The 576,716-nt window shown below is 45.7% G+C and overlaps 1 protein-coding gene across 1 annotated transcript; it reads right to left on the minus strand.

Moving 5' to 3' along the window:
- Positions 1-103,614: 103,614 nt before the first annotated feature.
- Positions 103,615-437,604, minus strand: TSGA10IP (testis specific 10 interacting protein). Its single transcript, XM_069643063.1, has 8 exons — positions 437,379-437,604; positions 329,184-329,350; positions 325,772-326,607; positions 325,066-325,285; positions 256,416-256,583; positions 182,889-182,988; positions 104,678-104,822; positions 103,615-103,771 (listed from the first exon to the last, which is right to left on the minus strand). The coding sequence occupies exons 1-7, from the start codon at positions 437,463-437,465 to the stop codon at positions 104,694-104,696; spliced, it is 1,707 nt and encodes a 568-aa protein (XP_069499164.1). The 5' UTR covers positions 437,466-437,604; the 3' UTR covers positions 103,615-103,771; positions 104,678-104,693.
- Positions 437,605-576,716: the final 139,112 nt, after the last annotated feature.

Consider the following 576,716-nt stretch of genomic DNA (forward strand, 5'->3'; position numbering starts at 1 on the left):
CTAGATGCCGGGGCAAGCAAACCCTCCACCAATGCAAGCGCTCTCAGCTTCCTATTTTCCACAGCTCCTCCGGAATCTGCTGCCCCTCCTGATCCGCATGTGGAGCCAATCCACGGAATCTCTGCAATTGAAAATGAGATAATGCATCAGCAATGCCATTATCCTTCCCTGGCACATGTGTTGCCTTAAACAACACATTCCATTCCATGCAACGCAGAATGAACTCTCTCATCAGTCTTGCCACTCTCTGATTCCTTGCTGACTGCCTGGTCACTACCTGAACCACACATTCATTGTCAATGTTGAAATTCACTTTCTTGTTTTGCAACTCCTTCCCCCACAACTCCAATGCAACCAGCAAAGGGAAAAATTCAAGGAATGCTGCACTCCTTCCTTCTTTCAACCAAAGCGATGGCCACTTCTCCGCACACCACTTTCCTCCCCAGAACACTCTGAAACCTCCCGACCCTGCTGCATCCGAGAATATCTGCACCTCCCATGACACCGGATCTCCCTGCAACCACATGGACACTCTGTTATAGCTCTCCAAAAAGCGCAGCCATATTCTACAATCTTCCCACACTGCACCTGATGCTCTTATCTGATGATGTGGGCACTTTGCTCCCACCATAGACCGCGCCATGTTTCTACAAAAAGTCCGCCCTGGGGCCACCACCTTGCATGCAAACTTCAAATGCGCCACCAATCTCTGCATTTCCACTAGCATCATTTTCTTGGCCCGCACCGCTTTCTCCAGAAATCCTACCAGTTTGCTCACCTTGTCGTGCGGCAAGCGTGAGGTCATGGCCACTGAATCCAGTTCAATCCCTAGGAATGTCAACACCACTGCCGTCCCTTCTGTTTTGTCTTCCGCTAGAGGCACACCCAACTCCCCCATCAACTCCTGAAACAACTTTAGCATCTCCTCGCATTCTCTCTCTCTTTCTGCCCCGCTAATGAACAGAAAATCATCTAAGTAATGCAGAACACTTTCCCAACCAGAACTGTATGAAAAAACCCACTGTAAGAAGGAACTGAAATGCTCAAACAATGCGCAGGAAATTGCGCACCCCACTGGCAAAGCTTTGTCAATGTATATGCGGTCCTCAAATTGCAAACCCAACAGCCAAAAATCCTCTGGGTGCACTGGCAACAACCTGAAAGCCACCTTAATATCACACTTGGCCATGAAGGCCCCACACCCCTCTTTCCTCACCAAATCCACCGCCTGGTCCACACTCGCATATACAACCCCACATTCCTCAGGGGCAATGAAATCATTGACAGACATGCCCTTGGGCCATGACACGTGGTGTATCAATCTGAACTCCCCTGGGGCTTTATTAGGCACAACACCCAGCGTGGATAGAACTAAATCATCCGGCAGATCATCAAATGGCCCTACTATCCTCCCTGCCGCTATTTCCTTGCCCAATTTTTGTCTTACCACTTCAACATTTTCTTTTGCTGACTTCACATTTTCCGCCCACCGACACACACTTGGCCCCTGATAGCCCAGCCTGAAACCATGACAAAAAGCCTCACTCAAAATCTGAGCCCCTTCCCTGTCCGGATAAAATTCAAACCACTTCTCCACCACATCCAATCTAATTGGAGTAAAAGCCTTTCGCCACAACCCCTCTGCCAGATCCTCTCCTCCTCCCCCTGTCCCCTTGTTGTAAACACTGTGTGAGAGGGTGCTTTCCTGCATATTTGCTACATTCATGTCTGAACCTACATAAGTTCCTTGTGCAGCCGTCCTTATTTAATGCCCATAACCAAACAATAGGGCAAAATCTACAAAGTTGACAGGGTATTGCCCTTAGTAGATAACGTTCACACAAAAAGAGTAGGAAACACACATCTGTGTTATAGGTTATTAGCAGCCGAAAAAGACCCAAGAGAGGTCCAGTTGGTAAAACCAAACCCAAGAGTAACTGTGGTGTGGACTCTGATTATTAATAGAGTGAGAGACAAGGCTGTGGCGGAAGACAGAAGGATAGAGCGAAAAAGAGGTACTATCCCTGCCTACTGTGCACTCTCAACTAGGTTGCGGTGTAACAACGCCTGTCTAATAGTGACAGAATAAGAATGAAATTACCAACTTCTATGATGTGTAATACATTTAGCCTTGTATGTCCAGTACCACTCTCCTCCAGATTAGTTGGAATCGGAAGAGACTATGAGTACATTTTTAATCCAACACCCTACTTCTAACATACGGTATGGTGTATATTGAATACAGGTGTTATGCTATTTAGCAAGGAGATGAGAATTACATATTAAGATTAAAAGATGAAGTGGTGTCTAGAGACAACCTCTGACTGTATTACATGGATGACACGAATTGTAATGTCAATTCATAATCCAACATGGAATTTAGCAGCCGTCTAGTGACTGTGGTTTACTTTGTTTTGATCCCACAGGCTGCTTCCCAGATGTTCCAGTCCTATGACACCAACGGTAAGGTGGTAACGTACTACTCCATTTACCGTTTTTTATTTCTCACAAACTGGTCTCCGACTTACGAAATATACCAGCTTTTGAGGAAGCTTAGACTGTCCTGATGAATGTGGCTTTATCAAAGTTAGGCTACTGAAACCGGTCGACGGTGTTTGTTACTTCTAAAAAGGCACCAATTTGCGTATTTATTAGCTTGAACAAACCGTTTTATATTGTCCTACTTCCCGTTAGTAAAAATAAGCCCTGCATGGGAAGCGGTGACTGTATTGTCTTTGTGTTGTTGGAATAGGAATTTATCCTCTTCCTGTATGTTTGTGTCATTTTAACCCTAGCAACCCAGGGTCAGTGTGACAATCAATGGGTTATTAAAGGATTGTCTATCCCATTAGATGCCACACGAGTTTTCGAAAAAGGAAGAATGTTTCCTTTTTACCTTCCCTGGTGTGCTTCTTCTTTTACTCATAGTCTCTTCCGATTCCAACTAATCTGGAGGAGAGTGGTACTGGACATACAAGGCTGAATGTATTACACATCATAGAAGTTGGTAATTTCATTCAAATTCTGTCACTATTAGACAGGCGTTGTTACACCGCAACCTAGTTGAGAGTGCACAGTAGGCAGGGATAGTACCTCTTTTTCGCTCTTTCCTTCTGTCTTCCGCCACAGTCTTGTCTCTCACTCTATTAATAATCAGAGTCCACACCACAGTTAATCTTGAGTTTGGTTTTACCAACTGGACCTCTCTTGGGTCTTTTTCGGCTGCTAATAGCCTATAACACAGATGTGTGTTGCCTACTCTTCTTGTGTGAACCTTATTAAATGCCCAACATGCTGCTGAGGGCTGCCCTCTGCCTCCTCCCCCCGCCCTCTCATGGGCGGGGTGACCAAGAAAGGGCCAGAAAGGCACAGACAAACCACTCGCTGTGTGCAGTGTCGGGGCAGGCCTCGTCGGGGCCATCCACTGCAGCCACAGATCCATGTCTATTTCCCCCATACCGCCTGGCTGTCCTCTGCCATCCTTGCTCTGAATTCTTTGTTGTAACGCACCCACGCAAAACCCCCAAAACTTGTAAATGCCTTCCTAATTACATCCATATATTTTAGCAGAGCCACGCATTGCTCCAGAAATATCTCACAATAGACACTGGCTAGTTCTCTCTCTTCTTCCTTAGAACCCTCCTTTACTCTCACTTCCGTATGGAGCAGCTTAAAAACATCCACAAATTCCCCTGCCTGAATCTTATCCTTAGTCTCTGTCAACAAGTGCGCACCCAAAGGTTTTGTGATGCCTATGTAAGGTAGCTTTTTCTCCTTGCCCTTCACTTCAACTTCTTTTTCTTTTGAAACCTGCACCTCGAGCGCCAATGGCTCAACCACCTTGTCCGTTTGTACCTCCACCGAACAATTTCCCTTTTCACCCATCAAGGCTCCAATAGCCTGTACACCAATCTCTCTCCTTATCCCTTGCCAACCAGACCCTTCATTTCCTGCCCCCGTTCTCGTGTCCCCCCTCTGCCATGCAGTTGACCAGTCCCTTTCCTGCTCACCTCTTTCCAAACTGCCATTGACCGTCTGCGGTCTGGCCTCCACTACGATGCTCCTCATCTCTTTCCTTACTGGGCTCCTACTGCGGGAACAAAACATGTCAGCAGTCACACCCAGCCAATTGGTCCCCCGACCTCTTGCCCCCCAACCCTCCTGCTCCTGTCTTTCACAATCCCACCTGAAACCCCTTCTCTCCTTCCCCCTCCTCCTTACCGCCCTATAACCTTCATCCTCCCACTGCCCCACATATTCCTCCATCCCAACTTCATCACCCCTTAAATACCATTGCTGATGCGAGCTCATGCTCGGGTTGAGTAGATCCCCTTCTTGTGAGCCCGCCACTCCTTTGATGCCTTCTCGGCAGGGCCGCAGAATCCCCTTCCTGGTCCTCTTCTCTCGGGCGAGGTGTGCTCACCTCCACCCTGTGGTCTTCATCGCTAGGGGCCGCGTAGCGCCCTCTAGACTGTCCTTGCGCCGACAGAGGAGGGGCATTCTCTATATTAATCCTCAGGAAAGGCGGGAGCTGCGCAGCGCCCTCCGCTCGAAATCCTCCTAGCCGGGGGGGGGGGGCGTTCTGCGCCCCTCCCTATACTCAATAATTGACGGGGACCTCTCTCTCCTTCTCCCACCTGCACTCTTCCACAGGTATTTACCCCCTTGTCCCTCTGTCCTATCACCCCACTCTGCGCCGCATCACCCCCACCGTCTTTGCCCCCTTGACCTACCCCTCTTTGGACACTCCTGACATCCCCTACCTCCCCCTGATCATTATTCATCGCATCCCTATCTGACTACCCACCCAAATGCACTTCTCCCCTGGATGCTCTCCTATCAATCTCCCTCCTAACTTCCTGCCCCTGGATTCCCAGACCTCCCCTCTACCAGCCGCAGGGGTGCAAGCCACCACTGCTGCGAGAGTCCCATCTGCCGCTGCTCTGCGCAGCGGCCTGCCCCTATTTTCCTCCCCTACTCCCGTAAACTCCACCACTGCCCCTTCCAGCTGTGCCTTAGAAGCCCTGCTAATAATCTCTAGGGCCTCCCTCAAGGCATTGGCATCCACCAAGCCCTTCTTACTAGCTCCCTGACCCACCATTGTACACTAAATAACTCTGGCTGTGCACTAAAATACGCCCCTTTGCAGTTCACCTAGCTACGCTAAGCCCCCGAGCCAGCACCTACCCGAGGACAACTACCACTGCAATGGAAAACCTAGAAAAAGAAACTAGGCTATAAGAATTAAAATCTACTTGAAAGAGTAAAATAACTCTTATAATTCCCAGATAAGATTATATAATAATTATTATTATCATATATATATTCTTTTTTTATAACCCCCCCAATTAATGCCCTTGCCCTGGAAGACCCCCAAACCTAGGTCCTAAATTGCCCCAGCAGAACACACCCAGAAAAAAACAGAAGCCCAAGCACAATTGGGGCCAAGAAACTAGCATGCGACCTGGACTGTACAATATCATTTTCAACCGTCGCCTGCTTCCCGAACCTTCCCTGACCCCTTAAATACCCCCCAAGGGGCGCTCTACACGCAGGCCATCTCGCTGGCCTGTGCAGTGCCAAAAATAACTTTGCGTTACCCCCGGCTCCCCCCCATCTAAAGCACCCTGATTGCTTATGCATCAGTTGATGCCTGCAACAGGAAGGGGACACTACACAGAAGCAGGCAGGTGGCCTGAAGCAGGGAAGCACTTGAAGTAGGAAGGTGTTGAGAACCCTGAGATGCAAAGGGACCCGATAGGTGTTCAGAACCCTAAGAAGCATATTTAGATGAAAAACCTTAAGGGTTGCTTTGAATCCAGGGAAGCACTTCATCCTGAGAGCGATAGTCAACCTGAAGAGGCGTTTGTACTACTAGGATGATTTGAGAATTCGGGGAGGCACTTGGTCTTAAGAAGTGGTGTTTACCCAGAGAGGTCCATGAACTTTAAAAAAGTGTTGACCATACTGAAAGTGCTGAGAACCAGGCAAGAGGTGCTGAAAATCAGAGAGGTCTGTGAACCTGAGGTACTTGAACCTAAAATGGACTAAAAAGCTTTGAGATGCTGAGAACCTGAAAGAGCCCTTCACTCTAAAAATTGTTCCAGCCACTTGAAGCATAATAAGGTCACTGAGACAAAAAGGCACCTCGGAAGTTCAAGACAAGAGAAGTTCAAATTGGATTTAGAATACCAACTAAATGAAAGATGGTTATTGGAACTGCCCTAGGGGCGTGGAAACAAGTATGGAAGTAAAAGTGAAGCTCACAAAACTAGAAAGAGTGGTTGTTGAAGGAGCATAAACACCAGAATCCCTCTCTTGGCAACTCAGAGACACAGATAATGTCAATGAGAGGCTTGAGAAGTGTAAAAGGAACCAAATCGTTCATAAACGAATTGGAAACAAATCAGATGGTAGAAACATTAGAAGGAAAGAGAAGGAATTCTGGGATGGACATTTTGTGGTTTTAGGGCGATCATAAAAATACCATGGCAAATGGCATACGTACACATCTGTATGAAACTGAGAGCTAATTGAATGGTAGGCTCCCTCCAGATCTTTTAGAAGTTTTGGACGAGTTGGATAATTCTTTGTTCACAGACCCTTGCAAAAATAAAAGTTCTAATCAGAAAAGGTTTGGGAAGGAATGTTAATTGGCCAAAAGGGAACTTCTGAGAGAACTGAAACGTGTACATGTGAATCATGGTAACAATACTAATAGTAGACATGAATACGAAAGAGTCCTTCCGGGTAGGCCAAAAAAGTAAAAAGCGGATGCTTGAAAAAATCAATTGACGCCTTGAGAGCTTCATTTGAAAAACAGTTCTAAAGAAATATAGGAGAAGTGCTGAGAGGGGAAAATGCTGGTGAAAGCCTCAATGCCAAAATTCCAGCAAAACAGTATTTAACATTATAATTATAATTGTTCTTTTATAATGAGCTAAATACCTGAGCTCGGAAACCGGGATTCAAACCAGTCCTGCTTTGCGTTTTCTTGCTTCAAAGACAAACCGTTGCCCCGAGCTATCCTCCCGGCTATGCCTCTTTTTTTACTAAGTCATTAATTAGCCAGATATGTTGTTCATAAACACATTTTCCTAAAATGGGCAGTAAAAGACTAAACCCCAGCTAAAATGAAATTTTAGTGAGGCCTTTTGGGATCTTTCACTAAAGCAAGCCCCAAACAAAACACCAGCAGACTCAGTTGGAGATTGGTGGTGAAGTAAAAAAGTGGTGGCAATTACATCACAACCACTTTTTGGGCGGTAACTAAATTACCTCAATTTTTCTGCACTGTTAAATTGCATGTTTTGGTGGAATTACCACATGCGGAATTACCTAGTGATAATTCTGTCAATTTTAGGAGGAAAGTGGAGGATTTATCCCAGAGGTAAATCCTCAACTTTTCCTCCATAAATTGGCATAAATAGCTCTCGGTTATTCTACCGGTGGTAATTCTATCAAAAAGCCTAATGAAATGAGGACTAACACCACCCTACCACCACTTGTAATCCTGTGGTAAACCCGCCGGACCAAGAGGAAGTAATGGTATCCGATTTTGGTGGTAATTCAGCAGAATTACCACAGAATGACCACCAACTCAGAATGAGCAGTCAGGTTCTGACATATTCCTAATAGATCTTGTTTTACAGAAGCCTGTCATCTTCGCTTAATTGCAAAATGATCTATTTATTTCCGTATTCATATCAGGGATATCTCAAGCAGCTGGAATGTGGCAACATTGTTTCCCATTTTTCAATAAGACAATCATATGAAGTGCTCATCCCACAGGCCCATTTGGCTCATTGATTCAATGACCAAACTCTTAGACAATGTAAGCTATGACTGTATGTTGGATTATCCTTTGTCTAATGATATTGTGTCTGACACCTGTCAAGGGACGCGGGTCATCACACAACTTGAAGCTAAGTTGTCGATTCAAGTGTTTTATTGTACAATGTACAAAACAAAGGGATTCAATTTCACTGAGGTCATGTAGTAGGAGATAAAAAAAACACAAACAGTCTAGGATCCCCACAGAACCGTGTTCCTCAGCCCTTTCCTCTCTCTCTTAGACTCCATCTTCCTGGCTGCGAAAAGGACACTCAGGGGGTAATTCATAGAATTTAGTGCACAAGTGGCGCACGCGGCTGGCGCACAGTGTGCGCGTGCGAATCTCTGCGCCAGCCACGTGCGCTAAAATCCATTTCCGCGCACAGCGTATTCATGGATTTTAGCTACCAAATCCAGCCGTGGCGCACAGTGGCGCAGCGACCCTGCAGCAGCGCCAGTTACGGCCTCAAGAACGCCCCTCGAGCAGGGAAAAGCCATCAAAATCCCCAATCCAGCACAAAGGGCTGCGCTAACCCTGTCCCAGTATACATGGCCGCCACACAGCACAAGCAAGCGGGGTACGTGTATTACTGGGGTTCGCGGGAAGTTTCACACATGATTGGCCCTGTGCGAGTGGGGTACGTGTATTACTGGGGTTCGCGGGAAGTTTCACACGCGAAAGGCCCTGTGCGAGTGGGGTACGTGTATTACTGGGGTTCGCTGGAAATGTCCGCAACAAGAGTAGACAGTTCCTGGCCCTTTTTGTAACTGGGCATATGTTGTCAGAAGCCGTGTCACATGACCTGTCTCAGCACGTATAGGCTGTGATGACGGCGAAACGAAGCATTGCTTCCTGCTTCGTTGCAGGTTTGTGATCGGTAAGTCCTAGTCTGAACGAAAGCGATGCCGCGGCTGAAACAAGCTGCATACTGCCCCTAAGATTACAAGGTAATTCAGAAACACTTGCAGGATTAATTGAGGATCCGCTTTTCTAAAAACAGACTCGGATTAGTAATCACGGCCGCGTCCGTGTTTTTCTCTTTCTCTATTTCGGTATACTAGGGTCGGGCGACCATTCAAACTGGATCCCAGATCGTATGAGATATGTTGCTGCGGCAGCGCAGAGACCAACAAACTTAACCAGTTATGGTAGGTTTGAATATGTTGAAACTCGTTTTGCTGCTAGGTGGTAGATTTAAAGTACAGACTCCTTACAGCCCTTTTTGTAAAGACTGTTCCGTGTCTTTTCTCTCTCTCTTTTTAGTCAAATTAATTACTGACAAAGCACAACGGCCCATTTGAAGTCGCAACTCAATAGTTCGCGAAAAAGGAGTGTAAATAGGTATGCCGAACCTAATGCCTCTTTCTATGTCATTTAAAGACAGGCTGAACAATGCTAGCTAAATAAATAGAATAACTCTAATGTGAAATGAAGAGTAAAATGACTTGTTTTTGTTTGCACTAAGTAGCTAACACTAGTGCACTATGTGTGTTTTTTGACCCAAGGAGACCCACCTAAAGAGAGAGAGGTGAAACATAGGTTCTCTACCACTAATGCATGTATAAAAATTAATGACAGGCTCTCTTTGTGTTGTTTGAGATTAGCTATACACTGATATAGTTTTCCTCTGTTTTTTATAGATACCTCGAGACATTGCACATTTGATTTTGTGACATTCTGTACTCTTGAATACTGCGTCCTGAAGAAAGCCTTACATACGTGACCAACCAATACAAAAATAGGGACAAGTCGGTATGGGAGTAAAAATTAAGGCTGGAAACTGATTTATGCACGTCGACACAAGGATAATGGGGATTGTTTAGCAAAATACGATCAGGCTAATTCAAAGTCACCCATGTGTTACTAACATCACAATTTTTTGTTATAAAGCATTATGTGAACGAACACAAGACCCAAATTGCAGATCAATTGTCTCATTTATTTGTGTTTTTTATGTATAATGAGTTATGCAAATGTGACCAAATGGTCTGTTTTATTACAAAATATAATAAATATATGAGATATTTTTGTTAAAATTGAGCCTGCCATCTCTTTATATTTGCTAAAAGATTGATGGTCTGTGAATACATGGTTTTGGTGTGAGACCCAGTTGTGTTACCTCCGGTGAGGATACCGAAAGGTAGCTTGTTGGTACCCTCTCTTTGTTTCTCTCTGTATCTAGTCCTTTACCAACAAGCCCCTATTTAAAAAAAAAAAAAAAAAAAGAGGACTCATGCTGTAAAGGCATGCTGATTGTTTTGTATAAGAAAGTGATAGATTGAAGAGATGTATGTAGTTCCGATAGTGTGCCCTGTGTGAGGATTGATTTATAGATGTCTGGAGGACAGGGGCCCATTGCAGAGCCCGTCTTGTTGCTCTTTTTCATCAAGCTTAGTAGTTTTTATCTCATCATTTGTGGGAAGCAGCTCATTCCGTTCAGTGATCCCGAGGTTGGTGGGAGGTGGTGCAGTGTCCGGTCGATTGGTCTGCTTTTTATGATTTGGTGTTTGTTGATGATTTTGTTCTTTCAATGATCTGCAATATCATTGCATAATTTTTGGGAGGGCACCAGCAAGTTGTTGCATCCGGGGGGGGTTTCTCATCTCATGATGTTGAATAGTTCTCTTTGAGTGTTAGTGGGTTTTGTGATCCGGTCATTGTAGTGTTTCTTTTCGGCTTTGAGAATTTTCGGATTTGTATGATCGGATTTGTAATAGACATTGTATTCTTTTCTTTTGGTCGTAGTTTTTCCTCCATTCTTGTTCTAGTTTTCGGTTAGTTCTTTTCATTGTTTTTAGGTGGGGCATGAACCATCTAGCCACCACTTTCTTTCTTGATGGGGTGATGCGTTTTCCGGAGAGATGGTGTCAATTGTTTCTGTGATCCATTTCTGGATTAGGTTTGCTTTTCCATCTATGTCTGTTGCTTCTCATAATTCTCACTGGCTTTGAGGTTTCTAGTTGTTGTTCTAAGTTACTGTTCTTGATAGTTTTCCAGTTTCTTTTCCAAATTGATGGGGTTTTTAGTTTTTTTAGATGCAATTGATGGTATTTGGATCACAAATGTTCACTCCATAGTGCTTGGATGGGAGGTACTGTTGTGATCAGGTTTTTATTGGCGAAGATTGCATCCAGAGTGTGTTCTGCTGTATGTGTCACTCCTTTTACCATCTGTTGAAGGCTCATGGCCTCAAGCGTTCTCTTCTTTGAACCATATTTTGAAGTCCCTGATAATGATTAGATGATCATGTTTGATGGCTAGGTTGGTGACTGCTTCTAAGAAGGTATCTGTGAAAGTTGCGTCATAGGTTGGCGGCCTATAGACGAGTATAAATGTTATGTTTGATTGTGGGTCCGTGGTAAGGTGGAGGGCTAGATATTCACAGCTCAGGACGTTTAGAGGGTCAACTGTTTTTATTTGTATGTGTTCCTTGTAGGCTACTGCAAGTCCTCCTCCTTTTCCTTTTCTATTCGCCTGTTTGCACTTGAAGTTGTCCGCTAGGCAGCTGTGTAGCATGACTTTGTAGTTTTCAGCTAACCAGGTTTCTGTGATGAATAGGATGTAAATTCCCCTGTCGCAGAGTAGGTCGTAGATCACAGTTGCATGTTTGGACATTGATCTGGCGTTAATTAGGTTGCAGTGTATTTTTCTCTTTATATTTGATTGATTTGTTCTGGCTTGCATCTTTGGGTGGTCTTGTTGCCGGTTATCCTTGTCGTCCTTGGGTTGTTGAGTGTGTTCTGTTTGTCTTGTTTCATCGTTAAATAGGCCGACTAGGATTCTTATTGTGTTCATGGTTCTTCAGGCTCTTCTGATTCAGGATGGTGTTTGCAGAAATTCCCTCTGGATTTTATGATGTATGAAGTGGGGGTGTAGTTTCACATCTTTCTAGTTGTTTCAGCCGTCCTGATATCCTGCTGGTGTATATGGGAATCTGTTCTGGCGATCTGTTTGTTGAGAGGTATGGTATAAGCTATAGTGATTTGGGTCTTGTTTTTAATGTGGTTATTATTCCTATGGTGGTTGTGGGTGTGCATTCTGTAGATGTGCTGTGGTTTGGCGGAGTGGAGGTCTGCTGTTGTTCCATTACAGTTATCCTTTCTTGTTGTTTTCTCTCATGTCGTCTGATTCTTTGACGTGGCATAGTTTGGCCTTCTAGGACTTTTCAGGCTATCTCACAGTTGAGAATGCCTACCCGTGATTCCAGAATTCATAGTTTATTTTATTTTGTAAGTGGGTGGTCTTTGTAAGTTCTCCAGTCCACAGGTGGTCCATGGCTGGTATTGTTGTAGTTGTACTTCTTTTAGGTCCCATGGGTGGGCTTTGAGGCTTATGCTGTTGTGTTTGGGTTATTGGGGCATTAGCCCTCCTGTGTTGTTGTTCTGTATTTCTGTTCGCTTTGCAGTTGTCCTTTTTGTTGTTGGTTTGGAGTTGGGTTCCTTTTAATGGAGGTTTCCTTCATGGGTTCTATTTTAGTGGGTAGTGTTGGGGGTATTGAGTGTGGCTCAGTCGGGTTCGGTGGCTGGTGGCGGTCTTTGGCTAGATAGGGCCTTGATGAGCTAACCCTAGCAGTCAGGTGGAGGGATGATTCTGCAGGACTGGGCGAGTCTCCTGATTTTTTTCCTTAGAGTTTTCTCACCAGATATGATTATTGTGGGTTCTGCTTTTCTTTTGGGTCACTTGGCTTGTTGGGAGGGGATGCCTACCTTTCCTCTATTTGTTGAATGTAGTATTCCTGCCTTATGTCAGAGGATGCTACTATTGGAGTGGGAGCCTGTCTATAAGCGACTATTAGCGGTAGAGGGAGAGCACCTAGGTTAAGAATATGGTAGCTGAGGGAGAATATCTAGATATGAATCAAAGCAGTAGGAGTATGGTAGCAGTGGCTGTGGCAGTGGGGGTGCCTAAATGCTAAACTTGAGTTATGGCTAAGTAACACCATTGCCCTAATTGTGAGATATGGCTATCTAACACAATTGGCATAAACGCAAGATAAGGCTTACTAACACAATTGGCCTAAATGCGAGCTAGGGCTAACTAACACAATTGGCCTAAATGCAAGATAGGGATAACTAATGCAATTAGCCCAAACGCGAGATAAGGCTAACACAATTGGCCTAAATGTGAGATATGGCTAATTAACACAATTGGCCTGATTGCGTGATATGGCTAACTAAAACAATTGGTCGAAATGCGAGATAAGGCTAACTAACACAATTGGCCTAAATGCAAGATAAACCTAACTAACACCACAATTGACCTAAATGCGAGATAAGGCTAGCTAACACAATTGGCCTAAATGAGAGATATGGCTACCATGGGCTATATGCATCAGACTGCAAGCTATTAGGCAATAAGAGTGGTGGGCAGTTTAATGGGGTGCAGTAATGGCTGTCCTCCCTGCCTGGACCACGCTTACCTTGTCAGTCGCTGCTGGTTGACGGCTGTGCTGCAGGCATCACAGGCAAACACGGTCTGGAGCTGCTTCTGCAAGATCTGCCCTTTGCCTTGGGGCCCTTAACCGAGCGGGCTGCATGGGCAGTGGGCTGTTCTGGGTGCTGGGATGAAATAGGGCTTCTAGGCCCAATCACCGAGCTCAGGGGACGGGAGGGAGGTGGGGATGAGGAAGGGGTCGCAGGCAGCAGAAGCAGGGGAAAGCGTGCATGCTAGTGAGGGTATTACAATTAAAAAAAAGGGGGAAAAAGAAATTTCATACATGTTTTCTTATTTGGCACTGCGTTTTTAATTGAAAAGCCAAGAAGAGCATGTTCTTTTGTGCGGTTACTGGCATATATTGGCAGAGCACGTTGGAAATGTTTTCTAAGTGTGTAATTACTGGCATTATGTGCAAAGGAAACATGAGTATGCTTTTGTATGGGAATACTGGCATATCAGCCAGCATGGAAATGTATGGGCACAGTCAGAGTGAAAATGTTTTTTATACTCGCATATATGATCGGTAAAGACATCATATAAATGAGTCGGAAATGGTCCTGTGCACTGTTGGTGAATTGCATCTATTGGTTTTTTTCATATGTTGACCTACAGAATCGATTGTAAACTATCTGGCTTTCACATACAGTGTGCTGTATGATTCACCATTTTAACACATTATTCCCAAAATGTTGTTGTGGGGCAGAATCACCTTAATGCAATATTGGTTGGTTTGGGCTCCTTTGCTACACTCAATTGTTCTTACATATTTGTAGCAAATATTTACACCCTTCCAATTAAAAAATTCCCCAACCGCCACTGTTCTGCAGACTGGATAGCATTCAGAGTGCTCTGTGATTATTGGCGATTCTCTGTTGTGTCTCTGAAATCAATATCCTGCGCAGAAGTATTTTCTGTGCATTCATGCAAATGATTTTGGAGGCACAGACTGCCAGAAATGATTTTCCCTGTCACAGGGATTGCACGATTGGTGAATGGCCCGAAATGTTCAGTTATGTTGGTAGTCATAGCCACCTCGCAAGCATTTTATGCCAGAAACTTTCGTAGATTTTGGTTTCATTGGAGAAGTGATGAAAGTTTCAGGGGTTAATACGTGCCCTAAGGTACAGGAACAACTTACCCATTGTTTTGCCCTTTGCTTGAGTGGTTGTGTGGAACATGTGATGTTCACAATCAACATTTTTGTGCAGTGTAAAATATTCTTTCAGGCTTGCCATCAGATCAGCTTACATAGCAGTTGCAGTCAATGGCCCTCATTACGACCCTGGCGGAAAGGGGTTTACGCCGGCGTAAAGCATGGCGTACCTTTCCGCCTGACTACGAGTTCCCGTAGCGCCATGGTGATTTTTACGCCTGCTTTTTGCAGGCGGAAAAATCCATGGCGCTACGGGACTTGTTGTTAATTACGCCACCGTAATTTACTGTGGCGTAATTAACGCCTTCCCCACTCCCATTATACCCTATGGGGCAAAAATGGGAATGGGGAAGGGTAAATGGGGATTGGGGACTTACCGCCCCGCCAAGGTCGGAATGGGGCGGTAAGTCCGCCAACCCCCATGGCGGAGTTGGCAGCTTTGCGCCATGGACCATGGTGCAAATTGCACCATGGTCCTCCGCCAGGGTCGTAATGAGGGCCAATGTAACAAACAGCTGGACTGCCGAGTGCATTAGCAGGCCTCTCATTTGTTTGTCATCCCGTAAATCCTTTGTGGCCAAAAACATGTCAAAGTTCCCCCTCCACCTGACCCATCTGAGGCTCGGGTTACTGGAGTTAGCAATGTCCCCAGTGGTGGAAATGGAAAAAATGTGTTGGGGGATCCCACAACACAAGGGCTGGGGTGGGGGAGGAGTTGAGGGGGTGCGGTGCCCGAGGGGGCGAGGTCGAGAGGGGGCGGGGCTTGTAGTGGACATCCAGCACTGCTGGAATACGTAAACAAAACAAAAAAAACGCCCGCGACGGCAGCATTGGGCTTTACACACCAGTGCCAAAGCCTCGGTAAAAGGCAATGCTGCCGTCGCGTGCGCTTTTCTTTTTATTTTGTATATATATTTTTTGTTTTTTTTACTGTTCCAGCGCGGTTCATGGTCTTGGGCGGCTGACTTTGGCTGGATCCTGAGATCCGGCTCCATATCTGGTGCCGGATCTCGGATCCACCAAGAGCCGGCCCAATGACCCGCACTGAATGTCCCAATGGAGAGGTGGCTGCAAGGATATTCAGAGCCCGCAGTAAGAGAAGAGGATGGCCTGGCCTAGCTGGACGATAGGGCTTCTGCAGAGGACACGATGGCAGGCAAGTCGTAGGTGGCTGTGGACGCTGCAGGTGAGTTGAGTGAAATGAACAGACTGTGGAGATGTTCCAAACACACCAACAGGCGCTCCACAGCCTTGAATGAAAAGTCCCTCTAGAAATGTTGCTGAACGAAAATACACATCTATGCTCCAGGCCGGACAATTTATGGGTGGCTTTGGGAATCCCACTCAAGAAGCACCCATCTACAGCAGCAGCAAGGGGAAGCAGGAATGAGCATGCAGGGCACACTGGTCACAACAGATAAGTGGTTGCACATAAAGGGGCTCAGTAGCGGGGCACCAGAGAAGAGTAAAAGAAAGCTCCCAGCGATGGCCGCTGCCTCCATCCAATCGCACTCATCAGAAGCCCTTCACAGCAGCTGTTGAGAGGATCAGTCGTCGAGCTGCAGAGAAAGGCTAGAATTGGCAGCAGACAAGGAAGAGGCTGGCCCGTGACGTCACACGCGCCATGAGACACGGCGGTAGTAGAAGACTAAGAGCGGGTTCAGGAGGTGATGCTGAACCGGTTGAGGATAGGGCATGTGGGACTGAATGACAGTCTGTTTCGAGTGGGGAAGCGTGAGTCGAGGGACTGTGCGGTGTGAGGGGTGCCTGAGACTGTGCGACATTTTTTGCTTGCGTGTGAGAGGCATGTTGAGGAGAGAGAGTTGATGAGGGTTCGGTTGTCTGCGCTGGGAGTGGCTGAACTGAGTGGGAAGGCTTTGCTGGGAGGAGTCGGGGTGAGAGGCAGGGAGAGGAGCAGTGTGCTGCTAGATTTTGTGGGGCAGACGGGGCTGTGGGAGGAGTTATGAGAATGTGAGGGCTGTGTCTAAGATTGGTGGGGTAGGTGCACATCATCCTTTTGGATGGGGAAGTGCCTGAATGGTTCCGCCCACGCATTCGATAATTAGAAAGAAAGAAAGAAAAGAAAGAACTAAATTCGACTCGTCCCGAGAGTAACTGGTCACCTTAAATAACCTGCAGAACATACTTTCTTTATTTCTACCCTGCGTAGTCACGTTCTTCTTCCAGTGTCACCCCTCACATTCCCCTATGTGCTTTCCCCCTCAAAGTCGCAACCCGAACCACCCCACATAACAGCATGGAGTGGCTCAACGACACAGTGCGGGATGTTCATTTTCTGCACAATTCGATTTTGCTTACCGGGATGGATTTCCACAAATGTACACCGCTTTGTAAAGTGCTGCGCGTGCATTTTCCCTAAGAAATCCTTTTAGGGTTATGAAATGCACGCGCACACGCCATACAAACTTCCACTTGATCGATGACTGCCTGCATTTTTATTCCATTTCATGCATTGATAGGGAGACAGGGTCCCATTTGTGTGGATTAACTCTCGCAGTCTTTCTGGGAAGCGTCGCATGTCACCGTATCCTGACCCGTGGAGAATGCGTGTCTGTGTCCCGACTGGCCCACTGGGAGCTTGCAAGGGTCAAAGGATGTGCGGAAACATTGGCGAATGCCTGTCCTCCGCTCAAGAGACATTGAAGCACACAGCCAGTGCTTAATGCGCACAGGCGGGATTTATATTCCAGCACTGGCATTTATTACCACAGTTGCATAGGTATGTAGAGAATCTGCTTCGGGCATTTTCTTTTGCCACTTTGCTTAATAGCTGATACTTTCGCTGTCAGCAAAACACAGCGTGAATGCATCGGCTGCCGCAGCAGGGCGTCCTTGCTGGCTGAAGCCTGACTCCAAGGCCCGGGTTTATTGTTAGTGAATTAATGGAACAGATGTGCAGGCTCTGTTGCATGTGGGCTGCTTGGCCACACCCGTCCGCTGCGCCAGTGAGCAAGCATCCCCCAAGCTGCTGACTTGCAGCCGCCGCTCTAAAACATCCGGAAAAAGAATGGGCAGCACTGGGTGAGCGCGGTTCTATGTGGTCGGATCGAAAAGTTTTCATAAAAATGGTTTTATTACTGGTCGATTTTGCGGCAAATAGATGCGGGAGCAGACCCCCACAGCCTCCCCCTTAACACCTCTACATTAGTTATTCCCTTTAACCCACCCCTCATATATTTGGGGCGAAATCCGTTGAATTCTTCTTTGACTAAATCTTCTGCCACCAAAACTCCCTATTCCATGTGTGCAGCCAGGTGCAGGTGGGCAAGCACCCATTACACCTGAGGTTGAGTCAGCATGCTGCCTTTAGTTCAAAAGGTGAGCGCGGCTTGTATGGATGTGACAGCACATGGCACTACGCTTGTGTAGTGTGGGGCCTGGTGAGTGGCCACGTATCATCCTTGACCTGGTCGCTGAGTGGGAGGATGACCTCACATCACCCACCTTGTGCTCCCAAGCACTGAGCCCCTTGGAAAAGGTGCTCAATGTCCGGCATTTTTTGGCCACTGGGCCATTTCAGCGGACAACTGCCATAGTTGGGGGCGTCTCAGAGGCCACGCAGTCACGCTGGTGTTGGCAATCATGACTGCGCGCCCCTCAGTCCGCAGGCACATATACATGCCTAGAACACCCGCAGAAAGGCAGGCCGTGGTCCTGGACTTTTACAGGGTGGCACAATTCCCCAAAGTGCTTGGTGCCATAGATTGCACCCATGTGGCCCTACGTCCACCTAGGGCCACTGAGCACATCTATCGAAACTGGAAGCACTGGCATTCCATCAACGTGCAGGTTGTATGCGATGCCAAGCGAATCATCACCTCTGTCTATGCAAACTACCCTGGCTCCACCCATGACAGTTTCATATACAGAATGTCCGCCCTGAGCCGGGCCCTGGAAGCTGGGCAGCATGGCGACACATGGCTCATAGGTGAGTACAAATGCCTGTGCACATGCATGCATGTCGCACACAGAAAAATACACAAACCCAACTAATCACAACCATTATCACCTCCCCAGGGTACAGTGCCTACCCTCTGAGCAACCACATGATGACGCCAATATGGAACCCCACCACACCACCCCAGGTAAGATACAACGCTGCCCATATTGAAACCAGGGGCATAGTGGAGCGCACATTCGGAGTACTCAAGTCACGCTTCCGCTCCCTTGACCGCTCTGGCGGGCAGCTACTATATGCACCCCCAGTAGTGTGCAGGATCATTGTGGCAGCATGTGTCCTGCACATTGTTGCAACACGGCAAGGTGTGCCGGTGGACATGGTGGTGCCCCCACATCTCCAACCACAGGCACAGGAGCTGCCCCTGGGAGGGGAAAGGGCACGTGGCGAGGCATCCCGGACCCAGCTTGTGGCCACATTTTTCACCTAAACTCCCACCCCTGTGGAGTGCATACAGGCCTGGCACATACCAGGTGACAATCGATGATGGCAAAGAGACAGTCACAACCCTACCACCCTGAGAAGGTTGCCACGGAAGTGCCACATTGTGTGCATCCCCAGCTACTTAAACATAACCAATCCAGTGTGACCAAAAGGAACACATGCAAGGTGTACATCACCCCACCCCCTTGCAAAACAGGCCATGACAATCACTGGTATGTCACCCAAACCCTTCCAACCCACATCACCCTTGTCTGCCACACCATGGCATGCAACAGCAAAAGAGCAAACCAAAAGCCCAACACATGACCAATTACATACAAAGTGACACGTGATAAATGGAAACAGGCCTGAGATAATAACACCTGACATGGAACCAGGTCAAATGACTGACCAACAACCCCCCCCCCACATACAAAGTCATACACAAATGCATGCCACCAGCGGTACCATCAACAAAAGACAGAATGCCTGTTGGCATGCACATTGGCCAAACCAAATACGCAAATCCCTAACCAGTGTGCTGTGTGTGTCTCCTGCAACAGACCACTCAGAACACAGCACAGTGAGCAGCCATTCTGTACACCTTGAGCATCATATAAAAAGGACAAGCAACAAAAATAACCCATTGACGCATGTACATGATCCCCAAATGGTAAGTGATCATGCACTGCAGGGACACAGCATGCCAGAGAAGGCAATCTGTGTGCACGTGTGGGCATGGAGGGGTGGTTGTATGTGTGGTGGAGCATTGTGGAAGTGTGTGTGTCAGTAGGGACATGCACGCAATACATGCATGTGAAATCAAGTGACCCTCAGCGTCCTGTATACATCACATGTGAACATTGCCCATGTATACACCCCAGTATGGCAAACCACAACAATACCCTGACACCTGAAAAGTAAACCCAACACAGGAACAGACATTGACCAGCAGAACACATCATGTACATAGTACCCCACAATTACAATGTCAGAGAGTACCCAAACACTGTAGCCCAAGGGTACTGTCTGACAACAAAAGCCCCTCCCTCATTTACTCATCACCATGACCTTCAGAAGAACTGTGTCTGGGGTTCGTTGGCTTCTTCCTTCTAGTCTACCTGGCTTCAGGATCCCCCTACCCCTTGGTTTCCTTGTTCTACCCTGCATGGAAATAGGGTCCAGCCCCCTCAGATGCCACCTTGACTGGTAAAAATACCAAATCGCAGAGAACTCCAAGGAGCCAAACCTCCAAACCTGGGAAAAAGCCTGCAGCCCACCAAAAACCCTGGAAGAGTCTCCAGTAGGTGACTTGAAGTTGCTGAATATGGCCAAGCACATGTCCAAGCAGAATAACAGAAGAACTACCAAGGTAGCACAGTTGAAGAATGGATCAACAGGATGGGTAGCATTTTCAGTACACAATAATCAATGAGGATGCAACAACTGATGGGTAGTGTCACAGCTCCGGTCTCCAGGCGCAGGAGTGGCACAAACCAACCACCCCCCCGCGGTCTGTGCTCCTGCAAGGTCAAACTTACACAGGCCTCCGAGAGCCTGGCGGGGAAAGAGGATCAGGGATCCGTTGTTTGGATAGGCATCGGTATTCAGGATAACCGGAAAGAGGGACAGGAGAGGACAGGTGGATGGGCAAGGGAAAGTAGGCAAAACACAAAATCCTACTATTGACAATTACACATACTCAATCAGAGAAACCATGTTCCTCATGCACATTGTACAAAATGGCTCAAAGCCGAAACAAAGAGAGACTTATCTCTGGGGTGAGTGCTGGCCTCCTGCCTGCGCAGTCTCAGGTCCGATAACAGGAGCACTTCAATGCTGCAAAGAGAGCGTGAATTACTATTCTGTGTGTGTTTTCCTCACACACATAACACCATTCATGCCTCAAACTTAGTGACTCCTCCCCAAACAAGCACTCTTGTCTGCTGCTTCGTTTGTATACTCTTGCTTGCGCCCCTGTGATGCTTCATACACTGTTAATGCGTTATGGCAGCGAAACGTGGCCCGCGGTAAATGGAAGACCATATGGTAAGAATCACACATGATAGAATGGTCCTTGGGTGAGCTGCTGGACGCGTGTGGCGAGGTGCGACTTCAGTACAAGTTGCGTTCTGCCAGCTGTGGATTTCTATATGTAGCGCACGTGGCAATTTGCATATGCTAATGATATGCACTGCACTCGAGTTTGTGCGGTGCTGGGTGCCCCCCCTTTGCGCTGTATTAGTTTGTGTCTAGGAACGCTACTGCGCCAATAACTTAGCTTCTATGGAGCAGGGTGGACTCGAGGATATGGCTGACGGCCCCTGCGTGTGCCCCTGACAACTGGGAAAGCTTCTTGGCATTTTGTCCTCAATGCAGCTTAGCTGTACTGTGTGAACCTTCCCCAATGCCTGGCTAACCTCCGCAGCACTGGCGCAACTTTGCTTGCATGTGTGAGGGGCCTGGTGGAAGGTCAGCTGGGGCATGGCCCCTTGTGCTGCTCACCTTGCTTGGAGTTCCTGGAAACAGGTCTGCTTCTGTCGGACGTCTGAGCACAAGCCCTGTGCTTCTGCTTGCGTGTGCATGCGCACATTTGCCCCACCCAACGTGGCAAGGGTTTAGTAGTTCTTGGACCGGTGTCTGCTGGCAAAGGTAGTCTGGATGCTTATTTTGCTGCAGAAAGGGCATAAAAGGCATCAATAAGTATTGAAAGTTTACTGTGTGTGTCTTCATGCTGGTTGTCAATGGGCCATGTCTGAGACCTACATCCCACCTCCTCCCACACAACCCCAGGTTCTGTACCCTGACAGGTAGAGCTGGAACTTGAGTCGAGGATATATCTGCATCAAGGACAGTAGCAGGAAGAAGAACAGGGACTAAAGGCACCAGAGTGTGAAAAACAAGTCAAAGATCAGTAGTACAGTAGGAAGACTGCGCCCTCAGGCAGCATCAAAGCCCAAGAGGGAAGACGGACACAACGTGCCATCCAAAGGGAACAGAGTTTAGTAGTAGTATAGGCGGACATCTCAGGTGAGGACTGGACCCTGACTTGTGCCTCTTGGGTCACATTTCTAATGCATCCTCCTTTGCCACAATCCCAGGGGCTGAACTCAACATGCACCAACTTGACATTGCCAACATCAGGCCCCCTCCCACCATCAGTGTGACTCTGACAGGCAAAGGTTGCAGGCTACTGTCTACAGCATGAAGTGCATCAAGCACATCTACTGGCAAGAAAATAACATACATCACAATCAACATCAATAAATGGACATTTCAATAATGTACTCACAAAAATTGATTGCAGACATGCCGTGGAGAAAAAATCCATAATTCCCACTAGGGGTGTTAACACAAGTAGTACAGCAGCAGACAGGCCACAGATATGACCAAAGTCTAATGCCCTTGGGTAAATGGTTGTAACACCGAACCATCCTTGCAAGCCCATGGACAGGGGAAGCAGGAGTGGCATATGTGAGTCAGGACCCCAAGCTGCAAACACATACACGAGACAAGCTGGTAGGGCCCAGTTGGAACAGAAAGTGGATGCTTTCAAAAGCCACAAAGCACCACACTGCCACATGAATGCACAATAGACAAGCAATTTTAAACTATATTAACTAATTAAACTAACTATAAAAATAGAAAAAATGGCCACATATGACCCGGGGGAGGAGGTGTGGAAGACACCCAGGAGGGGGGAGGTACAGGGGGCAACTCAACGCCCACATGTGATGATGTTGAGATAAAAAAAAAAAACTCCATGGGCTCAACGCCTGCACGGCCCAACCTCTGTGGGAGATAAGTCGTCGTTCTCCTCACCCTCTGACTCAAAAGGTGGATGTGGCACAGTACCCTGACCACGCCTATGCGCAGCTTGCCCCTCGTCAGTAGCAAGTCTGCGGGACCGGTGAGCCTGGTTCTGTGCGGCGATGACACGTAGGTCAGCATGCAAAACCTCATGTGATACACGTGCTTCCTCTTGCAAGGTAACACGTGTAACACAGAGTTCTTCCTGCATGGCCTGGCATGACATCTGGAACAGCTCCGGCAAGCACGTAGCTCAGCCGAGATGGTATTCTTAAGCTGTTCCAACCTCTCCTCTGTCCGCTGCCTCTGGGACATCAAGAGCACACCCAGAATCGATTGGAGGGAATCATGGTCTACCCTCAGGGCCTCCATGTGTGCATCTGCGTGAGCAGCAATTGCTTGATGCAGAGACACCATTTCAGCCTGGCATGCCCTGTCTGAGGCCACCATGCCCAGACTGAGCAGGCGGGCTGTGGACTGTGCCACCTGCTGCTGGAGATCCACCTGCCTAGCAGGGGGGAGCACGGATTGGGACAGACGTTCCATGCTCTGAGCGATATTATCAATTGCTGCCCCCTGTTGTTCGGAATTGGCAACCATGGCTTGCTCCCACTCAGTATACCCTGGTGGCGCACGGCCACTGCTTTGCTGGGCATGACACCCACGGGACCCAAAGAGCCATGGTCCTTGTTGGGTTGGCACCGCCCACGGCTGCAGGACTACATTCCACCGTTGACGTGATGCCCCAGGCATATCAGCAACTGGTGTGGATTGTGACCGTGCATCCCGATCCACCACAGGCGGAGGTCCCACCACCGTCTGGCCCCTCAGTGCAGGTGTTGCGGACAGAGGATCGTCCACATCAGAATCACTCACCGTTGATGAATGGACATGACGCGCATCCAACTCGACATTGTCGTCAGAGTGATCATCCAGGCTAGACTCATTGCCAGCCCTAGACACGATGGTCTGGAGCACAAGTGGGTTCTCGTGGCCTACCACCCCACAACCCCCACTTGTGCCGGGTTGCTGGTGTGATAGCAACCCTGTGCCTGGAATGACATCACCATCCTCTTCTTCCATTGCGTCATCATCTGAAAAGTGGAAAAAACAAACATGAGTACACATGTCAGAAGCACATAAACCACACACACATAGACATCATATCGACAGCCAACACATGAAGCAGACATGTCACACCCAAATGAGAATCTGGCATGCATCCAGTGGCATTGATATGCAAATACATCCCAAAAGCAGAAATGTATGTGTCTAAATAGCAAAGCCTACACAAGTACAAAATGTAGTATATCACCTCCATCATACACCACCTCTGTCAGGCACATGTTACAGGCAGAAATGACAGATGGCAACAAAGAGATGGCACATACCATAAGCCTGTCTGAATTGCTAAATGCCCACACCTGCAAGTGAATCCAAACACACAATGACACACGTAATATGCATGTACACATGCATCACTAAACCATCATCACCAATATAGCTTCATGCATCTGCAGATCAGCCCGTACCGGGTGTCATGGGCCATGTAGACATAGTGAATTTCCCGAGCAAAGCGAGGGCCTGCAACCAGGCATGAGGGACCATAATGCCCAGTACGGTCCGAGCTGCAGGCCATGAAGCCCCCAGAACACCCCTCAGGGCCTGATTGAGCACATTGTGCTATGAATGTGCCCTATTCCATTATTCTGTGTGTAAATTCATCATGGCCAGGCACCACCATATTAGCTAAGTGGGACTGGGCGGACACATACTGCACAACAGTGTACCTTCAGGATTATGCCAGTTGAACATAATGGGCGCAATGCTGAAATCTCACCAGCATAAACGTCAATCAACTACATATTAGTCAACCAAAAAGCTGTGGAAGACACATGTGTAAATGAACACTTTCAAACACACATATGTGAGTAGCCGCAATGTTGCACTACACAACATAGAAGTTGCTTGCATATGTACATGTGAAAGTGTGCAAAAATGCCCCTTCTCCTATACACCTGTATTGTGAACCTGAACAGCATCCAATACAGCAAAGCAAGCAGCTACAACACTGCTTGCTTTGATGTATCTGAAAGTGTACACATAACACGTGAAAGCAGCTTCACAGTCATTACAACCCGATTGGCTGGCTACAATCAACCTGCGCCCTAAACCCGTTGGTATAGGCTGCAGATTGACCAATCAACTTTGCTAAACACCCGCTAGGGTGTTCCAATACTGAGTACATTTGTCACAGGATGCACCTGTGCCTGTGGCATTCCTGACAGTGAAGGTATGAAAATGTGACCATACATGCCAGGTCACTTTGACATTGCAGCAGTGAGTAGGCATGTAGAACGGTGTTACACGGCTCAGAAGTGAGTTGATGCAGTGCAGAACATGTATACGTTACCCACTATCTACATGAACAAGTACATTATGATGTCAATCAATAAACATGAAGGCAGTGTAAGGGCAAGTTCAGGCATCACGTGCAATGTGCATGCAATGGGTTGCATGGCTACAGGCAACCCCCCTTAGTGAAAATTCATGTAGGCATTGCATGGCAGCGAAACGGTGACCAGAGAACTGTGTATTAGCAGACAATGTTGACTAGCGTCAATTGCATCATCTGAGTCAACTGACAACACAGCAGATGAGAATGTGACAGTAAGCAGGACACATGATGAACCCTCAGTAGTACATCCATGTGTGCAGAAGCCACTACACCAGTTGAACAGAGTCAGGGGGCCTGAAACAGGGGGAGGCCTGTGCCCCACACAGACTGTGACACCCTAAACATGTGCGTGATGCAGGACTGAGCCAGAGTGGGCATGGAATGGATGATCAAATGCCATAAATGTATGCCATCCTGTACATGTACTACAATGATCATCCGGGCAAGGACACATAGGGGCATGCATGCAATGCACACTGAGCATGAATGGGCACTCATGTCCCTGCGGAGCATCTGCCTTCTGCACAGTCCGAGTGAGACACCCTGCATCAAGGACAAAGGCTGCACCCCACTGTATGTGTCTGGCAGGTTGGCTGCAGGACTACATTGCTCTGTTTACAGGATGCCCCAGGCACATCAGCAACTGGTGTGGAGTGTGACCGTGCGTCCCGATCCACCACAGGCAGAGGTCCCACCACCGTCTGGCCCCTCAGTGCAGGTGTTGCGGACAGAGGATTGGCAAGGGAGCATGCCTACGTGGAGTACCCGCATGCAGACAGAACCCACTGCAATGACATAGTCCCAGTGCTGAGTGGAACGACACCCCAGGCTACATGCATAAGAGCCAGTGAGCTGGAACATGGACTGGAAGGGCTGCCGGGTGACTAGCATGTGAGCAGGGTGCATGTGTGGTGATGAGGACAGTCCCCATCTGCTCTACATGTCCAGCATGCTGCACAGCAGGCACGTATCAGTGAAGCATTGCATGACTCGCACATGAGAACTATGTACACAAAGCATGTAGTGGCAGTCAAGCACAACACATCACACAAACAAACAACACATGGTCTGTACAAACACGCGACAACACTCACTGAACGGGGCATCAAGGTCCAGCATCTCTTCCACTCCTTCGTACAATTCTGGCGGTATGACCTCTGCAGCGACACACGTGCAGAGTGAGATCTTCCTCCTCAGGTGGTGGCCCACTGCCAGTCACCAGAGTCATGTTGTAATTAGAGGCACGCTTTAGCTTAGCAGAGCGTCGGAGGTCATCCCAACGCTTTTTGCACTCCTGAGCTGTGCGCACCTCATGGCCAATTGCACTGATACCCTCCGCAACATGCTTCCAGTGGGACAAACGCTGGGCAGCCGTAGTGTGACAATTTGGGCCCACTAGCATATCACGGTCGTGTCCCAACACGTAGTCTACATGAAGTCCAGTTCCTGCTTGCAGAAAGGCTTCTTCCTCGACGTGCCAGAGGCCGGAGCCGTGTCTGGGGTCCCAGCCTCTGCTGCAGATGCAACCTTCCTCCTCTTGGACAGTGGTCTGGAGCCTGACTGGCAAATGCCACCCTGATCAGAATGGGCAGTGGCGCTGGTGGGTTGAACCGGGGGAGTGGCAGGTGGAATAAGGACGGAAGCCCTGACTTGCATCATTGGCTGCTGGGTGCCCTTGACTTGACCCTGCACAGCAACATGTGCTGTGCCAAGGTCATTGACTGGGACTGTCCTGGATGGCAGACTCACAGCCGGGGTGGTGTCGGCTGCATCTGCCCATGCACTTGCCAACACCAGGCTGCTCGGGGCAGCAGGTGGCAATACTGCCCCAGGGACATGTGCCTCGGTCAGGGCAGCCCTGCGTGCACTTACTGTGTGCCTCCTGACCTCCTGGAAATCATCCTGGGACTCGTCAGGTGCCAATGCAACATGCGCTGGCCGACCCTGAGCCTGGGTGGTGGTGTCCACAGTTGCAGCTGCAGCTACTACTACCCTTGGGCCCGTGGCAGTCGATGAAATGGACTGCAGCCACCCTGGACACCCTGGAGTCCCCCTACTCCCTGGTCACCCCGGCCACATCCCTGACCACTCCCGCCACGTGGAGTACGCCCAGCTGAGGTGCCCCCCACCTTTCGTGGCCTCCCAACCATGGCACAGATGTAGTTGTGCCGGCACAGATTTAGTAGTGTCAATGGGAGGTGTACACGACAATTGTCCTGGGCAATTGGATTGAAGGGGGTGGGATACAAGATGTTAACAGCACACCTGTGCACCTGCAAAGCTGTATGTGATCCCGGTGATAATGTGACAGGTCACGCAATGCTCAGGCACCCCAAAACGGCAGTAAAACCATGCACGCAACCCCGGGTAGCCCACGTGTGTGGAATTAACCTCCCACAGTACGCGGTGAGACTCAGGGACACGAAAAACAGATATGCGTGGGACACGCAGGCTACTATGACCTCGAAAACGGGTATGCGATACACAGGGGGACCCACAGTTGGAAAAATAGCATGCGCGACTCGCAGTCTGACGAGCATGATAATGAAAAATATGCGTAGACAATACCCCCGCCAAAAGAAGAGATACGTCCTTGATCCGCTGTGAAGTTGTGATGGCGCGCGAAACAACCAGAAGTAGCAACACACGTCGGTCTCCACGAAAGGCACGTACAGCGAACTGCTGGCCCTGCTCATCTTTAACCCGTGCTGAGGGAAACGCCCGGGCGCATCACGTCACTTAAGCGCTTAGTCTCTTTCCTTGAATTACACGCATTAACACGCAGACATGCTGTTTTTTCACATTCAGAATCACCAAGCACCTGTGACGAGGGAAACGCTTGCGCGTATCACGTCACATATGCGCTTACGCGCTAAGGGCCTTTCCTCGAATTACACGCTGACGTGCTGTTTTTTCACGTGCCAAATCACTCCGTATCAAGCTGGCCACGCGACAACACACGGAAGACCACGCTCCTGCCCAGAAGGCCATTTTCCTGGCCCCCAGAGCCTCAAGCAGACTCCCACCTGCCATCTGCTGCTGCCTGTCTGCCTGCTGGCCACGTGCCCTGCCATTTAGTGCCTGCACGTCAGCCATCTGCAGGGGTCCAGTTGCTGGAACAGAAGACTCCTGACTGAAGTTCCATCGCTCCACAGCCCAGCCCCAGGACCCAGTTGACCACTCACACCTGCCTCGGGGGTTGCCATGTCGGGGGAAACACCATCAGACACCACTGGCAACCCCCAGCCAGAATGGCAGAGGGCTACCAGCTTCAGTGCTGCAGAAGTTGGTATCGTGGTGGAGCAAGTCCTGGGGCATTATGATGCCCTCTACCGAAGAAGATGCGCCGACAAGGATGGATGTGAGGGCATCTGGAAGGACATCGTGGCTGCCATCAACGTGGAGGGGGTGGCAGTCCGCGACATACAACATGTCTGGAAGCGCTGGGAGGACTTCAGGTCCAGGACCCTCAGGAAGGCCTGGCGCCTCTTGTCAGCAGCGGTTGCAGTGAGGCAGCGGGTCCACCTTACCACCGGCAACATGAGGGTCCTGGAACGCATTAACCCAGCGCTTCACCGCCAGATCCTCGAGAGGCAGAGCAGTCTGGATTCGAGCAGTAAGTGTCCATGCGTACTTATTGGACGCAGTGCATGTTGAGGTGTGCCAGGAGTGTGCAGCTTGGGCATATGTCTGAAAAGGCCCATGCATGCATGTGTATGTGCAGGGACATGACCGTGCTGCATGTGAGTCCTGTCATGTGTGATGCACATCAATGGTGTATGTGTTTATGTGTTTGAAAGCATGATGCGCAACTGTATGTGCAGATGCACACGTGTTTGCATTTCTGTGTATGTACCATGGCATGGTTGGGGTGTGACACATGGATGCTGGTCCCACCTTCATGTACTTGCACGGCATACATGTGCATGTGTGTGTTTGACATGTGTGTGACTGTGAAACGCCATGGATGCATGTGACACAGACATGTAGGAACACAATTGGCAGATGGGACATAGTTGCCAATGATTGCACTGTGACAGGTGGTGGATATGTACAGATGCATGTCTGTCTGTTGGCGCGTGTGCATGTGTTCGGCACTCCCCATGTTGCTTGTGATGTCATGCCAACCTTCGGATGTTCATGTTGTTGTGTGCATATGGATGCTGCTGCCTGCTGCATTATTCCTGTCAAATTCTGCATGTGTGTGGGTTCAAATGATATGAGTTTTGGGGAGCATGATAGCATCTGTGAAGTTTGACACTGCCACTCATGTGCAACTTTGAAATGTGTATCCAACCATTGTACAGTGCCCTGATGCCTGTGTTCTGTCTCTCTCTGTCTGCAGCGTCGACTGATGAAGAGGGCGGAGACGGTGCTGTGGAGCACAGAGGCAGGGATCCCACCGCCAGCCAGAGACGCTAGGCTCAGCTCTCCTCCCACTCTGTCATCTCTTCCGGGAGTGAGGAGTCTGGTGCCACGTCCCTGGGCACAGCTGCCGAGTGAAGGTCCAAGAGGCGGAGGTTGGAGGTGGACTCCTCGGCAGCAGCAGGGGCATCTGAGCCCCAACAGGGGCCTATGGAGGAAGATGGCACAGAGTCATCCAGGTTGGTGGGGAGTTTGGTTGAGTAGGAGGCCGTGGAAGGCCCACGCACGGGGCCTGGAGGGGACATTCCACTGGTGCTAGTGGTGCAGTCCAGGGGCAGGGATAGGAGGCAGCACAGGCCACCGCGGAGGTGCCTGTGTGTAATCCTGTCGCAGATCCTGTGACTGCATCATCCTGCACCAGCAGGGATGCCTTCCTCTCCCTGCGGATGTGGCAATCTGGGACTGGGTTGAGCCTGTTCTAGCTGGGGTGGCGTTGCATCAGTGTGGTATTAGGGATGACGTGCAGGGTTCTCGTGACATTTCGAATACCTCATTGACCGCGTCGGCCTACTAGGACGGGTCACCCAGGCTGGGTTCCTCCGTCTGCTGGATCTTCTAGCGACCCCCTCCTCAACTGAACCCCCTATGCACCAGTCATCCTCTGTGCCATCTTCCTGCCCAAGTATCAGCTGGGCACGCTGTGGACCAGCAGCCAGGCTGGTGGAGGACACATCCCTGCCACAGTCGGGAGTCAGAGGTCCAGCAGGGGTGGCCACCCCAACAACTGGACCGCAGCAAGACGAGGACTTGCAGGCATCGACCAGCAGGGCACATGCACGGCAGCAGCAGGCTCAGGGTGGGAGCCATGATGGCAGGGACCTCTGGGGTCTCCCTTGCGCCCTCTAAAAAAAAAATGTATTTCTGGAATTCTATACAATAATTGCTAGACTCATTAAAGGTTTATTTCAGGCACGCTTCAGGGGGTGAATCACTGATTTAGTCTGTTCTTAAATGCCTCAACTCACCCTTTCATCCTTCTGGGGTTGATAAATGGGTACCAACACAGGTTGGGTGATATTGGGTGTATATTTCTTCTATGTAAAGCGCTTAAGCGTAAGTGCTATATAATAACACATCATTATCATTTGGTCATGGATGTCTGCTTGCATTCACAGCAATTGGGTAATATGGGCCTATTCACACTAATCTTAATGATACATATGGCGATCCATTCTTGTATGAAATGTACATCACATTATACTGATATCATAACCATATTTTTCGTAGTGTACAATGCTATGTGATGCAACTTCCTGTTTTGTCAACGGGTGAAAGGTCGTGTTCCATCGCTTCCCGCGATATCACTTTGGGGTGGAGTCAAATGACACCACTTCCTGTGATGTCATCAGGGGGTCAAGGGTCGTGTGATGTCACATCCGCTACCCCAGACATTTTGGTGAAATGACGTCCTTGCATGATGGCTCGGGGCCTTCAACATCACAGGGGCAGGCATCGGCCGGAGGGTAGGAGGACCCTGGATTGGGAGTGTCTTCTGTGTGGCAGCGGTTGGGTCAGCGGATAGATGCGGAGCGGCGGCGGGTGGAGGAGGCACGGCTCACTATGGTCAGGGCAGAGAACTCCATGCGCAGGGCATTGAGGCAGGCTGAGTGCCTCGAGGCAACTCGCAGGGAGTTAGAACACGCCATGACTGCATCCCTGCGAGACCTCGAGGCCAGGAAGAGGCCCGTCTCTGGGACATTGAGATGGAGTTCGATGATGCCCTGCCCCGGAACATCAACAAGTGAGCCATTTGACTTGCCCGCCGCCATTGTACATAGTTCATTAGTGTTATGTTTCCTTTGTTTTTTCTTTTATTTTGGAGTTCATGGACATTGCTCCTCTTCGTGTATATAGTTTTTTATTCATAGGACTTTGTTTTAGGTTTCCTTTTGTTTGTGGATCATGGACCATTTGGACTTCCATTGTATATAGTTGCAGACTTGTATATACTTTCTTTTTCAATTTTCTCATGGATTAATGGTTTTCTTTTATTTGGATAATTTTTTTCTTATTGACATTGGCAATGGACCACTTTTTTATTCAACGTGACGTTTATTTTTGTTTCATTGGATTACCATTTTTTTGGGTTATATCTGTCATTGTATATTGATTTTCAAGTTTGATTTCCTCTATGTTACTTCATTATGTTTTTAATAAAAAAAATGTAACTTCATGATTGGTGTTGTGTTCTATCATTGGTTTTGTGCATGTCGCAATGAACATTGCCTCAGTCATGTGTTGCCACTGAGTGGCTCTGTTGTGCATTTATGCATGGGCATGGTGGTACTTTTAAGACTGTCATGGCATGGGTAATTTAGGAGTGGGTGCTGTGGATGGTTGCATGCTTGTACTGGGGGGCAAGGGGGATTTGGGGTGGCATTAGGGCCGTCTGTCTGTTTTGTTAGGACATGTTGTTTGGTGGGCCATGTGTCGTGCCCTGCTGGCAGGTGCCCGTCACTGCTGGGTGGGTGAGGGACATGAGTTGGGGCCTGCTGGCAGGTGCCTGTCACTGCTGGGTGAGTGGGTGGGAGAAATGAGTCGGGGCCTGCTGGCAGGTGCCCGTCACTGCTATGGGGGACATGAGTCGGGGCCTGCTGGCAGGTGCCCATCACTGGTGGGTGGCTGGGTGGGTGGGGGACATGAGTCACGGCCTGCTGGCAGGTGCCCGTCACTGGTGGGTGGTTGGGTGGGTGGGGGACATGAGGGGACATGGGGGACATGGGGGACATGAGTCGCATCAATGCCCTGCGCATGGAGTTCTCCGCCCTGACCATAATGAGCCGTGCCTCCTCCGCCCTCCGCCGCTCCCCATCTATCCGCTGGCACAACCGCTGCCACAAGGAAGACACTCCCAATCCAGGGTCCTCCTGCCCTCCGGCCGATGCCTGCCCCTGTGATGTTGATGGCCCCAAGCCATGATGCCTCACATGCTGAGCCTGCGGCTGCCTCCGACGCAACTGCATCTGCCACCACGACGGCATCCGGGATGATGGAATCCACCGGCGCCGTCGTGCACGTGCCCTGCCCGATGATGCCGGCACATCCTCCATCCGCTGGGGTCCAGTTGGTGGGGTGTCCACCCCTGCTGGACCTCTGACTCTCGACTGTGGCAGGGATGGGATCTCCACCAGGCTGGCTGCATTGGTTTGGGCAGATCCACAGGGAGCCCTGGTGGCATCTGGGCCGGAAGACGGCACGGAGAACGACTGGCGTATAGTGTGCACAGAGGAGGGGAGGGCCGCAAGACTGGCCGACACAAGGAAGAAACCCCCGACCATGGACCCTCCCAACTGGGCCACGTTGGCACACAGCTCTTCATGATGACGTGCGTGGTCCCCCCAGGAAGCACACACGTCATCACGAATGTCATGTGTGCGCAACGCGACACCAATCAGGACGGACTCCATCCACTCACGGGTCCCCTCGTCCGTAGGTAGAGGAGTGCCAGATGACGTGGACCTCCCCCCTACCTGCAGACGGGTCTGGGACGGGGCATCCCAGCTGGTGCATGGTGATGCAGTCACAGTGTCAGGGACAGAGAAATGCACAGGCACCTGCACGGCGACCTGTGCTGTCTCCTGCCCTGCCCCTGGACTGCACCACTTGCACCAGTGGTACCACCCCCACCAGGCCCCATGTGCGGCTCTGTAGCGGCCTTCTCCTCCTCTATACACACCACCAACCAGGATGTCCCTGCACCATCTGCTGCCGTTGCAAGCCCCTTTGGGGGCTCATCCGCCCCTTCCACTGCAGCCGTAGTGGCAGACGCGGCACCAGTCCCCTCGCTCCCGGATGATACGGAGTGATTTGGCACGTGAAAAAACAGCACGTCAGCGTGTAATTCGAGGAAAGGCCCTTGGTGCGTAAGTGCATCTGTGACATAACACGCGCGGGCATTTCCCTCACGGGCGTTTCCCTTGCCACGGGTTGAAGGTCCCATGTGGGTTTCCATCGCTCTACGTGCTCTTCGTGGGAAGCGGTACGTGTATTCTGGGGGTGCGCGTGGGCTTTTACACATGTTTTCGATAGCACGAGCGGGGTACTTGTATTCCAGGGGTGCGCGTGGACTTTTACATGCGTTTTCGCTAGCATGAGGGGGTACGTGTATTCCGAGGGGTGCGCGTGGATTTTTACACGTGTTTTTGCTAGCGTGAGCAGGGTACGCGTATTCTGAATGGTGCGCGTGGACTTTAACACACGTTTTTGATAGCACGAGCGGGGTACGCGTATTGCGAGGGGTGCGCGTGGACTTTTACATGCATTTTCGATAGCGCAAGCAGGGTACGCATAGTCCGAGGGGTGCGCGTGGACTTTTACACGTGTTTTCGATAGCGGTAGCGGGGTACGTGTATTCTGAGGGGTGCGCGGGGAGTTTTCCATGTGTTTCCGTGGTTGGTGGGCTGTATGCTGGTCCACTGGCCTTTGCGCCATGTAGGGGATTTGTGCGATATTTTTGGCACACAGGGCAGGGTTGGGGGCATTACTGGCGCTGCTGCAGGGTTGCTGCGCCGCTCTGCGCCACGGCTGGTTATGGATGTTGAAATCCATGAATACGCTGTGCGCTGAAATGGGTTTTGGCTTACGCGGCTGGCGCAGACTGCCGCACGTGCACTCTGTGTGCCAGCCAGGTGCGCCATTTGAATTACCCCCATGATTTTTTACAGACAGCTGGGAGTTGTGAAACACTTCTCTCCAGGGTACCAGAAAAAATTGACTTTACACACGTCAGTGGTTTCCAGCAACCCAGAGAAGCGGGGGATGCTTTGATGTTCCTCTGGGCTTTCCAAAAGCGTGGTGGGTAGCCTGTAGCATGGGTATTGATAGTTACCCAAATGCCACATGCCACATGAATTGTTGTAATTTATCCCAAAACTCTTTAATTGCTGAGAAAGTTAAGTCTAAGTCCTGTCCCATTGATAACATGGCAGCTTCATGTGAAGTGTTGGCACTGTCAAATTAAAAGCAGAGCATTAGAGACAGGCGACCTTACTGCAAATAAAAGTGCTCAAGCCATGCTTAGAAGTGCCAGTTTTTCCGTCTTGCACAGTCAAATTAACAAACAACAAGAGTGTGATATTAATTCCAGTGGACGAAGTGAACGGAGATATCAGGAGCGGATTACCGCTACTTTTATTTTTTACTGTTAACAGTTCCACTACTTTTTACAACCATTTTCACCATTTCAGAAGGATTGTTTTTGAATGTAAAACATACCTAGTCCTTTTACCACCATATGGCAGTTACAGCTAAACTGAAATCTGTTTCACTGTGCATTCAAGAAGCATGGATGACATCTCAGCCTGGATGAACTCTATCTGGCTTCAGCTTAACTGTTGGAAGCTGGAGGAGGTTCTGCTAATACTAAGAAATGTTCTCTCGCAACACACCATCTCACCCTGGTTTTTGGAAAACTTGTGAAGTTGTCATCTCAGGTTAAATGCTTATATGTTACAGTGGCCCCCCATTGAAATCACTACGTCGAGAGCAACGTGGGTTTGTTCACTGAAGCGGGAAGCTTCGTATTATGAAAATCCTGACTGTCAATTCAACTGACATTTGTCCCCCGCTTTCCGTGTAATGGAAGCAAGCGACACAGGGGACCCCCCCCACCCCGCAACCCCATAGCCCATGAAAAGGTGGAGCCGGGGACACTCCCGCATCCCACGCTCCACTTGTGCGGCATTATGGGATTTGGAATTTCCGTCCATGCCGAATGTGCACTAAACGTGCATTCGGCATTTTTTTCCAACTTTTTCAGGGAATACTGTTACAGTTGATTAAGGCCCAGGCTCTATCCACTGGATTTTATTTTAACATTAGGGGGCTGCATAGGATTTGCCCCTTTGTGTCACTGGGCAGTTATAGTAGGAGCCTTAGGGACTAGTCACTTTTACTACCGTAGTGCACTCCTGTGGGATACCTCAGGACCACAGACCATCCCCTGGACTCTTGTCAGATCAGAGGAGAAAAAAATGGTGTCAGTCTTGGTATCCAGGTTTTGTGATAAATTACCAAATTAGGCTCACAACGGCACTAAACCGCTGTTTAGGTAGATGTCAAGTATGGGTTCCAGCAGAGTTAAGACAGCAGAGATGAGTTTAGCGAGTAGAGACAATTGATTTCCGAAAGGCCATATATAGATGTTCCAACTGATTGACCAACTGAGAGCATCTAATGGGAACCAATATAAAGGACCACCTCTTTTACCTGTTCCCCACTTGGTTGTCAACCTGGACCACCCACAACCCCCTGGCACATGTGTTGTTCCTGCTCCCTCCCCCCTGACCTGTCCCCTGCTAGACTCACAGTTCCACTACTCGTTTTGGCACATTTCTACCACTGATTATCACATGAATGAATCAGCGTTTTCTAGAAGAGTTACGAAATTCCGTTCTTGCCATTGGAGACGTAGTGGAAGGTCTGGCAGCGGGTGCGGGAGAACAGAAGGCAGGGAAGGCACACGCATGCTAGGAAATATTTTAACTGGGTCTCTTTTTTTAAAAAACAAATTAATCACTGCCCACACTAGCACCGCCAACCAGCAGGGCCAGTAGACTGGCATCACAAGCAAGCGGCTGTGGGGATAAACCCGAGGAGAGCACTATGCAGCAGTCAGATCTTAGCGCCGACAGTCTCCGTGGGGGCACGTCTGCATAAGCTGCTCACCCCCCTAATCCCCCTGCTTGTCCAAACACACGTGCTGCAGCCCCTTTTAAAGGCTCCACATGCCGCCTGCTCCCTGTCGCACCGTGGTGAGGTCACCCACCACCTCCTCCGGACGGAGCCATGCTTGGCCATGGGCCCGACCCCCCCAGGCGTGGCGGGTGTAGGGGGGGCAGCCCCCGAAGACCATTCTCCGAATGGCGCAGGAGCCCGCGTTCCCAAAGTACTGCACAAAAGGCCTCACAGTGCTGCTGCTGCCCAGTGACTCATTCGAATAGAGCCAGGAACTGAATACTCAAACGCCAGTGTGCACGGCAGAGCCGTTTGCTCAGCGATGGTTGGCTTTCGTCGCCCTCTCCCCATTATTGCATGACTCAATTGGCTTCACAGCTGCTTATGCATTGAAAAATCTGTTCTAAATGCCCTGTTTTACTCTCGGTGACAGGAACATTTCAACATCTGGATTCGCCCCTTTTACAGAAAAAACAAAAGACTTTATTTGAAGGACTAATAACTATGATATGTTCATACTCCTTCGGGCGTGCTGTCAGGACATACGTTTCCCTGCAGAAATGGATAGCAGGAGCTGCAGGGCCCTTCGTGAACCCCAGAAAAACAAAAGCGACGTAGGCAGAGGGGCAGGGAGGGGCAGGGTGGGGAGTACTACAAGTCTGATATAAAATTAAAAGGGAAAAAGGAAATATGCCTGAAGATATGGACAGATTTTGTAAAAATTGTAAATACAATTAAAACACAAATAAAAAAAAATAAAAAAAATTAAAATGCTCAAAATCGTTGTCCCCGCTAAGAGAGATACAAGTCAGATGTGGGATAAGCTGCCTGCGTTGTTACCCCAGTAACACATGTATAGTAGTGGAAAGAACACGTACTGAAACATCACAAAACGTAAGCAGAGCCTCTCACCCAAGTATGGACAGCAACTGGTTAGAGCTCTTTGTAGCAAGGGGGCAGAGTTCAGGGTGGCATATGGCAAACATGTCCCCTCTTTTGTTTATCTTGGCAATAGAACCTGTGGCAATTCAGATCAGAGAGGTGCCGATTCCGTCGCAACAGGCATTATAAAAAAAAAAAAAAACATGGTGCTGGTCGATGACCTTCGCCTAGTTCTAAAGGTAGCGTCTGTTGCGCTGTCAATAGTGATCAAGAATGACACTTGAAGAGTCTCACACTGAGTACAGGCCTCTTTATCTTTTTCCTCACGTTGCCCTGGCTCCTCCCTTTTCCTTACACCGTTTCTGGAGTGTTCTTTCTTGTCCATGAACATGGACATAGGACAAGACATTACATCTCTCCCTTACTTAAATGAAAGCATGCAACTGTCCATTAACCAATTACCTGAATCCACTAAACATTTTTTCAAAGTTCTTTGAGGACTTCTTATTGTATATTATGGTGTGCTTTTTTTCCTCACACTCATTCTTTTCAGTGTCAATGTCACCATCGCTGTAGTCAGAGTTACCGCCCTCTGACTCAGACGCCTGTGATGTTCGAACACGGAGCGGGTAGGTAGGATCTTTCTGGAAAATGATGAATTTCTCGCAATGGAGGGTCTGTGTTGTTTAGCCAGCAGCATGGATCCATTCACATCAGTTACAGTCAGGGGAACAGGACTGAATGCAAGTCTTTCTTTGTTGACCTGTGTGTTGACGTACAATTATACACTCGTGGGTCTGTATCATAGACTTCCTGGCACCTCTCCTTTTATCTGCATAACATTTCATTTTGAGGTTGTTATTCTCATCCATCTGTTGTGCTAATCTTGTCACATTGCCATCCATCCTCCTAAAACAGATGAGGTACCTTGGTATGAAGGTCTCGATTAAGTATTAGCTCAGAAGGACAAACACTCGTGGTGCCAAGAGAGGTGTTTCTGTAGTCTCTCAGGAACTGACAGATTGCTGGCATGAATGAGCCTTTTGTGAATGACATATCTGAAGTCTCCTCTTTATATTTGCCATGAACCGCTCCACTGTGCCATTGGCCTGCGGCCACAACAGCATGACTTATCTGAAAATTGTGCAAAGTTATTACCACTGAAGGGGAGGGGGGCATAGTCCGATTTTACAACTTTATGGATTCTGTATGCAGCGAACATTTTATGCAGGGCTGGTATTACAGCTTGCATCCGTGTGGAAGATATCATCTGCACCTCCGGATACTGTGACATTTTATCCATGGCCAGGAGTACATACTTGCCATTTGGCATTTCATCAAACAGGTCAACAGCCACCTCATCCCAGACCTTAGAAGGCAGCCTGGTCATTTTCAGTGGCCCAGGAAATGTGCAAGGACCAGCAGATGCACAGATGGTGCACTTATCCATCCATGCCTCAATGCGAGAATCCATTGTGCAAAACCATACCGTCTGTCGCACTATACGCTTCATCGCTACTATCCCCCGATGTCCCTCCTCTGGCAATTCAATGACTGTGACCTGTAATGACGAGGAAATAACTATCCGGTTTTCTTTCAGTAATATTCCTTGCAGCGATAAGGACAGTTCATCCTTCATGAGAGGAAAGGTTTGAAGCATTTATACCTCTCCTGCCAATAGAGCCTCCCCTGAGCCCGGTGTGAACTACCACCTATCGGACATGATTTTGTTGCATGAGTTCCAAAAGCAGCTCATCCTGTGCTGTTTCAACAACAATAGTAGCCATTTATAGTGCCTTAGGGAGTGCATGATGTGCCACATAGGTTTTTGTGCTGATCAGCCTAGCAAGTCCTGGCACATGTCGAATTCGGAAGGTTATGTCAGGTTAGGTAATCAGCAGGATTGTATTCTTTGCAGATTTATAAATATTATCAAACCGGTATTCCTGTAGTCACAAACCCCACCTTGCTATTCTCTGGGGCATTTTTGCATTATGTTGACCAAATATGGTCATAAGAGTTTGGTGGTCATTGTTACAAGTGAATTGTTTTCCAAAAAGAAACCGATGGTAGTATTTATAGGCCCACACCTCCGCTAAACTCTTCTTTTCTGCTTGTGAGTAGGCACTTTCAGCTGGTGTAAGACTGTAACTGGCATAGGACAGTATTCAGCGGGTGATGATGAGCCAAGTTTGTGTTGCACCAGGATAGCACCTAAAGCTGCAGGGCTGGCATCTACGGTGTGCTCAGTGCGCAACTCTGGGTCATAACAGGCCATACATTTTGCAGACAAGATGCATTCTTTTATGGAGCAGAAAGCCAGTTCACACTCCAGAGACCATGGGCCTCATTACACGGAAGGCGGTAATGGTTAACGGCCACCGTTAATGGTAACGGTGACCGCTAACCATTACCGCCTTACTACGAGGTCCCTTAGCGGGTTGGTGCTTTAACGCCTGCTTTTTGCAGGCGTTAAAAACCAACCCGCTAAGAGACCTCGGAGCTAATTACGGCACGGCAAAATTGCGGTGCCGTAATTAGCGCCTTCCCCATTCCCATAGAGCCCTATGGGGCAGAAATGGGAATGGGGAAGGGCAATGGCGGAAGGGGGATTTACCGCCCCTCCAACCTTGGAATGGGGCGGTAAATCCCCTTTCCGCCAAGGCGGTGCCGGTATTTTACACGGAAGGATTACCGTCTTCCGTGTAATGAGGCCCCATATAAAGTAAGGTCCTAGTGAGGTGAGGATTTTCAATAGTGTGCTGATGGAAGCGAAAGCTTTGATGTATCTTGTACAATAGCTAGCCATTCTCAGAAAAGATCGCATTGTTGATCGTTTGCAGTTGTGGGCGTGGAAATGGGTTGGGCTGAAGGCCATTGCTGAAAAATATGTTCCCGAAGAACTTTAGCGTTGTCTTGCTAAATTCACATTTGTCAGCGTTTAATATGAGGCGGGTATTTTATAGAGCCATATTGACTCGACATAGTGTGTCATCTTGGGAGGATAGCTCAGGAGCAGCGTGCTCGCCTTGGAAGCAAGACGACATTGAGCAACACGTGTTCGATCCCCGGGTCTGCGTTTAGAAACCTCTGGGTATTAAGCGCGTTATAAATAACCTATCATATCATATCATGTGCCTCTTGACTTGACCAAACTCCAGGATACACTCACTATAATTTAGACATTGAGGAATGTGTCTTATAATTTTGTGAATTTCATTTTGGAAGATTTCGACTGTGGATGAAATGCCAAAACAGAGCCATTTATATGTGAATTATTCAAGATGAGTTTCAAAAGTTTTGATATAGCATGAGGCTAGATGTAGCTCAAATTGATGGTATCCATTGTTTAAATCCAGTTTGGAGAATACAGTCGCTCCGTGCAGTAAATGCATCACATCAGTCGTTCTTGGTGCTAGATGCCTCTCTCAATTGCTTGATTTGGTGTGCGCATGTCTACACGCAGACAAATACACATACTGGATTCCTTCTTGGGCACAAGCACTATTGGGAATGCCCAAGCTGTTGGACGATTCACATCTTGCAGGAAGTTCTAGTCTAGAAGCAACTTAATTTCATCTTCAACTTGTTAGAGGGATTCCTCTATAATTTTGTGTGATATGTTTCACACGTTCATTGATGTGGAGTTATATTTGACAATCTTTTAGCTTTCCCAAACCTTGGAATAGTGACAGGAGTAGCTTCATTACCCTGTCCTTTGCACTTGATATGTATGCAGTTATTAAGCAGTACAGAATGTGAATGAACCCCGTGTGTATTGGCGACTTGAAGCTACGGATGCATCCTCCGGGTATATCCATTTTGATGACATAAACATCAATCTTTGCTGTTTTCTCTTTGTGCAAGCATGTCATTTTGAATACTGCTTTGCATGGCAGTGCCAACGTCGAGCCATATGGGTAGATATCTATGCGGCTTTGAGTTGGGAATCGTGATGTAGTGAGGCAAATGCATTTTCACTGATGATATTTACTGTGGTACCTGTGTCAATTAGAAACTCAAGAGAACTGCCATTCAATTGTATCAAAATACGTTCAGCTGTGTTGAATTGCTGTTGGGATATCCTATGGCAAACACATATCCCGGTTTTCAGTCCTCACTTGAAGAGGATTCTGATTCTTCTTGCTGACTTGCCAACGCTTCAAGATATCTGATATTGTGACAATATTGGCATCTCCGAGGTTCCTCGTGTCTGTTTGTATCATGCAGAGGATCTGCAACAGTGATCTACTGTTCTCCGAGATCTTGGTAGTGAGGAATTTCAGCGGTCTTGAGCCCTTCTACTTTGTGGACGATATGACATGACCCGCTGTGGTGAACCCATGTCAGGAGTAGCTTCCGTTTTCTGATTTATGACAATTTGACATACAGGTGCCGGGGTTGATTGTGAGATCTTTATTTTTTCCATTGCGTCAGCTTGGAGGTTGTATGAGCTATCCTTAACATTTCTTCCAGTGTTCTTGTCTTTTGCAGTAGCTTCTTCCGAAAAGCAGAGAATTTGCATTTAGCAATTATTTGAGAGAAGAAGTTCTTCTTCATTGGAATGATAATTGAAATCATAAAGGTTTAATCTTTTTCACAGCCCCATCACAAAAGTGTCTAACATTTCACTTTTGACTTTAGTAGTAGCCTTTCATAATGTATATGTTTGTGCGGGGGCAAAATATGTCTTCATACAGTTTTTTAAATCTAGAAACATGTCAGTAGTCTCTTTAGGCATCTCATGAATGTTGTAACGTCCTGCAGGCCCCACAGAATGCATTAATATGCCTTTCATGCCTCTATCGTCGTGTAATCCCATAGCACCTAGGTAGACGTTGAAAGCCTTAAGTCATCTTGCCCATCTGGACCACAGATTGCTAGAGTCAATGATGTTGAATTGCGATAATGCTTGCAATTGTACAGCATCAGTTCAGTCTTCAACTTGCAAGTTGTGTGATTAAGAAGGTGTGTCATGTGTGGTCGAAGAGATTTAATTGCCAAACATGGTGCAGAACATGGAGGCATCCCATGGTTGAAAAGCAATAGTACTGTGCAATGGGCCATGTGCAGATGTATCATTATGGTGTGAATAGTACAGCGGATGTGATACTCACATGAAAATAGGATGCTCTACCCTTGCAGGATGAATGATGGCAGCCGAAATCGATCTGAACAAGAACAAAAGATACTTACTTGATAATAATAATAATAATAACTAGTTTTTATATAGCACTACAAACCCACAGGTATCTAAGTACTGAAATAACTGTTGACATTTTTATCCCACAGCATCCTATTCAATTTATCGACCTCAGAATGACGAAAGGGTGAGTTGACCTGCTGGCGTTCTAACCTGCATCATCAGGCTGTGCACAGATGTCAGAACGAGCGCTCAGCCCGCTGTGCTATCTGACTGGCTGATGGTGTAGTGCTTCACACATCAAGATATCTGTATCATGCAAGCAGCTGTGACCTTTGAAGATCACTTGTCTTGAAGGCAAAAGCGGGATGAATCAAATCAAATCTCCAGTGAAGGATATAATGCGCCCTGGCCACGGGAGGGTGGCACACAACGACCATACGCACTGAACGGAGCACCGGGTTGCAGGCCCGGTGTGAAAGGAGTGCACTGCACAAACGGCAAAGACGAGCCCAGGGCAGTCAGACACAGTAGTGTTCTTCCACCTTCTGCCTGCGCCATTGTTGTGGTATCAAAGGAAATCAAGAATGACACTTGAAATGAAAAGTCTCTCACGGAATATGGGCAAAACATGTCCTCCTCCCTTCCCCATACATCTTTTTCCTTGTGTTCCTGTCCATAGACATAGGACAACACATTGCATCATCATCTTTCGTAAATGCCCAATTTCAGACAACGCAAGTTGTGAAGCAACTGGTCCAAATCAGAAGTCTTAATATTCTCTGCAACATGCCAAGTCAATGGGGGAACAGGCTGTGCTTTAAATGGTGCCCCTCAAAGTAAAAATACCATGGGAGATGATGAGAAGCTAAGAGTGAAAATCAACGATCTAATGCAGACAATAAGAAACCATATAGAGAGATGGGCTACTATCAAGCTGTCATAATGGGGCTAGGTCAACTCCATCAAAATGGTTGTTGCACTCATGGCGAACTATCCTCTGTCCATGATCCCCATATATGGTTCAAGTGAGTCATTGAAAGAACTGACCATGCTGATTGTGATCGAGAAGCCAGCAGGCATTACCATGTGAAAAAAGCTGTTGACAGTAGGGTTGGTTGGGATAGGCCTCCAAGATTTCAAGAGAAACCACGTGGCATAGAGTGCCTTGGAGCTGTGCCTCTGTCTACCCCCAGCTTTACTCACAATGACCAACCCGAAATAACATTGGAAGAACATGCTGAGTTTTTGTGAGATTGATTGGTGAGAATGTCCAGAATCTTGGGACATGATCCATTTCTGTCCATGTAATCCTCAACATGGATTAATAAATCAGCAACTCCAGATCGGATCCATCTCCTTTGACTGAGCTGGAACCTAAAGGGATTAAGATTCACAAGATTCTGCTACCCATTCATTCGATTACTGACTCGAAGCATCAACACTGGGAAAATAAACTTCAAATACCTATAGCAGATAAAGACTGGTCAAACATTTGTGGACATATTCAGCGGATGCAGGTGGATTTAGAACTGCGGTACACCCAACAGAGAATTATTCATTTCATGTGTTGTGCACCACCCACAGAGAATGAAAGATTGTAAACTCTTGGTTCTATAAAATTGAAAATGGAACATACTTACATGTGTTTTTGGATTTTTATAAACGTATAACCTGTTGGGATGATGTTGTGTGAATATCACAGCCTTAGAGCAACCGATGGCGAGTCCTTGTTGATAACAAATAATTTATATATGGATGATAAGCTGGTGGTCTGCAAAAAATGGATTCTCATGATATTGAGGCTGCCCAATATATAAGAAGATAGGTAATGAAAAGAAGGGAATCCGTAAAATTGTGCCAATTTAAATATTTATTGTGCAGTCTTCAAGAATTATAATAGTTCCTTCTGTCAATTCCTCATAAGTATGAATAGTTCCTCATTGTGCAGTCTTCAAGAATTATAACAGTTCCTTTTGTCAATTCCTCCTAAGTATGAATAGTTCCTCAACACGTTTTCCCACCTATATTTGGTGGTTCATCAGGAGGATACAAACAACTCTAAATGAAAAGCAAAAGAATAATACATTTTCAATGAATCAACATTTGAGTCCTCTTGGCTGAATTTCATAGAGTTAAACATAATTAAACACAATTCTATGTTAGCTTCATTACTCACTCTATGTGCTGTATCACTCGAGAATTGATTAAGTGCAATTTTTGTGGACACAAATGTTGCAGTAGAGAGAAGGCAGTTGAATTTTTTCTGACCTTTCTCTGTGTTTAAAGTAGTTTCCTGTAATTTAGGGGGTAATTCATAGAATTCAGCGCACAAGTGGCGCACGCGGCTGGCGCACAGTGTGCGTGTGCGACTTTCTGCGCCAGCCGCGTGCGCTAAAATCCATTCCTGCGCACAGCGTATTCATGGATTTTAGCTTCCAAAACCAGCGGTGGCGCAGAGTGGCGCAGCGACCCTCCAGCAGCGCCAGTTACGCCCCCAACCCCTCCCCCTGCGCCATGCACAGCGCACAAATCCCGTACATGGCGCACAGGCCCCCAACCACGCAAACACCTGTTAAACTCCCCGCGCACCCCTCCGAATACACGTACCCCGCGGCACGGGGAGTCTCACACGAGATTGGAGTGGGGTACGTGTATAACTGTGGTTCGCAGGAAGTTTCACACGCGATTGGAGTGGGGTACGTGTATTTCCTGGGGTGCGTGGGAAATTTCACACGCGATAGGCCCTGTGCGAGTGGGGTATGTGTATTTTGGGGGTACGCGGGAAGTTTCACACATGATTGGAGCAGGGTACGTGTATTTGGGGGTGCGCGGGAAGTTTCACACGCGATTGGAGCAGGGTACGTGTATTTCGGGGGTGCGCGGGAAGTTTCACACGCGATAGGCCCTGTTCGAGTGGGGTACGTGTATTTCGGGGGTGCACGGGAATTTCACACGCGATAGGCCCTGTGCGAGTGTGGTACGTGTATTTCGGGGGTACGTGTGAAGTTTCACACGCGATTGGAGCAGGGTATGTGTATTTCTGGGGTGCGCGGGAAGTTTCACACGCGATAGGCCCTGTGCGAGTGGGGTATGTGTATTTCGGGGGTACGCGGGAAGTTTCACACGCGATTAGAGCAGGGTACGTGTATTTCGGGGGTACGTGGGAAGTTTCACACGCGATAGGCCCTGTGCGAATGGGGACGTGTATTTTGGGGGTTCGCGGGAAGTCTCACACGCAATAGGCCCTGTGCAGTGGGGTACGTGTATTCCGGGGGTGCGCAGGAAGTTTCAGACGCAATTTCGCTGTCAGAGCGGGGTACGTGTATCCAGTGGGGTGCGCGTGGAGTACCACACGTGAATTAGCACTGTAGGTCCTCCCAGGTGTCCCCTCTACCACCTCCACGGCCCCTGCAGGCAGCCCACACCACAGGGGACTACCCTGCACCCCTGGTCATGTGCCGCAGGCAGTCCATCCACCATGGGCATGCCCCCCAGCCATGCCACATGTCAACTTGCACTAGTGATCACCAACTCATGTCCCCCAGCACCCCCAGCATTCAGGGGCACCTGCCAGCAGGCCCCCACTCATGTCCCACACATATCCCCCAGCACCCCCACACCCCAGCATTCAGGGGCACCTGCCAGCAGGCCCCCACACATGTCCCCCAGCACCACCACCCCCCAGAAGTCAGGGGCACCTGCCAGCAGGCCCCAACACATGTCCCACACATGTCCCCCAGCACCCCCACCCCCCAGCATTCAGGGACACCTGCCAGCAGGCCCCCACTCATGTCCCACACATGTCCCCCAGCACCCCCACCCCCAGCTTTCAGGGGCACCTGCCAGCAGGCCCCCACTCATGTCCCCCTGCCCCCACGTCATGACGATCCTCAATCATGGGCCTTATGGCCAGCCACATCACACCCCACACCACCCCTGCCCAAAGACCCAACCAAGTATTGCATCCACCAACATAGAAATGCCCATTACATGATACAACCCGAATGCAAGTATGTAAATGAACACATGTCCGTTACACACACACAATGGGTGCAAGTGAATGTGAAAACCCACATCATGACATGCATGAAATCAATGAAAGAATACCACACATCGAAGTATGAAACAAAAATGTATTGAACCCAAAATGAATGTAATGAAAAGAAAACACATAATAATGTGAAGAAGAAATAAAACGCAGCATGTCTGGAAAATAATCAAAAATATGAAATCAGAATCCAAAGAAATCCAAATGAAAATGTGTCCAAAGTCTCAGTCCAACAAAGCAAATCCAAGGGAAAAAAATAAGTGAAATCCATTGCTCCATGGTGAAATGAAAAAAAAAAGACAAATCCACTGTTCAACTATATACAAATCACCAATCCAGGGTCCATGAGCCCAACAAATGAAATGAAACCTACCAAAAGACTATCTAATAAAGAACTATATACAAAAACGTGGTGCATTGTCCAAGCGCCCCAAAATAAAAAATAACAGAAAGGAAACCTAACACTATCTAACTATATACAATGGCGTCAGGCAAGTCCTGCGGCTCACTCTGTGCTGTGCTGGGCCAGGGCATCACCGAACTCCATGTCGATGTCCCGGAGGCGGGCCTCTGCCCTGGCCCCGAGGTCTCGCAGGGAGGCACTCATGGCCTGTTCCAACTCCCTGCGAGTTGCCTCGAGGCACTCTGCCCGCCTCAACACCCGACACATGGAGAACTCCGCCCTGACCATGGTGAGCTGTGCCTCTTCCGCTCGCCGTCGCTCCGCATCTATCCGCTGGCCCAACCGCTGCCACACGGAAGACACTCTCATTCCTGGGTTCTCCTTCCCTCTGGCCGATGCCTGCCCCTCCGATGTTGATGGTCCCGAGCCATCATTGCTCCCACCTACAGCCTGCTCCTGCTGCTGCTGTTGTCCATGTGCCCTGTCCGATGGTGCCTGCGATTTCAGATCGCACACAGACCCTTGCTATGCCACCGTTTCTTTCCCCTTCATGCCCCCTCACTTGTGGTGTCCCTCAGGGATCCCCTTTATTGCCAATTTTGTTTAATATCTACATCTGGGCCCTGATCTGTCTCATCCGCTCTTATGGGCTGAATTGTTACTCATTTGCGGATGACACACAAGGCCTCAGTGTGCCTCCACGACTGCCTTAAGGCAGTCGGGATTTGGATGGATCAGAATTGGCTAAAGTTAAATGGGGACAAGACGGAGGTACTGTTGGTAGGCTGCCCCCCTAACCCCAACTTGTGGACCTCTGATTTTTGGCCCTCTACCCTGGGCCCGCTGCCCAACCCAGTTAGTAAAGTAAAGAATTTAGGAGTTATCCTGTCCACCTCTCTATCGATGTCCAACCATGTCACGGCCATGTGCCAGTCCACCCACCACCAGATTCGAATCCTCAAGAGGGTCATGTCCTTGATCCCGGAAGCTCTCCGCCCCCCTGTGGTGGCCGCGTTAGTCCTCACACGACTGGACTATTGCAATTCGCTCTATCTGTCTCAACCAATTGGCCTTATACACCTTCAGCGTATGCAGAACCTTGCTGCTTGGCTGGCCACTGGCTCCCCTTATGGTGCCCACATCACGCCAGTACTTCGCCAACTGCACTGGCTCCCGGTGAACCAGCGAATTAATTTTAAATCTCTGTGCATTGTTCACCGGGCAATTCATGGTCAGGGAGCTGAATTCTTGCAGCTCAAATTCACCAGATACTGCCCGGACCGGGACTTACGCTCTGCCACTTCTAACTTGCTTACTGTCCCTAGGTTTAACCGGACAAGGCTTGGAGGTAGAGCCTTTTCTGTCACCGCGGCCAAACTTTGGAACAACCTCCCTGTATCTCTTAGGGCCACTGTTAACTATCTTGGATTCAGAAGAGCATTGAAAACTAATCTGTTCTAAGTTTGTCCTCTCCACTGGCCTTCTTCTATTGGGCAGCTTCCTTTCCAGAGCCATGATGCCTTTGGGCGAACGTGCGCTTTACAAATGTTAATAACATAACATATCCTCCATAACCTGGTCTCCAGTTGTGGTGTCCACCCCTGCTGGACCGCCGACTCCCGACTGTGTCAGGGATTTGAGCTCCACCAAGCTGGCTGTGTTGGTCGGGCCAGGTCCACAGGGGGCCCTGGTGGAATATGGGCCGAAAGACGGCAGGGAGAACAATTGGGACATAGTCTCCACAGAGGAGGAGAGGTCCACCAGAGTGCGCGACACATGTAGTAACCCACCGACCAGGGCCCCTCCCAACAGTGCCACGTCGTGACGCTGCTGTTCGTGATGGCGTGCGTTCTCTGCCCAGGAAGAACGCACGTCATCACGAATGTCACGCGTGCGCAATGCGACACCAATCAGGACGGAGCCCATACGGTCATGGGACCCCTCGTCCGCAGGTAGTGGAGAGGCAGATGACATGGCACTCTCCCCTACCTGCGGACGGGCCTGGGACAGGGCATCCCTGCTGGTGCATGGTGGTGCAGTTACAGGGTCAAGGACAGGAACATGCACAGGCCCCTCCGTGGTGACCTGTGCTGCCTCCTGGCCCTGGACTGCACCACTTGCATCAGTGGTACTACCCCCACCAGGCCCCATGTGCGGCTCAGTAGCGGGCTCCTCCTCCTCTGTGGAGACCAGCAATCTGGATGTCTCTGTACCGTCTTCCGCCATGCTCACCCGGCCCTTCCGCCACAGCCGTAGTGGCAGACGCGGCACCAGCCCCCTTGCTCCCGGATGATGGCAAGTCCTGGGAGGGTGGCTGGGCCTTGCGTCGCCGCTCGGTGGAGGCATCCCTGCCGCTTGGCTCCACAGCGCCGTCTCCGCCCTCTTCTTCACTTGACGCTGCATAGAGGGAGACATAGAACACAAGCATCAGGGTACAGTACAACATTCCCCTAGACAGGAAGCAATAACACATGAGTTGCAGTGTCTAACGTCACTTCCATCCTGTCCCTCCACAACACATGGGTGAATGCATGCAACACACATGCATCAACAGGCACGGCGCCTGCAATCAACATCAGCATTCATGTACAAGGGCCTCTATTAACCAACATCTTGCCTTCAAACTCACATGCATCATGGCTCACACTGATCCCATGCACACACATCACCGGAGGGTCATGCATCATGCCTTGCACACCACAGACACAGTGGATAGAAACAGAGCATACAACGGTGACCGCACTGCATGAGTGAATGTACACATCATCACAGACATGTGTCATGAATCCATGGCGTACCTAAGTCACACACACACTTCTCAGACACACACACATGTGCACCATACATGTACATGACAGCAGCACCCATCCCTCACACCCCCACCATGTGCAAGAACAGACACTGGCATGCTTTCATGTGTGCATTTGCCATACAGCTACCCTTGTTGCATAGTAACTCATGCACCAACCATGTGGTTCACACATTACTGGTCTCACATGCATGACCATGATGTCCCTGCCCACACACATCCATACATGGCCTATGTCACACATACAGGCAAGTATCAGACTACCAGAACACTGCAACATGCCCTGTCTCACACACCAATGCTTGGCCGCTTACCGCTCAACTCCACATGGGTCTTCCTCTGCAGGATCTGGGCGTGGAGCGCTGGGCCTACGCGTTCCAGGACCCTCATCTGGATGTCACTCATGCTGACCCGGCCCCCCACCACAAGGCGTCGGGCCTTGTAGAGGGTCCTGGCCCTCAAGTCCTCCCAGCGCTTTTTGACGTGCTTGATGTCGCGGGTTGCCACCCCCTCTGCGTTGATGGCAACCACTACGTCGCCCCAGATCCTCTCCCGTCCTTCCTTGATGGCGCATGATGTTACGAAGTGGGCATCAAAATGCCCGAGGACATGCTCCACCAGGACACCAACTTCCTTCACACTGAAGCTGGTGGCCCTCTGCAGGCGTGGGTGGGCAACTGGGTCCTGGGGCTGGGCTGTGGAGCGATGGTATCCCAGTCAGAAGTCTTCTGTTCCAGCAGGGGTGGACACAGCAACTGGAACCCTAGCTGATGTGCAGGCACCAAATAGCTGGGCACGTGGGCAGCAGGTAGGCAGGCAGCAGCAGATGGCAGGTGGGAGCGTACTCGGGGCTCTGGGGGGCAGTAATTTGGCCTTCTGGGCAGGAGCGTGGTTCTCCGTGTGTTGTTGCGTGGCCAGCTTGATACGGAGTGATTTGGCACGTGAAAAAATTGCATGTCAGCATGTAATTGGAGGAAAGGCCCTTAGCGCGTAAGCGCGTCAGCACACATACGCGATTTCATTGGACCAAAGGCCCTTAGCGCGTAAGCGCTTCTGTGACGTTACACGCGTGGGCGTTTCCCTCGCGACGTGGGCATAGCGGTTCAGTGCGCGTGAAAAAACTGCATGTCCGCGTGTGAATGCGTGTAATCCGAAGAAAGGGCATACACGCGTAAGTGACGTGATGCGTGCAGGCGTTTCCCTCAGCACGGGTTGAAGGTGAGCGGGGCCAGCAGTTCACTGTACGTGTCTTTCGTGGAGACCGATGTGTGTTCCTGCTTCGTGTTGTTTCGCCCACCATCACAACTTCACAGCTATCAAGGACGTATCTCTTCTTTTGGCGGGTGTATTAGCTACGCGTGTTTTTCTGCATCGCGCTAGTCAGACGGTGAGCAGCGCACGCTATTTTTCCCACTGCGGGTGCCCCTGTGTATCGCACTCATTTTCGAGGTCATAGTAGCCTGCGTGTCCCACGCATACGCGTTTTACGTGTTACTGGGTGCCACCGCTTACTGCGGGAGGTTGATTCCACGCATGTAGGCTGCAGGGTTGTGTGCATGGTTTTACTGCAGTTTTGGGGTGCCTGAGCGTTGCGTGACCTGTCACTACATCACCGGGGTCACATACAGCCTTGCAGGTGCAGGGGGGCTGTTAACATCTTGCATCCCACCCCCTTCACCCCAATTGCCCAGGTCAATTGTGGTGTACACCTCCCATTGGCACTACTCCATCTGTGTCGGCACTACTACATCTGTGCCATGGTTGGGAGGCCACCAAAGGTGAGGGGCGCCTCAGCTGGGCGTCCTCCTCGTGGCGGGCGTTGTCAGGGACGTGGCCGGTGTGACCAGGGAGTAGGGGGACTCCAGGGTGTCCAGGGTGGCCGCAGAGGGGGAAGAGGCAGGGGTGCACCACTTGAGCACGATGTTGTGCCATGTGTCGCTGCAGTCATGTCACCACCCCCTGTGGCTCCGGGAGATGCAGCTTCTGCATCTGGCACTGGAGCCCGTGTGACCCAGTAGTCTGTTTCATCGACTGCCATGGGCCCAAGGGTAGTGGTAGCTGCAGGTGCAGCTGTGGACACTACCACCCAGGCTCAGGGTCTGCCAGAGCAGGCTGCGTTGGCATTTGAAGAGCCCTTGGAAGATTACCAACAGGCCAGGAGGGAAACCGTAGGGGCACGCAGGGCTGCCCTGACCAAGACACGTGTCCCTGGGGCAGTTATGTCATCTGCTGCCCCGAACAGCCGGGTGTTGGCAAGTGCAGGGGCAGATGCACCCAACAACACCCCGGTTGTGAGTCTGCCAACCAGGACAGTTGCGGTCAATGACCCTGCCACAGCGGATGTTGCTGCGCAGGGTCCATTAGAGGGCACCCAGCTGCCACTGACACAAGTCAGGCCTTTGGTCGTCCCTCCACCTGCCACTCCCTTGGCTCAATCCACCGAACCCACTGGCCATACTGATCAGGGCGGCATTAGCCAGCCAGGGTCTGCGCCACAATCCAAGAGGAGGAAGGTTGCACCTGCAGCACAGGCTGGGACCCACACACAGCCACGACCTCCTGCATGTAAAGGAAGAAGCCTTTCTGCAAACAGGAACTGGACTTCCTCGTGGACTACATGCGGGACCACAGCCGTGACATGCTAGTGGGTGCTAATTGTCAGACTACGGCTGCCCACCGTGATACCCACTGGAAGCAAGTTGCGGAACATGTGAGTGCATTCGGCCATGAGGTGCGCACGGCGCAAGAGTGCAAAAAGCGTTGGAATGACCTCAAACGCAGCGCTAAGGCTAAGCTTGCCTCAAATTACAACTTGACTCTGGTGACTGGCAGTGGGCCTGCACCAGAGGAGGAAGACCTCACTCCGCATGAGTCACTCGTTGCGGAGTTCATACCATCTGAATCGGTCGAAGGAGTGGGAGAGATGCCGGACTTTGAGGCCCAGTCCAGTGAGTGTTGATGCGTGTTTGTCGAGGGCGTGTGTGTTTTACTTGTGTGATGTGTTGTGCATGACTGCCACTACATGTCACGTGTACATGGTTCTGATGTGCAAGTAATGCAATGCTTCCCTGATGCATGTCTACTCTGCTGGATGGTGGACATGTGGAGCAGACGGGGACTGTCCGCATCACCACTATTGCACCCTACTCACATGCTGGTTACCAGTATGCTCCTCCGGTCCATGTTCCAGCTCACTGGCACTTCTGCATGTAGCCTGGGGTGACCTTCCTCTCAGCCCAGGGAATATGCATAGCATGACTGACGTGCATGTGTCTTCTGCCTGCAAGCGGGTACTCAATGTAGGCATGCTCCCTTGGCCCTCAACCCCCCGCTCTGCACCCCAATTCCACCTTTGCACTGGTCTGCTACAATATTGCCGTTGGGTACTTCCCTGTCCATGCCTCCTGTGTACATGCTAACATCCAGCGGCCAATCTGCCAGATATATGCTGTGTGGTACATCCTTAGTACTTGATGCAGGGTGTCTCACTTGGACTGTGCAGAGGTCAGATGCCCCACAGGGACATGAGTGCCCATTCATGCTCCATGTGCATTCCATGCATGCCCCTATGTGTCCATGACTGGATGATCACTGTAATACAAGTCCTGGATGACCTACATTGCATGGCATTTCATCTGCCTTCCCATGTCAACTGTGGCTCAGTACTGCGTTGCACACATGTTTAGGGTCTGACAATATGTGTGGGTCACAGGCCTCAGCCTGTTTAATGGCCAATGACTCTGTCCAACTGGTGTAGTGTCTTCTTCACACGTGGGTGTACTCCAGAGGTTTCATCATGTGTCCTGCTTACTGTCCCATCATCATTTGCTGTGTTGTCACTTGACTCACATTATGCTGTTGATGCTAGTCAACACTGTCTGTCAATACACAGGTATATGGTCAGCCTTTTGATACCATGCTAGGCATCCCTGCTTTTGCACTTGGGGGGATGGGTGGTTTGCTTGTAGACATGCTACCCATTGAATGCACATTGCACGTGATGGCTGAAGTTGACCTTGCACTGCCTTCACATTTTCGGACACACACCATGAAGTCCTTGTACATGTAGATAGTGAGTAACATTCATATTTGCTGCACTGCATAGACCCACTTCAGTGCAAACTGCCACCTTTCCACATGTCTAATCACAGAAGCAATTTCAAGTTGACCCAGCATGCATGCCAGGTTCTGTTTTGTGTGTTACATGTCTGCCTGATGTGTTTGGTGTCAGTGTGTGTGTGTGTTGTGTGCTTCTAACATGTGTAGTGACCTTTTTTCCCTCTATTTTTCAGATGATGACGCAATGGAGCCAGAGGATGGTGTTGTCATGCCAGGCACAGGGTTGTTATCACTACATCAACCCAGCACAAGTGGGGGTAGCGGGGTGGTAGGCCATGAAAACCCCCAGGTGCTACAGTCCATCTTGTCTCTCGCTGCCTATGAGTCCAGCCCTGATGAACACTCTGACTACCATGTCGAGTTGGATGAGCATCAGGTCCATGTGTCAGGGGTGAGTGATTCTGATGTGGACACTCCGCTGACCGCGACACCTGCACTGAGGGGTCAGACAGGCTTGGAACCTCCGCCCGTGGTGGATCAGGACGCAGGGTCACCCTCCACACCAGTCAGTGATGTGCCTGGGATATCAGGTCGACGGGGGCATGTAGTCGTGCAGCTGCGGGCGGTGCCAACCCAACGAGGACACCCGGTCCTTGGGTCCCGCAGGGGTCCAGCCCAGCAACGCGGTCGCCGCGCGCAACCGCAGTATACTGAGTGGGAGCAAGACATGACTGCCCATTCTGAACGGCAGGGGGCAGCAATGGAGAACATCGCTGAGAGCATGGAGCGTGTGGCCCGATCTGTGCTCCCCCCTGCTAGGCATTTGCTTCTCCAGCAGCAGGCGGTATGATCCATGGCCCGCTCACTCAGGCTGGGCATGGCGGCCTCAGACAGGGCACGCCAGGCTGAAATGTTGTCTCTGCGTCAAGCAATTGCTGCTCACGCAGAGGCACACATGAATGCCCTGAGGGAGGAGTATGCTTCCCTCAGATCCACTCTGGGTGTCCTTCTGATGTCCCAGAGGGAGCAGGCAGAGGAAAGGTTTGCACAGCTTGAGCGTACCATCTCGACTGAGCTACATGCTTGCCAGGAGGTGCAGCGGTTGTCCAGCCAGGCCTTGCAGGAGGAACTCCGTGTTACACGTGCTACCTTGCAAGAGGAAGCACGTGTATCACGGGAGGTTCTGCATGCAGACCTACGTGTCATCGGCACACAGGACCAGGCTCACCCGTCCGGCAGACTTGTTGCCGATGAGGATCAAGCTGCGGCTAGGCGTGGTCATGCTCCTGTGCCACGTCCTCCTTTCCAGGAAGAGCCAGACTCGGACGACAATCTATCTCCCACATAGGTCGGGCTGTGCAGGCATTGAGCCCATGGAGGCTTTTTTTTCCTCAGCGTCATCGAATGTGGGTGTTGAGCAGCACCCTGTACCACCCCCCTCCTGGGTGCTCCCCCCCCCGGGTCGTATGTGGCCATTTTTGATTTTTGTTTTAGTTTAGTTAGTTAAGTTTCTGTTTGATAGTTAGTTTAAATAGGTAATGTAGGTTTTTCATAGTTAGTGTAATTAGTTAATATAGTTCAAAATTGCTCGTCTATTGTGCTTTCATGTGACTGTGTGGTGCTTTGTGGCTTTTGAAAGCATCCACTGTCTGTTCCAGCTGGGCCCTACAAGCTTGTCTTGTGTATGTGTTTGCTGCTTGGGGTCCTTGACTCACATATGCCACTCCTGCTTCCCTTATCCATGGGCTCACAAGGATGGTTTAGTGTAACAGCCTATTACACAAGGGCTTTGGACTGTCATATCTGTGGCATGTCTGCTGCTGTGGAACCTGTGTTAACACCCCTAGTGGGGATGATTGGGGTGTAATTGACCACTCTTCTTCTTTAGCTAGATGGGGTGTTTCATGATTCATGTGTACATTCATAGATATGCATTGTGTAGTATATTTCTCATATTTACTGTACATGTGCTTGTTGCAAATCATGCTGTAGATAGTGCGTTCCACACTTTGGCTGTGAAAGACGGACTGATGGTGTGATTTCTGATGTACGTCTCTGACATGGTCCAGTCATGAAATGCCTGAAGAGACACAAACAGATGAATCTAAAGCATTAATCATGTGTTTCATGGCCTGTCTGCAGGGGGATGAGCCTCCAGACCACCTTTGCCAGCAGACATGGGCCATTGGACGTCTAGAATCTGGACACGTTTGATGGTGCCGACATGCGCATGTGTGCGCAAGCAGAGGCACAGGGATTGCGATCATAAATCCGAAAACTGCTAACGTGTTTCAAGGGACTCCAGGCAAGGTGAGCAGCACAGGGGGGTCACCACACAGCAAAACTTCCACCAGGCCAGTTGCACATGCAGCTTAGTAGCAGCACTGACGGTGAGTTTGGACAAATATTGGTGTTGAAGCGCACAATACAGCTCAGATGTGTTAGTGGACTGATGGCTGGTTGATGGGAAAGTTGTCTGGGGCACCTGCAGGGGAAGTGGCACATACCCTCCGGTCCACCATGGTCCATTGAGGCACTTGTATTAGCCATGTGGCGTTCCGAGACATGGAAAGAAGCAGCTCACAGGGACAGACAGCAAGAGACAGACTCAGGTGCAGTGCATTTCATTTCCAAGTAGAATTTGATACATGCACTGCCTACTTTATTTTGGTCATGGTGCTACACGACTTGTTCTGAAGTCATACCTTGCTATATGCGTCTGTCTGCTGACCCAGGGAACATTGCATGTTGTGTGAATCGTGACACATTGGTGTTCCATTTGCCACGCACCCTCCGGTGCCTAACTTACTGCATTGACTGTGTATGAACCATCACAGGGGTAGTGTTACGTATGGGTACGAAGCATCCACACAAGATTGTCTGTTTATAGAGTAGTGTGTTACTTTGGGGCATATTTGCTTGTGTGTTTGTGTGTTTTGAGCACACACAGATTATTAACTGTGGCTCTCTTTGCAGCATTGAACTGCTCCTGTTACCGGACCTGAGAGTGCGCAGGCAGGGGGCCAGCACTCACCCCAGAGATAAGTTTCTCTTTGACCTCCATTTGAGTAATTTGCTGCTATGTGCATGATGAACAATTTTGGTCTAATTGTGTATGTGTTAATGTGAGTACTTTATTTTTGTGCATTCCCTACTTTCCAGTGTCAATCCAACTCCCCTCTCCTGCCCCTCATTCCGGTTATCCAGTATGCCAATGCCTGTCCCGATTGCATATCCCTGACCCTCCTTCCACACCAGGGTCTCAGAGGCCTGTGTGAGTTTGACCTTGCAGGCACCCAGACTACGGTGGGGGTGGTTGGTTCATGCCACTCCTGCAACTGTACACGGGAGCTGTGACAGTACACATCCATTCGTGGTGCATCATTCTATGTTATGTACCACACGTGGTACACATCCTGTTGTGACATTGTTTTACTGTGCTACCTTGGTTGTTGCCATCATTGTGGTAGTACTTGGCCTTTGTGGCGTACTGCTATTTCAGGTCATCTACTGGAGGCTGTTCTGGTTTGTTTTACTGCCTGCAGGCTATTTGCTTGGCTTCTGTGTTGGCGTGCTTGAAGTTCTCTTGGATTTGCTGCTTTTGCAAATCAAGGTGGACTCTGAGGGTGTGTTGATAGTTGCCTTGCCCTGCAGTGTGATGGGCACCCTGACATTGTGATTGTGGTATCCTATGTACATGATGTATTCTGCTGATCAATGCCTGTTCATGTGTTGTGTTTACCTTTCAGGTGTGAGGGGATAGTTGTGGTTTGACATGCTGGGGTATACACATGGTGCATGTTCACATGTGATGTGTAGAGGACACTGATGGTCACTTGATTGCACATGCATATGTTGAGTGCATGTCCCTACTCACCCACACACTCACACTATAATCCACTACATGTACACCAACCCTTCCATGTCCACATGCACACTCTGTTTGCCTTCTTGTGCCCACTGTGCCCCTGCAGCACATGTTCTATGACCAATTGTGGATCCTGTACATGCCTAATTTGCTTTTTGATGTAGTTTGTCGCTTAGATGTGATGCTCAGGGTGTGCATCACACACAATGGCTGTTCACTGTGCTGTGCGCTGAGCAGTGTGTTGCAGGAGGTGGACACGGCACACATAAGCTGCAGTGTTGATTTTGCAATGCACATTGTGCATGTAGACAGGCATTCATTGTTATGTTACAACTACAACTTTTGGAATGCATTTGGGTATGACTTATTTTGGGTGGGAGGTTGTTGGTCTGTCATTTCATCTGATTCCATGTCAGGCATCATTGTCTGATGCCAATTTACATTTTTCATATGGCAATATGTACCTTATTGGTACTGTGTTGGTGTATGGCTATTGCTTGCCATGTCATGTTATGGTTTTGGAGGGTTTGAGTGACATACCAGTGATAGTCATGGCCTGTTTTGCAGGTCTGTGTGATTCACACCTTGCATGTGTGCCTTTTGGTCACACAGGATTGCTTGTGTTTAAGTAGCTAGGGATGCACACAATGTGGCAATTCCATGGCAACATTCTCAGGGTGGTAAAGTTGTGACAGTTGACTGTCTCTTTGTCATCATCGATTGTCACCTGGTATGTGCCAGGCCTGTGTGCACTCCGCAGGGTTGGGAGTTTAGGTGAAAAATCTGGCCACAAGCTAGGTCCGGGCTTCCTCGCCACATGCCCTATCCCCTCCCATGGGCAGCGCCGGTTCCTGTGGTTGGGGATGTGGGGGCACCACCATGTCCACCGGTACGCCCTGCCGTGTTGCAACATTGTGCAGGACAAATGCTGCCACAATGATCCTGCACACTACTGGGGGTGCATAGAGTAGCTGCCTGCCAGAGCGGTCAAGGGAGCGGAAGCATGACTTGAGCACTCCGAATGTGTGCTCCACTATGGCCCTGGTTGCAATATGGGCCGCGTTGTATCTTACCTGGGGTGGTGTGGTGGTGTTCCGGATTGGCGTCATCATGTGGTTGCTCAGAGGGTTGTCAATGTCCCCTGTAGAGGTGATAATGGTTGTGATTATTGGGGTTTGTGTATTTGTGTGTGTGTGTGACATGCATGCAGGTGCACGGGCATTTGTACTCACCTAGGAGCCATGTGTCGCCATGCTGCCCAGCTTCCAGGGCCCGGCTCAGGGCGGACATTCTGCATATGAAACTGTCATGGGTGGAGCCAGGGTAGTTTGCATAGACAGAGATGATGATTCCCTTTGCATCGCATACCACCTGTACATTGATGGAATGCCAGTGCTTGCGGTTTCGGTAGATGTGCTCAGTGGCCCTAGGTGGACGTAGGGCCACATGGGTGCAATCTATGGCACCAATCACTTTGGGGAAGTGTGCCACCCTGTAAAAGTCCTGGACAACGGCCTGCCTTTCTGCGGGTGTTCTGTGCATGTATATGTGCCTGCGGACTGAGCAGCGCGCTATCATGATTGCCAAGACCTGGTGTAGGCAGCGTGACTGCGTGGCCTGTGAGACCCCCCGCTATGGCAGTAGTCCACTGAAAAGACCCAATGGCCAAAAAATGCAGGACATTAAGCACCTTCTCCAAGGGGCTCAATGCTTGGGAGCAGAGAGTGGGGGATGTAAGGTCATCTTCCCGCTCCCTGACCAGGTCTAGGATGATACGGGTTGGAAACCTATACCTGCCATAGACCTGGTCGTCAGGCATCCCAAAAAGGCTTGTCCGTGGTGAAAAAATGCGTGCCCTGGCTATTCTCCTCCTCCTGCGGTGTCCCACGATCAGTGCTGCGACAAATGGGGCATTCATTGTAGTTGTATATACGTGTTAGTTGTTTGTGCGCAGTTTTATACTATGCGCGGGGACGCTTACGCCTGCCTTCGTGTGGCGGACGCGTTGACAACTGTGCGTGTCTTTTGCCGTGCGCAGGTTTCCCGTATTCGAATCCATGAATACGGGTTGTTCGCATGTGTGTGGGCGTTCTGTGTAGTTCCCTGCAGTACTTCCCCAGTTACGCCTTCTTTTTCACGCGTTATTCCCCATTCCGCGTGTTACGGCCACTGTTCCGCCCACTTTTGTTGTGTGTGCCGTGCTATGTGCGCTTTTGCTGTTTGCGTAGCGCACACCGTTGGATGACGTGTGTGCCCGCGTGCGCCATGCACGGATTTGGCGCGCAACCAGTGGGAAAGAAGTACAGCGCCTTCCTTGAATGGCATGCATGCGCGTGCCCTTGCTTTCTTACGCTTGCGCCACCTTGCGCCTGCTTGCGCTGGGATTTTCGGCGCACGTTTGTTCCATGAATCGGCCCCAAGTTAACTGTTTTACAAGTTTTGTATGGAGCAATGTGGATGCTGCTTATTGATGCATAAACTAGCTTGTCTTAAAAGCTAGTCAATAGACTTACCAATGTGAAATGGGGTTTTCCCCAGATGCGATTGTCCTCACGGCGTGTACACCACAGTAAAACTAAAATGGCTTCTACTTATAGCGCCGTGATGATGTGATCGCATTTGATATGCACATTCACGTCATTGCGTTGGTGGCCGAACAGAGCTGCCATCTTGCTTTGGGCATTGTGATATTGCAATGTTTGCTCTACATATAACTCCTTAAATGAACTTAGATTGGTTCCAGTTATGTAAACAATGTTTTTTTGGCTATGTACATAGCGCGCACTCTGCTATACTGGGTGGTCGCTTAATTTTGGAGTAATCATTTTCACTGATACGTTTTCTAGCGTGAGCAACGTTAGAATTGTGTTGAATACACAATTTTTTAAACAAATTTAACAATCTCTTTAGGGAAAATTGTAAGATAGAGAAAACAAAATTTAAGAAATAAAGAGAAAAACCATGAATTGGATGCATGAGGCAGATTGAAATAAAATGAATACTTCACAGGTTGAACAATAAACAAAATTGATAAGGAAAAAGTACTTATATCACAGATAGTGGCTCATCTCTGTGTCAAAATTGAGCCCTGATTGAGAAGTGTCCAATATGTTAATCAAATACGCTTTGCTACGTCCAAGGAGCTTTTCTCTATTTCCTCCTCTCAGGGGCATGTGGATTCTTTCCAGTCCATAGAATTTAACATTGTCTATTGAGTTCTGGCTGTGTTCACTCTGAAAATGATAGGCCAATGAGATCAAAAAATGCAATTTCAAAGCTGAATGTTGGTAAATCCCCTGGTCCAGATGGACTTCCTTGTGAATTTTATAGAATTCTTCCAAATTCGGCCTTAGAACTCTTGAGAGATATGTTCATTGCTAGTTAATTGGATGGGACATTGCCTAAAAGTACGAGTCATGCTTCTATCTCTGTTTTTTGAAAAAAGGAAAGGACAGCAGTCTTCCAGCGAGTTACCGTCCCATCAGTCTTAACAATACCGATAATAAAATTTTAGCTAAGGTTTTGGGCTTACGTTTGGAAAAGTTTTTGCCTAAATTAATTGATGAGGAGCAATCCGGCTTTATGAAAAACAGACGCACGTCTAGTAATATTAGGAAATTGTTGCTTACCATGGAGACTGCTAATGAGATGGACTGCGATGCCGCTGTCCTTTCCCTTGATGCTGAGAAAGCTTTTGACAGAGTTAGCTGGGACTACTTGTATTCAGTTCTGAGGGAGATGAATCTTGGTGAAGAGTTTATTTATTGGGTTGAGCTTTTGTATGCCAATCCGACGGCAGACGTTAAGACAAATGGGGTCATCTCAGAGCCCTTTGGTTTGGAACGGGGCACTCACCAGAGGTGTCAGCTTTTGCCGCTTTTATTAATTTTAGCGATCGAACCATTGGCTATATGCATCAAAAATGAACCTGGTTTGCATAGTGTTGGCTGCTGGGGAGTTATGCAAAAGGCTTGGTTATATGCAGATGATCTCTTGTTGGTGCTTCAGAATTTGGACGTGTCCCTTCCCTGCCTGATGCGGATATGATCTGATTATCATGAGTCATCAGGTTACAAGATTAATTGGTTAAAGTCAGAGATATTGCCTCTTTCCCACCGATGTGATAAAACTCTAGTGACGGGTCTGGGATTTACATGGTGTGATACGCGCTTGCGCCATTTGGGCGTTTGGCTGACGTCTCCTGTTTCACATATGGTCGATGAAAACATGTGTAAGGTCATTCAAGATTGTAAAATGGACCTGGACAGATGGTCTCTTCTTAATCTGTCACTGTGGGGTAAGGTCAATGCTCTCAAAATTAACCTGACTCCCAAGATTCATTTTGTGGCTAGTATGCTTCATCTGAGAATTAAAAATTGTCAATGGAAAGATTTGGAGCGTCTCGTTCAATAATTTTTATGGGACATAAAAACCACCGAGACTTGGTATTTGGAAATTGCAGCTTCCAGTTCACCTGCGTGGATTGGGGGTTACGAATTGTAAAGCCTATCAGTTGGCCTTTTCAGCTCATTCTTTCATTCCTTTTTTGAATGGAGAGTTGGACCGCGGGGTGGTGGCGGAGTCGAATGCCTTTGGGCCGCTTGGTCCGGAAGCTTTGTTGACTACTAACACGAAAGGCACTGGTGGTAGATCATTAGTGATGCCTTTTTTGCGCACAGGTTGGAGTGAGGTGTTGGTGTTTTTGGGCATTGATGCTTTTAAATGCCAGAGGGCCTCTATTTGACTGAATCCTAAGATTCGGGATAACACCAAAAAATGTGTTGGCCTGATTGGTACCTTGCTGGTATTAAACAGATTTCTGATCTTGGGAAGGATGGTCGATGGTTGACTGCAACCGAGATGAGAGAAAGATGGGATTTTGGTAATTTATCGGATTCTGCTTATAGACGTCTGAAGAGATCTGTAGGTGAAGTTGACTTGTCAAACACTCTGGACTTAAACATCTTTCTTGCCAATTCTAATGGAAAAGAAGGTGGTCTGGCCAGTAGAATTTATAAGTTAATTGTGTCACATTATCAAGGTAATGACAGACTACAGGAGGTTTGGAGTGAGAGGACTGGTTTTGAGATTGATACCGGATGCTGGCGGAATATATGTGGAAATGTTTCCTTGTGTTCGCTGAACTTAGGTGAAAGGTCTCGGCAAATTAAGATTCTTAATCGTGTATACTGGTGTCCGGGAACATTACACAAAAGAGGCATGACAGATAGTGATGAGTGTTGGGGATGTGTACAGGATGTTGGGTCTTTAGAACACATGCTGTGGAGTTGTGTACGGGTCAGAGGTTTTTGGAAGGAAGTTTGTGATGTATGTGACAAGATTGTTGGTGGGGGGTCTGTCCTGGATTTCAAAACTGTGATCCTAGGTGATGATTCTGGGTTATCTTATCTTTGCTCTGCCCTTAAAAAAATGTTTTTTAGGGCTGCCATTATGGCCAAAATATTAGTACTTCGAGATTGGAAAAGCCGGATCCCCCCTTCATTTGAAGATTGGGTCCAGGAGATGCACTGCCTATCAAGAACTGAAAAAACGATTTACAAATTGAAACGTAAATTGCCCTTGTATGAGAAGATCTGGGATAAGTTTAAAGACTTCTTTTAGGATGTTTTTTAAAAAAAATGTTTTTTCTTTTTCTCTGGTATTTTGTAATTGTTTGCTCATTTGTGTACTTACTGTTTATGTATATAATTGTAAATAAATAAATAAATAATAATGAAAAAATGAAAATGATAGGCCAAAGGGTATTTTAAATCCATATTTTTTACAGGCCTAAAATGTTCAGATATTCTGGTTTTGAGCGGGCGGATGGTACTTCCAATGCAGATCTGGGAACAAATGCACTGTATTCATAGATTAAGAACTTAGTATTACAATTAATTAAAGGAATTATTCGATGAGATGTCCCATTAGGGAGTTGTATTTGCTTTTTCCTGTTGTGTGAATGTGGACACATGTTGCCTTTCCCGCATTTGAAATTACCTTGGTGATTGGATTGGTTCCACATTGCTGAGCTGGCACCTAAACGGATTAAGATTCACAAGATTCTGCTACCCATTCCTTCGATTACTGACTCGAAGCATCAACACTGGGAAAATGAACTTCAAGTACCTATAGCAGATATGTGGAAGTATTTATTGGATGAAGGTGGATTTAGATCTGCGGTACACCCAACAGATAATTATTCATTTCCTGTGTTGGACACCACAGAGACTGAAAAATTGTAAACTCTAACCAACAGATTTCTGCTGGTTCTGTAAAATTGAAAACAGAACAAACTTACATGTGTTTTGGGATTGTAATAAACGTTTAACCTATTGGGATGATGTCATTCATTGCATGGAAATAGTGACAAATTGTAATATTCCTAGATCACCAGTGATCAGTATCCTGGGTTATCCAGGAATTCCAAACATATCCTATGTGACAAGATATTTGTTATATAGAGCACTGACTATTTAAAAAGAATAATTCTGAGAAAACTGAAGAGTTAGGCTAAACCCATGAATGCGGATAGGTCGCAGAGAATGGTTTTAATGTCAGCAAACGAAAAAGAGACTTTTTTTGAAAAATAACAATGAGATATGGGGCCCTTTCCGAACTTGAATGTTTGCGGTTATCTTTTTTAAACAGTGATTTTTGTTATACTATGATCATTTGTTATTCAAGTTTGGCTAATCTACATACCTGTTTCCCTCCCCTACCCTCTTGCCTCCTCTCTTCTCTGTTTCTCTCCCCTGCCCTTGATTCCTTTCCTTCCCCGTTGTTTATACTTCATGTTTATATTGCAAATGGGGATTATGCTCCTTATTTGGTACAAATAAGTTTTTCTTTCTTTTTCTGTCCTATGATGAGGTATTATTACATGTTATATTTCAATATATATACACTTATACAATATATATATAATCTCTTCTGTATACTTTTGACTTGTAAGGCAATTTGTAAAGGAAAAATCTTATAACTAAAAATAAATAAAAAAAATATTCACAAGTGTTCTTGGTAAAGAGTACAACTGTTTTACAGTCATATAGCTCAGGCTTGCAGGCCTGGACTGACCCACTGGGACACCAGGACTTTCCCCGGTAGGCCATGGGACATAGGGCCTCTTTTTCTTGGTGGAAGGATCCATGGTTATGTTCCATGATTTAGCTCAGCAGCAATAACCTTGCACAGTGGTGGCTTGCCTCGCGCCTGAGCATTATGGTGGTGGGAGGGCACCACACGGGCGATCCGCATGTGCCCTCATGTGCTGCTGCCCGCTACTCGCATGGGGTTGCCAGGTGGGCAGTGCAGGTGTGTGCCGCTTGGCGGGGGATGGACCTGGGCCCGCGATCAGAGGGTGTCCAGGTAGCCAGTGCAGTACCGGCTACAGCCAGAAGGTCAGCAGAGGAGAGGCGGAGAAAAAGCAGAAGCAAAGAGAAAGGTTATGAGGTGCTCCCGGAACCGGAGATAGTTCTCCTCAAGTTTAAGAGAGGCAGGGAGGCTGTTCCAGAGGGAGACCCCAGCCAAAGAAAGCGATCGACCACCAACTCGTTGCTTGGAGAAGCGACTGACCCTGAGGGAGTGCGAGGTGGATGAGCGAAGAGCTCGAGAAGGAAGATATTTGGGAAGAGAGAGTTGAAGGTATTGAGGCCCAAGGCCCCAGAAGGCCTTGTGGATGATGCAGAGGGCTTTGAATGTAATCCTTGCAGCCACTGGTAGCCAGTGCAAAGATTTCAGTCCTGCAGAGATACGATCCCTGGGCTTGAGGCCAAGGACAAATCTTGCAGTCGTGTTCTGGATAAGTTGCAGAGGGCGGAGAGTGTAACTTCCCGGCAGTTGTGTAGTTTAGCGCACTGCTAAAGCCTGCCTCCAGGCGCGACTGCATCGGTGCGACTGCCCGGTCCTTTCCCGTAAAGGCTCTTGCTTTTCCTTTGATCACTCATTTTTGCCCTGATTCTGTGTGTTTTGTTACATTGGTTTTATTCTTTTACCTTTGGTCTGATTGTGCAACTTGTTTTATAGTATTTTAAAAATTACCTTGTGCATCTTATCTCATCACTCAAAACTGTTGTCGTTTGCGTTGCCAGCTTGTGCTGCCGCATTTCATAGTACTTAGAAGCTTGTAGTCCCCCGAGTGATTGAATCAGCGTTTGTAACGCTGCACGCTCGAGGGACTACACTTCCCAGCAGTTGTGTAGTTTAGTGCACTGCTAAAGCCCGCCTGCAGGTGCGACTGCCCGGCTAGTTCTGGTTGTTGCCGGTGTGTGGAGGTGCGCACACTTAGCTTAGCCTGGGTGTTCAACTTGCAAATGATGCGGATGATACTCAGGTTATTGTAAAACTCTCTGGTTCATACATTGAGGACTTATCTAATCTTAATGCCTCTATAAGTCTATTCCTCTTTGGATGGCCGCCATTTCCCTTGCCCTGAATGCAAGTAAAAGAAAGCTCCTTATTGTTTCGTCTTGCTCAAAGTTGAAGTCACTCCCTGTAGAGAATGAGAATTTTCGAATCCTTGGTACGTTGATCCCAATGGCCAAAAAGTTTGAGACTCTTGGTGTGGTCCTGGATGCCGAACTCTCTATGAGTCAACACGTGGCGTTTGTTAGATTATCTTGTGGTATGCTTAATAATCTTCTGTGTAACATCCAACCTTTTCTTACCCAAGAGAATCTGGACACCCTGGCATCAGCCCTCATTAATACCCGCCTTGATTACTGTAGTAGTCTGCTTAGCGGCTGTTCGCATTGTGTTATAGCCGTTTTGCAGGTCACGCAGAATGGTGTAGTTTGGGCTGTTATGGGTTTGGCCAGATGCACCCACAGCACTGCGGCCAGGTGGGTTTTACACTTGTTACCAGTTAAACTCAGAATCCAACACAAAAGTCTCACCCTAACATACAAATGTGTGTCGAACACGTCTCCTGAGTACCTCATGGGGCGTCTCCAATCATAGGTTCCTGTCCGCTCTCTTAGATCCCAACACCTCCTCAAATTGGTCCAACCCAAATTCAGGCTGGTGAGGCCGGTGGGCGCAGCTTCAATGCTTAAGGTCCCAATGCTGGGAACTTGCTACTTCTCAGCCTCAGAGCTGCTGAGACGTCGTTGAGGTTCAAGAAGGAGCTGAAAACCTTTCTCTTCAATTTGCCGCCTGATTGGATTGTCCTTTGATCATGGAGCTCTCCCCGCACTGACCTACGAGTTCTGCCACCTGTTTCTCCTTTTCGCATTGTTTTAACCTGTTTATATTGTTGTCTGTTTGTTGTTATGTGTGTGCACCCTGAGGCCTTTGAGCATGTGGCACGATGGTACAAGAATTCTTTATAAATATATAAATAATATGCCACACAACCGATGTACTGCCAACGAAGGCACACTCGGTCCTCGCCACCTGTGGACTGGACCCAATGCTTTTCAATGCTAGCCATCTCACATATGCCTTTGGTCTAGTAAAGCCATCTAGAGGTGGGTATTGTTCCCTAGGTAGGACTGAGCTTATATAAGGAGTATGCAGCTCTACAGATGTTTTTTACTGCGACTTCGTGATTCCTCAGCATTGACTATGAAGGATGTGGGAGCAGAAGATTGCAGACCCAGGGTGTAAATGGTTAATTAATATGACATTCAATTGGTTTGCTTTGTGCTCTGTTGAACTTTTTCAAGGATGGAATGCATGAGGATAATGTGTATTTGTTACATGTCAGACTAAAACTGATAAACAGACACCAGGGGTAGAATTGAGGTACATTTGAACATGTGCCATCACATTAGCACATGTACAAATTATTTTTGAACTTGTGCAATCACATTAGCACATGTACAAATACCCCACAACTAGTTTGCACTGTAGCTAATGTAGTTGCAAATATTCAAATACCTTCTGTTCACATGAACATGTTTAGTAGTATGGCCCCCGGGGTCTCATTACAGAAACGTTGCACCAGTGCAAGTGCAACTTGGCAATAAGTAAAAATCACCTATGCAAATAAATCTTCTTTCAGGGCATTTTTCTCTAGGGTGATCTTTAACGTAATATTTCTATGGAACAGTATTAGCAGCAGGGACATTTGCCCTGTTGCAAAAATGTATCGAAAGAATATATTTTTTGCATTGCAGCAATTCTTTCCCTTGAGCACATGTGGTTAAAAACCACGTTTGCACCAGCATGACCTTTCTGTATAACAGCCTCTGGTGTTGTGGCACATTCTGTCCTGCACATTATAAGTTGCAAGCTGCAGACTTGGCTGCCTGCCAAGTCAGCAAAAGAAGTCTTAATGCAAGGAAATGTTAACAATTCGAATGTGCAGGTTGCTGTGAATACGTAAGTCCACTTCCAGGGTGTTTTATTTTGCAGAGCAATGTGGTTTGCACTTTTTATTCCTAGTGCATGTATGGGAGAATAGGTCCAAGGGACCCTCCCCTCCCCTGCAGCCCCCCCCTTGTGGAGTCCATGGCTCGTCAGGGGTCCCCCCTGCCACCAGGGCTCAGGTGGCGGGTGAACCACTGGCTGAAAACATTAACCAAACGTGCTGTATTAAGCTAGGCCCTGGAAACCATTTGGTGAAATCAAAATGGCATGAGCCCTGTGAGCCACAGCGCGGCCCCCACCCTTGGAGAGTTCTCACTTGTCCCCGCGGCCGCAGCTCCCTGGCAGATCCGCTGAGAGCCCGTTCCCACGAACAGACGGACATGAGCTAGTGCTAGATGCAAACACTGTAACATTCACCTTCCGCAGTGTATCACTGTCCTCAGTATGACCCGGCCAGCAGGGCCGGGCTGGAAAAGAACTGTAAAATGGTCGCCCGACAAAAGTAGAGCCCCCAAATACTAATGAGCAAACTGCCTGTGATGAAACTCTTCTCTCCATGACCTTTTTGATAAAACATGCAACCTCCATGAAGATGGCAGAATGTGTGTTTATATGGCATTCTGGTTGAAGTACCCACATCCCCGTAGCTATGTGCAAATGGTAAAAGTGTCCCGGGGTTTTTATGTTATATGTTTCGCCGAGAAGAATGTACTCTAAGGTCCTATGCCACAACTGAACCAATGCTGCTAGAGTGCAAAGGAAGACTAGTGCAACCACAGTGGAAGCTCATGTAAATTGTGTACGGAAATACACAGACTGCATTTGAATGTCCAAGCTCACCATGTGCCACTGCCATCAGTCTCATTGGCCAGTTGTTCCTGCATGCTCCACCAACCTTACTACTACCTTGCTTACCGTGCATGCATAGAAATGTAACAAAATGTTGTGGTTGTTAAATACTTAACATATAGTTATCAATTGCAAAATGGTTATAGGTAACACATTCGAAATGGCCATGTAAAGGCACCAACAATGGAGAAATATAAGCTTTGAAAAGATTCAATGAGTATTGTATATTAGATGAAGGTTTATGCCTCTTTCACATAATCTGCAACACACGAGGAAAATACCATTGTGGGCATATCCAAGGCCATTCCCCCTTCCTCCCCATTGAAGCCTGCCAGACGGAAGGCAGAGGCCTGTGCTGCTCTGCCTCACCTCCCCCAATTCGGCTGGAGCCGCTTCAAGCATTCACGCTCCCCCGCAGCTCCCAGGGCCGCGGCCAACCACCTGAATTATTTACAACCCAGCAGTAAACCCCGGCCATAAACGCAGGCCAGAAGGTGCCCTTTCTTAGGCTCCACGACCCACCAGCTCACCCCAGGTTAATGACCCTGTAAAATTAGGACACCCAATATTATAGCAACACTGTAGGAACACATTCATAATGACTTCTAACGAGACATGATAACTTGAACAGCTCGCCCCTTGCCCTGAGACCCAACCTCGAGACCTATGATACCCGGTCAACAGGATGATGGTAACCATGTATTGATGTATTACCAAAGGACCCCACTCTAGGTGCATTCCTCCTGTGTTGCATTAACCTGTAGAGTAACCTATTGGAAGATTTACCGGGGAAGATAATATTACAATATTGAATGAATGCGGTGTGCGTGGCCTTAGGGCAGAAAGCCAAGAAAGACGTTCATCAATGACACTGGCCACGCCTGGCACAACAGCACCGCCCGGATGAGCCCAGCTGACCTGCCCGGCATACGTTGGCAACCAGTGACGTCCGCCAACCACGGCGCACCACATCACAGATGCACCTATAGTTAGTCGTCGCCACCCAATCCCCACGAACATGTGCCCCCTATAGTGTGTAGGTTCTTATGACGTATTTTGTAAATATATACGCCTGTCTTTGCTAATGTCAGACAGAGCGCTCTCAGAGTCTGCAGAGTCCTTTGCATGCCCTATTTTGACTTATATAAACTCCCATTAAGCTCACCCGCACTTTGTCTTAGCCTTATTCCCTCTGGGAGAGTCCATTATTGTCTCTCATTGGGGGGAGGATCGTGCTATCTGGGGACGCTCGCCTTCATGCGTTATTCACCTCCTCCCCCACTCTTCGCTACACAGGTGTTGCCACCTCAGAATGTGATTGTATTATGGGTAATGAGTTTGGTGGTCTCTGCCTGGGGTCTGAAGTTTTTCTTCCTTCTCCAAGTTTAGTTTGCTCCTCCACACAATCATGGAAGCGGCATGTGCTGAGAACAGAGGTGGACTGGCCTATGGGGAACTCTGGACATTTCCCTGTAGACCCCTGCACCCGTGGCCTATTTTATTTCTACATTTTCTCATAGGAAAACGCCTGGGCTTGCTGAAAATGTGTAATGTGGGGCCCCCTTTGAACATTATCTCCAGGGCCTCTTTTGGTTCCCAGTCCACACCTGCTCCCACTGTATTGCGTGCTTTTGATGCAGTAGCGTGCTTCATGTCCATGTGCCTTATGTGTCCTTGGTGCCCTGACCCCCGACATGTATCATGTGAAGTACTGTGTATATGGTGTACTTGCTCACGATCAGCATCGACACGTGACTAATCATTTCCATTAGTGTATTATTTTGTTGCCTTTTCTGCACAAGATGTTCACCATGCACTAATCCAAAACGTTTGCCGAAACGACATCACCTGTACACTTGTACTTTGTAAACACTGACAAGGCATTGCGGCCTTGTCTCCCCTTTGATTGATTGTCATGAATTCTTGGATATAGTGATTGTCTGATATGTGTTAGTGAATGACTGTGTACACTCACCAGTTCCCAACCTGTTCTCCTGTGTTCCCTTGGCCATTTTTTGGCATACTGGATGTATGCCTGAGCTATGCGCAAAACATTTGTTAATTGGTAATGTGCTTCCATGACTGTGTGGAGTGCAATGTCCAGATAATACGCTGGTGTATATCGAGACATTGGTATTGTTCGGAGGGTGTCCCATATGTTTGTTGGTAAAATTTTTGTCATATGTGCTGTCTTCACAGTTTCATGCTGCATGTGGAGTAAAGTGTGCATTGTGTATGTGGCAACGTGTAATGATTTTGGATGTGTTGCATGCATATTTGCTGCATGTCATTGATGTGGACAGGAAGTGTGTGAGAAATTGTTGGGTGTGAGTGTGTGTGTATTGAGTGGTTGGATTGCATGCAGTGTACAGGTGCTTCTGCATAAGTGAAGGGACACATGTTACTGGTTGAATTTGGACTTGTGGTTTGCATGTGCTTCAGTTAACTGGGGGGTGCTCGTGTGTATTGAATTATTTTTATGCATTTATGAGGGACATGACAATGTTTCATGTTTTTCTTTGTCTGCAGTACCTGTTAATGATAGTTATTTCATGTTCGCAAATTTAAGTGAGAACTGCATGTCAAGGGTACAGGTAAGATGTTCTTTTACATTGATCGTTCTGTAAGGTTACAGTTTTAACATGCATGTTAATTGTTGTCATCCACTAATGCAGCTTGTGTACACTACTGTGCGTATGGTGCACAGGGTTCAGGGATCAAGCTAGGGTGTGGTTAACCTCATTACTTTCTGCCCACCCATCCCACATGCACAACTAAATCTTTCATTCTTGAATGGCTTTTTCTAACAGTGGCGCTAAACAGGGATGTTAGTTATCCCTGTGGTGATTCTACGTGTAAATGGCTGACTTTGCATGTGTGATAGGCACTTTCACCTCTGGAATGAATTGTGATGTGGATCACACAGTACTCTATTTAATGCTACCCTCAGCCGCATCATCTTCATCACGCATATCTGACTGTCTTTCTATGATTTTGTCATGGTGTGCTCCAAATAACCTCTGCCTTGATGCCAGCAGGACTGGTTCATTTGCATTGTGGCCCGAGAACCAGCTTTCCCAGTTATTCTGTGGCCAGATTCCCTTGGCCTTACAGCCACAACCACCTGCACAGATAGTAATGATTGTGGTCATGTTTGCCTCAAATATCTCCTTCTCATGTCCCATTTCAGTCATCTCTTGTAAGTACAACTATCTGCTACACCTTCTCTGAGGTATTGCTGCACCTTTTCCCACTTTCCACCAGCGGGTCACAGTCTCCACAGCCCTGATTTCAGGGAGGCTGCACTACTGCAACTGCCTCTCGCCCAAACTCCATGCTTCAAATACATGTGTAATTCATTCAGAACAACACAGCAAGGATTATGTTTGACGTCAAGGCCAGGGACCACATCTGTCTGCCACTGATTGTCCTCTACTGGCTAGCCGTGGCTGAAAGCGTCGAGTCATAGAAAGTATGCATTGTAAGTATGGATTTGTGGGGCCTGCATAATACCTATCTGCAAATATTCATACCTCAATGCTGTCCGTCCAGAGCCATTTCATCATGTTACCCCGACCTTCTTCAGGTGAGCCAGTTCTTGATGGAGATTTTTGGAGGGGTATCTTTATCATCAGCAGGGACCAACCTCTGGGATACCCATCCTGCCACCCTCTGTTTGGGGCTTCATATCCTTAAGTTCCAGGAACTACTTATGTGTTTCATCTTCTACTCCTCCTTCTCTCTCCCTCTTCCCTGCTAAGCGATTCCTCTGCTCTTACTCCCTCCATTCGTTTGTCCATGCTGCTGGATGACTGTCTGCTTGATGTACCTCAAGGTCTCACACGCCCCTGTCACCCCCAGCAATTTTTGTGCCAGTTGCCTCCGGGACCTGGACTAGTGTCATCATCACTTCACTTGGCGAATGACCCGAGAGAGTTGCATCTCTCTGCACTTACCCGAGCATCCACTGACTGGACGCACTTGTAACACCTGTGAACTTGTTCACAACCTCCGAAAACCAAGCCCCTGAAAACATCTGTGCACTAGCTCTTTCTGATTGCACCATGCCGGTACGGTGACTGTCTGTTCCACCCTGTCCTCGCTCCTTGCATGGTGGCACATTCATGCAGTTGATGAATCTGTCGCTTCATCATTAAATATAATCACTGTTGCCACCACTGTTGATTGTGGGACATGCACAGAGGCGGACCGGAGTGACTATTATGGCTTCAGTTATTTTAGGGCTCTGTACAAGTGTACTTTTTCACCCCTTGTTCCATCCATCCTTGAGCTCTTTTAGAAACTTGTCTTGTGCATCAGGCATTTCGGTAGATACTTTTACATGATGTGCCATACCGTGACACAGGATGGTGGAATTTCTATATGACATATGGGGTGGGTTGAGTGACACAGAGGTGAGTTAATTGAAGGTTTGACATGTTGGTAGTGGTGTCATTGTGTTACCTGTGGGGGTAAGAGAGGAATGTCTTTTACGTTGTAAGGGATGCACACAATTTTGCACTTCCAGGGGCACATTCTCAGGGTGGTTTTGTGGGCACTGTTGATTGGCCCATTGTCATCATTAAATGGCACCTGAAATGTGGCATGGTCGTGTGCACTCAGCAGGGGATGGAGTTTAGATGAAATAAATAGCCAAAAGTTGGGTACGGGCATTCTCTCCACATGCCCCTTCCCCAGCCATACACAAGCGACATGCCTGTGGATGTGGATGTGGGGGCACCACCATGTCCACCGGTAGGCCACACTATGTTGCAACATTGTGCAGGACACATGCTGCCACAATGACCCTGTACACTAGTGGTGGTGCATATAGCAACTCACCATTGAAACCATCGTGCCTTGAAACACTTGTGTATAGGCACGTTAAAAATGCCATATGATATCATATGATATCATATCATATCATACCACCAGAGTGGTCAAGGGAGCGGAAACGTGACTTCAGCACTGCAAATGTGCGCTCCACTATGGCCTGAGTTGAAATATGGGCTGTGTTGTATCTTACCTGGCTAGGTGTGGCAGGGTTCCGTATTGGCGTCATCATGTAGGTGCTCAGAGGGTAGGCACTGTCCCCTGAAGAGGGGAGAATGTTTGACATTGGTGCCTATTTGTCTGTGTCTGACATGCATGCATGTGCATGGCCATTTATACTCACCAATGAGCCATGTATTGCCTTGCCTCACAGCTTCCAGGGCCCGGTGTTGGGGTGACATTCTGAATATATAACTATCATGGGTGGAGCCTGGATAGTTGGCATATACAGAAGTAATGATGCCCTTGGCATCACATACAACTTGCACGTTGATGGAGTGCCAATGTTTTGCCCTAGGTGGACGTAGAGCAACATGGGTGCAATCAATGCCCTTATGTGGACTGCTACCTGAACTGTTCGGGGACAGGTGCCTTGAATGAAAACAACTCTCTTTTAATTCTTCTTTTCTTCGAGGCAGAGCTTACTCTTCCTCTCAGGCCCCATACACAAGGCACACTCCCTGCATGTGCCAGCTCTTTGCTCACAGAGCCCATGTAAAGCACCGTCACAGGCCAGGATCACCAGGGAGGGCTTACCACCTACTACTTAAATCAAACGTGGAGAGTGGCTCCACTTCTTTTTTTCCATTTAAAACTCACTGCCGTACTGCCCAGGTTTATGCGAAGCAGCAGATGCTTTCCTCTCCACGTGGGAGGTATTCATTTCAAACGTCTGCTCCCCACAAATGCAGGAGAAGGCCATCACTGCTGCGGCAGAGGTTGCGCTGCTCTTTCCTTGGCGGAAGACACCTCCATGACAACAGCAGTGTTGTATGCTGCACCTTCCCCCGTATGAGGACTGCAGTTGGAGTGGCGGTAGCCAGTCCTTCCCCTTCGCCAAACACGCCCCGGGAACACAGGGAAGAGACTGCTCACTGCTGTGTGGAAGCAGGCTGCCGCAAGATGAAGCTGCTCCCCACCACGGGGGGCACTTCTTCACCACCTTCATTTTCAACACGCAGCACAGGGGTTTCCAAAAACTTGTTGCAATTGTTATGTCTCAGACCATCACTGGGGGCACCCAGCATACTCTTCAGCAGTGACAGCTGCGGGTTGGTTCACAGGCACACAGGCCAGCCTGAGGGTTTGCTGGCGGCACCCAGCAGAAACACACAGTTGCAGGGGTCACCTTGCTGGCCGTGATCACACGGCAAGACAAGACATTAGTTGCCTGGGGGCTCCCAGACTTTCAGCTGCTCTGTGGTCACACAGAGGGACAGTGGCCTGGGGGCACCCTTGCTACACATGCTGATCTAGGGGCACCCTGATCAGGGGGTGGCAGGATCGTGATCACATGGTGTAGGCCTGCAGGCCCAGCAAAATGAGACACAGGAGTGCCATGACATGGAGTCTGACGCCGTTCTGAGTCATGTGTGTGTGGAGGCTCCTTTGATTAACGTCCTATCATGACAAAGTCATGACACATGCTCTTAAAGGTGCAATAGATGTTCTTAAAGGGGCAACAGCACAATTTAAATGCTGATACTTCTTTACTTATATTGAATGAATCTCTGATTGCTGAATCACTCTGAGGCTTGTAAAGTATCTCCCTGTTGTCTGCATTGTTATGTCCCCTGATTCCGTCCAATGCGGAGGCGGGGAATCAAGAGGATAGACCCAGGCTGCAGGGCCGCGCTGCGCAGCTCCAACAGGAGCAATAAGGACACGGACGCTCGTGCGTTGCTGTTCCTGCCCCGGAACTGCTCCCTCTGAGCGGGGGCGGGGATTTTATTGTAAGCACCTTGCGTTATCGCGTAGCGGGACGCAAGGCGGATGTAACATTCCTCCTTTATTTTAAACAAAACATTAACACATAAACATTACTTTGGAAAACTGTTCTAACTAAGGAACTGTGTAGTCCCTCGAGTGGGTCTGCTACCACTCATAGTCTCTGAGTCTGGCCGGAGGCCGGGGCGCAGTTCTTGAGCTATATCGTCCACCCCTGGGTGCGAATCCCTGGGTCCCCTCGGGTTGCTCACCTTCTTTGTTCGGCTCACCCAGTCCTGGTTCGCTCGGCGATTCCTCCATTCTGTCGTTCATGGTCACTTCATCTTCCGAGTGGTCATGTCCCTCTCCCATGGGTGGGTCCTCTTCATCCTCCGGTTGCGGCTTGCTGTCCGTCCAAAGATCCTTTGGTACTGCCTTGAACCAAGACGCATTTCTCGTTACTTGTCTTTGTCTCCTTCTGGCCGTTATCATGGTGCCATATGCCTCTGGCTTATTGTCCATGGGACAGCGTCATATTGGGTGTCTAATTTAGATTTTGATGGGTTTCTCACCATGACCACTTGATCACTGACTCAGTGGTGGGACCTCTTGGCATTCCTTTTGTTACTCATATGGGCATTTGCCGCAGTCCTCCTTAGTTCAGTGCATTCACGGTCATGCGTGTCTGTGCTCCTGCTCGGATGGTGCGGGATAGATAAATTGATGATTGTCCCATACATCATGTCTGCCGGCGGTATTTCCGTTGTGCTGTGGGGTGTTACCCTAAAGTTCCTCAGAAATCTGTTTAGGTCAACTCTCCAGAGGCTTGCGTTGACGAGCAACAGGTGCAAAACTTTGTTCACTGTTCGCATGAAGCGTTCAACATCGCCATTTGCCTGTGACCATCTCGGCATTATGTGGTGGTAGGGGATGTTGAGTTCCACGAGGTATTTCTTGAATTCCTCTCCTTGGAACGGTGGGCCGTTGTCACTCCTGATCCTCCTTGGAAGGCCATGCGTTGGAAACATTTTCTCGATTGCGGGTATGACCGCCTCTGTTGCTGGAGTTGACAATTTTAACCCCAGGGTACCTGAAGTAGTCGTTGATCGCCACCAAAAGGGATGTGCCTTCCTGTACTTAGCAGAAGTCTATGCTGATGGCATCCCATCTAGCAGACCCTCGCTCTTCTGAAAGGATGGGGTCTGGATTGGGCAGCGCCCCCGTTATTTGGCATGTGAGGTAGGTGTTGACCAGCTGCTCGACTTTCCCTTCGATGTGGGGGAACCAGATGTGGTGCCTTATCCTTGCCTTGGTTCTTACCATCCCCTGGTGTCCTTTGTGTGCCAGCACTACTATTCTATCCTGTAGGCTTGCAGGGATGACAATCCGGGTCCCTCGTAGGATTAACCCCTCTTCTGTGATGGATAGGTCTTGTCTGACTGTGAAGATCCCTGTGAGGAATTCTTTGGCCTCCGCTGTTCTATTGTGGATGTTTCGTAGGAAAGACTTACATTCTCCCGATATGATCGTGTCTTTCACCAGATCACAGCATGGGTCGTTTTGCGTGGCCTCTACAATGTCTGCTATTCCGATGGCTCTTGGCTTCATGGTGTGTATCACCTGGCAAATGTGTTCCTCCGTTTCTTCCGCCACGTGCGTTTCCCCCGGTGTTGCCGCTCTCGGGTGTCTCGACAGGAAATCTGCCGGGTTACCACTGCCTGGCTGATAGGCTAGCTCGAAGTCATATTGTTGTAACAGCCACTTTGCAATTCTGGCAAGGGGGTGTGATGACGTGCCTGTGAATATCAGGAGTAATGGTTTGTGGTCCGTATATGTCTTAAATTTCCGGCCATATAGATATAGATGAAAATGGCGGCAGCCCCACAGTACTGCGTTCGCTTCTTTTTCGATATGTGACTATCGTTGCTCCGTCGGTGTCAACGCGCGGGATGCATAGGCAATCGGAATTGATTCTCCTGTGTTGGCCACCTGTATGAGGATGGCTCCCAGACCCACGGGGCTGGCGTCAACATACAGTTCGGTTGACAGTGCGGGGTCATAATAAGCCATTGTGGTGTCCGCCGAGAGCGATGCCTTGATGTGTTCAAATGCTTCTTGGCAGGTTGGCCCCCAAACTCATTTCGTGCTGGCTTTCATGAGTTCTGGTAGGGGTTCTGATAGTGTGGCCAGGTTCGGAATGAACCTTCCGCAGTAGGTGGCCATGCCTAAGAAACTGCAAACCTCTGTCGGTGTGGTGGGGGGTGAGGCCGCTTGGATGTCCGCTACTTTTTGGGAGTCTGCCGAAATGCCTGCACTGTTAAAGGTGTAGCCTGAAGAAAGAGATCTCCTCCTTTAGGAACTCGCATTTCTCTTTGTGGATGGTCAGCCCAGCACTCTCTAGCCTGCTGAGTAGCATGTGGAGCCTTCGTATGTGTTTTTCTCTATTTTCTGAATGACTAAGAATGTCATCACTGACGTTTAAAACCCCCGGAATGTTGCGTATCACCTCCTGGATGGTTTGCTGAAAAACTTCGGCCGCCGATGAAATTCCGATGCTGAGCCGCTTATATCTGTGTAGGCCGATATGAGTGGAGAACGTCGTGATGTACCGGCAATCCCGGTGTAGTTTCAATTGGTGATACCCGGCGTTTAGGTCAACCTTCGAGAATATCTTGGATCCCGTGAAGTCTGCTACAATTTCATCGAGGGTCGGGGTGATGTGACACTCCCGTTTTATTGCTGTGTTGGGGAGGCGCATATCAATACATATTCTCACTTTCCCGGGTTGTTTGGGCTTCTTGGTGACGACCATGGGTGACACCCATGGCAAAGGCCCAGTCACTTCCTCGATGATGCCCGCTTTTTCGAGTGCCCTGAGCTCCTTTTCCACCTGGTTCCATATGTGGAAGGCGTTCTTCAGTGTCGCACTGCTCGCGGCTGGACAGACTCATCGATGTGCAGCTTGATTGACTTCCCCTTTAGGCACCCAATCCCTTTGAGGAGGTTCAGGTGTCTCTTGAGAATGTTGTCGACGTCCTGTGAGTCTGTTACTTCGCATATGAAACTTATCAGTCCCAGGTCCTCTGCTGCGTCACCACTCAGGAGGCACTCTATGCCTGCGTTCAATATGTAGATTTTGGACTGCAGTGATTTTTCACCTTTGCTGAGTGTGGTTCGAAATCTGCCCACTATGGGCAGTGGAGTTTTGCACCCATATGCGAACAGTAACTTGTCTGTCAATTTTAGGGCTGGTTGGGGCCGTAGTGTTCTGAATGCCGTCAGCGGCATGACGTTGACAGACGCCCCCGTGTCTATAGTCATTTGCGTGTCCTGCCCTTGGATCGCTACATGGCATTTTCGCCTTCGCAGTCTCTGTTTGGGTGTAGTGCTTCCGTAGTTCAGTGCTGAGATTAGGTATACTTTCTTTCCTTTCTTCCATTGGTCGTTTGCAGTTTCTTGCTGGTTGTGTGTCACATCGGCTCCTTCCTCCTCGGTTGACGAATTTGTGGTTTCGACGCAGCGGGCGCTGGCCTGTTTCTTTTTCTTTCCCGCATTTTTGTCCTGCAGTGTTTATGGTTGTTGTTGTTGTGGCACCCCCGACGATCTGCACACTTTTGCGTAATAGTCTTTTCTGCAGCATGCCCCGCATGTGGCACCCTGGGCTGGGCAGTTGCGTCGTCCGTGGCGAGGTCCTCCGCACCACCTGCATTCCATGGGTCCCGGGGTTCTGTGTTGCTATCTGGGGTGCGTGCTGTTTCCACTGGTATCATCCCTCGTGTATTGGCGATTCGTGATTTGGGCCAAGGTTGCCGTGGAAAGGACCGGCTGGCGTTTCTGTAGGGTTGTACCCATGTATGCCGCCCTGGCATGTGCCAACTGCCTCTGGCGGCCAAGTTCCAGGATCCTGTTCAGTGATATTCCTTTTTCGCTTAGGACCATCCGCCTTAGCTTCTCTGAGTGTATCCCATTTATGAGTTGTCGTCGGATCTCCTTTTCGGTGTCCGTGAATTCACATGATATCGCGAGTTTCCAGAGCCTGGTGTGATAGGCATCTAGTGTCTCGTCTTCCATTTGGATGGTGGTGCAGAAGATAAATGTTTCAAAGTCTGAATTGAGATGGGGCATGAAGTGCGCCGTCAGGGCGTCCTTCGTCTGTTGGTAAATGTCGAGGCTGTCCGTGATCGCCAGCGAATTGAAGATGTGTAGGACCTCGTCCCCAACATTCAATAGGAGGTGCGACCTCATTTTCCTTGATGTGGTAATGACTTTGCACTCCATGGCCATCTCAAATTTTTGTATCCACAGTTGCCATCGTGGGCCAACCGATGATGGGTCGGTGTATGGGTCAAAGGGGTTGAGTGCAATGGTGGACCCCCCCTTGCGGGCGTGTCTGCGGCGTGGATGGTGACAGGTTGGCAGCTAATCTGGAGTGCATGCCGGGCCTAGCAGTGGACACGCCTGTTGCCATGTTTTATTCTTTTTCTTGAAGATGCGCCTGTCGGTGCGCACTAGTGGCAATTGTTTTCTCACCTTGGAGTGTAGTTGGTGAGTTCTGTTGGTATCTCCGTAATGCGTCCACCTGTTTGTCCCAAGGCTCCTTTTACACCCCTGTTCCGCCTGTTGTCCATTTTGGAGAGGTCTGCCCTATGGTGTGTGGCCACCCAGTGCCAGCTTCTCATCCACAGCAATGGGCAATAAGTCAAAGGTAAACCCAGTGTGTGCTGCGTGGATTTGCTTCAGCTGATTTACGAGGAAAAAGAAAACATTTTTTTTTTCAGATGGGCGTTTGGGTTCTCCCAACGTGGTTTCCAAAAATTATGCCCTTGCTAGGGGCTTTGTGTGCTGGGCGGCGGCATCATGCGTGCCGTTCTACTCGCTTCCTCGTCACCAGTGTTATGTCCCCTGATTCCGTCCGATGTGGAGGCGGGGAATCAGGAGGATAGGCCTAGGCTGCAGGGCCGCGCTGCGCAGTTCCAACAGGAGCAATAAGGACACGGACACTCGTGCGTTGCTGTCCTGCCCCGGAACTGCTCCCTCTAAGCGGGGGTGGGGCTTTTATTGTAAGCGCCTTGCGTCACCGCGTAGCGGGACGCAGGGCGGATATAACTTGCATCTGACAGTAAGAGATTTGGCTAGAGGTTAGCTTGCCCCAGAGCAGTTCTCGAACCGGCCGCCATTTCCTGGTCCGCCAAACAAATGTGACAAGAGAGGACACTGCTGATGCAAAAAAAGAAAGGTTGGAGATACCCAAACAAGAAATCAAAGCTGGCCCCGGTAACAATAGATCCCAGAGCCCCGTGTTAATAGACAAAGAAGACAGACTTCTGGAGTGGAATGAAAGTCACCCATTATAAGCCAAACTCACTAAAAGAGTTGAACAAAATGACACTGATAACACTAACAAACCCAAAGTGGATACTGAAATGGTGCACATTTCTACCATCCCAAACAATGCGTGAAATGGTCAGTGAAGCCTGTGAAATGCACATATCAACAAGGAAAAAGGTTGCAAATAAGAGATTTATAAACAGAATCAAAGAGAAAGAAAGTGGAACATTTTCTTAAAAAAACGTCCATAGGAAGCACAATGCCATATGTCAAAAACCAAAACTCAGGAATCCAAGTGAGAAGAGAAGTTTAGAGAGGAAGAACGAAAAAGCAGTCCCGCAAGCACTGAGCAGAGGTATGAGAACGAATGTCAGCCCTGCAGGCACATCCAATTGAGCGATAAAGTGACAACGACACTGTTAGGCCCCTGCGGCAAGAGATGACTGGAACCTCACCCTCACGCATTTGACTTTTTAAATAACTGTCATTCTCGCGATGCTTTCGACCAGGAAACACTTTCTGGTTGGTGTAAAGGACAGCGTTCAGCTTACCCACTAAGAACAATGCGTCTTCCTGGAAATAGCTGCATAGAAACGTTCACATATGTGTGAATTTCTCCATAACGGTGAGCATTAAATGTGTCAAAATTACGATTAAATCCCAGCTAATTAGCGTCAACTGGTTCACCAACATGCACCAGCTGCCCCTAAACTGTGATATGAGACTAAATTAATATCAGCATGAAAATCCTCATCAGCTTGAACTTCTAGTATCAAAAGCACACATATTTTCAACTAAATATTAGCATTACACGTTCATGAAAAACAAAAGAATGAACAGTATGACATTTTTCAAAAATATCCTGAGGGAGCCCGCACCAATTAACAGGGGCTCGGAAGGAGGGCGAGGTGGTCCACCCGAGAATTCTTTTAAAATAATGGTTTAAAATGATGCATTTTAAAGCACACTTTTTAGAAAAATAGGATAAAAAGCCTAACAGTTTGCAATTGTTTTTTTACGGTAACTCATGAAAAACCTAATATATGGAAGTCACCAACAGTACACAGGAGCATTTCTCCAACACATTTTCATGATGCCTTTTCGCACAACATGTGCCAGTATAAAACATTTCGACACTGGCTGTGCCCATACATTTCCATGTTGACTTCACCATTATACCCTAGTACCCATGTCCATGTTTGTTTTGCCAATATATGGCAGTATCCCCACGTAAAAACATACTCCGATTGGCTTTACCATTAAAAATGCATGCCAAAGTGTGAAAACATGTCCAAACTAGCTGTACTAAAATGCCAGTCGAGCTACATAATAACACTTATCATGCATGCTTCATCTAAGATGCCCAATGCAAAATATCATACGGCAATAAGAAATGGCTAGACTGGTTGCATAAAGGTGATGGTCCTGCTTCATAATAACACTTACAATGCTTGCTTTACCAAAGATGCCCAATACAAAATGTCATACCACAATAAGAATGTACTTGACTGGCTGCCTTGAAATGCCAGCCTAGCTGCATAATAATACTTATGCTTGTTTTACCAAAGATGCCCAATACAAAATGCCATGCCACAGATGAACATGCTTGTGTTGTTAGGTGAACAAATGTATGATGTTGGATGCTGGTGTGACTGAGAGCGTGATTGCTGTGTGCATGTTGTGTTCATTTATTTATTATTTAATTATGTGAATGGATGTGTGTATGCATGTGTCATAGGTGAGTGCATGATGGGTGCCTGTGTGAAGGAGACAGAGTGCGTGCTGTGTGATGTTGTGTAAATGTGTGTTTGTATGTTCATTGATTTATTATTTAAATATGTGTACAGATGCGTGTATGCTTGTGTAAGGAGTGAGTGCATGATGGGTGCTCGTGTGAATGAGACAGAGACTGCTTGCTGTGTGCGTGTTGTCTAAATGTGTGCTTTTGTACGATCATTTATTTATTTAAATATATGTATGGTTGCGTTTATCGTTGTGTTATGAGTGCGTGCATGATGGATGTTCGTGTGAATGAAACAGAGAGTGCTTGCTGTGTGCATGTTGTGTAAGTGTGTCTGTGTTTGTGCTTGTACGAGCTGATTTTGGCGAGTGAGGGTAGGAGGTTCGTACAACAAAGGTATTTTAAAAATGCCTTTGTTGCACAATACTCCTCCACACTGGCCAAAATCAGCTCTCTGTCTGAGGTGCTGTGGGGCCCAGTGGACAGAGAGGGTATTTGTTTACTGGACATCTATGATAGATGTCTAGTAAAAAATACCATACCTGCCCCCCCCCCAACCCCAGCGCCTTGCATACACACATAATCACTTTGTGTGTGTGTGTTTGGCGCTGTGGGCCCAGTGGACAGGGATGACATTTTTTTACTGGACATCTATCATAGATGTGTAGTAAAAAAAAACATGCCTGCCCACTGGGCACCCCAGCGCCTCACATATACATATTCATTGTGTGCGTGTGAGGCACTGGGTACCAGGAGGCAGGCATGGGATTCTTTTCCTGGACATCTATGATACATGCCCAGTAAAAAATACCATCCCCGCCCCCTGGGCCCCCAGTGCATGGCATACATACTTAACCACATTGATTGTGTGCATGTGTGAGAAGCTCGGGACCCAGGGCACAGGCGTGTCATTTTTTTGCTGGGCATCTATGATAGATGTCCAATAAAAAAAAAAAACATGCCAGACCCCAGTGCCCCCCAGCACCTCGCATACACACAATCACATTCATTGTGTGCCTTATGTGGCACTGGGGCCCAGGGGCAGGCATGGCATATTTTTCTGGTTATGCCCAGTAAAGAATGCCATCCCAGTCTGCTAGGATTCCTAGCACCCCACATAATAATAATAATAATAATAATAATAATAATAATAATAATAATAATAATAATAATAATAATAATAAAGGCCAATGTCCAGCTTGACCCTTAAGCCCCCCAGCACCTCACGCACACACAATTGATTATCTGTGCATGTGAGGCACAGGAGGGCAATGAGGGAAGGAACACCATTAATTAATGGGCATCTGATAGATGCCCAGTAAAAAATACCATGACTGGGCCCCCCAACACCCATCACGCACCCAATTAATGTGTGCCTGTGAGGCACTCAGGGCCTCAGGGTGCAGGCAGGGCAGTTTTTCCTTGGCATCTATGCCCAATATAAAATGCCATGGCTGTACACTGGGACCCCAGCTCCTGACACGCATCTGCCCCTTGAGCCCCCCAACTCCTCGTAATCACACATAATCACATTCATCATTAATGTGATTTTGTCTGAGTGCAAGGCGCTGGCGCGCCATGGAGCAAGCATGGCATTTATTACTGGGCATGGTTAATACAGCAAACATGGGTGTTATTATGTAGCTAGACTTGCATTTTAATCCAGCCAGTCTAGCCATTTCTTTTTGTGGTATCATTTTAAATTGGGCAGCTTTGATAATGCAAACATGATCAGTGGTATTATTCTTTCTGTGGCATGGCATTTAGTATTGGCATCTTTGATAAAGCAAGCATGATTAGTGTTATTACGTACCTTGACTGGCATTTTAGTACTGCCAGTTTGGACATGTTTTCCTAATTTGGCATACATTTTTAAAGGCCAACTGGAGTATGTTCTTACATGGGGATACTGCCATATACTGGCAGAACAAACATGGACATGTTTTCCTATAGCATAATTACTGGCATTATGCGCAAAGAAAATATGAGTATTTTTTATATGGGAATACTAGGGTATAATGGTACAGCCAGCATGCAAATGTATGGGCACAGCCAGTGTAAAAATGTTTTATACTGGAGCATATTGTGCGAAAAGGCATCATGAAAATGTGTTGAAGAAATGCCTCTGTGCACTGTTGGTGACTTGCATCTATTGGATCTTTTCATAAGCTACCCTACAAAGCAAATTGCAAACTATTTGGCTTTTTACCCAATTTTTCTAAAAAGTGTGCTCTCAAATGCACCATTTTAACCCATTAGCTAAAAAAATGTACGACCCCTCTAGCTAAAGAATTCACCAGCTGCCACTGCATGAACATAAACAAACATACCTTCTGCCACAGGTCTTTCCTCTCAAGTGCTCAGGCCACTGCTAGCATGAACAGGAATCAGGAAGCTTCCTGGTTTCTGCACATGACAGCAAGGGCCTTAGCAGGGGTGACTAAACACCCCACTCCAGCCCGCTCTGTCTGTATGTGCGAGGAGGCGCACGAGCGCCCCCTTGCACATACAGACATGCAGTTCCCCAGCCAGTATTTCCAATGAGCTGTGCAAGGCTGGGGAAGCAAAACGCCAGCCAGGGAACTGTAACTGTTAAAGGGAAACAGCTGATGTGGCTCCCATTAAATACTCCAGGGACACCACTTTTCTAACGAGCTGTGTGTTCTGCCAGGCACTCACTCAGAGATAGCACGGCCTGCCAAGTGCTATGGCAGCTCAACCGGAATAGTCCTTAAGGCATAATCAATGCGCCTATTTGCCATTAAGGATACTGGAGGACCCCAAACACTCTGTCGGTGGGGCCCCAACATTTCAACATTTATGTCATATTTTGCCCACTCCCTGGGTGCCTCACTTTGTTCCCCTTAGGTGCTTGAGCAGACAGCCTCTAGCTCCTTACTTGCCCTGGGTGTTAGCAAACAGTGCAACACACAGGCGGAGTGAAGCTGAGTGTTGACAGTGTTGGAGACGCTGGTTTTGTATCCTGTCAGCCTCGTTGTGCAAGGAAGTGCCTTTTCAACTTCAAATACCCAGCTCCAGTCGCGGAGCGATGCAGAGTGAAGCTGAGTGTTGACAGTGTTGGAGACGCTGGTTTTGTATCCTGTCAGCCTCGTTGTGCAAGGAAGTGCCTTTTCAACTTCAAATACCCAGCTCTGGTCGCGGAGTGAAGCTGAGTGTTGACAGTGTTGGAGACGCTTGTTTTGAATCCTGTCAGCCTCGTTGTGCAAGGAAGTGCCTTTTCAACTTCAAATACCCAGCTCCGGTCGCGGAGTGAAGCTGAGTGTTGACAGTGTTGCCAGGGGTGCACGGGGTGCACGGGCCTGTCGGGTGCACTGTACGCACTTAACTGTAACTGTACGCAGTGTTGAGACTGTTGAATCTTTTGAAATTGTAAGCCGGCGCATTGTTTTCTGCTTTTCAAGCATTTTGAACAGACGACAGCGATTCTGCATTGGAACCTACATTGGAAAGCTACATGATAACGCTGGAACCGGGCCCTTCTGGCCTGATTATGGAAGAGGCTGCTGTTTACCAAGGGAGAGACGAAGTGGTTCACCCGCTTACACGACAGCAGAGGCGCTTCCTGGCTGCAGGAGGACGAGAGACTTCTGAGCCGTGTGCGGCTCTCATGGTAAGCAATAGCAAGCCCCGTAAAAGGGGCTGCACCTCCTCTTCCTCCTTAAGTTCTGAGACTTTTTTTGATTGTCGAGTAATCAATTCACCAAAAATCGTAATGGCATTATCACCTCTATCTCCACAAATAAGGCATGCAGTTAACAACCCGAACTTGGAGGGAGATCATTATAGCTATATTGTGCCGGAAGCACCTTCAGAGGTTGAGATAGATGTGTCGGCTGAAAGCCGTATGAATAATAATGTTCAACAAACAAGCACAGCCCCTAGCCAAGAGGAGGCAGACGAGCTCCAATATGTCAAGACCCTACAGGTACTGGCGGGCCAAGTACTCGGCTACAACATGGCCCCAGCAGAGGGTCGAGTGAACTTAGGAGCCAATTTTGTGGGGCCCAAAGTTCAGTCTTATGATGAGGCCAGTGAAACCAGTGGAAACGACTTAGCTGTGAGTGAAAATAAAGACCTGATACAATTAGAACGTGGAATAAGTCTTAACATTGTGAATGCACCAAGGGATCTGCAAGCTGAGGTCGAATCTGGCTCACTAGATAAAACGTACTGGCCTATTGTGGTCAGCTCTTTGGATCAAGCCCTATTCTCCGAGAGGAGTCCAAATCGGCGTAGTTTGATCGCCGCAGTGGATAAGGTTTCTAAAGACCTTATCCAAAAAACATCAGACTGGGAAGTCAACAGAGCTCTGAGAATAGAGTGGAACTTTCATCTGCTGAAGCTCAAACACCTCACGAGCAGGAAAGATGTGCACTTAACCCCGTGAGGGAGAACGCACCCAGCCAGACCCTCACAACACGAGGACTTAATCAAGGAAGAAATCTGTGGTTGAAACCAATGACGAAAAGGAAAAGACTTGATTCTCCAAATGAAGACTATAGAGATCAGCTATCTGCCTCACAAAAAAGACATGGTGAAGAAAGGGACTTAGCCAGTTTGAACATAGTCGGATATGATTTTTCTCCACCTGCGGCTTTAGCTGGTCCCTCTGTAGATTAATTATTTATAAAGAAACACAAAGCACAGAGGGAAAACTCTAAAGTAGCTAGATAAAGGAAAAGCATTCTGAAAAAATCAAGTGTTCTTACACAAAATTTGGCGGAGCATCTCTCGAAGGAAATCACAAGAGAGCTAAACACACTTATAATGGCCGCACACACTATATCGATGCTGCCATATATGAAACTCTATGAATAATTGAATGAGAACATTAAGGACCAAACCACTCTTTTAGCTATGCTGAATTTGAAAATGATAAACGTGGAACAAGAACTAAACTTAATGAAACAAGCAAAATCAGATGAACATTTAAGAACCAAAGCAAATGTGAAGATAATAATGGAGCACACTAAGAACAGTGCGACCGACAAACGATTATTTGCAGAAGTAGCACGAGAAGCGATTGGACTACTAAAACAACAGAAATCGCAAGCACCCCATATGTGGGTAGCTCCTAAAGAGAACATAGACTCCTGCGATGCTAGTGGGGAGGTGATCTCAGTTGCTAATTCATCTAATTTGGCCACTTGCTCTGTAGTTTTAGATATAGATAAAGTCGTACACATAAATCTGAAAGAGACAAGGAGCGATGAGGAATGCGAGAAAAATGTGTCAATGAAATGTAAACAAAAACTAAAATGACTAAATGAAGCTAATCTCCTGAAAGCAAAAGCTACATACAAGCCATAGTGGCCAAGAACAGGCAAGTGTGAAAATCGCAGCAACAGACTGTGTCCCTCGAACTCTGGAAAGTAATAAGGAAATGAACATCTCAACTGCATGATGAGCACCATGGTTATGATAACTGTCCCACATCTGAGCAATCGGTATGTGCTGGCGTCGCCAGTGGTATATCTTCTATACAAGACGTCCCTAGTATGGACTCCCTGAACCAAGGTCCTGTGAACTCCATAAACAAGAATGAAGAGCTTGCTACAGAAATTGCATTGAAGAATAAGTCGGTAGTCACCACAAAAGAAACACTCTCTATTTTCAAGTCAAAACAATTGGACTCTGATCCAATTAATAAAGTAGGAGAATCTACAAAGGGGAAAAAAATCGAAAAATATGAAGAAAAGAAAAAACCAAACAAGATCTAGTGTGCGTTCATTCTTAAGAAACATAAAAGGCTTCTGTATTACAACAACTGCCAAGCAAGCATCTGGCGCGCAGGCAAAAACCATCCCTGGCAATGTGAAGAGTTCCTTGTTAGCTGATCAACTGAGCAGCAATGAAGTAAGAAAAGTGCAACCAATTGGAACTTCGAGAACCACAGAGGATCAAACTGAAGTTCAACTAATTGGAACCCAGAGCTCCATAGAGGACCTCCTGGATCTCTCAATGTATGAAAACTGCAAGGATGACCCAGATGAGTGGAACGAAGTGCCCGAAGCTATATTGAACAAAAATTGTGCACCCCCAGGAGTCTCTATAAATATTGATCCCAGTCTGGCAAAAAGTCAAGAGAAATTTTCATCTATAAAAGATAACACCTCTGATCAGCTTACCTCTCGAGTAGCTTCAACCACCAAATCCTGCTATATAGCAGTGGAGAAATCAGTAAATCAGCCAAGATGTGTCACAATGGATGTGCGGAAACAAGATGGAAAAAAGCTAACCTGTGCTGAAGACAAACCCACTGAATGCATCACGTTAGAGGCTAAAAGAGCATTAATCATAGCCTCCAAGAAGCGAGAACAGTCCGATATACCGTTCATATCTCATAACACGGATCTATTAAAATATGAACAACAATTTACAGCCCTGGAGGCTAAATGGCTTTAATGGATGTGGGATTAACTAAAACCCGTCTGAACACCGAAATTGAGTCTAGAACGGGAGTCTTGAAACACAACGTACTTTTCACTCAACGATTGTTGAAAGATTTATCACCGCACAAAAAGAGAAACCATGACATCAGCCAATCAGCGACTGCGAATACGCAGATTAATGCGAGAGCATATGTTGCTGGTGGAAAGGAATATGGCAAACAAGTTCGAAGTAACAAGAAAATGGGGAAATACTTGCTGCGTTTGGAGCGAATAGTGAGAGAAAAAGATGGTCTTCTTTTAAACAGGAAAAACGTGATGAGACATCACATTCCGCAATTAAGAACTGTTGTTTCTGAGGACATCCAAATTGTGGAATTTGAAGATGAAAAAAACAACTATTGTGTGATAATACACATAGCAACTAAAATTATTCGTGATTCAATAATGAACACGGGCGCCATACTGAACTCTTTGGGGTTTGACATAAATGAGACTCAGAAGCCAAAGGAGTCGGAACAACTGATGGACAAACGATTGTCCCCAAGACTCAAAGCTGCAACAGGTAACACACCTGTACCACAAGTAGAAGACCGCAGTGTAGAGAGTAAATCTGTCGCCTCAAAGAGTCTACCTGATGATGAAACTTTTATGATAACACACGAACCGACTGCAACAACGATGGGGCCCTCCGACTCCAAAACCGGGAGGAAACTTAACATACGAAATGAGGATCTTGATTGGTCCTGGGTTGCAAAAACCATCAACAATCCAAAAAACAGCTAATGCCAAAAGTTCTCTGAGCCTGGCAACATATGCATAGCCTCATGGAACACACAAGGGCATATGCATCTCTTTGAAGATATCCCAAACGAACTGAAAGACATAGACTTACTGTGTCTCCAAGAGACATGGTTAATGCACCCCCCTGTTGCAGATGGCTTTGAGATTGCCTTTAATACGGCCATCAAAGGAAATAAAGGACGCCTCATGTCAGGAATGGCTATTTTTGCAAAAATTGAAAGTGGTGTTCGTATTTTATCTGTAAATAATGTGTCAGCGTATCTACAAGTGTGTAAAGTTAAACTCCCTGCGATCTCAACGAACAAAGAAAATTTACTTATACTGATAAATGTTTATTGGCAACATGCAGCAATACAACTTGATCGATTCCTAGAAACCATCTCAGAACTCATTTGTAACATCAAAAGGAATGAAAAAGAAGTTCACATCTTAATATGTGGCGATCTCAACATAAACTGCATGAGCAACAAAAACCAAATTGACCATGATGAGAAAGACACTAAGGGTACATATGCAGCAAGGCGCTGGTTGCTGGAAATGAAAGCATGGAACCTCCTTAGGCTGAATGGTCAAACTACAGGAGACATTCCCGCTCATCCAACATGGCGAAGGGGCACCTCCAGATCGATAATTGACTATGTTTGTCGATGAAAGTTTGAGAAGTGAAGTCATGCGCTTAAAAATCACTGAAATGGAGTTCAGTGATCACTGCTTAGTAAAGTTGTACCTGAAGTCACACAAAATTGGATGTGAAACTGTCATGGAAAAAAATCTGCTGGAAGTTGGACCGGGTCGCAATCGATTAAGATTCAATGCGAACAAAGTGACCTCAATGTGTAAATCATTGGGAGAAAAATCTGTGAAGGAACAAATTGAATATACAACTCTATTAGAGACCTATAGAGAAAAGAGATCTGGCAAAGCCAAAGTGGACTTTACACAGGTCCATGTATGGGACGCAGAGCTTAATCTAAGGAAAAAAAAATCTGAATAAATCACTAAGATTGCTTAAAAATAAAGTGGCATCTAGCAATCAAGATAAGTCAAAGCAACTGAAACAAACTTATACGAACTGGTTAATTAGTCACAAACATATAATGTACCAAAGAGACGCCGAACACATGATGAAAGCGCTTGCAAACAGAAATACAAGTGACTTTTGGAACTATTTGAATAACATCTCAACTCCCCAAGGTGCCATTACAAAATCCATGATCCCAGAAGAAACATGGGTAAGTCATTATGCGGGGGCATTTTACAACAATTCCATAAAGGCAATAATATCATCAGCTCAAGAGCAGGAATGGTCAATTGAAATAAAGAAAGAAGACATATATAGGAACATCATTAAATTAAGTACATCAAGAGTGCCTGGACCAGATGGCTTAACTAATCAACATCTTAAACAATATCCTGATCTATGGGCAGAATTTTGTTACACTTTATTTTCATCAATTTTACAGACGCGAAAGATACCAACTTCTTGGCAGAGTGCTATTGTGGTACCGATCTTCAAAAAGGGAGATCGAACAGACCCTAAGAATTAAAGACCCATAGCCCTGCTTGATGTGGTTGGGAAAATCTTTGCGTCCCAGCTCCAAATCCAACTACTCAAATGGATCAAAGAATCCAAAAGATATGATCCTCGTCAAACAGGATTTGTAAAAGGAGTTGGCTGCGGGCTGAACTTAACAATTCTGAATTTCATGAAGATGGAAGCAATCCGCCAAAACGGTAAGATGTTTGTGGCGTTTATTGATCTGTCCAGCGCTTTTGATACCATTGACCGAGAGATGCTCTGGAATAAGCTGAAGAAATGGAATTGCCCGGAAAACCTACTTCAATCTATAAAAGAACTCCATACTGATACAGAGATTAAAGTAAGGTTGGATTCCGGTGGAACACTGAGTCAGCCAATAAAAACAAATCAAGGCGTGAAACAAGGTTGCCCGTTGGCAGCAACGCTGTTTGGCCTATTTCTGTCTGATATCGGAGATAGTTTAGAAGCTGTAAAATCGTTTCCACCGAAAATCAATGGGCTGACCGTAAATTGGCTGACGATATTGCATTATTAGATCAAACCCCAATTGGGTTATCACGGAAGTTAGCTGCGCTAGAGGGATACGTGAAAGAAAATAAATTGAAAATCAATTCTGCAAAGTCTGAAATAATAATTTTCCAAGATCTCACTAAAAATAACAAACGGAACTCAAAAAGCTTACCGAAATGGAGATCGAGTAATGACATCTTGAGATGCGTGAAAAAAGTGAAGTATTTAGGAGTGTGGATCAATAGTAATATAAACGACGCACCTTGGACTGAGAATGTTAAACAAAAATGCAGACAATTAGCATGTCAAGGTGTAATCATAAACAACAAGTTTGGAAAATGTTCCTTGTTACCAGTGTTAGCTCATTACAACCAAAAAGTCATACCAACGCTGATCTATGGTGCGGAAAGTGCTTTAGGAGTGTCTGCAACTCTGTGGCCAGAATTGGAAAACCATTACTGGAGGCAAGTCCTTTATATACAAAAAGGAATCTCGAGTGCGTGTGTTAGATATGAACTAAATCTTATCTCCATGCAGGCCCGAGTGTTATGGAACATGTTATCTATCTACCGGAAAATAATCACGGAAGACTGCACTCCTCAGTTTAAGATCCTACAAGATGCGCTTAAGGGTAACCCTGAAACCCTAATGTGCAGATGGGCAACTGGTTGTAAAAATCAGCTAACACAACTCGGCACTGACCAAGCAACATTGCAAAACAATCCAACCCATGTTAAGAAAAAATTATGGGAACAGGATTGGTGTCTGACAGTGGATGATCGAAATCATCACAAGCTCATGGAGGATGCACCCATTGAAGTTAAAGATCGCAAGAACATGTTGCAATATATGATTAAGACACCCAATGCAAGACATCGAGCGATCTATATGAAATTTCGTTTAAACTTATTCAACACAAGAGTGAGTCAAGCGATAAGAGCACGAAAAACGACAGCAATACTTAGCTGTCGCTTCTGTGATAAACAGCATGAGACTCTTAAACATCTCACATTGTATTGTGAAAGCCTGAAAGATCTGAGATCCTTGCACTTAGGAAGCCTGGTACAACAGTACGCCACTTCATGTGGTGAGGAGCTATGGCGAAAATTCTACAACCCAAGGGAAAAAGAAATGTTTGGGCTAACAAACTTTCTGCAAAATCTGTAAACATTGCTGAAAGCCGCATAGACAATACGAAATGTCGGTGTGTCAGGGAAGCTGCAATGACAACATAGGATAGGAAAAAGAGGTATCTTGGGAAATCTCGGTACGACAAATTAAATCCTCCTAACTGAACTTTGTCCAGGAAAATGAGATCTGAAAAGTCCTAAAGAGGTTGCTACTCTGTCTTGAGTAGTGGTCAAAGTACAGCGACATTCGGCAATAATTTGACATCTCGGGCTTTCTTTGACATACCGCATGAGGGAGAGGGGAATTCTTTTTTTTTTTTTCAAAAAGTTTTGTATAAACTAAATGAAATTAAAATAATATAAAAAAAAAAAAGTAACACAGTCTCTGGCCCCTTTACTTGCCATAGGTGCCGTATCAAACAGTCTTTGGCATAACTGCTCGCAAGAGTACTAACCAAACAGTCTCTGGGACCTTTACCTCCCCTGGTGTACCTCCCCTGGTGACGGCCAAACAGTCACTGGTGCCTTTTACTTCCCCTGGTAGTTGGGGACTCATCTTTGTGGGGCAGTGGGTCCCCTCTCCTTTCCTTTCCTGGCTTTACTTCCCATGCTGCACCTCCCACAGCAGTCTCCTTTCTCCTCTCTGGCACTCAGACACACAGGTACCTCTCTTTTTCTGGATTCTCCTGGGTCCTCATCAAAGACCAGCTCGTTGCCAGTTGTTAAGTCCATAAATCAGGGTTACTTGTAAAGGCTACTCATGAAAGCCGCAGGTATTCTTCACCTTACTTTATTCAGGTAGCATAGATCATCAGCTCTCATTAGGTACATTTAGGCAATAGGGAAGTACAGAGGGGGACCCACTGACTCCCACCACCCAGGCTACATCTTCCAACTGCCCTGGGTGGAATCACATTCACACACAACATTCCAATCATTCTCCTAGCATGCCAATCATGACATCATACCTTGCATACACACCTCATGCTACCAGGATGCAGGGACCAAGAAGGAAAGTCAATCACAACAGTGGGGCAATGATCGGGAAGCTCACTCCCCCTCCCTTTTTTCTGTTGAATCTGGACATAGATAAGGCAAGGGCGGACGATGATTGAAGACATCGAGGATTGGATTTTCTTGAGATGTGTTGGATGAGAAAGGTGGAGCAATATTGTGAATGCAGCGGTGTGTGATTGAGAGGTTCTTGAACTGAATCCGGGTTTTGACTGGAAGCCAGTGGGCGTTGCGCCTGGCTTGTGTAATGTGGTCGGTGTGTTTCATACACAAAGCAGCGTGTACAGCATTATTTTGGATCAGTTGTAGTTTGGTAAGATTTTTGAGGAGGTGCTGGAGAGGATGACGTTGCAATAGTCTAGTTTACTGACAATAATGGCTCTGGCAAGGGTGAGGCAGTTCTCAGGTCTGAGGAACTTTTTTTCTTAGGTTGATACGTTTTGTAGAGTATGCCGGAGATGAAGCCAGGGAGTTAACGTGTTTGTGCATGGAAAGTTCTGCATCAAGCTAGACGATCAAAGTCTTTACGTGGTTGGACACAGGAGTGGGGTTATCGTCAATGGAGAAGGAGGTAAGGCGGGGTCCAATAATTTGAGTCGATGGGGGGAACCCACAATGAGGAACTCAGTTTTGTCATCATTGAGACAGAGGTGGTGTTCAGCCATCTGTTACGCTCACCTGCCTCCCACAGAGGCGTTGATCTGAACTGGACAGCTGCGGTCTCCACCAATGTGACGCGTAGGGCCGAGATGACAGACTGGACTGGCCCACCTAACTTCGTTTGCTTGGCCCGTAGGAATATTCTTCTGATGGTTTGAAAAGATGAGCTCTCCATCCTGCATTGAGCGCAGGGGCGCGTAGATAACCAGTTGCTTCACTGGCTCGAAGGAATTGGTGAGTTCCAGAACAATATTGACTCCGAGATTCCCGGCAAGATGCCGTAAGTATGTAGTTTGTAAGAGTTCAAATGCCTGACTTTCACTCTTGTCCGATTCCTTGCAGGTTGCAGCTTGACCCTAGTGAAGAGTTCCTCGTGGCAACCGGTAATATTCTGGTAAGGATTTGTATTATCCACCACAGTTCGATAAAATAATGTCAATATGTAACCTGTTGCTTTCTCCCCTATTCAGGCGCTGAGAGAAAGTATGAAGTCTCTGGGAATAATACCTCCGGCGGTAAAATCAGGTAAGTCTATTGTGGTGAGGAAGGTTCCCCTTGCTAGTCCCTTTGTTTCACCTTGCTGTCCTTTTGTTTCCCCTTAGGGGCCGGGGTTCGTCGAAGATGCAGTGGAAGCTGCGCTGACCCGTGAAGAGGAATAGTACCCCCGGCGGTAAAATCAGGTAAGTCTATGGGGGGTAACTAATATTCCTCTGTGTATTCCCTTGGCTCACCTTGCTGTTCTTGTCTTCTCCTTAGGTGCCGGAGTGCGGCGGGAACATGCAGGAGGATGCGGTGGAATGTGAAGATGCTGCGAAGGCCGGTGAGTTAAGCGCAGCGCTGCAGCAGGCGAGGCGACGCGCATAAAATAACTTCTTTCTTCCAGCTCGAATGTGCGATGGATCGGGAATTCAGGTAAGGATCAAAGGTATTGCTCTTGTTCTAACCTTTTCTCCTTCTTTCTCCCTTTTTCTAGGAGCTCCAAACTCGAGGCGGGCGTGGCAGAAGGCTGGATGCAGACTTGCAGGCACGGTGAGCGTTACGCTGCTGGATGCAGAATAACGCAGAGCGTGTGCTGCTCTTCGGGCGTGGTTTAAATAGCCACCAAAGTAGTCCCAGGTAAGTATTCCTCCTCAGCCCCACCCGAGTAAAAAAATAGTCCCTAGGTAAAGTAGTCCCTTCCAAGCCTCTTTTGGCTTGGAGCTCTTGCAGCATGGTCTGCATCAGGTAAGTTTGCAGCATGGTCTGCATCAGGTAAGTTTTAATCTATGAGCCTGGCGTCTATGGCGCCAGGACTGACTCTCCATATGAGCCTACACCCAAATAGCCCCTAGCAGGGGTTGTTGGGCTTGCTTGGGATAACTTGATGCCTGCTTCCAGGGTTGCTGGACTTGGTCTGGGTCCCCGGGGGTAGGCATCATGACACCATCCAAGTCTGAATGATGCTGGAGACTCGATTAATGTTAGCCGAGTATAGGCTGTGGTTTCCAGTGATTTTCCTGAGTATTTGCATGTCGTCCGCAAGGTTTGTATAGGGTATGTTGAGTCAGTCGAGGTGGTCAAACAGAGATCTTGTGTACAAATTATAGATTGTGGGTGAGATGCAGGATCCTTGGGGGACGCCATAAGGTAGTGGGATGGGGTCTGCAGCCTCTGATCCTATGAATACCCTGAATGAGCGCTGGCTGAGTAACGATTTGATCCAGCTGGTGGAATCATTAGCGAGGTTGAATTTTTTGGTGAGGTTCTGGCAGAGGATGTCATGGTCAACTAAATCGAAAGCTGCTGAGAGGTAGAGGAGGAGAAGGATGGCAAACTCTCCAGTCACAGATACAGTGAAGTTGGATCTTTAGGTCAAGGAGTTCAGCTTTGGTGCTATGTCTGGGTATAAATCCCGGTACCAAGGTGGCATTGATCTTCTAGATGATCTTGGAGCTGTGTATTGGCAGTCCTGTCAAGAATTTTCAGTAAGTAGAGCATAGTAGTCATGGGGCGATAGTTGGTGGGTAGGATGGGGTCAAGGGGGGGTTTCTTCAGTAGGGGTGTAACCTGTTGTGTAGTGACCCAGGCCATGACTCTGTCATGGCCCAAGATAATAAAGGGGAGCCCTGCAGGCACGTGAAACAGAACGGCTGCAGACTCCATAACGGCATTACTTGAGTCCGTCTCTCAATCAAAGGGCCTGCAGGCCAGGTTGCTATGGGGCCCCCCTGCCATCGATGCAGCCAAGGTCTGCATGTGCTGGCAAGGCTAGCCCTGCCACCCCCAGAGGCACTGGGCCTCCCAGGTGCTCCTGTACCATAGCACCTCAGGGGGCTGGTGCAATGCCCATGGTAGGTAGGCTTCGCGTTCTGTATTATCCACCACAGTTCGATAAAATAATGTCAATATGTAACCTGTTGCTTTCTCCCCTATTCAGGCGCTGAGAGAAAGTATGAAGTCTCGGGGAATAATACCTCCGGAGGTAAAATCAGGCAAGTCTATTGTGGTGAGGAGGGTTCCCCTTGCTAGCCCCCACCTATCAATCCGCTGATACACTGGGCCTCCGTGGTACTGGTGTCCCAGAGTACCACCAGGGGCTGGTGCGATGTCCATGACCAGCTACCCGCCCCTACCCCCATAACATAACCCATGCTTCTTTGATGGTGGTGAGGACAGAACTAGTTGCAAAGGAGGCATGGATAAATTGAGAGCTAATGGGTGTGATTGAGGTAGCGCAGAGCTTAACAATGATAGAGGGGCATGTGTCGGCTTGGAAGTAAGACGGTTTGAGGTGTTGTGTAATGGCTTGTACCTGTGTGGTGGAGATTGGAGTAAAGTGGAAGGGAGGAAGGGTGGTGGAGGCAGAGTCAATGAGAGGGGATGGAGGTGCTTTGGTGAGTAGGGATATTTTCATTTTAAATAATGCATAGTAATATTACTCAATTAAATGGTACTTAATTTGTTGATTGTGCACAGATGCAATTTGGCCTTACCAGAATTCAAGCATATGCCTGTTTTCTCTTCTGCCACACAACAGTAAAAGGCATGCAAATAAAATCCTGAATATGAAAACTTCAACGCCTGCTAGTGGAAGTCATCGAGAAAAAAAAAAAGAAATCTCTCCTAAGTCAGTACTTAAAGCACTGTCCCATTTCTTAAAAAAAAATGCAGAAACAGAGCTCTAAAATCATGCTTTGCTGGTCTTGGCATGTGTATTCCATTTCATTTTTCGTTCCTATACATATTATAAATGAAGGTGTACATGCACCAGAATACAATGTTATGTGAGCCTAAAAGGCAGGACTGGTTTATTATAGCACCCCTCACATAGCACAACTTGAGACCTCTTCAAAGAACCCTGTCGCTGTATTATTTGTAAGCTTGCACTTAGACTGTATGACTGTCCCCTGCTTACAATCATTAATTGACAAGTATCTTGGTAGCATGCATAATGTGCATAACATTTTAAAATCCGCACATCTATCTATCTATGTTAATTTTTGTATAGCGCTAAATCGCCCGAAGGCCACGAAGTACTCACAGAGACAGAAACACAAACATGTACACAGAGAGGATAGCTGCAGGAGGTTAATTAACCAGGAAAGCAGAGCAGAAGGGATGGGAAAAGTGTTAAACGTCCTTTCCACTGTGCCAACAGATGCCCAGATAAAGCGGCCTGCTGAGCTGAGCTGGGAATACACACAGTGATTATTGGGCTTTATTTGTGTTTGGTTCTAGAAGCAGAGTCATTCTGCAGAGGCTCCTAGTCATGGCCTTCATATCAGAGCAGTAACAACTCTAAGGGCCTCATTATGAGCATGGAGGTAGCCATGCCCTTAATAATGGCACGGCTGCCTCTATACCGGGTTCCAGCTCCGGGTTCCATCAATAAGGAATAACCGGGCCATTCAAACATTGGAGGAGGCGGTAATTCCTCATTGAAAAAACCCTTCCCCATTCTAATTTGAGCCGCCATAGGGCTCAATGGGAATGGGGAGGGAGCTAATAACGGTTATTAGCTCCCTGGTTCCCTTGCGGGACCCGCTAAGGACGTCTGGTCTGACCAGACGTTCTGTGCGGGTCCCACTAGGGGACCTCGTAATGAGGCATCCCGTAATGAACGGTGCCGGTCCCGTACCGGCACCCTTCATTACGGGAGTGCCAGGGTCGTAATGAGGCCCTAAATATGGCTTTCCAACTTCTGTGTGCAATTGTACATGAACATCTAGCACTCTGCAGTCAGAGAGGGGAAATGCTGCACAACAAGATGTGCATTTAAGTCTGTGCCCAGGATCCATTTGCATTTGAGGAAAGCACAGACAAGGGTGCCTGTCCCCTCAGGCCACGGCCTGTCTATGCAACTGGCGCTGAGAGCTATTTATTTCCTTTAGAGATTAGCAGAGCCTGGTGAGCTTGACAATGACAGCTACCAGGAGTTACCCTTTAACTCCCTATTCCAAATGGTGGCATAAAAACATACTGGTGGGACATGAACTGCGTATGTTTTGGGAATGTACACAAGGGAATATTAGGTTTCCTGTATAAGACTTTTAAAGCCTAATGGGTCATGCAGAACGGACATGAAGTTATGGCTTGCATCTCTAGTGGACGTTAGATTTACAGCATACTATATACTCAGCTTCTGTCTAATGGGTAATATCCAGTACCCAAAAGCTGACCTACGCTCTTGCTCATCACATCTTTACGTCAATCCCTGCTATGTCTTATTTGAAGATGTATACATTTGACACTAAACAGTGGAAAGCATTAGTGGCATCTCTGCTAGGACAAGGTATGTTGTGAAATGTTGAAGTCTAGAGTTGTTGATACTGCAATCAAATGATAAAGTTGATCTTTTTTTTATTTGTTCTCCTGCCACTTCTAGTGGTTGCTCTCTGCATTTCTCTAAAGAAAAGACTACATGCGTCAAAGTCTTGGTACTTGGGTACACATCATCCCTGGTGTGGATCCCTTGAAAGGAATAGCCACTTTAAGCTGGGGAAGTATCACCTACATTAAATTTAATTGGTTGAACTTGTTTAGCCTTTGCCTCATTCTGACTGATCTTTTAACCATGTGCCAGCACAATCGAATGTATAATCAAGTATCGTTTTGAAGTGTACATTGTTGAGTTTGAAGTATTTCTCTACAGTTGATTTTGTGGAGTTCATTCACACGCACATAAATTATAGGGCGGTAGTCGCTACCGTATAGTTAAGATAAAAGCAATTTGCTTTGATTTGCCCCAAAATTCTATTGCTAATTACTTTTGACTCACTGGAAGGATCTAGATGACATTTTACAAATAATGTATCTGGCACGGGCCCCTCCAAATAGGACATTTCAGGGAAAATGCATCAAATGATTCAGTTATTAAGAGAAAAAAAAGCTGAGTATGACCTACAATAATTTATTTTAGAGAAAACATGCTCCTATTGAATTGAAACACACAAAGTGAAAACTTCTGGATGGATTGGCGCAAGTAGGACACCAGTTGGGTACAAATAGTTGCAGATTTGTTTGGTTTGGTCGAAATCCATCCAGGGACTGGTTCAGACAATCTGAGAACCCAAGAAAGACCTGGTGGTTGCAGACAGAAACCTTCATGGTCAAAGAGATACCTGAATCTTGATAGTGGAGAAACCAGAGGCCTGGGAGAGGTCTGTCCTGAATGATAACAGCCACAAGGTCTGGAAGAGGCCTACCTGGTATTGTGATGTACCAGACTTTGCAGCAAGACATGCTTGAGGAATGCCCAGTGCAAGCTGGAAGGGAAAAGGCTTAGCAGAAACCTGAACATAAAGCCTGTGAACCCAGAGATGGGACTGGTTAATGTGCATTGTGAAAGCAGGAGGACCGACGAAGGGTGGGGGCATGTCGGGGGCATGCCAGCCGCGACTTGCGTACACAGTTACTTTTCATTAACAGTTCCATGAATATGCAGAACGAGCAGGAAAACCTCCATTCGCTTGCTCACGCAGAGTCGTTCTCGGTTCGCAGGATTTGCGGGATCTCTGCGCACTTTGCCATGAATCAAGCCCTTCATGTGTTAGCTTAGGGTCAGCCGGGAGATTAAGGATTTGTTAAGAATAGGTTTTAGAACTTTCCTTTGACCATCCCTTTGGGCATTAATTTGAAGAATTGCATGTCCCTGGAGGGACAAGGACCCTTTAAGGCTAGGTTTGGAACTTTATGATTTTGGGAAAAACACAATGGAGATATTGGATACACCGTGCCTGTTCTACTTTGCGTTGTCTCATCCCTGGCACTGTTTGATCCAGTGTTTCCTTATCCGTTTTAGATCTACCCATCACTTCTATAGGCATGTGTTCAATCCTTTCACTGACTTACCACAAAATAAACATCTCTGGATGAACGACACGATTGTGTCACTTTTGTCATTGCATAGCTACAAGCTTTCACAAAGATATCATGCAGTGCAACAGACAACATAACTACATTATGCATATGAAAAGGCAGGAAATTGCACTTTTTTCAATAGTAACTAAATCACTTTCATGAATGATATATCACTAGAGGTTTTGGTGCACAACCTGCATCCATGGACCCAGAGGGAAATCAAAAGATCATATAGTCCAAGACTGTAGGCCTAAACCCTATATTCCCACAATGGCCCCCCAAGGTGAATGGAATTAAGTGAGCATTCAAAATGTAAATGCTCCATAAAGCCACTTTACAGCAGGGGGATGCCAATTCCGGTCTTCAAATCCTGCTCAGCACAACCACAGTGTATGTCAGTAGGTACCATTTATATCCACTGCCTTCAAATATATTTAATGGGACTATTTTGGAAAATCTGTAATGGATTTGAATCTTAGGACCAGGCGTGCACGCACCTCCTCTTCAGACAGCCAAGTACTCCATTGGTAACATTTGAATGTGATCTTGGATTTGGTTGTGATGGGGATTTGGATCCAGGAACAGACTTCGACACTCCTGCTTTTCAGACTGTCAAGTGCCACATTGATACTTTCCAATGTGATCAGAGTGGCCATTTTTCAGGGTCACCTGCCTCTAGATGTGCCTTACACAAATGTGCTCTTTGCTCGCAGTGACCACCTGACGCTGAAGAGAAATCAGTTTCAGGGTAAATAAGGTTACTACCAATTCCAATTTGCTTTACTATACACATTTGCTTTGTAAAGCAAATTCGATTTTTTTCTAAATGCTGCCCAGATTCCAGAGCATTCTTATTACTGTTATTAATTGTAATAAAGTTGATAATAATGATGAATGAATCATTCTTCACATTCTGTAATAAAACTGCGACTAGTTTTCCAGTCTCCCCCAGCGCGTCACAGTAGGCGCTAACACAGGCATAAAGGTGTTTTAACGCATGTGTTAGGGACCCAGGCGCTACGTGGTTAACGGCGCCGTAAAAGGCTGCGGCGCCGTTAACCACTCAGCGCCTTACTACGAGGTCCCTTTGCGGGACCCGACCTGAACGGCTGGTCTGGACCAGCCGTTAAAGTAGGGACCCGCAAAGGGACCTTGCAGGCAATTACGGTACCGCAATTTGTGGTACCATAATTGCCGCCTTCCCCATACCCATTGAGCCCTATGGGGCAAAAATGGGAATGGGGAAGGGCCATGGTGAAATGGGGAAATACCGCCCAGCCAACCTTGGAATGGGGTGGTATTTCCCCATTTCACCATGGCGGACTCGTTACAACACCGGCACCAACCATGGTGCTAATAGCGCCATGGTTTAGCGCCGGTGTTGTAATGAGGGCCATTGTCCAGGTTTCTGTAGGCGGAGCAAGGGAACGGAATGACCACACTGCTCCTGCAAAACCCACATGGTTTTAACTCGACTGGTCTCACGTCCGCTTGGCATTTTCGTGCTGGTGTAAAATCAATGGATTCCTACGGAAATCTTCCAGCTTCACCTACAATGCTTTCTGCCGAGCACACACCGAAGGCAGCGTTTACACTACTTGCATGAGTTGTAAAAAAATTGTTAAGGCGATTTTGGCTGTTTCAACTTTTTTTGCTTCATTGTGCAAAAGAGAAAAAAACTGAGTTGCAGGCACCATTCATTTAGCATGTTTCCTAAAATGAGGCCGTACGTTTTTGCTTAAAACGCTCTGTCAACACATCTATTAACGCCTTTGAATGCCATCGAGGTTTTAATTTAGTATTCAAAATGTAAATGGTGGAAAAAGTCACTCTATAGACTGCATCAGCTTTTTCCAGTAACCATTCTAAACGCCAATGAAAGGAGGCCAGGTTGTTAGACCCGCTTCGCAGAGCCTGGCAATGGCATATAGCCCCATGATCCTCCCACTAATGGAGCTGTGACAGTGGCTGCTTAGACACCCTCTGCCAGATCAAGAACCGTAATAATATTACTGATTTACTTTGACCGATTTTCTTTTGATCGGAAAACTGTCATTTTAAAGGTCTTTTTCTCTTGAGACCTTTAAAATGCAGTTTTCCCTTTTTTTTCAAATGTTTGGGGGGGGTTTTGCCCCCAAATCCCCCATTGTTCTTCCTTCACCACCGCCCCCACCCTCCCCCACCCTTTCTCGCATGATTTCAGTCTCAGAGCCCACCAACCCCCTAAACCAAAACACATACATACAACACACACACGTGCACATACACACTTACCCGTTCTCCTCGCCCTCCGCTTCCTGGTCCCGCAGAGCCTGTCAGCCCTTGCGCGCACTCATGTGCGGCAGGGGCACGACATTTCGCCTTAGAAAGACCGCTCCGTGCAGTCACGGAGAGGTCTTTCTAAAGTGACCTTATAGTCAAAAGATCTTTATAAAAAGATCTTTTCACTGGGAACGGATTTTATATAGTGCTTAATGCCATATTTTTCTGCTTCAATGTGCTACAATAATAGGTGTGCTTATTAAGCAACTCAGTGCTCCTCAAGGTATCAACCTTGTAATTGTGAAGGTGCTGGAGTTTAACCCTTGTGGCTTGAGGTTGCATACACATGTCTGAAGGTGAAAGCAGTGGTCTGGGCTTGGATCGTTGCCCCAGTCCCACTATCTAGGATGTTGAGTGGATGAAAGTGCACTATTCCCTTTTCAGTAGACACAGCAACCTTCTCCCCGCCTGGTATGCCTAACAGGAACCTCATTGCCTTGCTCATTAAGACGCCTCCATAAGCAGAACATGGAAACACCACCAGACATATTGCCTTTTCCAATGCTTGTTTAGTTTTGATAGTCTCCAGGATGGCTTAAGCCAGTGGGTCTTCTCCGTCCATCGGTAACCTTCAGGGTGCTGATGACAGCCTGGCTGCAGGAGCCACACTCTACCCAAAATCATCTTTTACTCAATTCACAAGTCTCTGCAAGAGAAATAACAGGAACAACAAAAGGAGAGAGAGGGTTAGCGTTGGTGCCAATCCAGCTTGTGAGAGCAAGACCCTTCAGTTCATCCAAGTCCACAGAGCATGATTTGGGGTGCTTAGGATGCAAGATTACACCATAACTACAAAGGGTGCCGGTAAAGTCAACCAATGCCAATTTAATGGGATCTACTGTACAAATGTAAGTGCATTTAGGTGATAGCGAATGAGAACATGAGGCTGCAATAAGTGTGTCCCTCTCATCCATGCCAACATACAGGAATGAGAAACAGAGCCCCTGTTGAGAATCGCTAAAGCCAATCTATGGGTCCTTTTTTTGGAGGGCTTGAAGTCCACATTGGCCAAGCCGGACATCCCATTTCACATTCTTTTGGATAGTCCTTTTGTATATCCCTCAGGTCTAGCTTTCAATTGCTTCACAGGGTCATTTCTAGCATGTCTGTCGCCAAATTTGCAGGTCACATGAGTTTCCTCCTTGGGAAAGCATCACGTTTTTTAGTGACCGAAACACAATGGCTATTTCTAGAAGGCATTGTGCTCCCTTTTCCAAAGCATTTCGGTCACTTTCAAGTAGGCATCAGGTCAGGATTTGAGCAGACCTGAGGTTGCCCTTTTCTATGTCTCCATTTTGGGTGTTTCTGAAACGTTGCTTCTATCACAGTAGGGAAGTAAGGCCATTTGTAAGGACCCTGGCAATTGCTTATCTCTAATGATGCGCCAGAGTTGGCTGCAAAAAAAGGCATGCAGTGTTAAGCCTGCTGAATGATCAAACCCAGGACATGTCAGAGTGACACAAGTGGGGAGGAGCTACTGTTTCTTTGTAGCAGTCCAGGAAATGTGTGGTCGCATATGCAGTGTAACATTCACCTGAGATCAGGTACTCACCAATAGGGGGCTTTTGTCACTGGGAACCCTGGCTTGGTGGTCGACTCTTTCGCTCCTCTTTCAAGAATGCCAGCATGTTTTCCTCTTGGCCAAGCTCTCCGAGAATCTGAGAGAATCTGTGCACTAGCGCCAGCTGGCTGTTATACTACAACACAAATGGAAGACATTTCAATGAGCAAGTACCAATGTGAATATTCCGCTTTCGTAGTTTATGTTAATTTGAATGTTAATGGGTCTTGTACCGCGCACTCTTGCCACTTGCGTGATCTCTTGGCGCTCTGGCGGATCTGCAGTGGAAGGATGGTTGGGGTAGGTTAGGGGGATCGAGAGGGAGAAGAGCAAGTTGGCAGCTTCAGTTCAGAGAAACCAGTCACTGAGCGTAGGTGCATTTTCAGTTGGTAGCCGTCATGTGGTGTTGAGGTATGATTGTGCGTGGTATGGTTTTGTGTTGGGTGTTGTGCAGTGCGTGGGGTTTGTGGTGCGGTAGAAGTATGTTTGTGTTTTAGTTTAGAATTTGAGGGTATGCAGAATGGTGAGTTTTTATTACGGTTAGTTAGGAGCAACATATTTCCCACCCCCAAAACTCCATTTAAGAGTTGTACATTTCCTACCCCCAAAATTCCACCTGAGTGATACATTTCCCACACGGCAAAAATACATTTTAGGGCGCAGAACCCAACACAGTACAGATGTTATATAATGTCCATTCTAGGGCGCAGCAGGGAGCATATGACAAACCTATACAATTGGCCAAATGCAAAACATGGCTTACCTGAACAAATAGGTTAAGTGCGAACAGAAAAGGCCACCCATGCCAATAGGTGCAGAGTACGGTCCGTTTACAAAGTTGGGCTGAATGCAGGCAGGTATATTATATTAGGTAATACGAGTGATGGGGTTTTACTGGAGCACAGTAATAGCTGTGTGATGTAACCCTAAGTGGGGTCTGCAGGTAAAGGGTACGCTGGAGGCCAGGAATCTTCATGACTTGCTTTAATTAGATGACATCAGGAGTACATAAGATGATTCAGGATCAGAGCGGAGCCCACTGGCTCCCACCACCCAGGCTACATCATCTCAACTCTCCCTGGGTAGAATACTCACCACACAGCATTCCACACAATCATACCCAAACACTCCATTCATGACATCACCACTCAGGCACTCATCATACATGCAAGCAGGTGGACAGAGTAGAGAGAGTGTCACCCTCAACACTGTGCTACCCGCCCACACCACACTTAGGTAAGGGACAATACCATGTAGAAGGTTATCAGAGGAATATCACAGACCACTGCATCCCCCTCAGCCCCTCCCCCCACGTAATTGCACTGGAAAACCGCATTGTTGGGTATACTATTGACATAGTCAACATAGAAAGTGTAATTAGAGGGAGCCTATCCACAAAATTAACACATGATTTTGTTGCCAGGTTTTCAGAGCAACAGCATTAACAAAGAGCTACTCCAATAAAGTGTGCTATAAAAGGCCTGCTCAGTTAGGGACCATTATGGCGATATCATTGGATGTGGTACCTTGTCCACAGTGTTTAACTGCAAATCCAATATGCTATGTTTACACACACATTATTGCCACAGAACTAGTCCACCATAGTATGCTAGAGCCACAGCACTAGTAAAGGACTAACTTAGTATAGGGTACTATAGCCAGATCACTAACAAAGGAATACTCCATTATAGGGTACTATAGTCATAGCATTAACATAGGACTACAGTATCTGTAGCCTGTAGTATCATATTGCCATAGGAACACTGGACCACGGGATGCTATATCCACAACACAGCGACTACCTCAGCAGAGGGTACTATGGCAACATCGTTAGCAAACTTCACTGAAGGTTACTATAACACAGTATTTACATTGTACTTCTGCATCTGTAGCACTCTATGTAAAACACACACATTGTTAGCAAAGGACTACTGCACCATTGTATGCTTTGACCACCTCACTAATAACTACTTTATTATAGGGTACGATATCCACAATATCAACAAAGGGGTACTTCATTATAGGGAACTATAGACAGAATATCAACATAGGACTGCTGTGTCTGTAGTACAGTATGTGCTATGTATCTTGTAACATGAGAATACTGTGCCACAGTATGCTATACTCTCAGCATTAACATAGGAATAGTGTATTCTAGGCTGCTGAATCCCTCAACATAGGAATTCTACACTGACGGGCGCTGTGGCCATGGCTTTACCATGTGAGTACTGTACTATATGGCGCTGCCACCAAAGGGTTGCCTTGGTACAATGCCATTGAAGGAGACCAAGGCCATTACCAAAGCACGAATGCACTGCAGGGATTTCCGTAGCATTACCACAAGAATAAAAAGTGTACCAAATTAGCGTCATACTCATTACATGGTAGCAGGTGAAAGCAAATGGAATAATACTGGTAAAAATGCATTATTATGTACCATGTTACCATCATTACTCATAGCTAAGGCTCCTTTGTTAATGTTATTTATTTTTTCTACATTTCCATCTGCCCTCATGCATATTTATTGTTGGCCATGTATATATTTATTTATCCACATGTCTATTTCAGTAAAAAAATATGTTGAAGCCAGTATTTTTCAAATTAAATATTTACACTAACATTTGGAAGTCGAGTTTCATTTTCTTTTTTTTTAAACTTTGTTTTTTATTGGCATTTTCTGAGACAAAGAACAAAAAGGAAAGTATTACATAAATCCCTGAACCCCCCCTTAATGTAAATGCCCCCTCCCCCCACCTCCCCCTCTCACCTCCCTCCTCCCCCCCATGTCCGATTCAAACATAACAGCAGTAAAGAGACCAAACTTTCATATAATTTCCTCAGTCTTTGAAGCAATGCGACATGTGACCAACTCTGTAGCTGGCTTGGGGCCGACGTCGCCCCGGACGTGGGATCCCCCCACTGGATGTAGTCCTTCTCAGTGACGATCACGCCCCGACCATCCGGGGGCACGATCCTGGAGCTAATGGACGTCCCATCCCCATGTCTGCTGGACCCCATACCAGTTAGCGAGGAATGAGCATGAGTCATAGCTCACCAAGGCAGTCAGTTTGTCCATCAAGACCATGTTCTTGAGTTTTTTCAACCAATCCTCCTTAGAAGGTGTTTCCAGGCTCTTCCACCTCTGGGCCAGGGCCACTCTGCCCGCTCTCAACATAGTTTCCCACATCCTTGGGTACCTGTGCAGATCAGCCTCCTCCGGGGGGAGGCCCAGCAGCATGGTCAGCGGGTTGAGGGGTAGGGGGTCCTCCGTTACCTCCGCTATCCAATCTCTAACGGATTCCCAGCAGGTCTGCACTTTCGGGCATAGCCACCACATGTGTCCTCTGGTCCCTACCTGGCCACAGCCCCTCGGGCATTCTAGTGACACCCCTGTGAACATTTTCAAGAGTTTTGCCGGATCTCTATGCCACCCCTGCAGGATTTTGAAGTTGTGTTCCATGTCCGAGGTGAAGAGATTGCCATGAAATGATATCCTAAAAATGCGAGCCCAGGCATCCTCTGATATCTCCTCCCCCGCCAGACCATTCCAAAACCCACGCAAGCCTCTCCTAGCCTGAAGGTTATGAGTGTTTAGAATTACGTATATACAGGAAACCACACCCTTTCTAGAGGTTGCTAAGTCAAGGAGTTTCTCGAATGGAGTTAGTTGTCTCCGCAGGTTTGATCCCCATGCAGGGTTGTTGAGAATGCCCTTAAGAGGAAGGTATTCAAAGATGGAGAGGGTCCCACCTCCCAGCCCATTCCTGAGGTCCTCATAAGTCAGGAATTCACCCTGCCTGAATAGCTGGCCCGCCCATTGCAGGCCCTCATCAGACCAACGCTGGGATTGTCTAAACCCTCTGCTGCCCAGTTTCAGGGGGGGCCCCCACAAAGAGGTCATAGGGGACGGCCAAGAGGAAAGGTGGGCCGTCCGGGGACACTCCTTCCAGATCTCCCAAAGAACACCCAGGGTCGGGTGGGCCAGTACTTGTTTCGGAATTGACTTGTGAGGGGCCGACAGGAGGTCTCGGACTTTGAAGGGGTGGACGTCCATGTCCTCCAGATATGACCAACATGTCCGCAGGCCTTCTTTCATGTGTTCTAGGAGGACCCGTAGTTGTGTTGCGTGGTAATACAACTGGAAATCTGGGAGACCGAATCCCCCCTCCTCCCTTGGAAGCGTCAGGGTGGCTCTTCCGACCCTTGGCGTTTTCCCATGCCAAATGAAGTCTTGGACCCCCTCAAGCAAGTCTATGAAGGTTTGAGCGGGTACCCAGGTAGGGAGGGCTGTAAAGAGGTATAAAAGCCAGGGCAGTATATTCATTTTGACTGCCGTCATCCGGCCATACCATGAGAGGATCATTTTTCCCCATCTCCTCAGGTCAGAAGTGGTCTCGGACAATATGGGCTCGTAGTTGGAGGTTCCCAGTTCTGATAGGACCCTAGTAAGGAGGACGCCCAGATAGTTTATGTTGCTCTTGCCCACAGCTATCCCATGAAACCTGGTCAAGGGGTCCAGTACCGGGTCCACCAGGCGCATTGGAAGGAGAACAGACTTAGTTGTGTTAATTTTTAGGCCTGAAAAACACCCAAAGGAGCTAACCAGGGACAGAAGGAGAGGGATCGAAGAAACCGGGTCCACCAGGTATGCCAGGATGTCATCGGCAAACAGGGAGAGCTTGAATTCCACCTCTCCCCTTCTAATACCCCTGATGTCTGGGTGATATCTAACCGCTATGGCCAAAGCCTCCATCGTGAGGACATATAGCAGGGGGGAGAGGGGGCAGCCCTGTCTAGTCCCTCGGGTGAGAGGAAAGGATTCTGACAGCAATCCATTCACCTGGACCCTTGCGGTAGGGGCTCTATAGAGGGCGGCCACCCAACTCAGGATGTGCGTCCTCAAGCCCATTCGCTGGAGAAGGAGGGTCATGTATCTCCACTCTACTCTATCGAAAGCTTTTTCCGAATCCAGGGACAGGATGCATGCATCAAGATTTGAGTTTTGGGCGAAATGTATCAGGTCTATTGTTTTGCGGATATTGTCCGACCCTTGTCTGCCCCTAATGAAACCCACCTGGTCCCTGTGGACTAGCTTCTGCATTATCCCCTCCATCCGCCTACCCACCACCTTGGCCAAGATCTTCACATCGATGTTGAGCAATGATATGGGCCGGTAGGACGAACATTCTCTCGGGTCTTTTCCTTCCTTGGGTAGGACCACTATGATGGCTCCCATCATGGAGTCGGGGAGGGTGTCCCCTTCCAAAACTGAGTTGAAAACCTTTGCCAGGAGACAGAGAGGAGCAAAACCTCTTATAGAAATAGACCGAAAAGCCGTCCTCCCCCGGGGAGGTCCCCACCTTCATCCCGCTGATCGCCTTTTCCCCCTCTTCCTCGGTCACCCGACCCTCCAGCCCCTCTGCCAGCTACCCGGGGAAGGGACGGTATCTGTATGGAGTCGAGAAACTCCTCAATATGGGCGTCGCCAGCGTCTTATTCCGAGGCGTATAACGACTCGTAGTACTGGCGGAAAGCTTCACTTATGTGGGGGGTGTCATAGCCTAGTGTTCCCCTGTTGTCCCTCACCTCTTTCACTATCCTGCTTCTCTGAACCTCCCTCAATTTCCAGGCCAGGATTCTATCCGCTTTGTCCCCCTTCTCGTAGTATTTCTGTCTGACCATTTGGAGGCTCCTCTCCGTTTTATGGAGGAGCAGGTCTTTTAATTGGAGTCTGTAGTCCTCCAGGGTGGCCACGCGGTCTCGGTCTAGGGTCTGTACCGGGGAACCCCCCGGTTGAAGGCGTGCTATTTTTTCCCTCAAAGTCCTCTCCTGGGTCTCCCTTTCCCTCTTCTGACGAGAACCCATTTTAATGAGTACTCCTCTTAGGGTCGCCTTGAAGGCGTCCCAGAGGGTGTGCGTGCCCACCTCCCCGTTATCGTTGAGCTAAAAAAACTCTGAAATGGCATCCAGGACGGCCTGGGCGTGTATCTCATCTCTCAGTACGGCGTTGTTACATCTCCAGTGTCCACTCCGTTCTCTACACCAGTCCCCTGCCAAGGTGACTCTGACCAAGTCGTGGTCCGTCCAGGGCACGGGGTCTATCCTGTAACCCGCTACATGTGGGCGGAGCACCTCGTCCGCGAGAATATAGTCTATCCTGGAAAAGGCTTTGTGAGTGGAGGAATAGTATGAGAAAGAGGGAGTCCCCGTTCGGGGGGTGGGCATCGTGTCCACCAGGCCCAGGCCCTCATTCACCCTCTGAAAACAGCGTGACATGGCATCTCCTGCGGGTCTGGGGTTTGAAGCTCCCACCCTCTGTCTATCTCTGGATGGGTCGAGGACCATATTAAAATCACCTCCCACCACCAATGGGCCCTGGACAAAAGTTTTCAGCCTTTCCCCCACTCCCTCCCAGAATTGGGCCTGGCCCTCGTTTGGAGTGTATACTACTGCCAAGGTTATGGGCGTGCCCTGTAGGGAGCCCCACACCAAGAGATATCGGCCATCGGGGTCCCTGAGGATGGAGTCTTTCTCGAATCCCAACCCGCTAGCGATCAGAATTGCAACCCCTCTTTTCTTCCCTTTGTGGGATGCACAAAAAATCTCCTCGATACCTCCCCCACGCATCCTGGGCTCCCTCCCCCTCGCCCAGTGCGTCTCCTGCACGAAGAGTAGGTCCAGCTTAGCCCTCCTGAACTCTCTGCTGATTAGGGATCTTTTCGTGGGGGTGTTCAGGCCCCGCACATTCAGGGTTCCCACCCGTAGGGCTGGTCGGTCATCAGCCATAATCGCTGTCACCTTCCCCCTTGGTCACTGATGTCGCATGGTCGCTCCCTCCCTGCATTCTGTGTTTCCTTGTTTGGACATTTTTGAAACCTTTCCCCAACTTACCCCCCAAACCATTCCCCACCCCAAAACCCCCAACTTGTGTACTAACCCCCAACCCCCTCCACGGCATCCAGCCATGTAGTCACTACATTCCTGGATTCTTGGCTGGACCACCAGCCGGTTCTCTACGGCCAGGCGTCAATAACAAAGCACGCTAACGTGAGCCGCCCACCCCAACTCGTCCCCCCCGAACTCCCCGGCTTGGGCATTGCTTGAGGGGGAACTAGAAATGTTTTCCTCTCCCGATTGTCTGGGCCCGATCTATGAGTGTACAGGGCTGTACCCCCCGCCCCGTTGGCGACCGTCCCCTGGGCCCAGGATGTTATTTCTCACAGCGCCCATGGTTGTGACCCCCCCGATTCCCCTTTATACTTGCAGTTCGAGGGGGTGCAGTGAGCGAAGCGTCCCCAGAGTCTTCCAGTTGTCTGTTCCCTATGATCATCGTGGGGTCGCTGGTGTCACCCCTCCGAATCGGCTCGATCTTCCTCCATCGGTGTCGGAGGTGTGTTCAATTTCTTGAACTTGCTAGCGCCGGTTTCCCTTCTTCTGGAATTAGACTGGCCGGGGGTGCCCCTGCTGAGCGCTTCCAGGCCTACCGGCCCCCTCCTGGGGGCGGGTTCATCCACGTAGTCCTGGATAGCACCCTTGATGTCTTCTTCCGTTACCAGAGTTGTGCGTTGGCCTGAGTATTCAAAAGACAGGGAGAAAGGATATCCCCATCTATAACGAACGCCCATCTCTTTCAGTTGTTGTGTCAGGGGGCGGCACATCCTTCGTTTGTCAAGGGTGTAAGCTGAGAGATCTTGAAAAATAGAGATTTGGGCGCCGTTGTAAGTTATCGTCCCCGCCTTCCTCGCAGCCTCCTGAACTTTGGCTTTTTCGGTGTAATAGTGAAAACGGGTCAGAATCGATCTGGGGCTCCCCGACCTTCCCCCGGCCCTGTGCACCCGGTCAAACGTGAGTTCTGTTGTCATTTCTTCTGCAAACAGGAGAGTGATAATGTCTCTCACCACTCGGGTCAACTCCCTCTCCGTTTCGCCCTCCGTTTCTGGGTGTCAGGTACTGTCAGGTTGGAGTGACATATTCTTTATATACAGTATCATATACTCATTTACATTGGGTCAGGGGAGACACATATTTAGTATAGAAAGGTTTTGGGAAGTTATTATGGGTTATATTTTTAAACAGCCAATTTTGCCCTTAACCTTCATTGCAGTCTATGGAAAATGCCCCAAGCCAAGATGGAGGTTCTCAGTCTAAATTCTAATTGGCTGGAGATTGTTTATAGGGAGGACAATGAACATTCTAAACTGCCTTTCATCATCCTTGCCCAGCTGAGAGGTCGTGTGCCTTGCAGCTCCTGCTTAACTTGGTCAAGGGTGACAAGTTTCTAGCAGTTGAGCGGATAATCTGAAAGTATAACAGGAGTCGTGTATGGAGTTTGGTGGAGACACAGGACAGGAGTTAAAACTTCCAATTTTCTGAGAAAAGAAGTTTTCAAGTCTCAATCACAAGATAAGTGACTTTCCATTTTTGTTGAACTTTGTAAAAAGGTTATATTTATTTTAAGAGATTGAAATCGCAAATCTGTATCTAAAAAATTGAAGCGCCTAAGTTTGTTTTTTGTCTCTACGTGTCAATTCAAACTAGCGCGTGAGTTTTTTTCCCGTTACTTTGAGCCCGCGCGTGTGTCTCTGCGCGTGAGAGTGAAGCGCGAGCGTGAACTTTGGACTTGCGTTTACTGTTCATTTACGCGAGGGTTTTTTCTACGTGATAAAATAAAAGCGCGTGTGCTTTTTCCCGCGATTCGGTTTTTTAGCGCGTATGCGTATTTTTTCGTGGGTTGGACTTTAGCGCGTGTAATTTTTTATCGCGTCTTGGACTTTAGCGCTTGTGTGTTTTTTCCCGCGATTTGGATTGTCAGCGCGTGTGCGAATTTCCTGCGACTTGGAGTAAGGCGCGTGTGTTTATTCCCGCGGCTTGGATTTTCAGCGCGTTTACGTGTTACCCGCGGTTTGGATTTTATCACGTGTGCTGGCTTTCCACGTGAAGATTTCATCGCAAGTTTAAAATTCGTTCCTGAGTAAAAGACACTCTACAAAGAAAATATAAAAACAAATACAAGAACTTTAAAGAACTTCCTTAAACTTATTTGAAGAACTTTAGACCTTGTTCAAGAATCTTAGGGTGGAGCAGACGAACTACAAAGTTAAAAATTACATTCATGGACCTACTGACAAGGCTGAATGATCTATAAGATTCTGGTCCACAAGTAAGGAAGTCTTGTCTGCTTATCACTTCTCTGGGTATACTGAAGAGAAGTACCAGGTATGGTTTTTTTGACTATTTTGGTAAAGGATATAGAGTTTAAGGTTAGTATAGTAACCCATAAGTAACGAGGTGTACTGCATGTTTATGTTTTAACTACAGGTGAAGAACCAGCGAGTTGATAGCTTCCAGCCTGGTGTTTGTTTCTTTGTCCCTTCCCCCTTTCCCCTGAAAGTGAGGTAAACTGAGCAGTTATATATATGTCAGCTCAGAGTGCCACATTTTGGGTGGATTGTCGGGGGTTCAGCAGCTTCTGCAGACACCAGGTTCTCAGCATGACAGTATGAAAGGCCAATAAAAAAAAGTGTCTGCCCAAGCTGTTATGAACCCCGACGAGACAGCCATGGAGGCATTGGGAGTAATGGTTAGGGAAATGAGAGAAGAGTTACGGGTGGCTCATCAGGAGTATTCAAGTCTTTGTCAAAGAATGGATGAGTTAAATTTAAAGGTAACTCAAATACAAGAAAGAGAAGTTGAAGTTTCGGAAGGTGCAGGAAACCCACCTGAGTTGGTGTGAGTAGGAGAAGAACAAGAACCTAGGCTTCCCAGAGGGGCAGAGGGAGGTTTAGGAACTTTAGTTATGCCTGTTCCTTTAGCCGCTCCCGAACGTTTCTTAAGAGATTCAAGAAAGTTTCAAATTTTTCAGACTCAGTGTGAATTGCATTTTTTAAGTCATCCAGAGTTGTTTTCCACAGATGCTTCAAAGGTAACATTCATTTTATCATATTTATCTGGAGAAGCTTCTGCGTGGGGAAGTCTTTTGGTGAGTCAAAAGAATTTGGCTTTGAATAATTATTCCCTTTTCCTGACTGAATTTAAGAAAATGTTTGATAAGAGACAGTTATCTTTAGAGGTTGATGGAGAATTACTGGAACTGCGCCAGGGAGGAAAGGAGTTGATTTCTTATATCACTCAATTTAGAACTTTAATTTTAGAAAGTAAATGGCCAGAGGAGAAGAGGGCTTCCTTATTTTATAGGGGCTTAAAGGATGAGTTAAAAGATGCTCTGGCTGGAGTTTTGGAGCGACCAAATACTTTAGATGCCTTAATTGATTTGGTAGTTCAGTTGGATTTTTGTTTAACAGAAAGAAGTTTAGAGCGTAGACGTACTCAGGGAGAGGTTAGGTTTCCAGGAAGAATGGAGAGGCCTAAAGTTGAGGTGGTGAACAGAGAAGTGAAGTCAAAGATAATTGACCAGCAGATCCGGGTGAGAGGTCCGTTGTCCAAGGAAGAGAAGGCAAGAAGAAGGGAGAATAATTTGTGCTTATACTGTGGTAGGAGTGGTCATTTTCTTGAAACCTGTCCTTTTACCCCCAAGAAGATCTCCAAATCTTCAGGCAGTGTACAACAAGTGGCTAACACAATACAGACAGCGGTTCCTCACATAACTGTGAACGTATCCTTAATGTTCGAAAAGGTACTTTTAGGTTCTGGGCCAATTATTATTGATTCAGGAGCTACGGGTAATTTTATGGATAGAGGATTGGCAAAAACTCTAGGTGTTCCTATAGTTGCAAAGAAAGAAATGGAGCAGGTCAGGGCAGTTGATGGGACATCTCTTTCTTCAGGTCCAATCACTCATAATACAGAGTTACTTGAGATGGAGATGACTGGAGGTCATAAAGAAAATATCTCTTTTGAGTTAATTGACTCGCCAATCTTGAAAATTATTTTGGGTATGCCCTGGCTTACACTTCATAATCCCAGAATTGATTGGAGTGCAAGAATTGTATCCTTAGAATCAACCTTTTGTCAGGAACATTGTCTTTCAGGAAAATCTTTTGAAGAGAAAGAAAAAGTTGTGAATTCCGTTTCATTTTTGCTTGCAGAAAATGGGGCAATAGGTTTTGACATTGGAGCAGTTGTGGGTGAACTTCCAACTTGTTATCAGGATTTTTGGGATGTTTTTGATGAAAAGGAAGCTGGAGAGTTGCCTCTTCATAGACCTTTTGACTGCAAGATAGAGTTGGAGCCTGGAGCTATTTTACCAAGCAGTAGGGTTTATGCCTTGACTGAAAAAGAGAATGATTATTTGAAAGAATATTTAAACGAAAATTTGGCTAAGGGATTTATTCGGCACTCTCAATCGCCGGCAGCCTCACCATTGTTCTTTGTGCCTGTAGCTGATGGTTCTCTCAGAACTTGTATAGATTACAGGGCGGTAAATAGAATGACAGTGAAAAATCGGTATCCTCTCCCTCTCATTTCAGAAATGTTAAATCAAATCCAAGGTGCTACCATATTTTCTAAGTTGGATTTACGTGGAGCTTATCATCTTGTAAGGGTCCAAGAGGGGGATGAGTGGAAGACGGCATTTAAAACCAGATTTGGCCTGTACGAGTACCAAGTGATGCCTTTCGGTCTTTGCAATGCCCCATCGGCTTTTCAATTTTTTATCGATGAGGTTCTTTGGGAATTTCTTGATGTTTTTGTTATCGTCTATATTGACGACATTTTGATTTTTTACCAGAATTTGGAGAAACACAAAATTCACGTTCGACAGGTCTTAAGGAAATTGAGAGAGAATAATCTTTACACTAAATTGGAGAAGAGTCAGTTCCATACGGATTCGGTAGAATTTTTAGGATTTGTGATCACTCCTTGTGGCCTGGAAATGAATCCAAAAAAGGTGGAAGCGGTTCGTGATTGGCCTACTCCAACTAAGGTGAAGGAGATCCAGAGCTTTTTGGGATTTGCCAATTTTATGTCATGTCTCATTTAAAACGATGTCCAACGCAGGAGCTGCTGAGCCCTCCAATCCCTCTAAGATGTCTAGTACCCAACTGAGATAAAGCAATTGAATTCTAGACAACTCTGGGGGAAGGGGGAAAGTGGATAAAATAACAAATGAGACACAGGATCTTCTTTCTTCTTCAGGTCTCTGTGTAAAGAAAGCTAATTTACAAATTTAATTTTTCTAACTAAAACATACTCATTCTCATTCTTTATCACTTTCTAGAATTTCACATTTCTCACCTTATACTCCTCTGCAAAAGCCAAGAGGATGTTTGCTGTTTATATTATTCCTTTTCAGCCGCAACGAAGACCGACGAGTACTACGCGGGAACTTCCGGAAGTTACGAAGAATGCGAAGCGCGACGTCGTCTCTCCTCTCTCTGCTTCAGGAATCTGATTTCAAGAGGACTATGAGGTAAGTTGAAAATCAGTAAAAATATACACTTGAATTAGCTAGCGCGCGTGCGTGCGATTTCTCATAGAAGTCTTTCAAACAACGTGGATAAACCTGCACATGCGTAAATGGTAACTGAAGCGAAAATGTTCAAGAATGAAAACGTTTTCTCTGTAAAAGGTGAAACGTTCAACTCAAATCCAAAAACTGGAATAATCTTCTAGAATGTCCACAAGAACACTTCAACAAAGTAGATAAAATACTCAGAATTTCTTTCCTTGTTAATTATAAAAAATTAACATGTAATTTCCTACGATCTCCTTGCTCAGCAAACTAAAATAAAAAGTATTGTCCAAAGATAGTTACTCCAAATGGTAATTACATGAAATATACTTAGCTTGTTTTCTGATATCTGGAAATCTTTCTTTTAACTTCTAAGAGTTCTTTAGCAAAGAGTTGATGACTACTTTACTCTGAAGTGAATCTTTTCTTGTTTTCTTCAATCTTCTTCTGTTCTGTAAACTCAGATAATACTCACAAGGCCCAAAAAGATAAGAGAGAAAATAAACATGACCTGCTCTGAAGGCTAAATTGATGAAAGGCAGTTTAGAATGTTGAGAATCAAACCTTGCCAGTCCATTACCCAATCAGAATTCCTGTCTTTGACCTCCATTCTGTTGCCCAATCAGAATTCCTTTTTCAACTCTCCATCTTGGATTGGGGTTTCCTCATTACTCTGAAAACAACAGTTAAGGCCCAAACCAATTCTAAAGGAAAAACCTCCAAAATGAAAACAACTCAAACAATAGCATACAGTAAAGTAAAAAGTATCTAATTCACTAACTTATTATTATTAAGGAAACTGACATTTTACCGAAGATTCATTGAAGGCTTCTCCAGTTTAGTAGCTCCAATTACTCGACTTTTAAGAAAAGGAGTTCCATTTGTTTGGGAAGCTAAGGCTGATGAGGCTTTTCAAATTTTGAAGGAGAAATTCATTACCTCTCGTATCTTCATTCATCCTGATACTTCCAAACCATTTTTTGTAGAGGCTGATGCTTCCAACGTGGCAATGGGAGCAGTGTTGTCTCAGAGGCATAATGTTACAGGACAATTGCATCCAGTGGCCTACTTTTCTAAGAGATTTTCACCTGCAGAGGAAAATTACACCATTTCAGACCGAGAGCTTCTTGCTATCAAAGCAGCATTTGAAGAATGGCGACATTTTTTAAAAGGAGCACGTCACACTGTGACAGTATTAACTGACCACCGAAATTTACTTTTTTTGAAGACAGCAAAAACTCTGACACCTCGACAACTTAGGTGGTCATTATTTTTTGTGGATTATGACTTTATAGTTACTTTTAAGCCACGTAATCAAAATAAAAAGGCAGATGCTCTGTCACAGCAGTTTCCAGAAAGTGAGGTTAAGTCGGTCTGTGAGCCTCTTCCATTGATCGCTCCAGAATGTTTTGTTCTTGCTGGGATTGAAAAGGAGAACGAAATCTTCAAGAAAGTACGGGAATCCATTTCTGAGACACAACTTGAAGATTGGGTTCGTTTGGATCCAGCTCGCAAAATTAAAGATGGTTTACCTTATTTAGATGACAGACTCTATTTACCATCAATTGAACTTAGAGAAATAATGTTGAAGGAGTGTCACGAATCAGTCTTGGCAGGACATCCAGGGTATCGGAAGACTCTTGAGTTGATCAGAAGAAATCTTTGGTGGGAAAAAATTCGACAAGATACCCTTAATTTTGTTAAGACCTGTGAAGTTTGTGCTAGATCTAAGAATCTCATCGGAAAGCCTTCTGGGTTATTGGAGCCGTTACCAGTTCCACCGTGGCCTTGGTACTCAGTGTCTTTAGATTTCATCACGGATCTTCCACAAGATAAAGGGTGTACATCGGTATTGGTTGTAGTTGATTTACTCACTAAAGAAGCACATTTCATTCCAATGAAGGGAGAGGTTACCGCTGATAGTTTAGCTCACAGTTTCTTGCAAGAAGTGGTAAGATTACATGGAATTCCCAGTCAGGTCATCTCAGATAGAGGGTCTCAATTTATTTCTAAGTTTTGGAGAGCTTTTTGTAAGATATTGGGAGTTGAGGTATGTTTATCATCAGGTTACCATCCCGAAACCAATGGGCAGGTAGAAAGGATAAATCAGGAGTTGGAAAAATATTTGAGGTGTTATCTGCAGACAGGTGAAGAGTGGGTAGATTTGTTGTGGGTTGCAGAATTTGCATATAACAACTGTAGTAAGGATGCCACCTCTATGTCTCCGTTTTATTTGGGACGATGTTTTCATCCTCGTTTTCTTAGTATTGAGATTAATAATGATTCAGGAAACCCAGAAGTCGAAAGGAGACTAGAAGTCATGAAAAGAAATTTGGAAAAGGCAAAAGGGGTGTTGGTGGAGAGTAAACAAAAATACAAAGGGTTTGCTGACCGTAAAAGAAAGATTAGTCCTCAATATAGTGAGAGAGATTTGGTGTGGTTATCAACCAATTTTTTGAGAATTAAAGGAAGAAATAAGTTTTGTCCTCGTTTCGTAGGACCGTTTGTTGTTGAAAAGGTGATTAATCCAGTGGCTGTTCGTCTTAAATTACCCAGTCATATGACAACTCATCCAACTTTCCATGTTAGTTTATTAAAACCTGTGGTTAAAGGAACTAGATTAACACCTACTCCTTCGGCAGTTGTGATTGAGGAAGATGCTTCCGAAGAATTTCTGGTTAAGAGAATTCTGGACTCTAGAAGAGTGAGAGGAAAGCTACAGTATCTCATTGATTGGGAGGGTTTTGGTCCTGAAGAGCGCACTTGGGAGAAAGCAAGTGATGTGCATGCTCCTCGTTTGGTTGAAAGATTCCATGAAAAATTTCCATTGAAAAGTGGCCCAGGGACTGGGCGTTAGGAGGGGGGTACTGTCAGGTTGGAGTGACGTATTCTTTACATACAGTATCATATACTCATTTACATTGGGTCAGGGGAGACACATATTTAGTATAGAAAGGTTTTGGGAAGTTATTATGGGTTATATTTTTAAACAGCCAATTTTGCCCTTAACCTTCATTGCAGTCTATGGAAAATGCCCCAAGCCAAGATAGAGGTTCTCAGTCTAAATTCTAATTGGCTGGAGATTGTTTATAGGGAGGACAATGAACATTCTAAACTGCCTTTCATTATCCTTGCCCAGCTGAGAGGTCGTGTGCCTTGCAGCTCCTGCTTAACTTGGTCAAGGGTGACAAGTTTCTAGCAGTTGAGCGGAAAATCTGAAAGTATAACAGGAGTCGTGTATGGAGTTTGGTGGAGACACAGGACAGGAGTTAGAAACTTCCAATTTTCTGAGAAAAGAAGTTTTCAAGTCTCAATCACAAGATAAGTGACTTTCCATTTTTGTTGAACTTTGTAAAAAGGTTATATTTATTTTAAGGGATTGAAATCGCAAATCTGTATCTAAAAAATTGAAGCGCGTACGTTTGTTTTTTATCTCTACGTGTCAATTCAAACTAGCACGTGAGTTTTTTTCCCGTTACTTTGAGCCCGCGCGTGTGACTCTGCGCGCTAGAGTGAAGCGCGAGCGTGAACTTTGGACTCGCGTTTACTGTTCATATACGCAAGGGTTTTTTCTACGTGATCAAACAAAAGCGAGTGTGCTTTTTCCCGCGATTTGGTTTTTTAGCGCGTATGCGTATTTTTTCGTGAGTTGGACTTTAGCGCGTGTAATTTTTTATCACGTCTTGGACTTTAGTGTGGGTGTGTTTTACCCGCGAATTGGATTGTCAGCGCGTGTGCGTATTTCCCGCGATTTGGAGAAAAGCGCGTGTGTTTTTTCCCGCGATTTGGATTGTCAGCGCGTGTGCGAATTTCCCGCGACTTGGAGAAAAGCGCGTGTGTTTTTTCCGCAGTTTGGATTTTCAGCGCGTGTGCGTCTTTCCCGCGACTTGGAGTAAAGCGCGTGTGTTTATTCCCGCGGCTTGGATTTTCAGCGCGTTTACGTGTTACCCGCGGTTTGGATTTTATCACGTGTGCTGGCTTTCTACGTGAAGATTTCATCGCAAGTTTAAAATTCGTTCCTGAGTAAAAGACACTCTACAAAGAAAATATAAAAACAAATACAAGAACTTTAAAGAACTTCCTTAAACTTATTTGAAGAACTTTAGACCTTGTTCAAGAATCTTAGGGTGGAGCAGACGAACTACAAAGTTAAAAATTACATTCATGGACCTACTGACAAGGCTGAATGATCTATAAGATTCTGGTCCACAAGTAAGGAAGTCTTGTCTGCTTATCACTTCTCTGGGTATACTGAAGAGAAGTACCAGGTATGGTTTTTTTGACTATTTTGGTAAAGGATATAGAGTTTAAGGTTAGTATAGTAACCCATGAGTAATGAGGTGTATTGCATGTTTATCTTTTAACTACAGGTGAAGAACCAGCGAGTTGATAGCTTCCAGCCTGGTGTTTGTTTCTTTGTCCCTTCCCCCTTTCCCCTGAAAGTGAGGTAAACTGAGCAGTTATATATATGTCAGCTCAGAGTGCCACATTTTGGGTGGATTGTCGGGGGTTCAGCAGCTTCTGCAGACACCAGGTTCTCAGCATGACACCGGGATCCCAAAGAACCTTAGATTGTTCCGTCTCTCCCTATTTTCATAGTCGTCCATTAACCTGGCTCTCTCTTTGTCCCTCTTTTCCAGAGAGCGAGCCGTGTGCCGAATTGGACTTCCAGAGATGTAGAGGACGATTGATAGTTTTCCACTTGTAGGACCCTGTCCTCGATTTTGTCAACTCTTTGGTCCAATTTCTCGAACTTCTGGGCGATATCAGATCTCATTTCTCTAATCTCCTGGAGGATGGAGGCGAAACCTCTTTCCATCGTCATTGCAGGCTGGCCAGCGGGTTCAGGGTGGGCCATGGTTCCGGAGAGAGTAGGGACCTTGGTAGTGATCTCTGGAAACGTTTGTAGGGTCTTCTTCCAGCTCATGGGGTGTTACTGGTCCACTGCCGTGGGGTCCTCTGCGGTCTGGGGGGCTTCTGGGGGGAATGCCGTGCACCGTCTACAAACCCCACACCTTTCACCAGTGGGGTTTGTAGACGGTGAATTATCCCGTGCTGGGGTGGAGCAGCCCACCAGGCGGGCACTCGCCCCGCCAACCGAGGACGGGGGCCTCTCACCTGGGTCGCGGGGCGCCTGCTGGTTCAGGGTAGGCCGTGGGCCCGATGAAGTTGAGAACTCCAAAGGCGCTCTCCAGTTCACGAGAGCGGGAGCTCGTGGGGTCTTCCTTCCATCCGCGAGGGCGTGCTGACCCCCAGCTGCGTGGTCTGTTGCGGCCTAATGGGCTCTTGAGGGTGTGCTGCGCTGTCCCGGGGTAATATCGTTGCACGTTTCTCAGGTGGGGGTTGCAGGAGCGATGATTGACCCCTATGGGGGATGGTATGGCCCCCGAGGCAGGCACACGCCCCTCCGTTGCGGACGGGGGCCTCTCACCTGGGCTGCCGAGTCGCTGTCGTCTCCCGGGGTAGTGCCCCCGGGGTCATCCAACGTCTGGCGGGTACTCACGCCGGGGCCCGGCCTGGGGGCTCCTCCTGCCATGCCCACGGCCGTGGGGACCTTGCCGTCGGCTCACCGGCCGGAGGTCGCTGTCGTGGCTCTGGGTGGGACCCGGGCTGGGGCAGTTGCTGGGTGCCTCCTCTCCTGGGCCTCCTCCGGCGTTGTCTTCCCGGGCCTGCACCGCCGCGCGTGGGACCCAGAGCAGGGCCAGAAAGATGTCCGTTTCCTCTGTCCCAGGTCAGTGCCGCTGGTCCCCGCCCGGGGAGCGCTATCCCTCCCGACACCCGCCTTCCACCACCGGGGCCGGGGGGGGCTCGGATCGTCACCCCGACCCTCTCGCTGCAGAGGGCTCCTTCACATCCAGCGCCGTCACACGCGGCGCCTGCCCAGTCGCGCACCGTCACTCCCAGATCTCCGGTTCCACTCGGAGTTGGAGGCCCGTTCCTTCGAGCGGGGGCGTCACGGGGGGTTCACCAGCTCCTGCCACCCGTTGTGCTCGCTCAGGGGAGTCTCGGGGGGGCTCAATCCCCTAAAAAGGCCCAGCCTCGGCAGGAACTCCGCAGTCAGGCAGCCATTGCCTGTGCGCCCCCTGGTGGACAACGCGAGTTTCATTTTCATATGCAACACTCAAATTATGACTTACTTTTATCATAAAACCACATTTTTATATAGTGCTTCATGCCAGATGGCTCCTGCTTCCAAGTACTTGAATAATTAGTGGTCTCACAATCTCCATTGGGGCCACTGAGTTGAAGTTCATTTAGCATACACACACAATATACATGGTTCACACAGATTAACATTTTTCTATAAACAATAAACAAGTATTTAATTTTTTAAAAATGCAAAAAACACGTTGGGTATGAGCAGCTTGACTCCCAAATCAAATCTTTAGTAGTTTCAATACTTAAGTACACACAATACTAGAAACTGTTACATAAGAGCACCTGCGTGTAGTTCTTTCACACAGCATGCTCATAGTGATGGATTTATCATGGCAAAGTAAGCACCACTTGAGTGATGACCAGCATACATTATGGAGATTGAAGTGTAAAAGGGTGAACTTGCCAATTCATGGTTTTCGTTGTTTTGTGGTATATAGTTTCACATCAATATGGGTGGAGGTATGAGATGCAGAAGTGGCGATGTTGTTTTGGAGTACAGATTCATTAGGCAATGTGTGTGGAGGTATTGAGATGCAGAAGTGGCGATGTTGTTTTGGAGTACAGATTCATCAGGCAACGTGTGTGGAGGTATTGAGATGCAGAAGTGGCGATGTTGTTTTGGAGTACAGATTCATCAGGCAACGTGTGTGGAGGTATTGAGATGCAGAAGTGGCGATGTTGTTTTGGAGTACAGATTCATCAGGCAACGTGTGTGGAGGTATTGAGATGCAGAAGTGGCGATGTTGTTTTGGAGTACAGATTCATCAGGCAACGTGTGTGGAGGTATTGAGATGCAGAAGTGGCGATGTTGTTTTGGAGTACAGATTCATCAGGCAACGTGTGTGGAGGTATTGAGATGCAGAAGTGGCGATGTTGTTTTGGAGTACAGATTCATCAGGCAACGTGTGTGGAGGTATTGAGATGCAGAAGTGGCGATGTTGTTTTGGAGTACAGATTCATCAGGCAACGTGTGTGGAGGTATTGAGATGCAGAAGTGGCGATGTTGTTTTGCGGTGCAGATTTATCAGGCAATGTGTGTGGAGGTATAGAGATGCAGAAGTGGCGATGTTGTTTTGCGGTACAGATTTATCAGGCAATGTGTGTGGAGGTATTGAGATGCAGAAGTGGCGATGTTGCTTTGGGGTACAGATTTAACAGGCAATGTGTGTGGAGGTATTGAGATGCAGAAGTGGCAATGTTGCTTTGCGGTACAGATTTATCAGGCAATGTCTGTGGAGGTATTGAGATGCAGAAGTGGCAATGTTGCTTTGCGTTACAGATTTATCAGGCAATGTGTGTGGAGTTATTGAGATGCAGAAGTGGCAATGTTGTTTTGCGGTACAGATTTATCAGGCAATGTGTGTGAAGGTATTGAGATGCAGAAGTGGTAATGTTGCGAGGTATAGAGGTGCAGAAACGGTAATTATCACTTGTTTAGAGAAGTCATTCCCCAATGTCCTATTCGCCACCCACTGTTCTGCTGTGCTTTCAGTTCTGCAGAGGGCACATGGGATGCACACAAGAATGGCAGTGCATGAATCACAGAAGTGTCCAAGGATGGTATCTGCCAGGCCAGTGATGCCCTACCTTTAATGGAAAACACATCTTTTGCATTTGACTTGTTACCCACCGGTGCTCTCATGGCCATCAATCCAACACAGACAGCATGGGGGAGACATTCTTTTCTGTTTTCATATGGCATTTAGACAAAGACATAGATAGGAACCAAATTGAATGCCATCTTTGTTTTTGCATAAAAGCTGAAAAAAGGGCAATCCTGGGAGTCCTACTCATAGCATATTAGGGGTAGCCTTCCCAGTGAAAACATGAGCAAATCTTCAGCTGTATTAATCAGTTGAGGTCACGGCCCTGGACTGGGGCTTTCACTGTGTCAAGAAACGTGTTTCCCTATCACAAGTATAGCATGCCAGCGCGCATGCCCAATGAGCCATGCAAGGCTGGGGGCATTTTACTTCCACAACCTTCCCTGGTAGAATGGGGATGCAGGCTGAGGAACTACAGGGCCAAATGTTGGTAGGGGGTCTCCTGCGCCCCCCAACACATTCACAGGAGCAGGATGGTGGTGTTCTGGCTTCACTGCACACGCAGGAAGATTTCCCTGCTTCCCCGCATTCCTGCTTCCTGTTTGCAATTCTGTGTGTTCATGTGTGCATGAAAGGGTTTGTCTGTTTGGGTGTAGGCTTGAATGAGAGAGCTGTGTATGTTGAATTGGTGCAAGCCTGTTTATTTTATGGGTGTGCAAGTCAATGAGATGGTGTGTATATTGAATAAGTGCATGCTAGCCTGTATTTTGAATGGGAGTCCATATGAATGTGTGTGTGTCTGTGCATGCTTGCTGAATGGAAGCAAGCCTCTGATTGGGTGAGGGCCTAATAGGTGCAATGGCAGCCTGCCTGGGTATGTTTTCTTACAGAGGCATATTTAATTTTTTTCTGGCATTATGTTCAAAGCCAATTTGATGAGTGTCCTTGCATGGAGTTACAGATGTAGGGGGCTGCTACATTGAAGCTGTACTTTGTTACAGATGACATAGCATTTCTACTACTGGCAAGATGGGCTAAGCCAACATGAGGTGAGCCATTATGTGGTTGGGGGGGAGCTCACTGGTGCAGGCATCATATTTGCATGCAGAGGTCATAGCATTTTACTGGCATTATGGGCAGAGGCAACATGATGACTGTTCTTATGTGAGGTTGAGGTGGTTCATGGGTGCAGGCAGCATGCACCTATTTTCATACACTGGGCATACCATTCATACTGTCATTTTGGGCAAAGAAAACATGATGTGTGTTCTTGTGTGGTCATACTGGCCTACATGTATGCAGCCAGCCTGGACATGTTTTTGTACAGTGGGATAACATTTTGTACTGCCATTTCGGGTAAAGCCAACACAACAAGCGTTCTTACAAGGGCATACTGATCTACATTGAGCAGGTGATCGAGGAAAGGATATAATGAAGCGGGAAGGAGTGAAAAATTGCCAAGGTGGAAGATGACAAAAAACAGCAACAGGAGAAGCTCAAAATGCAGAGAAAGAGAGAGAAGGAAGGTAGGCCAAGAAAGGGAGAGGTTTAATGCAGGAGTGGGAGACTCGAGTAGGTGGCTAGAGTACCAGGATCCTGGGAGAGAGGGAGGTAATGAGGTATAGTGACACCCTCCTGTCATCCTGTGGCACCGATCATTACTGGAAGCCCCTCAAATGACATACATCCCCTCATTCAGGGTCCATCAACAGGCTCCATTCCAGACAGAAGGAGGAGGCGGCTTCCCATTGTAAAATTAGAAGAAGGGAGCAGGAATCCCTCAAGTCAAGGACTGAGAACCATAGAGAAGAGATCCTGCAAAGACCATAGTGAAAGTGTGTAGAGACCTCTTAAACCCATTCTGTTAAATAGGCCAGGAGAGTCCTGGTGATGGACTTCCTGAGTACTGGGAGAACATTTTGTTTGAACACTCTTTTTCCCCCCTGAGATACACTTTCTTTCGATATGCTCTCCCACTGCACTACCAACTCCTAAAGGATAACCCTCCTCACATTTCCTTATTAGTTTAGTCCCTGGCACTTTATTTTGGCTCAATTTGTAGACAAGCCTTAATAACACTTCTTGATAAGCACAACGTTTTGTCTGGCCTGCATGAATTTTTGAGGACTTTGTCCAGAGGACGAAGGAGTAGACAGGAATGGCCAAGGGTAGGCCTGAGCAGTAGTCGGGGTTGCTGAGCATGAGAGTAGAGATTAGCAGTTTTGTAGAGTGAGGTAATCATGTTTAGAATTATTCTGCTCGACTTTTATTAGGATTTTAGCCCATATTAAGGTTGGTGTCTTCACCCTCTCTGGCTACTGGAGACTTGTTCGAGCTATTCATCAACGAGTATTAGGCTTTAATTAAGGGGTACCTGGCTATCAAAAGGCTGTTAGCTCCTATACTTATTCTAAGAGAAATGTGTCTGACGCTTGGAAATTATTATCTTCTGTTCTCTCGGAGCTATCCAAACCTCCCTTTTCGTAGTAAACTTGGATGGGGCTGTGTAGCTACTGTTTGGCCTGCACAGGTCTTTAAGGTCAGCTAATTCAGAAAAACAAATCTTCCTGCAGCTTTGAGTCTCCTTTGAGGCTTCCCACATTCTTTCTAATGTGGTTTCACCGTCTATTTTCTCCAAAATGGCCACTTGTTAATGTTGCATTTCTACATTTAGCAAGCTTTATATGTACTTTGTTCATCTTGCTTTTCAGAGTGTACACTGATTATGTTATGTTTCTAGGATCTATTGATGTAGGTAACATTCTTAATGTCTAAATGCAAGTTTGACATAGTGTCTGCGTTTCCTCATGGTGAGTGAATATCTGCTTCATGTCTAGTGCAGTGATGTCACTTGTTCACGCCATCACCAGTTACAGCATGGTCATATCTTCTTGAGCTTGCAGATTCATCTCTTCTTCGATGGTTTCAGGATAAGGTCAGTAAGGCTGCCTGAGTGAATAACGTCTGTTTCACTGCCGGTATAAAAATGGAGGCAGGGCAGACACCATGTACGACATACTCCCCTCCTTCTTACAATTTAGAGGCGGGGAGGAGCCAACACCATAAATGATGCATTCATATGTCTCTCGACATTCCCCCTTCTGGTCGAGTCCTTGACCACATCTCCTGTAGGGCTCTCCTCCAGTAAGGTACCTTGGGGGTCCATATATTAGGCACTCTCCTCAGGTCACCTGAATTCTTTCAGTTTGCAGAATACCCAACGCCCCACGTATCTATGAGGGTCTCGGGGATAACAATATTTTGAGCCTGGAGGGACGAAAGGAGTTTGTCTTAGGTCCATATGAGTTAGATCATCTGTTTGTGTGCACTCATAAATCTTTGTGTCCACGTTTATCACTATTTTCATTCCTACCCCTTTTTAGAAGCCTTTTGCATTGGTTTATGGCTATTCTCAGAATGCAGCATCCCAATAGCGCTTACACAAGTATGACTATAAGTATTTTGAATGCATTAGCCAGCCAAGAGGTGATCCAAGAGAATAGACACGAGAGCCAGCTGTCATCCTACACTCTTCCAACCCCTCTATCATTTTAGCGTGGAGGTCTGGTAACAGTGTTATGGCCTCTATGAGTCCCATTGCTCATCGTGGGAAGGTGTGTATGTACAGCAAGACAAGTCAATGTTTGTGCATACGCCACCCTCCATGTCTCTTATTAAGTCGGGGACAAATCTATTTCAAAGGTTCATGAGATTCATTGATCTCAACTCTACCCTTATGACATTAAAGCCTTTAACTGTTGTGCTAATGGTTTGTAACAGCTCCCAGTGGGTTATTTGTCAGCCACTTAGCATTTACATTTGCTTGGAAAACTGGCGGTAATGAGAGATGCAAAGAAAATGTCTGTCCTACTAAACAATTTATGCTCTTCTGGTACGTCATCAAATGCCTTCTTAATTTTTTTCTGAGATACAGTTACTACTTCTTTTGGTTAGTTCAAAGGTGAGGGACCTTTTCATTCTGTATGTGTGTTCATTTTAGGGAACTCTGTAATTTTTGTGTCCCTTTGTGGCACTACCAGAGTAGGTAGGTTTATCAGCACTTTTGAGATTTGCCCTCTCCAATTTGGGGGCAGCTTCATATATGCTGTGGATCCATAAGCCCAATAGTGGTCTATCAATATGATGGTCCCTATTTCCATGCTGGGGGCATCAAATATGCGTTTGCACCCTCTGTTGCCTCCAACATTCACAGGACAGTATTCCTGAAACATAATGTGGCATTTTATAGTAGATTCATTGAGACATCCATCATTTGCAGTCTGTACTATTTCTACGAGCCCTGACAGGAGTGCTTTTGCTTTACACCCCATCATTCCTTCAACCCACCCTGCTGAGGTAAGTATCTGTCTGAAATGTAATAACTGGGATCATCTCCCAGCACCCTGGCAGCCCAGCCATCTCCTTCCCTGCAGCATTTGGGCATTGTAACCATTTTTGATCTACTGCATTTTTGATCTACTGTGATAGCATCCCCTTTATTCAGGTCATCCAATGTATATTGTATCATCTTATTTTTCATTTTTGGTCATCAATCATAGTCTTTGTCTTTATATAATTATCCTCATAGGGGAATGTTGTTTTTGGCATACACCTTAAGGTGGCCCACCTCGCTTCGAATTGTTCCTTATTCATGCAGCGTGCTAAAATGGTTAGCCAATCGGCATCAGGTGCAGGTACTTCTGTGGCCACAAATGTCTTGGAAGCGCACATTGCATAGGGACTGAGAGAGCACACATAGCAGCTCTCATCAGATGCATCCCTCCCCACCTGGCTTGTATGCTGGATATTATTGGTCACCCAGGCAGAACCAGCGATCTCTGCATTTATGTTCTGCTAATAATTGTTAATATCTCTTTTCTGCCTTTTTATCTGCTTAGTAGCAATGGAAAAGGATTGGGTTATTAATTCATCCAACGTAGGAATGGGGGGTCACATTGTTATATATTGGTTTGGATATATTATAGAGGACCAATTCTCACAATGCAAAACAATAAAGAAATATAGGCAACATAATGTGAAAAATGTACCTACAAATATGCTGCTAATGTGTCCATGTGTTGCAAAGGGCCATGTGCGTTGGGAGGTCCTCGTGCCAAGAGCTTACATCTAAAAAACATAAAAAGATCCTTCTTCTTCTCTTCACTGGATAACTACATGTTGTTTTCGAACTGTTAGTCTTTACAAGCAGAAAACTGCACAATTATAGCTTTAAGAATTCCTTCATAAATAAATCTGGTTTTTGGGTGCACCATAAGAGTAACAAGTGGTATGTTGCTGATTCTGAAATCACGATAGCTATCTACTATATAAGAAAGAAAATTCCAAATAGTATCTCTTTTAATGGCAACATCAAATGTCTATTTTTTTCCACGTTAAAAAGTGTGTTTCTTTTTATTCATGCAGGTAAAATCCTTGGGAGGAAAAGTACACTCGATCTGTTTATTTGCCTATCTAGGGAATGTAGAGGAGGAATAGTTTCACAAGTATGACACTGACACAATGGGTACAATTTGTAAAACCTTTATAGAAATTGTTGGAGTTGGAGAAACTCCTACTTTGCCCTATAACTAGGATGGGAGTAGTCTTGACCATCAAATAATAAATAACACAGTCCAAGTGGAGTCTGTCAAATCAAAATGGCATATGCTTACAAAACCTAATTGCTGCCCTATCTCTTGTACACAAAGTGTCAAAAGGTGAGATGTATGCAAAAGGAAAAATCAGTGTTCAAATGGATAAATGTGGTGGAACCAGCTGTTCTCCTCATATTAGACCTCACAAGGCGGTCCCTGTAGGCAGGATAGCACACTCTGGCCCAGTTTACAACACAATAAACCATTCAAAAACATTGATCGAGGCCCGCCTGGCCTTCCACAATCAAGTCTCTTTTCCTGACTTCCAAAATAATGTTTTAACAAAAAGGTCCACAAAGATCAGGCTCAGACCTGTCACCACACAGTTTATGTAAGTTCCTGCTTCTGTCGGTTCAGAGCTCTCACAACAAAGTTTAACACAAACTTGCAAGGGGGCTTTCTTCCCAAACCATATTATACTTCAGTTCCCTCTGGCAGGCTTGGACCACTTTTGATTGTTGAAGTTCTTTGAATATGCGGGGATTTCTTTACAGACCACTGCAGGACCACTTTGACTAAAAGTTTACAGTTCATCTTTCACTCTCCCTTTCTCTAGGAGTTAAACTTCTTTATTTCACTTTTGCTCTTCATTTGCCTTATCGTTTCAAATAATGTACCTTTCACAGAGACTTTTGAGTGGGCTACTTCCTTCGTTAATTAGTATTGCAGATTTCGCAGCTGTATTTTACGTCAAAGGTCTATCGCAGGTCTGCCTTTCCTCGTGTCTTAACCACACGCTTGCAGCCTTCACTTGCGATATAATGTTGCTACTTCAAACTTTAACACACACCAGTCTCTCAGGTCACTTGCCAACTCACCGGCTATGTGCATCTCTTTCTTGGTTTTGCGATATCCAATTCATGAAGTCAAGGTTAGTACCACAGGCTTGGCCTCGCCTCCCCAAATCTGCTGTTCACTGGGGAGGGGTGCTGGCATCCTTGAAACACAATGCAATCTTCACTTCCAGTATCTGGCCTTCCCCATGTGTTTTCCTCTGCCTGTCAGAGGCAACAACCTCTGGTAGGGAACTCTTGGGGTTTTTGATCTGCTGCTCTCACCCGATGGTCCATTGCTCTGCTCCAGAAGGTTTACCTTAATCCGAGAAGTTCTGCTCGTACTCGTGTTCCACCTTGTTCAGAATGTATCTTTGGGTTCTGTCTTCTGAGCTGAGCTAATTGGTAACAGGTGTATGCACTTAGAGTCAAGTGTCTGACTTTGCCTGACCCGATTAACGGGACATGTCCAGTACGATGTGTGAAAGTTAATGTTGTTACTCAGTCACCCTCTTCCTTGGCCCAGTCTTTGTGTAAAAGGTGGCATTTGGGAATTCTTAAAAATAGGATGGGTTGGATAAACAAAATAGGAGGCAATACCGTGTCTCACCATCAGCTGCCTCACCTCCACTCCCTGAAGACCCCTCACCATGTGTTTTTCCCGCACTGGTCTGCCCCAGGGTCTGTTTCCAAAGGTGATGGCCATGCCCTGGCCACCTGAGAGAGAGATCCCCAGGGATAGCAGCCAAGACAACCTTTGGTTTCTCACAGGAAGGAGAGTTTCTTATTTGCTTTAAGACTGCTGGCTGTTGTCTGCTTCTTGGGGCTGATCGTGTCTGCATCTGCATCACCTCTTCTTCACCTTCAGGGACTGGTGGCAGGGGGGTCTCTCCTTTGTAGGGTTTGACATCACCAAGGTGGAGGCATGCTCGCCTGCCCTTGACGCTTATTACAGCACTGGGTGAGACTTCCCTGCTGAAATGGGGGCCTTCAAAGCGAGGCTTGTGGAAGTGCCTTGTACAAATTAGGAATTTGTCCCCAGGATACACTCAGGTCTGTACTGGGACCTGACTGTATCCATGAAAGCTGTTGAACCCCACTGTTCCCCTCCCTCATGGTGTAGGGGAGGACTGGTCCAAGACGACCCCCCTCGCCTGCACTTTCTCCCAAGGTAAGGACTATGGCTCTCTTGGGCGTCTCCTCATGCCACCCGGGCCCAGGTGGTGGAGGGCTCACCCACTGGAGACATTGCCCGCACATATTAATTGCCCACACGTATTAAAATTCAGCTAGGCCTAGACACCATTTTGTCTGGTAAAAATGGTGTGAGCTCAGCGCACTGTAGCGCGGCCCCCACCCTCGGAGGGTTTCAGTCATCCTTGTTGCCGCAGCACCCTGGTAGATCCGCTGCGAGCCCGTTCCCACGAACCAGAAGGATATGAGCTAGTGTAATACACTAACATTGTAACAGTTCACCTCCCGCAGTGTATCGTATCATCGCTCCCAGCATGACCCGGCCAGCAGGCCTAGGCAAAATGAAAATGAACAGTAAAATGGTCGTCACAGGCCTGACAATCCTCGCATATCAATGTGTAGAATACTTGCAAAGGATGCTTTCCTCTCATAAAATCCCTGATATTATAAAAGCCCGTAAGATGTATGATTAAAAGAGATCATGCCCCCATGGTATAAGCAATGATGAGCATATACCATTGCAGTTGGTTGCAAATAATAAAGGAACGCATCAGGAAGCTATTTGTTATGTGTACTACTGAGATACTTACACCCCATGGGCTCGCGCCATAACTGAACTAATGCTGCTAGAATACACGAGGAAACGAATGTAACCAGACTGTGGAACTCATGTGAAGGATGCGCAAGAAATGCACTTGTTATGTGTGTATGTCTAAGCTTCTTATGTACCACCGTCACGTACAGTGGCGAGTCATTTCCTATGTATTCCACCAACCCGACTACTACCTCACTTACTGCAAATATATGTGCATATAATTAAATACTGTAGTTGTTAAAACATAGTGTACGAATACGGTGTACAGACTGGGTATAATTGAGACACATCCAGCAAAGTTGAAATGCATGTTCTAAAAGGATTTGAATAAGTATTATAGAATGTTCAAATGTTTGATGTTTTTACCTAACTCAGCAACACACGAGGGAGATACCTTTGTGAAATACTTGCAAGGCCATTCCCCCTCCCACCCTGTGAGGGCCGCCAAAGGCATGAGAGCAGAGACCGCGCCGCGCTGCTTTACCTCCCCCAACCAGACTGGAGCCGCTTCAAAGACTTGTAACCCCCTCTGTAGCACCCAAGGCCACCACCCGCCACCTGCATTATTTACAGCACAGCAGTAAACCTCTGCCTGAACGTACGCGCCCCCTCGTAAACCTCACAAACCCACCGGACCACCTCAGACTTATGGCCCTGTGCAGTAAAGACACCTAACACTTTGACAAAACACAGCGGAACATCCATAACAACTTCTAACAAGGCAGAAAGACATGTACCGCCCGTGCCAGGCCCTGAAGCTTAGCCCCTCGACCTATGGCCCCGGTCAACAGGACACTGGTAACCATGCCCTGACGTATTGCCTCCAGTCCCCTCACAAGGTGCATTCCTCCTGTGTTGCATTAACCTGTTGTATAACCTATTGTAAGATTTACTGAAGAAGATAATGCTAAAAATGCTCGAATGACTGCGGTGTGCATGGCATAGGGCTAATAAGTCAGGAAGAGACATTCATCTCTGCCACTGGCCACGATGGCCCCACAACACCGCCTGGATGAACTCCGCCACCCGGCCAGGCCCAGCCCAACCCACGAGGCTGCCCAATGACGTCTTCCAGCCAAAGCCAACCACATCACAGCAGCACCTATAGTTAGTCGTCGCCACCCAATCCCCATGAATTTGTGCCCCCTATAGTGTGTAGGTTCTTATGACGTTTTTTGTAAATATATACGCCTGTCTTTGCTATTGTCAGACAGAGCGCTCTCGGAGTTTGCAGAGTTCTTTGCATGCCCTATTCTGATTGATAAACTCCCATTTACGCTCACCCGCACTCTGTCTTGGCCTTATTCCCATTTTGGGAGAGTCCTTCATTGTCTCTCATTGTGGGGAGGATTGTGCTGTTTGGGGACGCTTGCCTTCAGTGGTGACCTCGATAGCGTGATTTTATTTCTTCCTAAACCCATTATAACCGTCCCCTTTTGGCACGAGAATCTCCGGTCGAAAAGGGATACGCACGGTGAGCCGGCTCCGGGAGGCTGCCCGCCAACGGCGACCGGTACACTAAGAAGTGCGCACTCAATGAGAAAGGGTACGGGATCCCGATTGGAAAAAAATCCCCTTTGAGTGCCGCTCGCCGGAGCCGGGGCCGACTGTTGAGTTAACGGCGACACTGCCTGGACGGACCCAGTTTCGGAGACTATCGGTTCAAGACGGGCACGTGAGTACTGAGTGTGAGCGATTGTAAAGGGAGCGGGGAGAGAAGGGTAGGACAGGGAACGAGAAGGGGGTACGAAGATATACTAAGGATTACTCTAAAATTTCCTTTCTTTTTCTTTGCATATGGCCATTAGGATTACGAGGTGAATAAAGAGATAGAAGTGACGGGAACCTAGCTCCGAAAGGGGGTGGAAGGCGGCACCGCATAGTGTTATATTGACTAGTGCTGGGAATATATGACGAAGTGAAATACAAGATAAAAGTGTTCAGCAAAAGGGGGCACTGAGAATATATTAGTGATCGCTACTACTTCTTTTTCTTTTTTCTTTAGGGGTAGGGGGAGAATAAAAACGGAATTAGCACAAACTTGGGAGAAAAGTAAGAGAACAAGGGTCCTACTAGAGGGGGGGGAGAAGGTTAAAACCTATAAATATATGCATATGCGCTAAGTAAGATAGACAGGGACAGCCGGCTAGGGAGGAAAGGGAGGGCAGCGTGAATGGTGTACGGAGTGTTACCAAGAGGTGTGTGCACCTCGTATGTGTCAAGGGACGACTTTGATGTTGCGAATGTGTAAAACGGCTATAAATGTATAATTGTCAAATGGTCATGGTAAGTGTGACCGGATAAAAACTCTTTTGAAGCAACGCTGAGACAGTGACGTGAGTGGGTACCTTTTGATTTCCGGGGTGATAGTGTCAAAATAAATGATGGATTGCTCTTGTATGTGTCCCCCGAAGAGAACAAAGTAGAAATTGTGTACAGACAGTTTTTGTATTGGGCAATTAAGGGAGGGAGAGCCCAACCGAGCATAACACTGGATGTGAAGTAGAATACGAAAAAACAATATCGATACTACAGTAACATTGGAGTTGCAGACATACAGAGACACATAAGCACTAGGAGGGCACACAGAGATGGGGCCTGAAACACCATTATCACATATTTGTAAAAGCCTTCCAGGACACGCGGAGCGGATTAAGAAATACCACGATCAATGGGTAACCGAGCTGAAAGGAGAGGGGCTACCCCAGATATGGCCAGAGGGTGGGTCATTTGACAAAAGCGTCCTAGATATGGTGATGACATGCATTTTCTTGAAGTACCGAGGGAAACAGCTGCAGAATAGGAGGGAAATATTAGATCTTTGGCGGTTATTCGAAGAGGTACCACCGCCTAAAGCGCCAGCACCAAATCCTGATCTCCCATCTACTACAGACAATCCACTGGTGTTACAGAAAGATATCAAAGACTTGTCAGGTGTAACACCACCAGTAGAGGTAATAAGTTTATACCCGATATTAAAGAAACCTGTACCCGCAGAAGGATACAGTGATCCAACGTATGTACCTCCCCCGACAACTACCACACCCCATCGGCCCACTGCACCCCCACCTTATGAAAGTACAAGGGAGCGAGGCCAGGCGGGTACACAAAGGGTGGACATAGAGAAACTGACAGATGATCTAGAATCAAGACTGTCGATAGCAAAAGATGAGCTCTCGAGGATAAAAAACATATGCGAACGGACAGCACTGGATACAACTAGAGCTGGACGTACGTCTAGAGCATCGGAGGAAAGCAGAAGGCCCGAAGAGGGGTGGAAGAAGGGCGAGATCCTGTTTAGGATTGAGGAAGAACCAACGCGAATAATAGAAGTAGGGACCCGAGAGGAAGATGGTGGTAACGAAGAAAGGCTTGGGGGACTTAGAGAGGAATTACTATGTGATATTAGAGAAGAGCTAGACGAAAGCGACAGATTGAGTATGGCAATAGGAGGGGGAAGCGAGGGGGAGGAAGGTGCATATTCTATGAGAACCCTAGATGATGAGTGGTCGGGACGACTAAGGAACAGAGTGGGGAAAATGGCATCAATGGGAACATCAGCAGCCAAAACGGGTCCGGATGCAACAACGAAGGGAAAGTTACAGCTCCCGTTGATACATAGGGGAGGAGGAAGGCCTAACTATATCCCATGGGCACAGATGGATAAAGCTAATTTATTAAAGCTATTGCCCCCATTATCAGGAGGGGCTAGTAAGTGGATATACGCCTTCGAAAAACATACAGCTGGGGTACCACTAGCTGTAGGAGATGTGAAAAGTCTGCTCGTATCAGCGGTGGGCGACCAGGCTGAAAGAGTATGGGTTAAAGCCGGTTTCCCGGGAGTAACATTAGATTGCGACCGCCATGATGGGGCCTCCTTTAACACAGTGCGTGCTAGGGTGTGGGACGCCTTACGCGAAACATTTCCAGACACACCTGACTTACAGTCCGTGATGCAGTGTGCCATGAATGACGGGGAGGAGGCTATGGATTACATTTTTCGGGTCCAAGAGATGTGGAGAGCGGAAACGGGCACGCCCTGGTATCAATCGACATCTTTATTTTACTTCATTATAAAAAGGGGGCTCCCAAAGGAAGTGCAGAAGGCGCTTGACAAAATAGCAGGTATAGAAGCAAAGGGATGGCCGGAAATTCAGAGCATAATAGTACACCATTGTAAACGAATCAAGGAAAGGGAGAAGGAGGTGGCGCAGAAAAGATTGGCAGACGAGGCGAAGTTGGTGCAGACAAAGTTAGTGAAGGTTGCAGCAGCAGTAGCCGCGCTCCCACACAGCAGGGAGGGGGAAGAGGAGGAGGAGGGGCTGATAGCAATACAAGGAAGGATGGCAACTAATTGGGCGGGAACAGGACAGCGGCAGTGGAACGAGCAAGAGCAGGGTGGAGGTCCGCAGTGGCAAGAGTGGACCCCTCGAGGGGGACGAGGTGGGTACAGGAGCCGAAGAGGAGGTGGACCACAGGGGTACGGAGGAATGGGAGGAAGTGGATGGCAGGGTCCCAGGGGCCCTCATGGGAGTTGCTGGAACTGTGGGCGATGGGGACATTACTCCAGGGAGTGCAGAAGTAGACAAAACAACGGGTTCCAGGAGGTGGAACAGTATGGCCATCCCCACCCGGGAAGCCCATATGGCCTTCCGATGGGACAACAGCAACTGAGAGACCCAAGCCAGGGTAACACGAGCCAGCAACAGGGACCCCAATATAGAACACAGAACCACCCACAAAACATGCCTAACAACGACAGCATGCAATATACACCAGGCAACCCTTTCGCGACAGCAGCTAACGGGGCCCCCGCACCAGCACCTTATAACGGCATGTCAGTGGTCTCAGGTAACGTATTTAATGAAGGGGGGGCCATGAGACACCCCGCATAGGACAGCCCACAGAGAACACTTGCGTGTCCAGTTCTATCTACCACCCACAGTGCAGCAGAGGAACCATTGGTGGGGGCGCAGATAGGAGACAGGCAATTTATATTCATGGTTGATTCGGGAGCGGAGAAATCATGTGTCAGAGAGGGCCGATTCCCGTTATCTAACAGGAAGTTAGAGACGCAGGGGTTCTCTGGGGCTGTAATTGAAGTTCCTTACACAGAAGCTTTGGATGTAACCATAGGGGGCAAGACCGTAAAAGCACCCTTACTGTATTATGAACAGTCCCCGATAAATTTGCTGGGGAGGGATCTTATGAGTAAACTTAACATGACCATATCATTTACCGAAGGAGGAATAGTGTGTTCTACACCCGGGATATGTCCCTTGCGTGCAATGTTGGTAGTGCAAGCCTACACAACCACACAGGAAATACGAGGGCTGCCACAAAAGGAAGAGATGTTTATTGCAGGGCTAAAGACTTTGGCCCTCATAGTCCCAGAGCTAAAAAACATGGATTGGAGGATTCCAGCAGAATTCCTCTTCCGCCCCATAGTGTGTCCGAATGCAACACCAGGATCAGTGGTGTCGTTGGATTTGCACGCTGTGCAGGTATCAACGAAACGGATCGCTGTGATTGGAATGGACAGAGAAGGATGTGAGTGGCGCACCGTACTGTGTACAAACGCCAACCTTGCCCTACGCGAGGTAACAGATGAGGATCTCTTTTCAGACACAGAAGTAGATGGTGAGATAGTAATGGAAATAGCGATGCCCTGTGACATTTTGATCCAAGCCAGAGAGATCCCCGTCCAATTGATGGCAGTGGTAGGAACACCACCGTCATTTTTTGATGACGACATGAGGCTAGTACCAAACAATTTATGGACAACAGGCCCACATGATGTAGGGCTGTTGCATGGAGTACAACCTGTGAGAATAAACCTAAAACAAGGAGCTATCTTACCAAGAGTTAAACAGTATCCATTGTCCCGTGAAGCTGAAGAAGGGATAAAAGAGACGATAAATGCACTACTAGTACAAGGAATAATAGTGCCTTCAAACTCCCCATGTAACACATGTATTTATCCAATCAAAAAAGCAAAGGGGGGATCTTGGCGGATGATACAGGATTTACGCCCCCTCAATGATATAATACAAAAAGAGTTCCCTCTAGTCCCGAACCCTGCATCCATACTATGCAGTATCCCAAAAACAGCATCACATTTTACAGTAGTGGACTTGAAAAACGCATTTTTCTCAATACCTCTGGCTGAAAAGAGTAGATACCTTACAGCGTTCACACTGGGGGGAAAAAGATATGAACACTGCAGACTGCCACAAGGATACTGTGAAAGCCCGAGCATATTCAACCGCATATTGCATGAAGACTTGGGGAACCTATCAGTAGAGAGTACGATTATTCAGTACGTGGACGATTTATTGGTGTGTGCACAAGACAAAGAAACATGTAGAAAAGATTCAACAACGCTCCTGACTTTACTGGCCAACAAAGGATACAAGGTAGACAAGGAGAAGCTACAGTATTGTCTGCCTGAGGTCCTATACCTGGGACAGCTCATATCGAAAGATGGAAAAAGAATAATTCCCGACAGGGTAGAGGCAATAAGATCGGTAGGAGAACCCACAACAGTGAAAGATATGCAGAAATTTTTGGGGATGTGCAATTATTGCCGAGCATGGATACTAGACTATGCAGCATACACCAGGCCCCTCCTACAAGCACTCAAAGAAGCACAACAGGAGAATGTAAAAATAAAATGGTCAGAAGAAATGAGCACATCGTTCAAATCACTGAAAGAGCTAATCTCAAGCGCTCCAGTACTAGCAAACCCTGATTATGGACACGAATTTTACCTATTTTCCCATTGCAAAGGAACACTTATGACAGCGGTGCTGACACAAAAGACATCCTTAGGACACAAGCCCCTAGCTTACTATAGTGGTACTTTAGATGCCGTGATGCAGGGTCATTTCGCATGCGAACAATCGCTCGCAGCAGCCGCATTTGCGATTGAAAAAAGTGCCACAATAGTAATGGGATGCCCTGTGACATTGTTTGTGGAGCACTCATTATTTGCAATACTTGAAAGATCAAAAAGCACACTGACCACACAGCGGGCAACAGCATATGAGATTATATTGTCCAGCGCCAACATTCACATAGTGAGATGTAAAACAGTGAACCCCGCCACATTCATTACAGAAGCGTGCACAGTAGAAGACATGCAAAATCACGATTGCGCAACCCACACAGGAGAAGGAGGGGAGGGCACAGTGGTGTGTGAAAACGCTCTCAGCGAGGGGGAAGTGTACTTTGTGGATGGGTCCGCATCAATTGATATGGACACGGGAGAAAAACACGTTGGCATGGCGGTAGTGAGATTAGAGGAAGGTGAGTTTGAAACATTAGTACAGTACCGTCTCCCGTCGCATTACTCTGCACAGGCAGCAGAACTGGTTGCGCTCATAGAAGCACTACACGCAGCAAAGGGCTGTGCAGTTACAATATACACAGACTCAGCTTACATGACAACGACCGTACATGGAGGTCTAGCAAGATGGGGCCGTAGGGGTTTCAGAAGGGCAGATGGAACACCAGTGCAGCATGCAGAATTGTTAAAAGAATTAATTGAGGCCCTACAAAACCCTACTGCCGTAGCAATAGTGAAGTGCCAGGCCCATACCTCCAACTCAGACGTTGTGTCTTTAGGGAACGCGGCAGCAGACGCTGCCGCCAAGGAGGCTTCCTATTTTCAGAAATACGACACCGGTGAGTTCATGATCAAGAACACAACAACCAAAGAACTGTCAGAAGGGTATAACATGATGTCCTTATCACAAATACTAGAATTACAGGAAGGAGCTAGTGCAGAAGAAAAACTAACATGGGCGAAACGGGGATGCAGCCAATCAGGGACAGATCTACTATGGCGGCAAAATAACTCAGGGAAAGTGGTAATGCCACTGCAGTTACTAGAAGTTGCATTTCAACAGTTACACTTCCCCGCACACAACACCAAGCAGCACATCGCAGCAGAGATACAGGAAGAATGGTTTGTGCCCTGTCTCCAGGAACATGTGTCTAGATTGACAATGGAATGTACAACATGCCAAATATACAACTCAGGAATGACATTACGCACACTCCGGGGAACAATTCCCAAACCCATTGGCCCCTTCAGAGAACTGCATATAGATTATGCAGACATGGGGGAAAGGTGTAATGGCTCGCGGTACATGATCGTGGTGGTGTGCCCATTTTCGAGGTGGGTGGAAGCGGGACCATGTGCGCGACCTGATGCCAAAAGCGCCGCCAAGTTCCTAGTAAGGGAAGTGTTCCCACGCTGGGGAATTTGTGACGTAATACGCTCAGACAACGGCTCTCACTTTGTGAATGAACTTTCCAAGGAAGTTACCACGTTATTGGGGATAAAACATAAATTATGTTCGATTTATCATCCACAAAGTAATGGCGTAGTGGAAAAGATGAACGGCCTGTTAAAGGGCAGATTATCAAAACTATGCTTCTCATTAAAGAAAAATTGGATTTACTGTCTACCCCTGGCTCTATTTGAGTTGAGAAATCAACCAAGTAAAGACCACCACTTGTCCCCACACGAGATCGTGACTGGGAGACGAATGAACACAGCACACTCTCCACTGTGTGAACACTCAGATGCTCACAGAAGCGCCGCAATATTGGGGGATGAGTTCACAGACTACCTAAGAAAATTAACAAGGGCAGCGCGCGCAATATCGAAGCAACTCTCCCCACCCTTCACTAGAGAAGAGGGAAATGTAACAGGATCTGTCACGGAGCCAGAGCAACAGCTACAGTTAATGCCAGGCGACTCAATTTATGTCAGAAGCTTCGTGCGTCGGTGGAATGCACCACGATTTCATGGCCCATACGAAGTAATATTTTGCACGCCCACGGCAGTAAAGGTGAAGGGTTTGAGATACTGGGTGCACTTAACCGACGTACGAAAAGCATACAGCAATGTACACGAGGAGATAGACGAGGAGGCACAGACAACAGCAAACGATGCAAATGAGTAGGATGTCTAAATATCGACTTGCGTGAGTGTGTGTGTCAACACTGGACCTGAATGGAATAATGTCAGCACTGGAATTGAATGAAATAATGCCTGACAAGGATATTACAAAAAAAAAAAAAAAAGAAGGGTGTGTATGTGGGATTTCTTTTTTTTTATCTAGGTGAGTGATGTATAAGTAATGAAATAATAATATTATAACTTGTATATACCCTTGTCTGTGAATACCCCTCCCCCGCACCCCCACCCGCTTCCATTCCCCATCAAATGTATTGGCACAGATGGTGCCAGCAAAACGTTTACATGCATGCACTTAATGCACTTTTATATCTCAAACAGGAGCTTCCATGGCATCTAACGGGCAGCCTGCAACGAATAGAATTAGTAGAATGAGAGAATTAGTATATGAAAGATGTAGATATTCGTATGAGTGTGGATTATCAGTATGCATCACATTGTTTTTTATGATGATGTTTGGCTTGGTTACATATTGGTTTATAGCGTTCATCTCTATCGAGATGTACGAGGGGGGAGGGAGTAATAACACTACTGGACCAATTAACAGTACCACCGGGCCCAATACAACTGCAGATGTCAATACCAGGGAAGGTGATTTTTTGATATGGGACGGAACTAAACTTGTCTGGGGGTATCATACCACACCATCAAGTGTTGTGACCGCACAAAGAGAAAAGCCACATGGTGAAATGCAGAGCAACACAGTGTCTCCACCAGGGGTATCCAGTTACAATGCCCATAGTCTCAACGATCGAAACCCGTCTGCCATATCATGGTTGTATGACACCCCCACCAGCAAACTTGCCCACATTCCAAAAAACAATCTGCCAGATAGCGTCAGGAAAGAAAACGAAAAACTACTAGAAATGCACGAAATACTATATGATGAATGGGCCCAGGGGGGCGGGAATGAGAAAGGGGGGTCTAGTTTGCCCACTGCTCAGGGGGTTGGGAAGTGCATGAGTAACAAGAACACCAGACGAAAGAGAGAAACAGGGAGGAAGAAGTATGATGAGTATTATGGGCTAGGTCTAGATAAGATGGAAGACCCACGACACCCCCATCAAACAAATAAGTGGTATGCAGACATGAGTGCCACAGCTAAACAGACAACAAACGAAAGCTGTTATGTCTGTTCCCTCATCCCCCATGCATCAGGTACACCCAAAGTATTGTTACCCAAAGAGTTGCCTATTGTGGATGCCCAATGTCTCCTTCATCTCACGCTGTGCAGGATTAAGAACACCTTCCAGGCACACGAAGTGATTTTTCAAATGCTGCAGAACGAGAAAACCTGTTACCCAAAAACGACAGGAGTTGTATGTTTGAAAGAACCATTTTTTGTGATAGGAGGGACACTTTTTTCTGACAACAAGCGGAAGGATGAAGAAGTGCTGTGCAAAGCGGAAGCACTAAGAGGTGTGGCGCCGGATAAATTACAGTGGATAGAGGAAACATGTACACCAGTATGGAGAGAACACATTTCGAAGCTAACTTGGGTAACTGCCATTGAAAAGCCATTCAAACTACAGAGCGAAATGGACTATAAACTGTGCTTTAAAGGAGAAGGGAGAACCCCCATGGGAACAAACAAGAACTGCAACAAGACCCTCACCATCCCAGACCTAAAGAAAGGGACTGCGGCCCTCATGGACACGTACTGGGTGTGCGGCAAACAGGCATACCTACACCTCCCCCAGTCATGGAGTGGCAGCTGCTCAATGGCCACTCTACACTCGGCACTAATGGTGATACCAGAGAGCCACATCGATGGGAGCAAAAGGACACAGGAACGCATGCAGAGTGTGGCTCAACCCACTGCAGAGTCACAAATATATGTCCTGTCTTCTGGAAGCAAGGGAGAAGTGCTGACCCGTAAAAGACGAGCATCAAATTACATATCAAAAGCATCATCAGAATTATTGGCCCAGATCCCAGACAAATATCGATTATTCAGCTCAGCAGAAACATTTTTTGCCTCACTAGTCTCAAGTGTCCAAGCAAGGGCAAATGCAAAATGGCTCCAGATAACACGCTGGGAACTGATTCAGCTGGCGAACGACACTGAAGAAGGATTCAATATCATCAGAGTCGAACTAAGAGCTATACGACTAATGACCATGCAAAACAGGTATGTCCTGGACCTGTTGACAGCGATGGACGGTGGTGTTTGCCGAAAAATAGGAAGTGCCTGCTGCACTTTCGTACCTTCCGAAGATGCAGAGAATGGCTCCCTGTCCCATGTAATAGAAGCAGTCCATAACCTAGGAGAAAAAATGAAAATGGAAGGTGGAGCAGAAGCGAGCACCTGGTTCGACAACATCTTCTCGTGGGTTCCCTCATGGCTTGGAACAACTGTGAAATTTTTAATACCAGCTGTTGTGTTCCTCCTTCTACTTTTTTGTCTGTGCCAGGTGGGCCTTCGAGTCTGTGCTAACGCAGTACCAAACGGTGCAATGATGATGGTGACAATGGGCAACTCACACGGTACAATAAAAACAATGCAAGAAGCACAAGTACAAACAGGGATAGATAATTCGCCCAGATACCAACTGGTGCCCATATACCACGATAAATATATTGTAGATAAGTTGTGGCACACCACCATCAAAGAGCCCCGTATACTAGAATGGTATGAGGAAGTTTGGGTAGATTTAGAAGCAGACGGTGGGTGCATATATCTAACGTGTACTCCAGATGAATATGCCCGGAGAGGTGAGAGCTTAAGAGCAGTGTGCAGGGCATGGATGCCCATCAAAGGAACTCCGGCATGGGATGAGGCAGTGATGGACGAGGCAGAATGTAGGAGGATAGAAGATTTAAAGAATTCGTTACTTTAGTAACGAAAGGGGGGAAATGTAGGGGAGGACTGGTCCAAGACGACCCCCCTCGCCTGCACTTTCTCCCCAGGTAAGGACTATGGCTCTCTTGGGCGTCTCCTCATGCCACCCGGGCCCAGGTGGTGGAGGGCTCACCCACTGGAGACATTGCCCGCACGTATTAATTGCCCACACGTATTAAAATTCAGCTAGGCCTAGACACCATTTTGTCTGGTAAAAATGGTGTGAGCTCAGCGCACTGTAGCGCGGCCCCCACCCTCGGAGGGTTTCAGTCATCCTTGTTGCCGCAGCACCCTGGTAGATTCGCTGCGAGCCCGTTCCCACGAACCAGAAGGATATGAGCTAGTGTAATACACTAACATTGTAACAGTTCACCTCCCGCAGTGTATCGTATCATCGCTCCCAGCATGACCCGGCCAGCAGGCCTAGGCAAAATGAAAATGAACAGTAAAATGGTCGTCACAGGCCTGACAATCCTCGCATATCAATGTGTAGAATACTTGCAAAGGATGCTTTCCTCTCATAAAATCCCTGATATTATAAAAGCCCGTAAGATGTATGATTAAAAGAGATCATGCCCCCATGGTATAAGCAATGATGAGCATATACCATTGCAGTTGGTTGCAAATAATAAAGGAACACACCAGGAAGCTATTTGTTATGTGTACTACTGAGATACTTACACCCCATGGGCTCGCGCCATAACTGAACTAATGCTGCTAGAATACACGAGGAAACGAATGTAACCAGACTGTGGAACTCATGTGAAGGATGCGCAAGAAATGCACTTGTTATGTGTGTATGTCTAAGCTTCTTATGTACCACCGTCACGTACAGTGGCGAGTCATTTCCTATGTATTCCACCAACCCGACTACTACCTCACTTACTGCAAATATATGTGCATATAATTAAATACTGTAGTTGTTAAAACATAGTGTACGAATACGGTGTACAGACTGGGTATAATCGAGACACATCCAGCAAAGTTGAAATGCATGTTCTAAAAGGATTTGAATAAGTATTATAGAATGTTCAAATGTTTGATGTTTTTACCTAACTCAGCAACACACGAGGGAGATACCTTTGTGAAATACTTGCAAGGCCATTCCCCCTCCCACCCTGTGAGGGCCGCCAAAGGCATGAGAGCAGAGACCGCGCCGCGCTGCTTTACCTCCCCCAACCAGACTGGAGCCGCTTCAAAGACTTGTAACCCCCTCTGTAGCACCCAAGGCCACCACCCGCCACCTGCATTATTTACAGCACAGCAGTAAACCTCTGCCTGAACGTACGCGCCCCCTCGTAAACCTCACAAACCCACCGGACCACCTCAGACTTATGGCCCTGTGCAGTAAAGACACCTAACACTTTGACAAAACACAGCGGAACATCCATAACAACTTCTAACAAGGCAGAAAGACATGTACCGCCCGTGCCAGGCCCTGAAGCTTAGCCCCTCGACCTATGGCCCCGGTCAACAGGACACTGGTAACCATGCCCTGACGTATTGCCTCCAGTCCCCTCACAAGGTGCATTCCTCCTGTGTTGCATTAACCTGTTGTATAACCTATTGTAAGATTTACTGAAGAAGATAATGCTAAAAATGCTCGAATGACTGCGGTGTGCATGGCATAGGGCTAATAAGTCAGGAAGAGACATTCATCTCTGCCACTGGCCACGATGGCCCCACAACACCGCCTGGATGAACTCCGCCACCCGGCCAGGCCCAGCCCAACCCACGAGGCTGCCCAATGACGTCTTCCAGCCAAAGCCAACCACATCACAGCAGCACCTATAGTTAGTCGTCGCCACCCAATCCCCATGAATTTGTGCCCCCTATAGTGTGTAGGTTCTTATGACGTTTTTTGTAAATATATACGCCTGTCTTTGCTATTGTCAGACAGAGCGCTCTCGGAGTTTGCAGAGTTCTTTGCATGCCCTATTCTGATTGATAAACTCCCATTTACGCTCACCCGCACTCTGTCTTGGCCTTATTCCCATTTTGGGAGAGTCCTTCATTGTCTCTCATTGCGGGGAGGATCGTGCTGTTTGGGGACGCTTGCCTTCAATGGCCTTCAGCCCCTGAAACTCTTAAGGTTACTTCTGTGAGCTGATCACCCTGAAGGGAAAGGGGAAGTGGGTAAAATAAAAAAAGGCACAGACATAAATAATTCTTCTGACTTGCTGTTCACCTGGAGGGCAAAGAATACAACATAAGTGGATGATCCTACCCCAGGTGAGTCTTCACTTGTAATCTTTCTCCCAGTTCCCTTTAAGTACCTGTGTTTTCCTCAAAAAATGCCTTGAGGAAATGTTCGTGGTTAAAGTTGGTCAAAGCTTCTACTTGTCGTTCTGTTCCTTCTCATTTCTTGTACCTATCTTTGCCCTATTTTTCATTAAAAGATGCCTTCAGGAAAAAAAGTGTTTTAAACTTCACTGAAAATACCTAAACACACTCTCTACCCAGTAGAAGTTCTGTTGCCTGGTGTCCTCAGAGTTTTACTGATTAATGAAAACAGGTTACTGTTCTAGTAATTATTATGGGCCTCATTACAAGTTTGGAGGCAGCCATGCCCTTACAAAGGGCATGGCTGCCTCCAAACTCAGGTCCGGGTTCCCTGAATGGGGAAATAACGGGCCATTCTGACCTTGGAGGGCCCAGTATTTCCCCTTTCAGGGAACCCGGACCCAGACCTTCCCCATTCCCATTTGAGCCCGTTGTTAGTTTCCTGGTCCCCTCACGGGACCCGCTCTGGACATCTGGTAAAACCAGACGTCCAGAGCGGGTCCCGCAAGGGAACCTCGTAATAGGGCAGAATGGGTTTAACGGCACCGGCACCATTACCGGTGCTGTTAAACCCATTCCGCCAGCCTCGTAATGAGGCACTATGTGCTTTAAAAACCTTTTTAACTATTTACCGGGTTTGTATAGTGGATTTAAGTTCCAAAAATTCACTCCGACATTCTGATCTTCTGACTGTGTCACTGACAGTTTCTGAACAATGCTGGAATGTCCCTCTCGCAGTTCCCAGCCAAGCAAAACTCTCCTTCCGGTATCACTGATCTTCTTCCTGCGTCGACTAGACTAGTCCATTCCGAAATTAGCTGCACTACTTCCGCAATCATTTTCTGATCGACTTCTGCTGATGGTGTGCACTGCCTGGAGTGTCTTCTAAGACTCCCTTCAAGGCCAGGCTACCTCAGGGAAGCTGCCCAAAAACACACTGAATTTGAATTGCTTCAATTCATCAAAGTTCTCCTCACTCCTAGCGGTCTGTGCTGGTCGCTGCAACAAGAACTTTTGAAAATAAAATATCGAATCAAAAAGGGAAAAGAAGAAAACCCTCTGCTATGCTCACCCTACTAAGAAAATAATTCTAACTTAGACTACAAGAGTTAATTTGGTACGTTAGCAAATGACTTATTTAAATGACTTCTACCAAAATTCCTTTTACTATTGCGCTTAAATATTTACACACCAAATCTATACCTATTTCTTATAAATTAAGTAAATTTTCATATGCTAGCACAAGCTCACTGACTGTACATTAATTTAGCAAACTGCTGCGCTCTCACCAGTGTCATAACAAGAGTTGCGTCTTCTCCTGAACTCCTACTCTACCCAGAGACTTCTGGTTTACTGATTTCTTTTCAAGTTGGCTTTTTTTCAGGAGGTCTTTAGAGATGATGCTAAGGCTTCAGTGAAGAAAGACAGTTTAGAATTTCCAGTAGCTTGAGTCAGCTCTACAAAGTTCAAATCCATCCATTCGGCTTGGGATGCGTTCAAATGTCTCTATATAATGTTAAGTGTTTCAACTCTTAACCCACCCAAGAACATAACAACACATACCCTTTTACCAAGATACCAAATAACACATCTCCCACTACAGAATTCCAATGGAGAAGGAGCAGAGATTTATAAAAACAAGTGTATTAAGTAACTCTATACAAAGTGTCTGTGTACTATGTTCCCTAGAACCCTGACAGATACAGAATGGGGGGCTTGAGCAGAGTAAGGGGATTTATTTCTTCGATGTCTTCTTCATTCTTCTTTGACCCCCTTGCCGATCTCAAAGCTGTTGCGAAATAATAGTGACACTCGCCGTCATAGCAGCCAGATTCTCTTGCATCAAAGAACCAAGAAGATCAGCAGTCTTACGGGCATCAGTTTGCACTCTAGTGGGAGGAGCAAGAGGTATATGCATGCAGCGTCCTGTCAACAGGAATCAGGTGATGGTCTGAGCTGGGCTGATTGTGTAATGCAAGTATGGCTAATGGTAGGCAATGGAGCCATCCTTTTTTAGGACAATTTTTAGCTTAGCAATTTGTTCTTTGAGAAGGATGTTGAGGTGCTCACAAATCACATTTGCCTGTGTGTGATAAGCAGAAGAGAATGTATGCTTAATACCAAGTAAAATTGTGATGTGCTCAAAGACTTCATTTACAAAATGCGGTCCATTGTCAGACGGAAGGAATTCACACATCCCCATCTTGGGAAGACCTTACATCCAAGGGATTTTGCAGCAGATGTAGCTTCAGGATGTGTGCACAGACCGGCTTCAATCCAGCAGGAAAAAGGACACATGATTTCTAGCATATATTTGTAGCCTTTACAAACTTGGGAGCATGTCTACATAATCAAAATGAAAATGCTGAAAGGGTCCATTAGGATGGGGGTATTGCTCCTCTCACTTTTCGCAGCAAGTGTCCTGCTGTGAACTTTTGGCAAACACAATTAATGATAAAAGCAGCATGTTCAGTTAGGTTTGGTACAAACCAGTCTTCCGACAACAGGGCTGCACAACTCTCCCTTGTTGTGTGTGCTGGGTAATGTAGCTGGTCTAATGCTACCTTAAGTAATTCAAGGTGCATAACTGATTTTCCGGTGCTGTCCTTCCACCACATTGCATCTGTGGGGGCAATGAGCACCCACTACGTTTCTACAAATCTTGCTCTTTTGTAGTTCAGTGATCTCTGTTATGGGCCTTCTTTCATGATCATGCTGCATGCCTGCATGTTTTTGTTAGGTGCTGTGTTAAATTCAGATATTGCAGGAAAATACAATGCTTTTTTGGCTATGTGTCGGTGGCTTCATTGCCAAAGGAAATTGAATCCCCCCCCCTCACGTGGGTTACGCACTTCACCATGACGATGACTGATGGTAGTTGTAATTCATCTAGCCTGTCCAATAATTGCACATGCAGAAATGGTATGCCGTCTGCGTGTAGGAAGCCCTGTCTCTTCCAACATGACAGTCCTGCGTGTACTGTTGACGTCACATAGGCAGAGTCAGAATCTACTGTTACTCCCTCATCCTCATTTGTCTGAAGAGTGCCGCAAACAATAAGTGCTACTAATTCTACCACTTGCACTGAAAAATGTAAAGGCAATCTTGCGCTCGACACAGTCTCAAAGCTGCCATTTGGTTTCATTTTTACCACTACTGTCCCTGCATCTCTCTCCCTTGAGTTCTGGTCAATCGACAAAGAACTGTCAATGAAGAGTATTTTTCCCCTTCCAAGGGCATTTTCTCTAACATGGGGTATATTGTTATAGTGTTCGGTGTATTTGGTGCAATTGTGCACGCAGCTTCATTCCTCCACTGGACTGTTGCTGGATTCACTCTGCATCTGAAAATGTTGTTTGCTGAGTTTGAGATGATCACCTCATATCCAGATGCTCCCTGTTTGGTCAATGTGCTTTTGGGCTCCTCAAGAATGGCGAATAGGGCATGTTCCACGTACAATGTGACTGCCCCATCGTGATACTGGAAGATTTCTCGATTGCAAAGGCTACTGACTCAAATGATTGTTCACAGGGATAATGGCCTCTCATGACTGCATCTAAGATCCTGCTGTAATATGCTAGTGGTTTGTGCCCCAGGGTAGAATTCTGTGTGAGCACTGCTGTCATTACTACTCCATTTAAGTACGAGATTAGGAAACATTGTGCACTGTAATCAGGAATCCCTAAAACAGGTGCTTTGCATATGCTTCTGTCATTTCACCTGTCCAGTCTATGTCACAGTCATCTTTCTGAGCTTCCTTTAGTTCTTTTAAGAGGGGTCTGACATATGTACATTAATTAAAGACTCATGCCCTGCAGTAATTGCACAGTCTCAAAATGGTTGCATCTCCCTCACCATCTTTTGTTGAGATGTTTTCATGATTGCTTCTGCTCTCTCAGAGGTCACATTTCTTCCCTCGTGTGATATCAACTGACCTATGTACAATACTATTCCTGCCGATATTGTAATTTCTCCTTGTCTACTTTGTACCCGTTCTCTGCCAAGACTGTCATTGACTTTATTGAGTCTTTTCTGCACTGCTGTTCTGTTTTGCTGCACACCAGAATATCATCTACATACTGGAACACTACAATATCAACATGAACACTCCCTAGGTCCATCTGAAAGACCCTATTGAATATTGATGGGGCCTCACAGTAACACTGGGGTAAAAAAGTATGTTTCTACTTTTGACTTCTGTAAGAAAATGAAGTCACATCTTGTGACTCCTCATGAAGGGGGGTTGAAAAGAAAACATTCTTTAGATTGATCACTGCAGTGTTTGGCTGTAGATGGAATATTACACAATTTTGTGGCTTTGGGAAATTCTGCTTCAACAATATTGTTTAAGGGGTGTAAATCCTGAATAAATCTCCACAACCGCCCCTCCCCCATCACTTTTTTCACTGGGTACTATATTCCTGCCAGTTTGGTTGCATCCCTCCCCTGCTGCTGCATTCTCGAGAGACGTGCCACACAATCTAGGCGGCCCTCCATTAAGCCCTCCTCTTGCTGGAGTCTGAAATTCAACCCTCTCCCTTTCAGTGTAACCCCTCTTCTTCATGGCCAATAATTGTATTCTCTTCTTCCTGCCAAATTCCATTGGCTGTACTTGCTGTGTGTCTTGTGTGACCACTCCCTCTCCACTCATCAACATGGCTCCTTCTACTGAAAAAAATGATAGTTTCTCCTGAACTAACTTTGCTTCCTTCAACTTTCTTTCCTCAAATTTCTTTCTGGCGTTCTCCTGCAATAATCGACAATGTTCAATTGAATCTCTGCCCATGGCTTTGCTTCCATGCCCACTCATTTTTTCAATTGCCTCTGCACTGCCACTGGTAACCCGTGGCACAATGTACAGTAAAAAATGGCTATGGTTTTATACCACGGTTCCCTCGTCTCAAGACGCCATCTCTCTTGAATCTCTTGAATGTAAGCAACTGGGTCTTCGTCATCATGCATTTTGCGCATCATAATTGCACTAATGTCTGATGTATCGTGGTATTGCATTCTGAGTGCTCTAAAGTAATTAAAAGGTGCTCTGTCATGAGTCGTATTCTGCGCTGTTGCCCCTTGGCACCCGGCTTGTTTCCAAATGTTGTAAACTCTATCTCAAATGGGTGCAGCGAGCAAACAAAATATGTCACCCACTGCTAGCGTCATTCACTGAGTTATTCTCTTTAATTCATAAATCCATTTATCAGCCCCCAATGTTAACGTTGGTAACTTGCACCTTAAATTATCCTTGTGCATTTGCAGCCAGGGTATATATTGCAGCCATCCTCCCCCTTTCTCTAACAATGGGAATTGCATTAATCCTGCCCCATGTTCACATCCAGCTAGGCCCTTCCTTTTGATGGCAGCGCCTGTCGTGCTCACTTTATTTTGTCTTGATAATGTTCTTAAACTGTCTACATATGGGTTTGTCTCCTCCAAACTATGCAATCATTCTTTTAGATATTTGGGGTATGGTATGGAATGGGTTCTGGCCTTTGCCCTTCTGGTTCTTTCAGATCAGACCATGCTATCTCTTTCCTTGGGCTCAAGACTATTGAGGGGCCTTGCGTGGCTCCCTCCCCCAACTTCCATCACTTCCCTCGTCTTCTCTGTCTTTAAAATCTAATCTTTTTAGGGGGAGTTGTTCCATACAATATGATCAGTGCCTTTTCTAATAAGCTCTCTTCTCTTTGTGGGGACACTGCTATACTCCTTTTCATATTACAGGCAACACCACTGTCTCCCCTGCTTCTGTACATAATACCAATCCTTCTTTGTATTGCTGCTCCATCATCTTTTTCTGGGAGAGTATGTTTTTCATGATCTCATCAACCTCTCTAACATGTCTTTCTAAACTTCCTTTTCTTTCCCACTCCTGTTCCTCATCTTTCTCTTTTTCCCGAAGCATGCATTCTTTAAAGATCATCGCAGATTCTTTTCCCTGTTTCTCTTGGTTTTGCTCCATCTCTCACTTTATCTCCCTCTCTCTTTCTTCCTCCATTTCCTTTGTTCTGTTTTTCTCTGCTTCCCTTTGCCATTCCCTTTCTTCCTTTTTTCCCACTCTTTCCCTTTTTTCTCTCAATCCTTTCTCTTTCCTTTAGCTCCCCTTTTCTCTGCTTCCTTCCTTTCTCCTTATCTGCTTCATGTTTCCTTTCCCTTTCCTTCTCTTCCTCAATGATTCTGTCCCATTCTCTTTCTTCTTCCTCTTGCATCCTTCTCTGTCTTGCTTTTTTCTTGCTGTTTTTTCTACTCTTCTTTTTCCTTGTCCTGTCCTTCTTTGACTTCCCGTTCTCTCTTTAGCATTGTCTATGTTCCTTCTGTCCAATTTAAGCAATAGCTGTCCTCCTACCCACTCGGTCGAAGTGATCGCAGGCTCCTCTTTATTGCTCTGTGTTTAGGTCTCTTCCTCAACCTCTGTTAGCTTTGCCTGCAGCTGGCAGCACTTGTTATACTCATCACGCATAAACACAGGCATTTATTTATTTAACTTGAACCCTTTTATAGCATCTTCACTACTGTAAGCGGGGGGCACATATAAAGGGTTAGTGTATCCTCCTGCTGCTGCTTTTAATTCTTTCAATGGCCAAAATCCCTTCCCTTTGCCCCGGCAGGTCAGTGCTTTGGAGAGGAGGAAGAGCCGAGGGCACTGTATCCTCCCCTGCCTGCTGATTAAGCAGCCACTCCCTCACGCGTGGGTCTTCTACATCCTCCCTGAAAATTTTCCATAGCTCTAAAATGACCAATCTTTTTTACAACTTTTTCCCTTTGTACGTAACATGTATAGGATGATAATGATAATGATGTGCTATTTATATAGTGCCTTAATCCAAAGCGCTTTACAGAGCACATATTTACATACAATATCACCCAACCGGAATTGGTACTCATTTATTGACCTCGGAAGGATGAAAGGCTGAGTTGGCCTTGCCGGGATTCGAACCTGCGACCTGCAGATCATGCTCAGATTGCAGCAGCGAGCGCTCAACCCGCTGACTGCAGCAGTGATTTTGAAAGAGTACCCCTATGGGGCCAGGGCATAAACATTTTGCCCGTTGTGCCACGGACCTACTCAGAGTGGTATTTACATATCTCAGTTTTGTACTGTGTCAGTGACTCACATAAATGCCTAAGTGGAGTGTCTCCTCCCATGATGGCACTTCACACTCTTGACTGACGATACTTATCGGACCTCAAATCTTCAAACGTACTATCTTTTCACTCCTCCTTTACAATCTCCTGTCAACAATACTTTCCTCTATTTCCAATACTTTCAGCACCTCTTTCCAAGCCTCTCAGCTACAACAATGGTTTGGATAAGCATGAAAAACACTGTCCACGGTCAGGACCACACCCTTTGGGTCCAAAACACAGCTCCACGTGCTCTACAATAAAAAACAATATTCACAAAGCCTCATTTTTTACAATTTAAACCACTTCTCACCCACCCGCTGGTGCCAGCAATTACTACATATATGGGTGCACCCTCAAAATAACACAACGCAACAAAACCACTATGGCCGTCGTCCGGCCCTTTCTGACAAGGGATCCTTATATCTTAATATTACCCCAGACGGGGAGTGGTGCACTCTTCCTTGACCTTGTCGCAGGAAATTTCTTTAATCTTAATAACTTAATACCTTGTCACATGGTTTTGTGCACCACCTTCCATAACCCTTGTTACAGGTATGCTCTCATAAATACACACTTTATCACTTCATATTTCCACAATACATATAGACTAATCCAATCCCTCTCACCATTTGCCACTACGATGCTCTATACTTACATCCGTGGATTGGCCGAGGCCTTCAGTATCAATCCTCCCTCAATCGCCCACTCGCCCTCACCCGGCGGGGCACCCGTGTGGACTGGGCAGGATTTTGTTCAAAGGGGCTCCTTTGGACAGTCTCAATTCATGCTTGATTTACCATTATCCACAGGTCACATCCGCAGTCCTCAGGCTTACAACGGGGGAATCGAAAATCTGAGGGCCTGGACTTTAACCATCCAAACTGCTACCATATGTATAGGGAGCCTTGGAAAGTCCCAGGGCTAGCGGAACAGACAGACCGGGAAGTCCTGTGCCCAATAATGGAAATAATCAAGGTATAAGGCAAAGGACTGTTTTATTAACAATCCATATAAAACAGAGACAGCAAAAAGCACACACGCCTCTAAGCTCTCACTGAGCTCTACAATGCAAAACATCTGCTTTTAATCTCAAAATACGCCATAACTGACGTCACTCCACACTTTTGATTTCAAAAATCTGGGGGATCTGGGAATGATCAAGGGAATAGTCGACATATAGGATATATGGATGCTAGTTTCTTCATTGGTCACAAATAGCTAATGGCTCCACTTTGGACCACCCATAAAAGGATAAAGGTAAAAAATACATCATCATAACAACAAGTCATTGGATACTGCAACAGTTACAGGCGGCATAATTTTAGGAGTTGTGATCAGTTGGCAGTGGTCTTAGCAACCTTGCATGTTTTGGCCGGTCATTAGCACATGAGCAAAATAGTGGTAAGGGGGGACACAACAAGGAGCTGCTTCTTCCAATTAAATAAGACACCATCCCTGATTTCCTAGTTCACAAGCCAGCACCTTTAGTTTTGAGCTTGGCTTTGCCTGGCATCTTTTTTCTGAGAACCCGAGGGAAGTGAAGGCATGGGCCTATCTGTGCCTGAAGCTGATGAATAGACACTGCCTTCCAATTTAGTCACATGTGAGAAGACCACGTTTTAAATTATTCTGCTGAACTTTTAATAGGATTTTTGCCCATATTAATCCGAGTGGCTTTACCCTCTCTGGCTACTGGGGACTTGTTTGACCTATTCTTCACCCAGTATTGAGCTTTAATTAATTGGCACCTGGCTATCAAAAGACTGTTTGTTCCTTTACTTAATCTGAGAGAAATATGTCTGCGGCTTTGGAATTACTATCTTCTGTTCTCTTCAGAGCTATCCATTCCTCCCTTTTTTGCAGTAACCTTGGAGGGGGCTGTGCACCTACTGTTTGGCCTGCACATGTCTGTATTTTCAGCTAATTTATCACGCAAAATCTTCCTGCAGCTTCGAGTCTCCTTTGAGACATCCCCCGTTCATTCTAACATGGTTTTGCCATCCATTTTCTCCAAAATGGCCACTGGTTAATGTTGCATTTCTACATTTAGCAAGCTTTATACGTACTTGGTTCATCTTGCGTTTCCGCAAATGCATTGATTATGATATGGTTCATATGTCTATTGGTGCAGGTAACATTCTTCAGGTCCAAATGCAAGTTTGGTCTAGTGTCTGCGTTTCTTTATGGTGGGTGCATATCTGCTTCATGTCTAGTGCATTTACGTGTGTCAGTTTGGCAGTGATGTCAATTGTTCTTGCCATCTTCAGTTACAGCATGCTCATATCTTCCTGAGCTTGCAGGTTCATCTTTTCTTCGACGGTTCCAGGATGAGGTCAGTAGGGCTGCCTGAGTGAATAACGTCTCTCGCACTGACGGTGTAGAGGTGGAGGAGGGGCAGACGCCATGTATGACGTACTCCTCTCATGCTAATGATGTAGAGGTGGTGGAGGGGCCGAAGCCATGAATGACGCATTCATCAGTCTCTCGAGACACTATGTTCAAGTCATGGGGCCTCATCACAAGTTGGGCGGTAGCCCTAAATGCAGCGGTAATGCTATAACAGCTGCATTTAAGAGACCCCCAATCACGAGTTTGGCAGCAATTACCACCAGTTCCAAACTGGGGGTAAATGCACTGACTTAATGCCCATTTTCGGGTGCAATTAGCACAGCGCTATTAGTGCACGCTAATTACGCCGAAAATGCTCCAGTGGCTCCAATAGACCCAATGGGGAATGGGGAATACCCATTACCACCCAACCCTTGATGTTTGCTGCACTGCCCTGATCCAACAGTTACCAGGAGCTACTTATGTCTCCCCAGGCCAGCTGGTGCCGTACAAATATGAATATGGGGCATCAACTTTGAGCATTTGAGAATTTAAATAAAAACGAATTAGGACACATCTAGGGTACATTTAAATACAATAGATCGTACATGATGGGCAAAAAGGTCAAGTGTAAATTCCATGTGGAAGTTACATTTGAAGTGCACTGTGTACTTGCCCCTGATGTCTGACACCCAGGATCTGGCTTCAGCTCCTCTCCATTGAATCTTAATTTCGAACCCTGTACTGTCCAGTCGGTAGCATCCCAAAATCTGCAGTGAGGCCTTCACTTGGATCTTTGCCCCTTGCCCTGGATCTGATGGGTGGCGGGTTAGACGTAGCCCCATTGGCTTGGTATGGAATGCAGCTTTCCAGTGCATCTTCTTGGCTTGCTCCGACCTGCGGAACCACCACCTTTGACCTGCTTTGACCTTGCCGGCCAACAAGGGTGAGCTGAATTACTCTAGACTCATGGGAGACATGAAGGAGGCCCCTTAGAGGAGGGGGCCTTCTGCTGTTTCTGAACATTTGTCCGTCAGAGGACTTTCAACGATCAATGAGTCATCTCCATATGATGGCGATAGACCTCTGCAAATCCTTTCCACTTCCCACCACCCACTTCACTACGACAAAACAGTCGCCCTTCATCGATGCACTGATAGTATCTTTGATTGTGAGGGCCATCAGTGTGGCATCCAGAGCTATCAGGTTGACTTGTTTCTCTATACAGAGGGATGATTTATCTTCTTGTGTGGTTGCCACTCACAGGTGTCGGGAAGTCTGCGGGCTTGCTCGACCCTGGATGGTATGTGTTTTGAAACTCATAATCTTGCAGCTGTAGGATCCTCGTCTTTATTCTGGGTGGGGGGACTAGTGCCGGGCCATTGAACATGGGCAGCAAAGGCTTGTGATCTGTGAAACTCACAAAGGTGTTGCTGTAGACGTAGAATTGAAAATGTCTGCACCCCACACTACAGCAATTGCTTCCTCTTCAATCTGGGACAAGAAGTGACCAATCAGAGGATTGGTCACTTCTTGTCTGCAGCCCGACCTATGTTAGGTCATAGAGTAGGACACGTAGATCCAATGATGATGATGAACTATTGTACCATGCATTTTTTGTTTATAATTGTATTCCCAACAATCCCAGCATTGGTCAATTCTTGTCTGCAGCCCGACCTATGGTCATAGACTAGGACACGTACATAGACCCAATGATGATGTTAAACTATTGTACCATGTATTTTTTGTGTATAATTGTGACAGTATGTTTTTTTAACTATTTGTTGTATTTCCAACAATGCTCATAAGCAGTGCCTTCGCACAAATTTGCGGTGCTCACACATTCGACTGTCCACAATTGTTGTAGTATTGTTTTGTGTTTAATGTATAAATACGAAAGGTAAAAAACACATGATAAACTGATAAGAATGGAATAATCAGCAATTCAATGATTTAGCATATGTAACTAAAAACAGGAATAAAATTGATGATATGGCTAATTTGAGAAGGCCATCTACACAATACATGTTGTGGTCAATTATATTTGCTTATGACACCATGAACCTAGATCAATATATAAATAAGAGACAGAGCTAAATGTACAGGTACTGGTCACAAAAGGATATGACCTATAGATGGGACCTGACGCATATAAAAAAAATTACCACACAAATTTGAATAATAATCAATCAGCAAGTTAAAACATGATTAAATTCAAAGGTCCACAAAAATCACGATACTTTACAAAAGAAACATACGAATACTTAATAGGCAAACAATTGCTAGCTAAAACAAATTCAAGAAAAAAACAGTATACACTTCAGGCAACTTATTGTGTATAAGAATCCATTTGGATTAGTATGCCATTTTATCACATCTCTGTTTTCGATCCAGAGGGATGTCTCAACATGTGTCTGTTCACAAACACAAATCACGAACATTCATCAGGAGAAAACGATTTCAAGGGAAAACCTAGTTCTTATAGACCCACAGACTTGATCTGAGTCAGTTTCATAGCACTTTTTGGTATGCTCGTGGGAGTTCACAACTTCAAAAAAGATCAGTTGGACGTAGAAAGGAAAATCAGTCCTACCAGTAGGATTAGGACGCAGGTCGTGAGAGACTAGGAGCAGAGACAAGTATCCAGTGCCCTCATGGGATGCGGCACTAAACAAGTAAGGAGTCAGCCTTCCAGCAATACAGAATTAAGTCCTATAGTTGAAAATACTACGGCACAGAAAGGGCTCCATCGCCACAGGGACTATGGTAAAGTGTCCATGTTGTGGCATCGGCTTTGCGTTCCCATTAAGCAAGAATGCAGGGACTGGAGTCGACAACTATATCAGGCGGACCAGTCCGGGAATGTGCAGAGTCATATGAAGGAAAGCAGCAGCCATGAACCTAGAACCAGGCTCTTGATGGGTTCCAAAGGCATATTCACTCTAGCCATTAACTCTGATTAACATCACATACACCAGTGACGGTATGTTGAACTAATAAGTGGCAGGACCCCCTTTGTTTCGTATATTCCAATTTTGAGCTCTCAACCCTCCCATATAGGGGCTTCCCTCCAGTTACATTTTCACATCTGGAATCCCAGCAATCACCTCTCTGATGGTGTCCTGGAAGACTCTGGTGACAATGACATGCTGTAGCTAAGGCACTTATATCTGGGCCATAGTGCAACAAGAATGTGATACCATAGCTCTAGTCTTTGTGCAGTGGGATCTGGTGATGACTGGCATTATGGTCCAATTTCAAGAAGTGCCTTGCGCCTTGAATGTCTGCTAGGAGATTGTCGAGAATTGGTGTAGGGTAGCACTCGCATTTCACTGCTTTGATTTGGTTTTCCAGCCATCTACGATGGGGGATGTCTGTCTGTTCCAGCTTCAGGAGTTCTTTTTCACGTTAGTCTGAATCACAATTCCACAGCTGCCGCAAGAGCTCCCCATTGCCCAGAAGGCCAGTGACAGAGGTCATCCTAACAGCAAAATGTACAGCCTGCAAAGGTACAGGTGACCACTAAAAAACGTCATGTCAAGAACCATGGCAGGTGCGAGGGCCTCATGTTCAATGGACACTGAACTGTAGGTTTTTGTAGTGGAGGCAAGACTCGTGGAGGCTGAGATGCACACATACAAGAAAACGAGGGACACTGGTGAATGTCAATGCTGTGTCCACTGTATGGGTGTACAGAACTGCATATTTAGTATCTAGCTGAATAAAGAATAGAATCAACAATGAAGTTACATAGACGTTTCTTTTAATAAATCATATTCCAAACTTTTTAAAATGAAAGCACTATTGTATATGTGTTCCCACGTTTCATTTATTTCTCTTTATTTTAATAATCTAATCCTTATGTAGAGCACACAACCCAGAAAATAGCATATTATAAAAAAAATAAGGGACCATATATACAGAAGGATATTGCTTATGCAAAAACAGTGCTACTCAAAGTGCCAGGATGCACTAAACAAAATGGATACTTTCTTTTGTAATTACCATTGGGAATCAAACACATTGGCCCTCATTACGACCCTGGCGGAAAGCGACTGACCGGAGCGCCACAGCGTAAATAGCGTTTCCGCCATTGCACGAAGGAGCAAAGTGCGGCCCATTCCGACCCATCGGGCACGAGCACCACGCCACGGCGGAAGTGCAAAGTCCGCGATGGCGGAAATGACCCCAAAACGGCCCACACCGCCGCCGTACGGCGCCCTAGGTGCAATACCGCCACCCCTCTTAGCGGTCACCGCAGTGTGCGCCTACCGGAAAGTACGGTGACCGGAAATATACGGAAACGGAAGTTAAAACATGGGCCCGGAACGGGAAACATCCCGGCGTACACCTATAAAAACACTAAAACCACACAACCACTAAAATCACTACCCTGAAACACACCCCAACCCGTCAACCACCCTAGCGAAACCAAGAAAAATGGGAAAAGTAGCGAAGAAAGCGTGCGACCGCAAGCGGCAGGTCCACTTCTCCCGTGAGGAACTCACCGTGCTAACAGAGACCCTCCAGGAGAATGCTGCCGTCGTCTTCTCCACGCAAATGACCAGGACGGCACTTGCAAACAAGAAGGCCATATGGGCTCTGGTGGCACAGCGGGTAAGTGCGGTGGGGACCGCACCCCGCACCCCACAGCAATGCCGCAAGCGATGGGACGACCTGCGGATACGCGTCCGCAGCATACTCTCTGCCAACCGCAACATTGCCACAGCCACCGGGGGAGGTCCTGAATCACCCATCAAGTTGACCCCCTGTGAAGAAATCTGTGCCTCCACCATCGGAATGGAGAGCATAGAGGGAGTCGGAGGGATGGAGAAAGGAGTGCAGACATCCGAAGATTCAGGTAGGTGGGCCAGATAAAACAATGCCAAATCCACACAGTCCATCCATGTGAAGTACCATGCATCCACATAGTGCAACAGAAACACATGTCCAGGAGAACGTCCACACACATCGGCCTGATAGCGCACGTTAAAACCCACAATAAATACATAAATAATTAAAAACCCCTAATACACGCACTACACGTGCAGCAGGCACACCCTAACTGCAGGCTGCCAAACAACTGCACCCTCACTCCACACACAAATCAAAGCACCTCCAAGGCCCCGACCCAAATCACCCTCAGGTACCACCCCAAAGCATGTGATACAATGCCATTCCAATTCCCACAGACCCATCAATAACCCTCGCCCTCCTTTACTCCACCACAGGGTCCGATCCAAACGACGAGCTACAGGACACCCCTACCAGCACACCTGCAAAGAGGGCCAAGACCAACGGCCAGAGACCCTCCACCTCAGCTGCACGCATCAAGACACGGCAGCAGCACAAATCAGGTGGCAGCACAGAGGAGGGAACATCAACAGGCACCCCAGCAGCCAGCATGCCCACAACACCACCACCACAGGTCCCCCCAATGGATGCCACAGAAGGCACTGCCTCTGGTGGCAGCAGCACCATAGGTGACACCCCATTGATGGCAGCATGCTCGGACACAGAAAACGGGGATGCCAAAGTCAGATCCATCCATGACCTGTCCCAATCCCCCTGTCTGTCCCATCCCGTACAACATGAGGATACCACGCAGGGGCACCCACAAGACGACGACTGGCCATCCCCCACAAGCCCTGTGGCAAGGCAACATGAGGACAACAGCCCCTCTGTGACACCCCCGCAAATGGCCATGGCCCAGCAGAGGCAACAGTCCCTCGACCAGTTGATCGAACAACAGCAGCAACTGGCCACACTCCTCAAGGACCATGCCGATGAATGTGGGGGCACTAAGGCAGACATAGAAACATCAACTGAGACACTTAGGGCAGAAATGGAGAGAGGTACAGAGACGCTAAGGGCACAAATTGAGAGAAGCACCGAGAGCCTGAGGGGGGAACTGCATGCGACGTCCAAAGACGTATGTGCCGAACTTGCCGCAGTGCGCCGTGTGCTCACTGAGCTCTCGCAAACCCTTAGGGACATGCATGGACGTGAGCAGGCAGACACATCATCCGTTGCAAGTTCCGTCCAGGGCAGCCCCCAACGTATGTCTGGAAGGAACCTGCGCTCCACAGGCAGGGGTGCCCCTGATACCCGCAGAGGGGGCATGCAATAGCGACAGCCCACTGACAATGAGCATCTTTGGACACTGGTGTTCGGGGGGGAGGTAGGAGGGTGGAGGGGGTGTGTTGGGCTCACTTGGGTGGCGGGTCGATAGGGTGTTCAACATGATATCACATATGCCATAAAAAGTGCACGATCAACCAATGAGAAGTGTGGACATTGATCTTTGTGTACTAGGCCATCATAGGCGTACAGTCCATATTGTGCATGTCCCAGACACACGCAGTGCCACGAGTCCCGTGTCCATGTATCAGCCACCAGGCGTGAGTGCTAGAAGCATACATCAATGAGATGCTGACGAATGTCACGGGCCTCCGGTGCCTCGCAGACTCCATGAGGTGCTGCCACATCCCCACCCTCATCATGACCATCATCAGGTGCTTGCAGTTCTGCGTCAGGGGGCATGGGCACATTTCTACGTACGCACATGTTGTGGAGCATGACACATGCCATCACCATCTTTGCAACCTTCTCATGGCGGTACAGGAGTGCCCCGCCAGACCTGCTGAGGAAGCGGAAACGAGTCTTCAGTAGGCCGAACGCCTGTTCAATAACTACACGGGTACGTGAGTGGGCATGGTTGTAGTCCTCCTCATGCTGGTCCCGTGGGTTCCGGACTGGTGTGAGGAGCCATCTCTTCAGTGGATATCCAGCATCACCTGTATGTGGACGAGAAACGTATGATGTGGAATGCCATTGATACGTACGCACACCCCCCCCCCCCTTCCTGGCAGGTCATTGCAATTCACATACCCCACATCATCATGCATGTAATGAGACTCACCGAGTAGCCAGGATCTGTTCCCTGCGTGTCGCTCCATGTAGCGTGGTATTGTAGAGTTCCTCAAGACCATAGAATCATGGGTTGATCCAGGGAATCGGGCACAACAATGTGTAATGATCCTGTTGGAGTCACACACCATCTGTACATTCAGGGAATGAAATTGTTTTCGGTTGCGGTACTGGGCCTCCATGGCATGTGGGACGACCAATTCAACATGGGTGCAGTCGATGGCACCAGTGCAACCCGGTATGCCGGCAAGTGCATGGAATCCCACTTTTGTGTTGGTTATTTCCTGCTCCGAGCGTGGTAGAGAGATGTAGTCGTCTGCGTGCTGCAGGAGGGCATCGAGCACTTGCAATAGTGTCCGTGAGAACAGTGGCTGAGAAATGCCATGCAACTGTCCGACTGTGTGCTGGTAGGTGCCTGTGGCCAGGAAGTGTAGTACAGACACCACCTTCAGTAGGGTTGGGATGGCGGTTGGGCTATCTATAATGCTGACAAGGTCAGCCTGTGTCATGTCCACAATGGCGGCTATGGTGTCCCGGTCCAGACGGTAGAGGGTGTGGATCTGCTCATCAGTGAGGTTGAACGGATGTGCTCGGAGGCGTGGTATTGCGGGCTGCCTGCGTGGTGGTAGTGGCTGTGCTGGTGGGCCTTGCTGGCCCTGCCTTGGCCTCCTCCTCCTCCTGCGTCTCCTCCGTGCGGCTGGTTGTAGTTGGTGTTCGTCTTCTTCTTGGAGTCGGAGCACTTGCAGTGCTATCAGGTCCCCCAGGGCCAACATCGCGAGTCCTGCCGGTAGCATTTCGGTGTGGTTGTGGGAGGAGACTGGCTGTGCAATTTATGTGTTTTCAGGCTGTATGGCCTCCACCTGTGGTGATTGATTCCACCTGTGCAAACTGCTCTCCCCTTTGGCCGAGCACGTCCCGCGCACAACGCTGCAATTCGGGGAATTGTATCTTGCTATTGCAATCATGTATTTGTACCCGATGGCCGTGTAAGATTGGTTGATATGTTCATTCTGCTGTGGTCCCATTGTTTCACATACTATCTGTGCAGTCGCGAACAGACTTGTGAGGGGTCAGTGGAACGTAGTACTCGAGTAACGGTGGGCCCTCATGCATCACTGTACCGAGTTGCAACGACGGGTGGGGCGTCCCATTCGTGGGTGAAGGCAGTTGCCATTTTCACACACAGCCGCACTCGATGGAATAATTAGTGATTTCAAACGGCCACAGATGCCTTTTCGACGTGATGTTGCAAATGAGGAATTCGAAGGGCGGCGCTTTCGGTTTCCAGCTAGCGGCGAGGAGATGCCCACAGGTCTGACTGCAAATATAACGTTCTATTGTTCTATGTCCTTGAGACAGGGCCCATGGCGAGGGAGCAATGATTGATATGAATAGTTTGGGATGCGCAATAGCTACGTGGGCGATGAGGCCGTCCGTTCCCAAATACATGTTACTTCACAACACTGGAATTACGGGCTGGGGCACTGTGGATTTAGCAGGCTGCATAACGCACAGACTCAATGGATGTTTCTAATGTTATGTGAGTAATTATTCAGGCATTTTGATCCCGGGATGAGGGAATGATGGATGGATGCATGGGCAGGTGATTTGATACAGAGTTTGCCATGTACAGGGCTTCTTGGGATCTATCCGCCTCCCCTACGCTATGTGATGCAGGGCTGCCATAGTGGGACCATCGTCCATCTGGCCTTGTTGAGCCCTCCCTGTCTCGAGGCGCCCTCAGACACTTGTGTCCATGCACGTTAACATTCCCATCTGATGGAATCTGTTTTGACAGACGCATGCACAGGTACACTCGTTTGTGATGGTGTTTGCACCTCGATATAGATGGTTATGAGTCGCAAGTGGTTTTGGGGTGGTGATGATCCTTTTGAGTGGGCTAGCATGCATATGGCTGTGGATTTCGTGTGATCATTGAAGTGAGTTGTTGGAATGTAGTTCTGATGGCCATTCTGTTCTTTTTCTTTTCTTTTGGTTGACAGGTATCTCCTCCCCTTTTGCCACTGCCATCTGTATGCCACTCCTGCAGATGGATTTTACTCCCGACACCTGCTGCTTCGTGTTAATCAGTGGAGCAGCATTACGATCTTATGGGACGATCGCCAATGGCCCACATGCCCTTACGCAGTACTGGTGGCTCGGAGCAACATTTCGGCCTTTCAGCTGGACTAGTGCCTCCCCATTGGGACGGCCCTGCGGTTCTGTGCGCTTCCATGTTGCCTTTTCGTACGTGAATGTGGCTCTGTGTACCATGGGGGAACAGGGCGACACACAGGTAGTGGCTGGTCATTTCTTGCGGAAGCAGCCCACAATGGTGATTAGTGTTTTGGAGTTCATGGCCTGATGGCTGTATGGGCTTGGTGATTTTGATGTGCATAAAATTTCTATTCTGATTTGGCCCGTGTAGCGTTTTTCTTTGCAAGTGATGTGGCATATGCCTATTTGGGGGGCGATGTATTGTGAGGAGATCTGCATTGGGTTCCAGCTTCGGGGTTTAGTTGCGTGGTACTGTGCTGGGCGCGTTTGCCTACGAAGCCCAGTGAGGTCAGGGATGGGGGCTGCCAATATGACAGTTTGAATGTTGTCATGCTCAGGGGCGGGGGATTGGGTTTTGTGTAACAGATGCCGGTCAGCCAGGTGGACTGGTGGAATGATGTGATTTTCGGAATATTGCTGGTCACAGGTGCCTGTGTTTGCGTGCGTTTCTTGGTGGGGGACTGTGGTCATGTCCATTGGGATGGCTTCTGTATTCGTGCCATCTGTGCCCTGCAGCTTCCATTGGCCCCTCTTGTGTTTCTTTTGTTCGTTGGCATGCATGGGTGACTTGTACATTTCGATGGTTGCATTGTGGCTTCATTGCACCTACGGGGAGTTGTACTTTGTGGGCAGGGAGCGGTGTACAGGCACTCAGTGGGGCCGTTTACGGTTGATTCGCGATGCCGTACTTCTCGCCATGGCGGAATGGTACATTACGCCATGCCTGATGGCGTTAGGTACATGTCCGCTAGGGTCGGAATTGGCGTACCGTTGCGCCATGGTGGTGTTTGCGGTTTGGCATGGCGCGCGCGCGCGTGCTTGGTGCAGTTAGCGTTGGCGTTCACTACGGTGTCGCTAATGGCTTCGTACTTTGCGGTGACGGGTCATAGTCGCACCGAGCGCTATTCGATGGCGGTATTGCATTTCCGCCATCGTTTTTCGATTTCCGCCAGGGTCGTAATGAGGGCCATTGTAATCTTTTGCAAGGTAGTTTAGGTGGAAAGTGAGTTTCAAACCGTTTTGCAGCTCACACAGAAATGTATACATTATGTAATGTGAGTGGGCTCCATCTACAACTATTCCCTGTCTCACTGACCAAACTCCCACCTCACACACCAAACGAGGGAGAGGACTCTCCCAGAGCGGCAGATAAAGTTGGATCAGGGCAATCACACAAGAATGTTTGACATGTCACTGAATCTGGCCAAACCCCACAAGATCTAAGAAGGCACTTGCTGTTGGAAAATCACTCAGTTCCACCATATCTAAATCACTGCCCATTTCCTCCCTGCCTTCCCACCACGCAAGAGGCTGAAAGAATGTGTGGTTTTCTTTTGTCTCTCTTAAAAAATGAGTGATATCTGTGTCCGGTTCGTGGACTCACTTCCTGATCCAATGTCCGCAGACACCTCTAGGTCAATCAGGATGTAGCATAACGTTTGCAGACATCGTACATGTCTGCTGATTGCTCCATTAAAAACATTAAAAACCTTTGAAACGGATGCCATGTTAGATTCACAAACTGTGCCCGTAGTTCGTGAACATTGCAGTAAAAACATATTAGAAATGACAAGATTACACTTGTAAAACTAATGATGCAATCTTTGGGAGGTGAGGGGTGATGAAGATGGGTTGGGATATGGCCATAAAAAGCCAAAAATCTGGTGTTTTTCTTCTCCGAAGTCTTGAACATCTGAGATGTTCAGGGGCATTGCTCGGCTGTTAGTTCGCGAACTTGACAAAAGTTCGAGGCCATCCATGCATATTTCTGCATTATAGGGTTGGTGAAAAGCTGTTTTTGGATGGCTTATAACTGTAGCGCCATTCAATGAAACTGGATGAATGTCATTGTAGACCCAACTTCAAATTCTTCTGCAATGTTTGGTGCTGTTTCACCAAGAGGGGGCAAATTTAGAGGGGGGGGTCCCAAAATGTTTGAACATCTTATACATTTGGTGCCGTTTGACGAATCAAGTTTGAAAAATATTTTATGCACAACTTTGAATGTTTTTCAAGATTTTGTCAAGATTACAGGGGTGGTGTCAGGAAAGGAAGAAGGTGATGGATATGGCAGGGGAAATGTGCACAAAATACACAGTAAACAACCTTGAATATAACAACGTGGATTCAATACCCAAGACTTGTGTATACCACTATATGAAAAGGAATGTAGGGTAAGCACTTAGAACCTCATTATGACTGAAAGGAAAGTCGGCAAACTCCTTACCCACTATGCTATTACAGATACTGACAGCGCTAAGCCCACGTAGAGGGCAAGCAGGGACAGAATCTGTAAGCTGACACTCTAGACGGTACTGAATAAAGAATTTGGAAACAGTACTCACAAGGACCGGAATGACCACATGAATGCCAGTACTCACGAAGACCGGAAAGACCACTTGGATGTCCGTATTCACGAGGACCGGAAAGACCACTCAAAAGTCAGTACTAACCCACAACCCTGTAAATCAAACAAGAACCCAGAAGGCAGTAAAGGCAAAGAGTGAGGATGACTAAATACCTAAACCCAAGTCAAGAGGCAAGAAGGAATAGTACAGTGTGGAAAACAAAGGATAATCACACAGGAGCTAGTTACAACAGCTTCCCACACCTAATAATAAAATAGGAAATAAATGTAAAAGTGTAAAGGAAAACATGGCATGGATCCCAATAGAAGGCAAGGATCAGGAGCAGTGAAAACGATATCAAAAGGGAAACTGTCCCACCCATCCAAGGATAAAAGGCAGGAAACTAAACCTGTAAAGGAAAGATTAATGCAACAAGTCTTTTAGTAGCAAAGGACAATTTCTAGGAAACAGTGAACACAGGCAATTGGGCTACAGCAAAAGGAAAGCTCAGAGAAAGGCTGCCTGCAGACAGAGAAAGGAAGAAAGGGATTTCCAAAAGGCAGAAATCAATTAGGCATACAAATACGAATTCCAGGACAAGGAACAAGAAACACTAACTAGAAACTGGGCACAAAAACTAGGAACCAGGAACAAGGGACCAGTCAAGACAGGAACGCTGCAACAATGACCAGCGCTGGACTGAAGCAGACTGAGGCTTTTAAAGCTGCTTAACGAGCACACCCCTCAGGCGTGTCGCCTGCTGCACCTGCAGCCACAGGTGTTGCCTATCCTCCACCCAGCCTTGTCCTGCAAGGGAGGAGGTGAGGCAGTGAGCCAGGCATTCTGGGAAGCATAATCATTTGATTAAAGCAGCAGTAGCATGCTGGCTGCCAAAAACCTGGAATGGATCCGGAAGGGAAGTAATTTGGGAAATAAGGTTTTAGCGCTCCCAATTCATCAGGACACTGTAGCATAAGGTTCGGAGGAAATGTCCAGTAGGGAAGAAACCCCAAAACATGCCCCCAAGTGGCGGGAACGGGAGCGAAGGGAGCGAGTCGTGACAGTATACCCCCTTCCACGGCCGACTCCAGGCAGCCGTTACTTGCACAAAACATCTTCTTTCCATGACAGGAGCGCTTTGTCTTCAGAAGTGGCACTGACGGAAACGATGACCCACGGGCAGAAGCAGAAGGACTGGAATGAATAGAATCAGGCCGCAGTCTATAAGAGCCATAGGTGGGTTTTCAGTGAGGAAGAGACTCATGGGACGAAGAAAGGCATGAAGGACTTGCAGGACCCGAAGCAGAGTTGGAAGGTGCAGAAAGCTTAGTCACTGGAAGAGGATATGCATACATCCTTGAGGAGAGAGGCAGGCTGGTGCTACATGCCTTAGACAACGGTAGAAGTTCTGTTAGCCTCACTGCCGAGAGTGGACACACAGGAGGTGAGGAAACAGCAGGTTTCAGGAAATGTTTATGTTCGGAAGAGGAAGGTGGCGGCTGAGGTAGAGGTTCGGATACTCTGTCATCCATCTGGGTAAAGGTTTGTGGTTGAAAGTGACAAAGATTTGCCTGCATAAGTTCCTTGCCTTGGAGGTCTGGAGATCCAATGGGTTGTACGAGGCTGGCACTCCCATTGACAGTCATGTAGCCAGTCAAGTAGCCACCTTGTTGCACGTGGGATACAACCGCAGGAACGTTTGGCATACTGATAGGAGTGTTAGACACAGTACTAGGAACATCAGGCATACTAGCAGCGGGAGCAAAAACAGGCACATCTTGAACTGCAGCAGACATTCCCCTCCTTTGGCTACTATCACCCAACTGGCGCTGCAGCTGGAGGGCCGTGCCCGTCCCTTTCCTCAGGCTCATGTGGGATCCGGCAACAAAAGGGTTGTCAAGCGGTTGATGCAAACCGGACTCCAAACGCGGACCGTCCAGCCCGCTATCCTGGTCGGCTACTCGTTCGGTGACTGGGCCGTGGTGGATGGCATCCGTTTCTCTCTCGTAATACTCCAGGCAAGTCCAGCGGCCTCGCATGTAAGGCCCTCCCGAGTCGTGAGCCGGCTTGATGTTTCTGAAGAGAGAGCTGGCAGAAGTCTCAGGCTCAGATGTTGCATATTCGGGAGGCGCTGATGCTACAGTCAAGTAGTTAGGAGAATTGTTTTGTGTACAAGGCAGACATTCTGGTGATTCCCCTGAAGCATAAGAAGGGCAAGATGGACGTTCATCAGTAAATGGTTGGGATTCAGGAGGAATCTCTGGAGCAGAGGAATATGCAGCAGGATCTGACAGTGTAGACAGGTACACCTCCGATATTGGCAGCGAGGCTGAGCAGGATACAGGTCTCTCATGAACTGAAGCCAAACTAGCAGTAGGCTCTGGGACCGAAGACATGCACTTAGAATGTACTACCGGAGGCTCCATGGCTGAAGGGTAATCTGCTGGATGAGTCACTGTAGCCGGAGACAAACATGCCAGAGGAAATTCTGAGGCTGAGGGCATGCAAGCTGGAGCCGTCTTGTTAGCTGAAGACAAACTTGTCAAGGTCTTTGGCTCTGACTGCGTGCATGGTGAAGGCTCTTGGGTGACTGGCAGACATAGCACTCTTTTATTGATCGAAGATACGTGTGCCAACGATGACTGCAGAGCTGTGGACAGGATTATTGAAGAGTCAATGGTAGTAGGAGGACAGTCTGAAGTCCCAGAAATTGACAGACACACTTGTGGTTCAGGAATGGAAAGCCCCTTTAAGGCAGTTGACCCCTTGGCACCAGTAACCAAAGTCTGAGCTGTACCCCTGCCGTCCCTCTCCTTAGTGGATGACACAGAGTCTCTTCCTTTGTAGAAGTCAAAATCAACCAGAGGAATCACCGTAGTAAAGTCTCTGTTAATCAGGATTTCGTCAATTGACCATTCCTCTGTCTTAGCTTCTGAAAGTGGCTGATTAACAATCAACAGTTCAAGGATCGCCTGCCGGGTTTTTGGTTCAGTAATCTGTGGAATGAGTCCATCAAAACATGAATTCTGCACTGTCTTTGACTGCTCGTAGTGACCGATATTGGCAGAAGGAAGAGCGAACACAGAGGTAGCATCGTTTTCCACATCAGCTTGAATGTCTACTTCAGTCTCAGCAGCTAGATCAAGGGCAGAACCTAAGCCTACAGTTGTGACTGATTCTGTGTATGCCACCATTGTGGATTGTGTTTGGAAATCAGAAGCATGTATGTGTTCAAGCTCAGAGTTATGACAAACTGCTACACAGGAAGCTTCAGGTAAAGGAGTGGCTTGTGAATCTTCAGCTAACAGCAATTCCTGACAAACGGTAGGACAGTTGTCAGAACCTGTGTCCTGAATAAGCGCTGTGCTTGAAAAAAGACTTTCACTCCCAATAGATCTTACATATTGACAAGTATCATGATTTACAAAAGTCTCCGCACTCAGGGACTGAACAGTATTCACTTCATCAACGGATAAAGTTGGAGGTGTATTCAGAAAAGACTGTAACATCTTATTCTCCTCTTTTAAGGAAATGTATTCTTGTTTTAACTCCTCAAATTCTGCTTTTAGCATGTCCCGCATTTACTGTACATCCCTATCAGTAGGCACAGGGGAAGGCATGGTGGCATCAGGGCTGGATCATGCCCTAGCCATCTGGACGTGCATTGATTGTATATTGTCATCTACTGCTTGCAGGTCTTGTGATCTATACTCTCTCTTACCGACGTGGTCTGTGTTTCTTTTAAGCAGACTATTGGCATCAGACCCCTTGGCATTAGTGACCACAGTAAGAATCTGTGCAGAGGAGTAAGCTGTAGACTGAGGGCAGAAAACAGAAGATATGCAAGAAACCCCTCCATTCTTCATGTTTGAATCATGAAACTGTTCAATCTGAGGTAAAGCACAACCAGAGTCATGGGGTTCAATAACAGAGGTACTTGTGTTTATAAATTCTAGCAGTGTGTTGTTTTCCACTGCTAAGGCTTGTGCGGACATAGACTCTGGATCAGAATTAAAGACAGAGCTAGGATCAGGCAATGTACGATGGGCCACCCAGTGGGAAAAATACTTTGCACGTAAATACCCATTCGTGTCAAGGAGTTCATTTAAGTCAGGAGCAGAGATTCGATTTTCACAGGTAATTGTAAGGGAAGCTTTCTGTATAAACTTGTTAGAGGCCTTGCTGCCTTTCCTTCGTAATCTGGCCATGTTCAAACGGGAACAACGGCTGGTGATTCTGTCAGGAAAGGAAGAAGGCGATGGATATGGCAGGGGAAATGTGCACAAAATACACAGTAAACAACCTTGAATATAACAACGTGCATTCAATACCCAAGACTTGTGTATACCACTATATGAAAAGGAATGTAGGGTAAGCACTTAGAACCTCCTTATGACTGAAAGGAAAGTCGGCAAACTCCTTACCCACTATGCTATTACAGCTACTGACAGCGCTAAGCCCACGTAGAGGGCAAGCAGGGACAGAATCTGTAAGCTGACACTCTAGACGGTACTGAATAAAGAATTTGGAAACAGTACTCACAAGGACCGGAATGACCACATGAATGCCAGTACTCACGAAGACCGGAAAGACCACTTGGATGTCCGTATTCACGAGGACCGGAAAGACCACTCAAAAGTCAGTACTAACCCACAACCCTGTAAATCAAACAAGAACCCAGAAGGCAGTAAAGGCAAAGAGTGAGGATAACTAAATACCTAAACCCAAGTCAAGAGGCAAGAAGGAATAGTACAGTGTGGAAAACAAAAGATAATCACACAGGAGCTAGTTGCAATAGCTTCCCACACCTAATAATAAAATAGGAAATAAATGTAAAAGTGTAAAGGAAAACATGGCATGGATCCCAATAGAAGGCAAGGATCAGGAGCAGTGAAAACGATATCAAAAGGGAAACTGTCCCACCCATCCAAGGATAAAAGGCAGGAAACTAAACCTGTAAAGGAAAGATTAATGCAACAAGTCTTTCAGTAGCAAAGGACAATTTCTAGGAAACAGTGAACACAGGCAATTGGGCTACAGCAAAAGGAAAGCTCAGAGAAAGGCTGCCTGCAGACAGAGAAAGGAAGAAAGGGATTTCCAAAAGGCAGAAATCAATTAGGCATACAAATACGAATTCCAGGACAAGGAACAAGAAACACTAACTAGAAACTGGGCACAAAAACTAGGAACCAGGAACAAGGGACCAGTCAAGACAGGAACGCTGCAACAATGACCAGCGCTGGACTGAAGCAGACTGAGGCTTTTAAAGCTGCTTAACGAGCACACCCCTCAGGCGTGTCGCCTGCTGCACCTGCAGCCACAGGTGTTGCCTATCCTCCACCCAGCCTTGTCCTGCAAGGGAGGAGGTGAGGCAGTGAGCCAGGCATTCTGGGAAGCATAGTCATTTGATTAAAGCAGCAGTAGCATGCTGGCTGCCAAAAACCTGGAATGGATCCGGAAGGGAAGTAATTTGGGAAATAAGGTTTTAGCGCTCCCAATTCATCAGGACACTGTAGCATAAGGTTCGGAGGAAATGTCCAGTAGGGAAGAAACCCCAAAACATGCCCCCAAGTGGCGGGAACGGGAGCGAAGGGAGCGAGTCGTGACAGGTGGTCTCAACAGTTATAGATGGCTTATATCTTTGTTGCTGTTTAACAAATCTGTACAAAAGTTTGCAAAACCATTATAAACCCGACATTGAATGTTTGAGCAAAGTTTGAATGGATTTTGTCAACTGGGGGCTAAGGTATGTGACTCCGTCATTGAACATACATTTTGACACTTTTCAAAAAATAAAACATGGACGATTTGCAGCAAACTTGTGAGAGGAGCATTGGCAAGGACCCGAAAGCATGGTTTTGCGTATGTGTCAGTGTTTTATTTTGTGCATTATGACCTCGGGGCAAACCCTAGGTAAAAACCTCAGAATATAGCACACGGTCAAGCTCTACATGCACCGTACTTTTATAGTATGTGTATCATGGTTTCAAAGTAGTATAACCATATGAAGTCCTAAGGTTAAAATGAATACTGCCCCTGAACAAAAACAACCACCCCATATATGTGGTGTCATCAGTATGATGCCCTTTGTGATGTCACCTTTGATGAACTGGGTGTTAGTGTTAGCAGTGCATGGTGGTGGTTTGAGTTATGGCTGCATAGCTTACCATAACTGGTGAATTTCTCAGTTTTTTATTTTATTTGTAACTAAATTTTCCCTTAAACAAAGTTTTTCACTGAATTTGATAGGTTTTTATAAGTGCAACTTAACCATTTAATAACATTTGTCCACTGAATATGTATATCTGTATATATTCAGAACACCAAGATAGTTATGGTGGAATTTCCTGAAGAAAAGATTTGCATTTGGGTTCATGTGCATACCCACAATGCCTTGCTATTGTTGCTCAGAACTGGAGGTGAACTACCAGAAATGGCTATTTGGTGGCATTGTGGTATGTGTGACTTGGCTCAAATGGTCTATTATACTACTATATATATAAATAAATATATGACAGGGCCGCTAAGTTGCTCAACTCATAGGAAGAGCACCTTTTGGGCGGCTTATTACTTTGCTCCCCGTGGACGAATCCTCACCAAACTTTGCAGAAAAAGTAAATGGGCCGCTCTGATGTTTTGGTGAGGTTTTGTCCAGGGGGGGAGAGGGGCAAAGTTATAGGGGGGGCATCCCAATATTTTTTTTCCATAGACTGAATGGACAAAATCTTTGAGCACATGTACAGGCCAAACCGTTGGACGAATTTTCATGGAATTTGTGGCAGGAGCGGTGGCTTGGTCCCGAAAGAATGTTTTTGTAAATTTTGTGATAATCAGTCCTGTACTTTTTTTTAAAGCAGGTAAAATGTATGTCTAAAAAGATTAGTGATATGTGGCTCTGCTCCACGGTCCCATTTCCCTGTTCCCTCCGCGGCCAAAAGTCTGATTGGGCTGGAGTGTGGCGGGATGTCGGCGGACATTGGACGTGCCCGGTGGTTGGCTACAGGGAAGTGTGGTGAGCGAAATAAGTTTGGGTAACGCCGCCATGCTGTGCCCGAGGATAGTGCAACACCAAAAGGGGCTGGAAAACATGCGTTCCAGGATATGGTGGTGGGAAGCGGGGATGGAAAGGCTGGGGGAGTGTATTCGTGCGTACTGCGCCAGTTTGCGGGTACCTCCTCAGGCGACTACCTTGTATGGTGACTGCAGGCAGCCTTTGTCACGGCATGATACATCCTGAGGCGACCTGTTTTTGTGGTGAGTGCTGGCAAGCTCAACTGCAGATAGGGAGTGGATTGCACATGATATGACCATTTTCACATAGGGTGTACTAGGCTTGTGAGTGGTAAGCCACTAGCGCCTTTGATGTATGGCTGGACATGTCCCGTGCATTTCCGTTGTGAAGTACACCAGTTACCTACAATTTCCTTGTCAACTGGTTGCAAGTAGGTTTCACATTGTTGCCTTGTGTGTGTGTGTGGTGTGTCGGCATTGTACATATTCTTGGTTGAATGGGTGTGGTGATTGTTGTTCCATCCTACAGTTTTTGGTCCGTGCCTGGACAAGATGGAATCAACAGTCCTGCAGTGTGTCCACTGCGTGCTATGTTGGAATACAGTGTGTATAGAAGTGCATAGGGGTCCAGTGGATGTTTTATGTGGTTGGGTTGTGGCCATTGCGTGGTGTACAGAGTACTGCACTGTATTATGATGTATTGGGTTTCTGTACTCGATAGACTCCTGGCAGGAGACACAGTGTTCTGAAGATTGTGGCCATTGCACAGATTACTGATTACTGTACTGCACTATGGTGTATTGGTTCTGTGCACTTAATAGAGTGCTGAGAGGAGGGGCAATGTTGTGCACATTTTGTGCTTTGGTTGGCAGTACAAAAATACTATGTGAGTGGAAGTGGGTAAATGTGCTGGGGGCTGTGTGATGTTTGTAGATTTTGCCAAGTACCTACATGTTTGCATGCATGGCTGCATTATGTCGCAGGGGTTGGGTAGCAGTGCCGGTGGCTGTATTACATTTGTGGGTTTTGGTACCTGGCCACATGTTCACATGTATGGCTGTATAACATTGCCGTGGGTGTGGCCAAGGCTTAGGCGCTTGGGTGCATGGCCAAAGGCCGTAGGCATTAGGGAGTGCTGGTGGCTGTATTACGTTTGTGGGTTCTGGTACTTGGCCACATGTTTGCATGCATAGCTGCATAACGTTGCAGTGGGTGTGGCCAAGGCTTAGGCTCTTGGGTGCATGGCCAAAGGACGTAGGCCTCAGGGGGGCAGGTCCAAACTCAGGACCCCACAGCAAGAAGCAAGACCCAGGAGACTGATAGATTAATCAAAGGTTTCGTATTGGAAAGTACAATACAGCAATTGCAATAGAGAGAGAGAATGACAAGTGGGTGGATCAGTTGCCAAATGGAGCACTCTGCTCCTCATGGGTCAGAGCTTATGTTATATAGCATGGCATAAGCATCAGCACTAGAATGTTGTTACAGTTTCCTAATGATTCCTCATATCAACGAAATCATCCTGGATCTGGTGGTATAATGCGCCAGAGGTGAGTTGGACCCTCTGAAACTCGGAACTTACGTCTATCCGGCACTTTTTTTTGCTGATGACTCAGTTCTGCTGGCCACCGTGCTTATGGGGATCAAAAAAGGCTTGGAGTGTTATAGCCAAGTGCTCATAGCTAGGTCTGACACTCAGTAGGTCCAAGACTAAGGCCCAAGTGTTCAGACTGAGGAGAACCAAGCCTGTGGTTCTTCGCTTGGAGGTCGATGGCACTGTACTAGAACAAGTCACTCATGACTACCTAGGAGTGAGGTTTACAGATACAGGCTCATGGGCAGCCCATAAAATAGGTCAAAAACCAGTTTTGACAGAAATGGTGGCGGCATGAAAACATTTTTCATTTCCCATGGAGAGGGAGCAGTGTCACCAGCGATTGACATTTATTCCATCCAGACCGTACCAGCTATATACTTTATGGAGTGGAGATGTGGGTTCACATAAAGTTCCCCAATTTAGAAACAGCAGAGAATACATTTCTGAAAAAACGACGCAGACTGCCATACAGCTTCCCTAATAACCTGCTGCATATGGAATGCAGCCTTGACCCTATTATGCACCAGTTGGCATGGAAACAATTTTTTTGCCGGCTCAGACTTTGGGTGTCTCCTGCGTTTGTCAAGTACAAAGCAGCATATAAAGATCTGATGAACTACCCTTGCAGATATTCCCTCCAGATGGTCGGCTCATGTTAGGAAACATCTTAAACTGGCCGGCCTGGAAGAACTATAGCATGATCCGGACAACCTTTGTGGTGGTCCCAAAGGAGACATCAAGCAGTTTGTTAAACGTGAGATCCAAGAATGTTTATTCAACATGTGTGAATTTAAGGGTGGGGCTGGCATACCTCTCCAAGAAACCTGTTTTGGGTGGAGAGAGATACCTGGATCTGGTCTCACCTCCCAGGGCCTGTACCCTACTTTGGAGTTTACAACTGGTACACTACACCTTGCATCTTTCACAAGGGGATGGAGGTGTAGAAATACAGAAACCTATCCAAAATGTGGTCTAGAGACTAAAACTGTTGGTGATGTTTCGCTCTTCTAGAGTGCGAATGTGACTTGAGGAAGATGTGTTACCCCTGTTAAGAAAAGCATCTGTGAAAACCACACAAGAAGCGATTACCTTATGCAAATCTACGGCTGTGGTGAAGGATGCACATTTTGTTGCCAAATTTAGTTATCGTGCTTGGTTGCGTAGGATGCTGCTTTAACCAAATTGATGTGCCCGTGCTGTTTTTTTTATTTTATTTTCACAGGACATATAATGATGATAATTTATGAACTGAGTGTTATAAATTGTTGTCTGCTATGAATTGATACTTAAATGTTTTGTGTACATTATTTTATGATGTATTTGTATGTCTGTGCTAAAGGCAAATTTGCTGAATGAAGCTTACTGACTTACTAAGTGACTGACTAATGAGTCCATGACGTTTGTAGACATTTTGTAATAGCAGAAAGCAGCTTGTTGTTGTAAAGCCTTGTGGTTCCATGCATAGTAAATTATGTTGAAATAACAGTAAGCAGCTTTGGCGTCAACAACTCTTATATTCCTTATAATGTGATATTGTGCACAGCTATAGAGAAGCTCTGGGGGATGGACACTGGTGTGTCTTGCAAGGTGACACTGGGTGTGAGCCTCGCAGGGCTAAGAAGGCGTGTGGGCAAGGCAGAAGAGCCAGGGAACAGCAGTAGGCTTTAGGCTGATACAGCGTGGAGAGAGAAATGCCTAATGTATATATCAAGGCCGAATGTGTAAGTGAGATTACTGTAATGTACGGCAGCAGGACAAACCTGCCACATCAGTAGAAAGACCATCAATCAACTCATAAAGGTTTCACAAATGAGAAAGGTAGGAATGACTTGAGGGAGGGGTTCACCTTTGTAATGCCAATGTAATGCATGCCTTGCCACAACCCTTTGAATGAAGCATCTACTCTTCTACAAAACACATAGGATGTACTACACCAAATGGCAAGGCACTACATGACAATGTCAGGCCATGACAGAAATGCATAATCCCATCAAAGCTTGAACTAAAGGTTTCACAATGCAAAGGGAAATCATATCTAGAAAGGAAAAGGTATAGTTCTCCTGTGCAGGATGATAGTGCACCAGTGACAGGCCACTATGTCATGAAGGGTGCACCACATGAATCCCATTTCTGAAATGCATTATCACTATCATAAAGTGCACAAGAGTAAGCATATCAGAGCACATGCCTGCCCAGTAGCGAAGATTCCACAGATACATGTCCATTTGCAATCCACTTATAGTCTATGTCTGTTTCCTCTGGAGAGTCAGTGATGTTTAAAATGGGGAACATTTAACATTTCACCCCTCATTGCATGAGGCATGATATAATTGTGGGTCACAGAGAACAGAGGTGGAAACTCAGAAACACCCCAAAAGACCAAAAATAAAAGTCTGAATGGGAGATTTGCCCGAAATTCGGGCGTACAAAATTTTGAAAGGTTGGTGCCATTATATTGAACAAGGGGGCTACGGGCTTGTCCCCAGCACCCGTTCGAATAAAGTTTAAAAGAAAAAAAAGAAAAAAAAGAAAAGGACCCTGCAGCGCCAATTCCCGATCATAGAAGTGAATGGGAACAGGTGTTGCAGGGACACAGCGAGTCGGCAGTACACAGCGTATTGTGCCGCTGACGGGTACGTAAGGGGATGGGTGGGATCGGGTTCTCCGAAATGGATGCAGGAGGAAATACTGAATGTTTTTTTCGAACAAATAACATTCAATCATTTCTTCCTCGGTCATTTTGAATATGTGAAAATCACCCAAATTCAAAAAGTCAGTATTGCCATATGTACATGAGCTGAAATGTAGACCATCATGTCATGACTACTGGGTTGAGTTGCTGTCCCTATTGTTTTTGCAGGTCACTACAGCAAACACCAGCTACCGTGGCTAATGACAGCTTTCCGGAACCGACAGACAATGCAGGAAGTGGCATTTGATGAGGCACACATTGGGACCAGTCTTTGTATTGGGCATCCGTTTCATCTGCTGAAGGGACAGTTCTTGTGTCTCCATCAGGCAGGAGGTGCCCCAATGCACAATCCAGACAACATGCGGAAAATATTTGTGGTGTGTGCCATGCTGCAAAACATGTGTGTCAGGAGATATGTCCCCATGCCCCGGGATGTCCACATGGCACACATGCCGAGGATCACTTGCCGCCATACCTTGACCACGTAGAAAGCAGGGACCGGCCTCTTGTGTGGCAAGTACTGATTGGAAATTTCTTTTAGGGACATATACCTCACATGATTATATATAACAACATAGTAAATCTTTCACACCTGGTAAAAGATTACTTAGCACTCATAATTTCATGTTCATATTTGATTTTATTTTCAGACTGTACAAAATCCTTGCCCTCTCTCATCTTCAACAACCTTCTGTCCCTCCTTCCTCCTTTCATAACACCCTTCCCTTCTCGCCTATCCCAAGCATGAGTCTCTCATGTACTGCAGTGTTATTTACGTGACCATTTCACATGCCAGATCGCTCAGCGTGTGCGTGCAACACAGTGTTGGGACTGATGACGTGAGCTCCTTGCAAGTGAGCTTTCGATGGGAGTGACAGAAGTGGTACTTTCTGAAGCATGCCCCAGATATGCTGCGATGTCAAGAGCAGTGTCCTCTGCATGGTACCAGCGCCTGACGAAGTAGCCTCGGTCAACTCTCTTACTCTCTGGTCCACTGCTGCAATGGATGCTTTCAATAGATAATGTGAGGTAGTGGCGATGCCTCATTCACTGTATCTCTATTGGACTGCAGAAGTTGCAGCTGCTGTTCGGCTATTTTTTCAAAGTGCTCTTGGCGCTGCTCAATGTTGTACAGTCTGGTCCAAATCCCCTAAAGGGTACTGGGGCAGATTGTAAGCTGTGGAGGTTTCCCAGGTACCTGTCCCCCACCCACCAGCATCCACAGGTCCAATGTCATCATCATCATCAGTTCCTGTGTCCAGCACCTGATGATGCTGGCACTGAATTGGTGAAGCAAGTAAGGAGATGGCCGGAAAGGCCTGCAGGCCAGTTGGCAATGTAACCCGAAGGGTGGCTGCTGCATTATCAAATAGGTCACTGGCCTTCACAGAGATCTGCAGGCTGGTGGTGCTGACGGCTGATGGAGTTGCTGCATCAGGAGCAGTGCCGGTAGTTGTGGTGTCTGTAGCAACAACGGCTGCCGTCGATGAAGTCTGGAGGCAGATGTGTCCTTGGCAGGGCACATCCAGTGAGTGCTGTGACTGCAGGCTGCATGGGTGGTGACCACGGCACCTTTGGTTGGTGTCTGCAACACACTGATCTCAGTGGCAGGTTGTGTTGACCCTGACGGACTATGGAGGATTCTACTGACTTTTTCCTCCCAGGTCGTGAGGGTGAGTGGTTGTTTGTGCCACCTCTTGTAACAGATGTCCCGCTGTTGGATGGGGATTAGATACCTCAGCCTGGCCTTCAGGTCATTCCTCCTCTGGCAGAAGTCTGCGGTGGCCTATGGAACACTGCCAGTAGCTGTCCTTTGTCACGTATTTCTGCCCAGATGGCATTCTACCTCTGGATAGTTGTTTTCCATTGCTGTACCCCATACCTGGAGCTTGAGGTTTTGTACTGCTAGTGGATGCATGGTGTTAGGAAGTGTGTTTCTGGAAGGTGTGGGATTTTACAGACTCTTCCATGGGCAGTTGGGAGGGCCTGTGGCTTTATTTTCATCACCTGGATGCATTTATCTACAGCTCCTCTGAGGAGGTAGCGGCACTATATTTTGGGCAGAATTGTCACCTATTTTTGGTGATATTTCAGAACTCTATTAGCATTTTATTTTCCAGTTTCACCTCCTCTGGTGGACTTTACCCCAGGTGAATTTCCCACCAGTTCTTTCTGGTAATTGGTCAGGTGCTAATTCCTCTGGGGGAATTATCAATGGGTGAATTATCACCCATTTTGAATAACCCTTAATTTGGTAGAGTGATAAAAACAGCCGTAACTCGACTACCACCAGTTTTCGCTATTACCACCGACCTCCTAATGAGGTCTTATGTATCTTTATCTTAGATGTTATGTAATTGTGATATTGGATTGGTTTCTTTTAAAAATCCCGAACAAATATTTTAGCGTGAATAAAACAGAATAAATACAAGCAAGTAAAAGGAGCGAGCTCAGCAAGTGGCTTTAACAAGGTGTTTGGCACCTGTAATGGCCAGCCTGGGGCGCTTTAACAGTGTTAGCACCTGGGTTCTATGCACGGGTGCATTGTTCCAGAATGTTCAAAAGTTGTGCACTAAACACAAGGCCTCATTACAAGTCCGGCAGTAACCGAGCCGGAAAATCCGTCAGGTTGCCGTCGGACCTGGAATGAATTACCGGCTCCGGAATTGCTGAGGCATTACAGCCCCGGTGGTCTGGTAATTCCAGAGCCGGCATTCCGTTACTCCCCATTCCCGTGTGTAGGACTCCACGGGAATGGGGGCCGTGGAAACACCGGCACCATGCGGTAATGGTGTCGGTGTTTCCACGTCCGTCTGCGGCCGGTGGCATTACGCCCGCCATGTCAGACCTGGTGGGTGTAACACCACCAGCTGCAGAACTCGTAGTTAGCCAGTCCGGAAACGGTGCCGGTACGGTTTTACCGGCACTGTTAAATCTGGACCGGCTAACTTGTAATGAGGCCCTAATTGTCTTTGCAGCACGAGCAAGTTTCCTTTACCCACTGCAAAGGTCCAGAGGAAGGAAGTACAAGTCAAAACAAAAGAAAAGGTGAATGGATATGGCTTAGAATCCAACCAAAACCAGCTGCTAATGCCTGCATTCTGGACATACGATTGGCTGAAATACACCTTTTAGATAGTAGTATATACAAATAATGCAATACAGGTACCAAATACATGGCCCTACTTTCGAGCTAAAGTACTCACGTGTTCAGAATTCACAGCATAACAATAATAGGATATACATAATCACATTAGTAAGGAAAGACTGTATTAAAGTATATCACAACATTACTGTAGGGATACGGCCGAATAATGTACTATATCTACAGTATTGGTATAGAAATACTGCACTGTATTGCATAGTGCACCGAATGCTCAGTATCATTTGAAGAACCTCATACTCTGGCTCCTTGGATAAAGCTGGTTTGGGGAAGCACTTTCTCTCACCTGTGTGGCCTGTTGGAAAAGGAAGGGCCTTTGATTCACGCGTGCCAGCATCTCCCGCAGCTCCACCTGGTACTCCTCTGAACGCTCCTGGCTCTGTTGCCTGGAAGGGAAAGGATTGTCAGCGTCTCTTGCTAATGCTGGTGTGCTGTGCAGCTTGAGGCTAAGCGTAGGAGCCACGCCTCCCCAGAGCACGGTTGACTTTGACAGCCAGGGCTCTAGCAACTTTGACATAGCATTTAACCCTCTAAAGTAGGGTGCTCAGCCCTCCAGATAACAGCATGGAGAAGAAATGCCTATTGGCGTGCTCAATTCTTACGTTATACATTGACTCGCCTGCCTACAGGAGTGATACATCAAATCAGCTCAGATTTGCAAAGTAATGAAACGGGTAAATGTGATATATGTAACCAGGACAGCATGATTCAATCAAGAGAGCACATATTCATTCATTGCTGGCCATTACAGACATATAAGGGCTCATTAGGAGTTTGCCGGTCCAGAAATAAGGTGCTGGCAACTTTGTGTACCGGCACCTTCCCGTAAGATCCCGGTAACACCAGGATATCAGGCGGTGGATACCGTATGGTAGTTCCCCAGTATTCCGCCGGAATTACCAGCAGGATACCGGGCAACTTATATTGAGCCCCATAGAATTATTTTATTTGGGAACAATTTTCAGAATGCATTACTTTTAAATACATCTGAATTTTATGAGAGGCTATCGAATGGTAAAGAGACACTGTTAACTATTGCTGTTGTGAAATGTTTAAGTCGAGTTGGGATGGTTAAACTTAAGTGGTGCAATCTTTACACATGTACATTTTATGCACGCTTCATGAAACATTCCTAATAGGGAATGTCTAATTGGATGTGTCTATGTGATATAAATTAGCTTGTTGGTGTGTTTGGATTTTGCTGTTGTTATGCATATTTAGTACACAATGGATTTTCAATCTGCTGGTGTGTTATGAATTGTGTGTTGTCGCATGCATTGGTGTAATGGTATGTGATGTTTCTGTGTAAGGTTGCCTTTGTATAACAAATATCACAATAAAATAAAAAGATAACCGCCTATCTGTCTGTTGTACATCCTAAATTTAGAAAACGACAGCCAGCGGTAAAAAAAAAACACACACACAGATGTCAGCCCATTGTCCCCCTCTGCACAGCTGTGTTGGTGGATTCAAACCAGTGCCATCAGCAGTACATGCAACATATAGCATCTCTACTGTACATAAAGAAAATAGTTTCCTACAAAAATTCCTTTGAAGTCAACATAAAACTGTATTTTTAAGTGCCTAGAAATACCCCAATCAGCAATGAGTACTACTTCCCTACTTCCTGAAAAAAATCCCTTTACGCCCTACCGAAAAGAAATACAGAGTATTCACAACTCTTTTCTGGAGCCCTGGTGGGGAATCATCACGGTCTTACAAGTCCATTATCTCACCCAGGCTTGTCCCAGTCCCAAAAAGCAGGGTACAAAACGGACAAGTCTGAGACCCCCCCTAGTGTCATTAGAGGGGAACATGACTTACACAAAGCCCCCAAAAGATAGGATCTCTGTGACATCAGGTGGGTGGCCAGTAGAGGCAAGCATGAGCACTGCTTGTGTTTGGGCAACAGTTGCCATAGTATGAAATAATGTGACTTTTTTTTTACACTACAGTGGTGTGCATGTTGTCGTAATTAACACATTATGAGCATTATGCTAACCCCTGAGGTGCCAGGCTATCATGCAAGTCTATGCAAAAAGGACGAGCATACTCGTCCACAGAGTACTTGTATTGTTGCTTGTTTTGTGTTTTTGTTGTACTGTATATAGTTTTTTTTTAAAGTGCCAACAGTGTGTTTTTGTTGTACTGTATATAGTGTTTTTTTTTAAAGTGCCAACAGTTGTCCCCTTATGTGGATGCAGGTACTCTCTTTTTCCTGTTCAGATGGAAAGATGTGTCTCGGTGGATGGGTCCCGAGGCTCATCACACTGCCTGCTACTGTGCTCTATTGGGCGTACGAGCATGGATAGGTGGCGTTTTACACTGTGCTCTATTGGGCGTACGAGCATGCGTAGGTGGCGTTTTACACTGTGCTCTATTGGGCGTACGAGCATGCGTATGTGGCGTTTTACACTGTGCTCTATTGGGCGTACGAGCATGCGTAGGCCGCTTTTTGCTACTGTGCTCTATTGGGCGTACGAGCATGGATAGGTGGCGTTTTACACTGTGCTCTATTGGGCGTACGAGCATGCGTAGGTGGCGTTTTACACTGTGCTCTATTGGGCGTACGAGCATGCGTATGTGGCGTTTTACACTGTGCTCTATTGGGCGTACGAGCATGCGTAGGCGGCGTTTTGCTACTGTGCTCTATTGGGCGTACGAGCATGCGTACATGGCGTTTGAGTTAAAGTTGCACCAGCAGGGGTCCTCCAGCAGCAGCTTGCTCTCGGTGATTATGAGGACCATTGAGGGTTATTCAGCAGCACAGTGCAGTTGTCAAACTTGAGATATACTGGGATTGTGCTGAATGGACTTGTCTACTGGGATTGTGCTGAATGGACTTGTCAACCTGGGACAGTACAAGAGTGTGTTAAACTGGGAGTATACTACCAGAGGCTTGTAAACTAGTAGCATACTAGGGCAGGCAAACAGGGAGTACACCGGCATTTTGCAGACTGGAAATATGCTGGCATTTTGCAAAGTGGCACTTGTCGAAGACAAGGGACTGACAGAGGTCGTGCACAAACGTGAAGGTAGTTTTAAACAGTACAATCAAGGATGGCTACGTCTGCATAAAAAGAGTGGGGGTTCAGGAAAACCAAACACCCAGCTCAGTCTTTGTTGGGCGGAGATCTATATGACAACAGTTCTTGCTCACAATGAAGTCTTCTAACCAAATATGTCAATCACTCAAGCTAGGCTCTAGTTCTCTGTTTGAAACTGGGCACTTTCTAGCGTGTGATGTGTCCCCATCCCCTTTTTATCAGAATGCCTCTGGAGGTTTGGCTGACACCACCAGTACCTGGGAAAATTCTTCCTGTACCCAGGGCCTGCACTTAATTCTGTTCAGGGGTTGTTCTTGATAGCCTCAGTTCAGGTCCACACAGCTTTTAACTTCATTGGCCCTGATTGCTGGGTTGCTCCACAGCTTTGACCTCTTTCACTTGGACGTTGTTGGCCCTGAATGCCGGGCTGCTCCATAGCTTTGACCCCTCTCACTTGGGCGTTGTTGGGCCTGATCGCCGGGCTGCTTCATAGCTTTGACACCTCTCACTTGGACGTGTTTGTTTGCCCTGAACGCCGGGCTGCTCCATAGCTTTGACCCCTTTCACTTGGGCGTTGTTGGGCCTGATCGCCGGGCTGCTTCATAGCTTTGACACCTCTCACTTGGACGTGTTTGTTTGCCCTGATCGCCGGGCTGCTCCATAACATTGACTCCTCTCACTTGGGCGTTGTTGGGCCTGATCGCCGGGCTGCTTCATAGCTTTGACACCTCTCACTTGGACGTGTTTGTTTGCCCTGATCGCCGGGCTGCTCCATAACATTGACCCCTCTCACTTGGACGTTGTTTGCCCTGATCGCCGGGCTGCTCCATAGCTTCGACCGCTCTCACTTGGACGTTGTTGGCTATGATTGCTGGGCTGTTACCCAGTTTTGGACTTGAATGACTTTGCCTTTCTTCTCACAGACCTTCTTTCTCGATGCAGCCCTCTCAGCAGGGCCCTTGTTAGCAAGCAATGGAGACCTCTACATCCACCTTCATCTTCTCCATGGCCTTTCACCTTCCTCCCCAATGTTCCCTTCTCCAACCCATTCCTTGTCTCCTTCTTCTCCACCTTTCGCTTGGTATTTCATTTGCCAGCACTATTTTGCTCTCGCCTCTCTTTAACTTCACTATCTGCCTGTTTCACTTCTCCAATGCTTTTTGTGGTAATTGGGGCTGCGATCATTGCAACAGGGGCACTTGTGTTCTGGTTTCGTGTTGGCAATGTGATTGTTTGTGAGCCACTTGCCCCGCCTGACCCCATTGCAACTGCTAGCTCCTGAGTGAATCTGCATTGATGTGCCATCTTCGACGTAGGAGGTTAAAGCATAGCAGCTGCCTGGCACCTCCATGTCCACGCAAGTGTGCAGGTATCTTTCGTCTCTTTGTTTTGCTGTGGGTGATCGTTCGCGAGCACCCTTTCTTCATGAACTGTGGTGCGACTCTGTTCTTAACATGCGCGTGGTTGCAGGGCAGTTTGCGAACTATGTAGATGCGCTCATTACAAGTTCGGCGGTAGCCTTGCTGGTAAAACCAGCAGACTGCCGCCGAACATGCACATTTTTCCGGTGGCCAGGAATGGGCAATTACCGGGTCATTACGGCCTTGCCGGAACTGGTAATTCCCAGGCGCTGGAAAATATTCTTCCCCATTCCCCTTGAGTCCCGTAGGGCTCAAGGGGAATGGGGAAGCCGGATGCACCGGCACCATTCGTGAATGGTGCCGGTGCATCCGACATGCTCTGCTCGCGGGTGCCGGTCCGCCCGCCAGGTCAGACCTGACGGGCGCAAAGGCACCCGCAAGCAGAACTCATAATTTGCTGGTCCAGTAACTACGGTACGGGCAAGCTTACCGGTACTATAGTTACTGGACCGGCAAACTTGTAATGAGGCCCGTCTCCCTGCATTAAGGTAGGATCCACGATTGCGAACCTCCCTCCTGATCCCCTGATCCCTGAGTTCCACAATGTTAAGTTGATTTATCCCCAATTTTCATCGTGTGTATCATCAGGCCTGAACATGAAGTCCGAAATGGGCTAAACCCCTTCCAGCGTGGCATCACAGAGCGGGTGGTCTTCTCCAGCCCCAGAGTTACTCTCCTCACACTTACTGGCCTCTTAAATGGGGCTCTGGCACAGACGATACTGGAATTGTGCAAACGTAAAATAGGAGTTTACTATAAGTACCCTCCCAGTCTGCAATTTTCAGACTGGGAGGGTACTGCAACTTTGCAAACTGGAAATATGATGGGGCCGTTAGCATGGTCGCATGCTAGGATTTTAGAAATTGTGTTTGTTGGGATTTTCAAACTGGTTGTATAGTGGGATTGTCCAGATTGGCTATGTAAAAGAATTTTGCAAAGTGGGGGTGTGCTGAACCTATCCTGTGCATACTGATATTCTGTTATTGGCATTGTAAAAATACAGAATATAATGGGATTGTGCACACTGGAAATAAAGAAACCTGGCTATTTACTAGCTTTGTGCAAAAGTGCAATATATTGGGATCGCGCAAACTGCAGTTCATCGTGGTTATCAAATTGCTCTAAATATACTTGTATAATGAAACCAAACATATATTGAGATTATATAATTTGGTGCAGACTTGGATTGTGCAAACTGTGAAAGTCAAATTGGGAGCGAACTGGTATTTTAAAACTGTGATTAAACAGTGACTGTTGTATGGCAGAACAGGTCTGTAAGACCCTCTCCCCCACATTCCCCACCTACGTGAGGCTCGTGGCTCGTCAGCAGCCCCCCATGCACCTGGGACCGGGAGGCAGGTGGCTGCTGATCGACACACGTGACCAGTACTGTAACGTACCATAGACACCATTTTGAAAGCACCAAGACTCCATTTTAGATGGGCAGACCAAACCCCATGCGAAACAGCCTGCACCCAAAAGCTGTAGCTGTGCCTCTGCCTACCGCGCACAGGGAGCCATGCACATCCCCCGCGCCTCCACCCCATGGCACATCCGCTCAAGGCCCGGTCTCACGAGCAACCAGACACAAACAAGTATCAGAACAAACACTGTATCATTTACCATCCGCAGTACATCACTGTCCCAGAAGTGATCTGACTTGTAGCTTGAGTCTGGAAAATAACAAGAACCATCCCAATCAAACAGGCCTCGACCCGGTATCTAACCCCTAACATTTAAAATATATGGTGTCAGTAACCTTCCTCTATGAACCCCTGTCCACATCCCCCAGACGAAGTGTTAACTGCATACCAAAACCCAACGATTCACAGGGTTGTTTGTAAAATTATAACATGGGTATTAGAAAGAGATGAAACTCATAACGTTAATAAAGCAAGGATGACCCCCGCCCGCTGCAAGATACCATGTGCCTTGAAGGCTAAATGAAAGGGCTTGATAAAGTCCGCCTAGTGCTAACGAATGATTGCTGCTAACGTACAAAGGAAAGTGAAAAAGCATTACTAAGTATATTTGTGTGTAACGCAGTGAAACACTTTTTAAGTGTCACAACCAAGAATGTAAATTAACAATTGTATATGAACATATTGTTTCTATGCTCCTGAGTAGACGACCCAACCTGACGCTACCTCACGTTGTTATTCATCTGTTTGCCTTATGAATTACCAGTATGTGTTCAACTAATGTTATGTAATGCATGTGCCACTGCCAGACCCTCATTGCTACGTATCAAGAAGTAAACGATTTTATAAATGATAGAAATACGTAATCATCCTAATGCTACTAACTTTACTAACTCTCCCCTCTTATGATATATTGTGCAGTCCAGGCACAGAGAATCGCTTAGAGCTACAAGGCCATCTTCCCCTTCTGCCAAGGCCCGCCAGGGATTGCTGGTGCTCAAGCAGCAAAACCTCACCTCCCCACATTCTGCTGGACCCGCTGCAAGTATTTGCCTCCCCCATGTCTGAGGCCGCCATAGTTTGGCCAAATGAATTATGTACACCCTGGTCCTCAACCCCACTGCCTTGAGGGGCCAGAGATGTGCCCTCATTGATCTCATAGTGCTGCAGTTCACCGCAAGTTAATGGGCCTTAGAGACAGGCATTCAACCCTGTACTAACATATCGTAAAGTAATCACCCATTACATCTAACAGAATAGAATGACAAGGCAGCTCACCTTGTGCCCTCTAACAAGGCACCCGGACTTATGACACTTGGTCAATAGGTCGAAAGTAATTGTGTATTGATGTATTGGCGAAGCTTCACATTGTCAGGCTGAGAGGTCCTGTATCCGCGGAAGCTGCTGAACCCCCGACAATCCCCCTGAGATGTATTTCCCAGAACTAGTTTTCAATACAGCTCTGTAAACTACACCCCAAAGGGAAAGGGGGAATGGGACAACAAAACAACACCAGGCAGACTGCGTCAAGGCTAATCAGTGCTGAACCTGCAGAGGATAAAGAATAACATATACACTTCCTTAATTCACTTACTTAACCTTATGAATGGGAAGACATTAATCCTTAACTAATAATTGAGAATCCTACCTGTTCTTCTCTTGAAATTTCTTAGAGAAGCGGATAAGAAGCTGAAAATCTCTCTTACTTGCGATACTTGAAATTCCCAGCAACTTCTTACATTAGGCAAAACTGGAAGTCTTAGTTCTTTGTTTGTCTTTTTTCCAACATGCACTGGTAGTTCAATTAGATTGTCTTTAAAATGTTCTTTCTTGTCATTTCAAAACTTTTCAAACTATTTATAATTATCTTGAGTCTTTGAATCCTTGAAGAAAGAGGAAACACGTGCTAAATGCACACGCAGGTTATTTCCATTTAAATTATCGATGAACTTCACATAGAAATCTTCCTGGTTGAAGAACACGCGCAAACGGATGAAGACGCGCGATCAAAATAATCCACACGCGCAAAAAATCCACACGCGCAATAATCCACACGCGCAATAGTCCACACGCGCAATAATGTTCTCCTGCGAGACACGCGAAATAAAAACACCCGCGCTATTGAGTTCAAACGCGACGAAGTGATTCTCACGCGCAAAATCACTCGCGATGGAAAAAACACACGCGCACTCACATGGCACGCGACGAACAGATTCTCGCGCTTTGTACACCCGCGCTAAAAATCACACGCGCTTTGTATTTCACACGCGCTTTGTACACCCGCGCTAAAAATCACACGCGCTTTGTATTTCACACCCGCTTTGTATTTCACACGCGCTTTGTAGTTCTCACGCAGCGTATAGTTTCTCGCGCTAAGGATCACCCGCGCTATAAAATCGCACGCGCTCTTTAGTTCACACACATCGTATAGCTTTTCGCGCAAAGGATCACCCGTGCAATAAAACACACGCTCGTTTAAAATTGCACGAGACCAACCTCTACTCGCGCTCGGAATACACACGCTAGAAAGCACGCGCTCACTTGAATTTGCACGCGACAGTCAAAATCTCGCGCTAAGGAACACCACACTGGAAACACAAGCGCACTCCGGTAGTTCAATAGTTTTAGTAGAAACACTACTTTTAACGAATTTTCAAGGAGAATGTTATTAAGATGAACAGATTTACAGTAAAAATAAAGTCACTTATCTCCTGAGCGAATTCACAAAGATTTCCTGCTTTTCCTATCTTCAAAAACGAATTCCTGCCAGCTGAAGACTTCTCCTGAAACCCCCAAGAAAGTAGCCGCTCAACTGCTGAGATCTGAAGGATAAAATCCACCAGGCCTAATACTAAAGCAGGAGCAGCCACTGAACACGTCCTCTCAGATGGGGTTTTGATGATGAAAGGCACAGAGTGACAGTTTAGAATGTTCATTGTTGTTCAGCATTGTCTTCTAGCCAATCAGAGCTGTCACTGTGAGGCTCCATCTTGCCTTGGGTCAGAACCAGGATTCTGAATCAACAAGTTAAGGCCTAACCAACTATAATGGAAAACTTCCCACCCACACAAAGCTAATCTGAAAAGGATAAATAATAAAAAGGAAACTTGAATAAGAGAAGGAAACCTGACACACATTGCATGTTGTCTCTCCTGTCTCCTATTTTATCTTAGAGTAACATATTGTAGGATTTGCAGGACAACTGGAGTCGTCTAAATGGATGAGTGTTTGTGTGTGTGTGGCCACAAGGGCAAAGTGTTAGTACAACCACCAATCATCGACACAGACCGTGCCTGGCACCACGCAGATGTCCACCAATACTGGACCAGCTCGTCGATACACCACCTATAGCTTAGTCCACGCCACCAAATCCCTGAAACTATGTGCCCCCTATATCTTACAGGATTTATGACGTAGTTTTGTAATAAATATGACTGTCTTTGCTATTGTCAGACAGAGCGCTCTCGGAGCTTGCAGAGTCCTTTGCATGCCCTATTTTGATTATATAAACCCTTTTACATCACCCGCACTTGGTTCTGGTATCATTCCCTCCTGGGGTGTGTCCTTTACTGCCTCTTATTGTGGGTAGATTACTCCCCTATGGGGGACTCTTGCTTTCACTGTCAAACTGGGTATATACTAGTAAATGTCAAACTGTGTATGCCCAAACAGGATACTTACTAGGTTTGTGGGAACTCGAAAATACTTGGAGTGTGAAGCAGGATTGTAATGAAATTGTGACTATATATGTGGTTGGACAAGCTGGGAATGTACTGTGGTGACCAATTAAACTAGGAATATGCAAATTGCAATTGCCCACTTGGAGTTTACTGTAAGTTTTTATCTGGGGGTTCTGGAGGAGTCACATGGTTAAGGCCAGGTAGAGGAATGTGAGAGAATATGGTTCTGGGAGAAAACCATGTGCTAAATGATGTCCACTCAGAGGTAATCTATGGTGGATCCTGCACGGCCTCTTCTGTCTTTCTGGCCAATGAATGTGCAGCCGACAATGCCCCCTAGAAAGACAAGGAAATTCTCTGCTGTTCATTGTTTCATGGGTGCATGCGCTGTTAAGCCGCAATTGTGAACCGCTCGGAGCCCGTGAAGCAGACCGCAAATCTAGCTCATGATTGGTCATTTATAACGTGCTTTATACCCAGAGGTTTCTAAGCGCGGACCTGGGGATCGAACCTGTGTTGCTCCGAGTCGTCTTACTTCCAAGGCGAGTGCGTTACCCCTGATCTATCGTCCAGAGACATACCAAACTGAAAGACACCACTGATGTTGCTCTGGCAAACAGCACTTCATGGAGCTAAGAGGAGATTCATGCACCTGCAAGGGAACCATTCTGGAATCAGGTGACTGCAATGACAAGAGTGGCTGATTCAAAGATGGTGTGCCGCATCTTTACATGTTATGCCCACTGAGCCATGAGCTGATCAGTGGGCATTCACAATAAATCAGTTTCACTGATCCCCATGAGTGCACAGACACACCCAGCTAATACAGGCAATCAACCCGGGCGTCCAATAGTAAAACATGACCCGATGCCAGCAGAAGTGACAGTGCTTGCAGGCTGATAGAAGGAGGAACAGAGAGCTCTGAGAGGAACAAGAAGCAGAGAGAGCCACGAGCATGAGAAGGGGCAGATGAGGTTGGAGGGAGGAAATAGGAAAACAGCATGAAAGAACAAAGACTTGGCCAACCCCAAAAAGGCCAGAGTGAAAGAAGGGAGATTGGAGGTTGTAGGTGGATCCAGTGGTGCTAACAGGGAAGAAAGGCCAAGGTTGCTTGGTTGATATTGCTAACAGCCTGGTAACCTCGGCCAAGGAGCTGAGGGAGCCCAAACCTAAGCACTCCTGAATACGCAAATAAGAGTGGGTCTATCCGATAGCCATAGAAGGACTAGATCTGGCAGGTACACCAAGTACACTATAAAACACTTGATAAAGAGATAGAGACATTCGGCACAAAAGACAGCATCAAGCTGGCCGGTGGCTACAGTTCTGGATCTGGTGAAACTGGCACGTCCATAAATGGCAATAGAAAAACATGCCCAGCAGTCCAGAGCCAGGGATTTCTGACCCTGAGGAGATACAAGGAGGTGTCCCTATAGCTGAGCCCAGGTGAGGAAGACCAGAAGGATTACTAAATCAGTGATTGGTGCCTACAGAAAATAAACCACTACTACCACAGGTGGGCCTTGGTGTGGGGCTATCATGATGTTGGCCTGATTTTGACCCATGGCAGCCTGGGAAGAACTAGACTATCAACAGCTTAGAATCAGATATGGTCCAGGAGCACCAGACTTCAAGGAGAAACTAGAGACGTCCTAAGGATACATACCCAAAGAGTGAAAAGGACTCATTACAAGTGTTCTTGGGAAGGGTGACCTAAAACCACAAGAAACGTGTTGGTTCTGTTTTTTGTGTCTGTGTCTCATGTGTAAGTATCAAGGATCGGTGAGAGTCACAGGTAATGTCGTCAGTAGAATCCATCCTGTCCATGACTGCGAGTAACTTTTTCTGTGCATCATTTGCCTACATTTAGGGAAGTCTTAAGCCTACAACACTGAATTGACAACTGCCATTCTGATACACTGCCTCAGCCTTTCAGCTTTTGAAGGAGTGTTTTATTACCTGGGGCTTCAAAGATTTTATGTGTTATGCCCGCTGAGCCATGATCTGTTCAGTGGGCATTCACAATAAATCAGTTTCACTGAAGCTCGGGTAAGGCCGATAAAAGGTGACACATCTCAAAGCCCAGAGAATAGATCCCCACGAGTACAAAGACACACCCAGCTAATAAGGGCAATTAACCCCGGAGTCCAATAGTGAAACATGACCTGGTGCCAGCAGAAGTGACGGCGTTTGGAGGCTGATAGAAGGAGGAACATAGAGCTCGGAGAGGAACAAGAAGCAGAGAGAGCCACGAGCATGAGGAAGGGTAGATGAGGTTGGAGAGAGGAAACAGGAAAACAGCACGAAAGAACAAAGACACAGGGAGAGGAAGGGGAAACCCAGTGTGGGACAGAAAGATCTGAGGCATCCCTGAGTTGGCCAACCCAAAAAGGCTAGAGTGAAAAGAGGGAGATTGGAGGTTGTAGGTGGATCCAATGAGGCTTACAGTGAAGAAGGGCCAAGGTTGCTTGGTTGATATTGCTAACAGTCTGGTAACCTCAGCCAAGAGCCGAGGGAGCCCAAACCTAAGCACCCCTGAATAAGCAGATAAGAGTGGGTCTATCCGATAGCCATAGAGGACTAGATCTGGCAAGTACACCAAGTACACTATAGAACACTTGGTCACTCCCTCTTCATGGAGGCTGATGTGTCAGATGTGGCAATGGGAGATGGCTGTTTCAAGGTCAGCTGGTTAATGGGACATTAAATTCATTGGCTTTCTACTCCCAAAAGTTCCCTCTGTCCGAGGCAAATTACACCATATCTGATTGGGGGCTCTTGGCGATCAAATCAGTATCCCATGAATGGAGGCATTATTTGTTGGGAGCAAAGCAGAAGGTGACAGACCTCACCAACCATAATACCTTGATGTTCCTACCATCATTGAAGACCTTGTCACCCAGACAGCGTCATTGGGCATTATTCTTTGCCGAATATGACTATGTAATTAGGTTTAAACCAGGTCACCAAAACGACAAAGCAGTCGCTCGATCTAGATGCTTGACAGGAAGTGAGAAGCTCTCTTACGTGGAGCCTGGTCTGCTACTCTCTGAGAAGAATTTCTTAGTAGGAGATATGGTTGAAGTTTCTGATATTAGTCAAGAGATTCAACAGCTGATGACTCCTGAACAAATGCAGACCTGGGGTGGAAGCGACTCCTTTATGAAAATGCAAGGTTATAGTTTACCATGCAAGAATTGATAGAAAGAGCTCTGAAGCAATGCAACAAATCGCTTCTTGCTGGACAAGGATATAAAAAGACCCTTGAACTGCAACAATGTAGTCTTTGCTGGAAGGGCATGCCAATTGTTTCTTTGAATTTTGTAAGGACATGTGAAGTATTTGTTTGTGCCAAGTGGGAAGGCAAGAAACCACCTGCCTCCTTGTTCCCTTATGTTTGCCACCTTGCCCTGGGCATACTGTGTCTAGGGATATTATTGCGGTTTTAACCCATGACAAGGAGTGTTCGGCAATCCTTGTTGTGGTTAACATGCTGACAAAGTTGGCTACTTTCTGCCTGTCAAATAACCTGTCAACGCCACAAGTCTGGCTCAGGCCTTTTTACAAAATGTGGTATGTCTGTATGGCCTTCTAAGTCAGCTAGTGTCCGAACGAGGTTCCCAATTTGTCTCCAAGTTTTGGCAAGCCTGTTGTAAGGTACTAGGAATTGAGATCAGGCTGTCTTCTGGATATCATTATCAATTTTACAGACAAAACTGAGAGTGTTTCAAGAATTGGAAAACCACTTGTGTTGGTAAATACAGGTGGACCTAATTTGGTTGGCTGCATTCTGTAATAATAATACCTTGGCGGACTTGACTCTCATAAGGCCTTTTTACTGTAACTTGGGTTATCACAGTCGTTTCCTGCGTGAGTCTGTGCTGGAGGAAACTTGGTTGAATTCCTAGATGAAGAAAAGTGTCTTCAAGTGATGTCAGAGAACCTAAAAGAGGAATAGAAGCCTTAACAAAGTATGAGGGCATGTAAGAGATTTGCAAATCGGTCACACCAACCTTCTCTGCAATATGGGATAGGAGAAACAGTCTGGTTGTCTACAAAGAACATTATGTTTTACGGAAGAAACAAGTTGAATCCAAGTTTCACTGAGCCTTTTGAAATTGAGATGGTAATCTTACCAGTGAGTTTGAGGATGCCTCCAAGATTGAAAATTCCCGACCTTTCACAATCATCTTTTGAAACTTTGTTTGGAGCAGACCTGACTAGGTTGGACTCCAACCCCGATTTCCACAGAAGGTCAGGGAGAAAAATATTAAGAGGAGGCAATTATGGAATCTAGTATTCATTGAAAAAGGTTACAATATGTAGTAGATTGGAAGGGTCAAGGGCCGGATGAAAGGTCGAATTAGCGGAGGATGTTTATGCCCCTTGTTTGGTTGCATATTTCCATTGCTCAAGATCTTGACAGCCAGGTCCTGGGACAGGACCTTACAGGGAGAAGGGGTACTGTCTGGGTGGGGAAGACAAAGTGCCTCATTACGAGTTTGGGGGTAGCCAGGTAGTTAAGGGCCTGGCTACCCCCAAACTCGGGTCCGGGTCCTGCAAAAGGGGACTTACTGGGCCATTCCGACCTTGGAGGGCCCGGTAATTCCCATTCGCGCGACCCGGACCCGGTACGTCCCCAGTCCCATTTGAGCCCCCATAGGGCCCAATGGGAATGGGGAGGATGGTAACAACGGCCCTGTTTGTATTTGTATTTGAATTTATTTTATTTATAAAGCGCAGCCAAGCCCGGGGGCATACGGGCGCGTACGTTAGATCTGGTTACAGTTACAATTAAAGGCAGTCAACAAAGGGTTATGTTACAGTTACAGGTAGGTACATACTTAGTGTTGCAAATGCATACATACATAATCTAAGATGTCATACATACATAGTCTAAGATAAATACATTAATTACAAAAGTGTGCAGTCAGCAGTCAATCATGCTAGGATCAGGAGGTTAGGCTGTCATAGAGTCCATGTTGTGAAGCCAACACTTTGTGTTGTGTTTGAATAGGTTAAATGAAGGTTCTGCTCGCAAAAGCGCAGGGATTGTGTTCCATAATTTAGAAGCTTGTACAGGGAAGCTAGCTCCACCCGAGTTATGAAGTTTGAATCTCGGTATAGAAATAGTGTTAGCTTGTGCTGCTCTGAGTGGTCTTGAAGAGGTGTGAGGCTTACGTTGGTTGGTAAGGTATGCTGGTGCCAGGTTGGCCCTGGCTTTGTGTGTAAGGGCCAGAGTTTTGAGGGATATTCTGTGCTCGACTGGGAGCCAGCGTAGTTTGCGTCTGGTCTCAGAGATGTGCGCCTTTTTGGGAATGTTGAGGGCGGCCCTGATGGCATTATTTTGAATTACTTGAAGTTTGTTGATATTTTTGTGGCTAGTGCCTAAGTAAAGGGCATTACAATAGTCTATTTTGGATATGACTATTGCTCTAGCAAGAGTAATGCAATTGGGTGAGGAGATAAACGGCCTACATGCAGTGATCAGCTTACAGGTGTAAGCGGCTGATGATGCTACTGCATTAGTTTGTTTGGAGAAGGATAAGGTAGCATCGATGTAGATACCAAGGGTTTTGGTATTATTTGACACGGGGATGAGATTGCCATCTATGGTGAAGGATTTGAATGCATGATTAAGATTTTTGAGTTTGGCGTGGGTGCCAAGGATGATCAGCTCGGTTTTTTCGTCATTGAGGCAAAGTCCATGATGTGCCATCCATGCTTGTATTACTGAGTATATTTCATTAAGGGTTTTGCTGTCTGTTTCATAGTTACCCGAGATAGGAATGAGTATCTGTGTGTCATCCGCGTAATTGGTATACGTGACGCCCAGATAGTCAAGGATATCAAAGAGGGGCTTTGTGAATACATTATAAAGTGTCGGGGACACACAAGAGCCTTGCGGGACTCCGCAGGGTACTGGTGAGGGTTCAGCAGAATCAGTGGGAGAGAAGACCCTCATGGTTCTGTTCGCCAAGAAGGAACTGATCCAAGCTGTGGCTGTGTCTGAGAAGTGTGCTGCAGTTTTCAAGTGGTGACAGAGTGTTTGGTGGTTGACCAAGTCGAAAGCTGCTGACAGGTCAAGCAGTAAGAGGAGTGCCAGTTTGCCATTGTCTTTCAGGATTTGGATCTGGGTCTTGAGATCTATTAAAGCAGTTTCCGTACCGTGTCTAGGTCGGAAACCTGATTGCCTAAGTCCTAAGAGATTGTTTGATTCTAAGTAGGCCTGTATTTGTAAGTAGGTTGCTCTGTCCAGTATTTTTAATAAGAAAGGTACAGTCGTTATCGGCCTATAGTTAGACGGGTTGGCTGGGTCGAGTGTAGGTTTTTTGAGGAGTGGTATGACCCAAGCGTCTTTTAGGTTATCAGGTACTACTCCAGATTTGAAGGATGCATTGATGAGGTTGATGATGAATGGTGCCAGATTGTGCGCGGCGGCTTTGATGATCGGGGCAGAGCAGGCATCACCATGGCAATTTGAGGTTTTGAGTTTCCTGATGATGTTTTCTACTTCCCAAGTTGAGAGGGGTGAGAAGCTGAAAGGTTAAGACTTAAAGGTAGGTGATTTGTTAGGTAATTGTTTGTAGTCCGAGTCAGCTAGTAGTAGGGATTTTTTTGCATTGATTTTAGATTGTAGGCGAGCTATTTTATCTAATAAGGCCTTCTGAATATTACTACACCATAGTGCGTCAGTAACACATTTGTCTATAGGGGCAATGGGGGATTCTAGTTCTTTCAGAATCTTAAAAAGTTCTTTTGTGTTGGATTCCGCTTGTGTAATAGTTGTCTTTTTTAGCAAGAAGGATGGCTTCTTTGTAACTGGAGGAGGCTAGGGTTAGCTCAGTCTTATTGGATGCTGTGGGATGTTTTTTCCAATGTGCCTCAGCGGTTCTCTTAGTTTTGCGTAATTCTCTTAACTGCGGAGTGAACCAAGTGTTAAGGTGACGCTGTGGTTTAGGTTTCCGCAATTTTAGAGCGGCGATGGTGTTCAGTGCTTTGAGTATAGCCTGGTTGTAGATATCCACTAAAACTGTGTGGTCAGCATCTGAGTCAATATTGTTCAAGATGGGGAGTAATATAGGTAGGAGTTTGTCAGGAGTAATGTCTTTCTTATTTCTCGTGCTGGTGGCTGGGGCGATGATAGGCGCCAGGTGTGGTGTGTTGGCTTTGATCGAAAAGGTTATTTTATGATGATCAGACCACATGCATGGGTCATTGGATAGGAGGTCAATAGAGCAATTGAGGTGAGTGAGCCAGTCCAGTGTTCTGCCTTTGATATGAGTGGGCTCGTGAATAATGTGCGTATGACCCAAGTCAGATAAGGTGTTGGCTAAGTCATGGGCGTTAGTGTTCTTAGGGTCGTTAAAACCGAGATTAAAATCCCCAAGTAAGATGGTTGGAGAATTAGGTTTGGTATCTGAGGTTATGAGTGATGCAATGTCCTCTATGAAAGAAGAGATGGGACCTGGTGGTTGGTAAATAAGGTGCATAGTTGCCGTGTGGTTAGGTGATATAGGTAGCTTGATGGACAAGGATTCAGCAGAGGGGATTTGAGCGTCCTGGATGACTCTAATGTTGAAGGTATTTCTAAATATGAGGGCGAGTCCACCTCCCTTCGTTTGAGAGGTGTTTCTGTCGCATCTAATGATAGCATAATCATTAGGTATGGCAAGGGCCAGAGATGGACCGGAGGCAGCATTAAGCCAGGTTTCCGTGACTGCAAGGAGATCAAGTTTTTCGTAAGTTATAAAATCAGCGATGTCGAGAGCATGGGCAGGAAGGGACCTGGCATTCACCAAGGCTGCTTTAATAAGCTGTTAATAACAGGGCCGTTGATGCCATCCGGTACTGCTCGAGGGTGCCGCTCTGCACGCCTGGTCTGACCAGGCGTGCAAAGCGGCACCCACGAACATACTCAGAATGTTGCGGCGAGGTAACACTACCAGTGCCGTTGTTGCCTTAATGCAACACTCCTAATGAGCCCCAAAGTCTTTAGTCATCAACAAGTTGGTGGTTGTTTCTCTTTCAAGCAGTACAGAAGGAGCACAGGAGGTTTTAGGCTGCGGTGCATGCTTGTCTGTTTGTATTTGTCATTGAAGTGCTTGCATAGATATAGTAATGTGGATAACTTTCCATAACTACTGCTCTATTCAGAAAGCTAGGCAGGTCCCTTTACCAGGTGGATGGGAAGGTGCTCTCAATTTATTGGCAGGCTCTCTGAAGGAAGGCAACATGGAACACAGCCAAACAATCTAAACTGCATTTCCTCCAACACTCACAGACACCAGTTTTCAGTTTTCACAGACTAAATCGGACTATTTGGAGGAAAGTTTTCTGAGGAAGTCAGATCAGAAAGCACAGACCACGTGGAACATGATGCTGCGAAATTGGTGGGACTATTTCATTTTACCAAGTTAGATTTTGAGTAATGATTTGCAGACTTGTTCGTCAGGCAAGGAACTATTTGTTGAAAAACAAAACAGGACGGGGCAAGGGAACAAACTCCCTTTGGTGAATCACAAGAGACATTCAATTGCTCTGGGAAGAGTGACATTTAGCACGGAACAGCTTGAGCTAGAAGAAAGCACCTTCCACATCAGAACATGCAGGCCGGGTGTGCGGGATGAAGCACACGATCAACAATAGGAACAGAGCATCAGCAAAAAGAAGCATGGCCAGTGTCGTGGGCAGTGCCAGTGAACCAGAGCACTTTGATTATTACAGTTTGGCGTTATGGGCAGTACCCAAGGAACAAAGAAGTTTGAAAGAGAGTTTGCACCCTTGTACTTTTCCTTTGTTGTGAGCAGGAAGGAAAAAGACTTCTGGCAAGTTTACATCCGGGCCAATGTTGACTAAGACTGAAAGGAAATGTAAAAACGTTAACTGAACAATTTTCATTAAAAGAGCATAATTAAAAGGAGGCTGTTCACTCACTGCAAGGTCAGAGTCTTGTAGCTCCCAGCAGAAACTACCATGTATAAAATACTTCTAATTAAATGGAGAGTTGGTCAAGAGGAAAAGGATTGTAATCCAGAGACCTTTATTAAGCTAAAGTGTATATGTGTTGAACGTTATACATCCCCAACAACTCCTTGAAGCTGAGATCGAGAGCGATCAGGTGAAGATCTGGTGTTTGTTATTTTGTCAACTTTCTCTTTCCCTTCCTTGTGTCTTTAGTGTAACTGAAGCAGATCGAGTTGCAGGTAGGATGCCCAGGAGGGATCTCTGGGGGTCAGTAACTCCTTCAGGACAAGGTCAACTGCAAAAATGTCAAAGGGAGGAAGGTGACAGTATTTTCAAAAGGCTTCAAGAGATGTGCCAGGCCCCAGTTGTTGCAACTTCCGCAGAGGCTGCTGGCCTTTCATACCTCTGTGAGCATCCTGCATCACAGAAGTTGAATGCTCCCATCACCAATACCTCCCATTCCAACCTGGGCAAAAACTTCTATAGGTGCTTACATGCACCTTGGGGAAAGGTCCCAGGTAAGTGTTGGTCTGTCATTTGATTTTACGCAGAAGAAATGCTGCAACTGAATGCTCCACCAGTACGTACAGCCAATAGTGAATTCATCCTGAAAAGAACTTGTATGAACCTGTGGGAGGATACATAGCCAGAGGTACATTGTGTGTCAAGCTAATGCATGCTATGGAGAGTGACAGGAGCTTGATAAAACGGCCAGGGAGGGAATGCTCCACATCTAGATGCTCAGAGTGCAGGGAGTGTGGGAGGAGTGGGGATGGATAAAAGCACCATTCGCACTCCAGGAGCCCTCACAGGAAACACCATGGTGGAATCTACACTGCTTCTGCTACCCCCTCTGTGGCAAATGGACTGCCACCTATGCTTTCTTTCACTGAAGACCATCTTGAGAGAATACTGAGGTTATTTTGAGCAAAGAGTATTATTGACAGACCCTGCAACCTGAGTCATCCCTCATGTGGGATCCCAACCGGGTGTTGAGGCTAACCCAGACCAGCAGGAACCAGAAAAGGAGAAGGACAGGAACTTCCTCTGCAACAGAGTGATTGAAGAGTTCTCTGACTACCTCCACTCAAATATTGGAATGATGATCCCCACCCACCTGCTGTTCCATGTCAGGGTGTCACACCTACATTAGACATGTAGAAAGCCCTAAGGAGGGTCTACACTACAACCCAAAGTCATAAGACTTCTCCTTAAAGAATGGTAGGACTGTGAACAGGTGGCGGCTCAAACATAGTGGGCCATGATGTATCTGATTCAGGAACTGGGAGGAGGTAGCTTACATGCTACCAGACTCCACTGGGAAGATGATGGTGACCTCACAGGATGATGCACGTGGAACAAAAAGTGTAATCCACTCTCAAAAGGACCGACACTTGTTCTGACTTCCTCATGACTGCCCAATTCTTCTTGAGGGATTTCCAGGCACTTTTGAATAACCTAGAGGAGAGAACAAACCTGGCAAAGCTACTGGAAATGATGGAACAACAAATGCAACCCACCTCAGATCTCTCCTCCAACCTATTAAGAGGCACTGCCATAGAGATGTGCTTTACAGTTGCAGGATTAAGATAGTTATGAATGAAATTCTAAAAGAGGCTAGGGACAGGCCCCTCAAAAGGCACCTCTTCCTCGTGCTTTTTGTTTGTTTTTGGAAATATTAGGAGTGACTGGTGAAGCAGGCATCTTGTGACTGATAGCTATGCATCCCAGTGAGGCCCATTAGAGCTTCCTTTTCTGCTGGGATTCTTTTTCTGCTGGGCTGGGGATTCCTGGGCTTCTGGTTTGAACTTCTGAGAGGTGCCCCCACCAACCTGCCGTTCAATGTCAGGGTCAGGCAGGAGATAGGAGGGACTGGAGACCGGTATAGCTGCAGAGAGGGAGGAACTGCTTCCCGGTTGCTGGCTGGCTGAAAAGGAGGACTGTCCCGCGAGGGCTGAGACTGGTGTAGCTGCAGAAGGAAGTCCGCAGTTTGAGTCTGGTGCAGTGTCCTGGCAGAGATTGGCCGATCGTTCCGAAAAAAGGCTTAGCGTGAGTATAGTGAGTATAAATGTAGGAGTTAGGGGCATTGGCCAATTTTTCCATTTCCTATCAGACTGACTGGTACTGAGTTCATGCCTGGCTTTTTGATCCTATATACTTTACGAATTCCACAAGAACCGGGGCCTAGTCCTCATCTCTCTTGGATCGCATGATGCTTCTCTATCCTCCTTTGGCACCCTAGATGTTGCATTCGGCTCTTTTTCACCCACGTGATGCACTGTGTGTACATTTTGGTCTAGGGGCAGGGAGAGAAAACCTTTCACTGCCATGCTGATTAGGTGGGTCAGAGGGGCCATCTTTCAGACTCACTATACCTCACAGGTTGCCAAGGACCCTCTGGCATTGTGTGGTGTTTTTAGGGCAGTCACTTGTGACTCACCAGATACCTTGATCAAACATTATGTATTGCATGTGGGCTTTAAGGAATTTGCTTTCAGAGCGGCTATCCTGAGCATTATTTTTGCATGAATTACAGGATGAGGTATCCCACAGGGTTTGCATTGGCTTGGATCTGTATAATTCTGTTACTTATGTCGTCCTGCTTGGTACAGCCTCAGTGGTGAGGACTGTGACAAGAAAGATGGATGGAGGGGTAATGTCCAGATTACTTACTGGTAATGTTCATTACACGTAGCCCAACTTTCGTCTCTTTCAAGACTGTGGGTTGACTATATCTTCAGGATGCAGCGACTTGGTGACTTGATTGGATGTCAGAGGGGATTAGGGGCATCTTATTCCTTCCCCATAGATGCCAGTAGATGGCCTGCTATATTTAATTAATCCTGTAAGAGATTATTTAAAAAAGTCATTGGTGCATGTCTCACTGTGGGCACCCCCATCAATATTGTAGGCTCTGACAAGGAAGATTGGACTCGGTGTAAGGAAGAGTACCAGTAATCAGCATACATTACTGTCCTGACCAACATGTGGGCTGAATCATGTATGTAAACCGTATACTTGGACATAACAAGATTGTTGAGTTCAACAGCTATTGATGGGTCCGAAATAATTGATTTGGTTTATGTTCTTTTTTATTACATGAGAATTGAAAATAAATTACAGCCATAGCCACCACGTGTTTCGACCTATAGGAAGGTATTTTTATTTTTTTATTTTTTTTTATTTTTATGGTTTGTTCAACCTTTAAAAAAAGACAAGAAAACACAAACAACAACAACATATCCTTATCCTTTCTTAGTATCCATTTCCTCGCCACCCTTCTACACACAATTTCCACAAACTACATGAATCTGGGTGTCTAAGCCATATGCACTGCAAAGATTAATTCGGCTCTGGGCACTTGAATTAGTTCCTTCATGTCCAGCCTTGTTTTTACGACCTGGAGCAAGGTTATCAGATTAAATAATACTGTTCGGTTTGAGTCTTCGAAGAACATTTCCCACCATTCTTCCGAGCTCCTTGGGCTAATATTATAAATGAGTGGGGAAAAAATCCGTCCTCTTTCTTTCTCAAAACTCGGGCATGACATGATCAAATGCTTTAGAGTTTCTCTAGCAAGATTGCAAAAGCGGCACATTTGGTCAATGTTTGCGTACTTAGGCCAAGAGCTTAAACGTTCTTTTGTACTTAGTGCGTTTAGTCTAAATCTCATGTACAAGGCTCTTGCGTGCTGATTTGGCAGATGCGTTAGATAGAAGTGGCGTTGATTAAAAGCTTTCGCCTCGCCTGGGACTTCGTGCATTAATTTACACTTAGTTCTTAGGTCACAGGTCTTAATCCAATCCAGCCGCCAAATCTTCATCTTCGCTGCATCCGGATTTTCCAATAGCATAGCAGTAGTAATGTCATACTCGCCTAACAGATCTTGACATAGCTGATTCCACTTGGCGAGTATCGTATAGTCTTTCGCAGTATCAGGCATGTGCACAATTAGGAATTGGGGTGCCGGAGTCTTTAACATCGTTTTACGGTAAAGGCTCAGCAAGTTCCATAGAACTCTTGCATGTATTGAGATTAAGCCAAGCTCATACCGTATACAAACAGTTGCGATACCCCTCGGTAGATGAAGTACACGAGACCAAAAGATGTTTTCTAGTGAGTTCCATAGTTCGTTTGAGCAGCCGAAGGCATTTTCACCTCCGTATATTAGACTCGGCACCACTTTCTGTTGAAAAAACAAAATTGTCGGCTTCAGCGAAAATTTGCCATATTTGTTGTTAATTAAGCATGCTTGGCTTGCTAATTGCCGACACTTGCTTTTCACCACTTCTGTCCATGGTGCATCGTTTCTGCTTGCACTGATGGTCATACCTAGATATTTCGTACGTTTTACGATCTGGATGCGTTCGTTGGCAATATACCAATGCTCTTTCGACCCCTTACCGAGGGCTCCTTGAAGATTCCCCAATGTCAAAATTTCTGTTTTTAGTCTGTTGATTTGCAATCCGTTTGATGTTATGTAGGTATCTATAAGATTCATTTTTCGCTGAAGACCTATTGGCGTCTGGTCTATTAAGACGAGATCGTCAGCGTATAGCAGGTAGTTAATGGGTACTCTGTGGATTTTTGGGGGGAACAGACTGTTACCACAAAAGATCTCGTTCACATCCGATATAAACAGGTTGAATATTTTTGCTGCCAAGGGGCAGCCCTGCTTCACACCCTTAAGTGTGTTTATTTTTGCAGACAGAGTGCCCTTCAAGTCCAACCGAACTCTAATAGACGTCTCAGAGTGCAATTCCTGAATTGCACTCAATAAACTAGGCGGACAGTCCCATTTAACCAGTTTTTCCCACATCCTCTCTCTGTTGATACTATCAAACGCCTGCGAGAGGTCAATCAGAGCCAAATAGATTTTTGTATTAGTTCTGAGTGCTTCCATCTTTAGGAGATTTAATAGCAACAGGTTGAGGCCACAACCTACTCCTCTTACGAATCCAGCTTGTCTCTGGTCTATATGCTTAGAATCTTTTGCCCACCTCACAAGTTTGCGTTGAAGCAGAGTTGCATAAATCTTCCCCACAACGTCAAGAAGCACTATCGGGCGATAGTTTTTAGGGTTGCTTCGGTCACCTTTTTTAAAGATGGGAACCACAATAGCACTTTTCCATGAGTTGGGGGTAGAACCACTCATTGCAATGCGATTAAATAGAGTGACACAAAAGTCTGCCCATAGTTCTGGGTTACGTTTGATTGTGTAATTAGTTATTCCATCAGGACCTGGCGCTCTGGATTCACTCAATCCATTAATTATTGAGAGAATTTCACCTCTTTCAAATTGCAGGTCCCATTTGGGTTCAGGCAAAAAGACACTGGCGCTTGCTGGATCGTCTTTGCTAAATAATGCAGAATAGAATTCAACCCAGGCTTGCTCACTAACAGCGTTAGCCTGTACAGCGTATTGGGGTGTTACACAGTTGTTTAATAGACTCCAGAATTCAGCTGAATTGCGCCCCTCCATTTTTGCCATCATCTTCTCAGAATCATTTTGCAGCATAATAGCCGCGTGTGACTTAAGCCAATGTTTGTATTTCTGTTTGATCATTCTTCGAATTTGTTTTACATTTATATTGGAGATGTTTTTGATTTTCCTTAATTCCTGTCTCATCAGGCGTTTATGCTGCAGCACACAAAGATCAAATTTGTGTTTATGATGTAATTGAACATAGCTCAATTTAGTTCTTCTTTCTTCAAATTGAACTAATAGATGTTGATATTCGAGAGCCTCAGTATTTCCTTTGAATTTTGATGTTATAGGCCCTCATTACGACCCTGGCGGAAAGCGACTGACCGGAGCGCCACAGCGTAAATAGCGTTTCCGCCATTGCACGAAGGAGCAAAGTGCGGCCCATTCCGACCCATCGGGCACGAGCACCACGGCATGGCGGAAGTGCAAAGTCCGCGATGGCGGAAATGACCCCAAAACGGCCCACACCGCCGCCGTACGGCGCCCTAGGTGCAATACCGCCACCCCTCTTAGCGGTCACCGCAGTGTGCGCCTACCGGAAAGTACGGTGGCCGGAAATATACGGAAACGGAAGTTAAAACATGGGCCCGGAACGGGAAACATCCCGGCGTACACCTATAAATACACCAAAACCACACAACCACTAAAATCACTACCCTGAAACACACCCCAACCCGTCAACCACCCTAGCGAAACCAAGAAAAATGGGAAAAGTAGCGAAGAAAGCGTGCGACCGCAAGCGGCAGGTCCACTTCTCCCGTGAGGAACTCACCGTGCTAACAGAGACCCTCCAGGAGAATGCTGCCGTCGTCTTCTCCACGCAAATGACCAGAACGGCACTTGCAAACAAGAAGGCCATATGGGCTCTGGTGGCACAGCAGGTAAGTGCGGTGGGGACCGCACCCCGCACCCCACAGCAATGCCGCAAGCGATGGGACGACCTGCGGATACGCGTCCTCAGCATACTCTCTGCCAACCGCAACATTGCCACAGCCACCGGGGGAGGTCCTGAATCACCCATCAAGTTGACCCCCTGGGAAGAAATCTGTGCCTCCACCATCGGAATGGAGAGCATAGAGGGAGTCGGAGGGATGGAGAAAGGAGTGCAGACATCCGAAGATTCAGGTAGGTGGGCCAAATAAAACAATGCCAAATCCACAAAGTCCATCCATGTGAAGTACCATGCGTCCACATAGTGCAACAGAAACACATGTCCAGGAGAACGTCCACACACATCGGCCTGCAAGCGCACGTTAAAACCCACAATAAATACATAAATAATTAAAAACCCCTAATACACGCACTACACGTGCAGCAGGCACACCCTAACTGCAGGCTGCCAGACAACTGCACCCTCACTCCACACACAAATCAAAGCACCTCCAAGGCCCCGACCCAAATCACCCTCAGGTACCACCCCAATGCATGTGATACAATGCCATTCCAATTCCCACAGACCCATCAATAACCCTCGCCCTCCTTTACTCCACCACAGGGTCCGATCCAAACGACGAGCTACAGGACACCCCTACCAGCACACCTGCAAAGAGGGCCAAGACCAACGGCCAGAGACCCTCCACCTCAGCTGCAGGCATCAAGACACGGCAGCAGCACAAATCAGGTGGCAGCACAGAGGAGGGAACATCAACAGGCACCCCAGCAGCCAGCATGCCCACAACACCACCACCACAGGTCCCCCCAATGGATGCCACAGAAGGCACTGCCTCTGGTGGCAGCAGCACCATAGGTGACACCCCATTGATGGCAGCATGCTCGGACACAGAAAACGGGGATGCCGAAGTCAGATCCATCCATGACCTGTCCCAATCCCCCTGTCTGTTCCATCCCGTACAACATGAGGATACCACGCAGGGGCACCCACCAGACGACGACTGGCCATCCCCCACAAGCCCTGTGGCAAGGCAACATGAGGACAACAGCCCCTCTGTGACACCCCCGCAAATGGCCATGGCCCAGCAGAGGCAACAGTCCCTCGACCAGTTGATCGAACAACAGCAGCAACTGGCCACACTCCTCAAGGACCATGCCGATGAATGTGGGGGCACTAAGGCAGACATAGAAACATCAACTGAGACACTTAGGGCAGAAATGGAGAGAGGTACAGAGACGCTAAGGGCACAAATTGAGAGAAGCACCGAGAGCCTGAGGGGGGAACTGCATGCGACGTCCAAAGACGTATGTGCCGAACTTGCCGCAGTGCGCCGTGTGCTCACTGAGCTCTCGCAAACCCTTAGGGACATGCATGGACGTGAGCAGGCAGACACATCATCCGTTGCAAGTTCCGTCCAGGGCAGCCCCCAACGTAGATCTGGGAGGAACCTGCGCTCCACAGGCAGGGGTGCCCCTGATACCCGCAGAGGGGGCATGCAATAGCGACAGCCCACTTACAATGAGCATCTTTGGACACTGGTGTTCGGGGGGGAGGTAGGAGGGTGGAGGGGGTGTGTTGGGCTCACTTGGGTGGCGGGTCGATAGGGTGTTCAACATGATATCACATATGCCATAAAAAGTGCACGATCAACCAATGAGAAGTGTGGACATTGATCTTTGTGTACTAGGCCATCATAGGCGTACAGTCCATATTGTGCATGTCCCAGACACACGCAGTGCCACGAGTCCCGTGTCCATGTATCAGCCACCAGGCGTGAGTGCTAGAAGCATACATCAATGAGATGCAGACGAATGTCACGGGCCTCCGGTGCCTCGCAGACTCCATGAGGTGCTGCCACATCCCCACCCTCATCATGACCATCATCAGGTGCTTGCAGTTCTGCGTCAGGGGGCATGGGCACATTTCTACGTACGCACATGTTGTGGAGCATGACACATGCCATCACCATCTTTGCAACCTTCTCATGGCGGTACAGGAGTGCCCCGCCAGACCTGCTGAGGCAGCGGAAACGGGTCTTCAGTAGGCCGAATGCCTGTTCAATGACTACACGGGTACGTGAGTGGGCATGGTTGTAGTCCTCCTCATGCTGGTCCCGTGGGTTCCGGACTGGTGTGAGGAGCCATCTCTTCAGTGGATATCCAGCATCACCTGTATGTGGACGAGAAACGTATGATGTGGAATGCCATTGATACGTACGCACACCCCCCCCCCCCTTCCTGGCAGGTCAATGCCAATTCACATACCCCACATCATCATGCATGTAATGAGACTCACCGAGTAGCCAGGATCTGTTCCCTGCGTGTCGCTCCATGTAGCGTGGTATTGTAGAGTTCCTCAAGACCATCGAATCATGGGTTGATCCAGGGAATCGGGCACAACAATGTGTAATGATCCTGTTGGAGTCACACACCATCTGTACATTCAGGGAATGAAATTGTTTTCGGTTGCGGTACTGGGCCTCCATGGCATGTGGGACGACCAATTCAACATGGGTGCAGTCGATGGCACCAATGCAACCCGGTATGCCGGCAAGTGCATGGAATCCCACTTTTGTGTTGGTTATTTCCTGCTCCGAGCGTGGTAGAGAGATGTAGTCGTCTGCGTGCTTCAGGAGGGCATCGAGCACTTGCAATAGTGTCCGTGAGAACAGTGGCTGAGAAATGCCATGCAACTGTCCGACTGTGTGCTGGTAGGTGCCTGTGGCCAGGAAGTGGAGTACAGACACCACCTTCAGTAGGGGTGGGATGGCGGTTGGGCTATCTATCATGCTGACAAGGTCAGCCTGTGTCATGTCCACAATGGCGGTTATGGTGTCCCGGTCCAGACGGTAGAGGGTGTGGATCTGCTCATCAGTGAGGTTGAACGGATGTGCTCGGAGGCGTGGGATTGCGGGCTGCCTGCGTGGTGGTAGTGGCTGTGCTGGCAGCCCTTGCTGGCCCTGCCTTGGCCTCCTCCTCCTCCTGCGTCTCCTCCGTGCGGCTGGTTGTAGTTGGTGTTCGTCTTCTTCTTGGAGTCGGAGCGCTTGCAGTGCTATCAGGTCCCCCAGGGCCAACATCGCGAGTCCTGCCGGTAGCATTTCGGTGTGGTTGTGGGAGGAGACTGGCTGTGCAATTTATGTGTTTTCAGGCTGTATGGCCTCCACCTGTGGTGATTGATTCCACCTGTGCAAACTGCTCTCCCCTTTGGCCGAGCACGTCCCGCGCACAACGCAGCAATTCGGGGAATTGTATCTTGCTATTGCAATCATGTATTTGTACCCGATGGCCGTGTAAGATTGGTTGATATGTTCATTCTGCTGTGGTCCCATTGTTTCACATACTATCTGTGCAGTCGCGAACTGACTTGTGAGGGGTCAGTGGAACGTAGTACTCGAGTAACGGTGGACCCTCATGCATCACTGCACCGAGGTTCAACGACGGGCGGGGCGTCCCATTCGTGGGTGAAGGCAGTTGCCATTTTCACACACAGCCGCACTCGATGGAATAATTAGTGATTTCAAACGGCCACAGATGCCTTTGCGACGTGATATTGCAAATGAGGAATTCGAGGGGCGGCGCTTTCGGTTTCCAGCTAGCGGCGAGGAGATGCCCACAGGTCTGACTGCAAATGTAACGTTCTATTGTTCTATGTCCTTGAGACAGGGCCCATGGCGAGGGAGCAATGATTGATATGAATAGTTTGGGATGCGCAATAGCTACGTGGGCGATGAGGCCGTCCGTTCCCAAAAACATGTTACTTCACAACACTGGAATTACGGGCTGGGGCACTGTGGATTTAGCAGGCTGCATAACGCACGGACTCAATGGATGTTTCTAATGTTATGTGAGTAATTATTCAGGCATTTTGATCCCGGGATGAGGGAATGATGGATGGATGCATGGGCAGGTGATTTGATACAGAGTTTGCCATGTACAGGGCTTCTTGGGATCTATCCGCCTCCCCTACGCTATGTGATGCAGGGCTGCCATTGTGGGACCATCGTCCATCTGGCCTTGTTGAGCCCTCCCTGTCTCGAGGCGCCCTCAGACACTTGTGTCCATGCACGTTAACATTCCCATCTGATGGAATCTGTTTTGACAGACGCATGCACAGGTACACTCGTTTGTGATGGTGTTTGCACCTCGATATAGATGGTTATGAGTCGCAAGTGGTTTTGGGGTGGTGATGATCCTTTTGGTTGGGCTAGCATGCATATGGCTGTGGATTTCGTGTGATCATTGAAGTGAGTAGTTGGAATGTAGTTCTGATGGCCATTCTGTTCTTTTTCTTTTCTTTTGGTTGACAGGTATCTCCTCCCCTTTTGCCACTGCCATCTGTATGCCACTCCTGCAGATGGATTTTACTCCCGACACCTGCTGCTTCGTGTTAATCAGTGGAGCAGCATTATGATCTTATGGGACGATCGCCAATGGGCCACATGCCCTTACGCAGTACTGGTGGCTCGGAGCAACATTTCGGCCTTTCAGCTGGACTAGTGCCTCCCCATTGGGACGGGCCTGCGGTTCTGTGCGCTTCCATGTTGCCTTTTCGTACGTGATTGTGGCTCTGTGTACCATGGGGGAACAGGGCGACACACAGGTAGTGGCTGGTCATTTCTTGCGGAAGCAGCCCACAATGGTGATTGGTGTTTTGGAGTTCATGGCCTGATGGCTGTATGGGCTTGGTGATTTTGATGTGCATTAAATTTCTATTCGGATTTGGCCCGTGTAGCGTTTTTCTTTGCAAGTGATGTGGCATATGCCAATTTGGGGGGCGATGTATTGTGAGGAGATCTGCATCGGGTTCCGGCTTCGGGGTTTAGTTGCGTGGTACTGTACTGGCCGCGTTTGCCTACGAAGCCCAGTGAGGTCAGGGATGGGGGCTGCCAATATGACAGTTTGAATGTTGTCATGCTCAGGGGCGGGGGATTGGGTTTTGTGTAACAGATGCCGGTCAGCCAGGTGGACTGGTGGAATGATGTGATTTTCGGAATATTGCTGGTAACAGGTGCCTGTGTTTGCGTGCGTTTCTTGGTGGGGGACTGTGGTCATGTCCATTGGGATGGCTTCTGTATTCGTGCCATCTGTGCCCTGCAGCTCCCATTGGCCCCTGTTGTGTTTCTTTTGTTCGTTGGCATGCATGGGTGACTTGTACATTTCAATGGTTGCATTGTGGCTTCATTGCACCTACGTGGAGTTGTACTTTGTGGGCAGGGAGCGGTGTACAGGCACTCAGTGGGGCCGTTTACGGTTGATTCGCGATGCCGTACTTCTCGCCATGGCGGAATGGTACATTACGCCATGCCTGATGGCGTTACGTGCATGTCCGCTAGGGTCGGAATTGGCGTACCGTTGCACCATGGTGGTGTTTGCGGTTTGGCATGGCGCGCGCGCGCGTGCTTGGTGCAGTTAGCGTTGGCGTTCACTACGGTGTCGCTAATGGCTTCGTACTTTGCGGTGACGGGTCATAGTCGCACCGAGCGCTATTCGATGGCGGTATTGCATTTCCGCCATCGTTTTTCGATTTCCGCCAGGGTCGTAATGAGGGCCATAGTCTCTACTTCAGTAGCTAAAAGATTAAGTCGAATCCTGCTTGGGCCTATATTTACCGTAAAAGGCTATACTTGCTGCAGACAGACACATTTTTTGTTAAGAGTCAGTTGCACCATTTCATGATCACTAAGAACCATTTTTTGGACATTTAGGTGCAGAACTCTCTTAAGAAGATTTCCGGTTACGAAGATGTAATCAAGTACTGATGTTGATTCCTCTCTTCTCCAAGTTGGCTGCTCCGGGATATCGCCTGTGGTGTTGCCGTTTAGCATGTATATGGCACGAAGGTCCATTTCATCGCACCATTGGGCTGCTTTAGGTTCAAGTTGGAATTTCTCTTTCACGCAGACCAAGTTCAAATCGCCACAAACAATCAGATCCAACGAAGCTTCTGTCCCAAGGAGGTCATCTATCACAGTTGTCACAGTGTCAAGAAAAGACGATGCATATTTATTTTGATGGTTCCAATATACATTAATAATATATAGGCGGTCAATGTTCCTTTCGTTAGATTGGGATACGCCAATTGTTGAGAATTGAATAAAGGGAGACAGGTTCTGAGAGTCTATAATCCTGAATCCAGCCGCCTTTCTCACTGCTGTCAACAAGCCCGACATGGGTCTTCCTTTGGCTTGGCGAATCGACGGATTACAAGCAATTTCAAAACCTTCTAAAAGAGGACTGGAACTTAGCCAAGTTTCTTGTAGGCACAGCAGATCCACGTTAGTTGCCCATGATGTTTGAAACAAATGGCTAAAGCCTCTAATGTTCCAGGAAGCCAGTCGACAGATATTTTGCGTCTCGGACGCCTGGCGTTATTTATTCCCACTTTTATTTATCCCACTTTTATTTAAAGAGCCTGCAAGCCAAGACCAGTCAGATTCTTCTTGAGTTAAAGCGGTCTCACTTGCACTTTCCGCAATTGTCTTGGAACCGCGTATGGGTCCATTCACAGTGATTCATATACACTCTCCTGTCAGCGTGTGTTTAGATGATTTTGCCACAGGGGTAGGCTTCAGAGCTGGGCTTTCAGACAATATAGCAGATGGTCGTGTTTCAGGCTGCTGTGTGCAGGCTCGACTCTTCACATCTACTGTGCCACAAGGATCTCTTTTAGGAGTTAGCAATTGCAAGCAGCCATCTGCTCTTGATATATCAAACTCCAAGGACATTAGGACTGGCCCAGCATCAAGCAAAGCTTCAGCGATCAATTTTGATTGAAGATGTAAGATGACAGCGTCATTTTTCTTCTCGTCATAGAATTCTACAATTCTGAGATCATCAGATTCAATTGCTCTTAGACTTGGAATCAGGTGACACAACCAGAGTACGTTGTGCCGATTTAAGATTAGATCATCCGAAGATTCGATACGCTCGAGTAACAGTCGTTGCAGACGATGAGAATCTTGTTTCACTGAATGAGTCTTTTTTTTTTTCCTTATTGACGTTTTGTTTCATCTTCGGTAATTTTTGCGTCTCTTGTTGTAACTTAAACTGAGAGCTAAATACCGGTCCCCTAGGAATCCTTCCAGGGTCACAAGATACACCAGCGGGATCAGGAAGCACCGTCTCGCTAGCCGTCAGCATCTTTTCCTGTCCATTACATCCTATGCTGCCAACCTTATTAAGCGGCAAGGCACTAGACGCTCTCGCCCTTGCTTCGAGCATCTTTCTTTTGTCCTCAAGCATTACAAATTTCGAATTCAACGCCTCTTTTTCAGGTGATGAACTGGTTGTTAGTGGAATCAGTTGACATGTTCTGGATAAAGTCTGTAGTTCATATGAGATTATCATTCCATTGTTATGTACATTAGGTAACATCATAGAGGGCCACTTACCGTCACCTACGGCCTGATTGGCCGCCGACTGTTGGTTGTTCTGCAATTGTACCGGGACAACAGATTGGCCCACTTTTGTGGCCAGGGGTGGCAAATTCTCTTCTGCTGTTAGTTCTTTGAGAACAAACGTTGACTGTTCATGATCTACTTTTATTTCACTGTCGCATAGGTCTTCGTCCTCGTAGGTTGAGACATTTATCAAAGTATCGGATATATCACTGATACGGGTGTAAGAGTCATTTGAATCCTTAGCGGCTTTTGAACTGCTTATTTCAGTTTGATTACGAGCTGGTTGAGCTGATTTTGTGTGCACACCATTCACCGTTATGTCCAAATTTTTAATATTCCTCAGAAACTTAAGCGAGTTGTTGTTGCGTCTCTTAACTTTCTTTTCCGGTTGGTTTTTAGTCTTCATTCCTAGGGCCCCATTTACGGAGCCGATTGAAATACTCGTCTTCTGTAATTCCCCAGCAGGTTTAAATATAGAATATAACCCTGTCGGTTCCGCCTCAACGTTCATTGCTACCTGAGGTAATACAGAGGAGCGCAGCTCCTGAGTGATGACTTCATTCGACGTTGATGGTCTTTGTGGATCTTGTAGTGCCAGGTTTGCCACATCTTGGGCCTCCATTACCACTTTGGTGAAATCAGACTTAGAACTCGTTACTTCACTGCTAATTGGAGTTTGAACCTTTGATGCAACCACACAGCAGTCGTTATTTCCATCCAAGGTGGCAATAGAGTGTTCCACAAGCACATTCGCCTTAGCATACGTCTGTTGGTCATTGGCAGCCACTGTTGGTATCAGTACATCATTTGAAATTCTTGGAGCTTGGCACTTTAGACAAAGAGGATCGCTTGTTTGCACATCACAGCCCTTATTTTTATGGAATATTTTCAAGGCTTCCTTAGCAACCTCTGCCAGTAGTTTTTTGTCAATATTTGCATTTGTGATTTGATTTAGGAGTGCGGCCTCTGTTATATCTGACTTCCTAATCATCTCTTCAACCATGTTCTTATATTCCGACATTTCCTTTCGAAGGTTTACTGAGTTATTAGACAACCTGCAGACCCCTGCAGACAGGTCTTTAATCGTGTCATTTAAACTTTCGTATAATTTAAGAAAAGGAGCAATCGATATGTTTAAAGAGGACATTATCAGGACCTGCCAATTTTGCGTTGTTGGCATATTTCTTACAGATTCAGGCTCGGTTACTTTACTAGGCACACCTTTCTTTTTGTGATAAACAGGCCGTCTAATCTTAGGATACGGCCGCTCCATCAACGAGGAATCCGAAGACACTTGTCCAGCGAGGACGTCGCTTGGTGCTTCATCCGAATTACAAGAGTCATGCTCTATTTCTGGGGGCAGAGTGCAGTGAGGTGAAATACTGTACACAAGCCTTTTAGCCTTTTTGTTTTGAGAGCATCTCAAACTGGGCGATAGGCTTTCGTCAAGTCTCGTACGCTTCATCAGGTAACCAGCTCCATTCAGCTGGTGCTTCTCAATTAGAGGATGTGTCCCACTGTCGACTTGCAAGCACTCACTTTCCACGTCAGCCGTTGTAGATACATCAATGTTTTTGCCAATTTTGTCCTTGGATGTTCTTTATTGATTTATGCGAGTGAGATCAGCCAGCAATTTGTTGACCACCTCCAGCGAGTTTCTTCGCTCTCTACCATGTATTATGTCAGTATCAGTGATGGGATGAGTATTCCCTGAAACTTTAGGCTGGAGGTCTAAAGCGGGGCTCAGCCGCCTTATTTCACAGTTTCTCAAAGATCTCCGAAACACAGCATCGCCGCTACCTGTGGAGTAACGTGGAACATCCAATGTATGCACGGCAGTGGAGCGTGCCGAGTCTAGAGCCCCCGGATCACAACACTGCATCGACTCTTTGGGAGGCTCTGTTTCACAGATAACGCTCTCGCTGTTACTATTCAGGGAGCCGTCATCAGGCGACCGTCGGCAAAACTCGCTTGGAATCGGGCCAACCGGCTCTGCTATTATATTGGGGTTCATACTAGTCTCTTGAGGGGCAGTAAGTGAAGAGTTAATGGGACTGAGACTTTCGAACAATGTCGTAGGCAGATGGCCAGTCGTTGACTTCTTGCCTTTGCAATTTCTCTGGTTTACATCACAAGGGCGAGTCAAGCACATGTCAGACCCATCCAGCACACAGGCCGACCTCGCACCAACCACAAGTTCGGCCACACGCGTTGAGGACTCGTCGTTCACGTCAGTCTCAGCAGAAAATGAACCACAAGGCTTATCCGACAAACCAGACAGGGGGCTTGGCAAGGGGCTTGACAGAATTTGCTGTGTGTGTTGATCGGCAAGTACACGACTTGCCACTTTGAGTGCGAATAAAGGTTCATGCGTGGTAAGTTGAGCACAGGCATTCATGTTAGCACTTACTTGTTGAAGAGCAGCGGGAGATAATTCCATGGAGACGTTAATTGCATTGGATGTCAGTTCAGCCGGCCCCTCTAATAAAATGCTCACACTTTCAGCACAGACCGCCATGTCAGCCTTGCCTCGTTTTCTCACGGCCGTTACTTCCATTGTGGCAGCTTCAGTCTTCCGCTGCGCCCGAGTTTTGGGAGAGAGGACCACCTTCATGACCTTCCCAAAGGAATACATGGGTCCTCACACCCCTCAGACTCCTAAGACTCCCAAGACTCAGCGCCGACTCCGCGCCCGCTCCGCGGGAGAGTCGGGTCTTTCAGCTGCACGGCTGCACGGCACGCCCACAGCCGAATCAGGAATCAGGCAGCAGTGTAGACACACTGCGAAGGCACAGCAAACAGGGAGACACTCCGTTCACTCCCAAGACTCAGCGCCGACTCCGCGAAGGTCTTTTTCAATGCTAACAACATTTCCAAACCCAAACAGTAATAAACAAAACCTCAGGGCTAGTTTGGATGTCCATGTATTAAAGACACCACTAGGTGTCCTCGTTCAATCATAACTGAAATCTCATCAAGAGCTCAATCAGATAGGAGTCCATAAACTCAGACACAACTGAAAATCATGTATCAAACAAGCGTACAACCGAAGGTGCTTAAGTGCACTGGGTTGGTTAGTCTGTGTCTAGACTGATTATATCAAATAGGGTTCCATACATTTCAGTTATGATTTCTGCGATCCATCCTGTGTGCCTATCCTCCTTGCTCCTTTACCTTCGGGACTGCAAGTCCTGCACGTTTTCCTGGCCTATGTGTTGTCAATGTACGCGGCTGTCTTCTTTGCCAGGATGAAAAGTGGGAGGATGTGTTGTGTGAAGTCCGGTTTGTGAGGGGGAGATCGTGTCACAATCTTGTGTTGTGATTTGGCTGTGTAAAGGGGGAAGAGGTGTCATGTCCTCAGTTATGTCCTGTGAATGCTGGATGCTTTGTGGGCACTGTGTGTGTGTTTGTGATGTCATACGGAATGTACAGTGTGATTTTGCAGAAAGAATGTTCCATGGATGACAGATGGACCTTCACGCTAAATGATTTTGCTCGGGAGGAAAGCTCAGGGGCAACGTGCTCGCCCTGGAAGCAAGGCGACATGAAGCAACACAGGTTCGATCCCCGGGTCCGTGCTTAGAAACCTCTGGGTATTAAGGCGTTATAAACAACCTATCATATCATAGCGTATGTGCCAGTGCGTGACTCCTCCTTACTTACCTCCAATCAACCTACCTACTTGTAACTTGAAGATGGCTCCAGGCCTTATTGCACCCTTAGCTTTCAGTTGTGACAAAATGCTGGTATCCCGTTGATTTGCAAGGTGGTAATTTACTTTGACAAAATTACTTTTATGAGCGGGGTGTGGATATATGTATATTAAGGGTAAAAGGTATAAGTGGGGGAGTTTGGGGTGGGGGTGGTAGTGGTGGGAATGGGGGCTACGGGGGAGCCCACCATTAAAAAAGAAAAAAAAACACGGCGTTAAATCCAAGTAATTTGCTTTGGCAAAAGGACATGGGAACCGACTTGTCATCATTGCCCATCTCTATGGTACATGGACTAGAATATTTTGCCAAGTTCAGGGGCCTTATTTGGACTAAGATGAACAGCCCCCACATCAGGCGAGACGACGTTGTGTCCAGTTTTGAGAACCACATCTCGAGAAATGTGTTAATTTCTGGGTGCTAAGTCACATCTTCCACTCTGAGGGCTACATCGGGAATATTGTGCCCAGGTCTAAAGACCACATCTGCAGGGTTTTGTGTAGCTCCAGAGGCAAGATCTGGAGTATTGTGCTTGATTCTAGTGGTCCCATTTCCAGGAGGATAAAGGCATGTTGGATATGATCTAGGACGGCCCCACCATAACGGTGCCTGAAAATAAATCACAGTTCCTAAGAGGGGGGTCTCAAGAATCTCTACATCGATGCTAAGAGGGACAGACAACGGGGGCAACATGGGACAATCATTCAGAATCCGAAAGGAAATGAACACAGAACCGGAGGCTGGATTTTCAGTGAAAAAGCATGGCTGGAAGGCCACCAGAGGCCACCAGGGGGCCCATAAATGGAAACATCCTTCATGTGAGCTCCGCACTTGGATCCGTAAACGTGGACTGAGCCCCCACCACGAGACCCCCCCACCGGCCTACCAACCACTGGAATTCGGTGCCTAAAAGAGCCGGGCATCCCCTGGGAAAAACCCGACGAAATTCGGATTGGTTTCTGCTGAGAAAATCCAAACGAGAACCCTGGTGATCCTCTGCGTGATAGGCCCACAAATGCAGCTCCCCGCGCTGCCTGAGACCCCGGCGCCTGCACGAGCAAACTGCTGCGCCAGGGAAGGAGATGGAGTCGCTGTCGTGCGGCCCTGCACGGGCAGACCCCAGCTGGTGAGACACGCTCACGGAGCACTCAGCAGGCGACTGACGTGGCCATCCGACCCGCCCATTAGAAGCTACATTGCACTCTACAGACTTGTGCCAGAGCTGCCCGCCCTGACTTACGGAGGAGCGGAACATCGGAGAAGGCCCCACGGAGCTCAGGTATCTGCAGCCCCAACCTTCCCAACCACTGGGCCAGGTGCCCGATAGAGCACCAGCACGACCCGACTCAACTTGGCCCCCCACGCCTGGCGGACTCACGTAGGTGCGGGTCTTGATTGATTGATGTGGGGGACTTCACATAAACCACCCGCAACACCGCCCTGTCGCGCAAGGATAAATTTAACCCCCAGGCGTAGGAGCACATGAAGAGTGGGGGGGGATTAATAAAAGGAAAATCCTCCTTGCGGTCTCCTTTGGCGTGACACAGTACCACCAGCACCAACCTGAAATTTAAACTTGGGAAATACCAGGCGGCAATTAACCCAGGGGGCAGAACTAAAGACAAGAGAGGGCAAACACAGGTCTCCACAAAAGGCATTTGTGGCCCAGAACATTAAATTCAACAATCCCCAGCCCTCCCTCCAGGGTCCAGACCTCTGCGGCCACGCAGGTCACTATCACCAGAACTCTGCAACTGAAGCTTGCTCAGCCGTGGGGGCCGTGGGTGAGAGGCACTCCATCATATACCAACACACAAGAACCTCTGTCCATGACTGTGCCGCAAATCCCAGGAAACCTCAAGGGGTGACATACTAGCACGCGTGCCTGAGGGTTGGGCCCCCACAGAGTGGGGCATGTGCCCTCCTCAGATACACCACATACCTCCCTCAATCCCAATACCCAAGATCACGGGAATCCTCTGCAACCTGTTGGATACTATATAGTCACGGCAAAGGACCTCAGCGTACCTAGGAACACTCCAAATTTGGATCTAGGGGGCATCTCAAGAACCTGCCGCTACAACAAGGAACTGAGGGTTGGGCCCCTGTGGCACAGGGCGTGTGCCCTCCTCGGATTCCTCATACTTCCCCGATCTCAGGTGGCACTAGTCTCTACCGCGCACAGCAGAGATCTGCTCATCCCACTACTGGGGACACGCTGTCCATGGACATTAAGAACAAATTGGCGAAATATAAATTCTCACCACCTCACGAACCGCCGCAACTATCCAGTGCTATCAAAATGTCGGCAACGGGATCTGAGGTGGCTGCGACTAAGGCGGACGTTGCTGACTTACTCACTGAAATGAGGAGCATGAGAGCCGACATCGGAAACAAGATAGACAAAATCACACACAGGATGGATAAAATGGAGGATAGGCTGGAAGAAGTTGAGCATAACCAAACCTCCCTGAATACCTTGGAGACTCAGATGAACCTTGGAATAGCAGAGATTGAACACAAAGAAGAAGAAATCTGCTTAAAGGTTGATGATCTCGAAAATAGGGAATGCCGCAACAACATCTGTGTGTTTGGTATCCCGGAAAAGCAGGGCGAGACCGAACACGATATTAAACAAACCTTACATGCCATATTGAAGCTCCTCTTTAAAGATGATTCAGTGGATGAACCCAAAACTGACCACATTCACAGAGCCAGCGGCAGACCAGGCGGCCCAAGATCAGTATTAGCTCGATTTCACAATTATGCGGATAGGACGTGAATCCTGGAGAAGGCCAGACACACACCGCAGCTAGCATTGGGAGACTCGAACATTTCCATCTTTCAAGATCTATCCTCCCTCACTCTGGCAATGAGAAGAAAGTGCTTACCGATCATAAGAATGGTCAAGGACAAAGGTGTAAGATATCGCTGGGGCTATCCGTTCTCACTCACATTTGAGTGGGAAGGATCTACAACGAAACTCACCTCAGAGAGGGAGATCACCAACTGTATCTCGGACTTACTGGGCATTCAAGAGGAAGGAACATCATCAGGTAGACGGAAGGATGAGGACAGAGAATGGCACACCAAGGGGGCAAGGCAAAAAAGGATCCAGGGATCCAGAAAGTTTCAGAGGATGAATACTTCCCCAGACACAGAACATTTATCTCTCCTCCCATCTACATCGTCTGTCTATACAACACGCACCAGACGAAGAGATCACGGTAAGATCGTAGCTGGGCACTGGAGATCGGTGCTCAACAATTGCACACCAGGTACTGGGCACAACATTGGGCAATTCCGAAGGAAGAGGGGTGTTGGAAAGGGCAAGGGAGAGACGAATGAGACACGAAAATCACCTGTTCTGATGGAAGTCTTCGGGGACCCAATGTAGGGCAGACACCAATATGATGACTAGGAACGGGGTCAGAACTCGTGCCTAGAAAATGTTTTTTTGTATTATGAGCAACATGTTTGGGGCTCACTGTTAATATGGTTATATTGAAATAGGACCGCTTGTTTTGCGGTTCCCACTGGTGGTCCGAGAACGACTGGGTGATGTTAACCTGGCCGGATCGGATGCCGAATGAAAGGGGGGGAGGGAGGAGAGGGACGGACGGGAGAGCAACTCAGAGTTTCTGAAAGGGAGGAGTTGAAAAGAAGGGGAATACAGAATGGTACCATGAAGGAACACGATAGGGACCGGATGGGTCAACTATTGACCCTCTCATACTTTGACCCAACCCAATGGTAAGGAATTAATCGCAAGGCTACCCAGCATAACAGAGGCACTGAAACAGACATTTTGGTCATTCAAGCACACACCCAAAACTCAAGATGTCATCCACATTCCGAAAGGACACACTACGCATATGCACACTTAATGTAAAGGGCCTGAACTTTCCCACAAAATGATCTATGGTGGCCAGGGAATACAGGCCATCCAACATAGATATTCTGTTTCTTCAAGAAACCTGTTATCGAAGAGGAGAGGAGAAAGCGATCCCATGCCGTGAAGTAGGTCTCTCCCTCTGGAGCTCTGGAATCTGAAAAAAGGCGGGAGTGGGGATTCTAAATCGCAAAGACCTTCGTATGACGACTCTTGGGTCTTGGTCCGACACAGAGGGAAGGGCTCTGGTGGTTGTGGGAAACAATCGCGACACAATTGTCACTTTCACCAGTCTCTATGCACCCAACCAAGGGCAGAAAAGGTTCCTCCACAAAACTACAGAGAAAGTTTTTAGCATGGCACAGGGACGCACAGTTCTTGGAGGAGACTTTAACACGTGGATGGATAGTTCTGTGGATAGGCAAACTAAACAGACGCACATAACCCACCACAGTCACAAGAAGAAGCTGAAATCAAAATAACTCTCGACCTATACGGCCTCACTGACAGTTGGCGCCACCTACACCCAGTAGACAGAGGTTTTACTTTCCACTTCATCCCTCATGACAATTTGGCACGTATTGATTACATCTTCCTCTCCGAAGGCCTGTTACGAGTACTTCACACTGCAAACATACACCCCACCGCATGGTCAGATCAAGATATGGTCTCTGTGGATATAAGCTGGAATGACCTTGCCCCCCGGAATACTAAATGGAGATGTAATGAATCCTTATGGTCCGACACAGTCTTTAGAGAAGACTTTGAGAACGAGATTAAACCATTTTTCATCACCAATGACACGGGTGAGGTTGGGAAGGTATTCATGTGGGAGGCAGCCAAGGTTACATGGAGGGGTGTCCTTATTAAAGAAGGGGCTCGGAAAAAAAGAGAACGTGCCCTGTTGGAAAAAAATATTAGGGAAAAGTTCTGTACGGTGGAGAAATTGGCGCAGTCATCCCCACATGACAGATCCAAGTACATTGCTGAAGCCAGAGAACTCAGGGAAGAATTGAGGATATTAATTGTAGGCAAAGTAGCTCAAACCCTGCAATATTTAAAACAGAAATATTCTGAAAAAGGCGATAAAGCAGATGCCCTTCTGGCGGCTCAACTCCGAGCGCAGAAAGCAGAAAGCAGAACGATGGGTCGATTCCATAGAAAGGACAGATATCACCCTTCTAGACACGATCGAAACATCCCTTGAAACAAGACTTGTATACATGTGACCCCCCCAAACCTCCTATGGAAGTATTGATACATACCTTAAGGATGCAGGGCTCCCTACACTCACACACATGGAGGCCGAATCCCTAGATATTCCAGTCACAGAAGAGGAAGTTATCAATGCCATAAGGCACTTAAAGAAAGGAAAGGCCCCGGTGAAGGATGGTTTCACGCCTGTTTTTTATAAAGCATGCTCTACACTCCTTGCCCCTTTTTTGGTAACCCTGTTCAACCACATCTTTGAAACAGGCCAAGCACCTCCGTCTTTTGCTCAGGCCCTCCTCGCCGTCAGTCCAAAAGAAGGCAGAGACCCTAAATACTGCAGCTCCTATCGACCCATCTCTCTTCTCAACATTGATGCTAAAATATACGCAAGGGTTATCTCAGGCCGGCTTGAAATGCATCTACCACGACTGATACACTCTGATCAAGTCGGCTTTGTCATCAGGAGATAGGGGGCTGACAAGATGAGAAAAACACTCCATCTGATACATGAAGCACAAAGAATGGGAGAAGACCCATCTATCCTGTCCTTAGATGCCGAAAAGACCTTCGACAAGGTGGCCTGGGAATTTCTGGAAAGAGTATTAGTCTGGAATTAGTTGGGACCAAAGCTCCGTCACGCCATTAAGGCACTGTATACATCTCCCACTTGCGCAGAAACTAAGACATGATGACACGGTTAGAGGAATCAAAGTAGGAGAGCGAGAATACAAACTGGGCCTCTATGCTGACGATATTCTCCTATACCTAACTGATCCCTTAAACTCTGTCCCGGCTGCACTAAGTATAATTGAAGAATATGGCGAACTAGCCGGCCTCAAAATTAATACAGGAAAGTCAATCCTCGTCCCAATCGATAAAAGTAAAGACTCTGAAGTGGAGCGATTCACTCCCCTAGGGGTGAAGGTCAGCCTCTCCACACTCAGATACCTGGGCATCAATGTTACCCGGGAACTTGAATCCTTATTCCAAGCTAACCCCCCCCCCCACTATCGCTTGCCCTCCAAAGAAATATCGAAAGGTGGTCCCGACTTACTGTCTCCTGGATTGGCCGCCTAAACGCTAAAATGGTGATACTGCCCAAAATACTCTATCTGTTCCAAATGCCCAAAGAATACTTCACCGACACCAGGAAGTCCTTGCTAGCCTTCATATGGCAAAATCAAAAGCCCAGTCCCCAGATCCTTGCTCCAACTACAAAAAGACAATGCAGGGGTAGGCCGCCCAGATATAGAAATGTATTATAGAGCGACCCAATTGCGTGCATTGATTCCGCACGTCAGGCAACAGTCAGATCCGCAATGGATAGCCCTAGAAAATTACCATCTCCGCCCTTTCAATCTAGGTGAATGGCTTCGGGTCCCAGTGCCCCAATTACGAAACAACATTAAAGCTCACCCCATCATTGGAACAATATGGGCAGTGTGGACACCAGGAATGGAGGGAATTACGACCTGGCCTTCCCCTCGGAGAAAACTATGGGTACCAGGAATCCGAGACGCGATCCCGGATCTCGGGAGCTTTCAAGCCTGGTATGAGGCAGGACTAGAAAAAGCTGGGCAGCTATGGAGGAACAACACCTTCATTAACATTAAAGAGCTTCAAGAAGCACTCTGCATAGGCCCACTCTCGGTGTTCCTATACTTGAGACTTAAGGGGGTTATGACAAGGGCGATATGGAAGAGCCAACTACAAAGGGACCTCACCTCGTTCGAAAGAATTATTGATACTTGTACGAGCTCCAAAGGCCTAATAAGCGCAATGTACTCAACGCTGATTGAGGTTTCTATCACACCATCCCTCACGTTGAAGAGTAAATGGGAAGCAGATATGGGTAGACAGATCTCACAAAAGCTATGGTTAAAAATATGTAGGAGAACAGCAAAATCATCCATATCCTGCCAATACAAGCTACATGCTATCAAGCTAAAATACAGATGGCAGTATGACCCACTTAGGTTAGCCAAAATGTATCAGGGAGTGAGCCCATACTGATGGAGGGGCTTTGGGAGAAAAGCTGACTACTGGCATATGTGGTGGGGATGCAAGGCGGTCCAAGCTTACTGGTCAGATGTTCTCAGTTGGATCAAAGAGTTAGACGATGATGAAAGGGAGAAGCAACCATTGTTGATTTTATTTCACCTAATCGAAACAGAGGAAACAACCACTAAAGCACCCAAAATGATAAAAGGCCTACTGATGGGCGCAGAGGCCTGTCTCACTATGGTGTGGAAGAGGGCTACGCTCCCTACCAACACAGAATGGATAGGTGTCTCCCGAAATATTTATAGAATGGACAACCTGACCGCAGCCCTTCACGGGGACCGCACCTCAGTTGAAAATGAATGGTCAGAATTTTGAGCCAAATACATCACATAGAAGAATGTGTGCGAAACATTATAAAAGTCATAGACATCCTATAAGACGATTGACAATGTCTGCAAAATCAAAACCAAAAAGCATTACTATGTACCTCTGCTCAGTGTTATGGTTCTAATAATGGCCCTGATGTGAAAAAGTTGAATTATATCAACCCTTCTGTTGGTATTATGAAGAAAATGGGGCTTGGGACAGAGGGTAGACGGCTTTGGAAATGTTATTGAGAAAATTATATGTTTCCCAGCGATACTAAGGGGTTGATTCATGGAACAAACGTGCGCCGAAAATCCCAGCGCAAGCAGGCGCAAGGTGGCGCAAGCGTGAGAAATCAAGCGCACGTGCACGCGTGCAATTCAAGGAAGGCGCTGCGCTTGTTTCCCGCTGGTCGTGCGCCAAATCCATGCATGTCGCACACGGGCACACACGTCATCAAACGGCGTGCGTTACGCACACAGCAAAAGCGCACATAGCGCGGCGCACACAACAAAAGTGGGTGGAACAGTGGGCGTAACACGTGGAATGGGGAACAACGCATGAAAAAGAAGGCGTAACTGGGGAAGTACTGCAGGGAACTACACGGAACGCCCACACGCACGCAAACAACCCGTATTCATGGATTCGAATAGGGGAAATCCACGCACGGCAAAAGACGTGCACAGGCGTCAACGCGTCCGCCACACGAAGGCAGGCGGAAGCGTCCCCGCGCACAGTATAAAAGTGTGCGCAAACAACAAACACGTATATACAGCTACGATGAATGCCCCATTTGTCGCAGCACTGATCGTGGGACACCGCAGGAGGAGGAGAATAGCCAGGGCATGCATTTTCTCACCACGGACAAGCCTTTTTGGGATGCCTGACGACCAGGTCTACGGCAGGTATAGGTTTCCACCCCATATCATCCTAGACCTGGTCAGAGAGTGGGAAGATGACCTTAGATCCCCCACCCTCTGCTCCCAAGCATTGAGCCTCTTGGAGAAGGTGCTCAATGTCCTGCATTTTTTGGCCACTGGGTCATTTCAGCGGACTACTGCCATAGTGGGGGGGGTCTCACAGGCCACGCAGTCACGCTGCCTACACCAGGTCTTGGCAATCATGACAGCGCGCCCCTCAGTCCGCAGGCACATATACATGCCCAGAACACCCGCAGAAAGGCAGACCGTTGTCCTGGATTTTTACAGGGTGGCACACTTCCCCAAAGTGCTCGGTGCCATAGATTGCACCCATGTGGCCTACGTCCACCTAGTGCCACTGAGCACATCTACCGAAACCGCAAGCACTGGCATTCCATCAATGTACAGGTGGTATGCGATGCAAAGGGAATCATCACCTCTGTCTATGCAAACTACCCTGGCTCCACCCATGACAGTTTCATATACAGAATGTCCGCCCTGAGCCGGGCCCTGGAAGCTGGGCAGCATGGCGACACATGGCTCCTAGGTGAGTACAAATGCCCTTGCACATGCATGCATGTCACACACACACATACAAATACACAAACCCCAATAATCACAACCATTTTCACCTCCCCAGGGGACAGTGCCTACCCTCTGAGCAACCACATGATGACGCCAATCCGGAACCCCACCACACCACCCCAGGTAAGATACAACGCGGCCATATTGCAACCAGGGCCATAGTGGAGCACACATTCGGAGTGCTCGAGTCACGCTTCCGCTCCCTTGACCGCTCTGGCGGGCAGCTACTCTATGCACCCCCAGTAGTGTGCAGGATCATTGTGGCAGCATGTGTCCTGCACAATGTTGCAACACGGCAGGGCGTACCGGTGGACATGGTGGTGCCCCCACATCACCAACCACAGGCACAGGCGCTGCCCATGGGAGGGGATAGGGCACGTGGCGAGGAAGGCAGGACCCAGCTTGTGGCAACATTTTTCACCTAAACTCCCACCCCTGCGGAGTGCACAAAGGCCTGGCACATACCAGGTGACAATCGATGATGACAAAGAGATAGTCAACTGTCACAACCTTACCACCCTGAGATTGTTGCCATGGAAGTGCCACATTGTGTGCATCCCTAGCTACTTAAACACAAGCTATCCTGTGTGACCAAAAGGCACACATATGATATATGATATGATATGATATGGCATTTGTAACGCGCCTGTACACAAGTGTTTCAAGGCGCGACGAGGCAGGGAGGGGGGAACAAGGGAAGACAGACAACGATCCTACTAGGCCAGGTGTCATTTTGATCACGCAAGTGCAGGGGTAGCGGGAAGGGAAAAATGCAAGGGGAAGGGGAGGGGGGGGAGTGCAGTACAGGGTAAGTAGAATAAAAAATAAATAAATAGGCCAGCTGGTGGTAAGTGCAAAGGTAAGTGCAGACAAGTGCTGGGAAGGGGGGGCTGTAGGGATACAGAGATAGTCCTGCAGTGCAGGGGTTGCCAGGGAGTCAGTGCAAGTGGAGAGTGGCTGGTCCAGGGACCGAGGTCGGTGAGAGTGGCCCAGTTGCAGATTCAGTGCAGTTTCAGTGAAGAAATTAGCAAGGGAGAGGGAGAGAGAAAGCAGAAGCAAAGAGGAAGGTTTTGAGGTGCTTCTGGAACCGGAGATGGTTCTCCTCAAGTTTCAGGGAGGCAGGAAGGCTGTTCCAGAGGGAGGCCCCTGCTGCAGAGAGACTTCTACCCCCAGCTCGTTGCTTGGAGAAGCGGCTGGCCCTGACATGCAAGGTGTGAATCACACACACCTGCAAAACAGGCCATGACCATCACTGTTATGTCACTCAAACCCTCCCAAACCACAACATGACATGGCAAGCAATAGCCACACACCAACACAGTACCAATAAGGTACACATTGCCATGTAAAAAATGTAAATTGGCATTAGACAATGATGCCTGACATGGAATCTGATGAAATGAATGACCAACAACCCCCAACCCAAAATAGGTAATTCCCAAATGCATTACAAAAGTTGTAGCTGTAACATAACAATGAATGCCTGTCTACATGCACATTGTGCATTGCAAAATCAACACTGCAGTTTCTGTGTGCTGTGTCCAACTCCTGCAACACACTGCTCAGCACACAGCACAGTGAACAGCCATTGTGTGTGATGCACACCCTGAGCATCACATCTAAGTGACAAACCACATCAAAAAGCAAATTAGGCATGTACAGGATCCATAATCGGTCACAGAACATGTGCTGCAGGGACACAGTGGGCAGCAGAAGGCAAACAGAGTGTACACGTGGATATCGAAGGGTGGTTGTACATGTAGTGCATCATAGTGCGAGTGTGTGGGTCAGTAAGGACATGCACTCAACATATGCATGTGCAATCAAGTGACCATCATTATCCTCTACATATCACATGTGAACATTCACCATGTGTACACCCCAGCATGTCAAACCACAACTATCCCCTCACACCTGAAAGGTAAACACAACACATGAACATGCATTGATCAGCAGAATACATCATGTACATAGGATACCACAATTACAATGTCAGGGTTCCCATCACACAGCAGGGCAAGGCAACTATCAACAACAACCCCCCCCCCTCCCTCACAAATGACCATGACCCACTCAACAACTGCACCTGAGTCATGGAGCCTTCAACCCTCAATTTCACCTGGCCACAGGATCACCCTTCCCCTTCGTCCCCATCTCCCACCTTGTGTGTAAAAAGTTGCCTGCACCCTCAGAGTCCACCTTCATTTGCAAAAACACAAAATCCAAGGCAGAAAAACGAACCAGAAGAGCCTCCAGTAGATGACTTGAAGTAGCAGTACCTCACAAAGGCCAAGTATTACCACAATGCTGTAACAACCAAGGTAGCACAGTAAAACAATGTCTCAACAGGATGTGAACCATGTGTGGTACATAACATAGAATGATGCACCACAAACGGATGTGCACTGTCACAGCTCCTGTGTACAGGCGCAGGAGTGGCACGAACCAACCACCCCCACCGTGGCCTGGGTGCCTGCAAGGTCAAACTCACACAGGCCTCTGAGACCCTGATGGGGAAGGAGGGTCAGGGATATGCAGTCGGAACAGGCGTTGGCATACTGGATAACTGGAATGAGGGGCAGGAGAGGGGAGTAGGAATGACACGTGAAAGTAGGGAATGCACTAAAATGTAGTACTTACATTAACACATACACAATCATAACAAACCTGTACATCATTGTCAGGGCCTTCCGGAGTCCAGCCGCAGGAGTGGCACGAACCAACCACCCCCTCTAGGGTTTTGGCACCTGCAAGCTTGGGGCTTACACAGGCATCTGCAACCCCAGCGGGGAAAGAGGGTTAGGGAACGTTGGTTGGATAGGTACGGGAAGCAGGAACACTGGGTAAAGGGTACAGGGTTTAGAATTGGATAGGACTCGGGGTGATTAGGGAAAAAGAAACATACCAAATTGAATTACGCATTCATCCATGCATTAGTGCACCCCCCAGCAAGCCTATGCAGAGCAGTTTGAAAGAAAAAAAACAAGACACTTAGCTCTAGTTTTGAGTGCTGGCCTCCTGCCTGCACACTCTCAGGTCCGGTTACAGGAGCACTTCAATGCTGCAAAGAGAGCCACAGTTAATAATCTGTGCGTGCCCATAACACACAAACACACCACCAAATATGCCCCATAGCAACAAACTACTCTACAAACAGACAATCTGGTGTGGATGCTTCGTACCCATACGTAACATTACCCCTGTGATGGTTCATACACAGTCAATGCAGTAAGTCAGGTGCCGGTGGGTGCGTGGCAAATGGAACACCAATGTGTCACGTTTCACACAACATGCAATGTTCCCTGGGTAAGCAGACAGACGCATATAGCAAGGTATGACTTCAGAAAAAGTCGTGCTCCACCATGACCGAAACAACGTAGGCAGTGCATGTTTCAAAATGTACATGGAAATGAAGTGCACTCCACCTGAGTCTGTCCCTCTCTGTATGTCCCTGTGAGCTGCTCCTTTCCATGTCTCGGAAGGCTACATGGGTGATACAAGTGCCTCAATGGCCCATGGTGGACCGGAGGGTATGTGCCACTGCCCTGCAGGTGCCCCAGACAACCTTACAATCAACTAGCCATCAGTCCACCAACACATCTGAGCTGTATTGTGCGCTTCAACACCAATATTCGTCCAAGATCACCGTCAGTGCTGCTACTAAACATGCATGTGCAACTGGCCTGGTGGAAGCTTTGCTGTGTTGTGGCCTCCCTGTGCTGCTCACCTTGCCTGGAGTCCCTTGAAACACGTCAGCAGTTTTAGGATGTATGTCTGCAATCCCTGTGCCTCTGCTTGCGCACACATGTGCATGTGGGTACCACCAAACGTGTCCAGAATCTAGACGTCTAATGGGCCATGTCTGCTGGCAAAGGTGGTCTGGAGGCTCATCCCCCTACAGAAAGGGCATGAAACACATGATTAATGCTTTAGAGTCATCTGTGTGTGTCTCTTCAGGCATCGCATTACTGGACCATGTCAGAGACGTACATCAGAAATTACACCACCAGTCCGTCTTTCACATCCAAAGTGTGGAACACACTATCTATGGCATGAATTGCAACAAGCACGTGTACAGTAAAGATAAGAAACATACTACACAATGCATAGCAATGAATGTACACATTAATCATGAAACACCCCATCTAGCAAAAGCAGAACAGTGGTCAATAACACCGCAATCATCCCCACTAGGGGTGTCAACACAGGTTACACAGCACCAGACATGCCACAGGTATGACAGTCCAAAGCCCTTGTGTAATAGGCTGTTACACCGAACCATCCTTGCAAGACCATGGATAAGGGAAGCAGGAGTGGCATATGTGAGTCAAGGACCCCAAGCAGCAAACACATACACAAGACAAGCCTGAAGGGCCCAGCTGGAACAGAAAGTGGATGCTTTCAAAAGCCACAAAACACCACACCGTCACATGAAAGCACAATAGACAAGCAATTTTAAACTATATCAACTAATTACACTAACTATGAAAAACCTACATTACCTAATTAAACTAACTATCAAACAGAAACTTAACTAACTAAACTAAAAGAAAAATCAAAAATGACCACATACGACCCGGGGGGGGAGGCACTCAGGAGGGGGGAGGTGCAGGGTGCTGCTCAACACCCACATGCGATGATGCTGAGCCAAAAAAAACCCTCCATGGGCTCAACGCCTGCACAGCCCGACCTATGTGGGAGATAGATGGTCGTCCGAGTCTGGCTCATCCTGGAAAGGAGGACGTGGCACAGTAGCCTGGCCACGCCTAGCCGCAGCTTGCTCCTCGACGGCAGCAAGTCTGCCGGATGGGTGAGCCTGGTTCTGTGTGGCGATGTGACGTAGGTCTGCATGCAGAACCTCACGTGATACACGTGCTTCCTCTTGCAAGGTAGCACGTGTAACACGGAGTTCCTCCTGCAAGGCCTGGCTGGACAACTGCTGCACCTCCCGGCAAGCCTGTAGCTCAGCCGAGATGGTACGCTCAAGCTGTGTAAACCTCTCCTCTGCCCGCTGCCTCTGGGACATCAGAAGGACACCCAGAGTGGATTTGAGGGAAGCATACTCCTCCCTCAGGGCCTCCATGTGGGCCTCTGCGTGAGCAGCAATTGCTTTACGCAGAGACGACATTTCAGCCTGGCGTGCCCTGTCTGAGGCCGCCATGCCCAGCCTGAGCGAGCGGGCCGTGGACCGTGGACCGTGCCACCTGCTGCTGGAGAAGCACCTGCCTAGTAGGCGGGAGCACAGGTTGGGCCACACGCTCCATGCTCTCAGCAATGTTCTCCATTGCTGCCCCCTGCCGTTCAGAATTGGCAGTCATGTCTTGCTCCCACTCAGTATACTGCAGTTGCGTGCGGCGACCGCATTGCTGGGCTTGACCCCTGCAGGACCCAAGGATCGGGTGTCCTCGCTTTGTTGGCACCACCCGCGGCTACACGACTACATGCCCCCGTCGACGTGATGTCCTAGGCACATCAGTGACTGGTGTGGAGGGTGACCCTGTGTCGCGGTCCACCACGGGTGGAGGTACCAAGACTGTCTGACCCCTCAGTGCAGGTGTCGCGGACAGAGGAGTGTCCACATCAGAATCACTCACCCCTGACACATGGACTTGATGCTCATCCAACTCGACATGGACGTCAGAGTTGTCATCAGGGCTGGACTCATAGGCAGCCAGAGACAAGATGGACTGTAGCACTTGGGGGTTTTCGTGGCCTACCACCCCATGACCCCCACTTGTGCCGGGTTGATGTAGTGGTAACAACCCTGTGTCTGGCATGACAACACCATCCTCCGGCTCCATTGCGTCATCATCTGAAAAATATATAGAAAAAAGGTCACTACACATGTCAGAAGCACACAACACACACACGACAAAAATCACATCAGGCAGACATGTAACACACAAAATAGAACCTGGCATGCACGCTGGGTCAACTTTGAATTGCTTCTGTGATCAGACCTGTTGAAAGGTGGAAGTTTGCATAGAAGTGGATCTATGCAGTGCAGCAAATGTGTATGTCACTCACTACCTACATGTACAAGGACTTCATGGTGTGTGTCAGGAAATGTGAAGGCAGTGCAAGGTCAACTTCAGGCATCACGTGCAATGTGCATTCAATGGGTAGCATATCTACAAGCAAAGCACCCCTCCACCCAAGTGCAAAAGCAGGGATGCCTAGCATGGTATCAAACGGCTGACCATAGACCTGTGTATTGACAGGCAGTGTTGACTGGCATCAACAGCTTAATGTGATTCAAGTGACAACACTGCAAATGATGATGGGACAGTAAGCAGGACACATGATGAAACCTCTGGACGCCGCCCACGTGTGAAGAAGACACTACAACAGTCGGACAGAGTCATTGGCCATTAAACAGGCTTAGGCCTGTGACCCACACAGATTGTCAGACCCTAAACATGTGTGCAACGCAGTACTGAGCCACAGTTGACATGGGAAGGCTGATGAGATGCCATGCAATGTATGTCACCCAGGACTTGTATTACAGTGATCATCCAGTCAAGGACACATAGGGGCATGCGTGCAATGCACATGGAGCATGAATGGGCACTCATGTCCCTGCAGGGCATCTGACCTCTGCACACTACAAGTGAGATACCCTGCATCAAGTACTAAGGCTGTACCACACAGCATATGTCTGGCAGATTGTCGGCTGGAAGTTAGCATGTACACAGGACGCATGAACAGGAAAGTACCCAATGTCAAGATTGAAGCAGACCATTGCAAACTGGGGTGCAGAGTGGCGGAGGAGGGGCAAGGGAGCATGCCTACATGGAGTACCCGCATGCAGGCAGAGGGCACATGCACGTCAGACATGCTATGACATTGTGCCTGGGCTGAGAGGAAGGTCACCCCACGCTACATGCAGAAGGGCCAGTGAGCTGGAACATGGACCGGTATACTGGTAACCAGCAAGTAAGTAGGGTGCAATAGTGGTGATGCGGACACTCCCCATCTGCTCCACATGTCCACCATCCAGCACAGCAGACATGCATCATGGAAGCAATGCATTACTTGCACATCAGAACCATGTAGTGGCAATCATGCACAACACATCCCACAAGTAAAACACACACGTCCTCAACAAACACGCATCAACACTCACTGGACTGGGCATTAAAGTCCAGCATCTCTCCCACTCCTTCGACCAGTTCAGATGGTATGAACTCTGCAACGAGTGACTCATGCAGAGTGAGCTCTTCCTCCTCTGGTGCAGGCCCACCGCCAGTCACCAGAGTCAAGTTGTAATTTGAGGCACGCTTAGCCTTAGCACTGCATTTGAGGTCATTCCAACGCTTTTTGCACACTTGCGCCGTGCGCACCTCATGGCCGAATGAACTGACATGTTCCGCAACTTGCTTCCAGTGGGTGTCACGGTGGGCAGCCGTAGTCTGACTATTGGCACCCACTACCATGTCACGGCTGTGGCCCCGCACATAGTCCACGAGGAAGTCCAGTTCCTGCTTGCAGAAAGGCTTCTTTCTCGATGTGCAGGAGGTCGTGGCTGCGTGTGGGGTCCCAGCCTGTGCTGCAGGTGCAACCTTCCTCCTCTTGGACTGTGGCGCAGACCCTGGCTGGCTAATGCCGCCCTAACCAGTATGGCCAGTGGGTTCGGTGGATTGAGCCAAGGGAGTGGCAGGTGGAGGGACGACCAAAGGCCTGACTTGTGTCAGTGGCAGCTCGGTGCCCTCTAATGGACCCTGCACAGCAACATCCGCTGTGGCAGGGTCATTGACCGCAACTGTCCTGGTTGGCGGACTCACAACCGGGGTGTTGTTGGGTGCATCTGCCCCTGTACTTGCCAACACCCGGCTGTTCGGGGCAGCAGATGACATAACTGCCCCAGGGACACGTGTCTTGGTCAGGGCAGCCCTGCGTGCCCCTACGGTTTCCCTCCTGGCCTGTTGGTAATCTTCCAAGGGCTCTTCAAGTGCCAACGCAGCCTGCGCTGGCAGACCCTGAGCCTGGGTGGTGGTGTCCACAGCTGCACCTTCAGCTACCACTACCCTTAGGCCCGTGGCAGTCGATGGAACGGACTAGCGGGTCACACGGGCGCCAGTGCCAGATGCAGAAGCTGCATCTCCCGGAACCACAGGGGGTGGTGGCATGACTGCACCGACACATGGCACAACATTGTGCTCAAGTGGCACACCCCTGCCTCTTCCACCTCTGTGGCCGCCCTGGACACCCTGGAGTCCCCCTACTCGCTGGTCACCATGGCCACGTCCCCGACCACGCCCGCCACGAGGAGTATGCCCAGCTGAGACGCCCCTCACCTTTGGTGGCCTCCCAACCAAGGCACAGATGTAGTAGTGCCGGCACAGATGGAGCAGTGCCAATGGGAGGTGTACACCACAATTGACCTGGGCAATTGGGGTGAAGGGGATGGGAAGGAAGATGTTAACAGCCCCCCTGCACCTGCAAGGCTGTATGTGACCCCAGTGATGTAGTGACGGGTCACGCAACGCTCAGGCACCCCAAAACTGCAGTAAAACCGGGCAAGCAACCCTGCAGCCTACATGCGTGGAATCAACCTCCTGCAGTACGCGGTGGGACCCAGTAACACGAATAACGCGTACGCGTGGGACACGCAGGCTACTATGACCTCGAAAATGGGTGCGATACACAGGGGCACCCGCAGTGGGAATAATAGCGTGTGCGACTCACCGTCTGACTAGCGCGATGCAGAAAAACACGCGTTGCCAATACCCCCGCCAAAAGAAGAGATACGTCCTTGATAGCTGTGAAGTTGTGATGGCGCGCAAAACAACAGGAAGCAGCAACACACGTCAGTCTCCATGAAAGGCACGTACAGTGAACTGCTGCCCCCGCTCACCTTTAACCCGTGCTGAGGGAAACGCCCGCGTGCATCACGTCACTTACGCACATAGGCCCTTTCCTCGGATTACACGCATTCACACGCAGAAGTGCAGTTTTTTCACGCGCGCTGAACCACTATGTTAACGGCACGAGGGAAACGCCCGCGCACGCCCGCGCGCGACACTTCACAGAGGCGCTTATGCTTGAAGGGCATTTGGTCCAATGAAAGCGCGTACGAGTGCTGACGTGCTTACGCGCTAGGGGCCTTTCCTCGAATTACACGCTGACGTGCACATTTTTCACGTGCCAAATCACTCCGTATCAAGCTGGCCACGCGAAAACACATGGAAGACCACGCTCCTGCCCAAAAGGCCGAATCACTGCTCCCCAGAGTCCCGAGCACGCTCCGACCTGCCATCTGGTGCTGCCTGACTGCCTGCTGCCCACGTGCCCTGCTATTTGCTGCCTGCACATCCGCCAGGGGGGCAGTTGCTGTGACCACCCCTGCTGGAACAGAAGACTCCCGACTGGGATACCATCGCTCCACAGCCCAGCCACAGGACCCAGTTGCCCACCCACACCTGCCTCTGGGGTTGCCATGTCGGGCACTACACCATCTGGCACCACTGGCAACCCCCAGCCAGAGAGGCAGAGGGGCACCAGCTTCACTGCCACCGAAGTTGGTGTCCTGGTGGAGCAAGTCCTGGGGCAGTGTGATGCCCTCTTCGGAACAAGATGCGCCAACAAGGAAGGACGGACTCGGATCTGGACAGACATCGTGACTGCAACCAATGCGGAGGGGGTGGCAGTCCGCGACTTCCAACATGTCAAGAAGCGCTGGGAGGACTTCAACAAGGCCCGGAGCCTCTTGAAGGCAGCAGATGCTAAGGGGCGCAGGGGGGCACCTGTCGGAACATCAGATGAGAGTCCTGGAACGCATATGCCCAGCGCTCCACGTCCAGGTCCTTGAGAGGCAGACCCGTCTGGAGTTGAGCAGTAAGTGTACATGCATACTGATTGGAAGCTGTGCGTGTGGTGGTGTGCCAGTAGTGTGCAGGTTGTACATGTGGTTTTCTAGGGCCATGTATGGATGTGTATGTACAGAGCTGTGAGGCTGACACATGCAAGTCCTTTCATGTGTAAGACACATGGATGGTGTATGTGTGGGTAAGCATGCAAGCCAAATGCAGATGTGTGTGCACACATGTTTGGATTACTGTGTATGTCAGTTGGCATGGTTGTGGTGTCACACATGGATGTTGGTTCCAGCTGCATGTATCTGCACCGTGTACATGTGCATGTGTGTGTATTTGACAAGGGTGCAACAGTGATGCAACATGGATGCATGTGACACTGATATGTGGAAGACTGATTGGCAGATGTGACATGGATGCCGATCTCAACACTGCGACAGTTGGCGGAGGTGTACACATGCATGTAAGTGTGGTGGCGTGTGTGCATGTGTAGTACACTCCCTGTGTTTCATGTGATGTCTGGCTCACCTTTGGCTGCTCATGCTGTTGTATGTGTATGGATGGTGCTGGCTGTTGAGATATGGCTGTGGAATAGCTCATGTGTGTGAGTCGAAATGACATGTGTGTTGGGGATTGTGATGCCATGTCTGAAGTTTGACAATGCCACTCATGTACAACTGTCATGTGTGCATGAGTCCACTGTACAGTGCCCTGATGCCTGTGTTTTATTTCACCCTGTCTGCAGCGTCAACATATGAAGAGGGCGGGGAAGGTGCTGTGGAGCACAGCGGCAGGGATTGCACCACCAGCCGGAGACGCAAGGCCCGGCTCCCCTCCCAGGTTGTTACCTCGTCGGGGAGAGAGGAGTCCGGTGCCGCGTCCCAGGCCGCAGCTGCCGAGGGGAGGTCCAAGAGGCGGAGGTCGGAGTTGGACTCCTCGGCAGCAGAAGGGGCAGCTGAGACCCCACAGGGCCCAACGGAGGAAGATGGCACGGAGTCATCCAGGTTGGTGGGGGGTTTGGTGGAGGAGGAGGCCGTGCAAGGGACAGAGACGGGGTCTGGAGGTGGGGATTCCAATGGTGCTAGTGGTGCAGTGCAGGACCAGGGACAGGAGGCAGCACAGGCCGCCGCAGAGGTGCCTGTGTGCAATCCTGTCCCTGATCCTGTCACTGCATTATCTCGCACCAGCAGGGATGCCTACGTCCAGACCCGTTCTCAGGGAGGGGATTGGCTTACACCAACTGGCCTTCCTCTCCCTGCAGATGTGGCTATCCGGCACCGGGTTGAGCCTGTCCTGGGTGGGGTGGCGTTGCGCCAACGGGCCATGCGAGCTGACCTGCAGTCTTTTCATGGGGAGACTGCACGTCTTCTCGCATGGCTCGTTGACCGCGGTGACCCACTGGGACAGCTCACCAGGGCCGGATTCCTCTGTTTCTTGGACCTTGGTCCGACCCCCTCCTCAACTGAACCCCCTATGCCCCAGTCGTCCTCCATGCCATCTTCCCACCCATGTATCACCTGGGTGCCCTGTGGAGCTGCCTCTGACCCTGCGGCCAGGCTGGTGGACAACAGATCCCTGCAACAGTCGGGAGTCGGATGTCCAGCAGTGGTGGCCACCTCAACAACTGCACCCCAGCTGGAGGAGGATGTGCAGGCAGCAGGAGCCAGGGCACAGGCAGCGGCACAGCAGCAGCAGCAACAAGGTGGGAGCCATGATGGCTCGGGGTCTTCATCATCGGAGGGGCAGGCATCGACCGGAGGGCAGGAGGACCCTGGACGGGAAGTGTCTTCCGTGTGGCAGCGGTTGGTTCATGTGATAGATGCGGAGCGGCAGCGGAAGGAAGAGGCATGGCTCACGATGGTCAGGGCGGAGAACTCCATGCGTAGGGCCCTGAGGCGGGCCGAGTGCCTCGAGGCCTTTCGCAGGGACCTGGAGATCCAGATGTCATTGTCCCTGCGAACCCTCGGGACCATGGAAGAGGACCACCTCCGGGACATCGAGCAGGAGTTCGATGATGCCCTGGCCCGGAACATTAACATGTGAGCCGTTGGATTTACCTGCTGCCCTTGTAAATAGTTATTTGGTTAGTATTAGGTTTCCTTTGGTTTTTTCTTTATTTTGGACCTTTTGGACAATGGACCACATTTTTGTATATAGTTTTTTTATTAGGTAGTTTTTGGTAGGTTTCATTTCTTCAGTTCATGGACCCTGGATTGTTCATCTGTATATAGTTCACTATTGGATTCATCTTTTTTTTTCGGATTACCCCATGGTGCAATGGTTTTCACTTTTGTTTTTCCCTTGGATTTGCTTTGTTGGACTGTGACTTTGACACCTTTCCTTTGGATTATGATTTCTTGTTTTTCATTATTTTACGGACATGCAGCTTTTCTTTTTTTATTCACATTGTTGTTTGTTTGATTTTAATTACATTCATGTTGCTTTTAATACATTCTTTTCTTCATACAATGATGTGTGGTATTATCTCATTGTTTTCATGCATGTCATGATATGGGTTTTGACATTCACTTGCACCCATTGTGTGTGTGTGATGGACATTTGTTCATTTACATACTTGCCATTGTGGTTGTATCATGTAATAGGCATTTCTATGTGGGTGGATGCAATACTTGGGTGGATCTTTGGCATGTGGAAGCTGCCCATAAGGGCCAGGGATCTAGATTGTGATGACGTGTTGGCTGGGGGACATGTGTCGGGGCCTGCTGATGCCCTCTTCGGAACAAGACGCACCAACAAGGAAGGACGGACCAGGATCTGGACGGACATCGTGACTGCCATCAACGCAGAGGGGATGGCAGTCCACAAATTCCATCATGTCAAGAAGCGCTGGGAGGACTTCAGGTCCAGGACCCTCAACAAGGCCCGGCGCCTCACGGAGTGGGGCCGGGTCAGCCTGAGCAACATCCAGATGAGGGTCCTGGAACGCGTACGCCCAGCGCTCCACGCCCAGATCCTTTGGAGGCATACCCATCTGGAGTTGAGCGGTAAGTGGCCAAGCATTGCTGTGTGAGACAGGGCATGTTGCAGTGTGCTGGTAGTCTGATAATTGCCTGTATGTGTGACATAGGCCATGTATGGATATGTGTGTGTGCAGGGACATCATGGTCATGCATGTGGGACCAGTTATGTGTGAAGCACATGGTAGGTGCATGTGTTTTCATGCAACATGGGGACCTCTATGCAGAATGCACACCTGAATACATGCCAGTCTCTGTTCCTGGACATGGAGGGGGGATGAGGAATGGGTGCTGATGTCATATACATGTATGGTGCACATGTGTGTGTGTTTGTGTGTGTGTGCCAGAGAAGTGTGTGTTTCACTTTGAAATGCCATGGATGCATGTGACTTTGTACATGGGTGTTGATGTTGATTGCAGGCGCCGGGAGTGTTTCTGCATGTGTGTTGCATGCATTGACCCATGTGTTGCGGAAGGACAGGATGGAAGTGACATTTGACAGTGCCACTCATGTGTTATTGCTTCCTGTCTAGGCTATTTTGTGCTGTACCCTGATGCTTGTGTTCTATGTCTGCCTCTACGCAGCGTCAAGTGAAGAAGAGGGCGGAGACGGCGCAGTGGAGCCAAGCGGCGGGGATGCCTCCACCAGGCGGCGACGCATGGCCCAGCCACCCTCCCAGGAATTACCATCATCCGGGAGCAAGGGGGCTGGTGCTGCGTCTGCCACAACGGCTGTGGCGGAAGGGCCGGGTGAGCCCCCACAGGGTCTTCCAATGGCGGAAGACGGTGTGGAGACATCCAGGTTGGTGGTCTCCACAGAGGAGGAGGAGCCCGGTACTGAGCCGCACATGGGGCCTGGTGGGGGTAGTACCACTGGTGCAAGTGGTGCAGTCCAGGGCCAGGGTCAGGAGGTAGCACAGGTCACCGCGGGGGGCCTGTGCATGTCGCTGTCCTTGACCCTGTGACTGCACCATCATGCACCAGCAGGGAGGCTCTGTCCCAGGCCCGTCCGCAGGTAGGGGAGAGTGCCATATCACCTGCCTCTCCACTACCTGCGGACGAGGGGTCCCGCGACCGTATGGGATCCGTCCTGGTGGGTGTCACGTTGCGCACGCGTGTCATTCGTGATGATGTACGTTCTTCCTGGGCGGAGAACGCACACCATCACGAAGAGCAGCACCGTGATGTGGCACTGCTAGGAGGGGCCATGGTTGGGAGGTTCCTACATGTGACGCGCACTCTGGCGGACCTCTCCTCCTCTGTGGAGGCTATGCGCCGGTCGTTCTCCACATCGTCTTCCGGCCCAGATTCCACCAGGGCCCCCTGTGGACCTGGCCTGACCAACACAGCCAGCTTGGTGGAGATCCCATCCCTGCCACAGTCGGGAGTTGGCGGTCCAGCAGGGGTGGACACCACAACTGGAGACCAGCAGATGGAGGATGTGCAGGCACTATCGGAAAGGGCACATGGACAGCAGCAGCAGGAGCAGGCTGAAGGTGGGAGCAATGATGGCTCAGGGCCATCAACATCGGAGGGGCAGGCATCGGCCAGAGGGCAGGAGGACCCTGGATGGGAAGTGTCTTCCGTGTGGCAGCGGTTAGGCCATGCGATAGATGCGCAGCGGCAGCGGGCGGAAGAGGCACGGCTCACGATGGTCAGGGCAGAGAACTCCATGCGTAGGGTCCTGAGGCGGGCCGAGTGCCTCGAGGCCATTCGCAGGGACCTGGAGTTCCAGATGTCATTGTCCCTGTGAACGCTCGGGGCCATGGAATAGGACCACCTCCGGGACATCGAGCAGGAGTTCGATGATGCCCTGGCCCGGGACATCAACATGTGAGCCGTTGGACTTGCCCGCTGCCCTTGTAAATAGTTAGATAGTGTTAGGTTTCCTTTGGTTTTTTCTTTATTTTGGTTGAGCTTGGACAATGCACCACGTTTCTGTATATAGTTTTTTTATTAGGTAGTTTTTGGTAGGTTTCATTTCTTCAGTTGGGATCATGGACCCTGGATTGTTCATCTGTATATAGGTCACTATTAGATTAATCTTTTTTTTCGGATTACCACATGAAGCAATGGATTTGATTTATTGAACTGTGACTTCGGACAACATTTCTTTTGGGATTTCTTTTGCTTATGTTTTCTTGATTTTCATAATTTATCGGACATGGACCATTTATTTTGTTATTCCCATTGTTGTGTGTTTAATTTGATTTACGTTCATGTTATCTTTAATATATATTTTTTTATACTTCCATTTGTGGTATTATCTCATTGGTTTCATGCATGTCATGATATGGGTTTTGACATTCACTTGCACCCATTGTGTGTGTGTGACGGACATGTGTTCATTTACATACTTGCCATTGGGGTTGTATCATGTAATTGGCATTTCTATGTGCGTGGATGCAATACTTGGGTGGTTCTTTGGCATGTGGAGGCTGCCCATAAGGGCCAGGGATCTAGATTGTGATGACGTGTTGGCTGGGGGACATGTGTCGGGGCCTGCTGGCAGGTGCCCTGCACTGCTGGGGGTGCAGGGGACATGTGTGGGTGCCTGCTGGCAGGTGCCCCTCAGTGCTGGGGGTGGGGGTGCAAGGGGATATGAGTGGGACATGAGTGGGGGCCTGCTGGCAGGTGCCCTGCACTGCTGGGGGTGCAAGGGGACATGAGTGGGGGCCTGCTGGCAGGTGCCCCGCACTGCTGGGGGGTGGAGGTGCAAGGGGACATGAGTGGGACATGAGTAGGGGCCTGCTGGCAGGTGCCCGTGACTGCTGGGGGGTGGGGGTGCAAGGGGATATGAGTGGGACATGTGTAGGGGCCTGCTGGCAGGTGCCCCTGACTGATGGGGGGTGGGTGTGCAAGGGGACATGAGTGGGGGCCTGCTGGCAGGTGCCCCTGACTGCTGGGGGGTGGGGGTGCAAGGGGACATGAGTGGGGGCCTGCTGGCAGGTGCCCCTGACTGCTGGGGGGTGGGGATGCTGGGGGACATAAGTGGGGGCCTGCAGGCCAGTGCCCCTAACTGCTGGGGGGTGGGGGTGCTGGGGGACATGAGTGGTGGCCTGCAGGCAGGTGCCCTGCATAGCTGGGGGGTGGGGGTGCAACGGGGTAATGCGTTGGTGATCACTAGTGCAAGGTGACATGTGTCTTGGCTGCGGGGGCATGCCCATGGTGGATGGGCTGCCTGCGGGACATGACTAGGGGTGCAGGGTAGTGCCCTGTGGTGTGGTCTACCTGCAGGCGCCGTGGAGGGTGTAGAGGGAACACCTGGGAGGACCCGCACTTCCAATTCAGGTGCAGCAATCCCCTGCACCCCCGAAATACACGTACCCCACTCGCACAGGGCCTATCGCTTGTGGAACTTCCCACACACCCCAGTAATACACGTACCCTGCTGAAATCGCGTGTAAAACTTCCCCGCACCCCAGAAATACACATACCCTGCTGGAATTGCGTATGGAACTTACCGTGCACCCCAGTAATACACGTACCCTGCTGAAATCGCGTGTTAAACTTCCCCGCACCCCAGAAATACACGTACCCTGCTGAAATCGCGTGTGGAACTTCCCGCGCACCCCAGTAATACACGTACCCTGCTGAAATTGCATGTTAAACTTCCCCGCACCCCAGAAATACACGTACCCTGCTGAAATCCCGTGTGGAACTTCCCCGCTCCCCAGAAATACACTTACCCTGCTGAAATCGCGTGTGGAACTTCCCCGCACCCCAGAAATACACGTACCCTGTGGAAATCGCGTGTGGAACTTCCCCGCACCCCAGTAATACACGTACCTTGCTGAAATCGAGTGTTAAACGTCCCTGCACCCCAGAAATGCACGTACCCTGCTGAAATCGTGTGTGGAACTTCCCGCACACCCCAGTAATACACGTACCTGCTGAAATTGCGTGTTAAACTTCCCGCACCCCAGAAATACACATACACTGCTGAAATTGCAAGTGGAACTTCCCGCGCACCCAGAAATACACGTACCCTGCTGAAATTGCATGTTAAACTTCCCCGCACCCCAAAAATACACGTACCCTGCTGGAATCGCGGGTGAAACTTCCCGCAAACCACAGTAATACACGTTCCCTGCTTGCCGTGTGCTGTGTGGCGGCCCTGTATACTGGTCCAGGGTTAGCGCAGCCCTTTGCGCTGGATTGGGGATTTTGATGGCTTTTCCTTGCGCGAGGGGCGTTCTTGTGGGCGTTACTGGCGCTGCTGCAGGGTCGCTTCGCCATTCTGCGCCACGGCTGCTTTTGGTGGCTAAAATCCATGAATACGCTGTGCGCCGAAATGGATTTTAGCGCATGCGGCTGGCGCAGACTATCACACGCGCACACTGTGCGCCAACCGCGTGCGCCACTTGTGAGCTAAATTCTATGAATTACCCCCTAAATGTTATGAGCAATGTTTTTCATATTTTTTATACAACCTTTTGTGGAAAATGTTTGTAATTGAATGTCGAAACCTCTACTTTAAAAACAAATAAAACTGATTTTTTTTTTTAAAAAGCATGGCTGGAGCTCAACATATAACAAGCATTAGCAATGCAAACAATTTGGGCTTTTGTGTAGGCATGGGAAAGACACTTGCTAGGCACTGTTGTAGTGATATTAAGTGACCATTGATTGTAGCAGGTACAAAACAGTGCAAGTACCTGGGTAATTAACAGCAGTGCCTCGCAAATGCTTCATTATTATACAACTGTTGGCTTTGCTCATGCTTGTTTTTAACAGCGCTTATAAATCGAGTGGCTGAAGGAAGCCCTGGTTAAGACATTTAAATAACATTAGTCGCGCATTTACAGCTCCAAGTCATTAACTCTCTGTCAGGCTGAGAGGTCCTGTGTCCGCGGAAATTGCTGAACCCCCGACGATCCCCCTGAAATGTAATTCCCAGAACTAGATTTCAATTCAGCTCTGTAAACTACACCCCAAAGGGAAAGGGGGAAGTGGATAACAAAACAACACCAGGCAGACTGCGTCAAGGCTAACCAGAGCTGAACCTGCACAGGATATAAGAAAAGCAGATACAATTCCTTTATTTACTTACTTAACCTTAGGAATGGGAAAGACTTTAAATCCTTAACTAATAATTAAGAATCATACCTGGCTCTTCTCTTGAAATTTCTTAGAGAAGCTTGTAAAGAAGCTGAAAATCTCTCTTACTTGAGACTCTTGAAATTCACAGCAACTTCTTACTTTGGGCAAATCTGGAAAGTTTAGTTCTTTGTCTCTTTTCCAAAATGCACTAGATGTCCAGTTAAATTGTCTTTATTTATTCTTTCCTTTTCTTTCAAACTTTTCTTTTGTTTTTTCAAACTATTTACAATTCAATTGAGTTTGTGAATTCTTGAAGAAACACGTGTTAAGGTCACACGTGGGTTGTTTTCATGCAGATGAAGTTCACGTTGAAAAATTCCTGCGTTGAAGAACACGTGCACGGTAAGCAAAATCCACGCGCCGAAAACACACGCGCTTGCCTAACCAAGTCAAGTAGAATTCACGCGCAAACGAGAACACGTGCAGAAAAACACACGCGCTAAAAAATTTCCGTGTTGAAGAACTTCCGCGCCTATTCAACACGTGCCTTATAATCCACGCGCTATGAGTTCACTCGCGATCGAATACACGCGTTTAAAAAGACACGCGCAAGAAACCACACGCACAATTGAGTTCTAGTGCAGAAGCACACGCGCTTGAAAACACACGCGCTATAAAGTTCTCACGCGGCAATCAGATTATCGCGTCAGGAAGCACACGCGCTTGAAAACACACGCGCTATAAAGTTCTCGCGCAACGAATGAATCTCACGCTAGGAGCACCCGCACTGGAAAACACACGCGCTCTTGAGTTTTCACACGACAAACAGATTCTCGCGCTAAGGAGCACCCGCGCTGGAAAACACACACGCTCTTGAATTCTCACGCGACAAACAGATTCTCGCGCTACGGAGCTCACGCGTTGGCAAACACACGTGCAGTTGAATACACTCGCACGCGCAAAGGTTCAACGATATTTTCAGATTACAAGTAGTACGCGTATTTACAAATAGCGCACAAGCGCACTCAGGGAGTTCAATAGTACTAGTACAAAGATAACTTTTTACGAATTTTCAAGGAAATGTCATTAAGATGAACAGAGCTGCAGTACAAACAAAGTCACTTATCTCCAGAGCGAATTCATAAGGATCTTCAGAGTTTCCTGTCTTCAAAAACGAATTCCTGACAACTGATAGCTTCTCCAGAAACCCCCAAGAAAGTAGCCGCTCAACTGCTAACGCCTGAAGGATAAAATCCACCAGGCCCAAGTCTAAAGCAGGAGCAGCCACTAAACACGTCCGCTCAGCTGGGGTTTTGATGATGAAAGGCACAGAGTGACAGTTTAGAATGTTCATTGTTGTTCTGCAGTGTCTTCTAACCAATCAGAGCTGTCACTGTGAGACTCCATTTTGCCTTGGGTCAGAACCAGGATTCTGAATCAGCAAGTTAAGGCCAAACCAACTACAAAAGAAAACTTCCCACCCACACAAGGCTAATCTAAAAAGGATTAATAAAGAGAAATAATGAGAAGGAAACTTGAATAAGGGAAAATAGCCTGAATAGGGGAAGGAAACCTGACAGTACCCCCTCCTAATGCCCAGTCTGTGGGCCTACCTTATCTGGATTTTTAGCATGAAACTTAGCAACTAAAAGGGGGGCATGTACATCATGCCACCTTCCCATGATCGTTCATCAGGTCCATATCCCTCCCAATCAATTAAATACTGCAACCTTCCCCTCACTTTCCTGGAATCCAAAATGTGTTTAACCACAAATTCTTCAGATGAATCCTCCAAAATCACAGGGGAAGGTGGTGTTCTAAATCTAGTTCCTGAACAAACTGGTTTTAAACGGCTAACATGGAAAGTAGGATGTACCTTCAATTGCTTGGGTAATTTCAATCGTACTGCCACAGGGTTGATGATTCTCTCTACCCCGAATGGGCCTACAAATCGTGGACTGAATTTATTCTTCCCCTTAATTTTTAGGTACCGGGTAGAAAGCCAAACTAAGTATCCCACCTTATATTCAGGACCAGCCTTCCTTCTCAAATCAGCACACCTTTTATATTTCAATTTATTTTCTCCCAGCACCTTTTTTGCTCTATCCAAGTTATTCTTCATTACCAACAAACGATCTTCCAACACCTCAAAACTCAGAAAGCGAGGATGAAACCCACGACCCAAAAAGAAAGGGGACATAGAAGTAGCATCTTTACCACAATTGTTGTAAGAGAATTCTGCCAACCATACCAAATCCACCCATTCCTCTCTAGCTTGTAAATAACACCTTAAGAACTTCTCCAATTCCTGATTTACTCGCTCCACTTGTCCATTACTCTCCGGATGAAACCCAGAAGTCAAACTAACTTCCACTCCAAGTTTCTTACAGAAGGCCCTCCAGAATTTTGAAATAAATTGAGATCCCCTATCAGAGATAACTTGACTTGGGAGTCCATGTAGTCGAACTACACCTTGCAAAAAACTATGAGCCAGTTTTTCCGCGGTAACCTCTCCCTCCATTGGTAAAAAATGTGCTTCTTTAGTAAGAAGATCCACCACAACAAGAATGGTAGTACAACCCTTATCTTGAGGGAGATCGACAATGAAATCCATAGAAATAGTGTGCCAAGGACGAGGAGGAACAGGTAACGGCTCCAATAAACCATGCGGCTTCCCAACTTGACTTTTTGCTTGTGCACAGACTACACAAGTTTTAACAAAGTTCAATGTGTCTTGGCGAATTGTTTCCCACCAAAAATTCCTTCGAACCAATTCCAGAGTTTTTCTGAAACCAGGATGTCCTGATAAAATGGATTCATGGCAATTTCTCAAAACCTTTTCTCTTAACTCTTCAGTAGGTACATAAAGTTTGTTATCAAAAAAAGGAAGATCGTCTTTCAAACTTCTGGCTGGATCCAGTCTCACCCACTCCTCCATCTTCTGCAAGGACATATTCTGGTGAACTTCATTCAAAAAATCCATTTCTTTAATGGTTCCAGCTAACAAAAAACGTTCTGGAGCAATTATAGGTTCTGGTTCCAGAATCTCTCTCTCCTCACTACCAGGAAATTGGCGGGATAAGGCATCAGCTTTTTTGTTCTGACTTCCGAGTTTAAAAGTCACAATGAAATCATAATCGACAAAGAATAAGGACCATCGAAGTTGTCGTGGAGACAAAGTTCTTGCAGATTTTAAAAACAATAAATTTCGGTGATCAGTAAGGACCGTTACCGTATGTCTTGCCCCTTTCAGAAAATGTCTCCATTCTTCAAAAGCAGACTTTATTTCTAATAGTTCACGATCTGCAATTGTGTAGTTCACTTCAGCGGCAGAAAACTTCCTAGAAAAGAATGCAACTGGATGTAGTTGACCAGTATTTTCATTCCTTTGAGAAAGCACCGCCCCCAACCCTAAATTTGAAGCGTCCGCCTCCACAAAAAAAAGGTTTAGAGAGATCAGGATGAATTAGAATTGGACTAGAAGTAAATCTTTGTTTTAACTCTTGAAAAGCTTTTTCTGCTTCAAGGTCCCAGTCAAATTTCACTCCTTTTTTCAAAAGTCTCGTTATAGGAGCAACCAGCCGAGAAAACCTTCGATAAATCTCCTATAAAAAATGGCAAACCCTAAGAAACTTTGTATTTCCTTAACCTTAGTAGGAGAGGGCCATTCAAGAACTGCTTGTACTTTTTTAGGATTCATTTCTAAACCCTTAGGTGAAATTATAAAACCTAAAAACTCCACAGAATCTGTATGGAATTGACTTTTTTCCAATTTGGCAAACAAATGGTTTTCTCGCAGCTTTTATAAGACTAAGCGCACATGTTTCTGATGTTGATCCAGGTCAGAAGAGAAAATCAAAATATCATCGATATACACGACAACAAAAATATCTAGGTATTCTCTAAAAACCTCATCAATGAAAAATAGGAAAGCCGCTGGAGCATTACATAAACCGAATGGCATAACTTGATATTCAAACAGCCCAAACCTGGTCTTAAACGCTGTCTTCCATTCGTCCCCTTCCTGCACGCGCACAAGATGGTAAGCTCCTCTCAAATCTAATTTAGAGAAAATATTTGCTCCTTGTATTTGATTAAGCATTTCCGAGATGAGAGGAAGAGGATACCGGTTCTTAACCATGACTTTGTTAACTGCTCGATAATCTATGCAAGTTCTAAGCGTTCCATCCGGTTTTGGTACAAAAAATAAAGGTGAGGCCGCTGGTGACTTAGAATGACGAACAAACCCTTTGGCCAAGTTTTCCGACAAATACTCTTAAATAATCATTCTCTTTTTCTGTAAGAGCATATACCTTACTACTAGGCAAAATTGTTCCTGGCCCCAGCTCAATTTTACAATCAAAGGGTCTATGGGGTGGTAATTCTCCTGCCACTTTCTCATCAAATACGTCCCAAAAATCTTTGTAACACTGGGGAAGTTGACCCACTACAGCTCCCAAATCATGACATGCAATTCCAGTCTCAGCCAGAAAACTAGACACTGAATTACTTTGTTTGACATCTTCCTCTAAGAGACTTCCTGAAAAGCAATTCTCTTTAAAAAATCTGACTGCATGTCAATTGTCCTAGCACTCCAATCAATCAGAGGATTATGGAGAGCAAGCCAAGGCATACCCAAAATAATCTTCAACAAAGGAGCATCAATTAACTCAAACAAAATTATCTCTCTGTGACCTCCTGATAACTCCAAAGTTAAAGAACCTGTCCTATGAGTAATAGGACCAGAAGATAGATACGTACCATCAACAGCCCTAGCCTGCTCTACAACCTCCTTCTGAATAATTGGAATTCCCAAAGATTTTGCCAGACCCCAATCCATGAAATTCCCGGTGGCACCAGAGTCAAGCATTACAGGACCATTTCCCTTACACTCCAACTCAAAGAACAAGGATACATTTACGGTTATATGGGGAACCGCTGTCTGCACCGTATTGGCGATCTGTTGTACCTTGACCGCTGAGATAGAAGTCTTCTTGGGAGTGTAAGGACAGTTCCCTAAAAAGTGCCCACCTCTTCCACAATATAAACACAGATTGTTATCTCTCCTCCTAGCCTTTTCTTCCACTGTTAAAGGGCCTCGGACCCTGGGAGATGGATTATTCCCTTTGGATCTACTCTCTACCTTAGGTCTATCCACTCTAACTAGAGACTTTACATCACTCTGACAATGACGCCTCTCTGCCTTCCTTTCACTCAAACGAAAGTCCAATTGAATAACCAAATCAATCAGACCTTCACAAGTAGAAGGGCGTTCAACTACTCCAGACAATGCATCTTTTAACTCATCTCTAAGGCCCCTATAAAACAATGAGGCCTGTTTAACCTCGCGCCACTTGCTTTCTAACACAAGGGACTTAAATTGTGTTATATAAGCAATCAAGTCTCTATTACCTTGTTTTAGTTCTAAAAGTTCACCATCCACTTCCAGAGATAACTGTCTTCTATCAAACATCTTTTTGAATATCTCTAAAAAACTGGTGTAATTTCCTAAAACCGTACTCTTTTGACTCACCAACAACCCAGCCCAAGCAGATGCCTCCCCAGAAAGATAGGACAACATAAAAGTTATCTTAGATGCATCCGAGGAAAATAATTCTCGTCTACTCATAAAATGTAATTCACATTGTGTCAAAAACACCCTAAACCTCTTGGGATCCCCAGGATAACGTTCTGGAGGCGCCAAAGGAACTGGCATAATTAAACTCCTTACCCCTTCTGCCACTGGAGGTGCCCGTTGTATTTGTGGTAAATGATCTTCACCTTCTCTTTCTAACTCAGGTGGAGAACCAGCGCCCCCTGAAACCTCATCCTCTCTCCTTTCTCCCCTCTGTTGAATTTGTGTTACTTTAACACTCAAGTCATCCACCTTTTGACTAAGTAAGGCATTTTCATCCCGAGATATTTTCAACTCCTCCCGTAACTCCCTGATCAAAGATCCTAACATCTCCATGGATTTGTCGGGGTTCGTGACAGCTCGGGCGGACTAAATTATTGGCCTTTCATTCTGTCAGGCTGAGAGGTCCTGTGTCTGCGGAAGCTGCTGAACCCCCGACGATCCCCCTGAAATGTAATTCCCAGAACTAGATTTCAATTCAGCTCTGTAAACTACACCCCAAAGGGAAAGGGGGAAGTGGATAACAAAACAACACCAGGCAGACTGCGTCAAGGCTAACCAGAGCTGAACCTGCAGAGGTATAAGAAAAGCAGATACAATTCCTTTATTTACTTACTTAACCTTAGGAATGGGAAAGACTTTAAATCCTTAACTAATAATTAAGAATCATACCTGGCTCTTCTCTTGAAATTTCTTAGAGAAGCTTTAAAGAAGCTGAAAATCTCTCTTACTTGAGACTCTTGAAATTCACAGCAACTTCTTACTTTGGGCAAATTTGGAAAGTTTAGTTCTTTGTCTCTTTTCCAAAATGCACTAGATGTCCAGTTAAATTGTCTTTATTTATTCTTTCCTTTTCCTTCAAACTTTTCTTTTGTTTTTTCAAACTATTTACAATTCAATTGAGTTTGTGAATTCTTGAGGAAACACGTGTTAAGCTCACACGTGGGTTGTTTTCATGCAGATGAAGTTCACATTGAAAAATTCCTGCGTTGAAGAACACGCGCACGGTAAGCAAAATCCACGCGCAGAAAACACACGCGCTTGCCTAACCAAGTCAAGTAGAATTCACGCGCAAACGAGAACACGCGCAGAAAAACACACGCGCTAAAAAATTTCCGTGTTGAAGAACTTCCGCGCCTATTCAACACGCGCCTTATAATCCACGCGCTATGAGTTCACTCGCGATCAAATACACGCGCTTAAAAAGACACGCGCAAGAAACCACACACGCAATTGAGTTCTAGTGCAGAAGCACACGCGATTGAAAACACACACGCTATAAAGTTCTCACGCGGCAATCAGATTATCGCGTCAGGAAGCACACGCGCTTGAAAACACACACGCTATAAAGTTCTCGCGCGACGAATGAATCTCACGCTAGGAGCACCCGCGCTGGAAAACACACGCGCTCTTGAGTTTTCACGCGACAAACAGATTCTCGCGCTAAGGAGCACCCGCGCTGGAAAACACACGCGCTCTTGAATTCTCACGCGACGAACAGATTCTCGTGCTACGGAGCTCACGCGCTGGCAAACACACGCGCAGTTGAATACACTCGCACGTGCAAAGGTTCAACGATATTTTCAGATTACAAGTAGTACGCGTATTTACAAATAGCGCACAAGCGCACTCAGGGAGTTCAATAGTACTAGTACAAAGATAACTTTTTACGAATTTTCAAGGAAATGTCATTAAGATGAACAGAGCTGCAGTACAAACAAAGTCACTTATCTCCAGAGCGAATTCATAAGGATCTTCAGAGTTTCCTGTCTTCAAAAACGAATTCCTGACAACTGATAGCTTCTCCAGAAACCCCCAAGAAAGTAGCCGCTCAACTGCTAACGCCTGAAGGATAAAATCCACCAGGCCCAAGTCTAAAGCAGGAGCAGCCACTAAACACGTCCTCTCAGCTGGGGTTTTGATGATGAAAGGCACAGAGTGACAGTTTAGAATGTTCATTGTTGTTCTGCAGTGTCTTCTAACCAATCAGAGCTGTCACTGTGAGACTCCATTTTGCCTTGGGTCAGAACCAGGATTCTGAATCAGCAAGTTAAGGCCAAACCAACTACAAAAGAAAACTTCCCACCCACACAAGGCTAATCTAAAAAGGATTAATAAAGAGAAATAATGAGAAGGAAACTTGAATAAGGGAAAATAGCCTGAATAGGGGAAGGAAACCGGACACTCTCATAAGATTGCTTTAAAAAAACACTGGCAGGCACTTTACAGCATGAAGTTTGATGTTACGGCTTGAAAAGGTTTGCTCAAAGAGGTCCCTGGTGGATGTGTTTTGGCAGGGAGGGACAGAAAGTGGGTGGGAATGGCGACAGGGATTAGCATGGCCATGGCCAGTCAATGGGTCAGTAAATAACCAAACAATGCCTACAAGCCTTGTGTCACTGCTCATGTGCACTCATATGTATCACATTTAGATGGATTGTTGGGGTAGCAAATGTGTTGGACTTGAATGGATCGTTGGGGCTGGGAAATGTGTCTCACGTAAATGGATTGTTAGGGTAGGAAATGTATCGCAATTGGATGGATCATTGGGGCAGGGAATGTACTGCACTCTGATGGATGGGCAGTGTGTGTGTCGCACTTGGACGCATTGTTGGGTGGGAAACGTATCGCACTTGGATACATTGTTGGGGGTGGGAAACGTATTGCACTTGGATGGATTGTTGCGGCAAAAAGAGGGTTGCACTTGGATTGATTGTTTGGGGGGCAGAAAATGTTTCACACTTTAATGGATTGTTAGGAGTAGGAAATGTGTTACTCCTAACTAACTGTACAAAAACTCACCCTCAAACTCTGAACGAAAAAAAACGTACCAACCCTCAGTGACCGGTTCTCTGAACTGAAGCTGCCAACACCACATCAAAGCTCTATTGCTCTTCTCCATCTCAATCCCACTAACAGCACCCCAACCCTCCTTCCATTGCAAATCCGCCAGAGCGCTAGGAGAACACGCAAGTGGAAACAGTGCATGGTGCAAGACCCCATAACATAACAAATATTCCATTTCTGCCTTTCTTTTCTCTTATAAAATAGATTTGGCTTTTAGGTGACTCTCTAGCGACACCTAATAGCCAAAACTAAAAATGGAGGGAAGGCTGGGGCACAGGGAACATCTAGAAAATATGAGTTTGTGAGCAGGATAGTGCCTGCCTGGAGCAAACAGTGGGAGCATTCATAGCCAGATAGCCAGGTAAGGCTTAAGATTAGCTATGGTCTGTGTTTCATGATAAGAAAAGGAAATTCACACATTTGGAGGGCTTAGTGGTGCGCTTTCGGCTGTCAAATTCTGTTTGTGCCATGGGTGTTTTGGACAAGAAGCATGTGTAAAGGCTGTGAAATACAACAAAGCACCCCCCTAAGAACCACAGTGAGGTCACAAGCTCACACTGGTACTCACTGCTATGGATTTACCGGGTACATCGGGCCTCGTTACGAGTTTGGAGGTATTAGCAGTGATGGAATACCACCACTGGTAACTGTGCATTTTCCACCTGACCATGAGGGCTTCATTACGGGTTTGGAAGAAAGCTGAAAAAAGTTGAAGTAACAGAATTACCTCCAGTTATTTCAGTTCTCCTGGCATCATTCCGAGTTTGCCAGTATTCCTGTAATATTTCTGTGGAAATACTGCCAAACTCGGTAAGCTTACTGTCAGTCAGTCAGGAAGATTTACCGCTCTTTTACGAGCGGTGACATGACACTGTTAAACCCCATTTCTGGAGTCACTATGACTTCATTGAGTATTTGGCAGATTTACCAGCAACAGACTTAAATCTGCCACCTTTTGGCTTTAAAGTGGAGAATTTCCCTCCAGGACTGTGCTGGAGGATCAAGATCAATCTCAGAATTTGGCAGTGCGGAAAAACTGATGGTACTTACTTCCAGAAAAGTGGAGGTAACTGAAGTATCATCAAAAAGGTACTGCACAGCTGAACTCGTAATAAGGGCATATTTATACCTCCAGCATATGAATTGAGGCATTGGGCCTCATTAAGAGTTTCTCGATGCAGAATTGATGTGCCGGTAATTCCTCCATTTACTGGCATGTTTCTGGGGGGCCGCAAATATCTCCAGCCAAGAGCTGGAGGTAATTCTGCCACCCCACCAGCAAAAATTGCCGGAATTACTGGCACCGGTATTGCCGATCCCGGCAATACCGGCAATTCCCCCCATGGAGTCCCATGGAATGGGGAGTACCTACCTTTACCGGCAGTTGCAATCTGCCGTAATTCTGGCAGGCCAAGTGCCGATAATGGTAATTCCATTTTAGTGGTATCCCACCATCTTTACCGGCAGGATACCACTAAACATGTAATGAGGCCCCATAACCTCCAAAAAATTGGAGGCATTTCTCCAGTGGATTTACCTTCATAGGTAGGTCCTCCATTTACCAAATTAAGTCCAATGGGAGTTCAGAATGGGAACTAACCACAGCTCCTGATCAGGTGGGAATTCCAAAGTTACCAGTGATGGTAACTCTAATTTTGTGTAGAGTAATTAGTACTTCTAATAAGCAGTTGTGGTATTCCTCATTCTGAAGTCCCACAGGACTTAATTGCGAAATGAAGGCATTACCTCAAGAGGTAATTTCACCGGTGGGAATATCTCAATTCTTTTGGAGGTAAAAGCTCCAAGCATCTATTGGAGGTACCACCTACGGGTGGGTTTGCAATTAATAACCAGAAAGACTGAAAAACTCGAGGTAACTCTGGTCGCTCCAGTTTTTCAGCTACCCAAAAAATCCTAGTGGGGCCCATTATTCTGTATTCTACCATCAAAAGCCATCTTTCCACCCCACTCTGCCGGCCTCCTGTAATCATTATTAAATCTGCTCCAGCGGCTATATTGCTTTTCCCGCCTCTTTGTAGCACTGCATGGTACTATTGGAAACTCCTCCTTGGTTTCGTCTGCCTTGTCTCTTACGGTTAGCACTGTTTGTTTTTATCCGCCCCTATCTAGTCTTTGCTGGGAGGATAGGGAACAGGAGGCTGCAATGTGTCATGGGTTCAATACCCATGTTGTACCAGCTCACCAATTCACCACCTCCTCCACCCCCACCCAGGCCAATAAAACGAGTGCCCCGAGTGGGTACACAAAGTAACATCAATTATTCGAGTGCTTAGAAGCTGGAGGGTTATGACATGAAGTGCTATTTCAATAAACATGTTATTATTGTCGATTGAGTAACTAGTAACAAGCATGTTCACGTACAATTTGATAGAAGGATGGGTCTGCCAACACTAAGAGATGCACTTAACAGACAGAAGTAAAATACATCACAAGAAAAAAAAGGCTGTAAAAGAATAAATGAATACAATACCGATGCTCTTGTACTTTCTTGTTGAGCTCCTCCTTCTTTCCAAGTAATGTCCTGCGGGCAGAGAGGCATTTCTGGACCCTGCGGCGTATCCGCTGGGCCCTGCGCTTCCGTCGGTCTTCCACCTCCTTCTGCTCTTGGGCCCGCCTTCCCGCTTCCAGCAGCGAGGTCCTGTAGTGAAGCAGAGCACACATAGTAGTTCCGTGTTTGCATATATACTGATCTATGTGCTTGCACGCACCATGTACAAGGAAACACTGTAAACCTTGCACTTTTGTTTGTTTGTTTGTTTATTTATTTATTTATTTATATGCTTTATTTATTTATATGCATGCAGCACGCCGAAAGCCCACAGGCAACAGGGCGCGTCAACATAAAACATACTAAAAGATTCAGACGAGATATATTATTATGTAGTACTGGCAGGAACACAGACAGGCTTCAAAAACATACGTATACACTGCGTGATTTGTATAGTGTAGACAGACACACTGGCACACTGTTAATTATTGTATCATGTGCATAGTGTATGTGGGCAATGTAAACAAGTGCCTCGCCTTACTCTGTGGGTTGGGGATAGGTTGACCAAGGGGCCCGGATGCCACCACACGATATACGATGCAGGGGCCTGGAGCGGCGTGGTGAGGATTCCCTTGCCTGTGATTGAGAGCAGTGAGTGTGCACAGCTGTTATATTTATATCCTCGTACATCTGATTTAGAAGAGTTCAATCTCTGAGTGGGGTGCAAACCTAATATAAGGTGCCTCCTTGAAGGGCACTCGAAAATTGTACAAAAAGAGAACCTTGGCTGATCAGCCAGCGGTGTCTGCCCCACCCTCACCTGTGAGCTTGAAAGGGACTTGACATAAGGGTGGCACAGTCAAAATGACCCCTTTAAGAATGTCAATGCAGCCAGAAGAGCTGCAGAGAAATACAAGAGGACTCCCCATCTCAAAAGACCACGAGCCTCAAGACAGCAAATCCCTGGTGGTAACTCCTGAGCTCTGTTCCTGGACCAACTTCTTTGTAGACGTAGGATCTGACAATCTCAAAGGCTCCTTTCACCCATACGTTACCACAAGGCTTGGGAATGGAAAGGTAAGGTAAGAATGCTTGGTCCCTGTCAGCCCTGACAGCTGACAAACACTATCTCTGGCGTCCCGTGTGTTCTGAGATCCAAAATGGAAGCCCCTCTCTGCAGAGAGAAAGGGTTTCCGGCCACAAACACTCAGAAAACACTGCCCAGGAAGAAAATCAGTCCAATTAATGACTCAAGGCATGCACACCTGTGACCCATAGTCTTAAGACCAACAATGGAGGTGGGGTTGTGTGATTATAGGAAATACTGAGGGAAATGTTGTATATAGGTTGTGCATTTGGATGTCCTTCTATGCATGTTTGTTAATGCATTTTATGTCAGTGCCACTATGGCTTGTGACAGGGCTGTACCATTCCATGTTAGAACTCCATTGTGTCATCTGCTATGGAGTGCTAGTGCATTAGAATGTTGTTCTTTGACTGCTGTCAGTTGGACCCTGGACATTGCCTGTGTTGGGGGTCTCTCTCTACGCTGCATAAAATAAAGACAATAAAGCTGACTTGATATAATGATGGTGTTACCTGCTCTCATCATTACAATGGCGACGAGGATGGGATAAATAGAATATCGCTTTTGAAGGCGAGCTGAAACAGAGACCCCCAACTGACACGTAGCGTGGAGTGGCTGTGCTACGTTTGGCTGCAGGATCGGAGGAACCAAGCGAAGGAGGAACGGATGTCCAGGAGGCGGCCGTGCAGGTGGCTGTCTGATTTTGGTTTGATGTGCCCTGTGCCCTGTTGAAACGTATCTACTCACGGGCGCAGGCGGGCACCGACACCATCCGTTCCGAGTGGCATAAGCTGCCCAGAAATCAGACCGCATTGCAGACGGCGGTTCTGAAGGAAGGGTAAAGGAAGGTTCATTCTAGTGCTGGTTGATATCTTTTCTAGATGGACTGAGTTTAGGATTATGAGGGATGTTACCTGTCTGCGGATAATAGAATTTCTGGAAGACGTTTTTGAAAGGGAGGGTTTACCCAGAAGTATCCTCACTGATAATGGCCCACAATTTGTGGGAAAAATGTATTTAGAGTATCTTGGCAAATGTGGTATCAAACACAAAAGGACACCTTTATACTATCCCCAAGCAAATGGGATGGTTGAAAGGGTCAACAGATCCATTATGCAAGCTATTCATGGAGCGAATGTAAGTGGACTTGACAGGAAGCTAGCAGTGAGAGATAGATTGTATGCATTAAGGATGGCTCCAAGGATCGAGACAGGAATCAGTGCATTTGAATTGATGAGAGGACGGAAGGCTAATACCTGTGTAGCACCTGCCTGGTTGGGTAGGGCAAGAGAAACAGATACAGTGGTGGATGACGTGAGGAAAAGGATGGATGCCCGCAAAGATAGGTGGGTGAAGAGAGTTAATGAGAAAAATACAAAAAGGAAAACTGTGGTTGAGGTTGGGGATTTGGTGCGCATAAGAAGGGCGGTGGTCTCTAAGAAGGGGGAACCACTTTATTCAGAACCTATTAGGGTGACACAAATTTACAAAAATGCTGTGTGTGTGGAAAGTGGTCAAGTCTGGAGTTTATCTAGAATTGCAAAGGTAAAAAGATAAATCTGCAATTTTAAAATGTGTTCATGTTTTATAACACGGATGTTACAATTTCCAATGTGTTGCACCTGGTAATGTTAATTAGTAATTTGTAATAAAGAGTTTTTTTTTATTTTAGGGGAGGGAGGTGTGTTGTATGTAGGTTGTGCATTTGCATGTCCTTCTATGCATTTTTTGTTAATGCATTTTAATCAGTGCCACTATGGCTTGTGACAGGGCTGTACCATTCCATGTTAGAACTCCATTGTGTCATCTGCTATGGAGTGCTAGTGCATTAGAATGTTGTTCTTTGACTGCTGTCAGTTGGACCCTGGACATTGCCTGTGTTGGGGGTCTCTCTCTACGCTGCATAAAATAAAGACAATAAAGCTGACTTGTTATAATGATGATGTTACCTGCTTTCATCATTACAGGAAAGCCACATGGTATGGGAGTTTGGAATGAGAGGAGAGAAGGATCTTGTTGGAGGAGAGGAGAAAAGTGCTTTGGGGGTGGAGGAGAGGCAAGATACCTGGGAGACGAGAGGAGGAGGGGACATGGACAAAAATAGACACAGTAGTTTGAGAGTAGGAAAGTGAAGGGGAAGAAGATCAAAGGAAGTTGAAGGCAAAGCATATCCCAGATGTCGAGGAGAGACAGCCCAGAGGATGGGGAGAGAGCTACCCCAAAAGGTGGGAAGAGGATACCCAATGGTTTTGGGGAGAGGCAACCCAGAGGGTGGGGAGAGAGTGAATTCAGAGTATGGGGAGATAGATATCCCAGAGATTAGATGAGTAGATTGGTTGGGGAGGTAGCTACACCAGAGGTTGGGAAGTAAGATACCTCAGAAGATGGGGAGTGAGAGACAGCATAGAGTTTGGTGTGAGAAACACCCCAGGGTTTGGAGAGAGGAATACCTTGGTGGCTTTCATATGTATTGATCTGGGGTCTAGTAAAGGCAGATTGTGGAGGACATTTTTGCACTTCTCAATACTTAAGACTTTTTGAATTCCAGTGAAAATCAAAGGCCTACTCAACCATTGACCTCATCTCAGCCTATCGCCAATTGAAGCTTTATTCCCGATCTATGGGCCTAACTTGTTTCACAATACTGTTTGGTTTGCCTCAGTATTAGAGAATGCCTTTTGGTCTGGTGTCCACCACCAGCAATTTTCAAAAGGCCATTTTACACTTGTTTGGCAAGGACCCTGGAGTTGTCTGCTACCAAGATGCCATCCTAGTATTAGGATAAAATGAACCTGAGAATGATCTGAGATTAAGTAGGGTTCTATGGAATCACAAGGAAGCAGGCCTGAGCCTTAGCCTTAAATATCGTCAAGAAGACCCCTATCACGTGCCTTTTTCATGGTATTATAATTGAGGGAGTTTGACCCAGGATACCTTGTTGCAGGCCATTGTGGACATTATGCATCCTGCACCAGGAAATATCTCACGGAACTAATTAGGTTGTTGGAGTATTATTCCAAATTTGTCAAGCATTTTGCTGACACTTGGTAAGGAACACAGTCCATTTCATGTGGTATGGTGAGTGCAAGAGGGAGTTTCTTCAAGCCAAAAGAGAGAGAGATTTCAAGGGAGCCTTCACTGTCAATGTGAGACCATCCTGTATACCAATACCAGTGACACTGGTTCGGGATGTGTGTTATGCCTGATTCAGGGTGGTGAGGAGAAAATGATTGCCTTTGTCTGAGAGTGTCTCCAAAGATTGGAACTCAGGTACTCCGTGACTGAGAAGGGAGCCTTGGTGTGTTACTGGAAAACGTAGAACTTTAATACAGTCTTGTGAGGAAGGATGTTGGTAATAAGGACAGATCATAAAGACTTGCCTGTGACAAATCAACTTCCTGGGCACCAGTGTTCATGGGGCAAATATCGGTTTCTAAACAATCAATCAGCCCCAAACCTCTAGTACGCCAGAAGAGATCTGAACAGATTTGAATAACACGCTGTTAGGGAGAATTTACAGTTTTGTGCTAATTCCCTGCAACCTTAGAGACCCCCATCTCTTTTGTTGGACTTACGACTTTTGAATTTTAACCCTGGAGTGAGTGAGACCTTTTTCTTACTCTCTCATGTGTTTTGACCTGATTTGGATGTTGTGTTTTCACTGTGTTTGGAGTCTGACAAACTCCATAGGCATCTGCTTTTTGTTTGGTGACACACAGCACCTTCAGTGCAGTGTCACTGATAAATCCTTTCAATTTCTCATAAGGTTTAAATACCTTTTCTGGTGTGAAATACAGTTCCCAAGAATAGTAAAGTGAAATTGACATTACTGGCCTTTACTCTTTGTAGGTCCAAAACACACCATTTTATGTGGAGTGCTGCGGGGTTACCTAGAAGCCCCTTAGCTAAGTTTTTACGTAACATTTGGATGTTTTCCTCACTACATTAAATGGCTGGTGGCAGTGGTTTACTTTTTCCTACCATTGTGCTTTTCTACCGCAGGCGGAACCCTCAGCTGTAGTACAGTACAGCACCCATGGATGACCATTTTGTAAAAATGCCCCCTGTCCTCTTTTTTCGCCATTTTCTGTTTGTGAGGTGTCTTTCTTGGGTTTTACTGTGTTCATGGAGACAGATTTGAGCCTTTTGTCTTGCCTTTGGTGGGCTTCAGCCCTGAAGTCTGCCCCTGGCTCCAGTGTGTCTGGAAGGACAGGATGTGAGTGAGGGTCCTGAAACTCTGCTGTCCTTTGTCTCTAGGAATGCGTGAATGCAACTAGTTCTGATTGGCTGGCTGGCTGTCTGTCTGTTCAGGACAGCCACCCTGTTGTGTGATTGACAGCCTAGGCTGTCCATGAATGGAAGAAACCTGCTTAAAAGTTGGGACTACAGGCAGCGTCGACCACTGGGAGAACTAGCGACGATGAAACTGTGGATGAACTATGCAGCAACCTCCTAGACTTTTGAATTGCCCGGTGAAAACCATGCTGCTGTGCTGAACCTCCTTTTCACCTCGACAGAGAAGCTCCGGACGGAATGACTTCTCCCCTTGGGTTAGTGGGACCAACTAACCCCTGGACGAACTCCACTGGACCACCATCCCCGACTTTCTGTGCCTCTCCATTGCTTCAGAAGCCAAATGCCAGGTGTCGAGTGTCTGTAGTCGAGTGCAACATCTGCCATGGAACGAATCCGGCTAGATGCTCCAGGAGACTCCTAAGGACCCTCAAGAAGCAGGACCTCCAGATCTAGAGTCCCTGCATCAGAGTGCAGGACAGAGGGAGGGAAGAGAGTCCAACCGGTGTCCAAGATCTGCAACTGCGCTGTTTGCTAAGCTCTGAAAACACAAAGTGCCGCTGAACCGAAAAGAGCCTGTAGCTGCCGACGACCTCCCAAGTACCGTCGCAGGAGCCCTCCAGACGTCCTCCCTCTTGTCCCCACGACTGAGGCTCAGGAACAATGGTCTGCACCTCTGTAACAAGACAGAATACAACTGGACCACTCTTCTTCAAACCTGAGGTACTGTTTAGGCTTGGGGTGCTTACCTTTTTGCCTTTTAGCCGCGCTCTTCTCAGTTGGAAATTGCATTGGCTTACTTTTTAGAGTTGATTTTAACTCTCTTCTCACAGGCTTAACAGCTTGTGACCCTACACTTGATTTTTCTTAATCTCTCTAACTATGTGCAAGACTTTGATCTAAGAAGTGCATCAGATCCATAGACTGTGTCCCAAATGACTTTGGCTGTCCTGGCTCCATGAAGACTCTTCTAGTCCTTTAACTTTGATACTGCTTGTCCCTCATCGTTGGTAGCTTGTTGTATACCATTGTTGCTTGGAAAGGATTGCCTAGATTTCATTGAAAGATTTAGTTGTCCTCACATCTACTGATAAGCTTTCTAACCTTTTTCCTTTCTAACCTTTCCTTTCTACAAACCTCAGAATCTGCAAAGTTAACTAGTGTGATATACAAATGCAATTAGTGTCCTTGTGATTGCAGTCACCCCAGGGTGTAGGAAGTGTGTAAGAAGCTTATCCAAAGATTATCTACTAACGTGTTTTGACTCTGAAAAAGTATATTTAAATTGTTACGACAAACTGCCCTTTTAAAGAACTCTTATTTAAAAATGTATGTTAATTAACTAAATAACTTTTTATAACTGAAGCCTTGAGTGTAAGTGTTACTTTGCTACTTGTATGTACGGATTTTATTTGTACAGCTCTACAGCTCACATTTACACCTCTTGAGATAGGGTTAGTTGCTCAATCGCACTACCAACTTCTGTAGTACAGACCTTGTACCAAAAGGTGGGTTACCTAATACCAAGCAGATAAGTGTTGTATAGTCTCACACAGTGTGAATACATCAGTTCTTACCTAACGCATGCAAATTATAAACCTCCTTATACAATTTTGGTAACATGGACCGAATGGCAGGCTTATCTCCGAAAGGTTGGTTAGTTGCAACACAGTGAAAATGCAATTATTATCCAATGATAAAAGGGACCAGACAAGGTTGTATCAAAAAGATCTACTTTATTTTGTATCACAACAGACCATTCTAGCAACATTACGAAAAATACAACCAACTGTGTAAGGGAATGCAGAGGGCAGACAGTTTCAAAGAAGGAAAAGGGATGTCTCTGGATACTGACTTGGGATTAGTCGGTATGGTTGATATCCACAACAGTTTAGGTTACTTGGCTTCAGCACAAAGGGAGCAATATGTCTTGATATGTCTTTAGGAGCCTTCTGGGAAGGACCAGGGGGACAGAACCACAATGTATCTTGTGCTATAGGTGTTCTTAGTGCTTTACACGGTCGAGTCGGCTTCAGTGTGCTTTGCAGATTTCTGTGACAGAGTTCAAGATGGGAGTCAGCTGTGGGTATCAGGCAGCAAGAAGGTATGGCGAGCAAAGATGGACAAATTGTTGCAGGCTGGTCTACACAGCGGCTTGGGTCAGAAATCATTGTCGCAGTGCTGGTCAGAAGTTCTGAAGCACTGGTCGAGATGTCAGTGTTGCAGTCGGTTGCAGCTCGAGGAACTCCTCTGGCTTGAAAATGCTATTTAAGGCGGATGTCGGTTGATGCTCATCAAGTGATGTTCCCATCACTAAAAACCACAAACCTCTGAAGCCTGCTAACACTGCACAAGTCAGAAGCTCTAAAAAGCTTAAAGAGTATAACCTGAGTCCTTACCTCAACACCCCCGAACTAGCACCCCCTTTCGCTAATGACCCCAATATCCTAGCAGGCATCTACAAAGATGTCATCACTAAAGCTATTAATGAAATAGCACCACTCGAATGGAAAAAAGAAAAGAAATCACTACACACCAACTCTTGGTTCACTGAAGAACTGCACTCAATGCACTCCCGCAAAAGAGAAACACTAAAAAACTGGCAAACCAACCCCTGCAGCAGTGCCAAAAACAAATTTAACTTAATCTCCCACTAATACAAAACAGCCATCACCGCTGCCAAAGCCAACGCCTTCAACAAACAAATCTCTAATGCCAAATCACATTCTAAAGAAATCTTCGCCATTTTTAAAGCGTTCACCCCCCCCCAATACACCTGATGAAATAATCAAAGATGAAGCTCGGTGGGCTAGTATCCAAGCTGCCATGCTACACAAAATTGACCTTCTCCAAAAGAAAATCAAAGACAATTGCAAAGCATTACCTCAACAGACAGGAACCAAGCCTACCAACTCCACACCCGCCTCGTCTAAGCCCACCATACCTGACTTCTCCTTCAGGGACATCACTGAACCAGAAGTTATCAACTTACTAAAAAAGTCACAAATCCTCCCCTTGTACAGGCGATATATGCCCGCCCAAGCTCATCAAAGACTGCGCAGACTGCTTTGCGCCATCTTTACGGCCTTCATCAATGCGTCCTTTAAATCAGGTATTATCCCAGCTAGCCTCAAAGAGATCTGGGTCCGCCCCCTCCTAAAAAAACCTACCCTCGACCCCCTTCAACCCAACAACTACAGACCAATAACTACAGTGCCATTCCTCCTGAAATTATTGAACAAAGCTGCATACTGCCAAATCCAACACTTTCTGGAAACCCACTCCATCCTATGGACCAGGCAATCAGGCTTCCAGAAAGGACATGGCACCGAAACGGCCCTGGTGGATCTAAAGAGTCAGATCACCCAAATCATGGATAAGGGCAAGCCAGCCCTATTGCTCCTCCTAGATCTCTCAGCCTCATTCGATCTGGTTGATCACAAGACCCTAACCTCACACATCACACACTCAGCCAATTTCTCTAAAGAATCAGCTCTCTGGATCACCTTCTTCCTTGAGGGAAGAGCCATGAAAATCTTCTCGGACAGTGCTAACGCCACACCCACTACAATCCATTGCGGGTTCCCTCAAGGATCCTGCACTGCACCCACACTTTACAACTTGTTCACTTAGCCTCTCTTTGACAAACTCGACTCACATGGTATCACATACACGAACTATGCGGACGACACACAAGTACTACCTCTCTCATGATCATACCACAAAGACGCCAAGGCACTCCACATGATCTACTCCATCATCTAGGCTTGGATAGCAGTTACTGGCCTCTGCCTTAATGGAGTCAAGACTGAGATTATGATACTAGGTCAACAGAGCACCCTAGACAAACTGGATAAACTGTATGCCAACTTCTCCATTGAAAACTCCATCATCCCAGTATCCATAGCTGTCAAGACACTAGGAGTATAGCTAGACTCCTCACTATCAATGACCAGACAAGTCAGCGCAATCACTTCCTCATCTGCGCATACCACCAAACTTATAAATGCTCTCAAAACCTAACTGCCTTTCAATAGCCAGAGCAACCATTGGAGCCAAACTGGACTATTGCAATTAGCAGACTACAAGTCACACAGAACAATGCTCTCTGGGACGCTCTTAGCATCCCAAGAAGAGAACATATCTCCCAGGCCAGACACTCAGCCCAATGGCTCCCGGTCAAAGAGCGGATCACACTCAAAATCCTCACCCTCACACACAAATGCCTCTCTCTTTCCGCCCGTCCTACCTATCAGAGATCTCCAAACCCTCCTCCTCACGTCCCACCAGCACGCAATACACCAACTTCTCCATATCCCACACATCAAAAAAGCCAAAGCCTGTGGCCTAAGCTTCCCCTACATTGCTGCCAAGTCCTGGAACGCTCTACCTGCAGACATTAAAGCGGAGAACTTACTCACTCCCGATTTTTCATAGGAAACTTAAGAACTCCTTCCTTGCACAATAATATGTGACACTCGCTAACCTATGTAAATATACTGCACTTTTGTACAAATATCATACCTGCTCCTGTAAATTATGTATCACTTGTGTATATGCAACTAAGATATGTCTGTAACAAGTGTCAAGATGCCCCCGGGCTGACGTGCGCTCTACAAATCCAAATAAATAAATAAATAAATAAACAAATAAATAAATAAATAAATAAGGCACTTCTCTCAGCTTCTTCAATGGGCTGGTGTCGACCTTTAAGGCGGATGGCCCAAAGCTGTGGAGTGTGTGACAGGGAGCTGCTTTGTCCTTGGTTTCGGGTTCAGATACCTTCTGGCACTTCCAACCTAGGAAGCTTGATGCAGAGCCTAGCAGGGCATGCTGTGTGCTGGCAGTGTACCAGTTCTGGAGCGGCTAGAGGGTCCTCTGAATTCACTATCTCCCTCTATTCCCTGGGAGATGTTTAGGGGAGGGATTTTGCTTCTCTCTTAGTAGGTCCTGGCCTTCCTTCACTGGCGGAAGATGTAAGGCAGACTGCACCTTCAGCCAGGGTCTAATGATGAGTTCTTCTTGCTACTCCTTGCAAAGTCTTCAGATGATATGCCAAAGGAGGGGGTCAGCCATCTTTTAAAGCCAAATGGGTCACAGTGATTAGTGTAGGCTAAGCCTACCTTAATGAACCAATCCTGGGGTCCCCACCAAAAATTTCCTGTACGCATTAGGTCATAACCAGAGTGCTTTGCAACAGGAAAGGTAAAGGGGTGAAAACATGTGATACTAAGTCCCACCCATCTTTCTGTCTGTTGTTTATCAAATAGTCTTTCTAGTTAATGGATCTCTCTGTGGTTCCTGTTTAAAGTGGCAGGTCTTCCTTGAATTTGGGGTGAGACCAGACTCTCTGTTTTCTGCAAAACATATCCTCGTACCTGATTAATGGGGTCTCCTTACCAGGTAGGCTTACTGTAAACACACAGCCCCAGAAATGAGAATTCACTGTCAATGACACTGAGGATGGGGCTGGCTTCAGGTTGACACATTTACATATCAAAGGTTGTTGTGGTTTCCTGTCTTCTTTATTAACCTCTGCAGCCAGGCCCCGTGGGGGCCTGTTTGAAGTACACTATGTTAGTATGGTAATATCTTCCACCAGCTGCAGGGCTGAACAAAAGAGCAGGGCGGATACATGGAACCTTTGTTAGTTAATCAGGTCAGCCATGGCAGGGGGAAGCTTGGACCTCCCCCGTCCTGGAGAGGACATGGTGTACTCCTTTCTGACATATCCCAACTAAATATGACAGGGCAGTGTGGAGAATGTCTGTGTCCTGGCCACCTGGATGACAGATCCCCAGGGACTAGTAAATGAGACACCTTCAGGTTTCTCAGAGTCCCCAGAGGCAGAGCAAGCTTCAGTTGAGATATAGCACACACTTGCCAGTGCTGCAGATTACAAAACAACGTTCACTTAGTTTTGCCATGAAACATATGGGTATGCCCACGCAATACTGCACAGTGATAAGCACTACCCAATAACCTATTACAGAACAGCACCCGAACCAGTTGAAGTGGGACTAATGCCTTTCTTGCAGTCGGTTGCTGCGGGTGCGTTAGTGGTCAGTACTCTGAAATCCTGGTTCTAGTTTCATCTGTTGCTGTAACAGTACACAATGCAGTAACAGTCCTATTGCTGAAAGCCTAAACACTACATTTGTCTGCTTCCTGAGTTATGAAATATGAACTGATGTTGTTGAATTCTGCGAATGTAACTTTAAGTCCATATCCAGTCCTGAATCCTATTTCACTGTTGCCATGCCTGGCAGAACTGGAAGCCACTGATTATTTCACTGTAACTGCTACCTTTACAACTATCCACAAGGATCTTTATGATTGTCTACTCCAGAATGCAAATCTTAACTCTTTCGTAAACAATTCTTCTTTGAGAAAGTAATGGGGGGAGTTGACACCTGGGTATGCTGTTTGTTCATTATATGAGGTAATTGAAAGTCCACAGATCACTGATGTATATTGTGCCCAAATTGCTGACCTGATTATATTCAGCAGGGCATGCATTCTATCCCATGGTAATACAGTTAAATTCATGACTAAAGGCACTTATGGCGAGAGAGTTTCTCACTGCTGCAGGTACACTCATTAAAAATACCTAAACGCAGATGCACTTCTACACTGAACTGGTGGTTGTGAAATGCCCCACAAGATGACTTCACTAAAGGGAATGCCCTCACTGATAAAGCAGTGAGGGAGGAACTCTTTCCCCTTGTTCCCCAACTGTGAACATTTTCTCCCAAAGCCAGGATCAACCACCTCCCTACACTACCTTAGATGAACTTGTTAGGGTACAGGACATTGGTCCAGATACTAAAAAGAACACCTGAAACAAAGCAGAGTGCAGAGTCATCATAGAGTAAAGTTGTGTCTGATACACCTAGATAGTGGATTGGATTCACTATGGTTTAGTGAGGTGAACATGGCTCAATAGGCTGTTAAAATAGAACTGAGAGGTGCTTGAAGGCACACAAGGGAAATTAGAAACTAGCCCTAGTGGAGGAGGTGGACTGTTACGATTTGCCAAAGGGGCTCATGGGGAGAGGCTTCAAGGCAGTATAGGATTGCTTACTATTTGGGGTTGTTCCTGGGAGCAAGCAAATACACTTACGGATAAATGCCCTCAAGCTACTAAGAGCTCTCTTATTTGGTCCCCAACGGGAAAGAGAGGCTCTTTCTAAGGCTGCACCAAACTCACAAAAAGGTGAGGCAATTGTGGCTCAAAAACTTTGTCAAGAAACCCCATAGATCAATGTTCACCCCAAGTAGGAAATTGGATTGTCAAAACCTACACAGAGAACAATCCCAATCTCTTGTTGTTTAACTCATCTATATTTCACATGCATACCTTTGGGGGAAATAGTATCCATAGGCCTGTTGCCATTTTCACATGTTATCTGCATATTGCTTCAATGTACTTGCTTTCTTTCTCCCAAAAATGAATTTTTAAAAGATTATGGGCCTCATTACGACCCTGGCGGTAGGGGGTTAACAGGGCCAGTAGAACTGCAGGCCCCTTTAACCCCCTACCGCCTCATTACGAGGTCCGCTCGTGGGACCCACTAAGGACGCCTGGTAAAACCAGGCGTCCTTAGTGGGTCCCACGAGCAGACCAGGATGCTAACAACGGACCCGTCATTAACAGGCCCGTTGTTAGCAACATCCCCATTCCCATTGAGCCCTATGGGATTGAAATGGAATGGGGATGTACCGGGTCCGCGTTCCTTGAATGGGGAAATACTGGGCCCTTCAAGGATGGAATGGCCCGGTATTTCCCCATTCAGGGAAACCCAGACCCGGTGCCCAGAATGGGGGTAGCCATGCCGCAGAAAGCGGCATGGTTACCTCCAGGGTCGTAATGAGGCCCTATGTCGCTCTACAGGAACTCAAGTTGTGGTACTCATCCCGGAGCAAAGGGACATGTCCAGAAATATGGACAAAGAGTTAGGCCCAGCACCCTTATTTTTGCCATTGTAGAAATGTTACACTTTCCAAATGGTGCTGCACGAGCAGCAATATCAGTGGCAGAGCAGAAGGCATGCTATGGATCAAGGGCCAGAATAAAGAGCGACTTTGAAGTTCGTGTTTGGGGTGCAATCAATACTGTAGCATCAGCATAGTCGGTGTATACAAACCAAATACATAAGGATGAATTAAGACAAGATGACATTAATAGCGCATGCTCAATTCTCAAAAATAGACGCAAGCATGGGAGAGCTGGACATAATTGAGGATTCATATAGAACAAAGGGGTGATAACAAGTCTCATACTTAATGTCAATTCTCTAGGTTGGCAGTTTGAGTGAAAGGTAGCATTTGCAAAAATCCACTATTACCTGAAGAGCAACTGCACTCCATACATCAACACATTGCTCATCAGTCGTGCCCAGAGGCGCTGCATGAAGTTTTAGGAGTGCTGTCTACACTTTGGATTTGACAGGACCTGTCAAAGTTTTCCAGCTGGCATTGCGAAATCAAGACTGCACAGTGTTCCCTCTAACCGTTTGGGCCTATCAGAAAAGTCTGAACTCCTACTTACTGCACCGTAGATGGTACGATGACTAGCTGCAGATGGAATTGTTTGATTCCCAATTATTTCACTACATCGTAAGGGCTCTCGAGGTGAACCATGATGAGTGGATCAAAACTCAACTGACTCTGTAGCCAATGGAAATGCAGCAGCATCAGTGGAATGGAACAAGATTATTGCATACAATAGCATTATCCACCCCACTGAAGAATTGGCACAAGATGTGAACTTTGTGATTGTGAACCAGACAGAGAGACATGAAATGTATGGACATGTAGAATAATTAAAAGTCCAGGTACATCTTCGATATGTGATTCAATTTGACTTGTCATCTTTAGTGCCACAAGTTATTAGAGTTGCGAATAGAGGTGCAAAAGTCTGAGGACATTAAAAAGCAAGGTATGCTTTGAAAGTGACATTTGAAACTGAGAGGAATTTCTAAATTGGTGCATAGACTATTCACCCTATTCACTCTCTGCATCCCATAACATATATTGTGCTACATCATCCAGACATTACTGTGAATTAATTAATATATGCAGGTGATTTGTAACAGTGAAAGTAATTGCCTTTTTCCTCATTGTGGTGCTGCTGCTGAAGAAGACACGATTAGACATAAGAAAGCTATGCACCAACTGTTGTCTATCTAATAGATTGTATTGAAATAACACCATGGGACAGAGTCAGGGATATGACACTGTCAAGAGGGGATGGGGACCCCTCTCAATCTCGTGCAGTAGGCCTTTCAGGGTATTTGCCAGATCACATCCTGCCCCAGTGTTGGGGTGTAGGAGCTGAGAAGGCACAAGTCTCTGTCCCTTCTACTTGTGCATGGCTTCAAATGTTTAGTATCACTTGTTATTACCCCATAACTGCCATGCCGTGTTCTAGCCAGTGTTCTTTTTCCTCTTTTTTCAGGACTCCAGATCCCACAAGTACTTGCAGCGAAGAAGGGGCCAAGCAACCCAGCAGTGAGAGAGCTGGCCTTACTAATCACTTACTGATACTGAAGGCAACTCAGTCCATAGCTCATTGGGTCAAAACATTGGTGACGGTCATTGGTAGAAATTGGCCCATTGCATGAGACTGCAAGCACAGGCTGTGCAGTGTTGCTTGGAAAATGCAAGAAATAAGGCTGCTTCTGCAATGAGGATGTGAGCTAAGCAATGTGAAAAAGTCACATTGCTCAAAGTCGCTCCATTGTTCATATTCTGCTACGGGATGCCTGCATGGAGAAATGTAACTCTTTGGTATCCGTTTGCTGCCCTGAATCTCCGTGGAAAGGTGACAGGCAAAACACATGTTCTCTGTAACCCTTTAGAGGTTTGGCCAATTGGGGGTGGTGTCTGATTGCATGGGACATCAAAGTCAGGGGCAGGCAGTTCTCACACTTTCCATAGGGGAACATAGGTGAAGGGGCAGGTTGAAGAGAGAGGCCTTAAAAGGGGACTGTAGAGAGAGAAAGGGGGGTTGTCTCTTGGAGGATCTGGCTGCCTTTGTCAACTGTGGCTGGTTGGCAGCTTAGTGGGTGTTTTCTGCCGAAAGGGAGAGAAGCAGATGAGAAGGGTTTTCCATGTGCGAGCCTGTGGAGAGAGAGAGAGAGAGAGAGAGAGAGAGAATCCCAGCAGCAGAGGAAGGTGGGGCAATCCAGGTCCAGCAGACCAAGGCAGACCGAGCTTACCCTTCACTGAATCTACTGGCGAGGATATTTCAAGCATTGTTTAGGTGAGAACCTGTAATAGGTGAGGTGCGTGTCTGTACGATTGCATATTGTGGGCAACTGCAGGCTTGCAAACCTTTTCACTCACAAATGTAGATAGCTATTTTTATCTGTTTTCTGCCCCATCCAAGAATCACATTTCACATACATAAACTGAAAGCTCAAGTCTCTGCTAAAGTGAACAATACTTTTCAAGGACATTAGATAGCACCATTTTGGATTGCAGCACTAGAAGTGTAACTGAAATGTATGTGAGAAAGAGGGCTTTATCGCAAGGTAGGCAGTTACCGTTAAGTGTGCCCACAGTTCTGCTTTGGCCTGAAGTGTGGAATCTGCTATCACTGCAAAGGGAAAATGTGAGATAGCGATGTGCACTCTCATTTCTGTTGAACTCATTAGATTGCATACGCTGTTGTTTTACTCATGAATTTCAATTGCTTATAAAGTGTGTGAAGAAACCGATCAGTTTGGACTATTTATTGAGTACCCTAATCACTTGTGATAACGCATAGACAGCTACTAAGGAGGTATTTTTATTGCCACCCATGGTAAAAATGTAAGGTACAAAGTTTTGTGAATTAGGTCAAATAATATTTGTATTTGTATTTGTATTTTATTGAATTTATATAGCCCTTTAATCCAAAGTGCTTTACATGAGAACAAGCAAAATACAACAGGTATAAGATGGCAATTGAATCACAACTCGAAAACAGTATAAAGAACAATTTACAATATTGCAGAGGTGAGGAGGGAGCAGGGAGGGGCAGAGGTGAGTGAGGGAAGGATAGGTGTTAGTGGGGGTATGAGCGGGAGTAAGAGGGAATGTAAGAGTGGGTGAGGAAGAGGAGAGGAAAGAGTAGGACTATATGAGAGCAGGGGGTGGGGAGGAAGGAGGAAGAGAGGGGAGGGAAGGGCAGTGGTAGGAGGTGAGGAATGAGGGGGAGGGAGAAGAACGAGAGGAAATGAAGGGTGCTAGGGAGGTGAGTGAAAAAGGAGTTGGAAAGATCGGAAGCGGGAGGTGGCACAGTGAGGTGGAGGAGGAGAGAGTAGGAAAAGATTAGCAGAACGGAGAGAACGAGAAGGGGTATAGAAAGTGAGAAGGGAGGAGAGGTAGGGAGGGCAAGACCATAGAGGGATTTGAAAACAAGACAGAGGAACTTGAATTTGAGCTGGGAGTGAAAGGAGAGCCAACCTAAAGATGTGAGAGAAGAGGAGATGGAATCAAGAGCTGATTCCCCATATAATAATAAACCCCATATCGCGGTTTCCAGATGACCTGGTAAGTCTATTCTGAGCCTCTACCACCAATGAAATACCACCAATGAAATACCGCTAAGGTAGAGAAATTGTACCCTAGTGTGCACCAGGCCTGGTTCTTGGCTTGCCACTCATGATCCCAATATAAGAATTATACCAGGTACTCCTGTATCTCTGGGGCTCACAAAATACCCCAACCAGACTACATGCATAAGAACTTTGGAAATAACAATGTTTTCTGTGAGCCTCCATTGGCAAACTCTGGCAGAGCTGCATTTGAGGGGAGACCAAAACTTCAGAGGCATTTGAAAGCATTGTACCTGTAAGACACGCCCCTAGGGAAAAAACATGGTAAAGATTGGCCCCGAACCAGGTGGGCTCCAGGACAAATGAGAGGGGGAGGAGGAGCATAAAATAGGACACTGGAAACAGGTAAGTGTGGATTGTTTGAGTGAGGTCAAAGAAGGAGGTGGCAGATAGAGAGAACTAGAGGAGGAAAGGTGGTGCAGCAGAGCATGGAGGCAGATTGTAAAGAAGGTGTGCAAGGTGAGGTATTGGTTGGTGAGAGGAAGTGGTACGTTGGTGTGAAAGTGCATGTATGGTGAGTGAATAGATTTACTGACATTAAGGGCCTCATCACGAGTTGGGTGCTAACCCCGGCGGTATTACCGCTGGGGCTATTAGTCCTACTGCCAAATCCCCCGGCGCTATTAGCGCTGGATCACGGGTTTGGTGGAACAGTAAGTCCCCATTGGGCCCATTCGGGAATTTGTTTGGCGCTCTTTTTGCCGGTGGTATTACCGCTGGCAGTAATAGCGCCGAAAAATGGCAAAATCATGGTAGATTTGCCATTAGCTCAGAGCTGGGAGTAAATCTGCCAAGCCCATGATTTGGTGGACCCTTAAATGCGGCGGTAATAGCGTTACTGCCACATTTAAGGGTTACTGCCAAAGTCGTGATGAGGCAGTAAGTGTAACAGTAGGGGTGCATGTGAGAGTGAGTGAACTATGTACATGAAAGTGAAAGAAGGTTCACTGGGGAGAAGGAGAGGGAAAGTGGAGAGGGGAGAGTAGTAGAGCAGATAGGTGAGATTAAAAGAGTGGAGACAGGGGAGTAGTAGCCGAGTAGAGGGGGGAGAAGAGTGGAGAGGAGAGAGTAGTAAAGAGCAAGAGACAGAAGACCATCAGAGGGACAGAGATAGTGTGAGGGACAGGAAGAGGAGAGTCAAAGGAAGAGATAGAAGAAAAGTAGAAGGATGGGAGAGGAAAGAGAGAACATCAAGGTAAGGAGTCCAGTGGTATGAAAAGGCATGACTAAATGAGGTCTGGTGGTTGGAAGGCACCCCTTCCTACAATCATTTGGTTTATGTGGGACCTGATTAGGATCCACCTAGAAATTGCCAAAGGGAGCCATTTAGAGACACTAAGGGTTACTGATCTCTAGTATCCGCCATCGCATTTAGGGATGCCTGGGTGTTAGGGACAATTCTCATTTATGGCTAATTTCCCTTACCTAGTGAGTCCCTCAGCAGCTTTTCTGGATTTCTGGGGTTTATTTTTTCCACCTGGTAAGAGTGTGAACTTTTCTCCCACTCTTACAGTGTCTTTGCTGTGTGCATTCTTACTGTTTGTGTGATCTTGGGGCTCTGGTGCCACACCACTCCATGAGCCCCAATGTTTATGTGTGTTACACAGCACCTTCAGTGCAGTGACACAGGGTTGTCTTTGAGACTTCCACCTGACTCAATTTTTCTGGGGCTGACTACTGTCCCCCAGAAACAGGCAAAGTTGACATTAACTTTATATAGTCACTTTAAACTGCAGACCCATTACACCCCATCTTACATGGAGTATTGGAAAGGGTTAACTCTTATCCCCTTTTGTCTGTACCTCTTGGAGCCTTGTTTTGCTCACTTAACATTAAGACTTGGCTGGTGGCAGTGGTCTCTACCCTAACGCGATTATAGTATATAAACGTGGTACTGTTTTAGCATATTGCATTAGCCTCAAACATAGACCCGCTTGACCAAATACATTTTATTTTGGCTCCGGTCAGGTTTAGTCACCATTTCTTTTTGTTTCTTTTTGTGTTTTGCTTTTCGCGCCAACCCAGGTTTGCATTCTTTGCTCGCCGTCCTTTGGCGGGCGTCTGCGAAGAAGCCCTCCTTTGGCGTCTGGGTGTCTAGGTGGGCTGAATGTGAGGGAGCGGTTTAGTCACTCCCTGCACAGGGTCTCCTTGGAGACCCAAGTCGCACTTTGTGTCGATTGGCTAAGGTGGTTGTCCGGGCTGGACAACCCCCTGCTGTGTGATTGACAGCCAGGCTGTGTGAATGGGGATTTTGGCATAAAAGGCAGGACTCTTGGGCTGGAAGTCAGAGTTGCCACTGGAACTGCAAGGACTGAAGAGAAGCAGAGAAGAAGACGGCTGCTGCAACTCCCGAGACCCGGTGAACCCCTGCTGCAGTCCTGAGCTATCTATCCTTCAACGACAGAGAAGATCCAGTCCTGAGTCTTCTTCCCTTGAGCCCGGTGGGATCAACCAGCTCACCTTCTACAGCCAGAGAATCCTCTTCTGGGTCGAAATCACTGCACTGAGCTGTAGTGGCCCAGATAGCCATCACAAGAGCACTCTCCTGTTTTGAAGGAGTGCACCTTATAAACACTGTTGCTTCGTTGCTGCTGGCTTCATCCCTGGCTAATGCAGATTGCTTTAGCCGTCTTCCTTCTTGTCCCCACAACTGAAGCTTCAGGAACCGTGAGTCTCCAGGAACTACCAGGAACAACAGCCGTAGCAGCAGCTTTCTTCATACGAATAAGGTACTGTGTCCATTTGGTCGTTCTCTCTGTCCGACCTTGAGGAATCGGGGTGAACCCTTTTCCTTTCCGAAGGTTTGTCCTTTCTTTCTTCAGTCTTATAACTTTTGCCTCCCTTTGACAATTTCCAGTATTCCTGTCAACGTTAATCTCAAACTGTTCTAACCGTGTGATCCTCGACAACAGAGCCCTGCTCCATTTGACACTGGCGCAGGCCTATTGACTTTATCTGTCTCTTAGAACACGTCCTCTGATTCTATTGCCTTGACAAAAGTATTGCCTATAATTTTATCCACTATTCTCTTGTGTTAATTCTATGTGCTAAGTGTGTTTGACTTCGGTAACATTTCTTCCCGCAGGTACGCTTTTCTTTCGTAAGACCGAACTGTCATTAGTGTCAAAAAGTGATTGCGTATTAACCCATGGTAACGTCTTTGTTTCGCAACACCGGTCTGTCAAATCCAAATGTACTTACCTTGAATTGATCTGCACAAGTGGAATTGGTTGTTTATAGTATATTTAGTGTGTGGTTTTATTTAATAGAAGTGACGTGTTTTGTGAACAGATGGTTTAAAAATAAATGTACTTATATTTTTTAACCAGAAACCTTGAGTCAGTGTTTGTTTGAGTCACAGCAATTGTAGTCCTTTGTGTAATCTCTAATACTGCTCATTTGCTCTTGAGATACGTCTAGCTGCTCAGCCATTGCTACCACTTTACTGTGTAGTACAGCCTTGTACCAAAGGTGAAATTGTACTGCCACTTGTGGTCTTAATTCTGTGCAGTGGTCCCTAAGGGCTCTGCATATGATTCTGCTTAACACTGGTGTACAGCGGTGGGATTTTTAAGTATAGTGATTACACTTAGAGTACTGCTATTACCTTGGGTCAACTAACCACAAGGCTAAACACCACTATAATCTATTAACTGAAAAATCATGTCAAATAGGGAAAGCTACAGTGAAGAGAATCTCTTAAACTACACTGCTGAGGTTTTAAGAAGCATGTGTAGGGAACAGAGCCTCTCTGGTAAAGGAATGAAATCTGAACTGGTTGCTAAGTTATTGGGAAAACAAAGTCTGGAGAGTGGGTCAGAAGGGCCTACCCCTCCCCCAGCAAATGTGGATAATGATGTTTCTGATTCTGAGAGTGTTGGATTAGAAGATGTAGACGAGTCTATGCCAGTAGGCCCTACATATCCTCTACCTGCCCAGAAACCACAACCTCTGTCCACAAGGACCCCATCAGGTCCTACACTCACTCCTGAATGTATTGCACTTGAGAAAATGAGACTTGAATTGGAAGTGAAACGTACTGAGGCACAAACTGCCATGAAACATCAAGAGTTAAGGCTCAGAGAAATGGAGATGGCTCATGCTCTAGAGATGAAGAAATTGTCTGTAGAAAATGCTTCTCTCCCAGGATCTTCTAGGTCTTCCAGCCCTAAGAGACCCCGTATGACAAAGGAAATTATTGGTATGTATGAGACTAAACTTGATGTTTTGGATTGGTTAGCAATGTTTGAATATAATCATGGGATTCAGGATGTCTCAGGGAATCAGTTGATTCCTTGGCTTTTCTCTAAGCTTCCCCCTGTTGCAAGTGATGCTGTAATGGAGTTGGGGGAGGAGGATAAGCAGGATTATGAGTGTGTGAAGCTAGCTTTGATAGCTAGATTTGGGAAGACCCCTTCCAGTACCTTAAGAGGTTTGGGACCCTCAAAAAGCATGATGGTACCCCTTGTGCTACCTGGGTGTGTGAATGTTTGAAAAACTTAGATGGTTGGGTTAAGGGTTACAAAGTGAACACTTATGAAGGTTTGAGGAATCTTGTTATGTTAGAGTCAATTTATGATGCCAGCTCTCCTGAGTTTAGACAGCACTTGGCTGATTCCAAGGAGATAGATCCTAAGAAGTTAGCTAAGGCTGCTGACTTGTGGGTTGCCAACAGGGCTACTCACAAGGATTCTGGGAAGAAGGAAGCAGCCAAAGAAAGATAACAAAGAGAATTCCAATAACTCCAATTCAAAAGAGGGCCCCAAAAATAACCAGGGTAAACCACAAGGGAAACCGAATCAGGTTAGTGTACCATCTGGTGCCAAACCAGGTGGAGGTCAGAGTAAGCTTCCATTCAATAAACCATTTGGAAAATGTTTTGTTTGTGAATCTACTGACCATGTGAAAGGGGATCCCAGATGTAAGGGTAAACCTTCAGGGGTCCACACTGTCTCCTTAGCCTTCTCCCAGGTGGAGGAAGTACCTATGGCAAGTGGAAACGTTCAGTTACTGGCTGATGAACCAGTGAGAGTCTCAGCTAGTGTTTCTTTAGTGTCCTTGGGTCTTTGGGAAAAATAGAACTTAGATGTCTATAACTCAATCCCAGATAATACTAAAGAGTATTATAAAGATAGTGTTCTTGTGAATGATCAGGAGACACCTGCCATCAGAGACACTGGAGCCAGCATAACTGTGGTTGATGAATGTTTTTTCAAGGTAGAGGATGTTGCTAAGGCACCCAAATAACTAACCAAGTTAGCTGGAGGCCCTGTGCAAATGGTTCCCCAGTTACCAGCTCTCATCCAGTGCAATGACATGACTGTCAGAATACCTGTTAGTGTGCAGAGTGAAGTACCTGTGAGAGTTCTGTTGGGTAGTGACCTGAAAACTCTTGGAGTTGTGTCTAATACCCTCAGACCTCCCAGTAAAAGGAAGCAGGAGCTCACAAGGTCTGCAAGGGAGAGAACCTTGAGAGGCTCTCCTGGGGACTTGATAGAGGAAACTATCACCCCAAGTCCACAGGACTTACTTACTTCTATTGCAAGACAGGGAGACAAAGGGGAAACCCACATCTACCAGCAAGAAAACAGCAAGCACCCTTGTGCCAACAAGGACATCACCAAGACTGTCCAAAGTCACACCTGTGACTCCTTCACTAGCTGAGGCTGAGTGTGAGGTTCAACCCTGTGTGTTCCGCCAATTACTGAGGGCTCAGATCTGGAAGAAGATCTTCCTCTAGTTGGAGATCTAGACCCTGTTGAACATACTGAGCTGCAGTCTTTACTGGCAGAAGATGGACCCAACAGGGCAGATTTCAGCAGAGGACAAAGAGAGTGTCCTACTCTTGAAGGTCTTCGCCTACAGACAGCTTCTCAGCTCGATGGGAAAGAGCCTGGGAAGCATAGGTTGCACTGGGAAGATGGCCTCTTCTACAGGGAACTGTCTGAGTCAACCCCTGGAGACTGCAAAAGACTTGTAGTACCTCTGGTGAACCGACTCCAGTTCCTACAGTTAGCCCACGAGATACCTTTGGCTGGTCACTTACGTTTTAAGAAGACCAAGGAAAGGCTCTCACTCTACTTCTACTGGCCTAAGATGGGTTCAGAAGTAGACAAATTCTGTAGGAGCTGTCACACTTGCCAAACTTCTCGCAAGAGTGGAGCCAAGAATGTGGCACCCTTGGTGCCTCGCCCAGTGGTGGGAGTTCTTTTTGAGAGGGTAGGGATTGACATTGTTGGTCCTCTTGATCCTCTCACAGCTTCAGGTAACAGGTTTATCCTGGTTGTAGTAGACCATGCTACTAAGTATCCTGAAGCAATAACTATGAGAACTGGTACGGCTCAGGCTGTGGCTAAGGCCCTACTTGGTATTTTTACCAGAGTAGGTTTTCCTAAGGAGGTCATATCTGACAGGGGATCACATTTTATGTCTCACTACATGCAAGCCATGTGGAAAACCTGTGGAGTCACTTACAAGTTCTCTACTGCCTACCATCCACAAACAAATGGACATGTGGAGAGGTTTAACAGAACTATGAAGAGCATGATAGGTGCTTTAGAAGAACCCCTTAAAAGAAACTGTGACCTTTTACTGCCATGCCTTCTCTTTGTATATAGAGAAGTTCCCCAGAAAGGAGTAGGTTACAGTCCCTTTGAACTTCTCTATGGCCATCCAGTCAGAGGTCCATTGGTGTCATGATGCCTGCCCCCGGAAGACCAGACCAGGCCCAGCAGCCCCGGAAGCAGGCATCATGCCACTTGGAGCATGCCCAAAAGCCCCAGTTAGGGGCTGTTTGGGTGCAGTCCTGGCGCCTATGGCACCAGGCTCATAAAGATAAAGTCTGTCCTGGCGCCATGGGCGCCAGGCTCATTATTTATAACTTACCTGAAGCAGACCATGCTGCATACTCACCTGAGGCAGACCATGCTGCATGAAGGCTCAAGCCAAATGAGGTTTAGGAGGGACTATTTTACTGAAGGGACTATTTTGTTACTTGGGTGGGGCTGTGGAAGAATACTTACCTGGAACTTCTTCCAAGGCTATTTAAACCACGCCCGGACAGCCACTCGTGCTTCGCGTTATTCTGCTCGCTGCAGCGTAATGCTCACCGTGTTTTCAGCAGCTCCAGTCTTCAGCCACGCCCGCTTCAGTCCTGGGACTCCTGAAACAAGAAGAAAAGAAGGATAAAGGTTAGAACAGGAGTTTTAACTTTAATCCTTACCTGAATCCTGATCCATTTCGCCACGGAGCTGAAATACAGAAGTCTTTGAAGCATTGCTTCGCATTCCTACGGCGCCGCGCTGAACTCACCTGCTTGGCGGTACTTTAGCATTCCATCACGCTCTCTCCATCTCGCGGCCGCCCTCTGACACCTAAGGAGACAAAGACAGCAAGGTGAGCAAGGGGACTCTCTAAGGCTATACAAGCTACCCCCAAGGACTTACCTGATTTACCACGGGGGGTACTCACCTCATCTTGGGTCGGCGCAGTCAACTCTGCTTCATCGCCATACCCCGGCCCCTAAGGGGAAAACCACAATAGACTTACCTGAATCTTACCAATTGCCATTTGGAAATCTTCAAGTGGATTAATCGGCAACCTGCAAGGAATCGGAGTGAAGATCAGACATTTGAACTCTTATGAACAATTGGACTTTAGAGTGAATACTGGAACTCACCAATTCCTCTACGCCAGTGAAGTAACTGGTCATAAACGCGCCCCTGCGGTCGACGCAGGATGGAGAGCTCATCCTTCCAAACCATCAGGTGAGACTAAGGAGGGGACATCAAGAGTGATCTGGGAAGATAACGGGAGTGGGGAAGGTGGGTTGACACTCAGTTTCATGGGTGGTTAATTCCCCTTCTCCTTTGCAGAAGAATATTCCTGCGAGCCAGACAAACTAGGCAGAGCGGGCCAGTCCAGTCAGTCATCTCGGCGCTACACGTCACGCTGGTGGAAACAACAGCGGCCCAGTTCCGGTCGACGCTCCCGTGGGAACCAGGTGAGCGTAACAATTGGCCCTGATTAAGGAGTGGTTGGAGAGTGCTCCTTCCCCCAAGCCAGTCAGAGTGACTGACTATGTGAGGTCTCTGGAAGAGAATGTCACACATGATGGCAGAGGCAAGTGATAACTTGAAAGCTGGTCAAGCTCTGGTCAAACATTGGCATGGTTGAGTTTACTCAAGACCGGCTTGTTCTTGTTATGGTACCCACAAGGCAGAGGGCCTTACAGGACAAGTGGATAGGACCCTTCAAAGTTGTGGGTAAACTTGGAGAGGAGAACTATCTGGTGGACTTAGGCAATCCTAAGGAGGCTCCCAGAGTCATTCACACCAACCGTTTAAAGGCTTATGTCTCTAGACCTGAAATAGGAGCTTTGCTTCTAGCTTCAGCTCAGGAGGAGGAGGAGAGTGAACCTCTGCCTGACCTCCTCAGAGGCTTACCTTTAGATGAGAAAGTGGAAGGAGTTAATCACTCTTCCAGTGTAACATCTGACCAGCAGGATGAGTGCAAGTTACTGTTGAATCAGTTTGCCTCCCTGTTCTCATGTTCACCAGGCTTGACCCCTTGGGGCCAGCATGATATCCTCACTGGTGACTATTTTCCTGTGAAAAGCAGGGAGTACAGAATGTCAGACAATGTAAGAACCCATATAAGGAATAAGGCCAACAAGATGCTTGATCCTGGGGTTATAGAACCCTCTACTAGTCCATGGTCTAGTCCAGTTGTGCTTGTACCAAAGGCAGGATCCAAAGAGTTGAGATTCTGCATGGACTATACAGCTCTAAATGCAGTCACCAAGACTGATGCTCATCCTTTACCTAGGACAGATGAGCTGGTAGATAAACTTGGTGAAGCCAAGTACCTCAGCACATTTGACCTAACCTCAGGCTATTGGCAAATAGCTCTGACAGACCATGGCAAGGAGAAAACTACATTCTCCACCCAGCAGGCCTCTACCAGTTTAAGGTAATGCCTTTTGGACTAATGAATGCACCTGCTACATTTCAGAGAATGGTCAATCAAGTTCTGAATGGGATGGAGGACTTCTGCATGGCAAACTTGGATGATATTGCAGTGTTCAGCCCTACATGGAAAGAACATATTGATCACCTAGGGTGTGTTTTGCAGGCCCTTGAGCAGGCCCAACTGACCATAAAGGCAAGTAAATGTCAAACTGGTCAGAGTCAAGTGATCTACCTTGACATGAGGTAGGAGGAGGTGAAAAAAGGCCATTGCCTAGCAAAGTACAGGCTGTACAAAACGGGGCCACCCCTACTACTCAAACCCAAGTGAGAGCCTTCCTAGGTCTCACTGGGTACTACAGGAACTTCATAGAGAACTATGGGACCATAGCTTCTCCCCTGAATGTTATCTCCTCTCCCAAATTTCCTAAAAAGGTCAGATGGAATGAGGAGTGCACTCAAGCCTTTGAAGGCCTGAAGAAAGCCCTTTATCAAGCTCCAGGCCTAAGAGATCCCGACTACTATCAACCCTTCATTGAACAAACTGATGCTTCAAATACAGGTATAGGTGCAGTCCTTAGTCAACTGGATGAGAAAGGTAGGGGCCATCCCATTTGTTTCATCAGCAGGAAGTTAAAGGATCCTGAGACAAGGTGGGCAACAATAGAACATGAATGTTTTGCTATTGTGTGGGCACTGAAGAAGTTTAGACCATACTTGTATGGATATACTTTCGTTACTCAGACTGACCACCAACCGTTGAGATGGCTTATGCAAATGAAAGGGGAAAAACCTAATCTAATAAAATGGTCAATCTGTCTGCAAGGGCTTGATTTTACCATTGAGCACAGAGCAGAAAGTCACCACCAAAATGCTGATGTCTCTCTAGGATGTTTATAACCGACTAGAGGTATGAGATCCATCCAGGAGTGGATTAAATTATCCTTTTCCTTAGTCTGGGGGGGTGGGCGACTGTTAGGGAGAATTCTCATTTATGGCTAATTTCCCTCACCTAGTAAATCCCTCAGCAGCTTTGCTAGATTTCTGGGGTTTATGTTTTCCACCTGGTAAGAGTGTGAACCTTTTTCCACTTTTAAAGTGTCTTTGCTGTGTGTATTCTTACTGTTTGTGTGATCTTGGGCTCTGGAGCCACAACACTCCACGAGCCCCACTTTTTGTGTGTGTTACACAGCACCTTCAGTGCAGTGACACAGGGTTGTCTTTGAGACGTCCCCCTGACTCCATTTTTCTGGGGCTGACTACTGTCCCCCAGAAACAGGTAAAGTTGCCATTAACTTTATATAGTCACTTTAAACTTCAGACCCAGTACACCCCATCTTACATGGAGTATTGGAAAGGGTTAAGGGTTGACTCTTATCCCTTTTTGTCTGTACCCCTTGGAGCCTTGTTTTGCTCCCTTAACATTAATACTTGGCTGGTGGCAGTGGTCTCTACCCTAACTTTTCTACAGCGATTATGGTATATAAACGTGATACTGTTTTAGGCTAGTGTATTAGCCTCGAACATAAACCCGCTTGCCCAAATACATTTTATTTTGGCTCTGGTCGGGTTTAGTCACCAGATCCTTCTTGTGTTTTACTTTTCACGCCAAACCAGGTTTGCCGTCTTTGTTCGCCGGCCTTTGGCAGGCTTCTCCGAAAAAGCCCTCCTTTGGCATCTGGGTGTTTAGGTGGGATAAATGTGAGGGAGAGGTTTAGTCACCCCCTGCACAGGGTCTCCTTGGAGACCCAAGTCACACTTTCTGTCGATTGGCTAAGGTGGCTGTCCGGGCTGGACAACCCCCCTGCTGTGTGATTGACAGGCAGGCTGTGTGGATGGGGAATTTTGGCATAAAAGGCAAGACTCTTGGACTGGAAGTCAGAGTCGCCACTGGAACTGCAAGAAACGAAGAGAAGCGGAGACGAAGACGCTGCTGAAACTCCCGAGTCGCGGAAAGGCCCTACTGCAGTCCTGAGCTATCTACCCTTCAACGACAGAGAATATTCAGTCCGGAGTCTTCTTCCCTTGAGCCTGGTGGGATCAACCAGCTCACCTTCTAAAGCCAGAGAATCCTCTTCTGGGTCGAAATCACTGCACTGAGCTGTAGGGGTCCGGATAGCCATCAGAAGAGCCCTCTCCTGTTTTAAAAGAGTGCACCTTTTATTCGCTGTTGCTTCGCTGCTGCTGGCTTCATCCCTGGATAGTGCAGATCGCTCCAGACATCCTCCTTCTTGTCCCCACGACTGAAGCTTCAGGAACCGTGAGTCTGCAGGAACTACCAGGAACAACTGCCCTAGCACCAGCTTTCTTCATATGAATCAGCTACTAGGCCTCATTACGAGGTGGGCGGTAAGGGATTACCGGCACCGGTAAGGAGACCAGTGCAGGTAATCCCTTACCATCCTACTACGAGGTCCCTTAGCGGGTACCTCGAGTAACGCCTGGTCTGAACAGGTGTTGTGAACGGGACCCGTTAAGGGACCTTGAAGCTAATAACAGTACCGCAATTTGCGGTACCGTTATTAGCGCCTTCCCCCAATCCCATTGAGGCCTATGGTGGCTCAAATGGGAATGGAGAATGGCTTTTTCTAGCTTTTTCAATGGGGACTTACCGGTCCCACAAAGGTCGGACTACACCGGTAAGTCCCCATTGAACGAGACCGGTGCCGGACACGTTATTGGTGGCAGTCATGGCGCAAATAGCACCCTGACTTCCACCAATCTTGTAATGATGCCCATTGTGTCCATTTGGTTGTTCTATCCGTCCGACCTTGAGGAATCGGGATGAACCCTTTTCCTTTCCGAAGGCTTGTCCTTTCTTTTTTCCCGTCTTATAACTTTTGCCTCCCTTTGACAATATCCAGTACTCCTGGCAACATTAATCTCAAAGTGTTCTAACCATGTGATCCTTGACAACAGAGCGCTGCTCGATTTGACACTGGCGCAGGCTTATGGACTTTATCTGTCTCTTAGAACATGTCCTCTGATTCTATTGCCTTGACAAAGGTATTGCCTATGATTTTTATCCACTATTCTCTTGTGTTAATTCTATGTGATAAGTGTGTTTGACTTCGGTTGCATTTCTTCCCGCAGGTACGCTTTTCTTTCGTAAGACAGAACTGTCATTACTGTCAAAAAGTGATTGCGTATTAACACACGGTAACGTCTTTGTTTCGCAACACCGGTCTGTCAAATCCAAATGTGCTTACCTTGAATTGATCAGCACAAGTGGGGAATTGGTTGTTTGTAGTATATTTAGAGTGTGGTTGTATTTAATAGAAGTGAAGTGTTTTGTGAACAGATGGTTTAAAAATAAATGTACTTATATTTTTTTAACCAGAAACCTTGAGTCAGTGCTTGTTTGAGTCACAGTAATTGTAGTCCTTTGTGTAATCTCTACTACTGCTCATTTGCTCTTGAGATAAGTCTGGCTGCTCATCCATTGCTACCAATTTACTGTGTAGTACAGCCTTGTACCAAAGGTGAAATTGTACTACCACTTATAGGCCCTCATTACGACCCTGGCGGAGGTCCATGGTGCAATTTGCACCATGGACCATGGCGCAGAGCTGCCAACTCCGCCATGGGGGTTGGCGGACTTACCGCCCCATTCCGACCTTGGCGGGGCGGTAAGTCCCCAATCCCCATTTACCCTTCCCCATTCCCATTTTTGCCCCATAGGGTATAATGGGAGTGGGGAAGGCGTTAATTACGCCACCGTAGAATACGGTGGCGTAATTAACGAGGGGACCCGTAGCGCCATGGATTTTTCCGCCCGGAAAATCCGGGCGTAAAAATCGCCATGGCGCTACGGAAAGTCCTAATCTGGCGGAGAGGTACGCCATGCATTACGCTGGCGTAAACCCCTCTCCGCCAGGGTCGTAATGAGGGCCATAGTCTTAATTGTGTGCAGTGCTCCCTAAGGGCACTGCATATGATTCTGCCTAACACTGGGATAGGGAGACCAGTTCCATGGGAGACTAGAGAGATAGAAAGGGATGGACCTTGTGGGACCCACTTCAAATATTTTAATAACATCCCTTGCACCGTCTTTGAGAGTTTACATGGATGGTGGTAAGGGTTTACCGGTACCGGTAAATCCTTACCGCCTTACTACGAGGTCCCTTTGCGGGTTGGAGGCGCAGGCGTTAAAAACCAACCCGCAAAGGGACCAGGAAGCTAATTACGGTACCGCAATTTGCGGTACCGTAATTAGCGCCTTCCCCATTCCCATAGAGCCCTATGGGGCAAAAATGGGAATGGGGAAGGGCAATGATGGAAGGGGGAATTACCGCCCCGCCAACCTTGGAATAGGGCGGTAATTCCCCTTTCCACCAAGGCGGTGCCGGTATTTTACCGGTATGAACCATGGCGCTAATAGCGCCATGGTTCACCGCCATCCGTGTAATGAGACCCTTTGTGTGTTCTTGGGGCCATCTGTGACAACTAGTAGCCGGGTAAAGTGATGCTAAAACTTGAAAAGAGATTACCACATTAACGAACAGGCGTCATCCATGAATAACATGTGTCACTAAGTTCTTGATTTAAAACTACTCAGTGTCAGCAGGGAGAGGAAATAAAGGCTCAGTTAAGGGCCCTGCTAGGGACAGGAGCTTCTAACACGTGTAACATCTGCACTTATGAGAAAAACACAAATATTATAGATCGTGTTTGTAAATATAAAACAGAAGGAATTATGAATACTTGTAAATACTTTGTTAGCTGCTGAGACACGAGAAGTCATGATCGGCTGGCACAAATCAGACATGACCATAAGGTTATGCGGCTGTGATGCGAGTCCATGTTGGGAACATAGGCACGTCCAGTGTGGTACTATAAGTGACATGCCAAATATGAAGGCTGATTATATATGGTGGAACGACCTACCATGAGTGGGGATACTATGACTTGGTAGGAACATGGAATTGTAGATGGTGCTTGGTCAGCAGCACCGAAAGGTTAGGGGATGGATGGTCTGCTAAGGAGGCGCGCTGTTTAAATGTAACTCACGCAATACATCCTACAGTCCAATGTATGATTTCCATTTAGCCCTATAAAACACCAGCAAAACTGCGCTCGCGGCCCGAATTCATAGGATGGGGATACTCTGCCGGTGTCCCTGTTCTTGCCTCTGCAGATGTAAAGAAATAAATCGGATTCTGTTAAGTGCCAAGTTCGAGTTTATATGCAACTATGACAGACGCAACCTTTGACCCTGCCGGATGCAATGTCATAGAAACTGACATCACAGGAAATGGAGCTGACGACGGAAAAACCAGCTCAAAATGGAGGAGGCAGCAGGGTAACCCCTGCGGGGTCATGCCGCCAGGACCTGGGACCCTCCCCTGGGGGTCAAAAGGCGAGGGGCGGAACGGCGCCAAAGGCTTAATAGCCCAAAAGCCCGCGAAGGGCTGATCAAAGGAAAAGGGGCGGGGCCATCAGGATTTAAGCAGGCGGGACCGGGGTGCCAGGCATCTCGCTCCTGCACTGGGACCCGGTCGCCGCCTCGCAGGTGGAAGAAATTTCGTTGATTGCATTGGAGTGTCCTTCGTTCGTGTTGCTGCCTGGGTCGCGTTCCAGAGACGGAAGAAGGGTTCCAGCCAGAGAAGAAGGGCTCCGGCGCTCGTGGGTTCCAAGCAGCAGCATGTTGCAGCCAGGAGGGTGCGTCGGGTAAGGAGCAGGGTAATGCTGGAGGTTAAAAGCGGGACTGGGCGCAGGGGTGCCGGTCGCGGCGGAGAGCAAGGTGCGTGCGGTGGTGGCTTGGGGCGCATCTGGGCGTCTTACAAAGTTTAGGTATCGTACGAGTTTTTGCCGGCAGCGGCGTTCAAGGGCATGCAGCAGTGAATGCGGCCGCCTGGCCGTTGGCTGCCGTTCAACAGCGAGTGGCATATTGGTCGTAGTTACGAACCATGAATTGAGGGCAGTGAGGGGCTGTCTGGCGGCGAGAGGCATAGTGCAGCTAAACCGGTGTAGTGTAAGTAGCAATAGGAAGGGGCACCGTACAGCAAAAGGGTAATAACGTGACAAAATCTCAGCATAGAGGCCAATCGTGGAATGGGCGGCCGTGCTCCACACGCGGCAGACAGACACACAGGATTGCAATATTGGGGGTCGATGGCAGTGCAGGGCATGAGGGAAGCACATTGCATGGGACACGTGCCAGGTTCGGGGGGGACGTGAACCTTTTCGCGGGTGTTCCAGTGTTTGGGGAAGGCCGTCACGCTGGATGGCTGCAGGGGCAACTTGCTCACATTGGGAGCAAGGCGTTACGGAATAACACATGTCCGATCCCCGGGGCCGCGCTTAGAAACCTCTGGGTAGTGAGCAGGTTATACATATTATATCGTAACTACTGAGAATAACTTTGAAACAAGGCTTGGGTGCCCCCGTTCTGCTCAATCAGGGGAGACGCCAGCTGCGGGGCCGGAGCAGCCGAGTCCACCTTCATTAATGTACGCAGGTTTTTCTGTGGCTAACTAGAATGACATTAAACGCGACCGTTCCCAGTAGGGTAAAAGCTGACACTTGTGTTACATACGATAACATGAAAGTACTGCATGCAGGACGAATAGTCTCTCATGCAGCGATGGTGTACCACTGTTCCAGGAAGTATAAAGGGGGAACGGGGGAAACACAATGCAGGCGTACACATAGCATTCTACTGCGGCGGGCCAGCGCAAAGCCAAACGCCAGCAATTATAATGACCCCAAAGCGCTTGTTCTGAACGCAAGATTGAAGTGGGGATTGGCAGGGTGCAGGGGTATGCGCGGAAATGCCCCAATCCGGCACGTAATATTGGGCACTAACAGTGCAACCAGGGCAACTGAATATAGGCCTCTAGGAGGTACACAACTGAGGGCCGATTTTGTAGTATAAGGGCAACAATCCAAGGGGAACGGAGTAAATACAGACAGGCCAAATAAATAAAGGAAAGAGCGTTAAGAATAGAGTTTTGAATTAGTTGAGCCCCCCTTTTTTATAAAGGCAATCTAACATCACTGCAGAGCAAATGCAGGGAGTAGAGACGGCAAGTCTGCAGACACCGCCCGCCGGAATTTTACTGGAATAATGGAAATAACTACCATGTTAGGTTCCTAGGAATACGTTGGTGGAAGAGGCACAATTTTTGCAAATACACCAAATTTTGAATGACGAATGGGTTTCAGGATTTCTATAGATTTACAATACAGCTGATCGAACAAGTCGCACGGGTATAGGAATAGCAATTTATCTGTCAAAGTAAGGGACATGGCTGATTCGTTGCTAAGAGCCTAGTGCATGAATAACTAGTTACCGGTTTAAAGGGTTGCAGCCACAGCTAAGAATGCAGCAGGGAGGAATAATCAAGGAGCCTGGAGTCGGGGTAACTACACTAGAGCAGGGACGGTTGAAATAGCCGCTTTGGATAAAGGCAACGTGGGGTGAGGCAGACATGCAGCACTCAGAGTGCGGTGAGGGACTAGCTATGCAACACTCAGCCAGACTGCAATCAAAGCAGTCGGGTTATCAGTGGCAAGGCAACCTACACGGAAGGAAGTTCTACCGAACAGGAAGGGTGGTTTTCATTTGAGTTGTACCATTGATTGCTCGGGGTTTGCCACGTGTTCGTTGTAAATGTTTTGGAAGGATGAGCAGGAATGGAGGTTTGTCCTTTGAGTACTTACAGTCTGTGACTTTGGCGTTTGTTACATATCTGGCCAGTTTCTGTTGGGGCGTCAGCAATGGCGCGCAACGCCGAATAATGCGTTTGCAAAGCCCGGGGGCAGTTTGGTTAGGCCTCAACAAAGGGGATTATTTGGAGGTATGTTACAGCAGCGCGCTAGCAGAAGGGGAATGTGAAGTGGTTTGGCCACGGCCCGGGGAAGAGTAGATAGGGGAAACGGACTGGGGAAGGTAATTTTTCGGTTTGCTAAGGGTTGTGCGGTGGTAGGCTGCAGTTTCCTTGGTCAGGAAGCTCGACTTGACAGCTAGGCATACGAAACCAGGCGCCAAATTAATTATCATGCAGGGTACAGGGTGGTACAAATGGCAGGCTCCCCCAGATAACTTTCATATGAATATTATGCATGTTTTGACAATGGCGTCAGTACTCCGGTTAAGAGTGAGGGCATTGGGCATATAAGGGGTGGCGCAGGGGCGGCCGGGTGGCCTTTTGGGACGAGGCCGTTGCAATTTAAAATGTGTGCACTATGTTAACAAGGGAGTGGACACATGGCTCCAAATTAACGATCTGTGCAGGGGACAGGTGGTTCAAATTACAGCGCGCCACAGAGAAGGTTCTAAAGGAGAGATAGGCACGGTTGCAATCGGTGGTAGTGCACCTGGTACGTACGGGTGAGGGAAGGGTGCATGGTGGGAAAGGCCGATACAATAAGCACACTGGATCCCCATAGGGGGAGATGCCTAACGTTACAGTTGTGGAGCAGCTTCAATGGTTGGGTCCGGGAGATAGTGCAAGGAAAGCAGCCCCCACGGTTATGCACGGGTCAAGTCCACCTTAGTTGGCCGCCACAGTACGCAGGGCTTTCTGGAAACAGGCGGGGAGCTGCAACAAACCGACATGGCAGTCTGGTGGCATACATATAATGGGAATAGCCACCAAGCGGTGGCATGCGATTTCTCCAAAAACCTTGCTGGGGGGCGGTCTGTTGTCTTGGGGGCTCACAGCCAGCTAATGCCTTGGGGTATGTTGATTGGAGCAATCGGCATATATGGACGCATTTAGAGTCATTGCATGTGACGTTTCCACAGTGAGCTGGGACTTCATGTCTCCGAGTGCACTCTACCTAGACGCCAGAAGGTGGGCCAAGGGTGGCTGACGGAAGCAAGGACAAGTCAGATGGGGGGGGTCGGAAACAGCACCCCATCAGCCTAGTATCAGCGGCTGGGAGGCAGGCTGCGGGGTCTATGGCAGGAGAGCTTTGGCCGGCTGAAGGAATGGAAAGGTCCCATCCGCAGATGATTAGAAGGGGGAAATGGGCCGGACATGACAAGGGAAGGGGGGACCTCCCATTTAAAGTATCGGTTGACTATATCAAGATCAAAGCTCAAGCAACCCGTTAAGGAGTAAGGGTCAGGGGAATTGGGCCAACATGATAAGGAATATGGAAAGGTTGATCCTTCCTTTAAAGGAAAGGAAGGGATAAGAGTAAGCGAAGGAGCAATGGAGGCAAAGTGGTTTTGGAAAATCAAGCAAAAGGAATGCAGCTCAACCTCGCCCGCCAGGAATGGCGTTCGCCCAGCAGGGTAACTCTTGCAACTTGCAAGGGCAGGCAGAGCAAGGTTAAATTGGTTGGGGAGTGTTTTGCTGAATAAAAGTGGTGAGGAACCTATTACGGGTGTAGTAGGAGGAGCAAGTTGGAAAGGTGGCAGGGGCAGGAGTGTCCCGGAGCAGGCCCACCCTGGTTAAGGCAGAGCAGGACGGAAAGGTGGCAGGGGCAGGGAAGTGTCCCGGAGCGGGCCAGCCCCGGCTAAGATGGAGCAAGGTGGTAGGGGCAGGAGTGTCCCAGAGCAGGACCACCCTGGTTAAGGTGGAGCAAGATGAGAAGGTGGTAGGGGCAGAAGTGTCCCAGAACAGGCCCACCCTGGCTAAGGTGGAGCAAGATGGAAAGGTGGTAGGGGCAGAAGTGTCCCAGAGCAGGCCCGCCCCGGTTAAGGCGGAGCAAGGTGGAAAGGTGGCAGGGGCAGAAGTGTCCCAGAGCTGGCCCACCCTGGTGGAGGTGGAGCGAGATGGAAAGGGGGTAGGGGCAGAAGTGTCCCTGAGCAGGCCTGGCCGGAAGACATCAACAAATTGGGGAGATGGTCTCCAGGATATTACAAACGAGATATCAGGCCTGCAAAAATATAAGTTAACCATGCCGTTCCCTCCTTTTTGTCATTTCATAGCGGCACAAGGAAGGAGGAAACGTACCGTGTAGGTAGTGGGGCACTCATGCAGCTCAAAGGCTAATGCAAGCGGGACTCAGCAGCAGGAGGCGCTGACGGCCAGCGAGTTCAAGAGTGAGGGGCACGTGGTGCCAGGGATGAAGTGGGCTCAGCTAGAGGGGCAACTATGGAAAGTGCTGAGTAGGCGGCAGAAGCTAGAGGTGTTGGTAATACACTTGGGAGGGAACGACCTGACCAGCCGGGGGAGGGGTGTCCGGCTGAGGGACATTACGAGCTCATTGCAGGTAATGCAGCAGAGTTGGGCGAAACTGAAATTGGATGGTCGGAAGGTATTCCCCGGGCGCAGTGGAGGGGGGCAGAGAGCCATGCAGCAGTTAGTTGAGAAGTCAAGGAGGAAGCTGAACGGGGCCGTTGCAAAATTCGGCAGGGGCAGGGGTTTCCATCGGAACAGGCATGGCTTGATTGAGGGGAAAACACCCGAGTACTTCCTAACGTATGGATGAAAACTTGTTCACGAAGAAAAAGGAGCTCTTTTTCTGGGACACCTCTGCCATACTGGAATGGGAGAAGGAGACAGGAAGAAGGGGAGCCACAGTGGGCGAGAACCCACTCAGTGGCGTGGCGGTGTTTGGGCAACCAAGCACAAATGATAGACTCCGGACGAGCCAGAAGGTACCGGAATGGGTCTTCGCTCTTCCGGACCAGCGCCTCTTGGGGGCCTAAACGGCGGGGGCGTCTGGTAGGGACAAATAAGGCTCAGCTTCCCCCAAAAACAAACGGCGCTCTCCCCACCCACGGACACCTGCACGGGCAGGATTGGAACAGGTACAATGGGTCGGGGGAGTTGGGGGCCTACTATACCAAGTATAGGGGGAAGCAAAGGAAATCCGGCAAGCAAGCGCCACACGGACAGAATGAAGTTCACAAATGTGTACAAATAATTCTGTTGTCATGGAAATAAAACTGCGGCCAAGTTTGCCATTTGAAATTCTGTGTCATGCCAATTTGTGGGGATAAGGATTAATGTATTGGGGTGCATGCGCAAAGAATAATTGGCAGTAAAGGCAAATGGACGGCTGCAGGGGTTATTGTCCATCTGCCGCAACTAATTAAAGGCAGGTCAGTGTGAGTGCATGTGTGCCTGGCTTCGAAATGACCTATTTTATCCTGAAAAACAAAATGTTCTCTCGTCCTCTGACTGGTCTCAAATACCCCAGCAGTTTGAAGTCAGGGCGATTAGGAAATGCAGATCTATGTAAACATGCTGACTGCAGCATTTCCAGTGTTTTTTTTTTGTATCCTCCCTTATTATTCTCCCACATCCACCATCCAAACCCTGCGCTGCAAGAACTGGAAGGCACATGGGTGGCAGGACTGCCTCAGTATCTCTGCATCTGCAAACTATCTTCCCAAGGTGCCCAGGGGTGTACATGGACATTGCCACTCCTCTCTCTACCGTCCTGACTTCCAAGTCAGTCTTCAATGAAAGCAATTTTTCTGACTTTTTTAAATATATATTTATTTTACGTTGTCTACTGTAAATGATTCCTCTGTTACCCGTGTCAGTCTCCAGTTTCTCCATTCAATTTTATCACTAGCCTCCTGCAATTACCAGGCTCATGTCTCATCCCCATCTTCATCTACAGTCTGTTGTACAGCAATCATCAACGGGACTGCTCTAAAGTGCTTCGGTTCAAAGCACAATTATCTCTTCGATCAAGTGAATACAAAATACACACATCTCTTCCCTGGGTTATAAAGTAACCTGCTCTTAATCATTGCTTGGTAGAGGATTGATGTCTGAGTTATGTGTAATGTAAATAACATTAACATTTGCAGTCCCGCCAAAAAGAAAAAGCTAAACAGACGCCATAGAAGCTAGATGGTGTTAAAGGATTTCAGAAAATGGTTTAACTGCTGTGGTTTACTTGGAAGCAAGCACAGATTGAGCAACCAGTTAAGAGCTGTTTGGGATTTGAACTTTAAATTGTAAACTTGCCTAGCACTCTCCTAACAACCTAAACATTTAGGGCCAAATGCTCCAAATTCTGGAAGGGCATTTGAATGAGTGCAACAGAAAGCACACATTCAAATGCCCTCTTTCACCCCTTTGTACATTTGCAGAAATCGGGTGGCGTTTTCACGCATTATAAAGCGCATGTCGTACCCAAAAAACGGGAGGCACTCTAAGATGCACAGAAAACAAATATACTCCCCTTTGGGTGTCTGAAACAGTCACAGGGGTATGCGCATTGCAGGGTCATTCCGGACCCTTTCATGCATTTTTTAAAAAAGGGGAACAGCAGCCGTAGGAAGCACTGCTCTCCCACTGGCATTTCTATTCCTCAAAGAGGGATAGACATTTTTTTTCCCATTTCATTTTTGCATTTAGCGCCCAGGTGGGTGTTGGGAGTGTGTAATAAATTGATGTTGGGAGCACACTTCAGCCACTAATGTATGCGAGGCGCTGACCAGCACATCTTTTGCGCTGCTGTCCAGACACCCTGAAATGCGCAGGTCACCTTTGAAAATAAGGTGATCTGATTATTTCTAAAACTAACATAAATGAGCAAAGTGCATCCTCTATGCTTTTTTCATTTTCAGTAGTTTTTGAGAATATACAGCTGCGTGTTTTGTCTGGCCTAGTGATCTACACAGTAGGGATCAAATGAAAAAGAGATGACAGAACTGAGTAATTTCCATGCCAACCGTGTGTCCAGCCCAGACGGACAGTGGGCCACCAAGTATCCCCTTTATGATGGCTCTGAAGCTCCTGGGTGTTAGGGAGACGGGGCCGGGTGTGAGTTTGGGAATGGGAGAACACAGCAGACCTCTACTTGGGTGACTAAAAACCTGCGATGAATCCGAAAAATAGAACCATGTTTTGCTGAAGGCCGTGAAAGGCCAACTTAAATAAGAAATAAAGGAGAGCACAAGGAGAACACCCCATATCAGATCCTGCAAAGTTTCTGCCACTGTAAGTCATTATATTCGTATTCCTAATTTATAGGAATTTGGCGCCATCTAAAGGCACCATGTCGACATGAACAAGCCGTGTACCGTACCCAGGAGATATCAGAGGTGAAACCTGCAAACTAATCTACTGAGGAATCTTGTCTGCCTAGGCTACAAAGGTTGGGAAAGTAACCAAGCTTGTGACTGAGAGAATCTACTACCTTACGCATGTTGCCATGCGTGAGGTAGTAGACAAAGACACTGTGACGTCCAGTACATGAATTGTCAATATCAATATTCACCTCTGTGGCAATATCAGGAGAGAGGCATTTTTTTGAAGTAGCTGACAGATGAATACTTTATGCAGACTTCTAATTTTGGCAGATAAGGCATAGTGTGATAAAAGGATTTGCCCAGAGCACTCACTCTGGTTATGTGACGAAGCCGAGATTTGAGAGCAGTCTGAAATTCAGGAACTTGAATACATCTCTTCCCAGATGTAATTGTTAGAAATACAGTTTGCAAAAGGTCTTTTTGAAACTTTGGTTTGAAAACACTATCTGTGGAAGGCATTGCAAAAATATGGTGATTGTGTTTTGCAAACTGAAACTAACTGCTGTTTTTGCAGAGGTTTCACTATTGTTTTTATTTTTATTGTGTGTGTATTTGGGCAGTGCTAGCACCTATATGCCTACAGGCTTAGTGCACTTTACAAATGTCAAAATAAAAATATTGTCCAAATTAGCAATATGCTTTTATTTCAGAAGCCACAGATGATTATTTTTACTGTAAAGAAAACTACGTTTATCAAGTGCTGCTCACTACAAAATTAGAAGGGAGTCTCATTAATGTACCCTCTGACTCTTGATTGGAGGAAGTGAGCAGGCCAAAACTGTTCGCGGGTGTAGAATAGCAGGGAATCCTATAGGAGAACATTTCAAAGACAACTGAGCGGGTTAGAAGCAGTGGTCGAAGTGAGCGGGAGCGGTTGGGAGCGGTGCTCCTCTACTTTTTTAAATTACCTTTCACAGCTCCTATACTTTTATTTTAAAAAGAAACAGTTCCGGAATGGTTTCGTTTTAAAATAAAAATGTAGGAAGAAGTTGAAACTTGCCCTTTCAGTGCGCTGCGCTGAACGTTCCATTAAACATCAGGTGCAAGTGTTTGGTGGTGTGTATTGTGTGTGGGAGACATCGTGATGATGGGGTTTGTGGGGAGTGGGTGCAGGCAAGCAGGGAACATAGTTCCACTACTTCTTTTCGTACACTTCGACCACTGGTTAGGAAACTGTTGCTGAGATGTTATATGTTTAAACCTTCCTGTAAATCATGTGTCTTCTTTCCTATTCTTGCAGCAACATGTGCTTTAAAATGTGGTGTTTGACGTGGGGATGAGTCCGCTCCCTCACTTCACTCAGTGTGGGAAGCTTTGCCCCATAGCAAAAATCAAAATCCAGCACCCAAGAATATACGCACAGCAAGTGAACATATCTTAAAGTGAAAGATACCAATTTAATTCAATTGACCTTTCCCCTTAGAAGAAAGTGCAGTAGACAGAAGAGCATTGGCCTTTCAAAAAAAGTAACCAACAACAGAAAAATAACTTGAGAGAGGAAATGTTCCAATTAATATGCTGGCAAAATATTAAAGGCACTCACCTTTTAAACCCAGCAATATGTAATGAAATATTCCCTGGGAAACAAAATCCCTATATGAGCATGTGCTTTGATGATAATGGTATGTGTCTGCACTGGAAACAAGACAACCTGGGTGGAATCCTGGTAGCCAAATGCTTGAGTAGGCTTGCTGACCTCAAAAACACCCAAGAGGGTTGTGTTCACCCTCTGAAAAATGTTACACTGTCCACCCACATGTATCCTTTACTTGCACCCTAAAAATCAGCACATGGCCACATAAGGGAAAAATAACTACACCAGTCTCCAGGATTGCAACCTCTCTTGCCACATCCGGGGGAAATATTCAGGACTTATTTGCCTTCTAATCATTTCCCCTCCTCAACCCCATGTCTGGCTTTCAACAATACTCTGCTTTATGAAAATGAATTCAAAAGTACATATACCATAGTGTCACTCAAATATGTAAATCCTTATAGAACATATTAGGCAAAAAGTGTACAATTATGGCATTATGCCCCATCTTGACTAGGAAACTACAAATACCAGAATGCAATTCAGCAAAAAGCACAACAAATGGCTTTTGTATTTTCAAGACGTATCACTTGTAATGTGTGAAAAGGTTACCTGTGTACGTGTCAGTGTTTAACAAATGCAGGGTTCATATATGGTATTTGGTTCGTTAAATATGAACATCTGAAAATAATGTAGCTAATAATTTAAAACTGTTTTGTGTGATATGTTGTAACTGACCTGGAGGACAGGTAGATTTAGGCAGCTAACTGGTGCTTTGTGTGTGCTTTCAGAATGAAAATGCCTATGGATTTCTTAACACAGAAACGTTACAAACATCTCCTCCAAAACAATGGTCTCTTCAATGGGCCATCACTTGCAAACCACACTCACTTTAAATGCTCTGCTTGAAGAAAGATAGTGATAAGTAGTCATTAAGGGTATTCAGTAGTAGTAACAAATACATGTTAACAAATAACAAATAGAAAATACTGATAAAACACCCAATTTTGTATTAAAAATATATATGGGGTGGGGTAGGGGATTAAAATGAGTTGGGAGGGGGTTGGGGTTGGGTTATATTCATAGGGAAATGTGGGACTTGGGGGTGGGTGGCGGTATCCCAATTTTCTTATTGTATTTTTTCAGTATTTTTGTTTCATTAAAATGTTTTCGTTAAAACGTTTTCTCGTTAAATTCACATAGATCCATCATTAAGGGGTCTGCAGCATCTGATAGGCAGCTGGAAGTGGGTGTTTGTCTCTAGAGAGCCACAGGTTGGAAGGCAACACCATAGCCTCACGCGAGCTTAGTACACAGGAGTCGCACAGGCGCCCTTAAAACAATTTCATTGTAGAGTTGAGGCAGGCACTGGTGCCTTGCGGGTGCCCTCTGACAACGGGGCGATGGGCCACCACACAGACTGCCCATGTCTTAGGCCGTCTCTGATTATACCACCCTAGACAATGCATACTCCCTTGGGGTCTGCTACAAGTTAATTTAGGTCTTGAACTTCTAAGGCCTGTCAGGAAGCATTCTATTATGCACTTCTCCGTTTGTTTCATGTATACTGCAGCAAAAACATCTTGTGAGAAAATGGAAAAAACACTTTTTTTCACAATCTTCAATGTTCCCCCTCTCCTTTATCATCAATAGTGCCCCAATGACCCTTATATTAATCCACCAGAGTCTTTTCTTTTCGAGCTGTAGACCCGGAAAGTAATACAGTTTTCAAGAGTGACTTTGGTTTATCAATGATAGTGTGCAAGACAGGCAGAAGAGATGGATGGGAGATTCCCAGAACGTGGACATCACAGCAGTGGATGACGAGGAGCCGGGCATAGTCATTGAGTGGCCTTCCTCCAAAAATACTGTTTGTCAGGCCTGAAAAACCAAAGTAAATGTGAATGCAGGGAAGATCATTTCTTCAATGTCGCAGTGGCTGCAAGGTAAAGGAGGCTTTGGCAGACCTGCCCAAGGATGGAGAGGGTGCCTGGGTAGGAACTGACGACATGGGTCATCCTTCTCAATGTAGGAAAAGTCCCAGAAAAGGCATAATTTAGAAATAGGCCAAGCGCCTGACTTCTGGATTCAGTGGGGGTCATTACGAGGTTGGAGGTAAGGGGTTAATGGCGCCAGTAAAGGTGCTGGTGCAGTTAACCCCTTACCGCAGCATTACAAGGTCCTTTAGCGGGTCCCGCGAAGGGCAGCTGGTTTTACCAAGTGCCCTTAGGGGGAGCCGCTAAAGGACCAGCACGCTAACAACGCAGAACGGGCCCGTTGTTAGCATGGTCCCCATTCCCATTGAGCCCTATGGAGGCTCCAATGGGAATGGGGATGGGTTCCCTGAATGGGGAAATACCGGGCCCTCCACGGTTGGAATGGCCCAGTAATTCCCCATTCAGGGAACCCGGACCTGGTATGTGGTAAGGGGGTAGCCATGGCGCTAATAGCACCATGGCTACCTCATACCTCGTAATGACCCCCAGTGACTTGGGACATGCAGAGTTCAAGGGCAGTTGGTGTTGGTTCACCATATGGGCCCATCGGCAGAGGAGATTGCCAAATTTCGCTTAAGAAAGCCAATAAATAAGCTCTAGGCTCATGGGTAGTGGAGGAATGGTGGCGGTGCCCTAGTGCACCCAGTCATGCACATAGTTCCCTTATTATTGTTACTCTGCACATGACCCCGGCTGATGAGGCACTGACCTGGCAGATGCCACCCATAGCACCACAGGGGCTTTGGGCCACACGGATAAACCCATCTTTAACCCCTTTGATCTTACACACCTGCATTCTTCCAACTGGTTCACCCTTCTTCCTGTGGAGAGGTTTGGCCAGCTTTATTTTAAGGAATAAAATTGACAGTAACTCTTGGAAAAAGATGAGGGCAGAATGTCCCAAAACTGTGATGAGTAGGAAACAACACTCTACACTCTACTTCTTGCATGGACCACAAGCTGTTCATATTTTTCCATCGCTTTGGCAAAGGCCTTACAAAAGAGGTAGATAAGGCTTGGGCGACTAGTGAATACGGTTGGACTATTGTTGAAGATCTTGGGAGGGCTGAGAAAACAAATAAACAATTAGCATTCTGTAATAAACAAAACCCCAAAACAGATTCATGCCTGTCGACCACAGATACACGCCAATGCAAACCAATTGGACAGAAATCAGTTCAAAGCAGAGTGCAGTGTGTGTGTTATTTGTTTGTACAACATACTAATATGCCCCATGCATTCTAGAACATGCAGTCATCTAACAGACTTATGCGAGGCTCATAAAAACAAGGAACAATTAAAACATTTATACCTATATGTACTGGTAAAACAGTGGTTTGGATGCCTACATGCCATGCCATCCTGCTAAATCATCTCCGTGATCACCTGGGTATCACTGATCAAGCCCTGGGCTGGTTGACCTCGTTCCTCTGTGATCGACCCTCCCAGGTCCAACTTGGGTCCTTCCTTTCCTCTATCTCACTCTCTACCTGTGGTGTTCCCCAGGGGTCAAACCTCTCTCCCTGCTTGTTCAACCAGTACATGGCACCTGTCGCCCACCACATTGCCGCTCTCTGCTCCAACTTTCAGTGTTATGCTGATGATACTGAGCTCATTTTCAGGCTCCCCTCTGACTCCTCTTCGCCTTCTCTTATCTCTGACTGTCTCTCTGCTATCCAGGAGTTGTGTGCCGCCAACAATCTCTGCCTTAATGCCAGTAAGACAGAGATTCTCCCCATCAGCACACCTGCACCCTCCTTTCCTGTTACTCTCTGGCTGACCTCCGCTGGCCCTCTTCCTGCTCCCACCTCTGAGGTTAAGAACCTTGGGGTCATCTTCGACTCCACGCTCTACTTTTCTCCTCACATCTCTGACGTCTCTAAGAAGTCAAACTACCAACTGCACCTCCTCAGAGGTATTCTTCCTTTCCTCTCCTTCCCCCAGAAGCTCACTGTCTCTAGAGCTCTGGTTCTCTCTAGGCTGGACTACTGCAACAGCCTCTTTCTAAATCTGCCTGCTTCTACTCTCCGCCCTCTGCAACTCATCCAGAACAGGACTGCGTGACTTGTCCTTGGCCTCAAGCCCAGGGATCGTATCTCTCCAGCACTGAAATCTCTGCATTGGCTCCCAGTGGCTGCAAGGATTAAGTTAAAGATGCTCTGCACTGTCCACAAGTCCTTCTGGGGCCTGGGTCCTCAATACCTCCAACTCTCTCTTCGTAAATACCCTCCTACTCAAGCTCTTCGCTCCTCCACCTCGAACTCGTGCCGGGTCAGTCACTACTTCAAACAACAAGTTGGTGGTAGATCTTTTTCTTCGACTGGGGCCTCCCTCAGGAACAGGTTCCCTGCCTCTCTGAAACTCAAGGAGAACCATCTCCCGTTCCGGAAGCACCTCAAGACCTTTCTCTTTGCTTCTGCCTTCTCTTTTCCTCTCCCCTGCTGATTTCTGGTCTGATACTGCACTGGTCACCTGGCTACCCTCTGATTTCGGGCCCAGGTCCCTACCCACCCAGTTGCACACCCACACTGCCTCCTGGCAACCCTTGCACTTGGGTCTGTATCTGCTACCCTACAGTCCCCCTACCTGCACTTTTGGACACCTGCTGTCTACATTTACCCTTGCACCTGCCATCTGCTGGCCGCACCTCTTGTTATTGTTTTGATCCCATGTACAGCACTGCCCCCTCCCCTTTCCCATTGGCACTTTTTCCTTCCCCTGCACGATCTCAATGTCACTTGGCCTAGTAAGATCGTTGTGTCTGTCCTTCCTCTGTTCCCCCTTCCTTGCCTCGTCGCACCTTGAAACACTTGTGTATAGGCGCATTACAAATGCCATATCATATCATATCATATCAAATCATATCATATCATATCACACATGCCTTAAGGGACTGGCAATGCCACACTCTCCAGGAATGGCCTTGCAATGCAGAAGCACCAGACTGTAGGCCATTTGCACTCATCATTCAGTCAGACAGGTGTACATGGGGTTGGAGATGTGGAGAGAGCAAGGAGGGCAGTTTCAGCTAAGCAGCCTTTTTTAACAAGATCACGGTGTGGGGAACAGAAGGTTATCAAGAAGTGGAGATTGTTTCTTTCTGCAATATGGAATACATTCCCAAATGTCTACACAACCTCAAATTAGGATGTGTACACAAACATGTGTATAGTGAATACCAATATGCCCAATGCATTCTGGGGCATGTAGTCTTGTAATGATAAAAACAGAATGCAGCTGTGAGAGTCTGTATTTCATAAGTAACACCACAATCACAACATTTACTGTGAATTAGAAGGGAATAACAAAGGAATAAATACAATTAACAAGAAATGCTGCACAACTTTACTAGTGTTCATTTTCGGTGCCTACATCATGCACCTCAGAAAAATTAGACAATCTACAAACAATGCAAAAACATGCATCATTCAAAACAATAAATAATTCATAAATGCCTCAGGTGATAAATGTACTGCTTTCTAAACACATTGAAAATAACAATGGTGGATCTGATCGAAAGCTGGCAACCAGTTGATTTCGGGGTCACCCAGTTCATGAGGCATTCACACAGTTTTTTCACACAATCTTTCATAATTGCCCTAGGTAGGTGTTCAACCCTGCATACACCACTGTTACAGAAAAGGAACGGTTCCTGGAAGCCTATGAACTTGAAAATATGCCGTAGTCACTTTCGAATCCTCCTTTCAACAAGTTAGTGGCCAGGGCATGTGCATTACGTTGCAGGTGCTCTGTCCAACGTGGAGCAGATATAAATTGGTCCCAAAATAGTGCAAAGATGTGATTGTAAGGTGGCTGCTTTGGCCTATGTCAAGGTTTGTAAATTCCTTCTATAGAATATCAACCCACTAGCAGTGCTGGTGTGAATCATAATAAACAATTCATGTAATGGACCTGATGGTGTCATCACTCCTTTCCCAGAGGTATGCTCTCCTCATGTGGCCTGGGGAAGGCAGCCGCTACCTGAATCTTAACCCTTGGGGTGGCTGTTTGAAGGAGGACCACATGAGGGAGGCGACCCTCAGGGGGGTGATGCAACATCATTGGGTGAGACATGGTATCCCACATTCCCTTTTAGGGACACCCCTTCAGCACCTCAGGCCCTCATGGCACATTGTGGCAGTAATCCTCAATATTCCCCAACACATATTTATCTATTTCTATTTACTTTTATAGCAGCACACAAAGTTCTAAGGCATCTAGACACTAGTTACAGTTACAGTGGGTGCAAATTACATGGTTGCAGGATAAGTATAAGTAGTTCTACATTTGATACAATGGAATAGCAGACGTGATTTGAGCCGTCAGGCGGGAGGCTGCAATGGGCCCTGCCTACCGGGTCTTGGGCTCGAACCCAGGCCAAGATGGTGGATCTCCTCGGCAGTGATCTAATTTAGAATGTTGCGGGCAGATTGTCTTGGCAGACAGTTCTAAACTGCCTTTCATCAAATCTCTTAGAGTTTACAGTCATGTTTTGGTTTAGCTCCCTTTAGGCCTACCCTTTTGTCATTTGAAACAGGAAGAAGGAGCAAGTTTGAAAAGCCAAACTGTCTACCATAAACTGGTGGGAGCGCAGCTTTTTGGCGAGCTAACTGCGAATTTAATTTTTAGTAGTAAAGACTCTGAACAGTGTGACTATTCAGGGAAAGCAGCACATGAATGAATGCATTACTGCTTAGTCGCAAGGAGTTTCATGCAATGACTTGATTCCTCAACTGATTTGTTTGGACTCTGTGAGCACTCAGCCCAAACGCGACCTTCGCGCTATGTTTATTTAATTGAAACTGACTCGCGTATATTCACGAGTTGCTGCGTAGCGGCGCTTGATAAAATAAGTATTTTCTATGCTGCCGGCTGAATCGCCGCTTTGAAGTTTCCTGAACTGTTACGTTTAAGCTGAAAAAGCATTCTGAAGAAACACAACCTTTTGCGTATGGTGTATTCCTCTATTGTGAAGCCGTGCATAAAGAACTTGCTACGTAACTGGTAGTATTGCAATTTTGATGTTTCCGTTTCCCAAACAGTTCCGATATATATTAAAAGGCATTCTGAGTAAACCTGACCACTCGCCTGTGGTTCATTTCTCTGTTGGGAAGTCGTGCATGTGTTTTCTCAAATATAAAAGAATTATTGGAGTTCTGTTGGACTACATAACTCCAATCTAGGTGGCATGGCATGCTTAGGCTTAACAAGCAAGCAAGTTTTAAAACGAACTAAGTGGAAAACAAATAAAAGGAAGGCCAGTACCTGCAAGCGCACCAGGAAGCAACATATTTCTGAAAGCCTCATTTTTATAAAAAGCTTTTAGTTATGCTTTACATGCAATCAAAAGGCCTGTGGCCATCTTGTTTGGGCATTCTGGGAAATGTAGTCAGAGATGCACATCTTAGGTAGTTAATAAACAGTATTTTCCTTTTTAGTTTCTTTGTTGAAGTTAAATACTTTGTAGTTGAAAAATAAGCAGAAGAAAGTGTTGGGAAGGAGCCTAGTGCTTTCCTACATTTCCAAAGTTTCCAAGCACTTTTGAATTAGGCAAAACTTCTGTTAAATGTTTTCTAAGCTCTACAAGAGTCCAGGGGGGAGGAGGGTCACTAAATAAAGATAGGTAGGATTGAAATATAAGATGCAAATAACTTAGTTGAATAAATTTGTAAAAATGTTATATTGTATTTAGTTTTCTCCAAGCATGGTAAAGAGCAGGCTCTCTGCGAAAAAGGAATGTGCTTGTGCTAAGAATAGATTGCAGAGCTCGTGTGCAGTGTTGCGTCACTGAGGCTAAGGCTAGAGAGCACAAAGTGGTTGAGCAACTGTTCCTGTCAATCACAGGCCAATGAAGACTAAGATTCAGCACAACAGTAGTAGAAAAACAAATGTTCTGAACAAGATAAAATATAATTTTATGGAGTTAATGTTGAGAGAATGGCGGGGAGATGTGTCTATGTATGAATGTTTATAACATAGTAAATTATGCTAAACAAGAGGGACAATGTATTCCTGCTAATACAGCATTATGTTAAGTAGGGAACCTGGCCATGCAACACTGGAGACACTGCAGCATCCATTGTATGGCAAGAAAGACAAGTTTGGAGGAGCTCTGTTGGTATCCAGTGAACAAGTTAAGAGTATTTAAGCACCAGACACAGCATCAGTATTCAGGACCTGGGAGTCAGCGAAGGATGACAACAGAATGCTGGCCTGCAATGGAGTCCTATGCCATTTCCCAAATCCTTATGATCTGTAAAGATTAAAGTCTTGTTATCACCTGCAAGATAGACTCATGGCATTTAATTCCCTAGAGGGGTGCATTTACTGTGGTTTATGGTGATTATGGGTCCCCTGTGTTTAAGGGGCACCCCTGTAAATTGGGGTTCACTTTTCAGTGGTGACCATGACGTGACCTCAGTCTTTCCTCCGGACTTTGAGAAGCCCCAGGCCAAGTCAGCCACGTCGAACTATAGTGATCGGTCCCCTAAATAAAATAAAAAACACGTGTTTCCTGAGCGGTTTGGTGACAAGTGGGTCATGTATTGAAATTGTCACATATTTCTCTTTTTCAATTTTTTATAATGGAAATGGATGGAAAAGGATCCCCATCTTATAAGGATTGGAGGTAGTACCACACATTATTCTTCTTATGACGATAAAAGCAATAAGTGGTATTACAAAAGTAGTGGCTTGGTATAAGGAATGAGCCTGAATCTTAGTCTTTTATATTTTCTCGTGCTGTCTTTTGTGGTAAAAAAGGAAGGAAGGTGGATGAGTAGCGGTGTGTGTTTGTATATGTGAAATCAAAGTGAAGAAAGTGTAAAAGGGGGTGGGGAAAAAGTGGGTTGATCTGTATTTTTGAAGCACGTGCAGCATAGTAGTAGGGTTTAAGTGAAGCATTAGGGACGCGCACAACATTATGGAGGAAGAAACTCCAATTAAATGCATGCATAGGGTTCTGCCACTGTGTTGTGACAGAATACATAAACAATTGCTAGTAGAAACAAAGGAAGGGGGGACGTCCTGCTCCTGACCAGAGCAGGGCTCTCATAACAGAAACATGCTAGAATAAATGTCCATCTTTGTAGCAGCAAAATATGAAGGGAACAAGTCCCAAAAAAGAGAAAAGATTCTAGATCTCTGTAAATTAGTTGAGGATATAGGAGATCGGGAAGGTGAAAAAGAGATCCAATGTAAGGGGATATACCCCATAACGCCTTAACCTGCAGTAGGGTATACAAACCCAGTCTATAAGCCTCCAGAGGTAGAGAGAGTGCCAACAGGATTATCAGGATTAGCCTAGGAGGGGGGACTCAAGAGCTTTTGCACCTCCATATAAACCATGCGCAAGCTCTAATATGCCCGTAGCATTAGTGTACCCAGAGGGTCCACAAGTAGACATTGACTATGAGCTAAGAGCATTGCAGGAAAGGTTGGTCAGGTTACAAGAACCTGAAGAAGTATCACCGGAAATAAGGGTACTGGTGCAGAAAACAGGGGATTGGAATTCAGGAGATTTTTTTGTTCAGGTTAAACCCTGAGGCAATAAGAAATGTTTGTGTTGAAAAAGATGATGGGCAGAGTGTATGAACAGTCCTGGGACAAGAAGTAGAACAAGCAAGGCATAATGGAGGGGAAGATCGAGGTGGTAGAAATAATGAAGAGGCAGGGCAAGAAGGAGATCAAGGAGAGGAGGTGGCGAGAAACCCGTCCCTGCCACAAGAGGCAGTGGGGAGGGACAGACCAAGAAATAGACCAGATTTAATCATGGTAGTACAACATCAGAAGAATACTAAAGGGGTAGAAAACAAAATAGATATGCAGATGCCTCTAACACATAAAGAAGTAGGGATAACACAGTATGTGCCATGGTCTCAAAATGACAGAAATAATTTGACTAAAGCTCTCCCCAGCTTATAGATGGAGCTATTAAATGGATCTATGAATTTTAAAAACAAACAGCAGGGGTAGCCTTAGCAGTGGGAGACTTTAAGAGTTTACTGGTCACCATAGTCGGGGACCAGGCTGGGGACATATGGGCAAGGGCTGGGGTAAGTCTGGCAGATAATGGACATGATGGAACAGCCTTTCATGAGGTAAGGGCAAGGGTATGGGATGCCCTACGCAGGATGTACCCAGATACCCCTGACTTACATTCTTTAATGCAGTGCACAGTGGGTGATGATGAGGACTCAGTTAGGTTTATTCGTAAATGACAGGAAATGTGGAGAGTTGAGACAGTACCATTTTTCTACTTTGTTGTAAAGAGGGGACTACCAAAAGAGGTCCAAAAGGCACTAGATAAAATTGTGGGATTTGAAGCCAAAGGGTGGCCAGAGATAAAAAGTATAATAGGTCACAATTGTAAGAGAATCAAGGAGAAGGACAGGGAGACAGTCCAGAAGCGGCAAATTGACGAGGCAAAACTAGTGGAAAAGAAACTAAATAAGGCTGTCATTCAAGCACCAGTGAAGGCACCGGCCCAGGGGGAAAGGACAGGAGATACTCAACAAATTGGGAATGCCACAACTGCGGCATTATTAGGTGAAGGAGGACAGGGACAATGGGGTGAAGGGGGCAGTACCCCAAACCCACAGTGGCAATATGAAAGAGCACCAAGGATTTCGAGGACCAAGAGCAGGAGGCTTTGGGAGGATAGGGCCTCGCAGAGGAGGATTGGGACCTTCACAGTGCTGGTGTTTCGGGAAATGGGGGCATTTCGCGAGGGAATGCAGAAACCGGCCTGGGATAGGATTTCATTGTGGGCCATCACCTCCAGGGCATGGATTCCAAGGGCCTCAAGGAAGACGACAACAGCAATTTGGGCGAGGGGGTCAAAATCTGTTCCCTTATGGGGCTGACAGGCAAGGACAACATGGGCAACAACTACAGCATGGTGAGGGAACACAGTTTAACAGGATGGCAGGGGGACCAGGTGCCCCATTCCAAGGAGTTGCAATGACAGGGGCAGCTCTTTTTCATTCCACAGGACAAATGCATATTCTGATTAGGACAGCTCACAGAAAGCACTTGCATGTCCAATCCTATTGATAACCGCACACCCTGAAGAGGAGCCCTTGGGGGAAGAGGAAATCGGAAACAGGCAATTTATATTTATGGTAGATTCAGGTGCAACTAAATCATGCATCATGGAGGGGAACATTCCATTATCAGGTAAAAACTCTTTACGTGCAGGGATTCTCTGGGGCTATTGCTACAGTTCCATAGGCTGAGGAGCTAGATATAAAAGTGGGAGGGGAGGTAGTATGAGCCCCCATGTTATATACTGAGAGTTCCCCAGTGAACTTGATGGGTAGGGATCTGCTCAATAAACTAAACAGAAATGTATCAGTCACAGACCAAGGGGTAGTGTGTTGCACTCCATGGATGTGTGTAACTCAAGCAATGGCAGTAATCAATGCAATAGCAAGGGAGTCAGTAGTACATGGGGTTCCTGTGGTCCCAGATATATTTTTTGTTATGTTATTAAGATTTTAGTAAATGCGGTGCCTCAAATTGTGACAAAGTGTTGGCAAGTACCTACAGATTTTATTTTCAGATCCATGGTGCCACCCGGGATGGTGGCAGGGACAATATTGTCATTAGATTTGCAAGGACTAGTAGTGTCAGAAAAAGAGTAGTCCTGATTGGAACAGACCAGGACGGGTGCGCGTGGCGCACAAAATATTATGTATAGACCCGACAGTACAATTAAAGGAAATGACGGATAAGGAGTTTTTTGAGGACAGTGAACAAAACGGGGAGATTATTTTGGGAATCTGCATCCTCTGTGATATCATGGTGCAATATAGGGAGGTACAGTGCGTCCTGATGGCAGTAGTAAATCAGATGTTTTTATTTTTTGAGGAGGACATGCGATATGTGCCAGCACAATTATGGACTGCTAATCCACATGATGTTGGGTTACTGGGAGCTGTGACCCCAGTACAGGTTACATTGAAGTAAGGTGCTTAGTACAAATAAACCAGTATGTGGATGATCGGTTGGTATGAGGTGAAAAGGATCATCAGTGCAGGAGGGGTTCTGTTGCATTATTGCAATTGCTGGCTCACAAAGGCTACAAGGCAGATAAAAAGCTACAATACTGTCAACAAGAGGAACTATACTTGGGACAACTCATTTTTGTAATGGGAAAAATATTTCCAGATAGGGCGGCGGCAGTACGCACCGCCCCTAGGCCCAGTACTGTGAAGGAAATGTAGCAGTTTTTTGTGCTTATGTAATTTTTGTAGGGTATGGATCCTAGACTACGCAGTCTACACAAGGCCACTGTTACAAAGTCTCAGGGAAGGACAGAGGACTTAAAAGTACATTTTAATGGACTGACAAAATGACTAGACAATTTGAGGACTTAAGCTATTTGCACAGCCCCTGTTTTAGCAACTCTGGATTATTTACAGGAGTTTTATTTATTTTCCCACTCTGATGAACGGCTCATGAATTGACGGAAGGAGACATATTATGTGGTGATGGGTCATAAATAATTGACATGGGGACAGAAGCACACAGGGGCGGTAGTGGGACACAGTAAAGGGGGGAGAAATAGTGACCACCCCTGTAGAAAGCGAGACCATGGTTCCATACACAGCAGTGGCCATATTACAACAGGACCATTATTATCTGGGGAACTAATCAGCCCCAGGTTTAAAAGTCCATTTGAGGTGGTGTTCTGTACTCCTCTCGCCGTCCATATGAAGGAGTTAGATATTGGGTGCATCTCTTGGGTGTTCTACGAGCATCTGAGAAAAGGTAATGTTTAGTAAGGGCATAGCCAAAAGAGAGAGATTTTTGAGGATCCATGCCAAGGTGGGGTGCAGTGGCACACACCTGCTTTTTTCTTTCTTTTTAAATGTTTACATGTTTTATTGTTTTTTCTTTTGTCCATTTTTTATTTTAATTTTTCATTTTTTTTTTGTTGTTTTTTTTGTTTTCATTTTTTTTGGAAAATCCAGGATCTGGTAGGCCCTGGTGGGAAAAGGGTCTCTTTCTGTGTGTCTCTCTCTCCCTTCTCTCTCTCCCTCTCTCTCTCCCTCTCTTTCTCTATTTCTCTCTCTCTCGCTCCCTCCCTTTCTCTCCCTCTCTCTTCCTCTCTCTCTTTTTTACTTTCTCTTTCTTTCTCTTTCTTTCACTCTCTTTCTTGATAACCTTTTTTCTCCTCTCCAGGAATCAGCAAAGATGGCTGACCGACCTCTCTGTTATGAGGGAAAATGATAAAGATGTTATTTAGTCTAGAAATGTAGTAGTAAAATGTTGTTTTGTATGACACTGGTTGTGGTTGTTGGAGTGGATGAAGGGATGTTTGTTATATGGGGTGGCCATATAAAGGGAGGGATGGACAGTTGGGAAAGGAACATGCTAATATGTCTATAAAAAAGGAAATACACTGACTCACTTTTTGCCGGCCACCCCTACAAGTTTTCTTAGATGAATGAAAGGGGAAGTATGAATGCCGTATAATTTACATAAGGTGTTGGGTTTTGACACTATTTCTGACGTCCAGAATGTAGAAACATTGAATAGCTAGTACTCTGATATGCGCATTGCAGGAAGGAAATCAATGAAAGATGTTACAAGTGTGCACTTAACCCGCATGCATCAGGGGCTCCTAAGGTTTTTAGGTCCACATAAAGTCCCAATTACAGAGGCACAATGCTGGGTACATCTTGCACTATAATAGATAAAGGACACATTCCAGGCACATAGTGTGCAGTTGAGAAGCATTTATCTAGTCCCAGCATTATGCAATGGCAACACGAAATACCGCCAGTGTCTACAAGGACCATATTTCTCCTTGGGTGGGTACTCAAATGACAATGACAAATGGCAGGGCACCACAGTGATGTGCCTGGCAGATGGGCTGATCGAGTACAGCGGAGAAGCAATATCCCAAATAGAGACTCTGTGTGCGCAGTATGGTCCCAATACATCACAAGGCTGACACGGATTGCAACAATGAAGAAAACAGTGTGAATAGATAGGGCCAAACATTGTAAACTTTGTTTTAGCAATGAAGGAACAGTTCCTGGTTGCACAAACACACAGTGAAACCACACTCTTGTGATCCCTGGTATGACAAAAGGTACAGCAGCAGTGATGGATTACTACTGAGTTTGTGGCCAACAAGCCTACTTGCAACTCCTACCATCTTGGAGGGGGACGTGTTCACTGGCCACCCTGCACTCAGTGTTACTAGTAATCCTGGAAGGACTTGTGAAGGGAGAAGAAATGCCTGTTGAGGTGCCAACAGCCACGCTAGCACCTAAAGAAACAGAAAGAAGCTTGCAGATCACACAAGAATTTGGTATGCTGCCAGAAAAAGGACGATTTCAATGGTGGGGAAGCAAGAAAAGCTCAAACTGTCAAAAGACTGTTCAACGCTGCTCAGAGGAATACCTGGCAAGTATTGATGTCACAACTGAACTTAAGGGAGGAGGATTTCAATCCCCTCTCCCGAACCACAGAAGCCGAATGGATCGACCCCTCCCACCATGGTTGGCACGGGCGCCTGGATGTTCGAATTACACGTAGCCACGTGGCAGCCAATGGGGGGAAGAAGGAGTTAGGGAAAGGGGATGGACAAATAAAGGGAAGGAAGGGAAGACAACAAGACATAAAACGACAAAAGACCCCTACAATTCCTGACTAGATAGCTTAATACTCCTGCAACCTGACCTGACTCTATCTTCAGTAATTAACACGCCACCCTACACAAGTCGTGAGCAAACATGGATTAGCACAACATAATGCACATGGAAAGGCGCTTTTCTCCATTTGGAAAAGCGAATAACTGGAAATGACTTAAAACCATATTACACTGATACTGAACAGAGAACATTGAGACGTTCACATGCCTCACAAAACATGGATTAACATATTACACTGCACATAGAAAAAACTTAATAACTAGAAATGCGATTTAAAAGAGTTGAATTTTCCCTGGTGCTTAGAACGTGAGGTAAACAATGTGCCGGCTACCAGAGTGGGGTTTATCTTGCCCAAAACCAAGGATTTATGTGCCTTCACTTAACTTTTGGTCCGGACGTTTTCCTCAGACGTCCGGACATAAATACTTGAAGCTTTTGATTTACTCCATGTTAATGCCGTAAACCGGCCAAGCAAACAAACATAGAAACACTTAACTGATGGTCCGGGAGCCTACTGCGGCTGACCCGGACCTGTAGCTCTGGAGCAGATTAAGGAGCGTGTGCCGCCGTACCCCGGGATATAAAGATGCCTTGCGACATAACCGGCGTGACTTCTTCCCGCCACTCGCTTACACCTTCAGAGTTCCTGCTTCGCTCCTGCCGCCATCGCCGCCACCGCCCATGCTCTCCAACATTAATCAACAGCACATGAGCACGGGCGGGCGGCCGTTAAGAGCCCAATCCCTAATTGCAAAGTGCCGGCAGCTGAGTACCGACAGGCCCAAGGAACTACACATTTTCCCATGCCTGCTGGGAATTGTAGTTTTTAGATATGCCGTACCTGTTTCCTCCTGCACCACAGGCCCTTATTCCTGACAATTGATTTTTTAGCTCAGCAGAGGCTTTCTTTTTTGGCACCTGGGATACATGCAGCTGTCGCTCTTTTCTACCCCGGAGGATGCTGAGAATGGGTCACTATCCCACATCATCAAGGCGGTGCACAATCTAGGTGTTCAAATGAAAAAAAAGGTGGAGTTCAGAACACAGACTGGCTATCGCTTGCCTTTGATTGGGTCCTGTCATGGCTGGGGGCAGCAGTTAAAATACTGGTTCCTGTGATCATGTTCTTATTGGTTCTCTTCTGCACGTGCCAATGGGGTCTCCAATGATATGTTCCTATAGTCCCTAATAGTGCAAAGATGATGGTTTCAATTGGGGGATCTAAAACACCTTGCCATACAATAAACAGTGAAACTCAAACTAATATTTCTGGGGTTGTAGATATGTCGGGTGGGGATGAGTTTGTTACTGTAGAAGTAATGAAAGGGGGGAATGTAGGGAAGGAGCCTGGTGCTTTCCTACATTTCCAAAGTTTCCAAGCACTTTTGAATTAGGCAAAACGTCTGTTAACTGTTTTCTAAGCGCTACAAGAGTCCAGGGGGTAGGAGGGTCACTAAATAAAGATAGGTAGGATTGAAATATAAGATGCAAATAACTTAGTTGAATGAATTTGTAGAAGTGTTACATTGTATTTAGTTTTCCCAGAGTACGGTAAAGAGCAGGCTCTCTGCCAAAAAGGAATGTGCTTGTGCTAAGAATAGATCGCAGAGCTCGTGTGGGGTGTTGCATCACTGAGGCTAAGGCTAGAGAGCATGAAGTGGTTGAGCAACTGTTCCTGTCAATCACAGGCCAATGGAGACTAAGATTCAGCACAACAGTATTAGAAAAACAAGTGTTTTTTTCTGAGAAATACTGAACCAGATAAAATATAATTTTATGGAGTTAATGTTGAGAGAATGGCAGGGAGAGGTGTCTATGTATGAATGTTTATAACATAGTAAATTATGCTAAACAAGAGGGACAAAGTATTCCTGATAATACAGCATTATGTTAAGTGGGGAACCTGGACATGCAACACTGGAGACACTGCAGCATCCCTTGTATGGCAAGAAAGACAACTTTGGAGGAGCTCTGCTGGTATCCAGTGATCAAGTCAAGAATATTTAAGCACCAGGCACAGCTTCAGTATTCAGGACCTGGGAGTCAGCAAAGGACGACAACAGAATGCTGACCTGCAATGGCAGAGTCCTCTGCCATTTCCCGAATCCTCATGATCTGTAAAGATTAAAGTCTTGTTATCACCTGCAAGATAGACTCATGGCTTTTAATTCCCTAGAGGGGTGAATTCACTCTGGTTTATGGTGATTATGGGTCCCCCGTATTTAAGGGGCGCCCCTGTAAATTGGGGTTCGCTTTCAAATGCAAGCAGTGAGGCAATTAAAGGTTATTTCACAAGCAGTATTTTTAACTAAACTCTTCTTTGGAAAACTAATGAGATGTTCTAAGTTCTTAAACAATTTAAGGAATGCAAGTTTGCTTGAAGGTTAAAGGTGATATCTGAAGAAAAGCAGTAGAGCCAAAGAAATCTAGAATTTGAAAAGAGAGTAAAAGCATAACAAATGTAATCATTTCCTCCAAGCTTGTGGCGGAGGAGTCACATGTATATTATAGTTTTAAGAGTTGAATTGGAAGTGTTCAAATTGAATTCTATGTGCTATTGTGTTATAACATGCTTTAATTCCTATGCAGGGCATGAATAAGAAGCAGGAAGAGCTGGACCCACTTGGGATCAGGAGAACACAGGTTCATGTGATGAAGTGCCATGTATGACTGTAAGAGTTAGGAATGGGGTTACCATGGGGCCAGGTACCACCACCTATGTAATTCAGGAGCCAATAAGCAAAAAGAACAGGTAAAAGTAACAGACAGCTTGTTTCCATAGCAGCAACCCCCAAACCCTATGCAGATCCAAGATGGTAGCCAGTCTTCTTAAAGGCTCTGGCTGCGGTTCTAGGACTGGTGCAGTAGAGCTGCTTAAGTTAAAGCTAAAAGAAACTGTGTATTCAGTCGAACAAGCCACTTCTTGAACAGTGTACAAAAACACACACACCTGAGCAGAGCTCTGTATAAAGAGTGGGAGTATGGAAAGTGCAAAGGTGCAGAGAAGGAGCATGTTGGCAGCAATATGAGTAAAGAGGAGGTGGCTGGTTTGGTAGTGGCAGGCAAGGAGGCAAGAATGAGGTTGGAAGGGAGGAAGAGAAATTGGCTTGAAGGAAAGCAGGTGATTAGGAGAGTAGTAGAAGAAGATTGGGAGCAGCAGATAAATTTGGAGATGTAAATGAAGGCGCTGAGGAGAAGAAACATTGGGTAATTTTTTAGAATCATTGTCATTTATAGCACCAAGCTTATCTTACAAATGCTGTTTCTGGTTGGGTTACACGGATGATGTGTTGTTGATGGATAAAAACCTTATAGGCTTACAGCATCTTTTAGAGAAGTTTGAGGAGTACACAGCACAGAATATGTTGCAAACTAACCCTAAAAAAACACAGTCTTACGTTTCAATGGCAAAAGAACAAAAACAGCAAGTTTTAAATGCTCTTGGGTATGAGCAGATTGCTGGTAGCCCAGACCACGGCATATTTGGGTTATATGTAAGTTAAACCAACTCAGAGAGTTATTTTGGAAAGAAGTCTTAAAGAAAGGGTATTGCAGTTGGGAGCCCACATGAATTTTATTTGTAAGAAATTTAGCTGATTTACTCTATGCCCCCTTAACGTCATTTCATAATATGAAGGCAATTTCGGATATTATCTATGGACTAGAAACAAACCCTTTTTCAATAAAATTTGAGTTTCATCATTTGGAAGGCAAGAAACGGCGCAAGGTGCTATCGTTACCTAATTGTGTACCAAGTGTGATTATTCGATATGAGCTGGGCCTAACGTCAATCTCCTGCATAGTTCAGTGGAAAATGCTTGCGCTATATAGGAAATTTAAAATTTAAAATGGCTAACTTGAATACATTATATCATACAATTTGGAAACAAATGGAAGGTATTAATAGAGAGAGTGTGGTGAATTTTAAAGGCTCGTGTTCAGATATCTTGAAAGAGAAAGACATGTTGTTGGAAGCTATGGTTGACAATCCCGCTTTAATGAAAAGGAAAACATTTGATTTAGGCTGGATACCCACATGTGATCTGAGAAGTAATCAAAAATTGTACTCTGACCTAAATTTGTAGAAAAAAGAGGGACAATCCCAAATGACATCACATTGGGCCTCATTACGACCCAGGCGGTAAGTTACCGCCTGGGCCGTGACTTTACCACCATGGCGTAAACTACATTTACGCCATGGTGGTTGGCGGATTTACCGCCCCATTCCAACCTTGGCGGGGCGGTAAATCCCCATTTTCCCATTTTCCCTTCCCCATTCCCATTTTGCCCCATAGGGCATAATGGGAGTGGGGAAGGCGTTAATTACGCCACCGTAAATTACGGTGGCGTAAGTAACATCAAGGTCCCTTAGTGCCATGGATTTTAACACCTGCTAAAAGCACGTTCCCAAAGGCAATGATTACAATGGGGGTGGAAGGTTTGTTAACATGCCTACCTCTGACCACCCCCAAACTGTGCTGATCCTGGGCCTCCTCAGCATAACACAGACATTTTCACGCAACCCAACCATTCCTACGAACCTTCTGAGTATGGACTGCCTCAGTGCCCTGAGTGAAACCATTTATTCTAGACAGCAAGGCTTGTAAATACATATACCTGAGAATACTGTATTTGTGGCAGAACTACCGACAGCAGCAGAAATCTTTCCGTAGCTACACATAAGGAAGTAGTTGTAACTGCACAAACTACTTTGCCTGGTTTGCTTCCGGATATTCTGGAGCAATTATGGATGGCGGGGGAGGGGGGGGGCTGACAGCAGAAGTAAAATGGCATCTAGTGCAATACTTTAGAGCAATTCATGAAATTTTGGCCACTACGGCCAAGTTGTGCCCAACCTACAGACTATTCTCTCAGTGTCCCCCTCAGACACCACTGTACATAGTGTAGTTGATCTACGCTCAGAATTTTTCTACGTTCCAGTTGCACGTGAGTCTCAATTCCTTTTTGCTGTCTCCTTCCAAGGGGGTGGGAACATACCAGAATTGTCAGATAACCTGGCCCAGACTCCTCCAGAGATTCAGACACTACACAATACTGCATGCCGATACAGCATCTCTTTGTTTTCCCGGAGACTCACAGCTCATCTAGTAAGTTGATGACTTATTACTTTGCTCTGCTGATCAAGCAGCAGCACAAAAAGCTGTTAATTATTTGCTGAGTAACCTGGTGAGCGCAGGCCATAACGTTGCCCCATCTAAGATGCAATTGTGTCAAAATGAGGTGAAAATATTAAGGACACATCTTAAGACATGGTCATCAGGAATTAGATCCATCCAGGGTAAATCCAATAATGACTATGCCTCTGTGACAAACAAAAGCTGAATTGAGGTAATTTTTAGGAATTATTGGGTACTGTTGACAGAGGATTCTTGATTGTGCCTTTTTTACAAAGAACTTCCTAAGTGCCTGTAAAAGGGACCCGCCGAATGATATTGTATGGATATCGCTGTTATGGGAAGATTTTGATCAAGTGAAAACTATGCTATGTTCAGCCCTGGCTTTGGGCCTGGCAACATATTAGAAATCCTTTGTGGTTTACTGTCACAAACGCTCAAGGGTAGAGTCTAGGGCCCTTACATAGGATCATGGGGGCAAGTCACGGCCGATTGCATGCTTTTCTACACTCATGGATACAGTGGCTCAGGGGTTCCCAACATGTTTAAGTGCAGTATCGGCAACTTTGTTATTAACAAAGATTGAGAATTCATTTATTTTTAATTTGTTTTAGCATCACCCCTTACGTATAGGGGCCCACATGCAGTGCATTCCTTGTTGTTAAAAAGTAAGACATACCATTTGACACAGCAGTGCTTGCTGCACTACGGGCACACACTGTTTAATGGCCCTTCGATCACATTCAAGCATGTGGGCCCTCTTAATATAGCCTCATTGTTGCCTATGTCTATAAAAAAGAAGAAAACCTACATGATTGTGTTTCAGTGGTTTCTAAATGATCTACTGTCAGGCCTGACATGGGGAGGTTCCCCTAGAGGAGGGGCACACTCTTTTTGTAGAAGCATCATCCTTGAGCCTTCCCTCTTCAGGAGCACTATTGTCCGCGTATGCTGTAATTGAATTTCTAAATGATTAACTGGTTGTTTTGATGGCCTAAATGAAACACGTTCAGCGCAGGTTGCTCAGCTTATTGCGCTATCATCTGCATGCCATCTTGCATCCGTTGACTCTGTCACCATTTACATGGACTGTAGGTGCACTGGGGGCATAGCCTATGATTTTGCCCAAATCTGGAGTTAAAAAGGATTTTTAGCCACATCAGGGACACCCAATCTCAATGGACCCTATTTTGCAGCCCTCCTTGATGCCATCTTGTTGCCAAACAGCATTGCAATTGTCAAATGCTCTGCACATACACGGGGGAGGATATGGTATCCAGTAGCAATGAAGCAGCTGATTTTGTGCCATGGGGAGTAGCCCATGGCATTTTCCCACCAAGATATAGTGCTGCAGGCAGCCCTGAGACCGTGGCTGGAGTATATGTGAATGAAAGTGAAGTGTGTGTGTGTAGGACAGCTTGAGCAAGTTGTCAATCACTGTACACAAAAGAGGAAAAGGGTAGGTGGGAACAGAGTGGAGAGATGAAGAATAAAGATGGGATTTGGAGAAAGGAAGGGAAACGTATAGTGCTTCAAAAGGTACCTTTTCAGTTAGCCAGAAGTGCACATGGATTGGCACATGTGAACAAACATGCAATGGTATCATAGGTGTATTCGGCTCTGTGGGCTCCAGGTTTCTGAGGGTTACCAGGTCAGATGGTTCGACAATGTTCCAAATGTCACCATTACAATCCAGCAAGGCTGAAAAGGTCCCTTTAGGGATGGCACCACCTCCAGCTGGTCCATTTCAGGCATTGCAATTTGATCAAATTGATTTTGCCCATATGTCCCCATCTGTTAATTCATGTACCTACCTCCTTGTGGTGGTCCACATATTCAGCAGCTGACACTCATACAGTAGCTAAGCGGCTGTTGCAGGATTTTATACCGAGATTGGGATATTCCTGCCTCGATACATTTCGATAATGCTTTAATGACTCTTATTTGTACACAGATCTTAAGTGTAAGCTGGCAAAGATTTGTGCAAATACAGAACTAACTTGGTTCCAAGCTTTGCCTATTGTGTTAATGTGCTTGCCGGGCTCGGCCAACCACACCACTGGCATTTCCCTACATTAAATTATTACTGCATGCCCTATGTGCGTAGCTGTTGCAGCAGGAGCTTTGTCACCCTCCCATTGTGTGAAGATAACATGCTACAGTACTTTATATCCTTGACCTCTGCCCTCCAATTTCTCCATTCACAGGTCTACGCTACCTTTCGAGAGCAACCAGACAAACCACTCCAAGATATCCAGCTCGGTGAAGTGGTGTGCATCAAGATACACACATGAAAATAAGCGCTCAAACCCCAGTGGAAGGGCCCTTTTGTTGTCCTCTTGACATTGGGTATGAGGGACTATCAATGTGGGTCCATGTGTCGTATGTGAAGAAGCAGAGGGAGCTCCCCACAATCACACTGCTACCAGAAGTACTATTACAGTCTGTCCCGGAACTTTGGTAGAATAGAGACTTAACAGGAACTTTTCATTATAATCTTAGCAGTAGAAAACAGAAGGATGCTGAAGATCAGCAGACCCGAGCTGATTTATTGAGACAGTTTAGAGAACTTCAAGCTATTAAGAATTGTTAGCAGCTCATTGGTGGGAAAGAACAACATATGAGTGTCCCAGTCATATGCAGAAGTAGATATTAACGATAGAGGTGATGTTTTGAATTTTCCCCGTAAACACTACATATAACACGTTCCAACAGAAGAATGTACTTGTGCAGCTTAAGGTGCAGAATATATTAGGAGATCCCCACTTGATGTATTGGACAAGACTTATGAACACAATCCTGTATTAGCTGGATGGTCAGTGCATGAGTGCCCCTGGGATTGTGCTAAGTGCCTTAGTGTATGCACTACAACATTACCGGTAGTAGCAGTCCGCAGGAACCACCCCTTCTGTGAATTTCTGCCTGCTTGGAGAAGGGGCGCAGAGAGGAGCAAAGGTTGCAATAAACACAGGTCTTGTACCAGCTCTCTGGGTTGCCAAAGACACGCCACATATCCTTAGCTAATGCTTCATAAGAACCCCCACCACACTATGAGCTTGTGTAAGGGTGTCCCTAATTATGCTCACACCAGAGTAAATACACCCCTCTAGGGAAATAAGGCCAAGAGTCTATCTTGTAAGGATAACAAGTTTTTATATTACAAAAATGAGGATGGTAGCAAAGGACTCTGATGCCTGACTGTGTTCTCCTGTCCCTCTTCCTTTCCTTCCTGCCACTTTGGTGCCAGGCAGGGGTTTATATAGTCCTGTTTTGCTGTAGTGATGTCACTGGATATGGGACATGGCTCCATCCCAATCCATCCTTATTCCATACAAGCCTTCCTTTCTTCATTGTCAGCAGTTTCTGTCAGAACATGCTGCTCTACATTTTGCTAGTTTGTGCAAAAATACACTGTAGCTCATGTTTTCCTTCATTTTGCTACTAATGAACATTTTAAATATAAAAACATTTTCCAGTCATTCCCTCCATATTCCACTCATTCCACTCGTGTATCTGAGCCCTGGAGGTTCCACCCACCCTTAATACTCATAATATGTCCCATTTCTGCATTTTGTAAACCGAGCATGTAAATCCCATTTTAGCCTGGATGGGCCCTTAACAGACAGTAGACAACTGGTGAGTCACTTTGTGTGCTCTGCCAGTGCTAGTGAACACTGCAGAAGCATGTACTCCATTTTTAACACAGGCTGCATTCTTTCTGGGGATGGAGGGGGTTTTGCATCTATCGTACTAAGATTTCTACAATGCATAGGATCTGAAATTTACAAATTTATTCAGCTAATAGTTAATTGAGCCTTATATTTAAACAATAACTGCTTTCTTCAGTGTCTGCCCATGTCTGTGTATGTGTTTATAATAATAATAATAATTTCGCATTTATATAGCGCTACGAACCCTCAGGTATCTGAGCGCTGCTTACCCACGGTGTGTGGTGCTCATTTATCGACCTCGGAAGGATGAAAGGCTGATTTTGGCCCTGCCGGGATTCGAACCTGCATTAGCAAGCTCTGCACGGATGTGAAAGCGAGCGCTCTACTCGCTGTGCCACTTGACCACTTTATATCTGCATGAAAGAGCCTTCCCAGGGCCCCATCTCCTGCCTAGTCCCTTATAGCGCCTAAAAGAGGTCTTGCCTAATTCTAAAGTGCTTGGGGGTGCGGGAGGACCCTGGTTCCTTCCCGACACTGGCCTGAACTCAGGCCGACTCTCGGTGCTTGCCTGTCCACATGATAACCCCCCTTCACACATACCACCCTTGCAACTAATGACTCAAACTAGGACCACCAGATCAGGCACATCTCGCTCCAGTGTGCCAATACCAGGCAGCCTACAATCATTAGGGCCATTGGGAGCCTTGCACCTTTTCGCTCCCATCAGAGTGTCAACTTGCCAACATTGGTACGTAACCTACCCCACAGATTGTTATTCACAAAATGTTCTTGCACATAACAAACGGTAATGAACTTTACCTTCATGAATCGTTACTTCCATGGCCACACAACCCGATACCCATACCTTCAAGAAATAACCCTACACTTTTTTCTCTTCTTTCTTTTCTCTTTTTTCCTTGGTGCTATTCGTCAATTGAAATACTTTGCTTTTACTGCTATAACTATTTGTCCAACTTGTCATCATCAACTAACCAGTACAAATTCTGAAATGTCTGATTTCAACTCACTCAGATAATAACTGATGTACACTATGTCACTTACATTGGTCATCACGCAGAGCATTGCAATGAAATCTTCATGTATGTTATGCTCCACATACATATTTGTTACTACATCACATGGGCGTACTAATTACAAATGTCACAATAACCACCCAACCTGACACTTTGAACACGTGTTCCCTTCACAATCACTCACCGTGGCTCTCACTACTCAGGTATTTGCTTACAACCAACAATGCACACAATTGCACATCGTGTATACTCACCACCGCCTTGAAAAATACCCATGTCGGGTCAAAACACGTGTTGGCTCAAGTGTGTAACTAGATCACCCTAATATCAAGTTACAAGACTTCTCATTTATTCTTTGAGAGTTTTAAGAAAACCATACAGCTAATATCATCACTGACCCAGCGCTTATGTGATTCTGGTTCTTACCCAAACCCACTCTGACCTCTCCGAGATGGAAGGGCACCGTCTCTTAAGAATCCCTCACCGGCACCAAAAATTGGTATATTTATCCCTGATCAGCTGTCAGGTACTGTCAGGTTCGAGTGACATATTCTTTACATACAGTATCTTATACTCACTTACATTGGGTCAGGGGAGACACATATTTAGTATAGAAAGGTTTTAGGAAGTTATTATGGGTTATATTTTTTATACAGCCAATTTTGCCCTTAACCTTCATTGCAGTCTATGGAGATTGCCCCAAGCCAAGATGGAGGTTCTCAGTCTAAATTCTGATTGGCTGGAGATTGTTTATAGGGAGGACAATGAACATTCTAAACTGCCTTTCATCGTCCTTGCCCAGCTGAGAGATCGTGTGCCTTGTTGCTCCTGCTTAACTTTGTCAAGGGTGACAAGTTTCTAGCGGTTGAGCGGAAGATCTGAAAGTATAACAGGAGTCATGTTTGGAGTTTGGTGGAGACACAGGACAGGAGTCAGAAACTTCCATTTATTCTGAGAAAAGAAGTTTTCAAGTCTTATTCAAGATAAGTGACTTTCCAGATTTGTTGAACTTGTAAAAAGGTTATTTTTATCTAAGGGATTGAAATCAAATCTGTATCTAAAAAGATTGAAGCGCGTATGTTTGTTTTTATCGCTACATGTCAAATCAAACCAGCGCGAGAGTTTTTTGTCCGTTACTTTTCGTCCGCACGTGTGTCTCTGCGCGTGAGAGTGAAGCGCGAGCGTGTACTTTGGACTCGCGTTTACTGTTCGTTTACGCAAGGGTTTTTTCCGCGTGATAATATAAGCGCGTGTGTATGTTGCGCGTGTACGTATTTATTCGTGAGTTGGACATTAGCGCGAGTGCGTTTTACCCGCGAATTGAGTCGTCAGCGCGTGTGCGTGTTTCCCGCGACTTGGAGGAAAGCGCGTGTAATTTTTATCGCGTCTTGGATTTTAGCGCGAGTGCGTTTTACCCGCGAATTGAATCGTCTGCGCGTGTGCATGTTTCCCGCGACTTGGAGGAAAGCGCGTGTAATTTTTATAGCGTCTTGGATTTCAGCGTGAGTGCATTTTACCCGCGAATTGAGTCGTCAGCGCGTGTGCGTGTTTCCCGCGACTTGGAGGAAAGCGCGTGTAATTTTTATCGCGTCTTGGATTTTAGCGCGAGTGCGTTTTACCCGCGAATTGAATCGTCTGCGCGTGTGCGTGTTTCCCGCGACTTGGAGGAAAGCGCGTGTAATTTTTATCGCGTCTTGGATTTCAGCGCGAGTGCGTTTTACCCGCGAATTGAATCGTCAGCGCGTGTGCGTGTTTCCCGCGACTTGGAGGAAAGCGTGTGAAATTTATATCGCGTCTTGGACTTTAGTGCGAGTGCGTTTTTAAGCGTGTGCGTATTTCCCGCGATTTGGAGAAAAAGCGCGTGATTTTTTCTTCCCACGGTTTCTGGCTTTCCACGTGAAGATTCCAGCGCAAGTTAAATTCGTTCCTGAGAAAAAGACTCTCTACAAAGAAAATATTAAAAACAAATACAAGAACTTAAAAGAACTTCATAAATCTTACTTGAAGACCTTGTTCAAGAATCTTTGATTTGAGCAGACTAACTACAAAGTTAATTAACATTCATGGACCTACTGAGAAGGCTGAATTATCTATAAGATTCTGGTCCACAAGTAAGGAAGTCTTGTCTGCTTTTCACTTCTCTCGGCATTCTGAAGAGAAGAACCAGGTATGGTTTTTAAACTATTTTGATTAAGGATTTAGAGTTTAAGGTTAGTATAGTAACCCATGAGTAATGAGGTATATTGCATGTTTATGTTTTAACTACAGGTGAAGAACCAGCGAGTTGATAGCTTCCAGCCTGGTGTTTGTTTCTTTGTCCCTTCCCCCTTTCCCCTGAAAGTGAGGTAAACTGAGCAGTTATATTTATGTCAGCTCAGAGTGCCACATTTTGGGTGGATTGTCCGGGGTTCAGCAGCTTCTGCAGACACCAGGTTCTCAGCATGACATCAGCGCAGTGATCTACATATTCTAGTGCCCTACCCACTTTGTATAATAGTAATTGGCTGCCTGTTTTTCAAGTTACTGCTGGCATGGTGCATAAGCAGCATGAATTCAATAACAGCTAGACCATCAAATACACATGCTGCTGGAGAAGTAGTGAGAGTAGGCCACATCCTCACCCAGGGAGAATACACATGCTGCTGGAGAAGTAGTGAGAGCAGGCCACATCCTCACCCAGGGAGAATACACATGCTGCTGGAGAAGTAGTGAGAGCAGGCCACATCCTCACCCAGGGAGAATACACATGCTGCTGCTGGAGAAGTAGTGAGAGCAGGCCACATCCTCACCCAGGGAGAATACACATGCTGCTGGAGAAGTAGTGAGAGCAGGCCACATCCTCACCCAGGGAGAATACACATGCTGCTGGAGAAGTAGTGAGAGCAGGCCACATCCTCACCCAGGGAGAATACACATGCTGCTGCTGGAGAAGTAGTGAGAGCAGGCCACATCCTCACCCAGGGAGAATACACATGCTGCTGGAGAAGTAGTGAGAGCAGGCCACATCCTCACCCAGGGAGAATACACATGCTGCTGGAGAAGTAGTGAGAGCAGGCCACATCCTCACCCAGGGAGAATACACATGCTGCTGCTGGAGAAGTAGTGAGAGCAGGCCACATCCTCACCCAGGGAGAATATTTCAGGCTTGAGAACATTGTAGCATAAAAGTAGTAAACTCGAAAAGCGGGACTGTAAGGTTTGCCATCTTGTTTATTTTGTAAAATGCCATCTTGCTCCTGATACAAGCGAAACAAGACATACACTATACAAAAAAGCATTTAGTGGTTCATGCAGAAAAGGAGTTCATGGGTTGCGAAAATCCAGGCATGACTGTTTGTAAAGGCCAACAGTCGGTTGTTTAAAAGCAAGGAAGAAAGCTTCTCGAACTTGCAGTGGCAGGTTCAAAGCTGAGAACCCTTTGTCTTTCACATAAGAATGTTGTGACTAGGATTACTGCTGTACTGCACTTTTTAACTATTTCCTTGGGCAAGGGGCGAGTGAGAAGAGACACGCATTTTTTTGTCGGCATACGCATTTTCCTTTCAGACAGAAGACTGCAAAACCTAACAGTCCAATGTGCAGTTTAGGTTTTTACATTTCAAGCTGTTATTCTAAAACCATGAGCAACATTTTCGAACAGTGACAAAAGCACTAATAGGTATAAAAATAGAGGATGAACTACCTACCTTATTGCTGTCTGTCGTTTCTCAAAAGTATTGTTTGTGGATGGCAAAGAAGGGAGAGCCTCTGAATTGCTGCTGCACGGTCTCTGCAGCCTTTCTCTCCTCTGACGGTGGTTGTCTTTATGAATCTTTTCACTGTTCTTCTCCTTTTGCTCTTCCCGGCAGTGGCAGGGCTCTGTTCTAGGGGTGTGCAGTTTGAAGGGCTTGCACATCGTCACAGTGCCTGCATAGGACAGATATTGAGATGAGGCTAGGGTTCCTTTACACTGAATTCAATGATCCCTTAAACTCTATATGCTGCTTTGTCATAAAATGTTCCTTCACTCGCGACTACGCTGGCTAGGGCTGGCCGGAGTTTTGGTCAAAATGTTGCATAAGCATGCTCTAAAAGGAGGGACAGTTTGGATTGGACATGAACATTGGACTTTCCTCTCACCTCTCGCGAGAAACCTCTATCCTCTGGCCCTAATAACTACTCCCGCCATTGGAATACCTCTGGATGAATTGCCAGTTAGTTTTCACCTGACATCCTTAATTACCCCCTCACAATGTTATATATAGCCCATGTACTAGTTCAAGTGCACCACCTTACAGTGACTAAACAGAGAAAACTACATTCTTAAGGAAGACGCAAGGGGGCACTGTTGTTAAGCCCACTCCAAAACTAAAATATGCTTTTCCCATCAGACTAAACAGTCAATCATCTTACGTTTGACTCTTGTCTGCTCCAGCGACTTCTGAAACTTCCGCTGCAGCCTGTCAAAGTTGGGCACACTCTTGTTGATGGCTGGTCGAAATGTCAGTTCATTTTCATTGGCCATTCTCCATCTCTGTTCCCAACCTGGAATGAACCACAGGCCCTGTCGAGGAGAAGAAGAATGCAGCCGCGGTGGCTCTGGTGAGCCTGGTGACCCTTTTCTCTTGCCGGCCACATCTTTGTTGCTGCTTGTGTTTTCTTGGCTGATAACTTCTTCGTCACCTGACAAGGATGTTGTGGCATGCTCGGTTAGTTCTGGGACCACAATGCCTCCAATGAAGTGTGGACTGGGTGGTTTATTTACTTTATTAAAATACAAAGGTTCCTTCATTGCCATAAGCCATTGCTTTCTTTTCTCCTTGTTGTCCCTCCTCGCTTCATCGTATTGCTTCATAATTAAGCGTGGAGAAAACTTGCCACCTTCTGGCATTTTCTTATCTTGGTCCTTCTCCTTCACCTTATCCTGCCAGGTCTGAGTGGAACTCCCCCTTTTCTTTTCTTCCTCTGAGATTGTGGCAAGTAAAGGTTTGGGAGACCTCCCCCTTGAGTTTCTATGGGACATGTTCTTGCTGGTACATCTTTTGCCCTTGGATGGTGTGGGCTCTTCAGCCAGTGAACCACTGTCTGGAGCTCCATCCCACCTCTGCTGGAAAGTGACGCAGTTGTTCTCCTTCAAGAGCCTAGGTTCCTGCTCTGGTGAATCCTCAGGCGGAACGACCTGAAGCTCCTTTATGTGGGAAGACAGGAAGGCTATGGAGTCATACTCTTGGCAGCAGTCACTTTTGCACCTGGTTGAAAACACCCCAAACATTCAGTATGTAAACAGAAGAAGTGAAAATGAATGCATACAACACAAGTAAGGTTCCCTTTGGTCGTGCCCCACTGTCAGCGAGCACATAGCTCTTTCTTAGCTATAGTTTAAAACAGTGGTAAAACAAACAATTCCATATTCTGCAAGCTACTGTTTCTAATAAATGATCAGACATGCCCCAGTTGCCTTTTTGCCCTTCTCGCAGGGTAGAGGAGAACCCCAATATGTTCTCATGTAATCAGGATATAACAATTCTGAAAGGGACAAGTCATTTACTCCAAGGTGGGATGAAGCAGAGGTGAAAAGGGCGCATTCTACTCCTGGCATTTAATTTAATTTACTCAGCAAAACTAGAGAGGAGTAGACATAACAACTGGATGTTGTAGGTCTTGAGCCACGATTTTGTGTGGGGGGGTGGGGGAGGCATGGGTGGTTAGTTCTGTGTTTAGGCCAGGGGAAGTGTGCCTGTCATGAACTGTTCCTGGTTCATATGTTTTTCTAGCCCTGTTCTAGATTCTTATGTAGTGCTGAGCATATCCCTTGTTCCATATGACCCATCCTATGAACACCCACTATTATATCTTATTTCGAACATTCTACCTTTGCGATGCCCATATGCTGGGTTTATTCGATTTATTTATTCCTCTTCAGCCATAATTTTATGGTGTTGGTGCTATCAATATTACATGTTCTCTCATGAGTACAGCAGACAAGTCCTCTGAAAGAAATTTGCCAACCCAAACACTCTACGATCGAAAACCGAAAGCATCTATCTGCCACCAACCCCTGAACCCCATCGGATTTTTATTTGGGTGGAGATGCTATGGAGCCCTATGTAATTCACCAGCTTTTTGCACTTCCCAAAATCAAGTTGTTAGCTTCCATACGAATCCATGTAAATTCCACTCGCCATCCACATGCACTGGGGGAGACATTTCAAAATGTTGCGCTCTAAAGAACAAGCAATGCACAGGTCTGCTTGGATTTCCGTGCATTGCTTGGAAGTCATAGAGCAAACAATCATCATTGTCCTCAGGGGAACGTGTGCACAGAAGTACACGTGGGTGCAGTCCCTTTGGTGCAATGACCAAAGGCTTCAGAAATTAGCCCCTCTCTATCCTCCTCCCCCATATCTGTTTATCCTCTTTTCCTTCGTTTCTTTTGAGAAAAGCAAAAGTGAACTTCCCATATTTCAACATAAGCTGTTGTATTCATAACTCTACAAACTCCTCCTCTACTAATGTGTTCAGATATTTAAAGACTCTTCATACTCCCCCTATACTAATGTGTTCAAATATCTAAAGACTCTGCATACTTCTGCTCCACTAATGTGTTCAGATATCTAAAGACTCTGCATACTTCCACTCTACTAATGTGTTCAGATATCTAAAGAGACTGCATACTCCCACTCTACTAATGTGTTCAGATATCTAAAGACTCTGCATACTCCCCCTCTACTAATGTGTTCAGTTATCTAAAGACTCTGCATACTTCCGCTCTACTAATATGTTCAGATATCTAAATACTATGCATACTCCCACTCTACTGTGTTCAGATATCTAAAGACTCTGGGCTTCATTACAACTCTGGCGGTAGCCGTGCCCTTATTAAGGGCACAGCTGCCGCCGGAGTTGCATTTTTTCCGGCACCCGCGAATGGGCAAGAACCGGGTCATGGCGAGCTCGGCGGACCCGGTAATTGCCCATTTTCGGGTGCCGGAATCAAGGGTGTCCTGATCCCCATTCTGCCCCACAGGGCTGAATGGGGATGGGGACGTCGGATGCACCGGCACATTCAGCGTTGTGCCGGTGCATCTGACGTGCTCTGCTCGCGGGTGCCATTACACCCACCAGGAAAAACCTGGCGGGTGATACGGCACCCGCAGGCAGTGCATGTAGTATGGCGGTCCGGGAACTATGGTACCGGCATGCTTACCGGTAGTTCTCGGACCGCCATGGTTGTGATGAGGCCCTCTGCATACTCCCATCTTGTAATGTGTTGAGGTATCTAAAGACTCTTCATACTCTGCTTTACTAATGTGTACAGATATTTAAAGTCTATGCATACTCCTGCTCTACTGTGTTCAGATATCTAAAGACTCTGCATACTCCCACTCTAGTGATGTGTACAGATATCTTAAAGACTTTGCATACTCCCACTCTACTGATGTGTTCAGATATATAAAGACTCTGCATACTATCTACTAATGTGTTGAGGTATCTAAAGACTCTGTATACTCTCTGTCTACCAATGTGTTGAGGTATCTAAAGACTCTGCAAACTCCTGCTTCACTAATGTTTTCAGATTTCTAAAGACTCTGCATACTCCCACTGTACTAATGTGATCAGATATCTTAAGACCCTGTATACTTCCACTGTACTAATGTGATCAGATATCTTAAGACTCTGCATACTTCCACTGTACTAATGTGATCAGATATCTTAAGACTCTGCATGCTTCCACTGAACTAATGTGATCAGATATCTTAAGACTCTGCATACTTCCAATGAACTAATGTGATCAGATATCTTAAGGCCAGACTTCTTCACTTACTCAGATGCTTTAATGGAAGGAGTCTTAGCATGATGCCAGTCAACCCTTGGAGTGGTTTCCGTGGTCACTGTAATGGAGGTCTCATCGTCTTCATCACCAAAGCTAACACAAGACTTGGCCACCCCTTTCTTCTTCTTCTGAATCCGACCCTTGTTTTCCAGTGGCTCCTAAAAGTTTAAAAGGATCAGTTGAGTGATGACATCTCTGTTGGAAAATCTACATTCTGCCACTAGATGCAGGGGTCCCCCCAGAGGCAATGGTGTAACTTTTGGGGATATGCGACCCTTCCTTAAACAGCCCATTACATTATTATTTAATTCACATTGTATTGAAATTAGAGCAGAAGGATTGTCCACCACGAGTATAGCCAAGCATCGATATGCAATGCAAAGATTTGCACAGTTGTATGCAAATCACTGTTCCTTGTCTTTCCCCTTGTTTGCATTAGCAGAGCGGGTATTAAACGCGTCGGTCATGGGCGATTACCGCGCCGCCAATGGCACAGCCTTATCTGGTTTGGGTGGAGAAGGGCTGGGCTAGGGTTACCAAGGTGTATAGAAGGAGCAGGGAAGGGGCTGCGAGGGAATGGAGAAAGCGACCTCCCCAAAGTTTGACAGTGGAAAGGAGGCGAGGGGATCAAGGGATGAGAGAGCTGGGGTATAGGGGGGTAGCCTCCTTAAAATGAAGGGGATGGCGTTGAGGCGGTGGTTGAAGAGGTGACACCCCTTTGAGCATAAGGAATGCTGCGGAGCCGGGAGACCCATAAGAAGCGAGGCACTGCAAGTGAATGCGCAGTAAAGACCAGCATCCAAGGAGCAGTGTCGAAGAAACAACGCGATAAAGACACGTTGCGACACACCCCTACTGTGATCTGCTCATATTTCCCATGGGGAGAGAGAGCCAAGACATACAAGGCAACCACGGGGGTTCGAGAGAAAACAGAAACAAGCAATGGCAATGCCAACTGTTTCGGCTTTTGTGTAGGCATAGGAAAGGCACTTTCCCGGCACTGTCGAGGAGGCATTAACCAGCCATTTATGGTAGCAGGATTAAAATAGTGGGAGCTCATTGGCATCTAATAGCAGTGCCTGGCAAATTCCTAATCCTTACACACAAGCCAAAACTGTTGGCTTTGCCAATGCTTGTTTTTAACAGGACTTCAGTGAAGGAAACACATATTGCTTATAAATCAAGAGGTTGAAGGCAGACCTAGTTAGGGCATTTGTATTACACCTGTAGCAGGCTTACAGCTCCAATGAAGTCATTTATTCTTAGAAGAAGCTTGATGGTAGGGCAGGGGCAGGAACTGGATCGGAATGGCCTTAGGGATTAGCTTGGCCACGGACAGTTACCAAACAACATCTACAATCTGTGTGCCCCTCCTCATATGTCATTTCTCCCTATCTGTACTCGAATGCAATAGTTTTGACTTGCCACCTAATAGCCCAAACTAAAAAAGAAAAGGGGTCAGATCGAGAAAACAGATCGTCTTCGGGCCTGCCAATCCAACCATACCTACTGTCTTCATTCTCCAACGCTGTTGCGTTTATTCACCCACTCTAAAAATGGTCTCCAAAATGTCTCAAATTTCTGCATTTTCTCTGCTGTTCATCGAATCCTTCGGCCGGCCTACTGTGCCCATGTTTTACTGCTCTGCCTCCTTTTGATTTGGAGATATTTAAAACTTTAAAAAATGGCTGCTGTGTGGGTTTATGCTGTGCATGTGCGGGATCACCATTACTGCATGCAGAAACTGTATGTCCACATGTATAAACAGCATTCCGGTCACACCACATGCGGTTTGCCGATTTCATTGCCTTCAGCATTACGGCATATATGGCGGTAAAACCCAGATTGTGTGGTGACTCTCATATTTGCACGTACAGTGACGGTAAATACTCATAATGAAGCACAAGTGAAATGATATGATAGTTTATTTATAAAGTGCCTATACACAATGTGTTTCCAAGCGTTTCAAGGCAAGGGAGGGCACAAGGGCAAATACAATGACATTCTTACAGGCCATGAACAGTAAGGATGTGAAATTAACTATCGTACTCGGCCTGACGACATTCCAGATAGTGCAAGAGCTAAGACGTAGATGAGGAAGGGAGGGGGAGAGTGGGAAGGAAATGAAACAGACAGGCGTGACGACATTTGTGGTAGAGCCGGAGAAAAACAAAAGGTGAGGGAGAGGGGTGCAGAAAGGGAGGGGAGGAACAAAACAAGCGACTATCGTGTTATGCTTGACCACATTTCAGATAGTGCTGGAGGGGGGAGGGACTAAGGGGGGGAAGAGACAGACGAGATTGCTATCATACTAGGTCCAGGGACAATTCTGATAGAGTAAGTGCATAGAAGAAAGTAAGGGGAGGAGGGGAGGAGAAAGAAAAAGGGATAATGGTAGAGGAGGAGAGAACAGAGAGTAAGCAGTCAAAAAGAGTGGAGAAGCAAGAGGGAAGAGTGAATACAATTGCAGAAGTGAGCAGTAACACATAATGTTGAAAGCCAGGATACAAGATGAAGATGGGAACAGCATGAATCAGGGCCACCATGAGCACAAGATGCAAAGGAAGTCCAGCATGAGAGTTGAGAAACGGTGACGCACCGTGAAACAATGAAGTCCATAAAAGTCAATCCAGCATTGGCCACAAGACGGTGATGGTCAAACCAAAATGTATCAGGACAGACTCCTGCAGAAGTAGGCTGGAGGGAGAGGGAGCAGGGTACAAGAAACAAGCAAAACAGGCAACACCTGTGTGCGAGAAGGGTGGGGGGCACAAGGGAACATGCGCAAGGGACGTGGGCAATCTAAATCTTGATTAGTCCCGTAATAAGTGGTAATTCTTTTAATATCTGGGGATTCCAGTTCTTTTGTTAGCCATCTATTCACTGAGTCCTTGTGCGTGTTTTTGAGTGAACCTTTTTTGGTGTTTATAATACCAAGCCCCAGAATAGCTGTTTTCATGAAGTGCATGGTGACGTCATGTATTGAGTTTTCTTGAGGTAGGAACTTAAAGCATCCCTCAAATGAATCTCAAAATAGGATAATACTTCATTCAAGTCCCTTGACGTCTCAGAAATGTCCCCTCTTTTCCAAATGTTCGGGCCAGCATTGCTGCGCCAAGAGATCATTCTCAGAACACTACTCATTCTTCTTTAGGTTCTGTTAAAAAATTATCTGTCAGGCAACTATAATTAAACATTCTAGCAAAAAAGCAACAATTGGCAACCAGTGGCTCTGGTTTTCCTTTACGAAGTCACTTACAAAAGAAAACCCACACCGATTGGTTTTACCAATGCTCGTCTTCCATAGTATACCTAAAGCTATGGAATAGTCTATGAATAAATGTTCTTTAAGGCACTGGCCTTCAATTTCATATATTTGCCTACAATCTGGCTTAACGATGTGGCCAATGAACAAATAAAGAAAAAAGTGGACAGAGTAAAGCTAAATCAGAAGGCCACCAATTGTATAAAATGCTTCCAAAACAAGACCAAAAGGAAGCCCTGAAAAATGTCCTCACCTCGATTGATACATAGAAATGGGTATGGTTCCCAAAAGATAAAAGGTCCAAAATATTTGATTGTACCCAACATCAGGTACACTAAAAAACCTCATTACCAACACTATCTGCATCTTAGCACTGTCTCAAAAGAGGCCATTATATCAAAAATACCCAGGGTTCTCACTTGACTTAACAAAGGCACAAACTAGGATAGCAGTCACCACCTCCTAGCTCTTACTCCACCTACTCCAATGCCCAATCTCATACCTCCCTCCTCAATGCCAAATCTCATTCCCCTCTCAGCTCCCCATGGATCAAAAATGTAGCTATCATAGAATCCTGCCTCAACTATGAAAACTCCAGCTATGTGAGTCTGCCAGAGCAGCAAATATGCCGCCTGCAACTAGTTCAGAGGACTACAGCCAGTCTGGTAGTGGGAGAGGAATCCTGGGACTCTATTATGTACTTCACCCAAGGATACTTTGGCTAGCCAGGAAGGTGTGCGTAATCGTCAATGACGCCAACATGGTATTGCATGATTCGGGGGGCACAGGGGCAGTAATCCTGATTGATTTGTTGGCTGCTTTTGATACCATTGATCATGCAGTCTTGCTGAGACGCCTTGCAGGGGCCGGGCTCTCCGGGGTGGTTCTGTCGGAGTGGTCCCATTCTCTCTCTTTACCACCATTCCGTTATGCTGCACTTCACTGTGGGGTCCCCCAAGGCTCCGCTATCTGCCCTGTTCTGTTCAACATCTATGTTCAACCACTGACAAGGCTCATCGCCTCCCATGGCTTCGCTTGCTATGCCTGCGCCGATGATACCCAGATCCTGGTCCGCCTGGATGTGGCTGTACCAGAGGCGGCTGTCAGGCTTAGGACATGCTTGGAAGCCGTGGGGGAATGGATGTCCTCAAACTGGCTGAAACTGAAAGGGGAGAAGACAGAACTATTGGTGGTGGGTCCTCCTGATGCCGCTGCTTCCTAGTGTCGCCTCTTTTTGACTACTTCCCCTGCCCCATTCCTATGCCTACTGTTAAAGATCTGGAGGTGAAAATTACATCCTCACTCTCTATGGCCGCTCAGGTCAGCTCGATCTGTCAGGTGGGGCATCTCAAGGTGAAGGTATTGTGGAAATGCTTGCCGTTTTTGCCCCTACCCCCACACTTTCGGCACCGGTTGTCCCTTCACTAGTGCTTTCTTCTCTTGATTATTGCAATGAGCTACTTTTGGCACAGCCATCTTATCTGATCCGGCACCTTCAAGTCTTACAAAATCTGGTGGCCTGGGTCGCTATTTCCACTCCTTGCAGGGCTCAAATTTTTCCTGTCCAGCGCTGCCTCCACTGGCTCCCTATCGCGGAAAGAGTGCAGTTTAAGGCACACTGCATGGTTTTCATGCCCTTCATGGGACCGGGCAGCCTATTTGCATGCCAGGTTCCAGTTTTAAGTAACTCACTGTTCTCTTCACTGTGCCGTAACTATTCTGGCAGAGGTTCCTCGCTTCAGATTGTCCTGGGAAGGTGGGCGGGCCTTCTCGGTGGCAGGTGCCATTATGCGGAACTCTCCCCCTCTGGCCATGTGGAGGGTGGGTGATTATCTGGCCTTCAGGAGAGCTTTGAAGACCTATCTGTGTTAGTCTCTCTGCTACTTTTCGGGTAGCGCCTTGATGCCCTCGGGCGACCGTGCGCTTTATACGTGTGGTACAAATAAATAAATAAATAAACATCATTCTTATTATTATTAGGGTGTTTATTGAGCATGGACCTGGCTTCAGGAAGTAATGGAGTACTTTACAAGTCATGTACAAACATCATCTACAGATAGGTCTGAAATACCTCAACAAAAGAATAAGAGTACTATAGACCAGGCATTTCAGCTTCAGTTGCTGGTCCAAAAGTATGTCTACTAAAAGAAGATGCACCTATATGTTACATTTATTGACTTGAAATGTGCCTTCAATGCTGTCCCTAGGGCAACGTTGTGGGAGGCTCTACACAAGCTTAATATTCCCCTGCAGCTCTTACGTGGAATTCAGGATCTATATAATCGCAATACTACTGGAGTTAGATGGAAAATAGCAGGGGATCTGGCGGCACCAATCCCCATTGAACAAGAGGTGAAACATGGGTGAGTGCTTGCACCAACTTTATTCTGTTTGCTTATTAGTAAAATCATATCTAGACTCATAGATCTTAAATATGACGCACCCAAATTAGGTGGGGATAAAATCCTGATTTTATTATTCATGGATGATGCCGTGTTGCTCTCAATGGCCCTCATTACGACCCTGGTGGAGAACCATGGTGCAATTTGCACCATGGTCCATGGCGCTAAGCTGCCAACTCCGCCATGGTGGTTGGCGGACTTACCGCCCCATTCCGACCTTGGCGGGGCGGTAAGGCCCCAATCCCCATTTACCCTTCCCCATTCCCATTTTTGCCCCATAGGGTATAATGGGAGTGGGGAAGGCGTTAATTACGCCACCGTAAATTACGGTGGCGTAATTAACAACAAGTCCCGTAGCGCCATGGATTTTTCCGCCTGCAAAAAGCAGGCGTAAAAATCACCATGGCGCTACGGGAACTCGTACTCTGGCGGAAAGGGGCGCCATGGTTTACGCCGGCGTAAACCCCTTTCCGCCAGGGTCGTAATGAGGGCCAATGACTCATGCTGGTCTCCGCCAGCAGTCAGAAATGCTGCAGACTCATTATTAACTATGCTAAAACCAAAGCAATGGTATTTCATAAGCTTGGGTAGTAGGGCTCCACCAGATTGAGGATTACGATTGAAGGCCACATTATGGAGCAGGTGGCGAGACATTTCATGTTGCAAAGTGATTTGTTTAGATGACTATAAAAGCTTTGGATTTAGGGGTGTTTCTTTGACAGTGCCTTTTCATGCAGTTCTGCTCTGCATTCTGTTTGAATTTTGCTGTTCCAGCTGCGTCTGGGGCCCTGAATAAAACTGTGTTACTTCTTACCTGGCATACACTCCTTTTTGACTACTTTTGTAATTTCGTACTGGTGAGTTCCGAGTTGAGTTCCGAGGTAACCCCCTGAACATTTTTGGAGGCCCCAGAGGGATACATCAGTTTTCCCGACCAGAAGTGGGGATTCCATCCGTACTCCCAGAGGAGTGCGGGATAGCGCTTGCGGACCAGTCCTAAGAGCTCAAATATTGAGGAGGCCCGCAGGCGACAAGTTCCCGAATGTCCGCTTGGTCAGAGCGCTACCTTTGCTCTGAAGGGGTACTAGCCTTTAAAGGGAGACTCAGAGGTCGAGAAGAGTGGAGAATCTCCTAAGAGGATATGTGAGTGTACCCATGCACAAACGTGCAGGGAGCCGGATGGATTATTTTTATAGTGTATAGGACGCACCCTCAAGAGGTCGAGGGTGATTGGCCATAGTAGTCTTAGATTTTAAGTCCATTTATCCGATAGGGAGGTGGCACATCTGCTCTAGAGCAGAGGGTTGCATAGTAAGTGGCAGACCTTGTTAGACAAGAGTTGTGCAGGCAATTGGTATAGTTGCATAATTGTTTACATTCTTTTGGGTTAATGAGTTCGGACAAGAGAACTGAAATGGGGAAGAAGCATATGCGCTAGCATTTTTGTGAGTAGTAGCAGTTTATCGTGATAAAGTGTAAATTGTCTCAGTTTTTGTTTTTTGTGGCTGTGGAGATTACGCAAGGACCAGAGCCAAACTAATGTGTAAATATCAAAAGAGCTCTGTAGCGTGTGCAGGGGGTACGGCCGAAGGAAGGGAGGAGCATCCGCACTCTCGGTATACTAACATAGGACATTGTTGTTAAGGTGGTGGGCCTGTGGAGAGGGCCATTCATGTACTAATAAAAACTGACAGGACGGGCCTGTGGAGAAGGCCATTGTACGTAAGAGTGGAATGAGAGGTGTGAAAGGGCGGGGCCTGTGGAGAGGACTAGTGAGTATGAAATAGGGTGAATTGAGTGAGTTTAAATAAAAAGGTATATAAAGAAAAGGGGGATTACTCTAATAATCAGGAAGAGGTTGCGATAAACATCATCCCACTGGATGGATGCACCCCTTGATCACATGTGTAACAAAAGGTGCCCCAATATCATGATAAAATAGTAAAGTGCCACTTCCACTGGGCAAACAACACAGTGGGGAGGTGTTATCAGGAAGGGCCTGGGGAGGGAACATTCGATAAAGGTATTATCGACAGTATATGCTCACACCTGTGGGCTAATTATATAGAAGCCAAGCTCAAAAAGAGATAAGACACTTTAGGCCTCTGGAAGCTGTATGAAGAAACTAAAAAAAATGGGAGATGGGGAGTGCGCCACCCCCTCCCTATGCAATGTACCCACTGTTGAAACCAACTGCAGGATATACAAATCCTAGGTGAGTATCTCAAGATAAGGAGGGATCAAACAAAAATAAAGACGAGTGTGAAACAAACTCTAGGAATAAGGATGATAAGGGGAAAAGGAAATACACACAGCAACTTGACTCAGTGTTCAGGGAAGCAGAAAAAGCTATGGAAAGGCAGATAGAGAAAAAGGGGAGGAACAAGGAAAGACAGCAGACGAGCAGGAATGGACAGCAGGATGCATACACATTAAAATTGATAAATGGGGACATGACTTGGATGACTGTGAACTAGAGATGACAGAGGGTGATCACACTGTATCAGATTGGGAGGATAGCAGCGATAGCGACCATAGGGATGAAAGGGAGGAAGAGGAGAGAGATGAATCATCGGGGGACTGGGCAAATATGCTTCGGAGCAGGAATACTAGAATGACAGTAGCAAAAAGACCACAGTGAGGGAATAAACCCAGAGGGCGAACGCAGATGCCCCTTTTGCAGAAAGCAAAGGGAAGAGGTGCATTACATGCCTTGGCAGACAATAGACAGGGATAATTAGATCTACAGTTTACCTTCACTAATAGTGGAGGCGAGTAAATGGATTTATGTTTTTGAGAAGGAGACAGAAGGCATTACACTGGTCATAGGAGACATTAAGAGTTTATTGGTGGTATTGGTGGGGGAGCAAAGTGACAACATTTGGCAACAAGCGGGATATGCAGGGCTACAATTAAGTTCTAATATACATGACAGAGCACACTTTGACAATTGTCGAGCACATGGGTGGAAAGCTCTGAGAGCTGTATCCAGATACGTCAGACATGGGGTCAATATTAGCACGAAAAATGATGCCGGATGAGGACTCAGCAGAGTATATACAGTCCATGCAAGAGATGTGGACAAAGGAAAATAAACAGTTCTGGGATGACAAAACACCTTTGTTTTAACACATCTTAGTGAGGAGACTCCCTGCGGATGTGCAGGTTTGCCTAGAAAAAATTGTTGGGTTAGAAGTGAAAGGATGGCCTGAGATATAGGCAACTATTGCGCACTGTTGTAAAAGGAGGCAGGAGAAATATAAAGAAATAGCAGACAACGCGGTAAAAGAGGAAAATAAATGAGTATAGAAAAAACTGCCTAAAATAAGCATGGAAGGAGCAGTGGCCACGGGACCAGTTGTTGTGCCACTCGCCCAACAAGGGGTGCTCCCAGTAGCGGTGGTAACACAACAAGGAGGATACATGCAAGCACCTTATAATCAGCAGTGGGGGACGGTACAGATGCAACAACAATCAGCATTTACCAACACACAACAGCCGATGGTTTTCATATGCGGGAGGAGTAAGTAAATACACGGGACTGTACAGACAGGAAGAGGATATTATGCAAGAGGAAGGGGAGTTGGTTACAGGGGTATTGGGCCACAGTTTGGATGACAATGTTTTGCGTGTGCCAACTTTGGTCATTTTGCCCAAACATGCCCACATATTGCGCAAGCAGGGCAGCAAGGAGTGCAGCAACAGCAGGTATATATGCAGACGCAGACACCTCAACAGAGGCAAGTGATACCACAGCAGCAACTACAATTGCTGCCCACACATCCACAGGGTATACTAGTCCAGGGACAAGCACAAGTACAAGGTGGGGAGATGGTGGGAACACAAGGTACAGTGAGCGTACTTCAAGCACAAGCATACACACAGGTACAAGAAAAAGTAACAATAATGGGATGGCATGCAGTGCCCCAATACATGGGAGTGGCAGTGGTGGGCGGAAATCCATTCACATCTTCTGCAAACACATTTTCCCAATAGGGGTGCCCACGGGAAGTGCAAGTGTGACCTGTCCTAGCAGCAACTGAAGACCCTAAAGAGGAGCCTGAGGTAGCAGTTCACATAGGACAGAGGGGATTTCCCTTTCTCATAGATACTGGGGTGACCAGATCATTTATAAAAGAAGAGGGATTTCTATTATCCAACATCAATGTTGACACACAAGGCTTTTCGAGGAAAGTTTTGAATGTTCTCCTGACTAAAGATTTGCCATTAACACACATATCAACATTCTAGGAAGAGACTTGTTAAGCAAACTGAAAGCCACAATTTCATTTTCAGAGAAGGGGATGGTGTGCACCACACCTGGGATGTACCCAGCCAGGGTAGCAGTGTTGATATAGGCATACTATGCACGCAGCACAATGAGAGGGATAACCACACACAGACAGGTCTTCCTGTATGGGGTGCAGGTGCTGCTGGGATGGACCCCTGAAATTGATGGAAAGCTGTTTCGATTATACAATGAACTTCTGTTCAGACCATGGTACCCCTCCACCGTTACTTCAGGCACATATACACTGCTATACCTAGAGGAAGTAGTGATGAGAAAAGACATTATTATATTGGTTGCTACTTATGATGACAACATGGATTGGCGATCAATTCTATGAATCGATCCCACCCTGACACTGACAGGAGTAACAGACACAGAATTATTTGCTACCAAAGACGATGAGGAGGGAGAGGTAGTGTTTGAACTGAGCATACCATGTCCAGTGCACATAAAATAAAGAGCAGATGTCTCAGATGACACAATTGGTGAAGAAAGAAATAAAATACTTGCAGGAGGATCTGGAGAAAGTTTCAAAGGGCCTATGTTAAAGGGACCCCTTGATGTGGGCATACTAAAAGGGGCAGGGGCAGTACACATTAAAATAGAAGAATGAGCTCTGTTATCATGAGTGAAGCAATACCCCATGTCCCGAGAAGCAGATGAGGGCATATATGTGACATTGCAGCAAGGTATAATACAGGAATCCACATCACCCTGCAATACGGTTATCTATCCATTTAAAACATCAAAAGGGAGGGGCATGGCATTTCATAAAGGATTTATGCCCCCTTAACAACATTATTGATGCAGAATACCAATTAGTTCCAAGCCCTGTGACAATTTTGTGTAGCATTCCAGCAGAGACATACTACTTCACAGTTGTAGATTTAAAAAATGCCTTTTTCTCCATTGGCCTGCATCCAGACTCCAGGTATATCACTGCATTTATGCATCTCGGGACCAGATTCAAACATACAAGAATGCCTCAAGGGTACTGTGAGGGGCACAGCATATTCAACAGAGTAATACAAATGGATCTGAGCAATTTACAGGTTGGAGCACAGTGATACAATACGTAGATTACCTTTTAGTGTGGAGCACAACAGAAGAGGATTGCAGAAGGGACTCAGTGACACTAGTGACATTGCTAGCTGACAAAGGGTACAAAGTTGACAGTGAGAAATTGTTCACGTGGTCCAGATTGTGTGAGCAGACATGAGACAAATAACACCAGAGAGAGTTGAGGCAATACATAAACCACCCAGACCAAAGACAGTGAAAGAAATGCAACAGTTTCTAGGGCAGGGCATGGGTTTCTGATTACTCCACGTATAACAGGCCATTACTACAAGCACTTAAAGAAGCTCAGACAAAAGCAACATGCAATGGACAGCTGAAATGGGTGAACGTTTTGACAAACTCAAACATGAGCTAGCACATGCATCAGTATTGGCCACACCCAATTACAAAGAGAAGTTTCACTTGTGTTCCCATTCAGATGGTAAAGTAATGACAGCTGTACTAAAACAAAAGAAGGGACAGGGACACAAGCCACTTGCTTATTACAGTGGATCACTAAATCCAGTAATGCAGGGACACTTCCCATCTGAGCAAGCACTTGCTGCTGCTGCATTTGCAATTGAGAAAGCTTCCACAATTACAATGGGGAGCACTGTAATTTTGTACGTGGGACATGCACTGTTCATAATATTAGAAAGGACCAAATCAACATTGACAACTCAGAGATCTTCAGGGTACAGAGTAATACTGACAAACCCTGCAATAGAGGTGGTAAGGTGCAGAACAATAAACCCAGCAGAATTAATTGCAGAACAAATTGAGGAGGGATATTACATACATGATTGTGTTGCATGCATAGATAGGAGTGAAGGAAACTCCCCGGTAAAAGAGGAAGTGACTGAAGGGGGGGACATGATCTTTTTTGATAGAAGCTCAAGTATTGACCAAAGTACAGGACAAAGACATTCAGTTTCAGCAGCAGTGGGACACAAACATGGAATACACAAGGAAGAGGAGTTGATAGTGTACTCACACACATGATTGCCAGCACACTACTCTGCACAAGCAGCAGAATTAGTGGCGTTAATTGAGGCACTAAATATGTCAAAAGTTCAAGTGGTTAACATCTTTTCCGCCTCTGAATACGTAACATCCACTGTGCATTCAGGGCTGCCATGTAGGGAAAGGAGACGGTTCAAACGAAGTGATGGCACACAAGTACAACATGCAGCACTATTGAGTAACTTATTAGAATTGTTACCACTCCCATAGAATGGGTGTTAATAAAGTGCAAGGCCCATACAGGAGGGCAAGATTTAATTTCATTGGGTAACGAAAGAGCAGATAAAGCAGCAAAAGAAGCAGTGTATCTGCCAGAAGGGACACGTGCTTTTCTCTGGTGAAGGAGAAAAAATACCTCTTATGGCACTGAGAAAAACTAGCAAGGAAAAAGGTGCATTGCCTGAAAATATTAATGCAATCCCATTAGTACAAATAATAGAAAAACAGGGAAAAGCAACAGATGATGAAAACGAATTGTATAGGATGTTCTTGGTCTCCAACAGATTTAATTTGGTGGCACGATGGCACAGGCAAGGTGGTAATGGCAAAAAAGTTGTTGAAAGTGACACTAGAACAGCTCCACTACCCTGCCCACATATCAAAAGAGCATGTGGCTGCAGAGATAAGTGAAGACTGGTTTGTGCCAAACCTAAACGAGAATGTTTCTGAATTTGTAAACAACTGTATGATATGCTAAAAATCCTTGTCAGGTCACACTTTAAGAGTATGATGGGGAAGGCTGCTGTACCCAGAGGGGCCCTTGCGGCACTTGCATATCGACTAAGTTGATATGCAAGACAAATGTACCTCTTACAGATACATGCTTGTAGTGGTGTGTCCATTTTCATGTTGGCTTGCAGCTGGTCCCTGCGCCCATAATGACGTCCATTCAGCGGTGAAATTCTTGGTGATGGAGGTGTTCCCAAGGTGGGGGATCCCAGATGAAACTCGCTCTGACAATGGTCATCATTCTGCAAATGATTTGATTAAGGAAATAATGGCCCTCCAGGGGATCAGGCACAAATTATGCATGGTTCATCACCCACAAGCCAACCGTTTGGTTGAGAAGATGAATGGCCTATTAAAAATGCACATTACAAAGCTAACACATACGCTTGGAAAATCATGGTTGCACTCCTTACCTCATGTAATTTTCACTTTGCACAATTTGCCTGGAAGAGATCATCCTCTCACTCCACGTGAGATTGTTACAGTTCGGAGAATGCATGCTCCTACATCTCCATCACATACAATCTCTGACACCTGTTCCTCTGCTAATATTCTGGGGGGGGAGAGTTTCATATGTATCTCACAGAACGTACAAAATAGCTTCGATATTTATCCCTGCAGACAAGGCCTAGAACTCTGGCAGAGCAAACAAGTGATCAAGGGGGACAGTTTCCGCAAGCAGCACTTCTCTATCCATGGGACAGGGTGTAAATAAAAAACCACATCAGGAAGTGGAAAGAGGAGCACTTCACTGGTCCACACACAGTGACTTACTCAGCACCGACTGCCGTAAAGATTGAGGGACGCCGAGGATGGGTTCACATTACTGATGTGTGCAAAGACAAGAGCACCACCTGCCATTGAGAAGCGGAGCAGAGCACAGCATAATGGGAAGTATTTGCAAACTTTCATTAACTTTCTGTTCAGCTATAAGACTTTATAGAAGGCCAACAAGTGGAGAAAGAGGGGGAGGTTTTCAGGACAATGATTTTATAAACCAACGGTGAAAGATTTCTACATTTTGGATTATTGTTATGGTAGTGTGCATTAGTATTGGATTGATATGGTTGTTATGTTTTGTGTTTAACTACAAAAAAGTTGCATTTTTTAATAAAAGCATGAAGAAAAACAAAAGAAGTATTTTAAATTGGGAGGAATTCGATCATGACACTGAAAAAAGGCAAGAACTTACATCTAGGAATGTCTTGTATGATGACATGCTACAGTTGGGAAGAGAAAGAGCTCACTAATTCCACACATAATAGGAGCACTTAAGCTTTTTCTGCCCCAAGCATATGATGAAGCAGGATGGCCTTGTCAGACGCTCGACCTACAATACAGGGAAGCCCCTGGGGGAAAAGCTAAGACCTCTATTGAAAAAGAACTTCAGCAGCAAGGGGAGAGACTCCCACTGGACTGGGACCCACACACTTCTGTGAAGATCAAGTCACATCATCTTCCATAGTCACAGTACCTGGTCAGGATTGTGAATCAAGTGTACAATACCAAGGGGCTAAAATCCCACAGGTCAGGGACCCACACCCTTCTGTGAAGATCAAGTCAAGTAATCTTCATGGTTACAGTACCTGGCAGGATAGAGAACCAGATCTACAATACCAAGAGAGAAGAATCACATGGCTCTGGGACCCACATCCTTCTGTGAAAATCAAGTCAAATCATCTTCATTGTCACAGTACCTGGAAGGATAGTGAACCAGGTCTACAATACCAGGAAAGAAGAATCCCACTGGTCTGGGACTCACACCATTTTAGAAGATCAAACCAAAGCGTCTTCATAGTCACAGTACCTCGCAGGAGAGTAAACCAGGTCTACAATTCCAGAAGCGAAGAATCCCACTGGTCTGGGACCCTCACTGTTTTACGAAGATCAAGATAGTGAACCAGGTCTACAAAACCAGGAGAGAAGAATCCCACTGGTCTGGGACTCACACTATTTTAGAAGATCAAACCAAATCATCTTCATAGTCCCAGTCCCTGCCAGGAGAGTAAACCAGGTTTAACTCTCCAAGGAAAGAGAAATCCACTGGTCTGGTACGCGCACCTATAAGACTGGGAACTCATATAACTTTGGAGTGCAAAGCAAACCAGGGGAACAGGAGGCACCCCACCTCCCCCCTGATAATACTGAACTGTGAATTGTTAAAAGCAGAGAAGGGCTTGGGTGGAAGGGATTCACTCCGCCCAGCCCTTGAGAAATAGAACTGTGTTTATTTTCTCAGACAAGACCTGGAGAAGGGTATTATTCTCACAAGTGCAATTTTCACTGCATTGAAAACTGTGGCTCATTGTCAGGAAGAAAGTAACCATTCTTTTGGACCAAGAAAACCCACAATCCTTTTCTTTTTAGTTACAAGTGTAAGGGATAGAAGTAGGCATTTTGACCCGAAGGTGGACTTTTTGTATTTATTTGGACATTCTGACTGGCTCCTTAGTTTTTCTATTAGAGGCAGGGAAACCCCACTTAGAGTAAGGGAGCAAAATAAAAGTCTTTGCCAATCACGTTGCCACCATTGTGTCAGACTCATACGTCTCCATCCTTACAGTCTGCACCCTTACAATAGAGATTACAAACATACACTCAAGCAAGGAAAAACATAGTTCAAGAAACAATATGAAGCCAACATTATCCTGACCACACAAAACATACACACTCACCCCCACTACTTACATTCTACAAACATGCACTGAAGCAAGGAAATACATAATTCAAGAAACAATATGCAACTACCATTATCATGCCCACATACTACCTGCAACCCACTGCATACACATTACACACATATACTCATGCAATGAAGTACATAATGCAAGCAACAAAATGGAGCCAACATTATCATGCCTACAGAACTATATACAACACACACAGCATACACACTCAACCGCACTGCGCTCACCACCACCACGTATACTCTTAAAACACTTGTTTCTATGACACATGCTCCTACTTCACAAACACACACGTTCATATCACACATGCTCCTGCAACACATGCTCCTATGAATTACACTCCTACAACACATTGTTCTAAAACACACTCTTTCTACACATACCCATACCACACAGGCACCTACAAGAAGGGCTGCAATCACGTTCCCAGAGCGCATGAGTTTTACGGTCATGTACGTCTCTCATACATATTAAAAATCCACATTAAATGTAATGTTGACTTTAATATGACCTTTTAAATGGATAGGAGGGGTACAATGCATGAGCAGAATGGAGGCACAGTCTATATTAAAACCCTACACATACATGTGTGAGATTAACATTTTGTATAGCAACACTATTTACACAAACTCTTACTATGCACCTTCTTAGAACACACGCTTCTACAACACACACTTATATCACGCACACTCGTACGACAAGTGCTCCTATGAGACACGCTCCTTCAACATACACTCCCACAACATGTGCTCCTTCAACACATCCACCTGCAGCACACATGACACACAGTCATATGACACACACTCTTACAGCACAGAAACGTACAACACACACACTCACAACAAATACACTTCAGCTATGTATTGTTATGCAACACACAACCGCTTATACTACATGCATATACTACATATTTCAACACATAATCAAAATCAATAATCACCATAATAAAACTAGAAATTATTTGAACTTTTTAACCTTTTATTATTTTACAAAAGATTTAAGGTTAAATCAACAAAAACCTACAGTCTACGAACATCAGAAATAATAAAGTTAAGGTGACAACATAATATACTTTATTAAAACTTTACAAAAATATATATTGTAAAATCAATTATCATGGTAACCTTAACTCACCCATACACTTAAAAGCATACAATATCATCATAACATGTTAACAGTTTCATCCATAAAAAATATTTCTATAAAATGTAAAATAATTCAAAAGTACATTATATGTAGACTTATAATATAAGTTAAAATAAAGTCTAAAATATTTTTGTAATACCACTTTACTACTTAATAAACTTAAAATATAATATACACAAGCTTAATTCCTGCAAACAATTGCAATTCAAAAAGTACACAGACTATTTTAGGAAATACATTTACAATAACAAAATATACATAAGTAGTCAAATGTCATACTATACATATAAAACAATAGCAATTAACAAGTTACATATCATCATTGTAAATACATATACTTTACTAAACAATACACATAACATTACAAACATAAAACATACGCCGAACAACTCAAAAAGTATTACAATATCATATGAAGTAAAAGCATAGTAATATTTATTTCTACAATTAAAAATACATTCATAACATTTATACTCATTACACTTTGCATAAAAAATGCAAACATGTAACTTGTGCTATATTCAATTTAGTAAATAATGCAAACTGTAAATACTAACAAAAGCAGCCCAAGTGTAATACACATTAAAACATAAATAAATAAAAAACATTTAATAATGGTATTAAAAAGGAATATCCACACAACACATTGCATTACTTTCCCTATTACGCATTTTAGAGCAAAAACAAAATATTGCACACTAAAAACAGGATGAGTTAAGACTACCATGATATTTGATTTTAATATAATAGTTTTTAAAATGTATTAATAAAGTTTATTATGGTGTTACCTTAAATCCTTAAGTGCCAGGGTGAGGTATCTCGTCCTTGGGATTACCTCCCTGTTGCCAAGGACGAGCTAGCTCGTCCTTGGCACTTAAGAGGTTAATGAAACAGAAAACTGTTATGCTCACCTGGCTCCCACAGGGGCGTCGGTCGGACCTAGACAGCTGCGGTCTCCACCCACGTGATGCGTAGTGCAGCGATGACTGACTGGATCTGCCCTCCTAATCTTGTCTGCTTAACCCGTAGAAATATTCTCCTGCAAGTGGAGAGATGGATTTAGCCACTTGTGGATTCAAGTGATGGCACACCCACAGTCCTTCCCAACTAATCACCTCCGAAATGCCCTCACAGCAATCTCACCTTATATTCTTGAAAGATGAGCTCTCCATCCTGTGTGGATTTGCAGGTATGCGTCAATTCCAGTTACTTCACTGTTTTGAAGGCTCCGGAGAGTTCCTGGTGAGGACCAGTAAGTATTAAGTTAATTGAGTTCAATATGTCCGATGTTCACTCTTGTTCCCCCCTTCCTTTCTTGTCTTGCAGCTGGCTCGTGAAAAGACGCTCTTGTGGCAGCTGGTGGTGCTCAGGTAAGAGTCTGTGTCACCCGGCGCTGTCCAGTAAATGTTGCACGAGGAAAAAGTGTTGTTTTGTCTCTCTTTACAGATGCGGCACGTGAAAATATGGAGAGTCACAAAAGGATGCCTCTGGTGGGTAATCAGGTAAGTCTATGGTGGTAAGAATTATATTTGTTGGTTCCCTCGGCTCACCTTGTGGTTTTCTTTTGTCTCCTAGGTGCCGAAGTTCGGCGAAGAAATGATGGAGGCAGCGCCGACGCGAAGGATGCTGTGAAGACTGGTGAGTATGACGCGGCGCTGCAGCTGGAGGTGTGGCACGAGCAGGAATGATGTTCTTTACAGGTCCGGAGACAAGATGGATCCAGAATCAAGTGTGGAATAGAAATAAGTTTGTTTTCTAACCTTGTCCCTTTCTTTCCTCTTTGTTTTAGGAGCTCCAGATTCGAGGCGGGCGTGGCAGATGACTGGATGCAGGCTGCAGGCACGGTGAGTGTTACGCTGCTGGATGCAGAATAACGCGAAGCGTGTGTTGCTGGTCGGGTGTGGTTTAAATAGCCTCAAAAGTAGTCCCAGGTAAGAAGTCCCTAGAACCACACCCGGGTAAAAAATAGTCCCTGTAGAAAAATAGTCCCTTTCAGGCTTCATGTTGGATTGGAGTCATTTGCAGCATGGTCTGCCTGAGGTAAGTAATGACTATGAGCCTGGCGCCTTAGGTGCCAGGACTGATTCCTACTATGAGCCTGGCACCTAAGGCGCCAGGACTGAACCCAGATAGCCCCTAGCCGAGGCTGCTGAGGTTTTACTAAATGTCTAGATGCCTGCTCCCGGGGCTGATGGGTTTGTCCGGATGCCTGGGGGTAGGCATCATGACAGCACTCCCCCCCAAGGCCCCTCCTAAATTTGTTCTTCCCCTGGGCCCTGGCTTGTCTGGGAAGTTCCGATGGAATCTTTTCACCAACCCGGGTGCATGGACTTGGTCACTAGGTCCCCATGACCTTTCTTGTGGTCCGTAGCCCTTCCAATCGATTAAATAAAAAAGTTTTGATTTAACCATCTTGGAGTCCAGGATATTTTTTACCTCAAATTCAGGTTCTCCATCTATAAACATGGGGTTGGGTGGTTTGGTTAATCGTGTTGCTGGTTGAACTGGTTTTAAAAGTGAAACATGAAAGACAGGATGAATGCGCATATTAGAGGGTAATTCCAATTTGACGGCTACCGGGTTGATAATGGCCTTAATAGTGTAAGGTCGCAAATACCTAGGGTTAAAAGTCTGAGTTCCCTTCAGAGGTATGTGTTTTGTAGCCAGCCAAACTTGATCCCCAATCTGGTATTGTGGAGTTTCACTTCTATGTTGATCAGCATTTTTCTTATATTTCTCTTTTGCTTGTTTCAAATGTTCTGTTGCCTCTTTAAATGCTTGTGTAATAGTAGAATGCAAATGACTAACTGCAGGCATTTCTAAATGCTGAGGCGAATCTAGTTCTGAGGTTCGAGGGTGATGTCCATATATGGTATAAAAGGGGCTTTGTCCGGTTCCTGAATGTACAGAGTTATTGTATGCATACTCGGAAATCCATAAAATATCTTTCCAATTACTTTCGGTCTGGTGTAGCATGCAACGTAGGTACTGTTCAAGGGTCTGGTTGGTCCTCTCCATTTGACCATCGGTCTGGGGATGGTGACTGGTTGATAACCTCACGTGGATTTGCGCCAGTTGACAACATTTCTTCCAAAAATGTTAAATGAATTGACTTCCTCGGTCAGAGACCAATACGGAAGGAAATCCGTGTATTCGAACAATGTTTTCGAGGAACTCCTTGGCCAGAATTGAAGCAGAAGGTAATCCCTTTAGAGGAATAAAGTGGGCCATCTTGGAAAAAAGATCCACAATAACTAGAATGGTGTTAAATCCATTACATGGAGGTAGATCTGTAATAAAGTCTAACGATAATGTGTGCCATGGTGTAGGTGGAATATCCAAAGGTTGTAAGAGGCCAGCTGGTTTTTTCTTCTGACTTTTGTTTTGGGCGCAAATACCACAAGACATTACAAATTACTTTACGTCTTTTCGCCAGGTGGGCCACCAGAATTGTCTCTTAATTTTAGCTTCAGTTTTTGCGATACCTGGGTGTCCTTCCATCAGGGTGTCATGATAATTGGAGATGACTAGTTCTTGTAGTTCATTGTGTGGTAGAAATAATCGCCCTTGATAATAAGGTAGGTCATTGATGACTGAGTAGTCCGGGCATTTCTTCACCCAGTCCAGCAGGGCTGTTGGATCAAAGAGTTGTTGGATCTTTACTTGAATATCCTCTAGTGTCTGTAGAGTGGTTATGCCAAGAATTCTTTGTTCTGAAATTATAGGAACCGGTTCCGGGTTCGCATATGCTTCTCCCATCCCTATTTGGGATAAGGCATCTGCCTTGCCATTTTTACAACCTGGTCGATAAGTGTTCACGAAATTGAACTCGGCAAAGAACAATGCCCATCGAAGTTGACGTGACGATTGGGCTTTGGCTGTTTTTAAATACTGCAAGTTCCGGTCATCGGTGATTACCGTAATGGTATGCCTGGCACCGAGAAGATAATGCCGCCAAGCCTTGAAGGGGGATTTGATGGCTAATAATTCTTTATCGGTAACCGCATAGTTTAACTCGGGTGACGAGAACTTTCTGGACCAAAATGCTACTGGGTGAAGTTGACCGGTTTCAGGATCCTTCTGGGACAGGACAGCTCCCATGGCTAAACTGGATGCATCAGTTTCAACTATGTATGGAAGTTCGGGGCATGGATGCTTTAAGACAGGTGCAGACGTGAATTTCGCTTTCAGCTCTTGGAAGGCCTTTTCAGCTTCTTCCGTCCACAAGAAGCATTTGTTTTTTCGCAAAAGTGCTATGATAGGGTGTACAACATGTGAGAAATCCGGAATGAATCTGCGGTAGAAATTAGCAAATCCGAGCATCCTTTGTACCCCTTTAACTGAACTGGGTGATGGCCACTTGAGGATGGCGTCCACCTTTCGAGAGTCCATTCGGACTCCTTTTGGAGTCAGGATAAATCCAAGGAATTCAACTTCTGTAGCATGAAAAACGCATTTTTCCAATTACGCATATAACTTGTGCTGGCGTAGTTTCTCAAGGACTGCACGAACGTGCTTCACATGGCCTGATTCTGGTGAGGAGTACACTAGAATATCGTCTATGTATACAACAACACAGACGTCAATGAGTTCACGAAGGACATCGTTCATAAAATACTGGAAGGCTGCCGGTGCATTGCACAACCCGAAGGGCATCACCTGGTATTCGAATAAGCCGTACTTAGTGCGAAAAGCAGTCTTCCATTCATCGCCTTTCTTTACACGTACCAGATGATATGCCCCTCGGAGATCTAATTTAGTGTAGATGCAAGTGTCTTTTACTTGGTCTAGTAATTCGGGGATCAGAGGCAATGGGTATCGGTTCTTAACCGTGATCTGATTTAATGCACGGTAGTCTATGCACGTTCTGAGGTCACCTTCCTTTTTAGGCACGAAGAACAAAGCTGAAGATGCAGGGGACTTGGATGGACGAATGAAGCCATTAGCAAGGTATTGGTCCAAGTATTGTCGTAGGTGAAGGTTTTCGGGTTCCGTAAGGGCGTAGATCCTAATACATGGACGTTGTGCACCGGGTATGAGATCGATTTGACAATCGTTTGATCTGTGAGGTGGTAGGGTGTTTACCTGTTCCTTTTGGAAAACATCCCGGAATTCTTGATATTCCTGAGGAAACTGCATGACTGGAGTAGCGACTGTGGCCAGGCCTCGGTTCAAGGTTTTTTTTGGGTAACAAGTATGTGCACAATCCGGGAAGGTTATTCTCTTCTCTCACCAATCAATACAAGGATTATGTGTTTCCAACCAAAGTATCCCCAGTATTATTTGGAACTGCGGGGCTTTGATTAAATCAAACACAATGGTCTCTAGATGCCCATCCTGACCCAATAGTGTCATCTCTGCGGTGGAATGAGTTACAGGCCCAGAGGCAATTTCAGTTCCATCGACTTTGGTGATGACATCCGAAGTGGTCTTTTTGCAGAGAGATAGATACATCGTGGAAGCCAACTCGTGGTCCACATAGTTTCCTATGGCCCCGCTATCAATGTATGCCCTCACTGTGTGCATACGTGATGGCTGCCTTGGATCTATAAGGACCATTGGTATGATGAAGTGCGAGGTCTGAGTATCCTTCTTCAAGCTCGACAAACGGACCTCTACGCTTGTCTGACGTGGTCATTTCCCAAATCAGGCTCTGTTTGATTTTTATCAGCAACTCGACTACTTTTTTAGATGTTTTTATAGGGCAATCCCGTAGAAAATGTCCTGAGGCCCCACAGTACAGAAACAATTGCATCTGCCGTCTTCTTTCTCTTTCCTTTTGAGTTAAGGGTCCCTTGACCCCCCCGATCTGCATCGGTTCTGATACATCTGTTCCTTTGAGGGTAACATTGGGTTTAACCAATACCCGATTCTCGAACTTAGCTCGATCAGCCTTTTTATTCTGAAGTCGGTGGTCTAACTGGACCACTAAGTCTATATATTCTGCACAATCCTGAGGTGGGTTCACAACTTGGGCCAAAACGTCTTTGAGTTCACCCCGAAGTCCACGATGAAATAATGTAATTCGTTTTACCACTGGCCATCCGGTTTCCACCACTTACCTATTGAAAGTGGCTATATAGGTTAGTAGATCCTGGTTACCTTGTCGTAATGATAAAAGTTCGTTATCCAGGGCCTGTCCCTGTGAATGTCTGGCAAATAGTCTTTCCATGCTCAATTGAAAACCTTGAAAATCCCGAAGAAGAGGGTCATCCTGGTTAACTAATGGAATTGACCAATCCGCTGCGCTGCCACTAAAATATGATAGTACAAAGGCTACTTTGGTTTGGTCGTTCGGAAAAGCTCCAGGTCTGCATAAAAAGTGCAAGCGGCATTGGTTCATAAACACGGCGAACATTTTTGGGTCCCCAGCAAAACATTCGGTGGAGCTAAAGGAATGCTCCCTGGTAGAACCACTTGGACAGGATTGCTCGGTGAAACAGGAGTTGGATTCCCCCCGAGTCCAGGTAATGGTGTTTGCCCAGCTTGGTTTTGCAGTAATTGTCTAGAAAGATCATCAGTGCGTGCCTTTGACACAATCAGTTCTCTCCTGAGGGCATTAGTCTCTTGGCGCGCGGAGTGCACTTCTGCCCTAAGTTCCCCCAACAATAGGGCTAGTTGGTCGGTTTCTGAGGTTTCCATAACGCCCGGGTGGGGATTTGTAGATAGGCTTCGCGCTCTGTTACGCTCACCTGGCTCCCACGGGGCGTCGGTCGGACCCGGACAGCTGCGGTCTCCACCCACGTGATGCGTAGTGCAGCGATGACTGACTGGATCTGCCCTCCTAATCTTGTCTGCTTAACCCGTAGAAATATTCTCCTGCAAGTGGAGAGATGGATTTAGCCACTTGTGGATTCAAGTGATGGCACCCCCACAGTCCTCCCCAACTAATCACCTCCGAAATGCCCTCACAGCAATCTCACCTTATATTCTTGAAAGATGAGCTCTCCATCCTGCGTGGATTTGCAGGGGCGCGTCGATTCCAGTTACTTCACTGGTTTGAAGGCTCGGGAGAGTTCCGGAGAGTATTGACTCTGATGTTCCTGGTGAGGACCAGTAAGTATTAAGTTCATAGATTTCAATACGTCTGATGTTCACTCTTGTTCCCCCCTTCCTTTCTTGTCTTGCAGCTGGCTCGTGAAAAGATGCTCTTGTGGCAGCTGGTGGCGCTCAGGTAAGAGTCTGTGTCACCCGGCGCTGTCCGGTAAATGTTGCACAAGGAAAACCTGTTGTTTTGTCTCTCTTTACAGATGCGGCACGTGAAAATATGGAGAGTCACAAAAGGATGCCTCCGGTGGTAAATCAGGTAAGTCTATGGTGGTAAGAATTATATTTGTTGGTTCCCTCGGCTCACCTTGTGGTTTTCTTTTGTCTCCTAGGTGCCGAAGTTCGGTGAAGAAATGATGGAGGCAGCGCCGACCCCAAGGATGCTGTGAAGACTGGTGAGTATGGCGCAGCGCTGCAGCTGGAGGTGTGGCGCTTGCAGAAATTATGTTCTTTACAGGTCCGGAGACAAGATGGATCCAGAATCAGGTGTGGAATAGAAATAAGTTCGTTTTCTAATCTTGTCCCTTTTTTTCCTCTTTGTTTTAGGAGCTCTGGATTCGAGGCGGGCGTGACAGAAGAGTGGATGCAGGCTGCAGGCACGGTGAGTGTTACGCTGCTGGATGCAGAATAACGCGAAGCGTGTGTTGCTGGTCGGGTGTGGTTTAAATAGCCTCAAAAGTAGTCCCAGGTAAGAAGTCCCTAGAACCACACCCGAGTAAAAAATAGTCCCTGCAGAAAAATAGTCCCTTTCAGGCTTCATGTTGGATTGGAGTCATTTGCAGCATGGTCTGCCTGAGATAAGTAATGACTATGAGCCTGGCGTCTTAGGACCCAGGGCTGATTCCTACTATGAGTCTGGCGCCTAAGGCGCCAGGACTGAACCCAGATAGCCCCTAGACGGGGCTGCTGATGTTTTACTAAATGTCTACATGCCTGCTCCCGGGGCTGATGGGCTTGGTCCGGATGCCTGGGGGTAGGCATCATGACAAAAACGTTAGAAGGCATTGAATGGCAAAATATTAAAATCACCAAAGAAGGCCTTGGCACTGGGGGGGGGGCCCATGGCAGTTAAAAGGTTAACTTTATTATTTATGATGTTTGTAGACTTCGTTTTTGTTGGTTTAACTTTAACTCTTTTGTAAAAAATAAATGTTTTTCAAACAAATATACATATATAGTCCAGGTCGGTGGAGAGAGTAGTGTTGTAAAGTGCTTGGGTACAATCGGCATGTGTGCAGCCAGGGCAGATTAAGTGGTGTAGCTGCATTCCAGTGCTAGGCATGGTGTGGTGGTTGTGTGAGGTGAGATCAGTATAATGTGTGCAGAAAGGCCAGTTGGACTTGAGTAGCTGCATTCTGGTGGCAGCAGAGTTTGTGAATGGGATTATGTGTGCAGCCAGGCCGCTTTTCAAGGGGTATAGCTTTATTGTAAAGACTGTTGAGGTGACCATGGAGGCATATAAGTATGTGTGCAGCTGGGCCGATTTAATCAAGGGGTATAGCTGCATTCTATCATTTGTTGGTGCAGAGGGAAGAGTTAGCATACTGTTGTGTTTGAGTGTTTGTGTGGATTCGAGGGGGACCCTGTTCCTGACGAGTTTCCAGTGCCTGTCAAGGGGATACTATCTCCTGTTGGGATCAGCTAATAGGCTTGGTCCTCCCTGACTCTTGTTGGGTCTGCAATTGCTTATTAGTGTTGTCTGTTGGATGATGACAGCTAGATCTGTCCCAAATCATATTGTTTCAACATGGGTGCTGGAGAGGACCTTGGTCGTTAGTTCTGCTGGATACATTCCTAGATTGGTAGGATTAGAAGAGATATAAGTGCTAGTAGGCCCTTGGTATGAAGTTTTGCTCAGAGGTTTCCAGATGAGTAAGATCTGCACAGATGGATATCTCCTGGACTGATAGTCTAGTGCATGTCTGGACGAAGTAATGATCAAGCTCAGCCATCGTGATGGTAAATAAGTGCTGATAGTGTTCTGGTTACGGGTCTAGCAAAGTCAGGTCAGATAATTGGTGATACATATCTCTTGGTCTCATAATGTAGTGTATAACTGGTGGAGGAAGGCAATGAATCAACTCTGTCATGGCGAAGGTATATAAGTACTGCTATGATTTCCCGATAAGTAAAATTAGTGAGGATGGACATCACTGATAGACTAGTGCATATTTGGAAGGGTTAATGATCAAGGATTGGATGCAAGACGATGCAGAGCAAAACAGGTTCGAATCCCGGGACTGCTCTTTATAAAAAAACAATTATAAATATAATGACACTGATGTCTGCCCTTGGAGACCCTTACCAAGGGCATTGAGCCGGTTTTTGCTATGAACAAGAATGTAAACGAAAATATTGCTTCTCTGATCCTGCGTATACAATCCAACCTGACGCTACCTCATGTTGTTATTCGTTTGTATGTCCTATGAATTATCAATATGTGTTCAACTGATGTTATATAGTACATGTGTCACTGCCAGACCCCCATTGTTACGTATGAAGCAGTAAACGAATTTTGTAAACGTTAGAAACATGTAAACACCCTAATGCTATTAACTGTTGTAACTGTCTCCCTTTATGGCATATTGTTTAGTTCAGGAACAGAGAATCGCTTAGAGCTACAAGGCCATCTCCTGATGGTGGTGTTCTCATCACTGCAGCACAGTGAGAAGCAGTTGCGGGCATCTGAGTTGATGTAGCTACCACAGTCCTGCCGGGCAATCAACTTAACACCAATGCCACCTCCAGGAACATGCGAGGAAACCGTGGTAAGAGTTGTCAGTGTTTGGGAGACTGTGGTTGCAAACTGTGCAGCGTTAATCAAAGTCTACACATTCGCATCATTTTGATGTGGCTGGATACTTGGCGGTTTCTGTGCTTTAGTTATTGTCGCTGCAGTTTTTTTTCACAAAACATTTAATTAGGTTTTTCAACATGATTACACAACGACATCGACAATGCATTATTCAACAACATAACATCTGGGTCTGGGCCGTAAACAGGAGCTTGTCTATATGGAATGATAATGGGTCTAATATTCCATGTATATGCATTTCCCGCCCCCCCTCCTCTATTGACCATGGGGGCCGGAGACCTCAACCCTGCATTTGAATTTAATAGTTCACTCCACCCTGGAGCCAGCGTGTTAATGGGGGTCTTCTGGTGAGTCCAGGAAACTTTTCAGAATAGTCCATGAAGGGTGCCCATATGTTCAGATAGTTGTTCAGGATTGCTGTGACCTTCTCTGCTACAGCGACCTCCCAGCATTTAGCCCACCATAATGGGATTGAGGGGCCATCAGCGTTTTTCCAGAGCCATGCCATTGCAATTTTTGTTGCTAAAAGAAGATGAGTGCATAGACGTGAAACATGTCCTGATATCGGTAATGCCCCTCCCCCTGTTTTGCCCAGCAAAAGTATTCTGGGATCCCACGAAATAGTGTATGGGAAGGCAGGTCGTTAGGACCCCCTCCCCAACATTTCCCGTTCGTGAGGCTCGTGGCTCATCAACGGCCCCCCCATGCACCTGGCCCAGGAGGCAGGATGGCTGCTGATCGACACATAAGGCCACATGACCCGTACTGTAACACACCATAGACACCATTTTGAAAAAGCCAAGACTCCATTTTAGATGTGCAGGCCAAACCTTAAGCGGAATAGCCTGCATGCGAAAGCTGTAGCTGGCCTCCGCTTACCGCGCACAGGGAGCTTTGCACGTCCCCCCTCGCCTCCACCCCATGGCAGATCCGTTGAAGGCTCGTTCTCACAAGCAACCAGACACGAACAAGTATCAGAACAAACACTGTATCATTTACCTTCCGCAGTACATCACTGTCCTAGAAGTGACCTGACGCGCAGCTCAAGTCTGGAAAATAACAAGAACCAACCCAATCAAACAAGTCCTGACCCTGCATCTAACCCCCAACATTTAAAATATATGGTGTCAATAACCTTCCTCCATGAACCCCTGCCACTGCAAAATACCATGTGCTTTTAAGGTATAATGAAGGGCTTGTTAGATTCCGCCTTATATCAACTAATGATTGCTGCTAATGTACAAAGGATAAAATGAAAATCGTTACAGAGAATACTTGTGTGTAATGTAGTGAAACACGGTTTAAAAAGTGTAACAGCCGTCAAGGGCATTGAGCCGGTTTTTGCTATGAACAAGAATGTAAACGAAAATATTGCTTCTCTGATCCTGCGTATACAATCCAACCTGACGCTACCTCATGTTGTTATTCGTTTGTATGTCCTATGAATTATCAATATGTGTTCAACTGATGTTATATAGTACATGTGTCACTGCCAGACCCCCATTGTTACGTATGAAGCAGTAAACGAATTTTGTAAACGTTAGAAACATGTAAACACCCTAATGCCATTAAGGGAGACAGTTGTAACTGTCTCCCTTTATGGCATATTGTTTAGTTCAGGAACAGAGAATCGCTTAGAGCTACAAGGCCATCTCCCCCTCCTGCCAAGGCCCGCCAGGGATTGCTGGTGTTCGAACAGCACAACCTCACCTCCCCACATTCCTGCTGGACCCGCTTCAAGTATTTACCTCCCCCATGTCAGAGGCCGCCATAGTTTGGCCAAATGAATTATGTACAACCTGGTCCTAAATCCCACCGCCTTGAGAGGCCATAAATGTGCTCTTAATGATCCAATAGTACTCCAGTTCACCCCAGGTTAATGGGCCATGGAGACAGTTATTCACCCCTGTACTAACATATCGTAAAGTGATCTCTCACCACATCTAACAGGATAAAATGACAAGGCAGCTCACCCCGTGCCCTCTGACAAGACACCTGGATTTATGACACCCGGTCGATAGGTCAAAAGCAACTGTACACTGGTGTATTGGTGGAGTTTCACATTGCATGTTGCTTCCCCTGTCTCTCATGTGATCGTAGATTAACCCATTGTAGGATTTGCAGGACAACTGGAATCATATAATGTGATGAGTGTGTGTGTGTGGCCACAAGGGCAAAGTGTTAGAGCAGCCACCAATCATCGACACAGACCACGTCCGGCCTGGCAGCTCCACCCCGACGAGCCCGGCTGACCCGTCCACCCAACCTTGGCACCACACAGATGTCCACCAATCCTGGAGCAGCTCATCGATGCACCACCTATAGTTTAGTCAACGCCACCCAATCCCTGAGACTTTTGTGCCCCCTACAGCTAAAGGATTTATGACGCAGTTTTGTAATAAATATGACTGTCTTTGCTATTGTCATTAAACACAAAAGGGGTGCCTGATTAAAGTCCCTGGTCCTCCAGGCGTAATATAACAATAAATCTGATATTGGACCAACGGAAGAGGGAATAGCTAATCACAACATTTATTTATTTATCAATATCAATAAATGTACCGTTTGTTGATTTCTAAAAACCTTTATTTTCATATCAAAATTTCATAAAATATAAAATCAAACATTTTATCAAAAAACAACTATCTGCATCACACAATCATACTGATTCACTCCTACCACTCTTTCAACTTCCTACTCTGTAATCACAACACATAAGTCTTGTTGTCTCATGGCCACCTTCCTGGATGAATGTTGTCTCATGGCCACCTTCCTGAATCAGTATGAATAAATATGGCCTTGTTGTTTTATCGAGGTCTGAGAGATGAGTTAAAGGATGCTTTATCAGGAATTGTAGATCGGCCCTCTACTTGTGATGGTTTAATAGATTTAGTTATTCAATTCGATTTTTGCTTGAGTGAAAGAAGAGAGGAACGGCGTCATAGTCAGAGTGATTTCAAGTCTTTAGTCATAGTGGATACACCTAAAGTGGATATGAAGATGAAAAGGAATGATTCACCTTCAACGGCCCGGGTTACCTTTAACTAAAGAAAAAAGGGCTAGGAGAAGAGAAAATCATCTGTGTTTATATTGTGGAAGAAGTGGACATTTTTTAGGAAATTGTCCTTTCACACCAAAAAGAAATTCTACTTCAACAGGCAAGGTGCAGCAGATCGCCAACACCGTGCAGACTGCTGTTCCTCATATCACAATAGATGTATCCTTGTTTTTGGAGACAGAGTTTAAGGGAAAGGGTCCAGTTATGGTAGATTCAGGAGCCACTGGGAACTTCATGGATTGGGGTCTTGCTAAATCTTTGGGAATCCCTATTATTCAGAAGGAGGTTGTGGAGCAAGTTAGAGCAGTTGATGGGACTTCTCTTTTTTCAGGTCCAATTACTCACAGAATTAGTTTTTTGATTCTGGAGTTAACAGGGGGTCACAGTGAGAGGATATCTTTTCAGTTGATTGATGCCCCTTTGTTAAAGATTATTTTGGGGATGCCTTGGCTTACTCTGCATAATCTTTTGATTGATTGGAGTGCTAGGACAATTGATATGCAATCTGATTTCTATCAAGGGAATTGTTTCTCGGGAAGGCCTATAGAGGGAGAAGTTAAACAGATAAATTCAGCGTCTTGTTTCTTGGCTGAGTTTGGAGTTGGAGGTCATGATGTTGGAGCAGTTGTTGGACAACTTCCACAATGTTATCAAGAATTTTGGGATGTTTTTGCTGAGAAAGTAGCAGGAGAATTACCACCTCATAGAACCTTCGATTGTAAAATTGAGTTAGAGCCAGGAGCAATGTTGCCTAGTAGCAGAGTATATGCTCTCACAGAGAAAGAAAATTATTATCTAAAAGAATATTTAACTGAGAATTTGGCAAAAGGTTTTATTCGTCATTCTCAGTCTCCTGCAGCGTCACCTTTATTTTTTGTACCTAAATCAGATGGAACCCTCCGAACGTGCATAGATTATCGAGCAGTTAATAGGGTCACAGTTAAGAACTGGTATCCTCTTCCTCTCATCTCAGAAATGCTTAATCAAATTCAGGGAGCCACCATTTTTACTAAATTAGATTTGAGGGGAGCTTACCATCTAGTGTGTGTGCAAGAAGGAGATGAATGGAAAACAGCGTTTAAAACCAGGTTTGGACTATATGAATATCAGGTGATGTCATTCAGAATATGCAACGCTCCAGCGGCTTTCCAATATTTTATTGACGAAGTTTTTAGAGAATTCTTGGATATTTTTGTAGTTGTCTATATAGACGACATTTCGATTTTTTCTTCTGATTTGGATCAACATTAGAGACATGTCCGTCTGGTTTTGCAAAAACTATGTGAAAATCATTTGTTTGCCAAGCTGGAAAAAAGCCAATTTCATGCAGATTCAGTGGAATTTTTGGCTTTTATAGTTTCGCCAAAAGGTTTTGAAATGAATCCTAAGAAGATACAAGCAGTTCAGGAGTGGCCTGCCCCCACAAAGGTTAAAGATATACAGAGTTTTTTAGGCTTTACAAATTTCTATCAAAGATTTATAGAAGGATTTTCATGACTAGTTGCTCCTATGCTCCTATAAACAGACTGCTAAAAAAAGGGGTAAAATTTGAATGGGACCTTGAAGCTGAAAAAGCCTTTCAAGAATCAAAAAAGACATTTACAACCAGTCCAATTTTGATACATCCAGATGTTTCTAAACCTTTCATTGTGGAAGCGGACGCTTCCAATCTAGCAATGGGGGCGGTGCTTTCACAGAGACATGGAAAAACTGGTCAGTTACACCTAGTAGCTTTTTTTTCTAGAAAGTTCTCTACGGCAGAAATGAATTATATGATTTCAGATCGTGAACTGCTAGCTATCAAGTCCGCTTTTGAAGAATGGAGACATTTTCTTAAAGGGGCCAGGCACATGGTTACGGTACTTACGGATCATAGAAATTTATTGTTTTTGAAGTTTGCTAAAACATTGTCACCACAACAACTTCGTTGGTCCTTATTTTTTGCAGACTATGATTTTTTAGTGACTTTTAAACCCGGAAGTTTAAACCGAAAAGCAGACGCCCTATCCCGTCAATTTCCTAGAAGTGAGGTGAAAGAGGTTCAAGAACCAGAACCGCTTATTGCTCCTGAACGCTTTCTGTTAGCTGGAATTTTTAAAGGTATGGATGTGTTGAATGAAGTTCGCCAATCTATGTCATTACAGAAGATGGAAGAGTGGGTGAAATTGGATCCAGCTAGGAGTTTAAAGGAGGGTCTTACTTTTTTTGATAATAGGCTTTATTTGCCCACAGTTGAGTTAAGAGAAAAGATCTTGAAGAATTGCCATGAATCGTTCTTGTCTGGACATCCAGGATTCAGGAAGACACTGGAATTAGTTCGTAGACATTTTTGGTGGGAGAAGGTTCGTCAAGATACTTTGAACTTCGTCAAGACGTGTGCAGTCTGTGCACAGGCAAAAAGTCAAGTTGGGAAGCCGCATGGTTTATTAGAGCCGTTACCTGTTCCTCCTCGACCTTGGCACATGATTTCTATGGATTTCATCAGTGAGCTTCCCCTGGATAAAGGTTGTACAACTATTTTAGTTGTGGTGGATCTTCTTACTAAGGAAGCACATTTCTTGCTGATGGAGGGAGAGGTTACTGCTGAAAAACTGGCTCATAAATTCTTGCAAGGAGTGGTTAGGTTGCATGGTCTTCCTTGTAAAGTTATCTCAGACAAGGGGTCTCAAATTATCTCAAAATTTTGGAGGGCCTTCTGTAAAAAACCTGTGGTGGAGGTTAGTTTAACTTCAGTGTATCATCCAGAGGCTAATGGACAAGTTGAGAGACTCAACCAGGAGTTAGAGAAATGTTTAAGATGTTATCTACAAGCTAGTGAGGAATGGGTTGATTTGGTGTGGTTGGCTGAGTTTTCCTACAACAATTGTGATAAGGATGCTACTTCAATGTCACCTTTTTATTTTGAACGTGGTTTTCATCCTCGTTTTCTGAGTTTTGAGGTTTTGGAAGATTCAGGGAATCCTGGAGTGGAAGAAAGTGTGTTGCTGATGAAGAATAATTTGGATAAAGCAAAAAGGGTACTCGGAGAAGGTAAATTGAGATATAAAAGGTGTGCGGATGTGAGAAAGAAAGCTGTTCCTAAGTATGAGGTAGGGAACTTAGTGTGGCTTTCTACCAGACATTTAAGAATTAAGGGGAAGAATAAATTTAGTCCTCGATTTGTGGGTCCATTTGAAGTTGAAAAAATCATAAATCCAGTGGCAGTACGATTAAAGTTACCCAAGCAGTTGAAAGTACACCCCACTTTCCATGTTAGTCTTTTGAAACCCGTTAGTCCAGGTACCTGGTTTAGAACTCATCCCCCTCCTGTGATTATGGAGGATTCTTCAGAGGAGTTTGTAGTTAATAACATTTTGGATTCTAGGAAAGTGAGGGGAAGGTTGCAATATTTGATTGACTGGGAGGGATATGGACCTGAGGAACGTACCTAGGAAGATTCTTCTGATGTACATGCCCATAGGTTAGTTGCTAAGCTTCATGCTAAAAATCCACATAAGATTGGCCCAGGAACTGGGCATTAGAAGAAGGATACTGTCAGGTTTCCTTAATTACTGTCATCAGGTTTCCTTTAATTACTGTTAGGTTCCCTTTAATTATTTCCCTTATTTCTATGTGGGTTTGGCCTTGACCTTTCTATACAGATTCCTGGCTCTGGCCCAAGGCAAGATGGAGTTTTACAATAGAAGCCTTGATTGGCCAGAGAGAACAGCAGGACAACAATGAACGTTCTAAACTGTCACTCTCTGCCTTTCATTGTCGTAACCCCAGCTGAGAGGACGTGTCTGTAGCTGCTCCTGCGAAAGTCTTGGGCCTAGTGGATTTGAACTTTCAAATCCTGGCAGTCGAGCGGCTACTTATGCAGGGTTGTTCAGGAGAAGAATTCAGGTTCGCAGGAGAGTTTCTGGAAGTTCTTTTGGAGAAGAAAAAATTCTTAAGCCAAGTGACTTTATTTGGATATGTAAATCTTTGCTCAGATTCATTAGAAACTTTAGGAGATTGTAAATGAAAATTCAAAAGAAGAACTGATGTTACTCTGTTTATAGTTCAATGTTTGATTTTTAAACGCGCGTGAGCAATGTTAGACTGTTACGTGTGATCGTAGCGTGAGTGCGCGAGCGTGAGAAAAGACTGCTACGTGAAAACTACAGCGCGGGAATTCATTGCGCGCGTAGCGTTCGTGAGAAAAGACTGCTACGTGATTTCTATAGAGTGTGCGTTCCAGCGCGAGTGTTCATAGCGCGTGTGTTCATTGCGCGTGTAGTCATAGCGCAAGCACGCGAGTGCGAGAAAAGACAGCTACGTGATTTCTATAGCGCGTGGGTTCATAGCATGGGTGTTTAAAGCGCATGTAGGCGAGAGTAAGAAAAGACTGCTACGTGACTTTTTTCAGTGCGTGTTTTCTTAGCGCGTGTGTTCCTCAGCGCGTGTTTTTTCTCCAGCGCGTGTTTTCTTCGGCGCGTGTTTTGCACGGGTACATTTTTGCGCGTGTGCGCGAAAAGGTTTCAACGGACTTTGGAAAAGTTTGCAAGTTCTTCAAGAGACTATGAACTTTATTTATTAAGAAGAAAGAACAGGATTCATCTAAGTCTTCTTAACTGGAACATTTAACAGTTTACAAGGCAAGAATCAAGGTTCTTAAGAGTTCAATATTCAAAGGAGTTGCGGTTATTTTCAAGACTTTCAAAGCCACAAGAAAGCTAGAAAGATTTTATCAGCTATTACTCCAATCTTCTCTAAGATCTTAAAAGAGAAGAACCAGGTATGATTTTTTACATTTTAGTTAAGGATATAAAGTTTTCATAATTTAAAGGTAGTAAAGTAATTTGAGGATTCTGTATGTTCTTATGTATTCACTGCAGGTTCTGCATCAGCTAGTCAGAACATCGCCAGCCTGGTGTTTCTTATGTTATCCACTTCCCCGTTTCCCTTTGGGGTGTAGTTAACAGAGCCGAGAATTATCGGGTTCTGAGTATTACACTTCAGGGGGATTGTCGGGGGTTCAGCAGCTTCCGCGGACACAGGATAACTCTCAGCCTGACAATATGTGAGCAAAGTGGAACGAGCACTGCAAGGTCAGAACAAACGCTTAGGGTGCAACCGCTTGACAGGTCTACTGAGGAAGGGTGGAAGAAAAGGGAAATACTATTTAGAATCCAGGAAGAACCCTCTCGAATAAAAGAACTGGGACCACATGACCGTGAAGAAAACACAGGAGAAGAGGGGATGGCCACTGGGGGGATAGAAGAAGAGCTGTGGTGTGATATAGAGGATGAAGAGCAGGAGAATGGAAGGCTGGGGGCAGCAGCAGGAGGTAGGTCAGTAAGATTGGACGAGACACTGCTGGGAAGAGCAATGGAAGAAGAATGGACAGGGAGGTTAATGACTAGAATGGGGAAAATGGCCATATTGGGAAGGAAAGGATCAAAAGTGAGTACAGGTAAGGTAACCAAGAGCAAGCTGCAGCTCCCTTTGATACATAGAGGAGGTGGGAGGCCAAATTACTTACCCTGGGCCCAGAAGGACAAAGCAAATTTACTAAAGTCCCTGCCTCCGCTATCAGGCGGGGCAAGTAAGTGGATATATGCATTTGAGAAGCATACCGCAGGAGTGCCATTAGCGGTAGGTGACGTTAAGAGCTAACTGGTATCGGCAGTAGGTGACCAAGCAGATAGAGTATGAGCGAAGGCTGGTTTCCCGGGAGTAACATTGGATTGTGACCACCATGATGGGGCTTCTTTTAACACAGTGCCTGCGTGAGTATGGGATGCACTGAGAGAAACATTCCCAGACACTTCAGATTTACAGTCAGTGATGCAATGCACCATGAATGATGGGGAGGATGCTATGGATTTCATTTTTCGGGTGCAGGAGATGTGGAGAGCCGAGACAGGTACAGCCTGGGACCAGTCAACGTCCCTATTCTACTTTATAATAAAGAGAGGGCTCCCAAAAGAAGTGCAGAAAGCACTCGACAAAATAGCAGGGATCGAAGCGAAGGGATGGCCAGAAATTCATAGCATAATAGTTCACCACTGCAAGAGAATAAAGATAAGAGAGAAGGAAATTGCACAAATAAGGTTGACAGACGAGGTGAAGTTAGTACAAACAAAACTGTGAAGGTCGCTGCAGCCGTAGCAGCACTCCCCCAAGATAGGGAGGCAGAGGAGGAGGAGGAAATGGTAGCGATACAAGGGAGGATGGCAGCAAATTGGGCAGGCAGCGGGCAGACACAGTGGAATGGACAGGAGCAGTATGGAGGACTGCAGTGGCAAGTGTGGGCCCCCCGCTGAGGATGAGGTGGGTACAGGGGACGCAGAGGGGTTGGTCAAGGGTACGGGGGTAATGGTGGGTATGGAGGGCAAGGACCTAGGGGAGGACAAGGGAATTGTTGGAATTGTGGAAGATGGATACACTTTTCACGAGAATGCAGAAGCAGGCCAAATAACATGTACCAAGACGACCAACCTTATGGTCACCCACACCCGGGAAGCCCATATGGGGGAGGCACAAGGGCAACAAGAGCAAGGGTACCTAGAACAGAGAAGGGAACAACCCCATAACATACAAAAGCACCCGCAGAGCTGTGAGCATATGCCATGCACGCAGGGCAACCCTTTCGCCGCAACAGCTAACGGTGCGCATGCCCTGTACCGTGGAGTGGCAGTGGTATCAGGTAACCTCTTCAGCCAAGGGGGAAACACAAGACACCCAGCATAGGAGAGCCCACAGGGAGCACTTGCGTGTCCTGTACTATCTATGACCTACAATGCAGCAGAGGAACCATTGATAGGGGCACAGATAGGGAATAAACAGTTCATATTTATGATGGATTCGGGAGCTGAGAAATCATGCTTGCGTGAAGGCCGGTTTCCGCTATCTAACCATAAATTGGAGACGCAGGGGTTCTCTGTGGCTGTTGTCGAAGTTCCTTATACAGAAGATTTGGATGTCACTGGAGGGGGAAAAACAGTAAGGGCACCCCTATTATACTACGAATAGTCGCCAATTAACCTATTGGGAAGGGACCTTTTCAGTAAACTTAATATGACTATCTCCTTTACAGAATGAGGTATAGTATGTTTAACTACAGGGATTTGCCCTATGCGCGTAATGCTGGTGGTGCATGCGCGAGCAACAGCACCTGTAGGGCGCGGCATACTCTAATGTGTTTATTCAAAGGCTGAAAACATTTGCACGGGTGGTCCCAGAATTGAAAAATATCGAACGGAGGGTACCCGCGGAGTTCATCTTCCGACCAGTAGCACACCCAGAGATTATGCCCAGTGCTGTCACTAGATTTGCATGCAGTCCAGATTTCAACCAAAAGAATAGCCGTCATTGCAGTGTACATACACGGCTGTGAATGGCGCACAGAATTGTGCATTAATGACGACATCGCATTGCGGGATCTATCAGATGAGGACCTATTCTCAGACTCAGAAAGTGATGGTGAGATAATAATGGAAATAGCGATACCTTGTGATATCATGATACAGGAGAGACAAGTGCCTGTACAGCTAATGGCAGTGGTAGGAGCCCCTCCTTCCTTCTTCAATGATGACATGAAAGCAGTGCCCAGTAACCTATGGACCACAGGCCCTCACGATGTGGGACTACTGCATGGAGTCACCCCAGTTAAAATAAAACTCAAGCCTGGAGCCATTTTACCCCGGGTAAAGCAAATCCCCCTGTCCCGGGAAGCAGAAGAAGGGATAAAAGAGACAATTGGCGCATTACTGGCTCAAGGTATAATAGTGCCCTCTAACTCATCATGTAACACTTGTATTTACCCGATTAAAAAAGCAAAAGGTGGGGCGTGGTGGATGATCCAAGACCTACGCCCCCTCAATGACATCATCCAAAAATAATTCCCTTTGGTCCCTAACCCAGCACCCATCCTGTGCAGCATCCCAAAGAATGCATATCATTTCACAGTAGTAGATTTGAAAAATGCTTTTTACTCAATACCACTGGCGGAGGAGTGCAGATATTTGATGGCGTTCACTTTAGGAGGAAAAAGGTATGAGCACTGCAGACTTCCCCAGGGGTACTGCGAAAGCCCCCGCATACTCAATCGAATTGTACATGAAGATCTAGGGAACAGGACAGCAGATAGTGCAATTATTCAATATGTGGACGATCTGCTCATCTGTGCAAAAAATGGGGAAGAGTGTAGGAAAGAATCCATTGCTCTTTGACATTGTTAGCCCACAAAGGCTACAAGGTTGACAGAGGAAAACTGCAGTACTGCCAACGAGAAGTGTTGTATTTAGGACAACTAATCTCACAAGATGGTAAGAAAATAATACCAGACAGAGTAGCTGCCATTACAGCGGTGGGAAGACCAAAAACGGTAAAAGAAATGCAAAAATTCATCGGCATGTGCAATTACTGCCGAGCATGGATATTAGATTATGCAGCATATACAAGAACATTATTACAGGCACTCAAGGAGGCCCAATGAGAAAACACAGAAATATAATGGTCCGCAGAACTAAGTGACGCATTCACGTCACTCAAGGAACTGATCTCAAGTGCGCCAGTGCTTGCGAACCCAGATTACGAATGCGAGTTCTACCTGTTCTCCCACTGTAAGGGGACCCTCATGACAGCACTACTAACACAAAAGAAATCCCTGGGACACAAGCCCCTTGCCTATTACAGTGGTACACTGGACGCAGTCATGCAAGGACACTTCGCTTGCAAGCAATCTCTCGCAGCCGCAGCGTTCGCCATTGAAAAAAGTGCAACAATAGTGATGGGGTGCTCCGTAACCCTGTTTGTGGAGCACTCCCTGTTTGCTATCCTGGAAAGATCAAAAAGCACACTCACAACGCAAAGAGCCACTGCCTACGAGATAATCCTGTCTAATGCAAACATACACATAGTGAGATGTAAAACAGTAAACCCTGCAAGATTCATCACAGAAACATGCACATTGGAAGATATGCAGGCACACGACTGCACAACATACAAGGGGGAGGAGAGAGAAAGCCCTGTGGTGAGTGAAAATGCACTAAATGAAGGAGAAGTATTCTTTATAGACGGGTCAGGATCAGTAAACCCAGACACAGGTGAAAAGCACATAGGAATAGTCGTTGTGAGGTTAGAAGAAGGTGAGTACGAAGTAATAATACAGCAGCGCCTGCCCGCCCATTACTCAGCTCAGGCCGCAGAACTTATCACACTCATTGAAGCATTACATGCGGCAAAAGGGTGTGCAGTTACAATCTATACAGATTCAGCTTACATAACCACTACAGTACAGGGCGGATTGGCAAGGTGGGGACGGAGGTGGTTCCACAGGGCAGATGGGTCACCCGTACAACATGCAGAACTCCTCAAAGATCTTATTGAAGCACTGAAAGACCCCACCATGCTAGCCATAGTGAAGTGCCAGGCCCACACCACTAACACAGCCGTTATCTCATTGGGAAACGCTGCCGCGGACGCTGCAGCCAAGGAAGCCCCTTATTTAGTGAAAGAACTGCCAGGTGAGTACCTAGTACACAAACACATAGAGGAATATCTCCCAGATGGCTATAATGCCTTGCCCATATCACAAATACTAGAGTTACAGGAAGGAGCAAGTGAAGAAGAGAAACAGCTGTGGGAAAATAGGGGATGCAGTCAGACAGCAACTGATCTTTTATGGCATCAAAATAACACAGGAAAAGTGGTAATGCCAATCAAACTCTTAGAAATAGCATTCCAACAATTACACTTTCCCACACACAATGCAAAACAACATATCGTCGCTGAGATACATAAATATTGGTTTATTCCAGGGTTGCAGGAGCATATTTCCAAATTGGCAATGGAGTGTACAATGTGTCAGATATACAATTCAGGAATGACCCTAAGAACGCTGTGAGGGACAATACCAAAGGCAACAGGCCCCTTCAGAGAACTACATATTGACTATGCAGATGTGAGAGAAAGATGTAATGGTGCACGATACATGATAGTGGTAGTTTGTCCATTTTCCAGGTGGGTCGAAGCAGGGCCCTGTGCATGTCCGGATGCCAAGTGTGCTGCAAAGTTCTTAGTGAGGGAGGTATTCCCACGCTGGGGAATTTGTGAAGTCATTCGCTCGGACAATGGCACACACTTTGTCAACGATCTCTTCAAAGAAGTTACAGCTCAGCTAGGAATTAAACAGAAACTATGCTCGATTTATCATCTGCAGAGCAATGGTGTAGTTGAGAAGATCAACAGCCTCCTGAAGGGGAGGTTATCAAAATTGTGCTTTTCCCTTAAAGGAAATCGGGTGCACTGTCTGTCTTTGGCCTTGTTCGAGTTGAGAAATCAACCCAGTAAGGACCACCATCTGTCACCGCAAGAAATAGTGACTGGAAGGCGCATGCACACAGCCCACTCCCCACTTTGCAGACATTCAGATGCCCACAAAAGCGCCACAATATTAGGTGAAGAATTTAATGACTATCTGACAAAACTCACCAGAGCAGCCCGCATGATATCAAGGCAGCTTGCACCACCATTTACACGAGAGGAAGGTAATGAGGCAATACAATTCATAGAAGAAAACCCACAAGGCCAGTTAATGCCAGGGGAAATGATATACGTGAGGAGCTTTGTACGTAGGTGGAATGTCCCAAGATTTAATGGCCCATATGAGGTAGTATATGGCACACTAACGGCTGTTAAAGGAAGAGCCTGAGATATTGGATAGATTTAACAGACATACGAAAAGCCTATGATAGTGTCAGAGAAGAACAAGAGGAAGAAGTACAAAACCCAGCAGACGTGTCACAATAGCAAGAGAGACATAAGAATAACTATGTCCTACATGGGTGCAGGATAACACATTACAAAAAGAAAATGTACTGAAATGAATTATTTTTAAGAGACGAAAAATATACATAATTTTGAATTGCAAATATTGAGAAAATCTCTCTCTCTCTCTCTCTCTCTCTCTCTCTCTCTCTCTCTCTTTCTCTCTCTTTTCTTTAATTGAATGGTAACAATAATAAATAAACTTGACTGAGTATACTTAATGCACTTTTATGTTTTAACATATAGGAATAACCATGGCAACGAAACATATAGGAATAACCATGGCAACGAACGGGCAGCTGGTTTTTTTATCATGATTTCTGGCCTGGTCATCTACTGGTACATTGCATTCATCTCTAATGAGATGAATGAGGGGTGAAGGAATGGAACTAATATGGGGAATGGAACCAGAATGGTTAAGGAGGGGGCCTACTTAATATGGGATGGATTTCTGCTTATATGGGGTTATGATACGGACCCGACACATGTACAGTCCCCAAATGATACTAACCGCAGGCTAACCACAAGTCCAGCTCCCCCCTAAAACGCCTCAGAGTACAATGTCTATGGTTTAAATGATCGTAACCCTTCTGTTATGTCATGGTTGTATGACACTACTGCCACAATGCCCACACCAGAAGTTAACCCAACCACAGAAACTAGCCGGCCTGCGAGTAGGAAAGAAGAGAATGCAGAGATGGCAGAGAGGTTTTTGGCCTTATATAATGAATGGGAAAAGGGGGGCGTGGGAAAAGGAGGGGTGATGTTGCAAGCAGCGAGAGAACCACAAGTCCAGCTCCCCCCTAAAACGCCTCAGAGTACAATGTCTATGGTTTAAATGATTGTAACCCTTCTGTTATATCATGGTTGTATGACACTACTGCCACAATGCCCACACCAGAAGTTAACCCAACCACAGAAACTAGCCGGCCTGCGAGTAGGAAAGAAGAGAATGCAGAGATGGCAGAGAGGTTTTTGGACTTATATAATGAATGGGAAAAGGGGGGCGCGGGAAAAGGAGGGGTGATGTTGCAAGCAGCGAGAGAGGCGAACAGCTACCTTAAAAGCAGTAGGAGAAGGAGGGAGGCGGAGAGGAAAAAATATGATGAGTATTATGGCCTGGGCCTAGACACAATAGAAGACCCCAGGCATCCACATAAATGCAATAAATGGTATGCAGACATGAGCTCCACTGCAAAGCAGACAACGAACGAGAGTTGTTATGTCTGTTCCTTGATTCCCCATGCCTCAGGCACACCTAAGGTCCTGCTACCTAAAGAACTGCCTCTTGCAGATGCCCAGTGTCTCCTTCATCTCACTCTTTTCAGAATTAAGAACACCTTCCAGGCACACAATGTCTTTTTTGAAATGCTGCAAAACGAAAAAACCTGCTATTCAAGAGCTAAAGGAGTGGTATGTTTAAAAGAATCTTGTTTCATGATCAAAGGGACATTGTTTTTGGACAATAAATGGAAAGATGAAGTAATATTGTGTAAAGCTGAAGCTCTACGAGGGCTGCCGGGAGAAAAACTGCAATGGATCGAGAAAACCTGTACACCAGTTTGGAAGGAACATATCACAAAGCTAATCTGGGTGACCGGCATAGAAAAACCGTTTAAATTGCAAAAAGAAATCTCATACGGACTGTGCTCCATGGCGAAGGAAAAAACATCATGGGTGCAAATAAGAACTGCAATCGGACACTCACTATCCCAGACATGAAAAAGGGGACAGCAGCACTCATGGACACTTACTGGGTGTGCAGTAAACAGGCGTACTTGCACCTCCCACAATCCTGGAGGGGCACATGCTCTCTGGCAACGTTGCATTCGGCTCTGATGGTAATCCCGGAGAGCCACATCGACGGAGGAAAAGGAGTGCCAACTGCCCACCGCGAACGAAATACACAACCAACAGAAGAACCACCATTGTATGCCCTGTCCTCATGCAACACGCAAGACGTGATATCGAGGCAGTGGAGATCATCCAACTACATATCCAAAGCCTCCCCAGACCTGTTGGCACAGATTCCAGACAAGTACCGGCTATTTAATTCTGCTGAAACGTTCTTCGCCTCCCTTATCCCGAGTATCATGGCACGAGCCAACACAAAATGGCTCCAGATCACACACTGGCAGCTGATCCAGCTGGCCAACGACACTGAAGAAGGGTTCAATGTGATCAAGGGGAGCTAAGGGCCCTACGATTAATGACCATGCAGAACAGGTATGTCCTAGACCTGTTAATGGCGATGGATAGAGGTGTTTGCCGAAAAAAGCGGGAGTGCATGTTGCACATGTGTACCTTCTGAAGATGCAAATAATGGAACGTTATCACATGTTATCGCAGCGGTGCACAACCTGGGGGAACGAATGAGGAACGAAGGTGGAACAGACGCCAGCACTTGGTTCGAGAATATTTTTTCTTAGGTACCATCCTGGCTGGGGCTGACAGTGAAAATGCTGATGCCCATCGTGCCACTTTTGCTCCTGATTTTTGCGTGTGCCAGTTGGGTCTTCGATGCTGTGCAAATGCAGTGCCAAATGGCGCAATGATGATGGTGACAATGGGCAACACTAGAGGAGCAGCACACATCATGCAAGAAGCACAAGTACAAACAGGTGAGGACCCTGAGCTCAAGTATAGAATGGTGCCATTATATTATGATGGGGACATAGTGGACAGGTTGTATCATACCACAATAAAGGAGCCCCGAAAACGGGAATGGTATACAGAGGTATGGGTGGACTAGGAAGGAGATGGGGGATGTAAATATATGACCTGCACACCAGACGAGTTTGCTAGGATGGGGCAGAGCCTGCGAGGGGTATGTAGAGCCTGGATGCCAATAAAGGGCACACCGGTGTGGGATGAGGCTGTTGTGAATGAGAAAGAACGCCAGAGGCTCGGGGAGTTACAGTATTCGTTACTTAAGTTACTTAAGTAACGAAAGGGGGGAAATGTATGGGTAGGCAGGTCGTTAGGACCCCCTCCCCAACATTCCCCACCTCCATGAGGCTCGTGGCTCATCAATCGCCCCCCATGCACCTGGCCCAGGAGGCAGGATGGCTGCTGATCGACACATAAGGCCACACGACCCGTACTGTAACACACCATAGACACCATTTTGAAAAAGCCAAGACTCCATTTTAGATGTGCAGGCCAAACCTTAAGCGGAATAGCCTGCATGCGAAAGATGTAACTGGGCCTCCGCTTACCACGCACAGGGAGCCTTGCACATCCCCCCTCGCCTCCACTGCATGGCAGATCCGCTGAAGGCTCGTTCTCACGAGCAACCAGACACAAACAAGTATCAGAACAAACACTGTATCATTTACCTTCTGCAGTACATCACTGTCCTAGAAGTGACCTGACATGCAGCTCAAGTCTGGAAAATAACAAGAACCATCCCAATCAAACAAGTCCTGACCCTGCATCTAACCCCCAACATTTAAAATATATGGAGTCAATAACCTTCCTCCATGAACCCCTGCCACTGCAAAATACCATGTGCTTTTAAGGTATAATGAAGGGCTTGTTAGATTCCGCCTTATATCAACTAATTATTGCTGCTAATGTACAAAGGATAACATGAAAAGCGTTACAGAGAATACTTGTGTGTAATGTAGTGAAACACGGTTTAAAAAGTGTAACAGCCGTCAAGGGCATTGAGCCGGTTTTTGCTATGAACAAGAATGTAAACGAAAATATTGCTTCTCTGATCCTGCGTATACAATCCAACCTGACGCTACCCCACGTTGTTATTCGTTTGTATGTCCTATGAATTACCAATATGCGTTCAACTAACATTATATTATACATGTGTCACTGCCAGACCCCCATTGTTACGTATGGAGCAGTAAACGAATTTTGTAAATGTTAGAAACATGTAAATACCCTAATGCTATTAACTGTTGTAACTGTCTCCCCTTATGGCATATTGTTTAGTTCAGGAACAGAGAATCGCTTAGAGCTACAAGGCCATCTCCCCCTCCTCCCGCCAAGCCCCGCCAGGGATTGCTGGTGTTCGAACAGCACAGCCTCACCTCCCCACATTCCTGCTGGACCCGCTTCAAGTATTTACCTCCCCCATGTCAGAGGCCGCCATAGTTTGGCCAAATGAATTATGTACAACCTGGTCCTAAATCCAACCGCCTCGAGAGGCCAGAAATGTGCCCTTACTGATCCAATAGTACTCCAGTTCACCCCAAGTTAATGGGCCATGGAGACAGTTATTCACCCCTGTACTAAAGTCGTGAAGTGATCTCTCACCGCATCTAACAGGATAAAATGACAAGGCAGCTCACCCCGTGCCCTCTGACAAGACACCTGGATTTATGACACCCGGTCGATAGGTCAAAAGCAACTGTACACTGATGTATTGGTGGAGTTTCACATTGCATGTTGCTTCCCCTGTCTCTCATGTGATCGTAGATTAACCCATTGTAGGATTTGCAGGACAACTGGAATCATATAATGTGATGAGTGTTTGTGTGTGTGTGGCCACAAGGGCAAAGTGTTAGAGCAGCCACCAATCATCGACACAGTCCTCGTCCGGCCTGGCAGCTCCACCCCAATGAGCCCAGCTTACCCGTCCACCCCACGTTGGCACCACACAGATGTTCACCAATCCTGGAGAAGCTCTTCGATGCACCACCTATAGTTTAATCAACACCACCCAATCCCCGAGAATTTTGTGCCCCCTATGACGCAGTTTTGTAATAAATATGACTGTCTTTGCTATTGTCAGACAGAGCGCTCTCGGAGCTTGCAGAGTCCTTTGCATGCCCTATATTGGTTAGATAAAAACCCTTTTTACATCACCTGCACTTGGTCCTGGTCTCATTCCCTCCTGGGGTGTGTCCTTTATTGCCTCTCATTGTGGGCAGGTTACTGCCTTATGGGGGATGCTTGCTTTCAATAGACAGCCCGGTAACTGCTTTGATATGATCCACCACCTCCCTCCAGTATCCCTCTGCGTTTCGGCAGGTCCACACCATGTGATATAGAGTGCTCCGGGCTGGACACCCTCTCCAGCAGTCGGCGGACATTTGAGGTTTAGCCTTGTTTAATTGGTCTGGGGTGACATAATATCTGTAACAACGTTTATAACCCCCTTCCCTGTTCGAAATGCATTGTGTGCTCTTATGTAGCCTAGTTCAAATTGTCTACCATTCTTCTAAGTCTATTTCTCGGCCTCGGTCTCTCTCCCATTCAAGCATGTACCTTTCTTTTTAGAGGGGTCTGTCCTATCCAGGAGGTGGTAGAGCGCTGAAATTCGTCCCCTTGGGTCTGGAGATAGTAATCTCTGGCTCCCTTCTCCCTGATCACCTTGTGCGATATCCAATGCCGGAGCTGGGCGTAGTGGAACCTTTCGGATTCTCCCACGCTAAACTTCTCTTTGCATCTCTCAAACGATATGGGAGAACCACCTTCCAGGAAGTCTGCAAGCTTCTGCAATCCCCCCTCCTTCCATGGCCCAAAGCTGTGTGGTGGGATTCCTGGCGTGAACTTAGGGGTGTTCCAAATAGGTGTAAGTGGGCCCAGCGTGCTCCTGCCGCCCCACATCCGCGCTGCTGCTTTCCAGCTGTGAGTGGTAATGCTAGTCGCTGTGAGCGGACCCCGATTTGCGTGGACTTTTATGGTCGGTAAGTGTGTGGGATCGGGCAGTGGAACCGGGCACCAGGCCTCTTCAATTTTCTTCCACAGCAGCTGGTCCATTGGCTGAATCCAAGTGTACGTGTGGGAAAGTTGTGCTGCATGTCCATACCTCTTCACGTCAGGAATGCCCAGGCCACCCAGAGCCCTCCCACGGATCATAATTCTCTTCACTATTCTGGGCTCCTCCCCCCCCCAGACACATTCTTGTATTTTCCTCTGCAGGGAGAGCAGTTCGCTCTTTGAGATGTGAACCGGAAGCGCAGTGGATTGGTAAAGTAGCCTGGGAATTAGGTTCATTTTCACTGTGGCTATTGGCCCGAACCAAGAGATTTCTTGATTTGCCCAGTGCAGTAGATCTCGTCGGAAGTCGTTAAATAGCTGTGGGAAGTTACTTAGGTATAAGCGGGAGGGATCACTAGTAATCTGCACCCCAAGGTATCCGATCTTGTCATCGGCCCAGGGAATTGGCATCATAGAACTAAGGTCTATTTTTTGCTGTTTGGGAAGATTGATTGCCAGTGCTAAAGATTTATCTAGGTTAACACTGAACCCAAAGACCACCCCAAATTCTTCGATTTCTTCCCAGAGAGGCCCTAGAGATGCATCCAGGTCAGTCGCTGTTACCAAGACATTGTACGCCTATACTGAGACTTTATATTCATGGTCCCCCACAGTGAGCCTCTCTATCTTCGGGTTTTGCCGGATCCTGTCAACGAAGGGCTCCATAGATAAGGCAAAGACCAAAGGTGAGAGACTGGACATCCCTGCCGCATTCTCCTAGTTATATTTATCATCTCTGATCTGATGCCGTTGGCTGGAAGTTGCGTGGTGGGATTCTGGTAGTTCGCCATCATCCATTTTGTAAAGTCTGGACTGAAACCAAAGTGTGCCAGCACCTTTCTAATATAGCCCCAATCCATCAGATCAAAGGCCGTCTGTGCGTTTAATGATATTACGGTCATACCCTCGCTCCTCCTGTGAGCACTTTCAACAAGGTTTATGGTGCGCCTAATGTTGTTGTGCATTCCCCTACCTGGAATAAATCCCGTCTGATCCCGGGCTATTATGTCTAGGAGAGTCGCTCTCAGCCTAGTAGCCAGTACATTTGAAAATATTTTCCCATTGTTATTCATTAGAGTTATTGGGTGATAGGAGGAGGCCTGTTCAGGATTTTTTCCAGGTTTATGAATTAGGACCGTGAGCGACTCTGCCATAGATTTTGTAATGGTTCCCGTGGTCAGAAAAGAGTTAAACAGGACTGCCAGGTGCAGCGCCAGAGTGTTTGCATAGATTTTATAAAAATGTAGCGGTTAGGCCATCTTGGCCCGGAGCCGTGCATTTCAAGGATTTGATGGCTTCCACTATTTCTTCCAGCTCAATGGGGGATTCTAAAGTTGCCAATTGAACTTTATTTTGAGGGTTGGTGGGCCGGAAGTACTTAGGAAGGCCAGCGAGAGGTGTGGGCGGCCCGACATTATTGCTCTGTGATGGTTCACCAGCTCCTCCATTTTATCCTGCTTCATTTTTAACTTGTATGCAAGCACGCGATTTTCTTTATTACCTTTGCTGTAATAAAACTGTTTTGTGTAGGGAAGGGATTTGGCTGAGTGGCTGAGTGGTCAGCCCAATGCATCTCCAGTGCAATTTTAGCTTTTTTTAAGGCTCTCTCCGTTTTCCTCGAGCTATGGGATTTCAGCTCATTTCCCCAGAAATGTACCTTTTCCTCAAGTTTGGTTGCTGAAATGTGTGAAACCAGCCTCTGCTGCGCCCCTGCACTAATGAGTGAGCCTCTCACCACTGCCTTCATAGCATCCCAGACAATATTTATGGCTGTGTCAGCTGTCGTGTTTTCGATGAAGCAATTAGTTAATGTTTTGCCAACTTCCCTTCTAATGCTATCATCTAACAGTATGGAGTCACATAGTTTCCAGTGCCTCTGGGGGGCTGCGCCTGGCCTCTTATGCTAAGGCCAGCAGATACTGGGGCGTGGTCTGAGATCATGCAAGTGTGGATCTCTATCTTGTCCAAATAGGGGTACAGGGCGTCAGAGACTAGTAAAAGGTCTATCCCTGAAAAACCCCTGTGGGCATAGGAATAGTGGGTGTAGTCCCTATACCCCCCCGTTGGACAACCTCCAAGCATCCACCGTTTCCGTTTCCCTGAGGAGTCTAGCTAAGGATAATGCTTGCACGAAATCAGAGTTGGTTGGGGGGAGAGTTTTGTCCATCTGGGGATCAGGAACTGAATTAAAGTCTCCACCCATGAGAAGGAATCCCTCCCTAATTGCTAGGACACTCGGGATCAGATCAGCAATGAACTTGTTCTGAGCAGTGTTGGGGCAGTAGACTGCCACGATAGTGACGGGTTGCTCAACAAACAGTCCCTTCAGTAAAAGAAACCTACCCCCAAGGTCTCTTTTAACTATGATTCTTGTTAGGGGGTCCCTCTCACTCAGCAAGGTTGCTACCCCCCATTTTTTCTCCCCAGGAGAAGCAAAGAATGACTTTTTATATCTTTTGAATTTGATTTGGCTTTTGTCGGCCCGCATTGGATGAGTCTCTTGAAGGAGAAATATGTCTCCCGAAAGCAGCCCCAGCCTGTGCTCCACTGACCTACGTTTCCTCTGGGAATTGAGGCCCTGAACATTCCAAGTGAGAACTGTGATTTCGCTTTCGTCAGCAATCCCCACGAGGTTCCTTAGTGGATTTGGCATTAGACATATCCTTGCTGGGACTCACGTGAATTGTATGAGCGGAAATGCACTGGCAATATGACCCAGGGCCGTCCTTGGATGTCAATGTGTTGTGTATTGCAACTATTTGGGAGAGTTGAAAAAAACGCTCAGCTCTCCCAGTTATCCCAACTAACCCCACACACCCCCAATCCCCTCCTCCCGCCCCCACAACTTAGTAGGAAGGAGCACATCCTACCAGGCGGGGTGAGTGGTGGTGCTCCGGCACCGAGCCAAATTGGCCAACTGGGCCCAACATGAGAACCATAGTGCACAACGACAACTCATGAGTATCATAAGAATGTGCATATAACTGCGACTCTCCTAAGGATTGCTCTGCAACTTCCCCTATGAATTTCTCTGCTTCCCCTACCCCCACCCCGTCGTGGAGGGCACTGGAGGGGTTAGCCCTTGTGTTCACTGCTCCTCTGGTCCCTGCAGCCCCCGTGCTGGGGGAAAGTCAGTTCTTGCTCAAGAGAGTTGTTGCTGCTTGGTGCGGCCGCACTAGGTACCCAGGGCTGCTCTCATACACTGGCTCCTCCCTCCGCAGAGTCAGTGAGCGGACTAGAAGATAGCGGCCACCATTTTCTTTGCCGTTTGGTGCCAATCCTGATAACTGAGTCCCTCATTCTCGTGGCACTTTAGTGATATTTTCTGCAGGCGAAACCTGCGCCTTTTTCTCCTACACCATAGCCTTGGTTTTCAGGGCTTAACAGAGCGATTAGCCAGCGCAGCTTCGCTCGGTGCACAGCGCCCGCCAAGAGCTCCTAAGGAGACATACCACCCACTGCAGCTCCAAGCCATGCCCTGTCTCTGCAGTTTTTGCTGTACTGTTGTCCAATTTAGTTATAACTTATATTGTGTAATGAACTATATAAGACTTACCTATTTTTTTATGTTTTTTTATGAATTATGATAAAACTTCACCTGCTTTTTGCAATGTTCAAAAGATCACACAGTTGCTTCAGAAGAAGCTCTGAACCTATTCACTGTGGAGCATCATGCACAATTATGGAAGAAATGACTATGAATATTTGTTTAATTCTCAAGACAATTCACATCCATGCTGCGTCTGCAGGACTATTCAGATCAGCAGCCAATTGAAGAGTCCTTTTCTTATGTGATGTTATTGAGCCAATCACATTGTTACATGCTGTTGCTTCAATCACAACCATAGTGGACCTTATGGCTCCGGGACCTTGTCCGAAAATGTTCATATTGGGCCTCCACCTGGGGAAGTCAGGCCCTAGTCTATGGATGAAATGAGAAAGGGCAACAGAGAGGGGGAAGGAAAAATAGAAATGGGACACAAACCCTCAGGACTAATAAGACTGGAAAGATGTGAAGGAGTTGAGCTGGAGGGAATGTGATTGCATACGTAGTGCTTGTGTAATAATAGTGTGATTGACTAGCCGAAACTAGCACTGAATATTTTACATTCACCAGGTAGTTTAAGTAAGAGTCCTGGATTCTGTTAACTGTACGAGTAGGGGCTCTGAATGTTAACGGTGAGACTACATTACAACTATTAGGTTAATCATTTTAGCATGCACATGTTAGCATGGTTTTGAACTGCAATAGGGGTCCAGGGGGTGAAGATCATTTCTGGACTCAACAGTTTGAGTCTCAGACAGATTTAAATAGATGCCAATGCACAGAGCACATGCTTGAAATGTGCACTTTGCTTGAGGATGACATTTCAATGAACTGAGCTGCACTATATATAATACTAATATAAATTAACATACTAATTTAACCTATCCCCAGGATACATGTAACTGAATTCCTTAATAACATTGAGTGCAAATTAGTCCAAGATGAAATAAGCTCAATGCAGATTGGGAAAATGCATGATGCTCTGTAAATGGGAAATTAAACATGCAGGCTGAATCTGCGCTGGGTGATAAACTAAACAAATGTGAAGATTCGTTCTACTGAAAACAGGGTATTGTATTAGAGCAGGAAGCTCAAAGGGAGATGTATCTGTTACTCTCCAGCAATGAAATCACATGCCCTTTCAGTGGAATTATCTGCTCAAGGGGAGGTGTTTCCCTTGAGTGACAAGCAGATTAAATAAAAAGGGTTTTGAGATGGAGTAGATTTCATTCATCTTCGGGCACTGGGAGACGAAGTAAAAGAGGCTGACTAGGCAGACATAATTCAGTGCTGGCAGACTGATGGTGAAGCGGTCCTTATCTGGGTTGACCCTAGGCAAGGTAGGCGGAAAGGTTGGGGAAGAGCTCCATGCCTAGCTGAATCAGAAATACTACCAACATATCTAGGTAAATATGAAGTTAAGCCAGGGGCTGCTGTCTTGAATGAGATCAGGTAGTCCAGATTAAGTAGGTCTCTTCATATTAGGTGCTGTCTATTTTTAGCATGCATGTAATCCTACATTTATGTTTTGCAAAGTATCAATGTGTTTTATTAAAGTGTATTTCTCTTGCCAAGTTCCACAATGCCAAGGACAGTTGGCATGACTTGGTGCTGATTTTGTATTTGTTTTATTTGTGAAGTGCAGCCAGGCCTTTTGGGCAACCGGGCGCATCATCTTTCATACATGTTACAGGTCGTTACAATTACATACAGTGGCACAAGAGGATACAGTTAAACAATGCGGAAGACTCTAACTGTTCCCATTTACAATGAGATGCAGGAGTGGCATACAAGTCAGTGATGGTAAAGCAAATAAATAAGTAGGAATGCAGAATAAATACAGAAAGGTAGAATGTAAGACTAGTGATCTAAGGAAGTTGGTCTGTCGTTGTATCCAGGTCCTGAAGCCAGCGTTTCGATTCCGCTTGAATACATGGAAGGAGCGTTCTGATCTTAGAGGGACAGGGAGTGTGTTCCATAACTTTGATACCAGTACAGGCAAGCTAGCACCTCCCGAGTTATGACAAGCGCTAAAGGCTAGTTCACTGTGAAATACGATGTGGGCAGCATAAGTGTCATTTTGTGTAAATTGCATATGTCTATTTTATGATCAAACAGATTGTAAAGAAACCTTTAGTTTCTTTACATGTATTCCGCATTCAGTCCCTTTTATTTGATATGCACAAAGAGAGAGGTGTGCAGTAAGAAATGTCTCAAAGTAAAGTAGCTGCTGTGTGCTGTTTATTTAGAGAGATTGAATGAATGTGCAGTATTTCAATTGCATGCTTTACAATTGTTGAAACTTAGCCAAAAGGGCATAGTGTGGTATTGTACATAATGTACCACAAGGGGGCATGAGCCATCCATCCATAGTGTATTAAGTCCAGTATTTTGCTTGTTGTTAGTAGCCCAGGTAAAAACAATTATCAAGCAATATTCTGAAATTAGTCTCACCACAATATATTACCAAGAATGATAAAATACCACCAAATACCACCATAATAAAAAAACGCAAAGTAATACATATAACCACAAAATCTATGCAACATAACTACCTTTCATGATTAACATGTTTTGGCAAAGCCAACAGTTGGGGCTTCTGTATAGGAGCTCCAGCACGACCAAATAAGTTTCTATACAAAAGCCAAAACTGTTGGCTATGCAGTACTTGTCTCACATGGGATTGATTAAAGGTTCTTTTTTCCCTAGTGAAGGTGCAAGTCGTTAGCCTATTTCTTATAGGATGTTATTGTGATGAATTGAAGCAAGCATGGGCTTTCAATGGTAGCAGAAGGATTTCAAACTCTGGAGCGTGAAGGGCTAAAGATAGGTCAGCCGGAGCCGGGGGTGTTGTTTGTTGAATTTGAAGACAACGCACTAGCCAATTTTGACAGATAACCTATAAGAAAATAAAAATACTAAATAATTCTTGAGGCTGAAGCCAAAGTGAATGTACGGTGATCTATCCAAAAATGTGCGCTAGGCGTATCAACCTGAATATGGGTAGAACTGCGGGGATGCAGCATGACACCCCATAGTGCTCCCAGGCAAAGAGCAAGTTCACGTATGAACCCTCAGTTCTATATGGTAATGCCTGTGAGTGCTAAAAAAAATGCTGATGAGGGCATTCCCTGTTTTGTTTATTTTACGGTTGCTCACCTCTTGTACCATCCTTGCCTTCTTCACTCCATCTAAGCTCATGTGCCTCTGTAGAGTGGTGTGTCCTCCATCTCCCCTATTTACAGTGCTACGCTGCTTCCCAGCCAGGTTTGTGCTGTAAGTCCCATACATAGATACATACAATGGGAATACTGCCACCAGTGATTTTATCAGCAGCATTTAGCACCCTGTGGGAGGGAGTCAACCAATCAGGTGGCTAGGAACGCATGCTGAAACTGGCGATCTCAGCCCATGTTCAAAGTCACCTGATGGCCATCTTCCCCCACCCTCCGGTCTCTTTTTTTTAACATTCCATCTCCCCTCCCCACTTACCCCATTTCTGTAGCTTCTGCCGCTCCTTCCTCTCTGCTCCGTATTGCTGCCATGGAAAGGGAAGAGGGGCTCTGTACGAAGCCCCGCCTTCCCATTCCATAGTGGCCGTCTTTGAATAGTTGTTTCCTTACATGAATGGGATGCTGCAAGGCGACCCGTCCACGGAACGAAAATACTTTGAATTATGCTAATGACGCTAACCATCCGTTCCAAGGGCTGGAATGGGTAGTAACAGCCCGGGGCCCTCGTTAAAAGCCCTCCCTTCACTCGGGCATTTAACTCAGACCCTGGGCCTAAAGCCTTTGGAATGGGTGGTTAACGCCATATTAAGCTGCTGATTTGGGAAGCAAGAGTGGGCAATGAATGAAATTGAACCTTAAGAGAGGCCAAGCATCCTCCTGATTCTCCAAGGAAAGGAAAGAATTAGGGGCAGGCACACACCCATGTTTTTACATGGAAATAAAAGTAAATAAAATTGAAATGACAACTAACGAGAAGTATGGACCATGATGCAATAAGTGCATAAAAGAGAAAGCCACTGGTAAGGCCCGTCCCCCTCACAGATCATACAAAAAACATAAGCAGAAGAATATTAGAATAAATTGAATGCAAGCAAAATAAAGGCATGTCTTTCTGGTGAAAGAGTGGAAGGTAAGTGTCCATCTACATTAAATCCATACTCACGCTTGTTGAAACCAACAGCTTTTTATGGGCCCATATGAGCACTGACCAGGCAACTGAAGTGAACAGAGCAGCATTGCAGCCATGATCAGTGATATGATGCGACAAGGCCATGAGATAAGCATGTGTTGGCCAATAGTGGGCCAAGCCAGAGGGATCTACGGTAATGATGTTGATCCCTGCCCAGGACATGGCATACATCACTGGGCATGCCTAAATGACATGTCACTTCGAGGGCATATGCGTATGTTTGGTTGGGAACCAGAACAAGGGTCATGTGACCGTGGCTCGTTGCATATGATGGAGTGATCCACTGCGCGCCTAGACTGTGTCACATACATAGGAAGAGCAGAATTGTACATGCATAATATGCTGTCCCGGAGCCATGGCCCCTCAATGTCAGAGGATGTTCCATTAGAATGTGTACTGTAATGCAGTCAACTAAATGTATCTCACTGTTTTATGCATGATTCTCATTGTTTTTTGAGACAGGGATAGTCTGCCATTGATCTACAGATGTAAATAAAGAAAAGCTGACTCTGTTGGTGCTTCTGTGGACTTTGGTGCCATGAGGTCTGTTCATCATGCCCAGCTGAGATGGAAACAGGACTATCAGGCCACTCCTTCTCAATCCCTTTATGCGCAAAGAGGGCTACCTTAAACCTCTGCAGGGAGATTTGAGGGAAGACCACCCGTACGTTTGCTTCCTCTTCTTTTATTGCATGAAAGCCATTTTATTTAGGCGTTATGGCAGCAGGGCAGATCAGAACGGAGGAAGAATATTGGAAAAGAATACAAGTGATAAAGGGATGGCAAGCATTATAGCAATAATAGCGGGTAAAAATATCAACAAAATAAATTCAATTTGAGATTGATACACAAAGTGATATAATTAAGGAAGGGTGTGGAGAATAAAAGGGAGATGAGGGTGGTATCAAAGCAGAGAAGGGAAAAGGACGTGGGGGAATTCCAAAATATTGGGATTACCTTTGAAGACGCTCTGGAAAATGAGAGGACAGTATTGAAAAGATTTGGCATGTTGAAAAGAGACTATTATCCTTACCCTTTAAAACAAGGCGCGTAAAAGCGCATACTGTTAAAAAAAAAAAATGTAGTTCCCCGAAGAGAGCTACACGGCACATTGTATGTATACACATTATCAGCGCGGTTAATACAAATATTTTGAAAAACGGTGCTCCTTGACCCAGGAAGGTAAGCATAAGCATTTCCCTGTGTAAGGTACGTTTAATATGGTTAAACTCCTAAATGTATGACGAACGCTCAAGTTAAACAAGCATTGGCAATGCCAATAGTGTTGGCGTTTACTGTTGTTCTTTGCATTATTCATTTACAGTCACCAGGGAGCAAAGAGGAGAGTGCACATTTTGAAAGGAGGATACGATAAAGGGTGCAGGTGTGCAATAGAATGGGAAGGGGAATAGAGCAACGGGGGAAGCCGTTGATAGAGGGTCGCGATGATGAGCGAGAGGAAATGTGTGCGAAAAAGGGTGAGAGTGAGAGGGTAACACATAAAATGAGAGTGTGAGAGGAAGGATGAGAGGGGTTAGGGAGAGTAAGTACGGTGGGTGGATCGAGAAATATAGGGGTAGGGTGAGCGTGTGTGGGAATAAAGGGTGTGGGATGGGTGGGGCTACAGCAACGGGAGTAGTGGGGTAAAGAGAGGGGGTAGGGTTGAGAATCTCAAGAGGGGGTAGGATGGGTGGATGGGGTGCATGGCAGTAAGGAGAGTGGGTAGTGAGGGTTGAGAACTTGATTCGCTCTTTTTTGCCACCTAAGGGCTGAAATCGGCTGTGCCTGTGCCCGTGCACCCGCTCTGCAGACCACAGCGCTATTTGCTCCCACTTCGTGAGCGCTCAGTGCTGTCCACTGGTGTCATCAGGCCTTTATACAGACAGATCTCTAGCAGGAAGATTGTGTGGTGGATGGACCCTCTATCTCTGGTGTTGCCTGAATTTTAAGGCCTGGAAAGCATCTTGATTATTTCCTTTGTGTGTGCTAACAATGACCTGGTAAGAAAGATATTTCTGATTTCCCAGTGCTTAGTTTCTCTCTCTTCCTGGCAGTAAATGCACGCATCCCTATTTGTCCTGACGCAGCTTTTTGGACTGATCTGCATTACTCCGACCATCATTGCCTAAGCGCCAGTGACAGTCCCATTGGATTTGCAGTCCGTCTGAGGCCATGTTTACACTCCAATGCGCGTATTTTCAGTTTTAATTTTCACAAAAGCATTATTGTAATTGTAATTGTATTTATTTATATAGTGCGCCAAGCCCTTGGGCATCTGGGCACATTGCTTGGGCCTCATTACACGTTGTGCGGTAAGGGAATAACGGTACCGGTAAGGGATTACCGGTACCGCTAAATTCCCTAGCCAATTACGACCCGGACTTGCTGCTATTAGTGGAACCGGTAAGTACGGTGACACTAATAGCGGCAAGTCCGTGGGCACGCAACCCCCAGGTCGGAAATAGCGGCATGGCGCTAATAGCACGCCATTACAAGCCATGCGGACATGGCAATAGCGGCATGGTAAAGACCCAAAAACCCCTTACTGGCATGGCGCTAATACCGGGATCGTGAACCACCCGTAAAGAGACCTGAGCAGTGTTCCCACCTGCCACAGGTGGACACAATCAGCAAAGGTGGAGGCAATGGAGACTGGCAGCACAAAAGAGCACACCACACCCCTTCCCACACCCCTTCCCACACCAAGATGGTTCCAATACTAGCAGCATTACATGGGCTGGAGGACATGATTGCAGTGCAGCACCAACAACAACAGGCAGCACAGAGGAGATGCAGGAGGAGGAGGAGTAGGAGGAGGGCAAGATAGGCGCAGCAAGCACCACCAGGGCACCCAGAAATACCACAGAGGCAGCCAACAATTCCCAGGATCCAAGCCAGTCCTTTTAACCTAACACCTGAGCAGACACATACCCTGTACCGTCTGGACCGGGATACCATCACCAGCATTGTGGATAAGATACATGACGACATCGTGAGCCTCATAGACATCAGAACTGCAATCCCCCCTCTACTGAAGGTGGTGACTGTGCTCAACATCCTGGCCACAGGCTCCTAGCAGCATACTGTGGGGCAGATGCATGGCATCTCACAACCAGTATTCTCACGCACGCTGAACCAGGTACTCAATGCCCTCCCGAAGCTTGCACATGAACACATATTCCTCCCACGGACTGGTCAGGAGATCGCAAACACCAAAAGTTGCCTTCTATTCACTGGCAGGCATCCCAAGTAGCATCGGGGCCATCGACTGTACCCATGTGGAATTGGTGGTCCCACATCACAATGAAGTAGTGTACCGAAACAGAAAACAATTCCACTCCATCATTGTCAAAATGGCATGTGACGCAAACAAGATAATCACACATTGTTGTGCCAGATATCCCGGATCAACCCATGATTCAATGGTCCTGCAGAACTCAACCATACCACGCAACATGGAGCGACAAGCCGGACAACGATCGTGGCAACTTGGTGAGTAGCAGGGCATGCACATGGCGGTATGATTGGGGGGGGGGAGATACATACTCCAACTGGGTGTTGACTGTCATGCGTAGGACAAATGGACATACAGATGTACGCCAATGTTCATCAGGGAAGGCCACAATGTACTTGAGAAGACACAACATGCAATTTGAAGCTGCCCAACATTGAAAAAAATCCATGTTTCAAAAGATCACACATCCATCCACACCCACATTGCACATCATGCTACACCACATAATACACAAATCAGCAACATGCCGTCAAGACAGTGATACAGAATTAGGGCAGCACAACATCAATACAGCAATGTGCCCTTGAATGCATGCAAAGGGATCACCCCTAGCCATAGCATCGAACCACACACCTATAGCACCACTGAAGTGATGCTTCACAGCATGGCAACATGGATGTCGGAATGGCAGTACACTGGCAGTGTGGTACTATATTTGCCTGGGCCCAGGGACACCTGAGACCTGGCTTCACCCAGGACATTTCTATTACTGTCGGAGGCATGATTCGGGCATGTCCACTTGCATGGTCGAGCTCAGCTTTGCACATTGCAGTCACGCAGCTTGTCTGCATGCATGCTGGTAGTTGTGATTTTCAATCACAATGCAAAGACGATTTGTGTGACATGTACAGGCCGCACCAGAGGTGACCGGTAACAGGTACCCATTCTTCACCCCATACAGGCGATGCCGCCTATCCCCTGAGGAGGTGGCTCCTAACCTCTGTACGGAACCCACAGAACCAGCAGGAAGAGGACTACAATATTGCACATACCCGTACCCGCGTTGTGATAGAGCAGGCATTTGGCCTTTTGAAGACACAGCTCTGGTGCCTAAGCGGGCCGGGTGAGGCTCTCCTGTACGGCCATGACAAAGTGCCGAAGATAACCATGGCATGTGTAATGCAGCACAAAATGTGCATCACACGGAATGTGCCTATGCCACCTGACATTGAAATGCAACCACCAGATGAGGATGATGTTAATGGGGATGCGGATGGGTGAAATGGTCCGCCAGGACGTGCAAGAGGCGATGGCCAGGAGGGACACGATGTGCGTCAGCATGTGATGTATCAAATTTTATGAGATACAAGGGAGAACTATTATGGATGGAGATGGGTATTGTTTCCCTGATGCATGTGGTGAGGCCCACAAAGGACCCTCTCCCCAATAAAGTACACATACACAATGATGAAGACCGAGCCTGTGTTTCAACTTCTCAACAGTGTATTGTGATCAGAATGTGAACAAAAAGTGCATGGCCCCAACTGTGCAAACGACCTTTCCCCCCTACCCCCACAACACTCCCAAAAACACCCTTTCACCCCTTCCCCCACAACACCCCCATGTGAGCTTTATAGTGTGTACGTGTCCTGCTCCACATGTGCCACCTAGTCCTTGCTAGCCCTAATCCTCAGTGCCTCCTCCGCCATTGGGTGGTTGGAATGTCGTGCACCTCAAGTTGCGCAGAGAGCGGCGCAGGGGGCTTGTTTGCCGGGAACTCGCAGAGGAGGAGGTACCCGGTTGATCCTGTGTTGGGGGTGGGTATTGGCACTCAATGGCGTCCGCAATATGTGTCATGGCTTGCCTGAGTTGGGCCATTTCCTCGCAAAACCTGTTCGTGCAGGCCTCCATGCCCTCCCTTTTCTGGCTTGCATACATACTGAGGTCATCCCTCAGACGGGCTGCCTCGGCCACATGCTGCCCAACCAGCGCAGTGATTTCTACCTGCCTCTGGCTGATGGATGCAAGGTCATGTTGCGTGCTATGAGCTGTTGGGGTAGCTGCTGCGCCCTGGTCCATGCCTCTGGCATCAGGTGAGGACAACTGAGGGCTCCATGCCCCTTCCACGGTGTGGGTGGCTGATCCTCCATGGCTACCAGATCCTGATGATAGCCTTGGGCTGACAATGGACCGTGTTGGGCTGAGGGTCTGGCTTCGATCCAGAACGTCAATTGCCTCCTCCTCATCCGAAAGTGGTGCGGTGGCTGCTGCATCACCAGTTGAACTGGTGGCAGCATAGTGTGTGCCCTCCATGCTGGTTTCACATGTAATGGGACACACTGCCGTGGGTGCAACAATAGCAGCAGCCGTGGCCTCAGGCTGCGTCGAACTGGTGCTCTTGCTGCCTTTGGCCCTCTGCTGCTGAACACTCCTCCCGGTTCCCCTTGAGGTGGTGGCGGTGTCCCCTGTCTCATCTCTCCTGGGCTTTTTCGTTGCTGGGGGAGCAGGTGTCGCAGTGCGTGGGTCTTCAGTGTCTGTCTGTGATCCTGTAGGGGTCAGAAATAGGGAATATCATCGTTTAGGGTTCAACGTGCCTTATGCAGAATGTTTACGTCATGCCTCTCTATGCATTGTGGACTCTTTATTTTGGATTCCGGTAATGGAGATGTCGGGTGGGCCACGCATGAATGGGTCTGTGTTGCACGTGTATGTGGTGATGCATGCATGTATGTTTGTGGCTGGATCCATGGCCTGAATATGGGCACATATTTGGGGGCCCCTCACCCTTCACTGTCCATTGTTTGATGTATACACTCACCTCGATCGGATGAAGTGGCCACACCATGCTCCATGTCTCCAACACCCTCTACAGATTCCACACCAATTGTGGAGGCGCAGGTCTCCTCCCACTCCCAGAGTTTCAGAGGGGAATTGGCCCCACCTCCTGTGCCCATTGCCAGCTTTCGATTCACTGACAGTATGTTTCTAACACGGACCCGGAGGTCGTCCCACCTCTCACGGCGGTCCTTGACTGTGCGGGTGGTGGTACCCAACGCACTGACTTGGTGGGCAACCTCTGCCCAGATGGCCTTTTTCTTGAGGAGGGTCTCCCGCCGCATGTCATTGCTGAAGACTACATTGGCATTTGCCGCAAGTGTCAGTGAGCATGATCAGCTCCTCATTGCTGAATTTTTCTTTTCGCTGGCGATCAGCAGCTTTTTTCACGGCCTTGGGCATCTTCGGGCTATCCGGTATGAATTTGTGTTCGAGTTTCCTGGAAAGAGGTCCTGAATGCAGAGGATGGCAATGGATTGTGTTTTTAAAGATGGCCGCCGTGCTCTTTCCCTTTCCTGTGCGATGACGCTTTTTCCGGTTCCGCTTTTTAACAGTGACCGCTAATAGCGGTGACCGCAATTAGCATGTAGCGTGAGGGCGGAGGTGCTATTAGCACTTTGGTCGAAGCCGGTAAGGGACTTTTTGGGGACTTTTACGGCATGGCGGTAGGGTCATTACCGGCATGGCGCTATGCTCGTGTCCACGTGCTCGTAATGGTACGCAATTAGCGCCCTCTTGAGAGGGTGGAACCGCTAATAGCGCCATGACGGTAAATGCCGTTTTTTACCGCACAACGTGTAATGAGGCCTAGTTACATAGGCATTATACAATTTTACAACATGCGGTTACAATAATATTATTTACACAATGCACGAAAACAATTTACAGTTGTGATGTGATAGGTTATTTATAATGTGCTTAATACCCAGAGGTTTCTAAGCGCGGACCCCGTGATCGAACCTGTTTTGTTTCCAAGGAGAGCAAGTTGCCCCTGAGCTATCCTCCCGAGACGTTTGAATATGGAATTCGTTATTTAGATTGATATTGGAATGTAATCATTATACTATTAATAATAACTATACTGCTTATGTAACAATAATAATACAAATAATAATACATTACCTCAGAGTAAACGAGGCATGCGTCCTCATTTGAAAGGATAAGGGTGTTTGATTTCTCCTCCTCAGAAGTATGTGTTTGAATTCATTTCAGGTTTGGCATATGCGAATTACATATATTTCCTGCAAAGTAAGGAACACACAGACAAATAACTCGAGGCTGTTTGTAATGTGTTGTTGTATTTAAGTGTTCTGGACCAGGGGCTGTCTGCTACGTGGAAGGCGCCCGTGCCAAAATCACGGGCATTTACCGGTGAACTCCACCCAACCCGGCTTGCGAGGCCCAGGAAAATGTATACAGACGCCAGGGTGATACTGTGGCCCTGATTCACAAAGCGTTTTTCAATTGGTGCATCCCATTGACAAATGCTTTGTGAATCCGGGCCTGTGTCTTGCAGGATGCTGGGCTAAGGACTTGATTCACAGAAGCGTTTTATAATGACAATCCCATTGAAAAACGCTCTGTGAATGAAGGCCCCCTGCATCTACCTTAGCACAGGGATGCTTGTGCGTGTAACACAAACACGTGGACTGTTTCTGTTGGTGCTAGTGACTAGTGTGTGTTGTACTTTCATCGCTGCAGTGGAGTGTGTAATCCCGAAGTCGTGCATTGTGGCTTTTCTATGGATCAGCGTAAGTAGGAATGGCATCCAGTTAGGGAGCAGATTTGCTACATGTCGCCCTGTTTCCTTCTGGTCATTGCCATGGAATTCTGCAGGACTCGGCTTCTTGGGCTCCAATCTATTTCTATAAATTGAATTAAAGCGCTGACGCTATTTGCCTGGCCCCGATGTGCGGAAAAGACAATGCCGTTTTATCCACTCACTGTACAGAACTCAACTCATTCTCATTTTAGAATTGTCCTCGGCAGCTCGCCTGCTTTGGACCGATGTCTACCAAAAACCTAATGTACTGCTGCTATGCGTAGCGGGAACTACCCGGCAATTGTGCGCATTGTGATTTCATTATACAAACAAGGAAAAGCAACAATTAAGAAACGACAAACCTCCAGAGCTTCTCCTACAGCCCTGCAAAAGCTCAGACAAGTAACTATGCCAAACTGTTACCGCAATATCACTGCCCGTGTTGACAGCATGCACATAACAAGACACTGGAAGACCACCCACAAATCAGTATATGGACAATTTGAAAGCCATTTTACAAAACACGTATCTTTAACAAAACTTCTTTATTTTGAAAACCAAATACATGAACACATATAACATAACTTACATATAACATAACTTAACAGTTGCACTAAGGATTCCAAGATGGTGCTCCGTCTCCCAGCTCGAGGCCGCATTAATAAAGCTTGATAAACAAAGCTGTCACGGCCCCAGGAGAGATCGGATTCCTGGTGGATGCAATAAGGAGATGAGAGAAGGTTCGAAGATCGGCGAGGGAGCATAGTAAGCAGCACCACCGTCCAGCCAACGCAGCTCCGGCGGCACCGCAAAGGCCCACCTAGGCCGCAGACATACGGCCAGAGAGCAGAGCGACCACCCAGCAGAGACGAGGACCGGGGAGGATCAGCAGAGTCAAACATACGTGGGAGCAAGCGCGAGGCCTGGTGAAGTGGAGGGCTCGCCTCCCAGCTGACACACCAAGCAGTTACTCGCCCCACAGACGGAGAGAGCCCCACTACCCGAGAACGCATACACGCAGGAGGAAAGGGCGGACCGAGGCGAGTAGAAATGCCTGCTCAGACTGGCGTGGACACGAAGGCCATGCTCCAAGGTAACCAAGCAGCCGATGAGAAGATACTGAACGGCACCCCGGGTGGGGGCGAGAGGGGCACACCGAGCGCAAAGCACAACATAGAGCTCCCGACATCGGGGAGGGGAAACAACACAAGGAAACCCGGTCCCCTGGGTAGACCATCAGGAATCGAAAGGGCCGAGGGACCAGAGGTGAAAGAGAGTGAGGACGCGGAGCTCGCGGGGGGATCCTGAGCCCGTGGAAGCCCCCGACCCTCAGACTTTAGCTCCACGCAGAGAACGGGCCACCGCAAGGTACAGGCCTGAGGTGATGTGGACTGCTCCTCCAGGAGGCCCAGAATATGGCGGACCAACTAAGGACCATGCAGAAGTTTAAGGGCAGGACCGCCTCAGACGCTCCCAAGATCGTACCAGGAGCGCCAAGCCAGCGGTCTCCTCGCAGTACCATCTAGGTTGAGGAAGCAGCACAGAAAGGGCCTGCAGGGGACATTCACACGCCACAAGAAACCCACTCATTGCATCCTGAGAGGGGCCCCCGGGACATTATATGAGAACACAATCTGCCAGACCCTCCCAGGGCAGCATAAATGGACAAGAGAAAGGGAGGGACCCGTGCGAGGCGGATCAACCATCACAGAAGCCCCTCATAGAGCACCCAAGGATAAAGGTACAAAAGAGGCAGGGAGACCAAATGAACCCATCATCAGGAAGAACAGAGAGAAACAACACAGCCATCATAGAAGGCCACAGGGCCAAATAAAGCAGCGTGCGACTGAACACGCGGGACACACTCTCCCCCCGCGAGGACCCACAACACCATGCAAACGCAAGGGGAGGCCGGGACGACATAGCCAGAGGCGCAACCTGGATTTAGCAGTGCGCACACACCACGACAAGCCAGACCCAAACTAAGGGAGCTGGGCCAAACCAATACGCTCACAGGCCACGACCAGGGCCGGGATAGCACACATGTCCAAATCCAGGGGACGTCAGTCACAGGCTACAACCACCAAGGGGAAGCAGGACCAGAATCTGGAACAACTTTGGGGGGCGGACTCGCAGGGGATCCCAAAGACCACAATGCAAAAGGGGAAGAAAGAGAACGCACAGCGGAGAAAGAGAGAGCCGACATGATCACCAAAGAGGATATGAGAGACTGGTTTAGGGAATTTCAAGAACAATTTATGGCCTCCATGCACACCCAATTTGAGACAATGAAGGGTGAGATGAAACAGGCAGTGCAAGAACTGAAAATGGACGTAGGAAAACTGGAAGAGAGAACCGACATCCTGGAGAAAACAGTCCGGAATATCGACGAGGAAGTGCAACACTACGCGGAAATACATGAACGACTGGCCAGACTGTCCCACACCTAGAGATCCAATGCGAGGACCTAAAAAATAGGTCCCGCAGATCCAATATAAGAATAATAAATATGGTCGAGACAATCGAAGAATAGGACCTCAGAACTGCAGTTCAACAGGTATTCAGAGACATATTAGAGGAGGAAGAAGAAGCCGAGGTTCCGATAGAGTCCACAGAGTGGGCCCACGCCGATCGGGAGAACCAGGAGCCCACCCTAGAGATGTCCTAGTTGCAATGGTGTCGTACACGCAGAAGGAGCAGATTCTTCGTAAAGCGAGGATGATGGAACATATAAGGATGAACGGGAACTGGCACGAACAACGCTCCAGAAGCGCAGGGAAATGGCACCAATAACAAAAGAACTGATCGAGAGACCGATTCGATATAAATGGACGTTCCCATTTGGCCTTCTATTTACCTAGGAGGGCAAACAACAGAGAGTCACCACATGTGAGGAAGGCATACGGATTATGAACATACAAGAAAAGGATGGGGAACAAGCCCACGGTGGAGAACCCATGCTAGGGTGGAGAGCCCTGAGAGGGTGGAAAACCAATAAATCCCAAATCCAAGCGCCCCACTGTCAGGCTGAGAGTTATTCTTGCATCTGCGGAAGCTGCTGAACCCCCGACAATCCCCCTGAAGTGTAACACTCAGAACTAGATATAATGCAGCTGTGCTTACTACACCCCTAAGGGAAAGGGGGAAGTGGATAAAATAAAAAACACCAGGTTGGCGACGTCTAGACTAGCTGATGCTGAACCTGTAGAAAATACATAAACAAACACAAGTTCCCTCATTACGCACTTTGATATCAGAGCTTAGAAACTTTTATTCTTAACTAAAAGAATTAAAAATCGTATCTGATTCTTCTCCTAAAATATCCCAGAGAAGTCTGTAACAATTTGCTGGGAACAGGTTACTGAATTCTGTCTACCTCTTTCTTGAGTCTCTTGAAATTCTCAGCAACACCTTAACTCTGACTTTCCAGCACTCCTTATGAACCTTGACTCTTGCTTTAAGATCTGTACATTGGTCCAGTTAATGTTCAGCTTTAAAGTATTTCACTTCTATACTTGGAACACCAAACACGCACAAGCGATGAAGAAAACATGTAGAAATGCAAATTGCACACATGCGTTGAAGGAAAAAACACAAAGCAGTAAATACCGCACACATGCGCTGAAGAAAACACATAGTTTTTGCAGACCGCGCACACACGCTGAAGGAAACACGTAGCTGTGAAGACCGCGCAAATGCGCTGAAGACTGCACATAGTTTTTTTGCAGACCGCGCACTCGCATTGTAGAAACCACGCAGCAGAAAAGTCCACGCACACGCGATGAAAGAAACTTGTAGTTTTGAAGACCGCGCACACGCGTTATAGAAACTACATAGCTAAAAAGTCCACGCACACGCGTTGAAGAGCTCATGCACGCGCATAGGAGTTTATACGCAACGCAGTAGTCCGTACGCAAGTGTCGTAGAAAACATATCACAGCGAGACCGCGCACACGCGGACTACCTTGAGCAAACGAACACAGAACTCGCGCGCACTTAACCGGTGAAAACAAACTTACATGCGCTCCATGAAACGGTGCGGATAAATCGTTCCCTCGCATCAAGAAAAAACTATTTACATGCCAAAATCTTGAGTTTCTTAGTGTGATGATTCAAGGTAATCATTGACAGATGCATTTACAACTAAAGGCAAAGTCACTTATCTTCAGTATGGTCCTCAATTGCTGCTCCAGGATTTCCAATCTCCTGAGTTGTCTCCTTACAGTCCTGACACCTCTCCTGAAAGCCCCCACAGAATAGCTGCTCGAATGCTAGAGACCTGACCGCTCAGATCCACAAGGCCCAAGATTTAGCAGGAGCAGCTTCAAGACATGTCCTCTCAGCTGGAGTTACGATGAAGAAAGGCATAGAAAGGCAATTTAGAATGTTCATTGTTAGTCTTGCTGTCCTCTCTAGCCAAACCCAAAGAGACGTAGAAGCGACCATTGGCAAACACACAGAGACGGAGAGAGCTGGGGTATCCCCAAGGATCCCCAGAGACCCCTAAGTGGGGTTTAGGACTCCCCACAACCTAGTTATACCTGAGTTAGAGAGGACATGGCGCGAAGTGCAATGCACCCAATCGATCATAGGGCCCAGAGCCCTCCTCAGGGTCGTTATGGGGGGAGGGAGATGGAGGGGTGGGAAGTTGAGGGATTTAGTTGGAACGCAGGGGAAAAAGACAGGGAGGGGGGAGGGATCACACACCGGAAGACAAAGGAACCAAGCAAACAAACCCACGTGAAACACGATGGGCATGACACTACCTACAGAAGATGGGGCTGAAAGTCTTAACATATATTATCAGCGGGCTAAACTCCCCTGTAAAGAGTAAAAAGGCGGAACATTTTCTACACAAGGAAAAGTTTGATATAATAATGCTCCAGGAAATGCATATAAAGAAACAAGATAAGGGAAAGATTTGCATAATGGGCTTTAATCAAATCCTCCAAGCAAATGACAAAGAGAAGAAAATAGGTATACTAATTGCCTTTGCCAACTCCCTCAATGCACGGATCCAGGAAGCCCTACCAGATGAAGACGGCAGATTTCTGTTCATGAATGTGCAGATTGATGGCCTCCTCCTGACACTGGCGACTATCTACACCCCCAATACGGGGGAGGACGGCTTAATAAGGGACTGCATAGATAAGCTGGAAACCTTCACGAAGGCGGAAATAATAATACTAGCCGGAGATTTCAACTTAACATGGGAGGCCAACAAGGATAGATCAACCCCCAAATCCTCATGGCAGGGAACGCCGTCAAAGGCCCTGCAGAAGGCTATGAAAAGGCTGGCCCTAGAGGACACCTGGCAGAAAATCTGGGGTCGACCCCGGGTTACACACTCTTCTCACACGTCCACAGCACAAGCTCCAGGATTGATTATATCTGGACTTCCACAAGCCTACTGGGGAAGATACGAGAGGTTGAAGTGGGCAACATCTCTCTCTCAGATCACGCCCCTCTATGGATATCGCTCCCCACTCTATTCAAACAATCTAGTCTCTGGCGATGGAAGCTGCTGGGGGAAATTCTCCAGGACCCCTTCATGAGAGAGGCAATCAGAGAGCGCATAGTAGAGTATTTCAAGGATAATGAGGCACCGGACATAACAAATGAAACCCTGTGGGAGGCCTTCAAAGCTGTAATACGAGCTAGAAGCAAAGAGTGCGGAAATACAAGAGGAAATGACACGTGACCACTCCTCGAAATTGAAGAGAGCCTAGTAACACATACAGGGACAATTGGAATCCCTCTGGACCAAGCAAGCGGAGAAACACTTACTACACTTGAAACACTGGTACTTCGTAAAAACAAATTAAGCCGACAAACTATTGGCAAGGCAGATAAAAGGAAAACTACAAAGTCAAACAATAAAAGCCCTGTTGAATGAACAAGGCCAGAAGAGCACTCTGTCAACTGAGATGGGAACAATATTTAAAGAATTTTACCAAAAACTATACATGTCAGACAACCCTAGTGAGAAAGATCAATCCACATATCTGAGAAATATTACTCTGCAGGCAGTGACACAGGAGGAGAAACAACAGTTAGACTGTCCCATTACAGAAGAGGAGGTGAGCAGAGCGATTCAGGATCTGCCGAATAACAAGGCCCCGGGACCGGACGTATTTACGGCGATATTGTACAACACTTATGCAGGGGACTTGTCCCCAATCCTAGCAGAACTATTCAATACATTTAAAGACACAGCCAACATCATGCCATCCATGAACGAGGTGAAAATCATTGTATTCCATAAGCAAGGGAAGAACCCGGAATCCCCAAGCTCTTATCGCCCTATAGCACTAATAAACCTGGACGCTAAGCTATACACCAAAATCCTGGGCAATAGACTCACAAAGATGCTGCCTAAACTGATTCACCAAGATCAATCAGGGTTCATACCCAACAGGATGACCCACAATAACATTAGATGGATAACCCACCTGATTGAAAAGATAGGGCACACGCACTCTCCGGCCATACTACTGGCGATAGACGCAGAGAAGGCGTTCGACCGCGTCGAGTGGTCAATGCTATTCCACATCCTGGGGAAGATGTGCATGGGAAAGGACTTTATTAAGATGATTCGTGCCAACTACAAGACACCATCAGCCCGTATCGCGGTAAATGGGGAACTCTCAGATACAATCAGGATATGGAGAGGCACCAAACAGGGGTGTCCTCTCTCCCCACTACTATATGCAATTTTCCTAGAGCCACTCCTGGAGCAAATTAGAGAGGCCCCACATATCAAGGGCACAGACAGGGGAGGGATTGCACATAAATCAATGGCTTACGCAGACAACATGCTTATGGCCTTGTCTGACCCGAAGAGGTCCCTACCATCCCTCATAAGAGAAACAGAGGTCTATGGCGCTGTATCAGGATTGAAAATCAACAAGCAGAAGTCCGAAATCCTAATTTTAGCCAGAAACAGAGAAGAGATCCACAGACAAGCAGTGGAGCTCCAATTAAAAGTGGCAAAAGAAGGGGTCAAATACCTTAGAGTTGTCCTGACGAACAAAATAAAAGACCTCTATGCAGGAAACTTTCTGAGCCTGTTGGAAAGGACCAAAAGAAATCTGGAAAAGTGGAACCCGTTGTCGATCTCATGGTGGGGAAAGATGACGGTGATAAAAATTACAGTCCTGCCTAGATTACTGTACTCTTTCCAGGCGCTTCACATCCAAATCCCCCCTCCTTCTTTAAAGCCCTCACCAAAGCAGTATCAGCGTACATGTGGCAGAAAAAGCCCCCAGAGACTCTCAAGCCTGATACTCACTGCGCAGAAGGAATCGGGAGGCATGGCACTCCCACATTTCCGGAAATATTATGAGGTAGCTCAACTGTGGGTCCTGAAGGAATGGATCCCGGGCACCTCCCATAAAATATGGGAAGCACAGGACAGGGAAGTGGAAAAAACCAGACTCGGCCAGCTCTTATGGACTAGCGCGGAACACAGACACCAGGATGTTCGAATAATTGAAGTCATGAAAGCATCTCTGGAGATATAGAATAACACAACAAGAAAAGAAATACTGACAATAGACCCAGCTCTCTTTATGCCAATACTCAGGAATCTGGAATTCTAACCAGGAATGGAGAAGGGAGTTTTCCAAAAATGGCACCAGGCCGACTGCACTAAGATAGGGGATATGTTCAATGACCAACAGATTAGATCCTTTGCAAAATGCCAAGAACTCCTCAGCCTCTCCGAAAAAGACAGATACAAATACGACCAGCTACATTACTGGCTATCCACCCCGCGGATCGCACAGGCAGCAACCAGAGCCCTAACCCCATTTGAGACATACATCATGACACACTCAGGGTAAAAAAAAGTTTGTTTCCGCCACATACAAATTCATCAACGCTCCGACAGAAGAAATCAAGTGGCAATATATGAAGAGGTGGGACGAAAACGCAATGGGAGTACATCTGGCACATCATCCCCAAATGGATGAGAGGAATACAGATAAGGTGGACAAAAAATCTGGTCCAATGGCCTTACACTCTCGAAAGGCTTCACACAATGTACCGCACCACCCAGAATAAATGCCGGAGAGGATGCAATGCAGAAAGTAACTGGAGACACATCTGGTGGGACTGTCTGTACTTACTCCAATTCTGGACGGAGGTAAAGTCCCAAATGCAGGCGATGTTTAAGGGAGCGGAAAATCTGAGTGAAGAGGTATGGATCTGCGGCATGTGGCATCCCAGAGACAGGACACTGACAAAAACTCAGGAAAGGAACTTTATGGGGCTCCTAACAGCGGCCTGGCTAGCAATAGCTCAGAAATGGAAGCAGAAAACACCACCATCCAACTTGGATTGGCTCCAAAGAGTCTTGTTCCTCTTGGCGATGGAGCGTATCACTTACAACATTCAAGGGGAATGCCAAAGCTTTACAACAGACTGGGGAACAGCACTGTAATATCTACAGAGTGATTATATGGTACAGTGGTGCCCACATAAAATACGTATTTTGGACTTGTTCACATAAACTAAAAGAATCCAGAGATTTCACACTCCTGGACAGGAGAACAATGACACCCGTGGAGTGGTGGGGGGAGGAAGGGTAGGGAATGGGTATGGGACAGAGGGGAATGTCCTGTTGTTGATGTTTAAGAAAATTGCAATAAAACAAGTTTAAAAAAAATAGCAGTAAATATTTTTAAGAGCATCAATTAATTCAAATAACTTTTTTATTAACATTAACATATGGCAGCCGCCATTTTGGAAGCAAAAATGTCTGACACATTCAGCGCACAATACAAATGCAGGCAAAGAGTGCAAAAAGGGGAGTAGTTTGGGGGGAGATGGGTGGTAATGGCATGAACATCAAATAGATTTCACTTAGAGATGGGTGCTAAATGGGTGGGACACATAGCCAAACTACTTAAATCCATCCTCATATGTCATCTGCATTTAAAAGCATTAGAAACCTACATTCAAAGCCCCTATTTCAAGCTCTTATGTTAAAGCTCTTATTTTAATGACAATAGTTTTGGCTTTAAAGGTAGCGCTTTTAGCGCCACCTAAAAACCAAAACTAAAAAAGGGAAAGTTAACTCCGGAACAATAAAAAGTGTTTCTAGATTGATGTGGGGAAGATTTGAAGCAAGTTGGAGAATCGAGAATGGGGGTCTTAAAGTTGCAAAAGAAATACTGAGAAGCGAAGTCCACAAATGAAAAAATAAACAGAAAAGAAACAGGAGCAGTACCACCTTTGCCAATGACCCCCTCCAACTCTTGATAATCACAATTGGCATCAGAGCCTAAGGCAGAGGAGGGAGAGAAGGAAAAGGAGGGGGAAGATATTTTAGAGTTGTGTGGTGCTTCAAGTGAATACTGCAACATCACACAAGCTTCTGCAGCAGCAATGTGCCCTCGAGTGGCAGATAACTATGCAAGCAGCCCCATACCGCTGCTGGGTCCAGCTCACCTACACACAGAGCAGAAGCCCTGGTAGAGTTCCTCCCAAGCAAGCAAGCAAGCAAGTGCTTCTGTATCTACTATTAGCCTTTCTCACACTTGTGTAGTTGCTCTGTATGACAAGGTTGCAAGACACTTTAAGAGGGGAGAGAGGATCGAACAAAAAAAATGATCGTCCAATCTCACTGATTGATGTGGACAGTAAAATCTATGCATCCAACTTAATTCAACATCGGGAGGCATGGGCTATCTCTGTCCATAGATTACAAGAAAATCAGACGGGGTTCAGAAAGGGCCACTCAACTAATATTAATGGTCTTGTTCTGAGAGCAATACAGAAATCGGTGTGGGCCGACTCGTCAAGTCGCACATATTTGGCTTCAATAGACCTTGCAGCAGCTTGGACAGAGTTGACCGCAGAAGATACTATGGTAGAAACTCAACAAATGGGGACTGCCATTTGGGCTATTACACCTCACAGTGAGGCATCATGCAAATTTGGGCCTCAGGGTGCGATTGAATAATGCAGGCCTCTTATCAAGAAGAATAGAATCAAATTCAGGTCTAAGACCGAGATGTGTTTTGGTGCCCTGTCTTTTTAATATTCATGTTTTAGAGAGTAATTAATTTTTGCTTCCTCCAGTTTTTACTCCTCCGAAATTGGGCAATCTGGAAATTGCCTGTCTAGCGTATGCTGATAATTTAATGAACTTTGACCATTCTTTGGTGGGCCTACAGTGGCTCTTATGGGCATTTTCCTCTTATGCAAATGAAAATGGGTTATTGATTAACCCCACTAAGACCAAGATCCTGGCATTGTCAAAGGGCAGGAAGCGGGGCTCTTAAAAGTTAGTTGAGCATGACCTATATTGGGCTTTTAAATTTTGGCTCAGCTGGTATGGCATAGCCTCCAGCAGGTACTGGTCCAAAGGGGAAATGCATTATCCCTGCAAATGGTAAAGATTGACCAGAAATACAGTCATTTTTCAATTAAACCCTGTGAGAAACCAAAGGGTGTCACACTTGCTAGTCCTCTGGGATCTCTCTCTCAGGTGGCCAGGGCACAGCCATCGCCTTTGGATCCAGACCCTGGGGGTGGACCAGTGTGGGAGGATCACCTGGGTGGAGGATTTTGGGGGTAGGGGGTGAGGCAACTAATGGTGAGACACAGTATCCCCCCCATTCCTGGGCCCAAACCCAATCCTCTTTTATAGGATTCTCTAACATTCCAACCCCCCCTCCTTTCTACAGAAACAATGGGCGAGGAAGAGGAAGACTGAGAGTAAAGTGGTTAACACTTGCATATCCCATTAGACATGTCCTGTTAATGAAGTCAGGCAAAGTCATGCCCTTGCCTTTAATCACATACATCTGATACTGTAAGTGATTTCAATCCGGCACACACCCAAGTCAAAGCTCAGCATGTAGTGCAAAACTGAAATCCTTATTTATTTTACTAAAAGTTCAATATTCTGAACGATATACCACTCATATCAAACCCTTCTCCTGGAACCCCCCGGTCACGCTGAACCAGGAATCAGGCTGGTTTACAAAGGTAAATATTTATTTATGTATTTAAAATTTTATCGCAATATGTGTTAATAGATAACAACAATCACCAATGGGGTAACAGAACACTGAATAATATCTTTAGTACACTAGGAATAGGTAATAAGCAAAACAAATGCAGCACAGAAAATAATACTTTTGTGTTGGTTCAGATCAGATAGAACTGTGGTTAGCAGTTCCCCCTGCAACACCCCTCAACCCCTCAATAGGCAATGTAAAGAGATAGGAGGAGAGAGCAGGTATTCAGGAATAGTACAGATCAAACAGTGTCTCACTTCCCCTTTTCCCTCTTACACAGAAAGAGAAAAACGAAGTGGGCTTTTCAACTGGCAGAATGACTTTTAAAGTGGCTGAGCAGGAACTCTAAATGTGTGTAAAATGCTTAAATTATTCTGAATTCCTTCGGGAGCTGCTTTGAACAATTGCACACAATCACCAGCAATGATTTAGTCCAAAGAAAACATTTGAGATCTTAAAGTCCATGTCGGAAACAAATGGAATCTATTTCACACGTGTAAATATTTCTCAAAATGAAAATTTGCGGCAAACCTTTCTGTGTGTGATATTCGCGATAACGGGAGAATCGAACTGAGTTGCAGGGTCCTATCGATAGCTATGGATGTTTGGTACAAGTAGGAGTTGAACTTTCATTTCTATCACAAAAACGGAGGGAGTTATAGAGGTTTTAGTAAAGGTCGTTTTTGCGAGATAGGCGCGAGAATGGAAAGACGCTTCAGTTTTAAAATCAGAAAAATATTGACTAGGACTAGAGATCCAAGCTAAGCCACCAGGACGGCACAACGCAAGAGTCAGGAATGATTCGCAACTCAATTCTGGTTCCTCGCTGTCCACCTTGGAGCACTAGGCTGGTCACTGAAATGAAATTAATAGATCAAAGTTGACAAAATGACTAGGAAAAGGATGCTTTTACAGATAGACAGAATAAGATTTCACTACGGATTTAAACAATATTACTGATTATGGAAGTAAGGATAGTTCAGATGTTAGAAGGGGACAAGATAATGCACGGGAATCAACAGTTTCTAGCTTCCTGTTAATACTCACAAAACAATGGATTTACGATTTTTGACCGTCAGAATTATGGATTTATCAGGGATGGACAGCTGGGCACATCGGATTGGACAGCGTCAGCAAGGCTCTGGTCACAGCACGGCACAGGACGGACAGGATCTGCTCTTCTAGTCTGTGGGTATTTGGATCAGCTGGATGGCAAGTTCCTCAGGCAAGCCTAGTGGTGGCAAGCCAGATAATTAGTGGATACTGGTTCAAAACGCCTTCTCACACCACGCAGCGCTTTACTGAGTGTGGAGAATACATTTGAGGATTTTGCGCCTTGCTGGGAATCAATAGTCTCTATTGCTGGCAAGATATTTGGCATCTGGATCTGGAAGAATATTTAAAGCTGGATGTAGGAAGCTGGATCAGAGTGCTTCACCAGAATCAGGAAGGTGGCTGGATCAGGGAGCCAGTCCCTATGTGCTCTCAGCTGTCTCTATTTATGCCTTAAACATGACATCACAAAGGGGTGTATATGCCGGCTTAGCTAAGCTTGCCCCTGTGAAAGGTGATTGTGTCAGAGTCTACTCTCTGCCTTGATAGGAGGAGAGAAACAGAGGTTCATCTTTATGGTATAATTTTATGATGCTGAGAATCCACCCCTAGCCACTGGAACACAAAGTCAAATTTTGGCAAAATACATATTTACACAAGCAACCTCTATAAAAATCACATACACAGATTTTATGGAGTATCTGCTCATCAAAATCTCGCAGCTGTAGGATCTGGTATCAACTTTCTACAGAATTTTGCCCTTTTTGCTATGAACACAATGTCCAATTTTTAAGCAAATTTCCAGAAATGTGCGTGTTTAACATAGGGATATGCGTGTACATTTTCACAATTCTAACAGTAACACATTTTGCGTAAAATCACATATCTTGCCGTTCCTGTCCAGAACATGTCACACAGTTCTGCCACCTCTTCACACGTGCAGCCAGAAATTAAATGAACAACTCTGTCATTTTTATATGTTTCACCATTTTGAATAGCAAGTTATAAGTCTTTTAAAAAGTGTTCTTTGTTCATGTTTAGCAACAGATAATTGCTTGGATCCACCTCTTTTTGTCTCTCTGCAGTCCAGAGCATGCTCTTCCTTGTTTGTTCCTTTCAGAGGCCATTTACGACCCTCTTCACACTTCTAGTTTCCTGAGCTGCAGCTTGTCATTGTTCCTTTGCTCTCTGTAGACCAGATTATGTCCTACCCTGCAATTAACACCTTCCTGTGAGTTTCTGCTGAGGGGAAGGCCATCCTTCTAGGACAAAAACCTGCTTGTCAAGTTCTTGCAGCTCAGCCAAGCTAATTAACTTTTTTTTTTCGAATCCAGCAAAACCCAAACTTATTGCATCAAATACAAATACATTTCTTCCTTGGCCTTAAAATCTGTGGAATCAAAATACAACTGAAATCTGTATTCATTTTTGGCAACAATCCTGTTTATGGTTGCTAATTCAGCAGACTTTTGAGCTTTAGGTCATTTTAAAGCTGCTTTAGTACTCCTCTGACAGCTGTCATTCAGGTCACCCGGGTACTGCACCCAGATTTTGGCATGGAGGCTGACAGTTTTCAGACTTTGTATGTTTCACAATGTTTCATTTGATACATGAATTTTTGCACCAGGCAAGATTGTGAATGTTGAAAAGTGTTGTGTTATAGGCCTTTTGGAGTTCTTGGCAACAAAGCCAATGTCATTTGTAGGCACATTTTTGGGTTTCATTTGCAAAGTGCCACTTTTCTCTCTGCACTCTGCTTGCTGGTCATGAGACCCAGTGGCACATTTCTGCAGGGTGTGCTCTATTCCACCGCACATGCACCATGGGTGGCTGGTTGTGCATCCCTCTTTTTGTGTGCTGAAGCACACGGTTTTTGTAGGTTTTTAGCACGCACAAGGGTTTTGCTGCCATTGCTGCTGTTTCTTTCCCCATAACTGGGAGGGTGATGCCGCATAGCATAGCGGAGTGGGTCAATACATCCCACAATACCCTTTAGCTCCCCCACATGGATAAAAGGCGTAACATGGAGACACACTCTGAGCAAGGTGAGATACGAGAAGGAGCAGTTCTTCCAGGGCGAAGGCAAACCCACTGTAGCAGGATGACTGATCGAGGGACCAGAACGAGGGATAGGGAAACCCTGAAGATCCCTGCAGAAGGTTGTTGCCTCCGGGAAACCGGAAAGGACATGGGGAGAAAGCCAAATCCCAGACAAGAAGAAGCCTGCATTGTATTTCATGGATGGCGTCAAGTCTCCCGGGTGAACAGCATAGTTGGGGAGGCGAGGACAAGCCTGTGGTATCAACCTTGACTTGTGAATCAAAGCCGCAGATAAGAAAAAGGAATGCACACAACCAGTGAGTTATTGAAAGACATGAAATGCAGTTGGTGTCAAAGAAAGATTGAAGCCGAAACAGAGTATCACCAAATTGAAGGTTGCACACGTAATGATGACACGCGAAAGAAAGCAAACCTGTAGTGAACTTTAAAGTCAGTTGTAACTGTGTAGCCAGTGATAGAGAGTAGCAGAGTGGTCCGGCGAAAGGAAACAGCCCACTCGAAAGTTTCTGCGAAATGTTTGATGTTTAGTTATAAAGCGACAAAGTGAACAAACTCTGAAATGTGTGATGGTGAAGATTAACACGGACAAAAGGGGAAGTTAAAAGGTGATTGCCTTACGAGAAAGATTTCTTGGAACTTTTCTGATTGTGTTATGGAACTACCAAGACCAAGGGACACTTTGGCAAATACCATAAGAGAGAGCAGAAGTGAAAGAGAAAGTGGTCCTGTGGAGGTCTATGGAAAAAGCCTTGCACATTCGAAAGTCTTCGACATCAGGGAAAGTTCCAAGCCTGACTGTGGGAGACGTGGAACATTAAATGAGTTAGGGGAAAGGAACCCCTAACAAATGTGAATAAAGCTTGGGGAAGGGAGCCCCTGCAAGTGCTGTGATTGAAAGGTCTGAACCTGGCTGAGGGAGATCTATGTTGAATCAGGTACTTTTGTTGTGAGGTCCGAGCATGATTGAGGGAGACTTACATTAACTGTTGATGCCTTGAGAGGTCCGAGCCCCACGGAAGGAGTCCTATGTGAATTTCTGCTGAACTGTGAAAGAACTTGGTGAACTGAAAATAAGTGACTTTAATGTGGAAGACCATGCAGGCCTCGACCCACGTTTTGAACTGCCTTTTTTTTACGGATAACCTGAGCAAGAGTGTGTCTGTCAGGTCTGGGCTTAGGTATTAGTTAGATACATTTCTGGTTAGGGTCTGATCATCATTATTATTTTGTTTTTTAAATTGAATTCTTCTCTGTTTATTTATCTGGTTTGAAAACTGAATTGTGTGTTCAGGGTAATGGGCATGAGTTTGGTTTAGTCCTTAACAATTGTGTTTCTAGAAGGAGAGTTCCCCAATCCATCATGGTGGAGATGGAACTGTGTGCTGATTGGTTCAGATTGGCTCTTGGTGTCCAAACAAACATTCTAAACTGCCTTTCATTGTCCATTGAAGATCGGGAAGGTCCTGTGTTGTGTACGTTCCAGAGTTTTTTAGGCCAAGTAACACGTTACCTGAATTTAAGCATCAGAGAAGGATGATCAACTTGATTGACACCTGCGAGGGACAAGACATTCAGTTTCATTGCTGGGAGTGGAGTGTTTCTAAAGAGAAGAAACTGAAGTTAAAAAGAAAAGAAAAGTTTTCAAGTGTTCAGTATTTGAAACTCAAGTATTTAAAAAGATTTGGGTATTTAGTTAGGCGATTCGGCCTATTTCTAGTTGAATCGCACCCCTTTAGTGTTAGGAAGAACAGTAAAGGGCAATTTAAATAAATTGCAGTTAATATCTTCTGAGCGTGTGTCCCGCAAAGAGGAAAGCTTGCATGCTGAAAAAGGTAGTGTGTCTGACTTTCTTTTTGAAGACTCTGTCAGGCGAGCAGGTCCGTTTGACTTTCTGGTCAGTTTCACTGTGTATATTTGTTTCAGGAGGAGTATCCTAATTGTTAAGTGCGCATGAGCGGAGACAAAGCTATTCTTTTTTGATCGTTTTCAACTGCCTGACTTTGTGAATGCTCCCTTGGAACAGACAATCTCTCAGTGCGCCTGCGCGAAACATAGGTGAGCAGTGTTACACTCCTTTAGAGCTCGGAACTGACATTAAGCCAGTGTGCATGCGCAGGAAGCTGACAAGCTATTTTTTTCACTCGTCTTGTGCTTCTCATGCACTAGAAGAGGTTTTAAGTTCTTCAAGGCAACTATCCAAAGAAAATATTTAAGTATTTTAAGAACTTTCGCGCCTTTTTTTTAAAATTATTATTTGTTGTTTTTCGATACAAGATATCTCTACAACAGTTCTTAATATTATTTCATAAATTTACAAAAGGATTTGTTAAAATACACATAATACCTAAAAACATAATCACATTACCAATGTGTTTTACATAAAATCAGCGAATAATCAAATAATGAAAAGGGAGACCCATATTTACACTCTAAATACGATAATCAAACAAAACATCATTACAATAACACATCACCACCAATTGCAGGTTATTTAACTAATTAGAGTCAGTAATTTTTCCATTGAAATGACCTGGTTTTGGTATATTCATTCATCTATTGTATTCACTAAAATCGTTTTATCTAATATATCAAAACGGTTATTCGCCACTCCATTTTTGTCTGAATTCTTGGACATCAGATTCTTATCAATTTCATGTAACAGTTGTGTTAAATCGATGATCATAGACATACGATAACCCCACATGCATTGTGTCCAAAACATCTCACTTTGGTAGACTGTTGCTACAGTTTGATGTTTCAGCAGATTGTTTTGCCATGCTTTTGCAAAGAAGACGCAATGTAAGACAAAATGTTTCAACGTTTCTTTTTGAGCATTCCTACAAAATCTACATCCTTCATCTTCTAAATCGGAACAGTTGAGCCAGTTCTTACTGCGCTCTAAAGTTGGAATTAAGTTAAATTTAAACCTCATGTACATTGTGCGCATTTTGTGACCAGGACACTGTCTCAAGTATGGCAATAGTGGTGATTGTTTATGCCAGAATTTTGCATACTCCTTGTGAGAGTTGTATTGCCCGATTTTATCTGAATTGACTGCCCAATCGTATTGAATTAGTCTTGCCTTTACAACCTGAGGACGATTTATTAGATCTTCCCTTCCCATGTCTAATTGTGCAAGATTTTCATCGCACCTTTTCCCTTCATCTGCTACCGAAACCGGATTTCCCTTTTTTAACATTTTTCCAAGATCTTCATAAAGGGAATTTGGCAAAGGGTCTAGGATTTTTGCATAAGACGCAAACTTGCGCCATAAATGTTTGGTGGGTAATGATGTCAATCCCAATTTGTGCATAATAATCGAGTTTGGTAGTGACATAGGCAAATGCAAGACTTTCTTCCATATTTTTCCTTGGATTTTGTTTAATATAGAACCAATTTCCAAGTAACACAGATCTAGGCTTATATGATGATAGCTTCCACTTTAAGCTTATAGAAATCAATTAGTGGAATTAAGGAGAAGTTACAGAATTTTGAGTAGATTAATTTCATTTGTGCGATCAATGGCATCGCTTTAATTGATATTTCTTTATTCCATTTGTCAATTGAATCAGAGTTGTTCAAGTTATAACCCAAGTAAATCATGCCCAAAGCACGTGGTATCGGAAGACCCTTTATTTTCCATTGGTATCTTACAAGCTTTCTTTTGTTTGAGAATACCAATATATGAGTTTATTCGGGTTTAACTGGAGGTTGCGCTTCTCACAGAATTCAACTAAGCATTCAAGTTTATTTTGCAGCCCAAACGGAGTAAGATCAAACATTATCAAGTCGTCTGCAAAAGCTAGCCAATCCAAGCAAAGATCCCCTACTTTAATCGCAAATGAGTTACACATAGACCAAATTGAAGCTATTTCAGATAGATAAAGGTTGAACAGTGTGGCTGCAAGATTACAGCCTTGCTTTACACCTATAAAGGTAAAAATGGGTGGTGTTAGCGAACCTTCCTTATCGATCTTGATTTTAAGAACTTTCAATTTCCTTCTATTTTAAAACAAGCAGCATAAAGAAAAGACTCTAGTAAAAGGAGTGCAGACTTGGTTTTGACAAGGCACATGTTTACTTCAAGTCAATTTTAGTCAATGGGCCTCATTACGAGTCCAGCGGTAACCGCGGCGGTAAAACTGCCTGGTTACCACCAGACTCGTATTACCATTCCGCCTCCGTGACTCCGGGAATTACCAGGGCATTACAGCCCTGGTGTCCCGGGAGTCATGGAGGCGGAATGGTGTTAATCCCCATTCCCATTGAGTCACATAGGACTCAATGGGAATGGGGAAGTGGAAACACCGGCACCATCTTGTGATGGTGCCGGTGTTTCCACGCCCGCCCGCAGGCGGGAGGTGTTCAACCCGTCAGGTCAGACCTGGCGGGAAGATCACCTTCCGCCTGCAGGGGTCGGGATCGGGCGGTCTGGAATTAACAGTGGCGGCGGGTTTACCGCCACTGTTAATTCCAGATCGACCGACCCGTAATGAGGCCCATTGTTTTTTCTCATCTAAAGTATAGAAGCAAAGATTGGAAGTCACTCTGTTTAGTGACGTTTTTTCTTCAATAATGCAGTGAACAATATTCAAGTCCTCCTCGCTCTTCGCAGAGGATCACAGGTATAACTAGTTTCTTGGGATAAAAGAAAGGAGTCAGGAAATCTGAGAGATTGTAACCTGTTTTCTTGTTCTTTCACCCTCTGCAGATTGGTGCCTTTGGCAGCAGACCAGAATCTGTGTTCTTTTTTTTAATTTTCTATATTTCCCCTAGTTTGGATTTCAGCTGTTCTTTTAGTCAGCTGTTAACCGTACTTAACAGGGCATCTGTGGGGTTCAGCAGTTTCCGCAGACAAGACACTGCAGGACTGGACAGTGTCATCCTGTCTATACCTTTTGTATAAGAGATGGGACAGGCATTGGTTTTTTTAGATCAGGCCATTATTGACTAGGACTGTGTTTTCTTTATTATTTCATGGTAGCTACTACTCCCATCATAGATTTAGGGCAAAGTGGGAGTTTTTCCAAACCCCAAGAATTAAATAAAGGTTTTCAAACTTGTAGCTCTTGTGTCGGTGTCATACTTGTGATACCATGCCTCTCTTACAACCCATACTTAATTTCTTTTAGGGGAAAGCCGTTCCTAAAGGAATTTATGGAATGGAACTCTATCTAGACACTGCTGCAAAATGGTTGGGTACACAAGAGGGATCAATGTGGCGTTGACTGCTAATGAAACCTAATGCAGAACCAATTTCCGCAAGAAGATTCGAATAAGGTCTTCTCTCTCTTCGCTCTCATGTCCAATGGAGATTATTATCACTGTTTCGTAGCCTTATGTCCTGATTCTCTATGTGAAGAAATTAAAATCTGTACTTACTTTGTGTGTGCGAATGGTCGAGTAATTAATATTGTTCGTCATACAAGATTGTTTTGTGAAGAAATACTGGGTGCCTTGAACATGGATTTAGAGACTCTGTTATATAACCCGGACAAGGTTACAAATAACCTTCATAAAAGAGATTGGCTAAATACCATCAACTGTTTTCATGGATCCTCTTTACTGACCCATCTTCACCGTGAACACAAAAAAGACAGATAATGTCAGCTTTTCTATTTCAGTTTCCCTAACCATTACTATAGGTCAATCTTGATGAGACTTGTTAACAAATGAGGTTCTCCTGAGAAGAGTAATTATAACAGCAAGGCAGGCCTATTACAGATTCTGTTTGAACGAAGAATCAATAGAAACAATAAAATGTGTGGTATTGTACTGTAGTGCATTAACCACCTAGAGAATGACCTACCTGGGGAACTGTTTAAGTACATTGTCTGGTTTAATTAGGAAAATCTATGGCAACAATGTTTGGGCAGTGAGACAATATTAGACGGGTTAGCTCCGTCGGTTTTAAAAAAATGACTTGAATTGAACATTTTAATTTAAAGTTTTGCAGACTGCACCATATATGATCTTATAGCCTGTGTCCGAGTAGGAAGTTTGATAAAATCTTATATTGGAAGTATTCTTTCTTTATATGTGTAATCCTTTTAATTGAGCTATGGTGCTGATCTGTATGATAACATTTTAGGAGTGCAATGAATTTAAGGTTTTATTCATTATGAATTGTGTACCTTCTCTGTCATTGATTGTTGTATAATGTGTTTTATTTGCATAATGTTTTTATTGTTGTTTCTGTGATTATTCTAATAAAAAATAAAAAAAATAAAACACTGGCAACCCTATTATGGCAGGTACCAGTGTTTGCCTCTGATGGAGCTAACAATTTGGTAACAGTACATGCCCCTTGGACTCCTGGGGATTTGGGGAATTTGTCTAAATATTTTCTGAATATCAGGGAGGAATGAGAGATGTTTACTGAGGAGTTGTAAACTAAAGCACAGTGTTATTGTTTTTCTTGGGCAGATATGAACCATTTGAAGTGTGCAATAATGCATAAAGAAGTGCACCAGCATTTGACTCAGGGGAGTGGTTGGCCTAACCAAGATTTAGGGATAGGGCCGAGTTGGGGCAGGCAAGAGAGAATTTGTTGGTAAATATTCCTGTGTTGTGCCCAAGAAAAATCGTTTGGGAAAAAACAAATAGCTGTAAGTAGAATAAATCTCCCACAAATTATCTTGACCATTTAAAGTTTGTGTTTATACAGAACTTAGACATGAAAATACTGGCATGATCAGCTCAAGAAGCCGTAGCTGAAGCGATTGTGCATGGATTAATACCTAAGCTTCAGCAGAAGCTGAAGACTATTTGCGTGGGGTGACAAAAAAACCCCAAAACAACCTCATCACGGAATTAGTGGTGGTAGTGAATCACTGTGTGTCTTGTCACATTTTTGGTTATAGTAAGTTGGTGGCCATTAAGTGGAAAAATGTACAGTCCTGTAGCAGGGCCTTGAAAATGAATGCAAATGCAAGCGTGGAGTACACATGAATGTCAGAGGTCCCGGATGTCGAAGAGGCAGAGATACAGGTTAGCAGGGTGGTGCCCCAAATCCTTGCGCTCCACATGGTTTCAAAAATGGGTTTTCTGACAAGTAGCATTTAATTGAATTATAGTAAGCACGAAGGCCACTGGAATTGTTGATGGCGCAACAGATTAAATCTTCAGGCTGCCTTAAACCTCATAGTTCCTCCTTTCCTGAATGTGAACGTTCAGAGTTCCTGCCCTCAGATGAAGCATGAGGGTTATTCCAGCCAAGGGAAATGTGACGATGTCATTCATGATACCCATATATCAAGAGGAATCCTTCATTGATGGTGAAATTGAAGGAACAATTGTGTTTTTTTTGTCGAGGCAGGGGAAAATTGCCCTGCTGTTTGGTCTAAAGATGTTTTTGTTGTAAAAGCTGTGGGTATCAATAGCAATCCTGTATCACATCCAATTACAGCCCCTTGGTCAGTAGCCAAAGGTCATATCTCAGATCAAAATGCTTTCCTTATGAAAATGAAAACAAACGTCTGGCTATGCTTCAAGCAGAACTACTGCAAACACTGAACGGGGGAGAACTGGATTCTGATGTGAAATGAAAATGAAATTAAATGATATTTTATTTATATCGCGCTCGTACACAAGTGTTTCAGAGCGCGACCAGGCAAAAGGGGAGGGAAACAAGGGAGAGAAAAAACAGAAAAAACAGCGATTTTACTAGGCGCACTGACATTTAAGAAAGCGCAAGTGTATGGGAAAGGAAAATGGGGGAAAAGTGCAAGGAGGGGGCGGGGGGAGTGGAAAGTACGAAGCAGAGGAGAGAAAACATAAATAAATATTAAATAGAATAAATAATAAATACGGGCTTTAAACCATGGTAGTGCCATTGTTGTCTAAAGCAGCTGCCAAGTTCTGATCACAACATGCAAATCAGCTAGGAATGATCAGGAACACAGAGCCACTTAAAAATCATGTTAATCCATTGAAACCTCTACCAGAAAAACCTCCAATATCCTCTGAAACCTGGAGCAGATTGGGGGCAGAAATTGTCAGAGAGTCTTTGTGGCAACGAGGTAATATTGTTTCAATAACTAGCTCATATAACACTCCAATTGTGCCAGTGAAGAAACCAGTTAGGGAAACATATCGCTTTTTACAGGACTTAGGAGCAGTGAATTCAGTGGTTTTTACCCACATTTCCCATTGTCCAAACCCAACAATAATTTCATGTATTCCAACCACAGTCGCTCATTTCATTGTTATTGATTCATGTTCTGATTTTTCCAATACATCCTGACAGTCAATATCTATTCTCCTTTCCTCATTTTGGTTTGAGTGTACATAGACTAGACTTCCACAGTGGTATACAGAGAGCCCCACACTCTTTTCACAGATTTATAAGAAGGACCTAGAGGATAAAGAATGTCCAGGTGGTTTAGTGGTGACCCAGTTTGTGCACCTTCTGGTCACACCTCCTTCTTATGAAGCATGTAAGCAAGAACCACTGGTACTTCTAGAAGCATTAGATTAAAAAAGGCACAACGTGCGAGTGGGGCGTGGCCAGCAGCAGAGCAATGCAGACATGAGCCTGTAGAGCTCCTGCGACTGCTGCATAAATCCTGAGAAAACAGCCTGTCATCCATGTCAGATTCAGACTTAAAATAGCCCTGCAGCAAGGTGAACGTCTGTAGCACGAACTAGTGCTATATCATCATTTTCAGTGAAAGACTGCAGCTACACAGAGTCACAGAACAATCCCCATGTGTATCCGGATAGAGGTGACCAAAATGGTGGCGTCCTATGCGCAGTAACGTAAACATGTTGGCAAAGGTGGAACCCGAACAGGATGTGACTGCGGAACTTGAGTTCAGAGTGGAACAGCGGTGTAGAATGAAGGGCGATTACCGGAGGCACACAGACTGCAGTGTGAAGGCGGAGGTGAGATGGTGCCTAGAGGGAAGACTCGTCCTGGTTGCGCCCTATAAATATCGAGTGTAAAGGACGTTGGAACCAATCGCCCTGAAGTACTGAGGCTCAGGGAAAGAGGCACCGCTGTTGCGGGAAAAGAGTTGCAGAATCCTCCCCAGTCAAAAACTGTGAGTAAACCCACACTCGATGGACTATTGCACCGAAATGCATGTGATGCAGCCCACCGAGCCTGGCTGCGAAGGGGATTGTCTGAGACTGCTAGCAGGGATTCCCGAGCGCATGTGATAACGCTGCCGGGCTGTAAATGCACATGAAGAGGAGCGGACCCATACACAATGTCCTAAAGATACCCTTTCTTGTGTGGGATCGAACTGAAGAGCGGACTCGAAATAAAGTTAACAACCTACCCACCCCGGTGCCTGTCTGAACCCCACACAAATTGCTTGCCAAACAGTGAAGCACGGGTGAAACTGTCAGAGACAAGAGACTTGCCGGGTGCACGAAGACGTGGGAATCCTTTTAAGTGTGTTACATGAGATCCTGAGGGTTCTGTGACCTTACGCCACTGAAACTAGGGGGAAGTGACACAAATATAGGTTTGAGAGGGATGCCATTACTTCCCTCTCCCCAGTCTGTCCCTGCTAGGGGACCATTGTGCCTGCAGCTAACCTGCAATATAGACCGGGAAGGCGGAGGCGAAATAACAGCCTGCAATTGCACCCGGGAAGAAGAAGTCCTGGTGGTGGTGGCAGATGGAGGGCTGTTGGAGATCCCACTAAGATGCCCCCAAAGTAAACTGAGTCTGGCATCCCGGAGACTCCGGTGGTGGATCGGCTCGATTGGATCAGAAGTGAGGGCCTCCATTCCAAATCTATAAGAGCAGGCCCAAATCGTGCGGCTGTCCCAACGAACCAATGAAGCTGGACTGGTGACACGGACACTCCAGAAAACACGTACAAGCACCAGATAATAGCTCACGAGACTGTTGACCTGTTCCTGTAGGAGCAGGTAAGGGAGAGTGAAAGCCCGGCTGGGAAGCCTGTGCTGCGAAGAGTTGCATTGTGGATGCAAGGACACAATTGTGGGTGACAGAATACTGACATTTAGCACTGAGATTCCTTTGCGGCTTTTCCCGCCGAGAGTCCCCTGATGCCGTCAGCCCGGCCAACATAACACTGCATGAGTATACAGCCACATCCTGAGGGGAGCAAAACAGGTCGCCCACAATCTCCAAACCACACACTGGGTAATGGAGCACAGCCAAAGAGACCTTGAATCGTAATACAAGTATCCCCCATAGACGAGGACCTGTAACAGATTTCACTGTAGCAGGCGGATACGTGACCATATGAGTCACATACTTCCACTCACCTCGTCTGTGCCCTGTGATGAGACGGACCAACTAGTCTAACCTACCTTCTCAGGTCTAGACAAGCTATAGAGACCATCAAAGGTGCAACATACATCGAACTTCAATGTCCCGGAAGGATAAGGTGGTATTGTCCCCCTGAGTCCATCGAGAACTGCTGACCCCGGTCACAAAGTAGAGCTAATCGCCCTGATGATGCTGAATAAGTGAGACACGAGCAAGCATTACCAGAGCTGGCTGTCGGTGATGAAGGGGTAACAACCAATCGAGCGACCACCCACAGCATCCGGCTACAGAGTACACAGTAAAGTATTATTCACCGCCAGCCGGACCTAGCATGGGCAAAGACAGAGCTAAGAAAACAGGCACCCAGAGCAAAATTGACCAATTCACCACACCCTCGACAAACACGCTCACAAAACAAAGCCAACTGGAAACAATGGCAGGGATGAAGACTGAATTATCCCTAAAAGATGTCATGGCTGCGATAGCAGACTCACGAGCCTCCATGTAGCAGAAAATGGACGGCATCAGTATGGACGTCTCGCTCTTGCGTGACGACCTACAGAAGCTGACATCCCGTACCGGGGAGGCGGAACAGCGCATCTCCGGCACAGAAGATGGGCTGCGAAATCTGGAGCAGCAACTAAGCAGGGTCACAACACGCCTGAAAGCAATGGAGGGGAGAGTTGACGAAGGTGAGGGTAGATCGAGACGCAACAATGTCCGGATCATGGGGTTGCCAGAAAAAACAGAGGGACCAAGCATGGAATTGTTCCTGGAACAATGGCTCACAGATATATTTGGACCAAAGGTGTTCTCTAAGTTTTTTTTTGATAGAAAGAGCTCATCGCATGCCTACTGGAAGCCTGATACCTGGTGCCCCACCACGCACTGTGATAGCAAAATTCCTGAACTAAAGAGACCGGGATGCGTTACTTCAAATGGCACCTACAAAAGGCACGATAAACTTCAATGGATCTAAAATTGCATTCTTTCCGGACTACACCAGGGAGATGCAGAAGGCGAGATAATCATTCGATCAACTTAAAAAGCAGCTAAAGTCCTTGAATGTAAAAAAATATGGCCTAGTGTTTGCGGCATAATTAATAATCTACCACAAAGGTACGACAGTCCACTTTACGAACCCTAAAGAAGCTTGGAAGTGGGCGGAACAGCACATCGAGGGAGATTGGAGAACAACACAAAACAACAGAAACGTGAATCCTAGAGCCCTGCCAGATCGGGGTCCCCCTGCCAGACAGCCACTAGAGCAGGAACAAGACCTACCACCACGCGTGGAGGGGGACTGATATGCGGAATATCGCCATGCAGCAGGACCTAGTCCCCTGTGACATGAAGGTGTAGATAGTCTCTGACATGAAAGAGCATGGACAGAAATGAATGGCATGGATAAACACAAAAATGAGCGGCCGGCTCGAACGAAAGAAACCCCCAGCTTCACTGGGACTTGTTGTGCGTGTTGTAAGTGTTTTTGTTACAGTCGGCAGTAGGTTTTAGCTATCTCCAGGCTGATGTTCAGGCGTTATTTGAAAGTTGGAACAGGGTAGGGGAAATGATTAGTCAGGCATGGATCCATGCAATGCCTCGCAGATGTCCTTCTAAGTCTGCAACGCGTCAGGGTAATGCTGTCACACTGATATTTACCTAACATGGCAGAGCATACGCCTGTATCTACTACGCATAGGGCCTCATCACGAGTTTGGCGGTAACCCTTAAATCCGGCAGTTGCGCTATTACCGCCGGATTTAAGGGTCCGCCAAATCAGGACTTTGGCGGATTTCGCCCCAGCTCTGAGCTGGGGGGAAATCCGCCGCAAATTCACGCTATTACCGCCGGCGGGAAATCCGCCGCGGTAAGAGCGCAAAAATTCCCCATTGAGCCCAATGGGGAATGGGGCATTCCCGAATGGGCTCAATGGGGAATGGGGATTAACATTACCATCGAACTCGTGTTCCGGCGCTATTACCGCCGGGGAGTTCCGCGATAGGGCTAATACCACTAGCGGTAATACCGCCGGCGTTACCGCCAAAGTCGTGATCAGGCCCATAGGCTGAGCTCACCTAACAACAAAGTCCGTACTCTCAAGCTCGTGACCTGTAATGTCAACGGGCTAGGTAATAGTCTCAAAAGACAACCTGTAATTTATTTAAGCATACCAACTACCGCACTGCGTTACATGCTGGTTTCACCATCGGCTCACGGGGTGTATTCATATTACTCAAGGCATAAATTAGTTTTCAAAAATTGATTAGCAGAGTTTGCTAATTAAATATTTTTTGATTAGCAAACAGACCCATTTGATTAGCAATGTTGTACTAATATTTTGTTAATGTCACCAGGCATTATTTGTACCAAGACATGAAATTAGTAACAATACAGCAGTTATGCATACAGCTGAAATAGACATTAGTGAGAGGAGTTAGGCCTTGCCAATCCTTTAAATTTCAGCTAGACCTGCAGGTCGGGTAACTAAGTTTCCCTATTCAACCTAGCAGAAATGCACTCGACCCATAGGAACGGATGACAACAAATTTAAAATGCGATTTCTATAAAATGGTAAATGTTACTACAAACCACTTTATGTTATGCACCCTGCTGCCCCCCAGCGGCCAGCCATGCAAAGTGAAACTTTTATTTGATATTTACTGCAAACAAAGTAAATGTTGAATAAAAGTTTCAAACTTTTCTTGTAAATGATACTCGCCCTTCATAAAATCTACTCGACTATTCGAGTGGGCGAAAAGACTTTGCGAGCCATAGCTGAGTCTGTAAAATGTAAAAGGTTAGCCGCATGAATGAACACAAATGAAGAGATATGATAAAAAAGGCTCTGAAAACAGTTTGGCCAGTTGTCTCCCACAGGTGGTAATATAAAAAATAAGCATAAAGCAAAGTGAGATCTGGAAGATAACTTCAGTGTTTGGTATTTCAGTAGATGTGCAGATTGGATGGAACTACTGATCACTACTTTGCATAAGCATCTAGTTGGCTTTTTGTATTCATTATGTAAGAGGCAAGAAAGAGACCAAGCAGAGTGGATTGCGTAGCAGGAAGAGGATTGGGCAAAATAGGTGGAATATTGTAGTTTGTGGTCATCCCACATGTAGGGTACCTGGTATAAAGCAACAGGGTGATAATATAGAATGTCAAGGTATATGGGTTTGCTCGTGGGTTGAGCACCAGTTGCAAAATGTATGCAACCTGCAGGTTACAGAAGAAGGTTTGTCATCAAAAGCATTGGATCATGTGATCATGCACATTTTCAAGTGGTCACTCGTCAATATGATGTATCTTCGCCAGCAAAATGAAATATAGTTGACACTATGACATTTAGATACACTAACCTAAACATTACTGTAAAGTATGGAGATGATGCAGCGTTTTACAGTATTAATACTCAGTTATGCATTATGTAACAACTTACATTTTATGAACGGAATTGCATCACTATCTTTAATAAAATATAAAGTTGGCAGATACATCTTTTTTCCAGACAGGATATAGAAAGCTTAATAAAATAATACTTCTGGACTGCAATTATTTGAAAAAGAAAAGGAAATTTCCACCTAGCACTCCCACGCATGCCTTTGGCACTTAAGAGTGGAGGAGATGATTACTGCTGCACTTTCTCTCCATTAGCACTTGAAGTGAACAGAGAAAAGAGGGTGAAGAGAGCATTGAGGGTAAGAGAGGAATGCAGGGTGAGCTGTGCTTTCATTGAAGAGGGCAATTTAAATACCTAACTTTGCTACACAAGTGTCCATTTGATAAGCAATCCTACAGAATTGCATAGCAAATTGCTATGTGACACTGCTTATTTTATGCCTTGTTACTGCATAAAAAACTTCCTTTCACCATTTCCACAGTGACTCAGGACACAGGAGGCAGCTTTACATATGCTGTAGGAACACTATGGAATCAAACAATTGCCCTATTAGCGGTCTACTCACCCCCCACGTTGCTTACAGCATTGATAAATGACATTACACCTATGATTGCCAATGACAATTCAGATCTGTTAATCCCAGGGGTTGACTTTAATGACGTAATGAATGTAGAGCTAGACCTTACGAGGGAGAAACCCCAGAATTTATACTAAACTTGCAACCTTCACTGATGCAATGGGTCTGAGAGATGTATGGCAAGACCTACAGCCTGATGCAAGAGAATATTCATACTACTCTGGGGTTCACGTTCGCTATTAAGAATTGACTAGTTCTTTCTTCCAGCGACGGTCATTCACAAGGCAGTAGTGGCAAAACTCCTCCCAAGAGGTATATCTGATCACTGCCACCTATTGATGGAAATGGCGACGTCGAGACCACTCCCTCCCATGTCATGGCGCCTTAATAGCTACTATCTGGGATTCCCGGAACTTATAGAACACATACAAACTGCTACCAAGTCATATTTTGAGCTAAATAAGGGGTCAGTGGATAGTCCAGAAACACTGTGGGAGGCGTACAAGCCAGTGCTCTGAGAAGAAATTCTCTCCAGGACCGCGGCTACGAAAAAGAAATACGTGGAGAAGATGGCTGCAGCTGAACTAAAAGGTAAGCAGGCGGACAAGGCCCATCTAGCCCAAGACCGGCCCGAAACCACATAGATCGTTTGTTGTGGCGGAAAAATGCCTGCAAAGCATAGCTTTAGACAATGCCAAACAAGCTCATAGAGCAATGAGAGCCAGAATTTACGAAACGGGGGATAAGGCAAGCAAAATGCTGGCATGGTTGAAACGCAGAGATGAGGGACACAGCCAGTTTAGGGTGATTAGACTGACTAATGCGAACCCGCTCTTAGGTCTCAATAAGGACATTGCTGAGGGTTTTGGAACCTACAACACTGTGCTGTATGGGCCTCCCAATGTCACTGTTGACATCTCCATATTAGACAATATAACCTTCCCATCCCTGAGTGTCGAACACAAAACCCTTCTGGAAAAAGACATCATGGAAGAATAACTGATCACTGCGATATTGCAACTCCAATCTGGTAAAACGTCAGGCTCCAATGGCTTCCCGATCGAAACATGGAAAAAAATAGGTCCGAATGAGCTAGCCCCATACCTGCTAAATATGTACCGACACTCAAAGGAACGGGGCCAATTGCCAGCCGACCTTAGAAAAGCCACCATAATAGTAATCCCCAAAGCCGATAAATCTTTCGGATCAATGTAGTTCGTATAGACCGATCTCCCTTATAAATAGTGAAACTAAGCTTTTAGCTAAAATATTAGCGATTAGACTACAACAGGTCATAACATCATTAGTACATCCGGCCCAATGTGGATTCATGCAGAATAGGTCAACACGAATGAATATACGTAGACTGCACCTAGCACTTGAAAGATTGTTTGACTCCCAGGACCTCCTAACATTATTGGCAATAGACTTTGAAAAAGCTTTTGATTCAGTGTACTGGGAGGCGCTCTAGGAGATAATGCGTCAGATGGGATTTGGCGTAGAATTCATGGGCTGGATGAAATTGCTTTACAGCTCCCCGGAAGCGGAAACCATAGTCAATGGCTGGACATCCAAACCCTTCAAGTTAGGAAAGGGAACGAGGCAAGGCTGCCCCCTGTCAGCGTTGCTCTTTCCACTAGCTAAAGAGCCCTTAGCGAGATTATTGAGGGAATCACAGATTTGGAAGGGCTTTCAGGGATCAGCAGATTGGGAAGACAAGGTCTCCCTATATGCAGATGATCTACTGCTCTATCTAAAGAATCCGATCACCTCTTGTCCCATAGTAACTGATCTCCTACAACGATATGGATTCTTCAGTGGGCTAAAGGTAAACTGGGCCAAATCTGTGCTGTTCCCAGTGAGAGGGATGGGAAATGTAATTCAAGAGAACTGCCCATATCGAGTTGAGGGAACCCATTTTCGATACCTGGGCATACTGATTACCAAGAATCTGAATGAATATATAGATAGGAACCTGCAACCAATCGTGGAAAGATTCAAAGAGGATGTCCGCCACTGGATTTCCTTGCCATTGACTCTCTTGGGTAGAGCAGCGTTGTTCAAAATGATGGCACTGGCCGTTTTCTGTATGTCCTACAGAAGGCTCCACTCCATGTCCCGAAGGATGTATTCCGCAAATTCGACTGTATACTTCTAAAGCTTTTATGGGGAGGTGGACATCCGAGAATAGCGCTCGGTACGCTTCAGAGATTGATCTGGGAGGGAGGTATTGGGCTCCCACACCTACACACCTACTACTGGGTGAGACAGATGGGAGTAGTGAATGATATGTTACACAGGGACAAATCGCTCCCAGATGTAAGGGCCTAGATCAACATGAGACAAGAACCACCCCCAATGGAAGGGCTCTACCAGAAATTAGGCACAATAACCCCTTGAAGAATAGTAGCTCAATCGACACTTATCTGGGCAGAAGTACACAAGTTCATTGGTTGGGATAAGAAAATGACTCCAGTGCAACCACTATGGGAGAACGGAAACCTACCTGAGGTGAGCAAGTTACCTAGATGGGCTAATTTGGTGGAAAAAGGGAATAACGAAAGTGGGTGATGTGGTTCGGGAATGAAAACTATTGCCTTTTGAGAACTTGGTAGAGAAGTTCGGCCTTCCTGACACTGAAAGGTACCACCACACACAGCTAAGACATGCGCTACAAAAACATCTTTCAGCTATATCCAACATGCCACATTGCACCTCCATGGAGAGAAATATTGTATTAGAACGAATTAATAACAGAATTATCTCTACCATGCATAGTGCTATGACTCCTTTGCTACATCAGAGTTGTTGGGATTGAAGGCCAACTGGGAAAGGGATGTGGGTGATATCCTGCTGGAGGATTAGGTCACGGCCCTGATGTATCCACGTGAAATGGCCATTTCATCCAGGCTCTGGCTTATTCAATTCAAGATACTACACAGAGTGTACTATCCGAGAGTAGCTCTCTACCGTTGGGGCAAGAGTGCAGATCCCAATTGTTTACATTGCCGGCATGAAGAAGGGACCTTTTTGCACATATCTTGGGAATGCCCACTTATCCAACAATACTGGCAACAGTGCTGTGATATGCGTACGAGAGTTCTGGGACATGTAGTACTTAAAGAACCCAAATTGTTGTTACTGGGAATGGAAGGTGAAGGTGAAATGGCACAGTATGAAAAAGCGCTTTTTTCAACTGCATCCGCCCTGATCAAGAGGAACATAGCAAAATTATGGGGATCGGATATGTTACCACAAGTGGAACGATGGATAGCAGATGTAAATGTTTGTATAGCTATGGAACAGAGAGTGTATAGGGCCAGAGGCTGTCCCAAAAAAGCTGGGAAGATCTGGCAAAAATGGGAAGATGCTCAGTGATCTGCCTAACTTGCCGAACCTGATTAATGCATAAACCTAAGTATTGTGATGCTGCTGATGCGAACACATATTTTGTGTATATGGAGCAGGTTGCGTGGATCCAATGACCTTTGTAGTATTGTTATTGTTTGACTCCTTCGGAGTCCGCTTTTGTAATGTATATCATAAAACCAATAAAACGTGTTAAAAAAAAAAGGCACAACGTATCGTGCCCGAATTACATTTGCGTTAGGTTTCATTATTTGGGACACAATACTTCAGCAGAGCAAGAAGTTTAAATAATTCCTGGACATAATATTAAAACTGCCTATGCCCATGACTATTAACCTAATGAGATCTCTTCTAAGTGCAGCTTGATATTGCTAACAATGCATATTGGTATATCCTGCCATGGTAAGCCCCCTATATGCAAGAACACATCTAAACACACCATAACTCTTAGAATGTTCACCTGAAGCAGAAAAGAACTTTCTTAGAAGTAAAAATGGCTCTTTGCCAGGACACTGACCCTTGGTTTATCACATTACTAAAAGCCATTTGTTTTATATTGCAATGAAAAAGGGGGCTCTGCCCAAGCGGTAGTCAGACAGAAACATGGTGACAAACATTAACTATTGTCTACTGTAGTACACATTGAAAGATGTGGTATTAGGATAATTTCTCATTTTAGCAGTGCCACGCGCAGTTACAGCATTACTGTTGAAAACAAAAATACATTTGTCTACATTTTACAAAATATGAATTGATTCTGTTAAACTCTGCTACTATTACGTTAGTTCAATACTCAGGGTTAAATCCAGCTTCACTAATGCCAAGCCCGGCAGACGGTGAGTCTCACAACTGCATTCTGGTAACAGATGTGTTGTGTTTAAGAAATTAGCAAGGGGAATTGCACTCTGGCTATGTGGTATGTACTATATATTAGTTAGATGGAAGTGCACCAATTCCTGATGTTTTCTGCCCAAATTGCTAAACTCATTGCACAAACAAGAGCATGTAGCCTAGCTGAAGGAAAGAGGGATATAATGTATGTAGATTCCCAGTATTCCTCGTCAGTGGGTCAAATATTTTTTTTATGTAAGGAAAGGTATTTTTTTAATTGAAGCTGATACACCAATAAATACCTTTGTGTACGTTGAAGCCCTCCTCATAACCAATAATAATGCCAGAGAATTAGCATTTAATTGTGCCCCCTAGCAAATCCCTAAAGACGATGTTGCATGGGAAAATGCCTTTGCCAACGCAGCGCTAAGCAGGGTATTATTTCTCCTGCTACCTTGGCTGTGAAACTGTTTCTCACATCCTAAGTACATATTGTGACAATTCACAGGCTCTCGTCATTTCTTTCCTGTGAGGCTAGAGAGGTGAGGCTGCTACCCAATAGTCCCCCTTGGGGTGGTGGAAAGCGGGACCTCACAAGGAGAGACTTCGGTTCTGTGAAGGAACTCCCTAACCCCTTTTCCCTTGGGACCAAGTCCCTGTCAGAAATCCCTGTCCGAAATCCCTGGTAACACTACTGTCTGTTATGGTAATGTCTCCACAAATTAATATGACCCAGATGAAGAAGAGCCAATGAAACCTGCAGTGTAATAACAGGTTCCCTTACCTTAGTACTGAGAAGATTTGGCCCCCAAGGAGGCATAAAGAATATCTAAACAGCAGTAAGAAGGACTTTGATTTTATGTTGGGGAGGATCCTGCCACAGGCAATAAAGAGCAAGAAAGGACTGGGAAAGAGAGACGGAGCAGCTGGTGTGAAGCCAACTCAGCCTAGGAAGTTCGAACCTGGAAACACAAAGCTGTAAGAACGCTGATTCACACTAGCGGGGACATTCAGGAACGGTCAGCAGAGTTCAGCGGCCAAACCCATGCTCCTGAATAATGGTAGAGAGGGAAAGAAGCCAGCTGTGGTGTGAACTCAGGGAGGGGGACCATTTGGTCCTACAACTGTGCCAGAGCCATGTGGCCCATGTCTCTGCGAAGCCGCAAGGATGAAGTGGGGAGTGGAGTGAAGAAAGCAGGAAGCGCTGAAGCAATGCGAGTCAGCCCATCACCACAGGAAGAACCAGCGACTCACTCCCGACATGCTACAGGTAACGGGAACAGTGGGACACCCGCTAGGGGCTTGGGGCAGCTAAATGGTCAAGTGAGCCTTGGTAGTAATCTCCCTCATCACAATAGTGATACCCAGAAAACCAAGAGCCAAGAGAACCTCAGGAGTATTCTCCCTTTTCACAGTAGTGATACTCAGAGAACCAAAAGTCAAGAGAACCTCAGGAGTAATCTCCCTTGTCACAGTAGTGATACCCGGAGAACCAAGAGTCAAGAGATCCTCAGGAGTAATCGCCCCTGTCACAGTAGGGATACCCAAAGAACCAAGACTCAACAGAGCATCAGGAGTAATATCCCTCATCACAGTAGTGATATCCAAAGACCTAAGAGTTAGTAGTGCATCATGAGTGAACGGAGGAGAGAAGAGGGGCAACATGCTGGTCTTGGAAGCAACACCACGCAGAGCAACAGAGGTTTGAATCCTGTATCTGCGCTTGTAAACCAAACTCAGGTATGCTGTTAAGCATGTTATAAAAACACTATTAAATAAAAATAAAATAACTAATCTCCCTCGTCAGAGTAGTGTTACCCAGAGAACCAACAGTCAAGAGAACCTCAGCAGTAATCTCCCTCCTTACGGTAGTTATACCCAGAAAACGAAGAGTCAATAGAACCTCAGGAGTAATCGCCCTCATTATAGTAGAGATGCAAAGAGAACCAAGAATCAAGAGAGCTTCAAGACTAATCTCTCATGTCACATTAGTGATACCCAGAGAACCAAGAGTTAAGGGAGCATCAGGAGTAATCTTCCTCATCACAGTAGTGATTTCTGAATTTCTAAGAGTCAAGAGTGCATCAGGAGGAATCTCATGTGTTATAGTGATAATCCAAGAAGGATTAAAGATGCTACTAGATAACAAGAGCTGTCTGGAAGTGATCTTCAGAACGTCATAAAACAGGGAATAATTGCTGGAACTGCAAAGCAAGCTTCCAGGAGCCCTTGGGGAGAAGTGAAGTGATTATTGAGGACCGCTGCCAAAGAGTACTGCAAGACAGCCCTCAAGGTTGTGCAAGGTGGTTCAGGAGAAGGGGGTCATTCCATTCTTGTTGAATCAGAAGCCAGAGCAAAGGATTATTGGAAAAGAGATAAAGACTGAGCAAGTTCACCAAGAGAAGGGAGTCATTCTACTGGTACCATTTTTATTTGGATGCTGAACCCTTTTGTAGATTAGTGGTAGGGTTAGAGTAGGTTTTTGTGCAGAGGACACACACTTTACATTTGGACAGGCATCCTGAGGACCAGCAGCCAAGTTCATAATTATTTATGTAGCAATAACCCTTTAGAGATAGGGAGAGGTAGGTTCTAATAAAAATAAAACTTAGTTGAAACATGCCACCCCTTTGTCTGAAGCCCTTACTCCACCACACCACAATATACTTACACCTACGTATTCTACTGTTGATGAACTTCATGAAATACAACGAAGTGCAACAAATGTTGAAAGGAATACTTCGGCCAGTGCGGGCTGCATGCTATATTCAATTCAGTTGAACTAAGGTTCTCCAGTATTGTCTTTTAGTATTATCCCAATTTTTCTTGCATTATTTTGCACATGTGTAAAATGGGATCACACACATATTCAGTGGGGGGATGGTGGCTCAGGTGCGGTGAAAATGGTATATATGGATCTATGTGAAAATATCGGATCCAGTACTGCAAAGCCAATCCTATTTCACTGCATATATTTGCGGGTAGAGGCCCCTGCAGCCCTTCAACAATACTCCCCACATTTGGTATTAACTTAATCCATCGGCCCACATAAATATGCAGTGAAATGGGGCTGTTAAAAATCTGTATTTTCGCCTTCACAGTGATGTTCTGCAACTCTTTTGTAATACCGCATATACCAGGTTTATCTACAGGTTGCCCTCTTCCTCTCAGAATGAGTTGACTTCTCCTCTTCTCTCCTTGCCTCTACCTCTCACCTTCTCCTACTCAGAGACCTCAACATCCATCTTGATGCTTCCAATCCCTCCTCCGGACTATTTTGCAATCTCTGCAAGACTCTCTCTTTCTATTCTACAATTGGGCCCGACACACTCTGCCGGGCACACCTTGGATGTTCTCATCTCTTCTGCAATCACCCTCTCTAACACTCACCACTCCTCTCTCTTGGACTGACCACTACACATTCCTCTCTAGCCTGCATTTTTCTTATCATTAGCACTCTTGATGTCCTTCCCCCTGTCATGAGAATCCACCTGAAGCCTACCTCCAAGTGAAACTCTTGGTATGACTTCCACCGTGCAACTCTAAAACACAAGTGTAGGGTGGCTGAGCTGAGTGGAGGGCATCAGGCACATCCTCTGACAAACTGGCATGTTGCCTGCTCCAAAGGCAATACAGACTCTATGTTCTGTCCAGGAAGAGAGCCCACATTTAAGCCCACTTCTATACGGCCTCTAACAAAACGGCCAAACTCTTCAAAATATGCAAGGACCTGACCAATTCTGTTGCAATCACCATTTCTCCTGTTCCCTCAGAGGCCCTTTGCATGGCTCTGGCTTCCCACTTCACCTCTAAAACTCTCTCTCCTCCTCTCTTGCCCCTTCCTCTCCTCTACCTCTTCTAGCCACATTCTGGCTGCCTCTCCCTCTCCTCTTCCTTTCTCCTCTTTTTCTGTGATCACTCCTGATGATGTTTCTAGACAAGTCTGTTCTATGAAAGTGTCATCCAAGCAGATGCTCCCCTGATCCTCCAGAACCATCAGGGACCACATCGATACCCTCGCTCCATCCTTGCCCGATTTCTGCACTCACTCTTTTGCCACTGGAACTTTCCCCTCTCCCCTTAAGCACTCCCTTGTACACCACCTCCTGAGGAAACCTTCTGCTGATCCTTCTTGTCCGGCAAACTACCACACAATTTCTGTCACTCCTTTCATGGGCAAACCCTTGGAAAAGTTAGCCATCTCCCAGCTTACTCTCCATGCTGAATCTGTTGGTTGTGTCCATGACCATCAGTCTCGCTTCAGAGCAGCCAGAGGCATGGAAACTGCCCTCCTGAACAACCGTGAAGATCTGCTCACTAATCTTGACTCTAGCCTTCCTTCTGTCCTCATCCTCCTTGACCTTTCCTCTGCTTTTGACATGTTCAATCATGCCATCCTGATCAATAATTGTCTCTGTGAGAACCTCGACATCACGAATCAGGCCATAGCATGGTTGACCTCCTTCCTCCTGAACCTTCCCTCTCAGGTCCAACTGGGGTTCTTTCTCTCCACCACCTCTCTCTCCACATGTGGTGTTCCCCAGAGCTCCAACCTCTCACCCTGGCTTTTCAACATCAATGTTACCCCTTTGGCCCACCTCAATTCTACCTTCTCCTCCAACTTTCAGTGTCATGTGGATGACACTCAGCTCTTCTTCAGGCTCCCCTCTGCCTCCTCTCCTCTCTCGCTCATTCCTGACCCGATTCAGGAATGGTGCGCCTTCAACGATCTCTGCCTCAATGCCAGCAAGACAGAGATCCCCCTTATTAGGACCCCTGCTACCATTTTTCTTCTTTCACTCTCGATGCCCTCCCTGAGCCCTCTCCCTGTGCCTTCCTGTGAGGCAAGAAACCTTGGGGTAGTCTTCGACTCCATTCTCTCATTCTCTCCTCACATCACAGACCTCTCTAAGAAGTCCCACTACCAGTTGCACCTCTTCAGAGGTATTCTTCCTTTTCTCACTTTCCCCCTGAAGCTCACTCTCTCCAGAGCCCTAGTTCTCTCTAGGCTGGACTATTGCAACAGCCTCTTTCTCAACCTGTCTTCCTCTACTCTCTGCCCTCTGCAACCAATCCAGAACAGGACTGCAAGACTTGTCCTTGAACTCAAAACTAGCGATCGTATCTCTCCAGCCCTGAAATCTCTTCACTGTCTATTGTTGGCTGCATGGATCAAGTTCAAGACCCTCTGTATTGTCCACAAGACGTTTAAGGCCGGGGCCTGCACTACACCCAACTCTCTCTTCCTAAACATCTTCCTTCTCAAGCCCTTCACTCAGATACCTCCAACTCTCTGATGGTCAGATGCTTCTCCAGGCAGAGAGTGGGAGGTAGATCTCTTTCCTCTGCAGGGGGCTCCCTCTGGAATGGCCTCCCTGCCCCGCTCCAACTCGAGGAGGACCACCTCAGGTTCCGGAAGCAGCTCAAGACCTTCCTTCTCGCTTCTGCTTTCTCTCTTTTGCTGACCCCCTTGTCTGCTGCGCTGCCTGGTCACCTGGCTACCCCCAGAACCCAATGGCCACCAAGCTCCTCCATGACCTGTAAGCACCTGCACTGCCTCTGGGCCTCTGTGCACTTAGGGGTTGTATCTGTAACCCTACAGTCACCTCCGTCCTTGCACTACCCAGAACCGGGTCCCCTGGCTGCACTTACTTAGAGCAATGCTGTCGTGATCGCACCTTTCCCTCCCTATTGCACCTCTCCTCTCCCTCTCCCGCCTGCACTTACACAATCTGAATGACATAAAGCCTAGTAAGAGCGTTTGTTTCGTCCTCCCTATGTCTTCCTTTCATTGTCTTGACGCGCCTAGAAACAGTTGTGTTCAGGGGCAATATGAATGACTCATCATATCATATCATACAGTGGCGCAACAATTGTGCAAGCAGTGCTTTGTTAGAGGTACATAGTTATTATTTTTTATTATTATGTGTTTTAGCAGTAACATAGCTCGGGAGCAACAGAGCGCTGTACTGGTCATAGGGCAAAACATTGGTAACGAAAATTTAACAAGTCATCATCTAAATATTATTGATAATTATAACAGTACAATATCTGGATGGGGGTATGCACAAGATTGCCAGAATCTAGGTATAATGTGGGCAAGAGTGCCAATGTCAGCCAAGGGGTGTAGCCCCCACGCCCTGGGCCCTGTTTGCAAGCATATAGAGTCATTTTATTCAAATACCTAAAGTTAGAGGCATATTCATTCCACAGAGCAGACAAGCGGGCAGTCTATAGGTCACTGATTAGACATGGTGTGATACACTTCAGAGTGTCAGTGGGTGTTAACTGCGACCCTCGAGCACGTTTAATGTGGAAAGTAGCTCAGCAACGCTCTCTGCCAGGTGCTAGAGATTCAGCAGTTTCAGCAAAGGCTCAACAGTCCATATCATCCACAATCTGTGGGGCGGTGGACGTTGTGAAAAATACAACTTGAAAAATCTGTCCGAAAACTGGCCTGCATTGGCCAGATCTGCTTCCGCCTCCCTTAATATGTATGAAAGATGCTGCGAACAGAAAAACTGGATTAAGTTCTTATGATATTCTCACTGGAAGACTGTGGGGACTTCCTATCACGAGATCTCGTTCACGAGATTTCGCGAGATCTCGGCTCAGAGAAGCGCGAAGGAGCGGCTTAACACAGAAGCTGGCAGGAGAGCGCAGCAAGAGGACTGCCCCCGCGCTCCTCCTGAAACACAGAGCTGGCAGGCCCTGAAGCCTGCATACCTAGCACACACACACCAGAGGATAATGCCATGGCTGAGGACAGCCTCCTGGGGGCTCTGGTGGGAATGGTGTGCCTCATCCCAAGGCATGCATCATAAGCAGCATGTGAAGCAGCTATTGGGATAAAGACCATTAGACAGTGAGTAAAGATACGCCCCTTTGCTTGGACACTATACACGTTGACCCCAGTGCCCAATAAATACCTCAGTTACCTCATACAGCGTCCTGTCTTCATTAAAGCCACCACAAAGACCTATCCATTTACTGAGTTAGCATAGCCCCAGATCTTTTCCAGACCTAGCAACACGCCTGAGTTCAACTGCTTGATGACGCAGTGCTTCAGTATTGCCAGAACATGGTCAAAGTTGTCAGGAGTATTTATTTTCAGTTCTAGCAGGCACTGGCAAAGGTACCTGAAACGCTGTGCCACCAGTCCATGCTTGGGGACTAGGTGTCTATGAGGAGCCATTACTGGAATGCATGTCGGGTGCCCAGGTTGCATATGCAGTACTCTTCAATACCAACAGTGCCGTTGCTGCAGGGATGAGCTGACTTCAAGGTTTTCTCGGCAAGCAATGCTGCCCTGAGTTGTCGTGGTGGCTGACAATTCTACTTAGTGGACTGATCCTTTTATGGTTTGGTTTTATACCCAGGTGAAGTAAACATGATCTTTGATCAGTAAACTAATCATTGAGAATCAGTAAAACCCTAAAGGGAGGTTTCAGACCTGGAAGTATAATGACTGCGGAAATTAGGATCTGTCTATGGTGGAAACATGTTGATAGTAGTGTAGTAAAGAGTAGGGGTGGTAGAGAGAGCCGAAATTCACTCCGCAGAGAAATTGGTGCATTCTCTGCAAAATTTGCCCTGACCAATTTCACACGTGGTGCAAAATTGGCCATTTCAGATGTCCACACGATATTTCATTCTTAACCAAAATGTAATGTTTCCCTCGCAAATTTACCATGAAAAGAACTAAATTCCATGTAAAAAATTAAACAAAAACAAAACTAAATGTATCTTCAAGAGGCAAATCAGGAAATAATCAGCATAGGAAATAAAATCAGGAAATAAAACTGCTCTGCCAGTGAAACGCAAAATGAAGCAAATTTCCCCAATATTGTTTCGCCGTCAGTAATTTCGTCCAAGGAGGCAGCAGTGGGACGCTGCATCATTTGATGTGGCATCACGTATTATCCGGGTCTGTTCCCCGGGCAAGTCAGTGTACCTACAAGTGCATACCAGTTGTAAAACACTCCCAAATTGGCCTCCAAACGAATGGGAGAGGGAGGCTCTTTCACATGCAGTGCCCACAACAGGATCGGGAAGGAAAAAGGTAGCTCCAAAACTGATTCCTCAAAAGTAATGCCCTCTCTGTTAAGCAAATTGGGTGGTCAAGACCAAAACAGAAAACTAATTTGACTTCTTATTGTTTGACTTATTTTTATTTCCCAGAACAAAGAAAACTACTGTGCGTTGTGATCCAGTAGATGACTGATAGCGCAACAAAAGCTGAAATGGAGAAGGTTAGGCGTTCTTCCAAGGTGAATTGTTTTATTGCATCCCAATGATTGACAAAGCAGATACTGTAATAGATTCAAGGATATGTATAGCAGACAATTAACTGATACAACCAAATGAGGAGTCTTATAAGGTCGCGCATTTAGTGCACAAGGAAATTACAATGGAGAGGGTGTGTATATCCATCACGATTTGTGGACGATTCAAATTCCAGAGAGCTCCAATCGTTTCCTTCTTTAGGAAGGAAAAGCCTTCCTAAAGAGAAAGAAGACATATCGATCAATTTGTGAAAAGGCTGGAGTCTATGATCGAAAGAACGCAGCAGCTTCAGTGTATGGACACGCTGAGACATGGTCAGGTAATGACCGAGGATGAATATGCAGAGAAATAGAAGAACATGATTTGCTGGTGAATGAAACCAGCCTGTTCATTGTGAATGACTGCTGGGTCCACACAGTGGAAGGAAGGACATATGATGTAAACATTGTGCTGGCTTTGCAGACAGAGAAGCATAAGATCTATTGGCTTGCAGAGCTGAAATACAGATACAGGTTAGATTTGAAATATATTTTGATTGGTCATCCACAGTGTCATATCATTTTGATAATTTGCTAGATTTGCTGACACTGCAGAAGAAGAGAAATTAGAAATGCTGGTGCAGGGCCCACAAACTGAAGGACCTTCTGTTCTGCAAGGCCTTGTGTTCCAAACGGCATACCCTGATAGCCACATCAAAGCCTACTTATTACACCACCACCATTACGGCAGCCTCTAACAGGAACAAAGCCCTTTTCACAGCTGTCAAATGCTGCCCAAACCCGCACCAGACCCAAAGGTACCGGATTCCCAGGAACAGTGTGAGCCTATCAATACTTTCTCCCATGGGCCATTCCTCCCTGTACCGACTCTCCCACCCCCCTTGCCGAGGACCTTTTGCACATGCTTGCATCCTTAAAACTGACCTCTTACACAGACAATATCCTCCTGGCCACCACCCTTAAAAACATACCTGTACTGCCCTTACTGCTCTTCTTGGTATATATAATGCCTCGCTCAGTGAGGGTATGTGCTCATATTCCTGAAAAGCAGCACTTATCTCTCAATTACTGAAAAAAAAACATCTTCGACCTGGAAGACCTAGCTAACTACTGCACGTCCATTAGTCTCTCATTTTGAACCGCAAAGTCATCAGGAAGGTAGTTGCTAACCTACTATTTACAAAAATCAAGCAAATTGGTCTGCTCCAAATGCAGCACTGAAACATCCACCATCCAGTCGGTTGAGGATGACCTGGTGATTATCGATTAAGGGCACACATGCTTGCTAGTGCTCAAGGACCTCTCATTTGCATTCGACAGGGTCAACCATGTTGAAACCGGAGGGATTTAATCTCTGTGCACTTACATGAGCCCCAGATGGTGCAGGCTGACAATAATCATTGTGGTTGTGGTTTAGAGGCACCAGCCAGGTTAAGCGGTGGCAGTGCAAACTGAGAAACGATTGGCAAACTCATGAGTGCCCATAAGGCCTTTTGAGGATGAAGTAAACCACTGTCAGAAGCCCAGGTATTACTACCCAGACTCCCTGCATTAGATAATGAAGGTACGTTTAGCTTCCTGAGAACTGGAATAGCAATCATGTGACTGCTGAGCTTGAAGTTATTGTACCATGAGATGCAAAGGAATCCTCCTGGGGAGGAGATGATTCATGTCATGTGGCTGAGTTTACTTGTCATACATAGAGCGTGGGTGGTCTCCTTAACCCCTTACCCCAGGATGTACTGTTAGGAAGTCCATTGTTAATGTTACAGACTGAATGTATCTTACTGACATTTCTGCATGAGGTTCATTGTGCAAAACTGTGTAAAAACCCAGGATGACAACTGCATACGTCTGGCATAACCTCACCAAGGCTGCGTTTGTATTCCTGAGCCACCCCTCCAAGCAGAACTGAGGTTCATTGTGCAAAACTGTGTAAAACCCCTGGATGACAACTGCATACGTCAAGCTTAACCTCGCCAAGGCTGCATTTGTACTCCTGAGCCACCCCTGCAAGCAGAAACCCATTTAAAGGAGACTGGACAAAATGCACTTGGACACGTTCCGCCCTCAGCTCACCCACTCAGCAAAACCATTGGGCGTCCATGTGGACAGCAATCAATCCTTCCAACAACACATCGCAAAATAGTCTTAAACAGCTTGGCATAAGATCTACTCCACAAGACCAAGCCCTTCTTCATGACCCAGGACATCCGATCAGTGATGCAGGTTCTAGTGAGCTTGCATATTGATATAGTAACATCCTCCTCTCAGGGCTCCCAGCTGCTCACGTGGACCCCCTCCAACTTGCCCACCATGCCGGGGATTGCCTCATTAATGGCTGTAGGAAACTTGAGCAATCCCTCCTCTCCCAAACCCCACTGTGTGCAAATTACACCAGCTTTCTATCCTGGCTAGGGTCTGGTTCAAAACTGAGTGCCTCACCTTAAGTGGAACCATTGTCAGTATGCCGGCCGAACAGACTGCTAAACTAAAAACATTGGGTGGAACACAGTCCTCTTAGTAAGTCCATCACCAGATTGGAAATTCGACTGGTTTGGAAGGAGAAAAAGTAGGAAACAGTCCATCTCATGCCTCACTCCGATCCTCTGAAACTGTATCCTGGGGGCAACCTGTACTGCCCCAAGTCTCCTTCAGTTTAGGAAAGAACTGGAGACCTGGGCTCTTCCAACAATACCTTTTCTATCTTGTGAACACCCACATCTGTATATTGTACTGTGCTAATTATTACTAATGTTTACTTTATGACTTGATGATTTGAGCTACCACTCTTTTACTCTATGAACTGTATAGCACTCTGTTGCTCTCGATCTAGGTTTGCACTACAGAAATATACAATAAAAATGTATCATTATATAAGACTGAAGATGTGAGAAAAAAATGTTCGTTTTACCCGTGCCACCATGTCAGAGAGGGGACACTGCATCCACCCCCCCTCTCCAGATCAGGGTAGAGCAGGGATGTGGGTTTGTTAGAGCAAACTGCAGTTGAAGATAGTAACAGGAATGGACTTTGTCCTGAGTTCCTAATGGGGGGCATATCTCTGAACGTCGGTATAATCTTTCCATTACCTTTCATAGAGAAATGTGCTAGTGGTACCTGCCAAAAACACACAGGACTCATGGATAATATTTTGATCTATTTTCATAATAATTGACAAACATGTACTCTCACAAATGTACACACTTATCTGGAGTCACATTAGTGGAGAAAGCAGTATGGAATAGCTACTCTGATGTTATGTACTAGGTCCATTATCCTGGTGTGCTGTAGGGTATTACCCAAATTGTTCAAAGAAATTTGAACGCATGGTAGATTTGACCGAATTCGGTCACTACCATTAGGTTGAATTTTTGTGAACAATTTGGGTCCGAAAATAGCGAACATGAGGAGCGGGGGATGCAGGAGTGTCTCTCGCTCTCCATGTTCGGTATCTGTGGCCTCAGGGTTGTGGGGTTGTCCCCTGCATCCTTAACAATGGAACCGGTGGACGAAAATGGCTCTGCCCCCCGTTTTCAATGAACGGTCAAAACAGGAGCCTGAGCAGTTTTACTGCGGGCAGATCACCCAGATCCTGCTCTAGCAGCACTCAAAGGCCTTCATTATTTCACTGAACCAAGACTAAAGAAATATTAGTCATTTGGGGGTGGCTGACCTCATCCAACCCCTCCTCACACTAGAGGGCTCAGTGAGAGTGCTTTTGGCAAGGCTGGATGAGCAGCGCCAATACCACCCGACCCAGGAAACAAATTATAAAAGGACCTGCAAATAGCTGATGCCAGCTACGGAATATGATAGCTCCTTAAAGCACCAACGGATTTAATTAATAACGAGCTGAACTACAATGAAGGCCCCCAAAGGGGGGGGGGGGATTCTCATGGCACTTTACATGTCATTCCTTTATAGTCTGCCTGAGTGTCCCTAACACTCATACACAATGTAAGTTTGTGTGTGGGTTCACTACTACCTGCTCCATAATGGGTTGGTTGTTTAGAGGGTGCTTCTTTACCAAAACCCTCTGAACACATGCTTTTGTGCCAGGAACAAAGGTCTCTCCTCCCGTGTGCACGTCCGCTCACAGTGCTGCAGTCTCTGCCCCACATCCACGCATGTGCCTGTCACTGGCAAGCCTGCTCCTTTATGCTCCATGGTCATTGCATCTCTCCTACCTGGGTCGTCCCAGAAGACACTGCAGACTGGCCACTGGCATGGATCTACTGTCTGCAGCCACGCGTGGCCTTTTCACCCACTCAACATGAAAAATGATTTGCCCGTAGGCCTCTGCAACCTAAGCCTCTTTTGTGTGGTAACTTATTTTATTTCCAAATGTTCTCATAACAAAAAGGGTTAGGCTTGCTGAAAATGTGTAATATGGGACCAGTTAAAAAATTATTTCCAGGAACTCTTTTGGTTTCCAGTCCACCCCTGTCCCAGGCTACACCTTCTAAACTCTAACTGGGAGACCAACGGCCATAATCTCACTCGCAGCCACCCCTTTGTGTTTCCCTGAAGGGGTGAGATGATGATAAAACTTCAGTGGTTTCTCCCAGGACAGAGCCACCAATAAAGACACTTTGGACGCCCTCCACTACGCCCAACCCCCCAAATACTCTTGTGTGGACTCCCGCCTTCCTCTCCTTCACACAGCCCTTTCAACTCTGCCCGGAATGCCATTGGCTGCTGGGGCCGGTTCCCTTCTCAGACACCTGGGGGTTACTGGCCCAAACCAATGCCAGTAAGTGTGTAGAACACACACACAAATTAACATTGCAAATATGCATGCGTCAATTACATTTTCCGATTGAACATTGTGCAAGTGTGTTTGGATCTCCAAACATACACATCAACAGTGCAAACTAACATAATGTAATTCTCCGATTAAACCTTTGGTTATTTTTCCATGCCTCGAGCACATTGTAGCCCCAGAATGGGAGGCTCATACGAGCAAATGGTTACACATGCCCTAGAAAAAGAAGGCTTTGCGGCCATCTGAAAATCTTCTGTGGCACTCAAGTCTTAGAGACAACGGGCTCTCTATGCCTGTGTTCGAACAAATGCAGCAGCTTCAGTGTATGTGAATAACCAATGGCCTATCCAACCCAAGAGACCCAAATGTTTTTGGTCCTGTTCCAATTTCATGAGCCCATCCATTCTTAGCGACACATGGTTATTATGCCCAAAACTCTAAGCTCATCTAGTCTTAGAGGCCCAAGAGAACCACTGTAGCACTGTGACACACCCCTAGAAATCCTAGCTGTAGCGCTTCAAGAAAGGAGCAAGCTGGCATTTCCTAGGAAACAGAGGCCTAAAGGCGGATATCGAAGTGGTTGGGGTAAATAAGAAAGAGAACGGCCTGAACAAGACCCACCACTGGAATCCCTGATGACAACACATAACAGTTGGTCAAGGGGACAAGTAAGCAATATTTCTTCTGTACCCAATAACAGCTGAATATTTGTGGCACAAGAAGAGAAAATGGACTTCTTTATGATCAGTCACAGCGTGGAAAGCCAGAACTAAGCGTGCTCATTACACCGTGCCCTAGTGTGGGTCTTCGCTTAACAAAACCCATGGATCTCTGGGTTATGAACCAATCACTAACAATAATCTAGGCAGTCAAGAAGGTGGTTTCTTGGATAACATGATTTAGCTTTCCCCAGGACCCCAAAGCATGGTCTGTACCGCTCTGTGATCAGATCTGTAGATCTTGAGGCCGTCTTCCCAGGTGTCCAGGCACTCCACCCCACATTCCCAGACTTCTTCTGCCATGTTACGGATCTGTCCCGTCTTCCTGGTTTTCTGTGCTGTCGGTCAACCCTGTTTTGGAGTGGCTGTTACGCATAGACCCACTGGGAGAGGGCAGCATTGCTTTTCATGTTCAGCATGGAAGGAGATGTTTCTTAAAGCCAGTTGCCCTGTAAAACCACAGGCATTTTGATTGGATTCTGCAATTATGACATCACTGTGAGGGAACAGCATAAGTGCTGAGCCCTTAGGTGTTGGTGCCATGGCAACCATACTGTGATACCTTACCAGGTGTTTTCAAAGACCAGAGACAGCTACCTTTCACCGGTCTGGAAGTTCTTCAGGCTATGAAACATTCAATAAAATATTGGACCTGCCTTGTTTTGTAAGACATTGAGTTTCCTTTATAAATCTTGTTTGAATATTTTCTTTCTTTTAATGCAATCCTATCTCCTCATTTTAAACTGGTCAGTGTCCAAAGAGCCTCTGCAATGTGAGCATCCTGCCATGTTTCAGTGTATCCAAACCAGGCCTCCCAGATAAGACATCCACATTTAGCTTTACTCTCCTAGATAGCGTCTCCTAGGATGACAAAATTGGGCTTGTCTCATTACCCACTCTGATATTTTTCGAATTTTGTTTCTATATTTGTGATATTTTGTGTAAAGTTTTATACTGAAACACAATAAATAAATACATAAATTACCCACTTTACCCTTTTATTTTTGGTTGGCAGCAGTGACGAAACAAGGGAAGGGGCAAGTAGCCTTGAGTGCGAATGGCCATCCCACCTGGCGATGCTGAAGATATCGAAAACTCTTGAAACAAAACGCATGGCTTCATCTCGGTTGTGTCAAGCTGGCATTCTTGCTTGAGAAATGCCCCACTAGCATCCCCTGTGAACGTTACCCTTACATTTTCTATTTGTGAGAGGTCACATGCAACATCCTCTGCTCTGGAATCCTTGGATGAAGTTCATTCAACCTGAGTGATGGGACTGACAAATGCTCTAGCTCAAGCATGGGCATCTGACAACTGTCTATCACACTCCTTCAACAATGCATGCAGTGAATTTTCTAGAGCTTTGACGGCCTGAAACATTGGCAGTGGTAAGAACAGGTGTCATTTTGATGTGCACATCAGCACCTCTTGCAAGGTGCTAACAGCGGACACCTTACCAAGCTCAGGATCCACAGATTTGTTGATATCATTCCTCCACATGTAATTGAACTTTTCACAAATTAGAAAACATACACGTGTTTATAGAACAGTTGGATCGGCCCATGTAGGTTCTTTATGCAACGTGCTGTTAACAATCAGCCACTTCACTGAGGAACATTAAAGTCACTGAGGCAGGCAGGAGGTATCACAGACTCCAGCCAGCCTGTGTGTAAATAGAACTCCATCCACCACAGTTTCTGTCAACAACTGCAGCCATTTTGCAGTATGTCTTCAACTCCAATGACTCTAATGTTTGTGTATGGAACACTGCCTAGTGGTATGTGCCAATCGCCAGTCACCCCCAGAAAGGGCCTCGAACGTCAACTGCCCCAGTGTGTCTGTCCATCCCTCCACTACAAACGCCGTAGTGTCACTCACTTGAGATGCTGATGTGCAAATTTTAAATTGCCTGTTGTCATAGTATGGCACTCCAATTCAAGCCACATTGATGTGTCTCCAAATACACCCCTTACAATGTATTTATCCAACTCCAATCATCCCACTTTCAGTTTTCAACAAAAACCAAGTTGGTGTGTGTCAAACGCCAGCACTCCATGTGTGCGTCTCAAACTACAGCTGCGCATCACCAACTCTTGTTAACTTTGCATATTTCTACAAGATTAGCTGGATTGGTGAGTATCTCCACTTTCAGATGCCAAATTGTGTGTGTCTTCACCATGCTGCAGCTTACCAAATGCCATGAAGGTAATTGGGCATCAATGAGAGTCATAGATGTAGACGTAAATTATATTGTAAAGAGCTTTTATTTGTAACCAACAAAAAGAAAGTGAACCCTAGAGGCCCTTTTACTCAAGGTAACATGTCGTTCTATGGATGGGACGGAGAATAACTTCTCAAACTAAATATTAAGACCGACTCAGGAAGTTGGAAAATAACAATATCAATTGTCTAAAACAGTACAACGGACATCAACGGACGTCGCACAGCATGATCTCGAAACATTTCATGAAAAACAACACAGTTATACTAAATGTTCGTCATAAGTGACATCATATTACGTGGAAAATTAAGAAAGCATACGGAAGATTGTGGTTGGCTCAATGGGAACGTCTACGTATACTTTCTATATGGGATAGGATCATGATTGGGTCTCTACAGTCAGGTGGGCACTCATGCCTTGCCCTAGCGCAAATCATCTTCAACAGTAATTAGAAACACAACACTTCATTGGCTCTTAGACTATAAGGCTCTTCGTTATACAGCCTTCTACAATTGGTTGGCAAGCTTGAACCCTTCTGGAACATTTGATGTGCTAGCAGCACGCAAGCTGGTAACCCAGGTACTGGTGGGTGAACTTGACCGTATCTCCCCACCCAATTAGCCTGACATCTCTCATCACTCATGCCGTCTGCCATTCACATTGTCTTTGAACTCGGTAGCAGCTTCTCGTCTATGGGATATAAGGGATTGTGAGCACTCACTATCTTCAATCTAGTGCACCGTGCCCATCATCTATTTTCATCCTCAGTTCACGTGAACAGAGACTGTGAATTTGCTCATATTATGGTATTAAATTGTCTTTAATAAAGAAACTTGGCACTCGTGGTGTTCTCTCCTTGCAACTTATCAAGAGATACCTCATCTGCTCACGTTTTACTGTTCTTCGCAGCTGATAACCAGTTTTTGGCTGCTTTCAGTCTTTGACATCCAGCCTGGCAGCCTCTTTAGTCTTGCTTTGAATTTCAGCCTATTGTTTGCTGCGACACACGTAGCTTCCAATCCATCTTCTTTCACGGAGACTCGCTTACTATAATGTATCATCGAATTTCCAGAACTCTATATACATATATGTTGGCGCCATCACCTACAATCTATATACTACGTATAGCCAGCCTTATGAATACTTAGTATATTTGCATTGCAGCATCTGTACAATTGTAAAATGGCTTGTGTTTTCTGCAGTGCTCGTCACACATGTAATCTGCATTCCGCACATGAAAGTCTTCATGATTCTTTACTTCGCCATCAGATTGTATATCACCTATGCATTCTCTCTGCTGGTCATCCTTCCTGACGCGTCGCTCTCATTTTACCTGATGTCATCAGCTTCTTCTTTCCACATCTTCATACTTCTTTGGGCGCTCCTTTCCGGAGCCCTTCAGTCTTTCGGGGTACTTCTCATAGGGTTTTCTCAACTGAGACCTTGTCTCAAAGATTCTTTGTGGTATAGGTACCATTACTGGTGTTGCATTGTTGTGGTTTCCGGGTTTCCAGCATATAGGCAACATAGAGGCGGGACTTCCTGTAGAGGCATTCGGCTTCTCCTCTACAAAAGGGTAACACTTTGTCACAAAATAGTGCGTCTTCTCCGGTTGGAAAACAGGCAAACAAATGTTCAGATGGCTTCTCCTTCCTTCAATTGGACCAAGTAGGTAATAACTTACTCTGCTGAGCACCAAATAGTTTCAATTCTCTAGGCCCTCCACCTAACCGTTACCTAGAGAGCAGCCTGACATTATTTGTGAGCCCTGGTTGCATGCCTGGTGTATGGCAGGCACCCATGGGGCCTGCAGTGGTGTGTGCCTACCCTGGGGCCATGCCAGGTGGGCCCAGGAAAAGAGATAGCCACCAGCCGCATGTGGGGTGTGGCCCGGGCAAACATCAGGGTTGCCAAGCCCTGAGCATCAGGACTGGGGCGCCCGGACCAGGCAGCATGGCCATATCCCCTGTTGGCCCACCTTAGGGCCATATGTGGCGGGCCCAGAAAATGGTTGCTCTGAGGCCTGCCACTGGGAAGACTTCCTTGCCCAGTGTCAGGTGGGCAGGACTGTGAAGAACTTCAGTCAAGGGCCCCAAGGATGTGGCCACCCGGATTAAGATCCAGAGGTGTGGGCTCTATTCACGCTGGAGCATGGAAAGTGCTAGGTTTAGGCGGTCTATCCGCATTGTACAGGTGAGATGACGGAGCAGGCAGGCAGCCCCTAACTCATGTGCTCCCCGAAGAGAAGATCTGTAAGCATCGGGGTACAGCAGTGAGTGTCATGTCCCACATGGGGGTAAAGGCTGCTGCAAGAAGAAGAAAAGTTATGCAGGCTGGCAGTGGTGACGCGGCACCCCATAAGGAGACCGGGCGCTGCCTTAGGAAGTGGCCTCCCGGGGCCCAATGTTTTCGTAACAGTGGCACTGCCATAAATAAAAATCTAAACGACCCCAACTGTGTGGCTATATATATTTTTAGTTATTTATTCATGTGTTTATTTATTTATGTAGGTGTTGGGTAACTGTTTAGTGTATGGGGTTGTTAAGTAATGGTGAAAATGTATATGATCTGGCATGAGGCAGTTGGTATTGAATGTGGCATGCCAGGGGCTGCTAGCAGAGGGGGACACCCACCGGGGCAGTTCTTTGGCCCCTCTGGCTGTGTGGGTGGCACCACATAGGTTGGATGGGTGTGTTCCCTCAGTTCACCCCAAGGGTCCCTCCATGACCCCATGGCCTGATCCATGAGGGTGCTCTTGCGGAGCAGATCACTATAAGAAGAATCAGGCTATGCTAAGGGAGAGACAAGAGAGTGTCTGATAGAATCTGACATCCATCCTGACAAAGCAGACACATCACCATAAACTAGAATTGCTTGTGTGATTCGTTTCTTACACCCCATCCATCCTCTTCTCACATCCACCCTTTCTCTACCTTTTTAGATGGGCTCCTGCCACAGGATGGGAGAGCGAAACCTCTGACCGCCCTTCCTCTCACCTGACTCCCCTAACCAGCATTACTGTTCCTGGCTGGCTTACCACTCTTTCCGGCTCTATGCCACCCTTGGATGTCAAGTATACATTTGAACTTTTTGTTTATTCTGGATTTTGAAATCAAACAATTATTTTTTTCCAGATGTGTCATTATTATTTTACTTACATTTCGGCCGTTGTCCCTGGAGATGTGTGAATGTGTTAAGGCCAATCCCTTAATGCGAGCCTGTCCTCAATTGCCTTCATTACCACGGTTGTATTCTTAACCACTGCATCCGCCTCACCTATTCTCTATGAAGGGGGGCGCTGAGACCTCTCAACCTGTAACATGCCCCCAGTACTAAATCACTCCCTTTGTGCACATTGCACCCCATTTATTTGAGATTAGCATCCACTGATGCTTCGACCGGTGGGTGCTGCAGCATCCTCTCTGGGTGTGCCCACATTGACGTCATTGTCCAATTCCACCTTTTTCTCCAGCACTGCACTTTTTTGTCGCAAGTAAGAAAAAACTCTTTGCAAGTTAATCAATTCACTGGCCCAGGGCAAACAGATTTTGCAGGGAAGGGAGTTTTTAACGTGTACGGTGCTGAGTGTTTAATATTCATGCAAAGTGCTCTGAATGTGATTATATGCTTTGTACATGCAGCACACAGCCATGATTACAATTGTACAGTACAGTAATAATCCCCTTTCTTGAGTGATGCTATGGCACTGCAATTAATACCTGCTTAACGTTGTGACTGGCCACGATGGGCCACAGCAACCTGCTATTAATTAATGTGTATGTTTTACAGCTCCCCCTACTACACTGCACCCTTTTCACCAGTTAGAAAACAGACTTGTAATTACAGCAACGTAGAATACTGTGTAGACATTAACAGTCCATGGTCTTAAGGTACGATTTGCATTGCACTGACATTTTTACTTTACAACTGTAAACATGTTATTGCAGTATTAAACACGCCTTGACATGTTTATTTTGTAAATGGATTGGACTTGATAATGTAGTCTCGATCTGCATATTAGCGAGACAAAACACTTCCATAGCTGTAAACATTTGGTCAAATCACCCATGGAATCACCCACCCACCTTCCACTAGAAACGTCCCTCTCACCTGCAAACACCACCCCAAAGAATATACCTGCTCACCTTGCTCTCATGGCAACAGCGGCATCCACTACCCCATTGCAACCCCCTAATTCTCCCTACCAACACAAACGTCCTCCTTCCCAAAAGGACAGCAGTGGTTTTACCATATTCGGCTACCCTGGCCACCTGCCAAATTACAAGTGGTGGTAAGGCAGTGTTAGTCCCTCATCATGGAGTGACGACACTGGGGATTGGGACACATTATTCTCTGTGGGAAATCCACAAGCGGCAAATCCCTACATCTGTTTGGCTTTAAAGTGGAGCAAAACCCTCCAGCCAAGTCCTGGATGTTTTTCTTGCACTTTCTCTAGAAACTTGGAATATGGCGGTTTGGTGAAAGTGGCGGTAATTCCATCGTTGCCACTTTTTTATTTCACCACCATAGTTTGAAAGGAATGAAGCCCAAACTTTCCACCACCCATATACCAAGGCATTAAGCAGTGCCATTCCCACATACACCATAACATCCTTCATAGGACTGCAGCTCCAGTGTCCCCACAGCACGATAAATAGTCTCCTGTACAGTAGACTGCTCTTCAAGTTATGCACCTTATCGTTTCAAGGTGAATATGACGGTTACATGCAATAACTAATGAAAATAACTCATTTCTTTTTTGTTGTATTTGCCGAGGTTGTCCCCCAAACTCCCCTTTTTTAAATAATACTTTCCCCCACCCTCAAAACCAATATTCCCTCTCACAACCCCATTTTTAGTTATTTTCAAAATTAGCTATTTTGGTATTAGTTGTTTTTTCATTCGTTATTTTTTTATAAGTTGTTTTGTATTCGATATAAGATTATGATTGGTCATTTATAACGCAATTAATACCCGGCGGTTTCTAAGCGGGGACCCGGGGATCAAACCTGTGTTGCTCCGGGGTGAGCGTGTTGCCCCTGAGCTATCCTCGAAAGATGATCCGATCACTACGTACCGAACATGACATGTACACGTTGGTCTTCATATGTTTTATTTGTATGTGCCTATGCGAATATAATTCAATTATATTTTATATAAAATAAGGAACATATTTTATTTGTTTTTGTACAGTATTTGAAAATTGAAATTGTCACTGCTGGAAAAAGCGGCGATTTTGTTCTGTCTGCATCTTGGACCTACTTACACGGCACTGCGAGCCGCTCCTCGACTCTTGCCGATTTCACTGCTGCCTAACGCTTCCTGGAGGAGGCGGGGCCACGCACGACACGTGTCCTGACCACGTGACTTCGGCCCGACTCAAAAGTCACAGGCTGCCTCCCGCCCTGTGTGTCACTGCTGGAAAAAGCGGCGATTTTGTTCTGTCTGCATCTTGGACCTACTTACACGGCACTGCGAGCCGCTCCTCGACTCTTGCCGATTTCACTGCTGCCTAACGCTTCCTGGAGGAGGCGGGGCCACGCACGACACGTGTCCTGACCACGTGACTTCGGCCCGACTCAAAAGTCACAGGCTGCCTCCCGCCCTGTGTGTCACTGCTGGAAAAAGCGGCGATTTTGTTCTGTCTGCATCTTGGACCTACTTACACGGCACTGCGAGCCGCTCCTCGACTCTTGCCGATTTCACTGCTGCCTAACGCTTCCTGGAGGAGGCGGGGCCACGCACGACACGTGTCCTGACCACGTGACTTCGGCCCGACTCAAAAGTCACAGGCTGCCTCCCGCCCTGTGTGTCACTGCTGGAAAAAGCGGCGATTTTGTTCTGTCTGCATCTTGGACCTACTTACACGGCACTGCGAGCCGCTCCTCGACTCTTGCCGATTTCACTGCTGCCTAACGCTTCCTGGAGGAGGCGGGGCCACGCACGACACGTGTCCTGACCACGTGACTTCGGCCCGACTCAAAAGTCACAGGCTACCACCCTTGCGGCGTTAAGCCCGAGAGGGTAAAGACCTAAGGCTGTTAAGCGGCTGTTGAGCGCTGCGGCACAAAAGGAGTTTGGTTCGGATTACCAACACCTTGCGATCAGACTCCGCCTCCCTTTTCCCAACAAACCCCATCACAGCCCGCTGTATGCGCATTCCGCGCAAGGACTCTTCGTAAGGAATGCCATTATTGGCTGTGCTGGTGAGTGCGGAAAGTGGGCTTGCATGAATAGTATTTAATTAATATCATCATTCTAATCAATATTGTATCAACTATGTGGTGAGTTGTACATATCCTTATCACAACAGGGATCACAGGTTCCCTTCAACTCTATTTATTTTTTTCTCCTTTGTTTTTATTTTCATTTTAAAGAGTGTCTCATAACATGATAAAACCATTTGGTTTACGCACAGGTATGCCACCAGTGAAATCGTTAACTAATACAACATACGATTTCCATACTACTCCCAAACGGCTCGAAACTAATGTACCAATGCGAGCCCCAGTGCGGAGTAGGTCAATATCGCACACTTGTGACATTCGAAAATTTTGTGCTCAAAGCCCGCTGATGGCTCCACTAGCCCCGTTGGTGAACCTGCCCTCCAATGATGACACTCGAAAATCAGTCAGCCCTGCGTCTTCTGAGATACCGGCCCTAGCACGAAAGGAAGCTGATTGCGTCCCAAACCAAGACAGCCTTGGGCTTTCTGAGGCTTCGGTTCTGGCACCAAAGGAAGGTGAAATAAATGAGCCAGTCGACCTCTGTTCTCCAAAATTAATTAGTACAGCCCCATTTGAGACCTTGGCTGTAGTACCAAGGGCAGCTGGATCAACTGAGCCAGCTGTCCTTTCCACTCCTTCTGATTCAATACTAATTGCCCCCCCTTCTGACTCGTTATTAGCAGCATTCATGGAACCAGCTCTACTAGATGACCACGCTACTCCTGTCCAGTCAAAAGTGGTGGTAAATGCGTTAATTCATAAAAATCTAAGTCTGTCTCTAACAACACCAAATACAGAGGGTGCTAACAATGCTGCAATTGACGAAGTGAGTATTCGCCCAATTGACGCGCCAGCAATGCCCAAATTAATTCAAGACATCACCAAGCAACCAAATGAGGAACAACTCTCTCAATCTCCAGTACTATTTCCCGAATCTTCACAGAACTCATCAATATTGTCAATATCTTTCACACAATCAACTCCGCGACATCGAGCTGACAACCACACAATACCATTGAATGAACCAGCGTCTTCTAAAACGATTTCTATGGCATTGACTCTACAAGCATTAAATACATCAGTATTTTCCTTGGCCAAATTATATGAAACCTTAGATTCTCGTTTGATGGATCAGAACTTTCTGTTACGCGAACTATTAGAAAACTCCAATACTCGTCTTTCTTCAGACAAAGATTTAATAACAGCTGAAATAACCTCGTCTGTGCTAAAAACCATATGCACATGCTGTCAAAAAAACATCTCTTCGTTTGAACCTATCAATGCAACTGAAAAAATAAATAACAGTACCAAAAAGAACAAAGAAATTCAAACAAATCTCATAACTAAAAAGCCAAAAAAAAAAAAACAAGGCTGTGTTGCTTCAACAGGTATTGACTTGGAAATAATTGAGCAACCAAGAGCAGTGGCACCGGAAAATGACATCAATCAAGCTCCAGTGATGTTACCACAAGTGCAGGATTACTCAATGTTTAACATTTTCAATGCAAATAGCACAAAGGAGAATTATATTAAGGAATCAACTTCAGCAAAAAAGACCAAAAACCAAAAAACGAGTAAATTAAAGAAAAACACAAACGCAAGACAGTTAATTAGATTGCTAACGGTAGCCGGTAGTAGCACGCAAAATAAGAGCGCAGCAATAACGCGCAAATATCTGGCTATTTCTAAACATAAGTCTACAATCTCTGGAGCAAGCACCCCTCCAGTGGGAACTCAGCCAAAAGCTGCTACTCAGCACACAATCCAAAAGGGAGTGGTTGATCTTACAAAAGACACTTTTTTCCCTGTAAGTCAGGAAGTCCTGTTAAATAACCACGCCCCTCTGAATGAATTAATTTCAGTACTAGAGGCAAATGCTGAAGTACATCAGGGGACAAATAAACCACAAAGCAATATGGAGATCTCTGACACATCTTCCATTATGGCTCATATCCAACCAATGCCAGTGTCACAAACTGTTGGGGTACAGGAGGATTCGATCCAAAAGGCAGTCAATGCATTCTTTTCAAAGAGGGCTGCGGAGTGGAAAGTGGCGGCCGCATCAAAACAGAGCGACATCGAGGGTCCAGTAGAGAATATGCATGGAATAAATTTAAGCGTGAAACACCCCTATCATGAGAATAGCCCAACAGAGATCCTTCAAACTGTTCCTAAAATGAGTCAGGGAACAAAGTTAAGTTCCTTTTCCATACACCAGAACCAGCAAGATCCAAGTCTGAAAGAGATTCAAAGTGGAGCTACACCCATTGTGTGTACTACATCCATAAATAAAAGAGCGTGCTGTGATAGACATGAAGCGAATGACTCAATTAAGGAATTAATTGACTCCTACCTTATACAACATTGCCAACATGCTAATATACCACGAAAAGAAGTGAGCAGAGAGACACCCTTTCAGACCCACTGTGAGGCCAATCCTCACTTTCCAGTCACTTGCCAAAAAAATGCAATGTCAATGGCCAATGACCCTCAAAAGAGGAACTCAACATATGCATTAAATTCTCTAACTAGAAAAGAACAGATTCCTACAAAACAAAAGCCAACCGAACAAAAGAGAAATAAGCTCAATGACTTCCATACGTTGATCCTGAAATGTCGTGAGGCACCGCATGTAAAATATGATCTATCAAGGACAAGTGTTTTAAACATCCTAAACGACATCCCAGAACTGGAAGACATAACATCGACTGATCTCGCTCAAGTGGAGTTTATCTGCGATACAAATCTATCAATAGTACGCCTTTGGATGAAATCAGGCCTAGTGATGAACACTTTATGGAAGGCAAAGATGAATCTCTTCCGAATGGGCTTTCTATTAACTCAAGACCCTGAACGGAAACAACACGAGAGCGATGGAGAAGATTGTTCAATCAAAACTAGTGAAGTTTCTGAATGTCAATGCACATTCTGTGCCGTTGAACAATCCAAACTTGCAAGAAATCAAATGACTAACCAAGCGTAACCACTACTGCGAAATTTAAACAAACAGACTAAATCAAATGAATCGCTAGTTCTCATCAGCTGGAATTCTAGAGGCCATTCCCATCTCCTACAAGAGCTCAATATGCATCTTATTGAAGCAGACATTGTGCTTCTGCAGGAAACATGGATGACTGCCCCTCCAATATGGGATAACCATGAAATTGCTTTTGTACCAGCTATTGCCAATCAGAAAGGCCGTCCTATGTCGGGCCTCCTAGTTGCAACTAAAACAAGCAAAGACTTGAAGCTGGTACAATGGGCATCGCCAAACAGTTACATCCAACTTGTCAAAATTTTAGTTAGTAAACAACATATTGCAATCATTAACATCTATAGAAACCCAGTGGCAATCACGGATAACATCTTCTATAAAGATCTTGCTAAGCTATTCGAAATTATATCGGAGAGTAATGAAATAACAGACATCATAGTGGCAGGTGACTTTAACCTCGACTGCGTGAGCAATTTAAATGGAAAAAAGTCTCGACAACAAAACCACGAGTTGAACACCTTCATGAAAAACAACAATATGAGAATGGCAAATGGGTCTTTGCCAGGTGATATTCCGGGACAACCAACGTGGCAAAGAGGTGCATCTTATAGCACCATTGATTATGTCTTTGCCTCCTCTTCCCTTTTTATGGCTGTAACAAGCTTTAATGTCATCCCTCAACAAACTAGTGACCATCAGATGCTTAAGCTTGTATGGCCAAGGCTGTCTCTTAATAACAACCAAGGAAGACATTGGATGCCTGAAGGATTAAGTCTCAATAATGCCAAATCCCGCTTTAAGTGGACACCGAATAAACTGGCAGCCCTCAATAACACACTGATCAGACAAACAAGTACATACCAGTCTGGCTCTTACATTGACGCCCTAATACCTTATCGAAACTTCTATATTCCATCTCAGAAGAAACATAGACACTCCTTTGATATTACTATACAGCAAGCAAAAAAACGCTATCGGAAAGAACTTAGAGTCACTAATCAACTCTCATCATGCGAGAAGATAATAGTACGAAAACAGATCAAAACTCGCTTCAGAAATTGGACTCGATCATATAAGGCCAAACTATTTCAGCAAGATGGAGAAAATTTTCTGATGGCCGCCATGAATAAAAATGCTCCTCAGATTTGGCAACTTTTGAATACCAATATAACAAGCGATCAGTTCTCTATCCAACTGAATGGAGTACCAGAGCATCAATGGATAACCCACTTTTCCACTCTTTATCAAGATAAAGCATTTGATGACTTCCATTATGTCACACCAGCAAACCAACCATGGACCTTAACCTGCTCGACACAAATAATAGAAGAGTTCATCTTAACATCATCATCCTCAAGAGCAGCAGGTCCAGACGGCATCACGAATTTTATGCTCAAACAACATCCAAAACAGTGGGCGCTTATCCTTAACACCATCTTTCAAGACATCCTTAACTCGCAAAAAATACCAAAATCTTGGCGAACTTCGCTTATAGTCCCCATATTTAAGAAGGGCGATCGCGGCATACCCTCTAACTACAGGCCAATTGCGCTATTAGATTCACCAGGCAAAATGTTCGCACGCTTAGTGTTGCGCGACTTTAATCAATGGACCCAAACTTCCAATAATCGGGACCAAAATCAGACGGGATTTGTGGCAGGCATGGGCACAACGGTCAATCTGTTAATACTTAATGCCCTTAAAGAACAAGCATATCACACAAAATCATCCCTGTATTTTGCGTTCATTGATTTAAATGCCGCTTTCGACTCGGTATCACGAGTGAAGTTGATTGAAAAGCTGCAGCAAGCCGGATGTCCTGAAAGTTTGATTGACATCATATACAAACTTCACTCATTAACATCTATACGAGTGCGCTTAACGAACATGGGGCTGCTCTCTTCGATCATTAAAACATCTCGGGGGTTGAAACAGGGCTGTATTCTTGCCTCCGCCCTGTTCAACTTCTTTATTCATGATGTAAAAGAAATTTTTCGTGACATTCCATCTGATTCACCAAAAATGAATATGTCCACAATTCAAGCGTTATGGTATGCTGATGACTTGGTTTTAATATCTAAAACACCAACTGGGTTACAGAAGCTACTATCCACTGTGGTCATTTATTTTGATAAAAATGAATTGACAATGAATGTCAACAAATCGCAAATAGTTGCTCAAACATTCAAATCTACCATCAGAAATAAATTTGTATGGAGAGTCAAAAACATACCTCTTGAAATTGTGTCAAGTCATAAATATTTAGGATTGCCGTTTGAGGAGAAATATGTGGGAGTATTACAAGCAGACACGCTGCGAAGCAAACTAACATCTGCGATCTCACAATCAAAACTAATTCTGTACAAATTTGGCAAGTTTTCCATTCTGCCGGCACTCCATTTCTGGTTACAAAAAATTACACCGGTATTGCTCTATGGACTAGAAACAAAAGTCAGTATCTCACTCAACAGCCTGGATAAAATTGAAGCCACCTTTTGGAGACAGATCCTCCAAGTTCCTCAAGCCATTCCAGGCCCCATGTTAAGATATGAGCTAGGTCTAACATCCCTAAGTGCCAAATACCATTGGCAGATGTGTGCCTTGCTACGCAAATGTTTGACTAATTCCAACGAAAATTGTCTGCTTGCTGTTTTGTCATCGTACATTTCTACTTCCACCCATTTGTTCATCATTAAATGGACCAAATACATATACAATATTATGTCTTTAGCGGATGTTAACTTAGAAATTTTGATTATGAATCCAGCAAGAGCAAAACAAAAAATATTCTTATGTGATTGGATTGAAACGCGTGCTAAATGTGTTCGTTATAAATTCATTAACACGGCTTACCTGATGGAAAAGAAAATGGGAGTGGCAGAACAATATTTACTTAAAGCTTCCTCCCCACAATTGCGTCATTCTATCATAAGAATACGCCTAAATCTATGGCACACTAGAGATTTACTTTGTTTGCGCAAACAAATAACTAAAAATGAAAATTTCTGTAGATTTTGTAATGACCGAAAAATTAAGGAAACCCTAGAACATCTGATCATTGAATGTTTAGCGCTAACCTTATTAAGATCAAAATGTTTTGGAAGTCAAATGTTAGTGGTGGCAAGTGTACCCCCGGAATTAAGATGGCGTTTTCTAATCAATCGTGCAAAAATTAGCCTAAAAATCGCTATGGTTAATTTTTTAAATGCATTACACTTGAAGGCAAGTGATATTTTAGATTGAGAGATGTATGATATGAGGTGGACAATGTATTTAAATTCTAAGTATATATTGATGAAATGAAATGCACAAATACATGATAAATGTGGCTCATATTTTTCCTATGTCACAGATTAGATGGGTTACACAATGATGTGATTTTATTAATCAGGTTAATGTTCATGTTGCATCTTTTACTATAAATATGTAAACTCTCTTTGAAAAAAGTTGATTAAATTCAGCTATATTTCAATAAAAAAAAAAAAAAAAGAAATTGTTTAGGGGTTGAGGTGGGACTTTCGAAAAGACAAAAAAAATATGAGCAGTGGGGAGTGGTCTACATTGGTCTGTAGGAGTGAACTATACACATCTGCATGTCCAAAAACTCCCTTCTGTTCATGCAGCGAAGCCCAGTGAAGATGTCATCTTTCTTAGATGACATTTTAACATTTCAGGTAATTAATCTTGTATCTTGTATCTGTATCAATAACTCGCACATGCCATGCAAGCATATTTAAAGCCATTTAAAGCCATTTACTGAGATATGAAAAATGCCTTTTTGAATTATAACGCTCAAAAATAATTTTGCTTGAAAACCATCTTTTTTGAAATATTTCCCCCTCAAAAACATCTACCTGGACAAAATAAAAAGCCCATTTTGAAACACATAGGAAAAGCTTAGAATAACAATGAGTCTCTTCTAAAAGAAAATAGTGAAATAAAAAAGTGCAACATTAAACAGAACAACAAAAATACAAACAAAGGTACTTTAGGATATAGAAATTAAAAAGGATTGAAAAGCTTAATTAAAACTAAAAGGAATTGGTCAGAGAAATGATTGAAAATTCAATGCATATTTTCAAATAAAATTAATTATTCTGAAAAAAGAAGTTGCGCAGTAATAACTGGGAAATAGTTCGAAATTGCCACATGGAACCCAATTATTTACATTTGATTTTGAGTAAGAGCCCACCACTAAAGCCTAATATCCAATTGTATGAAATGCAGCACAGTCTGATTGTAGACAAATGGGCTATGTGGAAGTCTGTGGTGTGGGGATGTGGTGGGTTTGTATTTTGTGTCTAGGCTTTTATAGGTCACATCTTATGTTTTATTTTGATTATTGGTTTAATATCAGATACATTTTTGATTTTAAGTAGTGCCAACATTCTTCATTTGGAGGCACGTGCAATTGTTTCACCTGTACCCAGGCTTTCCCGAGGCACAAAGTTGAATTCAAGTACCATAGTTATAAGTGTGACGTATATAGTACTTTCCTGCACATACATTGGTCATGCATGGTGTTTGGTGAATCCTAGCTTCAATGAAATACGTTTCGCTGTAAACATTACATTTATTACTATTGCTTCACAGTAATATCCTGCAGTAATATCACACACAGATTCTTACACAGTGTTAGCTCCTTATTTTGTAACCAATATTAAGGTAACCGTGGTTAGTAGCTCTTCAGGGAGAAAGGGGAAAGGATAAGAGCAGAAATTGCTTTTGTTAGAGCCGGGTTAGCTCTGTGGTTGCAGATTCACTATTGTAATATCACAGAGTCTGAATCATCTCTTACCTATTATGCTAAGTCAGTTTCTGAAAGTCTTCTCTCTGGCTGTAGATCCTTATTGCAGTCCTTACATTGTCAGTCTTTACAATTGTATCTGTAACATATGACCTAATGTGATGTTAATACAATATTTGGGTAGTTAGGCTTAATGTTATCCAAACCACACTCAGTAAAGGTGTGTCATTAGTCAGTTTATTCTGTACCTTGTTCTTATTATTGGGGTATCCCTCTCTTAGTATTTCTATTTCATTTTGTAGTTTGGAAATTGAATAGAAATGCAAAATTGTAGACTGGCACATATGAGGTTCCAGAATTTTGTAAACTAGAATTTGTAAAGTGTTCATTTACCTGTGTATCATATCATTAATCATAGAAAGAAAGTTGGGGCTGTCTAGATAGCTGACGCGCGTGGGTATGAATTATACGGTTGCATAGTTCTTATTGGTTAGATAGCTGCAAACCCTCAGAAGCAGAAACTAACCCACATAGCCTCTTTGGGTTAAACTGACGTTGGATTGCTTTCTGGGTTTTGTGCTTCTCTTGGTTTTAGTTATTCACACAAAAGTCTCATCTTGTAACATTCTAAGATTTTTATTAGTAGTGTGTTCTCATTGGTTGTTCATAGCATGGTTGCACATAGCCGACACGTGTTTCGACCATTGTTTAATCCTAGTTCAAACTCCATGGACACCAGTTTCTGGAGGATACAACCCTCAAAAAGAAGCTCTGCAACTGAATGACTACTCTAGTCAAGAATATATTGGACCGAATTAACACGACCTTATTTAGAGATAATAAGGGGACCATGTTACCCCTTTGTTAAGAAAGTTAACCAGAAGAAAATGTGTTGTAAAGCCTTGAAAATCACCAACGGTCGAAACACTAGTCTGGCTATGCGCAACTATGCCATGAGCAACCAATGAGAACACACTGCTTATAACCATCTTAGAATGTTACAAGAATGAGACTTTTGTGTGGATAACAAAAACAAAGAGAAGCGCACAACCAGAAAGCATTCCAATTTCAGTCATCATTAATGGGATTCCATAGGCTGAAACGTTCTTCCTCTTACGTTTTATTCTTATTGGTTTCTTGAATTAGTCCACCTAAAGGAAGCAAGACTAAACGTTAAACTATTTTGCCCAAAGCTGTATCTATAAACCTATTGGGACCCTTGGTTGTGCAATTCGATGTTCGTTACCTTATTATTTGTTATAGCTCCACGATTCTTCTGGATTCTTTCAGGATGGTGGTGCTCCACATGTTGCAGGATCGCTGTCATCCTGAAAGTGATCTTTTTATGTTGTCTAACGTGATGACATCATCTACCATTGTGGGATGATGTCATCATTGTGGGCATCCGGTTGCAACATTTTCATGGTTACACTTTCTGGGAAAAATATAGCCGGCTACAACAGTCCAGTACATATCGATTCACGATTTCTCCCATCTGGAATGATGGATTTAGAATTGTCGTCAAATAGTCAATAGTTTGGAATTAAAGTGTGGAAAATATAATTTCAATTTTAATCACTACTGCCATTATGGGGTTTGAATATATTCCATCCATATAATGGACATCCAATTTTGAATATTTAATGCAATATACTTGTAGAGTTGTTTAATGGACATTAGGGTTTCCTAATTAATCTTAACTGTCTTTATAGGTGTGACGCTAAACACTGGTTTGTGTGAGACTAATCATTGGCTATTCACTAATTGTCCCTTCAGGGTTAATGGGTTTAGATTTGCTATTACATAGTCATTCCTCTTGAAATAAGAGTGGAGCTTACCGTTTCAAAATTAATCAGTACTGACATTATGGGGCTTTAGTGTAACCATCCATGCATAAGGAAATCCAGTTTTAAGTATATATTAGAAAACACCTTGAGGAGTTGCTTATTGCCTAGTTAGTATTGGGTGCGAATATGAGTATATCACTACATATGGGTTGGTCGGATACCAATCAATGCTTTTGGTTGGCATGTTGGGAGCTTCTTTCTCATATTGGGTCAGTGTGGCCGTTAAGGTTCATTCTAGTAGTCCCGAAATTGTTCTGTGGTCTGCCAGTCCCAAGTGAATAGACCAGCATAAGTTAACCCCACCTAGTTCTGTGCCTGGAATATGTATTATCGGAAAAGATCTGTATAGGTGAAGGACCTAAACGTTGTGCGCTATGTCCTATTAATTGTTGTAGTGGAAGCCAAACTGCGCCGCCAGAGTCAAAAAGTAAGTACACCCATATACACCACCAAATAGTAAAATTTGAATAGTAGTTTGACAGGCATGTCGTGCTTAGGCCCGTTAAGTCCTAAATAGTGCATATTGTGATAAGGTATAGTCCTGATAAGAAGTATTCATTTCGAGTGAGATTGAAAAATGCATAAATGCCTTTAATGCAAAATAATGTCAGCCGACACGTGATTCGACATCTGTGGCATTTTCAAGGCTGAGATCCAATAGTAAGAACCCCAAATGTAACAAATGCAGCTAAATCAATGCGTCAGACGCGTTAGAGCCAGGACAGCTGAAAGTTTCAAGTAGGTAGCCAGTTAATGTCTGTTCAAGATTGATTATCTGAGTGATATATGCAGGAATGCACTCTGGTGAAGAACTTACTTAAGACTCAAATGGAATATTTCAGACTGTTAGCAATCCACTCGATTCACGTAAATCCGCAGGGCTTGATCCCTCATGCGCATTTGAAAAACCCTGGTGATTACTGGGGTTAGTAATAGTCACTTGTGACAGTTGAGTAGGCCAGTATATTGGAATCACTTTTCATTGTTTTAATTATATTTAAACACCAGTTCTCTGATTGAAATACACTACCATACGTGATTAGGCTTATAATGTTTACAGTTGTTAGTTGTCAGTAGTAGCTACATCAACAAGATGGTGGTAACAAGCGTTTATTGTTGGCTTTGAGTAACCTTGAAAAATTCCCATCTAGCCGTCCATCCTATTAGTCCGTTGAGTTGGTTGATGTCAGTCAGCTGTGTCAGATCTGTCTTATCATCCTAGGGATAGTCCTTCATAATGCTTTGTTTCTTCTTAATATAAAAGGCTCAGGTAGTGTTTGTATAATGTTCTTTTGCATGATTCCTCATTCAGTGATATTGCAAGAAAATTATTGAAAGTGGTGCATTTCATTGTCAGTGTTCAGGCCTTCCGAGATCATTCTTAGGTTACATATAAATCTTTCTTCCTGTTGGCAAAGGAGCTTTTCTTGATTGCCCATACTGGGGTCTGGTCTGATGTGTTTGATTCCAATGAATTTGAGGCTGAGGAATTATATTTAATTTGACACACAAATGGGATAGTCATGACAGCAGTGCTCACACACAGGACAACATTAGGGTACAAGCCCCTAGCATATTACAGTGGATTTTAGACCCATTTATGAGAGGACACTTCGCATGCGAACAGTCATTGGCAGCCGCTATGTTTGCAAATGAGACGTCTACTAGTACTGTCATGGGCTGCTCTATGATACTTTTCACAGAGCATGCTTTGACATTTTAGAGAAACCCAAAGGTACTTTGACATCCCAAAGAGCTTCTGCTTATGAAAGAATGATTTCAAACCCAACGATTAAAATTGTCAGGTGTAAAATAGTGAATCCTGACACTTTGTAGCTGAGCCAGTAGCAGAAGGCGATCATGTGCATGACTGTGCTAATTATGTTACGTCTTAGGATGATATACACCGTGTGAAAGAAAATGCCTTGTCAGGGGGGGGTGGGGGGAATTCTCTTTATTGATGGGTCTTCAAAAATTGGGGAAAGGCATAGATTAAATTGAGAATTTGAAGTTGTAGCAAGTGCAAGGCTATGGTATCATTTTTCAGCACAAGCAGCAGAATTAGTGGCGCTTATTGTCGTGCTCGAGAAACACGAAGGGCAGTTAGTGATGGTGTACAGTGACTCTGCCTACGTGACGTCAACTGTACACGTAGGGCTAGCACATTGGAAAAGGAGGGGCTACCTCTGAGCGAACAGCACTCCAGTGCAACATGCATCCTTATTGGACAGGCTTATTAAGGCACTACAACTCTCAGTAGCCATAGCGATTGTTAAATGCGTGAGCTCACACTAAGAAAACAGATTTTATCGCTTGTTGGAACAAATCTGCAGATGTAGAAGCCAAAAGGGTTGCATATTCTCCAGATTTTGATACTCCAAGTGTAAAAGAGAAAGTAGTCATAGCTGTGCAAATACAAGAAAGGTTCAATACACTCAGATAGTGGAGATTCAAGGAAGTGTACCGCAGGATGAGAAGGAATTATGGAAGCGAAGGGGGTGTTCTTTATCCCCCACAGAAGCATTATGGAGACAGGACAGCACTGTAAAGCCGGTGATGCCAGTAGCGTTATTGAAAATTGCACTTGAGCAGCTGCATTACCCCATGCATGTGACTAGGGAAAGTCTTGCTGCAACTATTGTGGAAGACTGGTTCATTCCGAATTTGATGCAGCACGTTCCACTGTTTATAGTCAATCGCATTGCTGTCAAAGGTTTACTGCTGTGCATACACTGAGAATAATTAGAGGAGTAATACCTTGACCGAATGGTCCTTTTCAGCATTTACATATCGACTATGTCGATATGCTGCAAGTATGTAATGGATATAGGTCCCTTTTAGTGGTGGTGTGTCCCTTCTCTATATGGATCGAGGTAGGTCGGTGCACACACTCTGATGCCATTTGCACAGCAAAGTTTTTAGTATAAGAAGTCTTCCCAAGATGGGGTGTGTGTGAAGTGCTAAGATCCGACAATGGGCCACATTTTGTTAATGAGGTGTTTGAACAAATAGAGCTTCTATTGAATATTAAGCACACGTTTTCTTCTGCTTATCACCCACAAGCGAAAGGAATATGTGAGAGACTCAATGGCTTCCTCAAAGAAAGGATTGCCAGTATCATAGTGACATTGAAGAAGGGATGGCTATATTGCCTGCCCTTAGCTTTATATGCCCTTTGGAATCAGCCTGGTTCAGACATCACCTCACCCCTCATGAACTTGTGACAGGGAGGCAAATGGGAATGCCTCTCACACCTCCATCTAGAAGTAGAAGTGATGGCCAGAGTGTAGACAAAACTTTAGGTGAGGAACTGCATGATTTTTTGACATGTATGACCTCTAGCATCGCTCTCATTTCAGATCAGGCCAAGCGCCAGGGGGTCGGTCTCAGAACACAGATGAAGACCATTCAGCAACCGGATCACCAGAACTATTATCGGCACTCAAGTTATACATTGGTGACTCGGTCCTTGTATGAAATCTCCCGCGAAGGTGGCATGAGCCTTGTTTTAATGGCCCCTTTTGAGTTGAAGATATAACCTCCTCAGCAGTGAAAGTCCAAGCAGGCGAGCTTGGCTTCACTTGAATGACGTAAAAGCCTATAAAGGTGAGACCTACCCGCCCATTTGTGCCGATCCAGAAGCAAGACGATAAGAAGAATTTCAGTGTGTGCAGACTCGATTGATGACAAAGAAGAAGGATGATGAAGCGACCGGCTGCTAATGCAGATTTGTATTTGGACTGTGATTCAAACAGACACTCCTTATAAATATTTCAGCAAGAGTGCAAACCCTTGCTGAGAGTCACAGGAATCTTTTGAAAATTGGACTTTAGAATTTCATTAACATATTAAAGTTAAGCCCAAATGTCAGTTCTTGATCAGAAATTGGAAACGAGAGCAATATCCAGAGTTTTTTCTCAATGAATATTTGGTTAGCTAATCACATGGTTCTTTTGCACAGCGATGTGCATCGGCTTGTGTTTGCTGTCTTTGTATTTATCCTTCAAGCTTATCCTGCTATTGTCAGAAAAGACGTTGATGTTCACACTTTTTTGCAGGATCCTAAAAATGTCGCTGGGCCTCATTACGCAGAAAGCGGTGGAGGGTTAATGGCGCCGGTAGAGCTGCTGGCGTCGTTAACCCTCTACCACCCCATTACGAGGTCCACTCACGGGACCCGCTAAGGACTCCTGCTTTTACCAGACGTCCTTAGCGGGTCATGCGAGTGGACCTGGATGCTAACAACCGGCCCGTCATTAATGGGCCCGTTGTTAGCATTCTCCGCATTCCCATTGAGCCCTTTCGGTGCTCAAATGGGAATGGGGATGTACCGGGTCTGGGTTTCTGGAAATGGAATTACAGGGCCCTCCATGGTTGGAATGGCCTGGTAATTCCTCATTCCAGGAACCCGGACCCGGTATGGGGTAGCCAAGCCGCTAAAAGCGGCATGGCTACCTCCATACTCGTAATGAGGCCCACTGTGATTTGAAGGCTTCTCATAGCGATAACAATGCAGATGCTGCAATTGCAGGTATAAAAGAATTTTGTTTTAAATGATAGTAGTGAAAATGAGGAATGTTGAAGCTAGCACAATTTTATAGGGAATGAACAAGCACAGCCAGTACCAGGATGCCACAAAAGGTGGAGGTCCATGTTTTGGTGGGTGATATATGCCTGTACAATTACTCCTTTTGTCTTTCTGTGCCTCATCATTCACATTGCCTATTGTGTCGGTACCCCTATTAATATAGAGACCACTATGGTTCCCCCCACTGCGGGAACTGCCTTTGATTTGCTTACTTGCACTGAGGTAGAGGTTTCTATGGCTCTCCCCACAAAGAGAACTCTTCTTGAATTTCTTTATGAGTATCATACAAGCACTGATTTAGAGGGAAGATACAAAAGAAATTCAGAGGAAGATAGTGATGGGACAAATACTTATCTAGACAATGCAGCACACTTGGGTAATAACATGTGGTACCAGCACATGAGAAAGGTAGGAAAGAGAACGTCTAAGGAGAGTTGCTACGTTTGTGCTCTCATACCCTATGCCATGAATACAGTACAAACTTTCATTTCTAGAGAAATCCCAAAGCACAATACCAGATGTCTTATTCAACTTGCAGCATGCATGACCAGAGGACAGTTCCAAGGACGTTGGCCCATTTTGCGATGGAGGTCAAAACAGTTGTTCCCGTTTCAAGATGATTACATCAAGACTTGAAAAATGGAGAAGCAACCTGGATGAGAAGGCAAGATGCTTGTGTATCCTGCAGACGGACAGCAAGAGGTAGTAGTGAGATACATGAAGAGAATGGAATGCACCGATATAACAGAAATAGCTGGATCACCTGGATGTTGAAAAATGAACAAACTCAAGTCTTAGTCTATGGACGAGTGAAGTCCAAGAAGGGATGGGAAGACGGAGTGATGTCCTGTGCAGCTCATCTACTAAAGTCAGAATATGTATAAGAGATACAACGAGTGAAAAATGGATGTTTGAAGTCATGGTCCAAGCATGCTGACATGGGTAGAAGATGAATCAGGTCCAATGGTTGTGGTTTCATTGGCGAATGCAACACTGTGCTTTCGAAGAGAAGGAAGAAAGTGTGTGGGAGATAACATAGGCTGTAGACCTATAGTTGACGTTTGCAGAATGGGTGCAGGGACAGCTGTCCTGATGGATTGATATTGGGCTTGTGGGCCCACAGCCTACATGAAGTTGCCCGAGGATTGGGGAGGGATGAGTTCCTTGGTGCTAATCCATGTTCCAGCATTGGTGAATCCACAGAGTGATTTGAACATTGGTGAATTTCCAAATGGTGATGCCCACTTAAGAAGGAGAAGATATCTTATATTTCTCAATCGAACCAAGAGAGAGAATTATTTCTCAGCAAAATCAATAGAAGCATATGAGTCTATTCCGTATGAGCAGAGATTGTTCCGCAAGACTTTGTCAATATTCACGACTATCTTCATGCCTGGGATCTAGATGATTGCCACTGTTAAATGATTGCAGATTACCAGATGGAAGCTTCTGCAGACGATCAACACCACTATTTTTTTATTAATGTTTTTAGTTATTTAGGAACATAACTTTTACATTTCCCTTTAGACCATTAGCCATAATGTCTTTAGTTTTGGGTTTAGGTCGCTGATCGTTGAAAGCTAACATCCAAGAATTGCAGTTTGTCTTTTGCAAGATTTTCTTAGTATCTTAATTTTTTAATTAGGTTTGTTTTTCATTATGTAGTTCCAGAATTGCAGGACTCGAAAAGTCAGCCTCTTCTGATTGCCTACTAGTATTATTTCCCATTGTTCTTCTTAGGAGTAATAGCAAGTTTCTATCCGGAGTATCGCTGCACATTTTTTTCTTTCTATGTTCAGAGATTCACACTCCATTGAAATATATGATAAGATGTTTCAGTCTGATTGATGTTGGTACAAAATCGACAAGCTCTTTGGTCGCTTGCGATTTGCTTGGTTTTTACCTCTCTTGTTGATAACAAGTTCAGCCGGAGTCTGAGGAATGTATCTCGTGTTTGTTGACAAGGAAAGAGATCTAGGTATTTCGGGAGTTGATTGAGGTTATGACAGTCTAGCATGCAGTTGAGCGATAGTTGGTATTCACCTTTTTTCTCTATGTTGTTTTTCCAATTTGCTCGCTGAATTTTTCTTTTTGCTTCCCGTGGTCTACATGTCAATATTTCTTCTGTGAAGCTCTTGGATATCATCAATGGTCTACAATATTCTTTCCATGTATTCAGTGTTACATTATTGCTGGTGTTCGAGCGAGTCTGTAGTAACCATACTGCTGGGATGTTTTCATCGGTCACTGTCTTTCTATATGAGTAGAGAGTGTTCCATGTTACAATGGATTGAAGAGACTGGAATGCCAATTCAAATCTGATTCGATAGATTGGGAGGTAGGTAAGGCAAGAACTTTTCGCCAAAACCTTCCTTCTATCGCGTTTTCCATGCTAGATTTAAGATGGTTTTGCTTCCATATGTTACTATCACGGTTACCTTTTGTCTGTAAAACATGGTCAGAGGTTTGCAGGAGAATACACCATATTTCATGTGTATGATCACTCGTTGACGAGCCAGGGAGTCGATTTTTGTCAAAAGATGGTCTTTCCACAGGCTTCTATTCAAGCTCTGGTCTATCCATACTCCTAGGTATTTAGTGGATGTCACTGTTTCCAGTTTTGTCTGCTGAAGGAAGATCCTTGGCTCTTTCTTTTTTGTCCCCCTGATTTTGGTTAGGGATATTATCTGAGATTTTGCAAGGTTGATGCTTAAATCGTTGTTTTGTGCATAATCAGCAAGAGCATTCACCCTTTTTTGCATGCCGATTTTTGTCTTGTCGAACATCACCAAATCGTCTGTGTACAAGATCCATTTGATGGGTGTTCCGTTCAAGATAGGCAGCTTTGTTATTAGGGCTTTTTGATGTTCTTCCAAGTCAGCAAGGTGTAGACTAAAAAGTGTAGCTGCCAGAGGGCATCCTTGTTTTAGACCATTCCATGTCCGGATACATCTGTGACTGCACCCGTATGAGAGAGTCTCACCCGTACACTGGTGGATGAATCCAAGGCTATTATCGATTCTAGCAAGCACGAGGGACAATTCCACGATGTACGTTTTCCCCACAATTTCTACCCTGTGACACTATCGAATGCCATTTCAAAGTCGATGAATATTGTGAGGGTCTGGGTCTTCGTCCTCATTGCTTCGAGCTTCAATAGATTTAAGATACAGAGGTTGATATTGGTACCAACTCCTCTTACAAAGCCCATTTGTCTCACATCGAATCTTTGGTTGTTTGTTGCCCAAGTCGTCAGGCGGCATAATAGGATGGTGGCGAATATTTTTCCAAGGGGGTCTAGCAACGCTATAGGTCGATAGTTGGTAGATTGATTCCGGTCACCCTTTTTATAGACCGGAATTAGTGTGGCGCTTTTCCATGTGTGTGGAATTTGCTGATTTTTTATTATGAGATGGAACATATGTTCGTAGATTCTTGACTACGCTTCTGGATTTCTCTTCAGGATTTGGTTGCTCAACCCGTCTGGGCCAGGTGCCCTTGGGGAGTTAAGCCACGTGATAGTTATTAGAATTTCCACATAGGACCATTCGAATTCTCATGATCGATTTATTGCATTTTTATTAGTTTCTTGGGTCAATCTTTCGTTGGTTCTTTTTTTTCATAGATTTTGGTAAAATGTTCTGACCAAGCTGCTTCAGTTATATCTGCTGTTGTCAAGTCTTTGGTTGAGAGGTTGTTATTTATTAAGTTCCACATTTCTCTGGTATTATGTTGGTTTAGTGTGGCCAGCAATGTTTCTGCATCTTTTTGTATGCGCGTGGCCTGAGATTTCTTTTGCAAATTTCTATATTGTTGTTTAAGCTTTTTGATGGTTATCATTCTTTCTTCATGGTTCAGTTTTTGGGCCATTCTGATCTTTACTCAAAGGGCCTTTTTTCTAAGGACTGTTTCCTGGTTGTATGCATGGGTATGCTACAGAAGCTGCAGCCTTTGTTTTGATCTGGGTCCATTATCTTCTCGAAAAAGCCATTCGTATTCAATCTTCTTCTTCTCCGTCATTTTGGTCTTCTGGAAGATCGGTGGTAGTTGTTGCATTTGATTATCAGATATTCGTAATCAGTTCAACCCATGGTGAAGCTCTAGAGGTACTGTTGCATTCATATGGAGACAAGATTGTAGACCTGTCCATGTTAATGTTAATAAGCTGTGGTTGTTTATAGTCTTATCCGTGATCACCAGTAATTACTGTTCTTTCATTAGTGGTCATGAGACAAGGATATAATCCAGGTATCCAACTGTGTTTCCTTTACCCCATGTTGGTCTTGGTGGGATATCACCTTGTATCTGACCATGGCCAGGACTAGGTCTCTCATTAGGGATTCATTATGCCACAGGTGGGCTTTCTTGGTGAGTTTATTTAGCACAATTTTGTTACCATCTTTTGTGGATAGATAGATATTGAATTTGCCACATATGATTATCTCCATTTTTGGGTAAGTTACCTTTAGTTCATCTAATTTTGTGAATATGGCATCAATGAATGCATTGTCATTAATGGCGCACAGGTTCCAGTAGATATTACATATGCAAGTTAAACTTATTTTCAACGCTCGATTCTCTCCTAGAGTTCTTAATGGGTCAGTTGTATGTTCACGTATGGTACATTGTATGAAGGGGTTCAGATTGAGTGATTTGATGATGTGTAGGTTCACACCTGTTCTAATAATAGTCAGAAGTCCGAAAGAAGGTCTACCTTTATCTCTAGTAATTGCAGGGTTCATCTATATGGTGAAGCCATCACAAGATGGTTGCTCACTGATCCATGTTTCTTGTACACATATTATGTCTCAATTTTTTATAATCCGATTGTCGTCCTCGAATAGAAATCTTGAGCCACAGGAGTTCCAACAACATAGTTTCCAGGGATCCTCTATTCTCCTCCTCTCATATTATGCTGTATAGCTTGTTTTTTTTTTCTTTGTTGTTGTTTTTCATTAGTTGTTCTCTTGTTTGAAGCTTCTTTGTTTGTAATTTCCAATCCCAAGCTATGTATTTCACTTGCCATTTCTCTTACGGTGTTTGCTGTGTTTCTTGACTGGAAATGTATAGCTACATTATTAGTTCGGTGTTCATGGAGAAATTCAATTGTTCGAATATCGTCCGATTTGATCGCATGTAGTTTGTGAATCACATGTAGTAATCGTAAAACATTAGTTCTGTTCAAGACAATGTCATCACGTCTCTGCCATTTCGATTTGATGATGACGATTTTGCCTGAATAGGATTCTCTTGGGTCTTCAAAACTAGGTAAGTCATATCTTAGATCTTCCAGTTCTCTGCGTATTGGATGACTTAAGTCTTGGTTTTTCTGTCTTTTTTTTTTTTTTTTTTTAGCAGAGCATAGGTCAGATTCCGTGAAGATTGTAAATGCGGTGTCTGAAATGTCGTCACACGTTAATATGGTGTTTTCAATATTTCTTGAGTTTTCCTTCCAAGGATGGGTTAATTCGCCCTGTGAATTATCTTCGTCAATGACTGTGTACTCAGCGTCTAATATCATTGCAGCTTCCTCTCCATCGTCATTAGTATATGTAGATAAATTCATCAAGATTTCCTGTTGTTTACGATCGTCTTCAGTTGGAGAATCTTCTAGTATATTCTTTGTTTTCTCTGGCTTCTGTAAATTGTTCTATTCGGTTTTCGTTTTTTCTTGATTTTGTTGTAGTGGGTTGATCGTTTGTTGAGGCATTCTTATATTTCTTATAAAGGCACGTGATCCTTTCATGCTATTTTTAGATTTGGAAGCTTAATTTTTTTCTTTTAACCCAGGGGTTTGATGTTTTAACTTTTCTTGTTGTTTTTTCCCTTTTGTGGGCCTTCAAATATTGAAAAGGTTGGTGAATTTGCTTCGGTTGGTCTCTTGTCTTCTTGATTTCTCGTTGGTTCCATGTTGTTGTTTGTCATGGCTGTATGCTTTTCCTGTTGATTTTGTGGACTTGTTTTGATCTCTTGTTGGTTGAGGGAAAAACTAGAAAAATCTAAAGAGGTAGACACACCATTTAATACATCACAGTGATGAATTAGGATTAGCGTAAACAGTGCATTACTCCACACACGTATTCCTAAAGACATTCAAATTCACTTTAGTTTGTTTTAATTAACAGACAGTGCATATACATTGAGACTCAGCTACTCCGTAGCAAGTGTTAATTACACGAAAATAGCTTTGACAGCTTCGCTACCTATTCAACAGATCTCAGTACACATAGTGGAACAGAGGTTGTCATGGAGACATCCCCGCCCAAGGGTAAACAACCGGGGGTGGGGCCCGAGGCGTACGTGCTCCGGCAATCCTGTTGGACCACGGCGCCTCACAACCGTCTCCATGACAACCTTTAAGTAGAACTCAGAGGCATGCGCGAGCACGTCTCTCTGCTGATGGCAGGACAACGCTGGAACTAAAGGTAAGCATCGGCGAACTCTCGCCGTTTAATCCACACGATCGGAAATTAAAAGGGAGAGTGGCTGTCTAATCGTCTGTTTCTTTAGCAGGGACACCATTGACATATGCGTTTCGTTACACATTTCAAACACATGCAGCTTTTTTTGCTGTAAGCGTTGCAACTCGGAATAGAGCAATTGAAGCCCCTGAGGCTCGTAACACATTACAGAGATAGCATATTCAAGGCGATCAGGTAGGACATTTTTCAGTCCTTGATAACCCATGCACATACAGTTCATAATGCTGAAACTAAATGGCAATTTCTGTTTTTCATTTTTCTGGCTCAACAATTGAATACTCGTGGGACAAACCTAATGGTATGTGCGAATTTGTTAATGTATTGAATATATAACATGTAATGCACTGGAATTGACAACGAATTACCATGATTAGCTTGATGATGTAACCAAGAGCCTATGTACAGCCCTGATGAAGGTTCTAACCGAAATGCATTGGCAAAATGTATATTGATGGCATAATATGATCACCCAACACAGTATATTCAAAATAAGTACTATTGCAAAAACGGGAATGTGAATAAAACATTCCTGGCCATAACTACACGGATACAACTGATGCTTTAATTTAACTGAAAACTTTGAGAGAAAAATACAATTTTGGAAATGTGCAGCCCTGATTAGAGGCCAACTAAGATGCGCCAGTTAAAATAAGGCAACGTTGCCTTGTTTCTGTTTGTGATCTCTTTTTGGTTGACATTTTTCCTTTGGTTATTATTTCCTATGTGTTTCATCATACTTATGAGGGATGTTGTCAAGTCGTTCTTGTCGTTTCGATCCGATCTGGCGATGTCAAAAAGCCTAGCTTGCCATTGGGCAGAGCACTCTGCTTTATTGTCCAATCTGTCTTGAGTTCGAGTTACAAATGCCTCTAAATTGATTTGTTTAGTGTGAATGAGTGCAAGTAACGTTGCTTGGTCTTTCATAGCGTCTGCGTTTTTCCAGTAATTTTAAGAATGGTGCTAGAGCGTAAGTGAGTTCTGAAGATCCAACATCGTCTTGGTATTGGTTGTACTGGATTATTTGACTTTATCACAATCACAGTAATGAGCATTGTCTCTTCTTACTTCTCATTTTTCTTCACACGTTCTTTGTATATGTTGATCTTGTCTTTCTGATTTTACTTGATTATACCTTTCTGTTCAATCTTGTTGACTTTCCTTATTCATTCATTTTTTGTTAATGTATCACTCCCGGCAAATGGATTCTGTTTGTTGTTTTCACCATATAACCATGTATTTGTTTCTACCAGTTTGAGATCCTCAGAACTGGTGTTGACATCATTTTTCTTGGGTCGTTAGATGTGTGGTTGAAGGCAATGTGGCTGAAAATATGGGATCTCTTTTTTTGATTTGACATGATAGTTTTTATCTCTGTTATGTCTAGAGATAGTCTTGCCATTCTCTTAAATTCTGGTTGTAAGGTGGGAGGAATTAATTAACATTCACTGTTTTGTGTTGAATTTCAGTTGCCATTTCTGTTTAGCTCATTCTGCTCTTTGTTTCAGTGTCGCTAGTGAGGCATTTTCTGTTAGTTGCTCATCTTTGTTTTTCACTTGCTTGATTTAATTTTTGTTCGTCAACAGAAGTCGTTTCTTCTTGTAAAATTTCTTTCACTTCTTCTTGTGTAACAGACTGATGAAGTATCAGAGGAGGTTTGTTGTTTGTTGTCATCAGTCTGAGTAATTTGTCGGAGAATTCAGCTTTGGTCTCTTTTGATTCATTACATATAAACTTGTCATTGTCTGGCTTTTGTGTAATTAGAAGTTCATTATCATGCTCGTCGTGTTTTTTTAATCCTTCATTGGACTCTAGATTGTTTTGTATTTCTATGTTTGGTGTCTTATGTAGGCTACAGTTCTCTCGCTCTTGGCTTGTATTTTGTCTGGGTTTATCTGTTGATACGATCTCTTTCTGGCCTGTTTGTTTATTCATCTTTATGATATGAGGTAGTATCGAAATATTATGTAGTACTTCGAAGTTTCTGCTTTTCTTCGCCTGATGGCGCGTCTTTGGGCCTGTCGATGCAACCATATTGTAGTGTTATGGCTCTGTTGTTTTTAAGCCTTTTTTTCTTTTATATAGAGTAGGTTTATAGTTCTTGTGTATGTTATATAGGTGCTCTGCACCACTCTGTCTTTTTCGAAGTCGAGGGTGCGCTTAGCAGTATAGAGGGTAGCCATCCACTTAAGATCTGGCGTATCTAAGGCTTGTAATGTTCAGGGGATCAAAGGCAGGAGTGCCCGCAGTCTCCCAAGAATCTACATGCTCTGTTTCACTTTTGAATTGTACTCAGTCACTTATCAGCTGCTTCTGTTTCAAAGTGCATCAGAGTTCGCTTAATGATGGGCACGTCTCCAACTCGCAGCTTCCTTTTCATTTTTTTTCACTTCTGTTTCCTCTAAAGCACGGGTGCTCAGGGTGCAGCCAAGCCAAGCCCCCCTGCCGGTCCGTGTCAGTCACCTCAACTGTAATCCTGTGATTAGTAATCACTCCATCTTGCCACTCGTTACCATACTGTGGGTCTAATCTCGGCGTGTGGATATTGTTATCTTTTTGATCTTTCTTTTAGCTCTTGTGTGCAATGGTTTATGCAATCGTTGTTCGCAGTTACTTCTGGGCTGAGATGTGTCAGAGTTCAATGGTCTAAGCCCGCAGTCGCTCCGGCGAACCAATGCAACCACCTGCAGCGTAGTTGGTAGTGATCCCGCAACGTCTATTTCTATTATCTTAGCCTCTGGATCTATATGAGTTCTTTTGACATGTCAATTAATCACCTTCTTTTAATAAAATAGCTCAGTCCACTCGGCTGAGCTTTGTAAGGATTTGACAGGTGTAACTCGGTGTGGGCACTTGGCTAACAAAGACTAATGGTAACAGAATCTACTTCAAAGATTATCGTGACACAGTGTCAGTGTTTGTATTTATAAGTTTCTGTTGCAAAAAAGTTCTGATGTTAGAGGGAGGAGTCAGATGTTATTTGTCTTACTCGTCTCGTGGCAGTGTTCTTTGAGTTCTTAGATTGTCACGGTCAGATTTGGGGGGACGTAGTGGAGAACCTCCACTCCTGCTGAACACTCTGCCAAACACTGCGCCACGCTCCACTGTATCGGGTGTTTTTAAAGGCAGACTCCTCCTTTTGGCAAATGTGAAAAGAGAAGACAAACTCCTTGATGCAGGGAAAGACAGACTCCTTAACGTTCCTTCACACAAGTCTCACGGTTATGCAAAAATGTAGAATAAAGTCGTTGGCATGCCAAACACTCTGCCAAACACTCCGCTACGCTCCGCTGTGGTGGGTGCTTTTAAAGGCAGACTCCTCCTTTTGGCAAATGTGACAAGCACAGACAGAGTCCTTGATGCAGGGAAAGATAGACTCCTTCGCGTTCCGTCACACGAGTGTCACGGGTCACTCAAAAATGTAAAATAAAGTTGTTGTCAGGCCAAACATTCTGCCAAACACTCCACCATGCTCTGCTGTGGTGTTTTTTTTTAAAGGCAGACTCCCCCTTTTGGCAAATGTGACAAGCAAAGACAGACTCCTTGATGCAGGGAAAGACAGACTCCTTCACGTTCTTTCACAAGAGTCTCACGGGTCACGCGAAAATGTATAATTAAGTCATTGGCAGGCCAAACACTTTGCCAGACACTCCGCTATAAAGGGATTCAATGCTATCAAAGAAGAGTTGAGAACCATACGATTAATGACTATGCAAAATAGATATGTCTTTGACATGATCACTGCAATGAAGGAGGAGTTTGCACCAAAATCGTGCCATCATGTTGCACATTCATACCGTCTTACGATAACGAGAATGGGACCTTGACAGAGGCCATAACATTGCTGACATACCTGCATAACCAGATGGAAGACGAGACAGAGGACATTGCAGATGACAGTTGGTTTGGGTCTATATTCTTATGGGTTCCACAGTGGATGGCGAACATCTTCAAGTTTCTTGGAGCAATATTGTTATTGGTGATGTTTGGAATCTGTGTAATCAGGTTAATAATCACACAGTGTAAGAATACAGCAAAGAAGGCAGTAGGAATGAAGATCATGATTGATGTCGAGCCAGGGTTTGGACCCAATGAGTTGACTCTTGATGTTAGAAAATATATAGAAGCCAGCATTGTAGCAACTGAGGAGTCGAAGTTCCTCTATCCAAGAAATCACAAGATGTACGCAGGACAATGGGTCTATTGTAATCCGAATGGCCAGTGCAGCTACATGACCTGGAGTTTGGATGATCATGTTAAATCAGCATGTTCCCTGAAAGGGGTGATGAAAATCTGGACTCTGAAGAAGCACTTCTTCAAGAGGAGATATCAAAATGTGGAAACTGGTGATGGTGTGGTTGATGACTAGACCAGAGGGGGGAGTGTATTGGATTAGCTTATTGCCTCTGCAGGATGTCCCGCCCCCCTCCCGGCTATATGTTGCAAGCCTAAGGTTGTATCATGCTTGAAACCAACAGTTTTGCCAATTCTGTGGTGTATATTCCAAAGAAGGTATCCTTTGAGTAAACCCTATCTAATGTATACCCGAAGAGATGACGATCTGAGGGAGGAGCTGCCCGAAGGTATAAGAAAATGAGAGAAATAGGAGCTGGTGATGTCATGAAAGACTAACGTAATGCCCAGAGAAGACTGGCTGAAGAAAGCATATGGACCATATAGAATCTGATGACGAAGTCAAGAATCAAGTAAACTTTCATATGCTAAGAGAAGATTGCACGTGTGAGAAGCACTGCAGAAAATGCAAACCGTTCGATAAATGTACAGATGCTGTAATGAAAGTAGATCAAGAAATCTTAGAAGCTGGCTATAGTAGCGGATAGACTGCAGACGAAGCCACCATTATATAGAAGCTGGACATTGGTGTCACATATTTAGTAAGCCTAAACCCATGGAGAAGAGCCGAAGCTGTGTCGCAGCAAGGAATAAGTCGAGACTGTGGATGAGTCTGGAAGGGCTGTCTGGTCTGGTGTCAAGACTGAAGCAGCCAAGACTATTTATCTATTCTTGAAGATGGAGAACGTGAGATGCTGAATCATCCCTTGTTGAGGTTCAAAGAAGGAACACCATGCCTGCCACGTTTTATTCATTTAAGACAATTAAATGCTGCAAAATGGACCAACTCGTGGTCTCCTGTCATGTGAGCCAAGTAAGGAAATAGAGTTTCCAGAAGCGTGCTCACACTCCCTTATATTCACAGAGAGAAGGATACTTTTTCAAGGCCAAGTTCAAAGACAATCTGCATGGCAGAAGGCATGGGTGATGAGAGATGATGGGCTAATTGGCTGGGGAGGTACAGTCAGGTCCACCTCATGGCACCTCGGGTTTCGCTTACGTGCTGCTAGTAAGCCTAAGCTGAATGTTCCAGAGGGGCACAAGCCTGCCAATCAATTGTAGAGGGCCATATAACAAAGTGCCTTATAGTTTGAGAGCCAATGTGTACTTAATAAATGTTGAAGATGACTTGCACTAGGGGTGGGCAGGAGTTGTCCACCTGACAGTATAGATCCAATCACAACTCCACCCCTTATAGAAAGTATACGCCTGTGACCATTATGGCAGTCTCATTTCATGATGGCAGAAGATCTACAATTAAGTCAGTGGATATTGATTTCCATGGCCTTGAGGGTACATGAAGTGTATTTGCTTTGAGCACAGATTGAACATGAGGCTACATAGTCAGAGACATCCCTTGTCCAAGTAGACCACCAAACGTTCTGGGAAACCAAGTTCAGAGTAGTATTTATTCCTCTATGCCCTGCAGTTGGTTTATCGTGGCATAGCTTGAGCACTTGTTCCTGGAGGTCGACTGAAGGAACGTATACATGTTTGTCCTTGAAAAATAAGCCCTGCCTTTCAGTAAGATTGGCACATTCAAAAGGCAAAAACTCAGAGTAAGTCTTGATCCTTTTGTGACCTGTGTAACTTCTTGGAGGAAGATCAGTACGGTGAACACACATTTTTTATTTGCTAGTAGCCATTCTGGTGGTTGGCTATTGATATTTGCGGATATCTGTCCTTCCTGGATAAGGCATACACAACTAGGTTTCATGTACCGGGTATATATGTCAGGTAGAAATCAAACTGGGCAGAGAAATAGGCCCATCGGGCCTACCTACTGTTCTTGCATTCAAAGTTCTGTAGTGTCTGTAAGTTTGTATGATCTGTTCTGAATTCAACGGGATGTCTTCCACCGAGCAGAATATGTCTCCATTCCTAACGGGCATGTTTAAGATGGAGTAGTTCCTTTCTTTGCAGGTACTGTTCTCTGAGTTATAAGCAACAGGGCATTCTATGCTGTCTTCTTGTTGCTGCAAAATAATGTCCCCTATTGCCACGTCAGCTTTAAGTACAAAAGGTAACATAATATCAGGCTGAGCTACAATCAGGGCTTAGGTGCCTCTTCTGCTTTATGGGACGAATCCAGCACAGTTCCCTTTCATAATAGATAAGTGATTGGTTCAATGGTTTGGGAGAAACTTTGTATACATTTCCCATAGAAATGTGTTAAGCTCAGAAACTGGTGGACCTGTCTGACTGAACATGGAGATGGCCATTGCAGGATGGCTTCCAAGGATCCATGCCTATGCCCTTGTATATCTTAAGTAAGCCACAGAAGTTGTTTTGAAAAGGCATTCCTCCAATTTGGCCTTCAATTGTTTATCTCAAAGTCACTTCAGGACCTCCTGTACTCCCGTACCAGTGTGCTCTTTTTTTGTTTCAGGAATACATCAGAATATCGTCCAAATAGTTGATTACAGAGCAGAAGAGAAGATCAGAGAAAATCTGATCAACAAAACATTGGAACACTGCTGGAGCATTGGCCAACCTAAGGGGCATAGCCCTGTATTCGTAGAGGCCAGAGGGGGTATAGAAGACTGTCTTCCACTTGTTGCTGGATTGTATTCTCAACAAATGATAAGCTCCCCTTCAATCCAGTTTGGTGTAGATGGTTGTTCTGTGGACTGCCACAATGATGTTGGATATTGGAAGTTAGAGGTATGGGATACTTAACTGAAATCTTGCTCAGTCACCTGTAATAAAGACACAGGCATAGCAGAGTGGTGTCTTTCTTGGGGATGAAAAACAAGGAGGCTCCCCTCGATTCCTTCGATGTGGTAATCAATTTGTTCTTTAGATGTGTATCTAGGTAGTTCTAAAGCACTTCTCTCTCAGAATCAGAGAGTACATACATTCTCACAAATGGGATAATCGTTAAAGGCACAAGCTACCTCCAAGCAGTCCTCTGGTCTGTGTGGAGGTAGCTGGGCTTCATCAGGTTCCGAAAAAATACATCCATGTTGTCAGCGTATTTGCTAGGCAGATGCTGCAGGTTTGCCACTGTTAGGACTTTCCTGTTCTGCTTGGCCTGTGGCTTTCTTTCGGTTGTGTGCCAGAGCAATTGCTCATGCTCACGCAGTATTCTGAGCCCAAAGACATTGTTCCCGCTGTCCAGTTAATAAAGGGGTTGTGTCTCTTCAGCCTAGGTATGCCCAGTATTTTAGGATAGTGTATGTTATTTATCAAATCAAAGGCCAATTGCTCAGGATGTTGTCCAATCTTTAGGGTGAGCACAGTGCTCTCTTCATGAATGGGTCCAGAGCTCAGGCGTTGTCCATATACAGCTATAATGGGCTGTACATGGACTTTAGACACAATAGGTACACCTTGATGAGTAACCCATTGATGGTTCATGAATAACGCAGCTGCTCCACAGTCGACCAAGGCTGAAATCATGGTTGGAAGCGAGTCCGACATACACAGCTGAACATGGCATACTAAATGCAGGCAGGAAGAATGAATGATTGACTGCGACCTACGTTCTTCTCCTGAGCCAGTGTCACACTTAGGGGCGGGACCTGTAGTTTCCCTGTTGCAGCCCAGTGCTGAGGGGTGCTTAGTGCCACAATACGTACATGGTCTGGAGGTGAGCCAACTTCTTCTTCCTTCCTTCATAAACGGTCCTCTGGCTGCTCCAATCTGCACCGGCTCTGGTTGTGATGTGTCGACTTCAGGAGTTGTGGGAGCAGATGCATAAACAGTTTTAGACGCACAGAACCTTTTCTTTTTTACTTTGCATTCATGAAGTCAGTAGTCGAGCTGGAAGACCAAGGTCACCAGTTTGAGAAATGAACTTGTCGAGAAACACAGGCTAGTTCGTCCTCCAATTCTTTAGTGAGGCCCGACGAAAAAGATTGAATCGGGTCTCTCCTCTGGCCAAATATGATCACATAACTAAGGGTATCCACAGTTCCCTGTACAACATCTATGAGGTTCTCTTGAGTGAAAAGTGTGGTGTCCACATGTTTAAACATTACTTTCATGTTAGCCACAAACATGGCATAATTGTCACAAACAGGGTTGTTTCGGGTAACCAGGGGTGTAACCAAAGCCAGAGTATTGTCTGTTAAGTTCATGACCATGTAGCCCACCTTGGCCCGGTCTGTCAGGAACTGATGGGAACAAGTTTTTATTTTCATTTAACAGACAACAAATATAACAGTGACCTTGAAAAGTTCTTGCTTCTTACAGTTGTAATGGTCAATTCAATACTCAGAAGACCCTCCAAAAAATAAAGCAAAACCAACCAAAGATAACATACACTAACTCCTGCTTGTACAGTTCCTGTGCAACATCCCCATAATCCTTCAAAGGTGGCATGCATCTATGTCCCGGGACAGACTCAAATCTGTAGTATAAATCTCCATGATTATATATTTTCCCATAATAGTCCTCTATGGGAACATGTTTGTCTGAAAGAGCAAACATCGCCTGCGTTAAGGCATTCCATGCGGCCACATTGTCAGTCACTTCTCTCATTCCTCTGTGTACTGCTCTGTGCCAGACAGAGGTTTCAGCATAGGGATGTTATTTCACCAAAATACCAGGGATAGCAGAAGTGACATCACACAACCCTTGACTTCCTGATGACATCACAGGAAGTGATGTTATTTGACCCCACCCCCAGTGACATCATAAGAAGGTATGCCATTTGACCCCACCCCAAAATGACTTCACAGGAAGTGGTGACACACACAACCTTTTACCATTTGACATCACAGGAAGTGGCATCACATAGCATTGTCATTCAGTACACTAAGAAAAATATGGTTAGGATATCACTGTAATGTGACATATATTTAATACAAGAATGGATCATCATATGTAGCGTTATTGTCAGTGTGTCAAGGCTCATGTTACCAGGGGAAGTGTATGAATCCAAATCCCCTCTTCATGTGGATCCACCGTTTTATTGCAACATGACTACAGAGTGAAATCACATTCTGGGGGGGGTAGGGGCAGATAGGCGGGTGTATGGATAGGGGAAATCCAGGATAGAAGGTGAGAGGGTAAATATTTCCCCACATAACATGTGTTCTTATGGTCAACGACATACACAGTGGTCCAGCCTACAGAGAACCAGGTCTCGGGAGACATTGGCCCTCATTCCGAGATTGGAGGTAGCCATTACCGACACCGGTCTCCTTACCGGTGCCCGGTATCCCTTACCGCCCAACTCATAATGACCCCCATTGAACTTCTGGGGGAAAGTGAGAAAAGGAAGAATACCTTTGAGGACGTGCAGCTGATCGTATGACTTCTTTAAGATATCTGTGATGTTGGGGGAGAAGGAGAGAGTGGAGTCGAGGATGACCCCAAGGTTTTTTGCCTCACTGGAAGTTGAAGGCAGAGGGCCCAAGGAGGGGGGGCGAAGTGAAAGAGGGGAAGCAGGAGAAGGGGTCCTAACAAGGAGGATCTCTCTCTTGCTGGCATTGAGACAGAGATTGTTGTATGCGCACCATAACTGAATTGCGGATAGACAGTCAGGCGTGAGCAAGAGAGGAGAGGAGGCAGAGGGGTGCCTGAAGGAGAGCTGAATGTCATCTGCATAACATTGAAAGTTAGAGAAGAAGGTAGATATGAGGTGGGCCAAAGGGGCCACCTAGAGAAGGTTGAAAAACCAGGGAAAGAGGTTGAAGCCCTGGGGGACACCACATGTGGAGAGAGAGGTGGTGGAGAGAAAGGACCTCAGTTGGACCTGACAGGGACAGTTGAGGAGGAAGGAAGTCAACCAGGAAAGGGCCTGATCCATGATGCCCAGATTCTTACGGAGACGATTGATCAGGATGGCATAGTTGACCGTGTCGAAAGCAGAGTAAAGATGAAGGAGGATGAGGACAGAAGGAAGGCTAGAATCAAGATTAGTGAACAGGTCTTCACGGGTGTTCAGGAGAGCAGTTTCTGTGACACTTTCATAGATCAGACTTGTCTAGAAACGTCATCAGGTGTGATCACAGAGAAAGAGGAGAAGGGAGGAGGAGGGTGAGAGGCAGCCAGAGAAGGGCAAGGAGAGGTGGAGGGAGAGGAAAGAGAGGAGAAAAGAGATGACAGGATGTCCTGGGTTTTAGTAGCAAAGTGAGAGGCCAAAGCCATGCAGAGGGTCTTGGAGGGAATAGGCGAGGTGGAGACTGCAGCAGGATTGGCTAGCTCCTTGCATATTTTTTTGAGTTTCAGCCGTGTTGTTAGAGGCCACAGAGACACGGATTTGCCTGTAGGCTCTCTTCTTGGACAGCACAGTGAGTCTGTACTACCTTTGGAGCAGGCAACAGACCAGTTTGTCAGAGGATGTGCCAGATGCCCTCCACTTCCTCTCAGCCACTCTACACTTGCGTTTTAGGGTGGCGAGGCCGGAGTCATACCAAGAGTTGGGCTACAGGCAGATTTTCATGACAGGGGCAAGGACATTGAGAGTGTTAGTGATAGAAGGATGCAGGCTTGAGAGGGCTGTGTCAGAGTGTCAGTCAGCCGCAGCAATAGGAGGAGGAAAGTTGCAGCAAAGGGCTCCACTGACACATGCTTCATGGGGCGGATGACCAAGAAGGTTGGTGGCAGTGCTGTGGTAAGATTCACCTGATGGACAGAGAGTGTTAGGTGTGAGAAGAGCAGAAATGGTCAGTCCAAGAGAGATGAGTGGTGAGAGGGGTGCCAAGGGGGATATCAGAGTAGAAGAGGACATCCAAAGTAAGCCTGTCAAAGTGTGTTGGGCCAGAGGGTAGAATAGAGAGAGAGAGAGGGCGTTGCAGAGCCCCGAGCCCCGAGGAGGGAATGAAAACATCCAGATGGATGTTGAGGTCTCCAGGTAGGAGACATTGAGATGTACAGGCAATACAAGAAGATAAGAGGTCAGTGTAGTGATTTAGGTTTCCATGTTGTCTTTGCAGAATGAGTAGAATGCTGAGTGAGCGACATGGAATCTTGCTGGTGAGAATGTTGTTGTATGGTTGAGAGTTCTGAGTGAGAGAGTTGGTGAGATGTAGCCTACCTGGGAGGATGCCGGTGCATGCTTGTCTGGAGCTCTGATGAACTTGACATATCAAACATAAAAGATGTACTGGAACTTCATTAAAGGAACCACTAGAACATCAAGAGATGTCAGAGTCACCATTGGGAACACAGAGCTTTACATTGGCGACGAGGATGCTGGCTGTGCTGGGGGGACAGCACTGAGGATGGCACATGCACCGCCCCCCAACCCAAGAAGAAGACCCTCCCAGGTAGGGCGAGCGCTTATTGTCTTTATGTTATGTTATGTTATTTTATTTTGCATTTATATAGCGCCTTATATACCATTGGTATGGTCTGAAGGCGCTGGTAGGTTGAACGCCCTTGGGAACCGAAGTGCAGATCAGTAGAGAGAGTAGAGAGAGTCAAAGGTGCATGTGTGCACCGGGTATGTGTGCAGCTCGTGCGATATCCGTGTAGAAGCTGCGTCTTAGCGGTAGGTGTGGTGGTTGAGAGGTTAGGAGAATGTGTTCGTTCAGGCAGGTTTTATCCAGAACGGATGCGGCTGCGTTAGGCCTGAGGAGAACGCCTGGCTGGGGGGGGTGAGATGAGCATTGTCAACTTAGAATGATGTGGAGTGAGCAGCGGATGTTGGTATGAGAACAGATGTACCGAATGGTGTCATAGTATCTCTGTGTTCTAGTTGAGTGGTGATGTAAAGGAGAGAGTAAGCATAGTGGTGTGATATGATGAGTTATATGCTATTTCAAACGTTCTTTGCATTCTAAACCATACTATATACGTCACGCAATTTTATGCGTTCCAGTCCGTACCGTGGACAGCTATCCATTCTATGCACTCCATTCTGGTTCAATACACTCTGGTCATCCGCTTTATGCTCTCACGCGTGCTATGCGTTTACCTGTTTTACGCACTTACCCCCTCTACGCACTCATCCCTCTATGCACTCACCCCTCTATGCATGCACCCCCTCTACGCACTCACTCCCTCTATGCACACACCCCCTCTACGCACTCACCCCCTCTACGCACTCACCCCCTCTACACATTCATCCCCTCTACGGACTCACCTCCTCTACGGACTCACCTCCTCTACAGACTCATCCTCTCTATGCATTCATCCGCTCCACGCACTTAACCGTTCCACGCACTCATCCTCTCTGTACTCATCCGTTTTAATCACTCGTGATTTTCATGCATCCAGCAGTAGTATCTTGTTCTATATATTCATCTCTACACTCACCTGTCTTATACCTTCATTTACTCTGAATATACATCCACTTCATATATTCATCCGTTCCATATGCCTAACCGCTCCATACTCCCTTTGGCTTCATACACCTAAGCTCTCCATACACTGATCTGGTGACTGCATACATCTAACCTCTTCATACACCGATCTGCTGGCTGCATACACCTAACCGCTCCATACACCCATCCGTTCTATGCACCCATCCGCTCCATACATCCATCCGCTCCATACACCATCCGTTCCATGCACCCATCCGCTCCATATATCCATCCGCTCCATACACCCATCCGCTGTATATGCCCAACTGCTCTATGCACCCATCCATTCCATACACCCATCCGCTCCATATATCCATCCCCTCCATACACCCATCCGCTGTATACGCCCAACCGTTCCATACACCCATCGGTACCATACACCCATCCGTTCCATATACCCGCCGCTCCATGTACTCATCCACTCCATGCACTCATCCGTTTCCATGCACTCATCTGCTCCATGCACTCATCCGCTCCATGCACTCATCCGTTTCCATGCACTCATCGCTCTATACACCGATCCGCTCCATACACCCATCCGCTCTATACACCCATGCGTTCTATACATCCATGTGTTCCATTCCACCGTCCGTTCCAAACATTCGTCCGCTCCATGCACTCATCTGCTGCATACACTCATCCGTTCTATACACTGATCCATTCCCTACACTCATCCACTCCCTACACCTATCCACTCCCTACACTCATCACCTCCCTACACTCATCCACTCCCTACACTCGTCCACTCCCTACACTCACCCACTCCCTACACTCATCCGATCCATACCCTCATTCACTTCCTACACTCATTCACTCCATACATTCGCCAGGTTTGTACAATCGTCCGCTAGGGCGATAAACACACTCTCCGCACTTCCGCATTCATCAGCTATCCAGACTCGTTGGCTCTAGTTACTCATCCGCTCCACATTCTCATCTGTTCTACACACTCAACCTGTTTTCGCTCATCCGTTCTGCACATTCATCCGGTTTGCGCATTCTTGAATTCTACTTGCTTATCTGAAATGTATGCACTCATCCGCGTTACGCAATCCCCCCTTCTACGCACTCACCCTTCTATGCATACACCCCCCCTGGGCACACACCCCCTTTGCGCACACACCCCTCTGCGCACACACCCCCTTTGCGCACACACCCCCTCTGCGCACATACCTCCTCCAACGCTCTCATCCGCTCCAGCGCACTCATCCGCTCCAACGCACTCATCCGCTCTACGAACTCATCCGCTCCAACGCACTCATCTACTCCATGGGCACATCCCCTCTCCGCACTCATCCGCTTTTCACGCATCCAACAGCGATATCCTATTTTGTATATTCAATTTCACACACTCGTCTGTTCTATACCTTCATCAGCTCTGCGCACTTATCCTCTCCATGCACCACGCGCTCCATACATCCATGCGCTCCATACACCTGTGCGCTCCATACACCTCTCTGCTCCATACACTCCTCCGCTCCATACACCCATCCGCTCCATACACCCGTCCGCTCCATACACCATTCTGCTCCATACATCCATTCGCTCCGTACACCCATTCGCTCCGTACACCCCTCTGCTCCATATATTCTTCCGCACCATACTCTCGTCTGCTATATACACTCATCCAGTTTACTTATTCTTTTGATTTCCACACTCATTTGCTATATAGCTGTCTGTTCTTTCACTCATGCATTCTCCGACTCAGCGCATTCATCTGTTCTACCCGCTTCATCAATTCTAGCTATATCATCATGCCATTCACATCATTTACGCCTCATTCAATCTGTCCATTTCAGCAGTTTAACATTCTTTACTGTTTCCGTATGATTTACTCTTATTAACCCTTATACTGCTTTGATCTACTTTATTTGTTTAATTCTGTTTGTCCTTCTAGTTTAAAGTAGGAGTTATTAGCTGTCAATTTCTCGCATCGGTAGTTTGTTGGATTGATGTAATTGAGTTGTTGTTTTGGGATAGTATGGTGCGGGTTGGTTTTATGGGAAGAGCCAGTTTTTCAGCAGTTTGCGGAAAGACGTTAAATCCTCAGTTAGGCGTATGTGGGTTGGGAGTGAATTCCATAGCATGGGGGCCAAGGCTGAGAATGATGCTCCACCTAGCCTGACTGAGTTTGTCTGCGGTATGACTAGGAGGCCGGCAGAACTCGATCTTAGGGTGCGTGGGGGGTGATAGGGTTTTAGTTTGTCTTGTAGATATTCAGGTCCGGTTTTATGCAGTGCTCGATGGGAGATGCATAAGGTTTTGAAAGTCACCCTATGAGCTACTGGAAGCCAGTGCAGCGTCTTAAGGGTTGGGGAGACGTGGTCTCTTGGGCCAAGCGCAAGTCGCAATTTGGCTGCCGCGTTTTGTGTCCTTTGGAGTTTATTCAGTTGGTACGCCTGGATTCCGAGGTATAGGGGGTTTGCGTAGTCCAGTCTTGATATAACGATTGATTGGACGGCGGCGAGTCTGTTGGGAAAGGAGAGATATGGAAAGATGCGTCTAAGGGTTTTAAGGTGGTAGTGGCAGGACTTTAAGATGTTGTTGACTTGGCGTGAGAGAGTTAGGTCAGAGTCAAGGGTGCCAAACAAATCCAAAGCTGTGTATTGCTACCCAGCAAGCCCAGATGCACTCAACAGGGACAATAAGTACCCTCTATTTTAAATCAAAATTCATTTAAACATTTGGCGCCAACAGGGCGTAAATTCTACGGTGTACAAGCACCGCCTAAGTTTCTCTAGTTTCCAAAAGAAAATGTCATAACACAATTTAACGGTGTTAATAAGGATAAATTGTAAACACAGGTGTAAAATGAATGGAACAATCAGAACCAAGACATTAGAGTTAACTTTTGGATTTTAATCCTCTTAATCCAATAAATCGTACATGAATAAACAAAAAGTAGTACGATCAGTGTACTCTATTTACATATGGAGAGAGCACTTGTGGGTGTTCCATATAACACAAGTAGGAACAAACGGCGTAGATAGAAAACAGCTTGTATAGAGCAGCACAATTGCAAATCTGTATAGCAGTTTACAGTTTACAGTTTACAAAGCTCTAAATGCATAGGTTCAACCATTCAACAATTTACAAATGAAGTCTCATATTTAGATATAACAAATTAGGCCGACGCGTTTCGGTTCAAAGAACCATCTTCAGGGGATAGACTTCATTTTTCATATTCATAACCATTAAGTCATAGCACAGTCTCTGTGGAGTAGTAAAAGAAACAAGATTTTTCAGTAGAACTCTTCAGTTTGTAAGAAATCCATTATCGAAGTGAAAAGAGTCAAAGTCACTAACCTTGCTGATACAAGAGCCGAGACACAGAAAAGAAATCCAGTCAAAAAGCAATGGGTAGCCGAATGCCACAGATTGCTAGGATATCTGTGGGGGTAAGATCAAAAGACCATCCATTTAGAAAAGCCAGATGGCTAACAGTCCATAGTAGAACAATCAAGTAGAAAAGTAAACGGGCGGCAAAAGTACCAAATTAGGGGCGATATAAGTGCAGTAACAAATGAAGGCCCATACATGCAAACCGTAACGAGTAACGGAGGTAGAGACATCAGGTAAGCCACACATGTGGAGAAATGCATGACGTTTAGGGGTAGCTGCACACCAACTCGAAAAGTGTACATCAGAAACGAGCACACTAACACACTCAGCAAATCTCTTCAGAGCGAGTAACGTGAACCGGGATATTCCGAGTGTGACAAGTAATAGAGGGAAACAGATAGCTTACCTTCGGATGCGTGAGAAACCAGATCATCTCGCCGCAGCCGTGCGCGCGAATTGACTCTGTTCACACAATCCAAACACAAGCGTCGCCTTGGTAAAGTCGCGCATGCGCGTGAGTGCACCAAGGCGACATCCATCTTGGTATGGGAAATAACGAGTGTGGCGTAACCATGGAGATGATGAAACAAACTACAGTGACAATGTCACCGAGACAGAGCGGTCAGTGGGCCGGGCAGTATCGCATTGGAGGAAAACAAAGGGACGCAAAATAAGTCATCAGGAAGGTATGGAAAGAGTGTAAAGGGAAAGCGCGCGTGGGGGCAGCAACCGTAGCTCAGAGGAACTACGGGGTGCCCCCACGGCACGGAGGTAAACACAGTTCAAAGATCTATCAGAAGCCGTCAGCCAGCAAGTGTAAAAGGCAACACATAGGTCTAAGGTCCAACTAGGAACGGAAGCAGCAGGAGATACAACTAGTGGGGTCTAAACCCAATAAACAAATCAAGTGGAGCAAAGTAATCACACAATGTATAAAAAGCGTGAAGGGATCCTTAGAAAGGATGGGCGCGGGCAAAGGTACAGCATCCTGACCCACAACTAAAGCGAAGGCTAAAAAGATGACTAGACAGGTAACATCAGTCGGGGAGGAACTATGGTCATCGGGCGAGTAAAAAGATAAAATCAACCACAAGAAGGGGCAAAGAGAGTCACCTTGAAGCGATGGAATAAGTACAACAGTCCGCCATGTGAAAAGTCCATGTTCAGATGGTGCATGTTGTCAGATTTGAGACATAACAATATTCATGAACAGAAAGGGTAGGCGGTGCTATTAAGATGACATGTTATTGACATGTTATTACGAGCAAAGCATACCAATAAACAGTTTTCCAAAACACATAAATTTACACAAAACACATAAGGTCGAATTCGGTATTCATGCCACGTGGGCTCAACGAGTCCAACAGTTCAATCCACAAAATCTCCCGTTGCAACAGTTTACGCTGCACATCACCTCCCCTGCTTCCTGCTGTGATTTGCTCCAAGATAACACATTTCAATTGTGCAATGGTGTGTCGTGCTTCAGTAAAGTGTAGTGATACTGGTGACTTGAGACTCTTAGTACGAATATTCGATTTGTGTTCAGACCATCTAACTTTAACTTTTCTGGTGGTCATGCTTACGTAGTATAACCCACATGGACATTTTAAAGCATAAATAACATTTTGAGCATCACATGTGCACGAGTGTTTGAGAAAAATGGGTTTACCAGAGTGGGGGTGTGATATGCTGTTGCCTTTAATGATGTTACCGCAATGTTGGCAATTGTAACATGGAATGGTACCCTTAAACACTTTCTGTGGACTAGAAGATGGAATTTCAGCTTTGACAAGGCCCTTGCGTAATGACCTACTATTCCTGTAGGCAAAAGTTGGAGGTTCATGAAACAGTTGCTGTAATTGTGGATCCATTCTAAACATGCTCCAGTTCTTTTTGATGACCCTCTTAATCTTCATGCTCTGCATGGAATAGGTAGTCACGTAAACCAGTGCTTCGCCCGACTTGGGTGGTTTTGGAGTCAGTAATGTCTCTCTCCCAGTGCTTCTGACTTTGTTTGCGACTTCAGTGATCTTCAGCTGGTCATACCCCTCGATGAAAATTTAGTTTCCAATAGCCGTGATTGGCGTTCATACTCAGCAGTCTCCGAGATAATCCTTCTGTAACGCAAAAATTGGCTAAACGGGACGCTATCAACAGTTCTCTTAGGATGAAAGCTTGTGGCAAGCAACAGGCTATTTCTATCTGTCTTCTTGGTGTAGATTCTTGTCTCAAGAGTGTTGTTACTGGCATATATCTCCACATCCAGAAAGTGGATGGCAGTATCACTTGTCTCTGTGGTGAATTTAATACGAGGATGAATCGAGTTCATCATTTCGTAAAAGTTTTGCAATTCTTCTTCCGGGCCGGACCAGATTCCAAAAATATCATCAATGTATCTCAAATACAGTGGCAGATGCCTCATCCATCTTGGTGAACTGAGAACATTTTCATGTTCAAGGTAGTACATGTAGGTGTTGGCATAGCATGGTGCCATTGCTGCCCCCATGCTAGTACCGGATATCTGAAGGAAGAAACGATCTTGGAATTTAAAAAAATTGTTCGTAAGCACTAATTTTAATAAAGTTAGTACAAACAGTCTGTCTCCTTGACATTGCTCTGATTGAAGTAGGAGCCATTCAGTTGCTTCAAGACCTGCTTCGTGTGTGATGTTAGTATAGAGAGATGTCACGTCCATGGTGAACATCACATCTCTTCCTTTAACGAATTGCACATTTTTTAGTTTGTGTAAAAAGTGCATAGTGTCTTTTACGTAAGTCTTAGATTCCTGTATGAGAGGTTGCAGAATTTTGTCCAAGTATTGGGCCAATGGTTCAAGGAGACTTGCAGTGGCAGCTATAATGGGACGTCCAGGTGGATTTGCCAGTCTCTTGTGTATCTTAGGAAGTATATAAATAACTGGCATGATGGGATGTTTGTTTTCAAGAAACAGACGTGTCTTTTCTGAGATGACATCATTGGCTTCCGCCTCATCCAGTATCCCCTTGATAAGGGATCTTACTGCTTCAGTAGGATTCAGGGGTACTTCCATATATGTTTCTTGGTCATCCAGTTGGCGTTCAATTTCGTTGATGTAGTCCTGTTTATTCATAAGAACTAACGCACCTCCCTTATCCGCTGGTTTAAAAATGATGGTTTGATTATCAAGGAGATTTTTAAGTGTCTGACATTCTCTCACAGTAAAGTTGCCTTGTGTGTTATTTTTTAATTGAATTTTCTTCAAATCCTGTAATACAGTTTTCTCAAAGGTAGAAAGGATATGATTCTGAACCGGAGGGTTGAAGTGACTCTTAGGTTTCAATTCAAGAAATTTGTGTGGTTCCGTAGTGATTACATCCTCATCTTGTGAGTCAAAGAAGACTTTAAGTCTTAGCTTTCTCATTAGTTTGAAAAAGTCTATTTTTTCGCGGAGCAGAGTGCTATTGTTGTTGGGAACAAACGATAACCCTTTCTTTAGGACTTGTAATTCCATTTTTGATAACTGGTATGCTGAAATATTGACAATCAATGTTTCTTCGTCGTTTTTTTCCGTTGTGGGTTTTTTCTTCTGTCCTCTTCTGATTGGCCTTTTTCTAAAAAAGGTGAAGCATTAGCTGCTGGTTCTTCTGTAGTGGGACCAGGGACGGTCTCACTGCTCTGCCCTGGGAGAACTTCAAGCTCAGCGCTTGAGATGTCGGATGAGGTGTTTTCTGCCATTTGTTGGCCTGGTTTCCGTGGGTTGTTGAAGTTGGGTTTATTGGAGAAGTGTCCGTAGTATGCCTGCCAACTATACACGATATCAAGCTTATAATCCTGAGTGTCACGTCTAAATTTCCTAATTTTCTTAATTTCAAGTTCTTGTTTGAAATTAGCCAATTTTTGATTTGTTTCTTCTAGAATTTGTTTGAGTTGGTCCGCCGTGTATCCCTTGCTCAGAGAGTCAAGGGTGCACCCAAGATTTTTCACTGATTTGGAGGCGGTCGGTGAGTTGCCCATGGCGGATGGCCATGGTAGTGGGTGCAGAAGAAGTTCAGAGTTGCCACATACCATGATTTCCGTTTTGGAGGGGTTTAACAGGAGGTGGTTTTGGGTCATCCAGAGTTCTATGTTAAGGAGGCAGGAGGCCAGATCAGGTCGGAGATTGAGTTTTGCGTTCAGGAGTTTTAGAATTAGCTGAGTGTCGTCGGCGTAGTTGTAGCACAGGATGTTGTGTGAATGAATTATCGGTGGGAGGGTGGTCAGGTAGAGATTGAATAGGAGGGCAGATAGGCATGCTCCTTGTGGGACTCCTGTGTCGACTAGTCGGGCTTGGGAGGTATAGGTGGAGAGTATCGTTATTTGGTACCTATCTTTGAGGAATGAAGCAATCCATTTAAGAGCGGTTCCACAAATTCCTAGGGAGTGGAGGCGGTCTAGGAGGATCGAGTGATTGATCGTGTCAAAGGCGGCAGGTAGGTCGAGAAGGATTAGCGCGGCGCATCCCACGGAGTATACCGTCATTTTAAGGTCATCCCAGATTGAGGTTAGTGTGGTTTCAGTTCCGTGACGGGCTCTGAAACCTGATTGGGCGGGGTCTAGGAGATTGTTGGCTTCGACAAAGGCATTTAGTTGGGAGTAGGCGGTTCGGTCAATGGGTTTGGCAAGAAACCTGGTGTTTGAGATGGGGCGATAGTTTTTAGGCGATCCAGATGGTTTGCGGGCAGATAGAAGTTTGAGAAATTGCTCTGGTGATATTGGGCTAAAGGATTCGAAAGTTGGCTGCACAGAGGACGCAGCTGGTGGGCTGGCCGGTACGGGCGGAGAATTGCCTGGTGGATGTACGAGAGGCAGTTTGGTGGTTAGGGTTTTTGTTCTTTCGAGAGCCGTCGTGTAAAAGTGGAGGGAGAGTGAGTCGCACAGTGATTGTGAGGGGGTCGGGATGGTCGTGGTGCAGACCGGATTGGTGAATTAGGAGATGATTTTGTGGAGTTCTTTGCTTGGGTTTTTGCTGTTTAGGATTCGTGAGTTGTAGTGGGCTTTTTTTGCTTTCCGGATTTCGGCCTTGTACTGATAGAGATGGTGGGCCAAAGTGGCCCTGTTCTCCTGGGTTTTGTCTTTCTGCCATTTGCGTTCTAGGTATTTATATAGTTGTTTAGTGATCTTCAACTCATGAGTGAACCATTTGAGAAAGAGGCCACGGCGGGCTGATTGTTTTCACGGGGGTGCGAGCCGCATCAGAGATGCGTTGAGCCATGAGTCAAATGCGTCAGTGGTTAGTTGTTTGATGAGATGGTTGGTATGTGGTGGAGACTGGAAGAGTGCCTCGGCTAGGTCCGGGGTGATTATTAGTTTTTTCCAGCATTTGCCTAGATTCGGCGGTTCAGATTCGAGTACGGGAAGGGTGTCGGGTGAGCGAAAGGTGAACGAGAGAAGAAAGTGATCGGACCAGATGATAGGGGTGGGTGGTTTTAAATGAATCAGAGTGTTGGAGGTAAAGATGGCATCAAGAGTGTGTCCTTTATAGTGAGTCGGGCCATTTATGCGGGGTTGGTGGTTAATTGCGTCTAAACCGTCTACCAGAGAGTGTGTCATAGGGTTTGTGGGGATGTCGAGCCATATGTTGAAGTCTCCAAGAAGGGTGAGGTTGGGATGGTTTAGTTGAAGGGTGGCAATAGAGTCACAGAGGTTGTTTGCAAATTGTACATCGTAGCCAGGAGGCCTGTAGATTATTAGGAAGCTGTGTGAGAGCGATGGGGAGATGGATAGTTTAACGAGGAGAGATTTGCAGGCAGGAATGGAAGGTTGGTTGTCGATGATTGAGAGTGGAAGAGAGACTTGAAGACGAATGCTATTCCCCCTCCTCTGGAGGGACGGTTCAGTTGGATGAGGGAGTAGTCAGGGGGAAAGGCTTCATTAGCGATTGGGGCGTAGTCGTCAGAGAACCATGTTTCGGTGATGAAAACAAGGTCAGGTTTGACAGAGGCGAGGAGGTCAAAGATGCAGTGTCTGTTTTTCGCTACGGATCAGGCATTAAATAGGATGCAGTTCATATCGGCAGGTGAGGTTGGTCTCGGTGCTGGAGTGGGAGGGGGTGGTGGTGGAGAGAGTGGGGGAGGGAGGAGGGTAGGGTGGGTGATGCTCAATGGGAATAGTGGGCGAGCAGAGAGATTCGGGCGGGGTTGGGTGGCTGGGTGTGTTAGGCTGATTCGGTTTGATTCAGGGGATTTGAAGGTGGGCTGTGTGAGGTTAGGAGTTTCAGTTGCAGTTGATGAGAAAACAAGCAAGAGGGGTTTCAGGAAGGGTGAAGCCGCGGGGGAAGGAGGTGATTGCGGGAATGAGGTGGTGGGTTGAGACAGGTGATGTGAAGAGTGCTGAGAGATTGAGGGGGACCAGGATGTTTCCTCTTTAGTTTCCTTGTTGTGATTGGGGTGTGAGTGAGGGTAAGGGGGCCAGAGGGGGAGAGGGATGCAGCTTCGGTTCTAGCAAGGGCTAGGCGTGCAGTTTTTAGGGAGGGGAAAAGGTGCGGACGGGGGGAAGGTGGCAGGGGTGTGAGGACAAGGCGGGGGTGGATGATTGCAGGGCGGGGTGTGCCGGGTATGATAGTGATGGGAGCGGGCATGGTTAATGATGGCTGGTCGTTGGTGGTGATCAGGGGAGGAGTGGTCTTGAGGTGGTTGGCTCGCCATCGTGCCCCTCTGGCTTGGTGTTTGGAGAGGGGAATGGCAGGGAATGCGAAGGAGGGTGGGGTGGTTTGGGAAGGGGGGATGGGAGAGAAGGCAGATCGGGAAGTGGGGGCGGTCCACGGTGGTCGTTTCCGACGAACTCTGGTGAAGTGGGTGCACTCATGCTTGGTACGCGCTTTTAGGTGGATTTTAGGAGGGCTTTCTAATCGTAGCTCTAAGTTCCGTGATCAATTGCACAGAGACGATGCTAGACTATTAGGTGCACCTCTAGGCTGAATTGTACACAGATGATATTATGCTACTAGGTATTAATTAGGTGCACTTCTAAGTTCATCTGTACATAGAGACAATATTAAGTCTATCGCTAGGTTCAATTTTGCATAGTGGGGGTATTAGATTATTAGGCACAGCTCTAAATTCTACCTTACACAGATATATTTTTAGGCATACTAATAGTTAGGATATTTAGGTACGCTTCTTAATCTCACTGGTGTCGTGTACACTTTTACGTTGGACTAAGTGCAGAGAGGCTAAGTGACACTAGCGAGTTCGATTAGGGCACGCTACTATGGGCACTTCTTTTAATTCAACTTTATACAGGGAGGGTATTAGGCATGAATCTTAATCAACTTTGCACAGGGTGGTTATTAGGGAGATTAGTCGGTTCAGTCCGGCATGGTATTATACTATAAGGATATTCGGTACACTTCTAGATTCCATTCTCGCAGAGCGTCTATTGGGAACACTTCTAAAAGCAACTTTCATGGAACACTTTCTAAATGCAACTTTCACAGAGCGGCTATTGGGCACACTTCTAAATGCAACTTTCCAGAGTGGCTATTGGGAACGCTTCTAAATGCAACTTTCCAGAGTGGCTATTGGGAACGCTTCTAAAAGCAACTTTCACAGAGAGGCTATTGGGAACACTTTAGATTCAATTTTCCAGAGTGGCTATTGGGAACACTTCGAAATGCAACTTTTACAGAGAGGCTATTGGGAACACTTTAGATTCAATTTTCCAGAGTGGCTATTGGGAACACTTCTAAGTGCAACTTTTGCAGAGAGGCTTTTGGAAGCACTTCTAAAAGCAACTTTCACAGAACACTTTCTAAATGCAACTTTCACAGAACACTTTCTAAATGCCACTTTCACAGAGAGGCAATTGGGAACACTTCTAAATTCAACTTTCCAGAGTGGCTATTGGGAACGCTTCTAAATGCAACTTTCACAGAGTGGCTATTGGGAACGCTTCTAAATGCAACTTTCACAGAGAGGCTATTGGGAACACTTTAGATTCAATTTTCCAAAGAACAGTTTTGTAAATGAAACTTTCTCAGAACACTTTTCTAAATACCACTTTCACACAGAGGCTATTGGGCACACTTCTAAATTCTACTTTCCAGAGTGGCTATTGGGAACACTTCTAAATGCAGCTTTCATAGAGAGGCAATTGGGAACACTTCTAAATTCAGCTTTCCAGAGTGGCTATTGGGAACGCTTCTAAATGCAACTTTAACAGAGTGGCTATTGGGAACGCTTCTAAATGCAACTTTCACAGAACACTTTCTAAATGCAACTTTCACAGAGAGGCTATTGGGAACACTTCTAAATTCAACTTTCCAGAGTGGCTATTGGGAACACTTCTAAATGCAGCTTTCATAGAGAGGCAATTGGGAACACTTCTAAATTCAACTTTCCAGAGTGGCTATTCGGAACGCTTCTAAATGCAACTTTCACAGAGAGGCTATTGGGAACACTTCTAAATTCAACTTTCCAGAGTGGATATTGGGAACACTTCTAAATGCAACTTTCACAGAGCTCTTTCTAAATGCAACTTCCACAGAGAGGCTATTGGGAACACTTCTAAATTCAGCTTTCAGTGTGGCCATTGGGAACACTTCTAAATGCAACTTTCACAGAGCACTTTCTAAATGCAACTTCCACAGAGAGGCTATTGGGAACACTTCTAAATTCAGCTTTCATTGTGGCTATTGGGAACACTTCTAAATGCAACTTTCCAGAGTGGCTATTGGGAACACTTCTAAATGCAACTTTCACAGAACACTTTCTAAATGCAACTTTCACAGAGAGGCTATTGGGAACACTTCTAAATTCAACTTTCCAGAGTGGCTATTGGGAACACTTCTAAAAGCAACTTTCATAGAACACTTTCTAAATGCAACTTTCACAGAGAGGCTATTGGGAACACTTCTAAATTCAACTTTCAGTCTGGCTATTGGGAACACTTCTAAATGCAAATTTCCAGAGTGGCTATTGGGAACACTTCTAAATGCAACTTTCCAGAGTGGCTATTGGGAACGCTTCTAAATGCACTATCACAGAGAGGCTATTGGGAACACTTCTAAATTCAACTTTCCAGAGTGGCTATTGGGAACACTTCTAAATGCAGCTTTTATAGAGAGGCAATTGGGAACACTTCTAAATTCAACTTTCCAGAGTGGCTATTGGGAACGCTTCTAAATGCAACTTTCACAGAGAGGCTATTGGGAACACTTCTAAATTCAACTTTCCTGAGTGGATATTGGGAACACTTCTAAATTCAACTTTTCCGAGAGGCTATTGGGGACACTTCTAAAAGCAACTTCATAGAACACTTTCTAAATGCAACTTTCACAGAGAGGCTATTGGGAACACTTCTAAATTCAACTTTCAGTGTGGCCATTGGGAACACTTCTAAATGCAACTTTCACAGAACACTTTTTAAATGCAACTTCCACAGAGAGGCTATTGGGAACACTTCTAAATTCAACTTTCAGTGTGGCTATTGGGAACACTTCTAAATGCAACTTTCCAGAGTGGCTATTGGGAATACTTCTAAATGCAACTTTCACAGAACACTTTCTAAATGCAACTTTCACAAAGAGGCTATTGGGAACACTTCTAAATTTAACTTTCCAGAGTGGCTATTGGGAACACTTCTAAATGCAACTTTCACAGAACACTTTCTAAATGCAACTTTCACAGAGAGGCTATTGGGAACACTTCTAAATTCAACTTTCCAGAGTGGCTATTGGGAACACTTCTAAATGCAACTTTCCAGAGTGGCTATTGGGAACCCTTCTAAATGCAACTTTCACAGAGAGGCTATTGGGAACACTTCTAAATTCAACTTTCCTGAGTGGATATTGGGAACACTTCTAAATTCAATTTTTCCGAGAGGCTATTGGGGACACTTCTAAAAGCAACTTCATAGAACACTTTCTAAATGCAACTTTCACAGAGAGGCTATTGGGAACACTTCTAAATTCAACTTTCAGTGTGGCCATTGGGAACACTTCTAAATGTAACTTTCACAGAACACTTTCTAAATGCAACTTCCACAGAGAGGCTATTGGGAACACTTCTAAATTCAACTTTCAGTGTGGCTATTGGGAACACTTCTAAATGCAACTTTCCAGAGTGGCTATTGTGAACACTTCTAAATGCAACTTTCACAGAACACTTTCTAAATGCAACTTTCACAGAGAGGCTATTGGGAACACTTCTAAATTCAGCTTTCATTGTGGCTATTGGGAACACTTCTAAATGCAACTTTCCAGAGTGGCTATTGGGAACACTTCTAAATGCAACTTTCACAGAACACTTTCTAAATGCAACTTTCACAGAGAGGCTATTGGGAACACTTCTAAATTCAACTTTCCAGAGTGGCTATTGGCAACACTTCTAAATGCAACTTTCCAGAGTGGCTATTGGGAACACTTCTAAAAGCAACTTTCATAGAACACTTTCTAAATGCAACTTTCACAGAGAGGCTATTGGGAACACTTCTAAATTCAACTTTCAGTCTGGCTATTGGGAACACTTCTAAATGCAAATTTCCAGAGTGGCTATTGGGAACACTTCTAAATGCAACTTTCCAGAGTGGCTATTGGGAACGCTTCTAAATGCACTATCACAGAGAGGCTATTGGGAACACTTCTAAATTCAACTTTCCAGAGTGGCTATTGGGAACACTTCTAAATGCAGCTTTTATAGAGAGGCAATTGGGAACACTTCTAAATTCAACTTTCCAGAGTGGCTATTGGGAACACTTCTAAATGCAACTTTCACAGAACACTTTCTAAATGCAACTTTCACAGAGAGGCTATTGGGAACACTTCTAAATTCAACTTTCCAGAGTGGCTATTGGGAACACTTCTAAATGCAACTTTCCAGAGTGGCTATTGGGAACCCTTCTAAATGCAACTTTCACAGAGAGGCTATTGGGAACACTTCTAAATTCAACTTTCCTGAGTGGATATTGGGAACACTTCTAAATTCAATTTTTCCGAGAGGCTATTGGGGACACTTCTAAAAGCAACTTCATAGAACACTTTCTAAATGCAACTTTCACAGAGAGGCTATTGGGAACACTTCTAAATTCAACTTTCAGTGTGGCCATTGGGAACACTTCTAAATGTAACTTTCACAGAACACTTTCTAAATGCAACTTCCACAGAGAGGCTATTGGGAACACTTCTAAATTCAACTTTCAGTGTGGCTATTGGGAACACTTCTAAATGCAACTTTCCAGAGTGGCTATTGTGAACACTTCTAAATGCAACTTTCACAGAACACTTTCTAAATGCAACTTTCACAGAGAGGCTATTGGGAACACTTCTAAATTCAGCTTTCATTGTGGCTATTGGGAACACTTCTAAATGCAACTTTCCAGAGTGGCTATTGGGAACACTTCTAAATGCAACTTTCAAAGAACACTTTCTAAATGCAACTTTCACAGAGAGGCTATTGGGAACACTTCTAAATTCAACTTTCCAGAGTGGCTATTGGCAACACTTCTAAATGCAACTTTCCAGAGTGGCTATTGGGAACACTTCTAAAAGCAACTTTCATAGAACACTTTCTAAATGCAACTTTCACAGAGAGGCTATTGGGAACACTTCTAAATTCAACTTTCAGTCTGGCTATTGGGAACACTTCTAAATGCAAATTTCCAGAGTGGCTATTGGGAACACTTCTAAATGCAACTTTCCAGAGAGGCTATTGGGAACACTTCTAAATTCAACTTTCCAGAGTGGCTATTGGGAACACTTCTAAATGCAGCTTTTATAGAGAGGCAATTGGGAACACTTCTAAATTCAACTTTCCAGAGTGGCTATTGGGAACGCTTCTAAATGCAACTTTCACAGAGAGGCTATTGGGAACACTTCTAAATTCAACTTTCCTGAGTGGATATTGGGAACACTTCTAAATTCAACTTTTCCGAGAGGCTATTGGGGACACTTCTAAAAGCAACTTCATAGAACACTTTCTAAATGCAACTTTCACAGAGAGGCTATTGGGAACACTTCTAAATTCAACTTTCAGTGTGGCCATTGGGAACACTTCTAAATGCAACTTTCACAGAACACTTTTTAAATGCAACTTCCACAGAGAGGCTATTGGGAACACTTCTAAATTCAACTTTCAGTGTGGCTATTGGGAACACTTCTAAATGCAACTTTCCAGAGTGGCTATTGGGAATACTTCTAAATGCAACTTTCACAGATCACTTTCTAAATGCAACTTTCACAGAGAGGCTATTGGGAACACTTCTAAATTTAACTTTCCAGAGTGGCTATTGGGAACACTTCTAAATGCAACTTTCACAGAACACTTTCTAAATGCAACTTTCACAGAGAGGCTATTGGGAACACTTCTAAATTCAATTTTCCAGAGTGGCTATTGGGAACACTTCTAAATGCAACTTTCCAGAGTGGCTATTGGGAGCCCTTCTAAATTCAACTTTCCTGAGTGGATATTGGGAACACTTCTAAATTCAATTTTTCCGAGAGGCTATTGGGGACACTTCTAAAAGCAACTTCATAGAACACTTTCTAAATGCAACTTTCACAGAGAGGCTATTGGGAACACTTCTAAATTCAACTTTCAGTGTGGCCATTGGGAACACTTCTAAATGTAACTTTCACAGAACACTTTCTAAATGCAACTTCCACAGAGAGGCTATTGGGAACACTTCTAAATTCAACTTTCAGTGTGGCTATTGGGAACACTTCTAAATGCAACTTTCCAGAGTGGCTATTGTGAACACTTCTAAATGCAACTTTCACAGAACACTTTCTAAATGCAACTTTCACAGAGAGGCTATTGGGAACACTTCTAAATTCAACTTTCCAGAGTGGCTATTGGGAACGCTTCTAAATGCAACTTTCACAGAGAGGCTATTGGGAACACTTCTAAATTCAACTTTCCAGAGTGGATATTGGGAACACTTCTAAATTCAACTTTTCAGAGAGGCTATTGGGAACACTTCTAAAAGCAACTTTCATAGAACACTTTCTAAATGCAACTTTCACAGAGAGGCTATTGGGAACACTTCTAAATTCAACTTTCAGTGTGGCTATTGGGAACACTTCTAAATGCGACTTTCCAGAGTGGCTATTGGGGACACTTCTAAATGCAACTTTCACAGAACACTTTCTAAATGCAACTTTCCAGAGTGGCTATTGGGAACACTTCTAAATGCAACTTTCACAGAACATTTTCTAAATGCAACTTTCCAGAGTGGCTATTGGGAGCACTTCTAGATGCAACTTTACATGTATAGAACACAGTTCCCGAATGTAGATATATTACAGATATAACGAGTTTACAGTGGCGATGCTTTGTCTCGCTTTTTCACACTTATTTATTGTTGGCTTCTTGCTTCACCTGCGGCGCAGTAGGGCCCAGTGCTGGGGCCGCTGGCGCGGGATATAGTGATCTGCGCCATGCAAGAGCCATCTTGGTTGGCCTGTCTAACTGGAAGTTGCACAGGTCAAACTTAGAGGGCCAAGAGACTGACAGAGCAACAGTGGCAGGGCTGAGGGCCCATTGACTGTCTTGAAGGGGTTTGGGAGCCCAAAGCAGCGACATGGAGGGCTGGAAGCACATGGCAGTAGCAAGTGAAGAGGATTGGAGTCTGAGCTATGCCTGGAAAACTGGGAAGCCATGTTGCACAGTTGAGGGGCTTGGAGCCCATGTCAACAGCAATAGGAGAGGCCTGGAGCCTAAGCTGCGCCTGGGGATTGAAGAATCCGGAGGTCATGCTGTGCAAATGAGGGGTTTGGAGAGGCTTTGAGCCTGAGCTGCGCCTAGGAGTGACTAGGGGAGCACTGCTCTCTGGCAGAGGGGCTAGGTGCCCACAATGAGAATTGTGTTTCTATGTCAAAAGTGACTTTGGTGGAGTTTAGAGCCCATTCAAAATCAGAGCCGTGTCCCCTAAGGTACTTTTTCCTATGTATGGAGATGGCAGGAGAAGGAACATGGCTACATAATTACTTTGCAGGAGAAGGAACATGGCTACAGAATTACCTTTGGTTATATGTGTGCATTAGATAGCAAGCAGCAGAGTTTAAGTTAACATGTTGTGTTTTGATTGTCATGAGAGGCCTGTGATAGTGGTGATATTTTGACACTATAATTGCAACATGAGCTTTTATGAGAGAATGTACACTGGATGGGAGAATGTGGTGTTGTGGCCTTTGTTGAGAGACATATATTTGATGTGAGCAATGTTAGTTTTTTGAAGCAGTTGTGTTTAACCCATGTTCTTTCCACAGATGGACTTTTCAATGCATTAGGCAAAGTGGACTGATATATTTATAGTACATGGCACGGAAAATGTGATAAATGGAACAAGCGTACTCATTTTTTCCTTTGCAGGTGGGACTATAAGTTTGATGAGAGCTAAGAAGCTTAGTTAGAGCTTTAAGATTTGTTAGAGTTTTGCAGAAAAGTTATGAATTTTGAGCAGTAAGATTTGTTAGAGTTTTATCAGACATGTTATTCATTTTAAGTAGTGTTAGCTTGTTGCAGTGTGGTGATCTGCATGTGGGAGTCTTTGTAGTGTGCTAGAGTTTTAGCATTTTGGTGATTTTTGTAGATGTGTCCTTGGTGGCCTACTGTATGGTGTGTTCTAAGTGTTTCTTCGCAGCAGTGGTGTTGATTTTGTTTGTTTTAAGGAACACAGGTGACGGATAAGGGGTGGCAATATTGCAGTGTGTGTGCTGTTTGGATGTTGTTTCACTCGGACGTTTGGAACATCCAACCTGGTTCTTTAAGTGTGAGGTGCAAATCGTAGTGGTGTGTATTTATTTGGCTGTGAAGTTATGGGTGGCTGATTGTAACAAGAGTACTGTTGTTCTGGTGAAAGGAATGCATTTATTTATATGTTGTGTGTGACGATGCTTTCTCATAGTTGTGTTTGGTCATTAGGTGGGTATTTCGGACACAGGTGACAAAGTGGGGGTGGAGGCAGAGGTACCTTATGGTACAGTGTGTTATTGTGTCGTTTCACTCGGGTGTTGGGAATGCCCAGCCTTGTTCTTTGGTGTGTGTGGTGCACAGCTCCGAGATGTGTGTGTGGTGTGACTATGAGGTTAGTATTGGTTAATGTTTTTGTGTGGTAGAGGAGGAGAGAGGTTAGAGAGATACCTGAGCTGTTGAGGATTGATTGCTAGTGGTACAATTTTAATTGGTAGGTGTCCTTCCTTTACTGTGTAGAAAAGGGGAGGGGCATCGTTAGTATTGTGTTATGGTAACTGGTGACGCCTTCAGGTTATGTGGGTGTAGTGATAGTTCATGTGGTTGAGATGCACGCGCATGTGTTGGAGTGTGTGTGTGTACTGTGTGTTGTGAGTGTGACTGGTTTTGGTAGGTGTTGTTGTTGTGTAAGGAAGGGAGATATGTAGTGATTTAGGTTTCCATGTTGTCTTTGCAGAATGAGTAGAATGCTGAGTGAGTGACATGGAATCTTGCTGGTGAGAATGTTGTGGTATGGTTGAGAGTTCTGAGTGAGAGAGTTGGTGAGATGTAGCCTACCTGGGAGGATGCCGGTGCATGCTTGCCTGGAGCTCTGATGACCTTGATATATCAAACATAAAAGATCTACTACTGGAACTTCATTAAAGGAACAACTAGAACATCAAGAGATGTCAGAGGCATCATTGGGATCCCAGAACTTCACAGTCAGCCATTCAGCGACAAAGAGGGCGACCTGGCCAGTGGCCTGTAGATGGTGGCCAAAGTTACAGAGAGGGCAGGAGAGATAGAAAGCCTGCAGGCCAGGCATTCAAAGGAGAAGTAGGCCTTTGTAGAGATGACAGAGGCAGGGACCCATTCCGGAAAGAGCAGGGCTATTGCATCTCCAGGACGGTTGGTTCTAGGTTCAGAGAGGATCTTGTAGCCCTCAGGGAGGAGAGTGTCAAAACTTGTGACAGAACTGGTCGTGAACCATGTCTCAGTGACAGCAAGGACATCTAGGTTGAGTTCTTCAAGGAGGTGACAGGTGTCAGAGGAGTATTTGACAGCAGAACGGAAGTTGAGAATACTGACGTGGAGCAGGTTGACACATTTGAAAGAGTTCCATGGAGGGGTACAGGCTTGGGGTACGCCCTGCGGAGGTGGTAGAGGGGCCCAACGGTGGCCAGAAGAGGATGGTGCCAGAGAGATGGTGAAAGGAGTAGCAGGAGATGGGAAGAAGCAGATAAGATGAGTGAAACGCCTATCAAAAAGGAGGAGATTGGCCTGAGGGGCCTGAACCAAGACGGTGCCATTTACATAGACTTTAATGATGGTCTTGGTGGAATGGAAGGGGGCCAAGAGGACCTCCCACCTAGTGCCACTGTGAATGGGAGAGGAGGAAAATAGAGAGAGAACTAAGACCATATGAAGGGTTCATAGGTCTGGAGAGGGAACCACAAAGAGGATGTTGGTGAGAGTCTTTCTGGAGGAAGCACTAGTGTAGGTATCAGTAAAAGGGAGGCCTGGGTCGAAGACCAAGATGCCTCTCTTGAACTTCTTCCTTCCAGATTTAGTGTGAGAGATATGGTAAGAGATAGAGTAGCAGTTAGAGAAGATGGGAGAGACAGAGAGCACCATAGGGAGTGCACACGAGGTAGGTGGAGGAGAAGGGCATGACAGAAGAGAGGGAGATGCACAGCCCTGTGCCACAAGACTCAGAATGCGCAGAGGGGGGAGGTAGAGGGCGGCCTCCATCACAACAAAGGAAGACAAAGGAGGGGAACAAATAGCTCACAACAATGAATGGCACGCCTTGCAGAGGGGCGATCTAGGTGGGAACCTAGACGGACACAGTAACAGTGCCACAGTTACCAGAATGCGAAACACCCAGATTTGAGTTTCTAGAAGGGTAGGGGCTATGTTTTTTTTTTTTTAGCACATCACAATACAACACACCGAGATTCGACTTTTCGAATCAAATGATTTGGGAATTTACCTTCAGCATTTCTTTCTGATTCAACAAGTTACCTTCAGGGATACCTCTCAGAAGAATGTGTTGTGTTGTGATGTACTGTTTGCTGTTTTTACACAGACTACATTATTCCTGCAAAAAACAGCCAGAAGTCTCTGATATTCATCGCTTTAAGAACCTACAGCTAAGTTTAAAATCGTTTGATTAGTGTCTGAAACTATTGCATTAACATACAGTTAGGGAGAAATGGGGTATCTGGAGGGGCAGACAGCTCATAGGTGTTGTTTGGTTATTTGCCCGCTCTTTGACTGCCTATCGCCATTCTAATCCCCAAAGCCATTCCCAACCAGTTTGATTCCATGTCATTCCATCGCCTGTTTTTATTTCGCACCCCCTTCCCACCTATTTAGAATCTAGCCCTGAAACACCCAGAAACCTTATATCCCTCTACCTACCCCCCATATTTTTTGATGTTTTTTTCAGTACAAATTCTGCTGCAAAAAATGCAGCGAAAAAAAAAACGGCGATGAAAAGACGTCATACCCCCAGTTCCTACCCCTCCCATACCAAACACCTCCTCATGGGAACTCATTGAATTTGCTTTAATCAAGCCTGACCATGAAACGTTGCACTCAGAGTGCCTGTCTTCCGAGAATAAATGACTAAATTGGAGCTGTAAACCTGCCATCAGTGTAATAAAAAATGTCTTAACCAGGTCTGCCTTCAGCCACTTGATTTATTAGCACTATGCATGTCCTTCTCTGAAGTCCTGTAAAAAGAGCATTGGCAAAAACAACCATTTTAGCTTGTGGATAAGTATTAGGCACTTGCCAGGCACTGCCATTAGATGCCCGGGTATTCGCACCATCTTGCACTGGGTACCATTAATGGCTAGTTAATACCACTATGGCAGTGCCTGGTAAGTGCCTTTTGCATGCCTAGTAAAAAGCCTAACTGTTGGCATTGCCAATGCTTGTTTTATTTTGGCTTGACAATGCAGTCAAGAGCTCCGTGCTGATGTCTGCTCCCCCCTCGCCTCTCTGTAAACCCTATGTGTAACACGCACGTGTATCAGGGCACTGTACTTTCATAGCATCGGAAATCCAAAACAAATATAGAACCGTTTCAAAAAACAATCATAAGGAAACGAGCAGTTACGGATGATGGCAATCCAAGAGATATTGAGAGCATGGAAAGATTAAGATGGCCCATCCATCTGTAACTAATATGGCCACAGCGCAAAGACAAGGGCTACTCAAGAGACTGTTAGCGTGCAGATGGGGGTAGTGTACAGTAAATTACAGTCTACAACCATAAGGAGTACACCAGAAAGGGGTACATTAAGTCACGACTACTAAAGCCTCCACTAATCTTGGTACTTTTGAGCACATGTGTCTTTGCCTTTTCTAATCACACTAGCAGGCGATAGCACTGCTCGGAGATAAGCTTCTTGACCGTGACATGAGACATGCCTTTGAATGTATACACCAGATAGGGAAAGGCTAGAAGGCTGTGTGCATTGAAAGGCCAAATGCAATACTTGGCCAGACAGCAACTAACGTTTGCTTTTATAGGTTTCATGGTTTCGTTATACTAGTGTTTTATTACTTGAAAGAATGCAAGTAAGTTGCAAAATGTGTATTGTGTTTATGTTGGAACGGTTTACATTGCACAGGCTACTCTTTGCAATGGTAACGACGGGATCTGGGGACCACATACATCCTTCAGACCCCAAATATCTTTCAGGGTGCCAAAAAATGCAGTACCTACATCGACACCTCAACTTATGAATGTCACTGTTAGGACTAGCCTCTGAATTATGTGTTCCAATTTACAGTGGGTAGCCAGTAGGTGTATAATAAGGTATAATAATATAATAAGTGAACACTGGGAAACGCACACCTGTAGGGAGCAACAGTTATATGTGCTTGTGAAAAAAATGAAAGCCTTCTAAAAGCTCACATTGTTCCACGAAACGTGCCGGTGGGTGTTTATTTGGAAATATTAACAACCAACGACCTCTTCTAAAAACGTCACTTCTGTTAGGTGCAGACTTTGTATGCACCACTGCCAAATACTGAGAGGAGACAGAAAGGAATGGTAAACAAAATATCTTTCAGGGTGCCAAAAAATGCAGTACCTACATCGACACCTCAACTTATGAGTGTCACTGTTAGGACTAGCCTCTGAATAATGTGTTCCAATTTACAGTTGGTAGCAAGAAGGTGTATATTAATCTCACATGTGTTTAAAAACGTAACAAATTATGTGAGTGCCACTGGCGGCATCTTAAACGAGAGTGCTGTGAATGCAGGGCACAGACACCAAGCAGGTATTTGCAGAGTACCTGGTGAGAGGACCAAGGGGCCTCCCCATTTCCCCGTCCTTTGCAGAGCTTAGAAATGGCTGACCATTCAAAATAGCAAGTGAGTACCCCACAGTCAAGACCCCAGAGTTCGAGGAAAAAAGAATGAGGAAGCGAGATGATCAAAGAAACATTTTCACCTCATGTACATCTCATCCAGAGAAATGTTCTTGATTAGCTGATGTCACCAACATTATCTTTGCCGAGATACTTAATTCTATATGATTCGAAGAAAGAACTAAGTAATGACGAGATGTTGGAGCATTTCTACTAGATTGCGTCAGAGCAAAAATGACACGTAGTATCTGATCCCTCGAGCTCCATTTAATCCCAGTGTTTCATCCATTTTCTGGTGTGAAACAGATTAAATTTGAATCTCATGTATAGATCCTGTGCTTTTTCACATGGAAAGCACTGCAGATATACACACCGTGTTGCTCTTTTTCTTATAAAACAGGCATATTCCTGATGCAAGCTATATTTACTTTGTGCATCAATAGTACACGACCAATCAAAACAATAAAGCTTATTTTAACAGTTTCTGGTCGTGAAGTCAGTTCTTATTCCTCAGCTCCAATCGCTACCAATATGTGTTGCATTCTTTCACGAAATTGGATCAATGTCAATGGAGAAGCATCGCTTAGCATGTGACCTAGATCTTCATATAGCGAGTTTCTCAGAGGATTGATCATTTTGGAATAGTTATTTAGTAATCTCCAATGATGTTTGGAAGATGAACAACAGATTCCAAGTTCATGCCTGATGACTGGATTTGGCAATGATTTGGCAAAGTCCGAGGACTCTTTCCAGATACGACCCTGCAGTTGATTAAGGAATTCATCCATGTCTAACAGACACATATCCAGTCCATAGACGAAGATGGATTCAACATTTAGAGTGTAAAAGTCAATGGCTGGAGTAAGAGAGAATTTGCAATATTTTTTGTACAACACTTTTATTTGGGAAAGAAGCAGTCTGAGTTCAAGGATAAGTGAATTGCTCCACATACTTGCAGAAGAAGTGTCACACAAGTTGTAACCAAAGTAGCGTAGTTGAAACACACATTCAATTACGCCGCCCTCCATCGTCAACGTCATGGTTTGAATTTTTTTTCCTACCAGGTGAGACAACATTCTTTGATTTTTCAGCATTAGGATGTAGATTACATTTGTGGGCCTATGCCATGAAAATCTGGAGTTTGCTTTGAATCCCAAACAGAGTTTTGCCGAATCAAGTCATCGGCAAACGCCATCCAGTTAATGCGTAACTTGCCCAAACTAACAGGGAAAGTGTTATGATCTCTCCATAGGTCATCAAGATCACACAGATAGAGATTAAACAGGGTTGAGGCCAAGTTACAACCCTGCCTAACCCCTATAGATGTTGGAATTACTTCAGTTAAAGTACCTTCTTGGTTGATGCCCACACAGTAAGTGGTGTTTTGGTGTAACATCGAGATTAGCAAGCTTATGATAGGAGAGATACCGTACATTGCCATTTTTCTCCATAAGAGAGCTCGAATGACGCAGTCGAAGGCCGACGTCATATCGAACTATTCCATATATTTAGGCCCACTTGCTGATTTTACCTCGAGGTATCAGAAGTGTCTGTTTCCCATCTCAAGTCTAAGTTAGGCAGCTGACTCTGATGGAGGCCTGACAGCCTGGCTAGCAGGGACAAACAGGATTTATGACGAATAATGTGTATGCCCGGAGGGTCAACAAACAGCTCTAGCACATCAAGGATGTATTTTAAGTTACATTTAGGATGTGTGATGTAAAGGAGCATATGGTCTGTGTACAACGAAATTAAGTGCCTAACCTTGTCAATAAAAATGCCCGCCTCCGCCTATTCTGATCTCAAAAACACTGCAAGGTGCTCTAAAGCGAGAATAAAAAGCATTAGGGATAACAGACAACCCTGCTTAGTGCCCTTCTTCAATTCCCACCCATTGGAAATCTGTTTTCCAGTTCACACCTTAGCCATCGATTTTGTATATACTAGTCCTACCCATCGCAAGAAACTCACCCCAATCCCAAAATGTCACAATGTCACATACAACCAGTCCCATCTACCTGAGTCAAATGCTTTAACAGCATCTAAGGAGGCGAGCACACAGTCCAAATCCAAGAGTCTGGTACTGTCTATAATATGGTGCAGTCTCCTCATGTTCCATTAGGTGTTGCTGCCTGGAACATACCCTGTCTAGTCTGTGTATACCAAGGTGCCAATCGCTCTCTTCAGTCTATTTGCTAACAAAGCCGTAAGGATCTTGTAGACTTGATTGACCATGGTAGGGGGCTATAGGAGCTGCAATCTAATGGTGATTTGTTAGGTTTAAGTATTTGGACTATAATCAATGCCCTTAAGCTTTGAGGTAATATACTGATCTCATATACCTCTTCTAGCACTTCCAGAAGTCTAAGGGAAAATACATCAGCGTATTCCTTATGGAATTCCGCTGGCAGTCCATCAGCCCTCGGGGTTTTCCCATACGGAAGTGCACGTATGGTGACTAGCAATTCCTCAACAGAAGGTGGGACATCCAGCATTTCCCTCCGTTCCTCTTCTTGGCAAGGCAAGCTGATGTGAGACAGAGCTTCACCAATGTCAGAGCCACAAGCCTTCATCCCAGACGAATAAAGAGTCTCATAGTATTTAGAGAAAATCGTATTGATCTCACCTTGCACTTGTCTAGTGACCCCTTGTTCGTCATGTATGGCACTAATCATCTCTCTCTTATCCCCCCTGCTGCACAGCCATGCGAACAGCCTCCCTGGTTTGTCGCCCTCTGCATGCAACTTCAGAGTGTATTTAGCAAAGTTGAACTTGCCCAGCCTATCCCAATCGGCAAGACACTGTTGACGTAGTCTAATTATGTCTCTGCTCTCCGCACAGATTACTGCATCCCTGAGTTCAGCTAATTCAATTTTGGCCTCCGTTCTCTTGAGGGAGTCCAGCAACTCCTTCTAGAGACTGACCATCTTGCCAATCGCCTCTCAATGCAACACTGTCTTCAGAGCTTCCCACAAAGTGGTGGTCTTTTCAGCACTGCTTGTGTTAGTTTCAAAATAATTCTTTATCACGTCACCGAGATATTCCCTGAATGTATCTTCTAGCATTGCTTCTGCCTGTAACATCCAAGTAGGGATCGGGGGTTTACACAATCTCCTCTGCCATGTAACCATCAATGGAGCATGACCGCAGAGGACCCTGGCTTTGTAAACAGCTTCAGTAAATTCTCCCAGTGACTCACATACCATGAAGATGTAGTCAATGCAGGTGTGTACCTTATGTAGAGCCGAGTAGTGCGAGCAGGATTGATCACTCCCATGTGTCAACCTCCATATGTCTACTAATTTGAGGTTCATCAAAAGCGCTTTTAAGGCTTTAGCCGGAAGTGCAGGCTTACGATGTTTGCCATCAGATCTATCTACAGTCGGGTCGAGGGTGCAATTAAAATCCCCTCCCCATATACTCAGGGGACTTCTATGAAAAGACAATCTCAAACAGAGTGAAATAACAAAGGTCGTGGCATCATGATTTGGAGCACATGACTTTATAGTGCACACCCCCTTGTCTTCCAGGAACCCATAGAGTAGCACCATCCTGCCTTCATCGTCACTTTTGGTTTACAGTTGGTGCAATCCATACAAGGACACCCCTTGCATATGTAAAGAAGGTGGAGCCATACAACTGCCTGCCCCATTTCCTGGCGATCATGTTTTGCCTATCTCTAGTAAGGTGTGTCTCCTGCAGTAGTGCAAACCCTAAATCCATCCTGTGCAGATTAAGGCCTTGGATATTCCACGTAACAACCTGTACATTACTAGCCATACTCAATTATTCTGGGGTCTCACACATCCTCATGGGCCGCACCTCTCCACCCGTCCCCGACACCTACCCCATCCTGTGGTGCAGGGCAGCGCACTGAGGTCAACCTGAGTGATCTTAGACTATCAGGAGATCACTCCCTCGCCCACAATAAGAGAGCATCTACCAATGCAGAGAACGCTTACTACAGCGCCACCAACACCATCCAATCATCTGCAGCATTCAAACCATTCGACAAGCAGAACCAAAATAAAAAACAATAAGAACTATCTACAGAAAGAAGAAGAAAATCCAAAAAACAAAAACGCACCCTCAAAAAATATAGTACTCGCCCAATAGCATATAGCATTATCAGACCCAACTGCTTCCCACACACCCCCTCCCAACCTCTCGTGTGACGTTCAGAAGCGGGATACCTTAAAATGGGTCTCCAAAAGTTCAATATCTGCAGAGATGTAACAGCAGCAAATGCAGCAGGCTGCTGCGGCTCCCTAAAAAGAAAAAATAGGTACCGTCTTCCCATACTCCGGCTATTTGCTAATCAAAAGAAGACCTAATTTTGTTCAATAAAGAATACATGAGTACGATGCTGATGCCTCTATCAGGGTTCATTATTACTCCTTTCTGGTAGCCGCGCAATCCTCATCGAGTCCATTGTACAGCACCTTAAGCCTGGCAGGGTAAATTACATGTATTGTAGAGTGGCACGATGCAACCGCTCATTAGTGGGACCAAATACTGTTCTTCGCGGCTGTACCAACTGTGTATAGTCTGGATATATTACCAGCTTTGAGAACTGCACATTCGATCATGACCCCTTCCCTAGGAAAAGCTAAAATCTGCTCCTTATCATTATAATTCAAAATCTTCGCAATCAGTGGACTCAGAGGGGCACCAGGTGGGAGCCTTTTGGCCAGGGATCTGTGGGCCTGTTCCACCATGAAACTCTGTGTCAGCGTGCCAGAGCCCACCTCCTGCAGCAGCACATTTTCAATGTATGAAGTGGGATCATTGCCTTCCACGACTTCGGGCAAGCCTAGGATGTGTACATTGTTTCTCTTCGCCCTGCCTTACACATCTTCGGCTCGAAGTTCCAGCGCATGCATCTATTCTGTCAATTCAGCTTTATCAGACTGATTACAAGTGATATTGGTTCTGTTCTCCTGTACCTGTTCTCTGCTGTGCCCAGACGATCCGCAAGTGAACTCACATCCTTTTGGAGAATGCTGACGTCTACAATGACCGCATCAATTTTGTGTTCTAGCAATGTTTGTTACTGACCTGGCCACAGCAGCCATGCCCCTGCCTGAGCAGACACAGAAAAGAATGCCCTGGACATGGGGTCTCAAACAAAAGAGTGCATTCCAGAAGATCAAGGACTCACTACTAATGGGAATGACAACAGTGTTTTTCAACATGACCAAGAGAAGAGAGCTGCTAGTCAATGCAAGCCCAATAGGCCTGGGATTAGTCCCAACGCAAGTTGACAGCAATGACACTTCACACCTTGTGGTGTTCACCAGCAGCACACTCACAAAGACAGAGCATAATTATGCCCACATCGAAAGAGAAGCACTCATAAAACTCTGGGGCTGCCACCATTTCCAAGTCTATGCAGCAGGACACCCGCTGAACGTATATATGGACCACAAGCCATTAGTGCCCATCTTTAAAAGGTCTGCCTGCCAACCCCCAGCCCGGTTAGAATGGTGGATGCTGCAACTGCAGCAGTTTGACATCAAAGTAATCTTTAGGGCAGTTGCTGACAACCCAGCAGACTACCTCTCATGTCATACCAGACCTGCCACAGAAGCAGAGCGGAAGGCCGCCCAAGAAGCCGACAAGCATGTCTGCCCCAATGTAGAGAGGATGATGTACATGTCATCTCTTGTGCCTGCCCCGTCACCTCCGTCATACTGGAATAGCAGCAAAAGAGCACTGTGTGTGACACCAGGTATCGCCCCTATACCACATCAAAGATACGAAAGACATTATGCATCTAGACAACCATATCAAATATACCCTGAGATTGACATAGTGGAAGAATGTCTACATACACCATTGGACATAGAAGACCTATAAGAAAAATCAGACCAGAGCAAAGTGACGTCATAAAGAGAAGACACAAGGATGCACTGAAACGATGTGCAAATACATGATGAATAAAGATATAATTGAAGTAATAAGAGAAACATGTTATGCAGAGACAAGATAATCATATTTGTTAAGAAGATAAGTGAAAAGAGGATCAATGAATGTAAATACACAGAAACATATGGTAGATAAGACATATTCAAACTTGCTGCCGATAAGAACTTGTGTTAAGAATGACCAAACTACCTCAGAGAGGGATCAAGGCTGCAGAACTGAAAGCACTGGAAAAACAGCATTGTGCAAAGAACAAAGAATGTCTATTTGCCTGGGATCAATGATGCCACATCAAGGAATAATTGCAAGGCACAAGGGGAGTCAAAGAGGATAGGCTATGTATGCAGACATATTTCTCTTAGATTAAGCAAAGAATAAAATGTTTGCAAGTGCCAAGCACTGAACAATTCAAGACACATAAAGTGGTGTCCAGTCATAATTTCGAAAACATAATTTCGAAAGTCAAAAAAGTCGAATCAAAAATGTGGGGAAAAAAAATGTCGAATTGTTTTTTTTTTCGATATTTTTTTTTGGGCTCTAGTTTCTGTGAAAAAAATAGGTAAAAATAAAAAAAGGGGGGTTGGGGGTGGAACCCCCCCATTTCGAAAAAAAAACGTCATTAAAAAAAAATTCGACATTTTTTTTTTCGACGTTTTTTTTTCGACTTTTTGACTTTCGAATATTTTGTATTCGAAATTATGTCTATGAACCACAGAAAGTGTATGTGAGATGGAACAACTAAGTCTCCAGAGGCCAAGGGGAGTATTAACACCCAGTATAATTGAATCAAATAGTATCAAATAAAAGGTTAAAATGGACAAAATCATGGTCCCATCACACGTGATTCAAGACTCGAAAACCATGCCTGTTCATTAGGCTGTAACTGAAGATTGTGATGTACCTACACTCCCTTAAAAGTCCCAAAGAGGAGTGTCAGCAGGGTTAACTACAAAGAAGAAGCCTTGGCTCAGGGCTTAACTGATGAGAGATGGTAGGCTAATTGACCAGGTGGGTAGTAGTCTGACGTTGTTCCCCACACCTGGGTTTCATTTTGCTCACATGCTGCTAATGAACCAAAGGTCCAAGGTTGGGAGAGAAGGCCAACCAATCATGATGGCCTATGTAGCAGTGTATTATAAAATGTTGCAGAAGCCAGTCCCCTGCTGTTATTCTGCTATTAAGCTGTATTACACATATTAAGAGGTAGTTCGAGGTGTGCTTACCAGATAAGGAGCAGCCAATTATGTTACTAACACCTAAACGAGATATAGGTATATATGTTCCCTTAACCAGTCCCTCTACCTGAAATGTTTTTTACTATTTGCCACATAGGATGATGTCACAGCTGATGTACATCGAAGTTTAAAGCCTTTGTATAATCGAAATATCACTGAGAGTGTGTGAGTTGCAATTTGTCTGTTCACCAGGTTTCCCTACTTTATTTGTGCTGATAAAGTAGTATTTTGGCATATTCTTTGAGTCTGTCCAGTTATTTGGGTCTGAGATAATTTATTGGTAATTCCATCTTGCACTTGGAATGCTCCTGGTGCTAATGCACAATGTCATAGTGTATACATAACCAAAGTCCACGAGGCTGCGGGACATGGTGGAGTCGACAGTGGAGGACACGTGCCTGCAACTGGCTAAGGAGGCAGTACTATCAGGGGAGTGAAACCATTTTCTCACGGTCGCGTCCCATAGGTCTCAGGAAGCCTAGGAGCTGCTCCAAGGGTTGTTCAATATCCAGCATGCACTCTCAGTCTCCCCAGAATGTCTCGGCCTGAAAGGCCACTGCATAGTACTACCAACAATGAACACTATGACTTTCACAGGAAGGGCAATAGGCCATCGTGAACACCCAAGCCTTTCTGAAATCACGCGTATGGACTCCCAACATAAAAAAGAAGGTCATGGAGCTGGTACCATCATTCTTGGCCTGCCAGTCCTCACAATGACAAGGGCTCCGGAACATACTGCAAATCCACTCCACAGCACGTAGAGATGGGAGCCCATCAGCATGGACTTCTGCACCATATCCAAACAAGCGTACTTACTAGTGGCTGTCGATGAGTACAGCAGGTACCCGGAAGTAGAGCCAGTTCAATTGATAGATGCCCTGTCTGGTTTCACAGCCCCAGACAAGATCTTTGCGGTCCATAATCTACCCCAAAGAATAAAGAGCAGCAATGAGCCACCATTCAAAGGAACGAGTTCCAATAGTGCCTCGATAATCTGAACGTTCAGCTCCACCGGATAGCCCCCTACTGGCTGCAAGCAAACTGGGACGCCGAAAGAATCATGTCGTCCATCCACAAGGTGGTGAGGATAGCAAAATACAAGAACGTCCCGTGGCTGCCAGAAGTGTACCGTTTCCTCCAGACGTACCGTCAAACTCCACACTCCTCCACACAGGTGAGCTCAGGGGCTCTAATGTTGGGGGTCCTATTCAAGTAGGACTACCGGTGCTTTAGAAGTGAGATGTCCCAATAATAGATGACGAAGAGGTCAAACGGCGGCGACAAATACATAACGCCAAAGAAAACCAGACCAGGAGAGTGCAACCCCATGACTTAACCGTGGTGGATTCAGTGCTAGGAAAGGCGAAAACACCCCACAAAAAGATGATGCTGGCAAATGAGTCCCAATCCTGGACGGTGGTGGATGCAAATCATGGGATGGTTACAGCCCAAAGAGAAAATGAGTCTGTCACCCAAAACGTGTCATGTTTCCGAAAGGTCCCATGCACCCTATGGAGAGAAGATGCGACCATAACCAACCCGGGGACACAACCATCCCTGGAGACTTTGGACAAGTGGAACAGGTATGAGCCATCAGTCCAGTACGAGTACACCCCAGATTTGCCCCGAGTGAGTCTACCTTCCCCTGATGGAAATGAACACCAACCTCATTCCGGCAGAGACGCTGCTCCCCAGAAGCGACCAGCATACCGAAAGATTACAGGGCCACAAGCTGGAAAATCAGCCCCATTACGCACTGCAAAAGCATCCCCGATCGTCCAAAGGGCTGCAAGGATACATGCTGCATTGACTATACAGGCAATATACAAGTAAAACTTCATGATAAACTTTTAATCCAAGTGGGGGAGGGATGTAATGTCCTGATCACGTCTGAGACACCGACTAAACACATCATGGCTCATAGGCCATGATGTGTCTGTAAACAAGGGAATAAAATAGGCAAAGCACGACAAAAAGGGATTAGAGTCCAAGAGCAATAACCAACATGTGGCCTGATTACGTTATGCAATGCGGTCGCAACCCCGTGCTTATCACAGGCACCCAAGAGTCGTGGTAACCAGTTTGTATGAAGCCAGGTGATCGGCGAGTGAAGGAAGGGGACTAGTGAATGAGCCAGGGTGTTCTCAATCTTAAGGGATGGTAATGAGTGAATGAGTAAACAGATTGGCCAGTATGCTGGGAACAGTGACCCTGTGAGGAGGCAGGTGGACCAGGGAGTGAAGGACGGTGGCCAGGAATGTGTCATGACCGGAATGTAGATGGGATGGTGTGATGAGAGAGTAACGCACTGTGACAAGTTAGTCGAGCAGTGTGTCCAGTGAATGTGCCAGGGCAGCACCTGTGTGAGGCTGGGTAACCAGATAGTCAGACAGTGTGACCGGTGAATGAAGTTAGGTGATCAGTGAATGTTTCAGTGTGGCCAATGCACAGGGCAGTGAGTTGCGAATGAGGCACAGTGGTCAGAAAATGAGTTAGCTTGGCCAGTGAGGGAGGCAGTAAGCCATAAACGAAGCATGGCGAGCGATGACTAAAATAACAGTACCTGAAAGAAGCAGGGTGACCAAGGAACGATGCAGAAACCCCTGAATGAGGCAGAGTGTCCGGTGAATGAGGCAGGATAACCAGTGATGGGATAGGCGGAGGTAAATCAGGGTCGTGTGGCATTTGGGATGGTTAGATAACCCCAACGAAATGACACCAACCATGTTGTATTGCTTTTCAACGGACTTATTTATTTATGAAGATAACACGCAGATATAGCCTGGGAGTCTTACCACAATGCAGTTGTAACTGGAGCTCCAGCTTCAAGCATCCTCTTTGGATCACTTTACACCCCACGATCTCCTTATGTGATGTCCCACTTACATCTCTAACTCTGCTGTAGTCATGGAAAGAGGAAGAACATTACACACCACACATCTCCTCCCTAATGTACAACACGGGAGAAAGATGGTACAGTTAATAATAGTCTTTGCTGGCAGCCTCTACTTCTTTGTGGTCTTATCTCACGCGTATTTGTTTCTGGAGTTCCTTCAAGTTGTTCTGCCATCTCTACCTCCGTTGGAGAAGTTCAGAGCTGTTCTGTACTTCTTGCTCTTCAGAGGGACCTTGGTCTCTATCTTCTTGTATGGATACTGACTCATGTTCCATCATCATCAGGGGGTTCTTATTACTGTTGACTTTGTTTCTCTACTGGTGCTTCATCTGCTTCTTTTCTTCTGTATACCACCATTCCTTCCACATTTCATAGCCTTCTGTTTTCAGTTGCCACATAGTCCATTCCTTTCTTCTCTTCTCTTATGGGTTTGCTATGTTTGGAGAGCATCCCTTTACAGACTGCCGATGCGTTACAGTTGCACATTAGATGGTGAATGTCTGTGTCAATAGCTGTCCATTAGTATACATCCCTCATTCTTTTCTTTGTCCGTTTTGCACAGAAGTGGCCTTCATGCACTTTGTGCATGATGCTGCTCCTCAATACTCTTGGAGGCACAAACCTCTCATCTCTCAAGAAACACTTTCCTTGAGTTTTTTTTTGTTCTGGTCAGTTAACTTGCAGAATGGCTGGATAGATTGTGGCTATTTCCTCTAATAAGACACACTGTGACTGTTACATGTCTGGGTCACGATCATCTTGTTGCATCCATGTATTCTAATCAATGGTATTATCCCAGTTCTCCCTAAGTTATTGGTAGAGTCCACAATTGACTCTTATTTAGAAAATCACTTCCAATTGATGTCTTTATTGGCAAGTCTAACATGCAATCAACCTGTTTGCTATTTCATCCTGGGATGTGTTCCACCACAAATATGAATTCCTTCATTTGGCTGCCAGTCTGGCCAGTTTCGGTGTGGACAGTTTGTGTCCTCTTGGTTGCAGTATGTTCACCAGTGGCTTGTGATTCGTGAGTAGACAAAATTGCCCACCCCACTGGTAGTATATGAAGTGTGGAGCTGTCCAGGCCAGCATCTTCATCTCAATTACCTAGTAGTTTCATTCTGAACTGGTGAGCGATTTGGTTGTGTAGTACATTATCTGTACACAATCTCCTATCTTTTGAGCTGGTGAAGCTCTCACACCATAAGCACTAGAACCTACTGTGCTGCATGTGTCTGTGTCATTGTCAAAGGATTTGATGCATTGGTGCATTGACAATTGTATGCTTTATGAGCTCAAAGGATTCTGACAGTCTGTTGTCCAGGTAAAGGATTCTCCTTTCTTTACCAGTTTCCCCACAGATTCACTCTTGCTCCAGAAGCTCTACACAAATGTAGGGTAGTCCCATAAATGACTTGAGCTGTTCTTTATCTCTGGGAGAAAGCACCTGTCTGATTAACTTGAACTAGGTCTTCTGTTGACCCGATGCTGTCCCTTGATATTTCATATCCCAAGTACTCAACAATTTCAATTCCTAGGCAACACCTCTCATGACACAATCTTGATCCTTCATTCCTCAGTGTATTCTGCAGATAGGGCTATGTTGTGCTCAGTCATACCTGCTCCATAGACCGGCTCATCAACTTGAAAGTAAATAGCATTGTTCACGTTGCATGGTATGCGATGCGTCATACACTGTAAGGGCGAAGCAGCCGAAGAGAGGCCAAAAGGTATTCTATTGAAATGATAAACTCTCTGTGCAGATAGGAAGGCTGGGGTGTTTCAATTGTTTGTGTAAGGGAATTTGGGTCTATGCCTTGCACATGTCTAACTTCCTGAATATTTTAGCTTTGCCCAGAAGATGCTACAGCTCCAGAATTTTGAGGACTGGATGATTGTCTGTTATGACATCTTTGTCAAGACTACGTTGGTTGAGGCACATGTGCAACTTGCCAGTTTCTTTTTTTATCAGGACCTCTGTTCATAGCCAGCTGGTCTTTTCGATGTCTTCTATCCTTCCATCTTTTTCCCTTTCATCTGACAGTTCACTTTTGGTTCACCCGGCTTTTTGTGGGTACTGCACCTTTCCGTAATACGATGCGATGACCATAATGTTTCACGCAGCCCAGTTTTTTGTCAATTATTTCAGCATGACTTTTGAGGATATCGTCTAATGAGTTCCGATTTAGGACATACACCTGTTCCTTTCTACATGGATCGAGCAACGAGCACACCAACCTTAGGTCAGGCTCTGAATGTGCAACTATTCGTGTAGTGGCCCACCTTCTTACAATTCGGGCATCTTGCTTCTCTGGCTCGACACTTTCGATCATTAACCAAGGGTAGTCTGCCACCATAGCTGTAGCATCTGCATTCAGATTTCTTTGAAGACGTTGCAGTTTGTATTCTCCTGTCCCTTGTTACTGGGCCTCATTACGGGTCCGGCAGTAACCGTGCCGGTGCTACCAGCCTGTTGCCGCCAGACCTGTAAATATTTACCGGCGCCTGACTTCCCGGTGCCACAGGGAGATTACAACTCAGGCGGCCCAGAAAGTCAGACGCCGGTAAATTGTAAATCCCATGGGAGTGGGGACACGGAAGCTCGGGCACACGTGCTGGTGTTTCCGTGACCGGTCTGCCTACGGTGGCCACTGTTCCCGGCAGGGTCAGACCTGTTGGCCACGGCAGCTCCAGCAAGCAGACTTGTAATATGCCGGCCTGGAAACACCGGTGCCCATAAGCTTACTGGCAACCTTGTTTCTGGACAGGCAGAGTCATAATGAGGCCCACTGTCTTTATTCAAACGTGACCATTCTTCTCTAAGTGCGCCCCGTAGCCGTTTCCTCAGCCACTGTCATGAATGCTTGATCTAACGTGGGGATCTTTGCATTGATCCTTTCCTTTTGAATCTTGTGATCCCTGCAATTGGTCATGACCATGTTTTTATTTCTGTCTTCATGGGTGGCGCCAAAGCCACAAAGAATGGCCAGTTCTCGAGGCGCGACTGCAAAGTCATTATTTGTCTCTGATGCGTCCTGACTCCTGGTGTTAAACTTTCAACCTTTGTAGCATCACATTTTGCACGTCGGTAAACCTGTTTGGCATGCACAGTTCCGCTTCTGGGAAAACACTCGGGAGTCAGGACTGTGCCTGCTTCTTTCAGTGGATGGATTGGGAAGCTCTCAATTTGTGTCTTCTTCCTCTAACTGTTCAGCGTCCTGGCTATCTTTCTTACGCCTGCGTGCCAACGCCATCTAGTGCATCTTTGTGCATGCGTCAACGAGCTTGCTCCTCCCTCTCCCTGATATGGGTGGAGTCGCTGCGCTGTTCAGGGACGCTCGTGGAAGCTGTGCTTCTTGCATGGTCATACCTGCTTTTTGGCAGTAGATGTCACTCTCCCCGTTTATTAAGCGCAGGATCTGCGCGTTCCTTCTTTTTCCAGACGGTGGATCCCGTCCTCCGTTTGCCATGGTGGTGTTTGCGACGGTTAAATTACTTCCAATACATGACACCAACAACATTGTACTGCTTTTCAGCTGTCTTCTTTATTCTAGAAGATAGCACGCAGATAGAGCTTGAGAGCCTTTCTGCTACGCAGTTGGATATGGGTGCTCCAGATTCGAGTAGCCACCCCCGATCGCTTCGCGCCTTCCTTGGTTGGCACCTGCCCTTCTGCCTCCACCCACCCCCCTCCTCCGCCACAGGTGGGTCACCAGGCAGTGAAGCAGAGTGATCAATGACTGAGAGTGACAGAATGATCAGTTCATAAGGCATTGAGCCGAGCTGAGCGTGGGACGATGGGAGCAGCAGTACATTAAATGCACTGAGTAACTGAGAAAGTGAGCATTATTGAATTGGAGCGAGCATTGTTATGCCCTCACCACTCCCCTGCATCAAGCTCGCTAGTCACCCCTTCTTGGCAAATCTCGCGCCTGGGTGCTCATTATACGTAGGGAATTAGAACCTCTTTCTATTGCTGTAACGCTCTCATAGCTTTTGGAGCGAGGCTGCTGTCTGTGTAGCTTCTTGTACTCGCATGCGCCTGATTGCTTTAAAATGCCACGCTGCTTCTTGGAGTAACGTGGGAGAGGATGTCACAGCATGCAGCTGTGTTCCCTGCCGTCTACTGACTACTCACACTCAAAGAAATAACTCTTCTCAAACGTTAATACTGATTAATCTAAGCCCTGGGTAAAGCGATCGTGGGCCGATGATACACTGGGGGGACTGGGATTACTTGGCCTGTGAATGAATTCTCACTTGCAATTCAGCGAGCACTGGCTCCTGAATTATCACCGCCACTAGGAGACACGAGTGCCACCACGTGGCCAAATGATAACTTGAATTTACATGCAAAGGTATCCAGCCAAAAAACATAATCCCTCTAGCTAATGTATACAATGCGTAGATAGTTAAAGTGTGAACACACGGGAGATGGTCTGCCCGCTAAGTGACAAACTGACTAAATCCATTGGTCGGGGAGATGCATACCCGTTTATGTCGATGATAGCACTACTTCAAGGTGACGGTTCGCAGTCATGGCGGAACACGGCCTTGTTATCCACGCCCTGCGCCGTCTCAGAAAAAGCAGAACTAGAGGTCACAATAACACTTTAATAAAACTCGCGACAGGTTTATTTTTCTCGAACCTTCTGCTTACAACGTTGCATGTCAGCTATTGCATGTGCAGGGATTGCTAGAACCCTGGTCCCAGAGGGGTCAGGGCGCACCATATGGCTCAGCTTTTGACCCACGTTATACTGGGAAGTGCAAGTGCAGGTAATGACATCACAGGAAGGGACATCACAGGCATGTGACCGGCCTCAAAATCGAAGCTCCCTGGGCCTACAACACCCAGGACCCTGCTGCATCCTGACAGGGAGAGGGAAAGTCATCCCGAGCACTCCGAACGACTCCCGTGGGGTCACGTGACACACCACCTCCCTTATTATTAAATCTCCCTTGATTATGCAGCCTGGGCGTCTGCAGCTAAGGACCTAAAGTTGCAAAGGACAACTCCCTGTGTGGGCATGTTAGGGCTGGGAAGAGCCTAGGGCCAGAGCCCTTGGTCATGTCAGGACTTCAGTGGGCTCAATATTTGCCAGACTCCTGCTTCCACACCTAGGGATCATTTGACCCAGTCACACACCATTCACTGAAGAACTGTTCTTACCCTGAAGAACAAAGGGATATCCCTCTTTTGGTCCTCATAATGACCTTTTGGTAACCTATAGCCCCATTCCAGTCCAACTAAAAATGTATACCTGCTCCTTCCCAGGCAACCTTCCCCACTTCCCTTTCAGCTCACCCACCTTCCCACGCTCTCTTGGGCAGCACCCGCAGTTCACTTTCCTGTTTCACCCTGCATCATGCACCTCAAGTTTGTTCCAAATCGTCCTTGTAATCACTCTTCCCCAGGTCTCTCGTGGCCTTCAACCACAACTAAGTCTAACATTGACCTCACTCTCTTCCTCCGGCTCTCCCTTCTCTCCACATGTATTCGCACCTCTCAAGCAAGGATCTCTAACCTGAACAAGTACCTCTAACCTCATCTATCCTCCTCGCCTACCCCATAATACCTGCTCCCCTCCCCAAGCCACTACCACTCTTTCACTTGGCCTCTGGGGTGCACAATTCCTCTGCCACAAGTCTTCCTGCATCACTGACCACAATGACTTATCATCCTCAACTTTCTCTTCTTGCTTTCAGAGAAACCTGGATCACTCCTCATACCTTTGCTACACTAGTGGCTCTCCATATCAACTCGACTACCTCCTGCCATTCTCCCCAACTTTCTGGGACGGATGGCAGTCAGGGGGCCTCATCAATAAGGCCCAACCACCGCCCCCTCTCTCCCTCTGACATCATCTCTTGCGCTTTTGAATATGCCACTATTCAACTCCTCCCACCACCTGCTCTCACTGGTCTGGCTCTCTTTTGAACGCTTGGACTGCTCAACTCCTTCTTTCCTGATCTGAACAATCTCCTTGACACACTTCCCACCGGAAACCCAATTGCCAAGCTGTGGGATTTTAACTTCTCAAGCCCTCCGCAGCTGACTTCCGTGAGCTAAACCCACTTTTATCTGACCACTCCCTTTTCTCCCTTACAACCAGCCTACTGTAACAGTTTATTGAGAGGCAACCCTCAACACAGGGAGTTCCTTCCCGCCACAATCAAGGAGTCACACAAAAAACTGTTTAATTTATGCTTTTTCAGCACTAGATCAAACTCATATCATGCCACTTGGATCCCTCCCCCTGTGCCACCAATGAGCCAAGAACCAGACTGATGTACAGAAAATATATTTATATTTATTTGGATTATAGATGATGAAGATCACACTAAAACGGCACATGCCACTTTTTCTGTGGCTCATAATTAAACTTATTTTTACATCAATAAATCAAACAACCTGGTTTGGAAAACACAAATCACAATACTTTATGTGGATTTCAATTGAAGGAATATTCAACACTGGTCAATGATCAAAATAAATGTACATATGCAATGGTGTGCGATTTCGATTTTCCCGCATGCTAAAAAAGGCTAGCTGTTTGGTTTTCAGATTTGTACAAATGCATATGGCAATTCTGAGGATGATTATGAATTTTGGTTTTTCAGACCCCCCCCCGCCACTTAACGGCCTGTGTTGGGGAAGTCGGGTGGTTTAGAATTTTGCTTTGTGCTCCCCCCGCCCCCACTTAAAGGCTCATGTTGTGTAAATTGGGCATTAAAATGGGGATGTTTATGAATTTTGTTTTTTAGGACCCACCCCCTCCACTAAAGGCCACTGTTGGGGAAGTTGGGCAATATAGAATTTCACTTTTTGTGGAGCCCAGGGCACCCCTTGGTTAAATACAATATTGAAAGAGTGGTGACAATTGGGGATTTCCTTTTTAAGATAAGAATACCTTTTATTAAAAAGCAAGCTTGGGGAATGGGTTTCAGTTGGGGATTTTGTTTAAGGGACAAGTATCTTTTGGTTTGGAAGGGAAGGTTTGGGGATGGTGACAGAAATTTCATTTTGGTTTAGGGACAAGGAACCCTCTTCCTTAAAGAAGTCGGGGTGAAATGGAAAAATGGGATTTCCCATTTACATTACAGTCTATAGTTTTCAGCGTACACTGGGAATGAGCTTTATACATTTCGGAAGTTAACAAAAATCACCCTGTGGTGTTTTGCCAAAGGAGAATTAATTAAATTACTATTCAGTCAAATCTGCTAAGGATCTACAAAGTTTGCCCCCCCAACCCACTGATGGAAAAAAAAACACCAATGAAAGGCAATGGGTTCATTTAGTAAATCCCCATGCAGACTTTTTGTTGGGCAATCTACTTTTGAAACTCTCTGGGCTTGGCACTCAGGTACTGAGCAAAGCTTTGCTTACAGGGGAAACAGGATTCTAGCCAGCGCTTCAATCAATTGAATCCCACAGCACTCCCCTCAGTAAATCTCCTTTGGTAATTTTTGGCAGCTCTTCGTTGGTATATTTTTGGCAGCTCTCCTGTGGTAATTGTTTAGCAGCTCTTCCTTTGGTACATTTTTGCAGCTCTTCCCCTCTCTCATAGTGTATCCACTTTATACACCAGTGATGCCACCATCAAGATTTAAAAATTGGGCAGAAGAATTCTCGCACATTTGATTGGTCCTTCAGATTTCTCTCCAGCCCCCAAGCGCAGCCCCTGTGAAAGGATTGTTCAGGAATCTAGAACAGAAATATAGGAACTCCCATTTGAAATTCACATTTGTTTTCTATGTCCATTATAGCCAAACTTCATAATTTACTAATACATGCCATGATATATATTACATATTTACATATATATATATATATATATATATATGTATTCACAGACATTTTTTTGTTAAACGGACATTATTGTTAAGTTTCACTAATAAAAACCTATCAAATGCACTGAAAAATGTTGTTAAAGGGACGTTATGGTTACAAGTAACACCAAAAAACCTCAGAAATTCGCCCAGTTATGGTAAGTTAAGCAACCATATATCTTGCCACCACCGTGCACTGCTAAGACTAACACCCAGGACATTAAAGATGACATCACAAATGTCATTGATGACATCACTGATGATCATCACATATGAAATACATTTTGATGAAAAGTCCTTAGAAGGGGTTGTGTTTATAATGTTGGTAACACCATGTCCGAGGTGATCAGGAGATCTGTTATAAACTACTTAATGTATTAAAACATGTACTTATCTAAACAAAACATTATATTGGCGTTTTGTTGTTAATACAGGAATGTATTCATACATACACATAGGCAACGCCTCCACCATGCACCATAGAAGTATAGCATTTTTAATTTGGTAGTATTGGCCAGTAAAATAACATCTTTAATCCTATTAGAATTTTGACTAATGTTAATTATGGAATAAAGAGCAAACCATTTAATACTTACTATACACCTCAGTTAGTACAAACAATATATGTGAAGGCACATACAGGGAAACCTAACCATAACATCTGTTATCTGTGAATTTGATAGGTTTTTATTAGTGCAACTTAACCATAATGTCCCTTTAACAAAGTTCTTTCAGTGAATTTCATAGGTTTTTATTAGTGCATATCCCTTCCATCATATTGACCCCCCACCCCATATGTGACAGTCACAAAGTCCACGGACTACGCAAATGTCCGCAGACAGCATTCACACTGCCCAAAAGAACAGGGGTCATCTTACACTGTTGAATCCTTCAACCGACAAACTCATATGCATAAAACAGCAATAGGTATATGTTCTACACCCAAAAATAAGCGTGCATAGAAAGTCTTCACTTCAAAATGCACACCTTTTTTTCATTTAGCCCACAATATAATGCAATACACCAAACACAAAGCATAACTGTACACCTCACATTATCATGCCAGTACAACCCCGCTTACAGGCTGAGAGACACCTGGCACTTATTTAAAATGAAGCTCTTAAAAAATACTAGGTACACTGTAGTCATTTGTCTATTATTACCATTTGTTATATATACATATCTTATAAGGAAACATCACTATTTTTTTATTTTAACAGAAATGGCAAGCACACTGGAATGGTTAGAGGAAAATGTCCCTAAAGAAGAAATGACTGATGAAGACATCTCTAATGGTATGCAGTACATTGTTTAAAAACAAATAACTAATGTAATTTGTTGGAATCTCACGGTAACATTCTTTCCCTTTTAACAGTATATACTTGTAATGAAGAAACCACTGCCCAATTCCATTTGAGAGAATCTGAAGAATTAAACAGCGAGCCGCTAACCCCAACTGTACATAATGAACTAATCAAATTATCAGCAAAAATGGACGAACTGAATAATAATTTTATGCGGCTCCTAACCATCATTAAAAATCATGTCAAGGAAAATGTTTGCTATCACTGCCCTACTTGTACATGTACATGTTCACCTTCTCCCAACCAATCATCCCCATCAAATTCCCTCAATTTAGATAAAAGACGCTATGATGAGACCTCACTCCCTTGCTCCTCTCATGAACATTGTACAGAAATTCGCAATTATGCCATATATGTTTCCCATTTCGATTCCCCATCTCTTTGTTAAATGAATGTATGTTCTTACTGTAAATAAATGTGGGTATAATCGAGGCACAGTTTTTTTTTCAAAGTTCAATCATGGGTCCGCGGACAGCGCGCGACTGTTCAGGGTGTCCGCACTCGTAATGGAGGTGCCCCGGACACGAGCGATGTATACACATGTCCGTTTTTTCATGACACACCTTTAATTAGTCCCCGGACACTACACCTGTCTGGACATGTCCGCACTGAAAATGGATGTGCCCACGGACACAGCGCCTGTCCGGAAATGTCCGCTCTCGTGCAGCGCACCTTTAATTAGTCAGGGGACACCACCCTATCCTGCGAACACTGGTGCACATGCGCACCTCATCTCCTTGTGCCCCCGGACATCGCGCTTGTCAGAACATGTCTGTTTTCATGTGGCGCACTTTTAATTAGTCCCAGGACACAACCCATGTCCTGCAAATAGTGGCGCGCATGTGCATATCGTCGCCCGCCCTGTAGGTGTCCAGGGACAGCCGTCGTGCTCCCTGCACCCAGACTCCCGGGAACATCACCATGTGTGAGTGTCCGTGGACAGTGTAAAACTGCATTTATGGCCATTCTAGGGTGTTTCAAGCTGAATCTTTATCCTTGCAGAGCCCCTAGACCATGTCTTAGTTGATCTGGCAACTTTTTATAACTTTTTATAACTTTTTAAGCCCTATTTGTGGCTCGGAAAGTCATGCGGTCCCCAGACAGCCCCTCTGAAAGGACACACCCATTACTTTTCTCCATTCTCAATCTGGCTGTCGAGGAGAGAGCATTTCTGAAGCACCTGCTCTGCAGAACTTTAAAAACGTAATCTATGGCATCCACTCTGGCCATCTGTGCTCCCAACCTGCGCCCCACCACCACCACCATCTGGAAGGCCTGGAGAGGGGAACAGGCAAGAGATACGGAAGAGGAACAAGAGGAAAATGAAGATGAGGTACAGGAAGTCCCTCTCTCCAGCTCCCGTTGTGAGTCCTGAGTGTGTCAACTTTTCACAACCGTCAGAGGTGTACCAAAGACTCAGGCACACAAGGTTCGATGCACTGAGTGCAAGCTTGTACTCAGTCACGGAAAACCGGGTTTGTACTCCTATGGGACCACCACCATGTGGAACCCCGCCAAGTCAAACTAAAAGGGGGCAATGAGAAAGGTGGTACCTTTCAAAGGGAGGAGTAGCCTGACGCCCTCTACCCAAGAGGTACGTCTGTGGGGCAGAAGATACCAGCGGCCACGTCACAGGCCATACAAAACACTATTGACCCATACCTTTCAAGGGTCACAGTGCTATGTATGTACTGCAATACACTGCTCTGTAGGGGGGGAGCAGCTCTGGAGTCCTATTGAGGCTGCGGTCAAGGAGCAGGATAAACACTGCCCCCTACCTGATTAAGGCCCGCCCAACAACTTCTTCTTTCTACCTGCCCCTGCATCCCTGTGGTTGGTGCCCCTTCCCTCCCTTGCCATTACTGAAAATCAAAAAAACCCCAAAAGAAATAGACATTCACAAAAACACAAAAGAAATGGTTCATTTAGGAGTCACATTTCACAGTTGAAATAATAAGTAACAAAAAAAGGTACAGGGCCCCTGCACAGCTTGTAGAGTCCATGGACAGCGCAGTAGTCATGGACATCACACAAAATCCAGGCGTGGGGTGGTGTCATCAAAACCATTGTAATTTTTTTGCATGTGAAAATGGTGGCTCTTAAAATAACCTTTTTTTTGTATTTACTAACTTAACTATTTCTTTAAACTTTCACAAAAAGTAGGCAATTTTTGCCCAGTGTTTCCATTTCTTTTTTTGCACCTACTGAAGAAAGCTTTGTATATTTACAAACAGTGCTTGAAAGCCTTCTGAATGTTTTGCCGAGAAATCTCATTGCCCACATCAGTAAGATGTACTCCATCTCTCCCAAAAATGTTGGCACTGTCAAATTTAATATTCTCATTATGGAAAGACCTTGTGCCCACATCTGTCCAAAAATGCACACACAGCCTTATTGATGTTGTGCCTTGCTCTTTCCATTTGCGGACCAAATGAATTCGAGCGCATCCACATGTGTCCATGGGCAATGCGAGAAAAAATAATTCTTGAACTGGGGAACATTTCCTTCATCTTTCCGAATGTCTCCTTCATTGCACACTGCAATGAAATTCCAGTCACATACCCTGAACTGTTCCCTCCACAATGAACAATGATAATGTCTGGATGGTTTAATTTGACCAAAAGTACACAAAGTGGAAACAAGTCCACCCACTTTATGCCTCGCACTCCATAGCACAACACTTCCAATTCAGAGAATTCAAGATTTTGGGCTATTCCACAGTGCTCAGCATACAACTTCAACCAATGGACCAACGAGTCCCCCAAAATCCACACGGTATGCCTTCTAAATGACATTGGCATGGCCATTTTCAGTCCTCTAACAACTCCTACTACCAAAACTCCTGCTACCCTCTCTTCCTCTACACCACACCCAACAAACCTTATTGGCTGATCGTCAGTTGTCCGTGGACACACTGACTGTCCGCGGCCCCCGCAGCTCCATTTCCATGGCAGGCATCATCAAAAGACCTGGATGTGGCATGTGCTGTCCACGGATGACTGCGGTGTCCGTGGACCCCGTAGCACAGGGGCAGCCCTTCTACCCTTTCCACTTTCATGTTCTCAACACTCCTTCATTGGCTGCTGTCACACATCCATCCACTAATCACACATCTACACCTAACACTGTCATCTTAATTCAACATTTCAGATCTACACTTGAACTCTCAGAGTACATATCTCCTGTTAATGAAAGGCATCCCCATCAAAATCTATTGTGCAACTGTCCTAGATTTCTATTTCCAGATTCAACAAGATCTGTATCTAACAAAACATAGTACAGGTATGCCTATAAGTAATTTCTTTCAACTCCTTCATAAATATATATACAGGGTTGCTTCTACTTACCCTCTAATAAGCTTCTCAATCAACATATTCTCTTTTTCAACCACTCTACCAAATGCCATGTATTGCATCATTCGGCACACTTACTTAAATGCTATACATGTGAACATCTTTCCTTTTAAAAGTATTTCCATGAAACATACAAAATGCATATGTGCATTTATGGCAACACTGTGTGATACGTTTTTCAACAAAAAAGGAAAAGCAGCTTGAAAAGATGTTTACACCATTTTACAATGGCACTTGCTAAGTGGAAGTTTGATATGTTGGCAGTACATTCATACCAACCAACATAACTCATTCCAATCTATATGTGGTTATGAAATCATGTATTTTTTCTCTGCATTCAGTGACTTGTATTACCACTTCTGCCATTACACGTTTTGGACTAAACTCTCAGAATGTAAACAAACAAAAAAAAACACAGGACTACACGAGGCGATTCAAAAGTATACCATTTATATGGAATGGAAAATGCTGTGTATTTAAAAATAATTAATTTCAGGACCATTTCAATTAAAATTTAAAAGTGCATATGTGCATTTCAAACAGCACTGTTTATAACTTCTCCAGAAAAGAAACAAAAATCAGATGCAACAGATTTCCACAAAATCATTAAGTTCCACTTAATGTGTGCATGTTTAATTTCTTGACAGTACATGCATACTTGCTAACATGACCTGTTCCAATCTACAGGTGCTTACCCAGTCCTATTTTGTACTCTACATTCTGGCACTTAGTCCAACGTTTCTAATGAAAAAACTGAAACTACAACTCCCAGAATGCATTCAAAAACAAGACTTGATAAGCACCTACATATTGCAACATTGTCATGCTTGCAAGTATGCATCCACTGCAAAAATATTAAACCTCCACACACCAAGTACCCTTTAAACATGTTCTACAAATTCTTAACATCCACTTTTATTTTATTTTACAAAACACTTACACACAGTGCTGCTATAAATGCACATATGCATTTTATATCTTTCATAAAAATGCTCCTAAAAACAAACCTTTTTACACAGTCATCATTTCCCATTTTTCTTTCCATATTAATGTCACACTTTCTAACCTCACTCATTACAACCCTTGCACTCCCACTATTCGCAACCTGCTTACATATATGTAAGCAGGTATATATATATATATATATATATGTATTTATATACTGCCAAAGAATCTATATACATTTCACCTTACATATAAAGTACTCTTATTTTCCAACCTCTACTATAAGCCACCAAACACTGCTGCAACATAAATCCACCATTACATTACCACTAGCCCACAATTTCCCTATTCGTTCATTATTCTGCAACACATTACAAATACATTGCACCACAAACACAGCACTTCTTTCATTAAACTCGCCAGCATTAAAGTAACCTACACATATACCTTTTCCTTACATCCATTGTTGCCCTTTCCTTTTACTCTCCCAAACAGCACTACTCATACTTTATTAACTCTATTTCCCCAAAACCCCTCCTACATTCATGAATAACAACCTCTATTACTAAAACCATCTCACCATTACCATATATACCCACTAACTTTCTTTTATAATTACAGGCAAAAAAATAAAACATTATTGAAGACACCATCCAGAAGAATATAGTAAGTACATTACTATACTATTAATCTCTTTATTATGGTACCAATGTACTTTTGCTATCTATTAGCTTACAGTATTCCTTTCAAATCATCAACATTTTTTTCACTCTTACTCATTACATTTCAGTATGCACACTCTTTCCATTCTCATCTAAACAACATCATTATAACACCCACCACTCTTCTCAAACCATCATAATGTCCTTACATATTCATTCACGCCACCACTCTCTTACTACCCTAAGCGCTTCACACCTCTACACACAGAGTTACTCTTACAGCCTTCCAACCCACAACTATCATCCCATTACACAATAACACAGCCCTGTATTCATCTCTACCATCACATTCACACACCCATTCACAATACATCCATATATATTCCACAACGTTCAAACCCACACTTGCTTTTTTCCAACAGATAGTACACGATGCCTACTAAAAAGCAACTCCATAGAAAACAAAGAAAAAATAGGGGAGATAAGACTAAAAGCAAACCATATACACTTCCACCTCTAAAACAATGTATAGAAAATATTAAAACAAAACTGCTAATAACATCACTCAACAAAACGAATCCAGCAACCACTAAAAAAAGTAAAGCCCCTCTTCCAAAAACTAAAACTAACAAAAAAATGTATTAAAAAAAGAACACCTACAAATTAACCTAACCCTATATCGAACAACGGTAACATATCCCCAGTAAAGCATTCCAAAAAAATCATTTTACAAAACAAATTCCACCATAGAGTACTTCACAATCTTATGAAAACAGCTAAAAAGTCACACTCTACTCTTAAAGACTAATCCTCAAAGCTCTAATTGACAGCACATTTCTGATAAAAAGAAAGTTGTTTATATTAATTTTAAACAACATGAAACCACTAACTAAATTAATCAGTAAATTACAAAAAGTACTTCTAAACATGCTCAAGGTTAATATAGATACCTTTTCAAACTTCTGTGCAGGTGAATGGATTCACACAAGCAGCACAGAAACTTATTTCAATGAAGAGGCTTATAAACAAGAACAACAAAAAATTGCCATACACAGTAATAGGCAAGGGTATGAAATGGTAGGAGACACCATTATGGCACAAGAAACCCTTACAGAAAAAAACATCCCCAACAAACTTTCAATCAACTATTCCTTTTGCCCAAACACTCCATCTAGTGTACAAATGGGCATGCAGCTCAATGTGTAATGTACGCCAACAATCATTCAAAACTTCATGACAATTCCTCAATCAGTATGTAAAACTAAAAGACAAAAGTAGAATAAAAACTTTACAAACCATATACTCTTGTCCAGTGCACAACTACACTGGACTGCAAGGACATTCATTAGCCTGCATTTCGGGAACTGCTTGCAAAAGCACCTTCCACCACATAAAAATGTTAGCAAAACTCCATTCCACTATACAGAATCTTGTGCGGAGAATATACTGTGCTAAAAGTCCTGCTTTACAACTGCAACATTTAAATAACATACTGCTACATGGAACAGCCAAAGAACTCCTTCAACAAATACAGCACATCCAAAGTAAATATCTTGGAACTGAAGATTACTTGGAAAATGTGGTAACTTTAGAAAACATGAGTGAACACCTTACGAACACCAACCTCGTAACACACACTTACAAAAAAGAAAGAGCAAAGTTTCAAAACTCTTCTGCTGAAATACCAGACCAAGTATGTGCCTGTTGTCGCAGAACGTTTTATAAAAAGAGCACACAAGTAGTAGAAATGGCCTACAAAATAGAGGACAATGAAAATGAATACAAAATAACTGACCCCTCAATAGTTTGCACGTACTGCAAAACAAAGCTTGACAATTACCAAATGCCATCACTTGCTGTCACTAATAACTTAGACATATTCTCACTTCCAAAGGCTCTCCAACAACTTAACTTGTATGAGAACATTATAAGTACACCCATTTCAAGCTATAATACGTCTTCAACCCAAAACAGCCAAGTTGCCTCCTTCTGAGTTACCAAAAGATTATTATATAAATAGATCTTAAAGAAAATGTACAAACTCTGGGAATACAATGGCCAATAGATCAATCTTTGATTATCCTAGTTACTGGTGTACCAACAAAAGACATAAAAACAATGCAACAACAATGTTAGACAAGCCCTACAACATCTTAAAGAAAACAATGAATACTACAATGATATCAACATAGAGGAGAACTCAACAGCAACCACCCAATTAATTGAGGATTCACCACCAACTGGCCAATTTGAACGTGTAGATCCTATTACTGCAGCCACCATTTTGGACCAGTATACACTTCACCCACTGCACTCCAAAGACACCATAGACGATGCATTAGAAACATATCAAATGCGTCAAGCCAAAGGATCTCCAATGAACATGTGGGAGAAAAGTGTTGAAGCATGTTTTTTTTCCTCTACTCTTTCCTACAGGAAAAGGAGGACAATATGATGAAAACCCCACACAAATTAGTGCATCAGAATATCGCTACACAACTGCTTCAAAAGATAAAAGACAAAGATGAAGTTTTGCAGTCAAGTATCACAAATCTCTTGGCAAACATGGGTGGTAGTAAAGAATACTGGTTCTGACGTCACGCTGATGTACGTTGTATACTAAGGAACTTAGGCCCACCCACATGGTTTGTTACATTAAGTTGTGCAGAATATGCATGGGATGACTTGCACCACTTCTTACGCATAGCAAACCAAAATAAAGAAGCAATAGATATAAAAACACCAGGGGAACTCTGTTCTCTTGAACCTGTCAATGTGTGAAGGTACTTTCACCGTCACTTTATTGCCATGCTGCATTTCATCTGCAATAAAAGTACACCTGTGCTCGGAGAATTAGAACACTACTTTTGAGGGCCCCCAGGTATGCCAGACGGACACTGGAAGTATGCGGACTTGAAGGGACCAACTCCCTCCCACAGGATACATGGAGGACTCAGTTAACGGCAACTTTAAACTGTGGTTTATTACAGGAAAACCAACAGGGATCAGCACAGGAACAGAGAAAATCCATGCACATCTCTCTGTTCTTCGGCTCGCAGGCCAGTTTTACTACCCAATGTCGTAAGCATTGCATCACAATGTGGGCCCATTCCAGAAAACCTATCAGACCAAGGGATTGGGTATTGAGTATTCTACCACCTATAGTGGAAATTATAGATGTTATTCTACTGGCCCTCACATGTCAGGTGGCTGGCCTGTCCCATCCCCAAGTCACTAAGTATAACGATGTTGCAGTGTTGTGGACTTACCATTGGTTCTTGCCTGTTGCTACCCACCCCTAAAGTACTAAACTGTGATTGGCTAGAGTTGACCTCCCCAAACCTGGGATCTGCAAAGGTTCTCAGCTCTCTGTGTACATCTTCAAGGTAATACGAATGATTATGTGTCTGCATTGTAACTTGTGTGTACCAGCTTAGCTTATGAGAGTGCTCTCCTAATGAGAGCAACAATTGTTGCATATTGTTGGATACTTGTGTCTGGGAGCCTGAGACCAGCTCTCCTTTACCACCGCCAATCTCTGTCCCTTGTCTTCTTTGGCCGTGTCACATGTTCAGAGACCACAAATCTGAGCTTTGCAGCTCTGAATTATGAGGATTTATTAGTCTTTTGTGCGGCTGGTCCCTTTGTTGTCTGAGGATTGGAATGTTATCCTTCTCTCTTGACCTTGCTGCAGGTTCTGTCTCACACGTCTTGCTCTCTGTCTAGCCTGAATCAGCTCAGCTCATCTCTTGCTCAGCGGCCTAAGGCCTGCTGTAATTTTTCTAAACCTTATAAAGCAGTTTCTACAGTGTCCATGCTTTACTACATTTGGATAGGTTAATCACACTTGGCTCTGTCAGGTCCCACAGGTGCTCCTGCTGTTCCATAGGGTTATTTGCATGTACGCACCTGCAAGCTCTGTACAGGATCTCTTGTCTCTTGTGGTTTCTGCATTGCTGCAATGGTTAATGGCAAAATAACAAAAGCAATGACAGTATGTATATGTATCTGTCCTATACCTATAAAACCGTACGCTTGTGTTCTTCATGTATTCAAGTGCATGTTTGTGTCCCGAAGTACGGAGGGCATGTGTGTTTCATGTCTAACGCTGCTATGTCGTGGTGTCTCTAATGATGTCAGCAACATGGCTTTGTGGTGTTCAGTCCAGCCTGTCCATACATGTGTCCTTAATCATGGATGGATCTGTATGTTGCTTGGTCGGTATGGCTGGCTGAGGGGATACCGCTCGACATACTTATCAATCATGGATCTGTTGGGAATTTGTTCCAAATAGAATGGGTGACTGCAGTGCTTTCTGGCCTTCTTCCTTGTCATGAATGTATTTAGTAGGAGGGGTAAGAGGTGGTAGGCTTCCCCATCCCTCTTCAATCTAGAGGAGCACCACACTTCCACATGCTTATGTGGATAAAATATGCTCCAAAATTTGGCCATAACAGTGATGCCACCGTTTTACAGTTTATAGAGAAATGCATAACCTGCAACATCCCTTCAGAAACCACACATAGTGACCTACGCAGATATAAAACAAAGGGAAATATGATACCAAATGTTGCTTTGCCTTCTCTAGACCAGTTTGTGCAAAAGGATAAGTAAATAGCTTCATGTCCCCTGTTAGACACAGCGTAAAAGGTAAATCGGCTAAAAACACATACAACATTAAAAGGGACGAAGCATCCAAGTATATCAATAATTACAATGCTATCATTGCCCTCTTGTGGAATGCAAATATAGACATACAATACATTGCAGACAATTCCACTGCTGTTGCAAGATATGTCACAGCATATGGCACCAAAGCTGAGAAAACAGAGCTAAAAGACCTCTGGGATGAAATATTTGCTTCCTTCTCTCTGCATTCATACACTATGAAACTTACCTGTGTCATTCTCGCTATTAGGCTTCATGCTGCCGATACTGCCAGAGAGAATCCAGCCAGTGAATAATCAGATCATCCGGTGATCTCCGCCACAAAACAACAATCTCAATCCAGCGCAGGGTTTTATTCCCCAGAGGGTTTCCCTGGGGGGTTTGTCTTTCTCCGGTATCCTGTTTTCTATCAGGAGGAGGCAGGCAAGGTTCCCAGGGGGTTTCTCCTGTCGTCACACAGTGGACCTTTTTCTCTATATCACAAGTTTATAATAAGTGTTCCTTTACAGTTGCAAAATATACACACTTCAGAACGTTTCAGTTTCAGTTCCTTGATTTGCACACAGCAATGTGTATTAATGTTGAAAACTTCAATGAAGGGCTTCTTTGTTGGAAGGTGGGTCATATGTCTCTTTAAATGAAAATGTTACTTGATTTTAACTCTCGAATGCGAGGACCACTTTCCCCTATTTTCCAGTGTACATAGTATTTCAATGTGTGGCAGTGTCAGTCAAAATGCTACATTTATCTTTCAGCCAGCAATGTGATGTGCCTTTCCAATATGCTTGAGTACGTTCAGAGGTGCTTTCCTGTGCAATCTGCAGTCTGCTGTGAGGTTTTCGATCTGGACCCCTGCCACCCTTGTGAGTTGCAGTAGTGCAGTGTGATGTGGAGACAGCAGGCAGCAGGTAGCAGACAGCCGAGCCATCCCTCCGTTCCCTCCTCAGTGTGCCAGATGGTGGCATGTGGTTCATGGTGAAGGTATTTTATGTATCTTGCCAGCGCTGGTAAGGCGAACACGCTCCCTGGAATTCAATCACCACAAATGTTTACTTTCGTGAGCTGGTGGGAATTAGTTCAAGGATACTGTAATAGATCTTGATAACATTGTGCACGGCGAGCATGAGCCTGCAGGTGGGTTGATTGAGCTAGCCATCTGGTGCCTTTCGCCTGCACCAGTACTCCACCCCCCCGCCCCCCGAGTACGTCAATCAATTTACTACCTCAGCAGCCTTTTTGCTTTTTAGGTTCTGATGAGAGAGTGGCTTATTACAGGGCTTTGGACATAAGCTCGGGAGGGCCAGATCTCTGCTTACGACATGGGTATGAAGGGCAAACATCAACAAAGACCTCTCACAAATAAGATGGCTCTTACAATGGCACCCAAAAATAAAAAAGCTGTCCCACCTTAATTGAATGCCACATCTACTTTTCAATGTAAGATAGACGCCTATTTCCCAGCAACCCGCATGGGATCCCTAGGAGAGCCTCAGATTGCATTTATACAAATGAAGAGAAAGGCGTACCAAATGATAACTTTTCAATTGATAACAATGGCTCACTTTTAAAACTTTGCCATACTATCAAAAGAAACTCCATGGCTCCGGTTGATTTTGAATTTGATAATGTTTTACCCTCCAAACTTTCCCAAACACAAACCTGGAAAACCTAATGACAACGTCGGACTCACTCACGAGTGAGAGTGATGCTGAGGAGGGTTCTGGGGCGGAAGACAACCCCCCACCTCAAGCAATGTTCAAACTGCCCCCAAAGAAATTAGGGGAAAGGCAGCAACTAGATGCAAAAATTGAAGTCCTGCTTGTCCTATGTGCAAATATGGTGCAATAACAGTTGGTCCTTAGGGGTTTTGGGGCGGTGCAAAAGATCCTTGATTTCCTTCATAGACCTAGAGGAGAGCCTGATTCTAATAAGCCCTTGAGGGCTCCTAATGTGACAAGTGAGCAAATGTCAACAAATGGGAGAGCTGAAAACCGGTCTAATGTAACAGCTAATAAATCTCAAGATTCAGGCAAAATTGCGGAGAAGGAACATGCAAGGATGGGCTCATCACCAATTCAGGTTGATGGTAGGGACGTGATGGCTTATGTAGTGGCAGAATCTGAGAGTGCTGCCTTGGAAGCCATGTATACCCAACTCTCTCTTTTAAACAACTCGGTCCCCCTCCACCCCCACATGAAATTACATTGTGTGAAAAAGGTGAAATCAACTAACAAGGGCTCTCCAAATAGGGTAAAGCCCAAATATTTAAAAACGAGTGCCCAAATTGTAATGGCTACCACGGGAGATGGTGAAGTGAGGCAGGCCTACCTTCGATGCCCAATTGATGGGTGGTTAGGAAAAAACGCAAACAGGACCGACACTGCAATCAAGGAAAGTCTTGCCCGTCCATCCTACATCTCACTTGGAGTCAGGTAACGTGTCTGCTGTTCGCCCTCAGCCCTGCACAGCTTCTACCCACCCAGTCTTGACCTGGACCTCAAATAAAGAGTTATTTCTCTTTGTGGACGATCAGGATTTTTCTAAAAGGTTGTGAGAGCCAGGGAGCACCAATGTTCATGGACTGTCTCGTTATACCCAAAGAATTCTGGAGAGAGAGGATGAAGGGCCAGGTGGACCCATCGAACCGACTCAAATGGTGGGGTTGATTTTATTGGGCCCGGAACAGAGAGAGAGTTTTCCATAACCACAAAAACAAGTTTCCTGGTTGGATCGGGTAGAGCAGCTGAGACCTAAGGCCACTACCAACAAGGAGACGAAAAAGGATTTGGCATGGTTCAAGAACCTTCTCCACATTACATGTGTGGAGACTAATACAACTGCATATAGTCCCTTGGTTTTTGGAACTTCTCCATCTAATCCCAACCTTTGTTATATCTCTACCAAAGATATTTCTATGATTGAGTTACCCCTATTTGATAGTAAGGCGAATTGGGCACTGGTTACTTTTATTTCTCCTTTGGTGGTCGAAAGTATCTGTAATAATGAGAAGGCCCTTCAGCAACTGGTATTTGAGATGTTTGTGTTCCATGCAACAGCCGAAAATGTGATACAAAATATGCCATCTCATTCTAGTTATGCTCCAAAGGGTGTTAGGAAACATGCCGAGATCCAAGGACAAAAGGCAGTTGGACTCTTTTAGACAAAAACAGTCTTGTCTCCATACACAAAATGAGCAGGGATCAATTCAACTGCTTTCATGGAACTCTTTATTAACAACCCTCAGTCATGGGTCCTTTATTAACAACCCTCAGACATTAAAAATGATCAGGAATGTTGATTGGTTTTGCCTTCGGGAGACTTGGTTAAGTTCAACTTTTGAGTTAGATGGGTTTAATTTATTTTTTCAGCCATCCCCCAGCCCACTAAAGGATAGACTGTGTATTGGAATCAAAGTGGCATTAAATGCACTGGTGTATCACATTAGTAGAGTGCATAGTAACTTTTTGTCTGTTCACATTAAGGTTTGTGGTTTGGAATGGGATCCCCTCCTTTTGGCAACTCTGTATGAACCCCCTGGGGACGCTTTAACAACTGAATAAATTTATACCGCAATTGAGTCTTTTAGAAACTGGCAAGCATTTTTTCTGAGGGGTCGTATTATTTTAACGGGGGACTTTAATGTAAATTGTACCTTAAAATACCAAAAACAAGGTAGTGTGAAGAACTTGAAAAGCATCAGTGCCATGGATTGGCTGGGGGCCATGGGCGAGTTCGAACTTTATCCTCTAACTAAGGAGAAAGCAAATATTTCACCTGGTATAACAGTCGCCACAGTAGCTGTATAGATTTTATATTAACAAGCTCTAATTGTGAGTCTCTCACCCCGGTGCTCGAGAATCGACCTGCGATGGCAAGTGATCACCCCATGCTTTTGATGACCTGTAAAAGCTAAAGAGATTGTGGGCATCCCTGAGATCCAATGGCGGTTATTTATAGGTCAGGTGTTTGGTGGAGAGGAATTTGTGTACCCGGGGCAGGAAGTGAGGTCCACGCACAATACGCTGGTCAGTCAATATATAAGGGAGGGGGATTTGGTCAATAGCATAAGTAAAGTAAAGGCTTCAAGCACTTAAGCCCCAGATGGCCTATGAAATTTGGTACTAAAAGGAAACCCTTCATTCTGAGCTCTGCTTCGCCATCAATTATTTGATAGGATCTGCAAAACAGGATGAATACCAACTTCCTGGAAGGTGTCAATGCTTATTCCAGTTTTCAAGCAGGGCTTACGCACTCATCCCTTTAACTATCGTCTACTGGCGATGTTAAATTGTAACTCCAAGTTAGTTGCCACCTTATTACTGGAGCTGCTGAAAGAATGGGCGATCAAGAAAGGTTTGTTAACATATCATCAGACGGCCTTTGGAAGGGCTGTGCAACTACGCACTCAATGATGACTCTCCTCACCCTTATCTCAGACTCCCATAGTTATCCAGGAAAGGCATTGTACCTTTGTTTTGTTGACTACAACGCACCGTTTGACTATGTCATCAGGTCAAAACTATGGGAAACGTTGGCCCGTTGGGATATTGAGCCCACGCTTCTCTACTTTATGAAGGCTCTATATAGTGACACCAAAGACAGAGTAAGGATGTCTCAAGAAGTGGACCGGACCATTATACCCTCCGACCAAAGGACTGAAGCAGTGTTGTCCACTGGCCCCTCTACGTTTTGATTTGTACATATCAGGTCTAGCATTGGCCCTGAGATCAGTTAACAATTATCCTGCACATTACGGACCAGAAGCTCTTTTCTTTCTGTCAAATGCATACAATACAGTAGCCACAATCCAGCAAAGACCAAGCTAATGGTCTGTGGGAACGGAGCAAATGGTAATCCACCCTTTTTCTGATGGTTAGGAGGCACAACATTGGAACATGTCACTGAATATAAATATCTGGGGGTCTCTATTTAGACCCAAGTTGGCACTGCCGTACCTGGCAGAGGGAATTTCCTGCAAGGCCTGGTCAAAATGGATAGCCCTTATTAGAACGATTGACCTCCATAGGGGACAATGTATTGAGGCTAATATCATAACCCATAAGGTCTCAATAGTTACAACTATACTATACGCATTTGAAGTGTTTCCTAGCAACCAACTTGCATGGCTACCAAAACTGGAGGGGAACATTTTGCGGTCCCTTCTAAATCTCCCAAAAAAGGTACTGGTGGCAGCCATTAGGCATAAACTGGCCATGCCTTCTTTAACAACATTGTAACATATAGCAGCATGCATGTTTTGGGATATGATCCAATACGGCCTCGTGGAGGGGACTCATTATTGGCCCGGTCCACCTTAAATGCTTCGAGATTCACCAAGAACGTTTAATTCAGTGACCGGGAAGCTTCTGTAAAGCATTACCTAGAGTTAATTGGCGTATTCAACCTGCCTGAAAAATGGTTGGATTTTAACCTTGCTAAAATACAGGTGAGGTCCCTCTTTGGTTTGAGGCTGGTGAAGATTTAGATTATGTAGCGGGCAGGCTGAAATATGCGCTATTTTCATATCAAGGGTTTTCAATAACAAGGCCAAAAACATATCTATTAAAATTATGACTTTCAGCCCTGACCAGATTCATTTTTATCCCTTCGCCTACCATTCCATCGGGGTCAGGATGGGTATCCCGTATGACCAAAGACTATGTAGACGCTGTACCAAAAATGTAGAATCAGCTCGGCACATACTCATGCAGTGTGAGGTATTGAGTGAGGTCAATGGTAAAGTCTACAGTACATTTTTAATGGACTCATCTGATCAATGTTGGAGCATCATATTTGGGGCCGAGTCATTGATGATCGTGGCAGCAGCTTTCCATGTTTGGCATGAATAGACTTCCGCTACCTTATCAAACCTGATAGTACATATTGCATCTAGGATGTAAAAGCATGTGATTGCTTACAGTTTACCTTGCTGATAATGGTTTTAAATGGTTTTGGATGAAAGTATAATTTTAATGTATTGTGTTTAATGTATTTTATTATGTAGATATCATATTCGAGTGTAAAAGGTCACAATGTAACCAATAGGCACTGATTATATATTTTTTTACATTCTCTGCAGAAAGACACACACTTTCCTTAATCCGCTATTCCTTGTGTCATCTTCCGCAAGACACATAGGTTCATCCACCAAGCCCTTTCAATGTATTATGGTTTCTTTTAGGCCTGTCTTTTCTTTAGTGTGCCTGCCCGTTATATGCAATGTCTCTTTCAGCAGAGGCCTGCTTGGCCTTTCAGTTCATATCATGTGAGGCTGTCATTTAACGTCGCATATTCCCCCCTGGCTATTTTCCCTGGCGAGTCATGGGAAAGAACAGGGTAGAGTGGGGCTTACATCAAGGTCTTTTTTTTTTTTGTTGGTGCCCGTCCGGCTCATTTTCTTTCCTCAGGAAGTGGCCGCCTCGGCCTCCATTTCTGTTTTTCCTTTGACTCTGGGGTATGGTCATGGAATCCCTCCCTCTCTTTTCCTTCTTTGGGTCCTCCCCAGGCTGGAAGTGAAGGAAGTTAGTCATTCTGGAGATAGGAAGAAAAAGAGAGATTAAGTATTTTATACACAACATATTTCCGTAGAATATTCACAAAGAATTGACAAAAACAACAACAACATACAATTATAACACAAGGCATTCACACCATTTCACAAAACCTTATTTATTTATTTTCTTTCCCTTTACAATGAGAATTAATTAAATTACTCCATATATATATATATGTATGTATATCTTAGTTTCCATCCGAGTTTGTCATTCTTCCTTTTCATTCCTCTGATGGTTTCACCACTCGTTCTTCACTGGGCTCCTCAATCAGTCCTAAAGCTTGTCTGGGATGGCAGCTTTTTAACTGATTGATGTGGACCCATTTCTCTTCTGTTTGTTCTCCCTTCGGGATGCAGATCTTGTAGGTGATATGTTATCTACAATTTCAAAGCTCCCACACCAAGACGGAGGAAACATCCGCTCCTTGGTCTAATTCTTTTGAAAATTGTACAGGTTCATCTTGTCCGCTACCTCATACTCCTTCTTGGTGGTCTTTAGATCATAATAGGTCTTCATTCATTTAGCCAACATTTCTAAATTGCGCTGAGCCTAAAAGAAAAAGCCTGCTGGAGGTGCTTTTTTACATTTTCAATGCACTCATGAGTGGTAGACGCATTTACCAGTGTCTGTTACTAGGTCCTATAGAGCAGATGCTGAGGTAACATCATTTTTCATCCGGTCATAAGCTCAAATGCAGACATCTTTGTTGCAGAAGATGGTGTAGACCTAATAGAAATCAGGAGAAGTGGTAATCAGATGTCCCAACTGCATCCAGAGTCTGCCACAAACTTTTTTAAGATACTCAAAATTGTTTTGTTGTATCTCTCTACCCCGCCCCATTTAAGGCCAGCCAGTAGGCAATGTGGAGTTTTCTTCTTACCCCTAGAATCTCCCACATCTTCGCCATTACCTCACTGGTAAAATTACTTCCTTGATCCGATTCAATCCTTTGTAGGAGTTCAAAACGAGAGAAGATGTGGTTGATCATTAGTGCAGCAGCTGTCTCTGCCTTACAATTCGGGCTGAAAGACACTCTACCCACTTTTTGAACAAGCATGTCACAGTCATAATTTACTTATTTCCTCTAGAGGAGCGAATCACTGGCCCGATGAAATCGGCTTGCATATCTGACCAAGGCAGTGTCATTCCCCTTTTTCATAGGGGAGCTCTGTGTGTGAGTGAACTGGGTTGAAATTGAGCACACAAAAGACACCTCTTTAGGTAAATGTCAAGGTCCTGGACCATGTGTGGCCAGTAGGAAACCTTGCGCAAGATTTCCAATGTCGTGTGAAACCCCCTATGATCAGCAGTGACCACGTCATGGGAGTGGTTCAACATCAGGCTTCGGAATGAGGTAGATACCACCCACTGGCCACATCCAGATAGGGCTCTCCTTTCCAACAAACCGTCTTGGATCCAGAACATCTTGGAAAACTACATCAACACCTGGAGGTCCTCTTTACCGGCATAATCTGATTCTGTTAGAAGAAAACTCACAGGGTCTTTAATATATCGATAACATTTACCAATGGTCGGGTCTCCTTTTTGTGCAGTGATCAAATCTGAATCTGGGGTATCTTTACTCCACTAGGCATTTGAGTGTTCACTGTTCGCATGAGTTTGTATCCTGGTGACAGTGGCCACTTATATTTCACCCAGCAGGGATTCCATTTCTATGAAATCCCCCTGCAGTGCCCCAGCTTTAGCCAACTGGTCAGCCAGGTCATTCCCAGTCTTATCTGGGCCCTCTATTTTGGAATGACCTCTTATCCTTTTCCAATAGATGGCCCTTTCATTGGAGGTCACCAGAATATCAATTGACTGGATCAGTTTGGCAGGTTTTAAGGGTTTATTGTTGGCACAAAGCATGCCTCGATTCTTCCAGTTAAGCAGATGCTCCACAAACCCATTCCTGACATAATCAAATTCAGTGATTATGACCATTTCTTTGAGTTCGTGGTGGACTGCAATGAGGATGGCTTGATATCCAGCCATCAACTCTGCAACCTGACTACTTCGGGGTCCTATTTTATGACCAGCAGAGGTTTCTGGGGTATCATTCACGCAGGCATTCCCAATGCCAGCCACTAATTATTTTTCCATGATGTTATCAAAATGGTAGGATTATGCATCCACATAAACTGTGGGTATCCCCTGAAACGTGTCTTTTTCATAGACCTTGTGTGGGGAAGTTATGTATGCCTCCATGCTGTTGTTGGTCATTTGACTTTAATCTTCAAGACATTTTTTCTTAGGACAATCATGCAAGTCTGCCAACCCTTGCGCTAGGGGACTCTTCTGGCTTTGGCTATATATGACCTCCACAGGAAAGCCTTAAATGGACAGAATCCGGGAGGTAATTCTGTAATTACTGACGTTCCTGACCTGGTTTCTGTCACTTTGGAGATATTGCAAGGGTTGCTGAGGAGTCTCAACAATGATGTGCTCCCTCTGAATGAATGGGCAGACATTTTTCAACTCAAACCATGTCCAGGACTGCCTTCTCACAGTCATTACATTTTTACTCCACCAAGGACAATGTTTTGCTTGCTTACAGGATGACTTTGGTGACCATGTCATGCTTTTGACAAAACACTGCTGATAGGCAAGTATCTGAGAACCCCAACTCCAAGAAGAACTCCTTGTTCTTTATGGGGTAGGCCAAACAACATGCCTAGGAAAGGCTTCTTTTCAGTTGTTTAACTGCCTCTGCTTGTTCCATACTCCACTTGACTATGGCCTTTAATAACAGGACCAAATGTCGAGTGACCTCTGCATAGTCTTCAATGAACTTCCAACTATAATTAGTGCGTCCAAGAAGCCTTCTTAATTCTCGCAGAGTAGTAGGGTCTTGTAATTTCATTAAGACTTCCACCTTCTTCACCTGGGGATTAAGACCCTGAGGGGTGATCTCTTGCCATAAGAAGTCCACTCAGTCTTACACCACTGTGCCTTCTGAAAGGATATTTTTTCTCCGACATCCTGTTTGGGAGGATAGCTCAGGGTCAACGTGCTCGCCTTGGAAGCAAGACGACACAAGCAACACAGGTTCGATCCCCAGGTCCATGCTTAAAAACCTCTGGGTATTAAGCACATTATAAATAACCTATCATATCATATCAGGACTGGGTCACAACATAGTGGATTTCTGCTCTATGTTCCTTCACAGTTGAGCTCTTGATCAGAACATCGTCTACATAGGCCAGGTTGCCCCGTTCGTTCAAGTCAGGCATGGCCTCATGTAGAGATATGTTGAACTCATTGCCAGAATGTATGTATCCAAAGGGGGTTCGGGTCCATGTGTACTGTTGCCCCTGAAGGTAAAGGCAAGCTTTTGCTGTCTTCCCTACTCATGGGTACTGTCCAGTAGTCGTTGGTCAGTTCAATGGCGGTGTACACCTTCGACCCTTGGATCTCTACCAGCCCCGGATCTATGTAGGGAAGTGGCCATCTTGACATGTGGACCTGTATGTTCAACTCCCTCAGGTCTGCACATAGTCTCCATTGGCCGTTTGGTTTCAATATCCCCACTAGTGAGTTGTTGAAGGTACAGTGGATCGGACAAATTATCCAGCAGGATTCTAAGTTCATAATAATCTCTGTGAGGTACTTCATGGAAGTGAGAGGCAACCAGTATTGTTTTACAAATACTGGCGCCATCTCAGGGTCCGTGGGTATGGTGGTTGAATTAAAAGAGGTGCGTCCACAGTCATCTGAGTCCACTGAAAAGATATCTTGGAATTCCAGGAAGCCCTGTTTCAGCTTTCCCCCTTGCTCCTCAGTCTCACAGGAATCAGCAAGATTGATCCTTTCCGCAACCATCTGCTTGAAACCTGGAAAGACCTCGGGCTTGACAATTTCAGTGGTATCCTCCAGTTGGGTGGAGAAATCTCTTTTAATGGTGTTGACATAAACAGGAGGTTAGAGGGATTCGAGGTAGTGGTACTTGACTCTGAAAACTACCTCCTCCCTCTTGATGTCCCAGGTCACCTCTTCCGATTCCCCCCATGCCCAGTCAAAATCTTTTCTGAAGGAATACTGTTGCTGATGTTGAAACAGTCATTTGGGATTGGTCCCATAATTTCATCACATAAATCAGTAGAATAATGTTGGGTATCAACTACCATTCCAACAAAGGGGTCTGCGGCCCAAGTGATTCTTTGAGGGTCACTGTTATCCACCAATATTCAAATGGTGTCGTTTCTAGGTCTACTAAATGTGTCAGATTTAAATACAAACCTTGTTGTTGGAGATGGGAATTTAAATGTATGTAGGCATCCTGATGTTTGAGGTTCTGTCCGTGCTTAATTTTGAGGGGAATAATAAATTGTTGCACCTGTCCTGGGATGGTAACCCCTTCCCACACTTGAACATCAACGGCATAAGGCAGCAATTGAGCTTACCCGAATGCTTTTTCAATATTGTCAAAGCCCATGTGGTTGACCCCCCCCCCAGTCGTGACCGGGCTTTATTATTGATTAGGTCCAAATTGATTGTGAATCGGTTGAAACTGTCACTGCCTAAATAAAAGGTGAAAGGGGCATCTCTCACAACCCAACAATTATGCTCTGTGCTTTTGTTGCCAATGGACATTTTTAGCATTCACTTGCTAGGCAGGAGATGTTTGGAATTTTGGGTTTCCAGACTTATTTCCCCTTTGTCAATCAATTCAAATGGGGGAATGGTCTGATCTTTTGGGAGTTTCTTGAATAATCGTTAGCTGATGAAGCTCTTTCCATTATGCAGGCATATTCTGGTGAGCCAAGATTTCTCCCCCTCATTTATCTGAATGGGGACATATGACTGTTCGCCCTTTTTTTGAATGTCTGCCAGACTTTGAGCGGGTTCTTCCATGTCTGGTTTCACAGGACTCAACGTTTCATCTGATTTTAGACTGGTGTAAAAGTTTAGGGTGTTCCCTTCCAGTGTGGATTGCCACTTAAAAACTGGGTGGAAGATTGATTTTCAAGAATGGAGAACTGTTCCCATCACTAGTTTATTCTCCCACAGAGATGACAGTGATGTCTGGGACTGGTCATTCTTGACATGGAATTCTATTTTCTCAGAACGTTGATCAATTAAATGGCAGGTTCCATTCATGCTTACATCATTGGGCAGTTAGTCTGGGTCCAGAGGACCTTGTTTAGACAGTCAATCAGAGGTGATAACATCCTGAGGAGATAATTCCCCAGTAAACAAGGGGTGCCCTATGGCGTCACAACTATAACTGGATGTTTTAATCTATGCTGCTCAATTTTTATTTCCAGATCCGCAGTCCCTTTGATGAAAATATCATTCCCATCGGAATTTGGGAGTTTTCCGGGAAGTGGCGTGAGGAGAATTCAGTGACCCTCCCCCCATCCTGTGTTTAGTTGGTCAAAGGCCTTTTTGGACAGGAAAGTGGCTTGGGGTACAGTATCCAATAGTGCTGATACTTCACACTGGCCCTGCACCCTGACCGGTACGTAAAATTTATTTGCCTTCTTTCCCCTCCAGGTTGCATAGAAAGTGTGAGTTAATTGCCACCCAACTGGTCATTTTCTTAATATTGAACACCAACACCATGTGATCTTGGGCAATTTTTCATGTCAGAGTTCGGGACTCTAAGGACAATTTTACAACTCACAATGGACGGATTTGGGGAATCCTTTTTCTCCCCTGATTCGTTGCTGTCCCCATTTACCTGGAGGCAGTTCTCAGAACCTGTTTGGGGGAAGGACCCCTCCGTTTCTACCTTATCTGGCTCACATTTTTGGGGTAGAATAGTTTCCTGTGCTAGGCCAGTCTCCATACTTACTCTGTCACACTCAGGGTCTCTTGGGACACACTTTTCTTTGGGAGGTATCCCCCCATTTCTGAAAGAGAAGGCTAGCTTACCGGAATCCTCCTGGGACTCTTCTCTCTCAAAGGGGATCATCCTGAGTTCCTCCCCAAAGAAGGTTCTTCTCTGGCCTCTCCTACTTACCCCTGCTATTTGGTTTCTAACCTTTCAAGGGTAGAAGGGTGACTTTCAGGCTGAGAGGGTTCTAGGGGTTCTGTCTGGGTGAGAAAGGAAGCTTCCTCTAGGTCTTGCATCTCCCCTCCACCCAGGCCCACTCCTCAGAAACCTGTGGTTTGTCAGACATTTTCTCTCGTTATTTCCCCTCTGGGATATCAGACCTGGGTATTGGGAGTTCTGGGAAGCAGGGTGTGCCCCTGGTCGTCGGTCAGTTACTGGACCTGTCGCTCCAGCTGCAAGACATTTTCTGGGTTGTAGGGAGGCCTTGAGTCATACCTTTGCTGCTCCCAAAAAGGGTAACTGTCCCTTCTCCCGGAGTTGCTTGGGTACTGGAAATTTCCCCCATCACTTTCCATCCTGAATCCCCCTTTTTCTGGGTTGGGGGATCTATTGTCCTGAAATCAGGGAGACAGAGATTATTTTGGAAGTTCTGGTTAACGTGATATCTGGGGAAAAAGTTCAGGTTGGGAGGTGGAGTGATACTTCTCTCCTGAGGGAGGTTTGGAGAGAAGATTCCCAGCACAGTACTTACCTGATAGGTTCCCTCCCCCACCATTGGACAGGGGAATGTATACATACCCCAGGATTGTCTTGGTACCATAGGGCTTACTTAGGTGGCAGGGTCAGAGGGATCCTTGTTCTGGGACCTTGCCTGACTACCATTTGATTGGGCTTGGCTAGGGGGTGACTTCTGCTTTCCATTTTCCTTGTTCTCAGGAGGGTTTATTTTAGGCCCCGCCCCCATTACCAGGTCCAAGGGAGGGGTAGTTCCTTTTCAGCAGCAGGTGTGTTAGATGGCTTAGGGGTTTTGGGGGTGTTTTTATTTTCAGTGGGCTTCTGCACCTCATAGATCTGTGTAGCTTTTTCAATTACCCAATCCAGGGTCCTGTGCCCGTGGAAGTTGCGCATCAGCTGAGTAATTATGTATTTGTGGAGCGCATAGAAATAGGTGGTCACAAACACCCTACTATGTGTGTTCACACATCAGGAAGTCTGAGCAAATGCACACTTTAGCTCCTGCACAAAATCCCTATGTTCCTGATCCTCCCCACATTGCAAATTATATACAGTCTTGCGGGCCTCCTGTGGGTTTATGTGTGAGGAGAAATCCTGGTCCTCCAGTCCTGCAAAGAAACTGTAGCACTCAGGTGAGAATGTCCATTTCACAAATGCGATGACATTCACATCATTTCTAATCTGAAATGATGCCATCATCTGCTCATAAAGTTCCATGTGCTCCAATCCTGAATATTTGACATTCTTGTGGTATGGGATCAGAAAGCTCTTGGCTTTGATCTGTCTTATTGTGTCTTTAACAAAACTCTTGCTCTGTTTCCCTGTCTTTTTCTTCCTCTGCACCTAAGTCCATTCACCTTCTGACTCAGAGCTGCTACTGGTACACCATTACCTGCCTTTTACGCACTCCCTATCTCTATAAGACTGGGCATGTCTCCCAGAACCAAAGGGTCTGTACTCCTCTTGCCTCTGCCGCTGTGAATTCCCTGTAGTCACCTTCTGGCACAGGATAGAATACTGATTCATCAACCCTCCTTCCAGGGAGTCTGAGGAATTCCACCTTCTCCTGAATGTACAGAGGTTTTTAGAATGCCCTTCCTAGGCTGTGGGTCTGGCTTTTCTCCTTCAGCGAAGTGGGTGAGGTAGTCTCTTTGTAGTCTCATTGTCAGTCAATCTTCACTTCCTGACTTTCTCATCATAGGAGTTTTCATGGTCTGAAGTACTTACAGTATTATTTTTAGTCTCCCAGGTCAAGCTGGTCTGGCCCCCTTCCCTTCTGTATGGCAGAGGGGAATACTCACTAGGATCAGACAAGGACTGGCCTTCTGGATCAATTTGGCCAAACCTGGGTAAATCCAAATGCCTCATGTTCCCCTGTTCTTTATCAGTGGCATGCATGAGGTCAGTTCCCATTTGTACCCGGGAGGTTGCAAATTACTGTGCTGAGGCCCCTGATAGGAGGGGCACCTCATCTTGATCAGTGGGGCTTGTCCGATATCCTGATTGGTCATGGTGCCTAAATGTCTATTTGAATTTCATAAATTCCTCATATAATTTTTCATTCTTGCCTTTCTCTGTCCAGATTTCCTTATGAACTTTTAGCTCTGACACTGATGCTTGGCTGGCTGCAAGTGTGGTGCTTTGCCCTGCCAATCTATTCCTTACTCCTGAACCTCTTCCTGTAGGGCTTCATTTTCCCTCTGTGGTTGATGTAAAATGTGCCCCTGCTCTCGGCACTTCTCTTTGAGACTGACTACTTCTTTCTCCTAAGTATCTCTAGCATGGTCTGCCTGAAAAAGGTCAGCTTCTTCACACCTTGAATGCTCTAGAGGTTCTGTATTTTCTTCCCTCACTCTGATGAGTTTCTGGAACCCATGCTCTTCCTTTTCTGTATTCATCTTCAATTGGTTTTCTTTCTGTTACAGGACACTGCTATAAGCTTTCTTTTTCTTTCACCAGTGGCATTTTCTGTTGTTTTAACGCCTTTAAATCTTGGTGCAACTGGTCAAATTAATTCTGGGAGTCAACCCCTTTTATAATTAACTGGTTATTTTCATATTTCAGTTCCTTGATGATTTGCTTGGAAAGCCACTATTTCATCCAGCAATGCACTACTATCTACAGTCTGATCATTCAATTTACCTTGAATGTGGTTTACAGTTTCTGCACACTCCCTATAGGTGTCTTGTAGCATAGAAAACTCTGTTTCTCGCTCTGAACTGGCTTGCAAATGGGATTTTAATTAATTGTGCAGTTTTCTATGAGACTTTCAAGTCTCACCTCCAAAATTGGGTCATGTAAAATGCCTCTAATGCTTTGTGTAGCCTCACACTTTCAAGCTAAATGTTAATTCCTTCTGATTTAATATCTTGCATCTTTTTAGCTTACCAGCTCCCCACAACCGCCTCTGTCTACTCTCCACGAATGAACAGCTTTTTTAGGAGTCATTTCCTGACATCACACACATCTAAGGTAGTCATTTTAAAACGGCTTTTTGCAATATGTGTAGAACTTCCTTTGCGTAGCAGCAACAATCACCCTTTCCCTGCTTAAATTCCACACCCAACGCCAAATCAAAAATCAATTCTTACTCAATCTTAATTTTTCATCTATACACCTCCCTGGAACTCAGGGTCAAGTCCTCATGGCACTTTAGCAAATCAAAGATGACTTTCCATCCACCACAATGAAATAACATCTGAATGTATAGTCTGTCACAATGCACATGTCATGAGTCAGAAATAGCCAGCCAAATCCCAGCACAAACCCCCAATTTGTAACAGTTTATTGAGAGGCCACCCTCAAAATGGGGAGTTCCTTCCCACCCCAATGTAGGAGTCACACAAAAAACGGTTTAATGGATTCTTTCTTCAGCCCAATTTCAGACTCATATCAGGCTGATTGGATCCCTCTCCAAGTGCCACCAATGAGCCAAGATATCGAAAATATATTTATATTTATTTGGGTTATAGGTAATGAAGATCACACTAAAACTATTCATGCCACTTTCTCTGTGACTCACAATTAAACTTCTTTAACATAAATAAATAACACAAATTAGTTTGGTTTAGGTACAAGGATACTCCTCATCCTTAAAGAAGTCAGGGTCAACCTGTAAAATGAGAATGCCCAATTACATTAGAGTCTATAGTTGTCAGCGTACACTGGGAACGAGCTTTGTTGATTTTGAATGTTAACAAAAATCACCCCATGGTGTTTTGCCAAATGGAAATTAATTACATTGATAATCAGTCAAATCTGCTAAGGATCTACACAGTTTGTCCTCCCACCCACTAATGGAAAAGAACCCAACAATGAAAGGGACTGGATTCCCTTATTACATCCCCAGGCAGACTTTTTGTTGAACAATCTACTTTTGACAATCTCTGGGCTTGGCACTCATGGAGTAGAGCTTCATTTGTAGGGAAAAACAGGATTCTACCCAGCGCTTCAATCAAATGGATCCCACAGCACTTCTCTCTCCCTGCCTCCAGTGAAGAATCACAGCCTCTGCTTTCTAGTCTCCCCAGCAATAAAAATCCAATATCCTTCCAATATTTACACCAGATGAAATGTCAGTAGATCTCCTTCAGTGATTTTTAGCAGCTGTCCCTTGATAATCAATTTTGCAGCTCCCGCTGTTGGTAATTTTTAGCAGCTCTTCTCCTCTACATATTTTATTTTCTCTCTCCTTGTTATGTATTACATGTCTAGTAAATTTCACCAGTTTTCTCATTCAAAATTGTTTGTTTTGTCCTTTGGTGATTTTGTCATTGACTCAATGTTCTTCATTCCCTTTTTATAAAAAACTTTTGTATATGAGGTTTAAAAGTTCTTTTTTTCTTTTGAATTTTCAAAGTGTTATGTTTAAATAAATCATATCTTAATCACAGACTTGTTACAACATGATTGCATCCAGAAATAGAAATGACAAAAACATTCTTTAGTTTGATATCTGTTAGATACATGCAACAATTTAAATAATTAAAATAAACTTGAATTAATTAAGCAATATGCCCCGAGCGGCGCAGGCATTACCGACTCAGGTGCCTATAACTTCGCTCAGGGCCTATAACTATGGGCCCCGGGGCATTACCAGAGTCGGTAATGCCCCCGCTGCGAGGGGCATATAGCTATTAGTACCCCGGTCCGCAAAAACTGCATGACCGGGGCACTAAAAGCTTTATTACTGCGGCATTTTGGGAATAAAAAAAGACGTCAAAGAAAATGGCCGCCAAGGAAAGGGAAAACGGAGTCCGTTTTCCCTTTCCATGGCGACCATTTGGAGCAGACGCGCTGGAAACAGAAGCGTTTCCAGCACGTCCGCTCCCGAAAAAAAGAAGGTAAGTGGGGTTGGGAGGGGCGGAAGGGAGGGGAAAGGAAAAAAAAAAGAAAAAAGAAAAAACGTACCTGGGTCCTCGGCGGGGGACGATGGAAGTCTCCAGCCGTGTGGAGGCTCGGAGCGGGGATGGCCCCGCTCCGAGTCTTCACACGGCTGGAGGATTTCATCGTCCCCCGCCGGGGACCAAGGCATAGAAGGTAAGTGGGTTGGGGAGGGCAGGGAGGTGGGAGAAGGGAGGGAAGGGAACAAAAAAAGCCTTACCTCTGTCGCCGCCGGGGGGCGAAGGTAGCCTCTCAGCCTTGCGGAGGCTCGGAGCGGGGATGGCCCCGCTTCGAGCATCCTCATTGGCTGAGGGGCTGTCACGCCTCCCGCCGGGGACAAAGGCTGTGGAATCCCGACAGAGGGATTCCCGGCCTGGTAACGACTCAGCGAGGGCCAATCAGAATGGCTCTTTCATTCTGATTGCGCCCTCGCCGGGTACTAATTTCATTTACACCAGCGTGGACCCTAACATTATGTTTTCAATACCATTAAGGGCAGGCCACACTGACCAGAATTCTGTGCTTTGCTTGTAACAATATCTTTCTTTAAGCATGAGGCCTTTCATATAATATGTTTATTTGGCAGTTGAAAACCTTTCTCCACATGTTTTTTTTATTCAGAAATTTTGAAATATGATTAATTCATTGTCCTACCAATGTCTCTGTGGGGCCGAAGGTATGTATTCTTTTGTATTGGAAGGTGGGCATTATGTCGCTTTAAATAAAAAAGTTACTGGGCTTTAACTCTCGCCTCTGAAGCCCAGTTACCCATACTTTCTAGTGTACACAGCATTTCAATGTGTGACAGTTTCAGTGAAAATGCTGCGTGTAGCTTTCAGCCAGGAATGTGATGTGCCTTTCCAATATTCACTTTGATTAAATATTTTTTTCTTGCATTCTCTGGATTTCAACTGCATAAAGACACACACTTTTCTTAATCCTCTATTCATTGTGTCATCTTCAGCAAGACACATAGATTCATTCACAAGGCCCTTTCAATGTATTATGGTTTCTTTTAGGCCTGCCATTTTCTTTATTGTGCCTGGCCATTAGATGCAATGGCCCTCATTACAAGTCACGCGTTAAGGGTTTAACGGCGCCGTCGGCGCCGTTAACCCTTAACGCCTGATTCACACTTTAACGCCTGCTTTTTGCAGGCGTTAAAGTCCAAGGCGCTAAGCGACCTTGGTGCTAATTACAGCACCGTAATTTACGGTGCCGTAATTATCGCCTTCCCCATCCCCATTATGCCCTATGGGGCAAAAATGGCAATGGGGAAGGGCAAATGGTGAATGGGGAATTACTGCCCCACTCACCTTGGAATGGGGCGGTAATTCCGCCATCCACCATAGCGGAATCCGGCATGGACCATGGTGCTAATAGCACCATGGTCCACCGCCTGACTTGCAATGAGGGCCAATGTCTCTTGCAGCAGAGGTCTGCTTGGCCTTTGAGTTCATGTCATGTGAGGCTGTCATTTAACCCCACATGTTCCCACTAACCCCTGGCTCTTTTCCCTGGTGAGGCATGGGAAAGAACAGGGTAGAGCAGGGTTTATCTACAATGGGCATCATTACGAGGTAGGAGGTAAGGGATTACTGGCACCGAAAAGGGTGCCGGTAATCCCCTACCTCCATATTCCGAGGTCCCTTAGCGGGACCCGCTATGGGCGCCTGGTTTTACCAGGCGCCCTTAAAAACCAGGCACCCTTAGTGGGAGCCGCTAAGGGACCAGGGAGCTAATAACGGGCCCGCTCTTAGCAGGCCCGTTATTAGCTCCATCCCCATCCCCATCCCATTCCCATTGAGCCCTATGGGGGCTCTAACAGGAATAGGGAATGGTTCTCGGAATGGGGACTTACCGGGTCCTCCAAGGTTGGAATGACCCGGTAAGTCCCTATTTCGGGAACCCGGACCTGGAATGCGATAAGGGGGTAGCCATGGTGCTAATAGCACCATGGCTACCTCCTACCTCGTAATGAGGCCCAATGTCTTTTTTTTCAGCCTGTCCATCTCATTTTCTTTCTTTAGGAAGTGAGTGCTCTGGCCTCCATTCCGTTTTTCCTTGGATCTTGGGGTATCGCCATGGAACCCCTCCCTCTCTTTTCCTTCTCTGGGTCCTCCCTGACTCCACTCTTGCCCACAGGCTGGAAGTGAAGGAAGTTTGTCGTTCTGGAGATAGCACAAAGAATAGAGGTTAAGTATTTTATAGGCAACATATTTCCCCAGAATATTCACAAAGAATTGACAAAAACAACAGCATACAACTATAACACAATACATTTACACCATTTCACAAAACCTTATTTATTTATTTTCTTTCTCATTACAATGAGCATTAATTAAATTAATTCCTGTACATATATGTATATATCTTAGTTTCCATCAGAGTTTTTCATTCGTTCTTTTCATTCCTTAGATGGGTCCTCTGCTTGATCTTCATTGGGCTCCTCAACCAGTGGTAAAACTTGTCTGGGATGACAACTTTTCAACTAATTGATGTGGACCCATTTCTCTTCTGCCTGTTCTCCTTCTGGTATGCAGATTTTGTAGGCAATACGTGATCGACAATTTCAAAGTTGCCACGCCAAGACGAAAGAAACCTCTGTTTCTTGGTCTGATTCCTTTGGAAATTGTACAGGTACACCTTGTCCCCTACCTCATACTCTTTCTTGCTCATCATTAGATCATAATAGGTCTTCATTCCTTTAGCCAACTTTTCAAATTGCGCTGAGAATACGCAAATGCGTACTGAACGTGCTTCCTTAAATTTTCAATGTACTCATGAGTTGTGGAGGCATTTATCAGTGTCTGCTCCTGAGTTCTATAGAGCAGATGCTGAATTAACACCATTTTTCGTCCGATCATGAGATAAAATGGAGACATCTTTGTTGCAGAAGATGGTGTAGACCTAATAGCCATCAGGACAAGCAGTAATTGGATATCCCAACTGGGCGCAGAGTCGATTACGAACCTCTTTAAGATACTCACAGTTGTCTTGTTTTATCTCTCTACCCCCCTGTCCCCTGATTGAGGCCAGGCACTAGGCAATTTGAAGTTTTCTTTTTACCCCTAGAATCTCCCTTATCTTTGCTATCACCTCACTGGTAAAATTATTTCCTCAATCATTTAACCCCACACTACCTACTTTTGTGGAAACTCTCTTGACCTTGTCTTTTTCTCTACTTTCTCTCCTCCATGGATCTCTTCATGGATACCTCATCTTCTGATCAGTCCATTGTTCTCTTTAACACCCTCCTCTACCCTCTTCAACAACAAAGGAGTCATTAAAGTAGGACTCTATTACCCCTTACATTAATAATGTGAGGACCTCTCCCCTGTCACTTTCTTCAATCATGCCTCTTCCATTGACCAAAGCTTTTTCCGACTTTCACCATGAACTCATGACCCTCATTGACTAACATTATCGTTCATGCACAAACACACCTTCCTTCATGGTCCTCAGCCCTAGATCACCTCTGAGACCAAGACCCTCAAAACAAACATGCATCATGGACTATTAAGCTGGTAGGCATCATGGACCTTTACCCTACTCCTAGCCTGCAAAAATCCTTTGCTGCACTAAGCACTGTACTGAACTCAGCGAAATCCTCCTACTTCACAAACCTAAACTCCTACCTTCACAATCACACCCGCAACTTTTATCTATCCTCCAAACATTTCTCACACCTCCCATGGCAATATACATGGCCTACCCCCACTATGCTAATGACTTTGGGCTCTACTACTTTTTCTCCAAAATCTCTCAAATTCATAACACTCTGACAGCCCCCCCCCTTTCTGCCTCCCCCAACCTCCTCTGACCCAACACCAGACTAGAGGCATAGACAGGGCAGGGCCAGAGCAGGTAAGGCTCACCCAAAACCTGTACGTGCCCACTCAGCAGCGCTGTGTTGCCATTTATAGATGTTAATGTCACTTGGGGTGGGCTCAACTACATTAGCTTAAGACCCCACTTGTTAGACAATCCTGGATGCGCCTCAGACCACCACCTCTTCTTCCTACCCTTTCTACTCTTGACTACTTCTCCCCTACCTCTCCTACTAAATTTGCTCCCATCATTTCCAGCACCAACACAACTGTTTGGTCCTCAAACTATCAAAGAATGAGCCCCACTACCCTGCCCATGTCCATCTGAGTTTGTTAACCTCTCTCTGTCTTTTCTAGACTCTTGTCTGTCTCCTTCAATTCTGCTCATGCCTTACCCCTTTTGAAGAAACTGGCTGCTGACCTAAATGTCCCAGCAAACTCTTGCCCAGTTGTCCTGCTTCCCCATTATTCAAAGGGCCTTAAGTGGAAGGTCACTAAGTATTTTCAGGGTAATGGCCTTGGAGATCCACTTTAATCTGGCTTCCATAAGAAACCCTCCACTGAGACTGCACTCATTCATATCACCAACGTTCTTTCTGATGCTTACCAGTCCAAACTCTATACTCATCTGTTTGGACCTCTCTGCCACTTTCAACACTGTCTACCAGTGTTCTCTCCTCTTCACTCTCGAGGACCTTGGATTTCAGAAATCTGCTCTTGCTGGTTTGCCTCCTAACTAGAAGATTGATCCTTTTAAATCACTTGGTACATGCAAACCTCTGGCCATAATACTCTCCCTGTTTCCATTCCCCCCATGGATCAGTCTTTAGACCTCTGCTTTTCACCATTTATACCTCTGCCCTAAGAAGACTTACCTCATTCTTTGGCTTTTGCTATCACCTCTTTGCTGACGACACTCAACTCTCTTTATGCTTTCCCTCCTCGACCCCAGCCATTTCTGAACAGATTACTAATATGACTGGATGGCTCTCCTTGGCTTCATGCTGAACTTTTCAAAAATGGATGTCATGTTTTGACTGACTTCCAACACCATCCGTAACCTTGCCTCTCCTACCTCCTTCCTATCTGGCCTTCTTGCTCCCTCACCTAAGGCTTGCAACACAGGCATCCACTTTGGTAGTGATCTCCGACTGCAACAGTTCATCACTGCCACTGCCTCTGTTGCTCTTATTAACCTTCACACCATAAAACAAAATATTCAATTTCTGTCTCACCACTCTAAGAAACCTCTAATCTCCACCATCCACTCAACAAACTATGCTACACCTCATGGCTACTCCTTGGCTTTCCCCTCTTCTAATTCATCCTTCTAGACAAAGTCCTCAACTTTGCTACTCCCACTTTCTAAAACCTACCCAGATCCTCCCCCACTTCTACTTACTGACGCAATGCTGGTTGACTCTCCATGCACAACCCCTCCCTTTTGAAGTTCCTTGTCCTTGAGACTGACTTTGTGAGAAAGTGAAATGGCTTGTCTGCAAGAGGCCTGCAGGTAAAATTGCAAGTTGTTATGCCCTGTAAGGCCTTTTTTTCAAATGAACACTACTGCAAACAGCTAGCAAACCACCCTAACCATTTTTCTGGGCGGTACATATTTATTGTATTTATTTATTTAATTTATTTCTAAAGCGCCGGAACAAAGCCCAGAGGCATAGAAGCGCTGGGACAAAGACAAACACACAGAGAACAAATAAACAAGTCAGACAGTTGCGAGCGGGAAGTCATTAGGAACAGAAAGACCTTAATCATTCAAACCGAAGAGTCTTCAGTCTGCGCTTGAAGATAGTTAGAGAAGGGCAAGATCTGAGGTCCGGAGGCAGAGTGCTCCACAAGCGTGGTGCAGCCACAGAAAAACACCCATCTGACACGAGCCAGCTTAGCCTTGGGGGAGCGTAACAGGCAGGAATTATTAGATCTTAGGGTTTACCTAATCTGCAGCCACGAAAGCTGGTTGGAGAGATAGAATGGATTTTTCCAGTACATAGAGGCATGGGTAATATGCAAAGGGGGTCATTACAAGTTTGCTGGTCCGGGAACTACGGTATCAGTAAGCTTGCTGGTACCGTTGTTCCCGAACCAGCAAACTAGGAGTTCTGCTCGTGGGTGCCATTACGGCCACCAGGTCTGACCTGGTGGCTGTAACGGCACCCGTAAGCAGAGCATGTTGGATGCACCGGCACCATTCTGAATGGTGCCGGTGCATCCAACCTCCCCATTCCCATAGCATTCCATTCCGACTTCCTCAAATGGGCAATTACCGGTTCTGGCAGGGCCGTAATGACCCGGTAACTGCCCATTCACGGGCGCCAGAAAAAATTGCAAGTTTGGTGGCAGCCTGCCAGTTTTACCGGCAGGGCTACTGCCAAACTTGTAATGAGGCCCAAAGTCCTGAAGGTAATCCATTTTCCAATGGGCAGCCAATGTAGGGACTTCCTAGCTGCTGAAACGTGATCAGATTTTCGCAGCCCCTTGACCGCCTGAACAGCATTATTTTGCACCATCTGTAAGCGTTTAATTCTCCTTTCCCTATGCCCAGGAGAAGGCTGAAGCAATAGTCAAGGCAAGCTCCAACGATGGAGCGAGCCTAAGTGGCACCGGTGGATGAGTCAAGAAACGGCCTGATTTAGGGTAAGAGCTTGATATAGTAGCAGGTGCTTGATACAAGGCTACTGATGCGAGATTTCTAAGTGAGCTCTTTATCAAGATCTACTCCCAAAGTCTTCACTTTGGTGAGAGTCGCCAAAGTACAGCCAGCAATTTGGGAGGAACCGTAAGCAGTGTCAAATTTGCATAGTTTCGGTGCAGTGCCAACAATCATATTTTCGGCTTTGGCGTTGTTGAGTGCCAACCCGTTACACAACATCGATGTATGTATGTAGTTGTAGGCAGTGGTAACAGTAGGGCTGTACCGAATAGCATATTTAGTATTCGGCTGAATACCAAATAGTTTGTCAACTATTCGGACGAAGCCGAATATGAAGCCGAATAGTTGCTTTATTTAATAAATCATGTTCCAAACTTAAAGAAACAAATAAAGCACCATTTTAAATGCATTCTATACTTTTATTTCTCTTCATTGTAATTAATGTAGCATCTTTATTTAAAGCATAAAAGCCAGCAATAAAGCAGATTTGACAAAAATGAAGGGACCAAATGTACAGAAGATTGTTGCATATTCAGTGCCAGTTAAAGTAGGAGGCTTCACAAATGCAAAAGGACTGCATTGGTGAATCAGATGCATTGCATTCTCTATCCAGTTGCAAAGTTGATGCGGTGGAGTTTTGAAACTTCTTTGCAGCTCACATAGAAATGTATAAAATGGTTCATGTCGGCTCACGCAGGACACAAGTCAAGAGGAAATCTGAAATGCGTAAACTCCATCTCAAAACTATTCACCCCACCCAAACAAATGCTGCTCACGTTTCACTTACCTTAGCCACCCCTTCTCGCCAATACACAAACATATGCAACTTATGATTCCTGATAAAATATCAGATAATTTTAAACTCAGGACTCAAGTCCTTAAAAAAAGAATAGGAGGGACTATGATGTATGCAATGGGAAGTGACATGACAGGAACTGAAAATATCTATGCACATTTCTTTCATTTTGTCTTTTGCAACTGAAAAAAGTGCTCATTGCTTATAAACATTCACCAAAAGAAAAGATTTTCCTGTATTGTTGCAGGCTAAGTATAAAAGATGAGCACCTTTTATGTCTAGGAATCTGTAACTAAACATGCCCTAAAGAGCAGATTACAATATAAGATATTTTTGTTACTACCCTCACCCAAAACCCCCTCTGGCAAACCCATTGGCCAGGTGGTTCAGGACTCGGGCCTCTAGAGCCTGGCATTCTCTTCAAAAGCCCTCATGGGGCCAGTCCTGACGCCTATGGCGCCAGGCCCATACACCATGAATAACAATGTGCTTGGGAACTACTTTATTGTATTGTCAGCCAACATGGAGGCATCCACATAGCTCGGTTCCTAAGAACCAAGCTATGCCGTCTAGTGTTTTTGGTGTGGTAGCCTAGGGACTACTTTACCTGGACTATTTTGTTGGGGCAATTTAAACCACACCCGAGCAAGACAACATGCTTCGCGTTACTTTGCAGCTTGCAACGTGACGCTCACCGTGTCCAGCTATTCCCTCGAACCTCGGAGAAGCAGAGCCTGCAAGGAGACAAAAGGAACATCATTAGCAGCAGCATCTTACCTGCAATCTTCATCTTTAAACACTCGCAGCTACTGAGAACCGCTTCCTCGAATCTGCACGCCTCCCGGATAGAACGACCTGAAAGAGGAAGATAGAGGCAACATTAAAGAAAGCAGTAGGGACATTTACAAATTACGAACTGCTCAAAAGGCTTACCTGGCTGGTCGCCTCTCGGCTGGCACCACTCCGGACATTCCACTCGAGCTGAAGAACACTGCGACCTACAAGGAAGGAAAAAATAGGTTAGCAAAGGCAAGACTTTGCAGCGCTGCGCATAGCGCTTACTTACAGCATCATGGCGCTCTTAATGCGCCATCATTTACCAGCGGGGCTCAACCAAGCCAGTTCGCCGCGCTGAAGCTCCTCATACCTAAGGGAGAAAAAAGAGACATTTTAAACAAAGAAAGGCATGCAGGATAGCAACAAAACTAGAGAACAGCAATAAGACCTACCTGAACAATATCAAACGGGCTGGCGTCAGTGAAGTAACTGGACTGCACTCACCCATGAAAGACAACGCGCCCCTGCAACGAAGGCAGGATGGAGAGCATGCCTTATTCTACCACAAGGTGAGGAGAGGGCGCCACACAGACTGAAATCATACGGGGGTGGAGGGAGGATACTTACCCCTGTCGGTCAGTCTTGAACACAGTCCTCCTGTGTTTTCAGGCAGAACCTTCCCCGCAGACCACATAAGGGCAAAGCTGAGAAGCATACCACCGAGTAACTCGGCTGGGTGGCGTCCCTGTGGATACCAGGTGAGCGTAACAATTTTTCAGCTGTTTGATAGCAATTTGTCTGGTCTAATTCTATTCAGTTTGGCAAACTGAAGTCTATATTTGCCTTTCTGAGTTCATGTTGCACTGTATTCAAATGAGAATGTCAAAGTATTCGGCAAGAGCCGAATAGCAAGAAACTATTCGGCCGGAGCCGAATAGCTTTTTTTCAGCCAGAATTCGGCTGAATACTTACTCGAAGCCGAAGTTCGGTACACCCCTTGTTAACAGTCATGTTGTCCCTAATATGATTACTTGTGAGTTGAATAAGGCACTATGTATCATCTGTATATTTGGAGTATATTATGCCTTCTGAATCCAACAGCTCAAAGTGAGCCAGGGTGAAGATGTTAAACAAATTTGGAGACACACAGGACTCCTGTGTTACATCACACGACAGCACATAGCCATCTGTCATGGCATCCTCATAATGGACTCTGGCCGTCCGATTGGTCAGAAATTAGTGAGCTGTCTGAAAAATAGGACTAAGAATGCACCCTTAGTAGACCACTGGGTAGAAAACCAACACTCAATAGACGATATTAGGTGGACAGTCCTGTACAAATTGTTACCAAGCATGGATACCAACAGAGATAAACACACTCTCCTTCGTAAAGAGCAACAAATGATCTTCCTCACCAAAAGTGCACTAATTGGCTTGAATGAGAAAATGGACTGGCACCAAATTTAACTTTCTTTAGCGTGCTGTCCGTCTATCCAAGGGGAATGCCCCACATTTCTTTTTTAGCTGCATGTTTCTCAATCACGCGACTGTACGGTATTGCATTCACTTTTCCTCCTGACACAAAACAGGTGTTTATTAATGTAAATGGCCTTTAAATTAGCACCTTTTGACAGATAATGGCCGGTTATCACGCGCCATCACCCACCAGATTACTGTGACAAAGTACCGTCGCATCAGTACTAGATATCATGATCTAGCCTCGATTCTTCCCGAAACCACGAACAGCTGGCTTTTGCAAAGGTGTAGTACGGATGTGATAATGAGTATGAGACCGATATGATCAATAATCTTGCCAAAACCATGGTTGAAATACAAAGCAAGGCCCTCGAGCAACAAACGTACAAAACTCCATTTGAAAGAGTTAATCTGTCCTTGCCTACAAGATGTGGCAACGATAAACTAATTCAAAAAGCCAAAAGTGACTTGCGACACGCTATCAAACTTGTTATTGATCAATGGTGCACGTACTCTGCAGTGTCAATGACAGCGGCCCAGATTAGGTCACTTAAATGCACTTACAAATTGTGGTTAAAATTCCATAAAAAACGAATTGAGCTTCAATTGTGGCAGAAACTTGCTCATCTTGCTTTGACTGGCGATGGTAATGGCATATGGCAACTACGTTCGAAAAATAAAAAACGTGACTTGACTCTTAACTGTATCAATGAGGATGCATGGGCATCCCATGTAAAATTAACACTTGGTCGGGTCGAAGATGCTGATTATATTCTTCCAATTCCTGATGCCCTGTGGATATGCCCTGCAAGTGTCCTTGACATCATCACAATCATTGAAAAATTGAAGCCATCTTGCGCCGCTGGCCCTGATGGCATTTGCAATTTGGTTATTAAAAGCAACCCCCCGCCTTGGGGTGCCGCTCTACATATTCTTTTTACATATATTGGTAATCATGGAATCCTCCCGCCTTCTTGGCGTTCTAGTAATATTCTGACTGACCATAAAAAAGGAGCCTGGGATGTGCCATCTAACTTCCGTATTCAAGCAATGCTTGATTCGACCTTGAACATTTTTACAAAAGTTCTCCTTTATCAACTGAATAAATGGATATCCGACAATAAGATCTTGCACCAGAACCAAATAGGTTTCAGAGAAAAATCGAGCACATTACACAATCTGCTCATTCTGAGCTCTTCCATTGAACACTCTTGGCAACGTCGTAAATTAGATGTCCATTGCGCATTTATCGATTTTTCCGCCGTTTTCGATACTGTGTATAGAAATCGGCTGTGGCGGAAACTCGATGCTTGGGGGATTGCGCCCGGCCTACTTTGTATGTTAATGCTTCTCCACGAAGATACATCTGTTCGAGTCCGCTTAAATGCATTGGGTAAACTTTCCAAACCTATATTAACATCTTGGGGCGTCAAACAGGGGTGTATGATAGCTGCCATATTATTTAACCTCTATCTAGCTGACATGTGCAAAGCATTCACCATCCATGCCACCAACCCTATTAAAATTAAGAACATAACCATAGGTTGGATGGCTTATGCGGATGACCTTGTCCTCCTAGATTATACTCCTGCTGGGCTCCAACTAATGTTAGACGCCTTGGCCTCATAAACATTAGCCAATGGTCTCACAATAAACATTGCAAAAAGTAAAATGATGGTCTTCTCCAGGAAATTACGACCTAAAAAATATGTATGGACTCTCTTTGCTAAACCATTGGAACAAGTAACCTCATATAGATACCTTGGTCTCATTTTTGACGATACAATGAAATGGGATCCTCACTGGACTGATCTAAAACGGAAATGCAATATATCTGTATGTGCCCTTAGTGCTTTTATCAGACGGAACAGCGAGTATTGTGCTTCCGCTGTTCTCTCCATTTACAATGCAAAGATCGTAGCTATACTATTTTATGCTATCGCAATCTGGGGTCACCACTACAAAAAACAAATTATTATTTTTGAAGCTAAGCTTCTCAGGAAATTGTTTCGTCTTCCACAATGCATACATGTACAATACTTGTATCTTGAATTTAATATTAGAGGTATATGGAATGTCTACATCGCGCAATGTGCCCTGTCATTTGAACGTTTGCTCACTGTGACCATCATTGATCCCTATATGAAGGCCTTTTTGGGTCTTGATGATGCCATTCCTATGGGTACAATCGGCATATTAAAATTCGCCCATATGCATTGGCTATATGAAGGTAGTGTTACCTATACAGTTGGCGATGTAAAGCAATGGCTAAAAAAAAAGCTATGTATGGTTACATTCATGGACAACATGCGCCACATTGGGAACATGCATTCTACAAGAGATTTTTGTAGTGAAAGAATATCTAGAACTTCACCTCCTCTGTATATTATAGCTTATCCGAGTCCATATATTTTTCGATTCTACCTTCTAAATAAATTTAATGTAACAGTGGCTCTATCGCCTAATCGATGGAGCGGGCAACAGCTATACTGCCATACTTTTTGTCGGTTATGTAGCAATTTAGTGACCGAGACTGTTTCTCATTTACTTATTGAATGTGAATCTCTTATATTACTTCATAAGATGATTTTTAAAGCTTATAATAACGCTATTATGATGAATGAAATACCTTTTTTATGGTCCATTTTTTTGCAAGGAAATTATATAAACTTAATATATCATATTGTTTGGTTTTATATCCATGTTGTTGAAATTATTAACTGTTTGAAATAAACCCAATGTTTTTTGGTTTTTAGATGAATGTGTATATACATTTTTCTTTTGTGATAAATACATTTTTATGTGCTGTGTTATACAAAGCCATGTCGCTATATGTATATCCAATAAACTATCAATTCAATTCAGTACGGCTTTAAGTGTTTGGTGTAGCCGGTGTAGAGGTGCTGTTTTACGAGCGTCTGCCGGCTTAGCAACATCACATGAACCTATCAACAGGCACGCTCGTCCACGTACCAGCTGCATTTAAGGAACCCGAGTAATCACATGACTACCATCTCTAGCCCGCGATTGTGGCAGGGGATGGTGATAGGAAGGATGTGATTTTGGACATTAGGATGAAGATTGATCGGTGTGTGCGCGGGGGTATGGATTTGGAGTTGGCGTGGGTTCCCAGTCACAGTGGCATTTTGGGAAATGAGTTGGTGGATCTGGCGGCGGGTGAGGGTATGAGGAGGGGAGCGATTGATGTGAGGTTGCCTTTGAGTGTGGATGAGGTGAAGGCTGTGATGATGAGACGGGTCCTGGATGAGTGGCAGGAGAGGTGGGTGAATGAGGTGAAGGGCAGGTGGATGTTCGGTGTTCGTGGGAAAGTGTCGGTGAAGGTGGTTGCATGGAGATCAGAATGGAGGAGGGGGGAGGAGGTGATGCTGAATCGGTTGAGGATAGGTCATGTGGGGCTGAATGACTGTCTATTTCGAATAGGGAAGCGTGAATCAAGGGACTGTGCGGTGTGTGGGGTGCCTGAAACGGTGGGACATTTTTTGATTAGGTGTGAAAGACATGTTACAGAGAGAGAATTGATGAGGGTTCGGTTGACTGCGTTGGGTGTGGCTGAGCTGAGTGAGAGGATTATACTGGGAGGTGATGGGGAGAGAGGCAGGAGGAGGAATAGTGTGATGTTGGATTTTGTGAGACAGACGGGGAGGAGGGAAGAGTTGTGAGCTTAAATGGAGCCAAATAATAATTAGTGGGTACGGTGCACATCATCCTATAGGATGGGGAAGCGCCTGCGTGGGTCCGCCCACTCTTCCGATAATTAAGAAGAAGAAGAAGAAGGAACACTGGGAACTTTTTGCAGGACAGCGCAGCGTCCAGACGCCCTCCGTACTCACGACGGATAAGCCTCTCATGACCACACGCGACTTGGTATTTGAATATGATGTGCGCGGTTGTGTCCCTTCTGAATCCCTGTTAAGCTTTCACTTTCGGGCTTCAGTCATGTTGCATGTGTACGATTACTTTAATCCAGGCTCACTTTCCCACACGCGATTCTACATTGGAAACTATGTATGCAGTTGCGTTTTTTCGCTGAGTCCCTGTGAGCTTTCACTGCAAGCTGCCGGCAACCCATTCAATGTAGGGGTATTTCAATGAAGGCCAATTTTTTCCTCTCCCGCAGCGGCTACAATTCCACATGGTCCAAGCCATTTAATTGGTTTTGAATTGACGAGCGGCGATGCGCTGACTATTGGCAAGTGAAATCTCACGGGACAGCCTCCCTGCATCAACCAGCCTACGACTCGGCCACATCTGAACTCAATACAGTGACGGATTACACATGCGCCGTATGCCATATGTTTTAGAAGGTACGATTAACGCATGAGATTGATCCCGCATAACCACACGTTATCTATGGTTGACAGCCCAGTAACTGCATTATTCCCTTTCTGTTTTCTCTGTCGCCTATTTCCATATAACAGCATGACTAGCGGGGATAGCGATTCCTTTCTGCCGATCTCGTAGTTTATTGCTTCGTGTGAAGCCTCACGACAGACATAAGAACCCTGAACTAAAAGGTGACCTCATTCAGCAACCCTAGCATACGGTAAGGAGTTTTGAATGCTATCGGTGGACGTGCACTTCGGTATTGGCTATTTGGATTGTTTCTCTATTGAGGTTTTCTGGATTTTGGGTGATTTGGGTGTGTCATCCATTTTGGATCACTATTGCTGTACCACTGTGTAGTGATATGTATAACAACAGACTGTGGTAGACACATAGACATCCAGCTACTCCACCATAAATGTTCGCTCAGTTGTTCTGTGTCTCTTCCTCCTTCCTTGTTCAGCTTTGCATTATCCTCCTGCAAACAACAGCCTGTGTGGGCTAGTTGTTTGACCCCTTTTATATTGGCACTGGATTTCGATCGCATTAGCAATCTTATGTTGATCCTTAAACAGTATTGCATTAGACAAATGGTAATTTTTCCCATTGTCTCACTGTTTCTAGGTTTTCCATGGTGTAACTAGGAGCCATATCACGGACTACTACCAACATGATATTTAACATCTGGGGTGTTGTAAAAGTGCTGGCTATAAACTAAGATTTACATTGTTATTATATATAGAACTGCAACTAGTGTGATATCAGTTGTTCTCACACAACAGTGTTTTGTCTAGTTTGTTTGACAGCCCCTGACGAATTTCCTTGCACATATTCACCCGTTACAGTTTGGAAAGAAACATGTCGGTATGAATTGTATGTATGTGGATGTATGAGTGATGGATAATTTGAGTGGAGTGTCAGATTAAGTTTACAAGTGCAATTTGCACAGCACGCAACACTTTCATTTACACCACTGACTTCTAGGCCATTGTGACTGAATACTTTGTCCTTTGTCCAACTGTCTGAAACACCCTTTGCACTGTTTTTTATTGATATTGCGTCAAAACTTTTTCATGCTTTTTAAAATAATTTTTGTTTTGATATTGTGTAAACCATTTTTTGATATTTGAATAAAATTGTTGAAATTTTACCCGGTGTGTGCTTCTGAATCTAATACAGCGGCAGCACCACCCGGTGGTGTTGGTTTTTGGTGTTACCTTGGTTTGTACTGTGTAAACAGTTTCCAATAGCCCACCTAACCTTAATGTTTGTTGAAAAAGGTGTAGAACCTTAATGAGGGCTGGTTTGTAGTGGACAGTACCACTCCCTCAGCTTCTTTCTTGTGTGTAAAGACAATAATTAGTGAACCCAGGAAGACGCCAGCAAGGAAAACGAGGCATAATCTTGCAGTCCAGCCCATTCTTAATAGAATGATCCACCAGATCGAATGTTGCAGTAAGATCCAAGAGCATCAGAAGTGCAGTTTTCCTTTATCACAGCACAGCATTGTAAGATGTTAGATATCAGATCCAGCAGGGAGGACTCAGTACTGATGGCTTTGAATCTAGAATATTATGTAGACCTATTAATTCTTGGATTTGTCCATGGGCAGTTTTGTCCAGAATCTCCAATAGAAAAGGTGTGTTTGTGATTGGACGATAATTGGCCGCTATGTTAGGATCCAGGGTATTTTTTTAAGAATGGAGACATCCAAGCCTGTTTTATCTCTGATGGTGCAAAGCTCTCCTGAAAGGAGGCATTGACAAATTTGGTGATAAGAGGGGTGAGTAACACGGCACAGGATTTAACGATGGTGGCCGGGCAGACATCACCTCTGGAATTAGTTGGTTACATACTACCTCACTCCCAGAGGTTGCCTAATGCCTTTCTCTTTCCCCACTTCTTATACCCTCCTTTTTCTACTTGCCTCTTCTTTCCAAAGAACAGAGTTTTAAAAATCTCCTTCCACTGCACACACAAATCCACCACAGATGTCCACCACAGGATCCCACATGAGTATTAATCAACATTTGACAAAGGTCCCTTTTCCAGTCCTATTTATACCCCCTGCCCCACAATGGTGGGCAACCTTGCCCAAAGCTCTTTTTACCTTCAGATCTTAGGTTTTGCTCTTTGAATTACATATTTCCAAGTGTCCCCTTTAAACCTGGGGAAACCATCAACGCCACAGGTTTTGCATTTGACTCTCCTGAAAGCTTATTAACAGCATCCAATCTTCTCTCCTTACAGATCCCCGCAGAGTATGACTTAAATATTTAAGAAAGGCACTATTTAAGAATATAAGACCACATTACATGACATTACATTACACTAGAGAAGGGACAAGACATTTGCAACATAATTCCAGTTGGATACCTGTAAACTGCCCTACTGTTTCCATCGCTTGATATCCTGGAATTACCTGGATATTACAGGTGGCGGAAAGGGTGGTAAATCCCCATTCCAGAGGGCTCCATGAAGAGAATTGACGGTATTTCTGGCACCGGTAGTACTGGTGGCAGGGAATACCGACTGTTTAATGCTGGTGGGGGCCTGATTTACCTCCAGATGTTGGCAGGTGGTAAATCAGGGAACCCCCCCCCACAGGCAAACCTGTAGTTTGCCAGTCAGGAAACGTGCCAGTCATGGTATTACCGACACTTTTAGCGGCATTTATCCCGGACTGGAACATTTGTAATGAGGGCCTTGGTCCTGCTGCAACCAGTGGGACCTGTTTGGCCTGAACAACTGGTCCACACCCCCTCTGCATGCCCCATTTCCCCTCTGCAGCATGACCAGGGAATATGTGTAGAAAGACGGGCACCTAAGCGACATGGCAACCAGTGAATATGAGCCCAGGTGATCAATGAGAGGTGATGGCCAGAGTAATCAGTGAGTGATGCTAAGTGACCAGTGAATGAGTCAGGGTGATCCCAGTGTTAAGGCATGGCAACTGGCGTTTAAGCAAAAGGAACCAAGTAACAAGGAAGGATGACCAGTGACCAGGGCACGGAGACCCTGTGCGGAGGAAGGCTGACCAGGGAATGAAGCGGAGTAAACAATGGATGCGTCTGGATGACCAGTCATGGGGTGGGGTCTTGTAATCGAGTAAGGTGACCAGTGAGTCAGGCAGAGTGTCCAGCGAATGAAGCAAGACGACCAGTGTGTGAAGCAAGGTGACCAGTGGGTGAGGCTTGGCGACCCTTGAATGAAGCTGAGTGGTCAGTGAATTGGGATGCTGTGAGCAATGATAAGGAAAGTGCGCTGTGAATCGGGATGGGTGACCAGCGCCTGGTGTATTTCTTATTGGAGATGGGTAAATACATATATGCACCTTTAGTAGCGTGTTGTGTTGGCAGTACCTTTTTGTTTTCCCAACACGCAGTGAGAGGCTTTTACATTAGGGCTAGTTTTCTAAAATGACTGCGCCACACTTAGTTTTAGAGATGTGGAACTCCAAATTTAAAATGATGAAGCAAAGCTGTTTGTCGGTTTAAAATCATAAATCTCCCGTAGGAGGGCCCTTTTTATTGACACGTGCTTTGAGAAATGTTCACAAACTTCGAAGCTGTCGCGAGCAAACGGGATATGGCACTTTGCAGGCGGGCTTTAACCCAGTGACTCAAGAAGGCTATAACCATTTTTTGCCAATCTACATACACTGAATATCATAAGTGATGTGTTTATGAGATATGCCTTGTTTTAAGAAGGGCTCAGTGTGAGCCGAAACACGTGTCAATAAAAACGCCCCCCCCCCCAAAGGGAGATATATGATTTAAAACTGACAAACAGCTTTGTTTCATCATTTTAAATTTGGAGTTCGACATCTCTAAAACTACGTGGCCCAGTCTTGTGTGAAAACGCCTGAAAATTCTTTACTAGCTCGGAGGTGGGGTAGTGGTTCCTCCGAACTTACCTTTCACACTGACGCAACACTAGCCATTTGCATGTCTAAATAGGTCGCAAGGCCCAAGAAGTTGACCCCCAACAATCACCCCGCTTTTGTTCTAATTTTCTAAAAGGTTGTTAATTGCATGCAGGGATCCATCATCGTTAGCACTTACGTTTATAAGATGGAGTGGAGAATAAAAGATTAAGCAGAGGCAAAATCACCTTTACTCTTTCATTTTACTCTCTGGTGCTCATTCTAAGTTTGCCGGTTTCCCGCCGGTATTACCGGTACTGTGCTATTTCCTGGCACGTCACATATGGTGACTGAAATACCGTTTCTGCCACTTGGTCTGCCGTAATTACCGCCAGATTCCAAGTTGCGGAAACACTGGTAAATCCCCATTCCATGGAGTCCAATGGGACTCCATGGGGGGATGTGCTGGTATTACTCGCACTGGTATTACCAGGCCGGTAATACCAGCAGTTTTTTGCTGGTGGTGTGATGGTTTTATCTCCAGGTCAGAGCTGGAGGTAAATCCTCCACTCTGCAGTCAAACTTAAAGTTGGCCAGTCCAGAAAAGTGCCTGTACATGTTGTTACCAGCACTTTATCTCCCGACCAGCCAACGTATAATGAGGCCCTTCAGGACTTTGAAAATGTTTGTCTGTTGCTGGGTAGGGGGCAGGGAAGTTGTTGTTTGCTTTTTTTCAAAAAACGAAAAACGAACCTTTATACGACCAAACACTTGCTGAGGTGAGCGCTGGCCGGCTTCCTCCATAGCGGATCCTCAGCTGGAAGCTTTACACCACAGAGGGGCATTTATATAGCGCACCAATGAGATGTCAAGTGATTGGATTTCTCGCCTCTGTGTTTTAGCTCTGGCTTGGGCTGGCCCTGGCGTAGGTATCTCTGAACGCAATATTCCTTTTTTAACTCTCTGAATTCAGCGTGGTTTGGATTTGTAATTCTGTGATGTGAGGCCTTTTTAGGTGCCGGGGCAGTTTTTTCCAGTTGACTCGCTGGGGATGGCGATGTGGAGGAGTTACAAAGAACTTAAGCGGCCTGGAAAGTGGAGAGAAGAATGCAGCAGCATGCAGAAGAATGTCTATGTTTGTAGATGTGTATAATGGCTGGAGTGAGATTTTTGAAAGAAGGAAAGTAGCAGCAAGCATTTGCTGTGCATTGTGAGAGGGTTGTCTTGTTTTCTCTGACAAGATTAGCCAGACAGAAGATAGCACAGTATTCTAAAGCAGGGTCACTCATTATGCGGCTCTTTCGATGCTTCCGACTATCCCATGATCCTTTACCACAGAGTAGAGGAAGACCTATTGGGAACATCAGGTGATGGCTCTATTTTCCTTTAGCCTTTACCACCCTGCCCCACCCCCCAACTAAAGAGCAACAAACAACAGGGGCTTATATCAGTATGTGTACAAATGCTACAAATGCACACCAATAAGTAATGAAGAAAATGTGTATCGATGAAGAAAAACGTTTGTAAAAAGGTAAACCAACCTTGACACAAAGTTGGAAGAAAATAGCAAAGCAGATGGTGTCCGTTATGATGGGCACTCCCGTCCTCTGCGCACCTTTTGCTGAAAAATCAGCCGAAAGTAATTCAACCACATGTAAAGTACATTTAGAAATAAGTTACATGTTGAAATTCTTGGAAATGCTGTAGAAAATGAAGATAATGGGAAAGATAGATCTTCAAATTTCCCTTTATATTCAAATTTACGCTGCACAACGCGTTCCGGGAACTAATCCCTTCATCAAGTGCAAATCAAATCTCTGCAATACAATAAGATGTAATGATAATACTGTACATGCTTCAGAAAATTACATTGTACATACAAATATATAGTCCATGATATAATCAATGGTGTGAGACTTTTGTTATGTGCCCATAAGGTGGGCAATATTCATAGCACATTCCACTTGGAGAATGTGCATTTCTCTAAGCAAGGTTCACTTTTGATTACTTATTGGTGGTAAAGTCTGAATAATGTGTCTGTCAAAATACATGTCCATTAAATCTGGAAAAGTTGCCATGCAAAATATTAAAGTGCATTAAACCAAATAAACCACGTGCAGGCATATCTGCTGAGTGTAGTAACGTAGTGTCCATAGTCCATTCAACTGAATGTTATGCATCCGAGTAAGATCTCCATATGTGACGTGCCAGGGGAGGCAAGGGGTCCAGATAGTGAATAGCCAGATGTGTACCTCGCAGACATATGCGCTTCAGCTCTATGAACCGCTGGAAAATCGCGTTCTGTTCGGACATAAAGAGATCCCGAATGGTGAACTTGTACAGGTTAGTCTTAGACTACACACAAGTGTGCATATATAGCTATTGCTAATTTCACTCCTTATTGTTACAAATATGTATACGTCTTTTCAGCCTCATCGGCACTACTTTGCGAGTGCGCAACGAAGGACTTTCTGTATACAGACTTGTCTTAGGGTCCCATTGACTTCCTGATTTTTGGACAATCTTTCTCCTCTAGCTTCGAGGTACTTTTCTTCTAACGTATAGATTCTTTTCTTTTCTTTCCTGGATGGGTTATATGTAGACACTAAAGCCTGGTTATATCTCGTCTCCAATAGTACCCATGAGATGCCATTCGGGATCTGTTTATGTCCGAACAGAACGCAATTTTCCAGCGGGTCATAGAGCTGAAGCGCATATATCTGCGAGGTACACATCTGACCATTCAATATTTCTACAGCATTTCCAAGAATTTCAACACGTAACTTATAGCTAAATGTAATTTACATGTATTTGAATTACTTTCGGCTGATTTTTCAGCAAAAAGGTGTGCAGGGGACGGGAGTGTCCGTCATTACGGACACCGCCTACTTTGATTCCATCAGTATGCCCAATTTGAAGTCAATCCTTACTAATCGCGGAAGCTAGAAAGTGTTCTATGCAGTTTGTTGTGCTTTATGTAGGTACAGCATAAACATACATTTTTCTGCTTTCATACAAGGACAAGGGCTGTTGTTGGAGAGTTCTGGAAGTTGGAACATCGAAACCGGGATTGCATTTCCATCTTTCCCGTTTAGCAGAAAATGTGTGATCTTGAGCAACTCATGATATCTCACTATGCCTCGGTTCACTAATCTACTTGAACAAGATTGGGGAAAGCCTCTCCAATAACGGTGCACACTCAGAATACAAAGGGCCTCATTACACGGTAGGCGGAGAACCATGGCGCATGCCGGTAAAATACCGGCACCGCCTTGGTGGAAAGGGGAATTACCGCCCCATTCCAAGGTTGGCGGGGCGGTAATTCCCCCTTCCACCATTGCCCTTCCCCATTCCCATTTTTGCCCCATAGGGCATAATGGGAATGGGGAAGGCGCTAATTGCGGTACCGCAAATTGCGGTATCGTAATTAGCTCCCTGGGTCCCATTGCAGGTTGGTTTTTAACGCCTGCAAAAAGCAGGCGTTAAATTCCACAACCCGCAAAGGGACCTCGTAGTAAGGTGGCAAGGATTTACCAGTACCGGTAAAATACCGGTAAACCCTTACCGCCTACCGTGTAATGAGGCCCAAAATCACTTGTTCCCCACTGTTTTCCAATCATTCCCATGAATATTCCAGGAAAACATTTTTCCGTTTCTTCTTTTTGTTTTGCTCTTGTCAGTGCGCATCACTGACGGCTCTATTTACACAAAGTCTACTTTTTGTGTTTAATTCCAAAACTGCAAGTTCAGCTCCCGCTGACTTCATCGTGGTCTATTCTGTCCCACCAAATCAGAAACTGTGATCATGGCGACCTTTACAAAAATGACTTTTCTTTTCGGCAATGGAGATGCGTGTAGAATGTGGATTGCAATTAGAGCCGAGCAACAAGGAAAAAATGAAAGGCCTTTTTACACCAACAACCCAGTCAGTCTCATTTCTACTGACCCACCTATTAGAGAGCGTCGGTTACAGTTTTTACATTTTTACTAGTCCTGCACAAACGGACCAATATCTTTTCGTGGAGATAAATCATGAACCTTGAACCATTCCCTTGTCATCTTGTTTTGCAGTCTTGATGCGCAGACACTATCAGTCATAAAAGAAACTAGTGTCAGCAAGACTTGGTGAAGCGACCGCACGATTTACAGCTAAGTCTGAACCCCCTTAACACGGCACACTCTATTAAAACAAATCGAAATGTTATGAATGGAAGACTATAAATCAATCATAACCACTGGCATTCCTCTGGACAGCTTTCCACACCAAGAGACCAAAATCCATCTTGGTCTTGCTACTAATATGAGAAGTTCGCCCTGAAATGCTGGACTGTAAGACTTAACATGATTGAAGTTGCCTGTGTTCCTGTACAAAGGAGTCATGGCCAAGCTGCTCAAGCAGGACTGCTGCTTTTGATGGTAGGGCAAAGGCTGATTTGATCATGGTTGGTTCCATTCTTAATGGGCTAAAAGGCTTGCCATGGAAGGCAGGGACGTCATTTCACCAACATGCCAGGGGTAGCGGAACTGACATCACACAGCCAATGACCTCTGAAGATAACACAGGAAGTGGTGTCATTTGACAACACCCCGAAGTGGCATCAAGAGAAGTGATGGAACACAATTTTTCACCCCTTGACAAAATAGGAAGTGGCATCTCATAGCATTGTTCTCAAGTACACTATGAACAATATGGTTATGATATCACTGTAATGTAATATACATTTCATACAAGAATGGATCAACTTATGTATCGGAAATATCAGTGTGTATAGGCCCAAACTACCAAATTACTGTGAATGCAAGCAGACCTCTAAGACCACATGATAATGATGTGTTATTATATAGCACCTACACTTAAGAGCTTTATATAGAACAAATATACATACAATATCACCCAACCTGTATTGGTACTCATTTATCGACCTTGGAAAGATGAAAGGCTGAATTGGCCTTGCCAGGATCCGAACCTGCAACCTACATATCACACACACATTGCAGCAGCAAGACCTAAACCCATTGAGCTATCTTACCTGCTACAGCTATCTTACCGGCTATAGTAAAAGGAGCAATTACATGTCTGAATGTTCTCAAAGTCAGAAAGCAAATTACACTCTGTAGTGGATACCATTAAACTGCAGGCCAGTTCATATGCAGGTCTGGTGCATAGTTGGCCACATGTCAAGCCTGCATGGATCTACCTTTCAGAGTTCAGAGGCTGGTAAAATACATACCATTGGGAGGGTTTATAACACTGTATTAAAGAGTTTAGATTAGCAAGGCGAATGCAGCGCACTCACACAGCATCCCGTACTCTGGGCACTCTTTGCCTGATACATGAAAACAAACATCCTGAACAGCATGCCATGGAGATAGGATAGACACATTACAACAAAGCATTAATTGTGGCACAATTAAATCAAGGGCCACTTTATGTGCTATGGTCAAAGGTTTCTACACTGTACACAAGCTTTTAGGCACAAGGATCTTGTGAAGTGACAGAGGACAACGAGATGGAATGTCTTGTGATGATCATAACAGAGACAACGGCAGACAAATAAAATGCTGTAACTGCAAATCTACCAGCTTCACCTCCTCAGAGGAATTCTTCCTTCCTTTTCTTCCTCCAGAAGCTCACTGTCTCCAGAGCTCTGGTTCTCTCTAGGCTGGACTACAGCAACAGCCTCTTTCTAAAGCTTCCTGCCTCCATTGTCCGTCCTCTACAACTCATCCAGAAAAGGACTGTGAGACGTGTCCTTGGTCTCAAGCCCAGGGATCGTATCTCTCCAGCTTTGAAATCCTCTCACTGGCTCCCAGTGGCAGCAAGGATCAAGTTCAAGACCCTTTGCATTTTCCACAAGGCTTACTGGGGCATGGGTCCAAAATACCTGCAGCTCCCTCTTCCTAAATAACTGCCTTCTTGAGCTCTCTACTCTTCCACCCTCAATTCTCTGCGGTCAGTCGCTTTTCCAAGCAGAGAGTTGGTGGCAGAGCTCTTTCTTCGGCTGGGGCCTCCCTCTGGAACAGCCTCCCAGCCTCTCTGAAACTTGAGCAGAACCATCTTGGGTTCTGGAAGCAGCTCAAGACCTTTCTTTTTGCTTCTGCCGCCTCTCTTCCTCTCCCTTGCTGATCACTTGCCTGTTCCATGCACTGGTCACCTGGTTACTCTCTAAATTTGGTCCCAAGTTCCAGCCTGTCCAGCTGCAACCTTGCACTGCCTCTTGGCACCCCTGCCCTTGCAGTCTGTATCTGTAACCCCACAGTCCCCTCTCTTGCACTTATTGGCCCCTGCTGGCTGCACTTATGAGTACCTGCACTTGCCACCCGTTGGCTGCACTCTTGTTTTGCTCCTTTTTCCCGGACTTCTCCATCCTCCCCATACCCTCAGCACTTCTCCCCTGCCCACTTCCCTGCTCTTGCCTGATCTGAATGACACAAGACCTAGTAAGATCGTTGTTTGGCCCTCTGCTGTTTCCCCCTCCTTGTCTTGTCGCACCTAGAAACACTTGTTTACAGGCATGTTATAATTGCCATATCATATAATATCAAAAGCAAAATACATAGGGCCTCATTACACGGACGGCGGTAAGGGTTAACGGTCACCGTTAATGGCAACGGTGACCGTTAACCCTTACCGCCGTACTACGAGGTCCCTTAGCGGGTTGGTGCTCTAACGCCTGCTTTTTGCAGGCGTTAAAAACCAACCCGCTAAGGGACCTCGGAGCTAATTACGGCACCGCAAAATTGCGGTGCCGTAATTAGCGCCTTCCCCATTCCCATAGAGCCCTATGGGGCAGAAATGGGAATGGGGAAGGGCAATGGCGGAAGGGGGATTTACCGCCCCACCGACCTTGGAATGGGGCGGTAAATCCCCTTACCGCCAAGGCGGTGCCGGTAATTTACCGGCATGGTCCACGGTGCTAATAGCACCCTGGATCACCGCCTTCCGTGTAATGAGGCCCATAGTCTGAAATGGATGCTTATTCTACTCTAAATGGTTTTTGGAAGTTTGTGTCTGCATTGTGAATTTGAGGTGTTTCAAGAACAGACTAAATCAGTGACTCATCCCCTGAAGTTTGCATTAAATAAACCTTTAATGAGCCTAGCATTTCTTGTATAGAATTCCAGAAAGACCATTTATTTGTTATTCCTATTCTTTCTGATTTAGGGTCACTGCTCAATGTGTTGCACTTTGAGCAGTGACCAGAGACCTGAACAAGAAAACCAGCCCCTCCAGAAACAAAGAGCCACATGGCCCTGGCCACAGCCCAGGAGTTTCCATGCACACCTTTTTGCTGACAAATCAGCGGAAAGTAATTCAAATACATGTAAAGTACATTTAGATATGTCTTGAAATTCTTGGAAATGCTGTAGAAAATGATAATGAGAGAGTTGGATTTTCAAATCTTCCTTTATATACAAATTTACGCTGCACAACGCGTTCCGGGAACCACTCCCTTCATCAAGTGCAAATCAAATCTCTGCAATACAATAAGATGTTATGATAATACTGTTCATGCTTTAGAAAATTACATTGTACATGCAAATATATAGTCCATGATATAATCAATGGTGTGAGACTTTTGTTATGTGCCCATAAGGTCGGCAATATTCATAGCACATTCCACTTAGAGAATGTGCATTTCTCTAAGCAAGGTTCACTTTTGATTACTTATTGGTGGTAAAGTCTCAATAATGTTTCTGTCAAAATACATGTCCATTAAATCTGGAAAAGTTGCCATGCAAAAGTGTAAAGTTCATTAAACCGAATAAACCACGTGCAGGCATATCTGCTGAGTGTAGTAACGTAGTGTCCATAGTCCATTCAACTGAATGTTACGCATCCGAGTAAGATCTCCATATGTGACGTGCCAGGGGAGGCAAGGGGTCCAGATAGTGAATAACCAGATGTGTACCTCGCAGATATTTGCGCTTCAGCTCTATGAACCGCTGGAAAATCGTGTTCTGTTCAGACATAAAGAGATCCCGAATGGTGAACTTGTACAGGTTAGTCTTAGACTACACACAAGTGTGCATATATAGCTATTGCTAATTTCACTCCTTATTGTTACAAACATATATACGTTTGTAAAAAAATAAAAAGTAAAAAAAAATATATATGTTTTTAGGGGTAGCAAGGGAGACCTCAGGGGTCCCAGCTGCAACCTCCAAATGGCATGCATGATGGGAGGCTGCCAAGAGCAGCGATAGGGGTAATGATGAATTCAACATGACAATGTCTGTGCATTTTCCCAATACATTGGCATGTGCCGGTATCATTTTTGATTGTTTTCAGGGAGCAGATAGAACAAAAGGGAAGAAGGCATAATAAAAAAAGGGGGACTGACCCCCAGTTCCATAAAATTAAAACAAAAATGTACTGGTGCATTTACATTGATCCTGAAACCCGCTGAAGTCTTAGCACGGATGAAAAGCCAGAGAACATATGTCAAAGGGCCTCATTACGGGTCGGGTGGTCCGGAATTAACAGTGGCGGTAAACCCGCCGCCAGTGTTAATTCCGGATCCCGAGTTCTGCAGGTCTGACCTGGTGGGTTGAACACCTCCCGCCTGCAGGCGGACGTGGAAACACCGGCACCATCACGAGATGGTGCCGGTGTTTCCACTTCCCCATTCCCATTGAGTCCGATGGGACTCAATGGGAATGGGGATTAACACCATTCCACCTCCGTGACTCCTGGGTCACTGGGGCTGTAATGCCCTGGTAATTCCGGGAGTCACGGAGGCAGAATGGTAATACGAGTCCGGCGGTAACCAGGCGGTTTTACCGCCGCAGTTACTGCCGGACTCGTAATGAGGCCCAAAGACTTGCACCCATCAGATTTGGGATGTACCCCAATTTCAGCTCTAGAATTACATTTCTTATGTATCAGACTTATTTCTTTAACCTACCCCTTAGATAGGTAAATACATACATGTAAGAATGTTGATGTATTTTGTAAGGTACCTGGTGCAGAAACCTTTGTACAAACTGCTGGTCGCAAGTTTTATATTGAGGATGAGAGGGGATAGCATTTCACCCTTCAGAGAATGATAAAAAGGAGTAACATTAAGTTGGTGCATTCCTTTCCGCCTGGGGTTGGTGCGCAGTGGCAATAGAGCTGCTACCAAGTACAACCCTAGAGAAGTGTTTTCCCTATACCCCATCAGGCAAATCTTGGGAGCAGCAAGCGGGGTCCACATAACTGGGAGGGTGAACGAAAAGAGGATGAAAAATTGAAATGACTGTCTGAAGTTGGCAAGACCCGGTTCTAGGCAAACATCCACCATACCCAAGATTGATGCACCCACTAATTCACAAACTGGGCACAGTGGTTGACCCAACAGCAACAGCTCCTAAGATGGTGGCCGAGAGAGGAAAATAAATCATAGGGTGGTCTCATCACCCTCCCCATGTTGTTATATATCAATTATTTCACTTTTCTGTGAGGAGAGAACCATGGATCACAAGTGACAGTGCCATGAGCAATGAACAAGCTAAGCGATAATTTAGCCTGTGGCGTGCACTAAATTAATGATCATTATAATTATTATTATTCACGGAGCAACAAATGATATAAAACCATGTATATTATGCAAGGCGCTAACACTGTAGTCTATTAAAGAATGCTTGATAGAGTTTTTTTTGTTTCAAACATTTAACATAATCACTTCTAGGTGACCCCAATTTTGGTAGCCAAAGAAATGTAGACCAATTCAGAATGATTTGGCTAAGATCACATAGAATGGAAAAGTGGCACAGCCTGGCGGTGAGGCCAGGTTTTCTGGTAGCACAGTTTGCAATCCAGACTACACATTCTCTGGCTGCATCTTTGGTTTTGCACCAATGTGCAATGTTGTCTGCATAGTAGTCTGGGAAAGAGTTAAACTAGCACTTTGTGCATGGGTGGGTGTTGACTTCTCGATTTTCCATGTTGGGCGAGGTCGCTCAATCATAAATTGCACACTTGCTTTGAGTGGCATCACGGGAAAGGGCGATTGGCCCCAAACAAATAAGTGTAAATGTAAAACCATGGTGGGAGGATGGCGTGTGCCGGAGTGTCCCATTCATCCTTTTTTAGACTGGACATACAAATGCTCTCTTCCCCTTCATCCAGTCCGTCCCAACTATCCTAATAGTGTGAATGAAGGCAAACTCAGGAGCAACCCATTGAAAGTGCTGCATATTTATTATCAAATGTTGAATTTATCCAGAAGGAAAGGGCGTATCTCCGAAATGAATGGTGCAAACGATTTCTTGTGAATGGAAACATATGCAGCAGCAATGTATTAGATTCAGGAAACAGACTGGGTATCTGGTCTTTTCATCTAAAACCTTTCCATCAAATACCTTTCCATCGAAAATTATTAGTTGAATTGCCTTTCCATCGAAAAGCATATTAATTGAATAATTTTCGATGGTTAATTTCGATGGATAGGGTTAGGGTTGGGGGATGGGGTTGCGGCTAGGGTTAGATTTAGGGTTAGATTAAGGTTTACATTAGGGTTTAGATTAGGGTTAGGGTTAGATTAAGGGTTAGATTAGGGTTGGGGTTAGGGTTAGGGGTTAGGGTTGGGGCTAGGGTTAGATTCAGGGTTAGATTAAGGATTAGATTAAGGGTTAGATTAGGGTTAGGGTTAGGGTTGAGGAGGGGTAGGCCTAAAACATTACAAGGAGTTGGCCAGCGCCGAAACTTCACGTCTATGAAGAGCACAAGGGAAATGACAGAACATAGACCATCATGATCAACACGGCAAAACAAGAGGGACACAAAACAGCAACTTTGGCTATGTTTATGTTTATTTACAGCGCCATGTTGGTCCGTGGCCATCAGGGCACTAACAAGAATTACATACAACTGCTACAACACATAACAATAATTCAAATGCAACATACCAATGACAGATAGACATACATTGGGTAAAGTACAAAAAAGCCTTCAATAAATATCAGTGTCTGTCAATATATCAGGTAAAAGGGCAATCGAGCATAATGTGACCCGGAACCCAAGACACGTAGGAGAATAGGAGGCTACTCTCTATCATTAGAGCTTCTAAATATGGGGCATCATATAGTGGTGTTTACAATCAACTTCAGTTCAGATGGCACATC

This window comes from Ambystoma mexicanum, chromosome 2p (genome assembly GCF_040938575.1).
Source record: "Ambystoma mexicanum isolate Mex_15411 chromosome 2p, UKY_AmexF1_1, whole genome shotgun sequence".
NCBI lineage: Eukaryota > Metazoa > Chordata > Amphibia > Caudata > Ambystomatidae > Ambystoma > Ambystoma mexicanum.

Excerpts from the sequence above, each read along its gene's own strand:
- TSGA10IP (XM_069643063.1), bottom strand. The coding sequence starts at position 437,465 with ATGGCAGAAGAAGTCTGGGAATGTGGGGTGGAGTGCCTGGACACCTGG. Across the intron at positions 325,286-325,771 it reads GGAGCAGACAAGAGTCAAAC|GCACTGTGACGATGTGCAAG; the intron begins GTAAGATGATTG and ends TGTCCTATGCAG. Across the intron at positions 256,584-325,065 it reads AAACGACAGACAGCAATAAG|GACCTCGCTGCTGGAAGCGG; the intron begins GTAGGTAGTTCA and ends GCTTCACTACAG.